Raw genomic sequence first — 576,716 nt, 5'->3', positions numbered from 1 at the left:
CACCTGCAGGGCTTGTTAAAGTACAGACCACTGGGTCCCACAACCAGAGGCCCAGTTTTTGATTGAGTAGGCCCGATGTGTGCCCTCCATCCTAAAGGAGACCAGTCCTGGGTGTTCATTGGAAAGACTGATGCTGAGGCTGAAACTCCAACACTTTGGCCACCTCATGCAAAGACCTGACTCATTGGAAAAGACCCTGATGCTGGGAAGGATTAGGGGCAGGAGGAGAAGGGGACGACAGAGGATGAGATGGCTGGATGGCATCACCGACTCGATGCACATGAGTTTGAGTGAACTCCGGGAGTTGGTGATGGACAGGGAGGCCTGGCGTGCTGAGATTCATGGGGTCGCAAAGAGTCGGACACGACTGAGCGACTGAACTGAACTGAACTGAACTGATGTGTGCCTGAGAATTTACATGTCTCACAAGTCCCAGGAGATCCCATTGCTGCTGGTCTGAGAGAACCTCTCCACTGGCCATCATAAAAGCCAGCCTCCAGTACACGTATTTTCAGAGGAAATGATTGACTCCTCTTTCGCCCTTCACCACTGACTGCCTGTCCATCTGTTGCCCACCTTACCTGCTGCTCTCTCCACCTCTTTCCCCAAAATACACAGAGTTTCAATCCATTCTTTGTTTTTGCCTGAGATGGTTGTGAATTCATGGATTTTTTCATACATATATATATATATGAATATATATGTATAAGGAATAGTATATGCATAAGGAATGAAATAGCATATGTATCAGTTCAGTTCAGTTGCTCAGGGGTGTCTGACTCTTTGTGACCCCATGAGTCGCAGCACGCCAGGCCTCCCTGTCCATCACCAACTCCTGGAGTTCACTCAGACTCACGTCCATTGAGTCAGTGATGCCATCCAGCCATCTCATCCTCTGTCGTCCCCTTCTCCTCCTGCCCCCAATCCCTCCCAGCATCAGAGTCTTTTCCAATGAGTCAACTCTTCGCATGAGGTGGCCAAAGTACTGGACTTTCAGCTTTAGCATCATTCATTCCAAAGAAATCCCAGGGCTGATTTCCTTCAGAATGGACTGGTTGGATCTCCTTGCAGGCCAAGGGACTCTCAAGAGTCTTCTCCAACACCACAGTTCAAAAGCATCAATTCTTTGGCGCTCAGCTTTCTTCACAGTCCAACTCTCACATCCATACGTGACCATTGGAAAAACCATAGCCTTGACTAGACGGACCTTTGTTGGCAAAGTAATGTCTCTGCTTTTCAATATGCTATCTAGGTTGGTCATAACTTTTTTTCAAAGGAGTAAGCATCTTTTAATTTCATGGCTGCAGTCACCATCTGCAGTGATTTTGGAGCCCCAAAAATAAAGTCTGACACTGTTTCCACTGTTTCCCCATCTATTTCCCATGAAGTGATGGGACCAGATGCCATGATCTTCATTTTCTGAATGTTGAGTTTTAAGCCAACTTTTTCACTCTCCTCTTTCACTTTCATCAAGAGGCTTTTTAGTTCCTCTTCACTTTCTGCCATAAGGGTGGTGTCATCTGCATATCTGAGGTTATTGATATTTTTCCCGGCAATCTTGATTCCAGCTTGTGCCTCTTCCAGTCCAGCATTTCTCATGATGTACTCTGCATATAAGTTAAATAAGCAGGGTGACAATATACAGCCCTGACATACTCCTTTTCCTATTTGGAACCAGTCTGTTGTGTCATGTCCAGTTCTAACTGTTGCTTCCTGACCTGCATACAAATTTCTCAAGAGGCGAGTCAGGTGGTCTGGTATTCCCATCTCTTTCAGGATTTTCCACAGTTTATTGTGATGCACACAGTCAAAGGCTTTGGCATAGTCAATAAAGCAGAAATAGATGTTTTTCTGGAACTCTCTTGCTTTTCGATGATCCAGCGGATGTTGGTAATTTGATCTATGGTTCCTCTGCCTTTCCTAAAACCAATTTGAACATCTGGAAGTTCACGGTTCATGTATTGCTGAAGCCTGGCTTGGAGAATTTTGAGCATTACTTTACTAGCGTGTGAAATGAGTACAATTGTGCGGTAGTTTGAGCATTCTTTGGCATTGCCTTTTTGTGGCTACTGCTCAGTTTTCCAAATTTGCTGGCATATTGAGTGCAGCACTTTCACAGCATCATCTTTCAGGATTTGAAACAGCTCAACTGGCATTCCATCATCTCCACTAGCTTTGTTCGTAGTGATGCTTTTTAAGGCCCACTTGACTTCACATTCCAGGATGTCTGGCTCTAGGTCAGTGATCACACCATCGTGATTATCTGGGTCGTGAAGATCTTTTTTGTACAGTTCTTCTGTGTATTCTTGCCACCTCTTCTTAATATCTTCTGCTTCTGTTACGTCCATACCATTTCTGTCCTTTATCGAGCCCATCTTTACATGAAATATTCCCTTGGTATAAGGAATAGCAAACTTCAGCTGTTTTTTTGGTCACTTACTATGTTGTGATGCTCTGGAATTTTTACCTCAAGACAATTTTGTCTTAAGGGTATTAACAGCTAAAAGATGGTTAGTAAGACTTCAAGAGGTAGAAAAAAAATATCTGGAGAGTGGGTAGTGGGCCAAGCCAGGCACTGTCTTGTGCCATGGTTTGAGAAGGAGTTGGGGTTTGCCAACTCAAGACACTGAGCTCTTGGCATCTTCATCTAGGCTGGCTCATTTCAGTAACAACCTGAAGGCTGCCTGCCAGGGAGTCAATCTCTCAATAACTCTGCATTGCACAATATATTTTCTTTAAATAGTCTCGTTAATGAGTTACACTCATTAGAGAATATGGCCAGTACAATTTACTGAATTTATAGAGATTTACTTTGTGACTAAAATGTTATCAACTTTAGAAACATTTTCTGGATGATAGAAAAGAACTAGCTTTCTTTTTGCAAGACAGAAAGTTCAATATGAATTCATGGCTTTAATGAACTCCCTGACTTTAATTCTTGCTTCCCCACTCTTTCTGGTCTAGCCACTGACCACTGACCAGCCTCTTGACCATTTCCCTTCCTTTGGACCATCACCCCTCTATACCATTTCTGGTTTAACACCTTCAAGGCTCTGCATCTGCTATTCTTTCATTTAATAACCCCTTGCTCCTGGTTCTCAGGTGGATTTCAGTTCCCAGACTTTCAGAACCCCATTCTTGCTCATTCCCTCCCACAGTGTCCATGCAGGGCACCTTTCCACCTCTGGGATGGGTAGTCGAGAACAACTGAACAGTTTGGACCCCAGCCAACAAATATGGTCACAAATCTAGTGCCCAGAAAGAGAAGATAAAAATGTAACATATGCTACAAATAGTACAGATTGAAAGGACTTTTTCCCCCCTCAGAAAAACATCTATTTCTGTTTTATTGACTATGCCAAAGCCTTCGACTGTGTGGATCACAATATACTATGGAAAATTCTAAAAGAGATGGGAATACCAGACCACCTGACCTGCCTCTTGAGAAACCTGTATGCAGGTCAGGAAGCAACAGTTAGAACTGGACATGGAACAACAGACTGGTTCCAAATTGGAAAAGGAGTACATCAAGGCTGTACATTGTCACCCTGCTTATTTAACTTATATGCAGAGTACATCATGAGAAACGTTGGGCTGGAAGAAACATGAGCTGGAATCAAGATCGCTGGGAGAAATATCAATAACCTCATATATGCAGATGACACCACCCTTATGGCAGAAAGTGAAGAGGAACTAAAGAGCCTCTTGATGAAAGTGGAAGAGGAGAATGAAAAAGTTTGCTTAAAGCTCAACATTCAGAAAACTAAGACCATGGCATCTGGTCACATCACTTCATGGCAAATAGATGGAGAAACAGTGGAAACAGTGGCTGACTTTATTTTTTGGTGCTCCAAAGTCACTGCAGATGGTGACTGCAGCCATGAAATTAAAAGATGCTTACTCCTTGGAAGGAAAGTTATGACCAACAGAGACAGCATATTAAAAAGTAGAGACATTATTTTGCCAACAAAGGTCCATCTAGTCAAGGCTATGGTTTTTCCAGTGGTCATGTATGGATGTGAGAGTTGGACTATAAAGAAAGCTGAGCGCCGAAGAATTGATGATTTGAACTGTGGTGTTGGAGAATAACTCTTGAGAGTTCCTTGGACAGCAAGGAGATCCAACCACTCCATCCTAAATGAGATCAGTCCTGAATATTCATTGGAAGGACTGATGCTGAAGCTGAAACTCCAATACTTTGGCCACCTGATGTGAAGAACTGAGTCATTGGAAAAGACCCTGATGCTGGGAAAGGTTGAAGGCAGGAGAAGGGGATGACAGAGGATGAGATGGTTGGATGACATCACCAGCTCGATGGACATGAGTTTGGGCAAGCTCTGGGAGTTGGTGATGGACAGGGAAGCCTGGCGTGTTGCAGTCCATGGGATCACAAAGAGTCAGACATGACTGAGCTACTGAACTGAACTGAAGCACCCTGGGTGCTTTACCCCGTAGGTAGTTTTTATTTGCTTGCTTGCAAACTCTTTTAGGTAGATTAAGCTGGCATCAGTATGCAGGATGGATGGGAAAAGTGAAGAGGCCAAAGGCTCATTAGAGTTTTAGAAAAAAGAAATATGTTCCTGCTCTTCATAGAACATTTCGTATACTACACTATTAGTTTGTGTGATGACATGCTTGTTGGAATTGAGGGAACACAGGGTGGGAAGGTCATTATTTCATGTCCTAAGAAGATTAAGTTTCCATTGCATAGAGTGTTTAGGCTACATATTTAGGCTACTTATCAATCTGGCGAATGGCTTGTGTCGGGGAGACGAAGGTCTCATAATGGTGAGCAGTTTTAAGGCATCTGTTCTGCTTTCCTTCTCATGGCTCTGCTCCCGTGTATACCCTTCCTCTTAATCTTACCCACACCAAGTTTGGCCATAGCTGTCCTGGACATGATGGCAAAACCCATTTATTTTCTTTTAATTTTCTGATGTACACCATTCTGCTTAAATCATGCTGTTAAGCTTGCATATTTCAAAGTAATGAAGGCATCGCTGGTGATGTGGAGATTAGTTCTGAAAATGGAGTGTGGAAGTCAGCATCTTTTCCTCATTGCCATAATTACAGCCTCCTGGGAAAGAAAACGTGCCCTGAAATTTTTGTTTCAGCTCATAGATATCTAACATAATAATTTCTGAAATTTTAACATATGGGGTTTCCCAAGTGACGCTTGTGGTAATCTGCCTGCAAATGCAGGAGATACAAGAGGTGTGGGTTCAATCCTTGGGTCATGAAGATTCCCTGGAGGAGGAGATGGAAACCCATTCCTGTATTCTTGCCTGAAAATTCCATGGGCAGGGGAGCCTGGTGGATTACAGTCCTGGGGCCATAAAGAGTCAACACGACTGAGCCCTGTGTGCCTGCATGCTCAGTTGGGTCTGACTCTTTGTGACACCCACAGACTAAAGCCTGCAAGGATCCTCTGTCCATGGAGTTATCCAGGCAAGAAACCTGGAGCGGGTTGCCATTTCCTCCTCCAGGAGATCTTCCCGACCCAGGGGTGAAACTTGCGTCTCCTGAATTGGCAGACAGATTCATTACCACTGTGCCACCTGGGAAGCCATATCTGACATGTTAATATATAATTATATATCATATAAGGCTTCCGAGATGGCTCAGTGGTAAAGAATCCACCTGTCTATGCAGGAGATACAGGTTCAATTCCTGGGTGGGGAAGATATCCTGGAGAAGGAAACAGCAACCATGCTAGTATTCTTACCTGGGAAATTCCATGGACAAAGGAGCCTAGCAGACTACAGTCCTTGCAGTCATGAGTTGGGCACGGCATAGTGACTAAACCACCACCACCATATATCATATACAATATATAGTCTTTGAATATATAAATATATATTTACATATGTAATACATTAAGTGTAAATACACAAACACCATATAGACAGGGCCATTCAAATCCCTATTAGATTGAAAGAGTGCCCAAGAGACTACACATGAACATCACCAGATGCTCAACACTGAAATCAGGTTGATTATTCTTTGCAGCCAAAGATGGAAAAGCTATATACAGTCAGCAAAAACAAGATGTGGAGCTGACTGTGGCTCAGATTATCAACTCCTTATTGCAAAATTCAGGCTCAAATTGAACAAAATAGGAAAACCCACTAGGTCATTCAGTTATGACTTGAACCCTTATGATTATACAGTGAAAGTGATGAACAGATTCAAGGGATTAGATCTGGTAGACAGAGTGTCTGAAGAACCATGGACAGAGGTTAGTAACATTGTACAGGAGGTGGTGACCAAGATCATTCCTGAGAAAAAGAAATGCAAGAAGGCAGAGTAGTTGTCTGAGGAGGCCTAACAAATAGCTGAGAAAAGAAGAGAAGTGAAAGGTAGAGGAGAAAGGGAAAGATATACCTATCTGAATGTAGAAGTTTCATAGAATAGCAAGGAAAGATAAAGACTTCTTGAGTGAACAGTGCAAAGAAACAGAGGAAAACAATAGGAGGGGAAAGACTAGAGATCTCTTCAAGAAAATTGGAGATATAAAGGGAACATTTCATGCAAAGATCGGCACAATAAAGAACAGAAATGGCAAGGACCTAACAGAAGCAGAAGAGATAAAGAAAAGGTGGCAAGAATACACAGAAGAACTGTACAAAAAGGTCTTAATGACCTGGATAACCACAGTGGTGTGATCACTCATTCAGAGCCAGATATCCTGGAGCATAAAGTCAAGAGGGCCTTCAAAAGCATTATTATGAATAAAGCTAGTGGAAGTGATGGAATTCTAGCTGAGCTATTTAAAGTCCTAAAGGATGATGCTGTTAAAGTGCTGCACTCAATATGCCAGCAAATTTGAAAAACTCAATAGTGGCTACAGGACTGGAAAAGGTCAGTTTTTACTCCCATCCCAAAGAAAGCCAATGTCAAAGAATGCTCAAACTGCCATACACTTGCACTCATTTTACATGATAGCAAGATTATGCTCAAAATCCTTTAAGCTATGCTTCAGCAATATGTGAACCAAGAACTTCCTGATGTTCAAGCTGGATTTAGAAAAGGCAGAGGAACAGGAGATCAAACTGCCAACATCTGCTGGATCATAGAAAAAGCAAGGAAATTCCCAAAAAAACCACATCTACTTCCACTTCATTGACTACTCTAAAGCCTTTGACTGTGTGGATCACAACAAACTGAAAAATTCTTTAAGAGATGAGAATACCAGACCACATTACCTGTCTCCTGATAAACCTGTATAGAGGACAAGAAACAACAGTTAGAACTAGACATGGAACAATGGACTGGTTCAAAATTGGGAAAGGAGTATGTCAAGGCTATATATTGTCACTCTGCTTGTTTAACTTATATGCAGAGTACATCATGGGAAGTGCTGGGCTTAATGAATCACAAGCTGGAATCAAGATTGCCAAGAAATATATCAACAACCTCAGATATGCAGATGATACCACTTCAGTGGCAGAAAGCAGAGAGGAATTCAAGAACTTCTTGATGAAGTTGAAAGAGGAGAGTGAAAAAGCTGGCTTAAAACTCAACATTCAAAAAACTAAGGTCATGGCATCCAGTCCCATCACTTCAGGACAAATAGATGGGGGAAAAGTGCAAATAGTGAGAGACTTATTTTTTGTGCTCCAAAATCACTATGGATGGGGGCTTTCATGGCTTTCTGCAGCCATGAAATTAAAAGGCACTTGCTCCTTGGAAGTAAAGCTATGATAAACCTATATAGCACATTAAAAAGCAAAGACATCAATTTGCCATCAAAGGCCCATATAGTCAAAGCTATGGCTTTTCCAGTAGTCACGTATGGATGTCAGAATTAGATCATAAAGAAGGCTGAATGCCAAAGAATTGACACTTTTGAACTGTGGTGCTGGAGAACATTCTCGAGAGTCCCTTGGACAGCAGTGAGATCAGAACAGTCAATCCTAAAGGAAACCCACTCTGAATATTCACTGGAAGGACTGAACCCAAGCTGAAGCTCCATCACTTTGGCCACCTGTTTCCAAGAGCTGACTCATTGGAAAAGACCCTGATGCTGGGAAAGATTGAGGGTAGGAGGAGAAATGGGTGACAGAGGATGAGATGGTTGGATGGCATCACCAATTCAAAGGACATGAGTTTGAGCAAACTCTGGGAGATAGTGATGGACAGAAAAGCCTGGTCTTCTGCAGTTCATGTGATTGCAAGAGTTGGACATGACTTAGAGACTGAACAGCCACAAAAACTTTAATTTGGTATCACTGTTGATTTTGCTTTTCTTTACCTTCCATATTCTTGGGCATAAGGCTTTCCTATTATTGAGAGAATTCCAACTAAGGGCTTCCAACAAGAATTGTGGAAAGGTGATGATGCCATTATACACTGCAGGATGGAAGTTGTTCTATCCCATGTCTTGTTTTGGTTTAGATATGGCAGACCACAGCATGCCTTAGTCTCTCAGCTGGAAGTGTCAGCTAGAGAATTCATGGAGGGTAGTGAAATTTCCTCACTCTTAATGAAAGTTAAAAACTCAGCAAAACCGGTATCAACCTTTATTTCATACAAGCCTCAAGAAAGGTTGTGCATTGTGTTCTTCCTGATATGCCTCTCCCACTGACACACTCGATCTCTTAGTAGTGCTTAATCTCAGACAATCAAATGTTTGGCCATACTGGAAAATTCACTATATTCAACTGATCTCTGGCTCATTACAAGTTCTTCTGCTTTTCTCCATTTCAATGAAATAGCAAAAGAATAAACTTCTTTTCAAACTTTTCTTTCAGGGTGTCATAAATCTTTTGATGTTATCTTCCCCAATGAGATGACATGGCTGTTTTGAGTAAAACTCATTTGAAACTAATTTGAAAAAGTTTCACAGTTGATTTAAGAAGATACAGTGTTTGGAGTAAACCTGCTTGTGAAGATAAATGTTAATTCTGAATAATAAGAGGAGAAACATATTACAGTTTTAAAAATGAGAGATGAGAGTAAGAAGAGAGAAGAGAGAGTGAAAAATGACAGGAATTATTAAGCACTAATAAAGTCATCTGGAAGTGCATAAAATATGGTTTTCTTCTTTCCCTGTAGAAAAGATTATAGATTATAGATTTCTTAAATAGTCAATCTTCTCTTAATGTTAACAGATCAAGATGTGATTAAAAGAAAGATTGCAGCATTTTTTAGATGTCTCTTTGTTCTCAGATCCATATTTGTCCTTCTCCTACTCCTTTGTTGTCTCAAATAACCACATTGCCCAGGCTCCCATGTCTTTCTGATTTCTAGTTAGTTAAGTCAATGAGAGGCACTAGCAAAAGACTACACAGTAGAAGAGATGAATCCAGAAAATGTCTCCTCCTTCTGTCACTGGTGGCATTTCCTGTACGATCTGCGTCACCTTCAGGGTTCCGGCTTTCCACCAGTTCGTCCCTTCCTTGGTAGCCCAGGTCCCTCCAGATTGCTCACTATCATTCTAGCTTCTTTGGGATGGCTACTCCTAAGCCTGCTAATGCCACCCCTTGATGCTCCAAACACTTGGAGTGGCAGCAGATTCTAGCTCTTTTTTGTTTGGTTTCTTAGCTTTTCCCATCACTTTTATAACCAATTCTTGATATTAAATTTTTCTACTTGAAATATCTCAAGAAATTTCAGTTATCTTGATTTCTATAGTGATTTCTCTCCACTGATTTTTAAAATATTTTTTTTTTCTTTTAGAACAGTTACAGAATTACAGAAAATTTGTGAAGCTAGTACAGAGAGATACCATATACTCTGTACCTAATTTCCCATGTTATTAGCATCTTACATTAGTATGGTACATTTGTGACCATTAATAAGCCAATAAACATATTATTATTGACAAAAGTCTACACTTCATCCAAATATCCTTAATTTTTACTAGATATCTTTTCCTGCTACAGGATTCCATCCAGGAAACATTCACTAGTCTTCTGAGACTCCTCTTGGCTATGACAGTTTCTTAAACTTTGCTTGTTTTGGATAATCTTGACAGTTTTGGAAAACACTGGGTATTTTGCAGAATTGTACTTCCATTGGGATTTAACTGTTTTTTTGTTTTTTTTTTTTTTGTTTTTTTCTTTTTTCTCATGATTAGATTGAGTTTGGGAGAGGAAGGCTGCAAAGGCAAAATGCCATTTTCATGATCTCATATCAAAGGACTATACTATCAACACTGATGATCTCTGTTGCTGTTGACCTTGGCCACCTGGCGGAGGTGTTCGTTAGATTTCTCCATTGTAAAGTTCTTCTCCCCAATTCTTTTTTTCACATTGTATTTTTTTGGAGGAATTTATTACTATGTGTAGCTCACACTGAAGGAGTGTGGGTGCTCTGTTGATTTTAAAGCTTATATCTTATAATTCTGCAGGTTAAAGGTTGTTGTTCAGCCATTAATTCATGTCTGGCTCTTTCTGACCCCATGGACTGCAGTACACCAAGCTTCCCTGTCCTTCACTATCTCCCAGGGTTTGCTCAAACTCAAGTCTATTGAGTCAGTGATGCCGTCCAACAGTCTCATTCTCTGCTGGCTCCTCCTCCTCCTGCCCTCAATCTTTCTCAGCATCAGGGTCTTTTCCAATAAAGATAGTGCTACTTCATTGTGCCACAAAATGGCTGTTCTCAGTCTACTCTAGAGAATTATTTTTCCCTATCTTGACAGGTAGTGATTTTTCTAATTTAATGTAAAAAAATTGTAGTCTGTCTATGGATTATACCACAATACCTTTGCACTAAAAGGTATTACTGCTTTCTCTAATTCAAATTTAAAAATCCTATATCAGTCAAAGCTCTCTTATCCTATTCCTGTAAATTAGAAATAGGCATCGTACTCCACAGTTTGAAATGAGATTTCAGAGCTCTGCAATTTTTAAAGCCTCAAAGATTTCCTTTCCCTGGAGGAACCTGGAAGAACAATTAGGTATTCATTTGGTAAAACTGTCTCATTATCTTCAGATATGTAGGTGATTAAAAAAAAAAAACACCTCAGCAGCATAAGAATAAGAGGCTCAGATGAAACCATTGTGTCAGATCCATTGATCACACAATTAGCAATAAGGGCTAAATTCTTAGCTGTTTTGCTGTTGGAAAAAAAAAAAGTGGAACTACAGCCTGATATTATGCAATTTAGTCTTCTATAATTAGGAGAAGTGGTGGCATGGTCTTTTTTAAACAAGACTGTCAGTTAAAGCAAGCATAGCATAGTTTTGTCACAGTGAGCATCCTCCTCTTTTATCCCTAACGAGTAGCAAAAATTTCACAGATTGGCACTTGTCCATCGACCACACAGACAGTGGTAGCACTGATTTAGGGGACAATACATAATGGTTTGGTAGTTGTCCACATTTTAGTGTTGTCCATGGAATGTTAGCTGAGACAGAGCTGTAAGACTTCAGTTATTCTAAAAATCTGCTAAAAACACTTCCTTGCTATTATTCTAGGCATTTTTTTTTTTTTTAATCTAAAATCAAGAAATGTAATCTCAGAGGAGAGAAAAGGACAGAACAATTCTGGAAGCATGCAAGGAATTAGATTCTGAAGTCAGGAAATCACACCTACCTAACCTTGGAAAGTTCAGAATGGAAAAAAGGATTTCATTGGGAATGTAAAACATTTTTATTTTTGCAAAACAAAAATAAATTATGCAAATTCCTCTCTTTTCCTCATCTCTGATAGGCATTATATTCAATCCCCTAAGTTGTTCTTTAAACTGTCTGGCTTCTCCATTCTCATTGCCTCTGATAAGTGCAAGACACTTGTTTCCCCTGTACAATCATTCATAACCTCTTATTTTTTTCCTGCTCATATTTTGGGTACAATTTATTTCCTGGAACACTTCTAAGACATATTTCATATCAAGTCTCCGATAATTCCAATATCAGATATGCTGGAGGATTGAATTATTTGAAAGTTGAATTTGTATGTATATGGATAGATTGATGGATATTGCTACAATAGTCTATTGAAATTCAGTATTGAGATGTAGATTATTGTCTGGTTTAGCATAATTTGCTGTCTCCAAAGAAAGTGATTTTTTTTTTTCATAAGAGACAGGCCCCATGACTGGATGACTGTGTCTTTGCTTTTGGTAATGATCATACTTTCATCCAATAGTATAAACATCCATCTGAAAAGTCTAGTACTTTGAGATGTGATCAGTGGATCTCTTTTTTTGACAGAAATATTTAAAATTTGTTTCTTCTCCAAATGGAGATTATTTACAAATATCTAACCCTTTAGAATTTTTGAGAACTTATTTGTTATTGAGCATAAAAGAGTATAAAGATTTACCAACTACTCTATTTTCCTGTTCTATGTAGTTGACACAGCCCAGTATGTTATTTCTCAATAATTTTAGTACTTATATTTCACAGAGAATGTCAAAATACTGAGTACATCCAATAGGTGATAAAACCTTCAAATTTAAGATACAGAGTACAATTTTTTTATTTAAAAGGCATTAATGGATAATTTGGAATGGGGCCAATATTTTAATAAAACATTTGATTTATTACCATATCAGACAGGATTTTACTAAATGAATTTATTGTCAGGAGGCGCCCTCTACAGACTCTATGGAAAAAAACTTCTCTAAAGAACACATTAAAATTAAAGTGTTTGATTAATCCTTTCAATTCAGTTCAGTCACTCAGTCGTGTCCGACTCTTTGTTAGCCCATGAACTGCAGCACACCAGGCCTCCCTATCCATGACAAATCCCAGAGTTTACCCAAACTCATGTCCATTGAGTCAGTGATGCCATCAAAAACATCTCTTCCTCTGTCGTCCCCTTGTCCTCCTGCCCTCAATCTTTCCCAGCATCAGGGTCTTTTCAAATGAGTCAGCTCTTCGCATCAGATGGCCAAAATATTGGAGTTTCAGCATCAGTCCTTCCATGAACACCCAGGACTGATCTCCTTTATGATGGACTGATTGGATCTCCTTGCAGGCCAAGGAACTCTCAAGAGTCTTCTCCAACACCACAGTTCAAAAGCACCAATTCTTCAGTGTTCAGCTTTCTTTATATTCTAACTCTCACATCCATACATGACTACTGGAAAAACCATAACCTTGACCAGATGGATCTTTGTTGACAAAGTAATGTCTCTGCTTTATAATATGCTATCTAGGTTGATCATAACTTTCCTTCCAAGAAGTAGGCGTCTTTTAATTTCATGGCTGCAATCATCATCTACAGTGATTTTGGAGCCTCAAAAAATAAAGTCAGCCACTGTTTCCACTGTTTCCCCATCTATTTGCCATGAAGTGATGGGGCTGGATGCCATGATCTTAGTTTTCTGACTGTTGAGCTTTAAGACAACTTTTTCACTCTCCTCTTTCACTTTCATCAAGAGACACTTTAAGTTCTTCTTCACTTTCTGCCATAAGGGTGGTGTCGTCTGCATATCTGAGGTGATTGATATTTCTCCCAGAAATCTTGATTCCAGCTTGTGCTTCTTCCAGCCCAGCCTTTCTCATGATGTACTCTGCATATAAGTTAAATAAGCAGGGTGACAATATATAGCCTTGACGTACTCCTTTTCTTATTTGGAACCGGTCTGTTGTTCCATGTCCAGTTCTAACTGTTGCTTCCTGACCTGCATATAGGTTTCTCAAGAGTCAGGTCACGTGGTCTGGTATTCCTATCACTTTCAGAATTTTCCACAGTTTATTGCGATCCACACAGTCAAAGGCTTTGGCATAGTCAATAAATCAAAAATAGATGTATTTCTGGAACTCTCTTGCTTTTACCATAATCCAGCAGACGTTGGCAATTTGATCTCTGGTTCCTCTGCCTTTTCTAAAACCAGCTTGACCATCTGGAAGTTCATGGTTCACGTATTGCTGAAGCCTGGCTTGGAGAAATTTGAGCATTACTTTACTAGCGTGTGAGATGAGTGCAATTGTGTGGTAGTTTGAGCATTCTTGGCATTGCCTTTCTTTGGGATTGGAATGAAAACTGACCTTTTCCAGTCCTGTGGCCACTGCTGAGTATTCCAAATTTGCTGACATATTGAGTGCAGCACTTTCACAGCATCATCTTTCAGGATTTCAAATAGCTCCACTGGAATTCCATCACCTCCACTAGCTTTGTTTGTAGTGATGCTTCCTAAGGCCCACTTGACTTCACATTCCAGGATGTCTGGCTCTAGGTGAGTGATCACACCATCGTGATAATCTGGGTAGTGAAGGTCTTTTTTGTACAGTTCTTCTGTGTATTCTTGCCACCTCTTCTTAATATCTTCTGCTTCTGTTAGGTCCATATCATTTCTGTCCTTCATTGAGGCCATCTTTGCATGAAATGCTCCCTTGGTATCTTTAATTTTCTTGACGAGATCTCTAGTCATTCCCATTCTATTGTTTTCTTCTATTTCTTTGCATTGATAGCTGAGGAAGGCTTTCTTATCTCTCTCTTTGCTATTCTTTGGAACTCTGCATTCAAATGGATATATCTTTCCTTTTCTCCTTTGCTTTTCACTTCTCTTCTTTTCACAGCTATTTGTAAGGCCTCCTCAGGCAGCCATTTTGCTTTTTTGCATTTCTTTTTCTTGCAGATGGTCTTGATTCCTATCTCCTGTACAATGTCATGAACCTCCATCCATAGTTCATCAGGCACTCTATCAGATCTAGTCCCTTAAATCTATTTCTCACTTCTACTGTATAATCATAAGGGATTTGATTTAGGTCATACCTGAATGGTCTAGTGGTTTCCCCTACTTTCTTTAATTTATGTCTGAATTTGGCAATAATGAGTCATGATCTGAGCCACAGTCAGCTCCTGGTCTTGTTTTTGCTGATTATATAGAGCTTCTCCATCTTAGGCTGCAAAGAATATATTCAATCTGATTTCGGTGTTGACCATCTGGTGATGTCCATGTGTTGAGTCTTCTCTTGTGTTGTTAGAAGAGGGTGTTTGCTATGACCAGTGCGTACTTTTGGCAAAACTCTATCAGCCTTTGCTCTGCTTCATTCTGTACTGCAAGGCCAAATTCGCCTGTTACTCCAGGTGTTTCTTGACTTCCTACTTTTGCATTCCAGTCCCCTATAATGAAAAGGACATCTTTTTTGGGTGTTAGTTCTAAAAGGTCTTGTAGATCTTCATAGACCCGTTCAACTTCAGCTTCTTCAGTATTACTGGTCGGGACATAGACTTGGATTACCATGATATTGAATGGTTTGCCTTGGAAACGAACAGAGATCATTCTGTTGTTTTTGAGATTGCATCCAAGTACTGCATTTCAGACTCTTTTGTTGACCATGATGGCTACTCCATTTCTTCTGAGGGATTCCTGTCCACAGTAGTAGTTCTTGTAGTTCACATCCATTGTTTAGAATCATGCAGAAAAAGAGAAATATTAATTAGTTGTTTTTTTGCATGCATGCTAAGCAGCTTCAGTTGTGTCCAACTCTGTGTGACCCTATGGACTGCAGCCCACCAGGCTCCTCTGTCCATAGGATTCTCCAGGCAAGAACACTGGAGTGGGTTGCCATGCCCTTCTCCCGGGGGATTTTCGGGACTCAATTGTTTTTTTATGTCTTTTTAAATGTTCAGTTTCTTCATTTGCATATTTTTAGGAACTCTTCACTGGTGTGACAAGTAACACTAAACATAAATTCCATCTTCTTTAATTATAAAAATATTATCATAGCACATATAATCAATGTCTTTTTAAATGATATAAACCTTAAGTCTGATGATGAATTTAATCTTTGGTGATTAGTAGGAAAATACTTTGAGAACGCAAAAGTTTAGAAGTAAAACTTACTTTGAAAGAAACCCAGATCTGTTAACTATCTTGTGTTTTTTTCTATTATGTAATTGACTCAAATATCTCTAGTTTCAATATACTTTAAAAGAGGAAAATAGGGATATATTTATCAGCCAGCTGTCTGGTAGACTACTATGAAGACAAAAGGAATGCTGTTTACACTGTAATGACAACCATTTCATCTAAATGAAAGTAGCCTAAATTCTACTTTTCTTAGAGCTGGGTAGTGAAGAGCATTAGTCACTGTTAAGTATAGAACTTTTTTCTCTTAGATCGTAAGAAAAGGGAGACTTACTTTTAGCAGGGAGAGAGAGAGAGAAAGTGAAACTTGTGGCTAATACCATATGATTAAAATCCATCATGATCAATCAGGAAATTAATAGCTAATGTTTGAATTCTCTAATGTATAAGACATTGCTACACTTTATATGTCCTAACTAATTTAATGGTCACAAGTATCTTAAGAAAGGGAAGAAAAACCAGAAGCAAAACAAAAAGAAAATCTACAGAATGGGGGGAAATATTCACAAATCATACAACCGACAAGGGATTAGTCTCCAAAAATTTATAAACAGCTCATGTTGCTCATGGAGAAGGCGATGGCACCCCACTTCAGTACTCTTGCCTGGAAAATCCCATGGACAGAGGAGCCCGGTAGGCTGCAGTCCATGGGGTTGCTCAGAGTTGGACAGGACTGAGCGACTTCACTTTCACTTTTCACCTTCATGCATTGGAGAAGGAAATGGCAACCCACTCCAGTATTCTTGCCTGGAGAATCCCAGGGATGGCGGAGCCTGGTGGGCTGCCGTCTATGGGGTCGCACAGAGTCGGACACAACTGAAGCGACTTAGCAGCAGCAGCAGCATGTTGCTCAATATCCAAAAAACAAACAACCCAATCCAAAAAGAGGCAGAAGACCTAAATAGACATTTCTCTCAAAGATGACATACAGGTGGCCAAGATGCATATAAAAAGATACTCTACTTCACTAATTATTAGAAAAATGCAAATCAAAAGTACAGTGAGATGTCACTTCACACCAGTCAGAGTGGACATCAAAAAGTCTAAAAACAACAAGCGCCTAGAGGATATAGAGAGAAGGGAACCCTCCTACACTGTTGGTGGGAATGTAAAATGGTACAGTCGTTATGGAGAAGAGAATGAAGTTTTCTTTAAAACCTGAAAGCAGAGATACCATATGATCCAGCAATTCCACTGCTGGGCACGTATCCAGAGAACAACATGGTTTGAAAGTATACATGCACTTCAGTGTTCATTGCAGCACTGTTTACAATAGCCAAGACACGAAAGCAACTTAAATGCTCATTGACAGATTAATAGGTAAAGAAGATATGATATACATATACAATGGCATATTACTCAACCACTAAACAGAATGAAATAATGACATTTACAGCAACATGGATGCAACTGGAGATGATCATATTAAGTGAAGTAAGTCAGACAGAAAAAGACAAGTATCATATGATATCATTTACATGAGGAATCTAAAAAATGATACAAACTTATTTATAAAACAGGAAGACTCACAGTCTTAGAGAATGAACTTATAGTTACCAGGGAGGAAGGGCAGTGGGAGAGGGATAAACTGGGAGTTTGGGATTGACATATATATACACACTGCTATATTTTAACTAACAAGGGTCTACTGTAAAAAATAAATTAGAAAATACTTTATGAGTAGATTGGAGAAGGAAATGGCAACCCACTCCAGTATTCTTGCCTGGAAAATCCCATGGTTGGCAGAGCCTGGCAGGCTGCAGTCTGTGGGGTTGCTAAGAGTCAGACATGACTGAGCAGCTTCACTTCACTACGAGTAGATAATACTATTATCCCTATTTTATAGGTAAGGAAACCAAATAGCAGAGAGAAGTAACATGTCCAATATTCACCAAGATGATAATTGTGGAACTAAGATTCCCTAAACTATAATGCTCTAATTGCTTTTATAACAAATATTACTTTTATCAAAGAAACAGCATGCTGAAGACTTTGCATCCATCTCTCTAGTCCTGGCTTACTAAAGTGTTAATTAGCTCAAACAACAGGCTCAGCACCTGCTACAGGACAATAAAAATTGTATTCAAAAGTAATTAAATTAAGACTCACTCAATTGGGGCTTTACGTTTAATGAAGGAAGCAGACATAATAAAAATGAGGTGTGATACATTTGAAGAGATGTATGTATGAAGTACTAAAAGCACACAGGAGAGGGGTATTCTTATTAAGGGGAAGTCCAAGAAAATAGAGCAGCCTCTGCAAATACTCAGCACTGAAAGAGCAAGGCTTGTTTAGAGAAGCACAAGTATGGAGCTCAAAATGGCTGGAGCATGAAGGTCAAAGGCAGACTAATGGGAAACGGAAATGGAACAGAGTTAGGGAGTAAATCAGAAAGCAGATTGTATCCAGCTGTCTATGTAATATTTTTCACTTTGTAAACAACATGTTTAAAACTCAGCTCATTTGATCAAACTAGTGGTTACCAGTGAGAAGACAGTTAGGAGGGGGGGAAAGACAGGGGTAGGGGATCAAGGGGTACAAACTACTATGGTGAAACAAATAATATATAAGGATACATTGTACAGCACAGAGAATACAGCCAATATTTTATAATAACTTTAAATGGAGTACAAAAATATTAAATCACTATGTTGTACACCTGAAAGCCATGTAACTCTGTAACTCACCTGTACTGTAATAATAATAATAACAGAGCTTATTTTCTTCTGGTGAAACATGGTCCTTTTGTGGAGTTTCTCATTTTGGTTAACAGTACCCCAGACCACACAATTAACCAAAGCAGAAACATCTGAGGCATCTTCAAAGCTTTTTATTTAGTCACGCTTTTCATCCAATGACTCAAGTTCTATTGATACTACATTCCAAATCTCCATATAGTCTTCCATTCATCTCTCAATCTAGGCCACTGCCTCTTTAGTGAAGTTCTTATTCATTGTCAGCATCTCTCAGGGTAATTCCTTACGCTTGCTCTCCCGCTACTGCACATTATGTTATGGGAAGCAATTGTTCTAAAATACCAATCCAATCCTGTCACTGCTGTACTTAAATCTTCAGGGACGCCCTATTACCGTCAGGAAAAAAAAATCCCTAAATCCTTAGCACACACAGCTCTCTACCATCTGCCCTAATCTATATTTCTGATATCTTCTTCTGTACTACCTAATATACACACACTGGATTTCAGCTCTGCTGAACTACTTCTGGTTATTCTGGTTCAGATGTTGGGTAGCTTAGTTAGGCACGTGGCCAACCTGCTTAACCTGACTTGATTTCAAACCCTGTCCATTCAGTAGTTAGCTGTGTGGTTTTAAGAAAGCAGTTTAATTTCCTTGGGACTGAATATTTTCAGCTACAAAAGAAGGAATACAGAAAATTATCAGTTATGAGAAGCAAATGAGATACTGCACTTTGCAAAATGCCTGGCCTTTATTTCCATTTAATAAATATTAACTTTGTGTCTTTTAAAAAAAATATTCTGCACTTGCAAATATGCGGTTCAGTGCTCTTGGAATAACCTATTTCTACATAAGTGTTTGCCTGACAATTTCTTACTCACACTTCAATATTATTTGACATGGTAAATATTCTAATAACAAATAGCCAAAAGGTCATCTCTCCTAGGTGGTCTTGCCTGGACTCCTGAAGAAAGATTTAGAAAATCTTGTTAAATCCTCCAACAGCACATCTACTATAGTAGCTATTACAAGAATGTAATTATTCATTTTTTTGTTTCTGAGCCCTGAAGGAAGGACACTGTTTGTGATTGAAATGTGCAATAAATACTTATTGAATGAATGACATTGGCCAGTTCAAGAAGATGGTTTGTTGGCTTGCCTGTTATTACCTTACTGATTTCTGTTATATTCTCAAGCAAATTTTAAGACTAGTAAAAATCAGCTATCTTTTAGAAAGCCCAGAGATAAACCCAGACACATATGGACATCTTATCTTTGACAAAGGAGGCAAGAATATACAATGGAGAGAAGACAGCCTCTTCAATAAGTGGTGCTGGGAAAACTGGACAGCTACATGTAAAAGAATGAAATTAGAACACTTCCCTAACACCATACACAAAAATAAACTCAAAATGGATTACAGACTTAAATGTAAGGCCAGGAACTCTAAATCTCTTAGAGGAAAACATAGGCAGAACACTCTTTGACATAAATCGATGCAATATTCTCTCTGACCCACCACCTTGAGTAAAGGAAATAACAAAAAGAAGAAAATGGGACCTAATTAAACTTAAAAGCTTTTGCACAACAAAGGAAACTATAGAAAAGATGAAAAGACAGCCCTCAGAAAGGGAGAAAATAATTCCAAATGAAGCAACTGACAAAGAATTAATCTTCAAAATGGATAAGCAGCTCATACAGTTCAATATCAGAAAAACAAACAACGCAACCAAAAAAAAAAAAAAAAATGGGCAGAAGACCTAAAGCGACATTTCTCCAAAGAAGATATATAGATGGCCAACAAACAAATGAAAAGATGCTCCAAATCACTCATTATTAGAGAAATGCATATCAAAATTAAAATGAAATATTACTTCACATTATTCAGAATGGCCATCATCAAAAAAATCTACAAACAGTGAATGTTGGAGAGGATGAGGATAAAAGGGAACCTCCTGCACTGTAGGTAGGAATGTATACTGTACAGCCTTTATGGAGAACAGTATGGAGATGCCTTAAAAAAACTAGCAATCAATCTACCAGCAAAGAGATTAAGAAGTGACCAGAATACACAGAAAGTAAAAGTCATTCAATTGATCTTTGCAACTGCATAGACTATACAGTTCATGGAATTCTCCAGGTCAGAATACTGGAGTAGGTAGCCATTCCCTTTTCCAGGACATCTTCCCAACACAGGGATCAAACCCAGGTCTCCCACATTGCAGGCGGATTTTATTTTATTTATTTATTTTATTTTTACCAGCTGAGCCACAGGGGAAGCCCAGAATACACAGAAGAACTATATAATAAAGGTCTCAACCATTCAGATAACCAAAATGGTGTGGTCATTCACCTAGAACCGGACATCCTGGAGTGTGAAGTCAGGTAGTTCTTAGGAAGCAATATTATGAATGAAGCTACTGGAGGTGATGGAATTCCAGCTGAGCTAATTCAAATCCTAAAAGATGATGCTGTGAAAGTGCTGCACTCTATATGTCAGCAAATTTGGAAAACTCACCAGTGGTCACAGGACTGGAAAAGATCAGTTTTCATTCCAATCCCAAAGAAGGGCACCAAAAATGTTCAAACTACCATACAATTGTGCTTATTTCACATGCTACCAAGGTTATGCTCAAAATCCTTCAAGCTAGACTTCAGCAGTTTGTGAACTGAGAACTTCCAGATGTACAAGCTGGGTTTAGAAAAGGCAGAGGAATCAAACTTCAAATTGCCAACATTCACTGGATCATGGAAAAAGCAAAGGAGTTCCAGAAGAGCATCTACTTCTGTTCATTGACTATACTAAAGCCCTTGACTGTGTGGATCACAACAAACTGTGGGAAGTTCTTAAAGAGTTGGGATTTCCAGACCACATTATCTGTCTCCTGAGAAACCTGAATGTGGGACAAGAAGCAACAATTGGAACCTGACATGGAACAATGGACTGGTTCAAAATTGGGAAAGGAGTATGACAAGGCTGTTTGTCACTCTGCTTATTTAACTTCTATGCAAAGTACATCATGCAAAATACTGAGCTGGATGAATCATAAGCTGGAATCAACTTTGCTGGGAGAAATATCAACCTCAGATATGCAGATGATATCACTCTAATGGCAGAAAGTGAAAAGGACCTAATGAGCTTCTTGATTAGGGTGAAAGAGGAAAGTGAAAAAGCTGGCTTGAAATTAAACATTCAAAAAACTAATATAACAGCACTCAGTCCCATCATTCAATGGCAAATAGATTGGGAAAAAGTAGCAGTGACGGATTTCATTTTCTTGGACTCCAAAATCACAGCAGACAGTGACTACAGCCGTGAAACTAAAAGATGTTTGCTCACTGGAAGGAAAGTGATGACAAAAGTAGATACAATATGAAAAGCAGAGATATCATTTTGCTGACAAAGGTCCATATGGTCAAAGCTACGGTTTTTCCAGTAGTCTTGTACGGATGTGAGAGTTGGATCATAAAGAAGGCTGAACATCGATCAATGGATTCTTTTGAATAGTGGTGCTAGAGAAGAGTCTTGAGAGTCCCTTGGACTGCAAGGAGATCAAACCAGTCAATCCTAAAGGAAATCAAGTCTGAATATTCTTTGGAGGGACAACTGCTGAAGCTCCAAAACTTTGGCCACCTGATGCAAAGAGCCAACTCATTGGAATAGACCCTGATGTTGGGAAATATTGAGGGCAGGAGGAGAAGGGGGTGACAGAGGATGAGATGGTTAGATAGCATAAATGACTCAATGGACATGAATTTGAGCAAACTGTGGGATATAGTAGAAGACAGAACAGCCAGGTGTGCTACAGTCCATGGGTTGCAAAGAGTGGACATGATTTAGCGATTGAACAACAAATGACAAAATAATCCCACTACTGTGCATATACCCTGAGCAAACCACAATTGTAAAAGACACATGTGCCCCAATGTTCACTGTGGCACTATTTACAATATCCAGGACATAGAAGCAACCTAGATGTCCATCAACAGATGAATGCATAAATAAGTGGTATATATATATATATATATATATATATATATATATATACACACACACACAATGGAATATAACTCAGCCATTAAAAGAATGAATTTGAGTCAGTTGTAGTGACATGGATGAACCTAGAACCTATTACACAAAGTGAAGTAAGCCAGAAACAGAAAAACAAATATTGTATATTAACTCAGAAATATGGAATATTAAAAAAAAATGGTAGTAATGAACCTATTTGCAGAGAAGGAATAGAGACTCAGATGTAGAAAACAGACTTGTGGACACAGCAGGGGAAGGAGACCATGGGATGAACTGAGAAAGTAACATTCACTTCAGTTCAGTTCAGTCAGTCATGTCCGACTCTTTGCGACCCCATGAATCGCAGCACACTAGGCCTCCCTGTCCATCACCATCTCCTGGAGTTCACCCAAACTCACATCCATCGAGTCAGTGATGCCATCCAGCCATCTCATCCTCTGTCGTCCCCTTCTCCTCCTGCCCCCAATCCCTCCCAGCATCAGAGTCTTTTCCAATGAGTCAACTCTTCGCATGAGGTGGCCAAAGTACTGGAGTTTCAGCTTTAGCATCATTCCTTCCAAAGAAATCCCAGGGCTGATCTCCTTCAGAATGGACTGGTTGGATCTCCTTGCAGTCCAAGGGACTCTCAAGAGTCTTCTCCAACACCACAGTTCAAAAGCATCAATTCTTTGGTGCTCAGTTTTCTTCACAGTCCAACTCTAACATCCATACATGAGTACTGGAAAAATCATAGCCTTGACTAGACGGACCTTTGTTGGCAAAGTAATGTCTCTGCTTTTCAATATGCTATCTAGGTTGGTCATAACTTTTCTTCCAAGGAGTAAGCGTCTTTTAATTTCATGGCTGCAGTCACCATCTGCAGTGATTTGTAACTATTACAAGTACACTATCTTGTGTAAAACAGATAGCTAGTGGGAAGTTGCTATATAACACAAGGAGCCTAGCCTGTCACTCTGCGATGACCTAGTGGGAGATGCGGGGAGGGGAAGGAGGCTCAAGTGGGAAGGAATATATATGTATAATTATGACTGATTTGTGTGGTTGAATGGCAGAAAGCAACATAACATTGTAAAGCAATTTTCCTCCAATTAAAAAACACATTTATAAAATCAGTTATCTTTGTAAGTTTACTTATTCCCTTGTTAAATGTTCATTGGGATTCTGTGCTATGGCATTTTGGTAGATTCAGGGATAAAAGCAACAAAATATCAAAACAAATGCTTAGTTCACACAATTGATGTTTAAAATCAAGATAGAATGTGCTCATAACCTCTTTTCTTCAAATAGTGCTAAAATCATCGGATAAAATAACAAGCCCACTGGTTAAGAACAAATTTATCAGTTTTTTAAAAATGTATTAATCTGCCAAGCCCTGCACAATCATTGGTCTTTTTTCCCATACACATGTGCTGGAAATACACATAGTATTACTGAAATAGAGACTGAGGTTCCTGAGATAACACAGTAGACATCTTTTGTGTGGGTTTATATATCAGATAGGCCCAGGCTTAGCAAATAATTTTGGAAACTTGAAATACTTGATAAGAATAAGTCTGCTTGCACATCCACAGGTTGAAGCGGGAACTTCCCAGGTATGGTTGTTGAGATGCACGCATATAGGTGAGAGTCTTAGCCCTACTGTAGCCTACCAGGCTCCTCTGTCCATGGGATTTTCCAGGCAAGAGTACTGGAGTGGGGTGCCATTGCCTTCTCCGAGTCTTAGCCCTAGGTCACAGGATATTGATAGTAAAACACAAAGTCTTTCTCTCTTACTCCTCTCACCTACAAGAATTTGATCACTTAAGTCTATGATCCTCACAACCTAGGTTTGCCTCATTTCATCCAGCTCTGACCCACAACTCCATCCCTCTACCCTTATCCCTTGTCACCTACATCCAATAGTGACTCTTGACTTCTCCAGGCACTGGTGCTTGTAGTACCTCCTTTTGGAAACCACTCCTTCTTTGATCGTCATGAAACACTTCACATTCTTTTCATACCTCCCTAATTTCTCCTCATTTATTTTTTAGGCCTCTCTTCCTTTCCCTACCTTTTAGGCATCTCTTAAAGATCTTTACACAAGTTTTTTCACTTTTCAGGTTTTTACTTACTGAGTCAACTCACACCTACAGTTCCAACTATCACTTCTATGTGGATGACTCTCCAAATCTAAATTGGAAATGTAATCTCTCTGGCACCCTCCAGTTCCATATTTCAGCTGCTTACTTGTTATCACCCTCTGGCTCTTCTGAAATCAAACGCGTCTAAAACTGAGTCAGTATTTTCTCCAGGGTGCATATCTGTCTTTAGACTTCGCTGTTTCACACTAATGGTGTTAGCCTCCTGTGTGTGAGTGTGTGTGTGTTAGTCACTCAGTTGTGTCCAACTCTTTGCGATCCCATAGACTGTAGCCTGCCAGGCTTCTCTGTCCATGGAATTCTCCAGGCAAGAATACTGGAGTGGGTTGCCATTCCCTTCTCCAGGGGATATTCCCAATCCAGGGATTGAACCCAGGTCTCCCTCATTAAAGGCAGATTCTTTACCATCTGAGCCACTGGGGAAGCCGATATTAGCAACCTCTAATCGTGGAAATTCTAAAACTAGTGCAGTCTCAGTTGCCACCTTGGCCTCAATGGCCAATTCCTGCAGCATGTACCTATGTCAAGTATTCTACCCCATCCCTTCTTTTCCAGTTTTTCTGCCTCTTCTTTAACACAGTTCTCTCACCAAGACTACAGAAAATTTCTTGCCCGCACTCTCTTCCCCATATAATTGGTCCCGCTTACTGCCTACTCTCAACTTGGCTCTCACTTTGTACACTAGTTTAAGCAAAGCTCCTTCTCCTCAGTTGGTTTAGACCATAGAGACCCATTAATCCCCAATTAGCCTATCCTCCACCCCAGGTACCCAGCCCTAGTCCTCAAACCATGGGAGGAAAGATGACACAGATCATCTCAAGTAATAGATAGCCCAATGCATACTACACATCATAGAGATGCCAGGAGTAATTAATAAGCTATTGAAGATATGATTCTTTTATAGAGGTTATTTTCATCCTACTCATTTTAGCGCTACAAGAAATTTATCTCAAGTCAACTGCAATCAAATACATACAAATAGCAACATATTGATAACTGATAGAACCATTAATTACATGATTTTTTCCACTTCCCCATTTATACAGGTTTCTACTTCAGGAAATTTGTCAAAGGAATTGCTTAGTTTGTTGTTGTGTAATTGCTAAGTTGTGTCCAACTGCAACCACATGGACTGTAGCCTGCCAGGCTCCTCTGTCCATGGGATTCTCTAGGCAAGAGTACTGGAGTGGGTTGCCATTTCCTTCTCCAAGGGATCTTCCCAACCCAGGGACTGAACCCTCATCTCTTCCATCTCCTGCACTGGTAGTCACATTCTTCACCACCGATCCACCTAGGAAGCCCTGTTTTGGCCATTACCCTAAAGAAAACCTTGCCTTCTTGCAGAAGGCTGATAAATAGATTAAGTCATTTTAGATGATTAGAGCATTTTTTATTCTAAATTGACAACATAAATCCACTCTTACATGCAAAGGATTAAGCTAAATTCTCAAATTTATGGGTACTTAAAAAACTCAGAGACACAAATCTTTTAAACATAACAATGTATTGAATGAAAAAATACTCACTCTAATCCTTTTTTGCAGTTCTGAAATATCGGCTTTCCGAGAACACTTACGGTTTTGACTTCCTAAGCATTCATCATAACATCGTGATATATTTTTCCAGAAGCAGTGGATTTAATCTTATCACATAACTGTTACTGGAGTTTGGGTAAACAATGATTATTTTAAGGCAGTAGCTTAAGTGTAAGAATGAGGGCCACTGAAATAGAAACCAAGCATGCAATTAGAAATTATTTTGTAATTCTCTTCTAAGATTCAGTCCAACACAAATGAGAGGTTAAGCAGGAAAGAAGTCTGATGAGATCATTCTTTGATTTATTATCATCCCATAGTATTCCACAAAGCATTCATCACACTGTTGTGACCCCTAAAAAAGGTCAAATGTTTCTTATTTAGAAATTGCCTTGACTGACTCTTCCTTTGTACAAGTAAAGGAATTAGAGAGTTTAAGTGCCAGTTCTCTCCAGGTGCTTAAACTCCACATTGTTTTGACAGGCTTCAGCTCAAAGCACAGCCAGTCATTCATGATCACTCTGTTCAAAGCCCCACTCCCACCTTCACGTTTTATCTATGTGAATAAATTTCAATTTTCCTTATGTAAGATTGCTGCTGCTGCTAAGTCGCTTCAGTCATGTCCAACTCTGTGCGACCCCATAGACGGCAGCCCACCAGGCTTCCCCGTCCCTGGGATTCTCCAGGCAAGAACACTGGAGTGGATCGCCATTTCCTTCTCCAATGCATGAAAGTGAAGAGTGAAAGTGAAGTCGCTCAGTCGTGTCCGACTCTTAGTGACCCCATGGACTGCAGCCCACTAGGCTCCTCCGTCCATGGGATTTTCCAGGCAAGAGTACTGGAGTGGGGTGCCATTGCCTTCTCCGTATGTAAGGTTAGCACAGAATAATGGATAATCACAACACCATGGAGCTTAGGTAGATTTGGTGTCTGACACTGTTTCTATCACATATTAAATATGTAACCTTGGCTAACTACTGATTTCGGTAAGACCTTGCCATTCAAAGTGTGGCCTGTGGACCAGCAGCATCTGCAACACCTGGGAACTTTTCAAAAATGCAAACTAGCAGCCCCATCTTGGAACTTTGGAGTCAGAATCTACACTTAAATTCTCCATTAAAATTGTCAATGGGGGAAGGTGAGGGGAGGAGGATAAGGACAGTAGTTCTCACAGGGTGCTGTTTTATGAGATACAGAAAATGAGTCATAATTTAATGATTATTAGATGGCAAGTTTTGTATGTCTTTTAATTTGTAATAGAATTCTTGTGAGCTAGACATTACCTCACTGTCTCATTAGAAGCTTTGCTATTATTCCTAATTCATTCTGGTGATCTATTTTTTCAAATGGTGGTAAGTAGAATGATACGGGGGTGTGTGTGCGCTCAGTTTCTTAGTCAGTGTCCAACTCTTTGCAACCCCATGAATGGTAGCCCACCAGGTTCTTCTGTCCATGGAATTTTCCAGGCAAGAAATACTGGAGTGGGTGGCCATTTCCTATTGTAGGGAATCTTCTGGACTCAGGGATCTAACCCACATCTACTGTGTCTCCTGCATTGGCAGGCAGATTCTTTACCACTGAGCCACCTGGGAAACCCTATGATATGGAGTGATGGGTCATAATTTTTTTTTTTTTTGCTTTGATTTGAGAATTTCTGATTAGATACAGAATGCCTTTCTCTTTTTAGCTTTATTTTGATGAACTTTTACTTATAAGTCCTGCCTCCTATTAGTATCTGTTTATCTGTTTAATGTCTTATCCTAAGACTTCCTATGCCTTTAAATGTGGTTGCTGCTGTTGTTGCTGTTGCTAAGTCGCTTCAGTCGTGTCCAACTCTGTGGGACCCCATAGACAGCAGCCCACCAGGTTCCGCTGTCCCTGGGATTCTCCAGGCAAGAACACTGAAGTGGGTTGCCATTTCCTTCTCCAATGCTTGAAAAGTGAAAGTGAAGTCGCTCAGTTGTGCCCGGCTCTTAGCGACCCCATGGATTGCAGCCTACCAGGCTCCTCTGTCCATGGGATTTTCCAGGCAAGAGTACTGGAGTGGCAAACTCACAAAGTAGAACTAGCATCTCTGCCCTGAACTATGTAAAGGTTTAGGAAAGATAGCCCTTTCAGGATCTGAACACAGGATCCAGGTTTAAACACACACATGTCTGAACCCACGACCTTAATCCAAGACCAAAGAATCCTATTTTAAAAGATTTCTCCAAGCAGCTTTTTCTTGTATCTCACAGTCTTCAGCAATTTAGGCAGAGATATGTAATAGAGAGCTGAATTTTCAGCTCCTGGAGCCTACTATGTCATTTAAAAACAACCTCTGTGATATTGGACAAGCCACTGAATTTTGTGCCTTGGTATGGACTGGAAATAATTATACACTATGACTTAGCAAGTCTGTTGTGGTTTCCCATAGCTGTCGTGCTGTGAAGGTCCAATCTGATAACACTTATGCAAACAAAGACCCTTCACAGACTTTCCCCACACCTGACCCTCATCTCTGTTACTCTCCTAAATCACCTTTATCCCTTTCTCATAATTGTACAAACCTATAAGTTAGTTACATATTAGGCACGATTTCTCTATTAGCGACTTCCAACAAAGCACACTCTTCTTGTTAGAATCACTGAGTTTTTCTTTCAGGTTCGTTCCTTTCTCCTTCTAATTACAGCATGAATTCACATTTCCACAATTCCAGAGAGGATTTCTTGTAAGCTAAAAGGTCTTTGCAAGAACTCACGGATCAGGGTCTACTTTGGAGAAGGGGAGGGTTTTCGCAGTCTGCATGTAGCCTGCAATGAACTCTTTATCCCTAAGAGAATGTTACAACGATAAGGTTTACCGAATGCTTACTATGTACCAATCACCACCCCAGGCATTTTGCACAGACACACTCATTCTCAGATTACCCGGTGACTATTATCAGCCTCATCTGTAGTTTACAATGAAATCCCAGACTCAGGGAAGCTCAATCATTTGCCCAAAGTATGGAGCAAGGCAATCAAAGACGCAGTATTAGTCATAGTGATGCTTTCCTTTGCTGCACACGGATTCTGAATTTCACAAGAAGGTATCCAGATGCCCCTTATCGGGATATGAATACTTGCTTTGGGCTCCCAGCAGCTGGCTGCTGCCCCCTGGAGAGTGACGTTACATCGGAGGGGGGCCAGGAGGCAGAGAGCGAGCCAGCGAGCGAGCACACAGCCCCAAGCGTGAAGCCTGCAGGCAGGCGCCGGCGGGGTCCGAGACGCCAGGCGGTGGCAGGTGGAACCGGGACAGGATCATCAGAACCTGTTGCTGAAACCCAGCCAGGACGCTTCGACGCCGCTGGGGCTCTGCCCTGGGCGTGGTCTGCAGGTAGGGGAGCGGGTCAGACTGGGCTGGGAACCCCAGTGCCCGCGGCTGGCTTGGATGATTCGAATTAGCGATTGGGGAGTGTTCTCTTGGATTTTGCGACTTTATTCTTTCCACTTTCCCCAAATCCCTTCCTAATCCCACGGGGCACTGTCTGTGGACTCCCTTTGGTCACCAGCGTGACTTTTTGGGGCTTCTGTGCCCAGGCTGTCCAGACCACTGATGCCTCTTCCCAGGCTCCTAGCGCTGGGATGGGGCTAGGAACCGGGAGGAGGGAGCCACTTTCATAACCTTAAAGTTCTCCAAAAACTCCTCCATAGCAACCCCCAGCCCCTTTAAAAAATAACTTTCCTGTTGAGTCTTCTTGAAGTCCATGCCTGATACTAGCGAGTTTCCTAAACTTCTGTCTACATTTGTGATGATTTAAGCAATGATCTTTGGGTATGCGAGTGAGGCTGCATCTTGTATGCTTTTATTTGCCAGAAAGGCTAAAACGTGGTTTTTTTTTATCTAGGTCCAGCACAGAGCCTTCAGTGAAGGCTCTTGGAGAGATTTTTTTAAAGCTCTTTCTAGGGTGTGAGAAAGGATTTCCAGACAATGCCAAGTTTAGCCTGTCTTTTACCAAAACTCCAGGCATTTGCCAGAAGTTCAGTCCTTGGTCAAAGATAGTGTCTGGTGTGGAAAAACAGGAGCATTCTCTGCTCTGCACTATGGTTTTTGTTTAAAGACAGAACTACAAACTAAGAAACAAAGATTCATTTGCTTATCCCTTCTTTTGCCCTCAGCTAGACTAGGTATTTCAAAAAACTATTTATTTTAAAGAGTCAAATCTAAAGATGGCATAAGTTATAAGAATATGATAGATTTCTTTTCTGATCAAAGTATTAAAAGTTATTTTAACCATGTGTCTAAATTTCTCTTTCCATTATACATCCAAATCATTTTCAACTGATAATGACCAAAGGGGGGAAGGATAGGCAAATTCTGGTTTGTAATGTATGAACACATTTCTGTTTCCAGCTTCAACTTTAATTATGTAAACCGAAGTAGCTTGTGTAAAATCATCTTAATATTTTAAGTTATAATTGAATTTGCAAAATTGCTGTGAAATGCTCAAGATAGAACCATTACCATGGACAGAGAGTTGAGTGGCAACTGTAAACAGAGTTTGGTTAGTGTCTTTCATCTGTTAAAAGCTGCTATCATTTAAGAGAACAGGTTTCCACTGTATACTGCATTATCATCATTAAAAAGTAGTTATTATAATAACCTAAAATGTAATTTCAATATTGCTTGATGATGCATTAATGTGTTATTCATATGTTATCTTCTGATTTTTTATTAGCATAAATATTTTTCTAAAATCCATATCATCCAAGATCTTCTTAATAGCCATTTTTCTTGATGTCCATAGGCATCTTCAGGAAAGTTTGAATATCAAACATTTTTTTCGTAGTCTATCATCTATCTGTCTATTTTATCTGACATTTTTATTCCTGAGCATTTTATGAATAAATTACGAAGTATTTAAAAGTCTGTATTAGAAATTTGTTGTCTTATTTTTATGATTCTTTAAGTCATAGCTCCTTTTAAGTACACCAGTATTCTTTTTTTAACAGATTCAAAGGCTGTAGAATGTATAGATATAAATTTACTATTAACCAGTGAATGATTTGCTCGTGCAAAAATTGTTTATTGTCCTTGTATTTATTATTATTTATCAGTGTGTGTGATTGTTGATAAAAAAAAATTCATGAAAATGACTCTCTGATAAATATTCATGAATGTTTTCACTGTAGTGCCCTAGAGTGGATCTCCAGCTGTAATACAGACATAAGAATAACTGTTCCTCAAAGCATCATATATTAAAAAATAATCATTTTGTAAAATATTACTTTCCTTATTCTGGAGAGGGTAAGTTGATTTTAAATGAAAACTTTAAAACTGTTTACATATTGAAAGAAAGATAAATATAACCTCATGTTCCTAAAATAGATCTATATAGTTTTATATTAATCTTACCAAGTAGTTCTCTTAAAGACATGAATTTTATGCCTGCAATTAGCCTGCTGTTGACAGCTGATTTTTCTTTCTTCCTAATTACCTTTAGTTTTAAGTTCTAGCTCTGGGGGATAAACTGGCTCTTAAATGAATTTTCCAGTTGCCTTGAAACTGAACATTCAGGGTCTAGAAGGTCCCTTATTCTATCAAACCAAAGGCAGATGGAAAGATACTGCTCCAGCAGTGAGTTACAGTGGTCACCATGACAGACAGCTGTTTTGAATGAGCCTCATGTCCTTTAAGCACCTTGTGGAATTCTGAGATACCAGAGTTACAAAAATGAAGAGATAAAGTTCTTTTCCCAGTCAGGCTTCTCATTGGCTCTGTGCCTAAGGCATATCATTTAACTTGAGTCTAAATTTCTCAAATATAAATGGATAAGTTAGAATATGCTTTCTAAAATCTTTTCACCCCTCTGGGTTTCCATTTTCCAGGCAAGAGTGCTGGAGTGGGGTGCCATTGCCTTCTCCGATGATAAGAGGGCAGACGATCCAGGGTGAGAAGGCACAGATATCCTTGTTTTGCTACTTGAAAGCAGCCACCCTTAGGCAAGGCCCTGAAAATTCTATAAAATCACTATCTTCTGTCTCAACTGGGCGATTAGAAGGAATGAATGGAGTGGTATAGGTGACTGTGCTGGATGCAGCCTCTGGCACAGCATTGTTCTTTAGGACACCCATCTCTGACAGATCTAAAGTCTTTCCTGTCTCCAGTGGGGAGGAGATGAGAGAAGTGCAGAGAAATTCCTTCTACATGTTCAAGTGGCTGTTACCAGTACATGCATGCGTGCTAAGTTGCTTCAGTCATGTCTGACTTCACAACCCTATGGGCTGTAGCCTGTCAGGCTCTTCTGTCCATGGGATTTTACAAGCAAGAATACTGGAGTGGGTTGCCATTTCCTTCTCCGGGGGAACTTCCTGACCCAGGGATCAAACCCGTATCTCTGTGTCTCCTGCATTGGCAGCAAGTTCTTTACCACTAGCACCCCCAGGGAAGCCCTACCACTGCAGCTTCTCCAGGATGTATCAGGGATCGGGACATAGGATGATCAGAGCCTCAAGCATGGAGTGAATGCCTCTGATATTTCACCAACTCTCCCCTCACACACAAAAAGTCAAAATGAGTCAGAACAGCACAAAAATCAATCTCCATGCCACACAGACTGAGAAGACAAGCCCTATTCCAGTTCCCTGCCAACCTGGGTGTAGTTCTGTTCCAGTTTAACACACCAGACACATTATATCAGGGGAATCATAACAGCTGCAGAACCCCAATCACACCACTGCAGTAATTTAAAGAAAGAAAGAAACTACAAACAAAATAACACCTGAAATGCCAAGAAATTGGTTCTCTCTTAACTTTGTTGCTACTGAAAATTTAACATGTCTAAATACTACCAATATTTCTTACTTCATTTTCTTTTTGGGCTGTTGAGAGGCTTCATTTAAGTGTCTGCATAAAATCCTTCCACTGAGGCACTTACGGACTAAGGCATCCTCTGCTGGAACTAATGCATCTTTGAATTGCAATTGACCTTCATTTTCAAAACTCTGAAGGTTCTACCAAGCATATGAGAATATTTTAGTTCTGCTTGTTTTGGAAAACAGTTTCTGAAAGCCAAATGAGATAGTGAGAGCTAATCTTCAGTGAGTTTTGTCAATAAGGAAACAGAGGCTTGGAAATGATTTTGTCCAAAGTAAACATATTTGCTAGACTGAGGAATTGGGATAACGAATTCATGTAGCCTTCAAGTCCATGAGCTTAAATTCAATCCTGCAGGGCCCCTGAGTATATAGTAATAGCAGCTTACAATCAAAGTACTTATTTCTGCATATGCCAAGCCTTTCTAAACAAACAAAGCTAAATTCTTAGGAAGAAATAAATATTACAGGCTTGGTGAAGTTTCTTATAAACCAAAATAGGAAACATTCATTACTTGTGAAACTTTTTCAAATGCCTGTACCTAAGTCCCACCACTGGACATAAATTGATTTGGAGTTGGCTCTGAGTATTTGTATTTTCTATTTCACTTAGAAATGAAAAGAATCTGCATGCTTACTCTTAAGTGAAAATAATGGGTCCCAACCCACATTGCTGTTTGCAGAAATAGATAGAAGAAACTCAAGTATTATCTGGAAAAAGGAATATTTAAAGAAAACAGGGCAAGGGGATAAACATTTTGTGAATCCATTCTCCCCAGAACTCCAGCCAAATCAAATAGTTCTCTATATTAGTTTATTTCCTGTGAACATAAAACTCAATAAGGGGAAATTTCAGATCAAGAAGTTGCTCATGACTTTAAAGATTCTCCTGTTTTTCGGGGTAGAAAACAGCAGGGATCTGTAAGTTTTGCGAACTACTTCTTCTTTCACAGAGTATCATCTCAAACATCCTGTCTCCTTGCAAAACTGAGACATTTAGAGAGGTGTCATCTGAACTCTCCTACTTTCCTTTAAAGTAGGGTATCTTATTTAATGGCTTTTCTTAAAGACTTGAATAAACTGAATTGAACTGAAAGAACCTAAAGTTGCTAACTTTTCCTTTTTCATTTCATCCCTGTCCCTGCAATCTTACACAATGGTACTAAAGTGAAAGTGGGCTCGCTAGGGACTCAGCTTCCAACCCTTATAAGCAGAGTGCATTGCATGATTAACAGGCACCCTCTAGTAGAGTTTGGCCTTCCCTGATAGCTCAGATGGTAAAGTGTCTGCCTACAATGTGGGAGACCCAGGTTCAATCCCTGGGTTGGGAAGATCCTCTGGAGAAGGAAATGGCAACCCACTCCAGTACTCTTGCCTGGAAAATCCCATGGACGGAGGAGCGTGGTAGGCTACAGTCCATGGGGTCACAAAGAGTCAGACATGATTCTCTAGTAGAGTTTATAGCCTCTTGCTTCCTTGGTCTTTTACTCATATCCCCTGGTCGCCTTTCTGGAATTCCCCATCCTCAACAGGTTTGCAAAGTCTTTTTGTCCTTGGATGGCTGCTGATGTCATTAACATCACAGTGCTCCTTCAGGCTTGAAAGTCTGGCTAGAATCCTGCTTCTTTGAGGAGATTTGTTCTCTTTGTCACCACTTCTTTCCCCTGGAAAAGCTACTTTGAGTGGTTTCTGACCCAGAGCACGGTTTACACTTCTCCCACAACTAGCAGCCCTGGGAGTTCACTGAAGACCGTGTGGAGCTTGCCCAAGTACCCCATCCTGAGCATACATTTCATGATATTTTGGTTATCCAGGTTTTAGGAACTTCTTCTAATTCAAGTTTTTCTGTAGAAGCGGACCCTTGAAATTTCTACAGTCTGCAAGCCTGATGAATTCTGAGTTCATGCTTAGTGCTCATTCCCCTTGACCTTATGTGGTGCCTCCAGCCTGGAACATTCCAAGCTCCGACCTCCTTACAGCTTTTGGACTTGCCTTCTCCCCACCTGAGAACCTCAAACGTCAGAGCTGCACAGGCAGGGATCAGGTCTAGTGTGCTCCTAAGGCTACTTGTCCTCACAAGTAGAAGTGTCCTCTGGTCTGTGCCTGAGCTACTGAGACCACCTCTGTGCTACTTGAGACCACCTCTGTGTCTGTGTTCTCTTGCTTCTGAGCTTCCTCTCCCTAAGGAGAATGTAAACTCCACAAGAGATCAACCTGATGCTTTTACATTAACTCCTGGCTTCGGTGTCTAGAACAATGTGGCGCACATTAGAGACTCAGCAAATATTTGCCTAGTGAAAATTTCATTTCCATTAACCCATCAGATTCTCCTGCATCCTTTTGCATGTCGAATCAAGATGCTAAAACTTCAGTCTTTAAATCCCATTCTTCCTTTATGCTTTTTTTTATCCTCCTTTCCACTCATCCTAGCTTAACTAAAAGGTCAATCTGTACATATTTTTTCATTTCATGTGGCAGAAAAAGTTTTGAAAAAGCCACTTAGTTACCACTGACTGCACTATTTTAATATATGTGGGTTCCATGGTATCTGTGTATGTGGATTTTTAAAAATAATCTGGGCCTAAGCACTAAGAAAGACTAAAATATGGTAAAAAATACTACAACATTTACTTTTAAGTAAAGTTAAATCCACCCATTCTATTATTGTAATCAGCATATTATAATTTCATCTTTAAAATATTTTATTTTTAAAATATATGCGTATGTAATTTTACATAAGTGCCCAAATTATATCATATTCTGTGGCTACTAAATTCTTAATTCTTCAGTTTACTTTTTTAATTGCCTCTGCCCACTCTTTTATCCTCTGTTACTGAATCATAAGTAACCCATGTTGGCAATTGAGTTCTATTATTCTAGGTTTTCCTATGCTTTTTATAACCATTCACATGTATACATATGAACACATGCTTGTGTTCATATGCACAATCTTTTTATTTCCAGTTTTCAAAATTGTATAATTTTTCTTATTCATTAATACTTCATGAAAAGCCCTTCATTGCAACTGTTCAGTTCAGTCACTCAGTCATGTTCGACTCTTTGCAACCCCATGGACTGCAGCATGCCAAACTTCCCTGTCCATCACCAACTCTGAGAGCTTGCTCAAACTCATGTCCATTGAGTCAGTGATGCTATCCAACCATCTCATCCTCTGTCATCCCCTTCTAGTCCTGCCTTCAATCTTTCCTAGCATCAGGGTTTTTTACGAGTCAGGTCTTTTCCAATGAGTCAGTTCTTTGCATCAGTTGGCTAAAGTATTGGAGCTTCAGTTTCAGCATCAGTCCTTCCAATGAATATTCAGGACTGATTTCCTTTAGGATTGACTGGATTGATCTCCTTGCAGTCCAAGGGACATTCAAGAGTCTTCTCCAAAACCACAGTTCAAAAGCAACAGTTCTTCAGCACTCAACCTTCTTTATGGTCCAACTCTCACATCCATACATGACTACTGGAAAAACTATAGCTTTGACTAGATGGACCTTTGTTGGCAAAGTCATGTCTCTGCTTTTTAATATGCTGTTTAGGTTGGTCATAGCTTTTCTTCCAAGGAGCAAGCATCTTTTAATTTCATGGCTGAAGTCACCATCTGAAGTGATTTGGGAGCCCAAAAACCTAAAGTCTCTCAATGTTTCCATTGTTTCCCCATCTATTTGCCATGAAGTAAGTGATGGACTAGATGCCATGATCTTGGGTTTTTTTGGTTTTTTTTTTTTTTTTTTTAGTTTATTGGTAAGTGGACTTTTATTTTTTTTTTTTAATTTTCTTTTATTTTTTTAACTTTACAATATTGTATTGGTTTTGCCATATATTGAAAAGAATCCACCACAGGTATACATGTGTTCCCCATCCTGAACCCTCCTCCTTCCTCCCTCCCCATACCATCCCTCTGAGTCGTCCCATTGCACCAGCCCCAAGCATCCAGTATCGTGCATCGAACCTAGACTGGTGACTCGTTTCATATATGATATTATACATGTTTCAATGCCATTCTCCCAAATCATCCCACCCTCTCCCTCTCACACAGAGTCAAAAGACTGTTCTATACATCAGTGTCTCTTTTGCTGTCTCGTATACAGGGTTATTGTTACCATCTTTCTAAATTCCATATATATGCATTAGTATACTGTATTGGTGTTTTTCTTTCTGGCTTATTTCACTCTGTATAATAGGCTCCAGTTTCATCCACCTCATTAGAACTGATTCAAATGTATTCTTTTTAATGGCTGAGTAATACTCCATTGCGTATATGTACCACAGCTTTCTTATCCATTCATCTGCTGAGGGACATCTAGGTTGCTTCCATGTCCTGGCTATTATAAACAGTGCTGCGATGAACATTGGGGTACACGTGTCTCTTTCAATCCTGGTTTCCTCAGTGTGTATGCCCAGCAGTGGGATTGCTGGATCATAAGGCAGTTCTATATCCAGTTTTTTAAGGAATCTCCACACTGTTCTCCATAGTGGCTGTGCTAGTTTGCATTCCCACCAACAGTGTAAGAGGGTTCCCTTTTCTCCACACCCTCTCCAGCATTTATTGCTTGTAGACTTTTGGATAGCAGCCATTCTGACTGGCGTGAAATGGTACCTCATAGTGGTTTTGATTTGCATTTCTCTGATAATGAGTGGTGTTGAGCATCTTTTCATGTGTTTGTTAGCCATCTGTATGTCTTCTTTGGAGAAAAGTCTATTTAGTTCTTTGGCCCATTTTTTGATTGGGTCATTTATTTTTCTGGAATTGAGCTGTAGGAGTTGCTTGTTTATTTTTGAGATTAGTTGTTTGTCAGTTGCTTCATTTGCTATTATTTTCTCCCATTCTGTAGGCTGTCTTTTCACCTTGCTTATAGTTTCCTTTGTTGTGCAGAAGCTTTTAAGTTTAATTAGGTCCCATTTGTTTATTTTTGCTTTTATTTCCAATATTCTGGGAGGTGGGTCATAGAGGATCCTGCTGTGATGTATGTTGGAGAGGGTTTTGCCTATGTTCTCCTCTAGGAGTTTTATAGTATCTGGTCTTACGTTTAAATCTTTAATCCATTTTGAGTTTATATTTGTGTATGGTGTTAGAAAGTGTTCTAGTTTCATTCTTTTACAAGTGGTTGACCATTTTTCCCATTTAACCACTTGTTAAAGAGATTGTCTTTAATCCATTGTATATTCTTGCCTCCTTTGTCAAAGATAAGGTGTCCATATGTGTGTGGATTTATCTCTGGGCTTTCTATTTTGTTCCATTGATCTATATTTCTGTCTTTGTGCCAGTACCATACTGTCTTGATGACTGTGGCTTTGTAGTAGAGCCTGAAGTCAGGTAGGTTGATTCCTCCAGTTCCATTCTTCTTTCTCAAGATAGCTTTGGCTATTTGAGGTTTTTTGTATTTCCATACAAATTGAGAAATTATTTGTTCTAGCTCTGTGAAGAATACCATTGGTAGCTTGATAGGGATTGCATTGAATCTATAAATTGCTTTAGGTAGTACACTCATCTTCACTATATTGATTCTACCAATCCATAAACATGGTATATTTCTCCATCTGTTAGTGTCCTCTTTGATTTCTTTCACCAGTGTTTTATAGTTTTCTATATATAGGTCTTTAGTTTCTTTAGGTAGATATATTCCTAAGTATTTTATTCTTTTCATTGCAATGGTGAATGGAATTGATTCCTTAATTTCTTTTTCTATTTTCTCATTATTAGTGTATAGGAATGCAAGGGATTTCTGGATGTTGATTTTATATCCTGCAACTTTACTATAATCATTGATTAATTCTCGAAAATGAAAACACAACAACCCAAAACCTGTGGGACACTGTAAAAGCAGTCCTAAGGGGAAAGTTCATAGCAATACAGGCATACCTCAAGAAACAAGAAAAAAGTCAAATAAATAAACTATCTCAACACCTAAAGCAACTAGAAAAAGAAGAAATGAAGAACCCCAGGGTTAGTAGAAGGTAAAAAATCTTAAAAATTAGGGCAGAAATAAATGCAAAAGAAACAAAAGAGACCATAGCAAAAATCAACAAAGCCAAAAGCTGGTTCTTCGAAAGGATAAATAAAATTGACAAACCATTAGCCAGACTCATCAAGAAACATAGGGAGAAAAATCAAATACATAAAATTAGAAATGAAAATGGAGAGATCACAACAGACAACACAGAAATACAAAGACTCATAAGAGACTACTATCAGCAATTATATGGCAATAAAATGGACAACGTGGAAGAAATGGGCAAATTCTTAGAAAAGTACAACTTTCCAAAACTCGACCAGGAAAAAATAGAAAATCTTAACAGGCCCATCACAAGCATGGAAATTGAAACTGTAATCAAAAATCTTCCAGCAAACAAAAGCCCAGGTCCAGACGGTTTCACAGCTGAATTCTACCAAAAATTTAGAGAAGAGCTAACACCTATCCTACTCAAACTCTTCCAGAAAATTGCAGAGGAAGGTAAACTTCCAAACTCATTCTATGAGGCCACCATCACCCTAATACCAAAACCTGACAAAGATCCCACAAAAAAAGAAAACTACAGGCCAATATCACTGATGAACATAGATGCAAAAATCCTTAACAAAATTCTAGCAATCAGAATCCAACAACACATTAAAAAGATCATACACCATGACCAAGTGGGCTTTATCCCAGGGATGCAAGGATTCTTCAATATCCGCAAATCAATCAATGTAATACCCCACATTAACAAATTGAAAAATAAAAACCATATGATTATCTCAATAGATGCAGAGAAAGCCTTTGACAAAATTCAACATCCATTTATGATCAAAACTCTCCAGAAAGCAGGAATATAAGGAACATACCTCAACATAATAAAAGCTATATATGACAAACCCACATCAAACATTATCCTCAATGGTGAAAAATTGAAAGCATTTCCTCTAAAGTCAGGAACAAGACAAGGGTGCCCACTTTCACCATTACTATTCAACATAGTTTTGGAAGTTTTGGCCACAGCAATCAGAGCAGAAAAAGAAATAAAAGGAATCCAAATGGGAAAAGAAGAAGTAAAGCTCTCACTGTTTGCAGATGACATGATCCTCTACATAGAAAACCCTAAAGACTCCACCAGAAAATTACTAGAATTGATTTTTGGTTTTTGAATGTTGAGTTTTAAGCCAGCTTCTTCACTCTCCTCTTTCACTTTCATCAAGAGACTCTTTAGTTCTTCTTCACTTTCTGCCATAAGGGTGGTATATCTGCATATCTGAGGTTATTGATATTTCTCCTGGCAATCTTGATTCCAGCTTGTGCTCATCCAGTCCAGCATTTCTCATGATGTACTCTGCATAGAAGTTAAATAAGCAAGGTGACAAATACAGCCTTGACGTACTCCTTTCACAATTTGGAAACAGTCTGTTGTTCCATGTCTGGTTCTAACTGTTGCTTCTTGACCTGCATACAGATTTCTCAGGAGGCAGGTAAGATGGTCTGGTATTTCCATCTCTTGAACAATTTAATAGTTTGCTGTGATCCACACAGTCAATGGCTTTGGTGTAGTTAATGAAGCAGAAATAGATGTTTTTCTGGAACTCTCTTGCTTTTCCAAAATTCAGTGGATGTTGGCAATTTGATCTCTGGTTCCTCTGCCTTTTCTAAAGCCAGCTTAAACATCTGGAAGTTCTCAGTATATGTACTATTCTTGTTTGGAGAATTTTGAGCATTACTTTACTAGTGTGTGAAATGAGTGCAATTGTGCGATAGATTGAACATTCTTTGGCATTGCCTTTCTTTGGGATTGGAATGAAAACTGACCTTTTCCAGTCCTGTGGCCACTGCTGAGTTTTCCAAATTTGCTGGCATATTGAGTGCAGTACTTTAACAGCATCTTCTTTTAGAATTTGAAATAGCTCAACTGCAATTCCATCACCTCCACTAACTATGGTCATAGTGATGCTTCCTAATACCCACTTGACTTAGCCTTCTAGGATGTCTGGCTCTAGGTGAGTAACCACACCATCATGGTTATCTGGGTCATGAAGGGTTTTTTTTTGTACAGTTTTTCTGTGTATTCTTGCCACCTCTTCTTACTATCTTCTACTTGTTAGGTCCATGCCTTTTCTGTCCTCTATAGTGCCCATCTTTGCATGAAATGTTCACTTGGTATTTCCAATTTTCTTAATGAGATCTCTAGTTTTTCCCATTCTATTGTTTTTCTCTATTTCATTGTATTATTCACTTAAACAGGCTTTCTTTTCTCTCCTTATCATTCTCTGGAACTGTATTCAGTTGGGTGTATCTTTCCCTTTCTCCTTTGCCTTTTGCTTCTTTTATTTTCTCAACTATTTGTAAGGCCTCCTCATAAAACCACTTTGCCTCATTGCATTTTTTCCTTGGGGATGGTTTTGGTCACTGCCTCCTATACAATGCTATGAACCTCCATCCATAATTCTTCAGGAACTGTGTATACCAGATCTAATCCCTTGAATCTATTCATCACCCCTACAGTATAATCATAAGGGATTTGATTTAGATCATACCTGAATGATCTAGTGGTTTTCCTTACTTTCTTCAATTTAAGCCTGAATTTTGCAATCAGGAACTGATGATCTGAGCCTCAGTCAGCTCCAGGTCTTGTTTATGATGAATGTATAGCTCCATGTATTTGCTCCATCTTTGGCTGCAAAAAATATAATCAATCTGATTTCGTTGTTGACCATCTGGTGATGTCCATGTGTAGAGTCATTGCTTGTGTTGTTGGAAAAGGGTGTTTGCTGTGACCATTGTGTTCTCTTTACAAAATTCTGTTAGCCTTTGCCCCACTACATTTTGTACTCCAAGGCCAACTTGCCTGTTACTCCAGGTATCTCTTGACTTCCTACTTTTGCATTCCAATCCCCTATGATGAAAGGACATCTTTTTTTGGTGTTAGATTTAGAAGGTCTGATAGGTCTTCACAGAACCATTCAACTTCATCTTCTTTAGCATTAGTATTTGGGACATAGACTTGGATTACTGTGATGTTGAATGGTTTGCCTTGGAAACAAACTGAGTTCATTTAGTCATTTTTTAGATTGTACCTAAGTACAACATTTAGGAATATTTTGTTGACTATGAGGGTTACTCAATTTCTTCTAAGGGATTCTTGCCCACAGTAGCAGATCTAATGGTCATGTGAATTAAATTTGCCCATTCCCACCCATTTTAGTTCATTGATTGCTAAAATTTTGATATTCGCTCTTACCATCTCCTGCTTGACCACTTCCAAGTTACCCTGATTCATGGACCTAACATTCCAGGTTCCTATGCAGTATTATTCTTTACAGCATCGGAGTTTACTTTCACCACCAGACAGATTCACAGCTGAGCATTGTTTCTGCCTTGGCCTAGCCTCTTCATTCTTTCTAGAGCTACTTCTCCTCTCTTTCCCAGTAGCATATTGGATACCTACTGACCTGGGGGGCTCATCTTACAGGGTCATATCATTTTTGCCTTTTCATTCTGTTCATGGGGTTTCAAGGCAAGAATACTGAAGTGGTTTGTCATTCTCTTCTCCAGTGGACCACTGGAGTTTTATCAGAACTCTCCACCATGACTATAGTTAACAATATTGTTTTATATACTTAAAAGTTTTAAGAGAATAAATCTTAGCTGTTCTCACCACCAAGAAAAATGGTAATTATGTGAGGTAACTAATCCTAATGTGGTAATCATTTTGCAATATATATGCACATTGAATTTTTAAGACTTACACAATGCTATATCTTATAAAGCCAGGAAAAATTTTTTTTAAAAAATTAGCATGGAGACATTTGAACTCAGGCTTAAAGAGAGATTGAACTTTATGGAATATTATACTGCTAATTTCCTTTTGAGTTCTTTGGTTTGTATTTCTTAAAAGCATCATTCTGAATTTTAGAGGAAAAATGTTTTCATTCTGGAGTATTGAGGGAGACCCAGTGCTATACTTACATGTAACCTGAACCAGTATTAAGTGGAGGCTAAATTGGGGTGATTAATAAAATTATAAAAATTTTAGATCAAACTAGAAAAAATGAATACAGGGTATCTTTTGCAATCATTAGATTGAAAAAAATTTAGGAAGGCTATCAGAGGCAAGCACTAGAGCAGTGGAAACTCTTATTTAGTTTGATCACTTTGGAAAGTGATGAAAGTGAAAGTGTTAGTCGCTCAGTCCTGTCTGACTCTTTGAGACCCCGTGGACTGTAGCCTGCCAGGCTCATCTGTCCATAGAATTCTCCAGGCAAGAATACTAGAGTGGGTTGCCATTTCCTTCTCCAGAGGATCTTCCCCAACCAGGGATCAAATCTGGGTCTCCCGCATTCCAGGCAGACCCTTTACCATATGAGCCACTAGGGAAACCATCATATTTGGTAAAATTAAAAATGGACATGCTTGATATATGTACATAAGGAGACGTGTATAATCTCATTGTCATAGACTGTTAATGAGAGCATTATCTGTAAATAAAAAATGGAAACAAGTTCCTAGAAAATGGATAAATGCTCATATGATGAATACTACCACTAAGGACAAAGAGAAGCTGTCATGCATTGGTTAAATGGAGAGACTTTGGAAAGATTTGAGCACTGCTCTGTTGTAACTTGGGACTTCCCTGTTGGCTCAAATGATGAAGAATCTGCCTGCAATATGGGAGACCTGGGTTTGATCCCCCAATCACCTGGAGAAGGGAATGGCAACTCACTCCAGTGTTCTTGCCTGGAGAATTCAAGGGACTGAGGAGCCTGGTGGGCTACATTCCTTGGGGTCACAAAGAGTCGGACAGACTGAGCAACTAACACTGTCATAACTTTAGACAGCTATTTATCTTGTAGCTCTGTAAAATATGGATAATACCTACCTCAAGAGTTAAGTATAGACAAATTAATCCATGTAATGTGTGTAGAACATTGGCTGTTACACAGAGAAAATTCATTAAATGTTTTATTATTATTCAGAGAGTCAAAAGAATGAACTAGATCTATCTATATGCACATGGAAGTATCCTGAAAAACACTATATTGAGTTAAAAAGAAAAAAGTTTCAGAACTAAATACTCACTATGATAACTAGAGATCCAGAGTAACCCAAATCCCCACAAATCAATACCTTTTACTACTTGCAAATATGTGTAGGGAGAATGTAAAATGATTGCCTGAAGCCAAAAAGACAAAGCATTGGGAAGCTTTACTTCATCACATTTTATTTCATTTATAAAATAACAGTCTTGCAACAAATAAGATAGATATTAATACTTATCAATATCTAAGTCTTGTCTATAATATTATGACCTTTATATTGATACTGATTCATTTTGATATTTGGCAAAACTAATACAATTATGTAAAGTTTAAAAATAAAATAAAATTAAAAAAAAACTCAAAAAAAAATAAAAAGATAGTAAAAATTTTAAGTTGAAAAGTCAGAAAAATGTGGGAAAGGTTTTCTAAAAATGTAAAAAAAAAGAATTAAAACATTATTTGATAAAAGTCTCATTTAAATCAATAAGAAAAACACTAAGATTGATTTCATATATTAATGAACAAGTTTCATGCCAAAGCAATTACCAAATAGAAAAAATATATAAATAGCTTAAATATTTATAAAGATTCTGTCATTTTAATAACAACTTTAAAATGTTGAAGCAAAAATAAAGTTTTGTTGATCTCTAACAACTAATGTCACTGATTCAATGGACATGAGTTTGAGCAAACTCCAGGAGATGGAAAAGGACAGGGAAGACTGGCATGCTGCAGTCCATGGGGTCACAGAGTTGGACATAACTGAGTGACTGAACAGCAATAGCTTATAACTATATTTTTTAAAAATTATATTAGTGAAACAAGCACCATGTATATGTTATGGTTGTAGCACTGTAAAGTTTTAGATAATCTCAAAATAATTTAGTATAGATATAAAATAATATTTAGTCATCAGAAACATTTTTGAAATGCAGCTTTAATATAAATTCATTTATTTCATTACTAGTAAATCAAAAATGCTGAATTAAAAATCCCATAAGCAATACTGTTTGGTTATGTTTAACATCCATTGCCCTTAGGATGCGTGTGTGCTAAGTTGCTCCAGTCATGTCCGACCCTTTGCGACCGCATGGACTATAGCCCACCAGGCTCCTCTGTCCACGGGGATTTTCCAGGCAAGAATAGTGGAGTGGGTTGCCGTGCACTCCTCCAGGGAATAGTCCCAACCCAGTGATCAAACCTGTGTCTCTTAGGTCTCCTGCATTGGCAGGCAGGTTCTTTACCACTAGTGACACCTGGAAAACCCCTGCCCTTAGGGTAACCACCTAAGTTTTTGTTACAGCCTAAAAGGTGCTTTTTGATTCGATCCATATGTGTTTATTATGTGGTGCTTCCCTTGCATGATGCTCTCTCTCCATCTCTAGGTTTTAGCCAAAGTGAACTTCTGCCAGGGTCTCTTCCTTCTCAGTTTTGGTGAATCTGAATTCTGTAATTCTCACTGACCTCCCCCAACCCAAGTGCCTATCCTCTGCCTCAATATGACTTATTCTTGACTTAATTTTTTCCCGCCCCCCACAGGAGGCCTGTCCAGTCCAGTTGGAGAGGTCTCTCTGATATGCTTGCCTTAGAGCTCAGGGTCCACACTTACATTAGTCATCATCCTTGTATTATAGTTAATTGACTACTGTTTGTCTTTTATGCAGGACTGGTAGCTTTTTGAAGGCTGGTAAGTCTGAGTATTGTGTTTAGTTAATAGCAGAATATACTTAATGAATGCATGAATTAATATATGAATGAATTAATAAAAATCATAGAAAAAATATGCTGACCTATTAATAGTTGGGGTTCTATAAGGTTTTACATTTTATAATAATTTCTTTTCTGCCCACTTGAGTTTGGAGCCTTTTAGATATAGATGCAGCAGTTTAAGTCATGGAGACTTAAAATAATAGCTTTCTTACCCCTCTTCACTGTTGGTGTGAGTGTAAATGGGTGAAGCCACGTGGAGAACAGTATGGAGGTTCCTTAAAAAGCTGAGAATAGAGCTACTACCATGTGACCTGGCAATCCCACTCTGGAGCACGTATCTGGAAAAGATGAAAGCTCTAATTTGAAAAGATTCATATACCTCAGTGTTCATGATGACACTATTTACAATAGCCAAGACACGGGAGCAACCTAAGCGTCTGCTAACAGACAACTGGTTTAAAAATATTTGGCGTGTGTATACAGTAGAATACTATGTAGACTTAACAAAGTGAAATATTGCCATCTGCAGGAAAGTGGATGGACCTAGAGAATATCATATTAAGGGAAGTAAGTAAGACAGAGGTAAATATTATATGATATCACTTATATATGGAAACTAAAAACTGATACCAATGAACTTATTTACAAAATAGAAACAGACCCACAGACAGTGAAAATAATATTATGGTTACCAAAGGGGAAAGGGTGAGGGGAGGGATAAATTATTAATAGATACATGCTACTATATATAAAATAGATAAATAAGAGCCTACTGTATAACACAGGGAACTATATTCAACATCTTGCAATGGACTATGATGAAGAAGAATCTGAAAAAAAATATTTATATCTATCTATCTGTGTGTGTGTGTATATATATATATTTTTTTTTTTTTTTTTAGCTGTGCCACATGGCTTGTGGGATCTTAGTTCCCTAAGCAGGATTGAAACCTGCACCCTCGGCAGTGAAAGCAAGGAGTCCTAACCACTGGACTGCCAGGAAATTCCCTCCATCTATCTATTTGAATCACTTTTCATGTATACCTGAAATGAACACAATATTGTAAGTCAGCTATATTTCAATTAAAAGAACAGCTTTATAACTGATAAAACTGCTGTTTCAAAACGTGATGAGACTGTGGGCAAGGGAATTTCCTCTAAAAGTTATTCCTAAATTGGACCATTTTCCACTTAATTCCTCAAATACAGGGAAACAACCCAGTTCACACAATTTATATGATTGTGAATACAGATCATATAATCCTTATAGGCAAAAAGTTCCAAAAGAGTAATAGAAAGGACAGATTCTTTAGTTTTTTTCTCCCAGATTCCTTAAGTCTTATCAGAGGAGTGAGTGACTTAAGCCTCAGAAGGCTCATCTGAGAAAATTTCTTTCAATATGGAAACATTTCAAGAGGAGGGGAGTCTACCTCTAGTGGTACTAATTTGGGTTTTCCATTTTTGTTTATATTTTCTGTATTTTCTAATTATCATGCACTCTTTTTAATTTGATATTTATTAATATCAAAAATATTAAGTTTTTGAAAAAAATAAGTTTTGAAACGTAAGTTGCAATAGTAGTTTTCCTTTGCTACTTATTATCTCACAAGTGTTAGTTGAGGCAATCTGCAATACATTTATATTCATGTGAAAGATCTCATGTGAGAGAATGAAAGAAGTACCTAATGGAAAAAATAAACAAATTTCTTGAGAATTAGCTAAAAGAAAAATATACATATTAATGATATACAACTGTACAAGGCCTCTTGTGTGAGAAAATTATGTTTTAAATGAAGTGATTGGTGGCAAGAGATATGAGTACTGAGGCTTTCTTTATAGTCCTTTGGTAATGTGACCAAAATTTTTTCCCTTATCTCCTTTTGCAATATGTTCACACTATTTTTCCACTTGTGATCGGTAATCTTGAGTTTCATTGAAGCTAATGTGAACTTTTAGAGCTAGAAAGAACATTAGACATAATTTTTCTTTTCTTCTTAATTTTTTAGATTATCAAACTATAATGTATAAATATCAAACTAAAATGTATAAATATCAAGCCACATAACTTAGGGACAGCCAAGATGAGGTGTCACATTTCCTATCCTCCTATTTGATGTCTTTTCTGCTAGAGCATACATCCATCCACCACAAGGTCACAACTTTTGAGGATCTTGTAAAGAAAAATAGCAATACACCTTCCAACAAAGAAAAGGAAAACACTCCCACTCCTCTGAACGCTTTGTGAGTAAAGCATTAAGGAGTACTACTAGGTCAACTAACGTGTTCTCTGTGGAACATGTTATTAAAATTGAAAGTACTTATCTCATATGCAAATACTTAAAAATCTAGCTTTTAGGTTTGTGTTTAATAGTTTTAGTGCTCTGTTACACAACATAATTGGGTGGTTTTCTATACAAGTGAATAACAAGGATAACAGTGCAAAAGCAAAACTGTTTGAGTTTAGAGCTTGTCTTCTTAAAATTACTGTTTGGAAACAAGAGCCAAGGTACATTTAATTATATGGAATTTGATAGTTTCAAGATTGAGTTGTTTCTTTGATTATCCTTTTGTTATACTTTGTGTCTTCATAAAGGATATGTGTATGTTCCAATGCATTCAGTATGGACAAATTTTAATATAGCTTGCTAGGATACTGTGCAATTAGACTTTTGAGAGTGGTTATTTTGGTTAATATGGGCAAAAAGACCTAAGAAGCTGTCTTTTAACTAAAGCTGTAGAACATAGACTACCATGGATCTACAGAACGTTATTTGCTGTTTATTTTAAAGAGATGGGAAATGTTTGATAGGGGAATTTTTAAAACTATAACAATTGTAGCCTTGAACATGATAGTATTTGATAACTAAGATATAACTTACAAAGTGTGATCCACGAGCTGTGTTCTCTTGGGTTCATAAGTTCATGTTTATATCAAGAATTCCAAATATCAGTTATTAGACCTTTCAGATTTTGTATTAGCTGAAGAGAATGCTAGCCTTTGAGGTGAGATAAATATAAGCTCAGTTTAGAATAAAGCTATAGTCACACATTATTTAATGGCCTTTATCTGAATACCAAAAAGTTGGGGGGAAGCCTTTCACATTTCTAGTTCATTTTTAAAAATTTATTTTTAATTAGAGGATAATTACCTTACAATATTGTGTTCATTTCTGTCATACATCAACTTGAATCAGCCACAGGTATACATATGTCCCCTCCTTCTTAAACCTTCCTCCCACCTTCCTGCCACCTCCCATCCCATCCCACACCTCTAGGTTGTCAGGGAGCATCAGATTTGAGCTCCCTGAGTCATACAGCAAATTCCCACTGGTTATCTACTTTACATATGGTAATGTATATGTTTTAATGCTACTCTCTCAGTTTCTCCCACCTTCTCTTTCACCCACTGTGTCCACAATTCTATTCTCAATAGGAGCAATTATTTTATAGACATCTAATTAAAACTGTTCTCACATTAGTATCTCCTTACCTGGAAAACCAGTACCATGGTGAATTTTCTTTGTCTATGCAAGACATTTATGTAGCCATAGAACAGAGAACTGTAATAGTAATATAAATAAAAGGAAAATCATATCAGTAAAGGTTGACCAAGTGTGGATACAGTAATTGCAGAAGAAGCAATTTGATATCATCAGTGATAAATCTAGTGCCCACAGGTCAAGTTATAAGAAAAGGGATTTAAATAGGGCACTATTTCCAATTGAAATGCATCATTCACTTGTACTAGAGTTATCTAAGATAAAATAACAAGTTTTTTTTCCTTCTTCTGACAACTTTCCCATGTAGTGTGTTATTTTTGCACATCAAATATGAAATTTAACCCTAGGTTGGTGGCGCAGTGGTAAAGAATCTGCCTGCCAATGCAAAAGATACAGGAGATACAAATTTGATCCCTGGGTTGGGAAGATCCCCTGGAGAAGGAAATGAAAGCCAATCCAGTATTCTTGCCTTGAAAATTCCATGGACATAGAAACCTGGTGGGCTACAGTCCATGGGGTCGCAAAGGGTCAGACACAACTGGGCATATATGCAACGCCAAACACATTCTTCCATTTAGGAAGACTGGTTAATTTTTTATTAGTTTTTATTGGAGTATAGTTACATTACAACGTTGGTTACTTTCTGCTGTACCACAAAGCAAATCAGACATGGATTCATATTTATCCCCTCTTTTTCATATTTCCTTCCCATTAAGGTCACCACAGAGCACTAAGTAGAGTTGCCTGTGCTATACAGTAGGTTCTCATTCAGTTTAGTTCATTTCAGTCACTCAGTCTTGTCTGATTCTCTGCCACCCCATGAATCGCAGCGCGCCAGGCCTCTCTGTCCATCACCAACTCCCGGAGTTCACTCAGACTCACGTCCATCGAGTCCGTGATGCCATCCAGCCATCTCATCCTCTGTCGTCCCCTTCTCCTCCTGCCCCCAATCCCTCCCAGCATCAGGGTCTTTTCAATGAGTCAACTCTTCGCATGAGGTGGCCAAAGTACTGGAGTTTCAGCTTTAGCATCATTCCTTCCAAAGAAATCCCAGGGCTGATCTCCTTCAGAATGGACTGGTTGGATCTCCTTGCAGTCCAAGGGACTCTCAAGAATCTTCTCCAACACCACAGTTCAAAAGCATCAATTCTTCGGTGCTCAGCCTTCTTCACAGTCCAACTCTCACATCCATACATGACCACAGGAAAAACCATAGCCTTGACTAGGCGGACCTTTGTTGGCAAAGTAATGTCTCTGCTTTTGAATATGCTATCTAGGTTGGTCATAACTTTTCTTCCAAGGAGTAAGCGTCTTTTAATTTCATGGCTGCAGTCACCATCTGCAGTGATTTTGGAGCCCCCAAAAATAAAGTCTGACATTGTTTCCACTGTTTCCCCATCTATTTGCTATGAAGTGATGGGACCAGATGCCATGATCTTTTTTTTCTGAATGTTGAGCTTTAAGTCAACTTTTTCACTCTCCACTTTCACTTTCATCAAGAGGCTTTTTAGTTCCTTTTCACTTTCTGCCATAAGGGTGGTGTCATCTGCATATCTGAGGTTATTGATATTTCTCCTGACAATCTTGATTCCAGCTTGTGCTTGTTCCAGCCCGGCGTTTCTCATGATGTACTCTGCATATAAGTTAAATAAGCAGGGTAACAATTTACAGCCTTGACGTACTCCTTTTCCTATTTAGAACCAGTCTTTTGTTCCATTAGCTATATATTTTATACATGATTGCAGCCATGAAATTAAAAGATGCTTGCATCTTAGAAGACAAGCTATGACAAACCTCAGTTCAGTTCAGTTCAGTCACTAAGTCGTGTCCGACTCTTTGCGACCCCATGAATTGCAGCACGCCAGGCCTCCCTGTCCATCACCAACTCCCAGAGTTCACCCAGACTCATGTGCATCGAGTTGGTGATGCCATCCAGCCATCTCATCCTCTGTTGTCCCCTTCTCCTCCTGCCCCAAATCTCTCCCAGCATCAGGGTCTTTTCCAATGAGTCAACTCTTCTCATGAGGTGGCCAAAGTATTGGAGTTTCAGATTTAGCATCAGTCCTTCCAATGAACACCCAGGACTGGACTCCTTTAGGATGGACTGGTTGGCTCTCCTTGCTATCCAAGGGACTCGCAAGAGTCTTCTCCAACACCACAGTTCAAAAGCATCAATTCTTCGGCACTCAGCTTTCTTCGTAGTCCAACTTTCACATCCATACATGACCACTGGAAAAACCATAGCCTTGACTAGATGGATCTTTGTTGGCAAAGTAATATCTCTGCTTTTCAATATGCTATCTAGGTTGGTCATCCAATCCCAAAGAAAGGAAATGCCAAAGAATGCCCAAACTACCGCACAGTTGCACTCATCTCACATGCTAGTAAAGTAATGCTCAAAATTCTCCAAGCCAGGCTTCAGCAATACATGAACCGTGAACTACCAGATGTTCAAGCTGGTTTTAGGAAAGGCAGAGGAACCAGAGATCAAATTGCCAACATCTGCTGGATCATCGAAAGAGCAAGAGAGTTCCAGAAAAACATCTATTTCTGCTTTATTGACTATGCCAAAGCCTTTGACTATGTGGATCACAATAAACTGTGGAAAATTCTGAAAAAGATGGGAATACCGGACCACCTGACCTGCCTCTTGAGAAACCTGTATGCAGGTCAGAAAGCAACAGTTAGAACTGGACATGGAACAACAGACTGGTTCCAAATAAGAAAAGGAGTATGTCAAGGCTGTACATTGTCCCCCTGCTTATTTAACTTATATGCAGAATACATCATGAGAAACGCTGGGCTGGAAGAAGCACAAGCCGGAATCAAGATTGCCAGGAGAAATATCAATAACCTCAGATATGCAGATGATACCACCCTTATGGCAGAAAGTGAAGAGGGACTAAAAAGCCTCTTGATGAAAGTGAAAGTGGAGAGTAAAAAAGTTGACTTAAAGCTCAACATTCAGAAAACTAAGATCATGGCATCTGGTCCCTTCACTTCATGGGAAATAGATGGGGAAACAGTGGGAACAGTATGACATTAAAGCAGTATAAATGCATAGTTGCCTATTCCTTATTGAGAGGTACAATTTTCAGTGATTTTCCAAAACTATGATAGCAAGTTTATGGTTTGCATAGATGTTTGTTATCATGTAGAGGTAATTCTCGTATATTCCTAGCTTTAAATATCATAAGTAGTGGTAAATACCATATTTATATGTTGAATCCACATTCATGGATTTGAAAACTCAATTTTGAGATTTTTAGCTCGCTTCAAATTGATTTGCAGATACAATATAATCGAAGCACATCTCAGCATATTTTTTTTAAGAAAATGGTAAGATGTTAATCTATAAGGAAAAGCAAAGAACCTAGAAGAGACAAACTCTTTTCAAGTGAACAAATTTGGAGGATTTAGACTACTAAATTTCAAGATTTATTGTAAAGCTACAGTAATTAAGATAGTGTTATTAGTTTAAGCATAGACATATAGATCAATAGAACAATAATAGAGAAATAGACCCACAGTTATTTGGTAAATTTATTTTAGAAAAATTATCCAATGTAAGTCAATCAGAAAAGGACAATGTGTTGAATAAATTACAATGAAACAACTGGATATCTCCATGAAAAAAAATTTTTTTTTCTAGACCCTTACCTCATATCACAAAAGGTGAACCAAAATTGAGCACAAGCATAATATGAGCTAAAACTATTTAATTCCTATTAAAAAATAGAAGAAAATCTTTTCAAATTCGTGTAGGTAAGGATTTCCTAAATATGGCAGAAGAACAACAAACCATTAAAAAAAGATATCATTAACTATCAAAATCAAAGGAAAAAACTTATACTCTTTAAGAGACAATCAGAAAAAAAATCCACAAACTAGGAGTAAATATTGTAACAGAACACATAACTTACAAAGGGCTTATATCCAGAATACATAAACAATTTTTATAACTCAAGAATACAAGGGGATTCTTTGGTGGTCCCGTGGGTTAAAAATCTGCCTGTCAATGCTGAGGATATGGTTTCGATCCCCGGTCCAGGAGGATTCTACATGCCTCGGGGCAACTAAGCCCATGCACCCCAACTACTGAGCCTGCGCTCTAGAGCCTGTGCTCCACAAGAGAATCTACAACAAGTGCACACACCGCAACTGGAGAGTAGCTCTTGCTCACCACAATTAGAGGAAGCGCAGGGATCGAACCCAGGTCTCCCACACTGCAGTTTTGGGGAAGCCACAATTCAACCCACGACACTGAGAAATGGGATATTTACATTATCTCAGAGTGTTTCCCACCATATACTTTTAAGTGGAAAGGGAAAAAGACTCCACATTGGAGAAACCTGGCAAATGAAGGTCAGCATCCTCTGTGACAGTACGCATCCTAGTGTGTGCTTTCTTATATGGTGCCCTCCACAAAATTGCTTCTGTGGTACTTCTGCCAAAAATGCAGAATGTGAATCTACTCCCGAGGAAACACTAGACAATGGGGTGACATCCTATAATACTTTCCAGGAAGTCAAGGTTATGAAAGATAGGAAGGGAGGATGGAAAGACGTCACCAGAGAAAGATTTCTTTGGTTCTAAAGGACAGTGTCGGGAGGTGGTAATATTTGAGTGAGACCTATGAGATAGTGCTTTTATCAGTGATTATTTCCTGATTTTGATCATTGTTTTGCAGCTGTGAAAGAGACCAAAGTTCTTAGGGGCTTAAGGGGACTTATATCAATATCTTACTGCCACAGAGTTCAGAAAATACTACACATACATAGAAAAATAATGATAGAATAAATATGGCAAAATGTCAGCAGCTGGGGAATCTGAGTGAAAACTATATGAAAGTTATTTATATTATTGTTGTAACTGTCCTGTAATTCTGGAATTGCTTACAAATAAAAAGCCTAAAATTTTAAAATTTTGAAAATGTAACTCTATACTTAAGAGGAGTCTGGTTCTAGAATGTCAGTCTGGCTGGAAAACCCGTGTTACATGTGCCCTGTCTTCTGTAACCTGGCTTTTGGCGACAGTCTAGCAACCTGACTGGTTTTCTAAAGTATCTATGGTTAGTTAGAGAATAATCTGTTCTAAGGACTTCCCTGGTGGTCCAGTGGTTAAGAATTCGCCTTCCAACGCAGGTGACATGGGTTCAATCCCTGGTCAGGGAACTAATGCCCACACGCCACTGGGAAGCCTGGGTGCCACAACTAAGACCCAATGCAGCAAAAAATAGACAAATAAACAACAACAAAAAAAAAGAATAGTCACCTCTTTGTCAACCTGTGAACAAGCTTAGGGAAAATAAAATTTCTGGACTGTTAATGATTTATTTTGAATTATTTGACTCAGTTTTTTTTAATTTAGAGTTTCATCTGTTTTTTTGGTAAAGATTAACTCTGCTCTGGAATTAAACCAATTGGAGTTCCAGGACCAGTTCATTAGAATCTGTAGTTGTTTTCCTGCAATGTGGGTCAGAGTGCTGCCATCATGTCCTGGTGTCCCAATAATAGATTGTATCTTTAGACATGTGGGTTTTCTTCTATCATCCTAATGGTTGTTAAAGCCAATTTGTGCTCTCTGTAGTGGCGCTCTGTGTACTTAATGATTAGAAGGAGAGATGATGGCTAGGTTGCTGACTGGTGAAAGAACTTTGTTACAACGGGGAATGTGTTTCTATGTTCCTTATCTTGTTTTATGGCAGTGAAGTGTCATAAACAGCTAGTATTCTAGTGTGATCTAAGGTTTTTCTTAAGTATGTTTGGTTAAAATGCAGTTGCCAGAATAATTTAGGGAAAATGTCAAGTGGAACTTCTGGGAAAGGAAAGCTTGACTTATATATGATTAAAACTAAGAGGATGAGGTCTTGGCAGCATGCAGTATTAATACTGGGTGTTGTACTACAAGGCATTAAGAGGTGCTCTGGGACAGAGACAGTTTCACTTTAGGGGTCCAACATCTGTTTTTCCTATTTGTTGCAGCCCTCTATACCTTTTAGGACAATAGGTTAAGTTTACAAATCAATTTTAAAATATGCCATCACAAAGCTAATCCTTTTGTTTACCTTTTAAAAATTCAATTTTTTCTTCCCACTGCTAGTGCCTTTTGCAAGTAGTAATAAAGTTAAATTGTTGCACAATAAAATTTCCCAGTTTATTTTCTTCTTAACCAGTGAAATACTTCTCTTTGTCACTGACAATGTAAAAAGATCAGGCTAATGTGGGAATGCAAGCTATCACTTTTTTTTAAACTGTAATTGAATCAAATCTGCAAAGACAGTCCTCCATCCTTTCACGTAATGAAGGTACAACTAGAAAACAGTAACTACCCACTTGCCTGGAAGTCAAATAAAATGCATTTTTACGCTTAAGGAAGGAACCAAGGAATTAGTCTCACTGTCACAATTGATGAAAAGATTTCCCTATGTTATAAGCTTGACATGATGTGAAGTGATAGCCCTAATATTTTTTGGTAAGATTATATTAAGGCAATATTTCTTAGCCTAAATTATCTTCCCTTCTTTGTTCATATTAGACATAAAATATAAAAGTAGGATAGGGAAGAATATTTAGAGTCTATCAGATCCACAGCTTATCAGCATATGAAAAAAAAAAAAAGCTTGTCTTTCTTCAGTTCTTTTTTCTGGGGTTGGATCTTGCAAAGTGGACATATTCCAAAAGATTTATTACTTTTTAAATTGAAAATGAATTCAGTTGAAGGGAAGAAACAAAAGCATGAAAGACTGCTACCTAAACTTCCAAGAAAAGTTAATCTTTCTTTCCACACCACATTAGTATTTTCATTTTTAGTCTTGATGTCTTGAATGAAGTATACTGCAAAGGGTCTGAATATCTGGAATTACATACACTGTACATGAGTCCCTCTCACTATAAGCAGACAATATCTTATTACAAAAGAGAAAAAAATGCTTAATTTTTCTCAAAAGAATGATAGTAAATAGCAAAGCATAGAAGACCTGTTAGATCAAATATAATCTTAAATGCAGGCTTCCCTCATAGCTCAGTCCATAAATAATCTGCCTGCAATGCTGGAGAGCCAGGTTCAATTTCTGTGTCAGGAAGATCCTCTGGAGAAGGAAATGGCAACCCACTCCAGTATTCTTGCCTGGAGAATCCCATGGACAGAGGAGCCAGGCGGGCTACAGTCCATGGGGTAGCAAGAATCAGACATGACTGAACAACTAAACCACTAGCACCATTATGTTAAATGAAATTTACATAAAAATAGACAATAGCAGCACAATTGAAGTGTTAGCCTCTAATTTGAGTCCAACTCTATGACTTCATAGATTGTAGCCTCCCAGGCTCCCCTGTCTATGGAAAGAAAACTGGAATGGGTGAGAAAACTGGAGTGGGTAGGCACTCCCTTCTTCAGGGGGAACTTCCCAACCCAGGGAGTGAAGCCATGTCTCCTGCACTTCAGGTGGATTCTTCACTGTCTGAGCCACCAGGGAAGCCAAGTAGTCTAGCAATGCAAAGACTAATACAGAACTCTGAATTGTCATTTTCATGGTCACTAGTGTCATAATAAATAGCTTTAGTTTTAGCTTAAAAAACATAGAAATATTGACCATTTTAAACATGATAATAATGTCTTTTTTTTTTTTTAATCCCTGATTACATTTCTTTATTCGCTGTGGTAGACTATAGCTCAGCTATCACAGGTAAGTTCAACTTTAAAATATCACCTAAAAATTTAAGATAAATAATTTTTGTAGGTCAACATTTTCAGGATTCCACAAGCACAAATTTTGACATATATTAGAACAGTTAAATTTTATCTATTTTGTTCTTATTGCAATTTTAAAATGTATTAAGATATCTACTAAAATATCTAAGGGTTTTTAAATGTTTGGTTTATCTCTAGAAATTTTATATTTTTATGCAAATATAATTTAGTTAAATTTGAATTGCATAACTTATCTCTCCAAGTATCCAAATTTTTCTTTGAATTAAAATATGCCATGCTCTACATTTATCTTTCTGTAGCAACTAAATGATCAACATGGAAGAGGAATATAACTGATTTTGAAGGAGATTGCTGGGCACAAAGGCTTATATTGAAGAAGCAATGTAGCCTAAGGATACTGTATCAGTAAGGTTCCAGTTAGAAAACCAGAGACCTATTCTATTTTAAGCAAGAAGAAATTTGATACAGGTTATTAGGTGTTGGCAAAATCGTTGGAAGAAATGGAACCATGAAAGTCAAGGAAAGCTACCGCTAGATCTCATATTCACTCCAAACTTTCAGAGAAGCAGGACACAAAAGAAACTGCCACCAGTGATCACAGCTCCCCATCACAGGGGTACATGACTGACAAGAATGCCCTAAGTCTGCCAAAGCCCTTGCTACTTCTTTTTTGCTGCCAGAGGAGTTGTAGTATCACTTCTACCTCTCTTCCACCTTCCAAACAACATTTGAGTAGCTTATATCAGTGTCTAACATGAAACTCTGCTGGTAAGGTAAGATACAAAGAAGTGCATTGAAGGATCTGGGAATGCTGCTGAGTTGGGAACAGCCATATGGGGAAGTCTATCCCTTTGGCTAGTCAGCATTTTTACACACCTTTCCATGCATATTGACCGTTCAAATTATAAGATTAACAATGTAAGTCTGCTAAATTTGTGACAGTCTCTCTCATGGAAATGAAAATGTGCTTAATCGCTTCCAAAATATAGGAAACCTCCTAATCACTATATCCATTACTGTGTGTTGCTCAATCCTCTTTGAACTGTCACAATTTCACTTTGATATCTAGTAATCTGAAAACTAATTCTAAATTTAAACACCACCACACTGTATATAATATACTGGTGGAAGAGGAGAAGGTAAAAATAAAATATTATATGTATATACACACACATACACAAATATATTACCTAAAAAAATTAAGAAGAAAGTATTCATAGTTAATATAGTCTTCATTTATGCACTTTGTCATTAGACCAAAATTGATGTTTATAACTTTGTTCAATACTTATTCATTGTTCATTTGATCTCAGTAGGGATGCTTACAGACTGTGTTCTTTACCAAGTTGACTGACCCAAACCTTCATTCTTGATGTCCTACCTGTGCTGGCTTGTATATATTCCATTCAGTTTTACTACTGAACATGGAAGTATTAAGAAAATCCTCTAGGATCTAGACATGCTTTCATTGTATATAACAACCTCCCTACTCCCTCTTGATAATCTGATAAGTTACTTCAACTGGTACAGTAATCTCCTTCTTTGCTTCTTGGTTCAATGACACTGTGATTCCAAAGTAGTTAAGTGGGATCTCAACCACCTGTTCATGGGAGCCATTTTTGTGTCCCCTAGCAGTAGTATTTCTCTTTAAGAACTAAAAATTTAAACCAAAAGAGCCTAAAGGTGGTGGGCTGGGATGGAAGAGTTTTGCAATTGGATTATTACTAATGCTAAAGAACATAGTTGCTGCTACTTTTAGCCCCTGATACAAGAATTTATGTATTCTGTTGTAGGGAAAAATAGCATCTTATTATGGTTCAGAGAAAATAAGAGTAGTTTGTAGAACTGGTGTCGTTCCAAAAGTTTTGTTTCTCAAGGAGACAAGTCTACTGTTTTATAAAACCCATTATTTCTGAATGATAGATTCCATGGAAAGATTGATGAATCCATTAGGTACCATATGATTGCATCCTTCTTTTCCTATAAAATATTTCTTGAGCAGAAGCATAATGGGTAACACACTATGGAAACGAACAATGTATTCAGTAAGAATTTAGATAGTAGTGCTGACAGAAGTGTTTTAAGGAGAAAAGGCACATTTATATCCATAGTAAGAGTCTTTTTTGCAAGAAAGAAACCTCACTGCAGTGGTGTTAGCTTAGTCATTTTCAAAGAAAGAAGACATGTTATTGAACCCAGATGCAATATCCATGGATACTTTGTTGATGAAACAGTTAACTAACCGCAGAGCAGCTTGGGAAAGAGGCTAAATAACTATCTGGAATAGGTCATATTATCTACCTGACTATTGAGAGCCTCTCTTTGGTGGGCATTTCCATGAGACACAAACTTACAATATGTGCTCATTTAAATTACTTGATCTGTATACTTCTTCCCCAGACCCTGTACAGTCCTCCAGTATTGATCCATTAGTCACTGACAATTAATCATTGTATATCAATATCTTTGGTAATCACTCAAGACAAACTATACAACCAGATGTGCTAATCAACTTGGGGTCTACCAAGATGGACCTGATGCCTCTCAGAGCCACTTCTGTTTCTTTTGGTTGGTTTCACCACATCTCATGGGACCATTTAGCTTTTCATCAGGAATTTTTCAAGAGGCCTTAGGTGTGGATGCAGGGAGAGGTGGAGACACAGCAAGAATAGATGTGATAGGAGATGAACTTATTTGCATAACTTACAGTTTCTGGACCTACTCAAGTCTGATCATATATCTTGTAGCCTGGTGTATCAGGTAATACCCAGAGTGCAACAGACAAATCAGGTCACATCATCTTTTATTTTTCTACCATCAGCAGTTCTCTCTCAATCTAAGCACAATAGCAAGCTAGAAACTTTTTGAAAAGGTAATTTGCCATTTTCAAGGAAGAATACAGATTTTCTGTGAAACCCTTAGGATTGGATGTGTTTTTATTAGTCTGGAGTTGAGAGGATTTCCATTTATTATCGCTGCCTGTCAAAATCTTTTAAGCACAACTGGATCTCTACAACCTTAAGAGCAAAGTGGCAGAGTAGCTGAGGACCCACAGCCCAAATCTCCTGCAAAACCTCTTGCTCTGGGCTTCTCTAAAATTTAGCAATATTAGGGGTTAGTTAGCAAATACATCAGTTATCTATGAGTAAATATTTTTTATAAAATCCAGATGAGCCCATCAAGTGCCGTTTTTCTTAGTTGCTTCATGCCTTGGACCATTATCTCCCTGGACACTTCATTAAGATGTCAGGTTCCTGAATTTTCATGGCTATTATCTTCTGCCTGCTGATATTCGTGTGTTTTATCAAGGCATCAACTGTATTAGCTAATGTCTGCTCAACAGGCCTGATTAATATGATTTCTCATTTTAGTAGACCAGTAACAGGAAGGTGAGAAAGTCCCCGTGAGATACATTATGAAACAGGGCTGAAGAATTGACATAGTTTGACAAGGCCCTGAGGTAAAGGAGTGAAGATATGCTGTTTTTACACAGTAAAAGTAAACGAGTTCTTGTAGTCTTTGAGAATTTCCATGGAGAAAGAGACTTTTTCAGACACAGAACTGCATCCCAGGTTTCAGGGGCTCTGCTGATTTATTCCTGTAAAGAAGTACTTCTGGAATAGCAGAGGCAAGAGAATCAATACCTGATTTAAATTTACAATAATATTTTGCCAGGTTCTGAAGCTTACTTTATTTCTCTTTAAAATTTTTCAAATTTATTTAATACTTTTATTGATTTATATGTATTTGATTTTCAAAGAACTGCTTATATTCAATGTGTACAATTTGATGAGTTTGCACACATGAAAACACCTGTGATACTATCACCACAAGCAAGTTCAGTTCAGTTGCTCAGTCGTGTCCGACTCTTTGCGACCCCATGAATTGCAGCACGCCAGGCCTCCCTGTCCATCACCAACCCCTGGAGTTCACTCAAACTCACGTCCATCGAGTCAGTGATGCCATCCTGCCATCTCATCCTCTGTCGTCCCCTTCTCCTCCTGCTCCCAATCCCTCCCAGCATCAGAGTCTTTTCCAATGAGTCAACTCTTCGCATGAGGTGGCCAAAGTACTGGGCTTTCAGTTTTAGCATCATTCCTTCCAAAGAACATCCAGGACTGATCTCCTTTAGGAATGGACTGATTGGATCTCCTTGCAGTCCAGGGGACTCTGAAGAGCCTTCTCCAACACCACAGTTCAAAAGCATCAATTCTTAAGTGCTCAGCTTTCTTCACAGTCCAACTCTCACATCCATACATGACCACTGGAAAAACCATAGACTTGATTAAATGGACCTTTGTTGGCAAAGTAATGTCTCTGCTTTTGAATATGCTATCTAGGTTGGTCATAACTTTCCTTCCAAGGAGTAAGCACCTTTTAATTTCATGGCTGCAATCACCATCTGCAGTGATTAATAGATAAATACAACACTTCCTAGAGTTTCCTTGGGTCCCTTTGTTTTTGGTTTGCTTTGTAGTAATAACACAATACGAGATCTACCCCCTTAACACAGTCTGAAGTGCATAATATCATAATGTTAACTGTAGGCACTCTGTTATTCAGCAGATCTCTAGACTTTATTCATCTAGCCTAACTGAAACTTTAGAACCATTAAATAACAACTCCCCATTTCCTCTACTCCCTAGTCCTGGACAACCAGTATTTCATTCTCTGCTTCTAAGAGTTACTGTTTTAGATACCTCATGTGAGTGGAATCATGCAGTATTTATCTTCCTATAACTGGCTTATTTCACTTAGCCTAATAGCCTCTTGGTTCATGCACGTTGCCACAAATGATAGGATTTCCTTCTTTTGTAAGGTTGAACAACAGTCCATTATGTGTGTATATGTATGTATACACATATAGGCTAGAGGTTAGTGAAAGACTTAATCTGCTGAAGCCTATATATCTGCCCACCATTGCTGGAGGAGCAGAGTATGTTTCCTTAGCTCTCTTCCACCTTCCAAATCTCATGTAACGGCCTTTCACCACTGGTCTAACCCAGGGCAAAATAAGACTTTTGGTTTTCAGCCCTTGTGACCTGGGAGCATACAGACAAGGCTGAGAATGGTTCTCAACTATAACCAGGCAATCTGACATGGTGTTATGGGTATGAGCCATCCTACTTGGGGTCAGATTCTGCTTCCACCACCCGCCAGTTGTGTGACCTTTGGTGAGCCACCTGACTTCTTTGTGACTTGGTTGTGCTAGCTATGAAATGTGGATAATTTCCCTAACTTGAAGAAATTTTGAGAGTTAATGCAGATATACTGTGTATAACAATGCTTGACATATAATAAACCTCAACGCAGTGAAAGTGAAAGAAAGTGAAGTCGTTCAGTCGTGTCCGACTCTTTGCGACCCCATGGCCTGTAGCCTACCAGGCTCCTCTGCCCATGGGATTTTCCAGGCAATAGTACTGGAGTGGATTGCCATTTCCTTCTCCAGGGGATCTTCCCGACCCAGGGATCAAACCCGAGTCTCCCGCATTGTAGACAGACGCTTTACCATCTGAGCCACCAGGGAAGTCAATGTAGTAAGGAATTATTATTAAAATCTAGAGTATGATTTTGCCAAAATCCAAATAAAAAGATTAGGCAAATAATCTATTTGTAACTTGTAATACATGAGTTTTTTAGGTATTTTTGCACATGAGTCATAATAATTTAACATCTCCAGGTGTACTTTATGTTTAAGGAAACATATTCTGATAGCTAGTTTAAAAAGGTCTAATTAGCATTGCTTTTAGGTAAGAGAGGCATCACTATCTGAAGACTCAGAGTAATACATTTTAATCACTATTTTTTTGAAGGCTAAGGAAGAATTTAAGTTTTTAGCACTTTTTTTCTGAGTAGGATTGCAGATGTGTATTTTGGTTTTTTCTAATGTTCATCTTGTTGTTCAGTCACTCAGTCATGTCCAACTCTTTGAGACCCGACGGACTGCAGCATGCCAGGATTTCCTGTCCTTCACTATCTCCCATCTTCTACCAATTCAGCATCACAGTAATCTAAGTCTATACCTCAACTACTAATGCCAAAGAAGATGAAGTTGAATGATTCTATGATGACCTACAAGACCTTCTATAACTAACACCAAAAAAAAAAAAAAGATGTCCTTTTCATCATAGGGGACTGGAATCCAAAAGTAGGAAGCCAAGAGATACCTAAAGTAACAGACAAGTTTGGCCTTGGGGTACAAAATGAAGCAGGGAAAAGGGTAACAGAGTTTGGCCAAGAGAAGACACAGGACATACAAACATCCTCTTCCAACAACACAAGAGATTATTCTACACATGGACATCACCAGATGGTCAAAATGTTCATCTTAGGAATCTTTAAAAAATTAAAATCCCTTGAAAGAATTGCTACCCATAAAATAATAAAATAAGAACTAATGATCTTATAACCTAAATTTCTATAGGATATTTTTCCAGAAGAACTGATTACAATGTAGTCAATTAGATATTTTTCAAGCTGAATTTATAGTTTATGTTTTAAATTTTCAAAAGTAAACATACTGTAATAGATTACAAAAAAATGGTTGCAGTTCTTCATCCTCCCCTGTATCTACACTCTTCTCTCCTAAAGAGATTAAGACTTTCTCTACCCCTTGAATCTAGGCTGTGCTTATGACATTTTGTCAACAAGAAGTGATGGTATTTCCAGGACCTGAGGCTCTGTGACTTTGACTTTTTTGCTCCTCTGTCTTTATCACAAGAGCCCGCCATGTCCCAGCTAGTGTACTAGAGGATGTGATTTGTAAAGACACCTGAACACAAAGCTGACTCAGCTCAGTGTCCCAATCAAAGCCTCAGACACACTGAGAAAACCCAGTCAAGAATAGCAAAGCCAACTTATAGCTGTTCAAAAACGTGTGGGTGAACCCCACCAATCCCAGTTCAGATTATCAGACTTCCCAATAACCTTAGAAGGAAAACAAAATTATTATAGGCCTCTAAGTTTGTATGGCTGTTTGTTACACAGCATTTTTGTAGCACTAGATAAGTGTGCATGACACCAAGATTAAAACAAACAAACAAAAAAACCCAAAAACCTAGCAGTGTGTATCAGTTCAGTTCAGTTCAGTCACTCAGTCATGTCTGACTCTTTGCGACCCCATGAATCACAGCATGCCAGGCCTCCCTGTCCATCACCAATTCCCGGAGTTCACCCAAACTCATGTCTATCAAGTCGGTGATGCTGCAGTGCGTATACTTAAATTCAAAAGTATTTTTGTTTAGGAAAGTCAGAAAAGCATCATTACCCTGTCTTTGATTCTTTTTCTAAATATGCAAAGATTTCAAAAACATTTCAGGGGAAACCTGGAATATTTGTTTTCATAACCAAAAGCAGGCTTGTATTTCTTATTCTCAAAGAATCTGTAGGCAACACAAACAAGTCAGAGGAACTTTTTCATTCTTAACATTTTACTTTCTACACACACTTGCTGCCTCTGTTGAAATAAACAGGATAATTTGAAGAAACGAATGGTCTCTCTTTAGTGTTGCTGTGCAGCAGGAAGTCAGACTCTAAAGGAAAAAAAAGTGTTGTTAAGTACTTTGGGGATGTGGAAATAATCTGAAGAAAAGTAAGAGAAAAATGTTATAGTGTTGAGCAACACAGTTTCAAGCACTCAGCACAAAAGTTTAAGGCAAAATATTAATTGACATAAATAAACAAAATCATCTACAGTATTGCTTGAGAAAGACAAGAGTAATTATTTCTCAGTAACTCCACTTTAACTCAGGACCAGGTGAAATTTTCCAGCTGGGGAAACAGGGCATGGAAAAAACTACCAGAGAGGGTTTAAGTTAGTGCAGGAAAAACCAGTCTTTCACCTATAATGTGCTAGTCACCCTACTAGGTGCTAAGGACACAGCCTTGGCCAAAAGAAATGACTGGTACTCTGTATGAAAAGCAGAATGAACGCATATATAAGATGGGAGTCATAAAATTTGCCTACATAATCAGAGAATGAGTCGCAGAGGAGAAAGTCGGTGACTGTGTCTCAATTTATGTTTATAGTTTACCAGATAGGGGGAAAAAAGTGGCGGAAATAAAAAGAAGTTGTGTATACAAAGGGATACAGATGTATACAAGTAACTCATAATGGGAAAACTCCAGCTAATAGGAGAATAGGTGGTCTGAGACAGAAAATGATAGAGATAAAATATGATTATTGATGGGATGTTAATTTGTCTGCAGCAATAGGTAACTGTCTCAAAACTCAGTTGCTTAAAGGGCTTCCCAGGTGGTGCTAGTGGCAAAGGACACAGCTCGATCCCTGGGTCAGGAAGATCCCCTGGAGGAGGAATTGGCAACCCACTCCAGTATTCTTGCCTAGAGAATCCCATGGACAGAGGAGCCTGGTGGGCTACAGTCCATAGGGTTGCACAGAGTTGGACACGACTGAAGCGACTTAGCACACACTCACACACAGTTGTTTAAAAGAACATTTATCTTATAGTTTCTGTGGCTCAGGAAGCAACGAGGTATGTTTTAGCTGTGTCTTCTGGCTCACAATCTCTCATGTGACTGCAATGAAGTTGAATACCAGAGTTGTGGATTCATCTGGTAACACGGAAGGGGAGGGGTGTGCTTCCAAGCTCACTTACATGGTCGTTAGGAAGATTCAGTTTCTTGTGCGCTGTGGGCCCTAGGTCCCCTTCAGTTCCTTGCTCCTCTCTCTAGGCAGCTTACAACTTGTCAGCTTGCTTCATCAAAATAAGCAAGCAAGAAGAGCCAGAGACAGAGGATGAACAAGATGGAAGTCACCGTCCTTTGTAACCTAACCTCAGTAGTGACTTCCATAAATTTCCAGCACCCATTCAAGGAAGAGGGAGGGCAGATGACACAAAGGCATAGATATAGATACCATAAGGCAGAGATCATCAGGACTATTTTAGAAATAGCCTCCAAAAGATGGCAAACTCAATTTCATCGATCAGGAGGAGTAGTACTCTGGAAGAGATGGATGATGAAGAAAAGTGAAACTGATGATGTATGCAAGAGGCAAATTGGGGAGGGCATTTAGCAGCCTGATGGAGTGACAGGAGAGTTTGCACAGGAGGGATATATTGATCCCTGAGCTTGAGACTAAGAAATACTAATGCTTATCACCAGAGATCTAGGAATAAAAGGGTTTCAAGTGCCTCAGCAAAGGTTTACAGCTTTCAGATGAGCACAGCATTAGCCCACAGTGGTGGGAACCCCTGTTCCCTACTCGTCCCTCAGAGGTGTGCCGCTGCTAGGGTGGTGCTTGCAGCATCACCTGCTTGTCAAACTTGAACCTGGACATGAATAGGCAAATGTCAATCCACCTGAGGAGCCCCAAGGTCAGAGAGAGGAATCTGAAAGCAACCAGCACAGGCAGCTCAGGAAGAAACTACTGAATATAACAAAGGTAATTTGCATAAAAATGGTATCAAGAACCTTTTAGAAATTTAACACAGAGCACTGAAAGACTGAGAATGAAAATCATTCCTTTGGAATCAAATCATTTTGTAGACAAGTGGAAGGAGATAATGTTAATAATTGAAGACTTAATTAGTGACCTGGAATATCAAGTTAAAGAAATGGCCCTTTGGAAAAAAAATTGAGATAAAATACAATGAGATGGAAATAATGGATACCTGAAATGCAAATAATATTAATTCTAGAAGAAGGAAAAGGAATGGAGAAATAATAAGCAATTGTTAAAGAAATGGGAGAAAAAGTTTGGTCTGAAGGAAGCTTTCTTTTTCAAGAAATTGAAAGAGAAAGAAAGATCCAATATTCATGTTTTTAAAGCAACTGCTAGTCATGTGTTAGCATAAATATTTAATTCTGATGAAAATGAATTTATTTTCCTTTTATAATAGAAAGTAATAAAAATTTACTTGTTTTCCTCTCATGCATGCTATTCCAGCCAAACAGTCCATTTGGTGGTCCATCCCACCACAATTCCCAGTCTCATTTCCTTCTGCTGGTGCATCCTTCCCCCAGTGACAGAGGGACTATTCACTTTTATTGGAAAACAAAAGGGAGTGCTTTAAAAGTTACATCAAGACAGCAGCCTATGAGATCTGCAGGTCTCACCACTGCACTGCTTCAGGAATCTTGTCTCAGCCTATCAGCTTCCCTGTTGACCCCATATGAAATAGCAATCACCACTACCCTTGCAATTCCTATCCCCCTTACCCTACTTAATATTCCACCTTGCATATTATGCATGTACTTGTTATTAGCTCTTCCCAACTCTGAGAATAGGACCTCCTTTGTCTTGTGTTTACTGCTGTATCTCCAGTCCCTAGAACAGATAGGGGCACGTGGTAGGCATTCAACAAATATGTGTTGAATGACTAAATTAACAAATGAGTAAATGAGCAAAGTAGAAAACTCAAATAGACCAATTTTTATAGAAAAAATTGGGAAGGGAGCAAGCAGATGGGTCTAGCTGACATAGCATAGAGGTGATCAAGTATAAGCTTCTGGAGTTTTCCTGAGGTTCATGTGTGTGACTTTTCCTTTATTAGCTGAATGTCTTTGGACACATTTCTTTATTTCCAAGTTTCCTCAGTTTTGAAATAGAGATGATAATTACAGCTTCTAACTAATAATTCAATCATGAGGATTGACTGTCTTAATAAGAGTAAAGCACATAGATCAGTGAGTGGCATAAAAGTACCCTATTTTTTTAAATCTTTTGGAGAAAAACACCCATGCTATTTAAGCAACTTTAATGAGGAAAGCAGAAAAATATAATGCTATGCCTTGTAAAGAGCATCTAAATCTCACCTTTGACTAATTTCATTTATGACTACAGATTGTTTTTCTAACAATCTGAAAATCAGCTGTGTCCAAAGAGCAATGGAGTATGACCTACAAAAGAGTATCCTATGAACACAAAGATAATTAATTGTAGATTGTCAAAATGAGTCATTAGATCAACACAATTTTTAAAACTAATTTTATCATTGCATCCTAGGAGGAATTTCATAAAATTTGACACTCTTTCCTAATTAATGCACTAAAATACAGAAAGAAATGAAAACTGTCTAAGTATGACAGAGTCTTCAAAGTCCAGCTGGAAAAATTCTAAGAAGTGGATTGCTTAAGCCGTTTTTATTAAAATAGAAATAAGATAAAGATGGCCCTGATCGCTGCAGGTGTTGTGTTTATTATTACTCAACATGAAAGTTCCAAAGCATCTGCGTTAAGACAAGAAAATAAACAATTCTGATGAAAGCTATAATACAGTCAAATAACCTTTCCACTGACTGAGAAAAAACCCCAACTTTCAGGGGGAAATATACAGAGAACTTCTACAAATTAGTAAAGAAATGACAACCAGCTCAATAGAGATGTTGCTTGAGATACACGGCAAGAATACTGGAATGGGTAGCCATTCCCTTCCAGGGGATCTTACTGACCCAGATATCAAACCCAGGTCTCCCACATTGCAGGCAGATTCCTTACCATCTGAGCCACCAGGGAAGCCCAAATATACAGAGAATTCTACAAATTAATAAAGAAATAACAGTCGACTCAATAGAGATGTTGCTTGCGATAGAGATAGGAAGTTCTCAGCAAAGTAAATCTAAATAGTAACCACATGGAAATATATTTAACCTAGTAATAATGAACTATACATTAAATTAAAAATTAGATCGTACTTTTCCCGTATGAAGTCAGAAGGGGTGATCATACCCAATTCCCTTATTAGTTGCTGACATTTATCAAGCATTGATGACGTGCTAAGCACTATTTTCATGCTCCATATATGTTAACTCACTTATTCTTAATAACAAATACATGAATTAGGTACTATTATAATTATTCCCATTAGTAATTTGTTCAAAGTCACAGAATTAAAAAGTTGCAAAGCTAGAATTTGAACCCAAGCAGACTGGCTGCAGACTGTGGCCTTAACCACTACTCCAGACTTCCTCATTGCTGTCCGCAGTATAGGAAAAGAGCCCTCCTCGTATGTTACTCACTGCAGTGAGAATTCTAGCCTCTTTAGAGAGTAACAGCACAATATCTATTGAGATTAAAATGTTGTGTATACTTTGGCCCCACATTTTACTCCAGAGAGTCCATTCCCTAGGGAAAAACAACTCAAGAATGTAAGGGTATGTGTATGAGACTATGGATTACATGGAGTACTCAGGAATAGAGGTTAAATGGATGCATAATTGTAGAATAACAATTAAAAGACTATTTCATTCTTGTAATGAAACTTGTAATTGCTTCCTTAATATTCATTTCCATATTCCTAGAAACTTTATTTTTATTTGGCAATTTTTTCTATATATACCCCCTTCAACCAATGCCAATAGTCTATGCTCTTTGAAAAATGGTGACAGCTAATTCTACCTTAGTTTTAAGCATGAGCTACATAACTGAGGTCATATTAGTGCTATAAAATAGAGCTTTCTGCAGTGATGGAAATGTGCATTATAGTAGCCAGCAATCAATAAGCTGAGTACTCAAAATGTGGTCCAGTGTAACTAAGAAAACAACTTAACTTTAGTCACATGTGGCTAGTATTTACTGTATTAGTGCAACCTCAACTAATCAGTGCAATATCATCACCTAAGCACAATAATTACTACAAGGATGTTACTGATTGAAATCATGGATAATAATCAAGCTTTCCCAGGGTCTTCTGGGAAAGAAGTTTTCTGCCTCTTTTTAAAACATGCTTCTGACAAACTCTCTTTTGACGTGGATAAGGCATTATGTAGTCTCATAAGTAATTGAGGGCCTTACTGGAAACATGAGAGAAAGCCATCTTCAGAATAAGTAGAAACAATGGAAAACAAGTGTAGACAAACACAAACCAGTTTCTTTTTGATGCTAAACTATTGAATAAAACTAACTCTGTAGTTGATCCTACTTCTCTTTATATATTTTCCAGTAACATATGCCACGAATCACTCTTATTATTAAACACATCTTTTGTGGGTCTCCTCTTGGATTGGAGTATGTAATAGATTGTATCAATCAAAATAAGATTTAAAACTTTCAGTTGAACTGAAATTAGTTCTAAGAAATATTTTAAAGGCAAAAAGCAAGATGCATAAAGATTATGATGTTACATTTAAATGAATGATTCAAAAATACTTAGAAGTGAGAGATTATAGACAAAGGGAGAAGGCTACAATGATGCATACGGTAAAGGATCAGAACTGGAAGTATCAGTATGAACTCACATTTAGGTTAATATAGAGAAACAGGGTGGCATATAAAATTAGGTGTGCATATATAGGTGCTGGTGTACGTATTTATATTTCCCTGCTCTGTCAGCTAAGAGGGCTTAGAAGCAACAATTCTGTTCTTTCCCTGCAACAAGCACACCTAGACCTAGATTTGGCTTTCTAAAACTATTCTCCAATAATCAAAGCTCCTTAGAGAAAAAGCTAATTATGGGATTGGGACAAGAAACTCACTAGGTGAACCTGAAGCATCTCATAGTGCCAAAAAGTAAGCAAGTGCCCCCCTCACCTCAAGAAAAAAAGATCAGGGGGTATGTTAAAGGAAACAAATGTGAGAGCTCCCAGTAACCAAAGCTGAAACAATCTGAACAACAAAACAAATGAACTAGTATTGAATGATAACCCAAAGTATAAGGTGTATCTCATGAGTCCATCTTGATATAAAAATGAATAAAGAAATGGGAAAAAGGAAACAATTCTCTCACAAAGAATTCCTAATAATTTATATAGCTGTATACTTCATCTTCAAGATGCTGGAGGAGACCACTCAACTCCTTTAAGCGTGGGCTATGCATAGTAACTTCCTTCCAAAGACGACAGTATGGAGGGTGGGGAGAAGAATGACTCTATGGAAGAAAAATCTGACAAATACACCTCAGTCAGGAAATTAAAGTCAATGTCAAAAGTGATAGTCATACTAATAATAGATACCCTTGATGTATAATGAGAATAACACTGTTTCTATGGTCTCTCTCCAAAATATACAACCTTCATGTAGTCATGGGAAAAACAGGAGATAAATGTCATTTTGAGGGACTATTTACAAAATACATGACCAACACTCTTTACAACTGTCAAGGTTATCAGAAACAATGAAAGTGTGAAAAGTTGTCACATCCAAGTGGAACTTAAGGAGATGTGACGGCTAAATGCATTGTGCTATTGTGAATGGGGTTCTGGAATGGGAAAGGACAGTAGGTAAAAACTAAGGAAATATGAATTAGTTAGCAATAATGCACTGGTATTGATTCAGTATTTAACAACTGTACCATACTAATATAAAATATCAATAATAGGGAAAACTGAATTTAGAATATATGGAAATTCTCTGTGCTATCCTCTAAGACTGTAGTCTAAGTATCATGTAATAATGATTGAGGGAGTGAGGAATTAGAAGGGAGAATCAGAGAGAAAAAGACTGTAGCAACATGGAAAATACCCAGAGCATAAATCAATCAGAGCACAGAATGTAAAATATATCAATCATATTGTAGACATATAATACTTAAATATGCTTGTGAACAATTCAAATATTCCATAAATAAATGAGAATGCTGATGAAATCTTAGGATCAAGCAGGGAGGTTTTTAGTCTCTTATTTACGTTATTTTTTATGCATTACCAATAGTAAAATATCAGGACCAAATAATGTCAACACTCAATGAGGGAAAAAACATAATTCTGGACATCATCCACAGAAATTATGATCAATTGATCTGGGGTTATTTAGCTTGAAGAATTTGCTTTTTTTTTAGCAACCCAATCCCTCAGTCCCCAGTATTTCTCATATCCTAACATGTTTAATAAACAAACTGAAATACAATGAACGTCAGTACTTTTGGGTAATCTCACCCAGCAGAGTCATGGATTCAGGGAGAAGAATATAATTAAATATAAAGATCAGAAGGACATGAAGGAACTGATATTATATTGAATTTTGACAAGTGAGTAGGATTCTGGGCTGTAAGAAAAAGAGTGTGGCCTAAAAACAAAATACAGATAGTACAGGCAAGGTAGGGAGGAATGAATGACATACTTTGTGTGTTTGGGAACAAGCAAAAGGGCCCCTCAGGCCACAGGGCATAAGGGATGGGCAATAAGTCTAGGAAGATACTGTGTTAGTCACTCAGTCGTGTCCAACTCTTTGTGATCCCACAGACTGTAGCCCGCCAGGCTTCTCTGTCCATGGAATTCTCCAGGCAAGAATACTGGAGTGGATTGCCATTCCCTTCTCCAGAGGAACTTCCCAACCCAGGGATTGAACCCTGGTCTCCTGCCTCGCAGGCAGATTCTTTACCATTTGAGCTACAGGGAAGGAAGATAGGTAAATGCCAAATGCAGCAAATCATCATGTGCTACTCTGTGAAACCTTTTTCTTATAGTTTATCACTAATCTATTTTTGTATTAAAGAATGAAATAATCTAATTTGGTCTATATCAGAGGAAAAATACTATGAAAGGATGATTGCAAGAAGAGAGTTGGGTGAGACATGTTTTGTATATTTGATATTTAGGGAAAACTCAATATTTTATCTTTCTTATAACTAAATAAAATTGATTTTACATATTTGTTTATATCTCACTTTTAGAAAACTGCATGCAAACGACTCCCCTAACAAGCATGTACCCCCAAAATGGATATGAAGCATCAAATGCATTAGAAGAGACAAGAGGTCAAGATTAGACTGAAAAGAAGTCATTGGCTTTGACCATTAGGAAGTAGCCTTAAGAACAGATTCACTGAAGACTGAAGGCAGGCACCACTATGGACTAAAGATAGAGAATATAATTTTTCTTCAGGAAAATGATGAGTGAGTGCTATACAGAGAGGCAAGTTTGAGAGTCATTTTAACACAAATACGACCTAATGTATCCAAACCATGAGATAGGGAGAGTCCGTGTGATAATCATCCCCAGAGAAGGATCACTCATCACTCATGTTGCACTCCTAGAATGGAGATCTGTGATGTAATCATAGAAGGGAGTTAAAGAAGCAGTGTACACCATCAGCAAAACATATTTTTAATTCTTATTCAATGATGCTGCCTATAGCAAATAGAATTTTTAATGAAGAGTAAAATATTTCCCTTTTAATTGCAAAGTAATAAATGATCTAAATGTAATCTTATATTTTCTTCAAAAAGAGAAAATATCCCCCCACCTCTGTGTATCTAGTAATGACTTTCCAAGGTACATAGAAAAATAAAATGTTTTAAAATAACATCTTTTGTACATGTGTTCAGCCAGTCAGTTCAGTCGCTCAGTCATGTCCGACTCTTTGCGACCCCATGGACTGCAGCACGCCAGGCCTCCCTGTCCATCACAACTCCCAGAGTTTACTCAGACTCATGTCCATCGAGTTGGTGATGCCATCCAGCCATCTCATCCTCTGTCGACCCCTTCTCCTCCTGCCTTCAGTCTTTCCCAGCATCAGGGTCTAGGGTCTAGATGCATGTGCTAGGTTTCCATTAGCTACCCCTACATTTATCCTAATGTTCAAGCTATTTATAAATTTGTCGTTGTTATTTAGTTGCTAAGTCATGTCCCACTCTTTTGTGAATCCATGGTCTGAGTCTGCCAGGCTCCTCTGCCCATGGGAATTTCCCAGGCAAGAATACTGGAGTGGGTTGCCATCTCTGCCTCTAGGGGATATTCCTGACCCAGGGATGGAACCTGGGTCTCTTGTGTTTCCTGCGTTGGCAGACAGGTTCTTTACCATTAGTGCCACCAGGAAAGCCACTACTTAAAAGTACTCCTTTCCTAAATCAACTATACTCCAATGAAAGTTTTTTTAAAGGTAAAGTAAAAATACTCTTTCCTGACTTTCTTTCATCCAGACTTTCACCAATGTAATCTGTGTATATGATATGATATATTTATTACATTTTTCTGTTTGCAGGCATAAACTACTATTAGAAAAACATTCTGTCCCTATAGAACATATTGTGGGACCACTTTAAGTACTCCTACTACCACTTCCAGGAGCTGGGGTGGGCTAGGCAAATGGAAAAGTAATGGCTAAATCTAATAAAAAGTAAAATTAAATATAAAGAGAAGGAACATTCAACCACTCTCCTATTCACCATCCTCTCACAACTGAAGTCCCTTGCTTCTCTTTCCAAATGACTTTCAGTGAAGAGAATACAAAATTTATTTGTACGAATTTAGTCCTGGGGTAAATGAGGTTGTTTTAAAAGGAGGTAGAATATTAATGTAGGGCTTTCCTGGTGGCTCATTGGTAAAGAATCTGCCTGCCAATGCAGGAGACATGGGTTCAATCTCTGGTCAGAAAGATCCCCTAGAGAAGGAAATGGCAACCCACTTCAGTAGTCTTATCTGGTGAACCCCATGGACAGAGGAGCCTGGTGTGCTACAGGCCACGGGGTCACAAAAAGTGAGACATAACTTAGTGACTGAACAACAACAACGAAGAATATTAATTAGCATCCCAAAATGTTGTTTCCTTTGCCAGTTTTAACACTAAAAATGAAAGTGCTGCAGGCTTTGCCAGGCAGCCATGTAAAACCCTCACCTGAAGGCGCTCACAGCTCAGATAAGAGCTTCATCTGGAACCATCTAATCTCTTAGTACAGATGTGTCTGATTTCTACAGCAAACCTTCTATGAGGTTCTAATTTTCACTTCATTCCATTTGCCTGTTTAGATATGACAGTTATTTTTAGACATTTGAGCTCTAAGGAAGCCAGTATTTACTGACATATTATTATAAAATTTTGATTTGCCTCAGAGGATATTTCACTCTAAAGTGAGTGTAAATTAGGTAGAGTTTTCCTCCTCCATAGATTTTAAAGGTCATTTATATTGTTCGTATGTGTATTGGGATGGAATGGTGGTGGCATTTCCTCCTTTCTTTGATAGAACTATTCTTATATTAAAAGTAAAAAGCACATATAAATTAGAAAAATAATGGTATCTGATCTCTAACAATGCATAGTTGATGTGTTATCTCAATGTTTGTTCAAAAAGGCATGTTATAGTTTATCAGGCAAACTTATCATGCTTTAGCATTTTGGAATTCCTCAGTAATAGACTGTCTTATCCATCACTAAAACACAATCTTAAAAAACCACATTTTTATTTCAATGTAGCAGCTAATTTGTAATAAAAGTTGATTATGTAGATTATTTGGCTATATGTTTTATTTTACAGTGAGGATTTGCATGCGTAATACCACTAAAATTTTTAAAAGACAGTACTATTTGAAAGCATACAATAATTTTTTAACTAGGAACTAAAGAAACAAAGACCAAATCATTTCTCTTCCATCTTTTTAAAAGGCATTTTAGTTTGAGATGACTGTCAATTCACATACAGTTGCAAAAATAAAACAGAGAGATTCTATGTCCATTGATCAAGCCTCCCAAAATGGTAATATCTTACATAACTATTGCATACTGCTACAACCAGGAATTTGATACAATTCATTGACCTTACTCAGATTTTTCCAGTTTTATATATTCTTCTTATATATATATATATTCTTTTCAGTTTTATATATTCTTATATATGTGTGTTTCTCTTTAGTTCTATGCAGTTTTATACCATGTGCAGATTTGTTGGACCACCACAATAGTCAAGATACAGAATAGCTGCATCTCAAGTGTCCCTCATGCTACCTATAGTAACAGCCACCTCCCATTCTCCAACCTCCTTAGGCCCTGGCAACCACTAGTCTGTTCTCTATCTCAGGAATTTTGTGATCTCTAGAATGTTGTATAAGTGAAATGATATTATATAAAAAAGTTTGAGACTGATCTTTTCCACTCAGCATAGTTCTTCTGAATTGCTTTTGCACATTAGTCAAAAAATAGTTGGGCATGTTTATGTAGATCTACTTCTGGGTTTTCTATTCTGTTCTGTTGATCAGTGTGTCTATCTATCCCAAGTTGATCTATACTTTTATTTCATTTCTATCAAAATCCACACAAGATTTTTTTTGTGGACATAAGCGAGCTCTTTCTGAACTTTATATGAAAAGGCACAGGGCCATGAAAAGCTTAAACAACTTTGGAAAGAAGAAAGTGAAAGGAAATCTCTCTACTTGATACTAAGGCTTTCTATATAGCTATTCATAAAGGAAATGTGGTAGCGGTACAAAAATTAACTCAAAATGGATCAGAGACCTAAATGTAAAACTTCAAGATAAAAAAAAGGAAATCTAGCGACTTTCCTAGACTCCAGGTTCCCAATGCAGGGGGCCTCAGTTTGATCCCTGATTGAGGAACTAAGATCCCACATTCCACAACTAAAGATCCTACATACCATGACTGAAAAACAAACATACAAACAAACTCAAAGTGCTGCAACGAAGACTGATGATCTCTCATGCTGCAACTAACACCCAACGCAGCCAGACAGCCAAATAAATAAATCAGTTCAGTTGCTTAGTCGTGTCGGACTCTTTGTGACCTCATGGACTGCTGCATGCCAGGCTTTCCTGTCCATCATAATAAATAAATAAATGTTATTTTAAAAACCTAGAAGAAAATAGAAAGAAACATTCTGTGATCTTGGTTAGGGAAAGATAAATTCCATAAATTAGACTTCGTAAAAATTATGAACTTCAACTCTTCAAAATTCTGATTGAATCTTTACCAATATACCACCTGACCAGGACATGTAAAGGAGAAAGCTAATAACTGATTTCATAAATTTTAGTTGACCTCCCAATATCCACTTCTGAAAAAATTTAGAGAGGCCGAGTGCAGTGAACACTTGAAAAGAGTATTTTGTTGAAGAAAACTGGTAAAGGATGATGAGGAGAAAATATTTGCAAACAAACACATCTGATAAATGACATATTCAAATACATAAAACTCTAAAAATTCAATATTAAGAGAATAAACAATCCAGTGAAAGCTTGGCAAAAAATTTAAGCAAACACATAAGATATATACATAACAAATAAACACATGGAAATGTGCTTCACCACCATTATCATTAGGGAAATGGAAATTAAAACCATACTGATTAGATAAGGCCAGAAGACAATGGAGTTGAAAACCTTCGGCTCACCTCCTCTCTAAGAGCACACCAAAGTCACAACTATCTGTAGAATAATCATCTATGAAAAAAGACCAAAACCTACTAGAAAACAGCTACAACTAAAAATAAGATGAAGGAACCACAAGCCAGGCAGACTCATAATACAATCAAGTCCCCTATCCCCAGGTGGCTAACCCAGAAACCGGAGAATTATATTACAGCAGTTCTCCTACAGGAGTAAGGATTCTGAGCCCCGCAGTGGACTCCCTAGTCCAGGGGTACTGCCCCACTCCCACCCCAAGCATTTGGCTTTGAAGACTACCAGGGTTTAATTTCAGGAGTCCCACAAGACTAACAGAATAGAGACTCTGCTCTTAAAGGACTCACAAATAACCTCACTTGCCCCAAGACACAGAGCGAAAGCAATAATTTGATAAGAGGCTGAACCAGTCTTACCTCTGGTCTTGCGTCTTCTGGGGAGGCTGGGGTCAGCAGTGGTTCACCCTTCAGACATAGTCAGTCTGTCGTGTCCAACTCTTTGAGACCTCATGGACTGTAGCCCACCAAATTTCTCTGTCCATGGGGTTTCTCTGGGCAAGAATACTGGAGTGGGTTGCCATGCCCTCCTCCAGGGGATCTTCCCAACCCAGGGATAGAATCCTGGTCTCTGGTATTGCAGGAAGATTCTTTACTGTCTGGGGCTTCCCTGGTGACTTAGATGGTAAAGCATCTGCCTGCAATGTGGGAGACCCGGGTTCCATCCCTGGGTCAGGAAGATCTTCTGGAGAAGGAAATGGTAAGCCACTGCAGTACTCTTGCCTGGAAAATCCCATGGACTGAGGAGCCTGGTAGGCTACAGTCCATGCAGTTGCAAAGAGTCAGATATGACTGAGCAACTTCACTCTGTTTACCATCTGAGTCACCAGGGGAGCCTAGCAATCAATCAGGCTGGGGGCCAACCAGGCCTACCAGACTATGGCACAGTCAGCCGACCATGACAGGGGGACCCAAGCAATTATCTTGGGGGAACCCTTAGAGCATATGTTGGGTTGACCAAAAAGTTTGTTAGGTTTTGGTGTAAGATGTTATGGGAAAACCTGAATGGACGTTTTGGCCAACATGATAGTTGGGGTGAGGAGCTGGGAGTGTACTGCTGGGATGCACAGAATATTTCCTACAGAAGGCCACCTCTCTAAGGTTGAGAAATCTAACTAACCCACCACAGACATAAAAATACCAATAGCAACCTTGACCAAATGAGGCAGCAGAGGAACAAGTGCCAGGTGAAACAACAAGATAAAACCCTCAAAGAAGAACTAAGTGAAGTGGATATAGGCAATCTACCTGAGAAAGACTTCAGAGTAATGATTGTAAGGATGATGAAAAACTCAGGAGACTGGATGCACAGTGCACAATGTTAGAAGTTTTTCTAAAAGAGTTGGAAATTATGAAGAACAACCAGAGATAAAGAATGCTGTTGTTGTTCAGTCCCTGAGTCCTGTCTGACTCATTGCAACCTCATGGACTGCAGCATGCCAGGCTTCCCTGTCCTTCAATTGTTCCCTGTCCCTCAGAGTTTGCTCAAACTCATGTCCATTGAGTCGGTGATGCCATCCAACCATCTCCTCCTCTGCCGCCCCCTGCTCCTCCTGCCCTCAATCTTTCCCAGCATCAGGGTCTTTTCCAATGAGTCAGCTCTTTACATCAGGCAGCCAGAGTATTGGAGCTTTAGCTTCAGCATCAGTTCTTCCAAATAATATTCAGGGTTGATTTCCTTTGGGATTGACTGGTTTGAGCTCCTTGCTGTCCAAGGACTCTCAAGAGTCTTCTCAAGGATCCCAATTCAAAAGCATCAATTCTTCAATGCTCAGCCTTTCTTTATGGTCCAACTTTCACATCCATACATGACTACTGGAAAAACCATAGCTTTGATATACAGACCTTTGTCAGCAAGGTGATGTCTCTACTTTTTGAAACACTATCTAGGTTTGTCAACGGAGAAGGCGATGGCACCCCACTCCAGTACTCTTGCCTGGAAAATCCCAAGGGCAGGGGAACCTGGTAGGCTGCAGTCCATGGGGTCACTAAGAGTCGGACATGACTGAGGGGCTTCACTTTCACTTTTCACTTTTCACTTTCATGCACTGGAGAAGGAAATGGCAACCCACTCCAGTGTTCCTGCCTGGAGAATCCCAGGTGCGGAGGAGCCTAGTAGGCTGCAGTCCATGGGGTTGCACAGAGTCGGACACGACTGCAGCGACTTAGCAGCAGCAGCAGCAGGTTTGTCAAGAATACAATCATTGATGTGAAAAATACACTAGAAGAAATCAACAGGAGATGGCAGAGAAGGGCAAACTAAATACAGCTCCACTGCCTGTGTGTGTTTTAATGAAGTTCTATTACAAAATAACTCTGCTTATTTGTTTAAAAATTGCCTACAGCTGTTTTGTACTGTACAACAGAGTTGAATAGTTTATTACAGAGAACTTTTGACCCACAAAGCCAAAAACACTTACAATCTGTTTTTTTTTTTTTTTTTTTTTTTTTACAGGAAACATTTGTTGACCTCTGTATATAGTTCCTATAAGAATTCCATGTCCCACATGGTTCTTCCTTCCTGGCTGAACCCTTACTGATACAGCACCTGTATCAGTGGACATAGAAAGAAGAAGGCTAATAATTGATTTAGTAATTCTTAGTTGGCTTCCCAGTAACCACCTCTGAAAAAATTTAGAGAAGCCAAGAGTACAGTGAACACTTGAAGAGGGTATTTTGTTGCAGAAAATTGAAGGACTATAGTATTTTCCCTTGTCTATGGTTTCCCCAGCCACCTACAACATTCACACACTTAATAAGAAGGAGACAGATATATTCCTACCATATCCAGCCTAGTCACAGAGTGGGATGGAAATAAGAGGGAGTTTAAGAAAACCACCATGAGTTGAGACTTAAGACTCATAACTGACTCAGAGGGCAACAGACTGTCTGGCACTACCTATGGCAGTAAACAGATAGTTGCTTTTGGAAAGGAACTGTACTCCCAGTCAACTTCTATAGCATGGCTCTCAGGTAAACACAGGATTATTACTGTTACTTACTCCCAGCTTTATATCTTTTGTCGTTGGTATCTCAAACTTCTTTGTTGTTGAGTCACTAAGTGATGTCTCACTCTTTTGCAACCCCATGGACTGTGGTCCACCAGGCTTCTCTGTACTGTCATCCCATCCCTCTGTATGGGATTTTCCAGGCAAGAATACTGGAATGAGTTGCCACTTCCTTCTCCAGGAGATCTTCCCCAACCAGGGACTGAACCCCCAACTTCTGTATTGGCAAGCAGATTTTTATGACTGAGCCCATCTGAAACTTCTAGAAAACCAAATAATCTTCAACTATGAAGGAGGAGGAAAGAGAGTCTATTGGGAGAAAGGATCAATAACTTGGATTTTTATATATATATATTTTGCATTTTAACATTTAGTTATGAAGTTGTTTGGTTTTTCATTCCCTGCATTTTTTTTCTTCCCTTTCCCATACATGTTCCATGTTTTTTTTTTTGTTGTTGTTCAACTAAATATACGTCATGCTGAGATTATCACAGAATAAAACATGTTTTAATTTTAGACTTGTTTCTGCCTAATTGCCCGGGCAAATGATGTTCTATTATATTTTTTCACTTTTTATTGACATAATTACTGATTAACAAGAGCAACTGAATTATGTCAGGTTCAATGAATTAGATCTGTGAGACAATTTAGATGTAAAGAGTTGTTAATTGCTATCTAATTAAAAACAAAAGCCTCTGAACCCTTCTACAATGATTATACTCCCACCCCTCTCAGTGGTATGCAATGCCTTAGTAGAGAAAACTAAAATTTTGAAATGAAGCAAATGTCAAGTGACATTTTTGTAATTCTTGGGACTACCAATTTAGACATGCATGCATATAGCCATAGCAAGCCAAAATCTAAGAAAGGAAAGAATGGGCTGAAAGTGTGGATTTCCTAATTTTATAAACTGAAAGAAGACAGGAGCTGTGTATGACTCGCATGATACACACTAACAAGAGGCTCAATAATGACTCCTGGTCAACAATGTGCCCCACAGGGTCCTTATGGACATTCTTTATGTGAAATAGTGCATCAGGAATTACTGAGTACCAAGTACACAGTAAGGGCTTCCCAGGTGGCTCAGTGGTAAAGAATCTGCCTGCCAATGTAGGGGCTGCAGGTTCAATCCTGGGTTAGGAATATCCCCTGGAGAAAGAAATGGCAACCCACTTCAGTATTCTTGCCTGGAAAATACCATGGACAGAGGAGTCTGGCAGGCGATGGTCCATGGGGTTGCAAAGAATCAGACCTGACTGAGCAACTGATGAGCACTGAGCACAAGTTCATAATAAGTACAAAATAAATGTCTTTTCCTTGGTATCGCCTATTATGTTCTTGGTGATAAAATGTCAACCATCGCTCTCTACTGAAGGCAGAAAGTATTTTAAAAAAATAGTCCATGAACTAGCTTAGACAAGATACAAATATTTAGACACTTTTTGTTTTGCAATGTGGAGAAGGTTTTAGCTCTTTAAAGCCCTCAAAGTCTTCTAATAGTTCTGATAGTCTGGTGCATGGATTTCATTAACAGCTCTATTTCTGTCAGTCTAACTGTAGGCAGGCTATATTACTTAAAGCTATTCTTGCTATCTGTAGTGTTCCACTGAGGCCTCTCAGCAAGTGAGTTGATAAACTGACCACTGAAAAATAGATCTTAATTAGGTAAAAGCATTCTAGAAATTCAGATATAGAAAAATAAGCTACATATATCTACATGTTTTTTTTTCTGATTTTTCCCTGATTATAAGAAAATAACCTCATGTCCATTTACTTGAACATTTTAAACTCTATAACAAATGTTTTGTTATAACCAAAGTTTAAATTGATGGTTGGATTAGTTCTGTTTAGTATTCAAAATACAATCACATACTTATATAGTATGTAATTCTTCAAAAATAGATCCTCTGAAAGATGTTTGACAGAAAACCACAAAATTCTGTAAAGCAATTATCCTTCAATTAAAAAAACAGAGTGGCAAAAACAACAAAATAAAGAAAGATTTTTTAGAAGAATATTAACAGCTTATTGATCATGCAGAATAAATAGCAAAATTATTGTTGGTAGAGACCAAGTTGAATATAAATAGTGTAAGATGACCCAGGGTTTAAAAAGTTATGTTTGTTATGAGAACACAAAAGTGTATATTTTAAATGGCTAAACTGTTGATGAGCTTTGAAATGCATATTTAATGATAAGAAAGTTAGTAAGTATTTTTACAAGTCTGTAATTTCCTTACAAATATTCTTAAAAATACTGGGAGAAAAAAGGAAACAAGTTTAAAACTATATAATGTTAATAGACTGTTAGACACCATCAGAAACACCTGTTGCAGTCGAGTGACTATTTCAGGCTAATATTTCAGTGGTGTCTATCAGTATTTTGATGTGTGGGTGTGCTCTGAAGGTACACGACAGCTTGTAGTTTAATTTTTAACACTAACCTCTGAGCTTTGAAAAATATGAGTTGTGATCCACACATCAGCTTGTTAGAAATATGTTTAAGACCCACTATAGAGTCTGTGAATTGCTTTGATAAATTCCTTGCTGTTTGCTGCTGTGGCTAATGCATTGAAAAGAAAAATTAAAATAATATTCAAAAATTTTCCATGGCCCTTTGTTTTTCTTCTGGAAAGATAGCTAATATGCTTTCTACTGCTTTCAACTTACAGAGATTGTTGCAAAAGTAGACAGACTTGGCTAAAAATATAATTGAGGAAAAGTTAAACCAAAACTTGAAATTTTGCTCTTTTTTTTTAATTGCTAGGATTTAAGCATTAGTAAATTCTCTTATTTAGGTAATTTTTATTCAGTTATGACAAGTGAAAAAGCCCTCTAAAGGATCTAGAAGAATCAGAAAAATACATCAAGTTTCTGAATAACAAATTAACAAGAGTTTGAGATTTTTCCCTAGGCTGAAGATAAAAGGGCATTTGTTTGCTTTCTGGAAGCAGGTGGCTAGGATTGGATGAGAGAAAATGAAGGGAATGAATGGGGAGGGTTAGAGCAGTTCCCATCAGTTGAGGTTAAAAGAAATTTCCCCCCAAAAAACTCTGATTATGGTAGGTATGGGTGGGGGGACTGTAAGAAAAATGCAACGTAGCATTCAGTTTAAGGTTGTTTTCATCTCTAGCTCTATTGCAATTCCCCAACATCATCCCAGATCAAATACTAACATAAGTGTACTTTGAAAACTTAGCGGGGAGAGGCCAAGAAGTCTAAAGGAACAGAGAATTTAGTGAGAGCCAGAATCAGAAACAAGAAGGAACCAGATGTCCCATTTCATCACTTTTCCCACATGCTTGCACACGTAAATGAATGTTAGTATTCTTAACACAGACCTAATGTCTGGATTTGTTCCTTCAGAAATACGAAAATATTTTGATTCCTAACAATAATTTTAGGCTGTTTGTGCTTAAATTCTAATTTCATATTTGATATTGTCAAACTTTATAATAAACAGGTATATGGTTTAGCCAGCAAAATCAAGTTTATTCAGGGATAGCAGAGGAATGGGCTTCCTAGGTGGTGATAGCAGTAAAGATCCTGCCTGCCAGTGCGGGAGACCCAGGAGACACGAGTTCCATACCTTGGTCAGGAAGTTCCCCTGGAAGAGGGCATGGCAACCTACTCCAGTATTCTTTCCTAGAGAATCCCATGGACAGAGCAGCCTGGCGGGCTACAGTCCATAGCGTTTCAAAGAGTCAGACACAACTGAAGGGACTTTACACACACACACACACACACACACATACACACACACACACACACACACACACACAGAGCAGAGGAATCACAATTTGAGACAAACTCTGGTTCACCATAAGGAAGTCTGGAACACAGAAAGGGAAAGCATTCTTTTGCAGAGGAAAGGAGGAAACTGGACTGTTTTGAATGAAAGTTTACAGGAGAAGAGCAAGCCTTTGTGGTGTGTGACAGCTTCTCATTGGCTGAGTTGCAGCAGTTTTTTCATAGGCTGGGTTGTTTACAAGGAGAAAATCTTGCTTCTTCCTGCTGGGATCTGTAAAATAAGATTCTTCCTGCTGGGGTATGTAAAATAAGCTTCCACAGGTGGTACAAGTGGTGTATATGTGGTACAAGTGGTGTATATGTGGTACGTGCTCCAGCGCTCTAGGAGGCTTTCTGACTCCATTTTGAATGGGGCTTTCCTTTATCCATTTCATATAAATTTGATATTTAACTTAATATTTGATAATTCTACTGCAGTTCAGATACTGTATCTTCAACATTCAATATTATGTGCTTCAAAAATTAATAGTTTTTCATTATCCATAAAATATCTATATTTTATTAATACAAATGGGGAAACTGCTTACTTCAGACTAAAATGAATCAATAAGTCAAGAACTGAATCCATAACTTAAGAACTGATAATAGACTGTATAGACTTTGCATTTAGACTTGAATTCAAATTTCACCTTTGTTGTTTAATTTCTGTACAATGATGAATAAGAATATTTTGAACTTTCATTCTTTTCGTTTATAAAATAGGGATAATCATACATGAATTTCAGAGTTGCTGGGATTATTAAGTGAAATAATAAATGTAAAGCAACTAACATGTGACTCAATAAATTTTTAACTGTTAGTAGAATATTCTGGTCTCTATAATAGGAATAATAATAACAATGATAATAATGTTATAATAACAATAATAATAGTATTATTATAATTTTTACCAATTTGTTTGAGTCATCTTTAAGCTCAGATAGGACAGGAAGTTTTGCTTGTTTTTTTCTTTGTGTATCATTAGCAGGAGATTGAATTTTGGGAAGGAGGTTTCCTGTTAATATAATTTCTTGAATTTGCATGCAGAGTGTAATAAAATGCCATCTGAACAAAAAGGTAGTTATTCTATAATTGAATACATAAGGAGCAGCGAATTGAAAGTGATGAAGATTTCAGAAATTTCTTAAGTGTTTGTTAGATAACTACTGCCAAGAAGATGGTTTACTTTCAGGCTGTTATCATTTTCAACCAGCTAGAGAGAACTCAGGGTCTTTTCATAGCTTCATATTGAGATAAATGATTCTATTTTCTTGTCAATGACAGTTTCCAGTTGCTAAAATATAATTACTTGAAAACAGTTTTCAAGAGCTAATTTTCTATAGAGGAAGAAGAAATATCTGTGCTATTTCCACTCATTTACACATTAAGTAATGAAGTTCCATTAAGAAAAATAAAACAAATGGTCATAAAAATCTGTCTTTGTCCTGTACATTACTTCATTTTAACAAATTTATTGGGATAATTCATATACCATTAAATTCACTGACTTCTGTACATTAATTCTTTTTTGAAGTCATTAATTTATTCATTCAATATTGTTTACCTACTAGTAATTCTTAATAAAGATATGCTTAGTCCCATGCAATCTAAGATTCCAAAACCAAGGTCAAAATAAGTATATTTATATTGAATACCAAATTTGTAAAAAGAACTAAAGGAAATAGAGTAGGTCCTCAAAAGAGACAGATATTTACAATATATTTTCTCCCTTGAGGCAATAACATTAAAATTAGAGGAACTGGACATAGGTACATAAGAAAGATTAAATTTAAACAGGTAATATATATATATATGGAATGCCCCTCTTGAGGAGAACTGCACATATATTATCCAACTGATATGCTCATGAGTAAGGTTGTTAGGAGTTTCACAAAGCCACAAGGTATGTACCATACTTTTCAGAAATATTATATTTTAAAAGGAGAAATTAATAAAACCAATATAATATTGTAAAGTTAAAAAATAAAATTTAAAAAAAGGAAAAAAAGAAAATATTTTTTATTCTGAAAAATTCAGATATATTATGAGGTGAAAATTTATAAGTCATTCTAAGTTCAGCTACTTCCCCAAATTTCATGGGTATAGGTCCATTCTCCTTAACCATGAGTCCCTTAGTGGAATAACCTGAGTACTGAGAATTGAAGATAAGGCTCATGAGATCCATTGGGTATAGTTTGTGAAAGAAATTAAATGACAGATTAGTGAGTTTGGAGTTCAACTGGTAGGAATGAGAAGCCTTTGAAGAATGCTAAAGAGTGGGAAACCCCAAAATACACTATTTTAGGAAATTACTACCTATACTGTGATAATTACAACTTAATATACAGGATGAGAAAGAATTTGCAGGATGGATGAATGAAGAGAAATTATAGGCTGAGACCAACTTAGAAAATGTAAATACAAAGGATTTGTTAAGAGAATTGCCTTGTTTTGAGAGTCAGTTCTATAATGTGATTCATAAGAACTGTCTAGGGTTCCTTCTTGATTATTCTTGAAGATTAAAAAGATTATTTCATTGGGTCCCTCAATTACTAATCTAAAATCTAAGAATAGTTTATAGTGAAAGAGAAAACCTATGAAGTTTTGACTTTAAGGGAATACAAAGAGACAGTAAGATATAGTGTCATGTCATTTCTAAACTGTACTAACGAAACAGAGCAGAACCCTACGTTCCTTCTCCACCATGTCCTCAGCCTGTCTTTAGTCTATAGAAAAACTTTAGCCAAAGAGTAAGTTTAATCAAAGAAGCGAGAAAATGTAGAAGCAAAGAATAATAGGACAAAACTATAATAACTGAGTCAGTAAGAAAAATGAAAGACCTTTAGTTCCTTTTCAAGGGCTATAGATACTATTCTGAGCCTTTATCTCTGAGCTGTCTTATAGATACTGAAACCCTCACTGGGTGGAAGAAGTTAATTCCAAGAATTGGCCCCAAGGAAATAGGAACAAACCAACTCTGGAAGTGAAGATTAACTTTGGCTCAAATGGTAAAGAATCTGCCTGCCATGCAGGAGACCAGAGTTCGATTCCTGGGTTGGGAAGTTCCTCTGGAGAAGGGAATGGCAATCCACTCCAGTATTCTTGCCTGGAGAATTCCATGGACAGAGAAGCCTGGTAGGCTACAGTCCGTGGGGTTGCAAAGAGTCAGACACGACTGAGCAACTAACACACACACACACAAAGGAATCAAGATGGTGCAGGTCAGACCACCCCATAACCAATTTCAAGATGACTGTCAGAACTCACTGTGCTCTTTCTCCATGTAGATCCCTCCCTCTGGCTATAAAAGCTCTTGACCTCTGATTGTCAGAGTTGTGGGGAATTGGCCTTTGGACAGGCATCTGCCCTCTCCCCCCACACCACCCTGGTTGTTGGCATCCAAAGCTCAGATGGTAAAGCGTCTGCCTGCAGTGCAGGAGACCCAGGTTTGATCTCTGGGTTGGGAATATCTCCTGGAGAAGGAAATGGCAACCCACTCCAGTATTCTTGCCTGGAGAATCCCACAGATGGAGGAGCCTGGTAGGCTACAGTCCATGGGGTCACAAAGAGTCGGACACGACTGAGCAACTTCACTTCCTTTCCACTAATCTTGTCTCTTTATTGGCTTTTGAGGAGTGAGCAGCCAGACCCCACTTTCAGTTACACTCTTAGAAAATAATTACAAATTAGTAATGTGTGTTGATTTGTCTTCATCATAAAGAAATACACTTTCCAAATAAATCTTATCAGAAGTTATTAAAAAATACATCTTATTTACCATAAGAAATTGAAATAGATACAATCACAAGCTACTCTAAATAGCAACCTTTCTTAGAAAAATAGCAGTGATATCAAAGGTTATAATGTTTTGGAGGACTGGCCTTGTTGGTAGAATATTTAATGATCAATTTAATTGTGGCTTCCTGGGGATAAAGAGGTCTTAGAATCGTAGAAACTATGACAGAGTAACTAGCCAAGTCTCATTTCTGCCCAGATGGATCTGTGCTTCAGCCACCTAAGCCTTCAGCTGTATTTAATTCTCTCCATTTCTGTAGATGGTAAAACATTCCTACACAGGAAGTAGAGAAGTGACCATAAGAGCAAAACTCTTGGTATTCCCCATCAGTCCTAGGCTCCTCTTGAAGATATGTCTGTTATTTTTGACCACAAAAGTAAGGGTCAGCTTCCAAGCTCTGTCAAATCCAAAGAACGCCCCAGTGGCAACCCTAGAAAGAAAATCGAGACTTTTCCTGGTCCTTTCCATCTCCCTAACCTCTCCACCTACAACTCTGGCAAGGATGGAAACAGATTGATGAGATGAAAGTGGAGATATGCTAGAGCAAGTCAGCAAAGAGAAAAGACAAGAGGCATCCTTAGTGGAGATTTAGTTCATTGTACTTGTATGGCTATGTTAATAACTATGCTGCTTTTTATCATCAGAAAATGATTAGAAAATATTAAGACTTCTTCCAAATTTTACCCAGGGACAATGGGGAAATTAGCCTTAAATAATAAAATTAAAGGGTCAGTAGTATACAGATATAACTGTTTTTACATTGCATCTCACAAATCATGCTTGTTCAGTGTAGCTGTTACATTCAAATAAAATTGTCTCTCTCCCATGTGCTTTGGAGAATCCAGTATCCACATGTCTTCCCTACCACAGTGTCTCCAGGAATTCTCTGGATAAATATGAAGAATTCTGTTCCAATCTTTTCCTTTACAGCTGCTCTTTTTTCTCTGCCCTACACTAGCCCAAATATTAGAACATTTCCCTTGATAATTGAAAAAATACCTCTCACAAAGGCAGTTATATCTAACAGATGTGCTGACAATTTGGGAATCTGGGCATGGAGTAGTATAAGAGTGAGTTTAAAATCAAATATTAGGCATGATAGATCTTATGACTTCCCTGGTGGCTCAGACGGTAAAGAATCTGCTTGCAAGGTGTGAGACCTGGGTTCCATCCCTGGGTTGGGAAGATCCTCTGGAGAAGGGAATGGCAACCCACTCCAGTATTCTTGCCTGGAGAATTCCACAGAGAAGCCTGGCAGGCTGCAATCCATGGGATAGCAAAGAGTTGGACATGACTGAGCAGCTAACACTTTCACTTTCATAATAGAGTCTAGAACTTTGTCAGCCATATCCATCTCATTGAACTTGATTCTGGCCAGTTTCCAACTTTCAAGTTGTCCACTTCCTCAGCTGTGTTGCTGACCCTCCACTCTTAGGATACCCTTTCTCTCTTTCCCAACTTTTCCAGTTATTAGCTGTGGAGCCTATGTCAGGTCATGTAACATTTTTCTCTCTTACTTTCTTTATATATTAAATTGAGATACAATTAGTATCTACTTCATACTGTGATTAAATGACATACATAAAGCAATTACCACAGTTTCCAGCACAGAGGTGATATTAAAATACTCAAAGGTAATAACATTCTTAAGGTAATTTAAAAATGTAAGTATAATAAAGTATTTAACTGTATCTTTGGTTATTCTACTCAAACTCATTATGCCCTAGAGGGTAAAGTTGTATGACGTTAGTCACTTTCTTATACGAAGAGAACCCTTCTAAGTATTTTTCTAAGTGAAACATTTCTCACTCCAGTAGAAGCCATAACCTCCTTCAAAATAATATTACAATTATTCACAGGACATTAATGGAAAATATAAAGTAAAAACACCAGTAGGAGATAGACCGAAATATTAGCCTGTGCATTTCTGGATATAAAGATAGGAAAAGTTATTCAGTTCTCTGTGCATATTGTATTTTATAGCTAAAACCTGAATCACTTTCTTTGAAATCTTATTCATTTTCATGACTTACTAATAATTTCAAGGAAATTAAGGGGCTTAATCGAAGAAGGTCTGGAATACTGAAGGTGACTCCTTAGGAACCCTCTTCTGGGATTAGATGCTCACTCTCTAGCCCAGAGTAATACGTGAGGTCTCTAAGTTAGGTTTTGTAGTATCACCTATCCAGCAGAGTGAGTGTTCAATCCATGATATATCTTCATTTTATATCTCAGCTTACATAATGTTTTCTAAGGAGTCATACCTCCTCAATTCATAGACTCTAGGTTTATTTATTCTAAGCAAGTCTTAGGAATATCCTATTAAAAACTTTAAATAAATAAGGCCATAATCTTAGATAATAACATTACTTTACCTGGAGATCTAATTATTATGTTCACATAACAGTCTGAATAGTCTGAATCATCAGCCTTCTTTTCTTCTCTGAAGGCTTTCTCATGATGTTTGGGGGAAAAGTGGGCTACCAACCAGCTGCTTCAACACCTCCAATCAGTTCACTCTCTAACCTCAGTTAAAATTTCTTTGCCGCAAGTTTCTGAAATTATTATTATATCACCACACCCTTTAATATTTTAAACAAAGAATAGTGTTTCTCATACCTTGATGATCACCAATATTTGAAATACCCGACGAAGAGTAGAAATAAGCCATGTTCACAGTGAACATAAGTCTTTCAAGATCTTTTGATATGCTTTTGCCATCTCAATTACTGATATCTTCAATTGTGCATGGCTATTTGAAACTTCTTCCCTGGTGGTTCAGCTGGTAAAGAGCATGCCTGCCAATGTAGGAGACATAAGAGGCACAGGTTCAATCCCTGGGTTTGGAAGATCCCCTGGAGGAGGAAATGGCAACCCAGTCCAGTATTCCTGGCTGGAGAATTCCATGGACAGAGGAGCCTGGCGGGTTATGGTCCATGGAGTCACAAAGAGTTGGACATGAGTGAAGCTACATAGCACACATGCAACCTTATTTATTCAGAGGAAAGAAGTCTAAGGGTTCTCTCCCAACACCAGCTATTAATCAGCACCAGATATGAGAATGGTGTTAGTAAAGTTCCTCTTACACTCTCTGAGGCTTCCGAACTTTTTTTTGATCTAAGGGAATGCTGGAATCTCTCTTCAACTGGAACTTCTACAGAGGCTCTCTCTTCTGTGGGTGTCTTCCCTTCTCAGCATCCTGCAGGTTTTCCCAGCTGTGGCAGAAGACAGCTGGAACCAGTTCATGAGCTCCTACTGATTCCAAAGCCCATATGAAGTTTGTCTGCCTATTAAGCAATGCCCAGGTGGGAGAGACTCCTCCTGAGTCCTTTGGCATTTGGCACTGGCCCCCACAACTCCCACAGTAGCACTTTTGTTCATGAATAAATACCAAATTTTAGTTGTTGAATGGGGGTGGAAAATGAACGACATTTTGTACTTACATGATACTGCTGTCCTCTGGTGATATATTTAAAATTGTTTTGAAAATTAAAATATTAGGCCATATTATTGTGTCTCTTGTAGTTTTTCACCCCCAGTTTAAGCATGTGTCTTTTCAGCACTTCTGTTATTGCTGTTTTCTCTGTTTCAATTAAATGATTTTAGCAATCTAAGTTGTCATAACTGCTTGCATTCAATTTAGTCAGTTCATAATTATTAAATTAGTTGATTAATAACTACAATACCTTTTAATAAAAATAATTAGACCTTCAGTTCAGTTCAGTTCAGTCACTCAATCGTTTGCGACTCTTTGTGACCACATGAATCGCAGCACACCAGGCCTCCCTGTCCATCACCAACTCCCGGAGTTCACTCAAACTCATGTCCATCGAGTCAGTGATGCCATCCAGCCATCTCATCCTCTGTCGTCCCCTTCTCCTCCCGCCCCCAATCCCTCCCAGCATCAGAGTCTTTTCCAGTGAGTCACCTCTTCACAAAAGGTGGCCAAAGTACTGGAGTTTCAGCTTTAGCATCATTCCTTCCAAAGAAATCCCAGGGATGATCTCCTTTAGAATGGACTGGTTGGATCTCCTTGCAGTCCAAGGGACTCTCAAGAGTCTTCTCCAACGCCACAGTTCAAAAGTATCAATTCTTCAGCGCTCAGCTTTCTTCACAGTCCAACTCTCATATCCATACATGACCACTGGAAAAACCATAGCCTTGACTAGATGGACCTTTGTTGGAAAAGTAATGTCTCTGCTTTTGAATGTGCTATCTAGGTTGGTCATAACTTTCCTTCCAAGGAGTAAGTGTCTTTTAATTTCATGGCTGCAGTCACCATCTGCAGTGACTTTGGAGCCCAGAAAAATAAAGTCTGACACTGTTTCCACTGTTTCCCCATCTATTTCCCATGAAGTGATGGGACCAGATGCCATGATCTTCGTTTTCTGAATGTTGAGCTTTAAGCCAACTTTTTCACTTTCCACTTTCACTTTCATCAAGAGGCTTTTTAGTTCCTCTTCAATTTCTGCCATAAGGGTGGTGTCATCTGCATATCTGAGGTTATTGATATTTCTCCCAGCAATCTTGATTCCAGCTTGTGTTTCTTCCAGCCCAGCGTTTCTCATGATGTATTCTGCATATAAGTTAAATAAGCAGGGTGACAAGATACAGCCTTGACATACTCCTTTTCCTATTTGGAACCAATCTGTTTTTCCATGTCCAGTTCTAATTGTTGCTTCCTGACCTGCATACAGATTTCTCAAGAGGCAGGTCAGGTGGTCTGGTATTCCCATCTCTTTCAGAATTTTCCACAGTTTATTGTGATCCACACAGTCAAAGGCTTTGGCATAGTCAATAAAGCAGAAATAGATGTTTTTCTGGAACTCTCTTGCTTTTTCCATGATCCAGCAGATGTTGGCAATTTGATCTCTGGTTCCTCGGCCTTTTCTAAAACCAGCTTGAACATCTGGAAGTTCACAGTTTACATATTGCTGAAGCCTGATTTGGAGAATTTTGAGCATTACTTTACTAGCGTGTGAGATGAGTGCAATTGTGCAGTAGTTTGAGCATTCTTTGGCATTGCCTTTCTTTGGGATTGGAATGAAAACTGATGTTTTCTAGTCCTGTGGCCACTGCTGAGTTTTCCAAATTTGCTGATATATTGAGTGCAGCACTTTCACAGCATCATCTTTCAGGATTTCAAATAGCTCCACTGGAATTCCATCACCTCCACTCGCTTTGTTCATAGTGATGCTTTCTACGGCCCACTTGACTTCACATTCCAGGATATCTGGCTCTAGGTGAGTGATCACACCATTGTGATTATCTGGGTCATGAAGATCTTTTTTGAACAGTTCTTCTGTGTATTCTTGTCACTTCTTCTTAATATCTTCTGCTTCTGTTAGGTCCATACCATTTCTGTCCTTTATGGAGCCCAGCTTTGCATGAAATGTTCCCTTGGTATCTCCAGTTTTCTTGAAGAGATCTCTAGTCTTTCCCATTCTGTTGTTTTCCTCAATTTCTTTGCATTGATCGCTGAGGAAGGCTTTCTTATCTCTTCTTGCTATTCTTTGGAACTCTGCATTCAGATGCTTATATCTTTCCTTTTCTCCTTTGCTTTTTGGTTCTCTTCTTTTCACAGCTATTTGTAAGGCCTCCCCAGACAGCCATTTTGCTTTTCTGCATTTCTTTTCCATGGGGATGGTCTTGATCCCTGTCTCCTCTACAGTGTCACAAACCTCAGTCCATAGTTCATCAAGCACTCTATCTATCAGATCTAGGCCCTTAAATCTATTTCTCACTTCCACTGTATAATCATAAGGGATTTGATTTAGGTCATACCTGAATGGTCTAGTGGTTTTCCCTACTTTCTTCAACTGAAGTCTGAATTTGGCAATAAGGAGTTCATGATTTGAGCCACAGTCAGCTCCCAGTCTTGTTTTTGTTGACTGTATGGAGCTTCTCCATCTTTGGCTACAAAGAATAAAATCAATCTGATTTCGATGTTGACCATCTGGTGATGTCCATGTGTAGAGTCTTCTCTTGTGTTGTTGGAAGAGGGTGTTTGCTATGACCAGTGCATTTTCATGGCAAAACTCTATTAGTCTTTGCCCTGCTTCATTCTGTATTCAAAGGCCAAATTTGCCTATTACTCCAGGTCTTTCTTGACTTCCTACTTTTGCATTCCAGTCCCCTATAATTAAAAGGACATCTTTTTGGGTGTTAGTTCTAAAAGGTCTTGTAGGTCTTCACAGAACCGTTAAACTTCAGCTTCTTCAGCATTACTGGTTGGGGCATAGACTTGGATTACTGTGATATTGAATGGTTTGCCTTGGAAACGAACAGAGATCATTCTGTCGTTTTTGTGATTGCATCCAAGTACTGCATTTTGAACTCTTTTGTTGACCATGATGGCTACTCCATTTCTTCTGAGGGACCTCATTAGATCTTAGATAGTCCAAAATAGATAGAAGTAAATACCACCACCTTCCTGTCCTTAAGTCCTTGTACAAATACACAGAAATAAAAAGGAAAGTTTGAAGAATACAGTAAAATTAATAATAACAAGCATAATAATAGAGGCAATAGGGCAAAGTCCAAAGAGAGAAGGATGACAAAAATGGAGAGGGCTGGCCATGGTCAGCTTTGGTGTGTCTCACAGTCTAAGTAAACAATGCTTGATGACAGTTGCCAACTTGGTGCATTTAATGAGTCTTTGATATAAGAATAAAGAATATGGAGTCTTCTTTCAGATGGATAATTCTTTCTATAGTATGTGTAAACACTGTATTATAGTATATTTAAACCTAATAAATTAGAGTCTCTATGGATTCTTTCCTAATTGAAATTTGGGGGATACAACTATTTTGGGTAAAGTAACACCATTTATAGCCAGAAATGCAGGAGACTTACAGGAGACGTGGATTTGATCCCTGTGTCAGGAAGATCCCCTGGCATAGGAAATGACAAACCATCCAAGTGTTCTTGCCTAGAGAGAACCCATGGACAGAGGAGCCTGGCATGCTACAATCCATGGGGCCACAAAAGAGTCAAACACGAGTGAGCAACTAAACAACAACATAAAACTTATTACTATTGTGAACTTATAAGAGGAACTTAAGCTATGTCAAGTGGTTTTATTCTATACAAATGAATTCAGATAATAATATGGAAGCATTTTTTCTGGACTATAAAAAAATCTGGAAATAAGAAAAAAGTTGAGAAATATAAATAAGCCAAAAAAAATGATATTATCCAACCATTCCATCTTCCAGAGTAGTCTATGTACTGGCAGTGTTTTGGCAAGTACAATTCCAAGAAGGAAAAAATTTTAAATCATTTCTTCTCCTGACTTCTCTTCCTGAAGACCTAGATACTCTTCCTATAGATGAATCTGAATAAATACAATTTTGTAAAATAATTAGCCTCCAATTAAAATAAATAAATTTATATTTAAAAAAATTGAGTAAATTGTCATAACAGGATTGTAAATGGAACTCATGAAGTTTATCCTATTATTCCTATTTTTTCTCTCCAGAATTGAAGATGAATGAATGAAAAAGAAAGCTCACCACCAAGTATTGTATTCATCAGGTATTTTCCCATGTAGAAATAGAGAATATAAGACTAATTTTTGGTAAAATGGCTTATGTTTACAATTTATCTACTTAACATGTATGTTCTAACTTGTAACATTTAGACTTTCTGTTATTAAAAAGACATTACACATTTTCAGTGAAGCATTTTGAAACTACTGAATCATCAGTATGTGTAAATTTGCCTTCCTCAAACTGATATACTCAAGTTTATTACTCCTTATATTATTTCATCTAGAAATGAATATGGTTCACAGAGTATACTTTAAATAATTTTAGTTTTAAAGGTGTTCAACCAGGGGTACCTTTTATTTAAAGCTTTTTAATCAACAGTATGGAACTTTTAAGTGCCCAGTAAAAAAGATGCCTGATACATGAATAGCAAAGAGCAGTTGTCCCTGATGTATTCCACTGAGATAAATCAGGATCTGACTTTTCTCCACTTCACTATAGTAATTCTATGAGTGATGATGTTGCTCCCAAAGTCACATTATTATAGGTTAATCTAATGGTCAAAGCTCTGACCTCATGTACAAAAATTTTATAATTGAATGTTAGGAGAAATAACACTTAAAATGACAGACTCTTTGTTTAATTCTCTGCATTGCATTTTGCATGCTATTTTGCAGTTAGCAAACCAATAATAGGATTAGTGAAATCCATGTTGGTTCCCAAAACAAAATATGATTTTAGTTTATCAAAAATCTACTGGGGGACTTTCCTGGTTGAGAATATGCCTTGCAATGCTGGGGATGTGGGTTTGATCCCTGGTTGGTCGGAAGCTAAGATCCCACAAGCCTTAGAACAACTAAATCCACACATCACAACTAGGGAGTCCATGAGCAGAAACTAAACATCCTTCATGCCACAACTAAGACCCGAGGTGTCCAAATTAAAAAAAAAAAAAAATCGATTGGAATAAGAGGAAAAGAGACTCTTCTGTCTTGAATGACTGACATGGAGTTTAATATAATACCCTGGAAGATTCCACATTAATCCTCCTAACCCTCTAATCTCAACAGATACATCATGGATGCATATCTGCTTTGAACACACGTGGTGGCTTTCAGCCTGGTTATAAGAAAAAAGAATGTGTAAATATAAAGCATTACATCTTATAATATATTCTACCCATATGTTTGCCAGCTCTAATTGAATCCACAGAAAAATGTTTTTTATTAGTAACTCTTACCTTCCTACATTTTTCTCATGTCTTTCTCATTTGTATTTAAAGTGCTTCCTTGCCTTAGGTACAAATATCTTTAAATATTTGTGTGAAAGCTTTTATTTTGGAAACCTTAAAATGATTTTTGTCAAGCTGGTAGGTTTTCTCAGTGCGTCTCTGGACCCCAAAGACGTTCTCAGCTTGAATTTGTATAACAGCCTACAGTTGGTTCTACTCAACTTTCTTTCTTTTTCTCTTCTTCAAGCCCTCACCCGATCCCATGCTCACTTTGCTTTTCACTTCTGGGTTTTATCTAACTTTAGGAATATGAAGTACAGAAAAGCAAAGATGAATTTTAAAAATTTGAGGAAAGGGAAGAAATTAAATGGCAAAATAATGGGAGCTGTTGGAGAAAAATGATCCTCTTTGAGTTATTTTTTATTAGTAAAAAACTTGTTTACCCTTCCCTGTACCTAAAATACAAAAACTATCCAAAGTCAAGTATCAGAAGTAAGTAACACATATATTAATCTTATGTAGCACTGACAAAAATAGACATGCTCCCCTAATATGATGTAAATGTGTACTTGGTAGAAGACTAAAAAATGCTAAGTAATAATGAGGTCATTAAATGGTTCAGTCTCTGCAAACTAGGGTCTGATTATCTACCTGTAAAGACATTTGGATTCATCCTCAACAATTCAACTACTCCTAAAAACATAAATATGGGAGCTCCATCCTACATGTCCACTGTCAAGTTGATTTTCATTTAAGGACACATATAACATTCTATCCAATTTACAAGGCATGCAGAAAAGAGTTAACAAGTAGGCCCGAGTGTGCTATCTTTAGAAGGGCCCAGTTTGCAAGCTGGATTAGAGTCTGGGAATTTAAATAAATTCTAAACAGCTCCCTATCTTGATACAAGGTTTCCTTAAATGGTAGAGTGGCTCACAGTGCCTGGTTTGTTTATACAATCACAAAGTTCATGCTGCACATTGAATTCCCATTTGGGAGCCTAGAATTTTGACACATACTAAAAAGAAGTTGCCCATATGATCTCTCTCTAAAAACCCTGGAATTGAGTAACAAGCCTTCCTCCTAGACAACATTTAACAATTGTTGTCAAACTTGTCACTGAAGGAATTAAGCATGTCCTGTGAGACTCCACTGGGCTAGGACTCTTGGAACCCTGTGCCTGGTTTCCTGCAGATTTTACTCCATGTGTAAAGCTGATTTTGCTTGGGATCACTTTGCTATACTAAAACTAGCTGTGAATACACTATATGCTGGTCTTCCCAGGTGGCTCAGTGGTAAAGAATCCACCTGCAATGCAGGAAATGCGGGTTTGATCCCTGGGTTTGGAAGATCCCCTGGTATAGGAAATGGCAGCCTCACTCCAGTATTCTTGCCTGGAAAATCCCATGGACAGAGGAAGCCTGGCAAGCTACAGTCCATAGAGTTGCAAAAAGTCAGACCACTGAGTGACTTAGCACACACACACAATATGCTGAGTCCTGTGAGTCTTTCTAATAAACCACCAAACTTGGGAGTGTTACCAGGGACCTCTGACACCCAATGATTTTTGTCTTTCTTAAGATATATAGATTTTAAATAAATATTTATTGCATAAATACTATGTGAATTGAATTATGCTATGTGAAACCAAGATAAGTAACCCAAGCCTATTTTAAGAAATTCAGTTTTGTGGCTATGTCTACATACAGAACTATATAAAAAGAATATCCAATTAACTGAGTCAAAGCAGAATAAGGAAAATACAGTAAGCTCTTTTCAATGCAACTTTTGAAGATGTATACATTTCATCTCATTCAAATATCAGGAAAGCTCAAGGCATGTTAGTTAGAACAAGTAGATTTTGACAGGTTATGATATTTGAAGGCAAGAGAAAGAGGAGTTTTGCAGGATTTCCCTTGAAATTTTGCAAGTGGATAGAAAGTATGGTAAATAAATGAATAATATAGAATATATCAAGGAAAATGACATAATAATAATTTTTACTTGTAGCACAAAGTGGAATTTTCAAATGCTCTTGATTAGAATCCTAATAATTTGAATGTCTGATTTATAACTCATTTATATTACTGGAGTGTGTAACCATTCCCTTTCTGCAGGGGATCTTCCTGACCCAGAGATCAAACCTGGGTTTCTGGCATTGCAGGCAGATTCTTTACCATCTGAGCCACCAGGGAAGCCCTTTTAAGCAAAACTTATAGGTCACTGTGTGTGTGTGTGTGTGTGTGTGTGTGTGTGTGTGTGTGTGTATTTGCTCAGTTGTGTCTGATTCCTTGCAACCCCATGGACTGCCACCCACCAGTCTAGAATACTAGAGTGGGTTGCCATTTCCTTCTCCAGAAGATCTTCTTGACCCAAGAATCAAACCCACATCTCCTGCATTTTCTGTATTGGTAGGTGGATTCTTTACCACTGAGCCATCAGAGAAGCCCAGGGGTCCTTAGAGAAATTCCATCAAAATTCCATGGAATTTTAAAAGCATCTCTCTAAAGCTCTCTTAAGCTTATATTCTCTTGATTTTTAATCATGTTTTTCTTTTCTGCCTCTTTGTTCAGGTCCATCATGAGTGAGGAATGGGATTCAAACTCTACAGAAAACTGGCGTTACATTTGGAGTAATGCCACAACACATGATCTGTACTCAGATATCAATATCACCTATGTGAACTACTATCTCCACCAGCCTCAAGTGGCAGCGATCTTCATTATTTTCTACTTTTTGATCTTCTTCCTATGCATGGTGGGAAATACAGTGGTTTGCTTCATTGTAATGAGGAACAAACATATGCACACAGTCACTAATCTCTTCATCTTGAACCTGGCCATAAGTGATCTACTAGTCGGTATATTCTGTATGCCTATCACACTGCTGGACAATATTATAGCAGGTATGTTGATCCACTCCAGTATTCTTGCCTGGAAAATCCCATGGATGGAGGAGCCTGGCGGGCTACAGTCTATGGGGTCACAAACAGCTGGAAACGACTGAGTGACTTCACTTATGTTGATTTGTGTACAGCTCAAAGATAATATGAAAAAATATTTGTCCCATATCCCTGCAGCCATGGTACGGTCATCCATTCATTTCAAATATTTACAGAGTTCCAAGAACTTCTCCAAGTAGCTGTCCTCATGAGGCCTACATTATAAAGGAGGATAAAAAACCAACAAACAAAAAGCTATATAAACAGTCAGAGAATAAAAAGAATTATGGGGAAAAGTAAAGCAAGTGACAGAGATCAGGTGGAGGCTGATTTTTATAGAGTTCACTGACGGTCATCCGTGAATGATGACACTTCTTACTGAAGACTTTGAATTTCCTTGGCAGTTCTGAGCACATATAGTATGGGAGGAATGTTATTGAGACTATTATGGATCATAAAGCTCAAAGAACTGCTAAGTGTGGTTTCCATTAATACGATGTCTTTGATATAACGCAAATAGATATTTAAACCCTCTTGTGGTTAGCTGGGCTTCCTTGGTGGTTGGGAGATTTCCAACAGTTTTTGATGGAAGGCAAGCAGCAGAACCAATGATATGTAACAAAGTGGTAGTTTCATTCATGGAGTAGTAATTTACATGTGCAACATAAACAATGGTTCGGGTGCTACCCTAGAGGACTTCTGGGTCCATATTACCACTTCCTAACACAACTTTATGTCCCTCCCTTGTGGCTCAGCTGGAAAAGAATCCACCTGTAATCAATCCCTGGGTTGGGAAGATTCCCCTGGAGGAGAACATGGCAACCCACTCTAGTTTTCTTGTCAGGAAAATCCCCATGGACAGAAGAGCCTGGCAGGCTGCAGTCCATGGGGTCGCAAACAGTTGGACACAACTGAGCGACCAAGCACAAAACATCACATTATACACCCCAGAAGTATAGGAATGGTGTATCTACGACTTCTGGTAGAGTTTTGGTACATAGTACCTGATTAATAAATATTTGTTGTATTAACTAATGAATAGCACTCAAGATACTCATATTCCAAATCTATATAAGAAAATATAAAAAGTATTTAGATCAAACAAGCCATATCATGGGGCTACTGTGGTAGCTCAGGAGTAAAGAATTTGCCTGCGATGCAGGAGATGCAGAGATGTGGGTTCAGTCCCTGGGTCGGAAAGATTCCCTGAAGGAGAAAATGGCAACCCACTCCAGTAATCTTGCCCAGAAAGTAAACTGATGTTGAATGCCATAAAAGGGAAAGAACTGTGGTGTGGTTTGTTGTTACTGCTGTTTAGTCAGACACAACTGAGTGACTAAACAACAATAACAAAAGTCATATCACAGTTCTTTTCCATTATGGCATTCAACATAGGTTTACTGAAAAATGGGAGATTTCTCTTAAGAATTTATTTCTGTTTCTTTCCTTTCTCTGAAGTGGGAGTCAGGGAATGTTTGAGTGGCTATTCTATCATAATATACTACATAAATTCTGTGTTTCCATGACGCTTGTCATTTAAAAGCAATATTTATTAATGATGTACATTTTTAAGATGTGCTAGACAAAGAGTTGATAAAAATTGTTGTCTCAATAAACTTAAGAAATGATCTCAATATGTCTCCCATAAATATCTATAATTAAATTACTAGTTAAGTTTTTTTCATATACAGTATCCTTCCCTACCCCTGATTCCTATTCCCAGGAGGCAGCCACATTCAGCATTTTTGCATTTATTTTTGGTAATTACTATAATATTTCTGAATAACATGTTTTTTATTCTAATATATTATCCAACTGCAGAAGATGCAGTTTAGTTCTCATTATCCTCTTCTACCCCAAGAGACAGTTTCCCCCACCAAACTCCACTGAACAGCACTAGGCCTAAAGAATGTAAACCCATAGAAAGTGTCTGGATGTGAAACTGGAGAAACAACATGACTGGTGGAAATTGGGTATAAATGCCAACAGACACATTTATACAGAGCCACAGATATACATTCATTTTTTACCTCCCTCATTCTCTCAATATGAGCACATCATTGTGTTTTGTTAAATCAATATTTAGGGTATGCATTACTGTTATTATATGTACCTTACCCCTGCTGAACCATGTAGAGTACTATGATAGCAACCTTTTCTCTTATAAAATGTTTTTTGTTTTCCTGGATTTAATAAGGGCATAATATTTTGATTTGTTTAATGTTTTGAGTATAGCTATCAATAATGTTTTCTCAGATTTTCTTCCAGGAGAGTTAAGTTTCTTGCCAATACCTTCAAACATATAAAACACGTATATGTGTTTTTAACACATCAAAAAGATGTAAATGAGGTGAATAATAAAGCTTCCAAGCTTGTTGTGGGGATTAGATATGTTAATAGATGCAAAATATTTATTAGAGCATATAGAATGTTTAAACTACCATATAAGCTTTAACATTATTAATATACTGAAAAACAAAGCTCTGAATATATTAATGAAAATAATGGGAAACGTTGATTGTTCCCTGGATCTTTTAGGAAACAGTTACATGCATCTAATTTCATGTCTTTCTCTTCGAAATTTCAGTGAAATTAAAATATACATGTATGATCTCTCCGAAGACTAACTGTTCCATTTCCCTTTCAGGATGGCCTTTTGGAAGTACAATGTGCAAGATCAGTGGCTTGGTTCAGGGAATATCCGTTGCGGCTTCTGTCTTTACTTTAGTTGCAATAGCAGTGGATAGGTAGGTCAACCCCAAACTCTGAATCCAGAAAATTGAGCATGTCTGCAACTATTCTACCTAATAAGTGAAAAATGTGTAATCTACTACACTTGAGTATATCTGTTTAAAACTGTATTCATAATATATCCCTTTAGAGATATATATATAGTATATAATACATATACATATGCATAGCATATATATGTGTGTATATATATTTGTGTATTATATATACCTAAATTGTATCCACAATATGTATCCCTTTATATATATATATATAGACACAGAGAGAGAGAGAGAGAGTATATGCATGCGCATGCTCAGTCACTCAGTCATTTCTGATTCTTTGTGACCACATGGACTGTGGCCTGCCAGTTTCCTCTGTCCATGGAATTTTCCAGGCAAGAATACTGGAGTGTGTTGCCATTTCCTACTCCAGGGGATCTTCCTGAGCCAGGGATAAAACCTATGCCTCCTGCATTTGCAGGAGCATTCTTTACCACTGCACCACCTGAGAAACCATACACACACACACACACACACACACACACACACACACACACTAAGAGTTCAGTAATAAAATAAAACTAGTAAAATTTTCATATTTTAAAATTAAATAATTAGAGATGATTCATGTCCTAGTTTGGCCTGCTATAACAAGGTACAATATGTTATTTGATGAACGAATAAATAAAAAAATAATAATTGAAGTTTCCATAATTGATTTACAAAAGGAGCAAAAATACCTAGAACAGCACCTATGAAGTTATCTGTAATTTAAGGGTGAGTAAATGGGAGAATTCACTGATTAGAAGACTAGATGAAAACTTGGAGGTTAAGACAGAAGACCTATCACTTCATGGAAAATAGATCGGGACAAAGTGGAAACAGTGGCAGATTTTATTTTCTTGGATTCCAAAATCACTGTGGCTGGTGACCACAGCCACGGAATGAAGATACTTGCTTCTTGGAAGTTATGAGGGAAGCCTCATGACAAACTTATACAGTGTATTAAAAAGCAGAGACATCACTTTGTGGACAAAACTCATGTAGTCCAAGCTATGGTTTTTCCAGTAGTCCTCTAGGGATGTGAGAGTTGGACCATGAAGAAGGCTGAGAGCCAAAGAATTGATGCTTTCGAACTGTGCTGCTGGAGAAGACTCTTGAGAGTTCCTTGGACTGCAAAGAGATCAAACCAGTCAATCCTAAAGGAAATCAACCATGAATATTCATTGGAAGGACTGATGCTAAAGCTTAAACTTCAATACTTTGGCCAACTAATGTGAAGAACCGACTCATTGGAAAACATTCTGATGCTGGGAAAGATTGAGGGCAGGAGGAGAAGGGGGAGACAGAGGATTAGATAGTTGGAGAGCTTCACCGACTCAATGAAGATGAATTTGAGGAAACTCTGGGAGATAGTGGAGGACAGAGGAGCCTGGTGTGGTGCAGTCCATGGGGTCACAAAGAGCTGGACACAACTTAGTGACTGAGCAACAACAAAAACAAGACCTTACATATGCTTTGAAGAAGTTGTAAAGACAACAGAGCAGTCAAAGCTCAAGCTAACTAGTCATTATATAAAGATATTAGATAAATTAGTTTGAGTTGCTTCTAAGCCATTTAAAAACTGTTTTCTTACCTGCAGATCTGGAAAACAGTAAGTTTCATAACATTTTAGTTTTATAGAGTCATCACAAAAATCCAAGAAAAATTAATGGATGATAATACTTTGAAAAATATGTTATGCAGTTGCATAATTGTATGGTTATCTTATACTGGAGAAGGAAATGGCAACCCACTCCAATATTCTTGCCTGGAAAATTCCATGGAAAGAGGAGCCTGGCAGGCTACAGTTCATGGAGTCACAAAGAGTCAGACATGACTGAATGACTGAGCACATGGTTATCTTATAATGAACATAATGAATATCAATAATAACATTAAGAATCACAATGACAAAAATTAACAGCAGTAAAATGAACCAGTGTTACTCTTCATATTGAGGCTGAATTTTCATGCTCCTTAGAAGATATGGAACACCAGGAAGGTGTATAAACGGAACTCATAATTGGCAACTCTCAGAGTCTTACAGCTCTGGAAAAAACCACCAAGACACTTGGTGGCTCAAAACAGCAGTGTTCAGTACTTCCCACACCTCTGTAGATGGGCTGGATGTGGTTCTCCTGCTCTATGTCTTATAGCTGAAATCACTCATGCTCCACTTATACCATGCTTGCTAATGTTCAACTAACTGGCCAAAGCAAATTGCATGTCCAAGCACACAGATCATATGTGAGGGGACCACAGAAGGGCATGAAGGAGAGTATAAGAATATGGGCTCTGGAGCCAAGCCACATGTGCAACAATCATGTGTGATTATGGGCAAGAATGTTTACCTTTTCTAAGACTTTTCCCCATAAAAGGCTTAAAGATACAATCCATGCAAACCAATGGAAAGGACCCTAGAACAGAGTATTAAATGTTCAATATGGGTTGCTTAACACTAACATTTTTATTATATCTTTTAAAATTTTTATTGGAGTAGAGTTGATTTACAATGTCATGTTAATTTCTGCTATACAGAAGAGTGAATCCGTTGTAAATACATATACATACATCCGTGCCTTTTTTCTAAAGCTTTATTGTATTTATTCATTTAATTTACTTTTTGGCTGTGCTGGGTCTTTGTTGCTGTGCATAGGCTTTTCTCTAACTGCAGCAAGTGGGGCTACTCTCCGTTGTGATGCACAGGCTTCTTGTTGCCTCAGCTTCTCTTGTTATGGAGCCCAGGATTTAGGTGCGCAGGTTTCAGTAGCTGCAGCACATGGGCTCTGTAATTGTGGTTCACAGGCTCTAGACGCTGGCTCAGTAGTTGTGATGCATCAACTCAGCCACTCTGTGGCATGTGAGATCCTCCCGGACCAGGGATCAAACCAGCATCCCTTGCACTGCAAGATGGATTCCTAATCACTGGACCACCAGGGAAGCCTGAGTACTTTTACTATTAATAGTGTCTGATATACTCCATGTATTCATATTTTGATTCAAATTAATCTCATATAATAATTACAGAAAATGCCTCGCTCCTAATTCTAACTTTCTACGTTCTAGGGAGAACGTGGATGGAAGACTGAAATTACTGAAATTTAATTAATGACTCAGCCAGAAGTTATGAGGCAGTCCTTCACTGATATTTGCCTTTCATTACAGGTTCCGGTGTGTCATCTACCCTTTTAAACCAAAGCTCACTATCAAGACGGCGTTTGTCATCATTATGATTATCTGGGTCCTGGCCATTGCCATCATGTCCCCATCTGCAATAATGTTACATGTACAGGAAGAAAAAAATTACCGAGTGAGATTCAACTCCCAGGATAAAACCAGCCCAGTCTACTGGTGCCGGGAAGACTGGCCAAGTCAGGAAATGAGGAGGATTTATACCACAGTGCTGTTTGCCAATATCTACCTGGCTCCCCTGTCCCTCATTGTCATCATGTATGGAAGGATTGGAATTTCACTGTTCAAGAGGAAAGTGCCCCACACAGGCAAACAGAACCAGGAGCAGTGGCACGTGGTATCCAAGAAGAAGCAGAAGATCATTAAGATGCTCCTGACCGTGGCCCTGCTTTTCATTCTCTCCTGGTTGCCCCTGTGGACCCTGATGATGCTCTCAGATTATGTTGATCTGTCTCCAAATGAACTGCAGGTCATCAATATCTACATCTACCCTTTTGCACACTGGCTGGCCTTCTGCAACAGCAGCGTCAACCCCATCATTTATGGTTTCTTCAATGAAAATTTTCGTCGTGGTTTCCAAGATGCTTTTCACCTCCAGCTCTGCCAAAAAAGAGCAAAGTCCAAGGAAGCCTACACTCTGAGAGCTAAAAACACTATGGTCATCAACACATCTCATCTGTCAGCACAGGAATCGACAGTTAAAAACCCACACGAGGAAACTGTGCTTTGTAGGATAAGTGCTGAAAAGCCCTTACAGGAATTAATGATGGAAGAATTAGGAGAAATTACCAGTAGCAATGAGATGTAAAAAGAGCTGGTGTGATGATTTTAACTCTGCTGTGTGATATATATTGAAGTATTGTTGATTTCTATGGCTTCATTCTTTTTTTTTTTTTTAAGGTTTTCAAATTTTATTTTATTTTTAAACTTTACAAAATTGTATTAGTTTTGCCAAATATCAAAATGAATCCGCCACAGGTATACATGTGTTCCCCATCCTGAACCCTCCTCCCTCCTCCCACCCCATACCATCCCTCTGGGTCGTCCCAGTGCACTAGCCCCAAGCATCCAGTATCGTGCATCGAACTGGACTGGCAACTAGTTTCATACATGATATTATACATGTTTCAATGCCATTCTCCCAAATCTTCCCACCCTCACCCTCTCCAGTTCTTTCTATGAATGTTAGAAACCCTCTCTGGAAAAAAGTAAACAAAATGAACCTTCTGTTCATAATCAACCTTATTGTATTTAAAATATATACAGAAACATACACAAATTGGCATGGATAAATCTATTTTCTAGGACTAGTTTTCAAAGCCTGATCTTTTCCAACTTTGCTGTGTATATATATGCAACACACATACACACACATTTTCATCAGATGGTGATAAATAGACAGTTCTTTGCATGAGAGCATGTTTTGCAAATTCTCCTTTTGCTTTTGAATTGGAAATTTTAGACTCCAGAACTATCTATCTGTGTGTGCTTTTAAAATGTACTCAGCTTTCTTAGAATAAGAACTGCAATAGCAAAAAGGGACACTGTATTTCTTTGTATTTAAAGGCTGACTTTTTTCCTTTTAAAAAGTACAAAGTTGGTAACTATTGCTCCAAATGAGTTATTATTGAGTTTTAATACTTCCATAAACGAATTTAAGCCCTAGCTGAACCCACGTTTCTTGTAGAGATGATTCAGGATCCCAACTTGACCTCCTTTCTAATAGAATCCCTGACATAAAAAAGTCAATCTTGTAATAAAGCAGCAGTTGTCAGAGGAAAGCAGCTCTCTTTTGAAGGGCTTGATCAGAGATGTTCAACAGTCATCATAAGACTCCCAGAAAATTTGAACTGATTATTCCAGATTTCCTACTGGGCAGGACATTTAAATCTGGAAGTCCTACTGGATTAGCAAATTAATACTGCTACTAAGAGAATGGTGAACCCTTGGATTCTGCCTGGTTAGGATTATGTAGTGACAATAGTCATAAATGCTGGCTTTTATTCTGGGGTGGGATAGACCCTAGAAAATTGGGAATTATAAAATAACAAACAGTTTTGCAAATAAAAATAAATCTCTGGGCTTGGACCTATCATGTTTTCTCGGGCTGTAATGTGGTTCAAGGTAAAAGCTTTCCAACACTATAGGCCTTTGAGAAAATAATTGTTTCAGTTGGGTTTATGCTATATAATATTTAAATCTGTATGTGTTACATATTTCCAAAACCTTTTTTGAATTTCATTATTTCTTCTATATCATGTCATCTATGTGTTATGAAGAACTTATTTGGGACTTCCTCAATAACCACTTTTGTGATTATAAAATAATAAAAATTACATTATGAAATATCAAAACAGATATTATCAAAACAACACCTGTTACTAGTAGAATTTTCATGAAAAACAGAATAGTGCAAAAATTGCATGTAATTCCTCTTCAAAGGAAAAATAAAACAGTGAAAACACTATGTAGATCAGCATCCTGTATGTACATCTTTGCCAAGAGTGATTATTCAGGAATGATTATTTTGCCATTGTCTACCTTACAATATCGTTAATACATATTAAATTTCTACAATTGTGCTACTTTAATGGTGAAAAATCATTTAAACTTGTGGTTTTGATTACTAGTGTGGCTGAATATTACTTCATGTTTCTTATTGATCTGTATTTATTCCTCTTCCCATTCATTGGCCATTTTCCCATTGTAGTTTTGTTGTTGTCTTTTATCTATTACTATGTACTTTGGGGGGCTTCCCTTGTAGCTCAGTTTGTAAAGAATCTGCCACCTGCATTTGATCCCTGGGTCGGGAAGATCCCCTGGAGAAGGAAATGGCAACCCACTCCAGTATTGGCTGGAGAATCCATGAACAGAGTAGCCTGGTGGGCTACAGTCCATGGGGTTGCAAGAGTTGGACATAACTTAGCGACTAAACCACCACTGTGCACTTTTTGTATCAACCATCAATAACAGGCAGAATTGGTCTTTAAAAAACAAAAACATAAAAATGGTGTCTTTTCTCTGCTTAAAAGCCATTAATCATTTCTTTTCAAATTAGGGGAAAAACAACAACAACAACAAACTCCTTATCAGGACTTACACACCTTTAGTTTTTCTGTCCACCCCTTAATCTTGTCTCATATCCTACATGCATCATTCACACTACCAGGGCTTGTGTTGAGGCATTAGTCACTCAGTTGTGTCCAACTCTTTGTGACCTCATGCACTGTAGCCCACCAGGCGACTCTGTCCATGGAATTCTCCAGGCAAGAATACTGGAGTGGGTAGCCATTCCCTTCTCCAGAAGATCTTCCCAACCCAGGGATCAAACCCAGTTCTCCTGACTTGCAGGCAGATTCTTCACTGACTAAGCCACCAGGGCAGTTCCCTGCCTGCCTGTATGTTCCTCTGTCTTTACCAAGTTCTTTAATGCTTCTAGATTGCACCTGTTTCCTTCCTGCCAGAAACATTCTTCTCATTGGCTTCCATTGGTTCTCTCATCCTTTAGGACTCAAACTAAACCTCACCTGAGCCCTGTTTATTCCTTCAGAGTAATTCCCATTATCTGTAATTATCTTCAGAATTCTTTTATTTACTTGTTTATTATCCATATTCTCTACCAGAAGGTACACTCTATAAGGGCAAGAATTCTGTCTTGTGTATCACTGTGTTTCCATTGCCTGGGCGAGTGTTTGGCACATAATGGATGAATAATGAATATTTATTGAACAAATTAATTAAGTAATTGCAAATATTTTCCAGTTATAATTTGCATTCTAATTTACTTATGATTATTATATTTTATTTTTAGATAACGAGAAAAATTCAGAATATAATGGAAACATTGCATAAAGTAGAAAAACGTGAAGTAAAATGATTTCTTATCTAGTTACCTAGTTGTAACCATTCTTACTGTCATTTGGGGACATATTTACGTGCTTTCTTTAATAAAATTATGATTCTGGGACATGTACTTTATAACTTCTTATTCATTTAGCAAGAACACATGTCCATGTTGTTTAATATTCTTCAAATATCCCTTCCTTAATTTACTAAATTTCCTTTCTGAGGCTGAAAATATAAGCTATTTCCTAAATCTATAAAATGATGCAGTTATGTGTACCCTGTATAATTCTGGCATATTTATAATTATCTTAGAATAGACATATAAAAACACAACTGCATGGCCAAATGCAGGTACATTTGATAATGTTTTAATACACATGGTCAAATATTTTTTAAACAGGTTTTAATATTTCATACTTCCCTTAGTGGTGTAACTGAGCTATCCAGAAAGCCTACCCCACTCCAGTATTCTTGGGCTTCCCTGTGGCTCAGCTGGTAAAGAATCTGCCTGCAATTATTTTGCAGACCTGGGTTTGATCTCTGGGTTGGGAAGATCCCCTGGAGAGGGGAAAGGCTGCCCACTCCAGTATTATGGCCTGGAAAATTCCATGGACTGTACAGTTTATGGGGTCACAGAGTCGGACATGACTGACTTTCACTTTCACTTTAGTGGTGTAACAGGGTTTGCTCACTCACACACTTATAATATGGCATATTCCATAGAACAAAATTGTCTTGTCAGTTTGGTAAGAGAGAGTTTGTATACCTATGTTTGTTTCATTTCATTGTTATGTAGCTGGACATTAAAATAATCTTCATTTAATTTGATTCATTTGTATTCACTTATCTTCACTTGTATTTGTAGCAAAAGAAAACATTTCCCTTTTCTTTTTAGTTTGTTGGCTGATCTATAATTAAATTGACATAAGACGGTACAGAAGGGAAACAAATTTAATTACATACGTATGGGAGCCCCATGAAGACATGAGAGGCTCCCAGAGAGTCAGGCAACTGAGGCTTTTATGCCATCCTGGACTAAGGAGAAGAAGGGCAGGGGTGGAATGTCAAAGGGGAGGAAGATAATTCACAGGACAATGGAAAGAGAAAATTTTTTTTTTAATATTTGTTAAAGAAATATTTGTCACACCACGCAAAGTCTTTTTTATGTTAAAAAAAAATATATATATATGTATATAGATATCAGTTCAGTTCAGTTCAGTTGCTCAGCCGTGTCTGACTCTTTGCGACCCCATGGACTGCAGCACACCAGGTCTTCCTGTCCATCACCAACTCCCAGAGTTTACTCAAACTCATGTCCATTGACTCAGCAATGCCATCCAACCAGCTCATCCTCTGTTGTTCCCTTATATATTTATATGTTTACAATAGCTCTCTTCTTGGTAGGCTTCCATCTAAATTATTTTAGGCAGGTAAGGGAGAGATAAAAAGTTCTTGAGTCTGTTGAGGCTTATCATGTTCAGCTTGAAATAACCCACCGGCCACAATGGCATATTCTGGGGTGGCCTCCTCTGAAGCCCATCATATTCACTTGTATCTCTTTCTTAGTTAATTCCCTCTTCCTGTTCTTTACTTCCTTTTTGGTTAGATTATTTGATTTTTTCCTCAACAGTCTATAAAAGTGCTCCCTAAGTCAGGATATTAATCTTTGACTATCAGACATGTTTCAAACATTTTTTCTATTTGATGTGTGACTATGTATGTGTATATGCATAGATATGAGGACAAAGTTTCAGCCACTATGACAGAATCCTGAAATACACTGGATTCTTAAAGGATATAGATGTTAATTTTGTGCTTGATGTTAGCAGTCCAGCTCAGTTGGGGACCTTATTACCACATAGTAGCAATTTTACAGATGAGGAACTGACTTCACAGAGGTAAAGGAAGTTGTTCAGGATTGCATAACCAGTGACTCATGGAGCCAAATTCTAACCCATTTCAGCATTTAATGAATATTTATTATGTGGCAGGCACTACATTAAGCTCTTTACAGGAATCATCTCATTGAATCCTTATATACTAGGAAGTAAGTTTTAATATTCACCTTTTCAAACAGACACAAAGGCTGAAGCTTTCAAATATTAACATAGGGAAGTATTTAAGAATATTTATTCAGGAGTCATATTGTCTAGGGCTGCATCTTGGCTCTGCCATCTAGATATCAGTTCCTAAAATTCTCAATAACTCAGTTTCCTCAACTGTAAAATGGACACAATAATAGAATCATTTGGAAATTTAATGCAATACCATTTGTAAATAGATTAGAACTATACCTAGTATTCTTCCACTTATTAAGAGGAAACACAGTTTGTATCAGCCTAATGTCTGTAATCAATTTTTAAGAGGCTTAGTCCTACTTAGGTAAAACTCAGAGGTTAAAGATAACTGTTCTAAACTGGCTGCTTGGATAATAACCATAAAAAACAAACAATATAAAACTCAATATTTTATTGCACTTTATGTACTAGAAAATAAATATAATATGCATCATGATTTTCTGCTTTGTTGCTTTCTTATATATTTCTAGCTAGCTTTCTTTTTCAAGCAGTATTTTTTTCAAAAAGATATTTACCTCATTACAAAATGAATTATCCTATACATATGTCTTCCAAAGATGTTTCCATGTAAACAGACAGTTCTCAAGTATACATTTTCCCAGACAGTGGGAAAACAATGGAATGGTACTGCAGAATAACAAAACGGTGAATGAACACAGCGATGTAAAAGTAAAAGCCCAGTGGGCCACAGTCCATGGAGTTGAAAAGAGTCGGATACAACTTAGCGGCTAAACAACAATAACAACAGTATTTTCTATTCAAGTTCCATTTATAAGATTATAACCCAGATATAACTAGGACCTTATAGTTATATATTGATTACAACTTTGTATTGTTCTTGTTTTATTTCAACCTTGGGTCAGGATTCAACACTTTTCTTCACTTCCTAAAATAAATCCTTACAATAACTGCAAAATATATACCAGCCACATTTCACATCAGAAAAATAAAGCCCAGAGAGGCCAAATAAGGTTACTCAACAAAGAAATTTGAAAGCGGTATTTAAATTCAGGAGTGCTGAATGCCAAAACCCATAAAATAATTGGTTAAAAGAAAAGTATTTTATGAATTCTTGTTTGCAAACAAATCTTAAGTAAAAATGGCATTTGCTTCTTTCAAGGCAGTTTGATGTAGATAAAGAGCACAGACTGGAATCTGAGGCATTAAAATTTTAATTCTGCAACTTGCTAGCTGCATAACTATAGGAAATTTACTAAGATATTCTAAGGACTCACTTTCCTTATGAATGAAAAAGAACATATTTATCACATTATTTATAGAAAGTAGTACAGTGTTTGATACATATGGGAAGTTGTGGCCTTTATCAGTTTAAGTGGCAAATAATTTCAAGATATTTGATTTTGTATGTGTGTAAGGCTGTAACAACTTTAGCCCAGAGACCTGAGACGACAGCGTAAAGATAATTCATTAAGTTTATCAATACTGAAAAGCCTTAAATAGACTTACTCAAAATAAGTAAATGCTTTTCCATCTTAAGTACTTAAAATCAGCCACATTCATCATCTGGTAACTTTCAAAGAAATGTTACATTTTTCTATTTATGAAATATCAGTTCTTTAAAGAAAATGATGCATTGTAGGTTCAGATGAGTTGGACTGAGTGTATTGCATCCATTGTCAAGGTGCAGTTCATGAGCTTTAGGGGGTAAATAGAATATGTGTTGTTGTTTTTTAGCTGCTGAGTCTAGTCTGCCAGGCTCCTCTGTCCGTGGGGTTTTCCAAGCAAGAATTTTGCAGTGAGTTGCCATTTCTCCAGGGGGATATGGGCTTCCCTGGTGGCTCAGAGTTAAAGACTCTGCCTGCAATATGGGAGACCTGGGTTTGATCCCTGGGTCAGAAAGATCTCCTGGAGAAGGAAATGCAAGTCACTCCAGTATTCTTGCCCAGAAAATCCCATGGACAGAGGAGCCTGGCAGGCTATAGTTCATGGGGTCCCAAAAAGTCAGACACAACTAAGTGATGAACACTGTACTTTTTCTCCAGGGGATCTTCCCTAGCCAGGGATCAAATCCGTGTCTCCTGCATTGGCAGGCAGATTCTTTAGCCCTGAGCCATCAGGGAAGCCCTTATGCCAGATAAATCCTGCCCCAAAGACTGTAAACTTTTCTCTGAACAATCTCGAACCCTTTCACGCACCTGTATTTTTGCTCATGATGTGGTCACTTTAACAAACAAACGAAAAATGTGTAAGGAAAATGATAGTGTTTTTTTTTTTTTTAAATGCAAAGACTAGTCTAGTTTTTCATTATACAGGCAAAATTGAATGGGTCAGAAAATACATTCCATCTGCAATAACCACATAATTTACCCATTTTACTGCTGTTTACCGCTCCCCTATCTAACGGCAAACTTTCTACTGGTGCATCCTTCTCACTTATCCAAAAGTTTTCCTCCTGTGATTATGCATCATAAATTCCCTGTCTCATTCTTTACTGAATCATGTCTTGAGAATCAAAAATACTGTAGTGGGCTTCCCTGGAAGCTCAGTGGTAAGGAATCTGCCTGGCAATGCAGGAGACACCAGTTTGATCCCTGATTCAGGAAGATTTCACATGTAGCAGAGCAACTGAGCCCATGCACCCCAACTACTGACCCTGTGCTCTAAAGCCTGGGAGCTGCAACTATTAAGCCCATGTGTCTTGACTACTGAAGCCTATGCAGCCTGGAGTCTGTGCTCTGCCACAAGAGAAGCCGCTGCAATGAGAAGCCGGAGCACCACAACTAGAGAATAGCCTTCTCTCTCTGCAACTAGAGTAAAAGCTTGGGCAGCAATGAAGACCTAGTACAGCCAAAAATAAAAAAAAAAAATAAATAAAATTTAATTCAGAAAATACTATAGTATCTGCAATTGTAAAATCAAACACAAGAATTTTCTCCTGAGTGCTCATCTTTTTCCTAGTCCTTCTGCTTCACTTTGCAGAAAAATTCACAAGAGGTATTTTTAAAGTCAGTGTTTATTTTCTTTGCCTTTTCATACTGTTTGTGGGGTTCTCACACCAAGAATACTGGAATGGTTTGCCATTCCTTTCTCCAGTGGACCACATTTTGTCAGAACTCTCCACCATGACCCATCTGTCTTGGGTGCTCCTGCACAGCATGGCTCATGGCTTTATCAAGTTATGCAAGCCCCTTCACCACCACAAGGCTGTGATCCATGAAGTTGTCAACTGTAATACTTTGGCCACCTGATGTGGAAAACTGACTCATTGGAAAAGACCCTGATGCTGGCAAAGAGTGAAGGCAAAAGGAGAAGTGGGCAACAGAGAATGAGATAGTTAGATAGTATGACCAACTCAATGGACATGAGTTTGAGCAAACTCCAGGAGATCGTGACAGACAGGGAAGCCTGGTGGGCTGCAGTCCATGGGGTCGCAAAGACTCAGACATGACTTAGCGACTGATCAACAACAAAGTACTATTTTTAGTTATTCTCCATGGAGACCACTTCAATCAATCTCTTATCTCTTCCACTCCACCGAAAATGCTCTGGTCAAAGTAACATTGACTGCCATGGTGCTATCCAGTGGTTATGATAAGGCTATGATCAGGTCTTATTATACCAGACCACTTGTCAGCATTTTTGCCAACTGATCATTCCTTCCTTCCTTCTGAAAACACTTTCTTCAATTAGCTTTTGAATCATTACTACCAAGGAATTTATCCTCTACCTTACTTACAACATATTCCCATTGTCCTTTCTGAGACCTTTCTCCTGTTGGTGATCAGGAACTAAAATATTTCTGCTGAGATTTAAATTTCATGTGCCAAATGAAAGGAAATGTATTTGGTAGTTAACAGAGTGATATGATGAATGCTGTGGATGATGTGATTAGAAGATGATTTTTTTCAGCTTAGTGAAAATAACAGTAAAGGACAAAGGCTCAAATCAGGAAAAAGCCTTTCTAAATTGTTTTAGTAGGGGGCTGTTATTAAAATGGGGAGAAATAGTTGAAGGCTGACAGAAAAATCAATAATATTTGGAAACTGATAGGCAGTGGGAGGAAAAAAAATAAAATATTTAAACTGTTATTTTGATAACCTAATCTGAGTATCTTCTCGACATGGTTTAGAATATTTTTAGAAAATGCTTTATTATTTTAAATACATAAAAGAGTAATCAGGGCAAATAATTTGTAAGAGAAATCCCTTGGTCAATGAGGATTAAAGTAACGAATGTGTTTTGGCATATTGTGGTTTGTGGAAGAAATGAATTGAATTCATTTTTGTGGAAGACACTATATGCTATGCTTAGTCGCTCAGTCATGTCCGACTCTTTGCAACCCCAGGGACTGTAGCCTGCCAGGCTCCTCTGTCCATGAAATTCTCCAGGCAAGAATACTGAAGTGGGTAGCCTTTCCCTTCTCCAAGGGATCTTCCCAACCCAGGGATGGAACTCAGGTCTTCTGAATTACAGGTGGATTCTTTACCATCTGAGCCCCCAGGGAAGTTCAAGAATTCTGGAGTGGGTAGCCTATCCCTTCTCCAGGAGATCTTCCCAACCCAGGAATCGAAACAGGATCTCCTACATCGAAGGCAGATTCTTTACCAGTTGAGCTACCAGGGAAGCCCGGAAGACATTATATGTTGGATTAAAAAGGAAAGAGATACACTTTCATAGAACCCCATGTGGCCTTGTTAAGAAAGCAGGGACATTTGATATTGTTATTTGTTGTTGTTTAGTTGCTAATTCTGTTCAACTCTTTTGTAATCCCTAGGACTGTAGCCCACTAGGCTCCTCTTTCTATGGGATTTCCCAGGCAAGAATACTGGTGTGGGTTGCCATTTCCTCCTCCAGGGGATATTCCCAACCCAGGAATTGAACCCATGTCTCCTGCATTGGCAGGTGGATTCTTTACCACTGAGCCACCAGGCTCCTGCTGTCATTATGTAAACAGGTTTTGCAGAAAAGAGCTCTCTGCAGGAGGCACTTTTCTGCCTTGTCACTAACCTTAAACACTCGCCCCCCGCCCCCCTCCCCGTGCTGTACTCATCTAGCTCTAGCGCACGTTTCAGATCTTTTGATCACCCAATATCTTGCCTAACCTGTTGCTTCTTCTGATCAAAGAAACAGAAATGATGAATAAGTAATTAACAGATGACTAGATCTCTTCCCTGGCCTGCCTTTCAGTAATATCTAGAACAATCTGTGTGAATGAGATTGCAGCTAAAGAAAAATGACAAGACATCGACAAGCCTGCCCACAAGCCTGCATGCAGTAGGGGAGGTTACTACTCTGACCTTGTCTCAATGATTAACTGAGATTACTTACTTGTGTCTCTTTAAAAGGCTTCATGGCCAAGCAGAATCTTCATAGATCTTTTTTTTTTTTTTTCATTTCCCCAGACTGCCAGCATTCTGATTAAAAGCAACTGGTCTTTCTAGCAACATTGACTTCCCTGGTAGTTCAGTGGTAAAGAAAAACCCACCTGCCATGTGGGTTTGATCCTTGATCCAGCAAGATCCCCTGGAGAAGAAAATGGCAACCTACTCCAGTATTCTTGCCTGGAGAATCCCATTGACAGAGAAGTCTACAGTCCATGAGGTCACAAAGAGTTGGACACGACTTAGTGACTAAGCAGCAATCCTTTCTACCAACACACCTCTCTCTCTCACATACACACCTCTCATACTGAATTAAATTATGCCTAACAGCTAATTTCAGAACAGAATCTGATAAAATCAGAGAAATGCAAACTTCTCTGCACCTGTCCTCTCTGGGATGTTTTTTTCAGTGTCCTAATATTCATTGCTGTGAAAGATGGAGAATGAGAATTAAATTTCCTATAGATTTAAATTTTTAATTTTTCTAAGGTTAAGCTAAATAAATGTCATAGAATCACAGGTGGTTATAAGCACTCTGATTTCACATAAGAAAAACAACTGATGGATATGAAAAAAATGAAAAATGTGAAAGTGTTAGTCACTCTGTCATGTCCAACTCTTTGGGTCCCCATGGACTTTAGCCCACCAGGCTCTTCTGTCCATGCGATTTCCCAGGCAAGAATACTGGAATAATGCAGGTGGACTCTTTCCTGTCTGAGCCACCAGGGAAACCCAATGGATGTGAAGAAACTTGAAATCATGTGTTCAAGGCGATCAAGTCAAAGTTGCTTGGCTGGTCATTGCTGGCTGTCAGTGAAACTCATTGTGAGGCATATACAAGAAAAACAGGGCAACAAAGGAGGGTGTTTTGCTGGGAGCTTTCTGATGAAGGTGAGCACTTTGCAAACTACATACCAAGAAAGATTATAGAAAAAGAGAAGAGTGAAATAATCAGGCTGCCTCTTCATCAGATCTACCCCAACATTTAAAATGAAGAGTGACATATGTCAACTTATACTTGCTGGACTTCTATTCAAGCCCCGAATTTTAACTTTTATCCTTGAGACTCTAACAAACCACATGAATACTAATGTCTTACAGCCTTATGTCTGTAAGACATAAGTATTATGTCTTCGTATAGACATAATTATTAAACATTAGTATTCCCCCATCCACTTCAGTGGAGTAAAACCTGGATTATTTAACCACTAAATAATTTTGCAATTAGTTTTCTATTGTTTAACACTCATGCTTGAGAAGCCAAAGTAACATATGACATGAAACAAGGATGTATAATACATTTTTAAAAATTGAAAATATGTTGGGTTTAAAGTATTTGAAGGAATAAATCTGATGATCTTCCTTGTATCTCATAATAACATTGAAATTTTAATCCAAAACATATTTTGCAAAAAGAAATAAATGTACAACATTACTGAGGACAGGAAGTGGTAGTTAGCATATAAAGTATTTTTTGTAAATATATAGAAGATGGTAAACAGAATCACATTGATGGATGAACCACAAAAGAATATAGAACATACAGAGAGGAAGACTGCAGAGAAGTGACAAATATTTTTCCTGAAAAAGAAAGGTTTATAGGTCCTGACAACCCACCCATCATACTTCATATCCTTCCCTACCTCCAAATACAGAAGCATTTGCCTGCAAGCTAAATGACAGTTGCATTATGTATACACTGCTGAAACAGAAATATAGACTAAAATATTTAAATTTAAATTTTAGTTTTAAATGTGTTGAAATAAGATACTTTAACACCTTACAAATTCAAACATAAAATCAGATTTTTTAAAATTTTCTATTTTATATTGGAGTAAAGCAGATTGACAATGTTGTGATAATTTCAGGTGGGCAGCAGAGGGACTCAGCCATACATATACATGTATCTTTCCCCCCGGAAACTCCCCTCCTATCCAGGCTGCCACATAACATTAAGCAGAGTTCCATGTGCTATACAGTAGGTACTTGTTGGTCATCCATTTTAAATATAGCAGTGTGTACATGTCCATCCCAAATTCTCTACTATTTATGGTAACCATACATTCATTCTTTAGGCTTGTGAATCTGTTTCTGTTTCATAAAGTTTTGCAGATTGTTGAAAGAAACATAAAATTGATGGAATTCCATAGGATGTAATACATCATGGACTATAGAAGATGGATAACGCCAGTTCTCACTCTGCCCTAGATTCACTACCGTCTAGAAAGTTTCCTACAGAAGCTCTTATCACCTCACACCCCCTGCCCTACTCCCCCGTCCTATCCCAAGACAGAGGGCTTTTCCCTAGTCCCTAGATGGCCTTCCTAGTCTTTGTTTTGTTTTGTTTCACTATATTTATCCCTGGTTGCTCAGATGGTAAAGAATCTGCCGGCAATACAGGAGACCCAGCTTTGATCCCTGGGTTGGAAAGATCCCCTGGAGAAAGAAATGGCAACTCACTTCAGTATTCTTGCCTGGAGAATTCCATGAACAGAGGAGTCTGGCAGGCCCCAGTCCATGGGCTCACAAAGAGTCCGATGCAACTGAAGCAATTTAACACACAAACAGTCCTCTTAAAGATTAAAAACAATGTCTAACTGATTATCTCTATAATCTGACCAGCTGAGTAATTCCTCCCTGGAGCCACTGGAAAAGGCAGCCACAGGTCTTGAGTCCTGTGCACCCCTACTCTGGTGGCTGAGTTGCCCACATTGATACCAGTAAAGTTTGGCACTTGGTCTGAAGGGCAGGGGCTTCCCTGGTAGCTCAGATGGTAAAGAATCTGTTTGCAGTGAAGGAGACCTGGGTTCGATCCCTGGGTGGGGAAGATCCTCTGGAGACGGCATGACAACCCATTCCAGTATTCTTGCCTGGAGAATCCCATGGACAGAAGAGTCTGGCAAGCTACAGACCACCGGGTCGCAAGGAGTCAGACATGACTGGGTAACTAATAGACAAGGCCAGGGCCTGCTGACATTCTCAAAGTGACCGGCAGGTGGCAGTGTTTCCCTCACCGGTAGAGCCTAGCACGGTCTACACTGAGGGCTCTGGAAGAGACCTGAAGATAAAGTCACCTGCCCAGATATTGTTTGTTTGTTTTGCCTTTTTCTACATTTAATTTTTGAAACATTTTAGTAAAAATAAGCAAGGTAGGCTTTTGTGAAGATGGTAGAGATAAGCAGGTGCCTCCCTTCCCATGTCACTGGATGTGCTTGACCTCCTGAGCACCTCTCTGTGATGTCCCCAGGGGAGCTGTCCTAGACTCACCCAGGAAGATGATTTCCAATCCTTAACGTCCTCCACCTGTCCTGCCACCCCAGCCAATTTGCTGCCCCACTTCCTTCAAAGCTGGCTCCCACCATTGGTCACTCTCCTCAGCTGCAATTCTCCTGGGAGACCCAAGCACACTTCCTGGAGGAGGCTGTGAGGGAGACCGAGTCCTCTGAGAAAAGGTGTAACTAATGGCCACAGCTACTGGCTGCAAGGAAAACCTGTCAGGACTGATGGAGACTTTGCCAGGTCTGTGCCTGCATGGCCCATGGACAACTACTTCTAGTTCAACTACAAGCGACAGTCCAGACGTGTCTCATTTTCTACCCGTAGCCTCCATATAAATATGTCTTTCTACAATCAGTCACACAGCCTATTAAGTCTCAGTACTGGAGATATAGTTTTGATTTTGACAATGGTCAGGTTTTCAAGAACTTGCTGTTAAAAATTTAAATGCAGCATGTGTGCTAAGTCGCTTCAGTCGTGTCCAACTCTTTGTGACCGCATGGACTATAGCCTTCCAGGTTCCTTTTTCCATGGGATTCTTCTGGCAAGAATACTAAAGTGGGTTGCCATGCCCTCTTCCAGGGGATATTCCCAACCCAGGGATTGAACCCACATCTCTTATGTCTCCTGCACTGACAGGTAGGTTCTTTACCATTAGCAGCATATGATGCACAGATATATCAACCTATGATGACCTATGACATCTGACTGTTGTTCTGTGACTCTTGACGTATGACCCCAAATTTTTGATCTATGACTTCTGACCTTCGATCCTTGACATTTGATCCTGGACCCTTGACCCAGCACATTTTATCACTGGCCTTTTGACCTCTGATTTTTGACCCCCAGTGAAGCAAACTATTTTGGTTAGTAAACAGAAGTTCATGTGCCCAATGCACAGTGAGACTAAATAAACCCCAAACATTGGAATTCGGAGCAGAAAAAGGTTTACTGCAAGGAGATACTAAACTCTGAACTCCACAAAGTGTTTCAGCAAAGCATTTTAAAAGTCCAGGAGTGGGACAGGTATCCTCGAGTCTGAAAGGGCAACAACTAGAGGCCCTTGATCTATGAGTTCTGACCCTTGAACTGTGACCCTTGAAAGTGAAAGTGAAGTCGCTCAATCGTGTCCAGCTCTTTGCGACCCCTTAGACTTGTAGCCCACCAGGCTCCTCCGTCCATGGGATTTTCCAGGCAAGAATACTGGAGTGGGTTGCCATTTCCTTCTCCAAGAGATCTTCCTGACCCAGGGGTTGAACCTGGGTCTCCTGCATTGTAGGCAGACGCTTTACCGTCTGAGCCACCAGGGAAGTGACCCTTGACCACCATACAAAAAGTGAAATGGTGCAGCCACCACTGTGGAAGACATTATAGCAGCAGCTCAAAAAATTTGCATAAAATTAACATGCTATGTCGATTTCTGACATGTCTTTTGAAACCATGGTTTCAAATGAATTATACTAGGTGTCAGAAGATAGCCCTTACTTCCCCTTTTCTCTAAACATGAATATGAGCAAAGACTGTCACTGGCATCAAGGAGGAGCATATACCAAATCTTCCTCTGTTAATACTGTGGTAAGTTTCCATTGTTTATACTTAAGTATGGCTTTTCTGGGTGATGCTCAATGGCCATGCTGCATGATGTTCTCCACCACTAGAGGGGCAAATACAGAAAAATGACAAGGCCATCTCTTTGCCCCTATTGTGCAGGTCTATGCCTTATTTTTTCCTCCTCTCCAAAAAGAAGAGAATCAAGATCAACAAAAAATTTAAGAAAAATACTATATGCAGTAACATCTAATTACTATACAAGTCTATAAGTACTTAGAGCAGCTGGGAGAAATAAAAGGGAGGAACGACAATATGTGCTCTGTTTTGTGTTCATTAGCTGAGCTGTTGGGTATTTGTATATGATTTAGTCTTTTTAATCCCTGACTTAATTGCATTATCTGTTTTGTGCTTGGAGCCACACAGGTTTTATTGTGACTTTCTTCCATTGTATATTTGATGACTCATCTCTGCATAAATACCATTGTGCCATGCAATATTAATAGACATTAACAGCAAAATTACCATGAGACAGTTTTATTCCATTTCACACTGTAAAGCTAACAGGTGGTTTAACTTAGTGTTGCAAGTGACTTTTTTTCATTCTCAGAAACTTCATGAATTTGTTATTGAATATTTAATGAACTTAAGTACATAGCTTCCCATCTGTGCCTCAGGTTTTTCATCTTTCAAAGGACAAAATGAGTGGCTTTCGTTCTATTTTTTCAACTGAAAAAACACACTGAAGGATAAAGCAAACCAAAAATGTGAAATTTCCTCATTGGAATGGATACAAGGCTTTCAGCCTCCTCTGCACCCACCCTCTCTTCCTCCACACTTCCTAAGTGTTCCTCTCAGAACTCCCAGCTCTGGAAACACTTCTGAAACTACCAAGCTAGATCTTCTCTAAGGTTCTTTTTGGCTCTAACGTTCAGATGATACAAAAACAGGAAGCCTAAAGCTGCAGCACATGAGGGACCATTGCCATTTAACAGAAGAGAAAAAAATGTGTCCATATACTTGCACTTGATGAATACTGATTAATAAAAGTGACAAATTAGAAAACAGTTTGAACCTCACTGTTTCAATGTGAGATTCAAACCATTAAGAGGGAACCAAGAACTTTACCTTGCTGCTCAAAGTGTGATACTATTTTATCTCAGTGTGAGAGCAGCACTCTGCTGCTGCTGCTAAGTCACTTCAGTTGTGTCCGACTCTTCACGACCCCGTGGACTGCAGCCTTCCAGGCTCCTCCGTCCATGGGATTTTCCAGGCAAGAGTATGGAGCACTCTGCAATAACTCTCAACTGTGGCCACCCAGTAGAATTCACCTGAAAAGTTTTAAAGAAACACTGATCACCAACCTCAGACATTCTCTTTTAATTGGTCTATAATGGGACATTGTTAGTTTTATAGTTCTCAGATGATTTAAATATGCAGCTAGGGGTAAAAAACATCATTCTAAGTAAATAATAGAGCCCTACTCAAGAAACTAGATAAATCTCTCAGGCATAACCAAACAGAAGACATGTTTCAATCCAGACCCCAGAGGAAGAGCCACACGTCGTGATAAGTGACTGAGGCACTCTGCTGAAAAGGGTACATGTCACTTGTTAGTGATCTGACAACCCTCAGAGGGGTAGGTGCTGGCATTCCAAATCAAGTAACTGAAGACAACAAACCTCACCTGACAAATGGATGGTTGAGTCTTGTAGAGACAGATATAAAAATATTAACTATGAAAAATGAAGATCTAGATGGCTTAGTAAGACACTTTCAAACGATTTTACTTTTCAGATCATAGATTATGAAAACAAATACACTCACTGTTAGCCATGGGTAAGTGCATCTCAGAAAAGATGAAAACAATTTTTAAGTTAGATAAGGGTTAAGTTATCCATGTTTTCTACTCAGAGATGGTGGCTTCCAACAGAGGTCCATGGAAGCCAATTATAGCCAAATCCTTTAGGCAATTAATTCAAGAATATTGAGGTGGCATGTCAGGCCACTGGTTCACCATGCCATATAGCTTAGAATGCAAGCCTTAAATCCTGGACTTCTCATCACACCAGAAGAGGGGTTGATGACCTCTCAGCCAATGAATGTGAAGTTGTATAGTTGGACTGGATCTTAACCCATAGCTACAACAGGGCAGGGACTCTTGCTTCTCTAATCTTGTAGTTAAAGTTCTAAGTCATGGAAGATAGCATGCCTCTCCTCGAGTCCTTGAATCTGATGTCAGGTGTGACTGGATCCCTGTGCACTATTTCGGAATTCTCTGAGCAACAGTATACCCACACACATCTGATACTGCTACTCTCTGCGCATTCCTCCCTGAAGGTACTATTCCGTAAGACTGGATATGTGTGATCTCCAGTATTTGCTTAACAAATACATTTGTTTGGAGGATTATCAAATGATCAGTAAAGGTACAAAATGAAATCTGTAAAAAAAAAAAAAGAGAGAGAGAAAAAATATCCAAACAAGACAATAAGATGGGCATTTTGGAGAATGTGATAGCTAATATTATGTGTCAATTTGTCAGAGCCACAGTGACTGGATACATGGTAAGATATTATGGTGTGTGCTTCTGTGAGAGTATTTTTTTGGATAAGATTATCGTTTAAATTTGTGGACTTTGAGTAAAGCATTGCCCTGCATATTGTTGGGCCTTATCCAATTAGTTGAAGGCATAAATAGAACAAAAGACTCACCTCCCCTGAAACAGCAAATTCTTGCCAGCCGATGGTTTTCCAACTTAGACTGTAATATCAGCTCTTCTCTGGGTCTTCAGTCTGCCAGCCCACCCTGAAGATTTTGGACTCGCTAGCCTCCATTAAAAAAAGTAGAGACAGTACTTTGCTGACAAAGATCCATTTAGTCAAAGCTATGGTTTTTCCAGTAGTCATGTATGGATGTGAGAGTTGGACCATAAAGAAAGCTGAGTGCCGAAGAATTGATGCTTTTGAACTGTGGTGTTGGAGAAGACTCTTGAGAGTCCCTTGGACTGCAAGGAGATCCAACCAATCCATCCTAAAGGAAATCAGTCCTGCATGTTCACTGGCCACCTGATGTGAAGAGCTGACTCATTGGAAAAGACCCTGATGCTGGGAAAGATTGAGGGCAAGAGGAGAAGGGAACGACAGAGGATGAGATGGTTGGTTAGCATCACCAACTCAATGGACATGAGTTTGGGTGGACTGCGGGAATTGATGATGGACAGGGAGGACTGCCGTGCTGCAGTACATGGGGTCACAAAGAGTTGGACATGACTGAGCGACTGAACTAAACTGATTCCCTGTGGGCAAAGCAAGGAGATATTTTGCAAGATAAATGGCATTTTTACTTTACTTCCTTACTGCCTCTCCCTCTCTGATTCTATAAAAGAAGCTGGCATCCAGACCCTGATAACGGTCTGCGGCTTTCCAAATAAAGTCATATTTCTTGCCTCAGCCCCTCATCTCCTGATTTATTGGCCTGTCATGCAGCAAGCAGAGCGAGCTTGGACTTGGTAACAATTTCTTCTATTTGGTGGTGGGTTTTATCATCTAGAAAACTCTGGAAATATGCATGAGATACTATTACCTGGGTACTTCAGAGAGGAACTACCACAGAGGATATGGAGGAGGGGTCTGTCCCAGGAAGACTCTATAGGGTCCTGCTAGCTTTTTGGTAGACACCTTCCTCCTAACTACCCATTCCCCACTGTGCTGCTGATTATTTCATTTCTGTTGAATGAATTTTGCTATGTTTTTCTACCAATATTCAAATGTGTTTTTGATATCACCCAAGATCAGTTTCTCTGGCCTCAGACTCTCTGATAATCTTCCACAGTGGGGAATGTTTCCACAAATATTCACTAATCAAGCTAGCAATTGTCTTTCAAAGTGGCTATTAGGAGCGGATGTCTCAGGCAGCCTTTCAGTGTGAACTCAGTGGTCTCCATGCACAGTCATTTGATTTCTACCTGTTAATAAATAATATTTAGCTGAACTCTAATACTGGGGTTACAAAGTAGGGCTTGAAGCCTACAGTGACATACTTTCCTCTCTTCCCCCACACACCCATGACATGCTCCCTTCTACAGTCTTTACTATATCAGATATTGCTGAAGCAATAGGATGAGTCATCTCATATATTCCATTGTTAATCAGGAGATAGCTATCTGAGGGAATGACCAGTCAGACTATTTTAAGAGGAACTAGTGGGAAACAAAGGTCAAGTCTCACTCACTTCCTTAATCAGATCAGTGATTTTAAGGCTTTGACCAAAGCATCTGCCTCATCTCTCCAATCTCCCTCTAAGCTGCATCTACTTGATGCTTTTAATTCTTTCCCTAAATCTCTATGTTACTTGCTCTTTTGGTATTCTTAATGTTTACTGCAAAGAAGACTCAAAGACAACTCCAAGGTTACCATTTAGCATGGCTCATTAAAACTGTGCATGTTCTCAGAACTATAAATGTCCCAAAAAGGTAAGGGAGTAGATAGGATATAAACATTTTGCTGAAAAATAAAACAGACAGACTAAGAAATGGAGTATTTTCTGCCACATCAGTAAACACGGATGTCACAGTCATCAGGGATTCTGACCTCCCAAATGTGAATTCCTGAGCCCTAAGGGCACTCAGGAAAGAAAAGAATATCTGTGATCCAGCAGTTATTAGGCTGTGGCCAACTCCCTACAGTGAGCACTGAGGGACTCAGAATGTGAAAAAAAGGCGAAGAAACTGACTCCAGATAGCTCAGATGCCTATGAACAGTGACAGGACCTACATGGGGCCTCATTGTTAAAATGGCTCATTATGTTGACCTCACAAACAAATAATAAAATCACAGTGATCCTTGAGACTGACCAAACTGCCCAAAGGACATTCTGTTTTCCAACTGGCGCCTGCCTTCTCAAGGCTACAAGACCACCGGATTCCAGACCTCCAGCTATGTGACCACAGGACTCAGCTACAGGCTAAACATTAACCATCCCTTCAGATAATTTTTCATTGGTGGGGTATAAAGAAGACCCTGTCAGAAAGGGAGGATGCTGGTTCTCCTTAGGGGCCAGTCATCCTCTCGTTTCCCTCTAATACATTTCCCTTTTCTTTGCCTGACTGCCTGGCTCCCTCTATTTTTCTCCACATTCACCTTACAAAAGGAATGACTTCAGGGAGCCCAGATTCTTGTATCTTTAGAAAAACCATTAACTTCCTTAACTTGGGATATCTGGTTTTCTCTAATTCACAAAAATACTCTTTATGTTCAGACTACCTGCTCTTTGTTGAAAACTTCTATATAATATGACTCTTCTCCCCATCTCCTTAGAACAGTTGTCTCAGGGCTTCTTGAGATGCTGTCTCCTGGGCTTGAAGTCCTAAAAATTCCCACAGAATAAAATATAATTCTCAAGATTTAGGTTGTGACTATATTAAGTCTACAAGACAAAATTAAAAAAAAAAAAAACCATGCGGTTTTAACATAGAAAGATAATTGCTAATCACACACACACACACACACACACACACACACACACACACACACACACACACACAAAACCCAGACATCTCAAGTTAATGATTTTAGTAATATTCTATGTATGGAAAGATGCAAAGTCTAGGCTTACTGAAATTATGCCTTTGCTTCATATTTTAACTCTCAAATGCCAGTATCCTATTTTTTTCCATCCTGAATTCCACTCAGGGCACACCATTAGGAACAGCTGCAGTGACTGATGGCAGGCAACATTCGCTGTTTACCAGAATGGCAGACACGTTTTTGAGTTCATGTGAGCCAGCAGGTCAGTGATTGCCTCCTGCATATTATTTTAGCTTCACAAGAACAAGCTTCTCTCTTCTAGGTTTTCTTGTAGGTGGAAGAGCAAATACAAATTAAAAACAAGAGGCTTAATTTTCCTTGAGAAAGATAAGGGAAGAGACTTCTCACTCTCCTTTCTTAGAGCACTTTTTTTTATAAATTTCAAATAACTTTAATTAACACTTAGGAGACATACAGGTATAGGAAGTTAAACAAATTTAAAAATGCTTATTCTGAAGGCTGAATTGGAGAAAATAATAGCAAATCAAGCAACTGACAAAAAATTAATCTCAAAAATATACAAGCAACTCCTGCAGCTCAATTCCAAAAAATGGGCCAAAGAACTAAACAGACATTTCTCCAAAGAAGACATACAGATGGCTAACAAACACATGAAAAGATGCTCAACATCATTCATTATCAGAGAAATGCAAATCAAAACCACTATGAGGTATCATCTCACGCCAGTCAGAAAGGCTGCTATCCAAAAGTCTACAAGAAATAAATGCTGGAGAGGGTGTGGAGAAAAGGGAACCTTCTTACACTGTTGGTGGGAATGCAAACTAGTACAGCCACTATGGAGAACAGTGTGGAGATTCTTTAAAAAACTGGAAATAGAACTGCCTTATGACCCATCAATCCCACTGCTGGGCGTATACACCAAGGAAACCAGAATTGAAAGAGAAAACGTGTACTCCAATGTTCATCGCAGCACTGTTTATAATAGCCAGGACATGGAAGCAACCTAGATGTCCATCAGCAGGCGAATGGATAAGAAAGCTGTGGTATGTATACCCAATGGAATATTCAGTTCAGTTCAGTTCAGTTCAGTTGCTCAGTCCAGTTCAGTTCAGTCGCTCAGTCGTGTCCGACTCTTTGTGACCCCATGAATCGCAACATGCCAGGCCTCCCTGTCCATCACCAACTCCCAGAGTTCACTCAGACTCACATCCATCGAGTCGGTGATGCCATCCAGCCATCTCATCCTCTGTCGTCCCCTTCTCCTCCTGCCCCCAATCCCTCCCAGCATCAGAGTCTTTTCCAATGAGTCAACTCTTCGCATGAGGTGGCCAAAGTACTGGAGTTTTCCTTTTAGCATCATTCCTTCCAAAGAAATCCCAGGGCTGATCTCCTTCAGAATGGACTGGTTGGATCTCCTTGCAGGCCAAGGGACTCTCAAGAGTCTTCTCCAACACCACAGTTCAAAAGCACCAATTCTTTGGCGCTCAGCCTTCTTCACAGTCCAACTCTCACATCCATACATGACCACTGGAAAAACCATAGCCTTGACTAGACGGACCTTTGTTGGCAAAGTGATGTCTCTGCTTTTGAATATGCTATCTAGGTTGGTCATAACTTTCCTTCCAAGGAGTAAGCATCTTTTAATTTCATGGCTGCAGTCACCATCTGCAGTGATTTTGGAGCTCCAAAAAATAAAGTCTGACACTGTTTCCACTGTTTCTGCATCTATTTCCCATGAAGTGATGGGACCGGATGCCATGATCTTCATTTTCTGAATGTTGAGCTTTAAGCCAACTTTTTCACTCTCCACTTTCACTTTCATCAAGAGGCTTTTGAGTTCCTCTTCACTTTCTGCCATAAGGGTGGTGTCATCTGCTTTTTAAAAAGAATACATTTGAATCAGTTCTAATGAGGTGGATGAAACTGGAGCCTATTATACAGAGTGAAGTAAGCCAGAAAGAAAAACACCAATACAGTATACTAACGCATATATATGGAATTTAGAAAGATGGTAACAGTAACCCTATATGCGAGACAGCAGAAGAGACACAGATGTATAGAACAGTCTTTTGGACTCTGTGGGAGAAGGCAAGGGTGAGATGATTTGAGAGAATAGCATTGAAACATATATATTATCATATGTGAAACAGACCGCCAGTCCAGGTTTGTTACATGACACAGGGTGCTCAGGGCTGGTGCACTGGGATGACCCTGAGGGATGGGATGGGGAGGGAGGTGGGAGGGGGACTCAGGATTGGGAACACATGTACACCCGTGGCAGATTCATTTCAATGTATGGCAAAACTACTACAATATTGTAAAGTAAGTAGCCTCCAATTAAAATAAATAAATTTTTAAAAAGTTTATTGAGGTATAATTGATATATAACATTATTATTAGTTTTAGGTGTACAACATAATGATTTGATATCTATATGTTATAAAACGATCACCACATAAGTCTGATTAACATATGTGATTCTTATTACAGAGTAATATGACTCTGGGTAATCAATAAAATTTTTTTAAAGTAATGATGTTACATTAAGATAAAATTATATGGAAGATATGGAAAGGAAATATAAGTGGAAGGGACATTGTATAGGAGACAGGGATCAAGAGTATCCCCATGGAAAAGAAATGGAAAAAAGCAAAATAACTGTCTGGGGAGGCCTTACAAATAGCTGTGAAAAGAAGAGAAGCAAAAGGCAAAGGAGAAAAGGAAAGATATAAGCATCTGAATGCAGAGTTCCAAAGAATAGCAAGGAGAGGTAAGAAAGCCTTCCTCAGCGACCAAGGCAAAGAAATAGAGGAAAACAACAGAATGGGAAAGACTAGAGATCTCGTCAAGAAAATTAGAGAACCCAAGGGAACATTTCATGCAAAGCTGGGCTCCATAAAGGACAGAAATGGTATGGACCTAACAGAAGCAGAAGATATTAAGAAGAGGTGGCACAGAAGAATTAAGAAGAATATTATTCTGTATTCTTCTGTATTAAGAAAAATACACAGAAGAACTGTACAAAAAAGATCTTCATAACCAAGATAATCACAATGGTGTGATCACTCACCTAGAGTCAGACATCCTGGAATGTGAAGTCACGTGGGCCTTAGAAAGCATCACTAACAAAGCTAGTGGAGGTGATGGAATTCCAGTTGAGCTCTTTCAAATCCTAAAAGATGATGCTGTGAAAGTGCTGCACTCAATATGCCAGAAAATTTGGAAAACTCAGCAGTGGCCACAGGACTGGAAAAAGTCAGTTTTCATTCCAATCCCAAAGAAAGGCAATGCCAAAGAATGCACAAAAAGTGAAGTGAAAGTCACTCAGTCGTGTTCGACTCTTTGTGACCCCATGAACTATAACATCCATGGAATTCTCTAGGTCAGAATACTGGAGTGGGTAGCCTTTCCCTTCTCCAGGGGATCTTCCCAACCCAAGGATAGAACCCAGGTCTCCCACAAGGCGGCTTCTTTATCTGCTGAGCCACAAGGGAAGCCCAAACTAGTAGTTAGAAGTTAGAATGCTCAAACTACCGCACAATTGCACTCATCTCACACGCTAGTAAAGTAATGCTGAAAATCCTCCAAGCCAGGCTTCAGCAATATGTGAATCCTGAACTTCAGGATGTTCAAGCTGGCTTTAGAAAAGGCAGAGGAACCAGAGATCAAATTGCCAACATCCGCTGGATCATGGAAAAAGCAAGAGAGTTCCAGAAAAACATCTATTTCTGCTTTATTGACTATGCCAAAGCATTTGACTGTGTGGATCACAATAAACGGTGGAAAATTTTTAAGAGATTGGAATACCAGACCACCTGACCTGCCTCTTGAGAAACCTATATGCAGGTCAGGAAGCAACAGGTAGAACAGGACATGGAACAACAGACTGGTTCCAAATAGGAAAAGGAGTACGTCAAGGCTGTATATTGTCACCCTGGTTATTTAACTTATATGCAGAGTACATCATGAGAAACGCCGGGCTGGAAGAAGCACAAGCTGGAATCAAGATTACCGGGAGAAATATCAGTAACCTCAGAAATGCAGATGACACCACCCTTATGGCAGAAAGTGAAGAGGGACTAAAAAGCCTCTTGATGAAAGTGAAAGAGGAGAGTGGAAAAGTTGGCTTAAAGCTCAACATTCAGAAAATGAAGATCATGGCATCTGGTCCCATCACTTCATGGGAAATAGATGGGGAAACAGTGGAAAACAGTGGCCTACTGTATTTTGGGGGGGGCTCCAAAATCACTGCATATGGTGATTGCAGCCATGAAATTGAAAGACGCTTACTCCTTGGAAGGAAAGTTATGGCCAACCTAGATAGCATATTCAAAAGCAGAGACATTACTTTGTCAACAAAATCCTTCTAGTCAAGGCTATGGTTTTTCCAGTGGTCATGTATGGATGTGAGAGCTGGACTGTGAAGAAAGCTGAGTGCTGAAGAATTGGTGCTTTTGAACTGTGGTGTTGGAGAAGACTCTTGAGAGTCCCTTGGACTGCAAGGAGATCCAACCAGTCCATTCTGAAGGAAATCAGCCCTGGGATTTCTTTGGAAGGAATGATGCTAATGCTGAAACTCCGGTACTTTGGCCACCTCATGCGAAGAGTTGGCTCATTGGAAAAGACTCTGATGCTGGGAGGGATTGGGGGCAGGAGGAGAAGGGGACAAGAGAGGATGAGATGGCTGGATGGCATCACCAACTCAATGGATGTGAGTATGAGTGAACTCCAGGAGTTGGTGAAGGACAGGGAGACCTGGCTTGCTGCGATTCATGGGGTCGCAAAGAGTCGGACATGACTAAGCGACTGAACTGAACTGAACTGAACTGAAGAAGGAATTTTCTTTAGAAAACTTAGATTGTAAATTCTTCCTCTGTGTCTTTGAAATTTATGCAAATCATTTTAAGAGCTAAAGAAAGCTCTTGCCTGTTTTACAACTCAGGAATGTCTTTTTCAAGGACCTGGGAATCATTTCCTTGAAATGTAACCATCAAAGAAAAAAGTGCCCCGCCTCCCAGTTTCTGTGAGAGGGCAGAGGCTAAACTCAGGCGGGCACCTCACTCAACACTACCTCCTATTAAGACAGGCTGGGGCCTGGGACCCTTTGCTGCAGTGCTGCAATGGGTGCATCTGGCCACACCTTGAGCAACAAGATACAAAGAAACTGTATGGAACTAAAATAACAGCAAGCATGCACAGTTAGGGCAAATTCTGGCCAAAAGATACAAAGAGACCAAACACCCAATTTTGAAGAGCTTCTGAAGAGCCACTTCTGAAGAGTCCAGAGCTAAGGTAGGTTAGCAAGCCTATGGAGAAGGCAATGGCACCCCACTCCAGTACGCTTGCCTGGAAAATCCCATGGATGGAGGGCCTGGTGGGCTGTAGTCCATGGGGTCGCTAAGAGTCGGACACGACTGAGCGACTTCACTTTCACTTTACACTTTCATGCATTGGAGAAGGAAATGGCAACCCACTCCAGTGTTCTTGCCTGGAGAATCCCAGGGACGGTGGAGCCTTGTGGGCTGCCATCTATGGGATTGCACAGAGTCAGACATGACTGAAGCGACTTAGCAGCAGCAAGCCTACGGTTTGCACACAACACCACCTAAGGAATGGCATGGCAAACCACTAAATGCTGGCTAGACCCCTCGATACAACCCTACATAAGAAAAAAAATCTCGCCACCCTCCCCCACCCCAGCAACCCAGCAAAGGGAACAAGAAACAAAGGAATCTGTATTTTTCTTCTCTCCCCTCCCCTGATGAAACAGAGGCCCCCAATAAACTGAATTTCTATCTGAATTTCTTGTGTGGCCTCTGATCAATTTCTATTGATTAAGGAATCTTCACGACCCAGATAATCAGGCTGGTGTGATCACTCACCCTGAACCTGACATCCTGGAATGTGAAGTCAAATGGGCCTTAGGAAGCATCACTACGAACAAAGCTAGTGGAGGTGATGGAATTCCAGTTGAGCTATTTAAGATCTAAAAGATGATTCTGTGAAAATGCTGCACTCAATATGTCAGCAAATTTAGAAAACTCAGAGGTGGCCACAGGACTGGAAAAGTTCAGTATTCATTCCAATCCCAAAGACAGGCAATGCCAAAGAATGTTCAAATTACTGCACAATTGCACTCATCTCACACGCTAGTAAAGTAATGCTCAAAATTTTCCAAGCCAGACTTCAGCAATACATGAACCGTTAAATTCCAGATGTTCAAGCTGGTTTTAGAAAAGGCAGAGGAACCAGAGATCAAATTGCCAACATCCACTGGATCTTTGAAAGAACAAGAGAGTTTCAGAAAAACATCTATTTCTGCTTTATTGACTATGCCAAAGCCTTTGACTGTGTTCAGTTCAGTTCAGTCGTTCAGAAGTATCTGACTCTTTGCGAACCCATGAATTGCAGCATGCCAGGCCTCCCTGTCCATCACCAACTCCCGGAGTTCACCCAAACTCATGTCCATCAAGTCGGTGATGCCATCCAGCCATCTCATCCTATGTTGTACCCTTCTCCTCCTGCCCCCAATCCCTCCCAGCATCAGAGTCTTTTCCAACGAGTCAACTCTTCACATGAGGTGGCCAAAGTATTGGACTTTCAGCTTTAGCATCAGTCCTTCCAAGAACACCAGGACTGATCTCTTTAGAATGGACTGGTTGGATCTTTTTGCAGTCCAAGGGACTCTCAAGAGTCTTCTCCAACACCACAGTTGAAAAACATCAATTCTTCAGCACTCAGCTTTCTTCACAGTCCAACTCTCACATCCATATGACCACTGGAAAAACCATAGCCTTGACTAGTCAGACCTTTGTTGACAAAGTGGCTCACAATAAACTGTGGAAAATTCTGAAAGAGATGGGAATAACAGACCACCTGATCTGCTTCTTGAGAAATCTGTATGCAGGTCAGGAAGCAACAGCTAGAACTGGACATGGAACAACAGACTGGTTCCAAATAGGAAAAGGAGTACATCAAGGCTGTATATTGTCACCCTGCTTATTTAACTTACATGCAGAGTACATCATGAGAATCTTTAGGCTGGAGGAAACGCAAGCTGGAATCAAGATTTCCGGGAGAAATATCAATAACCTCAGACATGCAGATGACACCACCCTTCTGGCAGAAAGTGAAGAAGAACTAAAGAGCCTCTTGATGACAGTGAAAGAGGAGAGTGAAAAAGTTGGCTTAAAAGTCAACACTCAGAAAACTAAAATCATGGAATCTGGTCCCATCACTTCATGGCAAATAGATGGGGAAACAGTGGAAACAGTAGCCTACTGTATTTTGGGGGGGCTCAAAAATCACTGCAGATGGTGATTGCAGCCATGATATTAAAAGACACTTGCTCCTTGGTAGGAAAGTTATGTCCAACCTAGACAGCATATTAAAAAGTAGAGACATTACTTTGTCAACAAAGGTCCATCTAGTCAAGGCTATCGTTTTACAAGTAGTCATGTATGGATATGAGAGTTGGACTATAAAGAAAGCTGAGCAGCAAAGAATTGATGATTTTTGAACTGTGGTATTGGAGAAGACTCTTGAGAGTCCCTTAGATGGCAAGGAGGTCCAATCAGTCCATTCGAAAGGAGATCAGTCCTGCGTGTTCATTGGAAGGACTGATGTTGAAGCTGAAGCTCCAATATTTTGGCCACCTGATGGGAAGAGCTGACTCATTGGAAAAGACCGTGATGCTAGGAAAGATTGAGGGCAGGAGGAGAAGGGGATGACAGAGGATGAGCTAGTTGGATGGCATCACTGAGTCAATGGACATGAGTTTGAGTAAACTCCGGGAGTTGGTGATGGACAGGGAGGCCTTCCGTGCTGTGGTTCATGGGATTGCAAAGAGTCGGACATGACTGAGCAACTCAACTTAACTGAACTGAAGGAGACTAAGAACACTGGTCTGTAGCACTATCATGAAGGTGTGAAAAGCAGCTGCTTCCACTGGATAAAACTATTGATAATTAGTTAACCCAGTTGGCCACCCCAATTACTGAGAGAGTATAGGAAACTGTGTGAAAAGAGGTGTTAAGTCCTCCTACCTGAGGATTAGACATTGTTCATTTTGAGAACATCTGTGTCATGGATCCTATCTACTCGGCTACATAAATTCTGGTAAGGAAAATCGGATGAGTTCCACAGGTCTTGAATTGAATAGGTGACCTGAACAACCTAGGGACACACAAAAATTGGGTCAGAGACCCTGAATAATTAAGCTTCCCTTCTAGTTCTCTGCTCTTTTAATTTTTAAAATATTTATTTATTTGGCTGTGTCAGGTCTTAGTTGCAGCACATGGGACGTTCCTTGCATCATGCGAGGTCTTTCATTGCCACACACTGGCTTCTTATTTGTGACGTATGGGCTTAGTAGTTACTGTACGTGAGCTTAGTTGGCATGTGGGACCTTAGTTCCTGTTGTTGTTGTTCAGTTGTCAAGTTGTGTCTGACTCTTTGTGGCCCCATGAACTGCAGCATGCCAGATTGCCCTGTCCCTCACCATCTCCTGGAGTTTGCCCAAGTTTATGTCCATTGAATTGGTGATGCCATCCAAACATCTCATCCTCTGTTGGCCTCTTCTCTTGCCTTCAATCTTTCCCAATATCAGGGTCTTTTCCAATGAGCCAGCTATTCACATCAGGTGGTCAAAATAATGGAGCTTCAGCTTCAGTGTCAGTCCTTTAACCATAATAACTCCCTGCCTGGTTGGAGGACTAGGTCTCGTGATCCAGCTCTATGTCTCCTTCGTGTATCAGCCCAGGAGTATTCCACCTCCAGGAGTTTCTTCTCATCACACAATCACATTTCCTATAGCTAGAAAAGCAGACATGACAAAGTGACTTGATCAGGAAATAATTAAGAACTTTGATAAAAGATCATTCCCCATATGAAAGACAACAGGATAAGTAGCAGCTGCAGTCATTACTTGGAAAAAGACAAACAAATGAAACATTAAGTTGATGAACGACAACACTGGAGAGAAACCAATTTATATATATAGATGTAGAGACAGATTATACAGTGGATGTGACAAATAGATTCAAGGGATTAGATCTGATAGAGTGCCTGAAGAACTATGGACAGAGGTTCGTGACATTGTACAGGAGCAGTGATTAAGAACATCCCCCAAAAAAAGAAATGCAAAAAGGCAAAATGGTTTTTCTGATGAGGCCTTACAAACAGCTATGAAAAGAAGAGAAGAGAAAGGCAAGGAGAAAAGGAAAGATATACCCATTTGAATGCAGAGTTCCAAGGATAGCAGGAGGGATAAGAAAGCCTTCATCAGTGATCAATGCAAAGAAATAGAGGAAAACAATAGAATGGGAAAGACTAGAGATCTCTTAAAGAAAATTAGAGATACCAAGAGAACATTTCATGCAAAGATGGGCACAATAAAGGACAGAAATGGTATGGACCTAACAGAAGCAGAAGATATTAAGAAGAAGTGGCAAGAATACACAGAAGAACTATACAAAAAGATCTTCATGACCCAGATAACCACGATAGTGTGATCACTCATCTAGAGCCAGACATCCTGGAATGTGAAGTCAAGTGGGCCTTAGGAAGCATCACTATGAACAAAGCTAGTAGAGGTGATGGAATCCCAGTTGAGCTATTTCAAATCCTAAAAGATGAAGCTGTGAAAGTGCTGCACTCAATATGAGAGCAAATCTGGAAAACTCAGAGGTGGCCACAGGACTGGAAAAGGTCAGTTTTTATTCCAATCCCAAAGAAAGGCAATGCCAAGGAATGTTCAAACTACCAAACAATTGCATTCCTCTCACCCACTAGCAAATAATGCTCAAAATTCTCCAAGCTGGGCTTCAACAATACATGAACCATGAACTTCCAGATGTTTAAGCTGGATTTAGAAAAGGCAGAGGAACCAGAGATCAAATTACCAACATCCGCTGGATCATTGAAAGAGCAAGAGAATTTCAGAAAAACATCTACTTCTGCTTTATGGACTACACCAAAGCCTTTGACTATGTGGATCACAACAAACTGCGAAAATTCTTTAAGAAATGGGAATACCAGACCACCTGACCTGCCTCCTGAGAAATCTGTATGCAGGTCAAGAAGCAACAGTTAGAACTGGATGTGAAACAACAGATTGGTTCCAAATCAGGAAAGGAGTACATCAAGGCTGTATATTATCACCCTTGCTTATTTAACTTATATGCAGAGTACATCATGTGAAATGCTGGGTTGGATGAAGCACAAGCTGTAATCAGGATTGCTGGGAAAAATATCAATAACTTCAGATATGCAGATGACACCACCCTTATGGCAGAGAGCTAAGAGGAACTAAAGAGCCTCTTGATGAAAGTGAAAGAGGAGAGTGAAAAAGTTGGCTTAAAGTAATATTCAGAAAACTAAGATCATAGCATCTGGTCCCATCCCTTCATGGCAAATAGATAGGGAAACAGTGGAAACAGTGGCTGACTTTATTTTTGGAGGCTCCAAAATCACTGCAGATGGTGACTGCAGCCATGAAATTAAAAGGCGTTTGTCCTGGGAAGAAAAACTGTGACCAACCTAGATAGCATATTAAAAAGCAGAGACATTACCAAGAAAGGTCCGTCTAGTCAAAGGTATGGTTTTTCCAGTAGTCAGGTATGTATGTGAGAGCTGGACTATAAAGAAAGCTGAGCTCTCAAGAATTGATACTTTTGAACTGTGGTGTTGGAGAAGACTTGAGAGTCCCTTGGACTGCAAGGAGATCCAACCAGTCTATCATAAAGGAAATCAATCCTGAATATTCGTTGGGAGGACTGATGCTGAAGCTGAAACTCCAATACTTTGGCCACCTGCTGCGGAGAACTGAGTCATTTGAAAAGACCCTGATGCTTGGAAAGATTGAAGGTGAGAGGAGAAAGGGACAACAGAGGATGAGATGGTTGGATGGCATCACCGATACGATGCACATGAGTTTCAGCAGGCTGATGGATAGGGAAGCCTGGAGTGCTGCAGTCAATGGGGTTGCAAAGATTTGGACATGACTGAGCTACTGAACTGAACTGACTATAGAGACAGAGATAGAGCTAGAGATTTCTTTCTGTCCCAAAGGGAGAAAAACCAGCTCTTTATTCCTTTTTTGGACCACCAGAAAAGTTGATGCCACTGATAATCTACCCAGGGCTACCAGATAGTCATATGCTTTTCTTGCTAATAGATATTTTTCACGTAAAGACTTCTTTCCCCGTGTGCCCCAGATGTTTGAAGAAGCACTCTGCAGCAAGTTTTCAGCTTACTGCCCCCCATGTGGGTGTATGCACTGTCTTCAGGGTGGAATTATGCAACAACAGCTACACAGAATTATACAACCAGCAGACTCTTCTCCTTTCATGGAGCAAGCTTGTCTGGGGTCAGAAGGAAGATCACACGACAAGGGATAAAGTAGCCAAATGAAGCTGACTATTCACTCCCCTCCCACAATTATGAATAATCTAAGGACATTAGAGACCTGAAAGAGGGTTGCTGACGTCTATACCTGAAGACTTTTTGCTAAAGGTGAACTGAAGAAGGAGCAGCATTGTGCTCAGAAGACAGTTGAATACCCCATTGATTTTCCAGAAGTGTTTCACTAAGGATTTCTTGAAATGTATTGACATGGACCCAAGGGCAGATCAAAATGCCCTGTGATCCTAAACACCTTTGTCTCAGCTCTCTTGCTGACTATCCAAACTCAAATTAGGGGAAAGACCACAGATGGCAAGACCAGAATATTACTCAAATTTTAATAGTAGCTTCTTAGTTTTGGGAACAATCTAGAGAAACATAAAGAAGAAAATAATATATTTAAAACTGCGCTGTTAGGGGCTCAGTTAGAACTGTTTACTGAAAGGAAACAACCCCTACCCTGGACAGTCCATAAAGGGAAGAAAGGTAAAAAGGAGGTGATGTTCTTATTGTGAGACGCCAGGATGGCAGAGAGAGGCTGTGAGACAAGACCTGGGGGAAGCAGGAATTGCAGGGACAGGAGACTCAGATGAGTCTCAGAGGGCAAAACTCTGTGAAAATACTTGGCAAAAGAGCTCAGTTGAGGGGAATCTTGGTGGAAATCAGTGAACCATGTGTCAATAACTTTTCCTCAGTAATTGATCTCACCATTTCGGATAGATATTGTTTCTACTTGTTCTGCCATTTCCTTGGGAACTTTACCCTTTCTGTTTGATGACAGATCAATACAGGTTTTTGGTATTTAGGATCAGCTCTCTACTTGTTTGTTTCCCTCCATCATTCAGGTAGAGCCTCTTATTAGGAACTTGTGCTCTCACTTTCTCCTGATTCTCTTGTTGAGGAGAGACATGCTATACAACTAAAGGCTGCCATATTCTGCATGGGCTTCCCAAGTGGCACTAGTGGTAAAGAACCTGCCTGCCAATGCAGATGTAAGAGACATGGGTTCAATCCCTGGGTCAGGAAGATCCCCTGTAGGAGAGCATGGCAACCCACTCCATTATTCTTGCCTGGAGAATCCCATGGACAGAGAAGCCTGGTACAGTCCATGGTGTCACAAAGAGTCGGACACAACTGAAGTGACTTAGCACGCACACATGCATATTCTATACTCTGGATGAAACATCTGTGGAGCCTGTGGAACGCCTTGGAAAAGACTCCCTGAGCTAGTTACTCGACTTTATGAAAAAAAAAAAAAATGGAGTGTAGGAGACAATGGCAGTCTTATATTAGAAAGATAATCTGAGCTGAAACAAACTGATACACTTTGAGCCCTAGGAAATAATGTTCCCTGGTGACTCAGATGTTAAAAGCATCTGCCTACAATGAGGGGAGACCCAGGTTCGATCCCTGGGTTGGGAAGATCCCCTGGAGAAGGAAATGGCAACCCACTCCAGTATTCTTGCCTGGTAAATCCCATGGATGGAGGAGTGTGGCAGGCTACAGCCCATAGGGTTGCAAAGAGTCGGGCACAACTGAGCAACTTCACTTTGCGTCTGACTCTGTTCCAGGCCCCTCTGTCCATGGAATTTCCCAGACAAGAATACTGGAGTAGGTTGCCTTTTCCTTCTCCAGGGGATCTTCCCAACCCAGGGATCAATATGGTGTCTCCTACTTGGCAAGCAGATTCTTTGCCACTGAGCCACCTGTGAAGCCATGATGCTAGTTTAACTCAAGATAATAGAATCAATGGCTTCCCAGGTGGCTCAGTGGTAAAGAATCTGTCTACTAATGTAGGGGCCTCAGGAGATTCAAGTGGGATCCCTGGGCTGGGAAAATCTCCTGGAGAAGCAAATGGCTACCCACTCCAATATTCTTGCCTAGAGAATCCCATGAGTGGAGGAGCCTGATGGTCTACAGTCTATAGGGTCGCAAAGAGTTGGACACAACTGAGCACAACAGAATCAGTGATAAATTTACCAGAGAGGTAATCCATGGCCCTGTGTAAAATAATATCTTTTGTCAAGCACTGTTAAAAGGGATAAAATCAGTTATAAAATAATTAGAAAAATAAAGAATCATTTTTAAAAGGATGTTTTAGCCCATTCAGGGTGCTATAGCAGATTATCATAGACTAGGTATCTTATAAATAATAGAAACTTATTCCTCACAGTTCTGGAGGCTGGGACGTCCAAGCTCAAGGGGGCTCCAGCAGATTAGGTGTCTGGTAAGAACCCACTTCCTGGATCGCAGACAGTGGTCTTTTTGCTGTCACTTCACAAAGCAATAGGAATAAGGGCTAGTTGAGCATCTCTTATAAGAGTCCTAATCCTACTCTTGGGGACTCCACTCTCATGACCTAAACCCCTCCCAAAGGGCCCCACCTCCAAATATCATCATATGAGGGTTAGATTTTAACCCTCATGAATTTGGGGGGACTCAGCCAGTTTATGGCAAGGGAGTAATCCCCCTTAACACTCCCATAGTGCCAGTAATGAAAGAGGTAAATGTGATAAACATGGTCAATCATTTTATAGATTTGTCAAGAATTTAGCCATTAATCCCTGTAGTTCCTAACCCTGCAACTGTTCTGATTTCTAACTTTAGTACATTTATCTGAAAAGTTATTTCTCCGTGATTGACCTGTGTTCTGCATTTTCTTTCTCTCTTTTCTCTCTGTCTATTTTTCTTTGTCTTCCTCTAGCAGATGAGTCTAAATTCTTGTTTGCTTTTACTTACGGTGTCTGATACTTACATCAAAGGATTCCTCAAGGGTTTCACAATTCTTCTAGTATGCTTTTCTCATTATTAAAGAAAAAAAGAACAGTAGAGGAATTTGTCTCACCCAAGAGATGTATAATTAATAAAAATGCAGATGATTTGCCAGTAGCGGCAGAAACTAGAGAACAAAAATGGATATTTTGCCTCTGATACAACACTTTGCTTTGCAGGAGCCTAAGATCTCACTAGAAAATGATAATAGTGCCACTAGGTAAAATATTTAGGGCATCTGCTGTCAGCTCGGAGAAGGCAATGGCACCCCACTCCAGTACTCTTGCCTGGAAACTCCCATGGACAGAGGAGCCTGGTGGGCTGCAGTCCATGGGGTCGCTAAGAGTTGGGCACGACTGAGTGACTTCACTTTCACTTTTCACTTTTCATGCATTGGAGAAGGAAATGACAACCCACTCCAGTGTTCTTGCCTGGAGAATCCCAGGGACGGGGGAGCCTGGTGGGCTGCCGTCTCTGGGGTCGCACAGAGTCGGACACGACTGAAGCGACTTAGCAGCAGCAGCAGCTGTCAGCTGGGCTCCACCAAGTGTGATAATCTTAGAGTCAGCCCATTTTGTAGATAAAATGGCCAGCTATCAAAACAAAAACAAACAAACAACTAAGACAATATTTGGAATTGGTACAGAATAGTGAACACTGCAAAAGAGCACACCTTTTGCAGAGTGAACAAAACCTCTGATAACAATTAATTATACAATTCTCCAGAAACTCCAATTTGTCTCTACACTCTCAAGAGGTTTTTGAGCAACTAAAATTGACTACATGCTCTCCCCCAGCTTTGACATATCCTAATTAAAAAAAAAAAAAACAACTGATTGATTTTTCTGTGGAAGGGTAAGAATCCAAATCTGAAAGTTTGTCATAAAAATATAAAAATTATACTTATTTATTTTAGGGCTTCCCTGGTGGTTCAGCTGGTAAAGAATCTGCCTGCAATGCAGGAGACCCTGGTTTGATTCCTGGGTCGGGAAGATACCCTGGAGAAGGGAACAGCTTTCCACTCCAGTAGAACTGCCTAGAGAATTCCATGGACAGAAAAGCCTGGCAGGCTACAGTGCATGGGGTCTCAAAGAGTTGGACATGACTGAACAACTTTCACTTTCATTTATTTATTTTGGATAAAGTCAATTAACAAACCCAACCCCAGATGGCCACCCTAATTACCAAGTGATATACGATGAACTATGTGTGACAAATGGTGTTGTCAAGTCCTCTTACTTGAGGACTAGGTATCGTTCATCTTGTGAATATGTCTAAAATAAGTTGTATATATGAGAGAGTGAGATTTACCTCTGTCTTTGAAATCTCTGTAGTGAATTGCTTGCAACACATGTCATGTTCTGGTTTAATGCTTATTTAATAATAAAATAGTTTACTTTCTCTTCTACCACTGGAGAGATTTTTTGGTTTACAGGAGATTTTATTTTTAATTACATTTTCCCAATATACACAGGCCGTGCCTATCACTTCAGAAAGAGTATTTAATTCATGGGTTGAAAAGGACATGTATCAGTTACCTTTTTCAGAGTAAATTGGTCAATCTCTTACCTTCATCAAATGTAGGAGATCAACCATCATACCATCTGGAGATATCTGCTCACAAAAGTTCTTAGCCATTTGGAGATCAGTCATCAAACACACTTTTTTTTTTTTTTTTCTATTCTGCAGTATCCATCATTACGTTGTACCAGTTATGATTTGCCAGCCTTCTGCTGGCAGAAGGTAATCTCTCAGAAGTGGCCTCATCTTTAAAGAATACACTTGGGATTCTACAACCATCTAGTCTTGGCCTCCTACTACCTGTTTAGAATTTGATCAATCAGTTGACTTCACATGGTAAGTGAGTAAGTGAATATAACATCTTTCCAGGTTGCCCCCAAATTACTAGGCTTCTCAATAACAAGGGGAAAGTGATATTACTGCCTTTTTTTTTTCCTAATCGCCACATATCTCAATAACCCTGTGTACAAGACAGTAAAAGAGACATTGATGTATTAAAAAAAAAAAGGAAAAGGAAAGCAATGTGAAGTCACTCAGTAGTGTCCAGCTCTTTGTGACCTCATGGACTGTAGCCTACCAGACTCCTCTGCCCATGGAATTTTCCAGGTAAGATACTGGAGTGGGTTGCCATTTCCTTCTCCAGGAGATCTGCCCGACCCGGAGATTGAACCCGGGTCTCCAGCATTGTAGGCAGACGCTTTACCATCTGAACCACCAGGGAAGTCCTTTAAAGGGGGCTATGAATAAAATTTTCATCAATTTGCTTTCTGTCTGCCACTCTCTATTTTCCCCAAATCTTATCAGAAAGATTGTTCTCCTGTAGTCTGCCCCAAGGTGTTTCCTACTTCAATCCAGGGATGGGTAGACAGCCATTCTGACAGCTAGTCATCACCATGTTTTGACATCCTGTCCCAGTCCACTTGGGCTTTGTAACAAAATAGCCAGCCTGAGAGGCTTAAACAATAGACATTTATCTTTCACTGTACTGCTTAGTCACTTCAGTCATGTCTGACTCTGTGCAACCCTATGGACTGTAGCCTGCCAGGCTCATCTGTCCATGGAATTCTTCAGGCAAGAGTACTAGAGTAGATTTCCATGCCCTCCTCCAGAGGATCTTCCCAACCCAGGGATTGAACCCTGGTCTCCTGCATTGCAGGCAGATTCTTAACCACTGAGCCACCATGTAGAGGTTGGAAAATCCAAGATTAAGGGGCTAGAAGATTTGATTCTTGGCAAGGGCCCTCTTCCTGGCTAATACTTTTTTTTTCTGTGTCCTCATATGATGGAGAAAGCTCTAGTCTCTTCTTATAAGGTCACTAACCCCATTATGGGAGCTTCTCCCTCACAACCTCATCTTAATTTATTTCCAGATGCCCCATATCCTAATACTACTACATTAACCCAGATAATCACGACGGTGTGATCACTGACCTAGAGCCAGACATCCTGGAATGTGAAGTCAAGTGGGCCTTAGAAAGCATCACTACAAACAAAGCTAGTGGAGGTGATGGAATCCCAGTGGAGCTATTTCAAATCCTGAAAGATGATGCTGTCAAAGTGCTGCACTCAATATGCCAGCAAATTTGGAAAACTCAGCAGTGACCACAGGACTGGAAAAGGTCAGTTTTCATTCCAATCCCAAAGAAAGGCAATGCCAAAGAATGCTCAAACTACGGCACAATTGCACTTATCTCACACACTAGTAAAGTAATGCTCAAAATTCTCCAAACCAGGCTTCAGCAATATGTGAACCGTGAACTTCCTGATGTTCAAGCTGGTTTTAGAAAAGGCAGAGGAACCAGAGAACAAATTGCCAACATCCGCTGGATCATGGAAAAAGCAAGAGAGTTCCAGAAAAACATCTATTTCTGCTTTATTGACTATGTCAAAGCCTTTGACTGTGTGGATCACAATAAACTGTGGAAAATTCTGAAAGAGATGGGAATACCAGACCACCTGACCTGCCTCTTGAGAAATCTGTATGCAGGTCAGGAAGCAACAGTTAGAACTGGACATGGAACAACAGACTGGTTCCAAATAGGAAAAGGAGTTCGTCAAGGCTGTATATTGTCACCTTGGTTATTTAACTTATAGGCAGAGTACATCATGAGAAACGCTGGACTGGAAGAAACACAAGCTGGAATCAAGATTGCCGGGAGAAATATCAATAACCTCAGATATGCAGATGACACCACCCTTATGGCAGAAAGTGAAGAGGAACTCAAAAGCCTCTTGATGAAAGTGAAAGTGGAGAGTGAAAAAGTTGGCTTAAAGCTCAACGTTCAGAAAACGAAGATCATGGCATGTGGTCCCATCACTTCATGGGAAATAGATGCAGAAACAGTGGAAACAGTGTCAGACTTTATTTTTCTGGGCTGCAAAATCACTGCAGATGGTGACTGCAGCCATGAAATTAAAAGATGCTTACTCCTTGGAAGGAAAGTTATGACCAACCTAGATAGCATATTCAAAAGCAGAGACATCACTTTGCCAACAAAGGTCCGTCTAGTCAAGGCTATGGTTTTTCCAGTGGTCATGTATGGATGTGAGAGTTGGACTGTGAAGAAGGCTGAGTGCCAAAGAATTGATGTTTTTGAACTGTGGTGTTGGAGAAGACCCTTGAGAGTCCCTTGGCCTGCAAGGAGATCCAACCAGTCCATTCTGAAGGAGATCAGCCCTGGGATTTCTTTGGAAGGAATGATGCTCAAGCTGAAGCTCCAGTACTTTGGCCACCTCATGCGAAGAGTTGACTCATTGGAAAAGACTCTGATGCTGGGAGGGATTGGAGGCAGGAGGAGAAGGGGACGACAGAGGATGAGATGGCTGGATGGCATCACTTACTCGATGGACTTGAGTCTCAGTGAACTCCAGGAGTTGGTGTTGGACAGGGAGGCCTATCGTGCTGCGATTCATGGGGTCACAAAGAGTCGGACACGACTGAGCGACTGATCTGATATGCTTTTTTTTTGAGGGGGAGAGGAGACACAAACATTGAGTCCATAACACATCTCATCATTTTTTCTTACCAAAATTGTCTTAGTCATTTTGATTGATGGGTCCAAAAGACAACTCTGCCACAGTGCCAATCTGATCTAACTGAAAGGATTGGACAGTGCATTCAGATATCCACTAGTTAGAAACCCTGCCGAGAATCAAGAATTACTAATTTTTTCCAGGGCATAATCATTAAGGAGCACAGGTAGATCAGGGAGAAATCTAGGTCTCTATTGCAGCTCCGGGGTCCTTTCTTGCTTCTCGACTTGAAGATACGCATAAACCTCTCTAAGCAAAATTTGTTGTCCTATCACTTACACAGAGAAGCCATTTAAAAGGTCATACAATGTCTCCATTTATCTATTTTTTTTAAGTTATTTATTTATTATTTTGGCTGTGTCAGGTCTTCTTTGCATCATGCGGGATCTTTCATTGATGTGGGATCTTTCATTGTGGTGCACAGACTCTCTAGTTGTGGCCCGTTGTCCCAGTAGTTGCAGCCCACAGTCTTAATTGCTCCATGGCATGGAGGATCTTAGTTCCTGGACCAGGGCTGGAACCTGCATCCCCTACTTTGCAAGGCGGATTCTTAATCCTTTCCCAGGGAAGTCCCACTGTCTCCATTTATACTCAGACATTTACATAGCTTAGGTGACATTTTCCAGGGAGCCATCCTCTATAAATTGAAAAGTCATAGCTCTGTTTGCGGTTTGTGCTCAGTTGCTCAGTGACCCAATGGACTGTAGCCCACCAGGCTTTTCTGTCCATGGAATTCTGCAGGCAAGTATATTGGAGTGCAATGCCAGTTCCTCCTCCAGGGGATCTTTCTGACCCAGGGATCGAATCCACATCTCATGCATCTCCTGTGTTGGCAGGTGGATTCTTCACCACTGGGCCACAGCAGCAATCCCAAATAGCCATGGCCATATCGCTAGAAGAATTCCATAAAATGATTCTCTTGCTGGCAAAAACTTCAGAATGTGCTGACAATAACATGTTTACAGGAAAATTTGATCAGTCCCCTTTTTCTTTCCTTGAATGTTTCCATGATGAACTATAATTCATTTGGTGTTTTCTGATTACCACTGTTACATGTCTCTGATGACCAAACAGTTTCTAAATCAAGGAACCATTGGACATTGAGTTAGAAGCAATGCCTAGATTTCTGAGTTTGGGTTTGAGCCAAGACAAATGTGATATAACTGAAAATTAAACCAATCTTCTATAGCCTCATCAAGCATATGAACATGTATGCTTTCCATCTCTCCCTGACTATTAGGTGAGAGTAAGGAATCACTGGGAGAAGGCAATGACACCCCACTCCAGTACTCTTGCCTGGAAAATCCCATGGACGGAGGAGCCTGGTGGGCTGTAGTCCACGGGGTCTCGAAGAGTTGGACACTTACTGGGCGACTTCACTTTCACTTTTCACTTTCATGCATTGGAGAAGGAAATGGCAACACACTCCAGTGTTCTTGCCTGGAGAATCCCAGGGACGGGGGAGCCTGGTGGGTGGCTGTCTATGGGGTCACAGAGTCGGACACGACTGAAGCGACTTAGCAGCAGCAGCAGCAGCAGCAAGTAATCACTACTCCATTTGTCTGTAATAATTCAATGTCACTCTCCCTAAGCAGAAAGTCCTTTGAATGAAACTGTTTAAAAATGGAAAGCACCCAAATAGAATGACACACTTCTTATGAAATAAGGCAAGTTGCTTTACATTGAAAGTATTTTCTAAGAGATTAATGCATTTATGACGTGTCTATTTAATTTTTTTATTTGCTCAAATTAACATCTCCATATTCAAGCAGGGGTGATAATTGTGGCAGTATGAAACTCATCTCCTTTAATAGAGAATTATAAATAATTCAGACCAAAGGACATAAGGAGAGCAGGCAGAATCCCTTTCTAGTGTTTTTCTCCCACCAAAGGATCCATTTGCTTTATTTTTTCACACTAGTAAAAATATGGTAAATTTGCTCCTGTTTTGTCTCATTTGTATTTGGGTTGGGTTGTAGGTGAAGAAAATTACTTCCTTTATGGGTGTAACCACAGAGAGAGAGTAATTTGATTTACGATCACATGGCATAAAGTTTTACTTTTACCTTTGCTCTTTTTGGTTTCCCTGTAATATGTAGTTTAAACTCTGCATTTCAAAGGTGTGTTTGTGCTAAGTTACTTCAGTCATGTCTAACTCCCACCAGGCTCTTCTGTCCATGGGATTCTCCAGGCAAGAATACTGGAGTGAATTGCTGTGCCCTCCTCCATGGGATCTTCCCAACCCAGGAAATGTAAATTCTTGGCCCCACTCCAGATCACAAAATCAGAATCTCAGGATGATTACCCAGGATTCTGTGTTTTATCAGCTCTCTGGGTGATTGTTATGAATTCTTATGAATGCTCATGGCTGAGAAGTATTTATTTAAACTGGCCTTGTGTAAATGTTTGCTGGTATTGAAAAAGTATAGCTCATATCTGCAAGTTTCTCAGGTGCAGACCTAGAATATGGCAATGTTCTTGGGTGAATATGTCTTTAACCTCCAGACCTCTGAATGGTATTGTCACAGTTCGAGGAATCACCCACTCCTCTGCCTGCATAAATGATACTTAACCTCTCTGGGATCTTATTTCTTCACCTATAACCTGGTTTGCTCTGGTCTGGAGAGATAAGCTTAACAGGGCAAAGAATACTCAGAGAGAACTCCAGGTGTCTTCTCTATGCTTGGTCAGCCTGGGTCAAGAGTGCAAGCTCATCCCCCAAATTCCTCAAATTTTATTCAACATAGAGGACTTAGTGATGATGTACCTGGTAATTCATAGATGTCTAGTTTGTCAAGATGTCAACTAAGACTTTGCTAAGTGATGTCATGCTCAGAACTATGTAGCTAGAAAGTGTTGGGGCCAGTCATGGACCCCTGACTCCTGGTCCATTTCCTCTTCACTATTTGGCACTCCATCTCTACAATCAGACACGTTTAGTTGGTGGTATGGAAATGAAGTAAAGTGAACTGACAAATTGTGTTCTATGGAGAATGAACAAACTAGAGATATAAAGTCAGTTTCTGTTAAACCTTGAAAGTAAATGGGATGTGATCATGGGCAGCAAATGATTTTTATTAATTTTATCTTCATTAAGTTTGAATTTTTCAATGGCATGGATTTCTCCCTATCAAGTTATAAATATACAGTATCTATATAATTATATGTAACTATCTATAGAGATATATGTAAAGCAAAATTAGGAAAATTACATAATTTCAAATGAAATCTTTAGGTGAATTGAAGGCTGTAGAAAAAAGATGTGAATAGCTGGAATCCAGAAGAAACTCTGAAATCAGCTGCAAAGTCTCCACCTTTCTGCCAGCAAGTTCTTTCTTCTTCAGAAACAGAATGAACCAAACACAGTGAAATAAAGGCCACAGATGGACTGCATTCACCTTCTACTGAACTCATCAATTAAAGGAAAATTATATTCTAACATTAAAATCACATTTGTCACAGTGCCTTTATTTTTAACTCATCTCTTTTTAGCTCTAAATAAAGAAGATGGGATAATTGATTATTACTGAAAAACTTTTAAAACAATTATGGCTAGATTTTTAGAGAAATAATGAATCAAAATTAGCCCTCATTTTACAGATGAAGAATTTCTCAAGGTCACACAGATAGTAAATAATCAAGTCAGGTCTAGAAATCAGATTCCTGATATTAAAGTTTAATGCTATTTCTGCCTGTCTTTGCTGAACTGAGGTCAAAACAAAGAGGAATAAAAATATATAAAATGATAACCCCCCAAAACACATAGTTTGGGTGAAGCAGCCTTTAAATTCAATTGTTTCCCCAATGACATTCTTTAGTTTCTCTTTTGATAGCTTGTATGACAGAGACTTTTCTAACTGTTTTATATTAATTAACTCATACAATAATTTTTTCATACACAAGATAAACAAAATCAAGAAGCTAAAGGAGAAAATTAACATATCTATGTGATAGACACTACAATCACCCCTATTTTACACATAAGGAAACAGAGGTCCAACTTTTAGGTTGTTTATGGTTAAACAGACAGTAAGTGATGGTTCTGCGATATGAACTCAGAACCTCCAAATAGCCACTACATTATACAGACTCCCCACTGATTCTATAAATCATTCAATGTCTCCAGCTTGAAACGTCTCAATTTTAAAAAGGCATCGCAGGTTCATTATCTAATAATCATACTTTCCTTTAAGTTTTAAAGCTATTTTAAAATGTAAAGAAGCACAAATTAAAGACACCAATAATTCTACCTACAACCCCAAAGTTACCATTATTAATATCACATTTTGTATTATTTTTCAGTCTTTCCTCATACTTTTTTTATTTTTTTGTAAATATGAACGACTTTTTCCTCAAGCTTCATTATCTTTGAGTAGAGATAAAATTCTGACTTCACAATATCCCAGTTCCTAGTACTTACAGACTATCTGGTGATGCCCACATGTAGAGTCATCTCTTGTGTTGTTGGAAGAGGGTGTTTGCTACGACTGAAGTACTCATAGAAGTCCCTCGGATGTCCAGCAAATGCTACCATAAAGAAAGCTAAGCACCAAAAAACTGATGCTTTTGAACTGTGGTGTTGGAGAAGACTCTTGAGAGTCCCTTGGCCTGCAAAGAGATCCACCCAGTCCATCCTAAAGGAAATCAGTCCTGAATATTCTTTGGAAGGACTGATGGTGAAGCTGAAGCTCCAATACTTTGGCTACCTGATGCAAAAAACTGACTTACTGGAAAAGACCCTGATGCTGGGAAAGATTGAAGCCTGGAGGAGAAAGGGATGACAGAGGATGAGATGGTTGGAGGCATCACCCACTCGATGGACATGAGTTTGAGTGGGCTCCAGGGGGTTGGTGATGGACAAGAAAGCCCAGCATACTGCAGTCCATGGGGTTGCAAAGAGAGGGACATGACTGAACAACTGAACTGAACTGAAGTACTTAACGAATGTCCCTCAGATGTTTAGCAAATGCTACCAAGTAAACTAAATGCCTGGGCTTCCCAGGTGGCTCACTGGTAAAGAATCTGCCTGTCAATACCGGAGATGTAGGGGACACAGGTTTGATCCCTGGGTTGGGAAAATCCCCTGGAGGAGGAAATGGCAACCCACTCCAGTATTCTCACCTGGAAAATTCCATGGACAGAGGAGCCTGGCGGGATACAGTCCATGGAGTCACAAAGTGGTTGAGTGTTCAGGCAAACTAAAATGCCCAGCGCTACGTTGGACAACATGGTTCCGGGTTGGGTGCTGCTGTCCTACAGGCACCATGACTCCAAATGGAAGTCACTTCTTTCCTCTGGCCACTGCGGTCTCCACTAGCTACCACTGCCACCCTCCTAGTGTCCCCACTAGTATATCAGATCCTTCAAGTTGTCAAAGATGCACAGTAGATAAAGGAAAGCGGACTGTGCTTACTTGGTTGAATGAATGGGTAAAAGAGGGGTCTCCTGAGGCTTGCTTAATCCTTAGTGGTTTGAAAAGTTTTCCATCTATCAGTTTCTCCTCCAGCCTTGTCTGAGAGCACGGATCTGTGGTGCTAGCGGCCACCTTATCACAGGTTCTGACTCAACTCGCTGAGTTTTTTTCACTCACAGAAGGGTCCTAGTACCCTGTACATAAATTTCTCCTTGACTTTTCTGGTCCGTGTGTCAGACAGAGCAAACAAGCTTGAATTACCTCCCAAGAGGCCCCTTATTCACCAGCAAGTAAATTTTTGTGAATTTTTTGGGTTGCTGGGTGATATGTCCATCTGCACTATATCTGTAACAATTCCCCTTCTTGGCAGCAAGTATTCTTATTTTTTTAATATTTTCTATGTCACTAGATAAAAAAATGACTCAATAGGCTTTTTAAATTGAAGTTTTTATTAGTAATGAGATAATATTTACTATGTTTTAGTATTATTCTATTAAATCAATTCATAAGAAAATTTTTCACTTTTCAAGAATATGATTTATTGCTTTACTGGTTTCATTTATTTCCTAATTTTTTGTATAAATAATTTCCCACTCTTATGTCTTTTTAAGATATTGCTACTTTACTAAATCAATTCACAAGCAAATTCTTCATTTATCAACAATATGATTTATTACTTTGCTGGTTTCATTTATTCCCTAATTTTTTGTATAAATAATTTCCCACTGTTATGTCTTTTTAAGATATTACTGCTCTGCTAAATCAATTCTTAAGCAAATTCTTCATTTATCAAGAATATGATTTATTACTTTGCTGGTATCATTTATTCCCTAATTTTTTATATAAATAATGTCCCACTTTTATGTCTTTTTAAGGTATAACTACTCTACTAAATCAATTCGTAAGAAAATTCTTTACTTATCAAGAACATGATTTATTGCTTTACTGGTTTCATTTACCCACTAATTTTTATATAAATTATTTCCCACTCTTTTTTATTATAAGATGACTTAACTCTTAGCTGAATGATAGCTTGTGCTCTTTTAATAGAAGTTTACATAAATGGCATAAAGCATTAAAAATTTCAATTTGCAAGCTGAGGGGGCCTCTGGGCATTTACATGGTACTCTTGTTCCTTCTCCTGAGAAGACATGGAATTGATAAACTCTCCCTCTTAACACTGCATGACTCTAGAGCAAAGATATTACAAAGCCCTGAGGAAGCCCTCCAAAAAGCAAATGTATGCTTCTTGCTATTTTGTGATATATCTATTCAGTAATAGAGGGGACCTGGCTTTGTGCCCTACTGAAAATGTATCTATGAGTTCAGAAATAATCAGAGTCAGCCATTTGGATTATAAATGGGTGGTTGGGACAACCTCCCCATTGGATGCAGTTGATAGGCACTGTCCACAGAATATTGTTTGTGAACAACAGTGCCTTTCTGTTTCTAAGGAGAGAGCCAACTGCATGAGAATTTAATCTAAAGCAGAGGACTGGGCAACTAGTCCTCCCAAGACCTGCTAGTCACCTGCTAGTCACCTAGTATTATTTATATGATCTTGCATGGAAATCTTTATTTGGTAATCTCTCTCTTTTGATACTCTGGATACACTTTTAATCACTTTAAAAAGAATCAAATAACTAAGGAGGACATGAGGAATAAAGGAGTTACTCTGGAAGAAAGCAAGATTTTGAAAACAGCTGTATTTTGCAAATCTCAGACTCTTCGCATATGATTGAAAGCTTGACTGAATATAAAATTATGATCTCATAAATTTCCTCTTAGCATGGCATTTTCTGATAGCACCAAATGTGAAAATTTAGTCAAACTAACTTCTGCCACATTGCTGCTCATTTTAATCTTAATATTTTTGTGGTTTACTGTGTTAAACTGAATCCCAGGTGAGTTTTTCTTTGCATTTAAATTTCAAGGGTGATGTTTTCATCACTTTAATGTGAATATGCAGAATTCTTGTAGCTCAGGTTCAAGGTTGTGTTTATATGTTTATTTTAATCACAAAATTTTCCCTGTGTTATAGATCTCATGACTCTTTTTGCTTCATTTTTTTTCTCAGATCTTCTTGGGATTATCTGCTTTCTAAGATTTGATCTTCATTTTATGTCATAAATTTTTTCTATCACTCCTGTAATTTTCTTCTTTTATGTAGTCACTATTGCTGCTAGGGCTATTTTCACATGAGACAAATTAAGTGCTAAGTCATAAATAGCACTACTAGCAATAAAATCAGTAACTACATATTGAGAAAAAGTGTATTTCATAAAACAAGTAAAAGAATTCTGAACTTACATGCAAGTATACACAGATAAGAGTATGTTCAGTTCAGTTCAGTCACTCAGTTGTGTCCAACTCTTTGTGACCCCATGAACAGCAGCATACCAGGCCTCCCTGTCCATCACCAACTCCTGGAGTTCACCCAAAGCCATGTCCATTGAGTCGGTGATGCCATCCAACCGTCTCAACCTCTGTTGTCCCCTTCTCCTCATGCCCTCAATCTTTCCCAGCATCAGGGTCTTTTCAAATGCATCAGCTCTTCGCATCAGGTGGCCAAAGTATTGGAGTTTCCACTTCAACATCAGTCCTTCCAGTGAACACCCGGGACTGATTTCCTTCAGGATGGACTGATTGGATCTCCTTGAAGTCCAGGGGACTCTTAACAATCTTCTCCAACACCACAGTTCAAAAGCATCATTTGTTCGGCTTTCAGGATTCTTTACAGTCCAACTCTCACATCCATACATGACCACTGGGAAAACCAAAGCCTTGACTAGAAGGACCTTTGTTGAAAAAGTAATGTCTCTGCTTTTCAATATGCTGTCTAGATTGGTCATAACTTTCATTCCAAGGAGCAAACGTCTTTTCATTTCATGGCTGCAATCACCATCTGCAGTGATTTTGGAACCCAGAAAAATAAAGTCAGCCACTGTTTCCACTGTTTCTCCATCTATTTGCCACGAAGTGGTGGGACTGGATGCCATGATCCTAGTTTTCTGAATGTTGAGCTTTAAGCCAACTTTTTCACTCTCCTCTTTCACTTTCATCAAGAGGCTCTTTAGTTCTTCTTCACTTTCTGCCATAAAGGTGGTGTCATCTGCATATCTGAGGTTATTGATATTTCTCCTGGCAATCTTGATTCCAGCTTGTGCTTCCTCCAGCCCAGTGTTTCCCATGATGTACTCTGCATATAAGTTAAATAAGCAGGCTGACAATATACAGCCTTAATGTACTCCTTTTCCTGTCTGGAACCAGTCTGTTGTTCCATGTCCAGTTCTAACTGTTGCTTCCTGACCTGTATAAGAGTATAGCACCCAAATATATTAAGGATATACTGACATGTGCAAATCTATATACAATATTTCTCAGAACTGCTGAATATATTATCTGATAAGTCTGAAGGGCCAGAATAGTGAGGAGATTATCCTGGATAAATACAAGTGGGCCCAATATAATCACATGAGTCCTCAAAAGCAGAGGAGATTTGCCTGCTGTTGTCAAAGAAAGATGGTAGCACGAGAAAAGATTGAATGCTGCTTTGTTGCTGGTTCTGAAATGTAGCGGACTAGGTGCAAGACCCAGAGAGAGCCATTGAAGAGCTGGACAGGCGAGGAAATGGCTTATTCCCTTGAGCCTCTAGAAAGGAATATCTGCTAACACCTTGATTTTAGTCCAGTGTTACCAGTATCAGTGCTCAAGCCTGCAGAACAGTAAGGTAATATACTTGGATTATTTTAAGTCGTGTGTGTGTGTGTGTGTGTGTGTGTATGTTTGTGTGTATACACCATGCTCATTATATATATTATAAATAATATATATATATGCATACACAGACACACATTAAAATTCCAATCAAAGAGGCCATTACATTAATAAACCAAAACTTAAGCCAGAGTCAATACATTCAAATCTGAGAAAATTAAGCTTAAAAACAACCAATCACAAGTGGCCACCTAAGATCTGAAAAAGGATATGTGTGTGTATATATATATATATATATATGGATTGCTTTGCAGTATACCTGAAACTAACACAACATTGCAAATCAACTATATTTCAATCAAAAAAGAAAAGAAAAAAGAACGGTGAGCTAGGCTTTCCCAAATAAGACACCACTGAGGATGAGATGGTTGGATGACATCACTGACTCAATGCACAGGAGCTTGAGCAAACTCGGGGAGATAGTGAAGGCCAGGGAAGCCTGGCATGCTGCAGTTCATGGGGTTGCAGAGTCAGATGTGACTTAGTGACTGAACAACATCAACAAAGCTTTAGCCAGTCAAATAATTTTCCTTGCTGTTCTTCCAAGGCTGCACTGCTCTATAAAAATCTGTCTCCCGCTCCTGTTGATGTAATGCTCTTAGCCACATTCAGTTTGGCACTGCCCAATTCAAATTGATGTTTGCTCAAATAGTCTTGAAAACTTAATATGCCTCAGTTTATCAAACCTGGGTCTTCTACATTGCAGGCAGATTCTTTACTGTCTGCATCACCAGGGAAGCCCTATCCTTTGTCAATAAATAGATATCTATATCTGTTCATACTCATTCCAATCCAAAACCAGAGTGTTCATTTCAGCATTTTCACTTTCACTCCTCTCTCATTTCTAATTTCTTTCTCTGACAGTGGGAAACCTGGCTCTCCTTACTACAATGTAGAGTGTATAGTATATAATTATTATTCAGCAATACTACATATAGAAAATAGTTTCAAAAGTGCTAGCCCATACATTTGTGAGAAAAAATGTTTATCAACTGTATACAGTTCTTTCTGGATTCACCTTTACAATATCTACTAAAAACATCGTTTTACCAGATTTCTTGCCAGCTCCTTTCTTTCCCACCATGAGGCACATTCTCCACCTCTAAGCAGCTGCTTCCTGCATTTCTGCCTTGTGGCTCCAACCAGTTAGCAATCAATCAACAAACTAAGGGAGGAGAAAAGTTGTTGTTATTGCTTAGTCACTAAGTCATGCCTGACTCTTCTGTGACCCCATAGACTGTAGCCCACCAGGTTCTCCTGTCCATGTGATTTCCCAGGAAAGAATACTGGAATGGGTTGCCATTTCCTTCTTCAGGGAATCTTCCTGACCCAGGAATCAAACCCGAGTCCCCTGTATTGCAGGCAGATTCTTTACCACTGAGTCACCAGGAGCCCCAAGGAGAAAAGTAGCTCAGGCAATTGGGCTCCCTCTTCTGCCTTTCTTTCTTGGGTACCTACACTTTATTTTTTGTTGTTATTGTTGTTGCCTTGTCCAGTTGGAACTTATTTTTGTTCAAAGGCTCACAAGATTGTTCAATACTCTCTTCAGTTTCCTCACCTCTTAACAGCCATTTTCTGCTTGACTTCTAAGTATCTCTAAAGAATACTAAACTAATCTCAGTGTTTCATTTTTTCACTAAAACCTTGGCTCCTTAGTTCTTGGCTGCCTGAGGTGCAATCCAAAGCTTTACAACAGATGGGATGTTTGATTGTTTTTTTTTTTCTTCCTTAAGCTTCTCAGTTACTCTTGGGAGCTCTGATCACCAACAAGCTAGTCCTTTACAGCTAGAAGGAGAAATCCCCAAAACCTGTAACTATTTCCCTGGATGATATTTTTAGTGTTTAGTTTTAGTTTGTTTCTCAGTTAATCCAAAATTAGCAGCCTGCAACTGTTATTTCTCCTGTTCCAATATTTTTCTTAATAGTGAATTATCTTTGGCCTTAAATTGTATTGCCCTTCTTCACCATTTTTAGAATTTCTAATCGGAATTTTGAAGAGAACATGAGTCTTTGTGTGCAGGTTATCATTTGGTCTGGACATATTTTAGGTTTGGAATCAATTTGTTTTTTCTCTTACTCAAAGAATAGAACACTTCTTAAGTCAAAAAACTTTCATTATCATTGTGGGTAATTCCAGAATATTTTTATGAAGTCATTTTCCCTGGAGAGTGTCTTCAACTATCGATATATTAGCAAAAAGCATTTTAGGCTTTAGAAAAGAGAGAGTGAATTAATATGTAAAAAGTGTTCACAAACCAAAAAATAGCTTTCATCTTTTCAAATCCACCATTAAATAAAGGAATTCTTTACTTATTATCAATTTCATATTTCAAAAAGTGCAGTTGCAATTATTTTCTATATAGATACACATAATGAATATTCCAAAAGTGATACTGTGTAACTGACACAGACACATCCTCCATAGAACCTCCTGTTTCCCACTGAGATATCAAGTGGGCTAGCTGAGACCCAGGAAGGCAGCAGAGAGAGCTCAATATATGGAGTTTATGTGCAAGTATCACAAGTCAATGGCTAAATCTTATACAGATATATTATATCCAGCAGAAAACAATTTTCCTGTCACAAGAAAGGCTCATTCTATTGTATGTCAAGAAAAATTTCTTATCTTATACTTTAATGAAATGTCCCTCAAGATGATCCCACTCTTTCAGCTCTAAATCAAGGTACCCCCAGAAACTTTTTAATTATCAGTTTTGTTGTGCTGATTAAATATTTACCACCCAAATCATGTAACTGCATTGTGTGGTTATATCAGCAATGTTAGGGTTTGCTTGAAATTGCAATAGTATCCCATTATCCACAGTTTACTTTTCATGGTTTCATTTACCAGTGGTCATCAGCACTGGTCCAAAAATGTTAAAAGGCAAATTCCAGAAATAAACAATTCATGAATTTTAAGCTGCACACAGTTCTGAAGGATGTAATGAACTCTCTCTCTTTCTGCCTAGGACATGGTGGTGGTGGTGGTGGTTTAGTTTGCTAGGTCATGTCCGGCTACTGCGACTCCATGGACTATAACCCTTCAGGCTCCTCTGTCCACAGGATTTCCCAGGCAAGGATACTGGAGTAGGTTGCCATTTCCTACTCCAGGGGATCTTCAAAACCCAGGGATCGAATCTGTGTCTCCTGCATCGCAGACAGTCTAGACTGCCCAGGATATGATCCTCCCTTTGATCAGTGTATCCCACCTCTTAGTCACTTCATAGCCATCTCAGTTAACTGATCAGCTTCACAGTATTGCAAAGCTTGGGCTCAAGTCACCCTTATTTTGCTTAATAATGGCCCCAAACAGCAAGAGTAGTGATGCTGTCAATCCAAATATGAAAAGGACAAGCAATAAAGTGCTTCCTTTAAGTTAAAAGGTGAAGGTTTTCAGTTTAATAAGGAAAGAAAAAATATTGCCTTCCCAGATTACTAAAATCTATGGTAAGAGCAAATGCATCTGAGAATTTATGAAAAATAAAAGGAAATTTGTGTTAGTTTTGTTATTGCACCACAAAGTACACAAATTATGGCCTCAGTGTATGATAAGTACTTAGTTAATGTGGAAAAGGCATAAAGTTTAAATAATAATAGAGAATGAGAGAAACCATATTTACATAACTTATTAGAATTTGTTATAATTGTTCTATTTTATCATTAATTATTATTGTTCAAATCTTACTGTGCCTAAAATTTATAAATTAAACTTTATAATAGATATGTGTGTATAGGAAAAATCATACTAATAGTGTTTGATACTACCCATGGTTTAGGGCATCCACTGGAGGTCTTAGAATGTATCCTCCATGGTGAGGGGGACAGTTGTATTTCTATAGCATGGTCTAATGACCATGAACAAATCTCATAACCTTAAATGTAAAACACTGGGAGCCATGTAAAGAGGAATAAGTCTATTTGTTTTTATTTCTAACAAGCAATTGATCCTGTGTGCTTTAGGAGAACCTCCATTCTCCAGTGGTCATGTACGGATGTGAGAGTTGGACTATAAAGAAAGCTGAGCACAGAAGAATTGATGCTTTTGAACCATGGTGTTGGAGAAGACTCTTGAGAGTCCCTTGGACTACAAGGAGATCCAACCAGTCCATCCTAAAGGAGATCAGTCCTGGGTGTTCATTGGAAGGACTGATGTTGAAGCTGAAACTCCAATACTTTGGCCACCTGATGCGAAGAGCTGACTCATTTGAAAAGACTCTGATGCTGGGAAAGATTGAGGGCAGGAGGAGAAGGGGATAACAGAGGATGAGATGGTTGGATAGCATTACCGACTCAATGGATATGAGTTTGGGTGGACTCCGGCAGTTGGTGATGGACAGGGAGGCCTGGCATGCTGCGGTTCATGGGGTTGCAAAGAGTCAGACACAACTGAGCGACTGGAGTGAACTAAACTGAAAGGAGAAGGGGACAGTAGTGGATGAGATGGTTAGATAGCATCACTGACTCAATGGACATGAATTTGAACAAACTCTGGGAGATAGTGAAGGACAGAGAAGCCTAGCATACCACAATCCATGAAGTCACAAAGAGTTGGACATGAGTGAGTCACTGAACAACAAAGAACAACAGGCCACCTGTTATACTGTAAGTATGAATTAGTGATACTAGTTCATGTTGCTTGTATCACAGAATTAGGTATTTCCATAACTGCCAAACTGACTGTTCTCCATTGGTAAGTGTAACGATGACTTTCTGCAATCACTGAAATCACACACTTGAATTAGAATTTCGATACAGAGTAAGTAAAATCTATCCATATCTCCTCGGCCTTACTCATGCTGATGTGCTATATTAGGATTTCAGTTAGATTAGGGTTCTGTGCCTATAGAATTAGGGCTTCCCTTGTGGCTCAGCTGGTAAAGAATCCACCTGCAATGCAGGAGATCTGGTTTCGATTCCTAGGTTGGGAAGATCCCTGGAGAAGAAGAAGGCTACCCACTCCAGTATTCTGGCCTGGAGAACTCCGTGGACCGTATAGTCCACGGGGTGGCAAGGAGTTGGACACGACTGAGCAACTTGCACTTTCATTTTCACTTTTCACCTGTAGAACTGAGGCATTAACTGAGGCAGTGACATCTCCAGATACTGCCATCATCCTTAGGAATCAGCTTAAAGCCAATTTACCTTTCTATTTATCTTTCCAACTATAATACTTTTACATACTAATTGAATATTTCCTGGGAAAGAGCAAAATATTGTTTTTTTGTGGTTTTGTTGTTTAAAAACCAACATACAAGGGAGCAATTTACATTCACAGGTTGATAAAGGCACAAACTTGGCTGTTTTGCTCATCACTATGTTTTGCAGAGCCTAGCACAGCTCTTGTACAAGTATTCGATAAATACCAGATGAATTAAACAACCAATTAATTACACAGAGTATTATACTAGCTCTTGCAACTGAAAATAGGTGTAGACATAAAGATACTGTTTGCTGCTGCTGCTGCTGCTAAGTCGCTTTAGTTGTGTCCGACTCTGTGTGACCCCATGGACGGCAGCCCACCAGGCTCCCCCGTCCCTGGGATTCTCCAGGCAAGAACACTGGAGTGGGTTGCCATTTCCTTCTCCAATGCATGAAAGTGAAAAGTGAAAGTGAAGTCGCTCAGTCATATCCGACTCTTAGTGACTCCATGGATTGCAGCCTACCAGGCTCCTCCGTCCATGGGATTTTCCAGGCAAGAATACTGGAGTGGGGTGCCATTGCCTTCTCCAGGGGATCTTCCCGACCCAGGGATTGAACACGGGTATCCCACATTGGAGGCAGATGCTTTACCCTCCGAGCCACATGTGGGCTCGGTAAAACAGTAAGGTAGTTGCAGCTCCTGGGCTCTGGAGTCACAGGCTCAATAGTTGTGACACACAGGTTCAGTTGCTCCTCTACCTGTGAGATCTTCCTAGATCAGGGATTGAACCTGTGTACCCTGTATTGGCAGGTGAATTCTTTACCACTGAGCCACCTGGGAAGCTCCAGTAATACTTTTTAAAATTGAAACTATGAAGATATGAATTCACTTCCTTATAATAATGTAATTAAAATTATGAAAAGTTTAACTTCATCTAAGCCTTCACCTTTTACATGTTCTCTACACTTTCGTTCTCCATGAACCTCACTCCTGCATACCATTAGTCGACATTCTAGGAATCAGCAAACTAAAATAGACTGGAATGAGTGAATTTAACTCAGATGACCATTATATCTACTACTGTGGGCAGGAATCCCTCAGAAGAAATGGAGTAGCCATCATGGTCAACAAAAGAGTCCGAAATGCAGTACTTAGATGTAATCTCAAAAACGACAGAATGATCTCTGTTCGTTTCCAAGGCAAACCTTTCAATATCACAGTAATCCAAGTCCATGCCCCAACCAGTAATGCTGAAAAAGCTGAAGTTGAATGGTTCTATGAAGACCTACAAGACCTTTTAGAACTAACACCCAAAAAGATGTCCTTTTCATTATAGGGGACTGGAATGCAAAAGTAGGAAGTCAAGAAACACCTGGAGTAACAGGCAAATTTGGCCTTGGAATACGGAATGAAGCAGGGCAAAGACTAATAGAGTTTTGCCAAGAAAATGCACTGGTCATAGTGAACACCTTCTTTCAACAACAGAAGAGAAGACTCTACACATGGACATCATCAGATGGTCAACACCGAAATCAGATTGATTATGTTCTTTGCAGCCAAAAATGGAGAAGCTCTATACAGCCAACAAAAACAAGACCCGGAGATGACTGTGGCTCAGATCATGAACTCCTTATTACCAAATTCAGACTTCAATTGAAGAAAGTAGGGAACATTACTAGACCATTCAGGTATGACCTAAATCAAATCCCTTATGATTATACAGTGGAAGTGAGAAATAGATTTAAGGGCCTAGATCTGATCGATAGAGTGCCTGAGGAACTATGGAATGAGGTTCGTGACATTGTACAGGAGATAGGGATCAAGACCATCCCCATGGAAAAGAAATGCAGAAAAGCAAAATGGCTGTCTGGGGAGGCCTTACAAATAGCTGTGGAAAGAAGAGAAGCAAAAAGCAAAGGAGAAAAGGAAAGATATAAGCATCTGAATGCAGAGTTCCAAAAAATGGCAAGAAGATAAAGGAACGCAGTGATCAATGCAAAGAAATAGAAGAATACAACAGAATGGGAAAGACTAGAGATCTCGTCAAGAAAATTAGAGATACCAAGGGAACATTTCATGCAAAGATGGGCTCGATAAAGGACAGAAATGGTATGGACCTAACAGAAGCAGAAGATATTAAGAAGAGGAGGCAGGAATATACAGAGGAACGGTACAAAAAAGATCTTCATGACCAAGATAATCATGATGGTGTGCTCACTCACCTAGAGCCAGACATCCTGGAATGTGAAGTCAAGTGGGCCTTAGAAAGCATCACTATGAACAAAGCTAGTGGAGGTGATGGAATTCCAGGTGAGCTATTTCAAATCCTGAAAGATGATGCTGTGAAAGTGGTGCACTCAATATGCCAGCAAATTTGGAAAACTCAGCAGTGGCCACAGGACTGGAAAAGGTCAGTTTTCATGCCAATCCCAAAGAAAGGCAATGCCAAAGAATGCTCAAACTACCACAGAATTGCACTCATCTCACATGCTAGTAAAGTAATGCTCAAAATTCTCCAAGCCAGGCTTCAGCAATACGTGAACCATGAACTTCCTGATGTTCAAGATAGTTTTAGAAAAGGCAGAGGAACCAGAGATCAAATTGCCAACATCTGCTGGATCATGGAAAAAGCAAGAGAGTTCCAGAAAAACATCTATTTCTGCTTTATTGACTATGCCAAAGCCTTTGACTGTGTGGATAACAATAAACTGTGGGAAATTCTGAAAGAGATGGGAATACCAGACCACCTGACCTGCCTCTTGAGAAATTTCTATGCAGGTCAGGAAGCAACAGGTAGAACTGGACATGGAACAACAGACTGGTTCCAAATAGGAAAAGGAGTATGTCAAGGCTGTATATTGTCACCCTGTTTATTTAACTTATATGCAGAGTACATCATGAGAAACGCTGGACTGGAAGAAACACAAGCTGGAATCAAGATTGCAGGGAGAAATATCAATAACCTCAGATATGCAGATGACACCACCCTTATGGCAGAAAGTGAAGAGGAACTAAAAAGCCTCTTGATGAAAGTGAAAGAGGAAAGTGAAATGTTGGCTTAAAGCTCAACATTCAGAAAACTAAGATCATGGCATCTGGTCCCACCACTTCATGGCAAATAGATGGGGAAACAGTGGAAACAGTGTCAGACTTTATTTTTCTGGGCTCCAAAATCACTGCAGATGGTGACTGCAGCCATGAAATTAAAAGACACTTACTCCTTGAAAGGCAAGTTATGACCAACCTAGATGGCATATTCAAAAGCAGAGACATTACTTTGCCAACAAAAGTTCGTCTAGTCAAGGCTATGGTTTTTCCTGTGGTCATGTGTGGCTGTGCGAGTTGGACTGTGAAGAAGGCTGAGCGCTGAAGAATTGATGCTTTTGAACTGTGGTGTTGGAGAAGACCCTTGAGAGTCCCTTGGCCTGCAAGGAGATCCAACCAGTCCATTCTGAAGGAGATCAGCCCTGGGATTTCTTTGGAGGGAATGATGCTGAAGCAGAAACTCCAGTACTTTGTCCACCTCATGCGAAGAGTTGACTCATTGGAAAAGACTCTGATGCTGGGAGGGATTGGGGGCAGGAGGAGAAGGGAACACCAGAGGATGAGATGGCTGGATGGCATCACTGACTCGATGGACTTGAGTCTGAGTGAACTCTGGGAGTTGGTGATGGACAGGGAGGCCTGGCCTGCTGCGATTCATGGGGTGGCAAAAGTCGGACAGGACTGAGCAACTGAACTGAACTGAAGTACAGATTCTACTGAATGTGTATCACTTTCATACCACTGTAAAGTAAAAACATTTGAGGTTGAGCTGACACTATCCAGCTTTCTTGGGCTTCTCCAATCAATAGAAATTGATAAGGCCAGTCAAAAAATTCAAGCAAGGCTTTATTGGGGTCCCTGCTGCATCAAGAGGAGCAAGAACAAGAACCATTTCCCTTGCTTTCTCACTGAGGAAGACATGCTCCCTAACCTTTTTGCTCCTGACACCCTGTTTTTGCTCCCAGATCTTGAGAAGTTCAGTTCAGTTCAGTCAGTCACTCAGTCGTGTCTGACTCTTGGGGACCCCATGAACCACAGCACGCCAGGCCTCCCTGTCCATCATCAACTCCCGAAGTCCACTCAAAGCCATGTCCATTGAGTCGGTGATGCCATCCAACCATCTCATCTTCTGTCATCCCCTTCTCCTCCTGCCCCCAATCTCTCCCAGCATCAGAGTCTTTTCAAATGAGTCAGCTCTTCGCATCAGGTGGTCAAAGTATTGGAGTTTCAGCTTCAGCATCAGTCCCTCCAACGAACATCTAGGACTGATCTCCTTTAGGATGGACTGGTTGGATCTCCTTGCAGTCCAAGGGACTCTCAAGAGCCTTCTCCCACACCACAGTTCAAAAGCATCAATTCTTTGGTGCTCAGCTTTCTTTATACCCCAACTCTCACATCCATACATGACTACTGGAAAAACCATAGCCTTGACTAGACGGACTTTGTTGGCAAAGTAATGTCTCTGCCTTTGAATATGCTATCTAGGTTGGTCATAACTTGCCTTCCAAGGAGTAAGTGTCTTTTAATTTCATGGCTGCAGTCACCATCTGCAGTGATTTTGGAGCCCAGAAAAATAAAGTCAGCCACTGTTTCCAATGTTTCTCCATTTATTTGCCACAAAGTGATGGGACCAGATGCCATGATCTTAGTTTTCTGAATGTTGAGCTTTAAGCCAACATTTCACTTTCCTCTTTCACTTTCATCAAGAGGCTCTTTAATTCTTCTTCACCTTCTGCCATAAGGGTGGTGTCATCTGCATATCTGAGGTTATTGCTATTTCTCCCGGCAATCTTGATTCCAGCTTGTGCTTCATCCAGCTCAGCATTTCTCATGATGTACTCTGCATATAATTTAAATAGGCAGGGTGACAATATACAGCCTTGATGTATTCCTTTTCCTATTTGGAACCAGTCTGTTGTTCCATGTCCAGCTGTAACTGTTGCTTCCTGACCTACATACAGGTTTCTCAAGAGACAGGTCAGGTGGTCTGGTATGCCCATCTCTTTCAGGATTTCCCACAATTTATTGTGATCCACACAGTTAAAGGCGTTGGCATAGTCAATAAAGCAGAAGTAGATGTTTCTCTGGAACTGTCTTGCTTTTTCCATGATCCAGCAGATGTTGGCAATTTGATCTCTGGTTCCTCTGCCTTTTCTAAAACTGGCTTGAACATCTGGAAGTTCATGATTCACGTATTGCTGAACCCTGGCTTGGAGAATTTTAAGCATTACTTTACTAGCGTGTGAGATGAGTGCAATTGTGCGGTAGTTTGAACATTCTTTGGCATATTACATATCATGATTCTTGAGATGTAGTGGTTGGCTTTTTTAGTCTTTTTGTATCTTTTTGTCCATAATTTGCCACAACTGCACATGCATGCACTTATTTTTATTCCCTTACAGTTTCCCTGTATTTTGTTGCCCAAGGAGACATTTAACCAGGTGCACCCTTTGACGCACACAAGCAAAGGGTGCCAGGTCCCAATCTATCTTCAAACATTCATAAGTTTGGGATCACCTGTGATTCAATTATATTTTTGTTCAAATAACTTCATCAGAGGGTTTTTTTGTTTTGTTTTGTTTTTTTACTATTCTAGGTCAAGAAGTGCATCCCTTTATCATTTCCTAGGTTCATTACCTACTTTATTATTTTATACTCAAGAGTACCAATTAATAGTTTATTGATTGTCTCTCCTCACTAGAATGTCAGGTTTTGAAAGTTGGGATTTATCTGCACTATGCTTAGTAGTAGGTATTCAATACACTTGTGTTCAATGAATTAACTGCACATCTTGAAACTTTTGGGGGAAAGTAATTTTCTAAATAGAATGTTTATCTTCCCCCTTAATTTATATTTTGAAAGAAAGATGAGAAGGAAGTTTTCAAGTTTTTTTAGTTAGTTACAATAAAGGGAACAAACCATTTTTGAAGAGTAAAAGAATCCTTAAGACTACATGATATATTTTGTCTTATTTTTTCTTTGATGTTAAAAAGAATCATAGAGGAAGAAAAGATTTTTTAAAATTCTGAAGCTGTTTTATGTATTACATATTATGATTAAAAAAGGCCAGTCATATGCGTAACGCAAGGCAGGTAAAAGACTCAAAGATTTACAGGGGGTTTTCAAACTCAAATGTCTACATGGACAAGGAAGATAACATAGAAGAGTATAATAGGCCAATTAAAAAACCAGAATAAAGTGGAAATATGTTAAACCAGAGGCTTTACGCTCAGTCTAAAGGTATTAATACTTATTTTTAAAACATAACTAAGTGAAAACAAGTGTCTGCTTATAGACATGTCCCATTTGTGATCTCTTCTATAGAAAGAAAAATATCAAAAGGAATAACATCTGTAGTATCATAGTGCTACAAGATTTTATTACCCATATAAATAATCACTCCTCCTTTGGATATCAGGTGTGAATCTTTGAAAAGACTGAATGTAGAATGGTAGCTCCAGAGTCCAAATGTAGATGAGAAAAGAATACCGCTCAGTGGTTAAATGGAAAGAATAGCTTAGAGGAATATCTACATATATCATTTAGGAAAATATGATTATGATTATTTTCACAATAGTTATTTAAATGTCATTACAACCAATTACTAGTCATGGTGCAGAGGTAAGAATTCACAGAGCTTCTACTCGCACTCACTTTGAGCTTCAAAAATCAGTTGATATACAGAGAACTCTGATCATAAGTGCATCCATTTATGAAGTGAATTTTTCAGTGTCACTCCTATTACCCAATAAACCCATATTTTATGCTCAATTTCACTTTAATATGCCAACAAAGCATATTCAGGCGCCATAAACAAGTAGAAGTCCTTAGACCTGATTTGTGAAATGAAGCTGAGCTTTAAATGAAAGTGATGTCTCATAAACCTCAATATCCCCATGAGAAATGAGATAGAAATGGAAAACTACTGTAATTCAAAATTCATTTCAGTGTTATTGCTGAGGACTTTTTGTTTTCTTTCAAAAACTCAGGGCAATGAATCCATCTTAAATTGCAGTCTCTTGTGTTGTAGTTACACACAAAATAAGTGTTCTTGTACCAGGTAATACTGTGGCCGAAAGGGATTGAATAACTTTATGGAGAGTTTGCCATAACTTATTATTTTTCAGAAGCTTTCACATGTATTTTCTCTGTAATCCATATCAGAGGTTTCCTATTTCATTTGTAAAACTTAGATATTAAAGATACTCATTTTTCTAGTGTGCTGTGGGGACTGCATGAAATAATACAGAGCAGTATTGACCAGGAGCAGTATTTGAAACATATTAGATGCCAGAAGAGAGAAATCAAAGAGAAATGGAAATCAATGGAATCTACTTTACACTTTACAAAATTTTAACCATGCTTTAAACAGTCTTGCCTGTTGTGAATGCTTGACAAATAAGGTTTGTTTTAATTGTAAGAAGATGGTGTTGGTTGGAATTCAGATCACAGATGAGTGAGCATAGGCACAGATGTGAACTGGAAGCAGGCCTATTTTTCTTACATAACACTCAAGTTCTATTCATGTTTTTATCCAAAAAATATTTATTGAACTATGGATCAGCTCAAGAGATACTCCAGTGGAAATTTAAGACAAACCCTATTCTAATGTAACATATTTTCTAGTTAAGGATGCTATTATTGTATTATATGGTATGTTGGAAAGTTATACACACACACACACACACACACACACACACACACACAAAGGCCCAAACACATCTTCTTGAGTCAGTCACAAGAGCCTGAATTATGGAAAGGACAAATAGAATGAGAAAGGAATAGAAATAGTATTGATATAATTGAGATGATATGCCTCTAGTTTCTCCCACCTTTTCCTGTTAATGATCTGGTTATTTCAGTTCACATGTGTGTGCGTGCTGAGTCACTTTAGTTGTGTTCAACTCTTCGCGACACTATGGACTGTAGCCTGCCAGGCTCCTCTGTCCATGGGATTCTCCAGGCAAGAATAGTGGAGTAGGTTGCTATGTCCCCCTCCAAAGGATCTTCCCAAATCAGGGATCGAACCTGTGGTTCCTAAGTCTCCTGCATTGACAAGCATGTTCTTTACTACTAGCACCACCTGGGAAGCCGATTTCAGCCCACACAATTTCTCTCAAAGAGCTCCATTGCCTCTTGCTCCTAAGTTCTTCAACTAAGGACATAAAATCAAGACATTATTTTGTATTCCATTTAATTTCTGAAATCACTTAGCCGTCAATTGAATGCCTTATAAATCAACAATGCTGGATACAGAGTGCTAGGCTGTCTGGTGACATGGTGTCTCCTCTCGAGGTTACTTTCTCTTTTCTGCAGAGCTTTTTAATATATAGCTCTGAGACATATTCATAACTTTGCTGCTAAAGTATTATTCTTATAGAATGCAATATTTATGATACTTGCCAGGAAGATTTAATTCTACAGAAAAAGTTGCTTGCCTAGCCTAAAGATGTTTGGGTTATGTTTGCCTATAAACAGCAAACAGCACACAACAGTACCTTTAGGTAAAATTCTCATTCTTCATCCATTCACCGTCCATTTCCACTATCTCTCAATACTTACTTAAAATCTCCATCTTCCATTCAACCTTCTTTGACCAATCCAGCCTAAGCTGTCCAGCTTTTGGAATCCTATGGACTGTTTCTGTGAGCATACAATGATCATCTCTTGATGTGCTGCTTTAAAAAGAATTCTGTTTATATGACATGCCTTAACAAGAGGATTGTAATGTCTTTTAAGTCAGTGTTTTTTTTTCCCCCCTTTTAAGGTATTTCAGAATGCAACATAAATATTTATCGAATGCCTGTGTGAATTTGACTAAAACCAGTGTACCAAAAAAGAGTTCACTGAAGACGCATCAGAATATAATGAAGTGGTATTCTTAATAAGCATACAGAATAGTTAGAGGAGTAAAATATGTACCTGAATAGTGATGCTGTGCTCAGTCACTTAGTCTTGGCTGACTCTTTCAACCCCATGCACTGTAGCCCACTAGGCTCCTCTGTCCACGGAATTTTCTAGGCAAGAATACTGGAGTTGGTGTCATTTCCTGCTCCAGAATAGTAGTAATACTGCACAATATATACTCAAGTGCCGTAGGATATACAAGATGATCCCAGTATAAACATTTGTACAATTTCCTCAGTACAATTTATCTACACCTCAGAGAAGTACTGTTGATCTTAGTAACAGATAATGTTACTTTCAGATTGGTCAGAGGCATGGGGTGGGTGACAGGGTGAGATTTTCAAATAGAAACACTTTGTTGTTGATCAGTTGCTGTCATGTGGGACTCTATGTAACCCCAGAGATTGCAGCATGCCAGGCTTCCCGGGCCACCACCACCACCACAGAGTAAAGCAGGCCTTTGGCCATTTGTCTTGGCTACAAGTTACATGCCCTTCTTTTTTCCCTCCTTTATCCTGATTACCTCCCTTCCTGTCTTCATATCCAAGACTTGGAACTTGCTTTCTGCTTATTTAACTTCAGAGTTCCACAAATGTTAATAAAGAAGCATTTTTTGGTTGACATTTTGCCTCTGTCATGTTTCTCCCCTTAACAGTCTCCCCAAAATATACAAGAAAATTTCTGAGATGAAAAATTAGAGAACCATTTTTCACAATACTATTTACGTAAACTAAGACACACATCTACTTTGAGACAAATGTTGTGTACATTTTTTTTGATATATTATAAAAATGTACTGACCAGAATTTTCTACTGGAACATGGCATATGAAATTTATAACAAAATTTAAGGACTTTCCTGGTGGTCCAGTGGTTAAGAATCCACCTGCCAATGCAGGGCACATGAATTTGATCTCTGATCCAGGAGATCCCACATGCCTCAGAGCAACTAAATCCATGAGCCTTAACTACAGAGCTTGCTTTACTTTATCAAAATATTTGATTTATTTATCAAATATCTGGACACCTTCTATCTGCTAAACATTGTGCTCCTTGCTAAGAATACAGATTGAATGGAAAGACAGAGTTCTTGCCCACACAGAAATCACAGACTAGAGGAAGACACCATTTCATTGACTATTTCTGCCATGATGAATGTTATTTTCTAAATCCTATCTTCATTCATTTTATAGATGACCATTTCCAATATTTAAGTTTTGAGAATATTATCAGACTTTGACACGACCTCAACATCTGGCACAATCAAAATGTTGGTGTTCAGTTTCTAGACTCCCTGGCATCTGGAGGTGGGAGGAAGACATGAGATGGTTGACAGAGTCAACCTGGGCTCCAGCACAGCCTGCTGAACTTAAATCACCATTAATTATCTGGCTCCTCCGATAGGCTGGAAGGTTCTGAGAAAGCATGAATGCAAGGGGAATGATTTATTCATTGTGTGATTTGCTCTTCTTCCTTATGTCAGCTCATCACCTGAGAGATTCTCCCAAGCCAAGGGGGTCATTCAGCTCTTCCTTGTATGCCCACCCCCAGCCACCCAACACATTGAGGTAAACACACAAAGGTGTGTCCTTGGATGGTATTCAGCCGTTTTTTAGCAACAAAAGCCATGTTATTATTGTGATTCTTCTCTCGCCTGCTGTGAAGGTATTGTGTAATATATTTGATGCCATTCATAGCACTGTACCAGCCCGTGTGATGTACTTTCTCTTTCCTTTTGTTGAGTTTTATTTTCTATTTTTGTGGCTGTTTTGATATCTTTATTGTATATGTCCGTTTATTTAAAACACTTCAACATGTTTCCGTTAATAATAGGTTCACAAAAATGGCATTGCTTCCAAGACAGAACTGAAGTAAAAGAGTTGAGACTAAAATTATTGCTTCATATAAACTGCAAGGAATAAATAAGAAAGCATCTTGGTAAGTTAATAACAAAGTTTGCTTTCATTCATTTTTCTTGTATGTTGAAGCATCATGATGTGTGGCATTGTGTGGTTTAGTTTTGCCAACTTAAAAAAGACATGGAAAATACTTATTTCTGCTGCTTGCTGAATCCTGCAAAAATTATCCTTCCTTTTCCTTTTCTAACTTCAGTGATGTCATTTTAGACGGATTTTGGAGCAGCTTAAGAATTTAAAATTTGTTGTAACTAAATTCTGCCTTGACTATTTATATAATCCAAACAAATGCTGCAATTTTTACATCAGATGCTCAGAGGAGGAAACTATGCTTGTGTTTATTGGGTGTTTCAGAACAAATAATGGAAAGATCCAAGTTGTACCTATGACTCATACTTCGATTCTCCTGCTCTAACCAGGTCACTCTGTGACCTAGGTGTTTTCATCAAGATGGATGTGGCTGATAATGTACATGCTGCTAGTGACCCCTTTTGAACAATGATACAACTGTGTGTGCACACGTGCTTCATTGCTCAGTAGTGTCTGACTCTCTGTGATCCCATGAACTATAGACCCCTAGGTGCCTCTGTCCTTGGAATTTTCCAGGCAAGAACCTGAAGTGGGGTCGCCTGTATCTCCTCCCTAACCCCTCTCTACTCTACCCAACTCTGTGAATCTCTGTGTGTTCCAGACGGTGGAGAACACTTAGGGAACTGATTACTGGCTGGATCTGTCTCCCTCCTTTTCATTTCCCCCTTTTATCCTTCTGGCCACCTCTGTGTCCTGCCTCCTTCTTCTCTTCTCTGTATAACTCCGTGAACATCTCTGAGCGGTCCAGTTGTGGAGTGTACATAAGGAAGTGACTACTGGCTAGCCCACTTTCTCCACTATTGATTCCACCTCATCTCATTTGGGTCACCTCTAACTCCCTCCTCCCACTTCTCTTCTCCATGTAACGCTGTGAACCTCTCTGAGTGACCCTCACAGTAGAGAAACTTTTCATCTTTAACGTAGATGTTTTATCAATGGTGCTGTATAGAAGGAGAAGTTTTGAAACTACTGTAAAAATAAGACCATTAACTGGAAGTAGGAGGCTTAAGTCCAAACCCTGACTCCAGGGAACTCCTGACTCCAAGGAACATTAATTGACAGGAGCTCATCAAACGCCTCCATACCGACACTGAAACCAAGCACCACACAAGGGCCAACAAGTTCCAGGGCAAGACATACCAAGCAAATTCTCCAGCAACAAAGGAACACAGCCCTGAGCTTCAAGATACAGGCTGCCCAAAGTCACCCCAAAACCATAGACATCTCATAACTCATTACTGGACATTTCATTACACTCCAGAGAGAAGAAATACAGCTCCATCCACCAGAACATCGACACAAGCTTCCCTAACCAGGAAACTGTGACAAGCCACCTGTACAAACCCACACACAGCGAGGAAATGCCACAATAAAGAGAACTCCACAAACTGCCAGAATACAGAAAGGACACCCCAAACTCAGAAATTTAAACAAGATGAAGAGACAGAGGAATACCCAGCAGATAAAGGAACAGGATAAATGCCCACCAAACCAAACCAAAGAGGAAGAGATAGGGAATCTACCTGATAAAGAATTCCGAATAATGATAGTGAAATTGATCCAAAATCTTGAAATTAAAATGGAATCACAGATAAATAGCCTGGAGGCAAGGATTGAGAAGATGCAAGAAAGGTTTAACAAGGACTTAGAAGAAATAAAAAAGAGTCAATATATAATGAATAATGCAATAAGTGAAATTAAAAACACTCTGGAGGCAACAAATAGTAGAATAACAGAGGCAGAAGATAGGATTAGTGAATTAGAAGATAGAATGGTAGAAATAAATGAATCAGAGAGGATAAAAGAAAAAAAAATTAAAAGAAATGAGGACAATCTCAGAGACCTCCAGGACAATATTAAATGCTACAACATTCGAATCATAGGGGTCCCAGAAGAAGAAGACAAAAAGAAAGACCATGAGAAAATACTTGAGGAGATAATAGTTGAAAACTTCCCTAAAATGGGGAAGGAAATAATCACCCAAGTCCAAGAAACCCAGAGAGTCCCAAACAGGATAAACCCAAGGCGAAACACCCCAAGACACATATTAATCAAATTAACAAAGATCAAACACAAAGAACAAATATTAAAAGCAGCAAGGGAAAAACAACAAATAACACACAAGGGAATACCCATAAGGATAACAGCTGATCTTTCGATAGAAACTCTTCAAGCCAGGAGGGAATGGCAAGACAAAATGATGAAAGAAAATAACCTACAGCCCAGATTATTGTACCCAGCAAGGATCTCATTCAAGTATGAAGGAGAAATCAAAAGCTTTTCAGACAAGCAAAAGCTGAGAGAATTCTGCACCACCAAACCAGCTCTCCAACAAATACTAAAGGATATTCTCTAGACAGGAAACACAAAAACGGTGTATAAATTCGAACCCAAAACAATAAAGTAAATGGCAACGGGATCATACTTATCAGTAATTACCTAAAACGTAAATGGGTTGAATGCCCCAACCAAAAGACAAAGACTGGCTGAATGGATACAAAAACCAGACCCCTACATATGTTGTCTACAAGAGACCCACCTCAAAACAGGGGACACATACAGACTGAAAGTGAAGGGCTGGAAAAAGATTTTCCATGCGAATAGGGACCAAAAGAAAGCAGGAGTAGCAATACTCATATCAGATAAAATAGACTTTAAAACAAAGACTGTGAAAAGAGACAAAGATGGTCACTACATAATGATCAAAGGATCAATCCAAGAAGAAGATATAACAATTATAAATATATATGCACCCAACACGGGAGCACCGCAGTATGTAAGACAAATGCTAACAAGTATGAAAGGAGAAATTAACAATAACACAATAATAGTGGGAGACTTTAATACCCCACTCACACCTATGGATAGATCAACTAAACAGAAAATTAACAAGGAAACACAAACTTTAAACGATACAATAGACCAGTTAGACCTAATTGATATCTATAGGACATTTCATCCCAAAACAATGAATTTCACCTTTTTTCTCAAGCGCACATGGAACCTTCTCCAGGATAGATCACATCCTGGGCCATAAAGCTAGCCTTGGTAAATTCAAAAAAATAGAAATCATTCCAAACATCTTTTCTGACCACAATGCAGTAAGATTAGATCGCAATTACAAGAGAAAAACTATTAAAAATTCCAACATATGGAGGCTGAACAACACGCTGCTGAATAACCAACAAATCACAGAAGAAATCAAAAAAGAAATCAAAATTTGCATAGAAACGAATGAAAATGAAAACACAACAACCCAAAACCTGTGGGACACGGTAAAAGCAGTCCTAAGGGGAAAGTTCATAGCAATACAGGCACACCTCAAGAAACAAGAAAAAAGTCAAATAAATAACCTAACTCTACACCTAAAGCAACTAGAAAAGGAAGAAATGAAGAACCCCAGGGTTAGTAGAAGGAAAGAAATCTTAAAACTTAGAGCAGAAATAAATGCAAAAGAAACAAAAGAGATCATAGCAAAAATCAACAAAACCAAAAGCTGATTCTTTGAAAGGATAAATAAAATTGACAAACCATTAGCCAGACTCATCAAGAAACAAAGGGAGAAAAATCAAATCAATAAAATGAGAAATGAAAATGGAGAGATCACAACAGACAACACAGAAATACAAAGGATCATAAGAGAGTACTATCAACAATTATATGCCAATAAAATGGACAACATGGAAGAAATGGACAAATTCTTAGAAAAGTACAACTTTCCAAAACTTGACCAGGAAGAAATAGAAAATCTTAACAGACCCATCACAAGCACGAAAATTGAAACTGTAATCAAAAATCTTCCAGCAAACAAAAGCCCAGGTCCAGATGGTTTCACAGCTGAATTCTACCAAAAATTTAGAGAAGAGCTAACACCTATCCTGCTCAAGCTCTTCCAGAAAATTGCAGAGGATGGTAAACTTCCAAACTCATTCTATGAGGCCACCATCACCCTAATACGAAAACCTGACAAAGTTCCCACAAAAAAAGAAAACTACAGGCCAATATCACTGATGAACATAGATGCAAAAATCCTTAACAAAATTCTAGCAATCAGAATCCAACAGCACATTAAAAAGATCATACACCATGACCAAGTGGGCTTTATCCCAGGGATGGAAGGATTCTTCAATATCCGCAAATCAATCAATGTAATACCCCACATTAACAAATTGAAAAATAAAAACCATATGATTATCTCAATAGATGCAGAGAAAGCCTGTGACAGAATTCAACATCCATTTATGATCAAAACTCTCCAGAAAGCAGGAATAGAAGGAACATATCTCAACATAATAAAAGCTATATATGACAAACCCACAGCAAACATTATCCTCAATGGTGAAAAATTGAAAGCATTTCCTCTAAAGTCAGGAACAAGACAAGGGTGCCCACTTTCACCATTACTATTCAACATAGTTTTGGAAGTTTTGGCCACAGCAATCAGAGCAGAAAAAGAAATAAAAGGAATCCAAATTGGAAAAGAAGAAGTAAAGCTCTCACTGTTTGCAGATGACATGATCCTCTACATAGAAAACCCTAAAGACTCCACCAGAAAATTACTAGAACTAATCAATGACTATAGTAAAGTTGCAGGATATAAAATCAACACACAGAAATCCCTTGCATTCCTATACACTAGTAATGAGAAAACAGAAAGAGAAATTAAGGAAACAATTCCATTCACCATTGCAACGGAAAGAATACAATACTTAGGAATATATCTACCTAAAGAAACTAAAGAGCTATATATAGAAAACTATAAAACACTGGTGAAAGAAATCAAAGAGGACACTAACAGATGGAGAAATATACCATGTTCATGGATTGGAAGAATCAATATAGTGAAAATGAGTATACCACCCAAAGCAATCTATAGATTCAAGGCAATCCCTATCAAGCTACCAACAGCATTCTTCACAGAGCTAGAACAAATAATTTCACAATTTGTATGGAAAAACAAAAAACCTCGAATAGCCAAAGCGATCTTGAGAAAGAAGAATGGAACTGGAGGAATCAACCTACCTGACTTCAGGCTCTACTACAAAGCCACAGTTATCAAGACAGTATGGTACTGGCACAAAGACAGGAATATAGATCAATGGAACAAAATAGAAAGCCCAGAGATAAATCCACGCACATATGGACACCTTATCTTTGACGAAGGAGGCAAGAATATACAATGGATTAAAGACAATCTCTTTAACAAGTGGTGCTGGGAAATCTGGTCAACCACTTGTAAAAGAATGAAACTAGAACACTTTCTAACACCACACACAAAAATAAACTCAAAATGGATTAAAGATCTAAATGTAAGACCAGAAACTATAAAATTCCTAGGGGAGAACATAGGCAAAACACTCTCTGACATACATCACAGCAGGATCTTCTATGGCCCACCTCCCAGAATATTGGAAATAAAAGCAAAAATAAACAAATGGGACCTAATTAACCTTAAAAGCTTCTGCACATCAAAGGAAACTATAAGCAAGGTGAAAAGACAGCCTTCAGAATGGGAGAAGATAATAGCAAATGAAGCAACTGACAAGCAACTAATCTCGAGAATATACAAGCAACTCCTACAGCTCAACTCCAGAAAAATAAATGACCCTATCAAAAAATGGGCCAAAGAACTAAATAGACATTTCTCCAAAGAAGACATCCAGATGGCTAACAAACACATGAAAAGATGCTCAACATCACTCATTATCAGAGAAATGCAAATCAAAACCACTATGAGGTACCATTTCACACCAGTCAGAATGGCTGCGATCCAAAAGTCTACAAGTAATAAATGCTGGAGAGGGTGTGGAGAAAAGGGAACCCTCTTACACTGTTGGTGGGAATGCAAACTAGTACAGCCATTATGGAGAACAGTGTGGAGATTCCTTAAAAAACTGGAAATAGAACTGCCTTATGATCCAGCAATCCCACTGCTGGGCATACACACTGAGGAAACCAGAAGGGAAAGAGACACGTGTACCCCAATGTTCATCGCAGCATTGTTTATAATAGCCAGGACATGGAAGCAACCTAGATGTCCATCAGCAGATGAATGGATAAGAAAGCAGTGGTACATATACACAATGGAGTATTACTCAGCCATTAAAAAGAATACATTTGAATCAGTTCTAATGAGGTGGATGAAACTGGAGCCTATTATACAGAGTGAAGTAAGCCAGAAAGAAAAACACCAATACAGTATACTAACGCATATATATGGAATTTAGAAAGATGGTAACAATAACCCTGTGTACGAGACAGCAAAAGAGACAGTGATGTATAGAACAGTCTTATGGACTCTGTGAGAGAGGGAGAGAGTGGGAAGATTTGGGAGAATGGCATTGAAACATGTAAAATATCATGTATGAAACGAGTTGCCAGTCCAGGTTCGATGCACGATACTGGATGCTTGGGGCTGGTGCACTGGGACGACCGGGAGGGATGGAGTGGGGAGTGAGGAGGGAGGAGGGTTCAGGATGGGGAGCACATGTGTACCTGTGGCGGATTCATTTTGATATTTGGCAAAACTAATACAATTATGTAAAGTTTAAAAATAAAATAAAATTTAAAACAAACAAACAAAAAAAGAATTTGAAGTGGGTTGCCATTTCCTCCTCCAGGAGATCTTCCCAACCCAGGGATCAAACCTAGGTCTCCTGTCATTGCAAACAGATTCTTTACTAAGTTATCAGGGAAGCCACTTTACTCTCTAATCTTACTTAAATTAGTTCATATATTTCCAAAAGAAAGTGAAAGTGTTAATCTCTCAGTTGTGTTCAATTCTTTGTGACCCCATGGACTGTAGCCTGCCAGGCTCCTCTGTCCATGGAATTCTCCAGGCAAGAATACTGGAGTAGGTAACAATTCCCTTCTCCTGGGGATCTCCCCGACCCAGGGATCGAATTCAGGTCTCCTATGTTGCAGGCAGATTCTTCACCATCTGAGAGACCAGGGAAGCCCAAAGTGTTCTGTTATCCTGAGAATAATAACAGGCAACCATTTGTAACAGTGATTCTGGGTCAGACATTGCCTACATTATTTTATTTAGCCCTCTCAATAATCCCATAAAGCACATATTTTTTTTTTCCTATTCCCTACTTGATAGATGAAACACTGAGGCACTGGCTATTAAATACCAATAAGTGATGATCCACAATTTGAGCCAAAATCTGCGTGACCAACAAAGCCGATATTAAACTTTCCTAAACAGCTTCTCAAGAAAAAAGAGAACGGAAAATGAGAGGAGAGTATCCTTTCATGGTCACCCTAGGCGGCTGAGATGCTGGCTCTTAAAGTGGTACTGCTCCATTCATAAAAGCACATCTCAACAACCTCATAATGCTGCTATTTTAAAACAAATTGTAGGAAATATATCTCACAGCAAGGGAGATATAGGCTTCCCTGGTGGCTCAGATAGTAAAGAATCTGCCTGCAATGCGGGAGCCCTGGGTTTGATCCCTGCTTTGGGAAGATCCCCTGCAGAAGGAAATAGCAACCCACTCCAGTATTGTTGATTAGAGAATACCATGGACAGAGAAACCTGGTGGGCTACAGTCTATGGGGTTGCAAAGCATTGGACACAACTGAACAATTAACACTTCCACTTTCAAGCGAGATAAAAGACTGGTAAAAAGAGAAGAAAATTGGTGACCCACATAATGCTGTTTTTCACCCCAGTGTGGACAATTTCTTCTAGTAATTATGTCAATTTAAAGAAAGAAACTTGCTAATAAAAATATCCCTGTAGCAAAAGACCTTCCAGATCTATACAAAGCCCCGAGGCTTGAAATGAACCTACAATTTGAGACATTAATTTTAATTAATTGAACAAATATTTTAATAGCATATGGGCATTGGAATTCAACCAGCACTATTTCCTACTAGGCTAGAAACTGTAATTATTTAATATCTGTTACCATTAGATAATAACATCTGTTTTTGTTCATTGTAATATATCAAGCTGAATGGAGAACTTATTAGTTATGCTTGCAAAAGCTGTGAATTTATAGGCAGACTGTTCTTTGTCCTTAGAAATGGTTTCCCCTAATATTTGCTTATCTGTATTATCCATGAAGAAAGAAATAACCGTAAAAGGGTTGCTTATGTGGAAGTACTATCCTAATTTGACCCAATTTCTTTGTTCTTATAACACCCAGTATGTATACCTCCACTGAACATCAGTTACTATACTCTGTGTCACCCATGACAGATAATTTGACAATTCAGTGTTTGAACACAAAGGTAAGACAGATGTATTTCCTGCCCTCCTGTAGAATATATTCTAGTGAGTGATGCATGTAAATAGCAAAAATAAACAGAACAGGATGAGAAACAAAATGATATGAGTGTGCTGTGTAGAATAATATATCAAGGAAGACAAAAGGAGATCTCTTTTAGGTATGGTGATAAGGGAAGATGTTTCAGTGGAACTAACATTTTTTCATGCTGAGAATGAAAGGCTGAGAAAAAAAGAATTGCATAAAAAGTGGGAGAAAGAGCATTTCAGGCTGAGGAAGTAGCAGGTGCTGTAACCCTGTAGTATGGGAGGTTTCAGTGTGCTGAAGGAACTTAAAAGCATATTTCTGGGTAAGAAATAGTGATGGTTGGGAGGAAGGGTCGAAATAAGCTTACACAGATGGATAGGATCAGATCATGGAGGATCAAAGGCCATATTTGGAAATACCATTCCAAACTCAACCAGAAGTCTCTGACTTGGTTTAAATAGGAGGGAAATATGATTCTGATTGGGTTTCCCTCATAGCTCAGTTGATAAAGAATCTTCCTGCAATGTAGGAGACCTGGGATTGACCCCTGGGTGGGAAGATCCCCTGGAGAAGGAAATGGCAACCCACTCCAGTATTCTTGCCTGGAGAATCCCATGGACAGAGGAGCCTGGCATGGGGTCACAAGAGTCTGATACAACTTTGTAACTAAACCACCACATGATTCTGATTGGAAGCTTAAGACAAATCACACCAACTGAGCTGTTGAAAGCGGATTGTAAAGAAAACACTTAAGAGGTATTTTTTACCATCCAGGTGAGTGATGATAGTAGCCAAGACTTGGGTGGCTTCTACAATTACGAATTATGTCAATGATGGTAAGAGAGATGAATGAACTGCAGTTCTATCTAATAAAAAACCTAACAATCAAGTTGTCAGGACCAGGTCCTTTGGAAGATGTACTGCAACAGTAGGAAGGGGATATTGAGATTAATTGCTTCACTGGTTTAGTGGAAGCCCAAATATTCCAGAGAATAATATAAGATCCAAAAGAGTGGAGAATTCTCAATAATGAATAATGATTTTATCAATTCAGTTCAGTTGCTCAGTCATGTCCAACTCTTTGTGACCCCATGGACTGCAGCACACCAGGCTTCCCTGTCCATTAACAACTCCAGGAGCCAATTCAAACTCATGTCCATCACATCTGTGATGCCATCCAACCATCTCATCCTCTGTCATCCCCTTCTCCTCCAGCCTTCAATCTTTCCCAGCATCAGGGTCTTTTCCAATGAGTCAGTTCATCGCAACAGGTGGCCAAAGTATTGGAGTTTCAGCTTCAGCATCAGTCCTCCCAATGTATATTCAGGACTGATTTCCTTCAGGATTGACTGGTTGGATCTCCTTGCAGTCCAAGAGAATCTCCAGAGTCTTCTCCAACACCACAGTTCAAAAACATCAGTTCTTCGGCACTCAGCTTTCTTTATAGTCCAACTCTCACATCCATACATGACTACTGGAAAAACCATAGCTTTGACTAGATGAACCTTTGTTGGCCAAGTAATATCTCTGCTTTTGAATATGCTATCTAGGTTGGTCATGACTTTCCTTCCAAGGAGTAAGCGTCTTTTAATTTCATGGCTGCAGTCACCATCTGCAGTGATTTTGGAGCCCAGAAAAATAAAGTCTGACACTGTTTCCACTGTTTCCCCATCTATTTCCCATGAAGTGATGGGACCAGATGCCATGATCTTAGTTTTCTGAATGTGGAGTTTTAAGCCAACTTTTTCACTCTCCTCTTTCACTGTCATCAAGAGGCTCTTTAGTTCTTCTTCACTTTCTGCCATAAGGGTGGTGTCATCTGCATGTCTCAGGTTATTGATATTTCTCCTGGAAGTCTTGATTTCAGCTTGTGTTTCATCCAGCCTGGCATTTCTCATGATGTACTCTGCATATAAGTTAAATAAGCAGGGTGACAATATACAGCCTTGATGCACTCCTTTCCTGATTTGAACCAGTCTGTTGTTTCATGTCCAGTTCTAACTGTTGCTTCTTGACCTGCATACAGATTTCTCAGGAGACAGGTCAGGTGGTCTGGTATTCCCATCTCTTGAAGAATTTTCACAGTTTGTTGTGATCCACACAGTCAAAGGCTTTGGCATAGTCAATAAAGCAGAAATAGATGTTTTTCTGGAACTCTCTTGCTTTTTTGATGATTCAGCAGATGTTGGTAATTTGATCTCTGGTTCCTCTGCCTTTTCTAAATCCAGCTTGAACATCTGGAAGTTCACTATTCATATACTGTTGAAGCCTTGCTTGGAGAATTTTGAGCATTACTTTGCTAGCATGTGAGATGAGTGCAATTGTGCAGTAGTTTGAGCATTCTTTGGCATTACCTTTCTTTGGGTTTGGAATGCAAATTGACCTTTTCCAGTCCTGTGGCTTCTACTGAGTTTTCCAGATTTGTGGCATATTGAGCGCAGCACTTTCACAGCATCATCTCTTAGGATTTTAAATAGCTCAAATGGAATTCCATCACCTCCACTAGCTTTGTTCATACTGATGCTTCCTAAGGCCACTTAACTTTGCATTCCAGGATGTCTGCCTCAAGATAAGTGATCACACCATCATGGTTATATGGCTCATGAAGACCTTTTTTATATAGTTCTTCTGTGTATTCTTGCCACCTCTTCTTAATATCTGCAACTTCTGTTAGGTCCATACCATTTCTGTCCTTTATTGTGCCCATCTTTGCATGAAATGTTCCCTTGCTATCTCCAATTTTGTTGAAGATATCTCTAGTCTTTCACATTCTATTGTTTTCCTCTATTTCTTTGCATTGATTACTGAGGAAGGCTTTCTTATCTCTCCTTGCTATTCTTTGGAACTCTGCATTGAGATGCTCGTATCTTTCCTTTTCTCCTTTGCATTTCGCTTCTCTTCTTTTCTCAGCTATTTGTAAGGCCTCCTCAGACAACCACTTTGCCTTTTTTACATTTCTTTTTCTTGGGGAAAATGTTTTTATATGTATAAATAATGACTTCATTTTACTGTGAACTCCTTCATGTCACAATAATTATTACTTGCTATTTACAGTGAACACCTCATTTGTGTAATATTTGAAGTGCAATTATAGAGATTATTGCTATGTCTGAAACTGTTCTGACTTCTCAGGACCAAAGGTCGCATTGAGTGAGCACTTACTTGGTGGTTCAGATGATAAATAATCTGCCTGTAATGCAGGAGACCCGAGTTAGATCCTTTGGTCAGGAAGATCCCTTGGAGAAGGGAATGATAACCCACTCAAATATTCTTGCTTGGAGAATTCCAGGGACAGAGGAGCCAGGTGGGCTACAGTCCATGGGGTTGCAAAGAGTCAGAAATGACGGAGAAACTAACATTTTCACTAAGAGAAACCAGACATGCCCTTTTCCCTTCATTATCTCATTTAACTGTCAACAGAGTCCCATGAAGTAGATCTAATCATCCTCAATTTAAAGACATGGAAATGGATATTTAAAACTCTTAAGTATATCTCTTATAAATGAAATGAATGAATTCTATTCTAAGTTTTCCTGACAAGAAAGACTCCAGTATTTTCATCACACACTGATTTAATTGCAATTTGTTACAAATTGAGAGGCATGTCTGAGGGCAAATTAAGTTCCTCAATTTGAATAGATTAGGTTAACTTGAATCTATGCATAATTTGCCAATTTATATAAAGGAGTCTATTAAATTCCAAATCTTCATTACCTCCAATCTAATTTAGTCAGCTTTATCTTTATTTATCTACAGTTGGGAAATGATGACAAGTCAGTACCAGCCACAAAGTTCACTAATTCAGAGCCAGTGAATTGTTTAGCACTTCTTAAACCTAGCAAAGCAGTATATTAAAACACCCAAACAAGCTTTATGAGCATAAAATTCACCTTAACTTCTTGAAATTTTAAGTAAAATTCTTGCTTAATACCAGGACAAAGGAAAGAAAATCATTTGATTCATCTCTATCTTTTCTTGACACTCATGATCTTTTTTTATCTTTTCTACATTATGGGAAGATCCCCTAGTGGCCCAAACAGTAAAGGATATGCCTACAATGCAGGAGACTCAGTTTCAATCGCTGGATTGGGAAGATCTACTAGAGAAGGAAATTGCAATTCACTCCAGTATTCTTGCCCAGAGAATCCCATGGACAGGGTCACAAAGAGTTGGACATGATTGAAGTGACTTAGCACTCACCTTTCAACCATACCTGAGTTTATGTTAATGAGGTGACTTGTGGGAAACACCTAAAGATGAGGAGCATTGACAAAGGAAACAACTATGTGATTGGAGGCTTATAATTATCATTCCTACCCCCAACCTCCTCCAAGGAAGGAACAGGGGCTGGAGATTGAGTTCAATTACCAATAATCAATAATTTTATCAGTCCTGCCTATATAATGGAATTTCCCAGAAGTACAGGGGTCAGAGAGCTTCTGTGTTGGTGAACACACTGAGATGTGGGGAGGTTGGTCCATGGAATTCTCCAGGCCAGGATACTGAAGTGGGTAGCCTTTCCCTTCTCCAGGGGATCTTCTCAACCCAGGGATCAAACCCAGGTTTCCTGCATCGCAGGCTGATTCTTTATGAACTGAGCTATCAGGGAAGCCCTGATACGTCTAGAAGGCAATGAATGTCTAGAAGGCAATGGGTAAGAGAAAAATCTAAAGAAAAATACATTGTCCATTATTTCCTGAGTTCTTGGTGACATTGTCCTGCAGATCCAATGGTGAACTCCATAGCTGGCAGTGAGGCAAACGTAGGGCAAGTCTCTAGATTTATAGGATGAATCATGCGCTTTTAATTTTTCCTCAATAACTTCCTAATGGAATTATAGGAAGAAGGTGGTAATTGGGAAAATATCAATAAGAAATGAAATTGTGTATTTGATAAAACCGAATATGAACTCTCTAAGCATATACATTCAGCTAATAAACCCTGTCTATGAAACTAATGGAGATATGTACTTTTACTTTGCTTTTTCATTAGCCTCTTGTTTTTGACCATTTTAATATTTATTAGTATTTTAATGAAGCAACAGCTATTCAAAGGAAATATTTGAGAAAAAAAATCAAATTGTTATTTGTTAGTATAGTAACTCCAGGGATTAGCTCAGAGGGCAGGAAGGAGAAAGATATTGACTTCAAAATGAAGTCAACATTTTGATTATGAATTCAGCCCAATAATTAACCATATTACTATGTACCATCACATGTATATAATTAGATATTGTTATTGACTTGGATGTACTTATTTTTATTGCTCTAAAGAAAGCATACCAGGAATATTTATACCCCGTTTCTGAAAGGCAAGCTCTCTCTTTGGAAAAACAGAGTAAACCCTCAGAATAAATGTGTGCCCATGATACATTTGATGAATCACCAACGGAATTACATTTATAAAAATAAATATCTCAGAATTTGTGTCAGAAAAAGAAAAAACTAGAGAGGTTGCCATCATATAAATATTTGTATTAAAGCATTCCACCTACATACTAAGGGATTCACGATGCAACAATAGTGTTTCCCCAAAGGGCATTTTAAAGAGCATGAACCCATTTTAAGTTTCACAAATATGAAACTCCATAAGTTTCAAAGTCAAGAATATGTTTGAAGAACATATTCTTCAAAACAGGGGAAGGAAGATTTTTTATAGTCAAATGAATTTTGGGTAAAATATGTATTTTTGGAGGCAATTGCAGTATCTAGAAGAAGCGTGATGGAACACTATTCTTGAACCATCATTTTGATTCATTAAATGGAGCTTGGGTTCAGTTCAGTTCAGTTCAGTTGCTCAGTCATGTACGACTCTTTGCAACCCCATGAATTGCAGCATGCCAGGCCTCCCTGTCCAACACCAACTCCCGGAGTTCACTCAGACTCACGTCCATCGAGTCAGTGATGCCATCCAGTCATCTCATCCTCTGTCGTCCCCTTCTCCTCCTGCCCCCAATCCCTCCCAGCATCAGAGTCTTTCCCAGTGAGTCAACTCTTCACATGAGGTGGCCAAAGTACTGGAGTTTCAGCTTCAGCATCATTCCTTCCAAAGAAATCCCAGGGCTGATCTCCTTCAGAATGGACTGGTTGGATCTCCTTGCAGTCCAAGGGACTCTTAACAGTCTTCTCCAACATCATAGTTCAAAAGCATCAATTCTTTGGTGCTCAGCTTTCTTCACAGTCCAACTCTCACATCCATACGTGACTACTGGAAAAATCATAGCCTTGACTAGACGGACCTTTGTTGGCAAAATAATGTCTCTGCTTTTGAATATGCTATCTAGGTTGGTCATAACTTGCCTTCCAAGGAGTAAGCGTCTTTTAATTTCATGGCTTCAATCACCATCTGCAGTGATTCTGGAGCCCAGAAAAATAAAGTCTGACACTGGTTTCATTGTTTGCCCATCTATTTCCCATGAAGTGATGGGACCAGATGCCATGATCTTAGTTTTCTGAATATTGAGCTTTAAGCCAACGTTTTCACTCTCCTCTTTCACTTTCATCAAGAGGTTTTTTAATTCCTCTTCACTTTCTGCCATAAGGGTGGTGTCATCTGCATATCTGAGGTTATTGATATTTCTCCCAGCAATCTTGATTCCAGCTTGTGCTTCTTCCAGTCCAGTGTTTCTCATGATGTACTCTGCATATAAGTTAAATAGGCAGGTTGACAATATACAGCCTTGATGTACTCCTTTTCCTATGTGGAACCAGTCTGTTGTTCCATGTCCAGTTCTAACTGTTGCTTCCTTACCTGCATATAGGTTTCTCAAGAGGCAGGTCAGGTGGTCTGGTATTCCCATCTCTTTCAGAATTTTCCACAGTTTATTGTGATCCACACAGTCAAAGACTTTGGCATAGTCAATAAAGCAGAAATAGATGTTTTTCTGGAACTCTCTTGCTTTTTCCATGATCCAGCAGATGTTGGCAATTTGATCTCTGGTTCCTCTGCCTTTTCTAAAACTAGCTTGAACATCAGGAAGTTCACAGTTCACGTATTGCTGAAGCCTGGTTTGGAGAATTTTGAGCATTACTTTACTAGCATGTGAGATGAGTGCAATTATGCAGTAGTTTGAGCATTTTTTGACATTGCCTTTCTTTGGGATTGGAATGAAAACTGACCTTTTCCAGTCCTGTGGCCACTGCTGAGTTTTCCAAATTTGCTGGCATATTGAGTGCAGCACTTTCACAGCATCATCTTTCAGGATTTGAAATAGCTCACCTGGAATTCCATCACCTCCACTAGCTTTGTTCATAGTGATGCTTTCTAAGGCCCACTTGACTTCACATTCCAGGATGTCTGGCTCTAGGTGAGTGAGCACACCATCGTGATTATCTGGGTCGTGAAGATCTTTTTTGTACAGTTCTTCTGTATATTCCTGCTTCCTTTCTTAATATCTTCTGCTTCTATTAGGTCCATACCATTTCTGTCCTTTATCGAGCCCATCTTTGCATGAAATGTTCCCTTGGTATCTCTAATTTTCTTGACGAGATCTCTAGTCTTTCCCATTCTGTTGTTTTCCTCTATTTCTTTGCATTGATTGCTGAGGAAGGCTTTCTTATCTCTTCTTGCTATTCTTTGGAACTCTGCATTCAGATGCTTATATCTTTCCTTTTCTCCTTTGCTTTTCGCTTCTCTTCTTTTCACAGCTATTTGTAAGGCCTCCCCAGACAGGAGCTTGGGTGGTATTAGTATTAATACGCATCATCTACTAATTTTCTATGTTAAAAATTGTTCTTGTTAGATGGGTAGTAAATTCTAAAAAGTATTACTAGCATTTTAAAATTTGCAGCTTCTGAACTCTGGAGTCTAGAGGCAAGGATTTCAATTGTTATGCCATAAAGTGGATTCTGACTTATTCTACTTTTAAAGATTCATTCACTTAAACATAGAAAAGGCTATGTCAAGTTCTGCAGCTAAGAAATCTGTTTAACTTTGTTTTATCGGACTTTTAATATTTGGTTTGGTTTTTACTCTTTTTTTTTTTTGAAGAAGTATTTTTTAGCCATTTCAACAAGCATTATTTTAAGCTTAATACCATGGACACTGTAGGCTAATGAAGATGCAGAAGGCAGGCAGAAATAATAAAAAATTGCAATGTTCATTCTGGATCAAACAGTCATTTTAGCTTATCTCTTTTCTTACAACTTTCTTAGAGTTTATTGTCTTTTGAGCCTATTTTAATTTCTAATCTGTGCCTGTGGCCATAGTCATTTTTATATCTGGTCTAGAATTAATGTGTTTGGAGGAAAATTAATATCAAGAAAATCAAAGAGTTATACTCTGATCTTCAAGTATTTGGTGGTAAACATTTCATAAGTCTGTCATCACGAATATCTACTAAGCTTTCCCCCTGTATATCGTAATAGTGCTCATGTGTGAAACGGTACAATAAGGGTAGAGAAATGTTATCACAGATCACAAGGAATTTTCTATCTAATAATGAATACCAGCTATTCAGGGGAACTTTTAGCAAAGTTGGAGCAGGCACTGTTCTCAGTCTTGAGATTACAGCATAAAAGATTGAGGTCCTGGAAGTCTAGAGGTCATTGTCCAACAGAAAGATAATGGAGTTCAAAACCCAGTAGAAGGATGCCTATATACATATAGCATTTAGATCCTCTGGATTATATTGTTCCTACTTAATCTGTCAGACTAAGAGAGGACATTTAAGTTGACCCACTTCTATTATACTCCATCAATTTATATTACGTTCCTCTTGATCATAGTACACGTCTGTGTGCGTGCATGCTCAGCCTTGTCTGACTCTTTGTGACCCCATGGACTGTAGCCATCCAGGCTCCTCTGTCCATGGGATTTTCCAGGCAAGAATACTGGAGTGGGTTGCCATTTCCTCCTCTAGGGGATCTTCCTCACTCAGAGACTGAACCCACATCTCCTGTATCTCCTGCACTGCAGGCAGATTCTTTACTGCTGAGCATCAGGAAAGCCCCAATAACATGTCTAAATTAGAGAAATTAGAAAATACTGTGGAATGGAATAATATCTTGTCACAATTTCTCTTAATTTAAAGTAGCTCTTTTCTCTCTGATAATAAACAGGAGGGTGTTAATAAGAAAATCTCAATTTTCTATATATGATTATAGCAACTCCTTTAATTTGCTTTCACTCAAAATATTTATAATAGTTTATTCATCTTTCTAGATTATGTAAAGTATTGCAGATCACATGTCTTGCGGTAAGTATATCAACAATGTCAACTTGGATTTCATCTCATTTTGAATGTTACGTAAATAATTTAATAAATACAATTAGAAATATCTCCATCACCTGATTCAAAGGAAGATGCAATGAAGCTCCCTTGAGAAAGGGTTTTACAAACTCCCCCAGGGCAATTCAAATACATGCTATAAAATTAATATTATCATGTTACATCTACTTGTTGCCAGGACAATGAGTGCGTGTATGCATATGTGTGTGTTTGTGTGTCCATGAGTACAAGTTTTCTCCTTTTTATTTGTTCTCCCTCATGTACATGATGACTCATCAGAAATTGTAAGGATATCCAGAGCTCACATTCCAAAAACTGCTGAGAGCTCTGTGCTCCACCTTCAAATTTAAAGCAATCTAACATTTGACCAGATGAGTTGTACTATCGTATATTACTCATCCGTGGCCTTTCAGAAGGCAACTTCTTAACAGAGGACAGTTACAGCTTAAGATGAAGCAGTGCATGTGTGCTAAGTCACTTCAGTCATGTCCAACTCTTTGCGACCCTGTGGACTGTTGTTCTCCAGGTTCTCTGTCCATGGGATTCTCCAGGCAAGAATACTGGAGTGGGTTGCCATGCGCTCCTCTGGGGATCTTCATGACCCAGATCAAACCTGTCTCTTGTGTCTCTCAAATGGGCAGGCAGGTTCTTTACCATTAGCGCCACCTGGGGAGCCCAAGGTGAAGTAGATATGAATTTAAATGAAAGCCTGACTTCAGAGGCATTAGGGATAGAGAACACCGGCCACAAGTACTTAGAGCATTTTATCCAAGGAGAATAAACTGCTCTATTTTAATTCTTATTTAAAAATAGCGAACACTGATTTAATGATATTCTAGAAGATTACGTTTTTTTGTTTTTGTTTGTTTGTTTGTTTTACAAAATATCTAAAATGAGAGTGAACTTTTCAGGGTGCTAACACAGCCCCCTAACCAACTTGGCAAGGCTTTCAATGAGTTTTCTAGACATAAGTGAAAGTGAACATCACTCAGTCATGTCCGACTCTTTGCAACCCCATGTACTATAAAGTCTATGGAATTCTCCAGGCTGGGATACTGGAGTGGGTGGCCATTCCCTTCTCCAGGGGATCTTCCCAACCCAGGGATCAAACCCAGGTCTCCTGCATTGCAGTCAGATTCTTTACCAGTTGAGCCACCAGGGAAGCCCAAGAATACTGGAGTGGGTAGCCTGTCCCCTCTCCCCTCCTCCAGAGGACCTTCCTGACCCAGGAATTGAACCGGGGTCTCCTTCATTGAAGGTGGATTCTTTACCAGCTGATCTACCATAAATACAGGGAAATTCATTAAATGAACAACTCCTGAGGGTTCACAGGGCTCTGTGGGTGACCCCAGATCCTTAGTGTTAGCCAAGTTTTCTGTGTGTTTTTTCAGTCACTCAGTCCTGTCCAACTCTTGTGATCCCATGAACTGTAGCCCACTAGGCTCTTCTGCCCAAAGGGTTCCCCAGGCAGGAACACTGTCGTGGGTTGCCATTTCTTCATCCAGGTAATCTTCCCAACCCAGGGATTGAACCTGCGTCTCCTGTTTGGCAAGCAGATTCTTTACCGCTGAGTTTTATTTGCTAAATTTGAGTCTGTTTTATTCTTTAGACACTATAAGCACAGTGCCCAGGGATGCTATGCTTCTCAGGAGCCTATCACATTTTTGAAGCCAGGAAAAATATTATTCACTTAGCAAGAGAAAAATAAGAATACAAATGAGAAATTAAAGATTTACCAGTAAACAAACATAATTTAATGCTAGCTGCATTATGGTTAAATTTAGTATTCATAATATTTCTATTGCACTTTGGAACTAGCTGTAAATTAGATTCTCTTCACTTTGCAAGAATTTTCATATATCCATGGTGACTTGAGAGAAATCAGAGTCAATTATAAGCTATTTGCATTGCTTATGGCTAAATAAAATTCAAAATGATATTATAAATACCCTTTTAATTTTTTATGTCAATTTTTATGTATAATGTATGAGGGAAAATGTTGTAATGTATTTAATACAATGTGGCATGAGGCCAGAAATCTGCTGAGCAATTTCATCTCCATTCTTTTTCTTCATATCTTATTGATTCCTGAAGAATTAAAATCCATCTCTGAATATAGTTCATGCTAAGTCTCTTCAGTCATGTCCAGTTCTTTGCAATTCTGTGGACTGTAGCCCATCAGGCTCCTTTGTACGTGGGATTCTTCAGGCAAGAATACTGGAGTGGATTGCTGTGCCCTCCTCCAGGGGATCTTCCTAACCCAGGGATCTGAACTACGGTTCTTACTTCTCCTGCATTGACAGGTGGATTCTTTACCACTAGCACCATCTGAGATAAAGCTCAAGGAACTCTATTCAGTGCTGTGTGATGATCTATAAAATAACAAGTATTTTGCTTGTAAATATTTCCTAAAGTTACAAATAGTTCCACACAAAGAATAATTCTCACAATTACTAGGACACAACTTGGCAACTAAACAACAAGGAAAGCCAAACTGCCCGTCTAAATGCTGGTTCTACCAGCCAGCTAATTGTGACCTGAATGAAGGATTCCATGTGCTTCAGCCTCAGTCTACTCATCTGTAAAATGAGAGTGATAATGATTCTTGGGGCTGTTTGAGCATACAATAAGATAATCCAAGAAAAGTCATGAACACAGAGCCTGAGAGACATAAAATGTTCAATAAAGGTTTACAATTATTATTTCCTTTAGATAATCTTTCTTTTAAAAGGTATATATTTTTATGGGGTCACAAAGAGTCCGACACAACTGAGCACATGGCACATATCTTTATATGGATGACAAACAAACCTCAAAAGACACAGTTTGATTTTATTCAAATCAGGATCACAATTTTCACAAAGTCCCATCTGCCTGAAAGTGTCTGATATGGCCTAAAAACTGTGGAGACAAGTAGAGAGTTGTAGGAACTATGCATGTAATGTGATAGCGATGCATTCGTAATTGACCCAACCTGTGAACCACTGCAAAGACCAAGGGAACTATCTTCTCATAGAGGTAACATGCACTGCAACATACTTGCTGCCTCCAGATGCTCTTCAGAGGGTGACATCCCTTCTTTGGACCCAGGAAAGGGCCTCTGGCTATTACGTGCTAAGGGAAGAAGGACTCACATATGACCTTTGATTATAAATTGACATACCAAACTTTCTATTTCTTTTGCTTTCTTTCTTAGTACCTCAAGTTCTGCTTTGGCCACTGTAAAAATGTTTGACCTTCCTACTCCAGACGGTAAGGCTCTGCTGTGGAGCCCAGATCTCATAGTTATGAGTGTGGTGGTCCTTCTGTTCTCAGCCTTTTCCCTTCTCTGTTATTATATTTGTCAGTATTGGGAACTAGCTATTTTTGATCCAGAAAGGACCTGGATCTACTACTGGATTTAGTCCAGTGTTCTTCATTCTTCAGGAATAACGTTAAGGATCAAACGTGAATTTTGAGCATAAAATTAGATGAGCTCATCTCACTTCTAAGCTTGACTAGAACTGGGCTTAGAATTGGAATTAGTATTGCAAATGTATTCCTCCATGGCCAGTCTCCTTCTATTCTGTAGAAATAAGGGGCTCCAGTGTAAAAGATAGGAGAAGGCAATGGCAACCCACTCCAGAACTCTTGCTTGGAAAATCCCATGGACGGAGGAGCCTGGAAGGCTGCAGTCCGTGGGGGTCGCTGAGGGTCGGACACGACTGAGCGACTTCATTTTCACTTTTCACTTTCATGCACTGGAGAATGAAATGGCAACCCACTCCAGTGTTCTTGCCTGGAGAATCCCAGGGTCAGGGGAGCCCTGTGGGCTGCCGTCTATGGGGTCTCACAGAGTTGGACACGACTGAAGTGACTTAGCGTAGCATAGCAATGTAAAAGAAGGCCATTAACTCTGGATAAGCAAGAGTCTATGTTGTTGTTGTTCAGTTGCTAAGTTGTGTCCGACTCTGTGACCCCATGGACTGCAGCACTATTTCCCAGAGTTTGCTTACACTCATGTCCATTGAGTTGGTAATGCCATCCAATCATCTTGTCCTCTGTCATTCCCTCCTCCTCCTGCCCTCAATCTTTCCCAGCATCAGGGTCTTTTCCAATGAGTTAGCTCTTCGCATCAGGTGCCCAAAGTACTGAAGCTTCAGCTTCTTCATCAATCCTTCCAATGAATATTCAGGACTGATTTGCTTTAAGATTGACTGGCTTGATTTTTTTTGAAGTCCAAAGGGATTCTCAAGAGTTCTCCAGCACTGCAATTCAAAAGCATCAATTCATTGGCACTCAGCCTTCTTTATGGTCCAACTCTCACATGTATTCATGATTGCTGGAAAAACCATAGCTTTGACTGTAAGAGCTTTTGTTGGCAAAGTGATGTCTCTGCTTTGTGATCCACCTAAACAAGTGAGCAGAAATGTGCATTTTGAGAGAGAAATTCTGAAGGCTTTTTAGTATATTACGCTTATTAGTATATTTCGCTTTCAAATAAGCCCATTGCAAACCTCCAGACTGCACAAGTATATATCCAGCTATATGCATGGGACATCTTCATTTGCATATATGGCTACTGAGATGAGTTACGTTTTTCTAGCCTGATTTCCAGTAGAGCTATCTAACGACACACACAATGAGATGTACTCTGTTGGATTTCTTAATTTTTATCTTCGCATCTCAGATGTTGCCTGGTGCTTGGAGACAGCAACACAGCCTCTGGCTGAATGCTTTATTATTTACGATGTTCTCAACATGCAACTTAAGTTGTCAGACGAAATAGCCAATCTTATTCACTTTACCTTTGCTTTGAATGTTCATGGTTGTTAGAAATGCTTTTGAATAATGTGGGTGGTCTGGATAAATAGTTTCTTTAACTACCTAGCTAGTTTTCTTCCCTCTGTATTCACCCTTCTGACTTGGAATCTTATCGTATTCTCCTCCACAGATTCCTTAAGCTTACATGTATGCTCATGTCCTCCCCATCACTCAGGGTAGAACCAGATTTCTGCTTGAGTCTGCTTCTGCCTTGTTAGCCACTATCTGTTTTGTTTACCACCAGACTACTCAAGAGCTTGGCCTCACTTCACTGCCTCTTCTGTCCCATCCCTCACCAACCTTCACTGTGGCATCCCCTACAGCCTGTCTTCTCCCCTAAGCATGTGACAGAAAGTGCTTTCTGGAAGGTTACACAAATTTCTGTTGAGCTCTGATCGTGTGGCAGACATTGTTCTAGGTGCTTAGAATACAGTCATGTGCAAACTGGAAAAAATACCTGCCCTCTAAGTGGAGTGTCCTTTGTAGCAGAGGAAGCAAAAAAACAAACATCATAATACATTGGTTTGCTATATAATATATTAAAAGGTGATTTAAAAAAGAGCATATTGTGATATGAAATAGGATGTTGGTGTTAGAACTCATTAGAAGATGACAGTAAAGATTTTTTAATATAAATTTATTTATTTTAATTGGAGGCTAATTACTTTACAATATTGTATTGGTTTTGCCATTTGAAGGAGGTAAGAGAATTCTGGGAAAGAACATTCCAGCAGGAAGGAATGACAAACTCAAAGTAACTCAAATACTCTTTTATTTTTGAGTCCTGCCTCATCTTTTTATACTCCTAACCCACAAAATCCCATCCTAGACATTTCTTTTATTACATCTTTATTGTTACCATAAAACTGCCTCTAGCTTTTTTAGCCCCCATAAAATATGCTTCTTGGTCTTCTACTATACTTGCAAATTTGATTTTAGTGAAGGAAAGGACCATGACCTTTGATTTACTCAAAATCTATAACTGAAATAACTCTGATCATAGCTGTAAAGATTGATAATGTCTGAAAAATATCTTAAACTTCTGAGGCTGCAATTTTATTATTTTTTGTCTTCAATTTTAGAATGTCTCCAATGCGTTGTTTTTTCACTCTGGATTCTCTGTGCTAGTCATGCACTTACTGTTATGCTGGTTAAAATTTAAAATATTATTTCCTAAAGTGACATTTGAAGTGTCCATGATTCAGAAGATGGGAAAGGTGAGTCATGGCTATAGGAAGTCAGCAATTTCCTCAGTGAGCCCTGCTCCATTTCTACACACTTTAAGGCTAAATATCTACTTGCTACACCAAGTTTAAAGAGCTGGGATTCTGCCCAGTTCAGGAGTATGTGCTTGATTTTCATGTAAATCATCATTGTCCAAAGCATATTTTATGGAACACCTAGTTAATTTCATGTGTCAGCTCGAATGAGTTTAAGGATAATAACTGATAAAAAAGACACTGATGTATAGAACAGTCTTTTGGACTCTGTGGGAGAGGGAGAAGGTGGGATGATTTGGGAGAATGGCATTGAAACATGTATAATATCATATATGAAATGAGTTGCCAGTCCAGGTTCGATGCACGATACTGGATGCTTGGGGCTGGTGCACTGGGACGACCCAGAGGGATGGTATGGGGAGGGAGGAGGGAGGAGGGTTCAGGATGGGGAACACGTGTATGCCTGTGGCGGATTCATGTTGATATATGGCAAAACCAATACAATATTGTAAAGTTAAAAAAAAAGGCATAAAAGAAGTTAAAAAAAAATAGTATTTCTGCGTGTGTCTTTGAGCTTGTCTCTAACCTTTGGTTCAGTAGACCGAGTGAAAAAAGATCTCTCTACTCAAAGTCACTGGATAACATCCAATCTGTCTAGGGTTTGAATAGAACAAAGAAGCAGAGAAAGGGTGAATGCCCTCTGCCTGAGTTTGAGATGTCCATCTTCTTGGGCCCTCAAACACTGGCTCTCCTGTTCTCAGGCTTTCAGACTCAGACCAGAATTTATACCATTGGCCACCTTTGCTTAAGCCTTTGAATTCAGATTGAATGTTACCACCAGCTTTCCTGAATCTCCAGCTTGCAGATGGCAAATTGTGGTACTTCTTGGCCTCTGTAATCACTTGGCCATTTCCTTTAATAAATCTCCCTTTACCTATATGTGTATCTGTTTTATTGGTGTTCATGTTTCAAATTTCTGTTTTCCTGTTCAATGTTCAGGCTGATGCTATATAACCTCTTCCTATTTTGTTGCTTCCACTGTTGCACAAACTGCTTTCCTCAATTTTGATTCACTGTCTCTGCTTTGATTCTGAATGACAAGGGAGAAGACACCGATAGCTTTGTTGTTGTTCATTTGCTGAGTCATGTCTGACTGTTCACCAGGCCCCTTTGTCCATGCAATTTCCCAGGCAAGAATACTGGAGTGGGTTGCCATTTCTTTCTCCAGAGGATAAGACTCTTTGCCACTGAATCACCTGGGAAGCCCACACTGATAGTTTATCAAAGTCTAAAAAAGAGAGAAAAGTACAATACAATGAATTACATTGCACTTGGAAACTATCTGCTCTATTTATGATATGTAGTGATTAACAAATAAGCTCCTGAATCAAACTACTTGAATTCAGACTCAGACTCTAGATCTCAATTTTTTCTTCTACAAAGTGAGGAATATAAGTGTGCCTACTTTATAAGGTTGTGTAAGGATAAATTGGACTTTCCTGGTGGCTCCATGGTAAAGAATCTGCCTGCCAAAGCAAGACACATGGGTTTGATCCCTGGGCCAGAAAGATCCTCTGGAGGAGGAAATGACAACCCACTCCAGTACTCTTGCCTGGGAAATCCCACAGACAGAGGAGACTGGTGGGCTTCAGTCCATGGGGTCACAAAGAGTCAAATACGACTTAGCAACTAAACAACAACAAGAAGAAGGATACATCAGATAATATATTTTTTAAATGCTGGTGTTTAACTGGTGGTAGGGGAAACAATGCACTAAGACATTTCATTTATTACTTAATTTGTGATTAGTCCTTGGTTAATCTTTCTTTCCTTGTGCCTTTATTCCAAATCTATTTTACATTTACTTTATTTATTCCAAATATGAAAGCGTAAAGAACAGAGAGATATGTTATTATGGACCAGAGTAGGCCTAATGCATTCTTAACTGATATAAATTGGAAAAAGTAGAGAAAATGCCTCTTTTAAAAGAACAGTAAAATATAGAAGATGCATTCCATCATGCTATGTAGTAAGTCTGCTCATTAATAGATGTGAGAATTGGCATCTAACTTCTTCCCCCTCATTTTAACAAAAATAATGAGTAAAGATGTTTCTAACGGCTATAAGACTTGTAGCAGACTTTGCTACATTGGTTTCACAGGAATTGGGGCCCCTGGACAATTACAGGTTCCTAGTAATTTTAACCCAAAGCATGAGGGCTAGTGCAGTGGTCATGGCAACAAGATGGTCATGCTGAGGAGAGGGCTTTGCAGTCTTCTCAATGTGCAAACACACTTCCATGTTAAACAACACAATTCTGATGCCCTGGAGCTGGAAATTCTTTTGATGAAGAGTGTAGAATTCAAAATTACTCATTAAGAACAATTTCATTTATAAGTCCATATAATCAGTGGAGAATCATATTTTGGAGCTGTTAAATTAGGAGAGCCTAGCCACTCATGTTCCTATTGTATTAACTGCCCTTAGTCAACTTCTGCCTTCCTTTTATCTTTGTTTCTAATTCACATTCAATTGGCATAGCTCAGAGATTCATAAAAGCATCCCCTACTTAATTTGCCATGAAAAATTGATAACACGAAGAGAACCCTATCTTTCAGGTTCTAAATCTGAGAACATATACGGTGTTTAATTTGGGAAATAAAATAGCTATGGGGCTTGTTATCTAACATCCGATGCCAGACAAATTGTAGAAGTTAAATGTGGCAACATAGACAAATGCATGGGACAGAGAATTCAGGATTTTAGAATATTAATCCAGCTGGAATAGTTATAAAAACAGAAAGAAAGAGATTGGTTATTTTTCTGTTTTCAAAATAAACAAGCTAAACAGCAAAGATTATTGTCAAAGTGACAGCCCTATAAGGGTGCTAGGATGCAGCATCATAAATGGTGCTCAGAAGGTCACAAAGGATTAAGGCAAATGTGTTTCTTGGCTTAGAATTTCAAAGCCTTTAAAAAAGATTCAAACGTTTCCTCATCAGAAGATAAATATCCAAAGGATACATGTATATGCATGACTGAGTCCCTTTGCTGTCCACCTGAAACCATCATGACATTGTTAATTGACTATACTCTAATACAAAATAAGAAAGTTTAATGAAAAAATAAAAAAGATGACTATCAATCTCTACTCCAAATCTACTTAATAATATGTCAGATTTCTAGCTTAAGGAAATACTTGTTTTCTTCCACATTAATCAGTTGGCAATCTAACTAAACTGTATTTCATTTTTCTCTTGCTGTTTTCTGAAAAAATTCCTTTTGGCTCTCTGCTCATTTTTTCCAAATATGTTTTGTTGTCATCATCAGTTAATCTGAAAAATTACTGAGCTCACACTTTATTGTGAATTTTCTACCAGAAGAGAAAGAGGTGACAGAGACCTTCTTTGTTTTGAGGAAGTCTGGTTGTGGTTACACACATATACAAAACATTTTCTTTGCTTGTTGGAGAATTGAAAATAGCCAGACTTCCTCATCAATGGTAATTATTCCATTTTATTTTATCATCGCTAGTGAGGAAATGTCACTTTCAGGATTATATTTATTAATAAACTTGTATGTCCATATAATTGAACCTATGGTTTTTCTAGTAGTAGTACGGATGTGAGAGCTGGATGCTTTTGAATTATGGTGCTGGAGAAGTCTCTGGAGAGTCCCTTGGACAGGGAGATCAAACCAGTCAATCCTAAAGGAAATCAACCCTGAATATTCATTGGAAGGACTGATATTGAGGCTGTAATACTTTGGCCACCTGATGTGAAGAGCCGACTCAGGAAAAGACCCTGATGCTGGAAAAGATTGAAGGCAAAAGGAGAAGGGATCAGCAGAGGATGAGCTGGTTAGACAGCATCACCAATTCAATGGACATGACTGTGCAAACTCCAGAAGATAGTGGAGTACTATAGTCCATGAGGTCTCAAAGAGTCAGACACGACTTAGTGACTGAACAATAACAAAATACAACCTGCATACAAGGTCAGTTGCTAAGTTGTGCCTGACTCTTTGCAACCCCATGAACTGCCGCTCACCAGGCTCCTCTGCCCATGAGACTTTCCCAGCAAAAATACCAGATTAGGTTGCTACTTCTTCCTCCAGGGGATCTTCCCAATCCAGGGATCGAACTCATGTTTCCTGCATTTCCTACATTGGCAGGCAGATTCTTTACCATAGAGTCACCCGGGAAGACCCATGCATAACAAATAAATGTGTGTATAATTATATATAATTTTGAGAATATAATGCTGAGTTTAATCTACAAATATAACTATTATCCTTAAGTAATAGTTAGTAAATATTTAGTAAATTAGTAAATTTACATTAGGAAATATTTACAATGTGACAATAGATTGCCTTGACTTTTGACTTAAGCATATTACTTCATAAACCTTTAACTCCCAGAATATTGAGTAGAAAAAATGAATTATAAAGTCCTTGCATGACAAGTGTTATTAGCCTCATCTGTTTGTTTGTGTGTTTTAAATTTGGCTGTGCTGAATCTTTGTTGTAACGTGGAATCTTCTTGAGCCATGCAGGATCTGGTTACCTGACCAGGGATTGAACCAGGGCCCCATATATTGGAAGTATAAAGTCTTAACCACTGGATCACCAAGGAAGTCCCAAGCTTCATTTATCAAGTCTTATTTTTTAGTTTTTAAATACTTATTCATATGACCACCAAGTACAGCATATTGGAAATTCAAAACCAGAAAAGATTAAGAGCAATGCCAGAGTTATTTCTCTAAAGATAGGAGCTGGATCACATCAACACATCATCTTCCTCCTTTAGTTTATTTGGTTTCTCATAACTCTGGGCCTTTGCACATGCTGCCTCTTACACCAAGTCTATTCCTTCCTCAAGCTCCATACCCCTTTCCCCTTCTTCTAACTGCTATTCATAATGTAAAATTATCTCACACTTTTTCTGACTCCCCCATACTGACCTCTTCTGTATTTCCATTGTGCCATGTACAGACTTTTAACTACCTTTCTAATAATAAAATATTATTTTTATTACTTGTCTTCTCCTACATTGCACTGTAAAGTTTTTGGAGCCTAAAGTTTTTGGAGCCCAAAGTTTTACTGCAGTACACTGCTAGATGCTAGGGATGTTGAATAATAAATGAGAAAATGAATGGACATAGGAATGATTGAAGTAACACAATAACAGAAATCATCACTGCTTAAATCATCACAGCTTAAAATGAACAAAAAGGATAAAGATTAAAAGTCCATTGCTATTGATAAAAGTCATGATTTAAATAATGTTTCATTTTTTTTCTATGTAAAGAGTGGAAGAAGAACATACATTATTAAAGAAAATTTTCCAAAAATTGATTATAAGTTATTTCATTGGTAAGGAACTAATTTCACCTAGCTGCAAAACTTATCTTGTTGCCTGACAATATCAGGTAAATATGTATAGAATATATATCCACACAAAAACTTTCACCGATTCCTATTCTTTTGACATTTGGTAGTTGTTAAATATTGCTGGTACAATTGTTATGGAAAAAAAGGCTTTGAGTGGTGAGTGAACTCAAAGTTAAATGATATAATGACCAGAGAAAAATATTATCAAGAGCTCTTTTAGCAAAAAGACAGTTTATTTTTCTTTCTTTGGTATTGACATTTGGCATTTCTTATGTGACAAGTGAACATACTCAGAATATGTATATATATGCACTGCCTTGTGTTAAAAAAGTATTATTCACCCTGCACTTATGTTTTAAGTTAATAGTTGTCAAAATATATACCACTCCTGGTACTCTCTACAAATTATTTGTTGCAATTTTAAAGGAGGATATTCTAAGACACAAACCAAATGAATGCAGATTGTAAAATGCCCTTTAAATGCCCCTAGACCTCTAATTCTAGTTTAGAAAACATAGGGCTTCTAAGGATAAAAAGATGAATTATGTTTTTGAAGAAGTTTAGGGTCCCACTTTAAGTGTTTTTTAAAACAGAATGCAACATATAAAGACAATTTTAATAAAAATAAAACATATATATAATTAGCAATGCTGTCCTAATTCTAAGTTTTGCTTACAAAAGCTCACTAAGTATAAATTTCCTTCAATATGAGAAATTGCAATTATATTAAAATTTTGCAGTGAATCTTTGAGAAAAGTAAAAACAACAGGCATAGAGATCCAGTTCTTAAAGTACCTGCCAACCATGTGTGATGAGAAAAAGAGATTGACATAATCTCTGAGATTGACGTAATGAGACAGACAAAACCAGGGCTCAGAATGGCAGGAAATGGCAACATTTGAAATTAACAAACAACAATAAACAAGACAAACATTTAGATCAGGGAGCAAGCATGTTTTGGGAAAAAATGTAAGTCTTTTGGTATGTACATTTTCTGCAAAAAAAAAAAAAAGAAAGAAAATCACGTGTAAGAGAAGTATATAACTGAAAATATCTATCAAACAAGTGATGGACAGTGTAAATTTAGTGGACAGTATTTGTCTTTACTAACAATGAGATAGCAGAGAGCTAGAGCGAGGGGTTTGGAGCCACAACACCTGGTCCTGGAATTTGCTGTCCAGCTTACTAGCTTTGTACAATCTCTGTACTAGTTCTGGCAGTCTACATGATCAGTCTTGCAATGGTCTCTTCGTTTGTAAAATAGAGATTCTACTGATACCTAGGGCACAACTACTAATGTGCTAATAGGTTACTTATGAATAAAACATGTTGAGCATAACACTTTATAAAGCACTGAGTACCTGTTTCCGTTCTTAATTTAAGGAGTGGAAAATTTTATTGATACTTCCCTTTCAGTTCAGTTCAGTTCAGTTCAGTCACTCAGTCATGTCCAACTCTTTGCGACCCCATGAATTGCAGCATGCCAGGCCTCCCTGTCCATCACCAACTCCCGGAGTTCACCGAAACTCATGTCCATCAAGTCGGTGATGCCATCCAGCCATCTCATCCTCTGTCATCCCCTGCTCCTCCTGCCCCCAGTCCCTCCCAGCATCAGAGTCTTTTCCAATGAGTCAGCTCTTCACATCAGGTGGCCAAAGTACTGGAGTGTCAGCTTCAGCATCATTCCTTCCGATGAACACCCAGGACTGATCTCCTTTAGGATGGACTTGTTGGATCTCCTTGCAGTCCAAGAGACTCTCAAGAGTGTTCTCCAACACCCCAGTTCAAAAGCATCAATTCTTCGGCGCTCAGCTTTCTTCATAGTCCAACTCTCACATCCATACATGAGCACACTATATTTATTGTTTGATTTATATTATTTTATATGTTCTTTAAAGTAACTGGCAATTTGTACCATATATAGGTGGTCATATTTTTCTGACACAGCACCCCTAGAAGCATCTATATAGAGATTTCTCTAGCCTCCTGCAATACTGAAGCATGCCAATTTTATCTTAGAGGGAGTGTTTAATTATTAGACATTAAATTTAAAGATAGGAGAACTGTTGTATCTTAATTCACCAGGTCACAAGTATGTGGTTGACAGCATGAAGTAAAAAGTAGAGTAGAAACCAGCCAGCACAACAAAACAGTCTAGTAATTTATGTGGACAGTCTCATCCATGGTTATGATATTAACTTACCATTTATTACATGCCAATCTCATGCGTGCTCTCTTTATCTGTCTCTCTCTCATTGTCTCTCTCTTTCTGTCTCTATATCTCTGTCTCTTTCTCTCTCTCACACACACACACACTCACCTACCTTCCCTTCTTGTTTCTGCTCAGTGTAGCATTCAAAAGACTCCAAAAGCAGTTTTACTAACGTCTTGTGGAATGTCTCTGTGAGTGGGGAGGAGAGTGGGAGTACATACAACAAAAACAAGTATTTTTAAAAACTCTTTATAAAAGAATCCTCACTTTCACACACCTGCTTCTTGAAGTCCTCTATGTTGCCCCCCCCAAACTCCACGTTCCTCTCTCCAGGGTTCTAATGCTTTCCTCCACTAGGAGGCACTTTTCTGTGGACCTGTCTATCTTATCTAATGTCTTCAATTCTGCCACCAGGAGGCTCTTTCACTATATCCTGGAAAGAGATGATGGCAAGTGATAGATAAGTGTTTTCTTTTTTTTTAATTTTATTGGAGTACAGTTGCTTTACAATGTTGTGTTAGTTTCTGTTCTGTAGCAAAGTGAATCAACCATACACACATATATCTCCTCTTTTTTGGATATCCTTCCCACTTTGTTATTTTATGTGTTTATTCAGCAGAGGATTGTAGAAGAGCTTTGTTTGCCTTTTTTTGTTTGTTTGTTTAAGCTTTGGGAATTATACTATATAGTAGGATATTAACACTTGTGATCTGAGTGTGAATAACACTTGGGTGTGAATAATTATTTTCTTCCTTGACATCAAAATATTTTTGGGGGGAGGTGATAGTTTAAAAAGACAGGTAACACTACTCAGCCCCAGGGAAATTGCTAACAATCAAGTGATTAAAAGCTAATTGGTCAAATCAACAATTTAACTAAAACTGTGAGTTGACTGGAAAAGAGCAGCCTTTCTGACCAACCATATTAAGGAGGTAAGACTAGTGTCACCAGGGAAGTAGCTGAGTAGCCTTTTTACACCCGTGCCATAAGTCAGGATGGGGGAAATTTAGGGGTCATTCCAAATCTTCCGTAAACTCTACAATGAGTTTGCAGAATTTATAACACCTTGTTTTGGTTTAGAATTTGTGCTTTTGTTGACAAATTTATTTCAGTACATTATGTTTTTCTTGATAGGAATATTTTAAATAAATTTAAAATTTTATCACTAGCTCACTAGCTCAAAGTGTATTATTCAAAAGTGTCTGGGCTCAGAATGTTTTCTAATGTATTAATTGATGTGTTAATAAAGCCTGTTTGTTATATTTCACCTATGCATCTGATATTTTACCTTATTTTATGCAGTTTTGAAGTGAAGTGAAAGTTTCTCAGTCGTGTTGCACTCTTTGGGACCCCATGGATGGTCCATGGAATTCTCCAGGCCAGAATACTGGAGTGGGTAGCCGTTCCCTTCTCCAGGGGATCTTCCCAATGCAGGGATTGAGCCCAGGTCTTCCACATTGCAGGCAGATTCTTTATCAACTGAGCCACAGGGGCAAAATCTCATTTAGAATAAAACCCCAAGCCCCATACGCACCAGAGATGCTCAGAGGATTCAAACAAAACCTCACGAGCACCAGGAGATCCCACAGAGACTGAGCAAGACCTGCCTTTGAATGTCTTAGTGTCTCCTATGGAGGTACGGGTGAGCAGTGGCCCGTCGCAGAGACAGGGGCTCTGGGTACAGTAGACCTGACATTAAGCCCTCTTGGAGGAGGTCACCATTAATCCCACCATAGTGCCACCAGAACTTACACAGGACTTGGGAAACAAACTCTTGGAGGGCACAAACAAAACCTTGTGTGCACCAGGACCCAGGAGAAAGGAGCAGTGACCCCACAAGAGACTGACCCAGACTTGCCAGTGAGTGTCCAGGAGTCTCTGGCGGAGGTGTGGGTCAGCGGTGGCCTGCTGCAGGATCGGGGGCACTGAGTGCAGCAGTGTGTGCATGGGACCTTTTGAAGGAGGTCACCATTACCTTCATTACCTCTACCATAGTTTGGTCTCAGGTCAACAACAGGGAGGGAACACAGCCCCACCCATCAACAGAAAATTGGATTCAAGATTTAATGAACATGGCCCTGCCCATCAGAACAAGTTTCCCCCACAGTCAGTCTCTCCAACCAGGAAGCTTCCATAAGCCTCTAATCCTTATCCCTCAGAGGGCAGACAGAATGAAAACTATAATCACAGAAAACTAATCAAAGTGATCACATGGACCACAGTCTTGTCTAACTCAATGAAACTATGAGCCATGCCATGTAGGGCCACCCAAGACAGATGGATCACGGTGGAGAGTTCTGACAAAATGTGGCCCACCGGAGAAGGGAATGGCAAACCATTTCAGTATTCTTGAGAACCCCATGAAAAGGCAAAAAGATATGACACTGAAGGATGAACTCCCCAGGTCGGTAGGTGCCCAATATGCTACTAGAGATCAGTGGAGAAATAACTCCAGAAAGAATGAAGAGATGGAGCCAAAGCAAAAACAACATCCAGTTGTGGATATGACTGGTGATGGAATTAAAATCCAATGCTGTAAAGAACAATATTGCATAGGAACCTCGAATGTTTGGTCCATGAATCGAGGCAATTTGGAAGTGGTCAAACAGGAGATGGCAAGAGTGAAAATCGACATTTTAGGAATCAGTGAACTAAAATGGACTGGAATCAGGGAATTTAACTCAGACGACTATATCTACTACTGCGGGTAAGAATACCTTAGAAGAAATGGAGTAACCATCATAGTCAACAAAAGAGTCTAAAATGCAGTAATTGGGTGCAACCTCAAAAATGACAAAATGATCTCTGTTCATTTCCAAAGCAAAGCATTCAATATCACAGTAATCCAAGTCTATGCCCCAACTAATAATGCTGAAGAAGCTGAAATTGAATGGTTCTATGAAGACCTACAAGATCTTCTAGAACTAACACCCAAAATAGATGTCCTTTTCATCATAGGGGACTGGAATGCAAAAGTAGGAATTCAAGACATACCTAGAGTAACAGGCAAATTTGGCCTTGGAGTAAAAAATTAAGCAGGGCAAAGACTGACAGAATTTTCAGAGTTTTGTCAAGAGAACACATTGGTCAGAGCAAACACCCTCTTCCAGCAACACAAGAAAAGACTCTATACCTGGACATCACCAGATGGTCAATACCGAAATCAGATTGATTATATTCTTTGCAGCCAAAGATGGAGAAGCTCTATACAGTCAGCAAAAATAAGACCGGGAGCTGACTATGGCTCAGATTGTGAAGGCTTTATTGCCAAATTCAGACTTAAATTAAAGAAAGTAGGGAAATCATTAGACTTTAGACTCTAGGAATTCAGGTATGACTTAAATCAAATCCCTTACAATTTTACAGTGGAAGTGACAAATAGATTCAAGTGATTAGATCTGATAGACAGAATGCCTGAAGAACTATGGATGGAGGTTCATGACATTGTACAGAAGGCAGAGATCAAGACCATCCCCAAGAAAAAGAAATGCAAAAGAGGCCAAAATGTTTGTCTGAGGAGGCCTTACAAATAGCTGAGAAAAGAAGAGAAGCTAAGGGCAAAGGAGAAAAGGAAAGATATAAACATCTGAATGTAGAGTTCCAAAGAATAGCAAGGAGAGATAAGAAAGCCTTCCTCAGTAATGAATGAAACGAAAGAGAGGAAAACAATAGAATGGGAAAGACTAGAGAGCTCTTCAAGAAAATTAGAGATACCAAGGGAACTTTTCATGCAAAGATGGGCGCAATAAAGGACAGAAATGGTATGGACCTAACAGAAGCAGCAGATATCAAGAAGAGGGGGCAAGAATACACAGAAGAGATTTTCCTGACCCAGACAATCACGATGCTGTGATCACTCACCTAGAGCCAGACATCCTGGAATGTGAAGTCAAGTGGGCCTCAGGAAGCATCACTACAAACAAAGCTAGTGGAGGTGATGGAATTCCAGTTGAAGTATTTCAAATCCTAAAAGATGATGCTGTGAAAGTGTTGCACTCAATGTGCCAGCAAATTTGGAAAACTGAGCAGTGGCCACAGGACTGGAAAAGGCCAGTTTTCATTCCAATTCCAAAGAAAGGCAATGCTAAAGAATGCTCAAACTACCTCACAATTGCACTCACCTCACAGGCTAGCAAAGTAATGTTCAAAATTCTCCAAGCTGGGTTTCAACAGTATGTAAACTGTGAACTTCCAGATGTTCAAACTGGATTTAAAAAGGCAGAGGAACCAGAGATCAGATTGCCAACATCTGTTGGATCCTAGAACTGCTTCTGCTTTATTGACTATGCCAAAGCCTTTGTGTGGATCACAACAAACAGTGGAAAATCCTTAAAGAGATGGGAATACCAGACCACCTTACCTGCCTCCTGAGAAATATATATGCTGGTTAAGAAGCAACAGTTAGAACTGGACACGGAACAACAGACTAGTTCCAAATTGGGAAAGGAGTACGCCAAAGCTGTATACTGTCACCCTGCTTCATGCCGGGCTGGATGAAGCAAAAGCTAGAATCAAGATAGCCAGGAGAAATATCAATAACCTCAGATACGCAGATGGCACCACTCTTATGGCAGAAAGTGAAGAAGAACTAAAGAGCCTCTTGATGAAAGTGAAAGAAGAGAGTGAAAAAGTTGGCTTAAAACTCAACACTCAAAAAATGAAGATCATAGCATCTGGTCCCATCTTCATGGCAAAGATAATGGGGACACGTCTTTTACTTCATGGCAAACAGATGGGGAAACAATGCAAACAGTGAAAGACTTTATTTTAGGGAGGCTCCAAAATCACTACAGAGGGTGACTGCAGCCATGAAATTAAAAGACGCTTGCTCCTTGGAAGAAGAGCTATGACCAGCCTAGATAGCATATTCAAAAGCAGAGACATTACTTTGCCAACAAAGGTCCATATAATCAAAGCCATGGTTTTTCCAGTAGTCATGTGAGAGTTGAACTGTAAAGAAAGCTGAGCAACGAAGAATTAATGCTTTTGAACTGTGACGTTGGAGAAGACTATTGAGAGTCCTTTGGACTGCAAGGAGATCCAACCAGTCCATCCTAAAGGAAATCAGTCCTGAATATTCATGGGAAGGACTGATGTTGAAGCTGAAACTCCAATACTCTGACCATCTAATGTAAAGAACTGACTCATTGGAAAAGACCCTGATGCAGGGAAATACTAAAGGCTGGAGGAGAAGCAGACGACAGAGGATGAGATGTTTGGATGGCATCACTGACTTGATGGACATGAATTTGAGCAAGCTCTGGCAGTTGATGGACAGGGAGGCCTGGCGTGATGCAGTCCATGGGTTCCCAAGGAGTTGGACACGACTGAGCGACTGAACTGAATTGACTGAATGCAGTTTTACTTTAGCATTTTACTTTTTAACTCTTTAGTATTTTAAAAAACAAGTATTATCCTTTTCTATGTTTTCATCATTTCAATTAATTTTTTTCTCATATCTTACATTTCAGTGTCTTCATAATATGTAGAAAGGAATGACTTGACATTTTTACAAAGTGTATTAATTAATGTCAATACATGAGAAACATTTTATTTGCTAATAATTTGGGGCATTATTGTACCACTTACCATCTTTGCAGAGATACATAATTATTCCTTACTTTCACTATTTATTGTTCATAAATGGAGAGTGGGTATATTCTGCTAAAATTCTTTCAAATCAATGATCGGAGATTATTTGCAAATAGTTTGTCCTTCCTATCAATTTTTAAAGCTAAATTGTTTGTCTTTTGGTCCTGAAACGTTGTTCTCTACAACCATTAATGAGGCATGGCGACCATAAGCCAAGCAAGTTGCAGAGTCTAAAAAAATGTTGTGATTTTGCTACATAGTGAAGATGATGGACGATAAAGAAAGCTGAGTGCTGAAGAATTGATGCTTTTGAACAGTGGTGTTGGAAAAGATTCTTGAGAGTCCCTTGGACTGCAAGGAGATCCAACCAGTCCATCTTTAAGGAGATCAGTCCTGGGTGTTCATTGGAAGGACTGATGTTGAAGCTGAAACTCCAATACTTTGGCCACCTGATGCGAAGAGTTGACTCACTGGAAAAGACCCTGATGCTGGAAAAGATTGAGGGCAGGAGGAGAAGGGGATGACAGAGGATGAGATGGTTGGATGGCATCACTGACTCGATGGACATGAGTTTGGGTAAACTCTGGGAGCTGGTGACGAACAGGGAGGCCTGGCGTGCTGCAGTTCATGGGGTTGCAAAAAGTCAGATGCAACTGAGCAACTGAATTGAACTGAACTGAAGATGATGAGGAGATTGGAGAAACCACAATGACGAAGTTGATATTTATTTTGAATTACTATATGTTAGAGCTTGGCTAACAGTTTTACTTAAGCTCATTTTTAACAGCAGTTCCACAGTGAAATTTGATAATTCTGCCTCCTATTTGGCAGATGAGGAAACTGAAATCTAGTTAGATCACCCAAGATAAATTCAGGCGTGAAGTGTAGGTGGGGTGCAAACCTGAGTCTCTGCCTTTGCAGCTTAGACTAGAAACTATGGCAACACTGTATCTCCTTGTTACATGATGAAGTCCCCTGCTCTGGATGGTCCTCCTGAGTCCTGGGTCATGTATTTCCATCAGTCCTCAGGGTTCAGAGCTGATGGCAGCTTTTCTAAAAACTATCCTGAGATGACACATTTTAAAACTAGAAGGACCCCCTTTTCCTTCTTATCCCATTAGCATTATTGCCACTTTCTCTCTCTTCAAGTTCTGTGGAATGGACTTAGACAAAAACAGTCACCTCATAACCTCTTATTTTCTTTTGTAAAAAATTGTATGATACACCCACCCTGATATGAACAGAAGAGCCCCTGTCACTTTCTTTGAGCCCCTTTGGAGAAAAGTATAAGTAGCAATTGAACTTGATACTATTTCACTTTGTGGGAGGAAAGAACTTGGTTACCATTACTCAGTGATGAATCTAATGATAAAAATGTCAATTGAGCCAGGTCTATACTTTGTTAACATTTTTATTGCTACGTGCTCCCGATACAACAATCAGCATCAGTAGTGTACACTTTGATAAAAAGGAATTTTTAGCTTAGTAGAAAAGGAAGCTCAAAGATCAGAAGTATAATGAATATATACATCTTTATGAGAGGTGTATGTGTGTGACCAGCTTTCTTTGTAATCCCCTGTGGACTAGATGCATGCACACGCAAGCGAACTAGAGAGAATTTCATTCTGAAATTTTAGGGAAAAAAAAAAAAAGATTTCTGCTTGAGGCTCAGAGATTTCCAATCTGGAATTCACCTAATTCATTTGACCTTCAAAAGTCTTGCACCAAGTAGCAGCGATTCTTTAGAGGTATAGAGTCAATAGGTGAAGCTGTTTTTTTTACCATGGTTAAAATGCAAAAAGTTTTTGCACATTTTCTGTGTTGACAGGTTAACATATTTACATTTTAGATGGTTCAGAAACTGACTTCAAAATCATTATGCTGACAACATTTATCTTTCTTTTTCCTTTTAAGTGTAATTCGTGAAATACTCATTTCTTTCACATACTTCTTTTCTGGTATTTCTAATTTACTATTTCATTAAACAGCTAGCTGTCTGAGCCCATACAATTTTATGTTTCATTGAAGGGGAACAAGTTATCAACTTTGCATCAACTCCTCTAAAATTGCAAAAGGTTTGCATAACATCAGTTTTGTTCAAATTTAGTTCTTTGATTTGGCTGCTTTATTTTGCTTAAATTTCTCCTCTATGTACAGAACAAAGCATGCAGCTCTAATTATGTCTCTCTAGTTTACCAAAATATGTCATTGGTATTAGAGAAAATATTTACTACATAAAAATACTATGAAGAAAAAAAAAATCAAATTTTAATAAATATCTTCAGTTCTGAATTCTATATACAGATACTTTACATCTACTCCCTGGAATTTCTGGCTTCACTGTAAGTAAACTGATCACTGACATAAATTACTAGCACATTATTGCAGTCAGATGCATTGTGGTTGTGAGCATGTGAATATGAACCATGCGGAAAATAAATATCGCAACCATTGACAAATACTTTCTTGAACCTGCTTCTAGAGCCCTACAGCCCTGCTCTATTGAGTGTTAATCTAGTTTCATGATGCTTTTCTCAGCTACCAACATACAAATGATCTCAGAACATTTTTCATTATTATTACAGTACATTGAGTATACACATTTGTATATGTCAACAATGGGACGATTAAAAACAACACAAGAACAGAGGACAATCAATGGTGTCTATTGAAGCCCTGCTAAAAAGGTTTCTGTTTTGTCTTGCATGGGCTCATTTACTGGTCTCTGTTCCCTGTGACTACAAGTATGCTAAGACACTAATCTTATTCTTCTTTATTTAAAGGATGTAAGGTAATATCTGCAGCTTATCTATGCTTTTTCTCTAATTTAAGTGTCACATTGTTGATCAAACAGAACCACATAACACAACCCTTTGTATTGTCAGTAGCTGCAATTCTAACTTCTTTGTAATATTCTCCTTTGAAAATCAACTCATACAAGGTCAAATAAGGCAATACTCAATGACAGGCACCTAGAACATCCAGAAATGTAATACAGTAAACAATCATTTGAGAACACATCTCTTAAAATAATACTGATTTCTGCAATATACAGTATTTACACAAACAGCTGCAAATTTGCTCATACAATATTTCTAATATAGATAAATAGGAATACAAGTCTAAGAATTCTTTGCTCCAAAACTTTTTGTTAAAGTGTAAACCATTGGCATCTCTTTCTTCTTTTTACTGTAATTTTTTAAAATTAAAAAAGAAATCAGCTGATATGCACAATTGGTTCCAGTCCCTTTCCTGCTTTAGAAAATGACCCACACACCTAGCAACTTACTTTCCTCCCGTCAATAATCTTTGGTGCTTTCTTCCAATGAATTCTGGTAAATGAGTCGAGGCAGAACAAAAGGAGGACGAAAGCAACTAGAAAGTGAACCAGCACTTTTTTTTCTTCCACTCACAGAGAAAATGAGCTGATGATTTATGGAGAGTTCCACTTTAAACAAGCTGTATGCACCATGGAGAGAGGCAGGTCCTCCAGATTTTTCACCGACGTCGAGCCTTATGGCTTCACTTGCTCATCTTTCCGACGTGGATGATCTTAGCGGACGTCTCTTGTCAATAAGCTTTTCATCTTTCTTTGAGGTTCTTGCTTGAGAAGAAGCACCTATGGAACCACTGGCTGCAGGGAAGCGGGCAGCAGCCAGTTGTGGAGATGAGCTGAGGTGGCCACTCTTGGTGGGTGGGGAGGCCGGTCCCAGAGTTGCATTTTCTGCTGGCTGCGCTTGCCTCTGGGATAAGTTAGCACCATTGGATTTACTGTTTGGCCTGAAAGCAGCATGCTCATTTGGACCTGCTATGGAAGAGATTCTGCTCAAAGATTTCTTCTTTTCAGCAGGAGTCTCTGAATAGTACGGAACCAAAGATGTAGGCATCACGACAGATCCGGGGAGGTCACTTGGGTTAAAGATAGCATCATCATGAGTTTCAGCAGCTTCTGAAAGGTACGGCGGTGGCAAGGTGCTACTGCGCTTGCTGCAGGACTCACAACATAACTTGTTATAACCTGGTATGGAGCAGTATCGTGCCAGCACCTCCATTTGACAGAATATGGACTTATCTCCCAAACATGGCTCATCTACAGAGATTCAAAGAAAAACAAAATAAGACATATGTCCAAACATAAACGGTGGACAATATGCATGGAGCTAGAGGGCATTATGCTAAGTGAAATAAGACAGACGGAAAAGGATATATATTGTATGAACTCACTTATATGTGGAATAAAAAAAAAAAAACAGAATCATAGATTCAGAGAACAAAGGAGTGGTTGCTAAGGGAGGGGCAAAATAGGTGAAGGAGATTAAGAGGTATAAACCTCCAATTACAAAATAAATAAGCCATAGCGATGTCCTACAGAGCATAAGGAATATGGCCAGTCATATGGTGATAACTTTGTATGGGGACAGACTTATTGTGGTCCTCATTACATAATGAAATAATACTGTATGCCAACTATGTTTCATTTTAAATATAAAATAAATATAGCTAAAAATAAATAAAAGGAGGAAAAGCATGAAAATCATTTATGAATATAAAAAGATTTAACTAAGATCTAACATTGATGGGTGTTTTCCATATGAGCCTTTGAGTTAAAATATGAATATTAGAATAAATTTGCTTAAAAAAGTTGTTCTCTCTGTGCAAAGCACTTGAATTGACCAGCACTTTCACATTCCCATCAAGAGTCTTCAGATCGAGGGTATTTTTTTCTTCTTAGGAATGTATTTCTGATTTTAGAAAATAGAATATTGGATTTATCATACTTTTAAGATACAGAGAGGCATCTGTTTTTTTAAATTTTATGATACTTCTGTCTTTATGATAGAGTACTCTTGCCTGGAAAATCCCATGGACAGAGGAGCCTGGTAGGCTGCAGTTCATGGGGTCGCTACGAGTCAGACACGACTGAGCGACTTCACTTTGACTTTTCACTTTCATGCATTGGAGAAGGAAATGGCAACCCACTCCAGTGTTCTTGCCTGGAGAATCCCAGGGACGGAGGAGCCTAATGGGCTGCTGTCTATGGGGTCGCACAGAGTCGGACACGACTGAAGCGACTTAGCAGCAGTAGCAGCAGCAGTCTCTATATTAAGCTTAAATTTAAAATAAAAAATACTAAAGATCTGTTGGAACATATTAAATCTTAAAACTATATTACTAAAAGAAAAATCAAGATACAGTTTTGATTCAGAGGATATTCTCCAGAGTGAAGCAATGGTTTCATGTTTACCATTGAATGTTCTCAGGTTATTTGTTATTTGAAAGCACAAATCTGGGTAACATGTGCCAACTTTCTTATGAATAATACACGGTTAATTTTATCAAACTGACAGTACTTTAAAGAATATTAAGTACCACTTATAAAACACTTGGTAGGTGTGTTTCTACATACTATTTCCATTATTTTAAAATTTTATTAATCATAAGTTGTAAGAATTAGATTTCAAAAAATCCAAACGTTGAGTTCATAAAAAGTCTGTACTTCTTTTTAGCCATTCCAGGGCATATTCTATGCAGAGGCCATGTGCATAATCCAACACAGAATACTGATCTCATATCCAAATAATAAATGCAAAGAATTATAAATTGTGGCATTTATGTAATACAATCACAATGACAATGTAATGTTGGGTAATTCTACATTGCTAGGTAAGGAACTTGCTATATAACTTGCCAAAGAAATTGAATCCCTTTTCTAAAGTTTGAGGGGGGGATTAAAAAAGGAGGGTCAGTTGGCAAGACCAGTAAAGATGAAACCTTATCACCTTTGTTAGAGTTAGAATGTCATGTCCACTTCCTAAACTCTAAGATGACTTGTCTTTGCCTGACATTTACACGCCTATGATACAGTATGATGCATTTGAATATCTCGTGCTAGAAAAGAATTAGGTTGTAATCCTAATTAGGTTGCAAATCCCTGCAAATTAATAGGTTTTATGTCAAGTATCAATCCTTTATTGTATCCAAATTATTTTTTCTATGCTTATGTTTTTCTATGCCTATAATATTTTCTTTTGGATTAAGGAAGAGAATCAAGCACATATCTGCTGACAATTGGGCATATTTGCAGAAATATACAGCTCTACCAGTTATTAAGGTCAATAAAGCTTACTCACAAAGTGTTTAGCCTTCTGACAGTAACAGTTATATAAGAGTAAAATACTACAGTGACAGTAAATTTTACAGCTTCTGAGTAGGTAAATTTGTTATTTTGGCTTTGACTTGTGCTTTGAACTTTCAAATGTACTTTCCAGAGAAAAATGATTAAGTATGTAAGTCCTTTGTCTCCCCCTCATGGTCATACTTGTTCATGCCACCCTACATTAGCAAAGGGAAATATGCAGAGAAATAATTCATAAGGTTACTTTGGAAGATTAGACAGGCAATGGGAGAATAGGAAGGGAGAGAGAGACAGCCATAGAGAGTCAGAAGGGAAGGGACACCGGGAGTTGGGAAAGAAAGAAGGCGGGGAAGACAAGAGATAGGGAAGAGATGGGAAGATGGAGAGACAGACAAGTAGTGGCAGAGACAGGGAGAGGGGAGGAAAGGACAGATAAAAGTGGAGGAGAAAGAAAGACACTTTTAGACACATGTGCCAGAAAGGGAAGGATGAGGGGTATCAGGGAGAAAAAGAAGGAAATGAAGAAAAAGAAGAGTCAGGAAGACACTGGGAGAGAGAGAAGAGGAAAGGGAAAGAAAGAGATGAGGAGCAGAGAGGGAGACTAGGAGAGGAAGAGAGTGAGTGAGAGAGGGACAGAAGAAAAAGTGAGTGGAAAAAAACCTGTGTGGTGCACACAGAATGTGTGACCCACAAACAGCAGGTGACGGCAAATCAGAAATGGGGAGTGAGACCCACAGAGGAAATGAGAGGAGAGTGAAGTGGAGACACAAAATGAGACAGACAGCACACAGGCAGATGTAGAGAGAGTGACAGAAAAGGAAGAAGAGGGAGACAGAGTTATAGAAGCTGAAACCATCCAATATATGCTATTTATTACAACAGCAAATTGAATTATACAGACATCCCGGACTCATGACAGTTCTACTTTTGATTTATGGATTTCACAATGGCATGAAAGCCATATACATTCAGTAGAAACTGTACTTCAAATTTTGAATTTGGATCTTTTCTGGGTTCGTGATAAGTGGAATGATCCTCTCGTGATGCAGGGCAGCAGCCGCAGCTCCCAGTCAGTCAGGTGATCACCAGGGCAAACAACTTTTAATCACACGGTACCCAGACAACTGTTCATAGGTTTTGGGTTAGATGATTTTGCCCAAGTGTAGGCTAACATAAGTGTTAAGAGCATGTTTAAGGCTAGGGTATGGTGTTCAGTAAGTTGTGCACATGTGATGACATATGCATGCATGCTCAGTCATGTCTGACTCTTTGAGACCCTAGCCCACCAGGCTCCTCTGTCTATGGAATTCTCCAGGCAAGAAAACTGGAGTGGGTTGCCATTTCCTCCTTTAGTGAATCTTCCCCACCTAGGGATGGAATCTACATCTCTTGCATTGGCAGGCAGGTTCTTTATCACTGAGCCACTTAGGAAGCCCTGTTCTGTAAGTTAGTTGTATTAAATGCATTTTTGACTGAATGCATTTTCAACTCAGAAAAAGTTTATCAGGATATAACTCTCTTGTAAATTGAGGAAGATCTGCACTTTAAAATAAAGAAAAGAGACTCTGTTTTTGCAATACTGAAGGAATAGGTCAAGTAAATTTTAGCCTAGGTACAAGGTGCCTATTTTGCAAGCACATTTGTTGAATATTTGGGCTTTCCTCATAGATCAATTGGTAAAGAATCACCTGCAATGCAGGAGACCTGGGTTCAATTCCTGGGTTGGGAAGACCCACTGGAGAAGGGATAGGTTACCCACTCCAGTATTCCTGAGCTTCCCTTGTGGCTCAGTTGGTAAAGCATACACCTGCAATGCGGGAGACCTGGGTTCAATCCCTGGGTTGGGAAGATCCCCTGGAGAAGGGAAAGGCTACTCATTCCAGTATTCTGGCCTGGAAAATTCCATGGACTGTATAGTCCAAGGGGTCGCAAAGAGACATGACTGAGTGACTTTCACTTTCATGGATATGGATGCATTTGGAAACGGCTTTGTGAATGACATTTATCATCTGCATGTCTCAACTGAATAATTTTAGTAAAACATTGCATAACATTCTGCATTATTATGCCTTTAACAATAATGTGAAGTTATAAAGAAAATCAGAGAGAAAATAAGCAGCTTCTTCTAGAAACACAGATTGACAGAAACTTCATGTGGGATGATAAGGCCCTCACCCCAGCATTACCGTCGACTGGGACCATGGAGGCTGCAGTGGTGATGGTAACTAAATGGAGGGGATACTGCCTCAGACACCCATCTTAAAGAACTGTATTAGGCTAATATTTCAAATATGTTTTCCTAAAGTTATTTTTCAATAAGTAAATGAAAATTCCAGAGCTTGTCCCCAGAGGAAATTCTCCTTTTTTGAGGCTCAAAAACATGGTCATAGTGCGAGTTTGATGCATGAAGCAGGGTACTCAAAGCCGATGCTCTGGGACAACCTAGAGCAATAGGGGAGGGGAGGGAGGTGGGGAGGGGTTTCAGCATGGGGGGACACATGTATACCTATGGCCGATTCTTGTTCGTGTATGGCAAAAGCCATCACAGTAAAGTAATTGTCCTCCAATTAAAATAAATGAATTAATTAAAAAATCAAAATAAAGAAAAAAGTTAACCATGGTCAGAGCAGTGAAATCAATCAGTGTCACACCTACCATTACAGGGCGGCAGCTGACAAGCTCGGACAGACTCAGGCTTCTCCCCATCGCAGTGGTCACCGGCCCTGCAGAGGACCTGCCTCACCTCTGTTCCCTCACCGCAGGTCACTGAACACTACAGAAACAAAGGCTATGATTGTAGACGTTTTACTCCACCAAGACTGCCTTTCTTCCTTTCCCCATGTACACACTCAGGCACACATATGCACACACAAGCACACATGCATACACAGCTCTGGGGTTCTTTCTCTGCTGCGCAGTGTTACAGTGACTTTGGAGACAGAGAATCCTGTTTATAACCTGGCTCCATCCTTCACCAGCCTGGGAACATTGTTCTTTCTCTGAAAGCCTCACAGAATTGCTGGAGTAAATGAAGCAAAGGAAACAATGTATGTACAGCAGGTAAGTCTGGCACTTGGGAAGCATTTGATGCTGAAGAAGTCATTGTTACAGTGTTAACACTTTCTGCAGGTTCCTAAAACCGGTGGTGGAGTCCATTTTCAGGGAGTGGATCTCAGATTGAGCTTCCCCCTCTCTCACCTTCCTTACAGATGGCAAACTGACTCATGTGCTATGCTGGAACTATTACTACTCTATTCCCACCTATTCATTTATTTAAGGAAGGGGCTAACTGCTCTAAAACTAAGCCCAGAAACAGCCGTGCTATTGATCTAGGTAGGATCTGTAGAGGAAGAAGGCTTCTTCTCGGGCTCTGAAGAGAGTGAAAGGTGAGTTCTTCTAGTCCTGTGCAGATAACTTTCATTGGCTTGTTCCTTCCATCCTGGGTCTGTTCTCCACTTCCTCTTTCATTCTCTATCTGCTTTTTTGAGTCCCTGTCCTCCTAGCCACTCTTCTATGGCCCCATAATTCCTTATTTGGAATCTTTAGAAACATCAAAGATTTGTGGTTAATACACGGACCGAGACACTGATTCAGCCAATCACCAAACAGACGTTATTCAGACAGGCAGCAATTGGGCACTGGGGAAGCGAAGTACTTTTTTTTTTTTTTGAGAAATGGTTGGACTAGTGCTGAGCACAAGCTCAAAGACAGGAGTTATGATACACTGCCGTGATCAGCAAGCCATTGGTAGGCTTCTGCTTTTGGAATGAAGAAGAAGGACTGCAGAAAAGGCACCCCATGGTATTTTGGACGATGAAGCTGAGCCTTGATGGATGATGGGCAGATAGTCAGATAGACAGAAAGAGAAGGGCAAGCCAGCCAGAAGGCAGGAGGCTCCAACCAGCTGGTCTTTGGAACAGTGAATAGTTTCCTCAGACTGGGACAAAGAGGTGGAATAAAGGAAGACAGATTAAGAAGAGTTATCATGGGATTTATTTATTTATTGTTGGTGATCATTTTGCAATGTATACAAATACCAAATCATTAAGTTGTACACCTGAATCTAAGGTAGTGTTGTATCAATTATACCTCAATTATAACACACACACACACACACACACACACACACACAAAGCAATGCGGTGTCAAACAGGGCAGGACCCTGCATTCAAGGTTAGGGATTTGAAACACATCTAGGAGGGACAGTACGGTCAACACTATTAGAAAATCAGTCACCTTTTAGACAACTTTGTATTCCAAAGCATCCAAATGTGGTTTGCCCCCATCAATGAATCTTATATGCAAACACTGTTTTAAAATATCATTTTTTTCTTAATATGCCCAGGTGCTTAGTGATTCCAAACAATGTGACAGTTTCTCCATTCACACAAAGCCCACCTGATACAGAAGTGAAATTAAAATACGTTTCACATGCTTGCACACACATACTCCCCCCCCACCCCCCGGCCCCTCAGAGTTCACACACCTCGTTCCAAGGCCCCGTTTTCCACTGGGCCGGGCAGGGCACTCTGTTGCAGGGCCGGCGGCTCTCAGGCCGGTCGCCCGCGCAGTACTTGCTGTGCACTGAGCGGTTGGTGCCGTCGTGGAGCGGCTGGAGGCAGCGCACCGTGCGCAGCTGGTAGCCGGAAGTGCCGCAGGTTTTGGTGCAGTGCTCCCACTCTTCAGCCGCCCAGCTGCAGGGGTGGGGGTGAGGGGTTAACATTGTCCATGGTAACCCCGGTGCACCGTGCGTCCCTTCTGGCACCGGCACCGGAAGCCTAGGTTTTTCTGCTCTCTGGGTGAGGTACCACCCAGGAGGCAACTTCAGAAATATGGATGCATCAGTCTCAGAACTTTCTAACAAAAATAGATCTGACACTTCTGTTTGTTAGGCCTTGGTATTCTGTCTCCACGGTGACTTTGAAACAACCTTCTCTCTTTCAAAAGGATCATCTACAGAGGGCTTTGGAAACTCATCTTAAGGTTTTCCCCTCAGATTCAGGCATGTTTCAAAACTAGCCCCCACTGGTAAACAGGATGTGGTATACTGATTGCTATTACTCATCAAAAAAAGAAGGAAATAATACCATATACACTATCATGGATGGACCTGGAGATTATCATAGGAAGTGAAGTAAGTCAGAAAAAGACAAATATCATGTGATATCACTTATATGTGGAATCTAAAAATATGATACCAATGAACTTATTTTGCCTCAGGGTGTTAAATATCTCATAGGAAATATAAAAGGATCCATCTGGTCCCTGCCATGACAAACTGATTTGACTGCTGCTGCTTTTTCATTACTTCATGACTTTACTCATGTTTTAATATTCTGAGATTACTGTTCCATCTCTATGGTTGTTGCTGTGAAGGCTACCTGACATACCCATAATGTTTGAAAAATTTTGTTCTTCATATAGGCCCTTTTTGACCTGATAAAAGTTGTGTGCCTGAGCAGAAACCGCTTCCATGAATATACCTGATAGAAACATTTCCAAGCAGATATTTTTAAAAAGATTTCCTCGGGGACATTCCCAAATTACACATCCAAATTCAATGTCAGTGTCCCAGCACTCTCCAAATTAGCTGTGGATACACTATTACAGACAGTTCTTCATTACATATATCCCAAACGGTTGTCACCATTGATTACCTCCAGTTAATCAATCTGTCAGAATGTAATGGAAGCATACTATTTGTCCTTTCCAAAGTTACTTTCTCTCTGCATTTTTTAAAATTTCTGTATATATGGAGCTTGTTGTTGTTGCTGTTTAGTCACTAAGTCAGGTCTGACTCTTTCATCACCTCATGGACTGTAGTCCACCAGGTTCCTTTGCCCATGAGATTTCCCAAGCAGGAATACTGGAGTGGGTTGCCAGTTTTTTCTCCAACCTAGGTATTGTGGCTCCTGCATTGGCAGGCAGATTCTTTACCACTGAGCCACCTGGGAAGCCCATATATGCAGCACCAAAATATAAGCAAGTTAAAACCTTGGCCGTTTTTGCTCTTCAGAGTTTAAAATTGCCCTAGTTTGTCAGCTGACAGTAAAAATGAATGGTGGCAACTGAGAAAGTTTACTCAGTTTTGAAGACTTCAATAGTGATTCTCATTTGAAGATAGGTATTACATGAGAGGTATATACTTCATACTTACAGGTACTTTTGGCCACCAGGGAAACCTGGACATATGGTAATTAACTCAGCAGACCCAAGAAGGATAAAGTCAAGTTCCTGGTGGCTCAGATGGTAAAGAATCCACCCGCAATTCGGGAAACCTGGGTTTGATCCCTGGGTTGGGAAAATCCCCTGGAGGAGGGCATGGCAACCCACTCCAGTATTCTTGCCTGGAGAATCCTCATGGACAGAGGAGCCTGGCAGGCTACAGTCCATCGGGTCACAAAGAATCAGACATGACTGAGTGACTAAGCACAGCACACACATACAAACAAATCTATATACAAAACAGAAACAGGTTCACAGACATAGAAAACAAACTTATGGTTACCAAAGGGGAAAGGGAGGTGAGGAGGAATAAACTAAGAGTACGGGATTAAGAGATACAAATTACTATACCTAAAATAGAGAAGCAAAAGGGATTTACTGTGTAGAACAGGGAACTGCAAGGACATCCAACCAGTCTATTCTGAAGGAGATCAGCCCTGGGATTCCTTTGGAAGGAATGATGCTAAAGCTGAAACTCCAGTACTTTGGCCACCTCATGCGAAGAGTTGACTCATTGGAAAAGACTCTGATGCTGGGAGGGATTGGGGGCAGGAGGAGAAGGGGACGACAGAGGATGAGATGGCTGGATGGCATCACTGACTCAATGGACGTGAGTCTGAGTGAACTCTGGGAGTTGGTGATGGACAGGGAGGCCTGGCGTGCTGTGATTCATGGGGTCGTAAAGAGTCGGACACGACTGAGAGACTGAACTGACTGAACTGACTGACAGGGAACTATATTCAATATCTTGTAATAGCCTATAAAGTCAGGTAATCTGAAAAAAAAGGAATCATTTTCTTGCACACCTGAAATTAACACAATATTGTAAATCAACTATACTTCAATAAAGAAGAGAAGCAGAAGTAAAAGCGAGAAGCAGAAATATGGTTAAAAAACACGGGACTAAAGGTTTGTATAGTTCCTATGAAATGATCTGATCACTGTAAGCAGGTACACGTATTAGCTTTGACTAAAAATTAAAACTAAAAAGAGCTAATGACATTTAAATCCCTTTCATTTTTTTCCTTGATATATAAGGATAGGTCAAATAAATGCTTACAGTGGATGTGTGCACTCCTGAATATTGCACATTCTTCTAATAGGTTTTGGCTTTTTGTTGACCTCACAGAAGCTGCGATGAACCATTTTGTTATCACTTTTCCTACGGCATCCGTATTTAGTGTACTGGAAACCTGAGAAGGCAAATATATGTTTGATTTAATCATTTATTCATTCTGTCACCTGTTTGACCATTTATTCATTCATTTCATTCATCAAGTATTTATTGAGCCAGGCACTGTTCTAGGTGGTCTAGTTCCAGAAGCAAATTAAATAATGAAATAAAAATCAACAAAAATCCTTTAATAAGTATTAAATAGCAACTGCATGCTTGTTAATGAACTAGATCCTGAAATACAGTCTAGTAAGATAGTCAGATAGGAAAACTATGTCATACCTAGTGACATAGACTTCTACAAAGCTATGTCAATAATTGACTGTAGAGGGCGGCAAAGGAACACAGAGGGGACGTTCTCTACCTTAGTTGGAGGAGAGACAGAGAATGTTTACAAGATCAGCACTTCCCTGGGCAGAATCCTCAAGTTCAGACAGCACCAGTAAAGGGCATGGACTTCACTGGTGGCTCAGTGGTAAAGAACCTGCTTGCCCCTGTAGAAGACATGAGTTCGATCCCTGGGTAAGGAAGATCGCCTGGAGTAGGAAATGGCAACCCACTCCAGTATCTGTGTCTGGGTCCCAAAAGAGTTGGACATGACTTAGAGACTGAACAACAACAAAGAGAATGAAGCAGAATAATATTCCAAGCAAATGAAATGACATAGAAAACTGCAGGGCTCTTTGAATGGCTGAAGTATGGGATCCGATCTTAAAAGACCTGTGGGCCAGACAAATGTTTAGACTTTATCCAGGGAGTTATTGAGGGTCTCCCCAGGCACCAACTTGGACGTTGGAAAAACATATATATATATATAATTTTTTAATTTTGGAAAGTTTCAAATCTAAAAAAGTATAAGGAAAGCACAATGAATATGCCTTACACCTAGATTAACCTTTTGTTACCATGTCAGCATATTTGATATACATATTTTTACATCATATATATTAATTATAACATATAATAAACAAATTATATCAGTAAAGAATCTGCTTGCAATGCAGGAGACCTGGATTTGATTCCTGAGTTGGGAAGATCCTCTGGAGAAAGAAATGGCAGCCCACTTCAATATTCTTGCCTGGAGAATCCCATGGACAGAGGAGCCTGGCAGGCTATAGTCCATGGGATCCCAAGAGTTGGACACGACTTAGCAACTAAACCAGTACCACATATACGTTTACATATAAAATGTTGCTGAACCTTTTGAGAGTAAGTTGCTAACATTCTGATTCTTCACTTCCAAATACCTCATCATATAGCTCATAACAAGCACATTTCCCCACACAACCACAACATACTCTTAAAATCAGAATATTTAACCCAAATATAATACTATTATATAAAGATGATATTCAAAATTTATCAATTGCCCTATAATGTACTCTATAAAAATGTTTCTCCAATCAAAGATCATGCACTGCATTTAGTAGTCATGGAATTAATCAGGAATAGTTTTAATCTCTTTCTGTCTTTTAATATTTTTGAGATGATAAGCCAGTTGTTTTGTAAAATGTCCCACAGTCTGGGTTTATCTGTCTCGTAATGGTTCGATTCAGGTTTTCACTTTGGTCAAGAATATTACATAAATTATGTTTTGTCTTCAGGGTAACAAATTGAGAGAATGAAGGATCTGAATCAGGGAATATAGTTCTACTCATTCATTCATTCATTTATTCATCCATTCAAGAAATTACCTAGAAATGAAGAGAAGAAAATCAAATTTAGTTGGCTAGTTAGGAAACTTCTGCAATAATCTTCCCTTTCAAAGTCGAGAAGGAAGCCTGATGAGGGAGGAATAGATCTAGTAGATATTAAAAAGGTGTATCTGAAAGTCTTGTGACCAAGTAGATGTTGACGATGCAGTGATGGTTTAGTCACTAAGTCATATCCAACTCTTGTGACTCCAAGGACTATAACCCGCCAGGCTCCTTTTTCCATAGGACTTTCCAGTCAAGAATACTGGAGTAGATTGCCATTTCCTTTTCCAGGGGATCTTCCTGACCCAGGGATCAAACCTGGATCTCCTGTACTGCAGGCAGATGCAGTAGATCCAAATTAAATAATCATTTTTGTGGTAGATAGAGTATCATTTTTATTTTATTTAGTTTTTGGTCACACCTGTGGCACACAGTATCTTAGTTCCTTGACCAGGGACTGAACCTGTGCCCTCTGCAGTAGAAGTGCAGTCTTAGCCACTGAACCACTAAGAAAGTACATAAAGTGACATTTTAAATAATTATCTAAAAACATTTTATGTCCTTTCTAGAGAAAAACCTTTAAAAATACACCTTTGAATTTAAAAGTATAAATATTTACCAAGGCAGTCCTTACTATGAATAATTTCTTGTTTTCAACTATTAAGTGTTACTATGATGAGAGAATTCTGTGTAGGCTAGCTCCATTGTGGAGCACTTGTTCCAAACTAGAGGAACGGATAATGGGAGAGACTGAGAAACTTTGAGATGAGCTTAATGGACCTACTCCAGAGAGAGAGCAGACAGGTAGCAGAATGCAGTACAAACAGGCACGAAGAAGCCAGGCTACCTACGGGTTTGTATCTTACAGTGCTGATCTTCCCTGTGTGTCGGTTTCCCCATCAGTATGACAGAGGTTAAAATAGTACCAACCTCTTAGAGCCATTCATCATTAAAGTATAAAACACTTAAAGTAGTATCTGGTACACAGCGCAACTAAGAGCTCTTTCATTATTAATGCTGAAAAGAAATGCATAGGTATGGAAAGTAAGAGTGGAGGAGAAGGAAGGTAAGAACCAAAAGACACTGAGGTTTGGGAGAGTTAGGAAAGAATAAAGTGACTAAGGGTACCACTGCATGGATATAAGACAAGGGGAAAGGGCCAAGGAATTTTAAGGTCTACTATTGATATGAATGGATTCCTATCATTTGTAGATCCTGAGATTTCAGTCAAAATGCTTTAAGTTCTGGTTATGTCTGGTGTTTCTCAGGTTGTATCCTCAGTTAGACACAATCCTTAAGGCAGAAGGAAGAAGATTGGCTTTTATATGAATTACATTTTAGTATAATAAATGTGTTCAATTTGTTACCTCCACCACAGGGTTTGGAACACTGAGACCAGCTCTTCAATGCCCACTCAAAAGTATCTAATTCTTCCTGGATGACATTGTTGCTGTTGATTGTAGGTGCAGAGTCCTCATGGATGATGTACTTATATGTCAGGCTAGAGCGGGTATCGTTCTCCTGAGGTATAATCTAATGTATACATGAAATAGATATGTAAATCGCCTGAGTTTTAATTTGAATGAAAAATTACAAATATTTCAGAATACGTATCTTATTAAAACCGGAAGACTTTCAAGTAGTTTCTAAAAATAGAGTGTTTTTTTCTTTCTATCACTAAAGTACAGGTATGTCTTGATTAAGAAAAAAATGCAAATATATAAAGTATCTTGACATTAAAAAGTTTAAAAAAATACAATAAAATTCAATTTTATTTTAAAATTTAAAATTCAATTCCTCAAGTTACATAACTCCTGAGTGCACTTAATTGTTACTCTTTACAGTAGACTTTTGTTATGGTGATAAAGATAATAATGTTCCATCCAGAAAATATAGACATCATGAAAAAATATAAAGAAAATAAAAATCATCCATAATGCCACTAAACCAGAGAAAACTAAAGTCACTTTTATTATTTTGGGATAGAACCTCAAGATATTTGCATACGTGTGTGTGTGTGAGTGTGTGTGTATATGTATACATACATACTTTTCTGGTCTTGCTTATTTCACTTGACATGTCACACATTTCCCAAGACAGTAAATATTCTTTGAAAATATAAATATTTTCAAATATATATATATTCATATAAATATAAAATATTTTTTAAATGCCAGCATAGTGTTTACTCGTAGTGCACGTGTGCATGTTCGGTCACTCAGTCGTGTCCAACTCTTTGCAGCCCATGGACTACAAAAGCTCCTCTGTAGAGCCTTTTTGTAGACTGCCAGGCTCCTCTGTCCACGGGATTCTCCAGCAAGAATACTGGAGTGGGTAATCATTTCCTATTCCAGGGGATCTTCCTGACTCACGGGTCTAACCCAGGTCTCCAGCATCCCCCACATTGGCAGGTGGATCCTTAACCACTGTTCCACCTGGGCAGCCCATTTAATCCTAGTGTACCTTATTTAATCAGAAAAATTAATATCTATATTTTGATTAAAATTTATCCCCACTTTTGTGATAATTTCTGATTTTCCTTAATGTGGTAAAGGGTACAAACACATTTTTATAGTTCTCAGACCAGTGAATGGCCCTTCAGAATAGTTAAAACAATTATTATTTTCATAATGAGATTATATGAAGGTGCTCCCATTCAGCACAGCATATTAAATCATTTTCCTCTTTGTTAACTGAATGGGCAAAATAGTGTTGTTTAAATTGCAATTTATTTGATAAATAGTAAAGACTAATTTTCCTAAGTTTATTAGTCACTTGTATTTTGTCCACCATGCACTGCGTATTCATGTCAGATCCTCTTTATTTTATTGTTATACATATTCTTTGTTTCATGTAATCCAAGCAATAGAAATATTAATCCTTTTATAATAAACTTTGCAAGTATATTCTCAGCTTTTTATGTTATCTTTTCTAGCAAAGCACTCTTTTTTATAAATAGTTTTTTATTGACGTTCATGTAGTTCTTACAGGATTGTATCAATTATACATGGCTCCCTGGGGTCACTCTAATATTATTGGCGAAGCCCTGCAAGAAGGCTCCGAGGCCAGACACCTGTGCTGCTAGAGAAGAATGCAATGTAATTACATATGAGTAAAATAGAGCTTCTGATCACCAACTAATTAAACTTAAAATAATCTAAATAAAATTTGACTGATATGTATTTTCCTATAAAATTATTTAACCTATGGAACAGAATGAGAGTCCAGAAATAAGCCCACATAAATTTGGGTAATTAACTTTTGACATAGATGAAAAGGGAACTTAATGGAGACTGGACATTGCTTTCAACAAATGTTGCTGGACACTGCAGTGGCTTAAAAAATGTGTGTGCAGGTCCTTTGACACTTTCTCTCTCTCAAGAAGTGGAGCTTAATTGCTTAATTCTTCTCTCCTTTAGTGGATCCTGGACCAGTGGTTTGCTTCTAGCAAATAGCAGCAGATGTGAAAGGATGCCATTTCTAAGGTTAGGTTAAAAAGATTGACTTCTGTCTTGGTTGCATTCTCACTTTCTGGATCATTTGAATCACTCACTTCTGGAAGACAACTGTCATGTGATAAGGACACTTTAGCATCCTATTTAAGCATCCACGTGAAGAAGCCTGGGAGCAGTCTTCCAAGGGCTTTCAACTCTCATGTGACTGAACCAGGAACTGAGAAGATTCTCTCCAGTGGAGCCCTGAGGTGACTGTAGCCTCAGCTGAGAGCATCCTCATGAGATACCCTGAGCCAGAACTAGTCATGGAAGCTATTCCCAGATTCCTGACCCAGAGAAACTATGAGATAATAATGTTGCTTGTGTTCAGCTACCAAGTTTGGGGTGATCTGTTATGTAAGAATAGATAATGTATGGACATCCATGTACAAAACTAAGACCCTAACATAGACAAAGTGTGTATAAAATTAGCTTAAATGGTTAATAAAATTAAAATGGTTAAATGTAAAACTATAAAAGTTACAATAAAAAGAAGAAAAAGAATTTTGATCCTGGATCAGGAAAAGAAAAAAAAAAAACAACCTTATATAATAAGAAAGTCTTGATCCATAAAAGGAAAAATTGATAAACTGGACTTCAATAAAGTTAAAATATTTTTCTTTATGAAAAACACTACTAAGGAAAAGAAACTACATATTAGAAGAGAATATCTAAAAAATCACATTTCATAGAGGATTTATATATTGAGTATATATAAAAACTCTGAAAAGTTAAAAAGAAAAAAGCAACCTACTTTAACAATGGACAAAAGATCTGAATAGACACTTTTTCAAAGAGAAATAATTTTCAAATGAAAAAAGATTTGAAATTTAGTGAGATGATTTATTTTAGATTGGTATAATATTTTTATAGGGAATTCAATAAATATTGGTTTGGTATACAGAATCTAACAATATTTTTCAAGTCAAAATGATCGTTTCTGCTTTCATTCATGAGGAAGTAATACAGTTGCCTTCCTGATATTAAAAATAATAAAACTGGATACAATATTTGAGGGAATTTTTTTTCTTGCAATGAATAACATGGCAAAGGATAATGATCTCCATGAGGAGAGTAACATGTTAAGTACTGGCTTCTGGACAGGGCCAGGTCTGGACCCTGGTATGGAGAGCAGGAACCCTAGCCAAGTTAGTGTCTCACTGAGTTGAGGAGGAGGGGGGAGTTTGGGACTTTCAGAGACACGGCACCAAAGAAAGGAGGGCTTCAGAGAGGGTGGTCCAGAAAGCTGCATGGGTTTTCTACACAGAGGACTGGTCTGTGCATGCCCAGGCCAAGAAACCATGCTATCTACCAATGAGTGGCTGCCATGGGGCTGGAAGCAGGACAGAGGTACCTCAGCACAGGCAGGGATGAGGGCCCTAGGTGCTCTCATGGCCTCCCTAACACTTCAGGTATGCAGTTAAGGCACCAGAAAGCCAAGACATAAGAATAAGAACAAAATTGAAATAGATCAACCCTCAGAAAGGAAAACCAAACCTCCAAGGATCAGTGGAAACTGACAATAAATTAACTGCCAGACAGAATAAAACCCGATGCTTTTAAGGAAGGCAAGGTAAACTAAATGCTTGGCAACTTAACATCTCTAATGCTCAGTGTACAAAAAGTATGCTGCTGCTGCTAAGTCGCTTCAGTCGTGTCTGACTCTGTGCGACCCCATAGACGGCGGCCCACTAGGCTCCCCCGTCCCTGGGATTCTCCAGGCAAGAACACTGGAGTGGGTTGCCATTTTCTTCTCCAATGCATGAAAGGGAAAAGTGAAAGTGAAGTCGCTCAGTCGTGTCCGACTCTTTGTGACCCCATGGTCTGCAGCCTACCAGGCTCCTCCATCCATGGGATTTCCCAGGCAAGAGTACTGGAGTGGGGTGCCATTGCCTTCTCCAACAAAAAGTATAAGAAGTATGAAAATGTGAACTATAATCAAGAAAAAAAAAGAGCCCACAAAATCAGGCAATATGAAGTCTCAGGACTTAGAGGAAAAGTTGGACATAATGAGTGAAAATATATGGAAATTATAAGAAAAGAAAAAAAAAAGGAAATTCTAGAAAACAAAGTACACTATCTGACATGAAAACTTTACTGTATGGGCTCAGTGGCAGACTGGAGACCACATAAGACAGTCAATGAATTGGAACACAGTTCAATAGAAATTATCGAATCTGAAGAACAGAGAAAAGACAGCAATTACAAAAGGATGAACAAAGTTCACAAGTCTTGTGAACCAACTTCAACTGGTTTAACATACATGTAAATGAGTCCCAGGAATAGAAAGAGATGGGGAAAAATAAACTGGAAGACATACGGAAAATTTACCTTAATTTAGTGAAAAACATCAATCTATAGAGCCAAGATACTTGGTGACCCCCAAGCAGGATACATACAAAGAACATCACATACTAAGCATGCCACAGTCAAACTACAATCCATCCAAGACAAAAAGATAAGGAGAAAATTGTAAAATGCAGCCAGAGAATATTGGCACACTAAACGCACAGCAGCAACCTAAATGAAGCTTACTTCTCATCATAAACAATGGATTCGAGAAGACAAATGTTATATAAATGAGTCAATGATGGCTCCTGTATATTGGCCCCTAGGTCATTTATTTATACACAGCAAATTCAGACCGATTAGCTCAAAAGTCCACTGGCACCAAACTGGGATTTTCACATAGACAATTGTTCAAATATAGCCCAAACAAGTAGATTTCTAACCATCTAGAAGAGAAGGGGGAGACAGAGGATGAGATGGTTGGATGGCTTCATTGACGCAATGGACATGAGTTTGAGCGAACTCCAGGAAATAGTGAAGGACAGGGAAACCTGGTGTTCTGCAGTCCATGCGGTCACAAAGAGTCAGACACGACTGAGCAACTGAAGAACAGAGCCTGTTTACTTTGCATACCCTTATGAAACTGGACCCCAAATCCACTAATTATAAATAAGACTTTGTGGTTATCAGGATCCCAAGATGCTGCTGCTGCCTGTTGAAGCTCTCTAACCCAGAGTCTCCCCACTGTGCTGCTGGGCAATGTCACCTGGACACATAATCCCCTCTCGAGTTTCCCTTCCCCCAAAAGTTCCTTTGCCCTTGTCTTCTTCCTGAAGGTGGCCTCACATGTAAACCTGCTAAGGCATCACCTGAACAATATGTTTGGGTGCCACCTCATGGTCATATCTATTTCCTAGATGAGACCCCAAATGCTTGGACCTCTCTACAATGATAGAAAAATATCTTTAAAGTGCTGAGGAAAAAAACAAACAAGCTAGCCACTTCCAATTTTATATCTAGTGAAGATATCCTTTAAGAATGAGAGTGAAATAAAGATGCTTTCAGAGAATTGAAAGCAGAGAGAGTAACTTGCTAGCATGCATACCCATAGCACAAGAAATGTTAAAGGAAATTCATTATATCAAAGGTAAAGGGTACTAAATGGAAAATCAAATTTACCAGGAAAAATGAAGAGCATCAACAATGTTAAATATGTGAGTAAATATAAAAATCTATTTTTTCTTTTCTTGTCTTTAAAAGATAACTGATTACTAAAATCAAAGATAATAATACTGTATTTAGTTTATAATGTATATATAATAAAATATATGACAAAGTTCCCCAAAGAATAAAGAGGAAGGATAAATGGAATTATTAAAAACAAGCAAGTAAATAAAATTAATTATATTAAATATTTAATTATAAAATTAATTATAATTGAGATAGATTAATTATAAAAATATAAAGTAAACCAACTACACAGTGAGCCTGTAATGCCACATACCAAAACAATAACAGGATCATGTAAAGGTCCATCGGTGTGAAGAGTTTCAATGTCATCTTCAATGTTATAATCCCATTCCACACCAAGATCTATGAAGGTCTTTGACTTGGCTTCCTCCCCTTTGCCATTTAAAATATAGTGGCCTGTAGCCTGATTCTTAATTGCTAAGGAAAGAAAAATGAGTAACCGGCATACATTTTATCTTTTTACAGTTTGAAGATTCACAGTTAAGTCTCTCCTTCTATAAATGAAAGACCATATTTATGAATATCAAAGCAACTAAAATGAGTGTTACTTCTGATAGGACTCATACTTCATTCAGGAGGCATTCAAAATTCTCAAGAAGCCTTCCTAACCAGTTAAAAATAGTGGCAAGATGGTGAGATAGAAAATCAAAATTAGCAAATATTCCCATTCAAAAACACTGGCAAAGCAGTTAACACTTTCTAACTCATTCATCCCATACATTTCCTCAGGAAGCTGGAAATATTTTTAAAACAATGGCTTCTTCTACAACAAGTAATACAAATGACTTATACTAGGACAGCATATAACATAATGCCTTTTTTTAAACTGTGTAGCTCTTTCAAGTTAAGTCAAAATATTAGAGGTACTCAAAATAGTTGAACTAATTTTTAGGCCAACAAGCAATTAGTCCTGACAACTGTAAAATTCTAAGTCACATTACCTATTTAAATGTCAGGAAAAGCTCTTTACTGGTGACAGAAATTGTAATATATTACAGATTTACTATATATTATTAAATAAAATGCTTTCTCTAATGAATAAAAATAACAAATGGGATTTTAAAGTTTGGAGGTACATTGGCATTTAATGATATTAGAAAATAAAATTTCAAAAGTTATTACTATTGCTAAAAATGTGTAGAAAACATGAGTAATTTTAGTTAAATACATTTATTCCTCTTGAGATTTTAAACTAATTTTTCCAAAGATAATAATCTGAATTCCAGAATAAAATATAGGGAATTTCAATTATGGGATAAAGGACTGCAGCTAGACAGTAGAGACTGTTTTGGAATCTAGTAGTAAATATATTTTAAATACTAAGAAAAAATTCCATGAAACACCAAAAAACAATACATTTTGAAGTTACATGTATTTAGAAAAGCAATTTACTACACATTTTCATAGGTTTGACAGACGTGTCAGTTTTAGAAATCTTCTTAGTGATTTAATGGCTCAAGGAATATGTGAAAGCTATGTTTACATTTGTGCATTTACTTTAAATATAAACCCCTCTAGAATGACATTTCTACATGATCCTCTAATGTAGAAAGGAGGAAAAAAATCTTTTGGAAATTATAAATAGGATAATTTGCAGATAATAAACAGAAAGCATGCAGAAAACGAATCTGCATGTGCCAGTCAAACTGGACACATAACAGATATCAGGAAATTTTTACTGGACTAGCACAACCTGGATGTGGTTGCTCTTCAGTCAAAGAACTTAAAATGCACTAAAAGAAGAGGCATACAGGATGGCATCAACCAAAATATCAGAATTAATTTGTCAACAAATATGGCAAATGTTTCTGATATTATTCCTTAATTTAGTGCATTTTATTAATATTTTATTTTTTCTCATCTCCCAATAACAGAATAAAAATGTATAACAAATTCACACTTACCGAATTATTTTTTCCTTCATGTCCTAATGAACCAACCCAGATTTCACCAGAAATTAAAACTCTAGTTGTGAATATTTCTTATGATAAAGAATGAATAGTTGGGAGAAATGACCAACGAAAACCAGGTAATGATGAATTTATACATAATTTTGAACCTTGCAGACCTATGTGTATACATAGATATAGATACCTATGCGTATACATGGACACAGATACACACATACACATGTATCTCTATCTATGTCTCATTTCTTTGACATTACTACATTTCAGTGCATGTTAAAGCACAGCCAGCAGACAGAAACACTTACCAAGAACATGAGGAGAAGCCTCGTCTTCTTGGATTAACACATGTCTAGCACCAGGGGGTATATCAAACATCTTAAGGTACCCTTTGCATGTGTGGTAAATATTGGAGGAAGCAAAGAAGAAAACAAAAGCAACAACCATGGTTAGTCAGGCATTACGTTCCTACGGCTCCTACGTGCAGAAGAAGGCATCCATAAACCGAAAAAAGCAGTTTCAGAAATTAACTTCAAAGCATTGGCAGATTTTGTGACATCTGGAACAGGATCAGAGGCATATTTTTCTTTATAATTATTAAGTTGACAAAAAATTAATCTTGTTTCTAACCCACTAGTCACTTATTTTGTATTGACCTACAAATTGTGGCAACAATAATTCAGGCAAATTTACTACTATACTCTCCTGTGTCCCTCCATGCAACCTTAGTTTTTTAAATCATCCTTTTGAATAGGGGCTCATTTATAGTGTGATTAGTTGGTGAATTTCTTGAGATATTTTACTGGTCTATATATTATTTTAAAAGTCTAAGTGGCAAGTATAGACAGCTAAACTTCTAATTAATGAAATAGCTTCAGATTTAAAAGCCTGCTCTATCCTAAAGAAATTATAAAAGAAAAACCTGTGAGTAGTTTTCATTTATATTGTGATTAGAAACTACTTTTAAGGCTTTACACAGTTATAAATGGCAATATTGTAAAATATATTTTGTAGATTGGCTGGAAAACATCTGCAAGTTATGTCATGCAGTGCCTTTACATTGCAGAGAAGGGAATGGCACCCCACTCCAGTACTCTTGCCTGGAAAATCCCATGGATGGAGGAGCCTGGTGGGCTGCAGTCCATGGGGTCGCTAGAGTCGGACAGGACTGAGCGACTTCACTTTCACTTTTCACTTTCATGCATTGGAGAAGGAAATGGCAACCCACTCCAGTGTTCTTGCCTGGAGAATCCCAGGGACGGGAAGCCTGGTGGGCTGCCATCTACGGGGTCGCACAGAGTCTGACACGACTGAAGAGACTTAGCAGTAGCAGCAGCAGCCTTTATACTGACCCTAAGTTCAATTTTCTAATTGAGAAACTGCAAACCAAAATGCTTAATAGGTTGTCTTAGGTTTTAAGGTCCTATTGTCCTGTATCACATGTCCTAAAAATTATCTTAACTGAATTGAAAAATTATCTTAAGGTCATTTAGAATTAAGGTCCTAACTATAAATTAACAACAGTCAGGGGAAATAGAGAAATCAAAATACCTGTGGCGGATTCATTTTGATATTTGGCAAAACTAATACAGTTATGTAAAGTTTAAAAATAAAATAAAATTAAAAAAAATGTTTCTTCTCGTTTCCATCAAAAATGAATATAGGAAGATTATGCAACTTATACCTTCATTACATTATGAAACCTATGACTCATACATTATAAGTATTGACAGAAATCCAGTTATAAATACAAAATTGCTGGTGGAGTCAGAAAGAAATCTGTTTTTTGGTCATTTCTATATGGACGATGATTACCTATAGGTAGATTTACCTGACTTTTTAAATAATATTTATTAGTATCTTAACTAAGTGGAGTGGTCCTTTTGGGGTCAGGGTTTTCAGCACCTGAGCCTGGGTGATAATCAGTACATGAAACGTACCATGTTTGCCTGAGTAGCAGCAGCTGGAAGTAATGTGGTTAAGATACCAGGTAGCAAAACAGCTTGATGCCATTTATGGATGCCCATCTTTCTGCAGTTTGCTACAACTTACCCAATACATTTTTAGCTTCCCTTGTTTCAGCAAGAGAAACACTACGAGCTCCTTTGGGTAAAGTGAAGGCTCCTCTTGTCTTCCCTTAAATAGAATGTCTTTAATTAGTAGAGAGTTCGTTTATCCAAGTCTTGCTGTTTCATTGACTATACTATAAGCTTTGTATAATTTTATTAGGTAACATATAAAATATGTTTCATAATCATATATATTGAAGTCAAAATGCATTTATAATAGTTAGCTAATGCCAATAAACTGTTAATAGCCAATGAAAGTAAGACTAAGCATGAACGAGAAATGATATAGGTGATTTGAAGTCGAATACTTGCAGATTTCATTTTCCAGCAACTTGAGTTCTTTATGGCATCTCTTGCTTAAATTTTTCCCTGTTGGAAAAGGTTAATTAGTCTATTGAATAACTATGATGATAATATTAGTGCAAAAAAATGGATGTTAGATTATCTTGGAACAGTCTGAAAGCTTTCCTCTGTTCTTCTGAACTTAATTTGGAGGTTTAGCATAATTTTTGAGGTATCTGAAAAAAAAAGTATTACTACCTTTTATTACAAATAATATAGAGTGGATAGCAATGGTAAAAAACATTTTGTTTACATTTATTCACTCTGGAAATAAGAAAAATTAATTATTTAACACCTAAATGAACAATTCATAATTGCAATAAAGCATAGTAAATTATTTCACATTAAGATGGAGAAAATCATGTTACTCTACTAAATGCATATAATTTATGTACATAATTCTAATTTTGTTTGCTTTATTAAAATAATGCCATCAGCCAGAAATGGCAATATTTGCTTTACAATTTTCAAAGTACAAACTATAGTAAATTATCACAGAGGAATAGCAAAGATATCAGTAACTAGAGTAGGGAATACCTAAGGAAAACACATTAGAATATAGTCACCTACTTCTGCCTAAATACATCATCTACTTCTGTTTTAAATATATCAAAGAGCAAAGCTGATATGTGTGGAAATGGCTTGAGGTGGGTGACTGGGGGATAATGGGAACAAAAAGAACTAAGAGAATTATTCCATTTGGATAAAGACTAGTTTGTTTTTTTTTTTAATATATATAGTTTCTTATTTTTCTAAAAGGAAAAATTACCACAATGACAATGTGCTCAATGTGAACCAAATCTTTGTCTTTGTTTTATCTTGTTTTTTATTATTCTGTAAGAGACTATATCTTGGATGTAAGAGAAGCTTTTAAGGGAAGCCTCACATTAAATTAATCTTTAAATGTTGAATTCTTACAAACTTTTGTTCAATAAATGTTTGTTGAATAACTGAATAATAATTGTTCCAAACTTAAATCATTCAGTAATCCATGTTTGTATCTAAATCTTTTGTGAAAATTCCAATGTATAATTATGAAAATACTAATAATGTTGCATATTATTTGTTGCTTTGGTTCCATCTAATGAACCTTCACCATATACCTAAGTCCAGGCCATTGACTGTGTAACAAGCACAGAAATTCACACCGTAAGCAATTATACCTCAGGTTATTTTTTGTTGTATGTACCTTCAAACTTGTTTAATATAAAATTATAAATATTAACTGAAATATGAACCCAAGATTTATAGTTTTATAAATAGGATAAACTTGTTCACTTTTAAAAGAAGCAAAGTGACTGTAATACACTAAAAGTTGTATTTAAAGTTTCTGAATATTGTTAACTTCTGATCAGTAATTTATGTCAAACAGAAAATTCAAAATAAGCATTAATTCTAATAATTAGGTTTAATACATTTTATTAAAAACACAAAATTAAACAGAACACATATTTTAATGAACTACTATAATTGATATTGGCTTCTTTTGTTCCTTATCTAAATTTAGTAGATAGGTTTTCATCATGGATGCTATAGAGTATGGATTCTCAAAGTTATTTCAATAATTTCTTAAAAGGTAATCTGGATGAAAATAAATTAGCAGCTAATTTTTTGTGTGTGTGTTTATAGAGAAAATGGTGCATTCCTAAAAGAAGTCTCAAAAAAGGCAAATCACGGATACTGAATTCATGAGAACCTCATCTTACCAAGCTTCCTGGGTGTCCTGGTAAATGTCCCCTTTACAGTTCGACAATGGGAATTATCTCCTCCACAGACACCACACTTATCCTCAACCTTGTTAGAACCGATTTCTTTATCACAGCCCACTTTCTGGGGAGAGAAGATATTAGATGTAGCTCATTTTAACGTGCCAAGCAAGTAAAGGTCAACATACTGGAGCATGATACACCATTTGTTCCATCATGAACCCACAGCCAGGCACCAAACTCCCTCTCTAACTCTAATTTTTAATATCTTGGTCTTTTAAAGAACTATTATGAAATCAAATGACTTGCACCCTGGGTAATTATAAAGGATAAATTTCCCTCAGTCTAATGAAGTGTTTATCCTATCATATGTAGTCAATCATCAAACATTTATTGAACACAGATATTGTAGCTGATGCTGAGGAGACAAAAATTAAGATGTGGATGTGTTTTTCCCCAGTTGCCTTCATATTTATAAAGAAGAAAATCAAAATAGAGAATTGTCCATTAGTACAAACTTTACAAGTTGGTAAGGGATGTGAGACAAAACATCACCAATGATGAGATTTTCAAAGTAACTTGAAGGAACAGAGGGTGCAGAAGGCAATTCAAGAATGCAAATGGATTCAAATGAAGCCAAGGAAGTCATCCATTTGTGGAAAGTGGGTTCAGAAAACAATTGTTTTCTTTGTTTGTTTTAGTGGTTAAGTCATGTCCAACTCTTTTGCTACCCCATGAACTGAAGTCTGCCAGGCCCCTCTGTTCATGGGATTTCCCAGGCAAGAATACTAGAATGGGTTGCCATTTTCTTCTCCAGGGGATCTTCCCAACCCAGGGATTGAACCTGTGTCTCCTGCATTGGCAGGCAGATTCTGTACCATTGAGTCACCACGGAAGTCCAACGGGGGTGGATTTTTAATGTGAATTGCTGTTGGGTAATGATGATTCTGCACTTGTAAGTTTGAGATGAGAGTGAGCAGAGAAAATGATGACACATATATACTTAACGCACTCCCAGATACTGTGGGAAGTGAAAGATGAACAAAACACAGATTCTGCTTTCAGGGAAATTTTTGTTCAACTATGAGGCATCGCATATTTGAGATTCTTTTATATTAACACCTTAGTTGTACCTAGGTCAAAAGGAATCAAGCAGCAGCAACATGTTCAGTTAATGAAATAATTCCTTATCATTTAAACGTGTGAACATGGACAAGAAATAAACGACATAAAAAAAGACTAAATGGACAAAAAGCTTTTCATCTTCACTAGCACTTTTGTTCTGATGTGGAATTTAGTGTTTAAAGTTAGAAATAATTGGAAGGTGAGACAGGGAGAAAAATAAGATTTTTAAGATGATAAAGCACATCTTGCATTGAATTAAAAAAAAAAAAAGACTTGGTATTGTACTAGTGGATGGCTAGGATAAAATACTCAAAGCAAAGGCATGGTTCCAGTTGTATTCCCAGCCCTGAGGCCTCAGGAACCCCCTGAAATGCATTTGACTGGAAATGAGAAAAACAAATTAAATATTGAAAAATTTTCTCTGGTAACCAAAGTTTGATTTTATTAAGTGCAATTTCTTCCAAATTTAGTTGAGCTACAGAACTATTCATAGACTCTCATTATAATGTGATCTCACATAAGAAAGAGTTAAAAAAATTCTGAAAATATGTCGATGAATGAGAAGAAAAGGAGAATGACACAATACTGTAGGAAGCTTTGGTGGAAGCAACCTGAACTCACCACACACTCTCCGCGCACACATATGCTGTACGGGTCTTTGTAGGAACAGCGCGTTCCGTCGTGCACCAGCTGTTTCATATAAGCAACATCTCCAGTCTCTTTGGATTGACAGTAAAGGTGGCATCTTTTCTTGGCTGTATAAGATGGAGGATTAAGTCAACTATTTATGCAAAATGGTATATTTGAATAGTATAGTTTGTTTTTAAAATATACAGTTTCAACATGGCTTCCTGGAAACAAATTGTATAAATAAATAAAGAGTTGGGGGGGGAGTACACATACTTGGCATACTTATTTTAGCCAGGGTGACCCTATATTTTGTCATCTAAACTGGGATAATTCAGATAGTGAAAAGGAGCTGTATTGATATAGAAAGGGATGAAAGTGAAAGTGTTAGTTGCTCAGTCATGTCTGATTCTTTGTGACCCTATGGACTGTAGCCCTCCAGGCTTCTCTGTCCATGGAATTCTCCAGGCAAGAACACTGGTATGGGTTGTCATTCTCTTCTCCATGGATCTTCCCGACCCAAAGGTAAAACCCGGGTTTTCTGCAGAGCAGGCAGATTCTTTACCATCTGAGCCACTAGCAAAGCCCCTAACAATATAAATTGGTATGACCGGTCCCATACAACCCAGGCTCTCTGGCTACCCTAGATTTAACCAGGGTTATTCAATAAATTTCATTCAAAATCAATTTAGTTTTAGTGACACTTAGAGCACTGAAAAGGTTTTTCTTTTGTTTGACCCAGTGGCCTAGTACAATTTTTGCTTCTTGTAGGATCTCATTAATTAAATCTAATTTATGTGACTCATTTTCCTCAAATTAATCAAAATAATGCATTGCAATTCTGAATTCTTCCACATGTGCATCTTTCCTTTAAAACAGGTTTAAACTGAACTCCGCAGTGTATTCACACAAATAAGACATATGTCAGGAAGTTCCCATCCGAACAGATTTAACTGAAAATTCAGGGCTAAGGAGTGAAACATGATAGGGGAATTTCCCAGTGTATTTCTTCATAACTAATGTACGGTACAAAAGTAAAAGCTTATGAAGTGCCTTTTGTTATTCAATAATGCTCTTTGTCTTGTTCCTGACTTGATTGTAAAATAACTGTATTTTCTCTAGTCGTTCAGAAAAGAAAGATCGCAATATTGCAGAAGCATTTCCCGGCAGAGCGATTTCAGTTGCACGAGGAAACTCAGCATCTCTCCCAGGCGTTGCTTTCCACTCGTCTTTTCAGTAGTGATGGTGGTTGTGCTGCCTGCCAGGAACTATTCCATAATTCTCGCCTCTCTAGAGAAAGGAGTGTATTAGCCTTATTCTTGGAAACCCAGGAGGACTCACCCCTATAAGCATCAAGTTTCCTAAATTGCCAAGTGAGGATCGAAAGTCCAAGGGATTGTGTGTTGGCAAAGCTTAAGCTCTAAGTAACTGTCCACACAGCAGGAGAAGCGTGGGTGTCTACTCACAGTCGGGATGTTCATACGGCAACCAGTGGTGTTTGGTATTCTGGTATTCAAAGTGGGAGTTACGCTGCTGGCACTGCTGGGCTCTGAAGTCCTCAAAGTGTTTTTGGCATTCTTCTGTATTACAAAGCTGGTACTCAAAATTAACGCCAGGACAATCCTGACCACCATTGATGGGCCTAAAGAAAAGACAACGTTGAGAAAGGCCTTTTGGCTCTGGTCCAGTGGCTGTAGCTTGCAGGCACAGTGCTGGAGGGCAGAAAGCCAGAGCTTCTGAGCTGCCAGCCGCGTGAATGGACTCATACTTCCTAATTTCAATCCCTTTTCCAAAGCACTGTCCTCTCCCTGCTAGGGTTTGCTGGAGGGAAGCCCCAAACTCAAATCAGTATATTTTAAAACAGTGTATTCCTTCAAATGATATGTTTTAAAGGCACAACAAAGTATATAAAGAATCAACAAACAGGCATATGGTCTCAGGAAAATTATATATTTTTATCATGCATAAAACATGTATTTGCAACCCAAAGAAACATTAATCATGGCTCTATGCCTGTTTCTCAATACATCCAATGCAAACAATAATCCTATCTTCCTTAGAGAAAAATTGCGAGGATTAAACGAGTTACTGTGTTTAAAACACTTAAAAAAGAGTGTGGCAGGTGGTGAGCCCTTGCCGTTCTTACTACTATAATTTTTATTGTTTTTGTTGCTTCTGTGAATACTGCCATCATCTCTTCCTGTGAAACAGATAGTGTATCCCTCAGTCTTTGTACAAAGATGTGCTCAGAGCCATCCTGCTGCCAGACAAAGAAAACGGGTCCCAAATGTTAAACCCTTCCCAAGGAAGACTGTCCTAATAAGCCTGATAGTTCAGTTTTTTTTTTTCCCTGCAGAAAATAAGATTTGCTAAGCACACAACAGGGATTCCAAAAATGTTCTCTGGGAGGACAAATGGATAACTTTTCCCCCAACAGTTCCTTGGTCTTTCTTTTACCATCTTTGTGGCTCGGCTCTGAAGCACTCCTCTCCTGGCTCTGAAGTGAGGGAGCCTCTGTGGTTACTGCTGCTTCAGCCAATAGGCCTGTGCTTCCTAGAGCAGGTCTCACAGCCTCGGTGCCCAGTCCTAAGGACACAGTGATCTGCTTTCCCTGCTCAGTTCCAGAGCCTCCTAAACAGAAATTTCTTTAACAATCTCTAATCTTAATCATGGACTACTCTTCACTAGATGGATTAGTGGGGATTTATCCAAAATAGACACTTAAACGCTTAGTTTTCACGGTCTGTGTTTTACATGTACTTTGTGAAACTGAACATTAATGGCATAATATTGAGGCATTTTCTGGTTTGTCCCCAAGTGATGTGCATGATAGGAGTTACACTCACGTTGGATTATTGCACTGGCGTGTTCTGAACCGCACACCAGTTCCACATGTCCGGGAACAGGAGCCAAATTTGGTCCAGGATCCCCAGTTGCCATCTTGTTTTTGCTGATTAGCATTCTTCCACATGCAATGGCCTTTATAGCACCACTTAGGAAAATGACAAAAACAATTATGAAATTTTGTGCACATGCTCAAATTGAAGTTGTTATACAAGGACCACCAAGCGAAAGACTTCCTTTCTCTTTTACTTCTTTTTCTGGTGAAAAAACACTTAAATCATCCCAAAGTAATTACAACAATATGGGGACCTATACATACTGGGTAATTTAGACTTGCATTTTGAAGTATAAAATTAAAATTAAAAATAACATTAATTTAGACAAGTTTTTAAATGACCCATTTATCAGTATCAAACATCATAATCAATAAGGAGATCTGAGCACTTAATTTGCCCAGTCGGTGCTAGTCTACCCTTCATCCCTTGTTATCCATATTATTGGAATTTTTTAAGGGCAATATCCTCCCCTTTAAATAATGACAGGAAATTATATGCCTTAACTTCAAAAACAATTAATATAATATATCTAAAACATATATAGCTTTCATAATGATTCTAAGAAATAGATAGGTCAGATATATTATCTTTACCTTTCAGATGAGGAAATTGGGGCCCGGAAAGGACCATGGATAGTGCAAGACCCTCTGACCAGAAGAACTAAGTGGGGAATACTAAAACATAGATACTGTAGAGACATAGAGCTTATAGTACCCAACAAACAGCAGATGCTCAAAAAGCATTAGTTCTTTTCCTTTCTAACATTTTGATTCATGTTTTTATTCTACACACAATAAAAGTGCTTCTTAAAACTCAACTTTGGGAAATTTAAACATAACACAAATATATTTAGGGAAATTGGATGTCCAGATTTGGTTTAGAGGATATCTTTTGCATAAAGCAAAAACGAATCAACTTATTGTTACTTTTGTTTTTTCAGTCATTAAGCTATAATACCAAATTTTCCAAAAGCAACATGCTGTATGTTATGAGTTTAACATAATTCCTAACAGTTTAAACATGAATAATGACAGATTTTATTATTACTATTATGTATGTAATTCTGATAGCAAGTACAGTTTATACACATTTGAAATGGTGCTTTAAAGGGCTTTAAAAGAACTAAAAACTATATAAATCTTCTTTGCCAGGTTTTGGTCCTATCTACAATATCTTATTTCCAAACTAGTCAAAGCTCTTCAATGTGAGTTCTCAACATGTCTTTGTCTGGGGTTTCGTGATCTTTCCCCTCATGAGTAGTGAAGCTTGGCACTGGGCCAGTTTCTGAGCATTGAATCCTTACTACACAACTTGAGATTGAAAACTTCTGGGCATCTTTCCCCAAGGAGCAAGGCCAAATCTTCTAAGTTCACATGACTTTATTTCTGGACAACTTTCACAAGAAGTGTGATGCCAGCAAGTAAATCAAATCCCATTAGAGCCCAGACACTCCGCTGAGCAGCCGCTTCCTATTCTATCAGTCGGAGGCTGAACAGTGGTCCCAAAGATGCCAAGTCCTAATCCTGAAAATATGTAAATGCTACCTTATTTGGAAGACAGCCTTTGCTCATGTAATTACATAAGAATTTTTAGATGGAGAGATTACCCTGGATTATTCAGGTGAACCCTAAATGCCATCACATGTATCCTTATAAGAAAGGGGCAGAGGGAAAAAGACACGCAGAGGAGAAGGGGGCAGCGTGGGCACAAAGGCAGAGATGAGACTGGCACAGCCACAAGTCAAGGAACCCAGCCAGCCAGAAGCTGGAAGAGCCAAGAACAGGTTGTCCACGAAAGCCTCTGCGGGGAGGGCCATTCTGCCCACACACTGATTTCAGCTCAGTGAAACCAATTTCGTTCTTCTGGCCTCCAGAACTGAGAGAATAATTGTTGTTTTAAACCACTCTCTGGTAATTTGTTAGTAATTGCTAGAGCACCTCTAGGAAACTAATACATTATGTTCGTGCATTATCACAGTGAAACTTCACATCCTATAGTTTTCTTAAAGATGACAATACATGCCATTTTAAAGATGATTCTTATGCAACATATCTTTATTGTATAAACAGATTATACTCACTTTCCCAGCAGCACATTCGGTTCCATCAAGTGGGGGCCCTTTTTTAGTCTTACAAAAGTAGGGATTATCAGGATGGCTACACCAAAGCTGTTTACATGGGTCAAACGTTCGGAACTGGAAGAGAGAAAAACCAAACTCTCAGTGATGTAGAGATGGAATGACTTGTACCAATAATACTGGCTATACAGTTTCTTCATGTCATGTTTGGCATGACATTCTTCATGTCATTCTTGGATATTTTAATTTCAAGTTAATGGTCAAAGTTGTAGCGTGTTAAGAAAACAAACACGCCTAAGAATTCCAAGTAAAGAATACTTTCATTCTGCTCTTCTAAAAGAACACTGATGAACAATGATTTGTCTGGTTCTCTAGTTGACTTTTACTATTCTGCATGCCATTTCTATCTTATGGTTTTCAGATTTTTAAAGAGTGAGTAATTATTACAAACATTGTAAATATGAAAATGTCATAGCAGTTTTGCAGCAATCAAGCCATCAAAATGGCTTCTCTTTATCCCTGTATGTATGAACCAGTTAGATATAAAAAATAAAAGTGCTCATCATGAGCTCACTAAATGCAGAAAATATGTCAAACTTTCCATGTAAGATACTGTATTCCAGGTGTAACAAAATGTCACAATACATTCATGTAGTTTATAATGTACTTGTATATATTTGATCTTTATACCATGGCTGAGAAATATGGGTTATAAGGTAGGAGTATAGTTATGGATACAAACCAAACAGTAATAGAGCCAGATCAGAATCATAGTTTTCTCATCTTAAGAATGTTTTTTTATTTTCCTAAATCACTATATTATAATATCCAAGTGTATATTTAAGCACACATATTTGTATGTACTGTTTCCTCATCTACTCTCTTTATAACAGTAAATTTCTTATCATTTTTAGATATAAAAAATAAACCTGTATATCAAATGCCAGTTTATCCATATATTCATTCCCTATGCCATTAATTAGGCTTCCCAGGTGGCACAGTGGTAAAGAATCCACCCGCAATGCAGGAGACGGCAAGAGATGCGGGTTTGATCCCTGGGTAGGGAAGATCCCCTGGAGTAGGAAGCAGCAACTCACTTTAGTACTCCGGGCTGGAAAATTCCACAGACAGAGGAGCTTGGCAGGTTACAGTCCATGAAGTCTCAAAGCAAAGACATGACTGAGCAGACACACACATACCATTAATTATCCACATACAGTCTTATCGTCATAGCTTTCTTTCTTTTCTTTAGTGTTATTTATTTACGGCTGTACTGGGTCTTCACTGCTGCACTGGCTTTTCTCTAGCTGTGAGCACAGACTTCTATTCACAGTGGCTTCTCTTGCTGTAGGGCGAGGGGTCTAGGGTACACAGGCTTCAGTAGTTGCGGCTCCCTGGCTCTAGAGCAGAGGCTTAATAGATGTGGCGCATGGGCTTAGTTGCTTCAAGGCATGTGGGGTTTTCCGGGACCAGGGATGGAATGCATGTCTCTTGGCATTGGCAGACAGATTCTTTAGCACTGAGCCACCAGGGAAACTCCGTCATAGCTTTCTTTTAAAATTAGTGCTCATTTTCAATCTGGGTTTTTTGTTCTAATTCCTATTACTTAAAGCAGAAATTGTAATTTTTTACAATACGGAGCCAGAACTCTCGAATTCTCAGGTTAAAACGTTAACACAGGAAAACAGGAACTGACTGTATATCTTACAGGCAAACCAAATAGCATCCGCAAAGGCAGAATTTCAATAGCTGATCAACTTCTTTCAATGAAATACATTTTTTTCTTGCTCTAACACATAAAGCTTCCTCTAACATATAAAAAGCCCCATTTACCAGATGTGTGACTTAAGCAAGTTGCATAACCTCTGTAAGTCTTCGCTTTTTCATCTGTAAAATAAAAGTGTACCAACTTCCTTCTAGCCTGTCACAAGGATTAAATAAGATAGTATATTTAAAGCACTTAGCTATAGCATGTAGAGACTTAGTAAACACAAATCATTGGTTCATATTCTTACACCAGTGAATCTGTAAAGGTCACCAAACAGGAGCTACACAAACAGATTTTAAGATGCAAAAATCTAAATTGACTGTAACGTACCGCAGTGCACATTTTATAACCAACTCCAAAGTCAAAACGACACTGCTCATCCATAGAATAATTGATTCCAGGAAGTTCTGGGAGTTTGGGCCAGTCATGTTCAAACGGGTCATCAAGGAGACAGTCATAGGAACTGGAGGAAGGAAAATGGTGCATACAGCTAAATGTTCATTTTTTTTTTATCATGTCTCAGTGAGAAAGTATTCTTAGGTTACATACTCTGGAATTTCATCAGATCATAAAGCAAGTTCATGAAAGCATATCTTTTAAGGATTTTGGTTTCAGCTCCATTTAGAAAAAGACCATTCATCTTTATTCTTCCCAGGAAAATAAGCCAAGCATACTCAAAAACACAGTAGAACTGTAACAACCTTGTTCATGTCCCTAGCTGAACCCCCACGGTGTGGCAAGGCAGATCCTGACATCCACCCTATGGGGCACAGGTGGTATACCCTATGCAGGCATTGTGTGACCACCCTCTCTTCATTCTCAAATCAACTTTTACCATTAGTCAAAGATCCCACAGAGAATTTACTGAAAGGAAATCACAGTTAAAAATTCACTTCAAGGCTAGGCTTACGGCTTCAAATATTATAATCACATTATGGAATTACTGTGCCAAAAGCTAAGTCACAAGAAAATGTTTATCATGAACAAGAGTTTTCATTCACTGGGAGTTCAGTTATGATCAATGTCCTAAGAGACAGTTTCACGTCTGTATTTCTACTGTAACGTTCTCACGACACAAAGAAGGAGACATACTGTATGTATCTTTTCAGTTCTTGGCCGCTACACCGGGACCAGTGGTAACGATGAAACGCGGCTTGCACCAAGGGAGCCATAACACTTCCCATAGCCGTCTCATCACCGCACCTGTTGCCCTGTCCATCGTGTTCCATCCCCAACCTAGAACACAGAGTGAGACCTCACTGGTAAGAATCAACATAGGGACCACGGCTTTGGCATAATTTCTGTTTTGAAATGTACAGGGAAATAGGTATTTTTTTTAAACTAACAAGGCTTTTGTGGAGGAGTCACAGACACTGTGAAACTGGGAGCAATCTGGCAGAAATGCCTTTCTTGTTCTATAGCTACAAAAAGCCCACGAGTGTCTCTGCAAGCCAGTCACTCATTTGGTTTCAGTGCATGACCTCTTCACTCTTTTCAGCTCCTCAAACTTGGCAAGAGGGTGAGAGTTGCACACTGGCATGTGCTCTGCCCAAAGTATGAACAATACTGAGAGAGGCAGAAAGAAAAGACCTTGTTTTTTCCCCCACTCTATAGCTGTCAACAGTGACTTACACATGGCCAGTTTCATGTGCTACTACAAAGGCAGATGAAAAACCATCCTCGTGATTCAGGGTACAGCTTCTCACTGGGTGACACATGCCTGTGACTGGAGCATATCCTGTAGAGAATAACAATTACTTTTATTTTCATTTTATGAGAAAACCCATTAAGAATTACTACTGGACCTTTGCCGAGGGAAAAAGAAAAAAGCTTTTCAGGAAACAGAGGCGGTATTATTTTGCTGCTAGCATCATGCCACATTCTCTTGGGAAAGCCACAGGTAACGGGCTCTGAAAGGATTCACTGGGTCTGCAATTTTCTCCTCTCCTAAGGGAAGGAACTGCCTGGGGTTACCATTCTGCTCTGCCCACCAACTAAGCCCTACCTTTCTGCTGTGGTGAATGTTTCTTCAAATCATGGTACTGATGAAGGGAGCCAGAGATTCCATCAACATTGAAAACAAAGTGGTCAGTCTAATTTTTTTTTTTTTTGAAGTCTACATCAGAGTTTATTAGATAGATAGATGTAAGCTGACTTTGGAAGAAAGTTCTTTGGCAACAGACGTTTCCCATAGCACCTCCTTTCCCCTTTCAAACACTCAGTGGAAATCGCACTGCATTTTATAGCAGCCCCTCTGTACCCCAAATGTACACCTATTATTGTAAAGGAGAGCATAATATGTCATGGCATTTAGGTGGCATTTAACATTGTGAATTCCACAGAAGTCACTGGAAGCAACAGAAAGCAAATGTATGCGTGGCTGAGGCAAAGATGAAAGTGATGGTGGAGATGTGACCATGTGAACAGACTCCCTGATTCAGGAGTGCTCTTTTTTTTTTAAGATTTAAAAAACTTTTATTTTATGTTGTAGAATAGTTGATTTATACTGTTGTGTTAGTTTCAAGTGTACAGCAAAGTGATTCAGTTATACTTTTGAAAAGTCATGCCCTTAAGTTTTTCTGCTACATAGTAATGGAAATACCTTGCATTCCAGCAGGTCCAAAGTCTTGCCTGGTTAAGAAAATTGCATGATCATGGTGTTCAGAGTGATTGGGATCAGATTTTTGTTGTTGGCAAGCCCAGCGACACACATTCTCCAGGCTCCTGGATGGATTTCCCCTTTCTATAAGGCTGATGGACTAGGAGAAAACAATATGTTAAAGACATACATAATATTAATATTTTCCCAAAGGCTTCATTGAATAACTTTCTCTGAAATTAACATTTGAGATTACAGTAATTAAATAATGTACAATAATATTATTGGGGGCTTGTTTAGATAACTAATCTCATCTGGAAATTCTAAATGCACCTAAGGGATACCTTTATGATGATCAACATTATCTGTGTGAAAGGTGGCTGACACCTTTAACTGAAATACGTGATGATGAATTTTTTTGCTACTGCGAAGCAACTCAGTATTAATCAACTGTGTAAAAAATCTCAATAAATATTAAGAACAATAGCAGAAGATAGTTGGAAATATTTGGGACTTTTTCTCCAGAAATGTTAAAGCCAAAGATCTTCAGTTTCTTTTTTTTTTTTTTTTTGGCTTCAAAATTAATCAAAGCTGGTTTATATAATTTGCGGAGCAAATTATATAAACCTCACACTGAAAAAAAATAACTACCCTTTATTTTAACCTCACAGCAATGAAGAGAGGGGACACTCATATCCTGCTGTTCCAAGAAATGGAGTGACATTCCTGGGAACCCTGCTGTGTGTATGTGCATGTGTGCTCAGCCATGTCCAACTTTTTGCAATCCTATAGACTGTAGCCCAGCAGGCTCCTCTGTCCATGGGATTCTCCAGACAAGAATACTGGAGTGGATTGCCATTTCCTTCTCTAGGGCATCTTCCCGACCTAGGGTTAAACCCATGTCTCCTGCATCTCCTGCATTGCAGGTGGATTCTTTACCACTTGAGCCATTGGGGAATGCAGTTACTATCACATTATCGTCAGGAGATAAAAGTTCAGAGCAAAAGGCCCCATCCTTGAAGAACTTAGGAGCCACACTTCCCTGAGTAGTTCTGATGGAACGAGAAACTGAATTTGGAACCTCAAATTAGTTCTTACTTGGCTGACTGGCTGAGAGTTTCATTACATTTCAGCAGATGGTTTTATCAGTGTTTACATTCTTAATAAAAAAGTTTGGTTTGTTATATGTTGATCACATACTTCTCCAAAGAAATGATTTGACAACCAACTGAAGGCTTTTGACATCTCCAGCTGGAGTTGACCTGCCTTGAGTGCTAGAGACACTCTTCATTAGGTCAGGTTTGGGGGGGAAACTAAAGATCAGTGACGCCCTTTCACCAGAAATGGTAAGTTTTCATATATAAAAAATGCAAACACATGGACTTTTCCCTCTGTTCTTGCTAAATGCATATTTCATTATATTCCATAATCAGGAGGATTAACTGTGGGAGAGGGACATTTAATTTTAAACATCAAGAAAGCTGCAAAGTTAGTCACTTCCCCTATGTTTTCTCCTCAAAGGGAGAGACTATTTCGTCCACTCCATTATTTCCAAGGACAGGGAGCCAACTAGTGCCATTTTAAAGCCAGCTAAAGTTACACTACATAAAAATGCCTATTGTATGTACTGACCCAACACTTTGTTTTCAAGATTATAAGATTAATGCCCTTTAAAAAAAATTCACTGTATGCTTCGCTTTATTAATTGGAAAGATACGAAACATTCCTTTTAAGAAATTATGAGAGAGTAAGGATCTCTGTTATTTTGTTAATCCGCCTGTAATGTAGGACACCTGGGTTCGATACTTGGCTTGGGAAAATCCCCTGGAGAAGGGAACGGCTACCCACTCCACTTTTCTGGCCTGGAGAATTCCATGGACTGTATAGTCCATGGGGTCACAAAGAGTTGAACACGACTGAGTGACTTTCACAGCCTGACACACACACAGATATATTTGAAGCACCTAGAAAGCATCTGACACAGAACAGGCACTCAACATACATGTGTTGGATTAAAAAATCAATTATAAATTTAACACTGGTGGTGGTTGTTCAGTTGAAAAGTTGTGTCTGACTCTTTGTGACCCCAACGAACTGTAGCACGCCAGACTTCCCTGTCCTTCACTATTAAGGAAATCCTCTTTTTTCATTATATTGTCATACCTAAAATCAGGATAATTATCTCCAACTCCATTAGACAGAGATAAACACATCAAATGACATCAGCACAAAAAATCATTCATTATCTAAGTTAGAGATCTCCATTCACTGGGGCAGTTTTCTCTTCTCAATTCAGAGCAACTGGGGTCTACGTGAGACATATCTACTATAGCTTCAGTAGACTAATCTGTTTGCTAACCCACTCTTTGATGTTCACAGTTCACATATAGTAAGATATTTTACCTTTGCATAACCCAGCATTATCATGCGCACCAGGACTACATTTATATGCACTCCCAGGGACTCATCATGGTAAATTTCATTCACCTAGAAACAAAGGAGATAATTACTACAAGAAAGGCCACACAAAGAACTTTAGGAGATGGACACTTAAGGAAATGAGGAAATGGCCGTGTAATCCCAAATACAGGAGTCAAGTCACTTTTTTTTTTTTTTTAGTTTAGTTTAAACTGATATCTGAAATGAAATCATTTACTTCTAACTTTGGAATGATTCCTGGCTATGTGAATTACTGATATTGTAAACCCTGTAGTATCATGAATATAGAAAATAGGCTATAAAAGGGCTTCATTAAACTACTGTAGTGTTAAGAATCCATGTGTACTACGATCCACAGATAAAATTCATCAAAAGCAATCACATTTAAGAATCTTCCTTCCAATGCAGTAGACACGGGTTTGATCCCTGGTCAGGAAGATCTGCTAGAGGAGGGATAGGCTACCCACTCCAGTATTCTTGGGCTTTCTTTGTGGTTCAGTTGGTAAAGAATCCACCTGCAGTGTGGGAGACCTGGGTTTGATCTCTGGGTTGGGAATATCCACTGGAGAAGGGAAAGGCTACCCACTCCAGTATATTGGCCTGGAGAAATCCACAGACTGTATAGTCCTTGGGGTCGCAGAGTTGGATGCGACTGAGTGACTTTCACTTCACTTCGGGAAGATCCCACATGCCGTGGGACAACTAAGCCCGTGAGCCTTGACTACTGAAACCCAAGTGCTCTAGGACCCATGCTTCAAAACAAGAGAAGCCACTGCAATGAGAAGCCTGTGCAGCACAACTAGAGAATAGCCTCTGCTCGCCACAACTAAAGGAAGCCCGCCTGTGGCAATGAAAACCCAGGACAGCCAAAAGATAAACAAACAAAAGCTATAGCAAGACCACGATTCAGGTGAAGCATCTGCCAGCATGAGGGATGGCAACCATATGAAGAAAAAGAGCAAGCATGTCCTTCAGGGCGCCTCTGTCACCACCAGGGACACCACCTCTTGTTAGGGCAGCTGGTGTGCAGGAGCTGTGGTGGTACCTGTGGGCCAGTAACTGGGTGGTCCTCCCAATGCCTCCTCCACCCCAAGAATGGGGCATCTGAGGCAATGATTATTTAGATGTCCTCCAGTAAAGAAATCCTTCCATATTTGGATTACTAAGATGACTGTTCAAGTACATATAATATCAGTCCTGGGTAAACCTCAGAGGGGCAAAGTTGAGTCATTGCTCTTGATTTAATTTTAAATGTTAAATTAAAATTTCTACAGGTAATCTGGTATACTTTAAAACCATAGATATTAGAACTTACAGAACCTCAGAGGTCATAGTCCAACAGATTTTTATAGATGAGGAAGATGAAGACCATAGAGATTAATTAACATGCAGAAACAGTCAATTATTGACAGTCTAAAGAGACTTCTGGGTTCCCTGAAGGCTCAGCAGTAAAGAATCTGCCTGCAACATGAGAGACACAGGAGATGCAGGTTTGACCCCTGGGTCTGGAAGACCCCCTGGAGGAGGAAATGCCAACCCACTCCAGTATTCCTGCCTGAAAAATCCCATTGGCAGAGGAGCCTGGCAGGCTGTATTCCAAAGGGTCGAAAAGAGTCAGACACAACTGAACGTGTATGACCATGAAGAAGAGCAAAGTGACTTCTATTTTCTGGTTCAGTTCAGTTCAGTCGCTCAGTCGTGTCCGACTCTTTGCGACCCCATGAATCGCAGCACGCCAGGCCTCCCTGTCCCTCACCAACTCCCAGAGTTCACTCAGACTCACGTCCATCGAGTCAGTGATGCCATCCAGCCATCTCATCCTCTGTCGTCCCCTTCTCCTCCTGCCCCCAATCCCTCCCAGCATCAGAGTCTTTTCCAATGAGTCTACTCTTCGTATGAGGTGGCCAAAGTACTGGAGTTTCAGCTTTAGCATCATTCCTTCCAAAGAACACCCAGGACTGATTTCCTTTATAATGGACTGGGTGGATGTCCTTGCAGTCCAAGGAACTCTGAAGAGTCTTCTCCAACACCACAGTTCAAAAGCATCAATTCTTCGGCGCTCAGCTTTCTTCACAGTCCAACTCTCACATCCATACATGACCCCTGGAAAAACCATAGCCTTGACTAGACGGACCTTTGTTGGCAAAGTAATGTCTCTGCTTTTGAATATTATGCTAGTACAAAATTGGTGTGAATAAAAATTGCTAGTAAGTTGGAAATGCTAGCAGAAATGGGAAAGGTGGCTTTATCTGGCTATACTTCAAAGTTCTTAGCTGTTCTCAGGAACAGGGACCCAACATTTGTCATAATAACTGAAAGAGGGATGGCAAATGAACCTCAATTCAACTCAAGACCCAGGAGGTTTGGACAGAAGGCACAGAGGGAAGATAGGCAAAATCTCATAGCGAGAACCCTTAAAAAGAAATGTAACTCAAGGATAATAGAATGCTCTAAAAAAAGAAATTCATGGATTTCTTATCATACTGACCAAGAAACAGACCAAGAAATTTCAAATGAAAAGTTTCAGGAATATAATCAGACTACACTGCTGCTGCTGCTAAGTCGCTTCAGTCGTGTCTGACTCTGTGCGACCCCATAGACGGCAGCCCACCAGGCTCCCCCGTCCCTGGGATTCTCCAGGTAAGAACACTGGAGTGAGTTGCCATTTCCTTCTCCAACGCATGACAGTGAAAAGTGAAAGGGAAGTCGCTGAGTCGTGTCCGACTCTAGCGACCCCATGGACTGCAGCCTACCAGGCTCCTCTGTCCATGGGATTTTCCAGGCAAGAGTACTGGAGTGGGTTGCCATTGCCTTCTCCACACAGAACACCATAAATATCAAAGTGTTAAATTTAGGCTAAAGATAAGTAAGTAAAGACGCTCAGTCATGTCTGATTCTTTGTGACCCCATGGACTGTAGCCTACCAGGCTCCTCTGTCCATGGGATTTTCCAGGCAAGAGTACTGGAGTGGGTTGCCATTTCCTTCTCCAGGGGATCTTCCCAACCCAGGGATCGAACCCAGGTCTCCTGCACTGCAGCCAGACGCTTTACCGACTGAGCCGCCAGGGAAATCCTCTGGTAAAAGTACACTTACTGAATTTTGAGATGGAACAAAGAAGAGAAGAACAACTAAGATGGAGGATAAGAGTTAGGGAAGCTAATATATACTGAAGAAGATAAAGTGTAGTTTACCAAGTAAAGATTCAGGGTTCCTTTTAAGTGGAAAAATGCAGTATATATGAACATGTTAGTTGCTCAGTTGTGTCCAACTTTTTGTGACCACATGGAGACTGCCAGGCTCCTTGTCCATGGGATTCTCCAGGCAACAATACTGGAGTGGGTTGCCATTCCCTTCTCCAGGGGAACTTTCTGACCCAGGGATCAAACCTGGGTCTTCTGCATTACAGGCAGATTCTCTACCATCTGAACCACCAGGGAAACCCATGTATATATAGATCTATACATTTACAAACTCACACACACACACACACACACACACACAATGGTAAGACCCAATTTAACTACTATTCAAGACAAGCCAAGGAGTGAAAACAATCTGTAATTCACTCTTGCATTGGACAAGTATGCAGGCTGGTTGCACATGCCCAAGCCATTCAGCTAGAGGCCACTGTACATCTGTAACATTGAGTTCATTTTGTCTGTTCTGTCTGATGAAAGAGATGTATACAACAGGAGGGCTCAGTGGTAAAGAATTTGTCCGCCAATGCTGGAGATGCAGATTTGATCCCTGGATTGGGAAGATCCCCTAGAGAAGGAAATGGCAACCCACTCCAGTGTTCTTGCCTAGAGAATCCCAAGGACAGGGGAACCTGGTGGGCTGCCGTCTACGGGGTCGCACAGAGTCAGACACGACTGAAGCGACTTAGCAGCAGCAGCAGCAGCTGGAGATACAGATTTGATCCCTGGATTGGGAAGATCCCCCAGAGAAGGAAATAGCAACCCACTCCAGTATTCTTGCCTGGGAAATCCCATGGGCAGAGGAGCCTTGCCAGCTTCAGTCCAGGCAGTAACAAAGAGTAGACACGACTTAGTGACTAAACAACAACAGCAACAATACAAACAGGAATGTAACCAGAGTCCTCTAAGCAAGGAGCCTAGAAAATGGGCTGCATAAAACGTGGTGGGAGAGGTGTCGTGGCTAAGAGCCTGACATGAGCCACTAATAGTCTCAGTTGACATCTTTCTTGACATCTCAGAAAGCTTCATCTTTCTGAGTCTCAGTCCAATGGACAGAATAAGAATACTATCTCATATGATTGGGGTAAGAATTGAAAGATTTAATTTATGCACACAACAGCTCAAAAATTTTAAGAGTGAGAAGGAGAAAAGTACATTAAAGCACATAAGAGTATAGGAAGTAGAAAAGAAAACCTGGAAGGAAAATAGGCACCACATGGAAAAAGGGTTCAATTTGCTCTGAATGTCTACGGCAAATAAAACTAAAACCAAGGGTTCACTGTTAAAGGAGAAGATTTCAGGTCAATATAAGGAGAATTGAATGCTGGCCCAAAAGCTATAATTTCTTATGACCCTTTTGGCCATGGGCAGATTCTGTTATCTTACTCCATATCTCATAATACCTAATTGAGGACTGAATTCTTCTTTTCTTCAGGATTATTTGATAAGAAATTTCTAGCATAATCTTTCCAATACAAGTAAATGTCTGAAGCCAGGCCTGTCATCTACAGAAACTCATGGACATTCCAAGAGACTTCTCATAATTCGGTTGTTCTGAATTAGCATAAAGGTTTCACACACAAAGTTTTAACATGTATTTAGTGTGTGCTTAGTCATTCAGTCGTGTCCAACTCTTTGTGACTCCCCACACTCGAGTGGGTTGCCATTTCCTTCTCCAGGGGATCTTCCCAACAGAGGGATTGAACCCACATCTTCCATGTCTCCTGCATTTCAGGTGAATTCTTTACCCACTGAACCATTAGGGGTGTCCTAACATGTACTTAATATATCAATAATTGAAATGTAAATGCATTTAATGTAAAAGATGCTTAAATCAATGTTAGTGAGTTCACAAAATCAGGGAACAATAGAATTTTAAACTAAAGAAAAACAGATTAAAAGAACTAAATTAATTTCTGGAGGAGAAGTGATGCAGGGAAGGGAGGGCCTTACAGCCATGGCTGAATAGCAGTGACAATGATACTTTTAAATGCTTTGGGAGACTTTTATGTCAGAAAACTATTAGAGTCATAAAATAAATAAAAGATGGCAATTATAACAAATAGCTTGTGATACCTGAGTTAGTATAATGTACATATGAAAATGAAAGTGAAAGTCACTCAGTCGTGTCCAACTCGATGTGACCCCATGGACTATAGGCCATTAGGCTTCTCGGCCCATGGAATTCTCCAGGCAAGCATACTGGAGTGGGTTGCTGTGCCCTCCTCCGGGGGATCTTCCCGACCCAGGAATCGAACTCAGGTCTGGTCATTTCAGGAGGACTCTTTACCATCTGAAACACCAGGGAAACCCATAGCATACAGATAATCACCCTAAATTAGTAAATTCATTTTTGTTTGGTAAATTTAAAAATCAGCACAGTGCCAAGAAAATATAAAGGACACAATTCATGTTCTCAATAGCAATATTATATTATAAAATAATGAAATAAAAAGGCACTTTTTAAAAGGTTAAATTTACCATTCACCAAAAGAAAAGTATTATTTAACAATAGTCACTATTATGCCAGACTAGTAAGTTAACCGGAGTACCCCAGTAGAAATCAAGATCAGTTATGGAATGTTCCAAGTTGGCACAAATTTGTGAAACTGTCTCAGAGTATAACACGGATAGAAATAACCAAATATAAGGCAATAGTATTTATACATAGGAGAAAATATTCTTTCAGTGTGGCAAATCAACAAATATTAGGTGTCTCTATTGTGCAAAGCACTGGATATCATTTATTATTTTGCTTCTCAAGGTTTAAAAAGTTGCTTCCTTTACATTATTCACTTTTAAAATGTACCTAATAAATTGACTGCTTGCCATCTTGTCAATAACAGGATGTAAAGTTTTTTCGGCTCTGAGACACACAGGATATGATAAGAGTTACAGAAATAATCAGCATCACAGAATTAAATATATTCTAAGACTTGAATTCTAGTCCCAAATCTGCCACCGATAAACTGAGTGACTTTGGGTTGGTCACTTAACCTCTCTGAGCCTCTGTTTTCTCACTGGCAAATTATAATCATACTTGCTATTTTTGCTTCACACAGCTGCTGTTCAAATCAAACAAAATGCCACAAACTGCCCTCAGCAAAATAAAACGCACATGAGAACACTTCTACCTATCCATACCAAAAGTCTTAAAGGTTTATGAACATATTTTCCAATCTATCAGAAAAGAGCAAAGAAAAACAAACAAACAAAAAACATAACTCGACCCAGAGGGATGGAATGGGGAGGGAGGAGGGAGGAGGGTTCAGGATGGGGAACACATGTATACCTGTGGTGGATTCATTTTGATGTTTGGCAAATCTAATACAGTTATGTAAAGTTTAAAAATAAAATAAAATTAAAAAAAAAAAAAAAAAAAAAAAAAAAAAAAACATAACTCTCCCCATCTTAGTTTTCACTGAAAAGGATTTGAAAAATCTTGTACTGTAAATTTATTTACTCTCAACAGAATAATAATAGAATCAAAGATACAGTTTAAATTATAAAAAAAAAAAAGGGGGAAAAATTTAACAATTTTATTTTTCAAAAATAACTTTTTCCAGCAGAGGGCAGTACGCACATGTTAGAGGAGGGCGAAGGAGAGGCTGTGTTACACACCTGAATGTATTTACACACCACTGGGTATGTCTGCCTTTTGTATATTTACACGTAAATAAAATAAGCTCCTTAAAATGAAATAGGAATTTTAAAATATTCTAACCTGAGGAAAACATTGAGTGACTGGACTCTTAAATATTGAAGACATCTTTATGTAGATTGTTTTTCAGTGTCATCTGATTAACACATTATATGAGAGGCACGAAGAAACTTAGGATTTGGGTATAAATTAACCCTGAGTCTTAACAACCAATAAATGATATACAGAAAGAAATAAACAGATCATACTGAATTAAAATTTTGGATATGTTAAGATGAATGAAAATAATATTTTTTAAGAAAGCATTTTTATAATACTTAGTGACAAGGAAAGCTACTTTCTCCTAATTTAAAGCAGAATCAAGAACACAAAAACCCAGCATTAACACAGAGCTTTCCAAGTTCCAGACACGGTTTTAAATACCTTACCTATGTTAATCAAGTAATGCATAATCTTTGCAACAACTTTAAGGATATCAGTATCTCCATTTTACATCAAACAAAATTGAGGCCCAGAGAGGTTAAGTACTTTGCCCAAGGTCACACAGCTAGTACACAGAGTAAAGGATGTACACCTAAGCAGTCTGGCTCCAGAGTCAGCAGTTTTTACCAACTCGCTACACTTCTACACACTGCAGACCACTGCACTGTCGCAATGCAAAACAAATCTAATTTTAGAATAATCATTACCCCTGAGTTTAAGAAACTGATGTGTAAGCATACTGATAAAGATAACTCGAAAAAACTTTACTTCTTTTTCATAATTTTCCTTTGTGTAAATTTTAAGGAAATGAATTAATTGGACATGGGTTTGGGTGGACTCTGGAAGTTGGTGATGGACAGGGAGGCCTGGCGTGCTGCGGTTCATGGGGTCACAAAGAGTTGGACACAACTGAGCAACTGAACTGAAGAATTAATTAGATTTGAAATTGACTCCAAATAAGGATTTCTTGATGGTCAATATAATCTAAAAATATATTGGGAAAAAATGAAAAGGAGCTGGAGCAAATCACTGGAAAAAACTGAATAGGAAAAGAAAAGATAGGGCTGAAATTTATAACCAGTGTTTTGGGTTGTAAGCAAAGCATTAAGCATAAACGTTCTAAGAAGTCATATATCAGATATTACATAAGGCAAATCAAAGTTTATCGATGCAAAACTGAATATCCTGTCACCATGTCAGGCAACCTAAGGAGCACAGGTGGATTTTCTACAAGGTGATCAGGGTTGAGCCCAGAACATTTATTAAATTACCTGAAAAATGGGGTAAATAGGATTTTAATTTTTAAGTAACCTTAAATTGGAAGGGATTGCCAATGTGAAGGCAGGGAAAGGTAATGATTTTAGGAATACTTGATTTACTTGATTAATTAAATCAAGTATTCCTTTCCTTAAGAGGAAAATTCCTTCCAGGTTTGTTCCCTGACAGGACCATTTCTCCCAGGACATTTCCCTGGCAGGACACTGTGACCTGCTTTGTCTGACTAGCTGATGAACAGCTTTGTCTGCCTTTGACAAAAAAAAAAAAAAAAAGAAAAGAAAAGAAAACACTCATATTTCTTTAAGATGGAGGGATGAGGTCTTGAAAGGCCATATTGCTCAGTGCTTAAGGGTATGGGCGCCACAGTCAAACTGCCTGGGTTTGCTCTTAGCTATGTGACCTTGGGCATCTTATTTGTCTCTGTGCCTCAGTCTTCTCATCTGTAAAATGGGATAATTACACTACTGTCCTTATAGGATTGCTAAGAGGAATAGAGGTCATATATGTACAGTGCTTAAAGGTGCCTGGGCCTTGCAGATATAAAAACAAAAATTGTTAGCCATCATTAGCAACATTATATAGAAACAAATAAATGGTATACATGTATAATTTTTTTTAAAGAGACTTTTTGTTAACTAAAGGCAAAGAGGTAATGACAAGACAGCCTCAGTGACTTTGGCTGGACATAAACGAATCCTATAGTAGACTGGGAAAATATATTACTCTATCCATAACCATACCTTGTTGAGCAAAATGTTCCAAACACATATCTGCTTAGATTTGCAGTCCTGTCCTCTATATTTTTACTCAGGGTGTAGCTGTCTCCTAACCTGTCAACTCCTTTCCCCTCACTTCCAATTTCAGAATAATAATGACTACTTTTTAAAAAAATTGAAGTATAGTAATTTAAAATGTTCTATTAGTTTCAGGTGTATAGCAAGGTGATTCAGTTATACTCTGTATTTCATATTCTTTTCCATTATGGGTTATTACAAGATATTGAATATAGTTCCCTGCACTGGACGGTAGGTCCTTGTTGACTATTTTATATACAGTAGCACTAGAGGTAAAGAACTCGCTTGCCAATGCAGGAGATGTAAGAGATGCAGGTTCGATTCCTGGGTCAGGAAGATGCCCTGGAGAAGGAAATGGCAACCCACTTTAGTATTCTTGTCTGGAGAATCCCATGGACAGAGGAGCCTGGTGGGTTACGGTCCATAGGGTTGCAAGGAGTTGCACACAACTGAGGCAAATTAGCATGATGAACATGTGTATCTCTTAATCTCAAACCACTAATTTCTCCCTCCCCTAATAACTGCCTTTTATGAATAGTCTCATCTAATATTTAGTGAACTGAATTGTGCCTAAGGGTCCTAGGGGTCGGGAACTGATTGACACATGAGTTTAAGTCCCTGCTCTTACTATTGTCATTTGGGTGCTAAGTCGTGTCCAATTCTTTTGCAACCCTATAGACTGTAGCCCACCAGGCTCCTCTGTCCATGGGATTTCCCAGGCAAGAATACTGGAGTGAGTTGCCATTTCCTTCTCCAGGGAATCTTTCTGGCCCAGGGATCAAACCTGAGTCTCCTGCATTGGCAGGCAGGTTCTTTACTGCTGAGTCTCCAGGGAACCCTGTTCTTACCATGAATATATTCTAATAGGTAAAACAGGCACTAAGTATGGAAAATATAAATCATCACAAAAAGACATGCAGACGGGTCATTTCAGATGGGAAAGGGTGCTATGAAGAAAATCTGAGTGATGAGCTAGAGGACAAGAGAGAGAGGAAGAAGCTACCTGAAGCTGGGCGATTCAGAGCCTGAAGACCCATTTGGACAAGAAGAAAATAGGCAGTTGCCTCTCTGGGGAACAAGTGATCCATGAAAAAGGGAGGAGCTTGTACAAAAGCTCAACCTCTGTTATCAAGAACCTCAAACACTACGAAGGAGACATCCTGATTATGTAAAAAAGAGACTGAGACCCAGAGAAGTTATGCAATTTGTTCCCCAAATGATTAGCACAGCTACAAATCCAATAAGTCTATACGACATCAATGTCTGTTCTCTGTTATAACCATCTTGCCTGTCTCTTTCTTCCTGTCACAGTGGAAGTGCTAAGTCTCCTTCTTTAGGCTCTTTCACACTTCCTTAAAGATATTTATTTGCTCCAAAAAACCAATGCCATTTTTCATATTCAATCGCTCCCCTTCTTGGGGTTCTTTTCCCTCTTTTACTAATATTCCCAATTTTCCTTCATCATGAAAAAATAAAGCCACCTATATTTTGTAGCATTTAGTACTGTTTATCACTACGTTCATCAATGATATTATTCAAATTCATCAATGATATTCAAGTTATTTAGCTATATTTTAATAATTGCTCCTTTTCCACTGGCTCACCCATACATGTCAGTGTGTCTCGGTATTTTGTTTTTGATCCTCTTTTCACATACTTTCTCTGCAATATTTCATCCACTGCTGTTTCTTCAACCAATTTCTATAGACTGATGAATCTCAAATATCTCACACTGAGTCACCTCTCTCAGGCTTCACAGTCATCTGTTCAGCTTTAGTAAGAGATCTATCTATTTGGAAATACATCAATATATCTCAAAGTATACTCACCCTCTCCTGTTCTTCTCTCTGAGTATTCTATCACAATTAAAGATGAAACCATCTTTTAAAAAAAATTATTTATATTTGGCCATACTGGCATGTGGGATCTTAGTTCCCCAAACCAGAGATCAAATCCACACCCCCTGCATTAGAAGTGTGGATTCTTCAGCACTGGACCACCAGGGAAGTCCCAAAGATGAAACCATCTTGATTCTTTCTTCTTCTTCAAGCATTATAGTCAGTATATTACCAAGTCCTGCAGGACCTCTCACATCTGTCTCTCCTGTCCACCTTCACTTCCAGCACCTCAGTATGTGTCCTACTCAGTTGAACTGCTGCAACCACCTCTTAAAACTTTTGCAAATATTTTCATTTGGGTAATTTGGGCTCATTTCAGTAGTTCTCCAGAAGGACAGGTTATCGGGTTCACATAGCTGTTCTCCATAAGCATGAGGCTCTCATTTTATGGTTAATTATGTCTTGACTGGGTGTTCTTTGGAAGGAATGATGCTAAAGCTGAAATTCCAGTACTTTGGCCACCTCGTGTGAAGAGTTGACTCATTGGAAAAGACTCTGATGCTGGGAGGGATTGGGGGCAGGAGGAGAAGGGGAGGACAGAGGATGAGATGGCTGGATGGCATCACTGACTCGATGGACATGAGTTTGAGTGAACTCTGGGAGTTGGTGATGGACAGGAAGGCCTGGTGTGCTGCGATTCATGGGGTCGCAAAGAGTCGGACACGACTGAGTGACTGAACTGAACTGAACTGATGCTTTGACCTCCCTAGGCATCAGAGCTTTGGGTGGACCAAGAATAGGCAATTCAGCTATAAGGCCTCATGAAGTCTTCCAGCCTTTGGAATACTGGAAACATACCAAAAGCTCTGGCAGAACTGATTTCTTTCTTCAAGAATGAGAAAGGCAATTTGCTTAGCAAACTAAAAAGTTTTTCTGCTGTAGGACCCTTGAAAAAATAAAGGCTGAAACAAACCAGGGAAACAAGTATTTATTGCTTGTTCAGTTAAAATTAAAGGACCTATGAAACAGCAGCACTGTTTGCATATCATGTTATGTTAATTTCACCTGTGATGAAGGGAGTTTCATCCAGAATGATGGGTCCAGGATGTTCCAGGGAAGGTGTACATATTTATACAAGGGGTGGCTGAAATGATGTGTGCTTACTCCAGTATGTCTCTGTGACCTTGTGTGTTCAATCCACATTGGGGACAGTAAGTTTTTTGAGGTAGGGAGGGATGGTATAAATCACAAGGAATTTGAAGCCAGATGGACTAAAGTTTGTCCCCTAATTTGGGCACTTATATATTAATACTATGTGTCTATGTTCATAGCACAATGTCTAACAGAGTCTCTTCCTCCAAATCATTCAATTTTATCCTGAATTCTCTTTTTAAAACACAGACTAATCTTTAAAATCCTTTTCATAAACCTGCTTCATTAGCACCATGAATTTCAAACTCCTCAGCATAGTACATATATTTTTCTACAGGCAGCCTCAGATTCTTTACCCAGCCTCACCTTCTGCCATCTCCACCTCCAGTAGCTCTAAAGACATCATGAGCTACCACTTTTAAAATCTTTAGAAAATCTTTTCCCCATCTTCCAAAACCCATCTTCTCTTTTTCTAGCAGAGAAATGCTAATTCATTCTCTAAGTTTCAAGTCAAATGACACATCCTCTATGAAGATTTCATTTGCCAGTAATGTTACTTGCCAAACCACATCCCCTCCTTCTCAGGTAATGTTTACACAGTATTTTGTGGCTGAATCTCTTCAAGAAACTATCACATTTTATTATTATTACTTCTTGATTTGTTTATTTCACTGCTAGAGTTAGCTTCTTGTGAAAAAGGAGCTAAATTGTATTCATTTTTGCCTCCCTAGAATCTAACAAGACTCGGGTATGTCTGCTAGGTGAATAAATGTCTGGAGTGCTAATGTGAATTCAAATATAAAGAATGGATTAAAGATAATTAAAGACAATAACCCAAATCACAGAACTGCTACATGATTTGCTCAAGTTGTCTGAACATGTATACTCCCCAGATAAATTTGCCTCGAACTCACATTCAGCATTTTCAGAAACACTAGCTAAGAAATTAAAAGCAGTGAAGGGATTGAATCATCATTAAGCAACCAATAACCACATTAGTTTGCTAATCCTTGAATAAGTCCATTAATGCTCTGTTAGGACTAGCATACTTCCGGGAGCATACATTTTCCTGTAAAAGTATTAGGTAGGGAAGCTTGCCATATCCAGCAAAACACATTTATGAATTCCCAGTTCATTGTCCATCATAGGTGGCCAATTTTAGTACATGAGAAAACTGAATGCTCTTAATTATTAATGATTACTTGGAAGTACAAGATTTTTTTCCCCACACATTTAAAAAAAGGAGTTACCCTTTTTAAAATGAATTGTTTTTTCTTGGTAAATCCTGAGATTAAGGGATTGACTCAATTCTCTGCAGGGCACTGAACATTTTAATAGGCACATCAGACCCAGATCACCTCACAGATCTTAGCAAATGATAGAGATACCTGCCACCACAAAGTGTTGGTAACGAGAAACTTCGGGCACACGGAAGGAAAATACCTCCCTTCCCCCTCCTCCAACTGCAGAATCTGCTTTATCATCCTGTTAGGGAGAATCTTCAACTAGATTGCTAGCTGATTTGATTCAATCACACAAGTAATTGAATTCTCAATTTTAGTGACTTGAATGGTATTCTAACAAGATAAAGGAACAAGTAAAGACATCAGAATTTTATTTGGCAACGGGGACACGACTGAGAGACTTCACTTTTTTTTTTTTTTACAAAAATGCATCAACTTTGTAACAAGAGGCAGTAAAGCCTGGGGAGGAAGAGCAATGGTTTCTGAAGGCAGAAGGATCTATCCAGGCTCAAGTCTTGACTATGCCACACTTTAGCTGTGTGACTCTGGAAAGATCATCTAAGTTCTTTACATTTCAATCTCTTAATTTACAAACTAGGACCGAAAATGAACCTATAGTTGAAGAATTTTCTATAATTCTTGTGAAGCATTTAACATCACTACCAGGCACACAGCAAAGGCTAAATGTTGTGCTAGTTGATGAGTTGTGTCCAACTCTTGGTGACGCCATTGGCTGCAGACCACCAGTCTCCTCCGTCCATGGGATTTTCCAGGCAAGAATACTGGAGTGGGTTGCTATTTCCTTCTCCAGTAGTATAAACCCCCATTCTTAATGACATTAAATCATTCTTCTGAATCTAGATCTGAAACTAGATTATGTCTAATATCTTCAAAGATTGCATTGAAGCCTTGATTCTACACAATCTTTTGTTTTTTTAAATAGGCCACCCCATCTATGTGAATGGCAACATTATCCAGTAGTATTCAAACCAGAAAAGTGTAAATCAGGATGGATTCCTCCCTTCCCTTGAGCTCCCTATTTGATCCACTGACAAATTCTATTGATTATACTATGAATGTTGCTGTTGCTGCTGTTTAGTCACTAAGTTTTGTCCTGCTCTTTGTGACCCCATGGACTACAAACCACCATGTTCCTTTGACCATGGGATATCCCAGGCAAGAATACTGGAGTGGGTTGCCATTTCCTTCTCCAGGGAAACTTCCTGACCCAGGGAATGAACCCAAGTCTCCTGCCACCTGGGAAGCCACTCTACTATGAATACTCCCTTATTGTTGCAATCCTCATTGTCCAGTAAACTATCATCTGCCTAGACATCTACAATTGATTTCTAATTGATCTGTCTTCATTGTCCCTAGATCACTGGCATCTATTCTTTACAACACAGAAAGAGGCTTTCAATGACTTTCCACTAATTCTCTTAAAATTGAATTCAGTCTCCTCCCATGACCTGAAAGATGCCTGCCCTCTTCTTCAAGCTCCACCTGACTCCTTGAATGATAGACTCAAGCCACAGTGGCTTTCTATCATAACTAAAACACTTGGTCTTGTTCAGTGGCTCTTTCTTCTATTTTCAATCTCAACTTAACCATCATTTCTTGGGAGAAGACTGTCCCTACCACCCGTTAGCCCTGTTATTCCCTTTCTAAGCAAACTGTTGGTTCCCTGTAGAGCTCTTATCTTATCCTTTGATATGCTTGCTTGATTTCCCCACCAATCTCTAATCTGAATATGAACAGGAAATGTCTTTTGTGTTCCCAACTAAATACTTGGTACACAGCATTAAAATATTTGCTAAAATACTGAATCAGTTACACTTTTATTGTATGTATACTATGTGGCTGACATTGTTTTGTATGTGTGTGTGCTAAGTCACTCAGTCATGTCCAACCCTTTGCAACTCTGTGGACTGTAGCCTGCTAGGCTCCTCTGTCCATAAGATCCTTCAGGCAAGAATACTGGAGTGGGTTCCCATGTCCTCCTCCAGGGGATCTTCCTGACCTAAGGATTAAACCTGGAACTCTTAAGTCTCCTGCACTGGCAGGCAGATTCTTTACCACTAGCGCCAGGGAAGCACTGACACTACTTTAGATGTAAATATGAAGCTTAAAAGGAGAAGGCAATGGCACCCCACTCCAGTACTCTTGCCTGGAAAATCCCATGGATGGAGGAGCCTGGTAGGCTGCAGTCCATGGGGTCACTAAGAGTCGGACACGACTGAGCAACTTCACTTTCACTTTTTACTTTCATGCATTGGAGAAGGAAATGGCAACCCACTCCAGTGTTCTTGCCTGGAGAATCCCAGGGACGGGGGAGCCTGGTGGGCTGCCATCTATGGGGTCGCACAGAGTCGGACACAACTGAAGTGACTTAGCAGCAGCAGCAGCATGAAGCTTAAAAATGCATAGTAACTGTACTCAAGGAGCAAACAACCTATCAGAGAGCTACTGCCAGGAATGCACACATTTTATAATAAGAAGGGGATGATTTGTGAAAGGTTCACAGGAGCTGACAGTTGACCCTGATCTTGATAAATGAAATATTACCATGAAAGAAAAATGGAGATGAAGGGGGAGGAAGGAACAAGGGGATTTAAGTTTGGAGACAACAAAGAACAAAGGCACCAGAGATGGATTTTAATTGCCGTGATATCTTCCACCCAAAGCCTTGGTTCTGAACACAATGGAAATTGTGGAAAGATGAGGTTTTCTGAAGCCAATACATTTAATTTCATCTGACCAACAATAACTGCTGTAAGCAAAATAGTACAGAATATATGTGCTGTTATTTCCTCATCTATAAAATGAAGGGATAATAATAATATGCTTCTTATGGTACTTCCAAATGGGAAATTCCATGATTCTTGAGTTTCTTTTTCATAAGATTCTTAAGGGCAGGAATCATGGACTGATAGTTGAATAAATGTTTAATGAATAGATTCACTTTTACACAATTTATACTCATGTGCTATTTTTGTTTACTAGTCCCAATATATGTGGACTTCAAATTCTGATACCAATTTCATATGATTGTGAAAACCAACACAGGATCTACTTTCTGGTTTGCTTTTTGAAACAAATTAGGTAGATTAATTTTAGTCAACATTAGAATATTAATATTTCTTTAAATTTTCTTTATTCTGTCACAAATAGATATATTAACACATAATTAAAAGGAAAGCTTTGCATGAGACAAAGAAAGGACAACAATAAGATAGTAATGCCATCACCCTTTATCACCAAAATGTGTAAAAGTGAATATGCAAAGAAAGAAAATGATTCCCAGAGTCAAAACAAATGGTAAGTACTAGTTAGGTGTTGCAGTGGCTGAGAGAAATTCTAGCTTCTAAAAGGATTAGAGTAGAAGGAACATATGGCTTTTATGTCCTTTTGACTTTCACTTAATAATTTGGTAAAAGTTAACCAGTTCCAGAACAACAACAGCAAAAAATGGCATGATCCTATAGCATCAGCTTCTACTTCTTTCAAATCAAACTAACATTTAGAAGAGTGGTCTTCATTTCATCATCTTTACCAAAATCTGTGCTTCCTGGTCTTAATCTGCAAAGAATTTCTTTATATTCTCCCAATGTATTAAACATAGTAAATACCCATCTATTATTGGCTAAGAAACTATAAACAGAAGTAAACAAAGAGGAGCAACCTCTCTGAAAAGTTCTATAATTCCTATCTAACTTCATTTTCTTATTTTACATTAATCTCCTTCATGTAACCTGTATGTAGTCAAATTCAAATATATGCTGTGCATCTATTTGGAACTTTGAATATTCAAGTGTCTTCTCTGACTGGAAGTCCCTGTTGTTCATCTTCAAAGATCTAACTTCTAACATTCAAGCATACTTCTTCTTCATACCTCTAGTTCAAAGACAACCCTAGTATTCTTCCCCCATAGCGCAGAATCAATACTTGCTTTCAGTCAATTAGCACTTTCTAGATGATTTTATACATAATAATTTACAAATCTAATTTCCCCTAGTAAAGTATATCCACAAGTGAGGAAACACCTCTATTATACTAGAAGGTTTCTGGTTTGAATAAGTGGCTGCATAAAAGAGTCAATTACTGAGAAAAGGAAGGATAGGCAAGCTTCAATTTATTTGCTCTAAACTCTGAAAGTATCTGCAAGAACACTATGCTGAAACAAAAAAATAATAATTTTTAATAAAATGTTATTAAACTTTACACTTAAAATGCATATTTTATTATATGTCAGCTATGCTTTAATGAAAGTTTATGTTTAATAGTAAAGTGTTTTTAATATTTTAATATTGACTTTATTTACTATTGTATCACATATTCATTACATATTTTTTTCCTGCTGTGTTTAAACAAAAACACATAAATCACTTTCTCTGACAACCCATCTCTACCCATATTTGAAGTCTCTTAAAAAATAGCATTTTATATTATATCTTTTAAAAGTTAAAAACACAATAAATGAAACAGGAGAAAACATCAGATCAGGCGTTCTTTTAATGCATTGACTTTTTTCATTAACTTCATTCTGAAGTAATTTCAGACTTACATAAAAGATTGGAAATACAGAAAAAAGAATTTCCATACACCCCTGACCCAAGTTCTTCAAATGTTAACATTCATCATAACTACAGTACACAGTACAAATTTAGAAAATTAATTTTAATGTGATACAATCAACTGACCTAAAGAGTCACTTAAATTTTTATCAACTGTTCCACAAATACCTTTTTACTGCTCTATGATCCAATCTATGACATTTGGTTGCCATATCTTCTTAGTGTTCCTAAATCTGGGACAGTTCCTCAGTTTTTCTTTCAAGATTCTGATAGTTTTGAAGAGTATTGGTCAGTTATTGTGTAGAATGCCCCTCAATTTAAATTATTCTGATGGCTTCTCATGTTGTTTTAAAATACAGTCATATCTGTTTATTTTTTTCTTTATAGATGAGTCTGGGAGAAATTTCGAGTTCTATGAAAGAGGATGAGTTAAAAATAAACTAGATGGAAGGCAATGGAGATTCTCACTTTCATTGATTCATTTGCAAAGAAGCTGGGGATTCAGTGTAGGGCATGTTTCCTCTTAAGGAATCTTATTAAAATCACCTGGCGCCTGTTCACTTGCGACCCCAGAGGAGAGTGTTAACTCAGTGAGCTGTCTTTCCAGTGTCCAAATCCCAAGATTTCCATGACAAATCACGTAAAGAACTTTAGCATACTCATTTACACAGTCATCACTACCATTGGACTTCCCTGGTAGCCCAGCTGGTAAAGGATCTGCCTGCAATGCAGGAGACCCTGGTTCGATTCCTGGGTTGGGAAGATCCCCTGGAGAATGGATAGGCTACAGACCCAGTATTCTTGGACTTCTGTGGTGGCTCCGACAGTAAAGAATCTGCCTGCAATGCAGGAGACATGGTTTGGGATCCCTTGTTTGGGAAGATCCCCTGGAGGAGGGCATGGCAACCCATTCCAGTATTCTCGCCTGGAGAATCCCCATGGACAGAAGAACCTAGGGGGCTGCAGTTCATGGGGTCACAAAGAGTCGGACACGACTAAGCACACACACGCTATCATTAGGCAATAAGGGCCTAAAACAAAGGAAATACATTTGTGTCAAAAAGGTGGCAACTATCTAATTTAAAATAGCAGATAAACCAAAGCTATTTAACATTACTCTTGACTTATGTTTCAAATGTTTTTCTTGGTTATACTTAAACTATGATTAACTGGAGTTAAAATTAAATAGAACTTGAAGTTTCACCTTCCTACCTCCCAATAACCTATCTTCTTCTCTTCCTTCTTCTACTTTGTTAAAGCAGAAACAATCGTTTATTCTCTCTCAGTTTCCATGAGTCAGAAATTTGGGAACAACTTGGCTGGGTGGTCCCAACTTGGTTTTACTCATGAAGTCAAAGTCAGATGTAAGCTGGGTCTATACACCTGAAGTCTTAATTAGGGTCTAGAGCATGCATGCTCAGTCATGTCCGACTCTTTGGGACCCCATAGACTGTAGCCTACCAGGCTCCTCTGTCCATGGGATTTTCCAGAAAGAATACTAGAATGGATTGCCATTTCCTCCTCCAGGGGATCGTCCCCACCCAGGGATTGAACACGCATCTCTTGCACCTCCTGCATTGGCAGGCTTGTTCTTTACCACTAGCGCCACCTGCTATAAGGATGCCACTTGGAAGGCAGATTTCCTGTATGTATGGCAGTGATGCTGGCTTCTGGCCAGAAGTATCTGATTTTCATCACATGAGCCACACCACAGAGATGCTTGAGTATTCTCACAGCATGAAAGTTGCTTTCCCCCAAGGTTTTCTTCTGCCCTAAATACTGGGGTAGACTTTTTCTCTTTAAGATGTCACTGGTCTTTGTCTGTTCCCTGAACACAATAGGCTTTGTTGCACCTCCCCCAATAAAATGCAAGACTCTTAATTTCTGGAGAAAATGGTCCCAGGAAGGGTTTTTTGCCTGTCTGTCCCCCCAACTCCAGGTTAATATTGACAAAGAAATCAGCTCAGTGAGGTCTGCATCCCTTTCTCTCCAGATTCTGGTCCTAGCTCATAGGTGGCAAAAGGCTCATGAGATTGGGTGCCGAGATGGGCTCCATCCTAGGCTCCAGACATCACCCTGAGCAAATCCTTTGATGTTTTCTGCTCTGAGATTCTGGGAAAACTGGGGCATCAAGTGGGGGTGGGGGCTGTGCCGCCCTTGTTTAAATCCCTCACAAAATTGCTGTTTTGTTTTGGGGCAAGCCCTGTGCCTGTCAATGATTCATGGCAGATACTTGCAAACATGTCATCTTTCTTCACATCACATGATGAGCCTTCTGCTTCCCTTTGTTGAACTTAGGGGGAAAAGCAAATTGTGGGAAGAGCTTTGAGTTCTTTACAGCCAGTGTCAACTGGCCGTCTGCTAAGCTCCTTCTCAGTTCTAGACGTTCTATGTTCACACTCTCCTTTCTTCTTTAGAATTTTCCTGTGAGCACAGCGCTGCTATTCACATTTCCTAGTGAGGAAACTGAGAAGTTAGTTCTTGTACAAGGTCTCCTACCATATAGTGCTAGGGGCAGGCTAGACTCAAGACTATCTTGCCTTGCCATTATTGTCTTGCACCTCCTACATATTTATTTTTAAATGATTGATACAACTTAAGAACAGATAAATGTAAGAGATGCAGAAGGCAAGGTTTGCGGGGAGAGGTACAGAGCTTCCATGCTCTTTCCAGGCTCTCACCCTCCCAGCACTGTGATGTGTTCACCAACACAAAAGCTAGTCACTGTCTTTTGTTTTTTGGCCATGCAGCATGTGGGATCCTAGTTCCCCAACCAGGGATAGAACCTGCTTCCTCTACATTGGAAATGCAGAATCTCCACCACTGGGCTGCCAAGGAAGCCCCTTCCTTGTCTTCTTTTAATGATTACCATCATTGTATTATCATTATCTCAGATTGTTTTACTAACTTCAAATAACTGTAAAAATTTACCTCAATTTTATTGACATTTTAAGCCTCTGTCTCCCCTAGGGAAAAAAAAGTCACAATAATTTTCCATTTTGCAATATACTTGAAAAAATATTGACATGACCAAATGCTAAATTCCTTTCTAAACACTTCTTTTATTATATTGTTAAACTGATTAAAGCCTTCATGTCATTTATATCCTCTTATTTCAAATACAAAGTTCCTGTCTGTTCACAATCTACCTCTGTTATTTACACTCATTTGTTCACTTATCCATTCTTTCATTACACAGATGTTTAACATTTAATAATTTAAGAACTCTTTTCAAGACAATAAAGTATGAGATAAACATGAGCATTCCTTTGAAAAGGCGTTCAGTTTAAATTAAAGAGACAACCATTAAGCAAATCACTGGGACCTAACAGTACTCTCCTGGTTCAGGAATGGCATGCTAAATATCACCTGGTTTTGGATACGGAAACTATATTTGACTATCAGGTAAACTAAAAGAAGATTGCATCTGCTGACTAGTTAACTAAGTTAAAGGTGCCAAACCAGACTAAAGGAAACTGTGATCTTTTCCCTATCACAGGGACACATGCATGCATGCTAAATCGCTTCAGTCATGTTTGACTCTTTGCGACCCAATAGACTGTAGCCCAACAGGCTCCTTTGTCCATGGGATTCTCCAGGCAAGAAAACTAAAGCAAGTTGTTGTGCCCTTCTCCAAGGGATCTTCCCCGCCCAGGTATTGAACCCACATCTCTTGCCTCTCCTGCATTGGCAGGCATGTTCTTTACCATTAGCGCCACCTGGTAAAACCCCTCATTTCTCCCCAAATCAATGCAAGGAAATAGACTTTTTGCTGTCAGTTTTCTTCTATAGTTTCTGCCTGAACCTCTGTGACATGTAAAGTGAAAGTGAAAGTGAAGTCGCTCAGTCGTGTCTGACTCTTTGTGACCCCGTGGACTGTAGCCTATCAGGTTCCTCTGTCCATGGGATTTTCCAGGCAAGAGTGCTGGAGTGGGGTGCCATTGCCTTCTCCAGGGGATATTCCCGACCCAGGAATCGAACCCGGGTCTCCCGCATTGCAGAAAGACGCTTTACCGTCTGAGCCACCAGGGAAGCCCCCTGTGACATGTAAAGAAAGCCTCTATGTTTGGGTAGGGCTCAAGTTTGGAGAGCCATGATTTTAGATAACCATGGGAAGCCATAAAACAAGGCTAGCATAGGAGTTACTAATTATTCCAAACTTGTCATGGAAAACAACAACAACGAAAAACCCAACTTATTTCTTTGCTTCAAATTTCCAAGAGATAGTTTCATTAGAGTATCATTATTGGTTTTGTTTCATTTCTCCCACTCTTATTTAATTGATCAATTTGAGACAGGGCATTCTCATTTCAATATTACAGATATAACAGTCTGCAACAGAGCAATGGGAGCATAGGGAGGCAAGGAAGAGACTCAATCTTCAGTCTCTCATGCTTACAGCTCTCTACCAGTCCTACAAAGGAAATCTGAAATTACTGAGTTTCAACTTTAATTGAAAACCTGAAATTAAGGGTTTTCTATTAAACCTTTGATTTAATTGGGGGTTGGGGATAGAGGGTTGTGAGCAAGATTGTCTAATTTTTAACAAGGTTTCTAAACCTTGGCACTGTTGACATTTTAGACCAGATAATTCATATTTCTCTACTGTGTAGAGCTGCCCTTTATGTTGTAGTTGTTTAGCAGCATCCCTGGCATCTCTCAGTAGTGGCAGAGCTTCCTTTCCCAGTTATGATAACCAAAAATGCCTCGGTGCATGCTAAATCATTTCAGTTGTCTCCAACTCTTTGTGATCCCTATGGACTGTAGCCTGCCAGGCTCCTCTGTCCATGGGATTCTCCAGGCAAGAATTCTCCATGCCCACCTCCAGGGGATCTTCCCGACCAAACACTGCCAAATGTTCCTGGGTGGCAGGGGCTGGGACAAAGTGCTCTCAGCTAATTGAGAATAAGAAAAATATTTGTGGCTATACATTTAAATGATGTGCAATTCAGCTCTTATCAATAATAAAACTATTTATTCTTCATCTGCCTTTTCACTATGCCTATCATTCAGTCGATTCTGAACTTGGGAAGGGAGGGGGGACTGTTATTATTACCTCCTAAAAACATCTACATATACTAATTACTTCAGATGCAATGAACTTCAGTTTTAAAAATTATATTCCCTCTTCCAGTTCCATTCTCTGATGCTTGATTAGCTTTAGAATAATTTCTAGTATTGGAGATAGAGACTCAGCCTATTACCTAACTTTTTTAATGGTCTTAAAAACAAAATATCTTTTGCAATGGTTATAAAACCCAAAATGCAGCACTCTTGTGTATTCCTTGACACCTCAGCTTACTGTGTGGTGAATATACTATAGCCATTTCTACTTTCCTGTCAACAGAGTCTGTCTAGAAAACCTTGACAATCCCATGTGCCCTTTGAAAAACAAAGCAAATTTTTTAAAAATCCAGGAAACAAATCCCTACAGACCTACTTTAACCTGAAGCTTCCTGATGGATTAGAGGATTATTGAACATCTTGTGCCATCTTTTAATTTTATAAATACAGAAACTAAATCCCAGGAAGGGACATGATTACCTAGGGTCACAAAATCAACCAGGAACATAGCTAGAACTAAAGCCTCTGCCTCCTAAGTCCCAATTTGATAATCTCAACACTTCACAGCTGCTCCCTCTAAAGTCTTAAAGAACTTACGATACAGTGCCTACTGATATGTCTTAATAATAGAATGCCTTTTATTGCTCGACCTTTGCATTTTTTTGCATCACTTTTATCTTTGACTAAATTATAAGTACTGTGAGGACAAAGACTGTTCCAAATCTCTGCTGAATTACTCCAAGAGCCTTACTAACAAGTCTATCCTGACTGACTGCCTCCCTAGCGTAGAAGAAAGTGGTCCAGGGGCACAATGAATGATGCAAGTATTAATAAAAGTAGCATCTCCAGGGGAATTTGTTTTCTGTGTGCTAAGCAGTCTTCATAACTGGAATCTGTGCCAATGAACAAATAAACATGTATCTGAGTTTCTACACTATTTTGCATTTCACAGACATAATATATGTAGAATTTTATACATTGGCATCTAATGAACAGAATATATGTTTAACATATTGGCTTAAATATTAGAATAAATAAAATCATGATTAATAAAAATAAGAATTGTTGGAAATTTAATCTTAAGCATGGAAAAAAGGCAAGGTACCCAAAGAAATCACACTAAAAGTTAAAAGCTGAAAGAGAGAATAGGCTTAGGCAATACATTTGCCAGAGTAATATGGTATTTTATCATTCTAGGAGATAAAACATATAAAACAGAGCATACTACTATCTTAGTTATCTTTTAGAAGTAGGTAACTTATGTATTATTTCTCCTCAACTGCTCTGCGCCAGTTCACCTGGGAAAAAAGGACATCAGTTTGATGGCTAAATTTCTTCTGGATAAGATTAAGGCTGATAAGGAAGACATAGAGAACAAATTTAGAGTCCTTTATAATTGCAGGGCAGCACTGTGCCTGTGCCAAGAGTTGACTGTGCGTTGTATGTATATTACATTCAACTGCATCATGGTGAAAAATATTACTCTATCCAAAAGCTCTAAAAGCAAGCATGCACACAGAGTTATTAGGCCTAAATAATTCCTCATCATCCTGGGATGCAAAATGATGTTGGAAAGATCCATCTCATTCTTCGTGGTCCACATCAAGTCAGGAGGACAGTCCTGAGAGTTTTGATTATCCCCAGAACCAAATGAAAACCATAACTGATATTATAATTCCAGCCCATTATAATTTTTTAAATTTAAGATTTCTCTTTGATGACAAAGGATCAATAGTTAATCACACAAAAGAAAATTTCACTTCATGTTTCCTTTAGTTTTGCATCTTGTATGTTAAATCTGTAGATCAATATTTGAATTGAATGCAGTTACGTACACATTTTGAATGTGGGGTGTAGTCATGGAAGACCTCATAGAGGTTTCCAAAAGAACAGAGCAAAACAGGAGAAGTGAATTAAAAGATCAAAAAGCCTCAGAAAGGGAGTCACTACTCACAATGTTCATCAGGGTGAGGAGGTAGTTTTGGACATGTTCTTTGCCATGGAAACGGACCACAGAGTCATCCACTCCCAGCAGTACCTCGATGTTGTAATCATTTTCTCCTGCGTGTCTGCGGCGCCTCATGGTTTCATTCAGCTGCTGGTCAATGCTGCTGTAAACAGTACCTAGATCATCAAGGCCTTCCAGATCCGACTCTATTAAGAAACAAAAGGAATCCAGGCATTTCAGTTTTCCCAATGGGCCTTCTAAGGACTTCTTACAAAAAAAAAGGATGTTCTTGGGGGGGCTTATCATTATCATCCACAGTCACCAAGATGCTGCTGGTCAGTTTATGCCTTCAATAATGTGCACATACATGTGATCAGACAGATGTCCTGTAAACTCAACAATGAACAACACAGGGCAAAATAGTATTTCTGCACAGAAAGCAGTGCCACTAGCCAGACAGATGGTTGCAGGAGGAACAGAGGACTTCCTCCAGCTGTACCCTTGGTGCAGAGCACAGGAAGGTGGGGTACAGAACATGTGCGGGCTAAGCAATTATTAAATAAATGGAGGCTATTAATTTCAATGTCACAGATTGATAAGTTTACAGTGGTTAGCTTAAGTTACTTTCATCATGGACTATGGGATTTGTATCACATAAGTCCAAATCACTTCTTTTTCCAGTAGCCTCAGCTTAAAAATAAAATTGTAGCACGGCAACACAAGAGCATTTAGTGGTATGATGATCAGTCACCATATATTACTTTATTTTTTTATAAGTATGGTTTTCTAATGAATGCTGCTAGGCGGACACTACAGGTCTTCCACATTTTACTGGCCTTCATCTGGATAGCAGCCTGCTCTGATAGATATATATCTGAATCTGTGAGATACTTAAGTTAAAAAATCAGTCACCAAATTAACTATAAGAAAAGTAGAACTATAAAAATTTTATTTTATGCTGTGGAAGGAATTTAAGTTTTTTACTTTCCAAATAGATATACATATACATAGACACAGACAGAGTGATATACAGATAGCCATACACATACATATCTCTAGAATATCTTTCTATCTACTTACCTACCTACCTGGAGAGAAAGAGAGTAAGAGAGGCATTTTTAGGTTCTAATTGTCTCAGATTTCGATTATCATAGTTTTGGTGAAGAAAATGCTTTGGTGCATTAAAAAAATAAAATATATTCTTGAAATACTAAAAAAGATATTAATGAAAACTGCTAATATAGAACTGAAAGAATCCTCATTCCCATTTCAAATATATAAAACCTGGAAAGGATTTTATTTTACATACTGCCTTGATGACTAAAACAGTCACATATCTAAAAACAAGTTTGACAGAACCAATTCTGACCTATGTTTTATACGAAGGCTTATTTAATATTGTACTGAGGCCTATAAGCCATTTGAATTGGTGTCTGACATTAATGAACAGACATTTTCCTCTCCACCTCTGTGGTTTTAGTAAAGTTGAGGGGGAAAATGTGGTGTCTCTTGGTCAAGAAGATTGATGACCAAGGCTTAGCCACATGGGAATTGAATTGCAGAAGTACAGGTCTCACTCACACTCTTTTCACTTTTAAAAAATATAGAGAAGCAGCAGCATCCTCCCCTATAAGTATGAGTAGAGGCTCTGAATATGACTACTCAGGTTAGAAAACTAGACTGTAACTCACTTTGACCCAAGCTCAAATGCTAGATCATTAGCTGGGAATTTTCTCCTCATAAGGGAATCACATTGGCTCCACGGTATGTACATAACTCTCGCCACCATCCACATCAAACAGAAAGCTTTTCCTCAAAAGTTGTTTTTAAGAGCTGTAAACCCACACTGAGAGCAGAAGACTACACCTGCAAACAACTTTCCTATTCAACCTCAGTCTCTTCAGACACTTGAGAATGTGAAAGATTGTGATAGCCCCTGTACAAATAGGAAATTCATACACAAACTCCCAGTTCTAAAAATGGCTCTCTGGCAGAACTGTCAGTGACAGTCTCCAATGGAAATATCCCAGTAAACTCATCATGTCATTAAGTCTGATGCATGAATGAAGAAGGCTGAATACCTATTTCAGAAGGACAGTTCATCCTGCTCTAAGTAAGGCATCTTTGGTTTGGCCTTTGCATCCCTCCTCAAATTGGTGGTTTTCTGGTAAGAGAAGAGAATCTATTTTTTCATTGCATGAGGAACTCAAGAAGGAAGTCTTTTTCTTTCAACCATTGCTTTTATTCAATCAAGAACACTTCTGCCCCTATTTCCTCCTGTGCTATACAATGTTCTTTTCTGGGATTCCTAAGTGGGCAAATGTCAAACATTTAAAAAAAAAAAAAGAACAGAGTAGTGGAATAACTTCTGGTGATTTTATTTATACACCTCCACATTAATTACAAATTGTTCTGAGGCTGTGACATATCTTCATTCATAATGAATTTTTCCTAGTATGTCTACATTACAATATAATGATCTGATATACCTGGCTTCAAATCCTGGCAGTGCCACATCCTAGCAGTATGATTTTACTTAAAACTAACCTCTCTGAGCCTCAGTTTTCTCATCTGTAAAATGGGATAATGATACCTACTTTGCAGAGCTGCTGTGATTCTGATTAATGTTAGTAAAAATAGTGTCTACAGTACTTAGTCATAAGTGCTCAACAAATAGTTCTGCTACTACTACTATGATGATGGTTATGGTGGTGATGATTTCCTGTTAAGAAAAGATTTGTACACTTTTTAAAGCTTCCTACATTTTATTTTATATATCAAAAATGAAATGGTTATATTTATTTTGAAATAAAGGTGAGAAAAAAATCTGGAATTAGTAAAGGAAAATATGAAACGCTGATAACTTTAGAATGAATTAGGGTAACAGTATCTCTTGTGGAGCACAAAGTAGATAAACCAGAGGAGACTCTAGAATGCTTACTTCCAGTTAAAATTAGGATTAAATTCAATCTTGCCTGCAAAATCCCATGGACAGAAGAGCCTGGCAGGTTATGGTCCACAGGGTTGCAAGAGTCGGACACGACTTAGTGACTAAACCACCACCAATGAGATAAACTTGTTTAGTAGATTAAAAGCCTAATACCAAGTTGGAAAGAGTTAGTTTAGAAATAGCACTGATCTTCACTCAATGCGTACTTATTGAGTACTCATGTCTGGCAGACCCTGAGAAAGTTAAAAATTCTTTACATGTTAATTCTGGGAATTACACAGTTGTACCAGATTCATATTCAGAATGAAGCTGAATTTGTGTCCTGTAGTCATAAACAATTACGTAAGCTTAAACTTGTGGAAGTGTCCACGGGTTACACACTAAGTAGACCTAATCAGGGTATTGAGTGCATGTGTGTCTACTAAGGCATTTCAATCGTGTCTAACTCTTTGCAACTCAATTGATTGTAGCCCACCAGGCTCCTCTGTCCATGGTATCTTCCTGGCAAGAACTGCAATGGGTTGCCATTTCCTTCTCCAGGGGATCTTCCCAACTCAGGGATTGAACCTGCATCTCCTGTGTCTCTTGCATTGGCAGGTGGGTTCTTTACCACTGGTATCACCTGGGAATCCCAGTGAGGGTATTAGAACATACCTATTGTTAATAATTCATGCTTTTATAAAGCTTCAGAGTTTAAAAGTGGACACACAGACTTCCCTGGTGGTCCAGTGGTTAAGAATTCACTTGCCAATGCAGGGGAGATGGATTTGGCTCCTGGTCTGGGAAGACCCACATGCCATGGGGCAACTAAGCCTGTGCGCCGTAACTACTGAACCTGCACTCGAGGGTGTGAGCTCCACAACAAGAGACGCCACTGCAATTAGAAGCTTGTACACCACAACCAAGAGTAACTAACCACTCTCACTGCGACTAGAGAAAGCCTGCGTGCAACAAAGACCCAGCTAGCCAAAAATAAATACACAGTGTTTAAAAATATATAAAAAAAGCAGACACACACCTTGACAAAATTTTAGATACCTCTGTTTCTAATTCTGACATTCTCTTTGTGCCCCCATAAATATAGGAATAAGAACAATTAAAGGTGAATATGATGCTAATCAGGCTTCCCTGGTAGCTCAGATAGTAAAGAATCTGCCTGCAAAGTGGAAGACCTGGGTTCAGTCACTGGGTTGGGAAGATCCCTTGGAGAAGGGAAAGGCAACCCACTCCAGTATTCTTGCCTGGAGAATTCCACGGACAGAGGAGCCTGGCGGGCTACAGTTCACACCATGGCAAAGAGTCAGACACGACTAAAAACACATATACATATGATGCTAATCATGTCCAAACACTCCCTATCAGATCTGTTTTCTGCTTTAGGGACTGAAGAATCACAGAGATGTCAATAGGCAAGTTTAAGAAGTGAAACTATAGTGACATTCTGTCGTGGGTCTTGCAAACTCTGGATCTCTCATGATACCCTGCTGGCATCCTGCTTAAGGAAGTAAATTTAAGGTGATTTGAAGGGCTATGGCTGAGCTGGATAGCAAAAGTGACGGATGTGATAACAGAACTAGCAGAAAAACAGAGACTCTTAAGGTACCAGTTCAGTTCAGTCGCTCAGTCATGTCTGACTATTTGGGACCCCATGGACTGCAGCACGCCAGGCCTCTCTGGCCATTGTCAACTCCAGGAGTTTACTCAAACTCATGTCGATATAGCCATCAATAATTAAGGCCCTGCAATAGCTATACTGTGCTACTACTATTTCCCACACTTCATTACAAAAATTAATCCTTAGAGTACCTTTTCAAGCTTCACAGAATTATCAAAGGCAACCCCCTTAGCACTTAAGAGTGAGTTTTCTGTTTTTCAAACTTTTGGGAAAATGTAAGTTTTGAAACTTAGCTTGAAAGCTCTGATAAGAATTTAATATTTTTTAAACATTTTGATTATATCCTTTTTTGTACCCCTGCAGCTTCTGACTTGCTGTAAACTAACTTTCATGAAAAAAAAAATGATTTTATTATAAAAGCCTATTTTTATGGAAAATATGAAGTGTTTGGGGGCAAACATATAACCAATCAAGTCATAACAAATACAGTTATCTTTAGTGTTAAATCAGAATTTTGAATTCACCAAATAGGTAAAATAGAATAAAATCTGCTTTGTGGATTATAACATTTGGGCTTAAGACATTTTCAGGATGGAATATGGCATGTTTACATGCTTACTTATATTTACAGGAAATCTAAGTGTAGATTGGTGAAATCACTTCCCATTCTGGAAAAAAATCTTGTGATGTGAAAAATGACAGGGGGAAAAGTTAAAACTTGAAAGATGATAACAGTAACCCTGTGTACGAGACAGCAAAAGAGACACTGATGTATAGATCAGTCTTATGGACTCTGTGGGAGAGGGAGAGGGTGGGGAGATTTGGGAGAATGACATTGAAACATGTATCATATCATGTATGAAACGAGTCGCCAGTCCAGGTTCGATGCACGATACTGGATGCTTGGGGCTGGTGCACTGGGATGACCCAGAGGGAGGGTATGGGGAGGGAAGAGGGAGGAGGATTCAGGATGGGGAACACAGGTATACCTGTGGCGGATTCATTTCGATATTTGGCAAAACTAATACAATATTCTAAAGTTTAAAAATAAAATAAAATTTTAAAAAATAAATAAATAAAATTAAAAAAATAATAAAAAAAAAGAAAAGTACAAGTTCTGATCAAATTCTGAATCTTTGGGGTTGGAATACAATCTTAATCATACTATGACAGAGCATATGATAGAATCATCTACCCAACAGCTATTCCTTATGCCTAAGGAAGAATGGCGGAGAAGGCAATGGCACCCCACTCCAGTATTCTTGCCTGGAAAATCCCATGGACAGAGGAGCCTGGTAGGCTGCAGTCCATGGGGTCGCTAAGAGTCGGACACGACTGAGCGACTTCACTTTCACTTTTCACTTTCATGCACTGGAGGAGGAAATGGCAACCCACTCCAGTGTTCTTGCCTGGAGAATCCCAGGGACGGCGGGGCCTGGTGGGCTGTCGTCTATGGGGTCGCACAGAGTCGGACACAACTGAAGCAACTTAGCAGCAGCAAGGAAGAATGGCAATTCTAAGTGAGGTAGCAATAAAGCCAGCTAAAAGTCACTTGCAGACTTCCTTGTGACTAAGGACCACACTGGATTTAGGATGAGTCAATGAGATATAAACCAAAGTACTGCTTACACCTCAATGGCTTGACATGGTTCTTATGAGAGGCTTCTATGCAAGCTCCTCAAAGGAATGTGATTCATCTTAGTAGGTGAGCACCTTTGGTCCTTTACTTAGTAATCCTTTCAGCTGCCTGGCCCATGAACATGATACAGGAGTTCTTTGAGATAACCTTGGATTCAAGGCATGTACTTGGTTTGGTAGAGTAGCTATAAAGAAGGAATCGGATACCCCAAGGTTTTTAGGGGTAGGAGCTGGCAGCCTAGCCCTGGGCTGCCTGGCATCAGACTTTGTTATACAAAGTGTAAGGGGGATAGCACTTCCATTGTGCATAGGCCATATGTGGGTTTTCTTTTATATGTCACTAAATCAAGTCTTAATAGGTATGACATTGACACTGTTTAATTTTATTCTGTATATTCCCCCACCCCGTGCTCTCCTACTCCTTTTGGGAAAGCAAGTTAATGTCATGTTAATAAATGAGTGATAAAGTAAGATTCACTTTACCAAAATGTCTCACAGCAGATTTCTCTGTAGTGCCTCCACTTCAGAAAATGAGGAAGAAAATGTTTGGCAGTAACAATAAACACAGAATGGATCTATAAGGAGAAATTTGGCATTCTTCATGAACAGACTCCTGCTGTGAAAATGAAGTGACTGGAATGTCACAGCTAGATTTTCCAACTATAGGTGGAGAACCTAAGATGAGAACTAAAAATAGGCGTAAAATCCAACACATGTCATCTGTTAAGGTCAGAAGCAGAGAGAGTTAAGTTATTGTGTTGACCTGTTTGTATCATCCAATAGTGATTTTCCCACTGATATAATTTAAATAAATGTATGCTGTTATTGGGCTTCCCTGGTAGCTCAGAGGTAAAGAATCTGCCTGCAGTGCAGGAGACTGAGGTTCTATCTCTGGGTCCAGCAGATCCCCTGAATGAGGGCATGACAACCCATTCCAGTATTCTTGCCTGGGAAATCCCACGGACAGACGAGTCTGGCAGGCTACAGTCCTTAGGGTCGCAAAGAGTTGGACATGACTGAGTGACCAAGCACCTATTGTTATGATTCTAAAAAGATAGAGTAACAGCATCTCCACATATATGGGGACACCATTCTACCAAGATATAAAAGGATTCTGTGAAAAGCAGCTGAACCCTTCACCAACTGGGAAATTCCATAATGATAGTTCAAAGTAGTATATTCAGGCCAAATTATGATGTCAATTCTGAAGTTTCATTAAGTAACTGCTGCTTTTTTTAAAAAAGAGACATTACCATTGAATGAATATTAGTTTCCATGATTTCTTTTCCCTAAAGTTCTAATTCTAAAATACATGTTTGCTTTTGTTTTCACTGACTACTTTAAACGATAGCATATGGTATTTTTTAAATAGAAAACTTACCTTTTAAGTAGGAAAAAAAATGTTTTCATGATTTGAGTTTGTAATCATTGGCAAACAAACAAAATAGAAAAGTTATCTCAATGTCCAATATACAGAAAATCCTGTGTATGTGTATATGTCAGTTAGAATGTTTTTAGCTGCAGATAAAGACAACTTTAAAGCATCCCAAGTAATCAGGAAATATATTAATTTGCATTACAAGAGGTCCAGAGGTAGGGTGATTCCTGGACTACTCAGTTCATCAGTATATCAAGTACATAGCTCTTAACATCTTTTCATATCTTGCCATTCTTTATATACAGGCCTTGTCTTCAGATTAGCTTTCAGAATGGCTGCACCAATTCCCCATCACAACCAGGTATCACCAATCCTATCTTTTTGCATGTCTTTCGTAAAAGTAGGCAAAAATCTTTCCTAGAGGCCCTCTAGTACATTTAACGACATGTTTCAGTGGTTGGCATTGAATCACAGGGCCATGTAAAAATTATTCAAAGATAAGAACAAACCCACACATGTCTTATTCCAATAAGAAATCAACTTTTGCAACTGAAGCTGACCTCCTCTGAAGTACATGTTTAGGAAAAGTATGGGTTCATGAATAGTACTGAGATTCTATTTTTAAAAGATGAAAGTGGAAGGCCTTAAAATAAAAGAAGAGGGGGAAATGGAAGTTGCATAGGCAGCTCACATCGCTGAATCCTCCTTTTCAAGTCCTCCTCTTCCCAGTGAGTTAGGAGAGAAGGGGTCAGGGTACAACCTTTAAAAAAAAGGACATAGCTGCAGGATATGGCAGAAACTGATTAGAACCAATTAGATCCAAGATGGCAGATTACTGATTTCCAGTAGACCTTGAGCCTCATTATGCATTCATTGAAATACATGAGTATGCCAAATGACACACCCACCAGTGCCATGACAGTTCTGAAGCTAACAATCAGTTAAGTTCAGTTCAGTCACTCAGTCGTGTCTGACTCTTTGTGACCAAATGGACGGCAGCATGCCAGGCCTCCCTGTCCATCACCAAACTCCTAGAGCTTACTCAAACTCATGTCCATCGAGTTGGTGATGCCATCCAAACATCTCATCCTCTGTCATCATCCCCTTCTCCTCCTGCCTTCAATCTTTCCCATCATCAGGGTCTTTTCCTATGAGTCAGTTCTTCATATCAGGTGGCCAAAGTATTGGAGTTTCAGCTTCACATTCAGTTCTTCCAACGAACATTCAGGACTGATTTCCTTTAGGATGGACTGGTTGGATCTCCTTGCAGTCCAAGGGACTCTCGAGAGTCTTCAACACCACAGCTCAAAAGCATCAATTCTTCAGCATTCAGCTTTCTTTATAGTCCAGCTCTCACATCCATATCTGATTACTGGAAAAACCAAAGCTTTGACTAGATGGACATTTGTCGGCAAAGTAATGTCTCTGCTTTTGAATAATGCTATCCAGGTTGGTCATAGCTTTTCTTCCAAGGAGCAAGCGTCTTGACGCTTCATGACTACAGTCACCATCTGCAGTGATTTTGGAGCCCCCAAAAATAAAGTCTGTCACTATTTCCATTGTTTCCCCATCTATTTGCCATGAAGTGATGGGACCAGATGCCATGATTGTAGTTTTCTGAATGTTGAGTTTTAAGCCCACTTTTTCCCTCTCCTCTTTCACTTTCATCAAGAAGCTAACCATAAAAGGCTAAAAAGCGGGCAGTTGCCCAATTCTTGGAAATCCCTGCTTCTTCCCCCAAATAACTGGAATAATCCTTTCACTCATTAGTCTATAAAATTACCCAACCCATAAAAACTAACCATGTCATATTTTTGGGATTTTTCTCTCACCTTCTGAGATGGTCTACACTCAGCCTGAAAGTGAAAGTTGCTCAGTCATGTCCAACTTTTTGCAGTCCCATAGACTATACAGTCCATGTAATTCTCAAGGCCAGAATACTGGAGTGGGTAGCCTTTCCCTTCTCCAGGGGATCTTCCCAACCCAGGAATTGAACCCAGGTCTCCTGCATTGCAGGCAGATTCTTTACCAGCTAAGTTACAAGGGAAGCCCTGTTCTCTCTAGGTAAATCCACTTCTTACTTACCACTCTGTCTCTGAATTCTTTCACTATGAAACAAGAACCTCAAAAAAGATGTACAAATTGAGAGCTGTGTGTTAAGTTTCATTTGGGGTAAAATGAGGACTGCAGCCTGGGAGGCAGCATATCAGATAGCTCTGAGAGACTGCTTCTCAAGGAGCAGTGGGGGAAAGTCAATAATACAAGGTTTTGGTGAAGGGGGAGTACCATGAAGCATTTATTTTACATAAGGTTTTTTGTTAGTCATGAGGATCTGATGTCACCATGAAGGGATTTAGTGCTTCTTTGGAAGGACTGATGCTGAAACTCCAATACTTTGGCCACCTGATACAAACAACTGACTCATTGGAAAAGACCTTAATGCTAGGAAAGATTAAAGGCGGGAGGAGAAGGGGATGACAGAGGATGAGATGGTTGGATGGCATCACCAACTCTATGGAAGTGAGTTTGAGCAAGCTCTGGGAGTTAGTGATGGACAGGGAAGCCTGGCGTGCTACAGTCCATGGGGTTGCAAAGAGTCGGACATGACTGTGTGACTGAACTGAACTAGATATGAAGAGATGCAAGGATTGAGATCATAAAATCTGTTCCTAAAAACATCCAACTATCTAAAGACCTGTCCCACCAGATTCCCTGGAGCAGAAAGTGCCTCATTCCATCCTGAATTCCCTCAGGGGTTGGTGAAGGTCAACAGCTATAGCAGCATGGGGTTCCGTCTCCATAGATACAGATGGCAAATGTCTTTCTTTGTTGCTCAGTTGCTGGCAATGCTCTGGGTAAATGCCAATTTGTGGTTGACACTGGGAACACCACATTCCCTAGTAACGTCTTCCATTGGTCTCTTTTATTTTCCGTTTGCATTCACGCATTTTATGTTTCACTTCTCTTATTGTAATCTGCTTGCCTACAGAACACTTCTACACTCTTTTGGCCTAGTAATGTCTGCTGACATTCAGTTCTTCATTACTATAGGAGTGGACTCATCACTTTTGCTTGCTCAGCCCTATTTCAACCATTTCTTGAAAAAATCACTGAAATGTCTGGGTGTGGGCAGGGTTGTCAGACAAAATACTATATTCTCTGTTTAATTCAAATGTCAGATAGACAACAATTTGTTTTGTATAAGTATGTCCCAAATATTATCATGGGACCTACCTGATTCTAAGAATTTCTTCCATGTTTATCTAATATTCCATTTTAAATGGGAATTCTATATTTTCATTTTCTATATATGGCAACTCTAGGTGTGAGGTATCTGTCTTTCTCCAGGAATTCAGGTAGCTACATTAATCTACACCCTCCTGGCTTCATTTCCCCACTCCACCCCTGAACACTCAGGTCTAGCAGTGGAAATCGATCCAGGCATGCCCAAATACTATATTCCATATCCCTGACTCTAGTAATTGGATGGGCAGATGGCCTAGATCATGGCACTGAAACTATGATGTACAACTGTTTTATTTGCAACTCTTAGGAAAGAGAAGTTCTCTCTTCTGGGCTTATAAACTGCAGAATGTAGCCGTGAAGGTGCTTGGGGTGGGCATGGGAGAGTTGTTGGTTTAAATTTAGCGCAAGAAGAAGAAAGTGAAGATTATTAGCAGAGACAATAGTTATATTCCAATGATGTCATTGAGATTCTGGATTCAACCATTCTTTAAGACTTGGTTTTTCAGTTTTGTGAGTCATTAAACAATATTACCACCTAATATTCTTCTCTTACTACCTTGGAAAACAATTCTTGTCAAAGACAGTTCAATGTTAGTTCCTATAACTGAAAATAAAAGAACCCTGAGAGATAAAGCCATCTATACCCTTCTTGCTATAGTCACTAATTTTCCTTCCTTCTTCTTTAATAAACTATTCTTAGGCTGTACAGTTCTCTGAAAAGGATCAGTTCAGTTCGGTAACAATTAAATGTATATTTAATATAAATATTGTTTATAATAAAAATATCCCAAGTTATTTATGCTGTTTATATCATTTTAAACATAACAAATTCTCTATTAGTAATCTGTTTCCTAGTTTGTTTCTTCTGTTGCTCTTATTCAGCTAAAATCATAGTTTAACTTTGGAAGATACTGCATCCTACTGATCTGATACTGCTAGAAGTTATAGTTTTCTAAGTAAAATTTCCATATACATTTAGTTGGACTTATGGAAGTTAGGTAGTAGTAACATGTTCAGTGTAACCCTGACAATACTCTTTTAATACAAAAATCTTGCTTTTATGGGATAGTATTCTGGACTATGTCCTTTCACATACAGTGTCATACAAAGGGAGAGAAATTGAAGACTGAGCAGTATTCAGTAAATCTCAAAAAAAAAAAAAATGTCTATTCATCTTTCTCATAAAACAATGTGAATTTCTTTGTTCATTACAAGCTGGCTAAGCCAAAGGCCTACGCTGTAAACAAGAGAGAAACTGTCTTCCAAGAGTAGCACCTTCCCTTGCAAATCTGCTTATTACTTAACACAAACATGGAGCAAGTTCAGAAATTAAAACCTTAGCAAACATAGGTATCGCTTTACAGTCCAAAGAATACAATGTTTGAAACAGCCACTGAAAATATTTTGCACTGAATTTTCCAGAAACTTAAGAGCTAGACTTTAAAAACAAAAAAAATCACATTTAGCTGATAGAAAATTGGGAGTGAACTTCAGGAAGTCATGTTACAGAAGTAAAGGCAAGAAATAAATTCTATAAATCAGGTTCATTGTGGGCCATTCCTTAAAATCAACAAAAGGGCCACAACAAGCAAGATGAAACTACTCACTCAAGAAAGAAATCATCTTCAGATAACTGAAAAAAAAAAAAATGAGAGTGAGAGAGACAAGAAAGATTCATTGATGTACAAACTAGTATTGACTGCATCTAAAATTGTCTTTTTAGATTTTAAAGGTCTTTTTGCAGTTTGAGTGCAAGAAATCTAAACATTTATATGTTCAACTAAAACTGAGGAATAACATACTGGATAGATTAACATAGATGGGATGAAATCACTGATCAATGAATTGTCATCAAAGTCAATAAAAGCTGATAATTTCTTTAAATATCAGATGGGAAATCCAGACCACTGGCAGCAAGTCTATTTCTAAGTGAGTGCGAACAGATTTCATCTCAATTCATTCATTAATTTGAAAGACCCTTCCCTGGTGGCTCAGAGGGTAAAGCGTCTGCATGCAATGCTGGAGACCCAGGTTCAATACCTGGGTTGGGAAGATCCCCTGGAGAAGGCAATGGCAACCTACTCCAGTACTCTTGCCTGGAAAATCCCATGGACAGAGAAGCCTGGTAGTCTACAGGGGTCACAAAGAGTCAGACACAACTGAACGACTTCACTTTCACCTTTTCACCTTTCACAGATTGGTAATATGAGGATAATCCTCACAAATGAAAAGTGTTAGAATCACTAGAAAAGGTTCATTACCTCCTTTCCTCCTGCTCTCGTTTTCCCTCCCTCCATATCCTTTCTTTCAGTTCCTTGTTTGCTTCGTTCCCTATTTCTTTCCTCTCTACCTTGATTCCATCCATCCATCTATTTACAAACACTTCTTGAGCACGTTTTCCACATAGAATCGGATCTGGTGTCTAGGAATAAAGAATGAATAAACCCAGTTTCTGTCACTGAAGTGGTTACAGCTTAATGGGAAAGAAATACAGATACTTTCATACAACGTAAAGCATGTAACCTAGAAGAATCTGAGGACTTATCAACAGAGGAGTGACGGCAGCGCTGGATTTTGAAAGATGCGCAGAAATAAGATGTGTGGAGATACACGGAGGGCCATTCCAGGCAAAGACAGAGTGTGTGCAGAAGACCTGAACAGTACTGATACCCTTGGGGAACAGAACTTTAAAGAGGATGGAGCAAAAAGTAAAGTGAAGATTTGTGTTGACAGATGTGGTCACTGATGGAGGTTGAAGTAAGATCATCAAGAAGCTTATGTATTTTGTAGATAGGGTTGGAGTTTGTTTTCTTGGGAACAGTTCTGTATCATGCCTGTTGCATGCATGAGTCCTAAGTCACTTCAGTGGTGTCTGACTCTTTGCAACCCTATGGACTGTAGTCTGCCAGGCTCCTGTGTCCATGGGATTCTCCAGGCAAGAATATTGGAGTAAGTTGCCATGCCCTGCTCCATCGTGCTAATTATCCTGGCATAAATACGAGTTTTTTCTCTCCATTTCCAAATGTGGCCCAGTTTAAACAAATTAAGTGGCTGCCCTACTTTGAGATCTCTCAACATCAGAAGGTGATTTCTAGAAGGAGAACTGAATCTACATAATTCTCTTGTGTGCACATAGATTCGATGGTAACAATGGGACTGCAAGACAAGCCTCCCATGTTCTCGCTACGGTGATTACTTTCCGAGTTGAAGACATAGGGGTGTAAATCTGATGATGTGACAGTGGACATCCATTCCAGCATCCTTGTGTTGTATACTCCTGCAGGAGCTGTGAGTCCCAGTGTGCTTGCCTCTAGGCTCCCAGGTGACCCTTTGGTTAAGCCAATTAGATGTACTCAGGTAAGATTTGAACTCAGAAGTGGCAAGTGTGGTTTGGGAGACACTGTGGGGACTGGGGTTTTCTATAGTAACATCCGAGGTCTGGTTGCCAGCTGTGTAGATGCTGGGCCAAGTACGGTTGCAGTACTGCCAGTCTGTTATCCTCAGAGAGCACCTTTAGTAGCAACTTCTTGGAGTCAACAGGTCCAGGGATAGCTCGCTCCTTCTCCCTGCTCCCTGACTGGAGCAGCAATAGCAGCTGCCCAGGTGGACCAATAAGCTACATCGTTCTGAGAACTAGTCCTGGAGCCCAAGCCTAAAAGGTCACTCTTCCAGTCCTTCCAAGAATCTAAATGTGCACTTAATTCTTTATATTAAATCCTTTCATGCTTAAAATAGCTGATGTGGTTTCAATTTCCTGGAACGGAACCTTGACACATAGATGGTAAGTTATTTAACAAAACTGGGCCTCACATCCAAAGCTGTGTAATCAGAGGGTGGGGCTATTCAGTGACCTGCAAGATCCCTTCTGCCTCTAGAAATTTTCCTTCTGTGATCCTGTACTTTGGGGGAGTTTGCCTAATACCTCTATTTTTGTCTCTCATATCCCTTAGGAACTGCTTACAATATGGCCCCTGGCTTACATTTCCATATAACTGTTTCACTAGGGTCCCCTGTTAGTACATGACAGAAAATGCACCAAAAGCTACAGGATGTGTACAAGACAGGGATGAGACAGGACCCATTCATTTAACAAACTTCTACTGGGCACCTATTACATGACGTGCCGGCATGCTAAGTTGCTTCAGTTGTGTCCGACTCTGCAGCCCTATGGACTGTAACCTGCCAGGCTCCTTTGTCCTTGGGAATCTCCAGGCAAGAATGCTGGAGTGGGTTTTCATGCCCTCCTCCAGGGGATCTTCCTGACCCACGAATCGAACCTGCGTCTCTATGCCTTCTGCATTGAACAAATGAGATTTTTACCATTAGCGCCACCTGGGGAGCACATCTGTTATGTGATAGGTGTTCTTAAGCAATATTTTATAAACCTTTTGACCTAGTCCAGACATTTGTTTACACAAAACATTCCTGGAAGTACATTTTACCTTTGTATAGTTTTCAGTGTAATAACGTTCACTCCCCAGCCTGTAGCTACCCATCCTTATCCTCTTCCACGCCAGGGTACAGTCACTATAGCTGCTTCTTTACAGAAGCTGACCTGAGTCAAATTAGGATTTATTTCCCTTTGTCTCTAATCGTCTTCCTTTCTAACCAATTTCACTTTCTTTAATCGAGTGCATCAGCCCATATTCTCTTCACTGATGCAGTCTTCCAACTAAACATTTCATTCCTCTCTACTTTTACTTTTCCATATATCTCTTTAGGAGGTCCTTTGCTGGATGCTATGCTTGTCTCCAATTGGCTGAGAATCACCCAAGCAAGGCCCTTTGTTTTTTTATACACATTCCCTTGGACAAATTATTCAGTCATTGAGTTTTAACACGTTTTTAATCCTTGAGCTACATTTACTGAGTTACAAGACATTTCTACATTCTGTTCCCATGCCCTCTATTTATTATTCTCAAATCGTCAACTTATCCTAACATAATGCATTCTTCAGTAATCTTCCTGTATTCAATACTTCCTATTCAGGCAGTCAAAACCCTGAGGTCATTTTTAATTTGCTTGCCTCATCAAGTCATTGCCAAATTCTGATAATTCTTGCTACACAATATTCTTAGAGTTGCCATTCTGTCGGCACTTCAGACTCCAATGTCACATTCCATGTTCTATGTATACTGGACTGTGTCTTCTCCTTCACTGTTTTGAGTCCATACTCATCCTACGTTCAGCCACTTAAATTGTCTTCCTTAAGTGTTACTCCAAGAGTACTTAGTGCAAATTTCCTTTCTTCATTAAATCTAAACTTTTTGTCACTGGCCAAATAGATGAAGGAGACGCAGATTTGATCCCTGGGTTGGGAAGATCAACTGGAGAAGGAAATGGCAACCCACTCCAGTATCCTTGCCTGGGAAATCCCATGGACAGAGGAGCCTGATGGGTTAGCTCTGTGACCTACGGGGTCACAAATAGTCAGCTATGACCGAGGGACTGAGCATGCACATGCGTGCAAATATTTCACTACCTAAACTACACACCTCTTTTTGTAGCCTACTTTTAATTCTTCTCCAGAAGGGTTAACATAATTATTAGTCATCACGCAGTCTACTCATTTTTGCCATTTTTCTTATTTCATCAGCCTAGAATGCTGTTCACCCGAATAAAAGAATATCTTAAAAAATCCTTAAAGGAATTGATCAAAGCCTGCCCTGTTCAAGGATCTGCTCATCTGACTTTAATCAACATATTTAGCAGTCCCAGATGACTTTCTACTAACATCCTTAAAGCCAAAAGTTCAAAAAAGAAAAAATAATGTTCAAGGGTAACTTCATGTGCTATATTTTTCCTCTTGTTTGATGAAAGTCCGAATAAGTCTTTGGTAAAGCAAAGAATGGCCACAGATAATATAACTCACCAGAGCACGTAACTTTAACAACAAGGCTGAAAACTGGGCATATACTACATAGTATTTGTTAATAACAGTTGTATTCACATAAGAAGCATATAATATATTAGAGTTAGTGCATCTTTAATCTATTTGTTTTGGAACACTTCATTATATCGATTCCATGGTAATGTAGACGGAGTGCCATAAATAAATGCTTTTGAATGATATTTTTGTGAGTAAAAGTGACGCCTGATAATTAATGATTGTATCCACGTTTTTAAATGGGGAAATGTGCTAAAAAGTAGTCCAATGAACCTGAAACAATAAATGTCTGTTAAACAAATAAGTGAGTAAACAAATTAGTGGGTAAGTAATTTGAGTTTAGAGAAAATGAGGACTTAGATTGATCATAATGCATCAATGCACAAAAAGTAGACTAATGGAAAAGAAAAACATAACTAATTGTTACTGAAGTTTCTAATGGTACTAGAAGTGGTATCATCAAACAAAAACTAGGGTTTTCCTGGTGGTTCAATGGTTAAGAATCTGATTTGCAATGCAGAGGACACTGGTTCGATCCCTGGTCTGGGAAAATTCCACATGTTATGGAGCAACTAAGCCCATGCACCACAACTATGGAGCCCATGCTCTAGAGCCTGAGAATCACAACTACTGAACCCACAACTACAACTACTAAATCCCGAGTACCAACAGTGTTTGCTTGGCAACAAGAGAAGCTACCACAATGAGAAACCTGAGCACAGCACCTAGAGTGTAGTCCCTGCTTGCCAAAACTAGAGAAAGCCTGTGCAAAGCAACAACGACCTAGAACAGCCAATAAATAAATAACAAATGAAATCTATGTTTAAAAAGATGATCTTCCATGTCAAATATATTTTTACACAAAGAGGAAAAAAAAAAAAACTGGAGAGAAGTCCTACATGTGAGAGTAGGTATATAATTAAATGGGGCTTCCCTGATGGCTCAGTTGTAAAGAATCCACCTGCCAATGCAGGAGATGTGGGTTCAATCACTGGGCAGGGAAGATCCCCTGGAGAAGGAAATGGCAACCCATAATATAATACATATACTTGAATTTTATATATTAACAACCAACAAAAACAAATGAAATTTATCAATGAAAAATTAGAAAAAAATCTTATTTAAAAGAGTATAAAGACTCAAATTCTTAGGAAAAAAAATATAATAAAGATGTGCCAGCTCTCTACATTGAAACATTAATACTTAAAAGACATTGAACCACAGAGTTGGAGAAAATATTTGCAAAACATATCCAACAAAGTATTCATATCCAGAGTATATAAGCACACCTACAAAACATTAAGAACAAGACAAATGTCCAGTTTTTAAACGTGTTCTTAAATGTGCACTTCACAAAAATAAGTCTAATAGCCTACAGATATATGTAAATGTTCTCAATCTTGTTAAAACATCAGAAAAAACAAATTAAAGTCAAGTAAAACATACCTACCACAACCACTAAAACTAGAAAATAAAACTTGACAAAATCAAGCATCGAGTGGGATTTGGATCAACTGGAACTCTCATCTACTGCAAGTTGGAAGGTACATTGGTACACTATTTTGCAAACCGTTGGCATTATCTACTAAAGTTGAACATATGCATACCCCAAGACATGGTAATTCTACTATGTAAACACCAAGCAGAAACAAGTGCAAGTAAACACCCACCATAATACACAAACAATATTCATAGCTATTTATAATAGTTAAAACTGAAAAACACACATGATGAATGTGTGTATGTGTTAGTTGATCAGTTGTGTCCAACTCTTTGTGATCCCACAGACTATAATCCACCAGGCTCCTCTGTCCATAGGATTCTCCAGGTAAGTGGAGAATGGAGTGTAGTAGCTGGAGTGCATTGCTATGTCCGTCTCCAGGGGATCCTCCCCATCCAGGAATCGAACCTGGGTCTCCTGCATTGCAGGTGGCTTCTTTACCATCTAAGTCACCAGGGAAGCCCAGCTAGGATAATTACATCATGCTAAATTGTACAAGGGAATGGTATAAAGCAATTAAAAAGAACAAACTGAAAAGTGAACCTTCCTACACTTCCTGCGGGAATGTAAATTGGTATAGCCACTATGGAAAACAGTATGAAGTTTCCTTAAAAAACAAGAGTTGTCATATGATCCAGCAATCTGACTCCTGGGCATATAGCCAGAGAAACCTATAATTTGAAAAGATACATGCACCCCAATGTTCACTGCAGGACTACTTAGAATAGCCAAGACATGGAAGCAACCTAAATGTCTATCAACAGATGAACAGATAAAGATGTGGTATAGTCAGACAATGTGATACTATTCAACCATAAAAAAAGAACGAAATAATGCCATATACATTAACATAGAAGGACCTAGAGATTATTATACTAAGTGAAATATATCAGAGAAGGACAAACATCATATGATATCACTTACATGTGGAATCTAAAATATGATACAAATGAACTTATTTACCAAACAGAAATAGACTCACAGACAATAGAAAACAAATTTATGGCTACCAAAAGGGAAAGAGGAGGTGAGGTAAAAATTAGAAGTTTGGGATTAATAGATACAAACTACTATATATGAAACAGATAAACAATAAGGTCCTGTATAGCACAAGGAACTATATTCAATACCTTATAATATCAATATTCAATATCTTATAAGAAACTAATGGAAAAGAATGCATATATCACTGAGTTATCTTGCTGTATACCAGAAACTAACACAACATTGTACATCAACTAGATTTCAAAACAAACAAATTGGTAAGAATGAATTTTTGCAGGTGATGGATATGTTCATTATCTTGATTGTAGTAGTGGTTTCATGAGTATATTAAATTTATATAGAAATTTAATACATCTAAATTTATAAAATTGAACATTTAAATGTAAATATGTTCAGCATCTTAATTGCATCTCAATAAAACTGTTTTATAAATGTAAAAAAAAAGAACAAATTGCTACTGCACACAGTAACATGAACTAACCACATAGACACAATTTTAAGTTAAAGAAATCAGACAAAAAAGAATAAATAGCGTTATGATTCAATTTATATTATATATACATATTAATTTCACAAAAGGTCAAAATTATACTGTGTTGATAGAATTCAGAACGGTGATTGACTTTGGTGGGTTACTGACTAGGACATGGTACAAGGTAAGCTTTGGTGATGCTGGAGTCATTCAATAACTCGAATTTCATGATTACATTTGTAAAAATTCATTTAAGTTGAAAACTTAGGCTTGAAATCTTTACTGCACATATACTATAGTCCAAGAAAAAAAAATCACAAAAAAAGAAAAAACAAAAAGATTTAAATATAAATTAAATCTTTCATATGCCAATACCTATTTGATACGAGTTTGGAAATAAAAAACTTTGGAAAACATCACGAAGGAAATAAGGTAGAAATCTACATCAAAGCAAAAGAATTTATGCAACAGTGGCAAAAGGCCACCCACAAAGACTGCTTTCCCTCCTCCCCAAAAAGTGACTTGATAAAAAAAAACAAAACAAAAAAACACACTTTAAATCAAGCCACAAAATTTACTTCCCGGGGGGGGAGAATGTCAGGTTAATGTAAGCCCTGCTAGAGCACTAGAGGACATTTGCAAGATTTTTGCCAAAGATTGCCTATGAGATCATTCTTCAAAAGGCTTCCCCTCTATGTTCCTGACATGATATAAACTACTTTGGTATTTATGTATGATGGGTACTACTTTAGTATACTTCATAGGTCTTTAAATTAAACCATCTGTCATTCAAGCTAACCTTAAGAGAAAAAAAAAGAAACACAATTGCTCTATAGCATGCTGTGTGCATAAGAATCACCTAATTCTTAGGGTCTCTACCCAGATATTTAACTGCACACTAAGTCTACAATGGGCCCTCGAATCTGCATTTTAAGAAGCACTCCAGTAGATCCTGAATCAGGAGGCTTGGGCACATGTTTATGTTTGTTGCTGTTGTTCAGTCGCCTAGTTGTGTCTGACTCTTTGTGACCCCATGGACTGCAGCATGCCGGGCCTCCCTGTCCCTCACCATCTCCCAGTTTGTCCAAGTTCATGTTCATTGCATCAGTGATGCCATCCAGCCATCTTATCCTCTGACACTCACTTTTCCTTCTGCCCTCCATCTTTCCCAGCATCAGGGACTTTTCCAATGAGTCATCTCTTCGCATCAGAGGACCAAAATACTGAAGCTTCAGCTTCAGCATCAGTCCTTCCAGTGAATAATCAAGGTTGATCTCCCTTAAGATTGACTGGTTTGATCTCCTTGCTGTCCAAGGGACTCTTGGGAGTCTTCTCCAGCACCACAGTTCGAAGGCATCAATTCTTTGGCATTCTGCCTTCTTTACAGTCCAGCTCTCACCACTGTATGTGACCACTGGGAAGACCACAGCCTTGACTGTATAGACCTTTGTTAGGAGAGTTATGTCTCTGCTTTTCAACACACTGTTTAGGTTTGTCATTGCTTTCTTGCCAAGAAGCAATAGTCTTCTGATTTCATGGCTGCAGTCACCATCTGCAGTGATTTTGGAGCCCAAGAAGAGGGAATCTGTCACTACTTCTACCTTTTTCCCTTCTATCTGCCATGCAGTAATAGGACTGGATGCCATGATTTTAGCTTTTTTAATATTTAGTCTTAATCCAGCTCTTTCACTCTCATCTTTCACCCTCATCAAGAGGTTCATTAGTTCCTCTTAGCTTTCTGCCATTAGAGTGGTATCATCTGCATATCTGAGGTTGTTGATGTTTCTCCCGCCTATTTTGATTCCAGCTTATAACTCATGTTTATGGTACATTGCTCTATATACTATGTTATAAACTAATAACTTTCTGTTTGATCTTCTTATATTAAAAATGTGATGACTTTTGTTTCTGTGACCATAACTAGTTTGGATGATAGATAAAATAATCAATTTACCAACTGAACTATTCTTTCAAAATATACTTTAATTATAAATACTAATAAGTATCTCTATTATCCCTCTATGGTATAAAACAACATATACTATATTTACTGCAATAAAAGAGAACCTCTCTTATGGTTTCTTATTTATACACATCTTATTAACAACAAAATTAATACTTACTCTACTCTAGGCACCATTGTAAGAACTTTATTAACTTAATTAATACTCACAGTAACCCTGTGGAATAGATATTATTATCTCCATTTTACAGATGAGTAAGATATTAATATCAATAACCTCAGATATGCAGATGACACCACCCTTATGGCAGAAAGCAAAGAACTAAAGAGCCTCTTCATGAAAGTGAAAGAGGAGAGTGAAAAAGTTAGCTTAAAATTCAACATTCAGGGAACTAAGATCATGGCATCTGGTCCCATCACTTTATGGCACATAGATGGGGAAACAATGGAAACAGTGAGAGACTATTTTTGGATTGTGACTGCAGCCTTGCAATTAAAAGACTCTCGCTCCATGGAAGAAAAGCTATGACCAATGTAGACAGCATATTTAAAAGCAGAGACATTACTTTGCTGACAAAGGTCCATCTAGTCAAAGCTATGGTTTTTCCAGTAGTCATGTATGGATGTGAGAGCTGGACTATAAAGAAAGCTGAGCACCGAAGAACTGATGCTTTTGAATGTGGTGTTGGAGAAGACTCTCGAGAGTCCCTTGGACTGCAAGGAGATCCAACCTAAAGGATTTCCTAAAGGAGATCAGTCCTGAGTGTTCATTGGAAGAACTGATGCTGAAGCTGAAACTCCAATACTTCTCTGGCCACCTGAAGTGAAGAACTGACTCATTGGAAAAGACCCCAATGCTGGGAGAGATTGAAGGCACGATAAGGAGATGACAGAGGATGAGATGTTTGGATGGCATCACTGACTCAATGCACATGAGTCTGAGCAAGCTCCAGCAGTTGGTGACAGACAGGGAAGCCTGGTGTGCTGTAGTCCATGGGGTTGCAAAGAGTTGGATACGACAGAGTGACTGAACTGAACTGAAGATGAGGCACTGATGCACTTGCCTAGAGTCATGTAATTAAGCAGAAGAGCTAGTGTTTGAACTCAGGAAGTCTAGCTCCAGAGTCAGTCCTCTTAATCATTGCTCTAGCCTACTTTTCTGAGGGCTATCCAATTTTGAACTTCTGTAGGTTAAAGGTAAAAAAAAAAACAATTTAAGGGTATAAAACAGACTTCTTAAAAAATCTGCAACACAGTAAATTAAGAAAATAGCTATGCTTTTAACACTTAAAAAATATTATTTTACATAAGAAGAGTTTGACCAACACCATGAAATTTGGGCAAGGACATTAAAAGTCAAGAAATCTAGCGGTCATTAAGTCCACTGTGAGGCACCAGTGACTACAGGGCACCAAAAAGCATGAAAAATTCCAAATTCAAAACACAGACCATACTGCATGTGCACATAAATAGAAAAAGACATTGAAAGAATACATACTAAAAAGGATTTCCTTTTTTGTTTTATTTTTCCTCTCATTATACTATCATAAATAGAATAAATCAATAAATTCTACTCAAAAGAAAACAAATGGACAGAAAATCAGACTTCAGTGCAACAGAATCTTAAGAATATGAATGCTTATTTAAATATAAACCACTAAATCATCTCTTCGAAGATTCCTTTTATACAATAGTACTTTATAGGTACACATATCTTATACTTCCTCTACAGTATCTTAGGTCTCTGGTCTGTTTTGGCTCTCCTACTAGTTCTGTAAAGTTGTTGGGGAATTGACCATGGATTTACTACTGTTTGCATCTCCAGGATTGAGACAACACAAAGCCTGGCACCTAAGGAGATAAAGTATGTGCCTGCTCAGTCTCGTCCTATTCATTGTGACTCCATGGAGGCTCCTCTGTCCATGGGATTTTCCTGGCAGGAATACTGGAGTAGGTTGGGATTTCCTCCTCCAGGGGATCTTCCTGACCCAGGGATCGAGGTTTAGGGATTTCATACTTGTGGGAGCAAAAATGCTCAGGGCAACATTGTCTTCTACCATATACAAACAAGACTGTTTCAGAAGCTAATATCTACCAGATATGACCTCATAATTGCCTAAAGGTACACAGAGCTGTGTTGTCATGAGGAGAACAGGTTATTAGCTGGAGAAATGAGAGACATTTCCAGCACAGCTGGAAAATTACTCTATTGAATTCCCCTTCCTTAATTTCTAGTGAATACTTTACTCATACTTGACAACCTCTCCTTGGAAATATTTCCCACACCTCCACATTACAATGTCACTTATGTTGCCCACACTCTGTATGCATATCTTTATTCTATGCATAATACAGCTGCATTATAGTTTCACATGTGACTATTCTTTGGCTGCATTGGGAGCTCTCTGAAGCCAAGGAGTGTGCATTATATGCCAGGACCACTGTACACAATCTTGCAGGCTGTGCACCGCACAAGAGCACCATTTCTAAAGTGATGTTTCTATCATCATGGGTTACCAGTGCTTGGTATATTTATGACATCAATATTTTGGTATATGACAGTAAAGTATCTTAAAGAGAGATTATTTTATCTTCTAATATTCAAAGCTCCTGAAATGTGGAAGGTACTCAAATTTTATATAAATGAACACACCAAGAATTGAACCAATAACTAGTGTACAAAAATTAATGTACTGAATACTGGTTTTATCTTACAAATGACATGCGGGGAAAGACAAATTCAATATGACAAATAATATACACAAAGTGTGATAAAATTAGTGATCCTTTGCTAATACATATTCATGAATTTTATGGTCTGAGGACATGTAAAGCAAATTCCCTCTAAAGTGAATATCATAAGTTCTATCATTACACTCCCAAAGCCAAAGCTACCACTATGGGAACCTGCATTCCAGAATTATCTTCCTCTCATAGTACTTAAAAGTGTTGATGGCACAAAGCATGATAAACACACCTATTTAAACATATGATGTTTTCACTTTGGGGCCTTGAAGAGTACTGTATCCAAAAGACCTATAAATATGAAAGTGAAGTGAAGTTGCTCAGTCCTGTTCAACTCTTTGAGACCCTATGGTAGGCTGGAGCCTGGTAGGCTCCTCTGTCCATGGGATTTTCCAGGCAATAGTCCTGAAGTGGATTGCCATTTCCTTCTCCAGGGGATCTTCCCAACCCAGGGATCGAACCTGGGTCTCCCACATTATAGACAGATGCTTTACTGTCTGAGCCACCAGGAAGTCATAAATAAGAAAAGTGAAGTGAAATGTTAGTCGCTCAGTTGTGTTCAACTCTTTGAGACCCCATGGAATATAGCCTGTCAGGCTCCTCTGTCCATGGAATTCTCCAGGCAAGAATACTGAAGTGGATAGCCATTCCCTTCTTCAGGGTATATTCCTGACTCGGAGATCAAACCTGGGTCTCCTGCATTGCACGCAGATTTGTTACTGTTTGAGCCACTAGGGAAACCCTTATTAAAATAAAGAGAGTATTTACAAGATTTTTAAAACTCAATCCACTAAGAAGATAAAGAAATTTTAAATTAACATGCAATATATTATATATTAATAGCTTTACGTTATATAAAGCAAAAACTGACTGAATTAAAATGAGAAAAAAATATCTTAAATCATGGTGGGTAGTTTTAAACAACCAACACAAACTAAAGAGCAAACAGATTTAGAAAAACAGTACATTTCTAGATGATATGAAAACAACCAACAAATGTGACTTGGTAACAAACAGCACTGTATCCAACAATGACAGAATTCACGTTCTTTTCAAGTGATCGTGGAACATTTGTCTATTGTTGGACCATACCGTTTTATGCTGGGCCATAAAACAAGTCTAAACAAATTTCAGAAAACAAATCATTCAATGTTCTTCCACTATAATGGAATTAAACAAGAAATCAAAAGCAAAAAGGCAATTAGAAAATCTTCATACATAGGCATAAAGCAATACACTCACAAAACATGTACTTAAAAAGACATCATAGTGGAAACCAGAAAATATTTTAAACTGAACGATAGCATAGTAGAACTTGTGGGATGCATATAAGGCTGTGCTTAAAGGGAAAATTTATAGCCTTGCATGCCTAGATTAGGAAAAGAAGAAAGAGTGAATATCAACTTCCTAATATTCATCTCAGAAAGTTAGAAAAGGAAAAAAAAATTAAGTTACTTAACTAGATAAAATTATTAAAAGTGGAAATAAAATAATAACAAATATAAATTTTAAAAATCAACACAGCCAAAAATTAAATCTGTGGGAAGATAATATTAGAGGACTTTCATATAGATCAGAGAGAGGCAAGTACAAATATAAGAAATGAAAAGGGGAATACCATTAAAGATCCTTAAAAACTTTAAACATAAGAAGACAACATGAACAACTTTATGCCAATAAATTTTAAAATTTATAAGATATAAACAAATTCCTTGAAAAACACAACTTTAAAAATGATACAAGAAGAAAGAGAAAGTACAAATTGTATTACACCTGTTAAGGAAATTAAATTTAATTAAAAACCTATCCAGAAACTTAAAGGAATCTATGGACAAAGTATAATAATTAATAGCTGAATTTAGGAAGGAAGATGGATATATTCATTATAAAAATTATGTTTCAGTATTTCAGAAACACACAAAATTGTTTTAAAGACAGAAATCATAATAGCATCAAAAAACATCAACTAACTATGACTATATCTTACAAAAGATATGCAATATTTACAAAATAAAAAGGATAAAATATTGAAAGAAAATAAGAAAACCTAATTAAGTAAATTAATCTTTTAAAAGTATAAACCATTCATAGTTTAGAAGACTCATTGTTATAAAGATGTCAATTCCCTGCAAACTGATTTATAGATTTAGCACAACGTCAACTGAAATTTCAGTATTTTTTGTGGAAGCTAGAAGGGTAATTTTTAAAAAAAACATTTCATGGAAATTCAAAGGGCAGAAAAGAGCCACAGCAATCTTTAAAAGTGGCACAGATCTGAACAACTTATACCCCCATTTATCAAAATCTAGTAGAAACCTAAACTGTTGAAAACAGTGCGATATTGATGCCAAGGCTGACAAAGAGGCCAATGGGAGAGAACGGAAAGTCTAGAACAGCCTCATATCATATGGTCACCTAAAATATTAGTCAATATGGGAAAGAATGGCCTTTACCTTAATGGATGGAAGGTCACCTGGATATCCACATGGGGAAAAAAATGAATCCTGAGCCATACCACATATCAAACACAAAAATTAAAAGTAGATGGTTTGTAGATCCAAATACAAAAGAAAAAAATGAGAAAGTATTTAAATGAAAACATCAACTATCCTTATAACTTTGGAACAGGCAAAGTTCAAGAGGTCATGAAAGGGCTTCCCTGGTAGCTCTGTGATGAGTCCACCTGCCAATGCAAGGGACTCGGGTTCAATTCCTAATCCAGGAGGTTCCCATATGCCATGGAGCAGCTAGACCTGTGCGCCACAACCATGGAGCCTGCGCTCTAGAGCCCAGGGACCGCAGCTAGAGTCTGCATGGCCTAGAACTCATGCTTCGCAGTAAGAGAAGCCACCGCAATGAAGCTTGTGCACCTCAACTAGAGAGTAGCCCCTGCTTGCCTCAACTAGCAAAAGCCCGTGCACAGCAACAAAGACCCAGAACCACCAATAAATAAATTAAAAAAAAGAGGTCATGAAAAGTGTTAACTATAGGAAACGTTTGCTGAATTCAATCTTAACATCTGTTCACCAAAAGATCCTTGCTGCTGCTGCTGCTGCTAAGTCACTTCAGTTGTGTCTGACTCTGTGCGACCCCATAGACAGCAGCCCACCAGGCACCGCTGTCCCTGGGATTCTTCAGGCAAGAACACTGGAGTGGGTTGCCATTTCGTGAAAAATAAGCCACAGTGCAAGAAAAGATATATAGAGAGATACATACATACATACACATATATACATGAAAAAGTACTCAGATATGCATAAAGAATTCCTTTGCTACAAATCAATAACAAAAGCAGGCATTCCAATGCAAAAAAGGATAGAGACTTAAATAGGCAATTAAGTAAAGTGGATATCCAAAAATTCAATAAGCTTAGGATAAGATGCTCAATCCTACTAGTTATCAAGGAATAGTTAACAAAAACAAGAATGAGATATCACTACACACGTCCAGAATGGCTAAAATTATAACAACAACAACAATACAAAGTGTTGATGAGGCTGTGGAACAATTAGACATTTCATACACTTTCTGGTAGTAACACATATTTATATAGCTACTCTGAAAACTGGAAATATCTACTAAATCTGAAGAGACGACACAGAAATTTCACTTCTAAGTATAAACCCACCAGAAATATATATGTATGTGCGCCAAATAATATGTATAAGAATGTTCATAGTAGTCTTGCTTCAGTTCAGTTCAGTTCAGTCGCTCAGTTGTGTCTGACTCTTTGCAACCCCATGAACCGCAGCACACCAGGCCTCCCTGTCCATCACCGACTCCCAGAGTTCACTCAAACTCTTGTCTATGGGGTCGGTGATGCCATCCAGCCATCTCATCCTCTGTCGTCCCCTTCTCCTCCTGCCACCAATCCCTCCCAGCATCAGAGTCTTTTCCAATGAGTCTTGCTTAGGATAGCCCCAAAATGGAAACAACTCAGTCCATTAACAATAAAATGCATAAAGAAATTGTGGTATCGTCATGCAGTGGAAAACTATACAACAATAAGGATGAATGAAACACAGCCAGACACAAAAACTACCTATTGTATGATCTTGTTCATTTAAAGTTCAAAATCAGGCAAAAATAATTTATAGTACTTTTAAGTTAAAATAGTGAAGGAAAGTGTCTGGATGCTGATAATGTTCTAGGTCTTGGTCTGGAAGCAGGTATTCTAGAAAAATAAAAAGTGCCGTGGGAAATTCATGCAGACACTAATTATTTTCTCCACAGCTTAGTGAGAAATATACTAGAATAAGCACATTTCCCATTTCTTCACTTCCCAACACAGAACGTCTTATAATGAATCTAGAAAACAAATCTAAAAGTCAAAGCTATGACTACTTTAGCAATATGAAGAAAAAGTGCAACCTTCGTAATTAAGTCATTCTCTAGCTTCTTCATGTGACAACATTTAAAACATATTTATTTAATTGAAAAACTGTGTGGCAGCCTATTTGTTCTACTGCATGTTTGGGAAAAGTTCCTTTTCTCTGGTGTAGAATTTTTTATTATTATTTTCTTGCTATGCTTTGAGTCATTCAAGCTGAGTTGTTTTTAGCATTAAGCAGCTAACCCAGAAGCAAAGAAAACCACTCACAAAGGATTATCTCCTTCAGGACTGTACTAGAATTATTATACACATGAAATTATGTAAAATTGGATAATTTTATGTGGCAGGAGGAAGAAGGAAGTTATAAATAGAGGAACGTAAAAGATGTCACTAATTATTAACCAGGCAATATGAAAATAAACGTTTCTATAAATAGATTTTTTTTATATTTTTTCCTTACACTAAATTTTCTTCCACTTCTGTTTCTTCCATCCCGTCCACATTGGTGGATTATTTATTGCTCTTTCAGCTATATATTTCAAGAGAATGAGGTGACTGATTATATTTTTGCATAGTTGCTTGGTTTAAAATGCTGTGAAAGGAATTTATTTTTAAATTTGGAACCTGTTACTATGACATCAAAAAAATGACAACAGAAAAAGCTAGCAAAGAAATACTCTCAACAGCACCCTTAATTCTAGTTATAATCATTTAAACCTCTTGCCCTTGATAAAGCAGTTAATACCTCTAAATGAACATAGGCATTTCTAAGAAATCCCAAAAGTCATTTCTTAAGCTTTATCTTCTGATTCTTCACTATTATCTTAAGAAACTCTTCCCAGATCCCACAGGTTACTGCATGAAAGGAGACTGTTTTTATAGTCATAATTCTGAGCTGCTAGCCCTGAAATGTTTCCTCATATATTTCTTGTTGATCTAAACCTTCCTGGCTATCCATTTTACTACCAATGCTTACCTTTCTTCTATTTATAGCACTATATCACCCTTCAGACTTTGTGCTAGGCACTCGTTCTGTCCCACAACGGTGACTCAGTAACTGGCCTCTGGTGACCCTGAGTAAATACTCTATTTCATCCCTGTGTGTTAGCAAATTGTTCCTCAAACTTGACTTTAGTATAAGGAATTGCTCCTGAGCAGCCAGTGTATTTCTGGGAGTTCAGTCCATTCAATACCACAAATATTTCTTGAGTACCTACTACATGCTCAGCACTCTGCCAGGTGCTAAAAAGAAAACGATGAGTAAAACAGAGAGATTCCTGGCCCTTCAAAAGTTTTGATGGAAAAGACAGAGCTCAAGCAAGTGAGTGCATAGATATATGACTATAAGGAGAGCTGGGAACAGGAAGTACTCCAGAAACATGTGATGGTTGACCTGACCCAGTCTTCAGGGTCAGGAAAGGCTTCCAAAAAAAGTAACATACAACCAAGATCTAAAGAATGATAATTAGGCAATGATTCACAGCAGGCAGGAACTTGCATGGCAGGATAAGGATTTGTGTCTGTGAAAAAACATACTTTCTATTGGGAAATTATCAAATAATTAACCAAAGATAGAGGATGGGGAAAAACTGAAAATTTGACAGGGACAACTAAATTTAAAAATATATTTCAGTGAAAGGGCTGTTTCATTCCAAAGAAGAAAAATAACCATTCATCATGAATTTTGTCAAAAGTCTCTCTATGCCTCCAAAAAATAAACTTAAAATGAGTCCAGAGCTTTGATAAAGACATTACGTGACATAAAATTCTATAAGGGAAAAAATATAGGTGAAAAGGGGGAAAGTTGCAAAACTAGATATCAATTTCCATGATGAAGAAGAAAAGATGTAAAATGTCATACATCAGAGATAGGGAAGCAATATAAATGCAGAAGAGATGAGTTTAAGATAAACATTAAAAGAGGACCATTAGAGTCCTGTTTTTAAAAAATTCATTAGAATTTGAAAATTTTAAATGTGCATACTCAAATACATTTAACACGTTACATGTAAGTGCTATACCTGTCAATATAGGTAAAACACCAAAGGGTAAACATTTGAAGTTAGATAAATTTCATTTACAATGTCACATATCAGAAAAAAAAGAGATCTTTACACACATGTAAGTAGAAGAATATAGTTCTTTTTTTCACTCTTCTGCTTTATATTTAAACTGGCCAGTTTCCGTAATTTACAGATACAATGCTAGACAGTATCTAGCATAATCCCAACACTGACTACACACAGTTATTTCAAATTAGCTTGGACACTAGATAAATGCCTCTTATCATGGAGGCAGAAGGGTAAAGTGAAGAGGTCCCCGACCTGAGCCCTGACTGAACCTCACTGAAGGCCTGAGTCACTGGATCTCTAAGACAGTGCATGCCAAGCATGAGAGCCTATTAGAATCACCTACAGGCCTGTTAGACCACTTGGTCCTATCTTCAGAGTTTCTGACCCAGTAGATCTCAGGCAGGGCCTGAAAAGTGCACTTCTAACTAGTTTAGATCTAGGTAAGGCTCATGTTGCTAATATTGAACAACTCTGCTCTAACAGTATGCTTTATTATTTGCAAAACAAAGATAGAATTGCCTTCAAGGCCCACTTATCAAAATTGTTGAATAAAGCCAGCATGCCCTTTGAGGATATAAATTGTTTCATGTTTTCTTATACTGAATTGCCAAGGATGGTATATTTGAATGACTGAATGTCTACATCTTATTAATAAAAAGACACTATGTGAGTGTGGGAATAGTGGTGGTTTAGTTGCTAAATCATGTCTGATTCTTTGCGACCCCATGGACTGTAGCCTGCCAGGGTCCTGTCCACTGGCAAGCAAGAATACTGGAGTGGGTTGCCATTTCCATCTCTGGTGGATCTTCCTGACCCAGGGATCAAACCCATGCCTCCTGCATTGCAGGCAGACATTACTGACTGAACCATCGGTGAAGTTCATGAGTGTGGGAGAATAATGGTCAAATAGTAAGAATTCTTCCTAAGTGGCATTCACCCAAGTGGCATGGATAAACAGGAAATTCAGATATTGAAAAAGCTAGAGAAAGACTATGTAATTATGTTGCCAGAACTGTTAGCAGCAACTTAGAGACACTGGCAAATAACTGCTGTCCCAGCCACCTCTTGAGTATTGCAGACCCACAAAGGCAATGAAAAGGGAAATGCCCAGTACAGCAAGGGACTGTCACCACGCTGCCTCAGCACCTGTGCAGTGTGTGTTCTGACTGCTGTGTCCCATGCCACATTAGTAGTGAAAGGCTTTAAGTATCACCCTTAGAAAGGCGAGGGGATGAAATGATTACTATCTCTTTGCAGACATCTTTTCAAATAATCAGTGGAAATCCTGTATTTCACCCTTAGAAAGGTGAGGGGATGAAATGATTACTATCTCTTTGCAGACATCTTTTCAAATAATCAGTGGAAATCCTGTATTTCACCCTTAGAAAGGCGAGGGGATAAAATGATTACTATCTCTTTGCAGACATCTTTTCAAATAATCAGTGGAAATTCTGTATTTACAACCATAGTTGGTTCTTCCTCTGCATCTTTACTCCATGTGAATTCACATAAGAAGTCCCATGAGAATAGAAAATGGAAAATATCAAAAGGATTAAAGGATTTAGGATTATATATGATTGCAGAATAATTCCACAAAGGTACTATTAAAACCTGCTCAGAAACATCAATTTAGAAAGGCCTACCTAGATTGCTAAAGAGAAAAGACACAGCAGTCGCCAAGCATGACTGGTCTAGCTCTGCCTCTCTGTTCCAGAACTTTCCAAAGCTATGTAAACCTTTCTTCCCCAGGTGCTCGAAGTATCCCATGTTGCCATTTGATGTGACTAGTTCCATTGCCAGCAGCTCTGCCACCTTGAGCCACTTAGGTCCACAGTGTCTATATTCTGAGTGGCTTTTGACATTGCCAAATACTGGACAGAACTAAAGAATTCCTACTTAGAGGTCAGTCTTTTCTCTCTGTGTGTGTGTGTGTGTGTGTGTGTGTGTGTGTGTGTTAGTGACTCAGTCATGTCCAACTCTTTGAGACCCCATGGACTGTAGCCTGCCAGGCTCCTCTGACCATGGGATTTCCCAGGCAAGTATAACAGAGTGGGTTGCCATTCCCTTCTCCAGGGATCTTCCTGACTCAGGGATCGAATCCAGGGCTTCTGCATTGCAGGCAGATTCTTTACCATCTGAGTCACCAGGAAAACCCCAGTCTTCTCTCTACTTATGTTAAAAAAAAGGGGGCATTTTTTCCCATTATTTGTGCTGCCATTTCTTACACAAATACTGGGATTCACAAACCAACAATGCAAAACCTAGGAAAATCTGGAAAAAACAGTGAAGGAGCACTTTGAATTTCTTCAAGTATTTACCCCTGAGTAAACTACATGGGACCTTTAAACAATATGAGTTTGAACTGCACAGGCCTGCTTATATGTGGATGTTTGTCAACAGTAGATACTACAGTGCTACACAAAGGCAAGGTTGGAAGGTCCCCAGATGCAGAACTGCAGATACAAAAGAACCACGCACAGGAAGGGCCAACTATAAGTTATATGTGGATTTTTGACTGCTGCGAGGGTGGCACCCCTAACCCCTACATTGTTCAAGGGTCAACTGTACTTCAACTCTTTCTGCATATTATGAGTAATGATCAGGTAAAGAAAGCAGGCTTAGAGTAACATTATAAGGAAATATCCTTCCAGGAAATGTTTTCTGGAAAAATTCTCTTCCATATATGGAATTGCAATGGATAATGTATACATGATCTAATCTCAATTTATAAAAATCTCACCCATATTAAAAGACTGATGTTTTTTACTAAAGTTCCTTTACTGGTTTCCATATAAAATGGTGGCATTCCTTGCATCTAACTTAGCACAAGTATAAAACGTGCCTTACAATGCAGGTGCCTTTGATCCCCAGTTGGGGGGTTAAGATCCCACATGCCTTGCAGCCAAAAAACCAAAGCATAGAAGCAGTCTTGTAACAAATTCAATAAATATTTTAAAAATTGCCCATATCAAAAACTATATATATATATATATATATATATATATATACTATATATAAACTATATAATACTATATATATATATATATGGAAACTGAAAAAAACACACTTAAAAATATATTTGAGGAAAGCCATAAAGCACAGTAACAGGCTGTATATAGTGAAAGTTACAGAATAAAGAAACACTTTCCCAGTCAACACTGGGCAAAAGTGTTGATCACAATTTAGCTGTGCTCTTGGAGGCACTGCTTGAAATTCACAGTATCATTTGACTGAGATAATCTTATTTTCATCTTTTAAAACCTTCAGAAGATTTCAAAGGTAATGGAAAAGCAAAAAAGTACACTGCAAAGATAGTAAACATGCATAAATATTAAGAGAGTAAAATAATAAGATGCTGAATGTGGCATTTCAGGAATATGGCATATCTAGTAGAAGAGATGTTTACAAATAAATACACACACTGAAAATCTGTATAAGTATACTTTTCATCAGTGTTTGTTGAACATCATTTGCTTTTAAACTGACACTTTTCAGGATCTTCAGAGAAGAGTGAGAGAGAAAGAACAGTCATGTTTTGAGAACAAGGAAGGTTCTCAGTATGACTTAAAAAGCTTTTCAACCTAATCAAACAAAGGAAGCCCTTTTTGAAACAAGAGGCAATTCAAGAATGGTGGTTAATAAAAGGTAGGGTGAAGTCACAGGGGTGAATATACGGCTGTTCTTTTACTGTTATCTGGAAAGAAGTTTTAGATTTCCATAAAACACATAAAGTAGAATTGAGCCTTGAATGAACTATAATTACTGGAATCACAAATATTTCTATTTATAAATAAAGTTCCAAGCATTTTTAAATTGATTGATTATAATGAAGTATGTCAGTTCTTTTGAAAGCCATATACTTGTAGTTATGGCTTTTTATGATCAGTATTTCTTATTGAAAGCTCTCTAGTTGAAAAATGGCATCCAAAATAATCTCATTTAAATGGGAGGCAGTGTGTAGTACAGAACAAGTGTAATATATTAAGAAGTGGACAAATGGGTTATTATTGCTGGCTTTCTCATGTTCCGAGTCAATAATTTATTTAATCTCACTGAACCTGAGATATCTCAGTAAAATGAGGATAAAAATAGGATCTATGTCATACATAATATTCTTTCATTTATTAATTCACTGGACTGTAAGATCTATATGGGCAGAAATCAAGACTGTTCTATCATTATAAACTTAGTTCTTAGTATATAACAGATAAAGCATCCTACATGTCAGGCACTATGCTGAGTGCTTGGAATTTACAGAAAATAAGACAAAAATGAAACTTACCTCAGGAAAATCAAATAAAGCACTTTACCTGCATAAAGTAAAATGTAAGTATTTCTCCTAGTGTGCTGTACATAGTAAACTTAAAATATGTTGCCCTTTGGTCTCAGGGCTATGTGATGTTATGGTTACATCTGAGTTGCAAGAACTTAGTCGGCCTGGTGGCCCGTGGAGCCATGCCCTGTAATCATCAAACAGAATGGATAGTTGAGAGAGGGTTCTTCCCACCTCGGGTCTGGGATTCCCAGGTGGCTCAGTGGTAGAGGGGTTTGCCAGCCAATGCAGGAGGCACAGGGAACACAGGTTTGATCCCTGGGTTGGGAAGATCCCCTGAAGGAGGCAATGCCAACCCACTCCAGTATTCTTGCCTGGAGAAACCCTTGGACAGAGGAGCCTGGCGAGCTATAATCCCTGGGGCTGCAAAGTCGGACATGACTGAGTGATTGAACACAAATGTCAATTGAGTCCTGCTTCCTCATATCTTAGAGACTTGTGGGAGTTCAAAGCTTCTCCATGATTTCAGCAGATTCCCCAAAGCTGACTACTTTATGGTTCCCTCATTCCCTGCATTTGTAGAATGCTTCCTTTACATATAATGATATACATAACTATAACACCAAGTTCACTCCTTTCTCTGATTCCAAAGAAAGACCCTCTTTCAACACATATTTGCTGAGTTTACTTACTTGAGGTTTTTCTGGGAAGGGTGACCTAAGCCACAATCTCTTACCATTTCAGTGTAACCAAATCCCTTACTGTCCCTCCCTCTCTTTGTTTTCTGGTACTCCAAGAAAATCCACCCTCTTTCCTCAAATTGGAAGGTTCTGCTCCTACTCAAATCTATTATGATCTTATTTTTTTGCTAACAGAGGTTGGTTCCTTCTTAAGAAGAATTCTCAAACTATATAATAAATATATCAAAAAAATAACCTTTTTTCTGCCTATTATACCTACTACTGTCATAACTATATTATTATTGTTGTTGTCTTTGTTAGCAGAATCGATTTGTAATTCTGTATAGGACCACACGAACTCATCTTGTGTGTGTTAGTTGTTCAGCCATGTCCGACTCTGCGACTCCATGGACTGTAGCTCACCAGGCTCCTCTATCCATGAAATTCCCCAGGCAAGAATACTGGAGTGGATTGCCATTCCATTCTCCAGGGGGTCTTCCCAACCCAAGGACTGAAACTGGGTCCCTTGCATTACAGGCAGATTCTTTACAGTCTGAGCCACCAGGAAAGCCGAACCCATCTTAGGTGGGCCATTAATAGTAAGTGTTAGAGCCTATGCAAGAGTAAGCTTTCATTATACACTGCTGAAATAGAATTGCTTCCTTTTATGTAACTCCATATGCTGTCTCCAAACCACTATCAACATGACTTACAATTTTTATCTGTAGTCACATAACTTATAATGGCTAACATTATGCCAACTCTATTAGTTTTTTCTATTTGCTGTGTAAAAAATAGCCACAAACTTAGCTGCTTAAATCAACACTCGCTTGTTAATTCAGTCTCACGGGTCACAGTCTGGGCAGGGTATAACTGGTCCTGCAGGTCAGAGTTTGAACAGAACTCAACTTTTTTTTTTTTTTTTCTTCAGATCTGCACAAACCTGAAATCAAGATGTCAGCCATGCTGAGGTACTCATCTCAGTTTTGGTATCCTCTTCTGAAGTCTGGGCTGTTGGTATACTTCACTTCCTTGGGGCTGTCAGACTGAGGTCCAAGGTTTCTCTCCAACTGTAAGGCAAGGCTTTAGTTCCTTTAGGCTTCCTTTTGTTTCTTGGCACAATGTCCCAAAGGCCGTTCACAACACGACTTCCTGTTTTCTCCAAGGTCAGCAAGAGCATTTGATTTTTAATAAAAAAAAATATGGGATTCAGGTTCTGTAAGAAACTCCAGTACTTTGGCCACCTCATGCAAAGAGTTGACTCATTGGAAAAGACTCTGATGCTGGGAGGGATTGGGGGCAGGAGGAGAAGGGGCCGACAGAGGATGAGATGGCTGGATGGCATCACCAACTCGATGGACATGAGTTTGAGTGAACTCCGGGAGTTGGTGATGGACAGGGAGGCCTGGCGTGCTGCTGTTCATGGGGTCACAAAGAGTCGGACATGACTGAGTGACTGAAATCAACTCAACTCAACTCAAGAATCAATTATTCATTCTGAAATTCTGGAAATCCATATTACTCTTATTCACTTCAATTTCACAATAAAAATTGTGATAATCATTGTGATAATAATAAAATCTTCAAAAGACTATTGCAAAAATCAAATGAGATCATGTGTATTACAAATATAGTATAAAGTGGTATAGCTTCCCAGGTGGGTCAGTGGTACAGAATCCACTTGCCAATGCAGGAGACACAACAGATTCGGGTTCAAACTCTGCATTGGGAAGATCCCCTAGATGAGGAAATGGCAACCTGCTCCAGTATTCTTGCCTGGAAAATTCCATGGCAGAAGAGCCTACTGGGCTACAGTCCATGGAGTTGCAAAGAGTAAGAAACGACTGACCCACTGAACCCATTAAGTGGTATACACATGTAATTATTATTTGTATTATTGGCATTATTATTAGTCTGCTCCTAACACATTTCTGCTCCTTCCCTGATTCATACCTATATGCTCCTGGAAGTTCCTCTTTACTAATTAACTAAAGATGAAAAACCTCTAGTATGCCTTATTGATACTTTTATAGGACATACAGAGATTATGCTGAAGTGGACTGTGAAAATGTTACAGGTCCATTTAAAGGTGAAGCTAAAAAATGATGAAAAGTGACAGTTCACAGTTGACTAAATTTAAGCACTATGCATCATTTGCTACCTTGTGTGGGAGGAGAAGCAGCCCAAGGTTAGGATCTACATGTCAGCTTCTAGGTTGTCTGGTTAGGTAATCATTAAAAAAAAAAATTGGAATTTTGATAACCAAGAAGTTCAAAGGAAAAGTTGGGATAGAATTTTTGGAATGTAATCATGATTGGAGGATACCTGTATCCCATATGAATCATCACCAGTAATTTCCTACAGAATAATTTCTTATTCAGATGGACAGGATAACTCCTTCTGCTGTTGTGGTTTAGTCACTAAGTCATGTCCAACTCTTTGCAACTCCATGGATTATAACCTGCTGGGGTCCTCTGTCCATGGGACTTTCCAGGGAAGAATACTGCAGTAGGTTGCCATTTCCTTCTCCAGGGGATCTTCCCAATCCAAGGATCCAATCTGCATCTCCTGCATTGCAGGTGGATTCTTTACTGCTGAGCCACTAGGAAAGGCCAACTCCTTTGGTACATGTCAGTTAGTCTGCTTGCTCAACCAGCTCAGCAGTGAATAAGGCTGTGCATGGGATCAACAACATGAACGTAAGGTCTTCGTCTAGTCTGGATATCTCCGCTGCTGGTGGTTCAATTTGCCAAGTACAGGATCCGTCCCCAGTATGATGCCATACTATGAAGGAAGATATCTGTATAACCTATTTCACATCATGGTACACGTGATGTGAAATCATCTGAGTCATCCAACAACAGCACTCAGAACTCTTCCATGACTCTGCAAATGAAGAGCTCAAAGTGGCCTTATTCTTTTAAGTCTGCACTTGTTTATTTGCTCAGTTCTTTGATTCTTTGACCTACGCAGGATTTTTTCAATTAATTCCTTGTTATCTTTGCTTAAGTTAGTATAGCCATATTCTGCTGTTTGCAGGCAAACAACCCTAAGATTTTTTTGGCTTCCCATGTAGCTCAGGGGTAAAGAATCCACCTGCCAATGCAGGAGCCGCAGGAGACGCAGGTTTGAGGTAAAGAAAATCCCCTAAAGGAGGAAATGGCAACCCACTCCAGTGTTCTTGCTGGGGTAATCCCATGAGGAAAGGAGACTGGCAGGCTATAGTTCATGAAGTCACAAGGAGATGGACACGACGGAGCACAGCACTAAGAATAAATGCCTTGGGAGTCACGGACCTAACCTGTAAAACCACTGAGAAATTTCCTTCCTCCTTAAATTCTCATTCACAATTATCCTGGGAAGCCCTAAACCTGAGTTGGGGTTAAATGATGTACCAGTTTTTCTTGAATCCAGCAGTGGAACAAGAATTACAATGTTTTAACAATACATATGCTTAGGCAACACCCCAAGCTTATCAAATCAGAATATCTAGGGATGGAAACCAGGAATTTGTATTTTGTACAAATGCTGTGGTCTAATACGCTGCACATTAAGGATTGAAAGATACTTGATTAGACTCACAAATTGAAATCTGGAAGCCATTGGACAATTCAGTTGATATGATATTAAAATATATTCAATAACATATTCAAATATATTTCTGTATCTTCAGCCACCAATGTATAAACTTTTCAACTTTTAAATTTCAGGAGAGACAGTAAACAATATCTGCCTCTTAAAAGTTTAATTTTAGCTGTTAAAAAAAATTTAAAGCATGATATTCTTTAAAAGATTATTTCCACAGAATAATCAAGTTCATCCCAAATAATTTGATAACAACCTGGCAAAAGTAAAAATAAGGATTAAAAAGATTACTCTGATACAACTAGAATGATCTTCTTAAAGAAAGCAAAGTAATATGAAATATAAATTAATATTATACTAATGTAGCATGATGTAGCATGATTCATCTAATTGTATTTGCTTACCTCTTACACACATGTTCACACATTGTCTCGACTGTTTGCTCTCTTGTTCTCATTGTCTCTGGCTCTCTCTCCTGTTGCCACCTGTGCGAGTGTACACATGCACACACACACATATGATACACCTCCCAACCAGGCAGAGACTCCATTAATGAGCCCATCTTGCAGGAGCCTTATATAACTCTGTAATGTGTATAAAGCACGGTAGCTCACAGAAGAGATTTTGCCCTCTGCCTCAACCCTGCTCCTTAGCCTTTCACACAAAACAGTGTGCTCTCTACAGTTCAGTCTTGTACCTTTCCTGATTTCTCTTTTTTAAGCTTCTTTCAGATATCACTCAAATGTGAAGAACACTTTAAGATTTCTTATTTTCATAAGTGGTACCCATTTTTGTATATTCCTACTCTCCCCTCCCAACTCCATGAACCCAAATTCCAAATAGGTAAGGATTAAAAGAAGTATAACACTTAGTTTGGCAAATGCCAAAAATGCTGTGTAATTTAAAAGTTTGAATATAAAGATATGTCCAAAGAAGATCTATCATCAAGTAACATGTTTCTTTTTAAACAGTTATTTTAAAATACCTCTGGGGTCTGCAGTAGAATTTAATATGGTTTAACTTTTATTTAAATTATTGTCTGCTGGACAAATAGTTGTCTCCCTGAAGCAAAGTTTATTGCTTTTAGGATATGAATAGAAAGATTCTTGTTTCAAGAAGAAATGTTTTTCCCACTATTTTTTATTTATAGTTGATGAAACTTCCATGTAAGTGTTTCCAAATAAATGACAGTAATTCACTTCTGGTATGACTGAGTAGAATCTACTCAACTAACTCTCTTACAATAAACTGTAAACACTAAGGAAAAGTAGGAAATAAAACTTCCTGAAGTCACTGGACTTCCTGAAGTGTGTATATATATATATATATATGTAGATACATATATACACATATAGGTAACCATTAAAAAATAAAATGATACATTAAAGGGGTAAATTAAAATGAAATTACATAAAATATTCAATTAACCCAAGAAAAGACAAGAAAGAGGACACAGAGAGAAAGAACAGGTAAGACAAATAGAAACAAATAGTAAAACATTAATAATAAGACATATCTCCAACCTATCAATAATTAAGTAAAATAACTAAATGAAATATTCCAAACCAAAGGAAGAGATTATAAAAATGGATAAAGGATAATGTAATGAAAAGCTAGACCAAACTATATGCTAAGACTGTTTGAAAATAAAAATATAAAAAATAAACAGCATATATAAAGTGGGTATAAGTTAGCTGACTGCTATATTACTATCAGATAAAGTAATATCAGAAAAAATAGTTAAATTTATAAATTTCATAATTATAAAAATTTAATTTTAAATATTTTTTTTAAGTTGGACTTCCCTGATTTGTCAGAAAGACATAAAAATCAATTGCTTTTAAGTATATTCAAACCTTATTCAGTTAAGTGATCATATGTACCATTTCTGGTTTTCAGTCATTACACCTGCTATGAAGTTTTGTCAAAAAGCCAATTAATTTCTATGTTGGTATTCCTTTGAAGAGTCTCCAAGCTCACTCAAGGGGTACCATTCTTAGTAACCTCCCTAAAATACATCATCTGCCAACCAAACTACTTCCTATAATCAGTAACCAAATAGAATTTCTTTTTACTTTCACATCTTTATTTTCATTCAAATTGTTTGTGTACATAGATGCATATATATGGACATATGTTTACATGTATACATACATTCTTATTTTTAAATGCACATTTCATCCATATGGGTCCCCCTAACCATATTGAAGTTAAAATTCCTACTCAAAAATATTGACAAAGAACATTTTGCAAAGAAAGTAAGCAACAAAAAGCAAGAATCCTGTGCTCTTTTAGTTCTCTAATTTTAAAAAATTAACCGTATGATTAGTGCAATAAAAGAGATGTATAATCTGAATTATTTTTCAAATGTGTTTTCAAATGTTAAAGTAAGTAGAAGAGAAGAAAGGGGAGTAGAAGGGCAGGGGAGAGAGGAGGGACAACTGGATAAATACCCAGGGAGTACACTGGATAAATACCCAGACACTACAACTTTTCCATAAGCTGGCGACAAATCACAGGGTAACCAGCTTTTCCAACACTTTACATCTAGTAAGTGTGAACCTGGGGTTCAAATGCAGGCAGACTGACTTGAGAGCCCTTCCGTTAAACCCACTGTACCATGTCATGAAAAATAACTAGGGTATAAAAACGCTGTGATGTTTTTAAGGGTTCACAATGAGATAGATCTTCAGTACAATGAACTAGTCTTTTTGAAAATCTGATCCACAAGCACATCTATTAAAAAACAAGGCGAATGATAGAAATATAGTATGTAGTTGACACGTAAGAGTTCATTTAGAAATAAAAACTCTTATTAATATAAGACTACATTCTGAGCACATTCCCTGGAAAGGACTAAATCTGATAGCTGATATAAAGTATCAGAGAACTAAAATTCATAAGAAATTTTCAGGTTAAAAGATGCTTTTCATATGAGCATTTCATTTAATCCTCATTACAAGTATGTGAGGTAAGCATCCCATGTAATTAGACCCATGAACCAGAGATTCCACAGAAAGGTAACCATGCTCCCAAGCTGAAATGGCAACCCACTCCAGTACTCTTGCCTGAGAAACTCCATGGACTGTCGCCTATATGGATTGTCACCTGAGGAGCCTGGTAGGTGACAGTCCATGGAGTCGCAGAGTCGGACACGACTAAGCAACTTCACGACTTCACGAAGCTTGTGATGTGAATCCCACGCTCAGTCGACTATTCTTGCTATTTCTTCAATTTATCATAAATCATTATAGAAATAAAAACTATCTTCCAAAAATAATGGTATCATAAGACAGGCACTATTCCGCAGTCACCTTTTGTGTTTGAATCTCCTAAGTAAAACTAGGATGCGAAGTCGCCTGGAGGTTAACACTTGAACAGAGAGAGTCAGGCTTGGAGGTGTTTGTTGAGGTTGTCATGGGTGAATCTTATCTCACTTGAGCTATAGTGCATAAGGGTAACTAGCAAGAAAAGGCATCTACAATTTGGGGGTGAACTTGTTACAGTGAATACAGTACTATCAAAATTTCCCAGGGGCATTCACTTGAATTTGGTACCTAGGGCCACTTAAATGGTATTGGTCAAAACACAAAGATGTTAGTCTCCTTCTAGCTAGTTGATCAAAAAGCTCAGACTCAAAAATGCTACTTATTGATGTTCCACAACACATAATTAACAAAAGAGGGGAAAAAAACAGCTTTTTTTGTAAGTGCCTAAAGAATGTTATTTAGCAACATCAGACACAACAGAGGTAATTTTCTAATATCAAAGTATAAAAGCATAAATCCAGGTAATTAGCAAATAACTACTAGCAGCCAATCTCTGTCTCATTTGTTAGTGAGATAGAAAATAACTGAAAACATATTATTCATTATTGAAGAAACAAGCCATTAATCACATATAAAGAAAATATTAATATCCACCTTTGAACAGTTAATGTACTCATTCTGAGGTATATTTTTCATGTTGCAGTAGGAATGATAGCTTTACTCTGTCTAAACCATATTGCCCTGTTCCTCTTTCTCTGCAACAAATGAAAATAATGTATAAGGTATCAAGCCAAGGCCAGGAGTACAAGCACTGTTCATAGAAGAGATACTGAGTAATTCATCCAACAGAGTACATGGTCTTATTTGCAGGTAGCATTAAGCAACTCCAAATTTTATTTTAAATGAAAGGAGTAAAGGAGAGAAGGAAGGGGCAGAGGGACTAAGAGGCTCGGGGTACAAAGGAGAGAAAAAAGGAAGAGAGACAGGTCATTCTTAAATAAAAGCAACTGGGGTGTTTTGTTTAATCATAAATTTATACTCAGCAATACAGACACAATTCTGAAAGCATCTTCTCTCCTGGAGAATAACAACATTTTCCTTAGTGGCCTTCTTCCATGTTGAATTTATAACTGTTTCCAGAAGTATATCAAAGAGAAAGACTTACAGTGTGTATATCTGGATAAATTGTAAAAATAGCTTCTCATAAACTTATTTATGGTCCATTGGTGACCAACTCATTCTCAACTCTTTGGAACACAAAGCCAAAAACAGAATTCTAGGGCTGGTCAACATGATATCACTTATATGGGGAATTTAAAAAATACAAATGAATGTTATGGTTACCAAACAAACTTACAGCTACCAAAGGGGAAAGGGAGAGTGGAGGGATAAATTAGGAATATAGGATTAAGGATTAACAGATACAAACTACTATACACAAAATAGATAAACAACAATATATTAACAGTTCCCTGTGTTACAGCATAGGGAACTATATTTAGTAGTTTTGTAATAACCTATGATGAAAAAGAATATATATATCCAGATTCTTTTGGACCATAGGTTATTATATATATGTCTGAATCACTTTGTTGTACATCTGAAACTAACACAATATTGTAAATCAACTACAAAGCTAAGAGAGAAAGCATGGTGTGCTTTGTCGCTCAGTCATGTCTAACTCTTTGCGACCCTGTGGACTGGCACCTCTGTCCATGGGGATTCTCCAGGCAAGAATACTGGAGTGGGTTGCCTTGCCCTTCTCCAGGGAATCTTCTCAACCCAGAGATCGAACTCAGGTCTCCCACACTGCAGGTGAATTCTTCACCATCTGAGCAACCAAGGAAGCCCGAGAATTCATATATGAAAGAAAAAATATATATATTTATACAAATAGGAAGTGCTGGATGATTTTATATAGTTATCATAGCCCTGAAGTATTTTTTTGAAAAATTCTACATAAGAATCACAACATTAAATATTAACCAACTCATTAAAGCCCTGAGGATTCTGCATGACTGTTACCAGAAGTGGAGTCCGGTTGCTTGCCACTCAAAAGCCAATAAAGTGGCCAGATTGGTGGAAAAGGGAAATTTGCTTTATTTTGTATGCTGGCAAATGTGGGGAGGCGGTGAGGGCAGACACCTATCCTCCTCACCCTCACGATCAGGATCTGTTTCATTTCCTTGAGGCCAATTCTCGGAACCATGGCAGCTTATGATTCTTGGCTATAATCTGGTCATCATGTAGTTAACTTCTTCTTCTTGAGGTTTCAGTATCTATAAGACAGCCTACAGGCATGGATTAGAATACTACCTATAGCCCTTGACAAGGAACTAAAAATCCTTGACTATGCTAAATGACTATATTATTTGGTCTTCTTAGACTATTTTCCTTTGTTTCTGCACTTTCCTATTTCTCTAATTAAACTTCTTTGGCTAAAGTTTTTCCTCAGACAAAAGGCAGACAGAGGACATGGGGAATGAGGACCATAGCATAGGGTCCTGCTCCATTTCATGACCACTTATATTTAAAATAATATTAAGTACCCCTAGAGAAGGGCATGGCAACCCATGCCAGTATTCTTGCCTGGAGAATTCCAAGGACAGAGGAGCCTGGCGGGATACAGTCCATGGGATCACAAAGAGTCAGACATGACTGATTGACTAACACTTCCGCTTTTTTTTCCATATTTATTTTATGATAATGTTGATGATGTGCCAGCTGCTACTGTTAAGCACTTTATCTCATTTAATTCTTGAAAGAATCCAATGAGGAAAACATGGTTTTTCCCCATTTCGTGTGCTGAAACTGAGGCACAGAGCTAAGGAAACTGTCTAAAGTGGAGCCTGTATTCACACAGGTAGCCTAGATCCAAAGCCTGTATTTTTTTTTAACATATTTTCCCCACTTCATTTCCTATTATCTCATACTTTATGAAAACATAATATTCAACCGAAAATAACTACATTTCCTATACTGATTACTCATAATTTTGGCAAAGTTAATGTTATTATACAGGAAGGAGCAAAAGGGTATGTTTCTCCTGTGAATTAAAAGAAGGCTTCAGTAGCATTTCTCCCTGAGCAGTATCCAAAGCATAGCAAAAACACCTGTCTAGGAAAGCACTTCATTTCCTAGGCTGTACTATAAATACTTGAAAGCCATTTAATAAAATAAAATAAACTGTTCCTCAAAATTGTCCTGACTTCTTAACTTCCCAGTGATGACCTCTTTTTCCTGGGCTCCTAGAAGAAAGAAATTCTGGCCAAACTTTTTTTTTAAGTTCCTTTTATGTTCAAGATGATGGAAAATCACTATGAGCTCACAGGGATAACCGATCGCCTTAGAAAATCTTACTGACAGAATTATAGGGCCCCAACAAGGGCACGCATCTTTGTCCTGCTGTAATCTCTGCTCATTGGACCACATCTGTGGTACCGTGTTCGGTTTTGGTGCTGCCATTTAAATGGGACATTAGAAATGTAGGGTCGGGGTAATTAACAGGGAAGAAAATGCTTCTCTCAACAGCACTTTTCACTTCTAAAATATGAAATAGTCCATGGTTATTTATTATGTGCATACTATCCTTCTCAGTTGATGAAATGGGTGTTGGTCAAGCTAGGCTCCAGGTTGGAGGGGTGGAGAAGAAGGGAAGGAAAAGGAGGGTATTTCCAGCAGAAGACATGACATTTTCAAAGGCCCACACTGAAGAGCAAGCTTGGCAGTCTGGGAACTGAAAGTTCTGTGCAGCTGGAGTGGAGACAGTGAAAGAGACTGGTAATAGAATAAACCAGCTGGGAAAGAGAGGGTCAGATCTCCAAGCCCTTGTGAGTCAGGACAAGAAGAGGCTGAGCAGGGATCATTGGGAGTGGGTGGAGAGGTGGAGGAGTAATGAGAAGCCACTGAAATGTTTAAAGAAGGGGCCAAGTGTCTGTGCCTACAGTTTGGATAGAGAACTATAGTTGTACCAACTGAAATTGTCAATATTCCACTATCCTGGACCCATATAGATGGCAATTCCCTCTGGTTCAATCTCATCGAAATCTTCCTAAGAGGAAGCAGGACTAGAGACCAGGAAACAGTTAAACACTGCAGGTAAAAAAGATGAGGAAAAACCACACAGTGACTGACAGTCTATGGTTACTGAAGCTGAGAAGCCGGGATGACATGTCAAGGTTATTATGGATGGGATCATTGTGCAGGAATAAGAATTAACTAGATGACCTAGTTAATTTGCATAGGAACCTGGAATGTTAAGTACATGAACCAAGGCAAATTGGAAGTAGTCAAACAGGAGATGGCAAGAGTGAACGTCAACATTCTAGGAATCAGTGAACTAAAATGGACTGGAATGGGTGAATTTAACTCAGATGACCATTATATCTACTACTGTGGGCAGGAATCTCTTAGAAGAACTGGAGTAGCCACCATGGTCAACAAAAGAGTCCGAAATGCAGTACTTGGATGCAATCTCAAAAACGACAGAATGATCTCTGTTCGTTTCCAAGGCAACCCATTCACTATCACAGTAATCCAAGTCTATGCCCCAACCAGTAATGCTGAAGAAGCTGAAGTTGAATGCTTCTATGAAGATCTACAAGACCTTTTAGAACTAACACCCAAAAAATATGTCCTCTTCATTATAGGGGACTGGAATGCAAAAGTAGGAAGTTAAGAAACACCTGGGATAACAGGCAAATTTGTCCTTGGAATACGGAATGAAGCAGGGCAAAGGCTAATAGAGTTTTGCCAAGAGAATGCACTGGTCATAGCAAACACCCTCTTCCAACAACACAAGAGCAGACTCTACACATGGACATCCCAGATGGTCAACACCGAAATCAGACTGATTATATTCTTTGCAGCCAAAGATGGAGAAGCTCTATACAGTCAGCAAAAATAAGACCGGGAGCTGACTGTGGCTTAGATCATGAACCCCTTATTGCCAAATTCAGACTTAAATTGAAGAAAGTAAGGAAAACCACTAGACCAGTCAGGTATGATCTAAATCAAATCCCTTATGATTATACAGTAGAAATGAGAAATAGATTTAAGGAACTAGATCTTATAGATAGAGTGCCTGATGAACTATGAACAGAGGTTCGTGACACTGTACAGGAGACAGGGATCAACACCATCCCCATGGAAAAGAAATGCAAAAAAGCAAAATGGCTGTCTGGGGAGGCCTTACAAATAGCTGTGAAAACAAGAGAAGCAAAAAGCAAAGGAGAAAAGGAAAGATATAAGCATCTGAATGCAGAGTTCCAAAGAATAGTAAGGAGAGATAAGAAAGCCTTACTCAGTGATCAATGCAAAGAAATAGAGGAAAACAGCAAAATGGGAAAGACTAGAGATCTCTTCAAGAAAATTAGAGATACCAAGGGAACATTTCACGCAAAGTTGGGCTCGATAAAGGACAGAAATGGTATGGACCTAACAGAAGCAGAAGATATTAAGAAGAGGTGGCAAGAATACACAGAAGACCTGTACAAAAAAGATCTTCAAGACCAAGATAATCATGATGGTGTGATCACTGACCTAGAACCAGACATCCTGGTATATGAAGTCAAGTGGGACTTAGAAACCATCATTATGAACAAGGCTAGTGGAGGTGATGGAATTCCAGTTGAGCTATTTCAAATCCTAAAAGATGATGCTGTGAAAGTGCTGCACTCAATATGCCAGCAAATTTGGAAAACTCAGCAGTGGCCACAGGACTGGAAAAGGTCAGTTTGCATTCCAATCCCAAAGAAAGGCAATGCTAAAGAACGCTCAAAGTACCACACAATTGCACTCATCTCACACGCTAGTAAAGTAATGCTCAAAATTCTCCAAGCCAGGTTTCAGTGATATGTGAACCGTGAACTTCCAGATGTTCAAGCTGGTTTTAGAAAAGGCAGAGGAACCAGAGATCAAATTGCCAACATCCGCTGGATCATAGAAAAAGCAAGAGAGTTCCAGAAAAACATCTATTTCTGCTTTATTGACTATGCCAAAGCCTTTGACTGTGTGGATCACAATAAACTGTGGAAAATTCTGAAACAGATGGGAATACCAGACCACCTGACCTGCCTCTTGAGAAACCTATATGCAGGTCAGGAAGCAACAGTTAGAACTGGACATGGAACAACAGACTGGTTCCAAATAGGAAAAGGAATACGTCAAGGCTGTATATTGTCACCCTATATGCAGAGTACATCATGAGAAATGCTGGGCTGGAAGAAGCACAAGCTGGAATCAAGATTGCCAGGAGAAATATCAATAACCTCAGATACGTAGATGACGCCACCCTTATGGCAGAAAGTGAAGAGGAACTAAAAAGCATCTTGATGAAAGTGAAAGAGGAGAGTGAAAATGTTGGCTTAAAGCTCAACATGCAGAAAACTAAGATCATGGCATCTGGTCCCACCACTTCATGGGAAATAGATGGGGGAACAGTGGAAACCGTATCAGACTTTATTTTTTGGGGCTCCAAAATCACTGCAGATGGTGACTGCAGCCATGAAATTAAAAGACACTTACTCCTTGGAAGGAAAGTTATGACCAACCTAGACAGCATATTCAAAAGCAGAGACGTTACTTTGCCAACAAAGGTCTGTCTAGTCAAGGCTACGGTTTTTCCAGTAGTCATGTATGGATGTGAGAGTTGGACTGTGAAGAAAGCTAAGCACTGAAGAATTGATGCTTTTAACTGTGGTGTTGGAGAAGACTCTTGAGAGTCCCTTGGACTGCAAGGAGATCCAACCAGTCCATCATAAAGGAGATCAGTCCTGGGTGTTCTTTGGAAGGAACGATGCTAAAGCTGAAACTCAAACACTTTGGCCACCTCATGAGAAGAGTTGACTCACTGGAAAAGACTCTGATGCTGGGAGGGATTGGGGGCAGGAGGAGAAGGGAACGACAGAGGATGAGATGGCTGGATGGCATCACCGACTTGATGGACATGAGTCTGAGTGAACTCCGGGAGTTGGTGATGGACAGGGAGGCCTGGCGTGCTGCGATTCATGGGGTTGCAAAGAGTCGGACATGACTGAGCGACTGAACTGAACTGAGATTACCTCAAATCTCAGTTTAAGAGTTTGAAGGGATCTTAGGAAACATGACAACCAACTCTAAACATCCAACCCCACCCTATTTTTGCAATTAGAAAAATGATGTATTTTCACTCAAAAAATTGATTATGAGTATATCCCAGGTGTCAATACCTATGCTGACCACAGTGAGTATAAAGATGCTTCAAGGAGCTTAAGACCTAGTATGTCCATCTGGAGGGTGGTTACAAGCAGAACAGAAAAGCAAGCTCCTTAAATCTCACTGCCAGAGGCAAATGAGGACCAGAACTCATATTTTCCCTGACTCCTAGAGACAAAAACACTTTGCACCATACTCGATTGTTCAGGACTCCTAGGCTTCACCTGATATGGGCAGCTAGAGGCAGGTCTCAGCCTCACCATGCTATCTAGGAGCCGGAGAGGCAGCACGAATAGGACAGAGTTAAATGGCAAGCAGTTCTAACTGAACCCAGTCCTGTTCCCTCCCTTAACTCTCCTTACTATGGTGGATTCTGTGCTCCATGAGTTCAGGGCTTTTATGTCATTAAATCTGTTTACCCAAGTATTGCTTGATCTATCCCTACCCTACTCCACCAATTTCTTCTTGGCCTCATGCACGTCAAAAAAAATTCCACTTCCGTAATCCAAAGTAGTGGGAAAATTGTATGCTTATACCATAACTTTGTAACTGAAAATTCACTGTATCTGAATATCCAAATTACCCTTATATTTTTGTCTCTGCATGCTCTGAAATCAAACACTGGGATAAGGTGATAGCTAAGTTTAATTTTCTAATTAAAAATTACTAATTTTTAAGTCACTAATTTTCTCTAAGAATAGCTCTAGAGTGGGGAAAGTGAGAAAGAGGGGTCAAAGAATTTAAATTCTTCCATTGACTTACTTGCCTAAACACTATTTATTTTTTCACTTTATTTAACTCTACAATATTTAAAAGATAAATGGAAGCAGCTAGCTTTATGTCTAACAGAAACTAGAAAGGAAATTTCAAAGCATTCTGTCTTCAAGAAAATTATGCCTAAAACATTCTACTTCTATCCTACATATATTTTGCAATAGAAGTATTAGTTCTAATCTCCTATCCTTCTTCCTGAGCTTCCCCAGTGGCTCAGATGGTAAAGAATTTGCCTACAATGCAAGAGACCTGGGTTTGATCCCTGGGTTGGCAAGATATGCTGGAGGAGGGCATGGTTACCCACTCCAGTATTCTTGCCTGTTGAATCCCATGGACAGAGGAGCCTGGGGGGCTACAGTGCATGGGGTCCAAAAGAGTCAGACAACTAACATTTAGTCTTTTTCCTAATGATTCGGAGTTTTTAGATTAATTTTTAGATAGGAATTGGAGCCTTTTATAAGATACAATCTTTTTTTTTATTTTATTTTTAAACTTTACATAACTGTATCTCTATAAGATACAATCTTTATAAGTCGAGCAGCAGAATAAACAGGTGAACATGAAATAAAATGATCACCACTTCTCTCAGGTGAATAAATTTTCCTCTTTGTTATTTCAATTTTCTTCAAATATACAAGCAATACATGAATGCATGATTCCATTTTTTAAAAATTGAACAGTTTTGCTGCTGTATCTATGGGTCTGTTTCATCCCCAGGAACTGTACCTGCTCAGATATCCGGGGCTCAGCGTCAACCGATTCTTAATTTGAAGAGAATTCTGTTCTTCCACAACATGAGGAATTATCAGGGACTGAACTGTCCCCCTCAAATTCTTGTGTTGAAGTCCTAACCCCTACGTCTTCAGAATGTGACTAGAGAATCCTTAAGGAGATAATTAAGTAAAAGTGAGATCACTAGCATGAGACCTAATCCAGTATGATCAGCATCCTTGTAAGACAAGTAGATGTGGACAGAGACACACAGGCAAAGAAGACCGTGTGAAGACGGCCATCCGCAAGCCAAGGAGGGCCATCTCAGAAGAAACCAGCCCTACTGATGCCTTGACCTCAGACTCTAGGCTCTGGATCTATGAGAAGATAAACTTCTGCTGTTTAAGCCTCCTCATCCGGGGTGCTTAGTTGTGGCAGCCCAAGCAAATTAACAGAGGAGCAAACCAGAATCTACAGGAGGACATGTCTCATTTGAAAATGTCTACTTCATATTATGTTACAGTGGTTAACACTGGAAAACAATGGCAGAAAAACCTCTAAAGCCTGGCCAAATCCAGGCGGCAGGTAGCACTGTGTTAGTGAATGCTGAAGGACAGATGGTCCACTACTTACACTGACTTAAGATTTTTCAGGTTTATGATGGGTAAAAGCAGTTCTGATTCAGCAGAAACCATACTTTGAATTTTGAATTTCGCTCTTTCTCTAGGCTAGCAGTAGACAGTACAGTCCTCTCCAGTGATGCTGGCTTCCAATCAGCCATGTGATCACAAGAGCAAACAACTGATACACTTACAACTACTCTGTGCCAGATAACGATCCTGTTTTTCACTTTCAGTACAGTCTTCAGTACATTATAGGAGATATTCAGCACTTTATGATAAAAGAGGCTTTGTGTTGGATGATTCAACTGTAGACTACTCTAAGTGTTCTGAGCACATTTAAGGTGGGCTATGCTAAGCAGTGGTGTTCCATAGGTTAGGTGTATTAAATGCATTTTTATTTGTGAGATTTTCAATTTACAGTGGATTTATTGGGATGTGAGCCCATCATAGGATAGGGAAAATCTGTGCTAATGTGTAATATTTATTGAGCATTCACAGTTGGCTGGACCCAAGGAGAAGGGTCTTGTCTACATGACCTCTTTGAGTCTTTACCACATTCCTGTGAGGTGGGGGCTATTATTATCTCCATCTTATAAGTGAGGAAACCGAGACAAAGAGGTTAAGCGACATCTGTGTGATTCAGAGCCAGTCTTCCTCCAGGTTTGTCCATGTTTTTGCTTCGCCAGCCCTGGGAGATCAAGGTTGGGGAAGGGGTGGTTATCTGATCTATGATGGCTATTGGTTAAAAGACATTGGAACTTGCTATCTTACATCATGTTTTTGGTTCCACCTCCAGAGTGAAGCTATCAAATGTGTTGAGTGTGGTGAAGATGTTGCTAGTCAATAATAATAATCGCTCGTATTACAGAGCACTTAGTGTGAGCTCTGATCTGAGCTTTGAAGCTGTCTATGTGACTCTCACAGCATCCTAAGAGGTTTTGCCAGCGTCTCCCCACAGCCCACCTCCAAGTGATGGGCTCTGGCACTTGCACCCTTCACCACCAGCTGCCTGCCTCCCCCATAAGCCCAGTACTTGCCCAGGATCTGCATCTGTCATGGGGAAAGGAAAAAGGGTGGCTGATGTTCAAATTTTAAAATAGAAGAAATTTTGTTCTTTTTCCCCTTATTACAAAAACATTTTATGATAATTGTAAAAAAAAATTGTTGAAACCAGAGCAAAAAGAAATAAATCATCCACAGTTCCACCCCCTAAAACAAATTTAACAGTAAAAAAGCATGCAAAAGTCTTCGCTCATCATCCCATCTTCCAATTACTGTCCCATCCCCAAAAGAAATACTGTTTGTGTTATCGCTGTCACCAGCTTTGTCATGAAAAGTCAAGAGCTAAATCTTGCTACCCTCAAACATAGCATTTTGACATATCATGACAAGATACACAATCAATGATTTCCATATACATAATATATAAATAAACTCAGAACCAGGGAAATGTAACAAAGATGTAAAGATCATTTATCTCTCAAAACAATAAAATAGCACATACTTATTTTAAGAAATATGTAATAGCGGCTGGATTAATGAAATAGTAATTCAGGGTAAGAAACAGAGTTAAAAATTAAGAAGATCAACTCATCAGCTTTGACACATGACGAGTTAAAAGTATCAAGGACAGCATGTGAAAGTGAAAGTGAAAGTGAAGTCAGTAATCCATGACTTAATTTTTGGAATTTTTTTTCTTTATTAAAGAACTGCAGTTGAAATCAAGCTATTTTCATGCAAAGAACAGTACTAAATTAAAAGCAAACAGTCTAAACAGTCCATATCTGGATGTAAATACTAGCTTGCCCTCTTTTTTTTTAACACTGATTTTCCCACAGGAAGGAACAGATTAGAGGGTGGATTACTTCAAGCACTATAAAGGTCTCTAGACTGACCCCACTCTTCGAGGGAACTCTTTCAGAGGAATAATGCTAAAAAGAACAGTGAAAGCCCAAGAAAACCCACAACTGAGCCCTTCAGAAGGCCCTCATTCACCAGTCCCCATTGACTGCTCTGGCCTCTCTGAGGGAATTCAAAATAATTCACTGCCCACCATAATACTGAATTCACAACAGAGAGGAAAAAAGGTGATCGAGCTACTTTGCATCTGTTTAATTTTTTTACAGAAATGTTAAGGGGGTTAATCTTCTACAAGCCCAGTCATGTGCTTTCACAAAGAGCCAAGAAAGGAGTCGCAAAGCCTGCCATGATTCAAAGGGAGGCTCTTTGTGTCTTCTTTTCTGCACCACGTCTGACAAAGAGGCTGCCTGAGTTCTTCGGCTTCGGGCTCTTTCCTGAATTCTGAAGTCAGTGAAGCAACAATGATGTCATTGCTTCTGAAGACCACTGTTGGTTGAGATAATGAAGATCTTTTCATCCAAGCATTATCATTTTCATGGCACACATTTCCTGTATTTCTTCAAATACAAATGTATCCTATGTGTTGGAAGGGGTGCCATGTCTTTCTTTATCTTCTGCATTATTGAAAAGGAAGCATACAGCAATACGTTTCCCTCCCACTGAAACATATCATTTTTATCTTTAGCCAGAAGGCACTACTGGACTAGAGTACATTTAAAAGGGCAAAAAAGATTACATTTTTTACTGAGGGATAGGTATATTATTCAATTAATATTCTCATACTAAAAGTGCAAAGTGTTAGGCAACATAGTCATTTTATAAGGAAGATCCACTTCTCACCCTGTTAGCTCTCAATATATGTATAAAAATAGCTTGGAAGAGCATATCGAGTTACTCAAAGAGAATTAAAACAGTTTGAGAACAGTTTCCACACCACCAATTTTAAAATAATGGACCCTAACGAAAATCCTTTGCAAGGTATGAAACCTCTCTGGGAGAGAAGGGACCACACAAATATGAATACAGAAATATATATTATGAATATAGAAAATAAATTCAAGAAGCTGTTAGACCTATTGATGTCCTTGCAGATTAAGAATGTCTTCTTTATCAGAGTACAATTTCTTTAGAAAAAAATTCTGTTCAGATATTTCTTGGAAGTATCTGGAGAACAATGACTTTTTTAAGAGACTGAACATTTTCTCAAAGTATATTCTACTTTCCCCCTCTGATATGTGTTAATGGTAGGCCCTATCTCAATCACATACAATGCCAGTTAAGAAAAAACTGACCTCCCTTAAATTATTATACATAAGAAACTTGAAGCTTTTAATCTTTAAAATTCAAATAAAATTTTAATCTTTCTTCTCAAGAGTTTGTTGGATGAGATTAGATGAAAATAAGAGGTAATATATGAATTAAAACAGTCAAACCATGTGTGCTAGAAGCTGAAGTTAATTATCTCATTTCATTGAGTCTCATATATGAGATAAAAATTATCTACCTTTCAGATTCTACAAAACTGAAGGCAGACATTTATTCTCTTCTCAAAAAGATGGTCTAGTGGTTAAACCTGATATAAAGACACATTCCAACATCTTAAAAGAAAGAGATATGTGGTCTATCATATCTAAGGACAAACAAGAAAGTAGAGTGGGGGAAAATGTATGTTTATGGAATTCAGAGTTCAGTAAAGTTCAAAGTAAACAGTGTACAGGAGGAAATGGGTGTCACTAATGAACAGTAAAAGAGAAAAAATAGGTAAATAGATTCCAGGTGCTGCCTGAGGACAATGCTAAAATGGTTATATTCTATCCAATAAGGAATGGGGAAAGAAAATTACCTAAAAATTAAAAGGTTTAGACTACATAGTGATATTATAAGTATTTCAGTTCAGAAAGGTTACTAAATTTTCCATCAAAAGCAGCTATCTCCAAAGCAGGATACCAGTGTACTTACATTACAGAGATATATAAAAATATGTACTGGAATATGGAGAAAAAATAGAACTTCTATCAAAGTTATCTCTGTTATATTCTTTTTAATTTCTACCTCTGAGAACGTCATATATGTTACACATATTCTGTAATATATAAACTATAATAATACATTTGTGTCTATGCAAATACACACACTAACATGGCGTAGGTACATGATCCACAACATTTGGTAACATCTCAAAATGGACTAGAGTGACCTGGGTTTAGAATTGGAGAACAGTCAAGGGACTGCTGCAGTCCTCAAAACAGAAAACTATTAGGTTCTGAACAGAAGTAGAAAACTGGAGACTGAAGGGGCTATCTTGAGAGCTTTCTGGGTAGATAACTTGCCGGTCTTGCTGCCAACTAGATAAAGGATATGGAAATCAGAAGGATTAACTGGGTGGATACCAGTACCATTCACTAAGACTAAAATCTAATATGAGAATCAAGGAGCAGTTTAGGAACTGGTTGATGGTTAAAGACAAGTTCAATGTTGGCCATATTGAGTTAAAGGTCTTTGTGGGAAATCTAAGTGCAGGTGACTAAAAAGTTGTCGAATATACAGTCTTGGAGTTCAAGAGGATTGTAGATGATATACACGACCATGCAATTCTCCCAAAGATCACTAATGGTATAAGACATGAGAAAGAAGAAGGAGACTTGTGTGAAAAGGATGGGAAGAGGAAAGATTATAAAGGAAGGAGGCTTAAGAAAGAAATCCAAGTAAGACACTAGTCATGAAACCCAAAGGGGGAGTCTAAGGCCACAGAGAGGTAAAGAGGAGTAAAAATCAAAATGGAGCAGCATAGTTTATCAATAAAAAGTTGTATTATTTATTTTGAAAATAAATGAAATACCAGGAGCTGAAAAACAGATCTCAATAAATTAAGGAAAAAATTCATATTATAAGATGGTATATGGCAAAGGGTACAAATGAATTTTTAAGAACTATGAAATTTCAGGGGAAAAAAATAACACTTTCATTAAAAAATGACCTTCAAGCTGGATAATAAACACTAAATAGAGGTGACAAGAATATATTCCAAAAAAGAGTAATAACAAACAAGTGACACAATAAGGAAGCTTATTTAACTACATTAGATATTTCTTCCAAAGTTACATCTAGCTAGGCACAAAAATGTCTTTTTACTTCTAATAAAGATGAACATGTAACATTACTTTTGAAGCACACTGAGTTTGGGTGTGTTGTTGTTGTTCAGTCACTAAGTCACGTCCAACTATTTGTGACCCCATGGATTGCAGCAGGCCAGGTCTCCCTGTCTTTCATGGTCTCCCAGAGTTTGCTCAGATTCATGTCCGTTGAGTCAGTAATGCCATCTAACTATCTCATCCTCTGCTATCCCCTTCCCCTTTTGTGTTCAATCTTTTCCAGCATCAGGGTCTGTTTATAGTTATTCCACAATTAAAATTTTAAAATTATTTTTCTGTATAATAATTTTAAAACTAAGCAATGCATGTAACAGAGAACTCTTATCTCTGCCCCATCCCTGAACACTCTGCTCAGAGACTGAGTAGGGGTCAGGGATAATATAAGACATTCTGTTGGGCCTGTTACTTAAAAATTTTTAATGTTAACACAAAGCCAATTACTGGGAAGCCTTTGGGCTAAAACTGTACTAAAGAAAAAATATGTTTGCCAATCAATAGCAGCTAGGACACTGAATCAATCTGGTTGAATTAGTTATTACATAAAAAACCAACCAACCAAAAAAAAAATCCTTGAGGTAACATGATTCATATATGTGTGTTTTCTACTTTTAGTTATTAATAATAATGTCAACATCACATCATCACCATCATGTCTTTACCTAAACCTTTGTCTTGGTTCCTTAGGATTGTCTTCCTTTTTTCCCAGTCATCACTTCCAGGCATCCTTCACTATCAGCCTGAAGTCCCTCAAGCACTTCAGCCTTCACTGGTATCTCTAAAGTCACTGAACATGCTTCCTAGATCAGTTATTAAAAAGCTAATTTTGTAACTGATTAGTTTAATTGCATTTTTTAAAATCAATCTTGATATGTATCTTTATCAGTCTTGGAAGTATGGGTTTCCCTGGTGGCTTGGATGGTAAATAATCTGCCTGCAATGCAGGAGATCCAGGTTCCATCCCTGGGTCTAGAAGATCCCCTGGAGAAAGGAATGGCCACCCATTCCAGTATTCTTGCCTGGAGAATTCCATGGACAAAGGAGCCTGGCAGGGGGTCATGGGGTCCCAAAGAATTGGACAGGATTGAGCAACTAACATTTACTTACTTATAGAAGTATATTATACTCTATGGGAAAGCATATGTTAAGTACCTATAATAAATACATGTTAGCCTAAAACTCACCATTAACAATTATACATTGTGTCTGTATACTCTGTGAAGGCATAAGCTGTAGACACGTATTCTATCTCTGATAAATACTTTAGTTTTCTAATGAACTAGCTGAAAAAATGTGAGCTTTCCCCCCTTTCTCTGTGAGATAGGAAATAGTAAAGATTGTTTAAAAGATACATGTTAGTACTCTTGTATCAAAAAAAGTCACTGCTTAGATTTTCAGATTTCTTTAGTGTTCTAAAGACCCAGTGTGAAGATCTAATTTTAAAACTGGCTCACGAGATCATATTCAAATGCTTGAGTCTGTTTTTACAGGATATCCTTGGCTAACTTTACTCTAAGAAATTTAACACAGTTGGACTGTATTCCTTTGGCTATGAAATACCTTTCACAGGAATGGCCATTAAGGTGGGGTTAAAGTATGTGTGCAAAGGGGTGGAACAGAGAATGTGTGTGATCCCATCTTAATGCAACATGTTCTTATATCAAAATATGTTTTCTAAAATAACCACTTATATTTTGTCTTTATTCGTGAAAATATAAGGGGTATTCTCAATGGATTAAATACTGAGCACTTACAGTCCCCCCCCCCATTAGTTTTTCTGCTGTCTATCACATTTAAGTTGTTCTTTTTAAGCTATAGTTACTGGAACTGGGGACCGAAGGTAAGGGACTGCCTTCACGACTGTTCTTATTAATTTTTCCTTTGTTATTGCCAAGAACTGAAGAAGACTAAAACAGATGACCTCCCTATTTGTACTGAAGGATGGTTGGACATGGTACCTCTGTCACTTTCAACACCATTATTCTATCTCTGGACCAAAAGTTAGAAAAATCTGCAAAAGTAAGTAACTGGGCTTCTGAGGACTATATTTATGCTACTGTTCTCTAATATGCATAAAAGTCACTTCTTGTTTTAATCATATCAGAAAGAAAACATCAGGACTCTATATTCATAAGGAGAATAAATTTGATATCTTCTTCTGATCACAAGTATTATAGAATTTGAGATAAAATTCCATATTTTCAGATATTAGTTAGAAAAAGAAAACAACTATCAAGCAAGAGTTAAGATTCCAAATTTATATATATAGACACTGGAAAACTGAAAATTCCAAGGTTCTCCTGGTGACTCAGGATGTCCAAACTGTATCTGTGATTCATTTTAGATTACAAGTCATGAGGTAAGGTATGCTTGGGTTATAAAGATAATATTTATTTTTTCTGACATCAATTCCACTTTAATCCTGGGTTTTTTGTTTTTGTTTTTTTTTTTTTTTGCTATTTTGTACTTGACATCTTATTATTCTTCATCCCAAATTACATGTATATAGTCAGAGGAGACAGGATTCTAACAAAAGCCCTTTCAACAACCCTTTGATATATATGGTTTTTGCAACTACAACAATGTGAACCCCAGAAGTAGAGTAATCTGTGACATGGCAATGATATTTTAAAAATATATTATTCTTCTCTGCCTTCATGCATAGATAACTTGCTAATGACCCCCAAACTCTAGCTGGAAGACTGGGAAGGGAAAGGAAAGTGGCTGTTAGACACTAGGATTGTTTCACCAAGAATATAAAGAGACTTGATATTCAACTTCTGCAGTTCAAATAAGGTTTTTCAAAATAAAGAGATCTGTAGGTTAAAAAAGAATTAATTTTCTAATTCTTCATAGCTCTCATGTAACATATCAATGCTAGGCCTGGAGACCACAATACAGAGGGTTCTTTTGTTTTGTTTTTATGTTTTCCTCCTATGAGAGAAAGTCCTGGTCATCATTAGTCTTAATCATGAGGCCACAGTAGTGAGGAAAAAATATTTAATTAGAGGAATAAAAAGGCAAGCTTGGCCCTTCTGATTCTGGACTGCTTATGGAGAGGATACAGTGATTCTGATTTCTTCCCAGTTCCCTTCAAGGCAAAATCTCAAAAGAAGGGGCACAGCGCTAAAACACACAGATCACTGAGGACTTCCAAGGGCCAAAGCCTGTTTTCCCGCTCTACTCTAGGGACACCGGAAGAAGAACACTTAACTTCCTAGCACATAGATCCAGTTGTAGCCAAGGAAGCCATGACACCCCTTGGTTCCTATGCTGTAAGAATGCCATCACCAACTCGATGGACATGAGTTTGAGCAAGCCCTGGGAGTTGGTGACGGACAGGGAAGCTTGGCATGCCATAGTCTGTGGGTTGCAAAAAGTCAGACACAACTGAGCAACTGAACTGAACTGAAAAATAGCACAATCTGAGTTTCCTGTCATAAAGGACTGCTGAACCACCATGATGTGCTCCCATACAGAAGCTGTGGGCAGATCACATGGGCTGGGGAAACATTAGTCCTAGTCAGAGCTGAGGGTGGGTGGTCTGCTGCATCCCTGAGAGCAGATGGAGTCCGATTGAGAAAGCCCAACATTGAATGCCAGTAGGTCTCACAGTGGCCAGGCAGACCAGGAATATCAGTCCAGTGAGGCCCACTCAGCCAGCCAAAGCAGACCACATACCAGTTAACATCTAAAACTTCTGTACAAAATCAAAACGTGATGCATTCTGCATTTGGAATATCTCTGCTTTCCTTTTTCTTCTTTTCCCTCCAATATGTGCTACAAAGTCACCATTCTATTAATAAAAGGAAGGTCCAATTTCATAATTCCTACTACTTAAACTCTTGGCTTCCCAGTTCCTTAATTTCTATTCAGAATACAAAGCTTGAATTTAATTCAGATTATTTGAGTTACTTTATCAAAGTTGTCATAAGGTCACAAGAGGAGAAATAGAGTGGAGTGAGGTGCTACTGGATGCTATGAGTTGACCTCTGAGTCTTATTATAACTGGGCCTTATAACTAGGAAAAATCCAAAAAAGTTGGGACTTTACTTAAGAATAAAAATCTGGGTGGTTAATATAATAATGATTTTGTCCAACATCAAAGCTTATAGATCTCAAGTCTACAAAAATAATTCCTATGTATATCTTGAAAGATCATTAATAATTTGTAGAAGTCTGAAATAACAGGATGTTAGAATATGTCTTCCATAAATTTAAGTGGAAGAGAACTAGGGAGTGACAGTGTTTTTAAAATGCCTAGAGGAACTCAAATGATAGCAACCCCTATAACAACTACAAATACTTCCTCTGACTTTTCAAATGTTGGATCATCACAGATAAGAGAAAGGTGTTGAAGAGATAAAATCAATGTATCTAACTTGATTAAATTAATTGTACCCCCTTTAAACATAAATTGGAAGATGCGTCTACTACACCTCGCGCTGATTTCCTCTGGACTTCCTACTGGATTCAAAAGCCAACCCCAGCATCACAGAATGAGAAGGGGCAATGTTTATTTGCATAAAATTCCTATATTGCCTTTATCTGCATACATCATCCAAAACGGGGAATGGAGATATTTAAAAGCTGTCCTAATATCTTAATTTCTTGCTACCTAAAGGCTGTTTAATGACATTTTACCAGTACAGAGCACAGGACATAAAAAGAGTCTGCTTTTATCACTCATTTGTCTCACCAAAAAGGGTTTAAACATTGCTTTTCTCCTCTGAGTATGCAAGGTAAGACCTGATAAAACTAAAAATGTGAAAACAAAACCTGCCATGCTGAAGCAGATGATTGAATTTAGAATGTAAAAAGGTTTAGTCCCACACAGACTTTATTCTTAACATTCAAAAACCACACATAAATCTATAAATCACACAAGAGATATAAGCCTTGAGTATTGGCTTATACTCAGGTAGCATCTAAAAAACACTTAAAGACTATCCTTTGGACAAGAATATACACAAAATCTTAGGATGCTTGGTATTATTAATCAGAGTCCTGAAATAATGAACAAATAGCACAAAACCAAAAGAACAAGTTAATGTGGAACAGCAGATAAGTGGTTATAACAGTTGTGAAAGATGAGAAGAAAACCAAACAAATAGACAAAAAAAAATTTTTGAATCAATGTCTCTTATCAAAAATTTTGATAGTAATCCAGCAACTTTGAATTCTCAACACAAGTTGTGCATTTCCATATTCAATACCTTATTAGAAAAAATACAGACTTATATTTTGTGCACTTTAAGCCTGGTCTATATAAACACTCCTTTCATTGTACCTATTCATGAAGAGATAGAATAGGCCCAGTAAGACATGTTAATAAGGGAAATAAAGTATTATCTTTCATGTTTCACATCTGAAAGCTCCTTTAATCTTCACTCTGCTTCCTGATTACTTTATATAATAATTCAATCTTAAATTGCCTCCTTTTGTCAATAATTATTATAAATACCTAGATTATGAAATATAAAAAAAAAAAACAACCTGAAAAGGAATCCCAAAAACGTCATTAGTATTTCTATGTGAAGCCAATGGGAGTAGCTTTGACAGATAGCTGACCCTTAAATTATATTATAGACTAAACTATGCAGCTGTGAAAATTTTATCATTTAACATCTACCTAAAAGAATATTTGCTATTGACAGAACTTAATGATTTAGTAATATTATCTTCTTGCTTCATTCATAAGAAAACATCTGTGAAAATTAAATTCTCGTTTGATTTTTTTTTTTTTTTTTGGTGGGTTACAATGCCCACCAAAGTTTCTCCTTGATTAGGGCATAGGTCATGAGAACTTCCAAATACAAAGGATTACAGCACCTACTGATGTGTCTACAGATCAAGGAAGGACTCTGTGCCTAGGAAGTTCCTAGTGTCACTAAAATAAGGAATAGTCTTCCCATTATTCTAGTCCTTGTTTCATAGTTCCATTCCCTGGCAACCAGGAGCAACTCCCAAATCATTTCTGACTTGTACATGTTTCCCACCTGGGACAAAGACACTCCTTCACAGCACCATGACAACCACACCAGCAACACAAGCACTTGGGTTCATGCAGGAAAATGAAAATCCTGAAAGGAAGCTAGGAGATAAAGGCTTACTATTCCTTGTTTCCCACTGGTAGGAAGTAATTACAAAAATTACTTTAACACAAAGCTTCTGGTGAATGAATAGTTTGTAATTTGAGGGGAGAAGCCTAAGAGCCTAGAGATTAAGAAAAAAATTATGAGAAGCTGAATGATGTCATACAAGTACAGTCTACCCCACCCCCAGAAAAATAGACTACCTAAAACAAACTACTTATTGATGACAATGTAGACATTCTTAAGAGATGATCAGACATGTATTTTCCTTTTTATCTGGGTTTAGACTGATGACTAATTTAAACAGTGGTGGTGAATTTTATGACCCTTTAAGAGTTAGTTAGCCATGTTTTTACCAAGTAAAATTCAAATCAGTAATATATAAAACAATTTTGTCCAAACTAAAGATGCCAAAAATGGATGTAATTCCCATACTCCCAAAACAGAAATCAGAAAAAGAAGTAACTTCAACTCTCCCCCATGATGAAGTAGACAAGTTTCTTTATCGTAAGCATGCCAAGTTTATATTTGTCCTTTAATGAAAAGGATGGTATTCTTTGCCAGAACCTGGGTGTGGTATGTGTTGTGAATACCTGCCAGTTCTGTACTGGAAAATATTATTTATATTGCCAAATATAAAACTGTTTTAGGTCTTATTCTCGAAAGAATAATTCTAGAACAGAGCACTGTATTTGTGACTTTATAAATTCAAGTTCAATATATTTTTAAACAGATATTTATATTTTTCCACATTTCAAAAACAATATAACCTCTTTAAGGGTCAAGGAAAGAAAATCTGTGCAATATATGAGAATGATGGAGGATTTGCTGATGTTGTTGAATTGTACTATATAATCTATCATCTCAACAGGTTCAAAGCTGTGACTTTTAACGGAAACCTAGGTAAATATTTTTAAAGATAAGGAATCAAAATAGATGTTTGCTTTCAGTCAATTGGAATACCTTAGGGCTCTTGAGTATGGTAGAACCAAACTTTTTTTTTTTTCTTTTTTTGTTTGTTTTTAAGGACATAATCTTCTTTCCTATAGTGATAGGTAGCAAAGATCTTTCATGGGTTCCCAAAGTTGTGCGATGTTCAATTTCTGATTCTCACTGATATGGAGTTAGGAATGAAAGAGTAAAAGGCAAGCAAAGCCATTCTAAGCAACCGTGAGCCAATATCTGCTACCTGACTCCCAAGATCACTTCTACCCATCCCCACTGCAACAGGTATATAACAGTCATGCACTGATGTTGGGACATGATTTTGAAAATATACTATGAATTTTTTAGAGCACTTACTGTCCCAATGGATCTTCAAAGTTAATGTATCCAAAATTATTCTCACTTTTCATTCTTCATCAAGTCTATTCCAACTTCTCATTTGAAATACCTGAATTCTGGAAACAGAATTCTCTATAGTCTTCCAGATTAGGATTCTGAGTCATCCATGATCACTCTTCCTCTCTCTCTACCCCAACAACTACTCTATCAAATAACCCCATCTATTTTACTTCAATCTCAACCCAGTTTGGCTCCTTCTTTCCAAGTCACTACTCCTCACCTAGTTCATGTCATAATTGGTTTTAACTTAGAACACTTGCCTGGAAAATCCCATGGACAGAGGAGCCTGGTAGGCTGCAGTCCATGGGGTCGCTGAGGGTCGGACACGACTGAGCGACTTCACTTTCACTTTTCACTTTCATGCATTGGAGAAGGAAATGGCAACCCACTCCAGTGTTCTTGCCTGGAGAATCCCAGGGACGGCGGTGCCTGGTGGACTGCCGTCTATGGGGTCGTACAGAGTCAGACACGACTGAAGCGACTTAGCAGCAGCAGCAGCAGAACACTTGCAACAAACTACAGACCTCAAATGAATGGCATTTCTGAACTGCTAAACTGACAAAGCAAGAAATGTGGCCAGGCAATGTGTGAGGACTAGCAAAATAACAGCAGAGCATTTATTTACAAGGGCCCCACTGATGAAGCTGTAAAGGGATAGAAGTGCCTTGCTTATGATCCAAACCCCTCCTGATGAGTGTTTATATTAACCTATTAGAGAAATTTATGAAGACTGTGGCCCTCAAATACATTTCTTTCTGAGGAAGGCTTATCTTATATATTTTATTCCTCTTCCTATAACTCATTGAAGAGAGACCTTATATCTCCTAAAACAACATCCTATATTGACCCCCCAAATTACTATTTTATATCATACTATAGTTTTCATTTATAAACCAATATATCTTTATAATTCTGGAACCTGTTTAATTTTAAATTTCAGAATGATGGAATGAATTATAAAAATATATTCTTAATTTTCACTTGGAAAGTATTTAGTCCATGAAAAATCTTGGCTTTCAGTCCTGAAACCAAGAAATTAAAAGAATAATTTAAATATTATAGTCGGTATTTCAGGTTCTAAATTTGAATCTCTATTTACCCTAGGAAGATATTTACATTTTTAAAATATATCATTACAATTTAAGACTCTCCAAAGGAGGTAAATTGATAGCACCAGCAACTCAGTTCAATCGGAACTACATAAATAAGAAAATAAAAATTGTGAAGTTCATACTAAGGTTTATCATGGAATGTTCTAAGAGAACTGAATGGCTCTATTTTGGTTCCAGTTTTAAGGTAACTGAGAGTTAACAAAGGAACCCCTTTTGTTTTGACCCATTGACTGTTGAAAACCTTTCCAAAATATATTACCCTAGGTTGTGGCTTACTTTTTACTATAAAGTAATCCTCTATTCGAAGAGTTGACTCATTGGAAAAGACCCTGATGCTGGGAGGGATTGGGGGCAGGAGGAGAAGGGGACAACAGAGGATGAGATGGCTGGATGGCATCACTGACTCAATAGACATGAGTTTGAGTGAACTCTGGGAGTTGGAGAAGGACAGGGAGGCCTGGCGTGCTGTGTGATTCATGGGGTCACAAGGAGTCGGACATGACTGACCAACTGAACTGAACTGAATCCTCTATTCGCAATTGGAAAACTGTTTTCAGAGTCTGTCTTCTTAAAAATTCTTCACATAATCTGAGTATACTGATACTGATGCTACTGGAATTTATATTTTTAATGGTCTCCTAAAATAATGTCCCAAATTAATTATATCCAATTCTTTTAAATGTATATACCTTGACTCCTGAATTATTTTGTCTAATTTAATATCTAAAAGTACAATAGGTATTAAATGTAATATTTCTTACAATTTTATTATTTCAAGAAAAAAATAATCTCTCTTCCCCTATAGATATCAGACTATTGGAAAGCACCAAAGGGTGCTATTTATAGAAATCGATATCTTCAGAGACTGCAGTGGAGGAACAGGGTACAGTTTGGTGAAACTATAGTATGATAGATGGAGCAGAGGACAGTCAGAAGCTAATCTGGTTTCCAGTCCTCCAAGACCATTCTATAGTCTGTGGGGCTATGCTTTTCTAACAGTGTTTCAGGTTTAAAAATAAAATTAAATTTAAAAAAAAAATTAAAAAAAAAAATAAAAGATGCTTGTTGCTTCAAAAAAGATATTACTTTTAACATACAACAATCAGGATTATAGAAAAAGCACTGTATCCTACTATCTATCCTTTCTTATCACCATCTTTTGATTTAGATTAACATTTCTAAAGCATGAAGATATTTATAAATGAGAATTAATGGTAATGCATTCACAACACGTAAGAAAGCAATGTCTCACTATTCAACTTTAATAAAACTCTTATTATGTAAATTTTTGCACAAAATAATTCATATCAACAATTAATAACAATAACCACAGCTAACATTGATTCAGGACCTATTATTGCTGAGGGTTACACTCAGCAATCTGTGTATATTATTTCTAATACTTATTACAACTGTGTGATATATATTTCGGATCTCTATTCACAGATAAAGAAACTGAGGCTCCAAAATGTTAACTACTAATCTAACAACTTATGTTGTAGAGCTGTTACTCCTATTATTATTATTACTTATTATCATTATTATATCTCTCTAACTGCAGAGTGTATTTCCTTCCTATTATACTACAGTGACCCCCTGGGATATATACACATTTCATAGGACTGCATCTGTTAATACAGACCTATTGTTTCAAATCAGAAACTTCTCAAAAAATTTTCAGGCAATGTTAATTTTAAATGCATTTTAAACAGTACTATTTCAATTAATACCACATATAAAAGGAAGATGGTGGCATCTGAACCTCAGACTAATAACTAGGCAACAACTCTCAGAAGACATCATTAATCTAGAAGACAGATGGCTGCTAAATTAAGAAGATTATCTGTATCCCTGACATTTCCCTAGGGGAAATTTCCATTGCCTTTAATTTAGAAAGTTGGCCTTACAAAAGAAAATACAGTTGACCCTTGAACTACCTGGGTCGACTTCTAAGTGGATTTTTTTCCTACAGTAAATACTACCATATTGCATGATCCACTGATTCCTAGATGGTTGAATCCAGAGTTGGTTGAATCTGAGGATAGGGAACCTCACATACAGAGGAACCACATGTAAGGGATGAGGCTATAAATCATATGTGGATTTTCAAGGGCAAGGAGGATTGACACTCCAACCTCAGTGCTGTTCAAGGGTCAGTTGTATAGGCTTTTTGAAATTTGGTTAAAAAAACAGATTCCTATTATTCTTTTATTTTCCATAAAGGGAATTTCAATACTAAACTTATAAAAACATCTCTTTAATACCAAGTTACTTTCCAATCCCATTAAAAAAAAATAAAAAGAAAACCTTGACAGGCAATAATTCACTTGACTTTAGTGGCCTAGCCTACCTTAAAATAAAATTTAACAGAATCACTCAACTAATTGTCACTTTTACATTGTAAAAAGTTTTGCAAAATAGGCAAAATCAAATAGCATTCTTATTTTCAAATGTTATCTATCACAGTGGACTTCAAACAAAATACAATTATTTGCTGTGTCAATATATCTCATTTTAAAAGTTTTAAAATAATATTAATAATGCATAATTTAGATTATCCTGAAATACACACTTTGAAATTTTAACCCAGCTAGAGAAAAGTTCATTTTAATGTGAAAATTTAAAAGAAATAAAAAATAACAAATTGGGAGGATGATGCCTTGAAATAAAATAATACCTGTAATATGTATTTCTCTTATGCATTTAAATTGGCAAGCCATATGTTATAATTTATAAATATAAGCTTCTTTTGCTTCTTCCATATTATATAAAGGCACATGACTATCACATTCTCTTAACTGATGGGAGAGTTGTTTTCATCATGTCTTAGAACCACAGTTAACTATTGAGGCTTGTCAAAGATGCCTACCTCCATAGTGGAAGTCTTGGGACATGTCTATGGGAGCCCGTTCTACTGCTGATCTCTTGTAGACAACATGAATCCTTCCTTTTTCTTCCTCCATCTGCTTACCTCTTTCCAAGGGTTCAATGAAATACTCATCATTATCACTTTTTATCATTCCAGCCTAGAGAAAACATAAAATGTGTTACGTTAAAAGAAATATCTATCATCTCTAGCTTACAATTAGTGTTTTAAATGGTAAGAATACAATTTTTGAAAACTGATGAACTTTCTTTCCACTTTTGGTTATAAATTCAAACTGGTTAGTTACTGTTAGTTGTTCAGTTGCGTCCAGCTCTTTGCAACTCCAAGGACTGTAGCCCACCAGGCTCCTCTGTCCAGGGGATTCTCCAGACAAGAGTACTGGAGTGGGTTGCCATTCCCTTCTCCAGGGGGTCTTCCCAACTCAGGGATCGAACCCACGTCTCCTGCATTGCAAGCCGACTCTTTACCGTCTGAGCCACCAGATTTAAATGGTTAAGCTACTATAAATATCAGTTATTCAAAGGTAGAAATTCATATATGGTAGGAATAAAATATTCCTAGGTGTTGCTGATCCTATTTGTGACACCAATTGTCTTGCTGTTCACACTGTTTTCTGAACCCAGGGTAGGCAATGCAGGAAATCAGAGGCTGGATGAAGACTCAAGAACAGTAGGAACTGCAGACACATTTATTTTCTCCTGGCTGGCACGGCAGCCATAACACAGCCTCTCTCCTGGTTGATGAAGCAGGCAGGAGAGAAGCAGCCATAGCAGCAGCCATAACATAACCATAATGTAGCCATAACATAACCCCATATAACATAACCATGGGTCACTCCAATGTAGCCCTGATGCAGCAGCAGCCAGGGCTTTCGTGGTGAAGTTCATAACAGGCATACTACACAAAGTAGCCCATGGCCAAGTGAGTACCTCGTGAGGTGCATGTGTAGTGTTATGTGATCTCAGCCGTTACAGAACCCTGCAAAGTCACTGTTCATAGAACATGGGGCTAGATGGCGTGAGAGTGTGGGGCGAGAGAGCCTGACTGGCAGCATCTTGTTAATTTGTTCTTTCCCTACATAAGGTAAAATGGACTTCCCAGGTGGCACTACTGGTAAAGAACCCACCTGCCAAGGCAGGAGACAGAAGAGATGTGGTCTGAACCGTGGGTAGGGAAGATCTCTGAAGGAGTGCATGGCAACCTACTCCAGTATTCTTGCCTGGAAAATCCCATGGGCACAGGAGCCTGTTGGGCTATAGTCCATAGGGTCACAAAGAGTCTGACACGACTGAAGCAACTTAGCACACACGCACATAAGGCAAAATAAGAGCTTTACATAGGGTAAGAATAATAAAATCATACAATCTATATAATTTCATCGGTCTATAGACGAAGCACATTTATGTATTCTACTTAGCATTTTATCTCTAAAAAACTTACAGGGACATAAATTCAAGAAAAATCTCTGATTTCCCATAGTAACCCATTGTGGGGCTGTCGTCCACTGCTGCTAAGTATTTTTGTAACCCATTTATATCTTCCCATCATATCACCATGGTATGAGAAGAATGAGTTCCATGGAGCACTCCATACATAAAGTTACTTCTGTCCTTAATTCACCTCAGTTTCATTGGAAACTCTATATTTCTAACATTTATTAATTTGAAGAACTAGCTCAAATTTTGCCCATATTAATCTAATTTCATGATTTTACATATTTCATTCCTTATCCAGCTTCATCCTTTTGAATGAAAAGGTTATCTGATATTCAGTTCCTTCCTTTTACCTCACTGGTGTTTTTATGACTCTGTTTCATCTTTGATTTTCTTAGAAAACACCAGGACTACACTATTCACTACTATAGTTGAAGAGAAATGATAGTTTGTCTGAAATTTATTCTTCATTGAGTCCACATTACATTCAAATAGCTACAGCTCATATTCCTATTGTAAAGGTCATACACTAATTGTTATTTTGTTGTTTTAGTCTCTAAGTCATGCCTGACTTTTTTGTCACCCATGGATTGTAGACTGCCAGGCTCCTCTGTCCATAGGATTTCCCAGGCAAGAATACTGGAGTGGGTTACCATTTCCCTCTCCAGGGGATCTTCCCAACCCAGGGATCAAACCCACAGCTCCTGCATTGGCAGGCGGATTCTTTATGGCTCAGCCACGAGGCAAGTCCCACATACACTAATGTTGTTCGGTCACTCATTCGCTTCCCACCCTTGGCAATCCCATGGACTGCAGAATGCCAGGCTTTCCTGTCCTTCACCATCTCCCAGAGCATGCTCAAACTCATGTCCATTAAGTCAGTAATGCCTTCCAACAATCTCATCCTGTCATCCCCTTCTCCTCCTGCCTTCAGTCTTTCCCAGCATCAGGGTCTTTTCTAATGAGTCCGCTCTTTGCATCAGGTGGCCAAAGCACTGGAGCTTCAGCTTCAGCCTCAGTCCTTTAAATGAATACTCAGGATTGAATTCTTTCAGGACTGATTGGTTTGATCTCTTTGCAGTCCAAGGGACTCTCCAGAGTCTTCAACATCACAGTTCAAAAGCGTCAATTAATACTTCAGTGCTCAGCCTTCTATATGGTCCAACTCTCACATCCATACATGACTACTGGAAAAACCACAGCTTTGACTAAATGGACCTTTGTTGGAAAAATGATGTTTCTGCTTTCTAATATGCTGTCTATGGTTGCCATAGCTTTTCTTCCAAGGAGCAAATATCTTTTAATTTCATGGCAGCAGTCATGATCTGCAGTGATTTTGGAGCCCAAGAAAATAAAGTCTGTCACTCTTTTCATTGTTTCCCCATCTATTTGCCATGAAGTGAAGGGACCGGATTCCATTATCTTAGTTTTTTGAATGTTGAATTTTAAGCCAGCTTTTACACTCTCCCCTTACACTTTAACCAATAGGCTCTTTAGTTCCTCTTCACTTTCTGCCATAAGGATGGTGTCATCTCCATACCTAAGGTTATTGATAGTTCTCCTGGCAAACCTGATTCCAGCTTGTGCTTCACCCAGCTGGGCATTTTGCATGATAAACTCTGCATATAAGTTAAATAAGCAGGGTGACAATATACAGCCTTGATGTACTCCTTTCCCAATTTCGAACCAGTCCATTGATCCTTATATGGTTCTAACTGTTGCTTCTTGACCTGCATACAAGTTTCTCAGGAGGCGGGTAAGGTGCTCTGGCATTCCCATCTCTTTAAGAATCTTCTAGTTTATTGTGATTCACAGAGTCAAAGGCTTTAGTGTCATCAGTGAAGCTGAAGTAGATGTTTGTCTGGAATTCCCTTGCTTTTTCTATGATCCAACAGATGTTGGCAATTTGATCTCTGGTTCCTCTGCCTTTTCTAAATCCAGCTTGAACATCTGGAATTCTTCATTCATGTACTGTTGAAACCTAGCTTGGACAATTTTAAGCATTACTTCCCTAGCATGTGAGATGAGTGTGATCGTATGGTAGTTTGAATATCCCTTGGCATTGCCTTTGTTTGGGATTGGAATGAAAATTGACCTTTTCCAGTCCTGTGGCCACTGCTGAGTTTTCCAATTTGCTGCCATATTGAGTGCAGCACTTTCACAGCATCATCTTTTAGGATTTGAAACAGATCAGCTGGAATTCCATCACCTCCACTAGCTTTGTTCGTAGTGATTCTTCCTAAGGCCCACTTGACTTCACATTCCAGGATGTCTGGCTCTAGGTGAGTGATCACACCATCATGGTTATCTGGGTCATTAAGATCTCTTTTGTATAGTTCTTCTGTGTATTCTTGTCACCTCTTCTTAACATCTTCTGCTTCTGTTAGGTCCACATCATTTTTGCTCTTTATTGTGTCCATCTTTGCACAAAATGTCCCTTGTTATCTCTAATTTTCTTGAAGAGATCTCTGCTGCTGCTGCTGCTGCTGCTAAGTCGCTTCAGTCGTGTCCAACTCTGTGCCACCCCATAGACGGCAGCCCACCAGGCTTCCCTGTCCCTGGGATTCTCCAGGCAAGAACACTGGAGCGGGCTGCCATTTCGTTCTCCAATGCATGAAAGTGAAAACTGAAAGTGAAGTCACTCAGTCATGTCCGACTCTAGCGACCCCATGGACTGCAGCCCACCAGGCTCCTCCGTCCAGTCTTTCCCATTCTGTTGTTTTCCTCTATTTCTTTGCACTGATGACTGAGGAAAGCTTTCTTATCTCTCCTTGCTATTCTTTGGGACTCTGCATTCAGATGGGTATATCTTCCCTTTTCTCCTTTGCCTTTCCCTTCTCTTTTTTCCTCAGCTATTTGTAAGGCCCACTAACACAACCATTTCACCTTTTTTTCATTTTTTTTTTCTTGGGGATGGTTTTGATCACCACCTCCTATACAATGTTGTGAACCTCTGTCCATAGTTCTTCAGGCACTCTATCAGATCTAATCCCTTGTATCTATTTGTCACTTTCATTGTATAATCATAAGGGATTTAATTTAGATCATACCTGAATGGCCTAGTGGTTTTCCCTACTTTTTTTCAATTTAAGTCTAAATTTTGCAATAAGGAGTTCATGATCTGAGCCACGTCAACTTTTGGTCTTGATTTGGTGACTGTATAGAGCTTCTCCATCTTTGGCTACAAAGAATATAATCAGTCTAATAAAATCTAACATTTCATAGACTAATATAATTAATATTAAATTAATATTATATGCACTAATATGGAGTATTAATTTAAATAGCAGTACATTTGAAAACAAAGTTGAAAAAATAATGTATTAGTGTGGAATTGTAATTATTTGAAAATATTTATCAGATCTAAGTCATCATCTTCTTCTGAGGCTCTTATTCTTTATTTTCAACTGTGAGGTCACTCACTCTCATGGAATATAGGCAAGGGGAAGGGGGGATGATTCCAGCCACATCTAACTGCTGGTCTAATGGCTCTACTGCTCCGTGTCAAGCAGCACAGACATGAAATGTAGGTAAACCTTGCCTCATAGCATCTGTTTTCAGCAAATATGCCTATTACTATTGCTTTTCTGTTGCATCCACATCTGTCCCCATTTTCTGTTCTGTCTTCTCCTCCTAGATATGGTCTCAACCCCGCTCCCTCTGTGTAAGCCTCAGAGGGCATTCTCAGAAGCTCTGGTGTCTCCATGTGCCATCTCTACATCCCCCAAACATTCAAACAGCCTTTGACTTTATGTCACCTTGTCTTACAAGGAAATATCACTACAGCTTTCCCACAGTGGTTAGTTTTACCCTCTTGAAAAAACTTCTACCCCTTCACTACAAAGAACATTGAGCTAGTGGGCATTCAGTAGTAATGTTGATCTTCCAGACACAACTCCAATATCTGGGGTTGTTTCCTCATCTGGTCAATTACTTTTCCCCTAGTGCTGTACTGAAAAAATGCTTTTTTTCACAAGCAGCCTGATTAGATCTTGACCTTTCCGAGTTGTTCCTCTTGTTAATGGATTCATCTCCTTTACAAACACAATTTCCAACATCTTTCTCATGCTTTTCAATTTTTGTTTTAATCTCTTTAGCATTAATGTCATATTCTTAAATCTCTTTTTCTCAGTAATTTTGAAATCACTTTTTTGATGGGTTAATAGTATTCATAGATAGTGAAAGTGAAGTCACTCAGTTGTGTCTGACTCTTTGTCACCCTATGGAGTATAGTCTGCCAGGCTCCTCTGTCCATGGGATTTTCCAGGCAAGAATACTGGAGTGGGTTGCCATTTCCTTCTCCAGGGGATCTTTCCAACCCGGGGATGGAACTCAGGTCTCCTACATTGTGGGCAGACTCTTTCCCATCTGAGCCACCACGGATAATGTTCATAAAACACATGCAAACTAAGCATAAACATAGTAAACACATAAAAAATTAACTAACAGGACTACATCCAAGGCTGAAATGTTCAGCCTCATTCCTAATGCTACCTGTTGATGGGAGGCAGTGTTAACTGGCTTTATTATGGAAACACAGGTCTGTTATATACCGAAGTTTACAGATTGAAGTTTGTCAGTATTCATCTTCATTCAAGTCCTTTTTTTTTGGGGGGGGGCCCTAAATCCATTCAGTCACATTGTTCTGTAAAGTCTCTTCCATTCTTTTCCCATCTATTTACACTGCCACTTCCTTAGTTACAGACCTCATCATTGCTCATTTGGATTACAGAAATTGCCTCCTATTGTGCCTAAACCTGAGTGCAAACAGTGGTCACTGAAGCAGCCAGCAGCCTCTTAGCAATGGGCAATGACTACTGGGGACACTTGAAAGCCATGGGGAAAGCAGGTAGGATTAGCCCACATACCATTAAAAATCATTTCTACATACCTTCTACTGGAAATGTTCCAATCTCAGGCCCCATGATGTTACTTTCTCCACTAGGTCACAGGTAAAATTTAAAACATCTAATCCTCCCCCTTAGAAGACAATGAAAATTTAAATGAGGTTGAGGCAGAATCATTGGCAAGGCAAAAGCTGGATCACATAACCTCTGACAACTCCAAGAACAGGAAATCTGAGAGCCTGCCTTCTTTAAAAAATTTTTTTCATTAGAATATAGTTGCTTTATAATGTTGTGTTAGTTTCTGCTCTATAGCAAAGTGAATCAGCTATGCAAATACATACATCCCCTCTTTTTGGATTTCCTTCCTATTTAGTGAGAGCCTACCCTTTTATTCATCATGTAAGCAGAGTTAAATGAAAAAAAAAAAAAAAAAAAAGTCTTATCTAAAGCACTGTACCGGATACCTTAGTAAAATAAAAATTCTCAAAGACATGGTTCACCTACCCTCCAGTTGAGGGCAATCTAGCCAAATAAATGAAATATATGCCTAAAGGTATTCAGTGATGTATATTATGAAAAGTCCAGACAGTAAATGATAACGACAGTTGAAAGTCAAATTAGGGAGATTCTTTGCCCACAAGCCTACTGCACAAGCCAACTGTCAAAGGAGCTCTTGATTCTCCACCCAAAATCTATTTCAGCTGAAATCTCACTAATGCCTATGGGAATTTCACTTTGGCCATTGTTACTGTTCACACTGTCTCACTTTTCCACATAACACAGCAGCCAAAAATTACTATTTCAAATTATGGTATTATTTTAGACAAGCTAGAATGTGATAACAAATAGACAGACTATGTAAGGGCTCAAAACATCAGGTGCTGCTTTCCTGCTCAGATAGAAGCTCAGAATATTTCTAGGTCAGCCAGGTGGGGGTTCCGCTCCATGAGCCATGTGGGTGTCCAGACTGACGGTGGTTCTGCCATTTCAATACGGGCTGCCATGTTTGCCCAGTCAGAAGGGGGAACAGCAGGAGGAAGCCCACATGGAAGATTTTTCTGAGTTAGCCCTGGTCATGTCACCGGTACCACTTACTTCCACGGGCAGGATATAGTAGCATGGCTGGCTCACAGCCAATTGCAAAGAAAGTCAGGAAACAGAATCTGGCTGTGTGCTCAGGGAGGAAAGACAATGGATTTTGATGAACAAGTGGCCATCTCAAACTCAGATAAGATCATGTCACTCCTTCACTTGAAACACTTCAGTTGCTTCCCATTGCATTTAAAACCACACTCCTTCAAGGCCTGTATCACCCCAGCCCTGCCTATCGACCCCCAAGAACTGCCCCTTCCCCGTACTTCCAGTGCCCCAGCCTGAGGGGCCTGTGTTCAGTGTCGCTTTTCTTTTGATATTCCCACCTTCTTTATGGCCTCAGACCTTTGAAACGTTGTTGGTTCTCTTTAGAAGGTTCCTCTCCCGCCATGCCACACTTCCCTTAGCTGGCTGTGTTTTATTCTCCAGGTCTCAGTTTAAAGGCAGGTGATGCAAGAGACATGAGTTTGATCCCTGGGTGGGGAAGATCCTTTGGAATCAAAAATGGCAACCCACTCCAGTATTTTTGCCTGAAAAATTTCATGGACAGAGGAGCCTGGCAGGCTACAGTCCATGGGGTCACAAAGAGTTGGACACAACTGAGTATGAACGCACTAAGATCACAATTTATTTATTTATTTTTTTTTTTTTTAGGTAAATAATTTTTAATTGAAGTATAATCGACTTAATGTTACTTCCTTCGAAATTATTTTCTGACTCCCTCACCCACAATAGACTAGGTATCCCCATGTAAATTAGGGCCTATCTTTTAGCCAATTAGTCTGACAGAGCAATATATTTTCTCTCACAGCTCTTAACACAAATCCCAGGTGGACTCACCTAAGTGTTACCTTTATTACTTTTGTCTCCCTCATGGCACTGTTGGGATTCCCTGCTGGCTCAGATGATAAAGAATCCGCCTGCAACGTGGGAGACCTGGATTCGATCTCTAGGTTCGGAAGATCCCCTGGAGGAGGGCATGGAAAATCCCCATGGACAGAGGTGCCTGGTGAGCTACAGTCCATGGGGTTGCAAAGAGTCGGACGTGACTGAGCGACTAAGCCCAGAGCACACATGGCACTGCCAGCTCCTGAAGCGAACTTGTGTCTCTTAAGTCACCTTTGTCTCGTGAAGTACCAGCACAACGACCACACAAAATATGCTTTCAATACATTTCTGATGAAAAATGACATGAACGCAAGGTAAAGGGAGGGGACGGAGAATTTTTAGAGGTTCAAAAGGTGGGAGGATCACTGTGCTGGCGGTGTGAGAGAAGGCATTAGAAGTGAGACAGTTCAGGCTTGAACAAAGGTTGTGAAGCACAAAACCCCAACACATGCTTGAGGGCAGTGGATACCCCGCTCATTCAGAGCAGAGTCTGTGCAGGGCAGCTCTGGGAAACAGCTTACGGAAGATTTGTGTCACCTTGTATCTGAATTTTTAACTTGTAGCATGGAGAACAACTAAGGTTGATCAGATGGGCTAAAAGAAAGTGGGATTTTAAAAGTAATTTTTATTTATTTATTATTTTTGTCTGTGCTGGGTCTTTGTTGTTGTGCATGTGTTTTTCGTAGTTGTGGAGAGTGGGGGCTACTCTTTGATTGCCGTGTGAGGGCTTCTCACTGCGCTGGCTTCTCTTGCTGTGGATCTCGGCCTTCAGGGCACAAGGGCTTCAGTACTGGCTGCACGTGGGCTCAGTAGTTGTGGCTTGCAGGCTCTCAAGCACAAGCTCAATAGCTGTGGCACACAGGCTTAGTAGCTTCACCACATGAGGGATCTTCCCAGATCAGGGACTGATCTTGTGTCTCCTGCACCGGTACGCAGACTCCTTAACACTGCGCCACCATGAAGCCCCATGAAGTGATGTTTTAAGACTTATCTGAGGATTAAGTTCCAGATGGAAGAAAGACTAGGAAACAAGCAAGCATGAGGCTAAAAGTTCAGGTGGCAGAAGTGGCAATGGAAAAAGAAAAGGGGAAAGAGAAAGAAAAAAGGAATAAAGTCAAGAGTGATTACAGGAAAAAATAAATACTTGGTCACCTGTTAACATGGAAGCTCCTCTGCTTAAAACCTTCCAAGGAGGACTTCCCTGGTAGTCTAGTGGCTAAGACTCCATGCTCTCAGTGCAGGGGACCCAGGTTCCCACATGTCACAACTAACAGTTTGGAGTTCACAGGCTGCAACTGAGACCCGGTACAGTCAAATAAATAAATAATTAAAAAAAAAAAAAAAAAGGCAAAACCTTCTAAGGATACCCATGCCATGTATATTAATAACCAAAGTTTTCAAGATGCCCATTCTTGGCACCACCATCTCCTGGGCCTCATCTCTTTACTCTTGCCCTTGCTGGTTCCACTTTAGCCACAACGGGCTCCCTGCTGATCCCTGATATCCCAGGTAGGTGCCTTTGTTAAGGCCTTTACACTGGAAAGGCACTTCCACTTGTATTTTCCCTTCCTGAAATCTTTCTCCCCCTGGAATTCCACATGTCTAACTTCTCACCTCCTTCACCTAAGTAAAGCACACCCTGACTATCTACCTGCTTCCCCCACCCAGCACCCCAAACTCTCTTACCCTGCCCATCTTTTCCACTGCACTCACTGCTTTCTGATGCACTAGCTAACCTAACCATTTATCATGTTCCTTGTTTACAGTCAATGTTCCAGAAATATCCTGCTTGTCAGGAATTTACTTTCAGTCTGTTCTGTTCATTCTGTATCTCAAGTGCCTAAAACAGCACCTGGCACAAACTAGATGCTCAATAAATATTTACTAGATGACAAAATTAGAAGCAAAGATAAAGGAAAGGAAGAAGGTGCAATCTCCAAAATTTTGAAGTTGGGTGACTAGGAAATTAATGCTTTTGCTCACAGAAATAGAAAAGCTAAAAGAGAAAGCTGATTAGAAAGGCAGGAAGATGATCAGTTCATTAAGCATGTTCACTTGTGGTAAGGGTGAAAATACCCAACATGCAAAGGAGAGATGTAGGATTTTTATTCAGAAAAATTGCCATGGCCACAAATATATTGGAAATGGGATACTTCTCAAAGGCAATAGCTAAAACTGTTGGGGAAAAAATGAACAGGAAAAGTTCATAAAGAGATCTGAGGGAGAGCCAACAGCAAATCTTGGGGAAAGCCCAGAGAACCTCAGAATATTACTATACAGGAAATTCCTAAGATCTGAACTCAGGATCATGGTCTACAAGGTCCTATATAGCCTGAAATTCTCTATTTGTCTCGCTTCTCCTAATACTTCACATCTTGCTCTTTTGGCTCTAGCCATATGGCCCCTAGCCCTCCTGCCCCCACCCCTACAAGCACTTTCCCCACCTACATAAATTAGCTTCCCCTTCTCTCTCTATCCTAGCCTTTTTCCTTTTGAGGCATTACCTCAATTAGCTACATGAGTGTCTGTCATCCTTTTGGGACACAAACTTAATTAAGCATAGACTGTATCAAATTCACTGCTGTATCTCAAGGCCTAGAACAGAGCTTGGCTTGAAGCAGGTGCCTAGTATTTGACGGACACTGGGAGAGGAAATTAATGTAAGAAGTGGACAAGTGAAAATAAAACCTCGTAGAAGGAAAATTTAAAACATGGCAAGAGTGGTGGGAGGAAAACTAAGTAGCGTGTCATGGGCATCAAAATAGAAATTTCCTCAACGTTAACGCAACGGCAGTGAAGAGGACACAAAAGATGAAGGCTGTGGAGAGAAACAAAAGTGATGGAGTGGTGGGGGCTGAAGAGATACTACAATGAGTTATGAAAGGACCAGGGGGTAAAGCCACATATATTTCAGATCCTAGACTGTTCAGAGCCATTATAGGTTGATTCTCAGCCTGCTCTTCCTACCACATCACAGGGATTTCCTTCCTCAGCAGTTACCAAAAATGGAGTGACTAAAAGATGGCATATATATGTGTGTTTATGTGCATGCAATGGAATATTACTTTGCCATAAAAAAGAATGAAATACTGACATATGCTGACATTGGTAGCATGGATAGACTTAGAGAATATTATGCTCAGTGAAATAAGTCTGACAGAGAACAACAAATGCTATATGATTTCACTTATATGTGGAATATAAAAAATGAGACAACTGAATCTGTATACAAAAAAGAAACAGACTCACAGACATAGAGAAAAACTTACACTTACCAAAGGGAAGGAGAGGAGGAGGGTCAAGTTAGAAGTAAGGATACAAACACACAAACTACTATATGCAAAATAGATAAGCAATGAGGATATACTGTATAGCAGAGGAAATTACAGTCAATATCTTATAATAACCTAGAATATAACCTACACAGTATTGTAAATGAACTGCACTTCAATTAAAGGGGAAAATAATCTCAAGTTCTTAGACAAGACTGACCCATGCAAAAAATCATCAGTACTCATAGTTAAGTAGTAAAGACTCTTTTATCTATAAGATATTCATTTAGGTAGTCAGGCATTCAACAAATATATTTGGAAGCTCAAAGACCATGAATCATTGACCCTAATATTAAATAACTCACACTCCTGCTCTCAGTCCTCACAATTTTATTTCACAGGATACAGTGGAGTGATTTAAAGGAATAAAATTCAATATGTATAAAATTAGGCAGTTTCAAACTATGACATTCTAAGTATTGGTATTGCTTTCAATGCTGCCAGAAATTTACAACTTTTAATTATAACTCAGAAATGTCACACATAAGATTACATATGGCCCTAAAAGACTCTGCTTAAACAGATGCAATAATTTCTTATGTATCTTAAATGTTATTTAATTTATATATGGTGTGTGCTCAGTTGCTCAGTCATGTCTATTTGCGGCCCCATGAACTATAGCCTGCAGTTCCTTTGCCCATGGAATTTTCCAGGCAAGAATACTAGAATGGGGTGCCATTTCTTACTCCACAGGATCTATTCGACCCAGCGATTGAACCCATGTCTTTTGTGTCTCCTGACCTGGCAGGCAGATTCTTTAACACTAGAGCCATCTGGGAAGTATGGTATCAAGGCAATATTTCATAAATTTCCCTTTATGACACAAAACCTCCACATTTACCCTTCTGTGATCTTACATAGCAATACAGGAAATATTTATGGTATTTCTCAAACTGTTTTCCAAATTTTAACACAGATAAATTTTTAAAATATCTACTATATTTAGTACAGCATGAAATTAAACATATTTTATTAAATTTTAATTAAATCTTCACACAATTCCTTTGACATCGATGTAGAGAGGATATTTATACAACAATGATCCATGCTAAAAAGCCAGCTGCATAATTACTCTCTCATCTGGTCAACTCTTCCAGCTACATCACTCAGCTCAAACACTGCCAAGAATACAGAATTAAGCCAATAGCTTAATAATAGCTTCTGAGCATGGAAACAGCCATCATAAAGGCCACCCTCCTCATTCACTAGATGAGGTCCTTGCAGTCATATCTGACACCCAATTCTACTAAACCAAGTTAGATGGTTTCCTAATCCTCATCAAAATGCAAATGGCAAACAAAAGTAAGGGGTGTGGGGTCCAAGGAGTTTCAGCTGAGATAATGTCCATGAATTCCCTTTGTAAAACATAAAGACTTACCACAAATGTGAACTTCTAGTCCTTATATATAGACAATAATAAACAGCAGTCACTAAGAAAAGACTAAATTGTGTTCAACTTGGTTTAAAATGAAAATCAATATAAAAGGCCTTTAAACAAGATTTACTAAAGTTTTTTGAAAATTCTGTGCCAGATATTCTAAAAATCTTCTGCTATGGAAACCTTCTATTTTCAGCTGTGACACCTAAATGCTGCTTTAATGCAAAAATTCTCAACTCTATGAAGGAAGGAGAGGAGAGCTAGGCAGCTTTTTTAGAATTCCAGGAAATATGTACCAAATAAAGTGATACATAATTGAAGCTGAAGCTAACTAAATATCCATTATTTTGTGGTAAACTGGTTACAATCTTAAACTAGGTCATAAATAGGAAAGTAGTGATGTTTTAAATGTTTGGTTTGCTTTAATTAAACTACTTTAATTAAATTTAGTTTAGTTTTAAACGTCTAGAAGAACATTGAGAAAAATTTAATGTTGTGTATGTATGCAAGAGAGAATAAATGCAGATGTATATTTAATAAAGACTATATTATACCTAGTGGTACAACAAGTCCATCTTAGCTCACTAAGGTTCATAAAAACACATTTTGAGATTCACCATTTGACTATGTTGCTTCCTCCAATATCTATTCTATCCCTATGTCAAGAAAGCACGTTGCCTAATTCCATGTTATCATTAGAATGGACAGATGTTATTATATGAACATGATTTCAACACTTTTCCTGAATTTCAGGAAGTATTTCAATGTCATCCTCCAAATTCCTACAGAGAAGGCAAAATATCTGAGAAAGGATGGAAAAGAGAATAAGGAGAAATAACACAGCTGTATTTGTTAAAAGCACAATTTATTTACATAAAGAAGCTTATTATTTGGGATGCACTTGGATAGAGTTTATGAAGATTAAGAAATAGCTAATATATGCCCCAAACCATGCCATTGGTTACTACAAAGCCTTCCCTTATTCTAAAGTCAAAAGTAATCTTTATTAAGTTTGGATTCCCAGCATTGTATCTGTATTTCTATGGTACTTATCACTGTCATTCTTTTATTATAATTATGTTAACTGTGCTGCTGCTGCTAAGTCGCTTCAGTCGTGTCCGACTCTGTGCGACCCCATAGACGGCAGCCCACCAGGCTCCCCCGTCCCTGGGATTCTCCAGGCAAGAACACTGGAGTGGCTTGCCATTTCCTTCTCCAATGCAGGAAAGTGAAACGTGAAAGTGAAGTTGCTCAGTTGTGTTCCACTCTTAGCGACCCCATGGACTGCAGCCTATCAGGCTCCTCCATCCATGGGATTTTCCAGGCAAGAGTACTGGAGTGGGGTGCCATTGCCTTCTCTGAACTGTGCTAGTATGGGGGAAGTAAGAGATGTTGAGGAGATCCAACCAGTCTAATTCTAAAGGAGATCAGCCCTGGGTGTTCTTTGGAAGGAATGATGCTAAAGCTGAAACTCCAGTACTTTGGCCACCTCATGCGACGAGTTGACTCATTGGAAAAGACTCTGATGCTGGGAGGGATTGGGGGCAGGAGGAGAAGGGGACGACAGAGGATGAGATGGCTGGATGGCATCACCAACTCGATGGACATGAGTTTCAGTGAACTCCAGGAGTTGGTGATGGACAGGGAGGCCTAGCATGCTGCAATTCATGGGGTCACAAAGAGTCGGACACGACTGAGAGACTGAACTGAACTGAACTGAACTGAAGAGATGTTGAATAAGATGTCAGCTGAACTAAAATATAAATGTAGTCAAATTCAACATTCATTTTTGGGTTTGGCTGGCATTTCATTTAACAATAATCCTTCTGGATGCAACACCATCTAACATAATCCTCTGCAAACTGATATGACACTAAATGAATGTTTGCAGAATCTTTTCCATGAAGAGAGTGGATACTCCAGTCAAACAGGTGTTATAATTGGAGTCCTTGAAAAAAAAAAAAATCCTATTTGACTCAATAATCTGTACTCAATTAATTCATCTTGATTCAGTTAATTGCTAAAGCAAATGGGTCTAACTTTAACCAGTGACATTAGACACTGACATCACCATGTCAGTTCCTTAGTTAGACAGCATAACCTCCAACCCTCTACTGTCTGATTTTTATCAAAATCGAGGCTGCAAGAAATACAATTCTAGGAAGATTTCCTGAAGGTGAAAGGATTTTCTATACATCTAATCAAATTGCTTTATTTTTTATCATTTCCATCACCAGTCCTTTCCTCCATTAAGCCAGACCACCATTATTTGGGCCCCTTAATAAGACTGTTTTTAATCAGCTATGTGAAACGCTAAAACATCACCCTATGAAGAAGGAGATTATACAAAAGGGTCCCAGGAAGCTCACTGTCTAATAACAGTATGTTTGTTTGAAGACCTCTCTCAATATCCTATACTCTGTTTGCTATGTGAAAATCCAGGGGAACAAAAAAATCTCAGATTTTAGTAATAGATACAGATTTGGTTCATTTTTATTTGATCAGCACTTCATATTATGTAATTAACCAATATCTGTGAGAAAACTCAAATTTGTATTCTCTTTTTAAGACAATCTTGTGTCATGAAACCATGGATACTGAACTTTTTTGGACATTAGTTTTCCTGTTCTTGTTTTTCCTTCTGTTTTCAATATTGTACTGTGTGAATGCATATAAATGCATATGTTTATCATATTGAAGGAGGTAAGTACTTATTAAGTACAAGACTATATACTGCAAGCTAAAACTAAGACGTGATGGTTTAATTTGAAACAAGAACACATTTTTCTGAAAATGTGTAAATTATAGGATTAAATGCATTAACAATGTTTATTTAGCATCATTCAATGTTTCACAAACATCTTAGCATTCTTGAAAAGTTAAGGATAAATTATTTTTATTATTTTCCACAAAATGTGACAGTTTATAACTCTAAATCTTACTTTCCTCTAATTTCCTAATGATTTGTGGTGTACAATATAAAATATAAACATTAAATGTTTTTATATTTAATTTGGATTTTGTATAGTGAGGTATCCCATCTATATTAATAAATACACACATCCAAGCTATAACCTCAATAATATTGGCAGAGGACTTATGTGAACCAAAACAGCATATTTTCTGTTATTTCCTCTCATTGCTTTTTGTAAAACATAAAGCTAATCAAATAGCATTGAAACATGTATATTATCATATGTGAAATAGATCGCCAGCCCAGGTTTGATGCATGAGACAGGGTACTCAGGGCTGGTGCACTGGGATGACCCTGAGGGATGGGATGGGGAGGGAGGTGGGAGGGGGGTTCAGGATGGGGAACACATGTACACCCATGGCTGATTCATGTCAATGTATGGCAAAAACCACTATAATATTGTAAAGTAATTAGCCTCCAATTAAAATAAATTAATTAATTTTAAATTAAAAAATAGTATCAACAGCAACAAAACTGAATCAAAGCAGCCAATAAGAGCAAAAAAATAATTTAATGAAAAAAAAAAAAGAAGAGACATTAGTTCAATCAAGCTTTCGACTCCAAATTCAGCAAAATGAGACAATGTACACGAGCAAGAGGCAGAGAAACAGCAGGAACTTCCGAGGAGTCCTTGTACCATTCACTATACAGGAAAAATCCATGCCAGGCCCTTCTCCATCTCCAGTATATGTGCCTGATACATATAGGACTCAACAGTCATGATAAATGATAACTTTGTTGCTAAATATGTATAAAGGTAAAATATCCCCAAATGTTAAGGCACAGAAAATACAGTTGATATTACCTTTAGCGGAGGGAAGCATAAAATGGAAAAACTGAAATTGTGCAATGCTCTTAAGTACGTTTTGCAGTTTAAAAGTCATTTTAATGACTGAGCATCCTAAAAAGAGATCATTTGTACTATGGCTTACCCATAGCTACTGTGCTTGTACAATCCTAGAGAGAAAGATGGGACACAAAAGTGAAGAAGAGGAAGAGGGAGTGAAGGAGACTGAATCTGGAGATGGATGCAGGGAGGGAGTCCCCTTACTACAAATTTCAGAAAGTCTTAAAAATATCTAGTAAAATGATTTTCAGAAGTATCTAACATTTGTCGAGTTTATGGCATATAAATAGTTTATTCATTTAAAGAAAACTTTTGTTCTTTTCCATAAAGAGAATTCATCCCTGCTCTATCTGAATTGGTTTTTCATGTTGCGTTTTTCATGTAAATGCATTTTATCTAGTTATTTCCCCAAGTCATGATGAGATTTATAAGTACATACAAAAAAACCACTTGGAAAAAACTTAAATTAGATGACTAAAAGAGTCAAAGACAGCAAACCAATTCAGAAAACAAGTGGATCCCTCCTGATTAAATGTTCAAGACTTTATGATCTTTTAACATACCTAACTATACAAAAATGATTTTCACAACCCAGATAATTACAATGGTATGATCACTCACCTAGAGCCAGACATCCTGGAATGTGAAGTCAAGTGGGCCTCAGGAAGCATTACTACGAACAAAGCTAGTAGAGGTGATGGAATTCCAGTTGAGCTATTTCAAATCCTAAAAGATGATGCTGTGAAAGTGTTTCACTCAATATGCCAGCAAATTTGGAAAGCTCAGTAGTGGCCACAGGACTGGAAAAGGTCAGTTTTCATTCCAATCCCTAATAAAGGCAATGCCAGAGAGTGCTCAAACTACCACGCAACTGTACTTGTCTCACATGCTAGCAAAGTAATGTTCAAAATTCTCCAAGCCAGGCTTCAACAGTACGTGAACCATGAACTTCCAGATGTTCAAACTGGATTTAAAAAAGCCTGAGGAACCAGAGATCAAATTGCCAACATCCGTTGGATCATTGAAAAAGCAAGAGAGTTCCAGAAAAACATTTACCTCTGCACTATTGACAATGCCAAAGCCTTAGTGTGGATCACAACAAACTGTGGTAAATTCTTAAAGAGATGGGAATACCAGACCACTTGACCTGCCTCCTGAGAAATCTGTATGCAGGTCAGGAAGCAACAGTTACAACTAGAAATGGAACAACAGACTGGTTCCAAATTGGGAAAGGAGTACATCAAGGCTATATATTGCCACCCTGCTTATTTAATTTATATGCAGAGTACATCATGAGACATGCTGGGCTGGATGAAGCACAAACTGGAATCAAGAGTTCCGGGACAAATATCAATAACCTCAGATATGCAGATGACACAATCCTTAAGGCAGAAATCAAAGAAGAACTAAAGAGCCTCTTGATGAAGGTGAAAGAGGAGAGTGAAAAAGTTGGCTTAAAACTCAACATTCATAAAACTAAGATCATGGCATCTGGTCCCATCACTTCATGGGAAATAGATGGTGAAACAGTGGAAACAGTGACAGACTTTATTTTGGGGGTGCTCCAAAATCACTGCAGATGGTGATTGCAGCCATGAAATTAAAAGATGCTTGCTCCTTGGAAGAAAAGTTATGACCAACCTAGACAGCATATTAAAAGCAGAGACATTACTTTGCCAACAAAGGTCTGTCTAGTCAAGGCTATGGTTTTACCTGTAGTCATGTATGGATATAAGAGTTGGACTATCAAGAAAGCTAAGCACCAAATAATTTATGTTTTTGAACTGTGGTGTTGGAGAAGACTCTTGACAGTCTCTTGGACTGCAAGGAGATACAACCAGTCCATCCTAAAGGAAACCAGTTCTGAATATTCACTGGAAGGACTGATGCTGAAGCAGAAACTCCAATACTTTGGCCACCTGATGCAAAGTACTGACTCACTGGAAAAGACCCTGATGCTGGGAAAGATTGAAGGCGGGAGGAGAAGGGGACAACCAAGGATGAGATGGTTTGATGGCATCACTGACTCGATGGACATGAGTTTGAGTAAACTCCGGGAGTTGGTGATGGACAGAGAGGCCTGGCGTGCTGCATTCCATGGGGTCACAAAGAGTCGGACATGACTGAGCAACTGAACTGAACTGAACATACCTAAGTCAGGCTTGAAGATTAAGCAATCCTAGTTTAGAGAGCATAAAGGAGGAATCTCACTTGGTTCACACAAGATGTGGGTTCTGATCAGAGGTTTGCTGCTCACTAGTATGACTTTTGAAAAATCATTTAAGTTCTTCAGTGCTCAGTTTCATTATTTGAAAAATACAAGAGTTTTACAGATTAATCACAAAATTGACTTCCAATTAAATTATCTTCCAAGGGTAGAGCTCCCAGGAAAGATATGTATTTGAAAAGCTGTTCTCTGCCAATATCCCAAGACCCGTTTATTCCCATGATAAATAACTTGAAATTATGATTAGATTAATGTAAAGTAGGTCACAAACTTTAGTGTGCCAAAGAAATTAGGTCCCAACCTCAGAGATTTTTCCATGTTTCAACTCCAGAGAGTCTGATTCAAAAGGACTGGGATGCAGATCAGAAATCTGCAATTTTAACAAGCACTTTTTAAAAAATCCTGCAAATAGTGTTAGTATGGAAATTATAGTTTGAGAAAAACTGCTTAATAAATAATGTGCCAACCAAAGTTAATTTGGGGATGTTTACTCCCTTATGCTAAAACAAATTTTAAGAAGACTATTTAAAGAAAACATGACTAAATGGAATCTAGGAATTGAACTCTACATAACAGTCATCTACTGTAGATATTAATAAAATATCTATACATATCCCCAGTTTTTAACAGTTTGAAGAATGAGTTAGACTATCTTAATATTTAAAAGAAAAATTAAAAATCACAGTCATTCATTTAGCAGAAAATATATATATATACTAACAACTGTCACAAGAAAGAAAAAGCTTTATAAATTCCAACAACTAAAACTAGTTTAAGGGGAATGTTAAATCCAAAAGAACCTAAGTTTTGATCCTGGAAATTATTCAAAATAGCATTATAACATTATAGCTTCCTGGTGACTCAGATGGTAAAGAATCTGCCTGCAATACAGGAGACCTGGGTTTGATTCCTGGGTCAGGAAGATCCCTTGGGGGAGGAAATGCCAACCCACCCCAGTATTCTTGCCTGGAGAATTCCATGGACAGAGAAGCCTGGAGGGCTACAGTCCATGAGGTCTCAAAGGGTCGGACATGACTGAGCGACTAACACACACACACTTAACATAATAAGAAATACCAAACTACATAGCCATTCCAAATCCTCTTGAGTCAAGGAGATTAATGATTAATATTTATTTTAGCTAGGTTTGTGCATTATACTAAATTTTGAGGACATATACTGAAGATATATTTACTGTTCCTAAAAAGGTAAGCTGCTGCTGCTAAGTCACTTCAGTCGTGTCCGACTCTGTGCGACCCCATAGACGGCAGCCCACCAGGATACCCTGTTCCTGGGATTCTCCAGGCAAGAACACTGGAGTGGGTTGCCATTTCCTTCTCCAATGCATGAAAGTGAAAAGTGAAAGTGAAGTCGCTCAGTCATGTCCGACTCTCAGCGACCCCATGGACTGCAGCCCACCGGGCTCCTCCATCCATGGGATTTTCCAGGCAAGAGTGCTAGAGTGGGGTGCCATCGCCTTCTCCAAAAAGGTAAGCTAGCTCACAATTAACAGCAATGAAATCAATATTCGTAATGACAAGTATAATCTAAAGTACTGAAATGCTGCCTGCAAATAGGAATTCAATCTGGACCACTTCAAGTATTCTTTCAGCACTTGATATTTTTCTGCCATTAGGGGATATTGGCAAGTTGGCATCATGGTCAGTGCCTCACACAGCAGTATTTCTCAAACTTTAAAGTATAAATGAATCAGTTGGGGATCTTGTCAATGTAAATGCTGACTGAGTGGTCTGAGATTCTGTATTTTGAAAAAACTCCCAGGGGATGTGGATGCTTCTGGTCCTTGGATGACACTTTGTGTAACAAGGCTGCAGGGCATTTCAACTGCATTGAGTTAAACAGAGGAAATCCTATGAATTAGATATAGGTCAATACAGTAGATTTAATTTCCAAAGATGGTCCACAAGAGTCTCTCATTCCACAATGCTTTCCTCGGTGTGACTTCACCACTTCCCCATCTACAGAAAAATTTTAATTACCCTCCCTGAAACCCAAGCCAGCTTTCATGATTCACTTGTAATGAAGACAGTGTGGTGGAGTATCACTGAATGATTTCTGAGCCTAGCATGGAAGATACCTTGAAGCTTCTGCCTCATTCTCATAGAGCACTCTCTTTCCAGATGCTTCCTCTCAGATCCAGCTGCCATACTGAGAGAGACCCGAGCCACAGGAAGGGGCCATGCGTAGGCACCCAAGTAACAGTCCAAGTCTTTGAATCACTCATTCTAGTCACCAGACGTGTGGATGAAGAAACCACCATATAATCCCAACACTCAGCAATTCGAATCACCTCCCATTCTTTTGAACCTTCTCAGATGAGGACCCAGACATTCTGGAGCAAAGACAAATAATCCACACTTGCCCTCTCTGAATTCTTGCCACACAAAAATCCAAGAACAGAATAAAACAGCTATTGTTTTATACCCAAGTTTGTGTGGTTTGTTACATAACAATGAAAAAAAAAGAATGAAATTAGAGTTAAGATGAAAAAGCATGTAGTGAATGAAAGCAAATATTTAATCCCTATACATTATATTTGTTTAGACTAAGCTTTATAGCTAAGAGAGGGAAAAAGTGAATATGTTAGTCACTCAGTCGAGTCCAATTCTTTGCAAACCCATGGACTGTAGCCCTCCAGGCTCCTCTGTCCGTAGAATTCTCCAGCCAGGAATACTGGAATGTGCTGCCATTCCCTTCTCCAGGGGATCTTCCTAACCCAGGGATGGAACCCAGGTCTGCTGCACTGCAGGCAGATTCTTTACCATCTGAGCCACCAGGGAAGCCCTAGAGAGGCAAAGTCTGCTGATAGAGATAAAGCTTCCAACACTGTTATAAGAACTTGAGGGAAAGTATGGCCAGAATAGAAGGTGAGTCCTCAGATCATGCAAGAGATTATAACAGAAGTTGAATAGGGACAACAGCAAAGAAACTTAGAAGGCATCAGAAATAAATTAAGTGCAAACCTGAGAACATATAAAGGAATTAAAAATTGGATCATGAACTCTTAAGGCTGTACGATGGCTTCTGGTTTCATCAATGAAGCCTCTTTCACTACACTAATGAGAATAACCATAAAGCAAATCATAAATCAAACTAGAGAGAACAAAGGAAACGTTTTCAAGAGAGAAATGAAATTGACACAAATAGAACACGCAGCGGGCATAAATAATAATGTGAAGAGCGGATTATGGCACAGTGCTAAAATGGCTCACTCAGTGCTCCAGGAATTGGGACATAAGGAGGAATATGACAAAGTCCTACACAAAAAAGTTTAATTAAAAGACTAGTGAAGACAATAAACAAAGTAAGTAAATAATGTACTTTCATACAGTGATAAATAGTATAAAGAAAATAAAGCAGGGTAAAGGACAGAGATACTTGGGGGAGGAGATAGGAAAGATATGTAAGATCTCTATATACTGACTATAACCAAGAAAAAGTCAACAAAGAGCAAGTAGTAATGAGGCAAAAAGGTGGGCCTTACTATGGATAAATTATCAGCAAATGAGAAGAAAGCCCAAGACAGCTTCCTAACCACAATCTGACAGGTGTTCCGCTCAGAAAGTTGGAAGGCATTCTTGACCTTACTGAGACACAGAAGAACTTCATTTCCCAGTGTTCTCTTCAACGAAGTGTGTTCAGATGCTAGCCAATGGAATGTGGGTGGGAGTGATATATGCCACTTCTTAGATTGACCCATAAAGTCCTCCATGTCAGTAAGTGAAAGAAGAGAAAGTCAGGTGTTTGTCTCTATCTCTCCTCAATACCACAGCATATATCTGAGAGTGGTGGTGTCTAGTCCCCTTGGTTACCCTCTTCCATGGTCCCAGCTTTAATACCACTTACCTGCCTGGCCGTTGTTGCTTGATGAGCTCTGAGTGCCTCCCCATCCCAGGTCAGTTCCCTTAACCTTGCCCACATCCTGTTAAACAGTCCCTTTATGAAACCTATGTAGTTTAAACCTTTTAAAGTTTAAACATTTTAAACTTTTAAACAGTTTAAACTTTTTAAAGTTTCAGTCAGTTCAGTTCAGTTCAGTTCAGTCGCTCAGTTGTGTCCGACTCTTCGCGACCGCATGAATCGCAGCACGCCAGGCCTCCCTGACCATCACCAACTCCCGGAGTCCACCCAGACTCATGTCCATCGAGTCAGTGATGCCATCCAGCCATCTCATCTTCTGTCGTCCCCTTCTCCTCCTGCCCCTAATCCCTCCCAGCATCAGAGTCTTTTCCAATGAGTCAACTCTTAGCATGAGGTGGCCAAAATACTGGAGTTTCAGCTTTAGCATCATTCCTTCCAAAGACATGCCAGGGCTGATCTCCTTCAGAATGGACTGGTTGGATCGCCTTGCAGTCCAAGGGACTCTCAAGAGTCTTCTCCAACACCACAGTTCAAAAGCATCAATTCTTCAGCGCTCAGCCTTCTTCACAGTCCAACTCTCACATCCATACATGACCACAGGAAAAACCAAAGCCTTGACTAGACGGACCTTTGTTACCAAAGTAATGTCTCTGCTTTTGAATATGCTATCCAGTTTGGTCATAGCTTTTCTTCCAAGGAGTAAGTGTCTTTTAATTTCATGGCTGCAGTCACCATCTGCAGTGACATTCTTTAAACATTTTAAAGAATGTCACTGCTCCTTACCAGGACCTTGATGGATATACTATTTTACATCATTCAACATTTGAATGAAAAGCATAATACCTAGGTCATTAAAATAATCAGTAAAACTGACAGAGCTTTAGAACTGAAAGTGATCTTGGAAATCACCTTGAGTCCATTAACCTTATTTTTCACTGATGGGACCAAGCACCAAGGATGCATTTCCCTTTTATATTTTCTATATAATCATTATATTTAGTTCACACCAGAAGAAAGTATATGCTAAGCTTTTTGTATATTTCAGAATATTTATTTATATTTACACTATATTCAGGGGAAAAGTAACAAAATGTTATTCTTAAAATGAACAGTCAGAAATACTAGTTCTGCATTGGAACAGCAGTCATCTCAGCTGGAAAGCAGAGAACATGCACTGCTCAGTTCTCATTCTTTCAGTGAAACCCTACTCCGTTTATAGAGCTGCCAAATGGCGGAAACAGCCCAAAAGAGTTTACAGTACTGAAATATACTGACTTTTTTCCTTGATGCTCTTCTTATGATGGAAAAAACAAGCTTTAACCACAGCTGACCCTGATCATTAATGTCAGCTCCTGATCAAAAGCCACACCCTGCCTGCAAGTCACATCAAAATGCCAAAGCGTCTCTCCAGCTAGAAGTTCAGCAGCAGCAAATGACCATTATCAAGCTCTGTGGATGAAGACTTTTTCTAGCTCCCTCCATTTCCCTCTAAGTTTACTCTTGCTCTGCAGCACTCATCTCATATCTTGAGTATTTTTTAATGTTCTTGTTCTGAGGAACTAAATTAACTAATGCTATACTCATTGGAAAAGACTCTGATGCTGGGAGGGATTGGGGGCAAGAGGAGAAGGGGACGACAGAGGATGAGATGGCTGGATGGCATCACTGACTCAATGGACGTGAGTCTGGGTGAACTCCGGGAGTTGGTGATGGACAGGGAGGCCTGGCGTGCTGTGATTCATGGGGTCACAAAGAGTCGGACACGACTGAGCGACTGATCTGATCTGATCTGATCCCAAGAAAACAAGATGGCATCTGTTGAAAAAAGCTATGCCATATTGCAAAGCCTCAACCTCTAGGTATCAAATATGAGGCTAAAGCATTTGTTATCTTGAATAACATTTGTTGGATCCTCCTGAATCTGTCCTCCCACACCTTTGGTCTGTGAAACAGTGTCACACAAACACGATCTTATCCTATAACAAAATTTACTAAAGTTATGGGCTGTCAGTAAAATATGTCTCAATACTGTAAACTTGATTAAGTAATATACATATATATAAAACCACTGGTTAATGCTTTTGTTATCTTTAGTCATATGTGTATATCAAAGGGATGTGATAGAGATTAAAAAAAATTTTGTTTCTTTCAACAACAAAGCCATAATTTGTATGGAATGGATGGTCCTCCTTAAGTGAGCGAAGTTTCATCTGTATTTTCAGCCACTCTCCATCACTTGCATTACTGCCTGAGCTCTGCTTCCTGTTAGATCAGCAGTGGCATTAGATTCTTGCAGGAGAGTGAGCCCTACTATGTAAACTGCACATGCGCGGGATCAAGGTGGTATGTTCCTTATGAGAATCTAATGCCTGATGATTTGAATAATAAATCAAAATTGCTTACAGACTCATATTCAAAATTCTATAAGTGAGTGGCAAGTGACAATTGTATAATTGTTTCATTACATATTACAAGAATAATAGAAGTACACAATAAATGTAATACACTTAAATCATCTCAAAACCATCATCCTCACCTCATTGTGTGGAAAAATTGTCTTCCACGAAGCTGATCCTTGGGGACTGCTGGATTAGACTAATAAGGTAGGTAAAATCCCAGTGAAAGAGTAACTAGCCAGTATCCGTTCATACATACTATCAAATGCAAATGGCAAACCTCTGCCTTCAAATCCATGCCCATCTTGATCTTCAAATGGCCCTTAAGGACTCAGTAAAGAGACTGAAGTTGGCCTGTTTCCTGAGATTTATATGTTGCAAATAAAATGGAGCCTCAGTTCCCCATGAGAATTTAGTTATGCAACTAAGTTTTTGACATCTAACTAAATGAAACCATAAAAGATAACAGTGTCAGTATACACTTAATATAGCCCATTCCACATTCATTTGGTCATTCAGTCTTTCAGACAACCTTATGCTATTTAAAAACTGAAACTCAGGGAAGTTAAAATGATCCATCTGAAGTTACACAGTGAGTGGCAAAACAAGAACTTGAACCCAAATCTTTCAACCCCTAACCTGATACTCTTTCTACTGATCTTGGACCTGCAAGAAATGCAAATTCTGGAGCTCTACTGTAGGCTGACTAAATCAAATACTCTGAGATTGGGTCCTATGGGAACCAGAATTACAAGGTAGCCCCCGTTAATCTTATGATTGACAAAGATTTGAAAGAAAGATAATCCCCAGGTCTTCAGAGTTATGGAGAAACAAACACTGTTTAAAATTTCTAAGAATTATGAATTATTACAACCTTTCTGGGGATAAATTAACAATGTAAATCAAAATTCTCAAAAAGGCATATATCTGTTGACTCAGCAGTTCCACTTCTAGGAATTTAAATTTATACATCCCAAGTGGATACAATAAATAGAATTAAGTAAATCAATTATGGCACAGCCACATTAAAATTAGGTTCTTGATGCATCTTCACTGCCATGGAAAGATGCTGAGCTCTAGTGTTTAGGAAATAACACAATGCTGTGGATAGTCTGCAACACTAGAACCATCTAATATCAAAGATGTATCAACTAACTTCATCTAACATCAAAGATTTATCAATTAACTTCCTAAAATAGTCTCAAAGTAACTAAATGTTTGTAAAAGAAAGCTCTGCATAAATTCATTGTAACACAAAGTTTATCAGATCTATAATTTTTGAGCCATGGATCTGTATCTCCCTTAGTTGATATTGGGATTTTATAGCAATGATCATAATCCAAATTCTATCACAGTGCATTACTTTCAAGATGCATTATTTTGCTGACAAAGGTCTATCTAGTCAAAGCTATGGTTTTTCCAGTAGTCATGTATGGAGGTGAGAGCTGGACCATAAAAAAAGCGGAGTGCCAAAGAACTGTTGCTTTTGAATTGTGGTGCTGGAGAAGACTCTTGAGAATCCCTTGCACTGCAAGGAGATCCAACCAGTCAATCCTAAAGGAAATCAGGCCTGAATATTCATTGGAAGGACTGATGCTGAAGCTGAAACTCCAATACTTTGGCCACCTGATGCAAAGAACTGACTCATTGGAAAAGACCCTGATGCTGGGAAAGATTGAAGGCAGGAGGAGAAGAGGACAATAGAGGATGAGATGGTTGGATGGCATCACCGACAATGGACATGAGTTTGAGCAGGCTCCGGGAGTCAGTGATGGACAGGGAAGCCTGGCGTGCTGAAGTCCATGGGATCGCAGAGTCGGGACACGAATGAGCGAATGAACTGAACTGAAGTATTTAGGTTGAACAGTTGTTAGTTTAACATAGGATATATTCTGCTGCAGTTATGTGGTCAATAATTCACCAGTTCCAAAGTTCACAGCCAGGTCTCCACACTGGTCCACTATGAGTCTGTCCTCATGACAATAGAAGGCAATACTAGGATAAGCTCTCCTAGAGTCACATGACTCTGATTATTTCAGTATTAACAATAACTCAGACTCATAAAGTGAAGAAAACGAGAATCCTTTCTGACCTACAATTGCTAGGTGGAGTCATGTGGCATATATCTATATTCATAAAGATCAGTAATAGGTAATATGCTCATAGGAGTAATGCCAAGACATAGGCAGCTTTGGAGAAACAATAGTACCCCTATTACTTATAAGATTCTTTGTGCTTAAAAGAATGGATTAGTCTGATGGAACTGTTTCACACCTTTGTGTTCCCATAAGTGTTGCTGCTCATTCTCTTTCCTGTTGAGCTTTAGCTATCATGATTGAAAGTGAAAGTAAGCCAGAGTAAATTGACAACATGCTCCTTTATAGAAATTAGGGCACAGGGAAGAAGCATGACACACGGAGAGATAAGAAGAGTAAGACAAGAATCCATGGTCCCATAAACAAAGTCTGTTGAAAGGTTCAATGTATGATATTGTTCAGAAATAAAAGTCCCTTCTTTAACGTATAAAAATTCTAAATCAGTATTTTTCAAACTCTTTTGTATCAAGACTCCTTTATACACCTTAAAATTATTGAGGATCCTTAAAGAGCCTTTATGTATGCAGGTTTTGTTTCTCAGTACTTATTACAATACATTAGAAACTAAGACAAAATTTTATAAATATTTATTAATCCATTTAAAAATTAATTCGTTACATGGTAATATATATAAAACATTTAATGAAAGATAATGAAGATTTTCAAAACAAGGAAAATTTAATGAGAAGACATACATTTTTACAAATCTCTTCATATCTGACTTAGTTCATTCTCTGATCTGCTTCTAATTTAATCTGTTGTAAATATCTCTTGCAGTCTCTGGAAAGCTCCACTGTACATATGAGTGAGAATGAAAGTCAAAGAAGTGAATAATATCTTAGTATAATTATAAAAATAATTTTGGACTCACAAAATCCCTAAAGATGTCCTGAGGACACACAGAGAGCAGCGTTTCTGGTTTACCTGGAACTATCCTAGTTTTGAGAGACTGAACTGAATAGAACTGACTCTAGTTTGGGGCTTCCCAGGTGGCGCTAGTGGTAAAGAACACACCTGTCAATGCAGGAGGCTTAAAGAGACATGAGTTCAATCTCTGGGTTGGGAAGATCCCCTGGAGGAGGGCATGGCAACCCACTCCAGTATTCTTGCCTGGAGAATCCCATGAACAGAGGAGCCTGGTGGGTTACAGTCCGTAGGGTCACAAAGAGTTGGACACAACCGAAGCGACTTAGCATGCACGCATCTTAGTTTTAGCACCAAAAGTCCCAAGTCCTGGGGAAAGTCATTAGTCCAGGCAAACAAGGAGGAGTCACCCTCTCTATAACATACCCTAAGATTAACAGTGCTAAAACAAAAAGAAAAAGATCAACTTGCTTAAGATCATAACATCAACTAACTGCTGCTATACGTTCAAAATCACAAGTCTACCTAATTCGTGGCTACACCTATTTCTTGTTAGTTTTATACTAATTTGAAATCAGCAAAATCTGCCAAGTAGCACACACTTAAACATATGCAAAGCAAAAAGATTTGGTATGTTATATTAGGAAAAGTCAAAATTAAGCTCTATTTAATTTTTTGTGGTTTGGGATCCTGGGTCTGAACCAGTATAACTTAATAAATGTCTATTAAAATATATTATTTTTGAAAGAAAAATACTACATGCCATTGCACTAAATATTTATTCACAAAATGCAAAGAGAATGCTTAGTATTATAGTAACTAATTACCTTTTGCAATAAAGTATTTAGCTTCCTGAGAATTATTTCATTTTTCAAAAAGCTTTACTGAATAAAGTATATTAAAGTTGCTTTATGACATTCAAGTGCCAAACCACATGTTTTCCCTCCATCACCTTTAGCTCCTTTTAAGTGAAATTGTGTATGAGTAAGTCTTTAGTCAAATAATGTAGTCATCTGGTTCCCTCATTTTTTCCCTTTTTTAGATGAAGTATTTCTAAAATGTTATGTATATAACAACTAACAGCGATCAGTATAATCTTTTAACAGCTCCTAAGGTTCTTTTTTGTATAAAACATGAATGACAAAATCATATTATTTACATTAAAATGTTATAAGAAATCACCATCATAATCAGGTTTGTCTCCATATGAGATACTTTACATTATTGAATTGGCAATAGGCATTCATTTCAAGCTCAAGACATTTTTCTTGCCATCTTTCTCACAAAATTAAATGTGTACCTACAGTTGCTATGTTACTGGTATAAGCCTTACCTTGGCATAGTTATCTTGTTTAAATAAATCATTTTCTAAAAAGGTGTTTGCTGAAACTTTAAAATGTATTTCCAAAAGCAATAATCCCCTAAAGAAAAAATGTGACTTCCTTCTCCAATTTTTTTTTTTTTTTAGTTTTTCTCACTCTTAAATTGTCTACAGACAGGTTCACTAAGACTAGGATATTTATGCTTTTTTAAGGAGGAATTAATTCCTATAATGTCAATGAAAAATTGTGGAAGATATAAAAGCACATTAATTAACAACTTTTCTATTTCAGACACATAAAAAAGTAAAATATTTTACAGTGAAATACCACTAGCACTTCAAATTTCACAAAAAGTCACTTGCAATTGTCCCAAAGAATAATAATTATATAATACCAACAATGTAAAAATGCACCAAATAAGGCAAGAGAAAGATGAGTTTCACCATATTTTTAAAACATATTTCAAAAGAGACAAATGTCCAAATTCCATTTTATGATTAATCATTAAACTCTGGTAAAATAGAATTTAGCAGACATTTTTATTGTACATCAACTGCTCTACAGTAGACACATCACACACACTAAGATCCCTGACATCAGTTTCCCCAAATTTTAGCTTAATTCTCCACAAGGCCAGTCAACTCCTTGGGGGTGTGGAGGTGGGAATCACTTGCCTGCTTAAAAACTGCCATGAATATCAGTTTCCTGGAAAAGAAAGTTTGAACCTCTTTTCTTGGCATAGTATATGATGTTCACTCAATACCCCAAGCACCATATCTTTTGCCAATTCATTTCTCCAGCAAGTAGACCTTGAGTGCCTTGCAGCACCTGGTCCACAGCGATGCTCAGTTATACTTTGTGCATCAGTAATAGCAACATCCTTACAAACTTATGCCCATGTACCTTGGACACATGTACCTCATGCCCATGTACCTTGGACACACTCTTCCTTCTTCCTGTTAAGACACAGCATAGTGCAGGTGAGAACTTTACACAAGAGGAAAAATTCAGGAAAATTAAGAATGTTCACTTGGTCAATTTTGCTCACCCATAAATAAAATAATTTTATTAAGTTCCACAGGAGAAAAGTTTATCCATTTCATTTGGATTTCTACTCTTGCTAGAAAGATGCCGATGAGAAACTTACTACTTGTGTGTGTGTGTCATTTTTTATTGAAGTGAAACTGACATACAATAAAAATATAGACCTTAGGTGTTCAGTACAATGAGTCTTCACACTGCAAATACCTATGTAACAAACATTAAAAACAAAATATAGGACACAACTGTCAGAATCAAAAGGTTCTTTTATGTCCCTTTCCAGACAATTTCTCTCTCCCATCCCCACTCTTTCTATCAATATAGATTTTTAAAAATCTATTCTCAGACTTCCTATAAATAGAACATACATAGTCAATGGAGATATTGTGAATCTGGTTTCTCTCACTCAGTATAAAACTTTTAACATTCATCCATGTTGTTCCATGAATCACTAGCTTCTTACTATTATCACTGAGTAGTATTCTACCTAGATGAATATACCTTGTATTTTTCATGTATTTATTAATATTTTGTGTATCTTTTTTATGAGATATCTGCTCAGTTCCTTTGTCCAATCTGACTTTTAAAATTAGATTGTTCATCTTTTCATTAGTAATTTGTAAGATTCCTTTAAATATGTAATATATTCAGATACCATTTTCAGACATGTATGTTGTGATAATTTTCCCTATCTGTGGTTTGTCCATTATTTTAATGGAATCTTACAATAAGGAGACTTTTAATTTTGATGAAGTCTAATTTGTCAAAAGTTTTTATGGTTACTGACTTTTGTGTCCTATTTAAGAAATCACTGTCTACCCCAGAACTTTCTATTTGAGGCTTTGTGTTCTAGGTACACATATAGGTCTGTGATCCATCTCAAATTAATTTGGTAAATGGAGTAAAATAGAGACTGAGGGTTCATGAATGATTATTTGAACTGTGTCAGTGCTTGGGAGGGACAGGCATTCAGTCCTGTGCAGACAAAGGTGCCAAGGTAAGGGGGGCATAAAGCACTCCATTTCTCTCCTCTGAAAAGAGGCTGAGTGACCTCCTCCATCAGATTCAGACCTCAGGATTAGGGCAGAGGAGTAGGTAACACCCTGGTCTCTATGCCTTCCAAAGGAGTTGATTTAGAAATTGCATGGTTTCCAACTCTTGCATATGCCCACAGATTACACAAATGATTTCAAGTATTCTCTGGAATTTTTGTTATCAAAAACTGAAACATCTGATTCTTGGTATAATGGTTCTCTCATCAGAGATTCTATTTGCTTCACGAGAAAAACAAAACAAAACAAAACACAGAGCTGGTCTTGATTTAGTCATCAGTCAACTTAATATGATAGCTATCAATCTAAATAGCCCTAGCCTTCTTCTATACAGAACCATTTTCTAGTGTACCCCAAAGCACATTAAAATGAAACGGAAGCCTTAATAAGAAGTCCTCAGTAAGTGACTACATTTACTGATCCTGAAACTTACTGATGCTGAGGTCAACATCTGAGAAATTCTTACGGCCTTTTCCTCATGGTCACCTGAGGACAAGTGCAGCTCCAGCCATCATGTTTTCTTTGGGTCTGTGAGTCAGGATTTCAGAGAGGGGACAATAAGGATGGCTGGGATTTGTTCCACAATGTCTGCCGATTGACTGGGAAGACTTAAAGGACTGAAAGGGACTCACATGGCTGAGGTCTATTATCTGAAGATTTATACTTCTGGTACCCTGACTGACATACCTCAAAGACTTGCCTCCCTATATAACTAAGGCTTCTCACAATGTGGCGTCTGGATTCTGAGAGAGACACCAGAGGGGGGGACCCAAGAGGAATCACCTAGATGGACAGCACTGGAGAGCAACTGCTCTGAGAGTTAGGACAGGCGGCATTACATGAAAAAAACATACTAGTGCATTTTAAAATTAGACCAAGAAAGAGAAAGTTTTCTGATTTTTTTTTTAAATTTTGAAATAGATCTTTGGCTACTACTTGGGAAGTTACTTGCCACTCATGTAGAAAGAGCTAACAGATATCTCTGAGTTCAAAAACTAGACCTGCCACTGGAATTCTCTGACCTTGGGGTAGTCACCTAATATCTCTAAATGTTTGTTTTTCCCTTTGTATAACTGTAATACTACACTAATAAGAAAATTATTGTTTATACTAATATAATTGTTGTTGTTTAGTCGCTAAGTCATGCCCAACTCTTTGCAACCCCATGGACTCTAGCCCACCAGGCTCCTCTGTCCTAAGGATTTCCCAGGCAAGGATACTGGAGTGGGTTGCATTTACTTTTCCAGGGGATCTTCCTGACCCAAAGATTGAGCCTGCATCTCCTGCATTGCAGGTGGATTCTTGACCAGCTGATTCACAAGGGAAGCCCAACAATTCTGAAGTGGGTAGCCTATCCCTTTTTCAGTGGATCCTCACAGCCCAGGAGTCAAACTGGGGTCTCCTGTATTGCAGGCAGATTCTTTACCAACTGAGCTATCAGGGAACTCCCCCCATCCCGCCCCCCGGTTAGAAGACATGCATACCTAAAATTCCCTCTCTCACCAGGGCAAAGTCAATTCCTTCCACTTTTTTCACACTTCCATTATAGCCCCTTAATACAATGTTACAATTCTGCATTCATTCATTCAACAAGTATTTGTTGAGTGCCTACTTCATGTCAGGGCTTCCCAGGTAGCACCAGTGGTTAAGAATCTGCCTGCCAATGCAGGAGGTGCAAGAGATGTAGGTTCAATCCCTGGGTGGGGAAAAATCCCCTGGAGGAGGAAATGACAACCCACTCTGGTATTCTTGCCTAGAAAATTCCATGGACAGAGGAGGCCGGTGTGCTATAGTTCATGGGGGCACAAGCAGTTGGACACGACTGAGCATGCACACCATCCATCCAGCCATACCACACGTCAAGGACTATGTTTGAGAACATATGTACCTTGTCTGAGGCACTACCATTACAGAGCTTACCCTCTACTATTAAAATGTCTTTATCCGCAGCTGGTTGGGGGTCACCACTGCATTGTATTTGGCACATTCCCTGGCCATTGATAGAGTCTCACAAATGTTTGTTGAATTAAGTTTTTCACAAAAGATAAAGTAGATTAAGCCTTGTTCACAGCTAGCTCATTGTTAGGCAATCCAGCACAATCCATGTCTAAATAAATTAATGCAATTTTAACAGGTAATATTTCCATTTAGAGGAATCTGTGATCTGAGAGATACTAGAATGGGAAGATAAATAAATAGAGAAAAAAAAATGTAGGTCCAGGAAATCTCATTCATATTCCCAGTTCAAAAAATTTGTTCCCTGGTGGCTCAGGGGTGAAGACCCTGTCTTCTAATGCAGGAGACACAGGTTCGATCCCTGATCTGGAAAGATCCCACATGCCAAGGAGCAGCGAAATCCATGTGCCACAACTACTGAGCCAGTGTTCTAGAGTCCAGGAGCTGCAATTACCGAGCTTATGTGCCCTAGAGCCCGTGTTCCACAACAAGAGAGACCACCACAATGAGAAGCCTGCACGCCACAATGAGAGAGTGGCCCTGCTTATCGCAACTAGGGAAAGGCTGGCCCTGCAGCAGCAAAGACCCAGCACAACCATCAATAAATAAATAAAATTAGCTTTAAAACATCTTGTTCCATGTTTTTACTATTATTAGGTCAACTGTTCCTCAAAATCCTGACAATATAAAAAAAAATGATAACTGGGCATTCAGTGATCCTCTGTGGTCAATCAAGTGTGATGCCTAGGTTACCAGTCCCAACCAACATAAGCCTAATGGGCTACAGAACAGTTATGCAAGGGACAGAGAGCCACATATTTATGGAATTGAAACACTCTGGTAAGTAATCACCCTAATGAGTGAATAGTCGTTGTGTGTATCACCACATCCTGCAGGAAGCCTAAAAAGCAGGCCCCTTACTGCCTAAGCGTCAGCAGGCAAGAAGACACCCATTGGAGGCTACTGCTGTGGGCGTCTGAGTGAAAATGGGCCAGTGCTGACTTCCTTTCTGAAGAGAAATACAAACACTTAAGTGCACAGACAGTTCCTTCTCCTATTCCTAGAAAAGCAAATAAGGGAAGAATTCCCTGCTACTCTCACCAAATTCTAAATCAGGAGGTAAAAGAGGTACGCAAATCTCAGGGTATGACGCATGATAAAAATGTATTCCTCTCATGTGTTTCCAAGATCATAAAAAATAAGTCGGTAGCTGTCATCATGGTCTTATCCTGGACATTTAAAGATAAACATTAAACACCTTGGGGTATTTTTTTCCAATTTAAATATAAATCCAGGTTTACAATTTCTGTCTGTGTTAAAAGAAATGTGTTCACATATGAATTTCTCTAACTTTTTAAATCCAAGGATTTAAGTATGTGAGTATTTGTGTTTGTATGTGTGTTTTCTTTCTTTTCTTCTTCTGTTGTATGAAGCTATAAACATGCTTTAAGAATTAAGCGATCAGTTAGCCTCACACATAGACATGTCATTTTAAGGCTGGATATTACGGAGGAAAATAAGATGATCAACTTTTAAATTTATCTATTTGGCTCTGCAAATTGGAACACAAATTGGAGGAAATAAAGGATAAATTCAGATTATAATAGTAGGTAACTCATAATAGCCAAGAATTCAGATCATAATAATAGCTGAGATGTGGAAATGAGCCAAATGCCCCTCAACTGAAGAATGGATAAATAAAATATGATTATAGCCATACAATGGAATACTGCTGCTGCTGCTGCTGCTAAGTCGCTTCAGTCGTGTCCGACTCTGTGCGGCCCCATAGATGGAAGCCCACCAGGCTCCCCCGTCCCTGGGATTCTCCAGGCAAGAACACTGGAGTGGGTTGCCATTTCCTTCTCCAATGCATGAAAGTGAAAAGTGAAAGGGAAGTCGCTCAGTCATGTCCGACTATTCTGCAATAAAAAGTAATGAAGAACTGATGTGTGTACAACATGAAGGAACATGCTAAATGCTAAATGAAAAAAGTCAATTATAAAAGTACACATACCATATGATTCAACTTGTGCAAAATGCACAGACTAGGCAAATCCACTGAGACAAAACACATAAGCTGTTGCCTAGAACTAAGGAGGGAGGGAAAGGAATGGGAGGAAGTGGAGAGTGGCTGCTAACAGTACAAGGTTTCCTCTAGCGGTGATGAAAATGCTCTAAAATTAATTGTGGTGATGGTTGCCCAATTCTGTAAATATACTAGAAACCACTCAATTTTTAAACAGGTCAATTGTATGGTATGTGAATGATATCTCAATAAAGCCAGTATAAAGTAGATAATACTTTGTAGCAGTAAATGACACAGGCATCCACTTTGTGTAGAAAAAAAGAGCAAGAAATAAATTCTTATCCAGGTTTATAAGCATGAATCTGGGAGGATGGAGAGGGAGGAAAAGCTAGGAAAAGACTTCTTTTCAGTCTAATGCCACAGTGAATGTGTGCAATGAAAACATTTCAATTCATTCAGTTAGTGCAGCTAGCAATATTCTAATAATCTGTGGCAAAATTTCCCAATCTGCTTCAAAGCCTCGGTTACATATACAGTCCTTAATAATGTGAGTAAGAGGGGGAAAGCAGTTCTATAAAAGAGAAGGATCGTTAAAATACATTGGAAAGGTTGAATAGGAAAAGAGAGTCAACAAAAACAAAATATCACCTTTAACAGGAAGACCTAGTTAGAAATAGCAGACCAGCTAACCAAAGGTAATATACATCGGATAGAGGATCTTCCTTAAAGAAATCATAGGCCTAAAACATCCAGGGTTAAACTAGTGATTAACTAGTGTCCACCAGTGTTAAACCCACTGCAGAAAAACACAGTTGAGTGCTTCCACCTTAACTACAGGATAAAACTTTAGAAGACAATTTGATTTCCATACCAACCATGTCACATGCCTTTGCCTATGTTTATGAATCATTAAAGAAAGGTTTTGGTTAAATATAAAAATTCCATGGAGGTGATATTACAAACAATGCTAAAGGGATCACTGATGGGTGTAAGTTGCAGATAAATTAATACAAGGATGCTTAGAGCCGTAAGTAACAGAAAAAAAACACTATATGAAACATGCTGTTTCATCTCATGTACAGGAAGCTGTATGAAAGGAATGCTTTGCTGCTCAACTGACCTCAACAGAAAATCCCGCTATGTTGTATCTATTCTCTAGCGATGTCTCTCCTGATGTTTCCAAGGTAAGTGAAGCAGACCTAGGTGTCAACTACTGGCAATCCCACATCCATAGGAAAGAAAGAAGGAAGGAAGTGGGTAGGAAGGGTGAGAGGAAGGAAAAGAGGGAGGGAGGAAGTAAAGAAAGAAAGTATTGACTTGATGTACCCTTCACTTGGAAAAGCATCTTTTCAGAGGTCCCTGGTTGACTTTCCCTCAGGTCCCAGAGCCAGGATCAGGTCACATGACTATGCTTAAACCAACCCTTAGCAAAGAGAATGAAACCACAGTGACTGGCTCACTCTAACCATGATTTGCTCCTGGAGCTGCAGAGAGCAGTCACCCCCTAAAATCCACTGGGAGAGTAGAACAATGAACAAAGGCAGGCTTGTTCCAGGAAGTACAAAACAAAAGTGATAGGAGTGATACGTGATCCAAACACCATCTCACACACAGGACAAATAAATAGGCTGTAACCTCCAGAGTCGGGAAGGCAAGGATGAAGTCTTCAAATATGTGAAGGACCATGAGAGAGAGAAGATCTCTGATCAATTTAATTTGAGGCCCTACAAACTATTAGCTCTCCATCAATATGTGCAGGGCAGATTCCTAAGAGGGCAGTAATTAGACCATTCACGTAAATATTGATTCACCATCAACAGAGAATACAGTTTTGGATTAAAGGTTGAACTAGCTAATCTAAGATTTCTTGTACTCCCTTCTCTAGTTTGGCTGAATCAAGCTTGTAGGAAATTTGCCCACAATTTCCTCCCTCATCTTCCTTTATAAATCTGCAAATCAAATTAAAACCCTAAAACTGATATTTTCAAGTGGCAAGAAAAGAAACAACAAGATGATTTTTCATAGGCCAAGCAGCCTTTTCTTGTATCAGACAATAATAAAATGAAGAAAATTCAGAGGGGTCTAAAAGACGCTTACTCCTTGGAAGAAAAGTTATGACCAACCTGGATAGCATATTCAAAAGCAGAGACATTACTTTGCCAACAAAGGTCCATCTAGTCAAGGCTATGGTTTTTCCAGTGGTCATGTATGGATGTGAGAGTTGGACTGTGAAGAAAGCTGAGCACTGAAGAATTTATGCTTTTGAACTGTGGTGTTGGAGAAGACTCTTGAGAGTCCCTTGGACTGCAAGGAGATCCAACCAGTCCATTCTGAAGGAGATCAGCCCTGGGATTTCTTTGGAAAGAATGATGCTAAAGCTGAAACTCCGGTACTTTGGCCACCTCATGCGAAGAGTTGACTAATTGGAAAAGACTCTGATGCTGGGAGGGATTGGGGGCAGGAGGAGAAGGGGACGACAGAGGATGAGATGGCTGGATGGCATCACTGACTCAATGGACGTGAGTTTGAGTGAACTCCGGGAGTTGGTAATGGACAGGGAGGCCTGGCGTGCTGCGATTCATGGGGTCGCAAAGAGTCGGACATGACTGAGCGACTGAACTGAACTGAAAGCAATTCTAAGCATCAGTACCATGTGCCATTTCTTTCATTGTCTTCAATCATAATTCCATTCCTGTCACAGGCAACTCTTCTTACGGTTGGTCTAAGTAGAAAAGATTGCTGATCACACAAGGGCTCTGGCTTTAGTCAGAACTGACTAAATAAATACCAATGTCTGAGAATTTCTTATGCCTTTCTTTGTTGTTACTCTAACTGCCAACATGAACAAGCAAACGGAGCAATGGAACAATGTGCCATTGAGATGCATGGGGGGAGCCCGTTACTTCCAATTACACCCCTCGTCTCTGCCAAGTCCTACCTTCCACTTTCCATTCTGACCTATTTTCATGCAGTTAATGTTGACAATTATTTAGACAAATAATATGATCTCAACCCAAATTTCTTTGACCTTAAGAACAGACCTTCAGTCAGTTGCAAGCAGTTACTGAGTTCATGCTCAATGACTGCAAACTTTGAGTCAGGACACTCTCCCTGACACCACATCTGAAAATAAATTTAATAAAATATAGATGTAAAATCTACTTAGGTTTTGCTTGTGTTCAAAAACCACTCAGATTTTGACATGTGAAGCGAAAAGCTTCTAAATTTAATTGAGAAAGGCTTTGCATTAGACTCCCCCTATCACCTCAATCACTTATATTTGTATTTACACATTAGATAGCAGATATTAAATATAAAGAGCACAAGTGACTCTAAAAAGCAAGACTCCTAATGCAGCAAGTGTCAGACAACTCTTTCCCTCTGTTTTGGTGAGGAAAATACGGAGCCACTCCATGTAGTTCATATCTAAAAATGTAACAACTTCTCTCTGCTGCCCTGTAGATTTCACCAGTGTGCTATTTGTCAGGCACATCATATTGCTACTCACACAAAAATTTCACCAAGACCTAGACCTATTTTTTCAATCCAAAATCTTAATTTTCTGAGTATAAATTCAATGAGGACATCTTTGTTTTCATCTCACCTGTTCTTTTGCCTGTCCTGTATGCACTTCACCTTATTACTCTCTCCTCCCAGAGGAAACTAAAGAAGTTTAAGGTTCAGACACCTATTTGCACAGACTACTTCTAAGGCCCAGGGAAGGGCCCTAACAATGATCCCATGATACATTTCCATGATTCCCTGCGAAAATAAGACATTTTAGTCTCAACTTGTTAGGCCATGGTCCTTCTCACTTTGCCTTCCCCTCTATCACACTTGTCTTTATGTTGGGAGGCACTGGCAAGCATTTGGGGATCTGTATAGACAGAAATAGAGTTGTGAGTATATTTAGTTTGGGTTCAGTGGGATATATTTCTATGGTTCACAGTAACTTTCTTGTAGAGCTCAGTTATTGTGAGTTGTCTCCAAGATAGAAATGCCTTACTGAATTATAAAAACATCCGTAATTTTTTATGAGTATTGTCAACTCAAAGATTTTTATGATAAGTCACTGTATGTGCAAACTTGAAATGCCCTCAAATATTAAAGCTCATATATGAAAGAAATTTGATAAACATTTCCTACATTTTAAAAATAATCTTAAAAATTTACATGATATTATTGGTAATTGGCTGAGATACTCAAAAGAATTTTTCGAAATTTATCAATAATAAAAATATAATTTCAAACAGCCATGATACTGAGTTACTTTTCTACTCTCTTGGTAGAATATATTACAAAATTGTCTTAACATGAAGAAGCAATTCAGAGTAAGCTCACTTCCCAAAACAAAGGAGAAGCAAAAATGTGTAAGTGAAACAGCTGTTTCAATTAATAAAATTGTTTTCACTGAATTTTGTGATATTTGTGGCATTTTTAAGTTCTTTATAATTTTCCATGGTTTCTTTCTCATTCTAAATAATCACATTAGTACCTAACTTGTATTAATAATTTTGTATTATTTATCTTTAAAAGAACCCCTACATTGATTAAGCTTCAGATTGTTGAAAATGCCATCTTTCCTTGGCCTCTGGGAAATTGCACTCTTCTCATTTTCCTCCCACTGTACTGACTACTTCTCTGTGTCATTTACTACACCCTCTTCTAGCCATAAAAAACACACACTTCATGCAGGGAGGCATGAAGAGTCTGTTCTGGACCTCCTTCTCTTTTCTGACAGTTTACTTTCCTTAGCTGATCCCATTTAATCCCGCGGCTCTAAAGAGCATTTTCCAACTGCTGATGTCACCTCCATCTCCAGCCTTAACTGCATATGAGACTCCAGTCTTGGTTACACAACCATCTACTCAACATTTTCCACAGGAACATCTCAATCTCCACAACCAAAACAGAACTCTTGAATTTGCTGTCTAAACCCACTGCCTCGCTAATGGTCCTCATTTTAGGAAATGGCCCATCAGTGTTTTTCCTCACATCTAACTTCTGAGCATTACCACTCTTTCCTCTCTTTCTCTCACTCCACAGGTCACATTAAGTCTTGTCAAACTATCCTTAAAATATATCCCAAATCCATTACTCCTTTCCATCTCCCTTTCTGCTGCTATTATAGTCCAAGCCACCACCACGTCTCATCTCAAAAACAAGGCTCTGCCTTAGACAGCAAGGTGCCTATTCCATTCTCGACACAGCAAGGTGATCTTTTTTTAAAAAAGTAAATCGTACCACATCATCCTTCTGTTTAAAATCCTCTGTGGTACCTCAAACTAAACATTTCATGCTAGCTTACAAAGGCATACAAGGGTTGCCTTCTTCCCATCTCATTGACTTTGTCTTCTAACCCAAAGTTCACCTTCTTAGCAGTTCATCTCTGTCTGATATGTTTTACTATCCAATCCTGATTTTCCTCAAATCCCACACTCTTTTCAGCTGTTGACCTAAATATCATCTCTTTGTAACCACTTAAAATGCCATTCGATCCCTGGGTTGGGAAGATCCCCTGGAGAAGGGAAAGGCTACCCACTCCAGTATTCTAGCCTGGAGAATTCCATGGACTGTATAGTTCATGGGGTCGCAAAGAGTCGGACAAGACTGAGCAACTTTCACTTTCACTTTCAAATGCCTCGGTCAATTCTTGTCACATTACTCCATTTTATTTCTCTGCATCATACTTAGACCATTGAGTGACTGAATTGAACTGAATCTTATTGTTTTCTTGTATGTTTATTGCTTTGCTATACAACAGTTAGAACTGGACATGAAACAACAGACTGGTTCCAAATAGGCAAAGGAGTACGTCAAGGCTGTATATTGTCACCCTGCTTATTTAACTTATATGCAGAGTACATCAAGAGAAACTCTGGGCTGGAAGAAGCACAAGCTGGAATCAAGATTGCCGGGAGAAATATCAATAACCTCAGATATGCAGATGACACCACCCTTATGGCAGAAAGTGAAGAGGAACTCAAAAGCCTCTTGATGAAAGTGAAAGTGGAGAGTGAAAAAGTTGACTTAAAGCTCAACATGCAGAAAACTAAGATCATGGCATCTGGTCCCATCACTTCATGGGAAATAGATGGGGAAACAGTGGAAACAGTGACAGGCTTTATTTTCGGGGGCTCCAAAATCACTGCAGATGGTGACTGCAGCCATGAAATTAAAAGACACTTACTCCTTGGAAGGAAAGTTATGACCAACCTAGATAGCGTACTCAAAAGCAGAGACATTACTTTGCCAACAAAGGTCCATCTAGTCAAGGCTATGGTTTTTCCAGTGGTCATGTATGGATGTGAGAGTTGGACTGTGAAGAAAGCTGAGCACCAAAGAATTGATGCTTTTGAACTGTGGTGTTGGAGAAGACTCTTGAGAGTCCCTTGAACTGCAAGGAGATCCAACCAGTCCATCATAAAGGAGTTCAGTCCTGGGTGTTCTTTGGAAGGACTAATGCTAAAGCTGGAAACTCCAATACTTTGGCCACTTCATACGAAGTGTTGAGTCATTGGAAAAGACCCTGATGCTGGGAGGGATTGGGGGCAGGAGGAGTAGGGGACGACAGAGGATGAGATGGCTGGATGGTATCACCTACTTGATGGACATGAGTTTGGGTGAACTCTGGGAGTTGGTGATGGACAGGGAGGCCTGGCATGCTGCAATTCATGGGGTCGCAAAGAGTCAGACACGACTGAGCGACTGATCTGAATTGAACTGATACATCTCTTTCTAGAAATTTTGCCTGTTATTTTCATCCTGGTGTTACCACCAGCTAGAAGAGTGCTTCACATGCCCTCTTAAGCCCTCAATATGCTATTCTGAAAAATGGCATGATAATCTTGATGTCAATGATTCCAAGTTTGCCTCAAAGATTATATTACACTCTGCAAGTGTAATATAATGTGGTAACAAGGTAATATAATGTGGTAACAAGCCTGTGGTAACAAGGCTGTTACCACATCTTTCTTCACATGACCACTGCTTGGAACGGTTTTTTTTTTTTTTTTTACTTCACAGAAGCACTGAACAACATAATCAGTTTTGTGGTCATAGATATGTTACAAGAGTCACGTGACCAGGCGTTGCCACTATAGAAAAGAGGGTAAGGTGCTCCTACACTAGAAAAAACAAATCCCACTTTGTTTTTCAGTGAGATTTATTGCATCTGTGGAAGAGGCATCAAAGATACAAAGACCAACATTTAATCTATTATATGACTATTCCCAAACTGCTGTTCTTAGCAGAATTCTTTCATGGCATGGAGTTTTACCATGCCTGTGGAGAGGGAGCACTGATTTGTCTTAGAGAATGTATTCCTAGATTTTCAATGATGGCAATGTCACAAATACATATAAGGCCTGCCATGATTACACCATCTAAGAATGTCTATGGCGAACTGTGAAAGTGTTAGTCATCCACTCAGGTCCAATTCTTTGCAACTCTTTGTAGCCTGCCATGCTCCTCTGTTCATGGGATTTCCCAGGCAAAAATACTGGAGTGAGTAGTCATTCCCTTCTCCAGGGGATCTCCCCAACCCAGGGATCTAACCTCAGTCTCCTGCATTGCAGGTAGATTTTTTACCACTGAGTCACCAGGGAAGTCCTATGAAAGTGAAAGCTGCTCAGTTGTATCCGACTCTGCGACCTCATGGACTATCCAGTCTATGGAATTCTCCAGTCCAGAATACTGGAGTGGGTAGCCTTTCCCTTCTCCAGCAGATCTTCCCAACCCAGGGATTGAACCCAGGTCTCCCTCACTGCAGGCGGATTCTTTACCCGCTGAGCCACAAGGGAAGCCCAAGAATACTGGAGTGGGTAACCTATCCCTTCTGCAGCAGATCTTCCTGACCCAGGAACTGGACTGGGGTCTCCTGCATTGCAGGCAGATTCTATACCAACTGAGCTATTAGGGAAGCCGGGGAAGTCCTATATAGTAAACTATAATTGATGGCAAATGTTCTACTACTGCAAAAGTGTAGACTCCATGAAGCTTCTGTCAATCAGCATTACTGGTCCAATCCAGCTGGTGGCTGGTGCCATCGCCACCACCTCTCTTACCTGCCTTGCTACAGAGACCTTCATAAGGGTGCCAGCAAGAGGGACCAGATAGACAAAAACAGCAAGTGAATGTTTCTATCCACCACCACCCTCAGAAAAAGAAGAACTAGGAGAAATAGGAGGAGTGTGTTGGTCAGGGGAGAGAGATAAAAAGAGGAAGGAAGGGAAAGGGAAAGGAGAGAGGTGGTGAACAGTGAGAAAGAATGGAACAAAAGAAAGAAAGAGAAGAAGGAAAGAAGGCAGGGAGGGAGAGAAGGAGGATGGGAAGGAGGGAGGAAAGGACAGAGAAAGACAGTCAGAAAGAAAGAAACTGCCTTCAGATAAGGTGTTCCAAAAGAAAACAGCACTAACACACAATTTCCATTATTTTCACTGAAGAGACAGACTGCAGACAAATGAAAGCACGACACAGTTTTTCATGAAAGCATCCGCAGACCTTTAGGACAGTCAGAGCCTAATTCTGGCTAGAGGAGTTGGCCAGATATCTAAAACTGGAGAGGATCAAGTCTGACCCAATCCTGGCTCCATCTGTAGATTCTTGAAGGTCAAGTAGCATTTAGCACGAAGTGACTGCCTGGCTAGAGTGACTCTGAGCTACTCAGAACAGATGTCAGAAAAAAAAAAAAAGAAGAAAGCAAAACAAAAAACAGAACGATTGATAGTGGGAAAAGAATGGCACAGATTTCTCAACAACGTCTGAAGTTGTTTCTTACAGGTAGATTCCAAAATGGTAGCAAACCATGAGTATACTAGATGGCCATCAAAAGAAAATATATGAAACCACATATTTAAAAGATAGGTGTGGACACACTAGTGGAAAAGGCAGCCCTATCATAATGCCAGTATACTTAGAAGTAAGGCCAATGCTATTTTATGACGTAAATTGAATATTTTTCAGACACAGAAATTTGTAGTTACAGATACAGAAATAGACTGATACTGAGGGGAACGGAGTTTGTTACACTAACTGGCTTCAAATATTTTTCAAAATTTAAAAGTAATGAAACCAAAACCCAAACCTAAAATATTTCTGAAAGGACTTTTTCATAAATAAATTACACATGGTGAAGGAAATATAATCCACTCATTATGTTCATATGTAAATTGGACATTATTGAAGGTTTTAAACAATAAGCAATATTTTTGAAGTTTAAACGTTTTTTCTTTTATTCAGGAATCACATTTATAAAAACAGAAACTGATTACAAAATTAAAAGTTTGAGCTTTAAAATCTTAAAACATATTGGACAGCTATAAACTTTATCATCTGTAAAGTATCATCTATAGCAATAGTCATTTAAAAATATATTTTCTGTATTAATATAATTAATAGAATATAATGTAATGCAACATAACTAAGTGAATTTAGTCATAGTATGTATACCAGTCAATGAACATACTTGGGGTATTACTACTGCCATAAAACAGATCTTTCTTTTTCCTTCTCATAAACAAATATTGTCCCAATTACTTTGAGGAAGTATAAGCTAGAACTCAGGTATTTTACATTTCAAATTGCTTCCAAATGAAACAATGTGCTGGAGCTGCCATACCTGGCCAGCAATCAGCACATTAGCACACGAGTCTACCTGCCAGAAAGACTCTCCTTTTCAAACTGCCTCAGCAACCAGCCTCCATCTTTCAACTAAATTTCTTAATAAATCAAAGTCAGTACTGGTCTGGGGCCCTACAGTTCTCATAATACATATGTAGACTTGAGCCAATTTTATGCATCAGAGCTAATGGGGTCCCTGCAGCACAGTCGGTCTTAGTCACATACTCCTTCCAAATGAGACAGTTTCCCTTGCCTCCCACTGCCATCTCCTTCAAAGTGTCTCCCACAACCTGAATCCACTATTTTGGCTGCAACTGACTCTTAGTCCTTGGACAGCAAAGAGATCAAAGTAGTCAATCCTAAAGGAAATCAACCCTGAATATTCATTGGAAGGACTGATGCTGAAGCTCCAATACTTTGGCCACCTGATGCGAAGCATGACTCACTGGAAAAGACCCTAATTCTGGGAAAGACTTAAAGCAAAAGGAGAAGATGATGGCAGATGATAAGATGGTTAGATAGCATCACTGATTCAATGGACATGAATTTGAGCAAACTCTGGGAGATAGTGAAGGAAAGAGGAGCCTGGTGTGCTGCAGTCCATGGGGTTGCAAAGAGCTGGACACCACTTAGCAACTGAAAAACAATGACAACTTGCCCATGTCAAATTGTCAAATACTGTTCTATCAGGTTTCAACCTGATGATATCCTAAGGAGTGTAACAGATTTTATCTCAAAGAACACCAAACAGGAAGAATGGTCTTTAAAGATGTCAGGGAGGGGCCAGGGGAGTGGGAAATGCCCCTGATTCCATTGCTGTCTACTTTGACTCTACTTAGAAATTTGCTATGACATTTACACAACAAAAGATCTGAAGAGTCCCTCTGTGAAAGAAACCCGGGTGCTTAACCAAATGCTCCCTAAACATATCTGACTACAAACCTTTGCTTTACATTTCATCATTTCATTTTTCTTACTAACTATTCACATTCAAAAGAAAACAGGCAGACAATGTCCGATACCACTGTAGAAACTTACTTATATATGGAATCTTTAAAAAAAGGAGGGAGGGGCTCCTAAAGAATAGAACAGTTTGGTTGTTGTCAGAGGCAGGAAGTGGGAGGTAGACAAACTGGTGAAAGGGCTCAAATGATACAAACTTCCAGCTATAAGGTAAATAAGTCATGGAGATGTGATGTACAGCATGGGGGCTATAGATAATAACACTATACTGAGTATTTGAAAGCTGCTAAGAGAGTAGATCTTAAAAGTTCTCATTATAAGAAAAAAAGTCTATGTATAGTAACAGACTGTTTTGCAAGATACACAAATATGGAACCATGTTGTACACCTGAAACTAATATATGTTAATTATACCTCCAAGATTCAGAAATAATGACATCATCCCTCTGAGGATAATTTGCATTTATTAAGAGGTTCCTGTTGAATCTTTGATAACATCATTTCAGATTCCATGGCTATTGGTAATAGAAATAGTTGTAGTCAGAGAATCATTCCTAACACATTTTGAATTACTCCACCTAGGAGAAGGCAATGGCACCCCACTCCAGTACTCTTGCCTGGAAAATCCCATGGATGGAGGAGCCTGGTAGGCTGCAATCCATGGGGTTGCTGAGGGTCGGACACAACTGAGCGACTTCACTTTCACTTTTTACTTTCATGCATTGGAGAAGGAAAATGGCAACCCACTCCATTGTTCTTGCCTGGAGAATACCAGGGACGGGGGAGCCTGGTGGGCTGCCGTCTATGGGGTCACACAGAGTCGGACATGACTGAAGTGACTTAGCAGCAGCAGCAGTAGTTATAGAGTCTGCCTGCTATTAAAAACAACAGCTAAGATTTACTGAGAGCTTGGTGCATAGTGTTCAGGGTTCCAAGTACTTACATATATTTACCAATTCAAGTCATCTAGCAATCCAATATTTGCTATCCATATCAGACAGATAAGGAAACTGAGGCATGAAAATGTTAAATCACTTAAAGGTAAGTGAAAAGTGTTAGTTGCTCAGTCGGTCTGACTCTTGGTGACCCCATAGACTGTAGCCTGCCAAGCGCTTTTTTCCATGAAATTCTCTAGGCAAAAATACTGGAGTGGGTGGCTGTCCTCTTCTCCAGGGCATCTTCCTGACCCAGGGAAAGAACTGGGGTCTGCTGCATTGTACGCAGATTCTTTACCAATTGAGCCACCAGGGAAGCCCTAGTATGGAGTGACAGTGGGATTCAAATCCAAGCACCTGGCTCCAGAATCCATGCATATCAATATCTTTAATAAACATATAAAATGAGATAAATCTGTTTGGTTAGACAACTACCTTTTGGAGAACAACCAAGGAACACAATACAAATATTGTATGGTCCCAGTAAACACAGGTTGTCTTTGAAACTGGCACTTGTGGATTTGCTCTCCCTTTGCCTGTGAAAAAAAAGTGTGTTAAAACAAGGACTAGAAGGAAAACTCATTAGGGATGATTATCATGATATTTAAGTACCACAACTGAGCTTTGGGAGTTAAAAAAAGAGACCCCCTTCCTTCAAAAATAGCAAACCTCTTTCAACAGTGAGAAAAGGAAGAATTGGATAGATTTTGACTCTAAAAGTTGTATTAACTTTATCTATTTGCTTGGCAAAGGCAGGAATATGTGTAGACACATACACATGCTTCTGAACCTTTATAACAAAGATAAGGAAAACTAATATTTTACATTTATTCACAAAGACTGAAAGCATTTTGAATTAAAAAGTTGGTGAAATAAGTAAATTCTATATTTCAACTAATAAGGACTGGCCTTTTCATTTTGTGGCACTAATTTTTTGAATTAAGTATTGAATCTTGTCTTACTATAAACAAGTACATTTATTGTGTAAAATTCTGAAATATTAAATTTTATCCTAATAATTCCCCCTGACCAGAACATTTTTGGTTTTACAAATAATTCACTCTAAAATGATTTGCTGCTAAAAGGGTTAGAACTATACATTCAGAAAACCCAAGTTTAGAAAATATAGAGTAAGACTGACTGTCATTTTTTATTAATATTTTATTAATATACTCATATTAATATAAATGTAGGGTCATATTTGAATTCAAACCATCCCATCACAAGTTTACATTGCTGAAGAGGTTTGTAATGGTTTGGAACATGAGCTTTGGAGTCTGACACACCTGAGCAGAAATTTCAACAAGTTCAATGTTCTCATCAATAAAACTGAGATCAGTACAGAAATCACCCCAGAGAGTCACTTCAAGGATTGTGGGCTCAACAACTCAGCACAAGGTTGACATAGAGCACTTGACACTTGAGGGCTGTTATTACTGCTATTCTTATTAGTCAGTAGGCCTTGTCCTAGGTAATATCACTTAAGTTTAAAAATGACCTCAATAAAATATAGTACTGATAGATTGAGGAAGACCAGAAGAGGCATCTTCATAGCATTAAGAGGATGAAAGAAATATAGAAACAAAAGCAAAGGAGAAAAGGAAAGATATTCCCATTTGAATGCAGAGTTCCAAAAAATAGCAAGGAGAGATAAGAAAGCCTTCCTCAGTGATCAATGCAAAGAAATAGAGGAAAAGAACAGAATGGGAAAGACTAGAGATCTCTTCAAGAAAATCAGAGCTACCAAAGGAACATTTCATGCAAAGGTGGGCTCGATAAAGGACAGAAATGGTATGGACCTAACAGAAGCAGAAGATATTAAGAAGAGGTGGCAAGAATACACAGAAGACCTGTACAAAAAAGAGCTTCAGGACCAGATAATCATGATGGTGTGATCACTCACCTAGAGCCAGACATCCTGGAATGTGAAGTCAAGTGGGCCTTAGAAAGCATCACTATGAACAAAGCTAGTGGAGGTGATGGAATTCCAGTTGAGCTATTTCAAATCATGAAAGATGATGCTGTGAAAGTGCTGCACTCAATATGCCAGCTGCTACTGTTTTCATGCCAATCCCAAAGAAAAAAGCAGAGACATTACTTTGCCAACAAAGGTCCGTCTAGTCTAGGCTATGGTTTTTCCAGGGGTCATGTATGGATGTGAGAGTCGGACTGTGAAGAAAGCTGAGCACCGAAGAATTGATGCTTTTGAATTGTGATGTTGGAGAAGATTCTTGAGAGTTCCCTGGACTGCAAGGAGATCCAACCAGTCCATTCTAATGGAGATCAGTCCTGGGTGTTCATTGGAAAGACTGATGCTGAAGCTGAAACTCTAATACTTTGGCCACCTCATGTGAAGAGTTGACTCATTGGAAAAGACCCTGATGCTGGGAGGGACTGGAGATAGGAGGAGAAGTGGACGACAGAGGATGAGATGGCTGGATGGTATCACCGACTCAATGGACGTGAGTTTGGGTAAACTCTGGGAGTTGGTGATTGATAGGGAGGCCTGGCGTGCTGCGATTCGTGGGGTCGTAAAGAGTTGGACACAACTGAGCCACTGAACTGATCTGAACTGAACTGAACTGAACCAGGGCTTGATCTGGATGTGTATGAGTAGCAGAGAAGAAACAGGGTTTGAAATACATGAAGATAGAATCTGGACTGTGGAAAATTTTCCCATCCCTCAGATGTGTAAAATTTTAAGTGAAGGAACTGATATTCATCAGTGGCTGCTCAAAATGGAAATTCACCCCGTTGTAAAGATACTTGATAATTCAACGTATATGATTACAAAACTGTGTACTGATTTTTTTCTTTTACGATGAGAAATGTATGAGATTGAATTTATCAGAATCGTTTTGTTTGTAAGGCACAATCCAATGGAAGTACTACAAATAATAAAGATGACTGCATGCACATTTTGTATGCATCTCAATTTTCATTAATAAAATACTAATTCTGATCACGCTAATAGAAAAACTGACAACTTTCCAGATTCTCTGCAAAAATGATTTTGCAAAACCATTGATAAATAAAGAGGCAGTATGGGAGCCAAAAATTGGAGGAAAAAAAACACAGAAACATGTCAAGCAGCCACTTAATAAGAACATTATGTGTCTTCTGGATTTTGAGATCTTAATAATATTTGTCAGCTTTATCAGTTTGTCATTTTTATGATTCTTTTTCCCGTGCCAAATAAATAGTCAATATCATACCTAATTTTACACAAGTTTCACACCCCACAAAACCTGAATCCACCAAACTTTAATATACCCTCTACCAGAAATGTCCATAGACATTTCTATGGAGTTGCTTAAAGGTCCATTATATCCTATAGCTAAAGGGAAATACATTTTAAATCATTTCTAAATTATTTTTATAAGTAGCAAGATCTGCTGAAAATGCTGTTAATTCACTTATAAAAGCACTCACTTAGCCCTACCAGTATTCATGTACTCATGAGCTCTATCTTTCCTGCTAAGCCACCACTGGAGATGCACTAGGGAGAAAATGTGCGTTTTCTACATACATGCTGCTAAGAATGGTAGGCTCCTCTTGCATGGCTTGTTCATTATTTATACTTGTATATTTGCTTCTTCCCTTGTTCTGCAACTTAGCGCTCAGTCATGTCCAACTCTGCAACACCATGAACTGTAGCTCAGCAGTTCTTGGGAATTTTCCAGGCAAGAAAACTGGAGCGGGTTGACATTTCCTCCTCCAGGGAATCTTCCCAACCCAGGGATCAAACCCGCATCTCTTCCAGCTTCTGCATTGGCAGGATGATTCTTTACCACTGAGCCACCTAGGAAGCCCAATGATCATGTACACATGTGAGAGTTGGACCATAAAGAAGTCTGAGTGCCAAAGAATTGATGCTTTTGAATTGTGTAGCTGGAGAAGATTCTTGAGAGTCCCTTGGACTGCAAGGAAACCAAACCAGTCAATCCTAAAGGAAATCAGTGCTGAATCTTCATTGGAAGGACTGATGCTAAAGCTCCAATACTTTGGTCACCTGACGGGAAGAGCCGATTCACTGGGAAAGACTGATGTTGGGAAAGACCAAGGGCAAAAGAAGAAGAGAGCAGCAGAGGACGAGATGGTTGGACAGCATCACCAACTCAATGGACATGAATTTGAGCAAACTCCGGCAGATAGTGAAGGACAGTAGAAACCGGTGTGCTGCAGTCCATGGAGTTGCAAAGAGTTGGATACGACTTAGTGACTGAACAACAGCATCAACACTTGTTCTCTTTTAAACAGACTGCTTCCTGTGCAGTGCTCCAAGACAACACAGGGAGGAACTACAAAGGATCAAAAGACAGAAGAAAGTTCTTGAGAAACTTACTCAAGTGAATATATTCAAAGTGACATGTATTGGAAGATAACCATCTTCAATTGGTAGAAAAAATCATGGGAGGAAATTACCCAAGATGTAAATAATAGAGATCTTTGAGTTGTAGGGTTGTGAGCATTTTTTCTCCTTTTATGTCTCAAGTTCTTTTGGCACGTCTAAATGCAAAATGAAATCAAGATGTGCTATATTTATAATGAACAATAAAAATCAATAAATGACAAGTGCTTTTTCTAATAATCCAAATGTCCTACATGAGAGAGTACATTTTATTTGCTCACTGTCGATTGGCGTTACTAGAAACTGGCAGAACATAGTATAGATTAGAGGCAGATCATTTACTTTTACAGGCTGAAAATCCTTAAACACGTATACAACAGTAGTAACACTCAATTCATTTGCAACATAAAGGAATAAAATCAATTTTAATTTTAATAAATTTGGAATGTTCAGTAATCTGGTATCTAGGCAGGTAGAGAGGAATGAGAGTTGCTCCAAATTAGATATTACATGCTTCTGGAATTAGTTAATACAGGTTGTTGGATGTTTTACTTTTAAATAGAAGTGGTTGTTTTACTTTAAACAGAATATAGCCGTTCCTAGATAAGTCACTAAAAGTGGGAGACATCAAAAGATGTCTCCATGTCAATGATAAATAAACAAATATTTATTGAACTTACTATGTGCTACCCACATGCCTGTTCTATACCCAGCCTGGAGCCACACTACTATTCCATTTTACCGAGTTGTAAACACGACACAGCTAAGGAATGGCAGGACTAAGATAAACAGATCCCACAGTTAATTACTATACAGTAATTAAGTCTTCTCTAAGAATCAGGAAAACCTGATCTAAAACCAACATTTATCCTTAAAATGTATAGCACATTTCATATTCTTCTTTCATAATCTCTCTGCTTTTTCATTCAGGAAACAAACTCATTATCTCTGTTAGACAATTATAGTAAAGACAGTAATTCATCTTTGGGAGACAGAATACAAAGTGAAGAGTGAGGAATCACAAATGACAGGGAGTCCTTGGCACTGACTGACTGTCTTTAGTCATTCAGTGACTGAAGTCTGTCCCAGATTGACAAGAGAGCAGAGCTTAATCAAGTGAGTTCAACACTGGTAATACTCAGAGGTGGAGGTAGTGGTCTTCCACTACTTCCATGGTGATGAGAAAAAAAAAAAACTGATAAATTAATTTTCTTACTGAAGAGGGAATCATAGGACTGTGTTTAAGATTATTAGAATGAACATCACTGAAATAACAGGTTTTGAATATCCTGTTCAAATATCAGCCAATCATCCAGAATCCTACATTCTCCAAATTACAGTCAATTAGTCTCTCTTTCTTGCTGCTCTCATCCCACAGCTCACTCTCTCCCTCTCTCTTCTCTCTGTCTCTGTCTATCTGAAATATAGCCACTTATGCAACTAGAGTTCCAAACAGGAAAAGGAGTGCGCCAAGGCTGTATATTGTCACCCTGCTTATTTAACTTATATGCAGAGTACATCATGAGAAACACTGGGTTGGAGGAAGCACAAGCTGGAATCAAGATTGCCAGGAGAAACAGCAATAACCTCAGACATTCAGATGACACCACCCTTATGACAGAAAGTGAAGAGGAACTCAAAAGCCTCTTGATGAAAGTGAAAGTGGAGAGTGAAAAGGAGGCTTAAAGCTCAACATTCAGAAAACTAAGATCATGGCATCTGGTCCCATCACTTCATGGGAAATAGATGGGGAAACAGTGGAAACAGTGGCAGACTTTATTTTTGGGGGCTCCAAAATCACTGCAGATGGTGACGGCAGCCATGAAATTAAAAGACGCATACTTCTTGGAAGGAAAGTTATGACCAACCTAGATGGCATATTCAAAAGCAGAGACATTATTTTGCCAACAAAGGTCCGTCTAGTCAAGGCTATGGTTTTTCCAGTGGTCATGTATGGATGTGAGTTGGACTGTGAAGAAAGCTGAGCGCCAAAGAATTGATGCTTTTGAACTGTGGTGTTGGAGAAGACTCTTGAGAGTCCCTTGGATTGCAAGGAGATCCAACCAGTCCATTCTGAAGGAGATCAGCCCTGGCATTTCTTTGGAAGGAATGACGCTAAAGCTGAAACTCCAGGACTTTGGCCACCTCATGTGAAGAGTTGACTCATTGGAAAAGACTCTGATGCTGGGAGGGATTGGGGGCAGGAGGAGAAGGGGACGACAGAGGATGAGATGGCTGGATGGCATCCCTGACTCGATGGACGTGAGTCTGAGTGAACTCCAGGAGTTGGTGATGGACAGGAAGGCCTGACGTGCTGCGATTCATGGGGTCGCAAAGAGTCGGACTCGACTGAGAGACTGAACTGAACTGAACTGATGCAACTAGAGACAAACTGAATCATGCTGTTAATTAAAAACAAACATAGACCAAATTTCCATGCCCTCCTTGCCTTAAAAACAAAATCAGCAGCAGTCAAAAAATGCTAAAAGTTAAACAAAGGAAATTAACAAAAGAATAGGAACAGAACATATGGTCAAAACGTTGTATCTTAAAAGGTCTGACCTTGAGGTGTGGTTAAATAAATGCAGAAGGGGTTTTGAGAATATGAATGTTTTATAACTTTCTTTGGATCTAGTTTTCTTTTGTGGAATTTGAGTGGATGATAATTCAATGAATAACTGAATGAATGATGAAAACTATGAACTGTTTTTAAAATGGTCCTATGACACTTTTTTTCTTTCCACACTCTAGGCTTTTCTAAGATACACCGAAACCCTCTCCATGGTCCCCAGCTTAAGAACTTCTAAAGTAAATAATTACTGTGATTATAAATGGGTATGTAATGGCTAACTCTAGATACCAGAAAGGGCTTCTGCTTATATGTGCCACCTCTTTTTCAGTAACAGTAGGGCTAAATGTAACAAGGACTTTGAAAAAACACTTAAATATTCTATTGGAAACTGGTGACCACAAATGACGCAATGTAATCAAGCTCGGTTTGTTTACTGCCCATAGGGCATCAGTTGCCGAATACTGGCAGAACATACGAAATATTAATGAAAAAATGTTAATGAAATACAGCTTTGTATACAAAAAGACCTTTTAACTTTTCAGAGGTGTTTTACACACTGTAAAATATTAAATATGAAAACTACTATTAGAGAATGAATGTATTACAAATGCTTAGGACCAAGATCAATTCTAATTTGATTAAGTCTGGAGTTGGATGAAGGATGAGGACTCTGTTTAAGGAAGAAGTCTAGGACTAGAGAACAGATTGAAACCAGAGGATAAAGCTTAAAGAGAACCAGTAACTTTATAGCTACTGGATAAAAATTTTTAATCTCCAATACTTTGGCCACCTGATGCAAAGAGCTGACTCATTAGAAAAGACCTTGATGCTGGGAAAGATTGAGGGCAGGAGGAGAAGGGGATGACAGAGGATGAGATGGTTGGATGGCATCACCGACTCAATGGACATGAGCTTGGGTAAACTCTGGGAGTTGGTGATGGACAGGGAGGTCAGGCATGCTGCGGTTCAAGGGGTCGCAAAGAGTCGGACACGACTGAGCGACTGAACTGAACTGATCTACATAATATGTCAACTCTGAGAAGGTCATACAAATCCATATAATCGGAAATACTTTTGAAAATAAATACTTAGGGACAAACGCAAATTATCAAAACTAATATATATAGCACAGCATCATGATAAGACATGGAATTTGAAAGCTGGACAGACCCAAGTCTGAGCACTGAGTCCACCTCTAAGAAACAGTTAACTTCCCAAAGTCTCAGTTTCATCATATGTGAAAAGGGGATAATTATAGGACCAAATGAGAAAATGAACAAGAAATCCAGTGACTTACACATATAAAAATCTCAAATTATACTTATCATCCTAACATCAATAACAAAACTATTATCATAAAGCTATATTAAAAGGGGAAGATTTTAGTGTTCCAATAACTTAGATTAAATTTTTAAACAGAGCCAAAAAAAGTTAAGTATCAAGTGTATCTCCTTTTTTATTTCTTTTTTACTTCCATTAGCTAATTTTTAATCGAGATGTGGTCATCTTACATAGTCAGAGATTTCTTTTCTTGTTTACTAGAGCTGCTCAAGATGGATTTTCTAGTTTATCCTGCTCCTTTATAAAGTAACCAAGCTGTGGAAGGAATGGTAATTATGTACCACATATCATATGAATGTGTGTGTATGTGTTAACAATTTGAAATAACTTCAAAAGCCACCAGAATTTCAAAAAACTGACTGAGAGAAGAAAAAAGAGTTTTAGAATACCAAAGTTGTAGAGACCTCACATGAAGAAAGATTTTTAAGATACTAAGATAGCAACAATAATAGTAAGTGGTCCAAGCTCAAAGATCTCTAAATTCCTTGAAAAATTAATGGGATGCATAATTTATAACAAAATCATATATTAATAAAAGCCATAAACATGCTATTACTCTTCAAAAAACAGACTCAGAATTAAAAAAAAAAAGATTAAAATAAGTTGTTACCTGTATCTAAATCTGAAGAATACCTTTAGTCAAAATGTGTTAGAAAGAAGAAACTGCCACTACTAATGCCAGATAAGGTTTAAAAAATACCCTTGTTTATTTTATAAAATCAAAGGAATATTCAAACTTGGAAAGTATCATAACATTCATAATCAAGAGATATGAAAATGTTTGACTGAGAAATTTCCCTTGGGAATTATTTATAAGACTGTGAGTCAAAAGTATCATTAAACCAACCATATGCACTCAGACAGTCACTGAATCATTACCTACGAAATCAATAACCAGAAAGTAGCTAAATGTCCTGTCATAAAGCAAAGGCTAAATATATTTGGAATATTCAATGAAAATCAACAGTCACAGATTATGTTCTACATGCCAGGCAAACAGCTAACATAGAAGAGCCTTGCTCTCAATACAGTCTCACTCTAACCTATCAATTTGATGAACTACAATATAATTTTTGGAGCCTTGTTCTCAATACAGTCTCACTCTAACATATCAATTTGATGAAATACAATACAATCTTTAGGAAGACAGCAAAACAAAACAGATAAATCTTTATGGCAAAAGTTAATACATAAAGATATGAAAAGAAAATACAAAATGCAATGATCTGAATCATACAAAAAGTGGGGTGCTGCGATTCATGGGGTCGCAAAGAGTCGGACACGACTGAGCCACTGATCTGATCTGAAAGTGGAAGTTAATTATAGGATGCTCATTAATTCATTATCACCAGTCTTAATTTGACAGGCTACTTCTCATGCCATCTGTTATTCATCAAATGTCCCCTTTAAACATTTTTTTCTTTAGTGGACAGGAGAAATTTTCTTCTGTCAATTCCATCTGTTTGTGGCAACATGTGCTACAACAGCACCATAAACGCCACTAGACTCAGAGAACAGGTATAAGCAACATACAGAGACTCTCAAACTGACAAACTTACCCCCTTTAAAAAGAGAGGGTCTTGTAGGCAAGTGAATTTTAAATGTATTCTTATGACCAATGGTATAAAAGTTCCGAACTCATGCTCTTTTAACATCTTGATTCCAACAAATCTAACTTCTCTGCTCAACCCTTCAGTTCAACCCTGCCACAAAATGTTTTCATAATCCCTGATCTTTGGCTGACTAATTCCATTTACTTGGACTGTTACGTTTGCTACATGCAATTCAGCTTTTACTCCAAGTTTTATTAAATGTACTATTAATAAATACTTCTCATGTGCAAGGTTGATAGACTGTCCTATCCTGGCTGAACTAGTGACATATCAAATGATATTATCTGCGAAATAGTCCTTATTTTCTTTCTCTGCATCATCCTTTATTGTTTCTTTCCATTTCTTACTTATACAGTCATTCAACACATATTTATCATGTACTTACTGTATCCTGTATTCTCTTTTGAGCGCTGAGGGTTAAGAAATGAATAAAAAAAATAATGTATGTCCTCACAGAACCTGCACTGCAGCTGAGGAGATACAAATATATATATATATATATATATATATATATATTTATATATAATTCCATATCATGATAACAGCTATTAAAAAAATAAAGCAAGGAAGTCATTAAAGAGTGACTTAAAGTGGGTGGCTGCTGTTTTGACTCTCCTGAGAGGTGGAAAGTTTGAGCAAAATCCTGAGTAGAGGGAGGGACCGATAAGGTCACCAGCCTCAGAGGACTATCAACACCTGTAACAACTTAAGCAATATTAAAAACCCCTCTTGAGAAACATAAACCAGAGAAATGATTTATTTTTGCTTCCTTTCTGTGTTGTTGGCTCTAAAAAGTCTAGTTATGGCCCATGGCTTTTGGAACAATGAATAGTCACAAAGACTGAGGGCAGTCAAATCCCAAGCACAGCAAACAAACAACAGGGCATTTTACACAAGTACAGTCGGTCTGCGGCTCTGAAGTGCCCAAATTGTCAAAAAGCCAAACCCTTTCAGGTTTTTGTCAGGTTATCTATGCTCGAATATTTACACCAAGTAGCATCATATATTGCGATCATTTGAACAAAAGCATCCTATCGAGACCAAAGAAAGAGTAAGACAAAAGCCATCACAAAGAGCAGAGTTAATTATTCTAACAAAGTCTCTTGTCACAGGTTCTCAAATCTTTAACTACAAGAACATCCATTCTCCATAGCCTCTGTCCAAAAATAGTGATGGGATTTGGGTGATTTTTTTTTCTTACTTTCTTTTGCAGTGTTTTAAAATCTATTTTGGATAGTAAAACAAACAAACAACAACAACAAAAATGAAGTGTTTGGTATTTTTTTTGTTGTTGTTTTTTAAGAAAAATTTCCTCTTCCACATCTCTGAATCTATTTTTTTTTCCAACTTGGCCTGTTACAGGTGGCTAGCAGCAAAGAACTCTACCCTGCCATTAACCAAATAGAAGCCTCACTGAAAAGGATCAAGAGCTCTGTGTTTCATCAATTTAACATCCCAGCATTAGCACCAGCCAAGCAGACACAGCCAGGCTGCCAAGACAAACAAATGGGGCTTGGCAGAAGGGGGGCAAGTTTCTGGAGACAACCCTCCAGTCTAAACTTCTTAAGGAGTCGGTATAAACGTGCTTTTATTGAAAAGGTACTGCTTCATCGAAAAAGCACAGATTCAGTTCAAACACTGCTACCTTTCACTGGTTATGTTGGCTTAAGGTGTGTGCAGCCCAGTGACTCTGCAAAACCTGCGTCACAGCTACCTGCTGCTCGCTTTTTTAATCCCCTAACCAAAACTTTTGGAGCCACATGGAACACTGGCCGTTTTATCAGAAAGAAAATAAGAGTAAAGAGGGATGCTGGGCCACAGAGCCTCCACCCCGACCTCATCCAAACAGGGAGTTAACAGTCGGTGAATAAATGATTACAGGTCCCCTCTGTTTCTCCAGCCCGGTGGACAGAATTTAAATTTAGTATAGGACAGCACTCCTTCATTCCTCTTCTGCAGTTGGTCAGTAACCAAATATTACTTAAAACTTAAGCTTCCTAGAGATGGTGAGGGTGGGGTCAAGGGGTAGGTTCAGTTCTAAAACCTAAAAACACTGGAAATACTTTACAGGAAATTCTAAATTTTTTAATGTAAATTTAAAAAAAATTACCATTGATCAACATTTATTGAACCTCTTCATCTGCTCTGGATAAGGTATAGGGGTTACAATAGGGAGTACAGTACTCAGTCTGCTTGAGGAAGTAGCAATCTAATCCAGTCAAATACTTTGGGCAACAACTGAAAATAAAGTTACAACATTCTGACAGTCTGAGAGACTTGGGTTCCTAAGAATTTGCAAACAGAATCTCTATAAAGTAATGTACTGGAATTTCATGAGCCAGTTTGAAAGGTAGTCTCATTAGTGAATGTTCCAACTGCATAACCTTCATCCTTCTTAGAAGTTTTAGCATTTATTTAAACTGCTGCTACTGCTGCTGCTGCAAAGTCACTTCAGTCGTGCCCGACTCTGTGCGACCCCATGGACGGCAGCCCATCAGGCTCTTCCGTCCCTGGGATTCTCCAGGCAAGAACACTGGAGTGGGTTGCCATTTCCTTCTCCATATTTAAACTGTATTGTCACTAAAAGACAATACAGTTTATCTGTACTGTCTGAAGGCCTTGGAGAGCATGGGAAAGAGTCTGGATTTTATTCTGACAGTAATGGGAGACTACTAAAGTGGGAGGGTTAAATGGGGTCTGGGGAGCGGGGAGATGATATGATTTACTTGTTTTTAAAAGTCAATCTGGCTGCATTCACTCATCCACAATCTAGTACTCCCAGTAGCAGTGAGCCACCTCGCAGGAGGGGCAGAAGTATTTCATTCATTTATCCTGTAAGTATTGGGCTTTTAAGAGAATCAAAGCCCTCCATTTCATATGCTGGGATTATGACAGCAAATAAAACAGAAAAAGCCTCCACCCTAATGAAATTTATATCCCAGCTTGAGAGAGAGAATAATAATAAGTAGATAAATGAGCATTATCGCTTAGTCAGTGATAATCACAATGATCACAGTTAGCAGAGTCATGGGAAGAGCTGGGTGGAGGGACTAACTAGCATTGGGAGGGCTGTTTCTAGAGAGTCTATTTTGCAGAAGCAATACTTGAGCAAAGATCTGAAAGGTCAAAAGGAGCCAGCCAGGTAGAAGGAGCGGCTGGCGGAGTGAGCAGCGAGAGAAAGAAATGAGCTTAGCAAGTTCCAGGAAGAACAAGAAGGCCAGAGTGGCTGGAATGTCATCAACCAGGGAGGAAGGCAAGACTAGGGGTTGGTTTCAGCCAAGGTCCAGACCACTGAAGGCCTTGGAGAGCATGGGAAAGAGTCTGGATTTTATTCTGACAGTAATGGGAGACTACTAAAGTGGGAGGGTTAAATGGGGTCTGGGGAGCGGGGAGATGATCTGATTTACTTGTTTTTAAAAGTCAATCTGGCTGCATTCACTCATCCAAATATTTGTTGGGCATTTACTATATTCTAGATCTTAGGGATACAGGAGTGAACCAAAAAAAACAACAACTCTCTACCTTCATGAAGTTTGGGCATTAGCAGAGATTTGAGGGGCAATTAACATGAAGCAAATAAACAAGATTAATACATCCAGTGATGAAACCTTTGATGCAGAAAAAGTGAAGAAGCAGAATATGATAATGGAAGGTGCTATTTCAGACAGATTGGCTGGGGAAAGTCTCTCTGATAGAGTAACAGAGATCAGCTGGTGAAGTGTTTCAAGCAGGCAGTCAATGGAATGGTCCAGAAAGACAGCATACTTGGCTTTGGCTGGCAGTGTGGCCTGGGGGAGGTGATAAAAGAAAAAATCAGAGAGGAAGCTGAAAAATCAGAGCCATGGCTGCCCTGTGAACTGCAGTAGTTTGGATTATATTTTGATTGACAAGGAAGATGGTTCTGAGCAGAGGATTCACAACCTGATCTACATTTTGAAATGCCCGGTCTTGCTGCTGGGTGGACAAAAGATGGTAAAAGAACAAGGATAGGTGCAGGAAATTCTGTTCAAGCATAGGAAACCACCTTGCCATCGCTCCTTCTCTGTCTATACATTCTTCCCGTATACCCATTTTTCCTGTGTACCCAAACGGAACATTTTCCTGTATACCCATCACTTCAGTTATAGTTGTCTGTGATGATTCCCAAAGTAACCGAGTGGGAAAAGGTTGAGCTTTAGGGTCAGATAGACCTAGACTCAATTCCAAATTCCAGCACTTCCAGTTTTGTGATCTGAGGTCAACTATGTGACCTCCCTGAAACAGCTTCATCATCCATCAATTACAGATAGTAATACCTCCAGGGGATATGGAGAGAATTAAATATATTACAAATAGTACTGTATCTCCATACATTAAAAGTATTCAAAGATAATGTCAGAGCTGTGTTTTCTTTTCTTTCCATCTTTATTCCCAGCTCAAGGTCCCTCACAAAAGCTTGCTCCTCTCCTCTCTTTTCCACAGTCAGCCTCCTTCAGCCTTTACAGGGCCAACTTCCAATTGCTGTTTGAGCAGATTCAAACTCCTACAAACCTCTCCATGTCACTCCCTCCTGTTAATCCTATGCCTACTTACCCCTGGATTCTGCTGACCATCATCTCAAGTGTTACTATGGCAGCCTTGTCTCAGACCAATTCTCACTGAATCTACCTCTGCCTTCTCCCAAAGACTGTGCTAGTGATTCTCCTAAAACTCATATCATTCCTTACAAAAAAGCAATGAATGGTTTCCTATTATTGAAGTAAGTTCCAAACTTACTCAGGATACACTACTGTCAGACCCACTGCAGATCCAACTTACTTTCCTGTGTTATCCTATCTTTATATTCTTACAGTTGAAAAGAGTCATACTATCCTCTGGTGGCTCACATGGTAAAGAATCTGCCTGCAATGCAGAAGACCTGTGTTTGATCCCTGGGTCGGGAAGAGCCCCTGGACAAGGAAATGACTACCCACACCAGTATTCTCGCCTGGAGAATTCCATGGCAGAGGAGTCTGACGGGCTACAATCCATGGGGTTGCAAAGAATTGGACACGATTAGGTGACGAACATTAACGTCCTCTTACATTAGATTTGTTCCATGTTATTTGCTCTGCTCAAAATTTTCCCTTCCTTCCAGCTCTCTGCAGCATCTTTATGGCATGTGTCCCAGATGAATTTGGTATCTCTTTTGGTGATACCATAGTAGCAATCTTGCATCATGTTTTTACTACCCTCACCACATCTCATTATAATTGTTTGCTTACTATTAGAGTGCTTACTGGACTGTCATCTTTGAAAAAATAACTAGTGATTAATCTTTCTATCCTCAGAAGCTACCACCCCACAGCAATTTTACAGTCCAATTACATCCCAACATTAAAGAATTTGTAGCTATTCCAACATTCCACATGTCTTAAATTACCAAAACAAATAAGATTATGGTCCCTGGCCCATTTTGCTCCAACAGCCATATTTCAAAGTCAGAATCATGTAAAGATACATTATTTCAGTAATCCTTCAGAGATTTTCAGAGTTTAGAAAAAATCTCCATATGTAGAGCTCAAGAAAAGTCTTCATTGTAGCTAAAAATAGTTGAATGATAAACTATTTTAGATCATCTAATTTACAACTTTAACTAACAGCAGGAAGCAAAGAGGAATTAATAGCCTCTTGAAGAGGGTGAAAGAGGAGAGTGAAAAATCTGGCTTAAAAATCAATATCCAAAAAACTAAGATCATGGCATCCAGTCCCATCACTTCATGCCAAATAGATAAGGAAAAAGTGGGAACAGTGGCATATTTTATTTTCTTGGGCTCCAAAATTACTGCAGATGGTAACTGCAGCATGAAATTAAAAGACGCTTGCTCCTTCAGAGAAAAGCTATGACCAACCTAGAAAGCATATTAAAAAGCAGACACATCACTGTGCTAACAAATGTCTGTATAGTCGAAGCTATGGTTTTTCCAATAGTCATGTATGGATGTGAGAGCTGGACCATAAAGAAGGCTGAGCATTGAAGAACTGATGCTTTCAAATTGTGATGCCAGAGAAGACTCTTGAGAATCCCTTGGACTAGGAGATCAAACCAATCAATCCTAAAGGAAATCAACCTTGAATATTCATTGGAAGGACTGATGTTGAAGCTAAAACTTCAATACCTTGGCCACCTGATGCAAAGAGTCAACTCATTGGGGAAAAAAACCCTGAAGCTGGGAAAGATTGAGGACTGGAGAAGGGAGGAACAGAGGATGGGATAGCTGGATGGCATCACCGACTCAGTGGACATGAGTTTGAGCAAGCTCCTGGAAATAATGAAGGACAAGAAAGCCTGGCGTGCTGTAGTTCATGGGGTTGCAAAGAGTCGGACATGACATAGCTACTGAACAACAAAAACAACTCAATGAAAACATACAAACAGTACACAGATAAGAATCTGGTTGGCAAAGTTTCACAATTAAAATGGTTATGATGCTCATGAAAATTCTAATTTTTCTCACAGTAATCATCATCCAAAGCTTATAGGAGTCTTCAGTTCGTTTAGTCTCTCAGTCGTGTCTGACTCTTTGAGACCCCATGAATCACAGCACGCCAGGCCTCCCTATCCATCACCAACTCCCAGAGTTCACTCAAACTCATGTCCATCGAGTTCGTGATGCCATCCAGCTATCTCATCCTCTGTCGTCCCCTTCTCCTCCTGCCCCCAATCCCTCCCAGCATCAGAGTCTTTTCCAATGAGTCAACTCTTCACATGTGGTGGCCAAAGTATTGGAGTTTCTGCTTTAGCATCAGTCCTTCCAATGAACACCTAGGACTGATCTCCTTTAGGCTGGATCTCCTTGCAGTCCAAGGGACTCTCAAGAGTCTTCTCCAACACCATGGTTCAAAAGCATCAATTCTTAGGAAGCAACAGTTGGAACTGGACATGGAACAACAGACTGGTTCCAAATAGGAAAAGGAGTACATCAAGGCTGTATATTGTCACCCTGCTTATTTAACTTATATGCAGAGGACACCATGAGAAATGCTGGGCTGGAAGAAGCACAAGCTGGAATCAAGATTGCCAGGAGAAATATCAATAACCTCAGATATGCAGATGACACCACCCTTATGGCAGAAAGTGAAGAGGAACTAAAAAGCCTCTTGATGGAAGTGAAAGAGGAGAGTGAAAAGTTTGCTTAAAGCTCAACATTCAGAAAACTAAGATCATGGCATCTGGCCCCATCACTTCATGAGAAATAGATGGGGAAACAGTGGAAACAGTGTCAGACTTTATTTTCGGGGGCTCCAAAATCACTGCAGATGGAGACTGCAGCCATGAAATTAAAAGACGCTTACTCCTTGGAAGGAGAAGTTATAGGAATCTTAACAAACAATAAATCAGAACAATAGTCAAAATTCATTTTCAAAGATGAATATTTAATAGAAAATATTACATAATTATTTCACAGTTCAGTTTTCCTTTTTTTTAAAAAAAAAGCACTTCATAATTTTACTATAAATTACCCACATGGCAATTATATAAGTGAGGAGCTAGATATACCACATATTTTAAGGAACTCTGTGTATCTGTGCTATGCTTAGTCACTCAGTCATGTCCAGCTCTTTGCAACGCCATGGACTATAGTCCGCCAGGCTCCTCTGTCCATGGGATTCTCTAGGCAAGACTACTGGAATGGGTTGCCATGCCCTCCTCCAGAGGATCTTCCCAACTCAGGTATTGAACCCAGATCTTCTGCATTGCAGGCGGATTCTCAATGCTTAATAAAAGCATTATCCAAATGCAAAAAGGCACCTAATACTATCCTTTAAGGCTTAAATAATGACTTAGGAAAGTCATATCACTTCTTTAAGATACCACTGCATTAAACAGATCATAAGAAAATTAAACTAATATCGTTAAAATTTTCAGGTATTCAAACAAACAAATTTGAGACCAGAATTTAAATCTTCCTGACTTGGATTACTGCTAATTTTGCCAATCTACATCACTTGATCCCTCCTTTCAACTGCCAATCACACTTGTAAGTTAATTATACCTCATTTATTTTCCCTCTTGGGGGGCAAAGGAGGCATGTAGTCTCCTAGGTTTCAATAAGAAAATAGCACAGCATCTTTTTTAGACTTCCCTGGTGGCTCATAGGATAAAGAATTCGCCTACAATGGAAGGAGATGATCCCCTAGAGAAGGAAATGTTAACCTACTCCACTATTTTTGCCTGGAAAATCCCATGGACAGAGGAGCCTGGCAAGCTACATACCATGGGGGTGCAAAGAGTCAGACACAACTGAACAATTAAGCACACACACAGAATGTTTCTTACCAGGAACAATAATCAGATAATTGTTCAGACTTTTCCATATACAATATCCTACAGTACATACATATAATTATAAATCATTCTATAATCACTTAATTTAAACCCTGCTGCTGCTGCTGCTGCTAAGTCACTTCAGTCATGTCCGACTCTGTGTGACCCCATAGACGGCAGCCGTCCCTGGGATTCTCCAGGCAAGAACACTGGAGTGGGTTGCCATTTCCTTCTCCAATTCAGGAAAGTGAAAAGTGAAAGTGAAGTCGCTCAGTCGTGTCTGACTCTTAGCGACCCCATAGAGTGCAGCCCACCAGGCTCCTCCGCCCATGGGATTTTCCAGGCAAGAGTACTGGAGTGGGGTGCCATTGCCTTCTCCAATTTAAACCCTACTCATCAGTTATTTGGAGAAGGCACTGGCGACCCACTCCAGTACTCTTGCCTGGAAAATCCCATGGACAGAGGAGCCTGGTAGGCTGCAGTCCATGGGGTCGCTAAGAGTTGGACATGCCTGAGCGACTTCACTTTCACTTTTTACTTTCATGCATTGGAGAAGGAAATGGCAACCCACTCCAGTGTTCTTGCCTGGAGAATCCCAGGGACGGGGGAGCCTAGTGGGCTGCCGTCTATGGGGTCACACAGAGTCAGGGACGACTGATGTGACTTAGCAGCATCAGTAATTACCTACAGAACAAGTTAGCACTCTTGCCCCCCCTAGTGGATGAATGAATACAAAATTGTGTTAGTTTTTCCCACATTAAGCCTGAAGCTCATGCATGTACAGTCATTCATTGGTATCTGAGGGGGATTGATTGCAGGTCCCCTGCATGGATATCAAAATCTGTGGATGCTTAAGTCCCTTATATAAAATGCAGTCTGCATATAACCCACAAACATCCTCCCATACAGAGATGAATAGTTATCTCTAGACTACTTACAATACCCTGCTGAGCCACATGGGGTAGCTCAATGGTAAAAGAATCCACCTGCCAATGCAGGAGACAAGAGATGCAAGTTTGATCCCTTGGTCAGGAAGATCCCCTGGAGGAGGCAATGGAAACCCATTCCAGTATTCCTGTCTTGGAAATCCCATGGACAGAGGAGCCCAGCAGATTACAGTTCATGGTGTCAGAGTCGGACACAACTGAATATGCATGCATTTATAATACCTTTGTTGTTCAGCTGTTCAGTCGTGTCCAACTCTTTGCTACCCCATGGACAACAGCACCCCAGGCTTCCCTGTCCTTCACTATCTCCAGGAGTTTTCTCAAACTCATGTCTATTGGGTCAATGATGCAATCCAACCGTCTCATTCTCTGTTGTCCCCTTCTCCTCTGGCTCTCAATCTTTCCCAGCATGCAATTTTTTCCAATGAGTTGGCTCTTTGAATCAGGTGGCCAAAGTATTGGAGCTTCAAATTCAGCATCAGTCCTTCCAATGAATATTCAGGGTTCGTTTCCTTTAGGATTGACTGGTTTCATTTCCTTGAAGTCCAAAGGTCTCTCGAGGTCTTCTTCAGCACTGCAGTTCGAAAGCATCAATTCTTCAGCATATAACACCTACTACAGTGTAAATGCTACGTGCCTGCCTGCATGCATGGGAGTTAAGTCTCTTCAGTTGTGCCGTACTCTTTGCAGCCCATGGACTATAGCCCTCCCAGCTCCTCTGTCCTTGAGATTCTCCAGGCAAGAATACTGGAGTGGTTTACCAGGCCCTCCTCCAGGGGATCTTCCCAACCCAGGGATCCAACCCACTTCTCTTACATCTCCTGCATTGGCAGGTGTGTTCTTTACTCCTGGCACCAAATAGGAATTCCCGTAAATGCTATGTAAATGGTTGTAAATACAATATAAATGCTATATCAATAATTGTCAGCACATGGCAAATTCAAATTTTGCCTTTGGGAAGTTTCCAGAAATATTTTTTAGAATATTTTCTATCCATAGTTGGTTGTACCTGCAGGTGCAGAACATGTGGATATAGAGGGCTCACTATATATTCAAAAACATGCTTAGAAGACAGATAAAAGTAACTGTTAACCAGTTAACAGTGTAGTCCAAGAGACTCACGCAGACGGATGGGAAAGAACCATATGATTGTGAAGAGAGATGGTTCAAACTCCAACTCCAACTCATAGGAGCAATGTCATCTCAGGCTAGCTGTTTAACACCTGAAGCTCCATGTCATCAATTCTAAAATGAGTCTGATAATAGTGACTTCACAGGTTTGTTGTGAGGTAACATAAAGTACCTTGCACAGTACATGGCACACATAAGGACACTAATAAAATCAGCTTTGCTTCCTCCTCACTGCTTTCTCACTCCTTACATCTCAATGGTTGGCATACACAAGTTTCTCAGGCCTGCTCCTTCTGATATTCTGAATGGGCTGTATTTTTTGAGATAGTTTTTCTTGTTGTTGTTTAGTTGGTAAGTCAGGTCTGAGTCTTTTGTGACCTCATAGACTGTAGCCCACCAGGCTCCTTTGTCCATGGGATTCTCCAGACAAGAATACTGGAGTGGGTTGCCATTTCCTCTCCAGGGGATCTTCCCGATCCAGGGATTGAGCCTGTGTCTCCTGTGTCTCCTACATGGCAGGCGAATTCTTTACCACTGAGCCCCTAGGAAATACTTAAAATCTGTGCACAAGATGAGAAGAGTGGATTGGTTTCCACTTACACTCAGTTATCACTTTAGTCCAGGCAGACATCGGCTCTCCTGTTGGTTTCATTCTGACTCAGGATCCCACCCCTTTCAGGATATCATCTGGACACAGACACAGGCTTAGCTATACTGACTGAACTTCTCCACCTCTCAGGCCGATACTCTGACTGCCACCTACTTCTCAAGGCTACATGCTGCTGCTGCTACTGCTAAGTCGCTTCAGTCGTGTCCGACTCTGTGCGACCCCATAGACAGCAGCCCACCAGGCTCCCCCGTCCCTGGGATTCTCCAGGCAAGAACACTGGAGTGGGTTGCCATTTCCTTCTTCAATGCATGAAAGTGAAAAGTGAAAGTGAAGTCACTCAGTAATGTCCGACTCTTAGCGACCCCATGGACTGCAGCCCACCAGGCTCCTCCGTCCATGGGATTTTCCAGGCAAGAGAACTGGAGTGGGTGCCATTGCCTTCTCCCCAAGGCTACATGAGTACTACCAATGCTATTTTTTATAAGTTCCTTCCAATTTCAAAGCAACAAATGAAAAAAATATATGCATCAGTAAGCATTTTTTAAACAACATATGTTTTATCCTATACATTGACTTAGAGCAGTGGTTCTCAAAGTTTGTTCTGTGCATCCCTGGGGGTCCTGAGACCCAGGCTCTTAAAGGAGTTTTGCCAGGTCAAAACTATTTTCATCTTAATATGCGGTTGTTCTTGCCTTTTCATGGTGTTGATCTTTGCATTGATGGCACAAAAGCACTTGTGAGTGAAGCTTCTGATCCCTTAGTGTAACTCTAGGCACTGGGACCAAGGTGTCTTAACAGTCATGATATTCTTTACTGCAGTATACTTACAATAAAATAATAATAATAATTTTAAAAAGCCAGCTGAACTTAACAATGTCCTGTAAAGCCATAACATTTTTATTAAATCTTTAGTCTTAAGTACAAAATTTTAAATATTCTGTGACATAGTGGAAGTACACAACCATAATCACACTTCTACTGCATACCAAAATATAATGGCAATCTCAAGGAAGATCACTTATGCAATTGTTTAAGGTATGTGACTTGAACTAGCCACTTTTTTTTCATGGTACATCATTTTGTGAAGTAACAGCCTACATAAATTATGGTTATTCAGACTTGGGTATTTGGCAAACATGTTGAAAATGAATAAAGTGAGCCATTCAAGGAAAACAACTGACAGGCTTTGTTGCCAATGATAAAATTCAGGCTTTTAAGTGAAAATTAGAATTTTGGAGTACTTGTATCTTCCACTGTAAGCCTGACAGCTCCCAACACTAAAATTACTTCTGATTCTGTGAATATATTAACAAAGGTTGATACAGCAATATTTCATAACTCAGTGAACCAATATTTTCCAAATGACCAATGCATGCAATTACAAAATCATACATGGCTAAATGATCCACCGAAAGTACAACATGGATTTTGGTGTAACAGATTACAAAAATATTTGATATGATTTCAGATTCCACATTGCAGCTAACCTTTACAATGTTACCATTTGTTAAGTTTTAGGATAGGATAAAAGAATAGCCTCAATTATCTGAAAAGGCTATTAAAATACTTTCCTTTCTAACTGCATATGTTCATAAAACCAAGTTTTCTTCATACACTTCAACCAAAATCAACACACTAAAATACAAAAGCAGATACAAAAACCCAGCAATCTTCTATTAAGTCAGATATTAAAGAGGTCTGTGAAGATTAAAAATCAATGCCATCCTCCTAATATTTTTTGATGGCTATTTTTTTGTAAAGAGTTTTTCATGTTAACAATATATAATGAGCTTTTTGTTGTTATTTTAAATAAACTGATAAATCAACATTTTAACACTGTTTCAGCTTTAATTTGATGTGGTAAACGTAGACAGAAATAATCTGTATTAACAAAATCTCATTGAGGTTGTCAATAATTTTTCAGTGTATAAAAGTTCCAAGGTCAAAAAGTTTGGGAACTGCTGTCTTAGAGAAATCAACATCCCCCACTGAAGAAGGCTATCAGTAGAGCTCACCTCTCCCTCCGTTTGAAGCTGGAATGTCAAAAATTATGCAACATAAAGCAGATACTTTAAATTCCTAAGATAAACACAAAGAAGAACTAGAAATGAGAACTGAGTTTCTGAAAGTGATATTATTTCACATCTGGAAATCCTGGTCCAGGAAAAAATGAGATAGGACTTGACAATATAAATGACAAATAGAAAAAGTAATAATGTTTTTATACATATTCAGATATTCATACATTCTCAATTCCACTGCATCTCTTGTTTTTGCCAAGGCCAAAATCATGCCCCATAGGAGAAGAGAAGCCTATAAAATACAAACTACATACTGATCATTTTTCTCCTGAAAATAAAATGCTATCCTCTGTTATGGCAGAATACATGCCAAATAAAGAAAGATCCCCGGTGAAATATCTTTTTAACAGCATGCAAAGCAATTCACTGTAGGTTTATACAATATAGTAAGGACACAAAAATGGTGCTTTTGAACATAAAAGTTACTCACAAGCTTTTGCTTTCATGAAGAATCTAACAATGCCATCTTGTCCATTCCCCAACATTTATTTGAAAAGAAGGCATAAAAATGGGATTCCACTCAAAGGAAGCATTGATTCTTTCATTTTGCAGTTCTAGTGAATCCCCAATATATATAAGAGAAAAATCGGAGGTGTGTATCAAGTGTTCTCATGGTGCTATTACGGAATATGCCACATAAAAGACAGTCAACATGAGGGGTAAAAGTGATTCTTTTTTTTTATAAATAGCTCATGTTGACAGCTGTAGAATAACTTAAGTGTCCCAGGAAACTTTGGCTAATGATTTGTTTAATGTTGAGACACTTGTTAATCTGAGTTGCCTCAAACTTAATTGTAATATTTTATGATCATAAATACGAGTGAGGGAGAAATTCATCTCAAAATTAGCATAAAGCATAGCAAACAAAATCGGAAACCTGCAACAAAGAAATGTGCAATAAAACTGACAAGCCTCTAGCAAGACTGACAACAAATAAAAGAGAAGACAACTTGCTGAGATCAGGAAAAAAACAGGAGATTTGTTCAAGACCCTACAGACATCAAAAGGAGAGCAAGGGAATACGATGAACTCCACAAAAATGAATTTGACAATGTACACAAAATAAACTACATTTTTTTAAAGATGTGGTACCTTATTTCTGAACTTCAAAAAAGAATAAAATGTCAGTATTAATAAAAACAATGGTAACTAAAGTATGAAGAACCTTGCTTATCTGCATGCTTATCCTAAACTACAGCTCCGAGATCTTGTTTAAATCACAGGTGGTAGACTCCCACATCCAGGAAAATAGGATAGACCTACTCCTACTCCATTGAGGATTTCTTTCCAGTAGGTGCAGCTGAATATGCTGGACATTATATATACACACACACACACACACACACAGACATACACACATATATACACACAAGGACATATGGCTCTAAAGATGCAGAGAAGAGAGAGTAGTTAGAGACCCCAGGATCTGCTGTGAGATACTGGCTTTTCTTCTTGCCTTGTGTTCTCCAGACTTAGAGAGGAAAAAGCTGGGAAGTCAGAAATAACAACAGGCTCAGACAAAAAACAAAAGCTCCAACAAAAGACTGCTCTCTTTAGCCAAAGGACCAGGAAGGGGCCAGCCTCTGAAGATAGAAAATCTTAGACAATAACAGCTCTACTCCAGCCAAACACCACAGAAAAAAAAACTACGGTTCTATCCACACCCACATCAGCATCAGCCAAGGGAAGAGACTAGACTTCCACTCTCTCAATGCTGTAATGAGTCACCCCAACACTCTGGCTGACGGGTGAGGGAAAGCCAAGTGCGAAGCTGGAAATTCTATTCCCACCAGTCGGTAACCAGCCTTTCCACAGTCTCCTGTATTACCAGTGAAGATTTCCATGGGAAGCCAACAGTCCCACCACCGCCCAGGAATAAAGAAGCATCCATCCCTCTGCACATGATCAGAATAGGTGCTGATTACAAGAAATCTACAACCTCACTTCAAATATAACATTACAAACAAGATGAAAATAAAACAATGAAAAGATATGCCCTCTAAACATCAATCAGAGGAAATCACAAGTGGCCACATTAATATCGGATAAAATAGACTTCAGAGCAAATAAAAGTACCCAACATCATCAATCTACCAAGAAGATACAGCAGTCTTAGGTGTACAGACCAAATAACAGAGCTAAAAAATACGTTACACAAAAACACTGATGGAATTGAAAGGAGAAATAGACAAATCGACATTATACTTGGTGTCTTCCGCATGCCTCACGCAAGAATTGATAGAATCACTAGACAGAAATTAGCAAAGATATGGAAGACCTCAACAACACCATCAACCAACAAGATCTAATCAGTATTTATACAACATTCCACCCAAGAACAGCAAAATACACATATTTTCAAAAGCCCACAAAAAACAGACCATATTGTTGGCCATAAAAAATCTCCCCAAACTTAATATAACTGAAATCAGACAGAATGTGTTCTCCCACTACAGGGGAATCAAACTAAAAATAATAGGAATATCCTCCAAACACTGAGAAATTAAACAACTACTTTAAGTAATGAGTCAAAAGGAATTTTCAAGGAAAAAACTTTTTTTTAATTTAATGAATATACAACACATCAATATTTGGCGGACTCACCAAAAGCAGCATAGAGTGGGAAATTGATGATATGAAATGAATACATTAGAAAAAAGAAAAGTCTCAAATCAATAATTTAAGTTCCCAACTGAAGAAACTGAGAGAAGGAATAGCAAAATAAAGGCAAAACACGTAGAAAGAAAAAAAAAATAATAAGGAGTATAAATGAATGAATAGAAAAGAGAAAAATAACAGAGAAAATCAATGAAACAAAGAGCTGGCCATTTGAAAACTTTAATAAAATTGACAAGTCTCTAGAAAAAACTGACAACAAATAAAAGAGAGACAACTTACTGATATCAAAATGAAACAGGAGATTTGTTCAAGATCCCACAGACATCAAAAGGCAAATAAGGGAATACAATGAATTAAAAAACAACACCATGTACAGTCTTTCAGGGGGAAGAAGATGAAGTCATAGGTGTAAATCTAAGAAAACAAGTGCCGGACTTACATGCTGAGGACTATACAATGCTGATGAAAGAATCAATGCAGATCTAATATGTGATCACGGATTGATCATGGCAAAGACATCAATCCTCCCAAATTTTTATATAAGTTTAATATGATCCCTATCAAAATTCAAGAAAGATTTTTATAGATGCAGAAAGGATAACTCATAAATGTATACAGAAAGGAAAAGGAACTAGGATAGCTGAAACAATTTCAAAAAGAACAATGTGGAAGTAATCTGTCTAAAAGACAATTATAATAGAAAGGGAAAGACTAGAGACCTCTTCAAGTAAATTAGAGATACCAAGGGAATATTTCATGCAAAGATGGGCACAATAAAGGACAGAAATGGTATGGACCTAAAGAAGCAGAAGATATTAACAAGAGGTGGCAAGAATACACAGGAGAACTGTACAAAAAAGATCTTCACGACCCAGATAATCACGATGGTGTGATCACTGACCTAGAGCCAGACATCCTGGAATGTGATGTCAAGTGGGCCTTAGGAAGCATCACTACGAACAAAGCTAGTAAAAGTGATGGAATTCCAGTTGAGCTATTTCAAGTCCTAAAAGGTGATGCTATAAAAGTGCTGCACTCAATATGCCAGCAAATTTGGAAAACCCAGCACTGGACACAGGACTGAGAAAAGGTCAGTTTTTATGCCAATCCCAAAGACAGGCAATGCCAAAGAATGTTTAAACTACCTCACAATTGCACTCATTTCACATGCTAGAAAAGCAATGCACAAAATTCTCCAAGTTAGGCTTCAACAGTATATGAACCAAGAACTTCCAGATGTACAAGCTAGATTTAGAAAAGAGAGAGGAACCAGAGATCCAATTGCCAACATCCACAGGATCATAGAGAAAGCAAGAGAATTCCATTCTACTTTATTGACTATGCTAAAGCCTTTGACTGTGTGGATCAAAACAAACTGTGGAAAACTATTAAAGAGATGGGAAAACTAGACAACCTTACCTGCCTCCTGAGAAACCTGTATGCAGGTCAAGAAGCAACAGGTAGAACTGGACGTGGAACAACAAATTGGTTCCAAATTGGGAAAGGAGTATGCCAAGGCTGTATATTGTCACCCTGCTTATTTAACTTATATGCAGAGAACTTCATGTGAAATGCCGGGCTCGATGAAGCACAAGCTGGAATCAAGATTGCAGGGAGAAATATCAATAACCTTAGATGTGCAGATAACACCACCCTTATGGCAGAAAGTGAAAAGGGAGTAAAGAGCCTCTTGATTAAAGTGAAAGAGAAGACTGAAAAAGCTGGCTTAAAACTCAACATTCAAAAAAATGATCATGGCATCCAGTCCAATCACTTCATGAAAAAGAGATGGGGGAATAATGGAAACAGTGACAGGCTTTATTTTCTTCGGCTCCAAAATCACTGCAGATGGTGACTGTAGCCCTGAAATTAAAAGACACCTGCTCCTTGGAAGAAAAGCTATGACAAACCTAGATAGCATATTAAAAAGCAGAGATGTTTCCCCATCTCTTTCCCATGAAGTGATGGGACCAGATGCCATGATCTTCGTTTTCTGAATGTTGAGCTTTCAGCCAACTTTTTTTTTTTTTAATTTTATTTTATTTTTAAACTTTACATAACTGTATTAGATTTGCCAAATATCAAAATGAATCCGCCACAGGTTTACATGTGTTCCCCATCCTGAACCCTCCTCCCTCCTCCCTCCCCATTCCATCCCTCTGGGTCGCCCCTCATTTGAAGAGTTGACTCATTGGAAAAGACTCTGATGCTGGGAGGGATTGGGGGCAGGAGGAGAAGGGGACAACAGAGGATGAGATTGCTGGATGGCATCACGGACTTGATGGACATGAGTCTGAGTGAACTCCGGGAGTTGGTGATGGACAGGGAGGCCTGGCGTGCTGCAATTCATGGGGTCGCAAAGAGTTGGACACGACTGAATGACTGAACTGAACTGAACTGAACGATGTGTGACAACATATACAAAATGTTGCCAATCAAGGAAGCTCATCTGAGCCTAGGATTCCAGGATTTTCATTGGGGGTCAGTCAGGTATACAGTGCACATCCAGAGAGAAGATGTTCACCAGAGAATGCATTCTTGTTAGTATAAACCAGACAAACTGGTACAATGTGGCTCAAAAAAAAAAATAAATAAAAAGCAGAGATGTTACTTTGCAGACAAAGGTCCATATAGTTAAAGCTATGGTTTTTTCCAGTAGTCATGTATGGAGGTGAGAGTTGAACCATAAAGAAAGCTGAGTGCTGAAGAATTAATGCTTTTGTACTGTGGTATTGGAGAAGACTCTTGAGAGTCCCTCAGACTGCAAGGAGATCAAACCAGTCAATCCTAAAGGAAACCAGTCCTGAATATTCATTGGAAGGACTGATGCTGAAGCTGAAGGACCAATACTTTGGCCACCTGATGTGAGGAACTGATTCATTGGAAAAGACCCTGATGCTGGGAAAGACTGAGGGCAGGAGGAGAATGGGACAACAGAGGATGAGATGATTGGATAGCATCACCAACTCGATGGACATGAGCCTGTGCAAGCTTCGGGAGTGAGTGATGGACAGGGAAGCCTGGCATACTGCAGTCCACAGGGTCACAAATAGTCGTACACCACTGAGCAACTGCACTTAACTGAATCTGTCTAAATTCATGCATGGGTGCATACTCAGTCGTGTCTGATTCTTGGTGACCCTGTGTCAAGCTACTCTCCACAGTATTTTCCCTTGAGTGGGTTGCTATTTCCTCCTCCAGGGGATCTTATCTAACCAGGGATAAAACTCGCATCTCCTGCATCTCTTGCATTGGCGGCGGATTCTTTACCGGTGACACACCTGAGAAGCCCAATCTGTTCCAACAGATTAGATTAAATATACAGACTAAAGCTACAAAATTTCTTGGAATTAAGCATTTTGAGTTTGTCAAAGATTTCTTAAAATAGGACACAAAGATCATGAACATGTTTCAATGCCATTCTCCCAAATCATCCCACCCTCTCCCTCTCCCACAGAGTCCAAAAGACTGTTCTATACATCAGTGTCTCTTGGTACACTGGGACAACCCAGAGGGATGGTATGGGGAGGGAGGAGGGAGGAGGGTTCAGGATGGGGAGCACGTGTATACCTGTGGCGGATTCATGTTGATATATGGCAAAACCAATACAATATTGTAAAGTTAAAAGATAAAATAAAACAAATTTTAAAAAAAGATCATGAACATAAAAGAAAACATCAAAAAATCAGACTACAATGTTTTTTTAAACTGTACTCTTAAAAAAAAAAAGCTATGGAAATGAAAAGGCTAGCCACAGACAGAAGAAAATACAATATTATTGTCCAGAACAGTAAAAGAATTCCTAGACTCTAGAACACAATTTATTTTTTTAAATCAGCAAAAAAAAAAAAAAATTGCATATCTCAAAGGGAAGATATATGAATGACAAATACACACACAGGAAAAATACTCAACACCACCAATAAGTACAGCAATTAAAATAATCAAAATCTTTATGAGATATCCTTACACACATTAGAACAACTAAAATTAAAAAGACTGACATTACCTAATGTTGGCAAGGATTCAGAGGAACTGGAACTCTCTTACTTTGCTATGAGCAATGAAAAGTGGTGAGGCCCAGTTCATAAAATAGTCTGGCAGTTTGTTATAAAGTTAAAAATATACTTATTATATGATCTGACAAATCTACTCCTAAATATTTACTTGAATGAATTGAACATTTATCCATGCAAAGACTTCTACTCTAATGCTCACATCAGCTTTATTTGGAATAACCAAAAAAACTAGAAAAATCCAAAGGTCTTTTTTGACTGGTGAATGGATAAACAAATTCTGATGTATCCATACAGTGGAATAGTAAGTATTCTGCAATAAAATTACACAAATTATAGATTCAGTAATAATACGGCTGAATCTTAAAAGCATTATAATTGAAAGAACCCAAATACACACACACATATACAGACACACACATAATACCCACTATATGATTTCAGTTGTATAAAATTCTAGAAGAGGTAAAATTATAGTGAAAGGAAGCAGATCAGCAGTTGCTAGAACTGTAGGAAGGGAACTGACTGCAAAGGCACACGAGGGAACTATTTAAAATCATGGTGTGGTGCTGGTTCTATGCCTGTATACAATTGTCAGAATTTATCATGTATTTTGCCTCAAATTGGTGGATTTCATTTATCTATGTTATGCCTCAACAAATCTGAGTCTTTAAATTCTATAGCTAAACTAAATCTTCAGCTAAACTAAATCTTCTAGTCTTGGTTAGGCAGTATCAGTGATTAATCTTATAATAAATGTTTTGTTTTTGTTTCTGTTTCTGGTAAACCCCTCCCTCATTTATTTCTCCTCTTCCCAAAATAATAAGCCCAACCCCGCAACAATGAATTCCAAGAAACACCTCTTCATTTGTCTCCAAGGTAGACATATAAATATACCTGGTCTATCCTGGTGTCGGATAGAGAATAAATGTTGTTAACAGTGGCCCTCAGAAAAGTTTACACTGCCCCTACTGTGCATTCTCCATGCAAAATAATATACTGATTAGCATAAAGGGGAGAGGGGCAGGCAAGGAGCGTCCAAATTTCATTAGGATAGCATTACCTATGCTATATTACTATTTTAAAATAACCTTTGCTCCTTCTCCCTTCCCCACATAATTTACCCCAATTCCATTCTCCCTTAAACACATCAGAATTACTATAACATGTAAAAAAGGAAAGCAAAAGAATAACGAATCCTTAAAAACCTGACAATAAATTATACAACATGTTACACATAAGGGAACCATCCTTGTTTCTCTCACATGTGAAATTTTTCAAGGGATGTCCTGAAAGCTATCGGCCTTCTTTTTTCTTTTAAAGTATTTTTCATTATTATTCATTAAACAAACATCTACCTTTAGCTTTTCAAATCTCAGAAACCTGACCCCCCATGTCTTAATAGAATATTCCTGAGTGAAGCAGGCTTAAAGCAGAAGAACAAAAGACCAAGAGACAGATGAGTGTGTCTGAATCTCATCTAGGCACAGATGGAGTTACATCTGAATCACTGCATCTGCTCTACATTTCTACAAGAGATCAGAGATGCAGTTGGGAAAATTCAATTCTCATGACTTCTATACTCACCTTAGGGCAAATGGGATGGAGCTCCCAAGCTACTCACAGCAAACTGGCTGTGCCCACAAGTTTCCTATAGGGAAAATCAGCAATTTCCCCAGATGATAAAGATAGGCATCCTGGCAGGAAGTGCACGAAGAGTGATGTAACTATTATTGCTGTTGTTATGATTATATCCTAGATTTAACGTGGACACCTGAAAGATACTCAAGTAACAAGGCTGTCAAACAGCTACTTAGTTAGTTAGTTCAGTCGCTCAGTCATGTCCAACTCTTTGTAACCCATGGACTGCAAAGAAATAGATGAAAACAAGAGAATGGGAAAGACTAGAGATCTCTTCAAGAAAATTAGAGATATCAAGGGAACATTTCATGCAAAGATGGGTTTGATAAAGGACAGAAATGGTATGGACCTAACAGGAGTAGAAGATATTAAAAAGAGGTGGCAAGAATACACAGAAGAACTATACAAAAAAGATCTTCATGACCCAGATAATCATGATGGTGAGATCACTCACACTCAACCAGACATTCTAGAATGTGAAGTCAAGTGGGCCTTAGGAACCATCACTATGAACATAGCTAGTGGAGGTGATGGAATTCCAGTTGAGCTTTTTCAAATCCTAAAAGATGATACTGTAAAAGTGCTGCACTCAATACGTCAGCAAATTTGGAAAACTCAGCAGTGGCCACAGGACTGGAAAAGGTCAGTTTTCATTCCAATCTCTAAGAAAGGCAATGCCAAAGAATTCTCAAACTACCGCACAATTGCACTCAACTCACACGCTAGTAAAGTAACGCTCAAAATTCTCCAAGCCAGGCTTCAGCAATACGTGAACCATGAACTTCCAGGTGTTCAAGCTGATTTTAGAAAAGACAGAGGAACCAGAGATCAAATTGCCAATATCTGCTGGATCATCAGAAAAACAAGAGAGTTCCAGAAAAACATCTATTTCTGCTTTATTGACTATGCCAAAGCCTTTGACTGTGTGGATCACAATAAACTGTAAAAACTCTGAAAGAGATGGGAATACCAGACCACCTGACCTACCTCTTGAGAAACCTGTATGCAGGTCAGGAAGCAACAGTTAGAATTGGACATGGAACAAAAGACTGGTTCCAAATAGGAAAAGGAGTGCATCGAGGCTGTATATTGTCACCCTGCTTATTTAACTTACATGCAGAGTACATCATGAGAAATGATGGGCTGGAAGAAGCACAAGCTGGAATCAAGATTGCTGGGAGAAATATTAATAACCTCAGATATGCAGATGACACCACCCTTATGGCAGAAAGTGAAGAAGAACTAAAGAGCCTTTTGATGAAACTGAAAGAGGAGAGTGAAAAAGTTGGCTTAAAGCTCAACATTCAGAAAACTAAGATCATGGCATCCAGTCACATCACTTCATGGCAAATAGTGGGGAAACAGTGGCTGACTTTATTTTTTTTTGGGGGGGGAGGCTCCAATCACTGCAGATTGTGATTGCAGCTATGAAATTAAAAGACACTTACTCATTGGAAGGAAATGTACGACCAACCTAGATAACATATTAAAAAGCAGAGACATTACTTTGTCCTCAAAGGTCCGTCTAGTCAAGGCTTTGGTTTTTCCTGTGGTCATGTATGGATGTGAAAGTTGGACTATAAAGAAGGCTGAGCACCGAAGAATTGATGCTTTTGAACTGTGATGTTGGAGAAGACTCTTGAGAGTCCCTTGGACTGCAAGGAGATCCAATCAGTCCATTGTAAAGCAGATCAGTCCTGGGTGTTCATTGGAAGACTGATGTTGAAGCTGAAACTCCAATACTTTGGCCACCTGATGCAAAGAGCTGACTCATTTGAAAAGACCCTGATGCTGGAAAAGATTGAGGGCAGGAGAAGAAGGGGACGACAGAGGATGAGATGGTTGGATGGCATCACCAACTCAATGGACATGGGTTTGGGTAGACTCCAGCAGTTGGTGATGGACAGGGAGGCCTGGCATGCTGCAGTTCATGGAGTCGCAAAGAGTTGGACATGACTGAGCAACTGAACTGAACTGAACTGGACTGCAATATGGCAGTCTTCCCTGTCCATCACCAACTCCCAGAGCTTGCTCAAACTCATGTCCATAGAGTTGGTGATTCAACCATCTCATCTTCTGTCTTCCCTTTCTTCTGCCTTCAATCTTTCCTAGCATCAGGGTTATTTCCAATGAGTCAGTTCTTTGCATCAGGTGGCCAAAGTACTGGAGCTTCAGCTTCAGTATCAGTTCTTCTAATGAATATTGAGGACTGGTTTCCTTGAGGATTGACTGGCTTGATCTCTTTGCAGTACAAGCGATTCTCAAGAGTCTTCTCCAACACCATGGCTCAAAAACATCAATATTTCAGGACTCAGCATTTTTTATGGTCCATCTCTCACATTGATACATGACTACTGGAAAAACCATAGCTTTGACTAGATGGACTTTTGTAAGTAATGTCTCTTTTTTAATATGCAGTCTAGGTTTGTCATAGCTTTTCTTCCGAGGAGCAAGTATTTTTTAATTTCATGGCTTCAGTCACCATCTGCAGTGATTTTGAAGCCCAAGGAAATAAAGTCTGTCACTGTTTCCATTGCTTCCCTATCTACTTGCCATGAAGTAAGTGGTGGGACTGGATGCATGATCTTTGTTTTTTGAATGTTGAGTTTTAAGCTGGCTTTTTCACTCTCCTCTTTCACCTTCATCAAGAGGCTCTTTAGTTCTTCATTTTCTGCCATAAGGGTGGTGTCATCTGCATATCTAAGGTTATTGATATTTCTCCCTGCAATCTTGATTCCAGCTTGTGCTTCATCCAGTCCAGTTTTTCGCATGATGTACTTTGCATATATTCTCTGTCAAACAGTAGCTACAGACAACTCTTGGGAATACATTTCTAAAAGGACAAGCCCCAACAGTTCTGTTCAACTTGAAAAATGCTGGATTCTTCCTCCTTCTTTCATTTAGTAACAGGCAACTTTGGCCTTGGAGTACAAAATGAAGCAGGGCAAAGGCTAACAGAGTTTTGCCAAGAGAACACACCAGTCATAGCAAACACCCTCTTCCAACAACACAAGAGATGACTCTACACATGGACATTACCAGATGGTCAATACAGATTGATTATATTCTTTACAGTCAAAGATAGATAAGCTCTATAGAGTCAGCAAAAACAAGACCAGGAGCTGACTGTGGCTCAGATCATGAACTCCTTATTGAAAAATTTAGACTTAAATTGAAGAAAGTAGGGAAAACCACTAGGCCATTACACACGACCTAAATCAAATCCCTTACAATTTTACAGTGGAAGTGACAATAGATTCAAGGGATAGATAACAGATTCAAGGGATTAGACAGATAGACTCTGACAGACAGAGTGCCTGAAGAACTATGGACAGAGGTTCACAACATTGTACAGGAGGTGGTGATCAAAACCATCCCCAAGAAAAAGAAATGCAAAAAGGCAAATGGTTGTCTGAGGAGGTCTTACAAATAGCTGAGAAAAGAAGAGAAGCTAAAGGTAAAGGAGAAAAAGAAAGATATATCCATTTGAGTGCAGAGGTCCAAAGAATAGCAAAGATAAATAAGAAAGCTTTCCTAAGTGAACATTGCAAAGAAATAGAGGAAAACAATAGAATGGGAAAGACTAGAGATCTCTACAAGAACATTAGAGATATCAAGGTTACATTTCATGCAAAGATGGGCTCAATAAAGGACAGAAATGGTATGGACCTAACAAAAGCAGAAAATATTAAGAAGAGGTGGCAAGAATACACAGAAGAACTATACAAAAAAGATCTTCATGACCCAGATAACCACAAAGGTGTGATCACTCACCTAGAGCCAGACATCCTGGAGTGCAAAGTGAAGTGGGCCTTGGAAGCATCATTACAAACAAAACTAGTGGATGTGACTGAATTCCAGCTGAGCTATTTCAAATCCTAAAAAGATGACCCTGTAAAAGTGCTGCACTCAATAAACCAGCAAACCTGGAAAACTCAGTAGTGGCCATAGGACTGGAAAAAGTCAGGTTTCATTCCAATCCCAAAGAAAGGCAATGCCAAAGAATGTTCAAATTACTGCATAATTGTAGTCATCTCACATGCTAGCAAAGCAACGCTCAAAATTCTCCAAGTGAAAAGAAATTTGTTTTCTTCAATAGTATATGAACCAAGAACTTCCAAATGTTCAAAGACTGATTTAGAAAAGGCAGGGGAACCAGGTATCAAATTGCCAACATCCACTGGATCACAGAAAGAGCAAGATAATTCCAGAAAAACATCTACTTATCTTCAATGACTATGCTAAAGCCTTTAACTGTGCGGATCACAATAAACTGTGGAAAATTCTTAAAGAGATAGGATTACCAGACCACCTTACCTACCTCCTGAGAAATCTGTATGTAGGTCAAGAAGCAACAGTTAGAACCAGAAGGAACAATGGACTGGTTCTCAATTGATAAAGGAGTACATCAAAGCTGTATATTGTCACTGTGCTTATACAACTTATTTGCAGTGTACATCATGCGAAATGCCAGGCTGGATGAAGCACAAGCTGGAATCAAGATTGCAGGGAGAAATATCAATAACCTTAGATATGCAAATGACACCACCCTTATGGCAGAAAGCAAAGAACTAAAGAGCCTCTTGATGAAGGTGAAAAAGGAGAGTGAAAAAGCTGGCTTAAAACTCAACATTCAAAAAACAATGATCATGGCATCTGGCCTGATAACTCCATGGCTAATAGATAGGGAAACAATGAAAACAGTAACAGACTTTATTTCCTTGGGCTTCAAAATCACTGCAGATGGACATCTAGTGGCGGATTCATTTCGATATATGGCAGAACCAATACAATATTGTAAAGTTTAAAAATAAAATAAAATTAAAAAAAAAATCACTGCAGACAGTGACTGAAGCCATGAAATTAAAAGACATTTGCTCCTTGGAAGAAAAGCTATGACAAAAAGCATATTAAAAAGCAGACACATTACTTTGTCAACAAAGGTCCATCTAGTCAAAGCTATGGTTTTTCCAGTAGTCATGTATGGATGTGAGAGTTGGACCATAAAGAAAGCTGAGTGCTGAAGAATTGATGTTTCAGAACTGTGGTGTTGGAGAAGACTCTTGAGAATCCCTTGGACTGCAAGAAGATCGAACTAGTCAGTCCTAAAGGAAACATTCATTGGAAGGCCTGGATATTCATTAGAAGGCCTTGACACTGAAGCTGAAGCTCCAGTACTTTGGCCACTTTATGCAAAGAACTGACTCACTGGAAAAGACCCAGATGCTGGGAAAGATTGAAGGCAAGAGGAGAAGGGAACAACAGAGGACGAGATGGTTGGATGGCATCACTGACTCCATGGACATGAGTCAGGAGATGGTGAAGAACAGGGAAGCCTGATGTGCTGCAGTCCATGGGGTCGCAAAGAGTCGGATATGACTGAGCAGCTGAATATCAACATTACAATTAAAAAAAAAAATGTGTCTGCATGGGACTGCATGGGATCTCAATAATTCTTGAATATAGTGTGTGAAATGTTAAAGTGAAAAGTGAAAGTGAAGTTGCTCAGTCATGTCCAACTCTTTGCAACCCCATGGACTGTAGCCCACCAGGCTCTTCCGTCCATGGGATTCTCCAGGCAAGAATACTGGAGTGGGTTGCCATTTTCTTCTCCAGGGGATCTTCCTGAACCAGGGATCAAACCCAGGTCTCCTGCATTGCAGGCAGATGCTTTAACCTCTGTTAAGTTGGATGAAATAGGTGAAAAAGAGAAATACAGCCTGTTAAACTGATTATCTCTGTAGTCACCAGGTTTTCATTAAGGCTTGGGCATAGTATTAAGATCTATTGTTTAAAGAAATGCAATCTTTCAAAATTTCTCCACATAGTCCAATACATTTCTCTTGCATATTTTGTTTTCAACTCTATTACTCCATTTCTTTTATTTTAATTTATTTATTTTAATTAGAGGCTAATTACTTTACAATATTGTACTGGTTTTGCCATACATCATCAACATGAATCTGCCACGGGTGTACACGTGTTCCCAATGCTTTTCTTGAACCTCTACAGACATGCTAATCACAGCCATTCATTCACAAAGGGCTTAAGCTAAATTGTTTTATAGTCTGGGCTAAAGTTCAGTTATCAAGTAGTGATTTCAGATCTGGTATAATATTTTTTTTTTAATTTAAACAGATCTTGAAAAAAAGACAATAAATCAAACTTACATTCTAACACAAAACATTAGTAAGTTTGCCTGGATCATCTTCTAATCTTAATTATTTGCATTCAGGTTATTGATTTTTTAAAAGATCATTGAGCAAACATGTTCACAATAAAATCATTCAAAGACTATCTTTCTACAAGTTTTCTTCCCAATTTTCCATTTTTTGTTCCTTTAATTTCTAACCCCTAACCCAATGGCAACCCACTCCAGTACTCTTGCCTGGAAAATCCCATGGATGGAGGGGCCTGGTAGGCTGCAGTCCATGGGGTCGCACAGAGTCAGACACGACTGAGCGACTTCACTTTCACTTTTCACTTTCCTGCATTGGAGAAGGAAATGGCAACCTACTCCAGTGTCCTTGCCTGGAGAATCCCAGGGATGGCAGAGCCTGGTGGGCTGCCATCTATGGGGTCGCACAGAGTCGGACACGACTGAAGTGACTTAGCAGCAGCAGCAGCAGCAACCACCTTTCCTTTTCTCCTTAGAGATATATTTGCTGATCCTAACCATGTTTACACTTTTAATATCTTCTATATTTCTAACAAAATTAGCAACTATGTATCTAACTTCATGAAAGCACTTTGTGCAGTAGGGTTTATACATTATCTTAGTTTAAGCCAGGCCAAAAAACCTCTACAGTAAATATTATTCCTACTTCCTAAATGAGGAAACTATGACCTACAGAAATCAATTAAACTTGCTCAATGTAACAAGGTTTCTAGATGGGAGTTTCAGGTTTTATCCAGTTCTAATTTACTTCAAAATCTGGTACTTAACTTCATCATCATGGTCAATATAGACCAACCCATTTAAACTACCACATTTTGATATTCATATACTTTGTCTATATCCCAGGATGCTTAGTCAAATACAGAAAAGCTATCTGGTTCCCGTTTGCAAATACGAGTTTTTGAATCAGAGGTTCTATGTCTATTTCAAAAAGACAACTGACAATCTAGCTCTCCATTGCGTCTCTGAATCAGTAGCCCTCCAATGTTAATAAATTCATGGCTTTGGACACATATTTTTTAGACTGCATCAAGAGGACAAAAAGCTAGTAAATTAAATTTTAAAATAGGCAGATTTCTGACACCAAAAACATCTCCTCAAAAGCTGGAGAAAAAAAATGTGTATCTCCAAAACAGACTGAATTACCAGATGGAAGAAAGGGTTTAAGAAAAGATTGTCAAGTTCATAATTTGAGGCAAGAATCTAGGCTTTTGACGGTCAATGCACTCATTAGAACAGCTGGTATGACAGCTTGAATAGGAAACTTCAGCCCTACTCTGACGCTTTTCACTTCTCATCTGCTGTTACTTCTCAATTCCCCTCTCAGTGCTGTTAGTTTAAAAATATGGTAGGACAAAATAGTCTTGCAATTAATAAGTGTTCAATAAGCTATCATTGTCTGTTGACTAGATTTCGTGAAAAATGTGTTCATTCACCACTTTTATAGATAAATTTTTTTTTAAAGATATTGAGAAGTTGAAATTTTCACAAAGTCACAAGAGGAGAAGCAGAGTGCCTCCTCTGTCAGATATTGGTCTAGAGGTTTCACATTCTTTATAAAAGTATCTTGACTCAGATCATTGTCTTTTTCACAGAAAACATGACTCAGTATATATATGTACACTAGTAAGTTCTATTGACTCAATGTTCAGAAAAATAAACAGAAGACAATAAAGGAAAAAAAGGCTAACAGATTTTATTCTCTCTGGAGAAGGAAAAAATGATGCCTGTGCTTAAAATAGGTCCTTAAAATTTTGCGGTAAGTAATTTGACTCATCACAAGAATCAATGACCTTCTTAAAAGGTGGCTTCTTAAAAGGAGCCAAAACAACTCACTAGATGAGAGTAAAGGAAAGTGTCACAGAGCTATCCAGCAAATCAAAATTTTAATAGGTACTCAGACAGAAGCCCAGGCAACATACACACATAATCAGTTACATCCTTCTGTAAGTATCACGTTTGATTTCAGATCTACTCTGAGTGTGCAGTCTTATACAGGACAGTGACTCACTAACAATACCTTTCCCTCCATATTCAGTGTTTTATTTTCTCCCTTTACATACAATCCAAAGAATATCATTGTAAAGTCAGGTTTTATATGCTGACAAGCACAGAACCAAACAAACCCGATATACATCAGTAAAGAGTTCTATTCTGCTAAAAAGAGTTTAATGATCCAAATAAGCACTACCATCAATAAGAACTTCAATGAGGTCATCGAGTTTGATTTGTAAAAACTTTGGCCCTTTCTTTATCTATTTTCTTGGCCATATTCAAAGTAGAGAAAAAAATATAAAGAACTGTCCAAACTTCATGCACTTTGTGTTTGAGTCCAAAAATTTTATTCAGATTACTAGAGTCAGAAAAATTACACAATTCAGTTTGTTATTACTCAAATTGAAAAGGCTATGTTTATACTGTTCAGACACTTACACTTTATACATTATTACCTATATATTTAGAAAGAATGCAGGTGACATTCACTACCTTTTGTTACAAAAGGGAAGGAAAAAAAAAAAAAACGAGAAAGGGAATTTTGTCAAACTGCTTCAAAACTTTGTTTTGTAGAAATACCCCAGTTGCGGTTACAATGCATGTAATAACAATTCAAAAGTAAACACCTAGAAAATAATCTAGTCACACCTACCCATTTTAGTTCAATTATTTAATTACCTTCAGCAAATTAAAAAAAAAGAAAAACAACCCACAGCTTTCCCACAATAACCCTCATCTATCAGGTGTGCTGCCAACCCAGATCTTGAGAACATTACAATTTAGTGAAAAGACTTTTCCTTGGAATATATATGTCAGCATGGTAAAAAAAAAAAAAAAAAAGGAAAAGAAGCACAAACCAGACCTACTAAATAGCAGGGATTTTGTATGGAGACAAATTAACACATTATTTCCTTGTTCAATTCAGCACTGTGTCTGTCCTACCTCTTCCCACAGAAGTAATCTTGTTCACCACAAACACATCATGAGCCCACCACGTTCTCATCGTTATGCTGACGACTAGGGATAGATGATGACTATGATGGGAAAGCTTTAATTCTCATTTCTTCCATTTAATCTTTTGACATGAGTTATAATTTCGTAAAAAGAAATTCATTAGACTCTTACCAAGATCAAGTTGTATTTCCTATAAACATGGCATAAGAAAAGAGCATATTTAACCCAACATAGGAAATTTTCAACCTATAGGTTTGGCAAAATGAGTTGATAAACTCTGGAATGATTAAGGGGTCATCAAAGCAGTAGTTTTCAGGTGGCTTTCTAGCCACATCTTTGAATGTAATAAACCAAGTGTTCTTATTTTGTGCTTTAACTTGCTGAAAGCAGCATTGTTCATGCAAGAGTTCATGTTGGAAATGCTTTACCAGTGTAAAATAACTCCATCTTGTGGATTGTCATAACCGTGGCATTCAGATCTCACCTTTCAAGAGTGTAGTGATAGAGTTTGCACCACCTTGATCCCTTACAAACATCACAATCGGTAGAACACTCGTTCCCTTCTGGGTTTTAATCATCACAAGCACCCCTCTGTACTGCAAAGGTGTGTAAAGTTCCTGCCACACCTGCCATCGCCGCTACTACCACCACAGCTGAGCTTGGCTGTTCCAGCCCACCAAGACCAGCATTGCTTAGTGTTGGAGGTTGCACACCAGCCCTATTGATTTTTAAATGACTGAAATTCCTAAGAGGGCAGATATTAAACAGAGTGAGGAAGGTTCTTTAAAGCTGAGATATGGGAGAGGCGGCCCAGTGGCTTCCCCACTCTGGGGAAGTCCTTTTGCAATTCTTCTTTCATTCAGTTCCTGAAGATGATAATCATGATTCTATATACTTCAACTCAAATACACCTAGGGAATAACACACTTACTGTGACAATACTCAGCCACACATCATCTTCCATTTTGTTCCCATATTTTTGAGAGCTCAAAACCTAAAGAGACCTGTCTCTTCCCATTCCCCTGCCCCTCACTTTGCCCAGCAGTAGTTTCTAATATCCAGTATTTCTTCCTGGCATCATTCCAGTTCCCACCTTGGGTGGTTGTCACGGCCCTGACACTTTGCTTGTCTAAAGGGAACTTATTAGATATTAAATGCATAAACTAAACAATAAAAGGTTTCTTTCTTATATAATCCACAAATTAAAAAAAAATGAAATTGAAGCAAAGCTTTAGGAAATGTTTTATCATAAAGACAAATATAACAGAGGGTGAAGAGAGAAAAAAACAAATCTAGCAATATTAACACATATATATATAAATCTAGAAAAATGATATTGATGACTCTATTTGCAGGGAAGGAATAGAGACACAGATATAAAGAAAGGACTTGGAAGTGAGGCAAGGAAAGAGTGGGATGAATGGAAAAAGTAGTATCAATGTATATACACTACCATGGGGCTTCCCAGGTGGCACTAGTGGTAAAGAACCTGCCAGCCAATGCAGGAGACATGGAAGAGATGCAGGTTTGATCCCTGGGTCAGGAAGATCCCCTGGAGAAAGGCAACCCACTCAGTATTCATGCCTGGAGAATCCCATGGACAAAGGAGCCTGGGAGGGGCTACAGCCCATAGGGTCTTAAACAGTCTGACGTGACTGAAGTAAATCAGCACAAGTGTGTAAAACAGATAGCTGGTGCAAAGTTGCTATATAACACAGGGAGCCTAGCTGATGCTCTGTGATGACCTACAGGGGTGGGATGGGTGGAGGGGAGGGAGGCTCAAGAGGGAGGTGATACATGTCTAATTATGGCTGCTTTGCATTGTATGCCAGAAACCAACACACATTGTAAAGCAGTTTTCCTCCAATTGAAAAAGTAAAACAAAAGAAAAAAAAAGTCATGTGAAGAAAGAAGAAAGAGGGAAAGAGGTCTGTTTTACATTAAAAGAGACTTGAAATCCAAAAAAAAAAAAAAAGACAAATGTAAATATATTTTTTCCTATCACTTAAAGGTATACAAACTTATACTCTGCAAATAAGTATATAGATACCAACACAAAATCCAGAATACGTTGTGTACCATAATGAAAAGAGTAGAAATAGTAAGACCTTGGCATGAAGTAGAATTAGCACCTCTTTTCCAGGTTTTTTTCTAGTTTAACAAGTTATTCCCTCTCTTCTAGAGGGACTTCCCTGGTCGCTCAGAGTATAAAGAGTCTGCCTGCAATGCAGGAGACCCGTGTTCTATCCCTGAGTCCGGAAGATCCCCTAGGGAAGGGAATGGCAAGGATACTTGGCTGGAGTATCCTATGGACACAGGAACCTGGCGGGCTACAGTCTATGGGGTCACAAATATGTTCTACAGAATGTAACTATAGGCACACTCTTCTGGAGAACTTGGCAAAACACCTTCCTGTCTCTCTCTTACATTATGGAATACTGTTACTGAAAACACAGCACACCATGCTGCTGTTGTTTCAGTCGCTAAGTCATGTTCAACTCTTTTGTGATCCCACTGACTGTAGCCTGCCAGGCTCCTCTGCCCATGGGATTTCCCAGGCAAGAATATTGGAGTGGGTTGCCATTTCCTTCTCCAGGAGATCTTCCTTAACCAGGGATGAAACCCGAGCCTCCTGCATTGGCAGGTGAATTCTTTACCACTGAACTACCAGGGAAGCCTTTTACTTACTATATATCATTTAATATTACATTAAACAATAAAATACTTTATCAGAATATAGCTCAGGACTTCCCTGATGGTCCAGTGGTTGAGAATCCACCTGCCAATGCAGGAGACATGGATTCAATCCACATGCTGTGGGGCAACTAAGCCCATGCATCACAACTACTGAAGCCCACGTACCCTAGAGCCTGGGCTCTGCAAAAGGAGAAGCCACTGCGATGAGAAGCCCACACACATTAACTATAGAGCAGTCCCTGCTCACCGCAACCAGAGAAAACTTGTGCACAGTAATGAAGACCCAGCACAGCTAAAAATACATAAATTGGTTAAATTAAAAAAAAAAACAACTAAAAAAAAGAATATAGCTCAAAAAATAGTTAACCCCAAAGAATATCATAAAATATCAGCTGAGTTTTTAAAGAAATGTATTTCCACACTCTTAAATATAAATCATAGGATTTACAAATATTCAAGTGTTCTACAGTCACAGCACGAATACTGAAAACATGACAGTCTCCTCCAACAAAATCTCAACTTTTCTTGTTATAGGTTAACAATCATCACCAGGAAAACAATGTCTATTTACATCAAAATTGACCAGCTAGATTCACTACCCAGAAGTCTGTCTAAATAATTTGAGCAAAAAGATTTTAACACATTACTGAATTCACATAATTAAAGATAAGCCTTTATTTGTGCTTTGAGAATCTTTCAGCTCAATTAAAAGATAAAAAATCTACTAGATTCACATTTCCAATTGAGACCTATGGTTATTTAAGAATTGAGGTCTCATTTGTGCCGCCCTTAGCTGTCTAGCCTCTGTTGTTTATACACAGTGATGCTTCTGCAGATGATTACAATATGTACGTCCATGCCTGCTCAGTTGCTCAGTCATGTCTGACTCTCAGAGGCCCTATGGACTATAGCCCGCCAGGCTCCTCTGTCCATGGGATTATCCTGGCAAGAATACTGGAGTGGGTTGCCATTTTCTCCTCTAGGGGAACTTCCTGACGCAGGGGTCGAACCCGCATCTCTGGTGTCTCTTGCATTGGCAGGCAGATTATCACTGAGTCACCTGGGAAGCCCTGAGCCACGAGGGAAGCCCAGCGCAAAGTTCAGACATAACTAAAAGGACCAGTATACAACCCAATTTTTCCACATTACATGCAGTAAAATATGTCTTTTGTTTTATGGAGTTAATCAGTATATGCTGAGGCTGGCAATATTTATAATTTTGTTCAAAATTGAAGACTCTGTTCCTGATTGCTGGGCTCTATCCTGGTCTAACTGTTCCCTATAATTTTTTTTTTATATGATCCACAGTGCCTTTGGCAATTGCAGTCTGACTTCCTGGCATCCTTGCATTGGATCACTGACAGTGTCAGGTCCACTCATGGTTAATTAAAAAAAAAAAAATGACATCACAATTCAAACCATCTTATGTTGAGAGAAACATGTGTGATATAAAGGTTTTTTGCTAGAAAAGCCTGACAAAAACTACTTTGTTTTCAGAAAAAAAAGTACATGCATGAGAATACAACTTTCAAAGGAATACAGGATGAAACTACAGTCTTGGTACACCTGCTATGCTATATTTATCAGAGAATTCTGGCTTGTCACAAAACCAGGGAGAAGGGAGGGTTCCAATGCACCTTGGAAAATTCTCATAAACAAAAAAAAAATGTTATTAATATACACAAGATGCATTCAGAATTAAAATGTTACTCAAAGATATAGAATTTACTCACAGACTTGCCTTTCTCATTAACTTCCATATAAAGACACCTAATATTTTCAGTAAGAATAGAATTCTTAGCCACTTATATAGAATGTGCTTCAAAAAGCAAATGATATGAATGATCAATGTTACAATAATTCAACCCCAAACCTCTACTAATTAGACATAATTCTTACTACTTTGACAATATTCACAAGCTAATACAAAAGCATTTAAAGCAGGGTTTTCAAAAGTGTGGTCCACAGACATCATGATCATCTGGAATATCTGATAAAATGGGAATCTTGAGCCCCCACAAGACCTATCAAATCCAAATTCAAACATCCCCTCTGAAAGGTGACCCAGACATCTATACTTTCAGCAATCAACCTAGGGGAGACTCATGCCAAATGACATTTGAGAATCACTGATCCAGAACCTGGAACGTCTGTAAATGGCTTCAGAGATATTTTTTATTCTTTTGTCTACAGTGTGTGAACTACAATGAGAAATGTCTTCCCATGCTTAAAGTATAATGAGACTATCAAAAATGATCAATTCATAATGTAAGTGGCAAGTTTTAGATTTTTGTTGCCAGCACCGTACATGTTTTTAATTACAGTAAAGCAGGTTCTGGATTAGAAGCCAAGAGTATACCAGAAGAAAAAGCTTATTTTAGGAGGAGAATCTATGCCTACTGATATATAGGAATACTCATAAAAGTCAGTATAAATTGTACTCAGACAAAATGATGTGAGAACATACTTCTTTGCCTAAAAATATAAACTGCCTTTATTAACAAACCCAAAAATGACTTTCCATATTAAGCTGACCTCAGAACTTGTCATATGTTACACTCTATAATAATGTATCTTTGGGGAACTCTTGTAATTCTTTAAATGTTCTCTTTGAGGGAAGAAAAGCAGCCTGTAGTATGTTACTCAATATGTCAACCACAAGAGTAGTGAATAAAGGAAAAAAGCAACAAACATTATCCAAAAGCAGTGTATAAAATACACGTGTGGGTGTGTATATCTGCATATGTAAGTGTGTATAAATCTAGATTTAGTTTCAGAGAGCTCTCAAGGAGTCCATTTTTTCACTATTTTTTCAGAACTACAAAGCACCTTCACTGTCCATGGCAGGCTTCTTGTGTGTGCCTGTCGAGCATCTCTTTTCCCTTGTGAGAGAAGTGAATCTCTCGGTAACCATGCCTCCAGCCTCTTTTGGAGAACAACCCCTCTGTGGTCCATCTGGCTCCAGTAGACCATCAAATTATCACGCCATATTTCAAAGACTGACCCAATCCAAGATGACCTAACTGGAATCTCACTTCTGGAAATCTGAATCTAGAGAAAAGCCATGCATAATGATGATGGCCAAAACCCAATCATTCCAACCTCCCCCAGAATAGATTTTGACTGAGTTCTTGAGCTGTCCCGGGTCCTGCCTTCCTGAAATTTGGCTCTTTGGCTTTTCCTTCCATTTTTGTGAGTTACCTAATATGATTCCAGTATTTTCCATTATTCCATATTAATCAATATTATTTCTCTTGCCAACAACAACAAAAACCCACTGATAAGGATGGAATATGCTGAGCACACACCTCTCCACTTGGTCCACTATTTGGAGGGCACTGTTTCTCAATGAACATTTAAACCACTACAAAATACACACTCAGTGGTAAAGAATGTGCCTGCCAATGCAGAAGATGCATGAGACTCAGGTTCAGCCCCTGGGTTGGTACGATCCCCTGGAGGAGAAAATGGCAACCCACTCCAGTATTTTTGCTTGAAAAATTCCATGGACAGAGGAGCCTAGCAGGCTACAGTCCATGGGGTCACAAAGAGTTGGACACTACTGAGCAAATGAATGCTCACACGCGCACACGCATACACACACACACACAATCCCAACACTTCTTCCATGAAATCCTTTCAGAATGAAATCCTTTCAGAAAATCAAAAGTCACTCTTGCATTTACTATACTAGCCCAACATTACCAACATTATACTGTCCATAAGCACTTTATTTTCTGCCTGAGGACTTGAGTTCTCTTCCTATTAATGTCAAATACAGAGTTAAATGCCATTATCTCTTTTATTTTGCATCTTAAATACTTTATTGCCCATCCACAAGGGTAATATAAATAAATTACCATGTATATACGCTTATCTTTTAAAGTTATATATGCCCCTATTCACATCAGGCACATAATTTGTAGCTTAGAGAACACACAATGTAGTAACATGGAAATGCACACACCATGCAAGATAATATGCATAGTTATATGCCCAATTCAAAAGCCATATCAACTAACTGCAATAAACAAACACATGCACATTATAAAATACACATAAGCCTTTAAAGTACAATATGGAAGTCCCCTTATGCAGACACACTTCTCTCATCCTCCAAATCTCCTCTCTGCTACTACTATTAGGGTGTTAGCTTCCATTCTGCACCTCAGCAATGACTCATCCATAGTAATGCTTCTGAAGAAGTCAAGAGGCAGATTGACAATGAAGATTAAAAGAGTACTTGTCAAAATCTTCCACCAGTAACTCTTGGACTGAAAAACTGAATCATTTAAAATTTTACTTTTATAGTATATTTTTCAAGGCAACTGTAGAAAATGGGTATGGTCCTATTTAACATGGGGAATATTGGTCACAAAAGATTTAACTGATTTTCCAATATCTGAGAAAAACAACCATTGGGAAAACATTTTACGTTTTAAATATAGAAACTTGGAAATAGTGGGTGGATCCAACCATGAACAAACATATTTCATGAGACTTTTAATACATAAATCCAATCACTTGTAGCTATTTATCAGTAGAATCTATAAGAATTTCTTCTCAGGAATGCTATTTTGGCATTATTTGAGTGAATAATAGCAATTTTTTTTTTACCAGTTTAAACTTGACCCTAAATTAAATCGCTTGGTTTCTATAAGTCGCTCAGTTGTGTCCAACTCTTTGCAACCCCATGGACTGTAGCCTGCCAGGCTCCTCTGTCCATGGGAATTCTCCAGATAAGAATACTGGAGTGGGTTGCCATGCCCTCCTCCAGGGGGATCTTCCCAACACAGGGATAGAACTCAGGTCTCCTGCATTGCATTACCGTCTGAGCCACCAGGGAAGCCCAAGAATACTGGAGTGGGTAGCCTATTCCTTCTCCAGGGGATCTTCCCAACTCAGGAATCGAATCAGGGTCCCCTGCATTACAGGCAGATTCTTTACCAGCCAAGCTACCAGGGAAGCCCTATAAACATTCTACCCTTGGAGTTTGTTTCCTTTTCTCCAACATTTCTGTCTCTTCCTCTGGCCCCTACTCTTCTTGCTCTGGAAACACATTATTCTCTGCATTTTCAGAGTGAGGGGGTACTTGGGGAATTCTGTACATTCTGCTCAATTTCACTATAAACTTAAAATTGCTTAAAAAAATTTATTTAAAAGATAGGCATCCTTGAAACTTCCCTGGTGGTCCAGTGGCTAAGACTCCATGCTCCTAATGCAGGGGGCCTGGGTTCAATCCCTGGTCAGGGAACTGGATCCCACATGCCACAACTAAGAGTCTTCATGCTGCAATTAAGACCTGTTATAGCCAAATAAATAAATATATTAAAAAATAAAAATTAAAGATAGGAATTCTCCAAAGCTGTATACTTTAGCTCTCCTATCTATACATCCTCAACTCTATCTACTGTCTAAGTTTCAGTTACCTCATTTCTGTCCTTGTCTTCCAAATTCCTCTCTGGCTATGGCACTGCCTCCAGAATTCCCACAACTCCCAGCTATCAGCTAAACATCACATCTGCACATCCTACTGGCAGTTCACATTCAATGTGTATTAGGGAGAATTTATCAAACGTTTTCTCCTATTCTTCTGTTTTCCAGATTTCCTGATCATGCCTGCTCAAAAGTTTCAGCTCATCTTTGATCCCCCTAGACACACTCTCTTTTTCCTTCCCATCTATATTGGTTGCCAAATTGTAAAAATTCCACTCATTAATGTTAGGCAAACTTTCCCTTTTTATCTGTTCACAGCTACTTCTCTAGTTTCTAATTATACTATCTATTATTGTACTGTATTGTGTTATTGTATTTTAGTTCCTGCACTAGCCTTCCAAACAACTGCTCTCCACCATTTTCCCTTTACTTCCATTTCACGCCACACCATGTAACCTAGGTAATTAATGAACCTTCATGAATGCAATTCTTTATTTTCTGAATGCAGTTCTGATCAGGACACTTGTTTACTGCCACTTCAAAGCTCTTTACAATGTTCTATGATGAAGGCAGCTAAAGTTTTCATTATCCTCCTTCCTTCCCCATACGTGTCATGTCCATGTCTTTATTTCTATAATTCCTCCCTATGGACTGGCATTCTCTCTCTTTCTGTTTCTCTATGCTTCAATATTAAATATTTTATAAGACTCAGCCCCCTGAAGTCTTCCTTGACAGAATGAGAAATGGGAATAATTGTTATCATTCTGTCTTCTGACTGTCCATTTGTCCATCTCTCCATATGCGATAGATAGATAGATATCCATTTCATTTTCATTCATATGACAGTTATTTCTATAACTCCTATATTATCAGGCCTTGCCCATGCTTCCCAGGTGGCACTAGTGGTAAAGAACCCATCTGCCAATGCAGGAGATGTAAGAGACCCAGGTTTGATATCTGGGTTGGGAAGTTCCCTGGAGGAGGGCACAGCAATCCACTCCAGTATTATTCCCTGGAGAATTCCATGGACAGAGGAGCCTGGTGGGCTATAGTCCATAGTGTCACAAAGAGTCTGAAGCAACTTAGCACATATGCATGCCCAGCTATGGGCACAGACACATGAGTTTTAACAGTAATAACTTAAATGTCACCAACTTGTGTACCTATTAATATGGAATTCCTAGGTCCATAGAAGTCACAAATATTTCTGGAAGACTCCAAGAAATATTTCCTATATACCTGTGAACAAGGCTTCTCTCACTGAAGTTTTTATTTAAATGTCCTCCTACATTTCCATGGAACTCAGACATAAATCTATCAAGAGTTATAGTAGTAAAAAAAAAAAGAAGAACAAACATTTTCTATGCTCAAAATTGTTCCGTCCCTCAACGCCCAAGACCAAGCCAAGCTCAGAACAGCTGGATTCTTCTTCCCTGAGGTAAGCTCACTCTCAGGAGACTCATCAGATTTTCATGCACCAGGTTGTTCCTGACTCACCTAACCAATCCACCAGCTGCGCTCCACACCTGTCTGTATTTCTGCCCAGACTCAAACTATCGTCACTGTTCCTTCCTGTACTGTAAACTCTCACAGACCATGTTTTAATAATCTATATTCATCCTCACCAAAACATTTCACAGTTTCATATACACAATCAGTCCTTAATTACAAAATAAATTAGAAGAGAAAAAACAAAAATTTTAAGTTAATGATAATTTAGCAATGTGGGAAGATTTGGGAGAATGGCATTGAAACGTGTAAAATATCATGTATGAAATGAGTTGCCAGTCCAGGTTCGATGCACGATACTGGATGCTTGGGGCTGGTGCACTGGGACGACCCAGAGGGATGGAATGGGGAGGGAGGAGGGAGGAGGGTTCAGGATGGGGAACACATGTGTACCTGTGGCGGATTCATTTTGATATTTGGCAAAACTAATACAGTTATGTAAAGTTTAAAAATAAAATAAAATTAATAAATAAATAAATAAATAAAAGTCAAATGAAGAAAAAAAAATTTCATCAGTTCTGGAACAGCATATAAATGGAATTATATAATAAATACTTTTCATATTTTTGTCTGATAAAAAAAATAAAAAAAAATAAAAATAAATCCAAATATTTATAACCTTTATGTCAGATAAACCAAAGTCTTAAGTATGTGAGCCTAATTCTATACAGTGAACAACCTCTCTTACCTATCTTTCCAATGCTTAGACTCCCTTAAAAGAACAAAGGTCTTTTGAAATCAGTTTCAAAAGGGTAAGATTGAGAACATGGTACACAGTTTACAGGATTGTTATTAAGCATAATATATATAAAGTATTTAGTGGAGTGTCTGGCATGTAATCAGTACTCAAAAAAAATCTTTGTTTATATCATTTTCATTGTAAAAGCTAGATTGACTTATAATTGTTCCTAAACCAAATTCTACAGAGAAATACTCTCAAAATTGACTATTTCTTAAACTGCACATACTGTACATTGCCTACAGTTTATGTTAAACTGTAAGTCTGTCAAGAGTCCCCTCTATTTAAATTGAAGTTATTTATAGCTTTTATTATCTACTTCTATTACTATAATAAATGGGCTTCCCTGGTGGCTTAGAGGTAAAGAATCTGCCTGCCAATACAGGAGACACAGGTTCGACCCCTGAGTCACAAAGAGCCCCTGGAGGAGGAAATGGCAATTTGAAGTTATATATAGCATTTATTATCTACCTCCATTGCTGTAACAAAGAGCAGTTCCCAGAAAAATCAAACCATAGTAACATATACAAATGAATGCTTTCAAGCAAACAAATGATTTTGATGTTTCCAGGCTGTTTAACTATAGCCCTGGTCTACCTTGATCTCTGAAATAATGTCAGAATATCTTGATTTTTATTTGAGGTGGCCCCAAAACTTGCCATTAAAATCAGAGCTTTAAATGTCCTCTGAACCAAACTGGGAAGATGAACTCAACAATTTCAAGTAAAAACATAAAAACATGGAGACTTCTACAGAAACAAAGCTTAAGTGAGATGGCAGGTTAAATTGCTGGAACCAATACAATAAAAGAAGACCTCAAAGGAGGAACATTTCACAATAAACTAGGAAATGGAACATCATTTCTCCTACACAGAAATCCATGATTGGAAAAAAACGACTGGAAACCTTTCCTCCCACAACTGACCTTCTGAGTAGGTGTGGTGGGCTGAACTTCACCCTCAACATTTCCCAGGGATTCTGATCTGTTTAACACCTGGTCCAGTCTGCAGGGTCACTAAGTCACAATTTATTCCAGTTAGCTTCTCTCCATTCAGCTTACATTTCACTTCCACGAAATTCCCTCTCTCTCTGAACAAACAAAGCTGCACCTCCTACATGCCCTGGTTCTCATCCTCTAAAGATGATAGAACACTTCACTCTGAGGACACTTAACAGAACACTTAGGTTCGTTGAGACTCAGATGCCAGAAACAGAAAGGGAAATGAAGCTACCTACAAAGTTGGTGATTCCTATCATGTACTACAGTGAGAAAAACAGCAATCCTCATGAGAAAACAGACTGTTCTCGTTGTTGTTCAGTCGCTAGGCTGTGTCTGACTCTTTGCGACCCCACAGACGTAGCACACCAGACTTCCCTGTCCTTCACTATCTCCTGGAGGTTGCTCAAACTCATGTCCATTGAGTCAGTGATGCCATCCAACCATCTCATTCTCTGTCACCCTCTCCTCCTCCTGCCCTCAATCTTTCCCAGCATCAGGGTCTTTTCCAATGAGTCAGCTCTTTACATCAGGCAGCCAAAGTATTGGAGCTTCAGCTTCAGTCCTTCCAATGAATATTCAAGGTTGATTTCCTTTAGGATTGACTTGCTTGATCTTGCTGTCCAAGGAACTCTTAAGAGTCCCACAGTTTGAAAGCATCAGTTCTTTTGGTACTTAGTCTTCTTTATGGTCCAACTCAAACATTTATACATGACAATAACTTTAGAATAAATATAGGATGATTCTACTTATTAAATTGAACCTTTAAGTCTCCCCCACACAGGCTCTATTCTATATCACTACACCTTGTCTAACAGCTTTTTTTTGGAAACTGGTATAGAAATGAATCATAACCAAAAAAAAAAAAAAAGAGAGAGAGAACAGTCTTCATTTCTGACAATGTTAACATGTTAAGACATTTTTTAAAGGTTAAAACCATTACAAAAGTTAAAACGTTAATGTCAGATGAAGTTAATAAAAGGAATAAAGACACATCTAAGGCTAAGCAAATATCAAAGTAAGATAATTTCCTAACACTAGCAACTGTTTAATAGAACTGTTTTAAGTTTTAAAATATAAAATTCCAACCATAACCCCACCAGATTGAAAATAATATTTTCTCACTTTATTTTCAGACAGGGCTCTTTTCATCAAAATGAATGGGGGTAGGATAATGATGCCTGAATTTAATAATCTAATTTTTAATTTTAGAGGAGTTTGGGGCATTACCCAATAATCTCTCATATAGCAAAGAGTAAAGGCTTGACTATTCTAAAAGTTGAGTATGAGAAGAAAAAAATGTATGCACAGAGTGTTTATTCAATCCATATTTGACACATGCACTGAAAGAAAAAAAGAAACTTTCTAATAAATTTTGAGGAAATTTCTTTACAATTTCAGAAAGATAACACAGGCCCAGAGTAATAAGTCCTTTTTATCCTGTAAAGCACAGTTTCTAGCATTCTTACCTGTTTAAATTAACAGGTAAGAATGTTAACAATGACATTAAGTATTAATGTAATGTTAATTAACATTAATGTTAACAATTGACATTAAAAAAACCTGAGGACAATGTTGTCCCATATATTTTACAAGCATTTTGTTTTTCAGTTTGTGGAAACAAATTAAACTAAATAGTAAAATTTTATGCAAATATCACTCTCAGATTAAAATGAGAAATACACAAGAAAACTTGAGGTAATATGTGAAGCAAGTCTACACATTACACTAAATTTTCATTAAAATTAAATATGGAGAATCTGTACTGAAAACTTTTAAACCATTTTTGAAATAATTACCTGACTCATCCCTATTACCTTTGCTAATTTAAAAAATTTAGAATCAAAATGCAACCCACTCAAAAGTGATTCATTTGACACTGAATTACTTCCATGCCTAATCTGAACAATACCTTTAACATATAACCTGATTATAATTGTTACACAATTGTCTACAATTGTTATAACTTGAGTTTAGCCCTGCGGGGGAGAAATCATTTGCCTCTGAAGGTTTAATATATCTCTTTTTCTACTGTCAAGAAATAAGAACTGTGCGAACTAATATATCTCCTTTTAACTGTCAAAAACTTTAGAGCAACCTTTATTTCCCAAGTGTTTAATCTTGTTCAGATACTTGAAAAGAGTCCTTTTAGCTTCCTTCCCATAGTCTTTGTTTTGATCTTTCCTTAAATGCTTAGCTGGCATTGTCCTAATACATGATCTCCTCGAGTCCTTTCAAAACCAAGTAAAAACAGAGATTTCAACAAAAGGAGAAAGGGCAGTGGGGTAGGGAGGCAGGAGGAGGACAGCCAGGAGAGAGGCGGGACGGTTCCAGGCTCCTACACACACCTGATCCTCAGAACTGTCACAGATCTGCTGCTCTGTCTGTGAAAATAACACTAGACTCTTCCTGGGCAAGTAAATGTTGACAGTGTTCTATGGTTTTTAAAGCTGAGGTGATGACGACCTATAGGAGTAATAAACAACAAAAACCAAACACATTTAAAAGAACAATAATAGTTAACTTGATTGAATATTTGTGTCCCAGGCACAGAATTAAGTGCTTACATGGAAATTTTATTGCGCACAATAACCCATGAAACAGTCTTTATTATTATTAATTCATTATTTATTATCTCATTTACTAATGAGAAAATGAGACTTAGAATGGTTTTATGCCTGGTATGTGCTGAAGCCAGGACTCACACTGCTAATTCCAGAGTCTGCACCCTTAGCCAGTATGCTCTCTTCATGGTTATTAAATAAAATGCCTGTTGCTCGTCTGGTATATATTTTCAGAAGTACAGAACTGGCATGATGGTTTAAAAGAAGTAAGTATGGGGCAGCCAACTCAAATAAATATTGGAATGGATAATAATTTTATTATTATCAAACCAAATATTCACGTAAGCTGAGAAGGAAAAGTTAGAACTGGATAAAATAGGAAGCTACCCTAAAAACTCTCATAAGCATTCTGGATTTGTAACCAAATGCTAGACAGGGAAAATGGTGGTGAGACTGGGAACCAGTTTTCCCCTCTGCTAATTAGAAATGTGGGCACTGATATCACCACTCCACTCGCCTGGGCTTTAGTTTCATCTCTAACACAAGGGAAATGGCTCCGTAACTGTCGGAACAGCGCAGCCCGCTGACAGAATCCTGCGAGGATATGCAGGCCTTTATTGCATTCCCCTTAGGGTTAAGTGTGCTCACAGCTCCAGGGCAATTCACCCTGAGAAATGCATTTGCTCTGCATCATAGCTCAGTTGGTAAAGAATCCGCCTGCAATGCAGGAGACCCCGGTCTGATTCCCAGGTCAGGAAGATCTACTGGAGAAGGAAAAGGCTACCCACTCCAATATTCTGACCTAGAGAATTCCATGGACTGTATAGTCCATGGGGTTGCAAAGAGTCAGAAACGACTGAGCGACTTTCACTGAGTGTCAGAACAGACAGTCTCAGAACAGGCCCCCTCTGCTATTTAGTCAGCATCAATGCCTCTCCTTTGAGAGGTAGCCCTTCACTGAGGCAGAATATTCTATACTGGATAAGCCCTGGATAAAGGACAAGAAGCAAGCCATGACCAGATGCCCCTCCCACTAAGAAGTGCTCCATCACCCCTAATATAACTTAGGAAAAAGAACTGTCAAATTTCTGCCTGAAACCTATATTATTAGAGGGCTACTTGAGGTTAAAAAATAAAATAAAATCAAAAGAAAATTAAACCATCACTAAGGCCATTGGGATAACTCAGAAAACAAGCCAGTTATCAGCCATATTCAATGTGGAAGTGTTCATCACCTTGATAGAAGCGATGCTGAAAAGAACTTACAGGAATACATCTGCTGATATCATTTTGGCTGCAAGTTCCAAAGAAAGAGAAATGGGCAGTCAAGACCAGACTTAAGTAAAAGAGTCAAGAAGGGGAAAACGTGTGGTCTTTTTCTTTTGTTCATCTTACCCTGAGGGTCTATTTTCTCAGGCATTGCCCAGTTCTTCCCACCTTCCCTGACCGAAGCTTCGTGTTCAGTCTCCTTCACCTGTCATTACTGCCAACCCTTCTGTGTCGCTTTGCTCAACTGCTAATGCAATTTAAGTTAGAACCTCCTAACTAGAGAATATGACATTTGTATTTTCTAGTAGTGAAAATTCCAAGCAAAATGACTATACGGAGGGGCTGGGGTAATGATCCCCTTAAATCATCCCCCATGTACTTGTGAACAGCACAAATCCAATTCCCCCCAGAGAAACACAGGGGTGTGGAAAGGAGGACAGTGAGGTATCACAAAAGAATTTCAGAGTCTGGGATTAGCCAGGACCAGCCTTCGAGGGCTTCACCACAAGCAGGAAATTGCTGCACTGTTCCACGGCTTCCCTGCACCGGTGCCCAGGCAGCTGGCCAATTCGCTATCCCCTTCCCTGGCCTCATACAGACAGCATCATCCATGCAACACTGGCCCCACCGTAACCCTGGCTGGCTTGACAAAAGTTGGCAGAGAGAGTACGGGCTGTGCTATTTAAAGCTATAAGCAGCTACTGTGGAAGGGGATGAGCTGCTTTAGTGGCAGAGGATAAGGCCAGACACAGAAGATTTTCACTGGCCCTAATGAAATTCACACACCTGCTGGGGGAAGGCACCCAAATCTGATAGAAAACAGCTCAGCTGCATTTATTAATTACTGTTACTCATCTATCTCTCTCAACTGGCATCTGTTTTCAGGGTTAAACTGCTTGATTTCAAATCCTTAGATTCAGTTGTCAGCTTCAAAACATACTGATGAAACATATATACATTTTTGCTATATATATGCTGCCCAGAAACCCGCAAGGTTATATCTTACATAAGATACATATATACACCATTGCATACATAGGTGTATAGGAAATACATACATAAAGAGATATCCATACATGTGTCTATGTTGGAATTCAAGCTGCCCAAGTTTTCTGAAATATTAGGAATATCCTCTGAGAACCAGAATAATGTAACAGACTAAAGTACAGGATATGAATGCAGGTATCTGGGTCTTCTGTGAGACACGGGACAAGATGGTCACTTCCCTGGGCTCTTAATCCATAAATGGGAACTGTCATCAGGATTAAGATAATTCCTGTAAAGGACAGATCTCTGTCTGGCACATAATAATTGGTGCTCATAAAATTTTCATTAGTATGAGTATTAAGATAAAACACCTAGGGTAGCTCAGGAGAACCATGACAGATTAGTTTTCTTCTGAAAGTCAAATTTTATCTCAGTCAACCCGGTTACTCTGACCTTGTGGTCTCTCTGCCCTCCTACTTCCAAAAATCTGTTCAACAAGCACGTTATCTAGGGAACTCCTATTCATCCTTAAAGTGACTGGAGAAGGAAATGGCAACCCACTCCAGTACTCTTGCCCAGAAAATCCCATGGATGGAGTAGCCTGGTGCAGGCTACTCCGTCCATGGGGTCACAAAGAGTCGGACACGACTGAGCGACTTCACTTAAAAACTCAGCTTAAATACCATTTCCTCAGGGAAACTTTCCCTAGTTTAGGTCAGATGATGGTTACTTATTTCATGAAACAATGTCCCTTTTCTCAATAGTACTTATGCCAGTTTATCTTCACTCAGTTGGATAACTTTACAAAAAGTAAAGTCTGTGTTTTCCACTTTACCAAAAACTCCATGGGAGTAAATAAGATGACTGTTAGTGTTTGCTGTTGCATTCCTAGCACTGAAAGTACATAGTACCCACTGAATGAATGAATGATTCAGCCAAGTTCTAGCCAGATATTAATCTATTTATATCCTCCTAAGAAGCAGAAGAACTGTACAAAAAAGATCTTCATGACCAAGATAATCACGATGGTGTGATCACTTACCTAGAGCCAGACATCCTGGAATGTGAAGTCAAGTGGGCCTTAGGAAGCATCACTATGAACAAAGCTAGTGAAGCTGATGGAATTCCAGGTGAGCTGTTCCAAATCCTGAAAGATGATGCTGTGAAAGTGCAGCACTCAATATGCCAGCAAATTTAGAAAACTCAGCAGTGGCCACAGGACTGAGAAAAGGTCAGTTTTCATTCCAATCCCAAAGAAAGGCAATGCCAAAGAATGCTCAAACTACCACACAATTGCACTCATCTCACACGCTAGTAGTGTAATACTCAAAATTCTCTAAGCCAGGTTTCAGCAATACGTGAACTGTGAACTTCCAGATGTCCAAGCTGGTTTTAGAAAAGGCAGAGGAACCAGAGATCAAATTGCCAATATCCCCTGGATCATCAAAAAAGCAAGAGAGTTCCAGAAAAGCATCTATTTCTGCTTTATTGATTATGCCAAATCCTTTGATTGTGTGGATCACAATAAACTGGAAAATTCTGAAAGAGATGGGAATACCAGACCACCTGACCTGCCTCTTGAGAAACCTATATGCAGGTCAGGAAGCAACAGTTAGAACTGGACATGAAACAACAGACTGGTTCCAAATAGGAAAAAGAGTACGTCAAGGCTGTATATTGTCACCCTGCTTATTTAACTTATATGCAGAGTACATCATGAGAAACGCTGGGCTGGAAGAAGCACAAGCTGGAATCAAGACTGCCGGGAGAAATATCAATAACCTCAGATATGCAGATGACACCCTTATGGCAGAAAGTGAAGAGGAACTAAAAAGCCTCATAATGAAAGTGAAAAAGGAGAGTGAAAAAGTTGGCTTAAAGCTCAACATTCAGAAAACTAAGATCATGGCATCTGTTCCCATCACTTCATGGGAAATAGATGGGGAAACAGTGGAAACAGTGTCAGACTTTATTTTTTGGGGCTCCAAAATCACTGCAGATGGTGACTGCAGCCATGAAAGTAAAAGACACTTACTCCTTGGAAGAAAAGTTATGACCAACCTAGAAAGCATATTGAAAAGCAGAGACATTACTTTGCCAACAAAGGTCCGTCTAGTCAAGGCTATGGTTTTTCCAGTGGTCATGTACGGATGTGAGAGTTGAACTGTGAAGAAAGCTGAGCACCAAAGAATTGATGCTTTTGAACTGTGGTGTTGGAGAAGACTCTTGAGAGTCCCTTGGACTGCAAGGAGATCCAACCAGTCCATTCTGAAGGAGATTAGTCCTGGGTGTTTATTGGAAGGACTGATGCTGAGGCTGAAACTCCAATACTTTGGCCACCTCATGCAAAGAGTTGACTCATTGGAAAAGACTCTGATGCTGGGAGGGATTGGCGCCAGGAGGAGAAGGGGACGACAGAGGATCAGATGGCTGGATGGCATCACCGACTTGATGGACATGAGTCTGGGTGAACTCTGGGAGTTGGTGATGGACAGGGAGGCCTGGCGTGCTGCAATTCATGGGGTTGCAAAGAATCGGACATGACTGAGGACTGAACCGAACTGAAAAAACAGAAAGGGGCTTCCTGGGTGGCACTAGTGGTTAAAAAAACAAAAAAACAAAAAACCTGCCTGCCAATGCAGGAGACATAAGAGACACAGGTTTGATTCCTGGGTTGGGAAGATCCCCTGGAGGAGGACATGGCAACCCACTCCAGTATTCTTGCCTGGGAAATACCATGGACAGAGGAGCCTGGCAGGCTACAGTCCATAGGGTTGCAAAGAGTCAGACATGACTGAAGCAACTTAGGGGCTCAGATGGTAAAGAATCTGCCTGTAATGTGGGAGACCTGGGTCCGATCCCTGGGTTTGGAAGATCCCCTGGAGGAGGACATGGCAATCCACTCCAGTATTCTTGCCTGGAGAATCTCCATGGACAAAGGAGCCTGGCAGACTACATTTCAAGGGGTCACACAGAGTCTAACACAACTGAGCAACTAAACACATATAGCAGCAGCAAGAAGCAAGAAGGGACTTCCCAGGTGGTACTAGTGGTAAAAAAAAAAAAAAAAAAAAAAGAAAAAAAACCCTGCCTGGCAATGCAGGAGACATGAGACACAGGTGCCCTGGGTCCAGAAGTTCCCTTGGAGGAGGGCATGTCAACCCACTCCAGTATTCTTGCCTGAGCAATCCGAAGGACAGAGGAACCTTTCGGGATCCAGTCCATGGTGTCACAAAGAGGTGATGCAATTGAATCAACTTAGAATGCATACATCCAAGACGCACAAAGAGAGAAAACTCACCCACAGGGATATAAAGACTGAGAGTTACCAAGAGACATAAAAGTCGGAAAAACCCATTTCTTGTCTAAAAGAAGTCAAACAAGAGGAATGGTTTTCTGTAATTTTTACCTTCCATCAAGGAGAAACCATGGAAAAAAATGAAAGGTTACCAGGTAGAGTTCTGGGTACCAAAGAGGAAGGTGAAGGGAGACTCTGTACAAAAGCATTTATTCAATTAAAGTTCATAAAACCTAGAAGATGACAGTGAACAGATTATAGCATGTGACACAGAGCTAGTGTCCTGTGTCTTCATTCATTGTGTGTCTCATCAGATGTTTACTGTTCCTACTATTGTAAGGGATGGTGCCTGGTTTTGAAGACATAGGAGTAAGCACTACAGATACAATTCCAACTCTCATGGAGTTTCCAGTTTAGCAGGGTGGGAAAGCATTAAATAATTTATGTGTGATCCGTGCTCAGAAAGAAGACCCATAGGTTGCTGCAGTAGCAACCTTGACAAGAAAGTCAATATGCTTATTTTCTTCCAAGAAATTAGTCCAAAGTATAACATTTATATAATGTCTTTTATTTTAATTCTATATTTTGTTGGCAACATGATGACATGCTGATTTGTATCTGTTAACTTTGTTTAATGGGAGTAAATCAATTTTAGAGACATACTATACTTCTACTATGCTATTGAACAAAAATATGGGCTTGGATAACTACACCCCAATATTTGTTTCAGCACTGTTTATGATAGCCAAAACATGGAAGCAACCTAAATGTCCATCCACAGATGAATGGATAAAGAAGATGTGGTGTATGTGTGCGTGCTGAGTCACTTCAGTTGTGTCCAACTTTGTGTGACCCTATGGACTGTAGCCTGCCAGGTTCCTCTGTCTATTAGATTCCCCAGGCAAGAATACTGGAGTGGGTTGTCATGCCCTCCTCCAAGGGATCTTCCTGACCCAGGGATTGAACCCACATCTCTCACGTCTTCTGCATTGGCAGGCAGGGTGGTGCATATACATGCAATAGAATATTAGCCATTAAAAAGAGTGAAATAGTGTCATTTGCAGCAGCATGGATGGACCTAGAGATTGTTGAACTGAATGAAGTGGGTCAGACAGAGAGGGAGGTCAGATAGAGAAGCGATACAATATCTCTTATATGCAGAATCTTAAAAAAAAAAAAGATACAAATGAACTTGTTTGCAAAGCAGAAATAAACTCACTGACCTAGTCATGCTAAAGTTACACACTGGAAAATTTGAAGACACCAATGAAAGGTCTCTAATTCACGTTGCAAGCAGCAATCAATCTCCTCTTCTAATATTCACGCCGTTCAATCTGTCAACATTGGTTTGTTGAGCACACAGTGTGCCGAACATTGCTAAAGATCCAGGGAAAACAGTCCTCATCCTCAGTAGAGAGAGTGCCCCAACAATAAATGTAAAAAATAAATTCAAGATAAATTTGAGATGCCAATAATGGCTACAAATAGATTAAAAACACTACTATACTGTAGATTGACTGAAGTTTCTGTTCTGCCTAGAATCACCAAAAAATATTTTATGAGGAAATGGAATTTAACACCCAAAGGATGAGAAGGAACCTCTATTTGAAGATCTAGAAAAGAATGTTCTGAGCTAAAGAGACATTTCCAAAAGGTTAGAGACAGAAAAATAATTGGATTTGAAAAACAAAAGGAAGACCAGAGAGACTGAATATAATAAACAAGGGAATGGCATCAGAGAAGTGTGCTGAGACTAGATCCTGTAATACAGTGGTTTCCAAAGGTAGTGTTTGGAACTTGTTAGGAATGCAAATTTTCAGGCTCCTCTTCAGAAACCCCAAAGTGGCACCTAGAAATCTATGTTGCAACAATCCCTTCATGGGATTCTCATCCACACTAAGGTTAGAGGCCTTTTGGAGAGAACAATGACTCTAAAGTCTAGTTACATGCCCAGGTGGCTCAGTGGTAAAGAATCCACCTGCCTAGCTTGGGAGATGTCAGTTCAATCCCTGGGTAGGGAAGATTCCCTGGAGAAGGAAATGGCAACCCACTCCAGTATTCTTGCCTGAAAAATCCCATGGACAGAGGAGCCTGGTGGGCTACAGTACATGGGGTTGCAAAGAGTCAGACACAACTTAGTGGCTAAATCTCCACCAATACCACCCCAGACAAATGAATTTGTATTTTGGAGTTGCTATTTAGGGCTCTTTATCTTTAAAATAGCTCTTTAGGTGATTATGAGACATAATGATTATTAGAACAACTGACATAGGGTCTTAAAAGTCATAGTAATAATTCTGAGTTTTAATGAGAAGTGACTAAAGGGTTTTAAATAGAGAAAAATTCATCAAATTTAGAAAGGTCACCTCAATTTCTATGTGAAGGGTGAAGAGGGGCAAAAATAGACCAAAAATAAAAAATAGGAGGTCACTGTAGTATCCAGGGAAGAGATGACAGGGGTTTATATCAAAGTTGTAGCACTGGAGATTTTGTAAGTAGATTCAGAACAGTTTTATAAAACAAATTTCAGATCATGTTTTATAAAACAACTTCAAGACTTACATTATGGATTTTATGAAAGAAATGAGGAATCTGGCATAAGCCTAGGTTTCTGGCTAGAGAATTAGGGTCCAAACTTTCCTTTGTGGGCAAAATCACACAGGGGTAGCTGTCAAGTGACCATCTTCAGTCGTGTTAAATTTGAGATGGTTATCTGACATCCATGTGGAGAAGCTGAATGGAAAGCAGGACACATATCCAAGTCCAGAGGTCAGAGCAGAGGTCAGGGCCAGACACAGAGGGTCATTACTGCTTTATGGTACTTGAAGCCATGAAATCACAAGAGATCATCTAGGCTGAGCATGTAGATACAGCTCAGTGTAGTACTGAGACGGTGTATGGATGGACAGAGTATGGGACTGACTCATAAGAGCTCAAAAACTGTGATGGTCCCAGACTGCTAAAGCTCAGGACAACTGGAAAACTCAAGGTCTCCATGTTGCCCCACAGCACAATCCCACCACCAAAGGGAAAAGTGAAAGTCACTCAGTCGTATACAACTCTTTGAGACCTCATGGACTATACAGTCCATGGAATTCTCTAGGCCAGAGTACTAGAGTGGGTAGCCTTTCCCTTCTCCAGGGGATCTTCCCAACCCAGGGATCGAACCCAGGTCTCCCACGTTGCAGGTGGAATCTTTACTAGCTGAGCCACAGGAAAGCCGAAGAATACTGGAGTGGGAAGCCTATCCCTTCTCCAGTGGATCTTTCCAACCCAGGAACCGAACAGGGTCTCCTGTACTGCAAGCGGATTCTCTACCAACTGGGCTATCAGGCAAGCCCAACCAGTTCTCCAAAGCAAAGTGATGTTAGAAAACTGCAAGCACTTGGTAGTGAATATTGGTTACTGAAGAAATTAAAACGAGGATACACTTCAAAGCTCCCCCAACCATCAGGAAATCTTTGCATGAATCAAAAAGAAATATAAGGATCAGACACATTAAGGTATGTGTCCAAGTTCACAGTTTCTTTAAGTTTCTGTATTCTGCCAGAACTTGGCCTGGGAAGATGGTGTTCCAAGGTTTCCAACGTATAAGTTGCCTCTGGGCAAGGAGACCAAGAGACGAAGTTGCAGTTGTGCATAGTTAATTCAATCTGGGACTGATGGATGCTGAGTCAAACTGGCTGGGATGGTAACTGGGCAGTGGACAAGGGCCAAGACAGTATTACAGACCAAAAAAAAAAAAAGTTCCAATTCCTTACTTGAGAAAGCAAGTCAGCTGGGAAAAGCCAGTATCCAGAGTCATTGCACACAAACAAGAAACAGACAGTTGAGTTATGGTGTCTGGCACTAACTGGGAACGTATTAGAAATGCAAACTGTCAGGTCCATCTACAGACCTACTAAATCAAAAACTCTGAGGTGGCTATAAGCAAGCTGTGTTTTAACAACCCCTCAGGAGATCCTGATACACACTAAGATTAGAGGTCCCTTGGGGAAAACAATGACTCTCAACTTTGATTTCATATACGTCAAATGTAACCTATGAGGAACTGTTCCAGGGAAATGACTGCATCAACAGAGCCGTCACACATTCCTATCCTGGAGTAATTCAGTACTCCTCCTACAACACAGCCAAGGTAGTCTCTTCTGCTCTTAATATTTTATAAAAATATAAATGTTTCTCTCTCTACATATACATACACATACATATGTAGATCAAGAGATAGGTAGGTAGGTAGATAGATTTCTCTCTACACTGATTATTTCCATTTCATTAGGAGTTAAGCTATTAATCTCCCAAAATGGTAGTAGAAGCCGGGTCCTTTGGAGCCTTCTAGAATACAGGATTTGTTCATAGTTCGTGGATTTAAAATAAATTAAGCATATTAGAGAGTAACCATTTCTCAAAAGTGGCACTCATACATGCAATTTCTAGCCCCAACCATGATAAATGAAAAATGATGAGTAGGAAGCAATGATTTCTTCCTTGGCCAGGAATGCACTCTCCACAAGGATAAAGAGACCACAAACTTAGTTACAGAGTTACAAAACATTAGTTCTAGAAGGAATCTCTGGAAACTTCGAGTCAACAGTTTCCTAATTTTAGATCTCTGGGCTTCTAGGAACCAGTGGAGGCAACAATTCAGATCTGGCAATGACTGTCACTGTGTTATAAGGTTGAACAAAACAGTACAGGTTTATGAATAATCAAACCTTTTACCTGGAAAAGATCATCAGTCAGTATAAAGAGACTATAATTCATACTAATTGGAAACTTTGACCAGCAATTTTGTTTATTTTTGATAGTTAACATGTAAAATTGTTAATTACTTAATAAATAGTTTATCTGGTTTACAAAGTATTTCAAAACATTAGACTGAACAGGCAGAACAAAAACAATCACTGATGTCATTCAAACCCCTAATTTTTAAGTATGGGGAAGATTAAGAAGGTAGTTTCATGGGTACAGTTCAAATTTCAAAACATCCTCATAGGTTAACATGTTTCTAAAACTTTTCCAAGCATAGCATATAAAAATGGGCCTATCCTTGAAATTTTTAGATTAATGGTTAGGATCTAGGACCAATATAAAAGGTTCAGGGACTTCCTACAGCATTATGCTAAGTCTGGGTGTGGTATCATAGATTAAGCCAAAGGTGACCATGACATGCAGCTGACCAAACAGAAACAGAGATCTTACAGTGACTTAACTTTATCTGGATACACATCACTATGATTGGTCTGCTTTTTTCTCTGGGCAGCCAGTTAATATTATCCTCAAAGCTAGGAATGAAAAATAAAGGACTATATGAAGCCAAGCAGGAAAGCATGATATAGTGGCACCCTATAAGCAAGATCAAATATCCTGCAAGCCCAAAGGAAGTATTACTCCAAGATTTTAATCACTATGTTAAATGCATATTGTTTTACACATAATGCTAAATAAAACATTTCCCACTGTGTTTGGGTTGCTAACATTTACAGAATCTCTTACTAAGTGCTGTTCTGCATTTTCTCTTAGGCTTACATGCTCAGACTGGGTCCTGCTATGTTCTTATGACACCCAAGCATCCACTCTTAGAGACATCACCAGACAGAAGTAGGCCTTTCAGAACTGTTTTATATTGGAGTTGGAAAGTCCTATCAGCTAATCAAAAAACTCAATGAAGACCCCAAAAGTCTACTCTGATAATGCCATTTAAGTTTAAAAATGCATTTTCTAGCAATTGGAGCTAGGGACCCACCATGCCACCTTTATCTCCACCTCTACCCCTCGCAATTGCCTCCATAGACTTGTAGAAAATGGTGTATGCTTTTTTTTTTTTTTTTCCCAAGTAAAACTTTAGACTGGAAACAAAAACAGATATAAGACAGCACATTAACTACCATCAACAAATAAAAGAGATATGAGATAAGATATGAAAACTAGACTCTGAACAACAGCAGTATATACCATCTAATGCCATGGACTCTTTATTGCTATTCCCATAATGTCTCACTCTGAGATTCATAATTTAAAATACTGACCAAAATGAAAAGCCTGAGAGGTATGTTAAAATTATGACCTATGCCTCATTAACTCCATTCCAGCCAGGGTATAGGTTCTATCACACCACTAAAGGGAACTATTCCTAAAGCAGAAGGAGTGTACTGTGTGATGCACTGAATGACTGAGTGTTCAAGTGCAAGAAACTGAAGTTTTATAATAATAGCAAGAAGTCCATCACACTTAGTATGCCTGTGTCAACTGCAAAGAATCTAATACATGGAATAAGATATTTTCACTTTATATTTCTAAGTAGAATCTAAGGAAGAACTTTCTAGATGGCTGCTGCTGCTGCTGCTAAGTCGCTTCCGTCGTGTCCGACTCTGTGTGACCCCATAAATGGCAGCCCACCAGGCTCCACCGTCCCTGGGATTCTCCAGGCAAGAACACTGGAGTGGGTTGCCATTTCCTTCTCCCATGCATGAAAGTGAAAAGTGAAAGTGAAGTCGCTTAGTCGTGTCCGACTCTTAGCAACTTCATGGACTGCAGCCTACCAGGCTCCTCCATCAATGGGATTTTTCTATATGGCAGAGCTACATATTAATACGATGGAAAGTAGAGAGCTTCTCATCATTAGAAGTCTTCAAGAAAGCACAGATTAGAGTACCCCTCAGAGAAGATGATGCTAAAGGAGCCCTGCATCAGTTGGAGAAGGTCATCTAAAAGTTACAGGATTTTTACTAGAGTATTCACTTCATAGAAGACTATCTTCCACGTTAGGTCACAGGCTGAGTTGAGTAACTGCAGCACTTTTTTTAACTTTGCAAACTTAATCATAATACAAAAAGCATAGTTGAGCTTTTTATTCTAAACAGTTTTTTCAAGTTCACTGTTGTAGACTGACAATAATAAAATTGCCCTTTTAAGTTGTATTTCTGATTAATCTCTCTATGTTTCTAACAGTATTAAAAATCTACAAGCTAATTCATGTCATGATCTCTGTTAACCACCCACACTGTGAGGAGCATATTTAAGTAACTTCAGGTGATAAAACTGTTATGTTTTGTTGTCAACAGACCTGAGTGCCATTCCAGCTCTGCACCAACTCTAAACACCTAACAACAAATTTTGCCACTGGTCTTTGAATCAAAATATTTAATTAAACATTGATTTTTCTCGATTTTTTCTATGGTTTTTCATATATATGGGTGCATATATGTATGTTTGTATGTATATAAACATATATGCATGCATATATATGTTTATACACACACATATACATTTGGTAGATATGATAAATGACATAAAATGAGATTTAACACTGAAATCAATTCATTCATTGACAGGGTTATCTTGGTGTGTCTTGTTTTTTTCAAAGTTCGGTAAACTTGATCAAATTACTCTTTAGGCTGGAAGCAAAAATCACTAAAACAACATTAGAAATACTCCTTTGAGAATAAAAAAGAAGTAAGGGATAGGAACATACAGTCAACACAGTAAGAAAGTGAGAAGAACACTTCAGATGGAAGAAATTATAGCCAAGCTGCTGCTATAATTGTGTCCAACTCTGTGCGACTCTATGGAGGCTCCTCTGTCCACAGGATTCTCTAGGCAGGAATACTGGAGTGGCTTTCCATTTCCTTCTCCAATACAAAGAGGTTAAATGAGGCACTTAATTCACCAAACTTGAAAGACTGAAGGACCCAGATGATGGGAGAAGTCAGATTTTTAAAAATCAACTTTCTTAACCCTCTTAGAAAAAATTTGGGGAATAAATTCTAGAAAAAAAAAAAAAAAAAAAGCTACTGAGAAAAATCTCTCTAAACTCCAGAGAAAAAGCTCCATGACTTCAGCAAAGACTTTCTACAAAGAAAAGCAACATAATTAAGGAATATGAATCTTGCCCTCCTCTCATCCTGAATATCCATGCAAGCATGTCATTATCAAGTACAGTTACTGAATTTGGTCTTAATATATACATCTCTAGGATCTACCCTCTTTTGTCTCTCTCTCCCTCTTGCATTAAACTTGCTCCTGTACGTGCATGCACACTCAGTCACTTTGGTCGTGTCTGACTCTTTGCAGCCCCGAGGAGTGTAGGCTTCCAAGCTCCTATGTCCGTGGGATTCTCCAGGCAAGAATACTGGAGTGGGTTGCCATGCTCACCTTCAGGGGTTTTTCCTGACCCAGGGATTGAACCCACATCCTCTGTGTCTCCTGCACTGCAGGTGGATTCTTTACCACTGAGCCACAGGGGAAGCCTCACTTGCTCCTTCATTCAGCTAAATACTGACCAAGACTACTTTGGCTCACCCATGTATTCATTACATATATTACAAAGTTCATGAAATCTTCTTACCCCATCCTGTCTTCATGTTTATGGCCATCACAAATCCTACTTTCCTCAGAGGCTCTTCCTCTTACCCATCCCAACCTCTGCCATCATCAGTGGTCCCTTTAACATACATGGTTATCTTTCCAATTGTCTGGGATCACAAATACTGCTTTCTCCAGGAAGCCTTCTATCATCCTTCCAGGTATAAATAATCTTTCCACCACCTGGATTCTCACATTTCATCTACTCTAGTCTTAGAGCATATAAAACATTCCTGCCTTGTACTTTAGTTCTATTTTTGCATATCTTATATCTAGTATTCCTGGAGGAAGACAAAGGTTTATGCCCAGCTTACCTCAGTATTGCTCACAGCAATCAGTCTAGCCCTTTACATATCCTAACTCTTCCAAAAGCTTTATTAACTTGATCAGTATTCCTAGAAGCAAAGATGCAGCCACACGATTAACAGTTTTTGCAGTCGAGGACCTTGAGGCTGGGTTTAGTTTGCAAGAACTCTGGGACTTCAAAGCCTGATTATGCACAAAGGTGTCATATCAATATCTTGCTGTGCTTTTGTTCTTGTTTTAGTGATAATTTACCGAGAAGAAGAAGAAACTAAAGATGTGGTCAGCACTATTTTCACAGTTCCTAAAGTGTCTTGAGTATCTTTAAAAACCTGTATTAAAGTTATAATGAAGTCCTAGTTGCCATGGCACTGAGAAGAACAGGAAGCATTACTTCTCAGGTCAACTTTCCCTCCCCTTTTATTTATTTTGTTTCCCATTCCTATACAAAGAAAGATGTGAAATACCACATTTATTTTTTTCCCCAATTTTTAGCTCACCCTTAAACTTAATTTAAAAATGTACTATATCAAAGTTAGAGACAGTAATGGGAAATAAATCATAATCAAATTGATGTAAATAAAATCATAACCTGAAGGGGCTTCCCTGGTGGTTCAGTGGTTAAGAATCTGCCTGCCAATGCAGGGGACACGGGTTCGATCCCTGGTCTGAGAAGATCCCACATGTCACGAGGCAACTAAAGCCATGCACCACAGCTACTGAAGCCCGAGCACTCTGTAACCTGTGAGCTGCAACAAGAGAGGCCACTGCAGTGGGAAGCCTGAGCATCTCAACTAGAGAGTAGCCCGTGCTTGCGGGAAGGAAGACCCAGTGCGGTCGAAAATATAAATAAATAAACATAAGTTGAACAAGTGGTACCCACAAACATGAATGGTTTATATCAGCTACAAAATAACTATTAAAAAGAAGTATTTTCAAAATCACACAAGACTGGCAACTCGTGCCAGTCCAGGTTCAACGCACGATACTGGATGCTTGGGGCTGGTGCACTGGGACTACCCAGAGGGATGGTATGGGGAGGGAGGAGGGAGGAGGGTTCAGGATGGGGAACACATGTATACCTGTGGCGGATTCATTTTGATATTTGGCAAAACTAATACAATTATGTAAAGTTTAAAAATAAAATAAAATTTAAAAAAAATCACACAAGAGAAATATAGCCAAAAATTTTGCAAAAGGCTTGACATGTGTATAATTCTGGATTTATACAAATTAAGTGCAAAATGTGAAAATGATCAAAGACTTTGCTAAATCTTTCCGCTTCACCACAGATAAGCATAACCAGGCTGCCTATCTGAGAGGAAGGCAGGGTAGGAAATGTAACCAACAGCCCAGATCCAGCACAGGCAGGATTAATACTGTCAGCTCCTATGGGGCCAAATCTCAGGTAAGAAGCAATGAGGCTTATCACGGTACTGGTTCTCCCTAACTAGTTAAACTAGAGGACTTATAACTAGTTTTTCCTTTCTACTTATGGAAATAAAAGGGTATAGGTGCTTTGAGCATCTTCTAACTCTGTATTGCTAAAAACAGCCTGGTGTAAGTGGCTGGAAGTGAAACAAGGCTTCAGTCCTTTGTTCCCCAGACCTACTGAAGTGTCTTAAATCAGCATGTACTTGGTTAAGACACAAAACTCCCTCTGTCCCATCAGGAAAATACACATCTTCCACAGACAAGTTCCTTGGGGGAAAAAAGGTGGGAGGCAACTGGCTTTTAGAGATCAGGTTCTCCTCATAAAAGCAGACGTTCAAATGTCAACATCTAAAGATCAGTCCTTGAAAACTCTAAACCCACTATAAATAGCTATGGATTTGTATCTATTTTTAGTATCAAACATTTCATTTACCAGATTGAGCTGTATTTATAATCACTAGTCAAATATTCTTAATCCCAGGCACACTGGCTCATAATACTTTTTAAAATAGACTTTTTAAAAAGTGCCTCTGCAGTTAGACTTAGTGAAATAGGCATACAGAGGACATGTTTCTGAAGGGACCAAATCCCAAAGCAGAAGTCTTAAGACAGGGAAGTCTGAAGGCTGTTTTCTTTATAAGTTTGTGGTTGTCCACAAAGACTTCATTTGGCCATGCCCCAAATCTAAAAAGGGTAAATTACCTCCAATACTAATCAGATGTGACTATCACATATTTTAGAAAAGAGGTTTTGCCTATGGCTCCCAAATTTTAAGCTTCCAAGACTCCCTAACCTAATAGTGGAGATGTCCTATTAGAAGCCTCAGGATGGCTAAGAGTGGTCTCAAGAACAAGGCAGGATAAACAGGAGTTAGGAGGGAAAAAAAAAAAAAAAAAAACCCTATGTTTTTACTGGCCTTTCCTGAATTTATCCATTTTACATGTTATTTTATTAGATAACCCCTAGTGACTTCATTTGAGAAGGGCCTGGCAACCCGCTCCAGTATTCTTGCCTGGAGAATCCCGTGGACAGAGGAGCCTGGCAGGATATAGTCCACAGCATTGTGAAGAGTCAGACACAACTGAAACAATTTAGCACGCACGCACACACAGTGATTTCATTTGGAGGAAGGATTTCAAATGTTGCAAAACATTGAAAATTTCTGTCCTCGATAAGCTGCCTTGATCATAAAGTCAGCCCACAAGGAAATCATTGAGTTGGATAATCCAAAATAGCCATCACCAGTCAGTTCTTCCAGTCTCAACCAGTTTCCTTTGATGACAATCCAGAGCAATTAACAAAGGGATATTGTTCTCATAAGTCTAGAAAAATCCAGTTGCCTTATGTTATGAACACATGACATAAAGACTACTAACCAAATAACCCTTTATTTTGGCAAATTTGAAGACCACAAAATATGACTGTGAGCCGCCACTACTCACAGGGGAGATTTAATAGTGTTACAGGGCAAATGCCAGGGCTCTGTGGAATAAAGAAATCTATTTTTAGCTGGAATTCTCAGCCAGAAGCATCTTCCCACTTAGAAGTGTGTGAAATGCCTGCCATCACCATGACTCCTGACCACTGGACTCTCACTGCAGAGATGCAGAAGCAGAAAGGTAACACACGTCAATGGCCTCCAGCCAAAGACCACTAGGAACTCATCTGCAGTTGACAAGCTGGGTTTATTATGTTGCCGGGAGCCAGAACACACACCAGAGGGAAACATAAGCATCTCAGTAAGAGAGCTTTAGAAAGAACCTATTAACAGGATTTAGGCTTTGGCAGGATAATTTGGAGGAGGATCTAGAGAATTGGGCTTTTTAAAAATTGGATGCTGTCAGAAAACAAGGACAACTCCATGATTGAATATCATAACAATTCTCACTTACAGTAAGAGAAGACATAAAGCTGTAATCAGTAAAGAATTAGCTATCACTCATAAAAGATTATCTTGACAAAGATTCAAAAAAGGTCATCCTAGACAGAACAGATATGGTTCTTGGCCACAGTGGGTGAAAATCACTGTCAATTCCTTCATGCAGAACACTTTGATGTTGATTTCAGAAACGCACAGAATAATATTTTAGATATCATGTACAACTATGTCCGGGCTTCCCTGGTGGTTCAGGCGGTAAAGAATCTGCCTGCAATGCAGGAGACGTAGATTTGATCCCTGGGTTGGGAAGATCCCCTGGAGAAAGGAATGGCTACTCACTCCAGCATTCCTGCCTGGAGAACCGCATGGACAGAAAAGCCTGGTGGGCTACAGTCCATGGGGTCGTAGAGTCAGACACGAGTCAGACATCTTTTTCATACCACATTCTAGACCTTGGCTCTGCATATGTCACTTAGGGCAATTTTCTGTCTTCCTCCATTATGTCCAAGTTAAGGGAGCTTTCCTGTGCTCACTTCATGCTGCTGCTGCTAAGTTGCTTCAGTTGTGTCCGACTTTGTGCGACCCCATAGATGGCAGCCCACCAGGCTCCCCCATCCCTCGGATTCTCCAGGCAAAAACACTGGAGTGGTTTGCCATTTCCTTCTCCAATGCCTTCTCTGGATCATTTCATAGTTACCTGGAATAAGTAGTATTCAGTCAAGTTTCTGATGTTCAGAGGAATAGGAACAGCTAAGTATTACTACTTGCTTTTCAAACTATCTGGGGTAAATAAACTGTTTCTTTTCTCCCCAGTTGGTCTTGGGCTGATAATTTTGTAAAATACAAGAAAAACTAATTACTAGGAAAAAACCAAAAAAGACACAAAATAGCAGCCTCAGCTTTTTATTTATTTATTTTTTACTGTTAGGTCGGAGCCTGGTGGGCTGCTGTCTATGGGGTCACACAGAGTCGGACACAACTGAAGTGACTTAGCAGCAGCAGCAGCAGCAGCCAACACAAATATAATAACTATGTCAAAGTGTCATAAAATTTCTTTATGTAGTCTCACCTTCAGTATTTATCTTGACCTGGGTGTATGGACACTCTTTGAGCAGTACTGTTATTTTTTTTTTTTTTTTCACAAATCACAGCCTTCTGTTTAATATAAATTAATTCTGTCTCAGACCACTATCTATTTCAAATATACATAGCTTGCTGCAAGGTAGCATTAGAGAAAAAGAGGTAAGGGGTTTCACTCAGGGAAAAGGCCATGGTAAGAGCTTCCCAATCTCAGTGAAAAATAAATACCTGTGGCTGCTCCCTATGACTAAGAGTTTCAAAAGACCCACGTAGATAATCAGATCAAATAATCTACATTAGACCCATCCAGGTAGGGCTTCACTGGCTTTCTCTTCCATAGCAGGAGACTTCACTTCATCTTGCTGAGCAGAGATGGTCCCATTGGCATTTTTAGGCCAGGAGGGGCTCTGCTTTCTGCTAAGACAACTTAGATGTGGTTATAATCCCAGAGTTTCCCAGGGAAATGGCTTTCTACCCCATCAGCTTAATCCTCAGGCATCTATGTGATCTCAGTATCCCTGTTTCTCTTCCTAAGATCAAGAAGGTCAAACTTAAATCCCCTAACACAGCAAGTTAAAGGAACAAAAAAGGGTTTAACAATCTGCCAATTAGCCAAGTTTATTTACATTCACATCAGTTTTACTTCCTACTTCGTTTCAGCTAAGATGCTTATTCTATCCAATGCAATTTTAAGAATTTGTCCCCAGCTTAATGAAGTAGTAGTCATCACTCTATTGATCTGCTCTCTATTACTGAGCTTCTAGTCCTGCCGTCATCTTATTCTTCCTCCATAGCTGCTATGAGCTGGAAACTCTAAAAAGCCTTCTGTTTAGGTACACCCGCATAGTCAGCACTGCCTGCTATAGGCTGGACTCCTCTCTTTTCCAAGATCAAGCTCAAGGCCTGAGCCATGTATGCCTGGTTAGAAACTCTGTCCCCATTCATAAAATCTCTCCAGAAGATACTTCCCTTTATCACAACTTTTTTAAGTTGAACATAATTTTAGTATGCATGCGTGTGTGTGTATATATACATATACATGTATACCAGATATTTTGACACTTAAAATCTATGGCAAATTTAACCTCTTTGAGCTCCATGAGAATGGTAATCATGACCATTCATCATTTCACAATGCCTGGAACAGCGCTTGCCCAGAATTGACTTCTCAGAAATATGTTTTAATTAATTAAAGGATCAAAGAATGGAACAAATAAATACACTGGTTGAGTTGTGCACACGCACACAAATAGACACACCATGTCAATGTACACACGTCAACAGTTAACACCATACCTTAAAAATGAGAAATCAATCCTAATAATTAATGTATATTTATACTTTATACCTATTTTCCTCTTCCTTACAACTATTGCCCTATATTTCTGTATCTATGATTAGATCATTTGACATGTACAGTAAGAAAAACACTGATTGCTAAGTCAGGTTTAAAAACTCACTATTAAAATAATTTTCTTGCCTTTTGCCTTCCTTAAACTGATTTTCAAGTTTCAAATCTCCTAGCCCAAGCTTCAGTCTTAACCAGGGAGATAAAAAGTACGTAATCTTCTTATGCAATAAAACTTAAAAATAACATTGAATTAAGTTTTATACCCAATATACTTAGAAGTATTATAAAATAGTACCTTTTATGGAATTTATTTCCTTTTATACTCTAGTAGTGTTGAATCAAGCTCTTGGTGAATATTTTAAACTTTGTCTTCTAGAAGATGTTTTCTTTCTATTGTTTTAGTCAGTAATTTAGTTAAGTCAGATCTATTAAACATTTGTGTGGAATGAGAAGAATCTCTGAGATTCCTTGTGTCTTCAAGCCCCATAGCATGGTCTAGCACCAAATGAGATGCTGTGAATCTTAAACTGAAAGGGTCCAACTAGGAGACCTGCCACACACGCTCTCTTCAGTTTTCTGTTCAGGCTTCTAAAGCCCTATAGAATATCTAGAGGCAGTACAAGACCTCCAGATAAAGCCTGCAACCATGAACCCAACAGGCCTTGAGTAAAAAATATGGCATCATAACTCCTTTGGGTTGTGCTTATGCATTAAGAGGACAGTAGCAGAAGATTCCAGAGAAGGCACTGGCGACCCACTCCAGTACTCTTGCCTGGAAAATCCCTCGGCGGAGGAGCCTGGTAGGCTGCAGTCCATGGGGTTGCTAAGAGTCAGACACGACTGAGCGACTTCACTTTCACTTTTCATTTTCCTGCATTGGAGAAGGAAATGGCAACCCACTCCAGTGTTCTTGCCTGGAGAATCCCAGGGACAGAGGAGCCTGGTGGGCTGCCGTCTATGGGGTCGCACAGAGTCAGACACGACTAACGTGACTTAGCAGCAGCAGCCGCAGCAGCAGCAGATTCAAGGTACTGTTTGGGACGAGCCAAGGTAGAAGGAATGCGAGGATTGTTTTGAGAACTCCCAGAAGAGAGACAAAACAAAAAGAATAGCTGTGAACTCCCAAGAAACAGCAGCCTGGCAACCACAGAAAGAAAAATGGTTGCTCTTTTTGAACAAAGGCTTGGAGTCAATTATGAATGGAAGAGGCATAAACATTGACACACTTCTCAAATAACATCTGGAGATACAAGACAAAAATATTTCACATCCTCAGAGTGTGTGAAGAAGGGTCAGTTACTATTAGCCTCAACCACAAAAGTGAAGAACAATATATAGGTATTTCATTCAAAAGCAAGAGAAAATGAAGCAAAGCCACCACAGAGAGAGAACTACACCTCAGGTTCATACACTAATGCAATTTGAACAAATTCTGACAGAGAAGCACCCTGTTTCCCATTTCAGCATTCTGAGGGGTGTGCAAAAGAATGCTTTCTAAATATTTTCTTCAATAAAATACCTAATGTTTCCTCATAAGAATGGAAATACTATCATTTTGAAGGAATCTATGCTTCTTTAAAAAGTTGTCAGGATGATTTTAAAGAAATAAGGAAATAAAATTCCAATGTGACGCAAGTGGACATATAAGCAAACAACGCTAAAGTAGTTGTCTTTGGTTTCTTAGACTAATGTCTTCATGTCAAAATGAAGCCAAAGCACACATCTTTGACAGTGAAATGCTTTCTAATGCCTGTTCCTGAACTTGAAATATAATAATGAGGCTTTCTTTCCACCTCTACCTTCCAAACCATGCTGAAGCCACGCTGCACTCCCAAACACCTGCAAACACACAGACACAAAAGGCAAGTAGTCTTACCAGACCATCACAGTTGCTAATGGCAACAGAGGTTCCCGGAATGTCCATGATGTCACCAACATAGGCACAGTTGGTCTGCAAAGGCTCGGTTTTCCAGATTCTCTCCGAAGTACTTCCTGGCTGATGATCATTAATGGGGTCTGTTATATTCCCAGGCACCAGAGATGCCTCATGCCATTCCACAACAGCACCAGGAGCTACCAGCTGAGTGTTGGGCTTTAGTCTCAGATGAAAATCTCTTCCAAATGCCGTGATGTTAAAGAACAATTGTTCAGAGTTGGAAGACACGTCCCTCGTTGACCTCTTTTTGTGATTTGCAGAAAGAATATGGGAGAGATAGTGTCCTTCAAAATTCGTGCTGACAGGAGTCACCAGCTCATACTCTCTCTGTCTCTTTATTGGTAAATCTGTGGGGTGAAAAAACAGAACTGTAGAATCCTGTATAACAAGAGAACACAGGAGGATGTAATACAGGCATCAAGGGCCCACCTCACAAGACCACACGTCAACTTGCATAATAAATATATTCTTGAATCGTCTCATAAGCAGTAAGTTTTGAGAACTCAAATCATTTCTCAAACACATTTAGGTAACTGTGTTAAATTAATCATTTTTTTTAATTTTTAAAAAATTTCACTACATGTGAATACTCATCTCATTTATGTGTTTGAGAATATGAATAAAATAACTTTCCATAAATTGTATCAAGCTTGCTTATAATCAAGACATACACTCAATTAATGTATCATTGATATAATTAATAACTGCTACAGACTTTTAACGAAGTTGCTACTATGTAGAAGATATTTTTCCTAATTGCTTTAATTTTTTCCTTATAAGAATCCTAGAATTTATACTTATCACAATAGTTTTGTGTATTAAATACAATGTACTTTGTACTATATCTACCACTGGCCTGTAATTTATACACTGTAGTTTATGGGGCTGCAGTCGATACATATTTTTCCACCATACCAACCCTAATAAGCATACTTCACAGGTGAGGAAACTGAGATTCAGGAGGTGTGTGTCCAAGGTCACATAACTGTGAAGCTCAGCTGTATCTTCACATCACACTCCAAAGCCCATACACTTCCTTTGCTTTATCATGTTTGTGTCACAGAAATAAATCACAGAACATTTTCAGCAAATGAGGAGAATGGACTAAAAAGAACCATCTATAAGTTGAATACACAAGTACTGGTTGCTGCCGCTGCTGAGTCGCTTCAGTCGTGTCCGACTCTGTGCGACCCCATAGACGGCAGCCCACCAGGCTCCCCCATCCCTGGGACTCTCCAGGCAAGAACACTGGAGTGGGTTGCCATTTCCTTCTCCAATGCATGAAAGTGAAAAGTGAAATTGAAGTCGCTCAGCCGTGTCCGACTCTTAGCGACCCCATGGACTGCTGCCTACCAGGGTCCTCCGTCCATGGGATTTTCCAGGCAAGAGTACTGGAGTGGGGTGCCATTGCCTTCCAAGAGCAAACAGCACTGTTATTCTGCACTATACTCCTTACATGGGAAAGACCCTCACTTGAATACAAATTCAATATTAAGGGTCCACTTTATAGCATTGTGTCTGCTGTATTGTATCCAGAGTATTGTGTCTGCTGAAATGCAAACATCTTTGGGAAAGACAACACATTAAATGAACCATTTTTTCCTTAACAGAAACAATTTTGAAGGCAGAAGGAAACAAGCAGGGCAACAAGGATGAAGAAAGAACACATGGAAAGGAAACACTAAGAGCATGAATTTAAAAGTTCTCCACCTTCATAATTCTAGCCTCAGACTAACCCTATAGGTATGACAAAGTAGGTATGAAAAAAATTATACGATTCACAAAGATTCCTCACCTATGGAAGCTTCATGATTTTATGTAATACATTAGCATATCGGACACATAAATGAATCTACAACCTATGTTCTTAAAGTGTTTTATAAAATCACTGTGAAAGGTGAAGTCACTCAGTCGTGTCCAACTCTTTGAGACCCCATGGACTGTAGCCCATCAAGCTCCTCCATCCATGTGATTTTCCACACTGGACTGGGTTGCCATTTCCTTCTCCAGGGTATCTTCCTGACCCAGGGATCAAACTAGGGTCTTCCACATTGCAGGCAGACTCTACCATCTGAGCCACCAGGGAATCCCCATAAAGTGAAAGTCACTCAGTCATGTCCAACTCTTTGTGATCCCACAAACTATACAGTCCTTGGAATTCTCCAGGCCAGAATACTGGAGTGGGTAGCTCTTCCCTTCTCCAGGGGATCTTCCCAACCCAGGGATCGAACCCAGATCTCCTGCATTGCAGGTGGATTCTTTACCAGCTGAGCTACCAGAGAAGCCCCAACAATCACTGTTTTCATTATTTTCCTACTTTTTTTTTCTTTTTTTTTTTAAATTTTATTTTATTTTTAAACTTTACATAATTGTATTAGTTTTGCCAAACATCAAAATGAATCCGCCACAGGTATACATGTATTTTCCTACTTTTTAAATAACTCAAACAACGTGTAAAGCACCGGAAGACAAATGAAGGTATTTTGCAACCTGGAAATTCCTAGAGGGCATGTTTGTTACCATTACACCACTTATAATGACCAGTGCATTCAAACATAATACCCGTTTTTATCAAGTGTATACAGCAAGTGACACAGCTGTACATATTCACTAGGCAGAGAAGGAGTGAGGAAGGTCATATCACAGAGTAAAGTGAAGCCTGCTTCCAGGGAGCAGAAGCAACCCAATTCCTGCCTCTCTACAGTCTCTCTACATCATAAAGACCTGCATAGGTGTTGGTGTATGCACAGACACACAGATTTGGTCTCCCTTACAACCAAATCCATGAGAAGACTTTCATAAATTCTGGCTGAGAGAAAGAACTTGAAATTTGAGAGAATGCACTCAAGTGTCACAGAAGCAGGGTGATGGAGGGGGAAGTTTCCACAGGAAGGGATGAACTGGGCTCTTGGAGGTGGACTGACACAGCCAACCCCAAACTAATTCCTGGAGGATAAGTAATTCCCCATTTATTTCAGTATTCCCAGTATCATCTCATATAAGACTTTGTCCTCTTTGTCCAGGGACTCTTATCAGTAGGATGTGTTTACTATGTATGAGTTAGTAATGCAGGTAACTGGAGAACATTTGCTTCGTCTCTGCTGATCCACACCACTGACTTAACTATCCACAGCCCAGGAGCATCTCATCGCACCAATGATTCCAGTTGTAACTCTTTCTTTAACCATCGGTTTACTGTTTCAGGGAAAGAAAGAACAACATTTCATTTTAATGCATGGATTTCTCATCTCCATTGAAGGAAATTCACACAACCAAAATCTAGACAATATACTGATGCCTGTATTAAGCACTGAACAACTAGAAAATTTAGGAAAAATGCAAGGTGCCTCCTCCACACCCAAGAGGATACCCAGAGTTTCATGCTGACAGTAAGCCATACATCCTAGATTTTCTGGGGTGAATCCATTTTTCCACTGTGAGACAATATGTTCTGAACTTTTATTCAAAATAAAGATGATATGTTTGTATAGAGCTTTGTCTTCTCCAACTTTAAATAATAAGCCATTCCTAAAATGTACACATAAGAAACAATTTTGAAATTAAACTCTGAATGAGTCATTTTCCAGGTGGGAATTAAAGAAAAAGATGCATTTAATATTCCCTCAAGCTACCACCCCGTAGGACAGTAGTTAATGAAACTGACAACGGAGCTACTCAGTCACCTGCCATGTATTACAGAATAAATATCAAGCACTGTGCTTTGTCCTGGGGAATACACCTTCTCTAATTCTTACAACAATCACAGTTGGTAAGTATTATTACCCTTAGTTTATAAATGAGAAAGCAGACCTAGAAAGCCTGACACATAGCAAACAAGGAGCCAAAGAAAATTTTCAATTCTGATCACCTTGACACTGAAGATCACACTCATTCAGAATAGAGGGAACATCTTGCTGGCAATTTCTAATTGAAGACCTGAGTTATAAAGGAAAACAAGAATGATGATGGCCTATCTGCAGCCAACCAACCCATTTTTCCTCTACTGCAACTTCAAAAACTTTGTAAAAGGCTCTTAAATTCTAGGTCTTGGGGAGAAAAATAAAGGGATGGGTGGGTAAAGCTCAAAGTTATCAATGGTAATCTCATGCTACAATCACATATGCAAACCAATGTTAATTTACTGCATTCAGAAATGATACATTTCACAGCACCAAATACTTCCACAAAGCAATACAGAGTATGGTCAAGGAACAGATTATAGTGTCAAAAAGCAGCAAGTCGACACGTGAACTCGAGCAAGTTCTTTTTTCTAAAGGGTCAGCTTCCTCAATTGTTAACTGAGGCTGCTGCGGCGGTGGCGGCGGCTGCGGCATCGCTTCAGTCGTGTCCGATTCTGTGCGACCCCATAGACAGCAGCCCACCCAGCTCTCCCATCCCTGGGATTCTCCGGGCAAGAACTGGAGTGGGTTGCCATTTCCTTCTCCCATGCATGAAAGTGAAAGTGAAAGTGAAGTCGCTCGGTCCTGTCTGACTCCTGGCGACCCTGTGGACTGCAGCCTACCAGGCTCCTCCGTCCATGGGATTTTCCAAGCAAGAGTACTGGAGTGGGTTGCCATTGCCCTCTCCACAATTGTTAACTAGAGGTTAGTAATAGTTCTAAAGTCATAGGAGAGGTTTAAATGAGATTAAAATTTAAATCCAAAGGATTCTGTAAGTTTTAACTATTTTAACTTAAATGTAAATTAGCTACTTATTAAAATATTACCCCCGTGCAATTTTAAAATGCAAAACTAGGGACTTCCTGGTGGTCCAGTGGTTAAGAGTCTGAGCTTCCAATGCAAGGGGCATGAGTTTGATCCCTGGTCTGAGAACTAAGATCCCACATCCCTGTGATGTAGCCAAAAAAGTATAAATAAAATAAAGTGCAAAACTCTACAACTGTCATCCCGCATGGCCGAAGGGCCACAGTTATAGGCGTGTAAAGGTTGGTGTGAGCCATAAGTTCCATAAGCACAGAGAGCCAGGGCCACACTAAAGCCACATTGCGGTCACTAATTACCCAAGCATGACTCAGAAGCAGTGAATTTTGATACAACCCACTGGCATCTCTGCATGCCTGGTCCATCCCACTCTCCTATCCCCAGTATGGATGAACTGTCTGTGATCTTACTTAGGAGCAAAGCCTTCACTCGTGTACACAACCTAGCCCCTCTTGCCTTTGCCAGACAGCTTCAGCAACTGTCCTCTTTTTCTTTCCTCATCAATTTCCCCCATCATTAGACTATCCCCACCAGCAAATAAATAAGCTGCCATATTTCCCATCTTTAACAAACACACAAAAACCTTCTTGATGCCACATCCATCTCTAGCTAATTTCTTATTACTTCATAGCAAAACATTTCCGAAAAATTGACCGTATTAGATTTCTTGAAATCTTCTCTTCCCAATCTTGTTCTTTCTTGAACCCAGTCCAATCATGCTCTTGCCAAAGTCACTAGTAACTCCACAGTGCTAAAACCAATGGTCCAGACTCCATCTTCTTACTTGCTGTTTCTCTTTCCTAAGAAACACCCCCTTTCCTTAGCTTCCAAAACACCATTCTCTACTGGTTCTCATCTTTTCCTCGGTGGTCTCCTCTTCTCATTCTCCCTTCTCACATCCCTCTATTTTAATGACAGATACACACTGGAGTGCTGCACAACCTGGTCACAGACTTCTCTTCTCCATGTACCCTCCCTAACGTGGTGTACTCATTCTGTCTCATGAATTCCAATGCATTCACCATTGTATATCTCCAGCCCAGGATTCCTACATAAGTTCTTCTCTCATCAATTCAATTGCCCCTGGATCCTCTCCCTGTGCATAGTCACTAGGCACATCAACACATCCAAAAGTAAACTTCCAACCTTCCTACTCCCAAACTTGCACCTCTTCACCATGTCAGTAGATGGTAACTCCATCCTCCCAGTTACTCTAAAGACCAAAAACTCAACTAAATCATCCTTAATTCTTCTCACACCACACACAAAATCTTTTAACAAATTTTATTGACTCTACCTTCAAAATACATCCAGACTCTTATGACTGCTCATCACCTCCCCTACTGCTACCCTAGTCCAAACCACCATGCTCTCCTTCACAAGTCGTCCTCAAACCAGAGCCAGAGGGATACAAATGGAAGATCACGCCACCCTTCTCCTCAAAACTCATTTCGCTCAGAGTAAAATGGCTTGAAAGGTCCAGCACTGGGAATTCTCACATCTCAAGGTCACTGTGCTCACCATTTCCTCCACCGAAATATCTTCCCCTGACAACTGCATGGCTCAGCCCTCCATGCCTTCAGGTCTTCACTTAAACTTGGCCCTCCCATTGTCTTTCCTGACCCCAGGAACTGTCTTATTACTATCTTGCTTCTGCATGTTACTTTTCTCCATAAAAGTTGTCACCACCTCACATACTATATATTTTATATATGTCTGTTTGATCACTTCTTAATGTGCATACTTAGTCGCTCAGTCATGTCCGACTCTTTGCAACCTCATGGACTATAGCCCACCAGGATTCTCTGTCTGTGGAATTCTCCAGGCAAGAATACTGGAGTGGGCTGCCATTCCCTTCTCAAGGGATCTTCCCAACCCAGGGACTCCTGCATTGCAGGCGGATTCTTTACCATCTGAGCCACCATGAAAACCCTTGTTTCTTTATACTTGCTAGCATCCAAGCTTCAGGGGGTAGGAATTTGTATCTGCTCTCCTTACTACAGGTCTCCAGTGCCTAAAACTGACTCTAAAGTCACCCAATAAATATCTGTGAATGAATAAATGAGAGCAACTTGAGCCTAAAGAAGCACCAAAAATTAGAATGTGTCTTTTCCCCAAACAGTAATTATCATCAAGTGATCGATGACAGCAAACCACAGAAGTTGTCATAAACCTCTATAGCCTGAATCTGCTCGAAAATGTGGGGGATATTTCTCACAGTGTCTGCTGGCCTATAAATTCAAACATTTCACAATATCCTGAACTTACATTTTAAGCCACTAAGAACAACAACAAAAGTGTATCTAATCATTAAAACAGATCTCCTGGAATGCAAACACAGAGCCCCCTCATACTGAGGAACCAGAGGCAGGAAATTAGCCCCTCCTCTGCAATCCCTTTGGATATTCATAGAATTATAACCACACAGTCAAAAATAAACAAGACCTTGAAAAACCATCTCATCCTTGCCTCTTTCTTACAACTAAGGTATCTCAAGTAGAAAACATCATGTTTTCTTAAGGTAGGGGTGCAGTGCCTTTCACCTGCTCCCATTCTCTGTAAGGGAGGATTTTTCTCTGAATATCCTGGCCTCTCTGCCCTCCTTAACTCACTCCTCCCCAGTGAAGAGGCATGATGGATGTGAATAGCCAGTCTGGGAAAAATAAGCAGTCTGTGATGCTTAGCATGCCCTCACCGTCATTCTTCCCGGGAAGGAAGGACCCTGTCCTTTCTGATCAGGACCCTGTTCTCTTTCACTTCACGCCGCCCTACCCCGGTTCAGGCCCTGTCTCAGCCCAGCAGTCCTGACACACTCACATGGAGTGAGGTGTCCTATCAGCTCACCCACTGCCTGCCCATGCAGAGCCTTGTGCTCCACCCTGGCCTCTTTTGTAAGAGATCTTTTAACCATGTTTTCAGATTTGCTATTTCTCAACATGTTCAGACCAGGCAGGACAGAGGAATATGTTTAATTGTGACTCTGGACACTAAGACTTTTTATGTCATCACTCACCTGAAAAAATTAGAGCAAGACTTTAATTCATAGACTTGCTGTAAGAATTGAATGACCTAATCCAAAGTGATTAGGATCCAGCACTTAGTAAGTGCTCAATAAAAGTTAGGTATTAATATTACCCTGTTATTTTTTCCTGAATAGTTTCGACTAACTGATCATTATTTCAGGATAAGATTAATTAGAAAACTGATATCTTTATTTCTAAGTCAGATCTGAAAATTGCTTAAGATACTATCTACTAATCAAATCCCCTCACTTCACACATAAGAAACGGAAACTCAAAGTTAGGTAATTTAGCCTGAATCAAAAAGTTAAGTCGTCATTTAAGGCTCTCTGCATTCTGCCCCCAACTTCTTTTTGATATCATCTCCCATATTACCTAAAGCAACATGCTAATGTGCTCACTACACCTTAATACACCACTGATTAATCACTCTTGCCTTTAGAGACTCCTGCACTCTTGCCTTTAGAGACCTTTCAGGATTGAAAGGTCTGTTGCTTTCCATCCATCTATTCAAATCTAACCCAAGCCTCACGGCCTTTCTCAAACCCCAGCTTTTCCAAGAAAACTTGCCTGCTTACTTGCCTTAAAGTACAGACTTTATGGTCTAAGCTTCCTAGCTCTGTCATACATTGTCTGCACAACAGTTATAAAATAAATCCCTATGGGTGAGAAGTTACATGCCGATGTCATGTCCTTTCTGAGATTTTAAGCACTTTGGGGGCAGAAGTGTGATGTTAAATGTATTTAAATATCCCCAGTGTACACCAGTTTTGGGGGAAAAGAGAAATTAACATCTATTTTTGGAAATGGGGATTCCTAGGGGGAGGGCTCTCACAGCAGGACCCTATGACCCAGGCTTTGGGATCATCTTAACGCCTTCACACATTTGGCCACATGCGCTCACAACTGAGGACAGGCAGCTTGGTATCCTTCTAAATATGTTGTAGGATGCTACATAAATGTCTCCCAGAGGAGACTAGATGTCCCCAGCACATTACGAAGACCACAACCTAGAAGAGCAAGAGAAAAGAAGCCTACAATCAACAGTGCTAGGACCAAGAATGGCTGCAGAATAAGGTTCTCATGTATCACAGCAATTTTTAGCTGATCTAATTAAAACCAAAGCTACCCCAGGCACACAGAATATTGGAATACTTATGATTGATACAATGTGGCTTTGCGTGCTAAGTTGTTTCAGTCATGTCTGACTCTTTGCAACCCTATGATCTGCAACCTCCTAGGCTCCTCCATCCATGGGATTCTCAAGGCAAGAATACTTGAGTGGACTGCCATGTCCTTCTCCTGGGGATCTTCCCAACTCAGGGATCGAATCTGTGTTTCTTATGTTTCCTGCATTCAGGTGGGTTCTTTACCACTAGTGCCACTGGGAAGCCCAACGTGGCTTTAGTTCCCAAGTAAAGAAGGAAGTGGGATATGACGGTTCTATATGAAAAGTCTGGAGTCAAAAAGCACTTCATTTGAATGCTGGTTTCAAGCTGATGTGCTCTTTGGCATCCTGCGAATAAATTATGAAAATACAAGGCTCAGACAGGTTACCTGTAAAATAGGAAGAAGAGATAAAACCACATAAAGGGCTTGGTCCATCTAAGAACATCCCAGTAAATGTAAAGTTAGCTGCTGGTACTATCCCTATCCAGCTAGAGCTGTTCAAGAAGGAAGTCACTTGTGTCCCAGCTGCCCTCGGGCCTCTCCCCTCTCCATTCCCAACCCAAGCTATTGTTTCTGGTGGTTAGGAGGGATCTTGAAAGCCATGACACCAAATGGCCTGAAGTCCAGACTGGCTCTACAAACCCATGCTCCATTACCCAAGTCAGAGACTGGGATTCTCTCCCACGAATTGGCTGATTGCCCTACTATAGAGGTAGTCACACAGGCAATTTCCTTTATCAGGTATAAATTCTCAGTATGCAACAATCTGGCCACAAGAATGAAATCAAATAAGTATTTTCAAGATTTGCTCAAGAAGCCGCTCCAACAACAACATTTCCAAATCCTGAGCCAAGGGTAAGAGAATGAATTTCATCAGAAATGACAGGGGCCAGCTGTTCCAAGACAGATGTGAGTGGGGTGAAGAGTGGACATTAAGAGGACATCACATGCCAGAGGCCTCACCCAGGCTGTAAACACCAACAGAGATGGGGACACATCTTCTCTCAAAGGCAATTAAAAAGTAATCATGATAACAGGCTGAACTTCTGAATGCAGCCAAATTCCTTTTTCCTCACTTCATCTCCTCTAAGCTGTGATTGCCACAAGGCAGAGAAACACTTTGATGTCTTTTAGTGTAGTTGCAAACCTCTTTTCACAACTCTTGGGGGGGGGTTGCTTTTTTTAATACTCATTATTAAGAAAGAACAAATACTTGTGAACTTCAAAATTCTTCTCATTTTTTAAAAAATCTGGCTTTTTCATAAATATTTGTTGCAATTGCACAATGTTTATGTTCAAGAGAGTCATTTAGGAAAGAACAGCACATTCTTTCACGTTCCAGAACATGAAATCAGGTAAGAGGAGATCTTTTAAGAAAAGAACAACTATTTTACAGAAATACATCCAAGTATTTTCTTTGTTTGCTACATCTTAAAATAATCAAATAATCAATAACAGGCTAACAAGTAGAGTTTGTTTTTTCTTTTGGTGCTGTGCTGTGCATGTGCTCAGTCACTCAGTCATGGCCAACTCTTTGAGATTCCAAGGACTATAGGCTCCTCTGTCCATGGGATTCTTCAGGCAAGAATACTGGGGCGGGTTGCCATGTCCTCCTCCAAGAGATCTTCCCAACCAGGGATCAAACCCCCGTCTCCTGTGTCTCCTGCATTGCAGGTGGATTCTTTACCACTGCGTCACCTGGGATGCTCCTTTACTTTATTAAGTGAGGCCCAAATGCCAAAATCTTAACATTTCAAACTCAGTTTTTAAGAAGCACTTTTACTGGTTACGTTTATCATCATTGGAAACTTTACAGACACAAGAGAACTATCAGACATTCTAAAAATTAACATTTCTCATACGTCTTACAATTTTTTGATGGATAATACTTTTAGAGACTAATATTGAGTCTAGAATTTAAAGCCAGGAAAAGTAGCATTTATCCCCAGGGCCAAAGGCTGAGGAAAATATGACAGATAAGAAATGTGGATAGCAGCTTTAAAGGTTTTCACTGAAATGTTACTTGTGGTAATTATTTTTTCCAAATCTAAAATAGTCTGGTTCATGGTTTGACAAAAAGTACGAAAAACCATCTGATATGAAATAACCAACCTTAACTCCATCTGAAGACTTAATCCCTCTTTGCCATGTGATGTATTTACATCTTCCAGGAATTCAGACACAGACATCTTGGGGGTCCATTCCTCTGCTGGCCACGGCCACCAGTTCCCATCAAGGTGCTGGAAGTCCTCACAGCTGTGGTGTTATTGGACATTTGTGACTCCCAGCATCCATCCCCTTTTGATCTTTAATTGAACCTCAGTTTTCCCTCAGGTTAACTGTCTCACACTCCACTCTCAGTCCCTGTACATCAAGAATGAAACAGCTCAATCCAGGCTAACCTGAGCACTGCCTCACTGAGAGTCAGGCATGGCTTGAAAATAAGGTGTTGTGTTTTTTTTTTTTTTTTTTTTGCAAGAGCCTGGCACATGCACATCTAATTAATACTGGTAAAGACAACAAAAAAGGAACTTTTCCATGTCTTAGCAGCAACCCAATTCCTTCCATCCCAAGATATAACATTTTAGACTCTTTTTGACTGTTCCATTTCTTTTCTCTGGGATGTTAGAGCCAATGCCCAAGGAGGAGGACTGTCAATAGGTAATACTGTGGTCAAGGATCTGCAAGCATGGGGTTCAGGAGAGGGTTCCAGGCTTAGGTAGCTACGATGTAAATCAGGAAACTGAGTGGACTGTCGTGACAGGGGCAGCTCTGGTGGACACACATTCACTGAACGGTTTTCCACACCTAATGATAAAAAAACGACACATGACTCAAGCTGAGTAGCCAATAAAAGCTCTACCAGGAACTACTACTGGAGCTGCCAGGACAGAAGTGTCTTGTCTAGTGGGGTGAAAGGTAGGATGATAGCCCAGAGTTGCTGGTGATGGTCTTTGCCACAACTTGGATCTTGGATGGTCACAATCTTATGCTATTAGAGAAATAAAGCCAACGCAAAGGAAAAATGAGAGAGAAAGAAAGAGAGAAGGAAGAGAGGAAGGGAGAAAAGGGACAGGGGAGAAGGACAGAAGGAGAGGCAAAGGAGGAATGGGGTGAGAGAGAGATTGATTTTTGACATTATTTGAGACCTAAATCCAGCTATAGCTGACTTTGAATATATCTGATCAATTTTGTCTTCCTTAACCACTATCAACTGGATTCCTGCTTTTTGCATCCCAAGGAGTTATAACTAATATAGAAACTTTTGCTCAGTGAAATGGAAAAAAGGGATTTCAATAAATAAAGTGAAACGAAGAAAGAATTATGTCCAGTATATACAAAATATACTTGGTGTGGAATCCACATGGAATAACTGTTTCTGCACTATTCCTTATCCAACTCCTCCCTCTACTACTATATTCCAATGAGTTAAGCAACACTATGTTGAAATGCCAACATGAAGCTAATACATGAAAATAGAACTCTTAAAGAGCTGTCACATGGTAAGTTGAGTGGCTGGATAGCATACAAGTCCATGACACACTAAATTAAGATACCTGGAAAGCCATGGTGGTGGGCAGACCTATCAGAAATGTAGGGACTAGTGTGAGGCAGCTCTCCTTGAGTAAAAGTGTTTTTTAAAAAGCACAAGACTAAGACATACCCACAGGTAATAGGTAATAATAATATGTATTATTCTAGCTGGCTCACCATGTGGCAGCATTATATGAATCCTTAAAAACTCTATGAAATAGAATACTTCTGTCACATACAAGACAAAGACACTTTTTCAGGTTAAGGTCATCAGCTAGAAAGTGGTACAGTCAGGATTTTAAACCACAAAGTGAAAAGCATCTGTGCCGCTGACCATTTGACAGAGAAAAGGAAATGAATATTAGTTGGTCCTCTAAGAGAAGACTCTCGAGAATCCCTTGGACTGCAAAGAGATCAAACCAGTCAATCCTAAAGGAAATCAATCCTAAATATTCATCGGAAGGACTGATGCTAAAGCTGAAGCTGCAATACTTTGGCCACCTGATACAAAAAGCCCACTCATTAGAAAAGACCCTGATACTGGGAAAGATTGAAGGCAGGAAGAGAAGGGGACGGCAGAGAATGAGATGGTTGGATCATCTCTGAGAATCACTGAATCAATGGAAATGAGTTTGAACAAGTTCTGGGAGATGGTGAAGGACAGGGAAGCCTTGTTGCATGTTGCAGTCGATGGGGTCACAAAAAGTTGGACACGACTGAGCGACTGACCAACAAATCCATACACTAGTTAGATTTTAGATTAAGGAATGGACTCTACTTGTAAAAAAGAAAGGATTTTACATGTAAAATAAAGAGAATGCAAATTCACATGAATAATCATTTCAATCATTCTTTTATCTTTATTTGTATGCATTAGTACATACAAAAATATATGTATTAAGTATTAAAAAAAATGTAGGCAATATGATTTATCATCCAACTATTTGAAGATCTATATGTTTAATCCTCCTTTACTCTCTAGAAGTTTCCTAAATACTCTTTTTATCAGTCACTTTGAGAACAAGACTGACTATTTCATGCTTCTCACAGTTTGTTCTAAATTCCAAAAAGATTCATCATGCTGAATTTGTGGCACTCATTTTTATACACAAGTTACTGACATTTTACCACAAATCTCTCCTAGGGCTTTACAGTGAGTCAGCAAAATGTGTAAACATATTCAGAAAATTAGGATGGATCAATTACATGTGGGAACAGAGATTCCTAAGCTAGGAAACTTCCCGCTCTTTACTAGGCATTCTAAAGAATATACATCTCTCAAATTCTGTTCTAGGAGTTGGACAAGTCGTCCTCCAGAACTGATAAAATTACAAAACCTTTTTATAATATGAAAGTGAAAGTGAAAATCGCTGAGTCATGTCTAACTCTTTGCAACCCCATGGACTATACTGTTCATGGAATCCTCCAGGCCAGAATACTGGAGTGGGTAGCCTTTCCCTTCTCCATAATGGTTCACATTTGGATGTACTTGATAACTAAAAAAATGATTAATTCATTGCATCTTTCAGAGACTAATAACCAAATACTTAAAAATTATGTTCAAACATCAAGAAGAGCAGAACCAAATCTAAAATTAAAATATTTTAAATCAACACTTTCCTATATATTGCTAGTCAGAATTCAGGTCTTAGAAACTTCTTCAAAAGTCACTTGTCAAAATGCACCCTGTTAATTTGGTTTTACTCAGGAATCAACTTCTAGGACTCTCTCCAGAAGTAGTCATTGGAAACGTGAACAGTAATCTACATGTAACACTGCGCAGCAACATTCATTATCATAAGAAGGTGGAGATCATTAGGGAAACGATCACATAAATTAAGGTTAATAGATGGGGAAACAGTGGAAACAGTGGCAGACTTTATTTTTTGGGGCTCCAAAATCACTGCAGATGGAGACTGCAGCCATGAAATTAAAAGACACTTACTCCTTGGAAGGAAAGTTATGACCGACCTAGATAGCATATTCAAAAGCAGAGACATTACTTTGCCAACAAAGGTCCATTTAGTCAAGGCTATGGTTTTTCCAGTGGTCATGTATGAATATGAAAATTGGACTGTGAAGAAAGCTGAGGGCTGAAGACTTGATGCTTTTGAACTGTGGTGTTGGAGAAGACTCTTGAGAGTCCCTTGGACTGCAAGGAGATCCAACCAGTCCATCCTAAAGGAGATCAGTCCTGGGTGTTCATTGGAAGGATTGATGCTGAGGCTGAAACTCCAGTACTTTGGCCACCTCATGCGAAGAGTTGACTCATTGGAAAAGACCCTGATGCTGGGAGGGATTGGGGGCAGGAGGAGAAGGGGACGACAGAGGATGAGATGGCTGGATGGTACCACCGTCTCGACGGACATGAGTTTGCATGAACTCTGGGAGCTGGTGATGGACAGGGAGGCCTGGCGTGCTGTGATTCATAGAGTCGCAAAGAGTCAGACACGACTGAGTGACTGAACTGAACTGAACTGAACTGAATGATGCTTATGAGGGGTTTGTAATGATATGGAAAATCATACTAAAACATTAAAGAAAACAAAAACAGGTATACAAAAAAATCCCACAATCTGTGTATTAAAAGACGACTGAACAAGAGTATTCTAAGTTATAGTAAGAGCTTGATATCTGGAATGATTGTCTAAAACCTGGGGAATACAGAAAAAGAAGATAACCACAAGGGGCACATGTAAAGCATTTATAATCAGAACCATAACTGATTAATTAAAAAGCACAATTCAACAACTTAGAATAGAATAGAAGTAGTACAGCTTAAAAGTAAAAGCTGATCTCTTATTAGAGGAAGTGTAAGATGAGAGTTCCCCAAATTCTGATAATAGCAATCCTTTTTGAGGAAGCACTGGGATTCCATTCAAGTCCTCACTGTCAATAGATCCAGTCCAAGCAGTCAATAGATGCAGTCCAAGCATGAGTCCAATAGATCCAGTCAATAGATCCTGACTGTCAATAGATCCTGACTGTCAATAGATCCAGCCCAAGCATGAGTCCAACTACTCCTGATTTCAGCAGGCAATTTGGAACTGTCCCTGATGGATTTCCAAGGTATTCTTGGTTGGCTACCCATAAGCAAAGAGTGCTTAAAGATAATCATCCTGGAAACAGAGGTGACCCTGGAGATTTCATAACATTTCTGAGCAATATCATGATTATATGGTACAATGACAAAAGAAAACAGTGACGTATGGGGAAGAAACAGTTCAGCTAAAGAGCAGTAAGTTGCCAGTGATAGGTAGCATACTGCATCTAATAACATCTTTACATAAGACACTTAAAGCACTTAACTTAGATCATTATGGTGCTCAATGGTGGGATAGGAGCTAAATCAGTAAGGTCAAGTGTATGATCTTTAGTTACAGAGAAGAACAATGGCTTAGGTGGCTGAAGTTCTAAATTTTACAAGGGATCCCTTTAAACTTCCTTTAGACCACATTTTTAGTGTTGCTGCTGGCAAACTAGATTGACAGATTTCAATCATTGTTTATCTTATTTCCACTGATGCCAGAAACATGGCAAGTTATCTCAAATAGACTTCAGGGCAAAATCAGCAGACATTTCAAACTTGCACATAATTTGATTCAATTTGACAAATCTTGTGGAACACAAACACAAAAACATAAAAAACCAGTAAGCCTAAGTCCTTGGCTTTGTGGAATGAAAAAGGAAGTCACAAGGAGCCTTGATAACACTGAATGATTAATTGTACATCCATTGTCTCTATCCTCATTTTCCTAGGGATCAATTAAACCTAGAGAGGGGCACAGAACAAGAATATTTTAATAAAACCAGAACACAGGCAAATCCTAATGTGCTAATAACCTGGTTACTAGATCTATGCACTGGACAACAGATATTTGAGAGTCACAAGGTACCAAGCCCTGTTTACGGGCAGGAGATAGACACAGCAGTCGTCAAGACAGTCTTTGCTCTCTCAAGGTCTACATTAGTGGAAACACTTATTCTATACTTCACCTTGAAATGAGTACCTGTAAATAATGAAAAATTATTTCTCAGGAAACCAGATATCTGAGAGTATAAGATTAGCAACTTCATTTGGTTAAGAATGAAATGCAATGGAATTTGAAACTGGAAACAGTAATAGGGCAGAAAAAGATTGACATGTCTCAATTCCAAGAGCAGGGGAGGGGGTGGGATGGGATGGGGGGAGAGGGAAGGTGGCTGAACACCAAAGCCTCACAGTGGTTTTTCCTCTGATGATACTCAAGTGATCTCAAAGCTGTGGTTTATGAAACAAAAGGACTCAGAGAATTCTTTTTCAGATTCTCCAATTTATAAAGAACTATGATTATTTCCTCAGAGAAGGCAATGGCACCCCACTCTAGTACTTTTGTCTGGAAAATCCCATGGACGGAGGAGCCTGGTAGGCTGCAGTCCATGGGGTCGCTACAGTTGGGACATGACTGAACAACTTCACTTTCACTTTTCACTTTTCATTGGAGTAGGAAATAGCAACCCACTCCAGTGTTCTTGCCTGGAGAATTTCAGGGACGGGGAAGCCTGGTGGGCTGCCGTCTATGGGGTCGCAGAGTCGGACGCGACTGAAGCGACTTAGTAGCAGCAGCAGCATGATTATTTCCTAAGCCACATGTGTCACAGAGCAAACCTCCTTATCCCATCAGGCCAGCCAGCGAGCTACTCACAATTACCCTAGGCAACCTACCAAGGTCATAGTCTGAGTCAGAAATGAGAGTTCCCTGGTATGTCACAGAAGCATGCTACCTATCTCATGAAACACATTTACACATGTATACACAGTGCACACACATTTACATATGCACCTATATGTATGTGTGTGCACAAATGTATGTGTGTGTGTATATACGTGGATGTATGTATGGGTATATATGGATGTATGTATATACTGTGTATGGGCTTCCCTGATGGCTCAGTGGTAAAGAATCTGCCTGCAATGCAAGAGGACACGGGTTCGATCCCTGTGTCGGGAAGATCCTCTGGAAGACAAAATGGCAATACACTCCAGTATTCTTGCCTGAAAAATTCCACGGGCAGAAGAGCCTGGTGGGCTACAGTCCAAAGGGTCACAAAAAGTCAGACATGACTGAGCGACTGAGCACACATATACTGTGTATGCATGTATGCATGGGTGTAGACAGATAGAGGAGGCTTCCCTGGTGGCTCAGCAGTAAAGAATGCAGGAGATGAAGCCTCTATTCCTAGGTCAGGAAGATTCTCTGAAGAAAGACACAGCAACCCACTCTAGTATTCTTGCCTGGAAAATCCCATGGACAGAGCAGCCTGGTGGGCTATAGTCCTTGAGGTCGCAAAGAGTCGGACATGACTTAGTGACTATACCACCAAGTAGACAGCTCCTCTCTGGTGAACAAAAGAGAAGAGAACTAGATCACAGATCAAAACTCATTTGCCTATTTTCCTGAGAGCCAAACATACTTTCCCTCATACCAAACGGGCATTCTTCCATTGGGTGGGAAAAAAAGTAAAGAAGCCATATCTCCTACTGCACACTTAATGGATGACATCTGTATACACTCCAACCTGCCCCCATCAAAGACTGCCCTCTCCACATTTCATGGGTGACATCTGTATACACTCAATTTGCCCCCATCACAGACTGCCCTTCTCCACACTTCATGGGTGACATCTGTATACACTCCAACCTGCCCCCATCAAAGACTGCCCTCTCCACATTTCATGGGTGACATCTGTATACACTCCAACGTGCCCCCATCACAGACTGCCCTCTCCCCAACTAAGTAAAAGCCTTCCTAGTATAAGGGATTGAAGCACATCAGATATATATTATATATATTTTTTAAATTGGTTTCCTAAGGCAAATATTAAAAAGTATACATTATTTTTGTTTATAAAAAGCATTTTAAAACTGGCTAAATTAATCTATCCTATTAGAAGTCACCTTTCATATGGGGATCCTGCTAGGAAAGTGACACAAATCACTAGTAATGATCTTATTGATCCAGGTGCTGGTCACCTAGAAGTGTTCCCTTCATGAAGAATCAGCAAAGTGTACGCTTATATTCACCACCTGCGTGTGTGTGTGTATATATACATAGTAAGTGTTTTTTTTAATTTAGCTTCCTAACAATTTGTGGTCTGTTATTAATTTATATTTACTCTTCCTGAGACATTCACAAATTATTCTGAAACATGGAATTTTACCTAACCAATTTGTAGATCAATAAATATAAATTCATTAATTTTTCTAACCTTATTAGTCTTTCCTAATAAGTTGTTCAAAACTACTTTTCAATCAATTATTGGAAAAAAATTACTTAATTATATGTAGAAAAGTATGCTTTACCAAACCTCCAGGTTAGCAATCCCTTGATGCACAGGGATAGGAGAATGAAATCTCATTACTGCACATCACATTTTTTAAATATATTTTACAAATAAAATTTTAAATCCCTCTTAAGAAAACACAAATGATTATAACCCAAAGCCAAATTATACACTTTTGCTAGCACAGGATTCATGAGTCAAGTCTACTTTCATCTATATGTCTTCCCTTCAACTCAATTTGAAAATGATAAGTAAAACTGATAATAATCAAAGAGAGAAATCTCATAAAGCAGAGGCACTTGCTGAGAGCAAATAAACTTGCAGAGGAGAAAATAAATCTCCAGCAACACAACCTAAGAGTGCCCTGACCTCTTCTCTTCTGTGCTGTTACTCATCTCCCTCTTATCAAAATAAAGCAGACCTGTACTCCTTTCTTCCCTGAGGACAAGAGCTACCAAAGTAGTTTGTTAGCTAAAGGATTGGACCACTGTCTCAACCAGGCCCTCTTACATATGAACATGCTGAGTCTATCTGAAAATTTAATCAAAGCAATATATTTTATTCCTTATAGAATGAGTAATCTTAAAATAGTTTTTTAATTTACATATTGAAATGTTAGGACATTTAAGTAATCAAATGCTTAAGACATAAAAAGTAAGACAGTTTTCTTTTCCCTATTTGCTTGAAGACTGGTTAGAAAGGAAAAAATCCTTCTTTAAAAAGATAACTTGTTGATGGCTGAATGCTATCAACTACAAACGACAAACGTCTCTTCATAGACATCGTATTTTCAATGCAGTTCTCAGTCCGTCTCCTCCCGTCTGTTCTCCTCTTCCTGCGGAGGTCTAAGCTTGGGGAGGAGTTCCAACAATGCCAGGCACTGAGTAGGAAGAGAGCACTGTGACACAGGATGACAGGCGGCTACATACAGATGCCTCTGGGCCTGGATCTTGGGGACCCTCCATTTAGTTTACACCTCTGGAGTCCCCCCATCTCTCTACTATGCACTATAGCAGGTTGCTGTATAACCTCTCAAGCTTTATTTCCTTCAAATCTAAAGTAGGCACAAATGTGTCCCTATCTCCTAGCGCAGTTGTGACAAATAGATGACATAAGGCACAGAAAGCAATTAGCACTGTGCCTGGCACACAGCACGTAAGCAACAATTTGTAACTAAGTCTGCAGTAATAAAAACTTTTCATCTAAAAGATGACTTTACAGTATCACTTGACAAACACAGAATACACAGACTACTGTGCCAAAAGGAAAATTATCTTTTAAAGTAACTCAAGTTAAATATGTATGAAAAGACTGAAGTCCAGCTTCTTGACAGATGACTTTCAGTCTCTGAATTCAGAACAAATATATTATTATAAACAGCTTCAAAAAAAGACCATGTACTTTGAAGGGACATTTTACAACACACTCTGTGAGCCTCAGTCTCCTCACCCATAAAATGGGAGTAAGTCCTTTATCATCAGGCAATACTGAGGTTTTAGATGTTATCTGCAAAAGGCCTAACATATCTTACACAATAGCAGAATGATTTTAAAGCAGATGGTATAAGAAAAGTCATCAGAGGGATTATTCAAAGCTGGAAAAAAATTTAAGAGAAAACTTTCCATCATCTGTACTTTATTTTTCTCTTCTTTGTAGCATTCTTACACTTGATTTCTCTTCTAATCAAATGTGTTCCACCTAACCTTACAGAAGTTGATTTCATTTGATTTATCTCTGTATCTTCTTCCAGCCCCTCCATCACCTTTCAAGTACCTACCAGTGGCTTGTCCAAAGACAGCTAATAAATTGACACCTGAAAAGCCCAACTGCAGGACAATTTTTACATCACTACAATTCAGCCTGAGGAAAGTGACTCCCTCCTCTGTAAAGAGGAAGAGAAGAATAGAAATGTTCCTGGACCACCAATTACTTCTTTAACCATCAATGGGAGAAATTTCAGAAACAATATTTTGCTTAACTTACTTCATTCCCTACCAAGATAAGAGTGACATCTGAGAAGAAGGCTTACCTATTTGCACCATTTCTTCATTACCAGCCTGGAAAGGAGGGGGGAAAGTAAGAAAAAGAAACAGTTACTGGGTTTCATCTTATCACCTCATGCGTTTTATTTCTACCATTAATGCTTTTCAGGAGCTGACTAATCAGGCGACGCCGGAGACTGGGATTGGTGCCTAACCGCTGCACCCCGGTTTGTAGAAGGTTCCTGTGACGGGGAGCACGAGCCAAAGCAACAGCAATTTGGGACAGGGTATCGTTTGCTCGTTTTAACTTTTAACATTTACGAAGCCAGCAAAAATAAATCCTGACACCCAATATTCTCTTTGGAAAACTCCATATATTGGGTCAGGAGTAGAAAAGAAAGTCTCCGAATTTATACGTGCAAAACAGAAGTCTAAATCCTGATTGATCAGATTTGAGGTCAGGCAGCAACTACAACGAGTCTCTTACTTTTTCACCCTATGGTCAGACCAAGCAGACCAAGAGACGCTACAAAAACTCACGGAGAAATTCTGTACCCAGAGCCCCAGCGGCTCTGCGCTGCTGTGACTGACTACACGGCTCGGCTCGTCCCGCCAAGCCTTCTCAAGGACTCTTCTGAGAGCATCGGGCTTCACCTTGAGGCTCCAAGGGGTGGGGGCTGGGCCGAAAAGAAACAGAGCAGCACTCAACTTCGCTTTAAAAAGAGGAGGAGTTGTGCAGAGGGGGAGGGGAGAAGAGCGGCCGGCGCCTCCAGCCTCTCTGCCCAGGAAAACGCAGGGCAGGAAACTTCCCCGGGGGCCCCCCTCCCCAACTGTCAAACCCCAGCCCGGCCGCGGTACTCCCAGGACACGTGTCTACTGGATCGCTCTCTGTCCGGCCCAAGGATTTCCTGAAACCCCCGCCTCCGGCTGCCCGAAAAAAGCTGTGAGTCAGTGAGCAGGAGAGAAAGCCCCGCGAACTCGACTCCGGCTACTGAAGTCTGAGCCCTGGGATCCTGGACCCAGCGTCCAGAACTTCATTCAAGCGCCCACACTGCCCTCCGGAAAAGGGAAACCCAGATGGCCCGGCGAGGATGCGAATTGGCTGCAGTCGGGTCACCGGGAATTGTTCCGAATGCGGCAAAGTGAAGCCCGAGGGGTGACAAGCCTGGGCTCCCATGCAATGTAACCCCCTGCACCCCCAAAAGCCCCGCACGCTGCGCCCAGCCCTCGAAAAACACCGACCGTGAAGGCACCAGATAACAGAGACAGGGTGGGAGGGGGGAGGAGGAGAGAGAGGAGGGGAAAGAGGGGGAGGAACTGTTTCGGGGAAAAGGTTGGGTTTGAGTTTTTTATTGTTATTATTTTCCACTTACTTGTCCATCAGCTGAAGTCTTAACCTCTACCAGAGCGGCTGCTATCAACCAAAGTGACAGGAGAACCATCACGAGTCGAGTTCACTTTTCAACTGCTGGGCAAAGCAAATGCCCAGAGCAAAACCTTCCCCCCCAAAGTAAGTTTCTTGGAAAAAAGGAAAAAAAAAAAAAAAAAAAGGCAGAATTAAAAAAAAAAAAACTGATCTTCCGTGCTTGGCTTCAATGAAAATGAAATCTGAGCTCTGAGCCTGGCCCCCTCTGCTCTGCAGTTCTTTCCACTTCACCTTCTCACCCCGTCCTCCCAAACAGAGTGTTCAGGAGAGAAGGTGCTGCGAGCCGGGCACGGGCTGCGCCGGCAGAGGCGGGGGGGAGGGACGAGGGGCTTCCAACTATCTCTGTCCGCAGCGGCTTTTTTCTAGGCTTTTCGCGCACCGTGGGTCCCTAAGGTTAGCGCTGAGAATGCTTGGGTCCCCGGGAGCACGGCAGGGGGAAGTATTAGCGAGAGAGACGGACGAGCGAGCGGGAGCGGGAGAAAGAGGCAGGGAGAGGGCGCCTCCGCGGCTCGCTCCGAGGTGGGGGCGGGAGGAGCCGGAGGGGAGGAGGCAGGCCGAGGAGTGGGAGGAGTGGGCCGCTCGCCGGCTCCCGTGGCTCGCTGAGCGGTTGTCTGCTCGCTGCCGGCGACCCGCGGGGCGCTAATAAGTCGGCCGGAGCCCCCCCTCGACCCGCGCCCGGGCGGCCCCTCCCGCCGCGGCGCCCACGTCACGCGGGGCCCGGGCCCGCGCCCCCCGCGCGCCCGCCGGGACGGCCCGGGGCGGGCGCTGCAGGCGCGGGGAGGCGTGGGGAGGACGGTCGGTGCCCGCGGCCGGCCCCAGCCAGGGTCGGGCTTTGAAGCCGCACGGGGGCCGGGCGGGGAGGCAGGGCGAGGGGGAGGGGGGCGCTTGAGTGGCCGGGGTTTACCGCCCGCACCCTTCCCCATCCCGGGATCTTCTCCTTCCCAGCGACGGGGCGGAGGAGAGGTGGCGATCCCAGGGGAGCCGCTGTCCCCGCCTAGAGGGACCGGCTTTGAGTTCATTCTAGGAATCGGGAGGGTCCCAGGCTCGGTCCTGGGCTTTAGGAAATTCACCTCCTGCTACCCTGCCTGCTCTCCCAGCCCGGCCTCCCGGGGAGAACGCCCCCCATCCCCCGCCCCCCGCCCCGTAACCTCCAGGTTGTCACAACTCAGACATCTCCCCTCCGCACACCAGCTCCCTACCACGTTTGGTGGGGATGGTTCCTACCCCCGTTCAGTTCTTGTTTACGCCTTATTAGTTTGTATTAGTTTTAAACGTTGCCATGTCTCTTCCTTGAGTCACCCGGGTGCTTCCGTTTATCACTGAGTACACAGGCCTAGGCGTCTCTTCCTCTCACCAAGATTAAGTTATCAAATGATTTCTGCCCTTTGTGGCCCGGACCTTTCTGGGAGGAGATATCGCCAACCTGAGCTTCAGAGAGTTGAGAAGGGTTTGCTGGAATCCAGGGACAGGCCCTAGGAATCCTAGGGCAGACTCTCATGGGCGCTTTCCAGGGAGCAAGAGAGGTGGAAAAGGAAATATTTCCAACTTATACTGACCGATTTCTGACACTCCCTCCCCAGCTCAGACCATGAGAGAAGAATGAACAGGCACAAATTTAGGTATAATTTTCAAGACTTCCACTGGAAGGAGTCTCACAGAGACCTGTCTAAAATAACGTGTAGAAGTTACTGGGTGTTTTGCTAAGGAATGCTTCGATAAGTCATAGTTCCTTTTCCTTTCAGAAAACATGGTGTGCGTTTAGAGGGAATACTTCAAATTCATTATTTAAAGCTTGCATCTTTAGCTTACACATGGAGGGGTTTGTGTTTACTGCTGTGTTATCTAAGTCTTCTCAGAATCATAGATACAGAACACTCACACGTTCAAGTGAGAAACCAAACAACTGAATGGCCCCACCAGTAATGGGTTAATTAGTTAGTGATTAGCTTTGAATTATAATTAGACTGCAGTACTGAAGTATCTCTAAATTACATTTTTCCTTCAATTAAAGCCTTAAGCATTTTTGTAACCTATCATTAACTTACTGTCTGGGAATGATTTGCTGAATTCTGTGCCTATTTTTCTTATTAAAAAGAAATAATCTCATGGTCTATAAATAAAAATTATGTCAATTTATGCTGACAATTGGGGCTTCCCTAGTAGCTTAGCAGTAAAGAATCCACCTGCAATGCCAGAGACCCAGGAGACATGGGTTCGATCCCTGGGTTGGGAACATCCCCTGAAGGAGGAAATGGCAACCCACTCCAGTATTCTTGCCAGGAAAATCCCGTGGACAGAGGAGCCTGGTTGACTACAGTCCATGGGGTTGCAAAGAACCAGACATGAATGAGCACATGGGCATACACACACACACACACACAAACACACACACACACACACACACACACACACATCCTGACAAGTAAAGAATATTAGTGTACAAATCAGAAACTCTGTGTTCTAGGCCCAGCTAACAGCTGTCTGACCTTGACAAATCACTAAAACTCTATTTTGGTTTTCCCTCTAGGAGATAATTCAGCTCTAAAATTATCTAATTTTAAGTAATAGCTAGTTTTTTTAGTTACCCATGGGATTACAGTTAATTTCATACAGTTCAAGCATTTGTTATCATCATAATTCCTGCATAATAAGCAATTCATGCGACTTTCATAAAAGGAGTGGCTTTAGATGTTCTTGGCCATGATCATGGAAAGAAATGTATTCTACACTGTGCCCCAGTAAAATTTTTCATGATTCAGTGCTTACTGCATGCAACCCTGATATTTTCTATCCTATTTGTTTTACTTTGTTTCCCACATACTGCTTAGGATCCACTTCACTGATTTCACAACCCAGTGAGTTCATGACCCTCATTCTGACAAACATTAATTTGAGAGTATATAATAAGGTTTATATTTCTTGGATTCTAAATAAGTTGAGTTCTTATTAATAAGTTTCTTCCAATATACAAAGTTTCCCAAAGTATGTCCTGGAATGTTAAATGTTTTAACAAAAAAAAAAAAAAGAATTCTCTGACAGTTTGTAAAATGCTCAAATGAAGAAAATGAAATGGGTTTCTTTGTTTCAGAAATACATAGGGACTTTAATATCCTAAGCTCATGGAGAGTCTTCAAGAGGGAGTGTGCTCCATGGTCCTCTTACTGACATAATCACAGAATGCTTTTTCATCATGCTTTATCCTCCGAGGAACTTACTTGCAGAAATACCATCACAAAGATCAATTACTAAAGTGAACTTTGAGATAGGTAGGATTCACATACAGATTCCATTTTAGTGTTCTCAACTCTAAAACCAATTTACTAATACTGCTTTTGCAAAATGCATGAAAATTAGCATAATTTTGCATGTAAGCTATCAAGCACATGGTCTAGAACATTAGTAAGGACTTAAATGAAGAATTGTTTAGGTGAATCTGTATGGCCTACATATAGAAAGCTCAATACAATATTGTAAAGTAAAAAAAATAATAATAATTAAAAAATTTTTTAAAAAAAAGCTCACTGATAATGAAATATGGCAACTTCTAAGAAAAGTAGAAAAATATAAACCGCTAAAATATTATGAACTTTTAAGTTTACCAGAGATATCGTTAGGAATAAAAGGCAAAGAAGTTATTGAGTTCCTGTTACAAACTGACCCCTGCCCGCTGGCCTCACATCAAATCTCTGCCCTTCCTTGCATGTTTCTTTGCCCTCAGCAGCAGTGCTTTTTCCCCATGTGCTACATCGCACGTCCACACACTTGCTTATATTGATTTTTCAGTTTTAAGACCCTTCCTCTTCCTGTCCACAAGTCAAAGAAAGGCACGTGAGGCAGGAGATGCTAATATGTGCTCCATATAATATTAAAGCAATACTTGTGAGTACGTTTTCTTCCAAAATATGTTTTTTTTAATCACTTCATTTATTTAATTTTGGCTGTGCTGGATCTTCATTGCTGCACAGGAAACTTTTCTCTTGTAGAGGCTTCTCTTGTTGCAGAGGACAGACTCTAGGGAGCATGGGCTTCAGTAACTGCAGCATGTGGGCTCAGTAGTTGTGGCTTTTAAGTTCTAGAGAGCAGGCTCAATAGCTGTGGTGAATGAATGGGCTTAGTTGCTTCTTAGTATGTGACATCTTCCTGGCTCAGGGATCAAACCCATGTCTCCTGCATCAGCATGTGGATGCTTTACCACTCAGCCAACGGGGAAACCCTCAAAATATGTTTTAAGTAAAGAAATAATTTAAAAAGTAATCGTGTGTATGTAGTCTCCTTAATTGTGAAGTCATCTTTTTTAGGACTTAAGTTTCATGAAATCAGTTGATGTATGGATATTTTAACCTGTTCATTCTTATATCGGCAACAGATAACTAAGCAGAGAGTTGTGTGTGTATGTGTGTATTTTCTGTTTGATACTGACAAGTCAATGTTGTCTATCTTTTCATAACTTAACATTTTAATACTTAATGTTTATTGTATATTAAACATAAAATTTAAAATTTTGTTATTTCTTACAATGAATAATTCTTTTATATGTTTGTTGTTTCTGCTGTTTATCTTTCCCACACTTTTTTGTTTCTGAGAGTTTTTTTAGAGCAGTTTAAAGTTCACAGTAGAATTGAGGAGGAAATACAAAGAATTCCCATACTCTCCCTGCCTCTGAACATGCATAGCTTACCATGTTATCAACATCCCCAAAAATGTAACAAAAGAGTAGTACATTTGTTAATACTGATGAACCTGCATTGACACATCATAATCACCCAAAGCCTACAGTATACATTAAGTATACATTACAGTATACATACATACTTGTATGTATCTGGACAAATATATATAATGACACATATCTATCATTATAATATTATACAGAGTATTTTCACTGCCCTAAAAATCTTGTATCCTCCACCTATTCGTCCCTCTTACCCCTGGCAACTACTGATCTCTTTTACAGTCTCCATAGTTTTGCCTTTTCCAGAATGTCATATAGTTGAGATCAAACAGTGCGGAGCTTTTTCAGATTGGTTTCTTCCACTTAGCAATATATATTTAATTTTCCTCCATGTATTTTCATGACTTGATAGCTCATTTCTTTTTAGCACTGAATAATATTCCGTTGTCTGAAGGTACTGCCATAATTTATCTATTCAACTACTGAAGGACATCTTGATTGCTTCTAAGTCTTGTCAGTTATTAATAAAACTGCTAAAAACATCCATGTACTGGTTTTCATGTGGACGTAAGTTTTCTACTCCTTTGGATCTATACCAAGGAGCATGATCACAGCATGTTATTATGTGAATATGCTGAGTATTTTTATTAGTTTTGTAAGGTACTGCCCAACTGTCTTCCAGAGTGGCAATGCCATTTTGCACTCTCACCAGCAATAAATGAGAGTCCCTATCCGTACTGCATCTCACCAGCATTTGGTGCTTCTCTGTTCCATATTTTGGCCATTGTAATTGGTGTGTAGTGGTATCTCGTTGTGTTAATGTGTATTTCCCTGATGACATATGAAAAAGAGCATCTTTTCACATGCTTATTTGCCATCTGTATATCTTCTTTGGTGAGATGTCTGTTAAAAGATTTTGGGCCATTTTTACATAGAGTTTTTTTTTTTTCTTGTTGCATTTTTTTAAAGTTCTTTGTATATTTTAGATAGCAGTCCTTTATCTTTATTTTTGCACAAAAAAAGACTTTTGTAAATATTTCCTCTAAGTCTGTGGCTTGTCTTGTCATCCTTTTGACCTTGACTTTCACAGAGCAGAAGTTTTTAATTTTAATGAAGTACTTTCCCACACTTTTAATATATTTAATAACCTTCTGGCTATATTGATTAAATAGATTATATATTTTTAAAAATTTTTTCATATAGTCAAATAAATATGAGAAACTCACTACTTAACTTTGTTCCAAATGTAAGTACATAACTTTACTACATCATAATTGACTAGATTTATATCCACCTCCCTCTCTAAACTGCAAGATCCTTGAGGGCATTGACCTCTGCTTTATTCACTCTCAATTATAAGTTTCTGGCAGATTTCCATCCCACAGAATTTGCAGAGTGCTTTAACTACTATATCCCAAGCAAGTCTGGGGAAAATCATGCCTTTTTTCCCAATCTAGTGTTAAGTTGGAGAAAACTCTTGAGAGTCCCTTGGACGGCAAGGAGATCCAACCAGTCCATCCTAAAAGAAATCAGTCCTGAATATTCACTGGAAGAACTGATGCTGAAGCTGAAACTCCAATACTTTGGCTACCTGATGCGAAGAACCAACTCATTTGAAAAGACCCTGATGCTGGGAAAGATTGAAGACAGGAGGAAAAGGGAACAACAGAGGATGAGATGGTTGGATGGCATCACCAACTCAATGGACATGCATTTGAGTAAACTCCAGGAGTTGGTGATGGACAGGGAGGCCTGACGTGCTGCAGTCCCTGGGGTTGCAAAGAGTTGGACAGGACTGAGCAACTGAACTGAGTGTTAAGTTGTATCCCAGGTCCTAGGGATCGTGTTACCTAGAACTAACACAGGGAAATATTAAAGCAGATACAGGGGACTGATCATGAAAACTAGACCATCTTCTCCAACACTCCACCCTCTATAGCCTCAAAGAGCACAGCTACAAGACTTGCAAAATGAGGAAATGGGATGGATAGCAGCACATATAGAATGACTTTTTTGATAATTGAGGATAAGAATATTTTTCTTATATAGACTCCTTTCTGGTTTTATGTAATTAATATGGACTTTTCATTTGTGAAGCACACTATGTATCAGTTCAGTTCAGTTCAGTCACTCAGTCATGTCTGACTCTTTGAGACCCCATGAATTGCAGCACGCCAGGCCTCTCTGTCCATCACCAACTTCTGGAGTTCACCCAAACTCCTGTCCATCCAGTCGGTGATGCCATCCAGCCATCTCATCCTCTGTTGTCCCCTTCTCCTCCTGCCCCCAATCCCTCCCAGCATCATAGTCTTTTCCAATGAGTCAACTCTTCGCATGAGGTGGCCAAAGTATTGGAGTTTCAGCTTGAGCATCAGTCCTTCCAAAGAACACCCAGGACTGATCTTTAGGATGGACTGGTTGGATCTCCTTGCAGTCCAAGGGACTCTCAAGAGTCTTCTCCAACACCACAGTTCAAAAGCATCAAGTCTTCGGCCCTCAGCTTTCTTCACAGTCCAACTTTCACATCCATACACGACCACTGGAAAAACCATAGCCTTGACTAGACAGACCTTTGTGGGCAAAGTAATGTCTCTGCTTTTGAATATGCTATCTAGGCTGGTCATAACTTTCCTTCCAAGGAGTAAGCGTCTTTTCATTTCATGGCTGCAGTCACCATCTGCAGTGATTTTGGAGCTCCCCAAAATAAAGTCTGACACTGTTTCCACTGTTTCCCCATCTATTTCCCATGACGTGATGAGACCAGATGCCATGATCTTAGTTTTCTGAATGTTGAGCTTTAGACATTATTCTTAATATTATTATTTCTTTAATCATGGCATTAGATTGATTAGGAATTAAGATGCTAACATTTCATACATATAAAATAGAGCCTGGCACACACCAGACACTCAAAGAATATTTGTTGTATGAATGAGGGAGTGAATATTTACTGTATCTACTTAACAGGAGTTTCTCTGGTGGCTCAGATGGTAAAGAATCTGCCTACAATGCAGAAAACTTGAGTTTGATCCCTGCCTGGGAAAGATCCCCTGAAGAAGGGAAATGGCAACCCACTCCAGTATTCTTGCCTAGAGAATCCCATGGTCAGAGGAGCCTCGTGAGCTACAGTCCAGGGGGTTGCAAAGAGTCAGGCATGACTGAGTGACAAACAATAACTAACTTAACAGAGTGAAATGAATAGGTTTTCTTTTCCCCTTACTATCAGAGAATAAGCAGTTTTCATCTTGGACTTTTTTTTTCACCAGAGTTTTGGGACTCCCATTGAGAGCACAAAAATTAAACAGGAAAATTTATGAATATAAGGGTCTAGAAATTAGAAATGGAAAAGCCCTACTAGGTAATCTAGTTCGTGCTTTGGCTAGCAGTTGAGACAATGTTGTTCCCACAGCCTTTTCCTACAGAGGAAAATCAGTATCTTACAAGGGTAAATTGGGACTTTGGGATTTTTATTCAATCATTTGCTTTTAGAAAAATAATTTCACTATGGGACAAAATGTAAAGAAAAAATATTTATCATTTATCTTGGTTTTCCTTTTTTTTCTTGATTTAAAAATATTCATTTCATCCTTATCTTTGTCACCATAATTAGCCTCTTTCCTTGTTAAAGTTTGGCTTATCAATTAACATGTTTAACTGTTTATACTCAACTAATATAAACAGATAACTTTGTCTACCCTCCATTGTTTTTATAATTTTCCTCTTTTTCCTCAAGTCTGTGGAATATTTGTGCTTGGAAATTCTGAATGATAATATAAAATGGGGTTTAAACAGAAGTGAGGGAGAAATTAAAATTTAAAATTCTTCCAAATGTTCCTTGATATGATTCCAAAAGGGTTCCTGGACCCAATTCCAACTTGCGTGTGTTTGGAGGCCTCCCCACATCAACAAGCAATTCCAGGGCACCAGCAGGCTGTCCAAGAATTCAGTTCGATTCTGACGCTATACATCTCAAGGTTGCATCAGATTCCTCAGGTAAAGAGCTCAGTCTTACTGTACTCTTCTCCACTTCAGACACCAAAGGGAAGCCCAGATTGTTACCTGTGCTTCTAACTGATGGGCTAAAACTGGAGGTAACTATGCTGCTGCTAAGTCGTTTCAGTCATGTCCAACTCTGTGCGACCCTATAGACGGCAGCCCACCAGGCTCCCCCGTCTCTGGGATTCTCCAGGAAAGAACACTGGAGTGGGTTGCCATTTCCTTCTCCAATGCATGAAAGTGAAAAGTGAAAGTGAAGTCGCTCAGTAGTGTCTGACTCTTAGCGACCTCATGGACTGCAGCCCACCAGGCTCCTCCATCCATGGGATTTTCCAGGCAAGAGTACCGGAGTGGGTGCCATCTCCTTCTCCTGGAGGTAACTATGACCCCCTCCAACTCAGTATGCCAGTCCCAAATGCGGGTTATTTATTATATGTACCTCTGACTGACTTGCTATAAATCAAGAGGTTCCCACCACGTCTCAGGCTTGAATAATTTGCTAGAATGGCTCAGAGAATTCAGAAAAACCTGTTGACTCACTAGATTACCAATTTTTTATAAAAAGGATACTAAAATACAGGAATCAATAGCCAGATGAAGAGATCCTAGGAGAAACCACAGAAAAAGGGCAGAGCCTCCAAGCCCTCCTCAGACCCACCACTTTCCCCATTCTCCACATGTTTACCAACTCATAAGCTCTCCAAACCCTAGAAACTTCATTACATGGGCATGGTTGATCATTGGCCATTGGTGATAGATTCAACCTCCAGGCCTTCTCCCCCACTCCCACAGGTGGAGCAAGCTAGACTGAAAATTCCTCTCTAATAACCCCACCTTTGGACGGGATCAAAAAGTCACCTTTCCAGAAGTGTTCTGAGGAACTAAGTACAAGAGACTAAATATTATTTCATTGCTCCTTTTGCTCAGAAAATCCCAAGGGTTTTGAAAGCTATAAGCCAGGAACTATGGATGAGAACCAAATATATGTGAGAGGACCAAATATACATTTCCCCTATAAATTACAGTTTGGCAATGACATGGCCTAGTAGTTATAGCTATTCTTATTAGAGAAGCCTTCAGAATTATCAGATTACTTTGCACTGATTCCATGGTCTTCCTCTTGGTAGCTCAAGGAATTCTAAAATAGTAGAATTCGAGATAAAACAGATGAGTATGTAAAATTATTGAATAGAGTTGATGTATTCTCATGGAGAGACAGACATTCAAAATCAGAGATGTGGCATAGTGCTTTTCACATAGCAGACCATTCCATAAATGTACAATAAACTTAGTTAACTGACTCCTACTAATTATACCAACACTTGTATTTTGAAGTGCCATCAAATTTGTTGACTTCAGAATTGTGCTTTTTTTTTTAATAACTGTCAATTCAGTGCTACAAAACATTTGGGAGGTACCTCATAATACCCTTTGTACTGTAAATTAATTACCATTTTAAAATATTAGAATAGGATTCACCATTTTCAATGAGGCTCAATAGGATTTACTGAGGGAGAGACTCAGCAAATTAGCAGTTACTGCTCATAAATTGGGTTCTCTTATAAGCGGAGAATGTAGATTATCTTCCAGTCAGAAATTTACTTAAGTGTTCTACATTTACACTAGAATCAAAGCAAGATGAAAAGGGTTTCTATGGGGGCAAAACTATATTAAAATTACATTTGAGAGAACCCTCCTACTTAAGACTTATTACCGTTAGTTAACAAAGCAATTTCTGTAGTAAAATTGATTAGATTTTTGAGATTAGGATACTCCACTTTTTCCATGCTGTCTGAAAGCAGAGAGTTAGAAGTCTGCTGGGTATTTAATCCAATGACTACACAGAAAACTACAATTCTGCTACATTGTGAGGCACAATATATTTTGCACATCTTTACAGTTTAAACTAACAGGGAGAGTTTATATTTTATTACCAATTTTCTGAAACCTCATATTATTTATCCATTGACTGGAAGTCTTCACAAAATGTTTATGAGGGGTTTGCCTCTTTTTTTTTGAAGAGAAAGAACAAACAAATTTTGTATTCCACTGAGTCTCCAAAAATCATCCCCAATTTTACCTCGTAAAACTTTTCAATAAAATCAATTCTTTAGTTTTCAGGGTATCATGTGTATTCATCAAAGTATCAATTAATGTTCCAGAATAAATTAGAAATAATTTGCACAGAGAAAAGGGGCAAAATAAACAATACACCAAAGCAAATAAAAAATGATTATCAACAATCCTAAACTGTCTCTCCTTAAAAAAACACAACACACAATCTTAGAATTTAGCTTTTTATGAATCAAAACAAAACTGAACCTGAACTTTGGTCTGAAATTTTTGCGTTTTTATTCAAATAGATTTTAGCCAGATGAAAAACCCGAGTAATCAAGCTAGAAATTGTTACTGCTCTTATTTGGCTGCTATTATTACAAAAGCTCACTTTTTTAAGACAGAAAAAAAAATTCACTAAAATTTATATCTAGGGTCCTTATTCTGTTATTTTCACACTAAACAAAGCAAGAACCCAGAAGTTACCACTATTCTGGAAAATTCCAATAATAAATTCTTACTATCTATGATGTTATGCTAACTCGCATCAGTCATGTCTGACTCTTTGTGACCCCATGGACTAAGCCTGCAGGCTCTTCTGTCTGTGGGATTTCTCAAGCAAGTTGGCCATTTCCTTCTCCAGAGTATTTTCCTGACCCAGGGATCTAAATTACATCTCCTGCATTGCAAGTGGATTCCTTACCTCTGAGCCCCAGTGTTAGTCCCTTAGTTGTATACCCATGGACTGGAGCCCACAAGGCTCCTCTGTACATGGAATTCTCCAGGCAAGAATACTAGAGTGGGTTGCCATTTCCTTCTCCAGGGGATCTTCCTGACCCAGGGATGGTATCCCCATCTCTTATGTCTCCTGCATTGCCAGATAGGTTCTTTACCACTAGTGCCACCTGGGAAGCCCATAAATGCTTACTAGAGACAGTTCAAATGTGAAATTACATGATAATTTTAGCAGTCATATACCATCCCAGAAAAAACTTTTGCCATAAATGTAACAACACAGAATCAAATATTCTAATGATATTTTAATGCTTTGTACACATTGGGAAAAAAGTATAAAAAATATTTATTCCCCAATTTATTTTCCAATTATTCAAATTGTTAATTCATAAAAAATAACATGAATATAATATATTCATGAGTTTATATGAATATAAACTCTAGCTAATCCTCAAATCTGTTGCCTTAGTTAAAAAAAATTTGCACCACTTGAACTGAATACCTGTTGATGACAATTCATGCTGAAAGCATGTTTCCATTTACTATTGTAGTTTTCTTCCCACTATTACAAGAAATGTTAGAAGTACTAACAAATTTGACCTGTGAGGTTTTTTTAAAAAATGTATGTTGCATGCAACTCCGGTTATTTTAATTCAGTAGATCTACTATGGAAATTTGGCATCCATAGTTTTCCAAAGTTTCACAAATAATTCAGTCTAAACTGTGTCCAAAGACATGCTGTTTAAACTTTTATGTACCTAATAAATGAAGATTCTGATTCAGTAAGTTTGGGCTGGGTCAGTTTTAACAAGTTCCCCAGTGATGGTTACATGCCTGTTCTTCAGAAAACACTGAATTGACAGACCCTAGGACTTACTATTCATAGATAATTACAGAAAATAGAAGCCATTTGACATTAAAACCAGGCAGGAGCTATTTAGAATAGCATCTAATTTTGTCCCCTATTCCTTACTAAACATCCATTACACACAATCAACATATAATTCAGAACTGGGTAGAAATAAATGCAAGAAAGCATCTCTGTGGCATTGATTAGAAAATTAAATGTCCTTTTACTCAAGAATCATGTGCTTTCTTACACAGCAAGTACATTAAATAAAACCAGTTTAAGGAAGGTTAATTATTAATTAAAAAAAGAATCACAGTCCACAGTCTATGATGCTGCTCAGAAATGTTTGGCGCCCATGGGAACTCGGGACCAACATTTCCTTTTGCAGTGCTACACATCTGAACTGCCTACGACCAAGCATGGGGAAATGCTCACGAGGAGCTCTCCATTAGCACTTTACCCAAAATGAGCATCAGAATTCAGGGAACTGTCTGAGATGATTCATCTTTAGGAAAATGAAGATGAAAGACTTAGTTGATGCTGATATTGAAAGACTAACTGCAAGGCACTCTTTAGGACTGTAGTTGTTTTTGTTCAGTCGCTCAGTTGTGTCCAACTCTCTGCGACCCCATGGACTGCAGCACACCAGGCTTCCCTGTCCTTCACGATCCCCCAGAGCTTGCTCAAACTCATGTCCATTGACTCAGTGATGTCATCCAATCATCTCTTCCTCTGTTGTCCCCTTCTCGTGCCTTCAATTTTTCCGGCATCAGGGTCTTTTCCAATGAATCGACTTTTCACATTAGGTGGCCAAAATATTGAGCTTCAGCTTTAGCATCAGTCCTTCCAATGAATATTCAGGACTGATCTCCTTTAGGACGGACTGGTTGGATCTCCTTGCAGTCCATGGGACTCTCAAGAGTCTTCTCCAACACCACAGCTCAAAAGCATCGATTCTTTGGCATTCAGCCTTCTTTATGGTCCTACTGTCACATCCATACATGACCACTGGAAAAACCATAGCTTTGATTAGACAGACCTTTGTCGGCAAAGTAATGTCTCTGCTTTTTAATATGCTGTCTAGGTTGGTCACAGCTTTTCTTCCAAGGAACAAGCATCTTTTAATTTTGTGGTTGCAGTTACCATCTGCAGTGATTTGAGGGACTTCAATTACTCTTACTCTTAGATTAATTACTTATAAGAGTAAGTCTTAAGTACTTTTGGGCTTCTCTGATAGCTCAGTTGGTAAAGAATCTATCTGCAATGCAGGAGACCCTGGTTCGGTTCCTGGGTCCAAAAGATCCCCTGGAGAAGGGATAGGCTACCCACTCCAGTATTCTGGCCTAGAGAATTACATGGACTGTATAGTCCACAGGGTCCCAAAGAGTTGGACACAATTGAACGACTTTCAAACTCTCACTTTTAAGTAATTCTAATATTCTAGCGTATACTTGAAGCCATGGAATTTCTTAGATTCCTGATACCTGCGAATCTCTTATATCCATAGAATGAAAGCGAAAGTGAAGTTGCTCAGTCGTGTCTGACTCTTTGCGACCCCGTGGACTGTAGCCCACCAGGCTCCTCCATCCATGGGATTCTCCAGGCAAGAATATGAATAGGGCCTCATTAAACCTATTTCTGGGTATATAAATGTCCCATTAATCCCTTTGATCACTCTAGAAAATGCTGTTTTTTTCATCTTCTATGAGAATAGATGAAGTGTTCTCATTATTAACATGCGGATACAGGTAAGTCCTGTTAAGAGCATGTTCTGTTAAAGATGTTACCTACCTGTGAAGCAGCACATACTGTTTTATTTTGTTCTATCACTATTCTTTTTACTATATCCTCTCCACCCCCAATCCTGCCACACACACCAAGTTCTGTGTTTCTTTGCTTTGAGGAAAGACCAAAAAGAAAAAGAAATGTCCCACATACAGCTTTTCTTTTGTGTTTTTGTTTCCCCAGCTTAAAGGGACAGAAGTGGGTGACTTCTCATAATTGGTGAAAAAGACAGAATCAGAGATATGGAGCTATCTTATTTCCATAAGGCCTGGGGGAGTTACAGCCCACAGAGTTAGCGAGGCTCTAACTGGGCCTGGAGAAGCTAAAACCCAGCACGTGTGGGTGGCTTACCATACCACAGAGCCTGGTCACAGGGCATCACAAAGGTAACCTGTGCTGCCCAAACCAAGAGGGACCACCTTCTGTATTTTGGTGACTTTGAAATTCCAGGAAGTGAGGGACCAAGTAACTGAGATTGAATTTCCTGCCAGCCTTGATATCTGGAGATTTAAAAATATTTTTGTGTGTTAGGCACTCAGTAGTGTCTGATTCTTCGCAACCCCATGGATGGTAGCCTGCCAGGCTCCTCTCTCTATGAAATTCTCCAGGCAAGAATACTGGAGTGGGTTGCCATTTCCTTCTCCAGGGTATCTTCCCAACCCAGGGATTGAACCTGGGTCTCCTGCATTGCAGGCAGATGCTTTACCGTCTGAGCTAGTAGGGAAGCCCTAAATATGTTTTAGCTAAATTTAAATCAAAGTAACATTTCTTGAACACCCCAATTGCTGCAAAATTATACCTGGTGAACTTACATTTGTCCATTGCAGGCATGAGATTATAATAAGGAGATGGTATCCACCTATAGTTATAACAATATTTAGGAAAGTTTCTAAGTTGAGACTTTGCAAAATTTAGAGAAAAAAAATTATTGAGAGAAATCATACCCCTACAATGGACAGAAAGGGAAAGTTCAAATGTATTTTACCTCGTGGTTATGTAAAAACAAACAACTATAGAATAAACTGCTCTTGCCTTGAACTAGGGAATTGGTGAGACTCTCTGGAGTGGCTAAGCGGCTGTTACCTTAACATTAAATTGGGTCTGGATTTACTTCCTCGAATTTTCCAAGCTTGGCTGATTATTTGTGTGAATCAAGCTGATTTTGTTCCTTGTTCAAAGTGACCAGTCATTTCCTCTATCAAGAGCCTCTTTGCTGAAAGATGTTCTGCTTTGCAACTGCAAATGTTCACGGCCACCTTTAAAATCATTACCAACTAATTTCTCTTGAGTTCCAGTGGTTTCCTCCTTCTTATCAACTTAAAAAATGCCAGCAGTCTATTGTTTTCCTTCTGGGAGAGATGTCTAGGAACTTAGCCCTGGTCATTCTAGCCTGGGGCCCCTTCATCCTGTTGTGGCGGAGGGAGGGACACTTTAAATTCCAGTTGGTAGAAAGAATCAGTTCCAGCTCAGAATCCCAGGTACAAAACAATTCTTTTCCAGGAAGAACTGAACTTCCATAACAGGGTCTTTTCACAAGTGAAAGTTTTCACTTGGAGCTATTATCACATGGAATACCAAGGTGCTCTTCACTTTTCCACTCTGTGTTTTTCTTTACACTTTGTATTGTGATGTGTACATGAAGCTAAACAAATACGTAAACAAACTTCCATTTCCTATAAGCAAAGATAAGCTGAAAACATCACTGGCAGATAATCAACATTTAACCATGAAAAATCTACTTATCACTTCATAAAAATGCTTTTCATAGAATACCCCATCTAGGCCCAATTCAATAACATATTCTAAACTCCTCTTCTTCAAGTATTATAGATTGTCCTTTAAAAACAGTATATATTTAATTTATTAAATTAAATATGTGTCTATTGCTAAATACTTTCCCATACGTGTCAGAGACTTGAAAAGTGAAATCTTATTTTAATCAGAGAAAACCCACTATTACAACAGCCCACTATTCAAAGCCATGCATGAATAATGAACCATCTTAGGAAGTTTTCTGAAAAGCTATTTATTACATTAATATAAGTAAAACTTTCTATACTGATATTCTAACAAATGCCCTGAGAATATAACTCCTTTAGACTCAGTAACCCTGGGGAAAACAAAATAAAACAAAATTCTTGCAACTATGCAAACCAGAGGCTGCTTAATTTGGTAAACAACAAAGGTACCTGAGTATGCAGCACCGATTTACTTTAGAAATTAAAGCTCTCAGGAAGGGACTTCCCTGGTGTCCAGTGATTAAGAATCCATCTTGCAATGAAGTGGATGGGGGTTGATCCCTGGTCAGGGAACTAAGATCCCACATGCTGCAGAACAACCGAGTCAGTGCACCGTAATAGAGAGCTGCATGCCTCAACTAAGATCCTGCATGCTGCCACTAAGACAACGCAACTGAACAAATAATTATTTAAAGAAAACTGTTAAGATTTTATCTGAATCAAACTGACTTTCTCCGTCTTTTTAGGTCTGGATGGTACTCTATGCTGTTCCCTCTCAGTCATGGAACTGTTTCCATTCTAGCTCTAACCTTCCAGTGAGGCAGAATCTTGAAAGGAAGCTGACTTGACTTGAAAGTCAATTCTTTTATCTATTTTACTGTGTAATATTTGTGTTATACTGTTACTTTTACATACTTATATCTGTAACATCATGTGGGTTCCCTGGAGGCTCAACGGTAGGGAATCCGTCTGCCAATGCAGAAGACGCGGGTTTGATCCCTGGGTCAGAAATGGCAACCCACGCCAGTACTCTTGCCTAGAAAATCTCATGGGCAGAGGAACCTGGCAAGCTACAGTCCATGGGGTCACAAAGAGTTGGACATGACTTAGTAACTGAACAATAAAATTATAATGCTACCATAGTTAAACATCCAGATTATATATTATCTGCAATATTATGATTTATAAGAAATATGTATATTTGGTCACTCAGATGATCAAAATATTTCTCATATATATCTGGTCTTCAGCCACAGTTCCAGGCTCACAGCTCTCGAATCCCAAATTTCCTGAGCAATGGGTGCATCTTTTATTATTGTATTTGGTCTCTTGTCCTCAGTTCTTGAAAATGATTCAGAGCCACAAAGGTGAAATGAGTGTTGTGTTATGCAGAAGTCCCTTTCCACATAACTGATTTATTTTAATTAAGGTAGCTTTTGAAAACACCTCAGAAAGTGAGCTGGTGGCAAGGAAGACCAATCTTGAAGAGAAGGTTGATTTACAGAGAGGAAAGAAGGGCTAGATTGCTTGGCCAATCAATCATCATTGACTGATGATTAATCAATCATGCTTAAGTAATGAGGACTCCAAAAAAACCCAAAGGAGAAGGTTCAGAGAGTTTCCAAGCTGGGGAATTAGAATATTTCCATATGCTACAGTGCTGAACAATAAGCTCCTTGAGGACAGAAGTTCTTCTGTTTGGGATCTCACCCTATGAAACCCTTCATCTGGCTGTGGATCTGTATATCCTTTAATAGCCTTTGTTGTTGTTGTTCAGTCACTAAGTTGTATCCAACTCTTTGCTACCCCATGGTCTGCAGCAGGTCAGGCTTCCCTGTCCTTCACTATCTCCGAGTTTGCTCAGATTCATGTACATAGAGTCAGTGATGCTATCCAACCATCTTATCCTCTGTCATCCCCTTTTCTTCCCCTCAGTCTTTCCCAGCATCAGGGCTTTTCCAATGAGTAGGCTCTTGACATCAGCTGGCCAAAGTACTGGAGCTTCAGCTTTAGCATCAGTCCTTCCAATGAATATTCAGGGTTTATTTCCTTTAGGATTGACTAGTTTGATCTCCTTGCAGTCCAAGGGACTCTCAAGAGTCTTCTCTAGCACCAAAGTTCGAAAGCATCAATTCCTCAGTGCTCAGCCTTCTTTATGGTCCAACTTTCACATCCATACATGGCTACTAGAAAAAACACAGATTTGACTATACAGACCTTTGTCTGCAAAGTGATATCTCTGCTTTTTTAATACACTGTCTAGGTTTGTCATAGCTTTCCTTCAAGAAGCAAGCATCTTTTTAATTTTTTTTATTATTTTTTTTAGCATCTTTTAATTTAGTGGCTGCGGTCACAGTTCATTGTCATTTTGGAGCCCAAGAAAATAAAATCTGTCACTATTTCCACTTTTTACCCATCCATTTGCCATGAAGTGATGAGATTAGATGTCATGATCTTTGTTTTTTGAATGCTGTATTTTAAGCCAGTTTTTTCACTCTTGTCTTTCACCTTCATCAAGATGCTCTTTAATTCCTCTTTACTTTCTTCCATTAGAGTGGTATCACCTGCATATCTGAGATTGCTGACATTTCTCCAGGCAATCTTCATTCTAGCTTGTGCTTCATCCAGGTGGGCATTTCGTGTGATGTGCTCTGCATATAAATGAAAGAAGCAGGATGAAAAAATACAGCCATGATGTACTCCTCTCCAATTTGGAAGCGGTCAGTTGTTCCATATCCTGTTCTAACTATTGCTTCTTGTCCTGCATACAGGTTTCTCAGCAGACAGGTAAGGTGGTCTGGCATTCCCATCTGTTTATGAATTTTCCACAGTTTGTTGTGATCCACACAGTCCACAGTCAAAGGCTATAACATGGTTAATGAAGCAGAAGTAGATGTTTTTCTGGAATTCCCTTTCTTTTTCTATGATCCAGTAGATTGTGGCAATTTGATCTCTGCTTCCTCTGCTTTTTCTAAATGCAGCTTGTATATCTGGAAGTTCTCAGAGCAAGTACTATTGAAGTCTAGCTTGAAGGATTTTGAGCATTATCTTGCTAGCATGTGAAATGAGTGCAATTATATGGTAGTTTGAAGATTCTTTGGCATTGCCATTCTTTGGGATTGAAATGAAAACTGACCTTTACCAGTCCTGTAGCCATTGCTGGTTTTCCAAATTTGCTGGCATATTGACTGCAGCACTTTAACAGCATCATTTTTTAGGATTTGAAATAACTTAGCTAGAATTCCATCACCTCCACTAGATTTATTCATGTAATACTTCCTAAGGACCACTTTACTTCACACTCCAGGATGTCTGGCTTTAGGTGACCACATCATCATGGTTATTCTGGTCATTAAGATCTTTTTTTGTATAATTCCTCTGTGTATTCTTGCCACCTCTTCTTAATCTCTTATAAATTGGTAATCTAGCAAGTAAACATGTTTCCACAGTTCTGTGAAACAGTCTAGCAAATTATTCAAAATGATAAGGGGGTCATGGGAATGTCTGATCTATAACAAGTTGCTCAGAAGTATAGGTAACAACCTGGACCTGTGGTTGGCATCTTGAATTGGAGGGGTTGTTAGAACCTCAAATCTGAAGCTGGTTGGTCAGGAGCACTTACAACCCAGGTTTGCATTTGGTGCCTGAAGTGGAGGCAGTCCTAGCCTTTACTTGTAGAATCTATGCTGTCTCTGGATAGAATTGAGTTGATTTCTCATCTGAGAATTGCTTGTTGACACACACATATTGGAATTGGGTCCAGGATCCAAAATGTTATTTACATAACATTCACATTGTATTAGGTATTATAAGTAATGTAGAGATGACTTAGAGTTTAGGAGAGAATGTGTGTAGGTTAAGCAAATACAGGACATTTATAAAAGGGACTTGAGCGTCAGTAGATTTTGGTATCCATGGGTGGGAGATGGGGAGAGGCCCTGGTGGATATGAAGTGATGACTGTATTTTAATCTCCATTTGTTTGAGTCCTTTGCCTACATCTCAGTTGATTCATAGGAGGAGTAGCAAGTAAGATAATAAAAGTCATTTGTTGCCCTCTCCCCACCACCCCACATCAAAGACCAATAAATATTTATGTAGCCTTTCTTCCTTGGCCAATGGTTGCTATGCACTGCTTTATTAATTTCTTGACTTTAAGCCATTCTTATTTTCTAGTATAGTTCGTACTCGATCATAATATGTTATTATATTAAAATCATGTTGTATTACATTTGCTGTATATTTAGAATATTTACATTGTCTTAACTGAGAAACAGCTGCAGATTTCTATACTTTGTAAGATTTTGCTAGTAGGTTTATATTAGCTGAGTTAGAAAATTTTCTTCTTTTCCTAGGCTCTTTATATTTTCTTTTTTTTGAATGTTTAGAAGAATTCACCTGTAAAACTATCAAGATGGAAACCTTAAAAAAATAACACAATTTTTAATTATTTCTCAGCTTGGAGGTTTTTTGAGGTTTTCTAATTTTTTTTTAGAATCTATCTTATCAATTTATATTTTCTGTAAAATATATATCATTAAGTTTTTTAACATTGCAGGAGACACAACAGACATGGGTTTGATCCCTGGGTCAGGAAGATCCCTTGGAGTAGGAAATGGCAACCTACTTCAGTATTCTTGCCTGGAAAGCTCCATGGACAAAGGAACCTGACTGACTATAGTCCATGAGTCACAAAGAGTCAGACACAGCTGAGGGCACACACACACACACACACACACACACACACAATATAGTTATATAATAGCTAATTAAAATTTTTTATAGATATCTCATTTTAACATGCTAATTCTTTTTGTTGTTATTTAGATTTACCAGCATGTTTTATATATTTGATGTATTTAAAAGGTCCAGGTCCTAGCTTTTAACACTGTCTATAGATCTTTAATTTGCAATTACTTTTTTATGTATTGTATTAGTTTCTTTCTCCTGCTTTCCTTAAATTTTACAACTCATTTTCAAATGTTTTGAGGTTTGAAATCATTTCTTTTCATTCATTTGTATTTAATAATAGAAACAACATGTAGGCTAGTGTTTTGTAGATTGGCTTTGATCCTTTACTGTAAGTTTTAACACACTAAATTTCATTGTTCTTATTTTCTGTGTAGTCTCTCAACTATCTTTACTATCTGTAAACTTTCTCTTTTGTTCATGAGTTGCTTAGAAATAATTGAACTTATTTTCTTTAAACCTACACTATTACTCTCTTTTCATTTATTTTTCCCTGTGTTCAGGGAACCATTTTAGTTTCAGACTCAGACTTTCTTCATCCAATTAAAACTTCTTTTATATTTATGTTAGTACTTCTTTGGCTTTTTTTTCTCTTTTTTAGTAATATAGGCATATTGAATTCCTTCCTTCTGTCAACCCAAATGAAGAGATAAACTGAGACAAGCTCAAATTACAAGGCACTGAGTTTATTCGAGAATAGAAAAGGAATAGCAATTTGGGAAATACATGCTGTGGCAAGCTACAGACCAGTCTGTTGAGGGTTTGGGATGGGTTGTTGTTATGGGCAAGGAGTGCAAAAAGAGAAGTCCAGCCAGAGACCAAGTAAGTTCACTGGCTTGAGAATGGCCAGGGATTTTTAGCAGATGTTCATTGGTCAGGAGATAATCCTTAGTCATTTGTAAATGAGGCATTTATGGGAAGGCAGTCTCTCAGTTCTTAAGTACCATTCTTTGGAGGGTGCACGTGTGAGATTCTCCATTTCAGAGTCTCCCGTTCCATTTTAGATGGAAATTCTTTCATGTGTCTGTACTTCATCTTTTCTTTCATCATTTTAATCTGTTTTTCTTTATTTGGGCTCTTGGACAACTTATTGAACGTGTCAAACTCTCAAAATTTACTTTGCTAAAATATGCAAACTTTTCTTCAAGAGGTCTTGCACTGTTTCTTATTTGGTAGCCATCTTTTTTTTTTTTTTTTTTTTTTTCAATCTCCTTTAAATGATAGTTGAGTTGGGCTTTTTCATTACTGACCATATTGGTTACATAATGTGGTACATTCTAGAATCTGAGTAAACAAAGTTTGAAAATTTACTTCTTAGAGTAAGTTCTAATGTTTCAGAGCAGTCCCCTTCCTTTGTCCTAAAAATAACTGATGTGTCTAATGATTTTTCTGTCTCCTCAGACACACCTGAGACAAAGAAAATTCTCTCATTACCCACAAATAGAAGCTGATAGGGAACTATCAAGGCCTATGTGGGTTTCTCTGTTCAAAATCTTTCTAGCATAAAAACACACAAATAGGAAGAGTTAAGATTTACTGTAATCATACTTGCTAGTTCAGAGGTACAGTGGCCTGGGGAGAAATAGGAAGTATCTGAAGCCAAAGACAGCAAGTAGTGGCCAGGAATTAGCTGGCAGAGGACCACCATTCTTTGCCTGGCACAGTTGCATCTGTTAGAAGTTAGCCAATGAAGAGCCCCATTCCTTACCTAGTGGGCCAAATAGGCAGGGAGTAAATGCCACTTCGGGCGCCTCTGCTTGCCATGACCTCCTGGAACCAATTGTGTTTCCCAGAAGCAGTAATAGGATCCACATTGTTCCACTGACTTGGATGCTGGAAAAGGGAAAGGGCTGGTGGCTCACATGGATTTTGCCAGGTCTTCTGCATTTGCTCTCAGTACTTCACCTGTGGAGGATCATGTGTTCCATCCACCATTTCTTTATTTCAATCCTGTTTATTCAAGCAACTCAAAATTCCTCAAAGTTTCTCTGAGAGGAAAAAAATCACTGCTTCCTGGGTTATCAGATTTAATGAAGTTACTCCTTACTTTTATATTTCATTGGTAATTTTATTTCAAATAGTATGATCATTAGTCTTATATAATTAGCTAATACTCTTTGTTAATGTAGAACTTTTCTGTCAGTTTTTGACATTAAAATGCCTTCTGTTGACATTCCACAATATGGTTCTATACTTTCTGTTTTATCTCTTCCTCTGATTATGAAGTCTCTGAAAACAGTGCTTAGCAACTGAGTCAGTTTGTCCTTTGACATCTGGGAAAATACTAGACTTACTTTTGTCCATGAGTGGAAGAAAAGTCTATGCTGCTCTCTTCACATTTTCCCCAGCTTCCAGCATATTCTAAAACAGCTGCAAAGAGAGTTTTGTTCCAGGACTTCAGAGATTCCTTTAGCCATTTTGTTCAGAGAGAATATATTTCCTCCATGGATTAACAATAATCCATTTCATTTTGTGTAACAAATTTCTTTCACTTTAAATCTAAAGAGTAGGCTATGTTGGAGGTTCACTTTTTTTGCCCCAGTTTTATTGAAGTACAGCACTGTATAAATTTAAGATACACAACATAATGATTTGACTTACATACATCATGAAAGGATTATAACAATAGGTTTAGTGACCATCCATCATTTCATATAAACATTAAAGAAACAGAAAAAAATATTTGTCTTTTTAATGGGAACTTGCAGGATTTATTCTCTTAAGAACTTTCATTTATAAAGTAGAGCAGGGTTAATTATCTTATCATGTTGGACATTACATCATTAATACTTATAACTGGAAATGTTATACCTTTTGACTACCTTCATCTAACTCCCCCTCCCTGTCCCCTCACCGTCTGCATGCCTGCCCTGTTTCTCAGTTGTGTCTGACTCTTTGTGACTTCAATGACGGTAACTCATCAGGCTCCTTTTGTCTGTGGGATTATCCTGGCAAGAATACTGGAGTGGGTTGCTATTTCCTTCTCCAGGGGATCTTCCTCACCCAGGAATCAAAACTTCATCTTCTGTGGCTCCTGCATTGGCAGGAGGATTCAAAACCCATCCCCTCACCTCTGGTAGCCACAAATTATGATCTCTTTTCCTATGAGATTTTTTGCTCATTTGTTATTGAAGTATAATTGACCTACGACACTATATTATTTCCTGGTGCATACAATAGTGATTCAATATTTCCAAACATTTCAAAATGATCACCATAATAATTCTAGTTGCCATCTGCCACTATACAAAGATATTGCATAATTATTGACTATATTCTCCATGCTTCCCATTTCATACTGTGACATTTATTTTGTACCTCTTAATTTCTCTCACTTACTTTTCTCCTCCCTCGCCCATCTCCCCTCTACCAACTACTTTTTGTTCTCTATATCCATGACTCTATTTTTATTTGATTATATTTGTTCATTTGTTTTGTTTTTAGATTCCACATATAAGTGAAATCATACAGTATTATTTCCTTGTCTGACTTGTTTTACTTAGCATAGTACCTTCTAGGTCCATCTATGCTGTCCCAAATGGCAAGATTTCATTCTTTTTTATGGCTGAGTAATACTGCACTGTGTATCTGGGTGTGTATCTCACGTTTTTATCCATTCATCTATCCATAGTCACTTAATTGCTTTAATATCTTAGCTATTGTAAATAGTGCTGCAATAAACACAGGCGTACATTAATCATTTCTAATCAGAATTTTCCTTTTCTATAGACTAAATACCTAGGAGTAGAAATGCTGGATCATATGGTAGCTTATTTTTAATTTTTTTTTTTTTAGAAATCTCCAAGACCCTGATGCTGGGAGGGATTGGGGGCAGGAGGAAAAGGGGATGACAGAGGATGAGATGGCTGGATAGCATCACCGACTCAACGGACATGAGTTTTGGGTAAACTCTGGGAGTTGGTGATGGACAGGGAGGCCTGGCATGCTGTGATTCACAGGGTCGCAAAGAGTTGGACGCAACTGAATGACTGAAATGAACTGAACTGAATACCGTTTTCCACAGTGGCTGCATCTATTTACATTCTCACCAATGGTGCACAGGGGTTTCCTTTTCTCCACGTCTGGCCAATGCTTAATATTTGTGGTCTTTTTTATAGTAGCAATCCTGACAGGTATGAAAGGATATCTCATTGTGGTTTTGGTTTGCATTTCCTTGATGATTAGCAATGTTGAACATCTTTTCATGCGTCTGTTAGCCATCTGTTGTCTTCTTTGGAAAAAAATATTTATTCAGGTCTTCTGCTATTTTTTAATCAGCCTTTTTGTTTTATTTTATTTTGAGTTGTATGAGTTCTTTGTATATTTTAGATATTAACCCCTGTTGGATATGCCATTTGCAAATATCTTTGGTCATTCAGCAGGCAGAGTTTTTATTTTGTTGATAGTTTCCTTTGCTGTGTAAAACCTTTTCGGTTTGATGTATTCATTTATTTTTGCTTTCTTCCCTCTTGCCTAAGGAGACATATACAGTAAATATTCCTAAGATTCATGTCACAGAGTGTATTGCCTCTGTTTTCTTCCAGAAGTTTTATGGTTTCAGGTCTTATTAATACATTTAAGCCTTTAATCTATTTTGAGTTTGTGTATATGTTGTGAAAAAGTAATCCAGTTTGATTTTTTTACATGTAGTTGTCCACTTTTCCCAACACCATTTAGTGAAGAGTCTGTCTCTACCCCCTTGCTGCCCACTTTTTTGCAGGTTAATTGAGCTTATAAATATGGGTTTATTTCTGGGCTCTCTGTTTGATTCCATTCATCTATGTGTTTGCTTTTGTGCAAGTACCATACTGTTTTGATTACTGTATCTTTGTAGCATAGTTTGACATCGGGGGCATGGTATATCCTCTTTTGTTCTTTTTTCTTAAGATTGTCTTGGCTATAGAGGATCTTTTGTTTCCATACAAATTTTAGAATTATTAGTTCTAGTTTTGTGAAAAATGCCATTGGTATTTTGATAGGGATTGCCCTGAATCGGTAAATTGCCTCAGATAGAATAGTCATCTTAACAATATTAATTCTTCTAGTCTATGAGTGTGATGTATCTTTTTATCTGTTTGTGTTTATCTTTTTATCTGTTTGTGTTTATCTTCAATGTATTTCACCAGTGTCTCCTACTTTTCCAAGTACAAGTCTTTTACCTCCTTCATTAGATTTATTCTCAAATATCTTATTCTTTTTGATGCAATTGATATTTCTCCATTAGCCATCCCATTGATTGATTAAGAGCTAAATCAATATTCCCTTTCTCTTTCACTCTTTAAGTAACAGGATCAGTTCAGGGAGCTGTATCAGTAAGGATCGCTTTTGACTTCATAGAGTACTAAGTGAAGCTATTTTCCTCAGATAACTAGAAGTCTGGTAGTAATATGCCCAGGCTAGCATAGTCACTCAAAAATATTTTGATGATCTGGCTGTCCATCTCTTTATCCTACTCTCCTTAGTGTGTGAGCTGCAGCCTTACAATTATGCCCTCATAGTCACAGAATTATTCCTGCACTCTGGGTTTAGAATTGGTGTTACAGAAAGGGAGGAAAAATGAGAAACAATGAAGATAATATTTTTCACTTTCTCTGTAAGAGACTTGGGTTTGATCCCTGGGTTGGGAAGATCCCTGTAGAAGGGAAAGGCTACCCACTCCAGTATTCTGGCCTGGAGAATTTCATAGACTGTATAGTCCATGGGGTCACAAAGAGTCAGACAGGACTGAGCAACTCTCACTATAATCCTCATTGGCCACAATTGTATTCCATAGACAGCTCTAGTTTCAAGGATGTTGGCATATTGAATTATTTTAGGTGGTTCATTGCCTCTCTTAACAAAATTGAGGACCTTTCAATAACAGAAACAAGCCACAGACATTGAATAGACAAAGAACATTATCTGCTGAACAGCTTTCTCTGACAGAAGCATCTTCTTTGGTCTAAATAGTGTATATCTAGAGACTGGTTCTATAACAGCTGATTCCTACTATTTACATGAGTTGTATGTAATGGCTCTATAAATATCTGAACAACATGAATATTATGCTTATTTTAGATTATCACAGAAATAAATTTTGTTCCATGAACAATTTAAATACATTCTTCTTCACATAAACAATTTAAAAAATTTACACAATGTACTTACTGATATTTACCCTAATTGAATTTACTACTTCAAATCTTTCATATCATTTTCAAGAACACAGTTTCCTCCAAACTGTCATATTTCAGAATATCCCACTTGATGTCTACTTTATTGAGAATACTCAAGCCATTTCTTCTCCTGTAAGTTCAGCTCTTCTCCTCAAAAACTGAACAGACCTAGCCTTTTGTCCACAAGAAGGGAAAAAAAGATAAGATCTCTATTTTAAGAGTAATTTTTAAAAATTGCTGTTTTTTTTTTAAATGAGCATCTTATTTTACAGTAGTTTATGATTTACAGAAAATTTGCAAAGATAGTACAGAGAATTCCCATAAACCCCATTCAGTTTCTCTTGCAATTAACGTCTTGCACGTAGGCATGCTGAGTCACTCAGTCATGTCCAACTCTTTGCAACCCCACAGACTGTAGCCTGCCAGGCTCCTCTATCTGTGGGATTCTCCAGGCAAGAATACTGGAGTGGGTGCCATTTCCTCCTCCGGGGGATCTTCCTGACCCAGGGATTAAACCCATATCTCCTGCACTGCAGGCAGATTCTTTGTCACTGAGTCACCAGAGAAGCCCATAGTATAATACATTTGTCACAATTGATGAGCCAATATTGACACTTTATTAACTTATTCCTTTTTTTGTCCATGCCATACAACTTGAAGGATTTAGTTCCCCAACCAGCAATCAAACCTGGGCTCTGGCAGTAACCACTGGATCACTAGGGAATTTCCAATACTTTATTTACTAAGGTCTATACTTTATTCATATGTTTGTTTTTACCTGATGCCCCTTTTCTATTCTAGAATCACATTCAGAATACCACATTACAATTAGTTGTCATATCTGCTTAGATTCCTCTTGTAATTTTGTAAAATATCTCTAAGATGGATAATGATCACACTGGGATTATGAATTTTGGGGAGGAAGACCACAGAGGTAAAGTACTTTTCATCACATTATATCAAGGGTACATGCTGTCACTATGACTTTATTGTTGATATTAGCCTTGATCCTTTACTGAGGTAGTGTCTTCAAGTTTCTCTCCTGTAAAGTTATTTTTTTCTAGGTTGTTCTCTTTGGACTCAGGTCATTAGACATATCCCATGCTTAAGAAGTAGGGAGTTCGTCTCCTGCTTCTTGAGCGGGAGAGTAGTTACATGAATCATTTGGAATTCTTCTGCTTGGAAGACTTGTCTATTCTCCCCAAATTATTCCTTTATAATCATTTATTTATATCATCATGGACTCACAGGTATTTATTTTATCCTCTGGATTATAATCCAGTACTATATTATGTCATTGTTCAAACTGTACCAATTCTGGCCATCAGGAGCTCTTCAGTTGAATCTGGTGCCCTTTGACATACTCCCATCACTGGTATCTGTGTTTTTGTTTGTTTGGTTAGTTTTTTCAGCATTTCCATACTTTTTTGGCACTATATGTTATTCCAAGATCATCTCCTACCCGAGCCCTGGAACCAGCTATTTCTCCAAAAAACTTTGGTTCCTGTTACTAGAAAATAGTATTAGAAACTACAACCTGATTTAATATCATTTCACAATGTGTATAAATCAAAATCAAACCATCATACTGTACCTTGAATTTATATATTGATGCACACCAATTATTTCCCAATAAACTTGGAAAAAATACACAATGTACCCTCTTCCCTAAAAGAGAGAAAGGAATCGAGACCTGGATGATAGGTACAAATTAACTTTTAGGTGCCAATTGTGATATAGTGTGGGAAGTGCACTTGAATTGGATTCAAACTTGGGAAAAACAGATTCAAACTTGGTTCTATCATTTTTTAACTGTGTAATTTTTACTATGTTACTTAAATTCTAGGATGCTTCATTTCCTTCTATGTAAGTAGTAGTAATAATAGCTAATACCTGTAAAACAGGGTTTCTCAGCCTTGGCACTACTGACATATGTGTCAGATGATTCTTTGTTGCGAGGCACCGTCCTGTGCCTTGTAGCATATTTAACAGCATCTCTGGTCTCCACCCACTAGATGCCGGTAGCATGCACCTGTCAAAAATGATTCCAGACATTGCTAAATATCCACTTGGGAACAAAACTACCCCACTTGAAAACTGCTGCAGCAGAATATTCTCAGGAATTACAGATTTCAGATACATTATTTCTTTAGTGCTTACAAAACCCCCATGAGATTGAAATTATTTTACAGATAAGGAAAGTGAAAGAAAAAGTAAAAAACTTTCTCAGGTGTTCCTAGCTAATTAGATATGCTGAGGTTTGAGCCTTAGAAAGTCTAACTACAAAACTCATGGTCTTAACAGCAATACCACAACGGCCTTTATAAAAGATATAAATAGTAATTCTGCCCTTACAGAGCTGTAATGAGAATTAAATGGAATATCATCTGTAAGAACATCTCATATGGTACTTAGGGTACATTCAGTAGGAGGCATTCAGTAAATGTTGGGGAAATCTGTGTATCTGAATCACCTCTTTCCTCCACAGCAAGCTTTCTCTACTTATTATACTTCTTCTGGTATTTACCATTTTTTGTTCTTACTTCTACAAGTTTCTTACCTTCTGCCTACAAATGTACTTAGATCTTTTCCTAAGGAAAAAGAATTTTCCCTTCATTTGTTTTCTCTTTCAAGGTATTATATTTTAACATAATATTCATATCTATTTCCCCTTCATAATCATTTACTCATTTCATAATGCTTTAAAGTCTGACTCCCTTGCTGCCTGTGAATTCCTGCTGACCTAATCAGGGTGATAGCACCAAAGGGAGTTTGACAGACATACTCATTTACCCTCTCTTTATACAGATGAGAAGGTTGGAGCAATGCTTCATGATATGCCAAGGACACATAACCGGTTATTTTTATAAAAGCCCTTCGTGTTTTCATCCCTATGGGTCTCTGCTTCATATGCAGTTGCTAAACATTCCTTTTTAAAACTTCCTTTTTTTATTTTTGTGAAATCTGTTTTATATTATGTTTTCTGTGTGTGTTAGTGGCTCAGTCATGTCCAACTCTTTGCAAGCCCATGGGCTGTAGCCCGCCAGGCTCCTCTGTCCATGGAATTCTCCAGGCAAGAATACTGGAGTGGGTTGCCATTTCCTATTCCAGGGGAACTTCCTGACCCAGGGATCAAACCCAGATCTCCTGCTTTGCAAGCAGACTCATTATAGTCTGAACCACCAGGAAAGAATTATGTTTTCTACTATGTATCCAACCTTAACCTTGTCCACATTCTTAACTAGTTTATTTTCTTCTCTTACATATAAACATTCAGCAAGGTGATTCCCTTAACTATGCTTAATCTCTTTTCATTAACTGTTCTGTCTCCCATGACCCCAGCAGTCATATATTTCTCTCAGATCTGTATGTTTTACCTACTCCATATTCTGAGCCACAGGCTCACAGCTTCAATTACCTAATGAGAATTCTTACTTAGATGTCCTACAACTACCTTGAACAGCGTCTATAAATTGGAAGCCATCATTTTTACCACTAAAGTATTCCTTTTAACATTCTCAGTTTTCTGGCTAGGAAACAAATCATTGTTACCTATCTTAATCTTCTTTTAAATCTCTATCACCCTTATATCAACTATTAGTCAGATTCTATATATTTTTACCTCTGAGGTCTTTAGTATTTCTTTGTTTTGCTCCAATTTCTATTACTCTAGTTTAAGCTTTTTAAAATTATGCCTGGAATATTTACATAATACAATAAACAGCCTTCTACTTCAGTTTTTTTCTTCCCCAAATAACCTTGAAAACCATAACACATTAAGCTGTTGAAAAGCAACACAGTATGTGAGCACTGTGATAGGTGGCTCAAAAACTATCAGTGGCCCCATTACCGAAACACCTGCAGTTCAATACAAGACCTGTGCAGTTCAACACACTAGCCACTAACCACCTGTGGCTATTGAGCCCAAAGCGTGGTTATTAAAAAGTGAGATGATGCAACTAGAGATTATCATACTAAGTGAAGTCAGAAAGAGAATGACAAATACCATATAATATCACTTATATGTGAAATCTAAAATATGACACAAATTAATCTATGAAACATAAACAGAGGTATGGACATAACAGAATAGAGTGGTGGTGGAAGAGGGATAGACTGGGAGTTTGGGATTAACAGATGCAAACTGGTATATATAGAATGGATAAGCAACATGGTCCTACTGTACAGCACAGGGAGCTATATTCAATATCCTGTGACAGAGCATAATGGAAAAGAACATGAAAAGGAATCCATGCGTAACTGAGTTACTTTGCTGTACAGCAGTAATTAACACAACACTGTGAATCAATTATACTTCAATAAAAAACACGAGCTGAGCTGGAAGTGTAAATACATACTGAGTTTTGAGGCTAGACCCAGCCATTATAAAATATCTTCACGATTTTATATATATATATATAATATTTATTGACTATGCAAAAAGCTATGGTTTTTCCAATGGTCATGTATAGATGTGAGAGTTGGACTATAAAGAAAGCTGAGCACAGAAGAATTGATGCTTTTGAACTGTGGTGTTGGAGAAGACTCTTGAGAGTCCCTTGGACAGCAAGGAGATCCAACCAGTCCATCCTAAAGGGAATCATTCCTGGGTGTTCATTGGAAGGACTGATGTTGAAGCTGAAACTCCAATACTTTGACCACCTGATGCGAAGAACTGACTCATTTGAAAAGACCCTGATGCAGGGAAAGATTGAGGGCAGGAGGAGAAAGGGACGACAGAGGATGAGATGGTTGGATGGCATCACCAACTCAATGGACATGGGTTTGGGTGGACTCCAGGAGCTGGTGATGGACAGGGAGGCCTGGCGTGCTGTGGTTCATGGGGTCGCAAAGACTCAGACACGACTGAGCGACTGAACTGGATATATTATATGCTTACATGGTAATACTATGGATGGGTTGTGTTAGAGCACATTGTTAAAATTAATTTTGCCTTTATTAAGTGAGTAATGGGAGAAGGCAATGGCACCCCACTCCAGTACTCTTGTTTGGAAAATCCCATGGACGGAGGAACCTGGTAGGCTGCAGTCCATGGGGTCCCTAAGAGTTGGACACGACTGAGCGACTTCACTTTCACTTTTCACTTTCATGCATTGGAGAAGGAAATGGCAACCCACTCCAGTGTTCTTGCCTGGAGAATCCCAGAGACGGGGGAGCCTGGTGGGCTGCCGTCTATGGGGTAGCACAGAGTCGGACACGACTGAAGTGACTTAGCATAGCATAGCAAGTGAGTAATAGAAATTAAAAATTGCATATGTGGTTCAAATTATGTTTCTATTAGACAGTGATGGCTCAGACAGTCACACACTGTTCAGATTTTCATGCTAAATCCACTGTAATTTCCCAACAGTAGATGATTGCTATTCCCTAACCATGCCCTCATTTTTTAAAAATTTGTTTCTTTTAATTGAAGGAGATTTGTGTTGGTTTCTGCCATACATCAACATGAATCAGCCATAGGTATATGTATGTCCCCTCCTTCTTGAACCTCCCTCCCAACTCCCAGCCCATCCCACACCTCTAGGTTATCACAGAGCACTGGTTAGAGCTCTGTGAATCATACAGCAAGTTCCCACTGGCTATCTATACATCAGTTCAGTCGCTCAGTCATGTGTGACTCTTTGGCGACCCCGTGAATCACAGCACACCAGGCCTCCCTGTCCATCACTAACTCCTGGAGTTCACCCAGACTCACGTCCATCAAGTCAGTGATGCCATCCAGCCATCTCATCCTCTGTCGTTCCCTTCTCCTCCTGCCTCCAATCCCTCCCAGCATCAGAGTCTTTTCCAATGAGTCAACTCTTCGCATGAGGTGGCCAAAGTACTGGAGTTTCAGCCTTAGAATCATTCCTTCCAAAGAAATCCCAGGGCTGATCTCCTTCAGAATGGACTGGTTGTATCTCCTTGCAGTCCAAGGGACTCTCAAGAGTCTTCTCCAACACCACAGTTCAAAAGCATCAATTCTTTGGCGCTCAGCTTTCTTCACAGTCTAACTCTCACATCCATACATGACCACTGGAAAAACCATAGCCTTGACTAGATGGACCTTTGTTGGCAAAGTAATGTCTCTGCTTTTCAATATGCTATCTAGGTTGGTCATAACTTTTCTTCCAAGGAGTAAGCGTCTTTTAATTTCATGGCTGCAGCCACCATCTGCAGTGATTTTGGAGCCCCCCAAAATAAAGTCTGACACTGTTTCCACTGTTTCTGCATCTATTTCCCATGAAGTGATGGGACCAGATGCCATGATCTTCGTTTTCTGAATGTTGAGCTTTAAGCCAACTTTTTCACTCTCCACTTTCATTTTCATCAAGAGGCTTTTTAGTTCCTCTTCACTTTCTGCCATAAGGATGGTGTCATCTGCATATCTGAGGTTATTGCTGTTTCTCCTGGCAATCTTGATTCCAGCTTGTGCTTCTTCCAGCCCAGCGTATCTCATGATATACTCTGCATATATGTTAAATATGGTAGTGTATATATTTCCATGCTACTCTCTCCCTTCATCCCACCTTCTCCTTCCTCCTCTGTATCCATAAGCCTGTTCTCTATCATGCCCCCACTTGTTACCACGTTCATGCCTCTGCTCATTCTGTTTGCTTCTAATATAGCTTCCTGTCCCCTATTCCTGCCCATTAGGACTCTTTTATTAATGAATAACTAAAACCTAATTCAAGAAACTATAAGCAAAAACACATTTTACTGGCTGTGTAGCTGAAAAGTCTAGATAATAATATGAGAAACAGTTGCACACGGAGGCTTGGATAATATTATCAAGATGTGAAGTTCATTCTCATCCTTCCTACCTTTTTCTTTTTTCTCTCTCTGCCCCTGTTCATTTCTTTCTCTTCATCCCTCACCTCTTCTTTTCTTTGTGTTGGTTTCAATTTACTTTCAAAATCTCTCTATGTAGTAACTTGGAGCAACATGGTCCTACCATACAGCACAGGGAACTATATTCAATATTCTGTGATAAAGCATAACAGAACTAAAAAAAAAAAAAAGCATAACAGAAAAGAACATGAAAAAATGTATGTATAACTGAGTTACTTTGCTATACAGCAGTAATTAACAAAACATTGTGAATCAATTATACTTCAACAAAAAACATGAGATGAGCTGGAAGTGTAAAATACATACCGAGTTTTGAGGAGAGTAGTAACTTGGAGGGGAGAAGGCAATGGCAACCCGCTCTAGTACTCTTGCCTGGAAAATCCCATGGATGGAGGAGCCTGGTAGGCTGCAGTCCATGGGTCGCTAAGAGTCTGAGACGACTGAGCGACTTCACTTTCACTTTTCCCTTTCATGCATTGGAGAAGGAAATGGCAACCCACTTCAGTATTCTTGCCTGGAGAATCCCAGGGACAGAGGAGCCTAGTGGGCTGCCGTCTATGGGGTCACACAGAGTCGGACACGACTGAAGCGGCTTAGCAGCAGCAGCAGCAGTAACTTGGAGAGTAGTAACTTAACTTCTGTAACTCCAAGTTCAGCAACCCCCAAATTAAAAACCGCCTTTCCACTGTATCAGATCACATACCTTCAAGGTATTAATCGCTGCCTGATTGGTCAAGTTTGGCCCACATGGAAATCGTGAAACAAGGATGGGGTCAACCTCACCCAACCACATAGCCTGAAAACATGGAGGATAGCTTATCTCTGGATGAAAATCAAGGTGAAAATATCAGAAGACAAGAAAACGCTTTTTGAGCTGATGAAATTAACAGATATAATTGACATCTTTTTCAAAGTATATCTCAAGTAGATTTCATAATCAAAACCTTTGACATCCCAAATTGATTGTGACTTCTCCCTTCTCTAAATTCCCAGTCCATACCTTTTGTATCTCTTCTGTGCCAACTGCCATATTCTATATTGTATTGTATTTATTTCTGTGATCATGTTAGACTCCTTTCCTCCAACTCTCATTTTTTATTACAGTATTCTAATGAAGTCCTCATGGGTCACTGAATGCATAATAGAAATTATGTATTTATTGAATTGAATTGTTCTTTAGCCCTGAATGTTTTTCAAGTAGGAGATTTATGCATCTAAATAATTAATGTAGAGCCATTAGTAATTAAAAGTAATTTAATATAGTGTTAAAAAGTAATGGTTAATTGTCATATTCATAAAGTATGAACAGAAAATCCAAATTTGTAATTGTATATTAAAATATTTTATAATAACCTCCATTTAACCTCCAGGTTCTTTAGATTTTCATATAAATGTTCAAATCAGTCTGTCAATTTGTGCAAAAACTCCTGGTAGTATTTTGATTGGTATTACAATGAATGTGTAAATCAGTTTAGGGAGAGTAGACCTCTTAATAATGTTGAATCTTTCCATCTATGAACATAGAATTGGTATCTATTAAATTGCCTTTAATTTCTTACAGTAATGTTTTGTGTTTTTTAGGTCTTAGTCATCTTTTGTTAAATGCATTCCTATTAAGTGTCATGTTTTATGATAATATTTTAGTGTCATTTAAATTTTTTTAATTGCTTTCTATAAATAAATGCAATAAATTATTTTTTTGACTTAAAAAAAAAACTCCATTTTTTATATATGACTATACTTTGCCAACAAAGTCTGTCTAGTCAAGGCTATGGTTTTTCCAGTGGTCATGTATGGATGTGAGAGTTAGACCGTGAAGAAAGCTGAGCGCCGAAGAATTGATGCTTTTGAACTGTGGTGTTGGAGAAGACTCTTGAGAGTCCCTTGGACTGCAAGGAGATCCAACCAGTCCATTCTGAAGGAGATCAGCCCTGGGATTTCTTCGGAAGGAATGATGCTAAAGCTGAAACTCCAGTACTTTGGCCACCTCATGTGAAGAGTTGACTCATTGGCAAAGACTCTGATGCTGGGAGGGATTGGGGGCAGGAGGAGAAGGGGATGGCAGAGGATGAGATGGCTGGATGGCATCACTGACTTGATGGACGTGAGTCTGAGTGAACTCTGGGAGTTGGTGATGGACAGGGAGGCCTGGCGTGCTGCGATATATGGGGTCGCAAAGAGTCAGACACGACTGAGCAACTGAACTGAACTGAACTGAACTGATACTTAGAGTCATATATAAATAGGGAGGGGTTTCCCAAGTGGTGCAGTGGTAAAGAATCCACCTGCCAGTGTAGGAAACTCAAGAGACGTGGGTTTGATCCAAGGGTCAGGAAGATTCCCTGGAGAAGGAAATGGCAACCTAATCCAGTATTCTTGCCTGGAAAATCCCATGGACAGGACACAGGAGCCTGGAGGGATACAGTCCATGGGGTCACAAAGAGTCAGACACAACTGAGCACCTGAGCACACGCTTTGCCTCTGTAATTAGGTGTGCTGTCATCCATGGGGTCACGAAGAGTCAGACACAACTTGGCGACTGAAAAACAACAACAATATTTAGAGTTACAGGAGAAAAAGGTATTAGAAAGTGAGAAAATCAGAAAGGGTAAGAAAACAGGCATAAGGAAGGGAGAACCAGGCAAAGCAGGAGGAAGAAAGGCTGAATGTCACAGACAGAAGAACTGCAAAATCAGCAGTGAAACAGCAAGATCGGAAATCTGATTCCTAAGCATTAAAGACAAGGGGAAAGAAAAACAGGGAAGCAAAAATTTGATCATATGTGGTAAAAATAATCTCAGACTAAAATTAAAAGGCAAACAGAACTTTGCAGAAAAAAATGTTAACAAGGATTACAGATTAAGAACAGTGCCTGACACATAAATTTGCTGAATAAATGAATAAAGCCTTGGATGTCTAATATATAATGTAAGGAGCTCTTACAAATAAATAAAGATATGGTAGAAAAATTGTCAAAGGATATGATCAAAAGGAGAAATATAAATGATTAAAAAGCTGTGAAATTAAAAGTGAAATTTTAATGAATGCAAAATCAAGCCATGAGCTACTTTTACCTCATATAATGCTATGGGAATGTGAATTTATACTTTTCCCATGGAAAAAATTGATATTGTATTGCTTGACTATCACTGCATATCAAACACCTTTGAGATTGCAGTGGCTTTCAAAAATAAGCATTTATTTCTCACTTACATGTTTCTGGGGCAGCAAGGATGGCTCTGCTCCATATTGAAATTCCTGTTGGTGTGGCCTCTTCTAACATACATCTCATTCTTCTCCTAAAATGTGCTGGCCAGAGCAAGATTTTCTCATAATAAAGGGAGAGGTACAGAAGGGCAGCCTCAGGACTCAGGCTCAGCACAGAGCATGGAGCAAAGCGAATCACAAGACCTACTGTGAGCCAAAGAGCAAAGACATATGCTCCATCTAAATGAAACCACCACAGGGTCGTGGATTTAGTGAAGGAGGAAGAATGGAGCCAAGCATTCAATCTCCTGCAGGTATTTTACTTTTCTGGAAAATGTTAATAAATGTCCAGAAGTAGTCAAACTAGCAACAATGTCCAATTCTTCTTCTGTCTATTGCTGTTGCTGCTTTGGTGGTTGTGGTTTGAATACACTTCCACAGGGCATGCATTCTCCAGTATCTACCACAGACCTCATGACTCCATATTGTCCCAGGCTTAACGCTTTTGTAGAGACTTGACCTGGTCCTGCAGGCATCTGAGCTTGACTTTCCTGGTTTAGAGTGACACCACTTCACCACTACAGTTACTTGTGAACAAATTTCCTCAAAGGTCCAAATATAAGAAAATAGATACAATAAGGTTCAGATATAATATGCAACATTATATAGATAAATATTATTTTTGTAAATTATATTTAATAATATATGGAAATCCTTCCAATGTGATAACGGAAAAGGTATCACTGTATGTGTGCATGCTCAGTCACTCAGTCATATTGGACTCTTTGTGACACCATGGACTGTAGCCCGCCAGGCTCCATTGTCCATGGAATTTTCCAGGCAAAAATACTGGAGCAGGTTGCCATTTTCTGCTCCAGGGTATCTTCCTGACCCAGGGATCGAACCCATGTCTCCTGTGTCTCTTGCATTAGTAGGTGGATTCTTTACCCCTGAGCCACCTGGGGCCATTACTCTATAGCTATATATAATTATGTTTTAAGTTTTATAAGTGAAATAACATATACATACATTAAATACACTTATTTAAAGAGGACTGGTAGAAAATATGTCCAATATATATGACCATCTCCTAAAGTTAAATTTACCACTAATTGTTGTTTTCTTCTTTGTATTGTTCTATATCATTGTAATTCTGTACAATGAATATTATTACTTTTTAAATCCAGAAATAAATAAATATAAAAAACAAACTGCTCTCTTGCCCACAAATCTAGATAGTACATTTAAACATTAATCATACTGCAAGGACTTAAAAGTAATTTCACACAGTACCATCCCTTTCAGTTTGCAACTTGGAAGCTGAATAGAGTGGTTCCATTCTTGGCTGACACAGGGCATGCCTTGTGGATATTGTGGCTTTAGTTCTAGACCACCACAATGAAGCAAGCATTGCAATAAAGCAGAACATATGAATTTTTTTTATCTCCTAGTGCATGCAAATTATATTTATATTTAGTGTGCTCTAGTAAATGTGCAATAGCATTATGTCTTTAAAAAGTCCCCCAAAATGTACGTACCTTAATTTAAAAAATACTTTATTGTTAAAAAATACTTTATTGTTAAACAATTCTGATCATCATCTGACCATGTAGGGTTGCCACAATACTTCAATTTGCAAAAACTACAATGTCTGTGAAACACAATAAAACACAGTGCAACTGTGTGCAGCATTCACTCCCTCTCTGTATGGTACATTCCCTCATATTATTTAGCAATGTATTTTCTTCTTCAAGTAGATTACACATGACTTTGGGGATGGTGATGGCTTTGTTAACATTTCTCATGTCACCTAGTACAATGTCTTATACAGTAATAATGATAATAATAACATGCTAAATACATTATTTCATCTTTAACACAGCCTTACAACATATATAATGGCATTCCTACATGGTCCTTATTTTATAGATGGGGAAGATGAGACTTAGATTAAATAATTTACCCAAGATTACACACAGAATTAGTAGTAAAGCCAGGATTTGAGTCCAAGCAATTTGGTTCCAGAGCCTTCTCTGAACAAAGAAGTCATGAAAGGTGCCGGTCTTGGGTCAGTATCCATCAGACTCATTTCTTCTCTTTGCCTGCTCTCCTTACGCCTGTTTTTTTCACATTCCCTTGTTAACTCATTTGCTTGAGTTTGACCAGTGAAAGGCACTAGTGGAATCACGGAAGATGGGAAGAAGGGAGAAAGAGAAGATCCTTCGCTCCTCTTGCTGTCGGCAGCCTCTTGACTCGGGTATCCAGCTCCTGCTAGGCTGAGCCAGCCTGGTTCTATCTTCTGCTATGTGGCCCTGGCTCCCTTGGACCTTCTGTTTTTCCCTTTCAGCCAGGGCTTCCACAACTTCTTGTTGCTAATCTCTGCCTCAGTGACCTCTGTTTGGCTTCTCGGCTCCTTCCTGATCTGTTTAACCAATTCCAGGGATTAAATTCCCTGTTTCAAATATGTACATTTTCCAAAAAACATCTTCTTAGTTACAATTTTCCCAGAAGACTGCCTACTGGTCTTTACATCCAAACTTCATAGATTATATGAATTTCTCAAAACAATGTTTTTTAATTGACATTCATAAAATAAATGTTTATATTTATATCCCCAAACTCTGCATACCATTTTAAATAAAATAAAGTCCTAGTATGAGGGGAAAGCCTTGCATCACACTCCAAGTACAAATGGTAACACACCAGAATCACCTTTGTTGTTGGTGTTGTTTAGTTGGTAAGTTGTGTCTGACTCTTTTGCGACCCCATATGACTGTGGCCCACCAGGCTCCTCTGTCCATGGAGTTTCCCAGGCAAGAATCCTGGAGTGGGTTGCCATTTCCTTCTCCAATCAGAATCACCTACAGACATTTTAAAAAGTATGCCAACACCATCCAAGGACTATTACTGTGTCACTCTTGGAGCCCTGACCTCACATGTTTGTTTGAAATCGACCTATGAGGGCAGGTGATTTCTTTGCTTACTGCTAGATTTTCATCTTTTAGAATGATGTTTTACATACATTAGATGCTCATCAGCTATCTTGTTAAATTAAGCACCTAGTGGGTGCTTTAGTTATTTCATCTATACATTTCAGAGGATTTCTACCACAATATCTTTCATAGAGTTGAAAATGAATCAATTTACCACTTTTTGATTAAAACTCTACAGAATATTCACTGACTGAAGACAGAAAACCACAGAATTGAAGAATTTATCCTTGGCCAGCAGTGACCATATCTTGTGTTACTTTAGAGTTGTCCTGAAAACCAAAGAACTTCAGAGATCCAGAGAAGGAGAGAAGGAACTTTTCTACAACCACTACAAAAATGAAAATTAAAAAGCAGAGACTGGAATGGAGTCTCTGAGAGTCAGAATTTCCCCCTTTACCGGCTCTAGTACAAGAATTAGGAGACTTTTGAGAAACAATATAGTTTTGGCAAAGAAAGATATGATTTTGGATAGTGACTTAAGCTCCATTTTATCGCACGTAATATGTAGATAATAATATTTACCCTAAGCTACATCATAGGAATTGGAGAAGATAAAATCATATAAAATTTCTCTGTGTAAAAGGTAGCATTTTATGATCTGTCAAATTTCATATACCATCAAAATACTTTGAAAAGAAGAAAACTCAATATATTGTGCACATTTAATTTATAAACACTCAAATGACTTTGGATGACAGCATGGGCTACTGTAGTGAAATAGATTGAAGTATTTCAAACCAAAAACCCTATCTAAAAAAACTATGAAAGTGTTAGTCACTCAGTCGTGTCTGACTTTTTGTGAACTGTGTAGCCTGCCACACTCCTCTGTCCACGGAATTCTCCAGGCAAGAATACTGGAGTGGGTTATCATGCCCTCCTCCATGGGATCTTCCCCACCCAGGGATCAAACCCAGGATTCCTGCATCACTGGCAGATTCTTTACCCTCTGAGCCACTAGGATAAAAACCTATATGGTGATGAAAAACTAAAAATTTCTACCAGTCCATAATGCTTTCAAATATTGATTTACAAAGGCATATGTCAAGAACAACAGAAATTTTACAAATATCCATTTTCATTTATACCTGTATTTCATACTAGAAATTAATACAAAGACTAAATGATTACTGTTCACCAATGGGAAGCAGGAACTGAGGAGCCCCTGAGTTGTAAGCTTTGTGATATTTAAACAGCCAGTAGGAAAAGAAAAAGATTATGTAAAAAAAAAAACCTGAAAGCCAAAATCTGAGGTAGGGAAGTCTCCTACAATCCAGACACTGACTGCAAGCCATCTACCCTGAAACATGTAAGCAAATCAGCTGCAAAACCTTTGCTGCCTTTCTCAACCAGGCGTTATCTTTCCCCGTGCCAGAGGGCTGCATAGAAAAAATACTCCTTAATTGCTTTCATCTGTGCTTATAATGAGTGATATTTTTGAAACGAATCTCTAAATGACCTCTTCTTTTCCTCACTACCGATTTGATATGGGTTGTTTTTCAATCCTCGCTGTGAGCTTAGTCAGGCAACGCCATGCGGTCCTAACCGTCTGGGGCTCAGGTAGGGACACTGTGGAGTTCTAGCTGTGAGGTCTATGGGAGGTACTTTTGTACTAAAAAGTATGGACCCTGGATACTCCAAGAAAAGGTCGGCATTGTCACTTTGGACTTCTCTTTTCTCACGGTAGCCTGGCAACCAGACTGCGTCTCTTTGATGGAGGGCGTTCTGACTAGAAAACAGCTTTATGAAAAGTGTCAGGGTCATCTTTAGAAACCCGAAGAAAACAAAACAAAACCCCCCAAAAAAGCCTACCACCAAGAAGGCAAAGGAAAAAAAAAAACCTCCACACAACTCAATTATTCAGCTCCACACAACCGCGCCTGTCAGGTCTTTGCAACAGCACTCACTTGAATTTAATTAAGTTTGTCCGTGTCGCCTGTGAACTGCTCTGCCGGACCTGCCTGAACGGGATGAAAAGCCTGAAGGCAGACCCCGTGAGGCCATTGTTGATAAGGAGGGGCTCTGCATTCTGAAATTAGGTAAATTCCCATCCCCTCGCACAGAAATTGCCCCGGGGGAGAACATTTTGTAGAGAGCATTGGAAGTTGGGTGGCCCAAGAGACAAGACAGATGAGAGCTTTTCCCACTAGGGACGTGTCTGCCTCTTTTGGGTGCCTGGTGCTGAGGATAAAATGCTGGCTTTTGGAACTTTGAAGTCAAACAATTAGATTCAAACGCCAGCTCTGCCACTTACCAGCTCTGTTATTTTGGGGAAGTTAACTACCCTCTCTGAGTGTCAGTTCCTTCATTTTGTGAGCCAAGAGAGGTCATGATTAAGGGAAGGAAAATTGGTAAAATGCCGGACACTATTGGCTCTCATGGACTCTATTCCTTATTTTTCGATTTAAATCCTCTAAAATGTATTATACTTTATTACAAAATAATTTCCAAACTTGATAACATGATAGAGGACCTTCAAAATCCAATGCTAGCAGCACATACCTGTTGCTTCCAGATGCCTCACAGAATGCACTGCCTTCTGCACTCACCTTTCTCCCTCCTGCACCCGGGCATAAGTGTGTCCTCTGGATAGAAATAGAAATACAGATTCCTAGTGATTCTTCAAGATCCCATCCTAATGTCTCCAAACCCGCCTGTCTTACTTCTCCCAGGAAGCCAGTCCTTACAGCCCTTGGGTTCTCAGAGCACTTTGTACTTTCTTCAGTCTTCACTGGTGGCTCAGTGGTAAAGAATCTGCCTGCCAAGCAGGAGACACGGGTTAGATCCCTGGCTCGGGAGGATTTCCTGGAGAAGGAAATGGCAACTCACCCCAGTATTCTTGCCCAGAAAATCCCATGGACAGAGGAGCCTGGCAGGCTACAGTCCATGGAGTTGCAAAACAACTGGACACAACTGAGCAACCAAACACGACAACCCATTGAATTTCTCCCCAAATGAATCATAATCTTTTCATGGACATGGTTGGGTACCATTTGTTTTTATATTATTCTGATATTTAATAAAGTGTTCAATAAACATTTAATTGATGAAGGGATAGCTTCCAGAACAGCTTTATTTATCACTTCTAAATTTACATTTAAAATATTCTAGGAGTGATTTATTATTTTTGATACCTCTCTACAGGGAGGGATTGGGGGCAGGAGGAAAAGGGGACGACAGAGGATGAGATGGCTGGATGGCATCACGGACTCGATGGACATGAGTTTGAGTGAACTCCGGGAGATGGTGATGGACAGGGAGGCCTGGCGTGCTATAGTTCATGGGGTCGCAAAGAGTCGGACACGACTGAGCGACTGAACTGAACTAACTGACGGTACCACAGAGTTTATAGAAATGAATAAACCTAAAGTTTGAATCATGGTGAAGAGTACCATGGCGTAAGAATAAAAAAGCTACAAAGTGAACGAATACTAACTTCTCAACCTATAGACAGCCTGACCAGCGTATGCTGGAGACTTTTCCAAATAAGATAACAAATCGAGTTCAGAAACAAAATATGGTAAATATTAGAAATTTTAGCTATTCAGATATTTTTTAGTAGTTTCATCTCACTAAAATAAAATTATTGTTTTGATTCTAGCTTTGATTAATTTGATTTAAATCATTTTGTTTCAATTAAAAATAGTCAAAATTATTTTTATTAATCTGATTTTAATTTAGCAAGTTCTTTTCATTCTGAAAAGTTTATTCTGTTGAGAAAAGACTCAACTGGAATCAGAGATTTATAAAATTTTCAAATTTAGAAGTACCAGAGATATTAGCTAGTCCTGTTTTTTACAAATGAGAAAACTAGGACCTGGAAATATTAAGAAACTTTGATCAAGCCTCCTATTAGTTAGACTAAAATTGACTTATCTGGTCTCCCCATTTAGATCCAGCATGCCACTGAAGGGAGGCACCACCCGATGCTATGGAAATGGTAGGAACCTCGGAAGAATGTGGACATTTTGCCAATGTGGACATTTTTTATAATGAACTCACCCTGCTCAGATCTAAGCTTCTGGGAAGTTTAGGATAAAGAGGGTCCCATTTTCTTCACAGCTGACTGTGAAAACCAAATCTTCGTTATGAGCACTCTCTGTCTGGCTAACACTTAAATCGTGGCTTCTTATCACAGTCATTTTGACCTCTGCCTTTCCGCCTTTCTCGTGAAGAACAGTTCACCACTTACGCAAAGTGTGGTGCCTGCACCAAAGCCCACCTACAAGAGTGAGGCTAAGAAACTTACACAGCATTTGATTCCACATTCACATGTATGCTTGGTGGGCAAAGCTAAATGATCAGTATGTATTAATTGCCTAGGTGCACACTGTCAGTGAATGTGTAACCATTTTAAAATTTCTTAGTGTTATCCTTGTTCTCATATCACTTAATGAAATATGCTCTTATGCTTCTGAATCTAGTTAAGAAATATGAGCTTGTATTTTGTACGTGGCCTTCTTCATTTCATTTTCATGATAATTTTTATTGTATTTTATAAAAGTAGGGCAAAATATTTAAAAACTGCCCTTCACCACAGATAATTTGAGAAACACTGTTCTAGAAACCTGCTTCTTGTTCATGTTTTAGCCCTGCTCTTTGTTTCTTACTCCCACCCCTGTGCTCCCCTAACTTTCCTAGCAAGACATGATCTCTCTGCCTTTTCTCTCAGAATTCCTCCTGCCTCTAATGCCCTGCCCACAGGTCTCTGCGCGGCCTGCTCCTTCTTTCTCTTAGTCTCAGTGTTACCACCTCAGGGCAGCCCTGGCAACGCTCCCTCAACCTCCACTCTAAGCTGTGTACCTCCATCTAATGGCTTCAAGGTCACCCAGTCAGTGCTTTGCCTAGCTCTCACCATTAATGGCACCCCACTCCAGTACTCTTGCCTGGAAAGTCCCATGGGCGGAGGAGTCTGGTGGGCTGCAGTCCATGGGGTCGCTAAGAGTCAGACACAACTGAGCGACTTCACTTTCACTTTTCACTTTCATGCATTGGAGAAGGAAATGGCAACCCACTCCAGTGTCCTTGCCTGGAGAATCCCAGGAACGGCGGAGCCTGGTGGGCTGCCGTCTATGGGGTCGCACAGAGTCTGACACGACTGAAGCAACTTAGCAGCACCTTTATTTAAACTCCTATTGTTTCATTGTTTCTTGGCTTCTTTATTACCTGACAGGGATCTTGTCTAGCTCACTGTCATCCCCTGGTGCCTAGGACTACACCTACCACATCTTGTCAGGGCACCAATACTTGTGGGATGTTGCAGAAGGAAGCCCCCTGTGTTGTTTCAGGCCTATTACACAAATTACATTACTGTCCTCTTTGCCACAGGTCTATAAGGTAGTTATTATCATCCCCATTAACGGTTGAGGAATCTGACATTCAGAGCCATTAAGGAACTTGTCTAAGATTACGCGGTCATGGCTGAGTTTATGACTCCTAAGCTTTCCACTGTGGTAGGTAAGAAACTCTTTCAAACACTGACATCAGTTGTCAATTATCAACATTAGTGCCAACAAGAGGTATTATTCAAGAATTCTGGAATGTTTTCTGCTTCCGACATAGGCAGAAAAGAGGTGTGCTACATTTTAAAGTGAAAACACACTTTTCACGTGTGCTTTTCAAAGTATTTCATTAGGGTTGCCAGATACTGCAAACAAAAATACAGGATTACTAGTCAAATCTGAATTTTGGATAAGCACTAAGTAATTTTTTAATATATGAGACATACTATACTATTCATTATTTGTCTGATATTCAGATTTAAATGAGCATTTGTATTTTGTCTGGCAATCCTAACTCAGGAGTAAGAACAATAATGTTAGTCACAGAAATTTGTGGCCATTTCACAAATGGACTGAAGTTTAAGTACAGCTAAGGAAGTGTTTCCGGAATATGCAAATTTCTTCCAAAAAGTTTTATAGAAAATTTCTGAACAGTGACATTCCTTACAGGGTTTTACCACCAAGAGAACATAGGTTAGTTTATTTGCCAGAAATGAAACAAATGTTTGTTTCAAGGTGACAGATTTAAAAGGAACTAGGATAATTCATCATTCTGAAGGAAACAGCTAAGGAATGATCTGCTAACAGTAAATAAATATATGAGAATGATTATATAATAGTTATCAGCTGCTTTGAATTTCCACTGAGGTTAGAACCAGAAATACATGACTGAAGCTAGAGCATGAGGCATTTAATTTGTTTTGGATGTAGTATTTAAGGACTTCCTGAGAGTCAAGTTTCTAAAAGCTTGTGTGTGGCATCCTTTGATTAAAAAAACACTCAATCTGGCTTCAGTCAGTTCCTTTGACAAGCCAGGACTGGTTTCAGCTCTAGGCCAAAGGCACTGTGTCAGGGTGTAAAATGAGGAAAGACTGATTTGGATCTCAGAGATGTCAAGGAATAAAAATGTCACCATAATCAAGATCAGGCTGCTCTGGTTTATTGTAGACTTTCCTAAACCAGGCATGAACACTGGTGTATCAGGCTGTTACGAGGGCTTATAATGAACTACCCTGGAAAAGTGTCCCATGCCATCACCCACTCCAGAGTCACAGCTCACATAAACATACTGTGCAAAAATCCTGATTGTTTTTATCCTGGGTTTCCCTATTTGACAAAAACAAGAAAAAGCCTCTCCTCACCTGATCTTTTTTTTTTTCCTAAGGAATACCTATTAGCATGGCTCAGGCAGGGGTATTTTGCAGTGAGAACTTTCTGCAGCTTCTGGGCATCATCTGAATTCTGTCTGAAAGCTTAGATGAGGCCCCTGCTTCACCTTCTGAAGAAGAATCTGACAGCTGCTGCTGCTGCTGCTGCTAAGTCACTTCAGTCGTGTCCGACTCTGTGCGACCCCACAGACAGCAGCTCACCAGGCTCCCCAGTCCCTGGGATTCTCCAGGCAAGAACACTGGAGTGGGTTGCCATTTCCTTCTCCAATGCAGGAAAGTGAAAAGTAAAAGTGAAGTCGCTCAGTCGTGTCCGACTCCTAGCGACCCCATGGACTGCAGCCTACCAGGCTTCTCCGTCCATGGGATTTTCCAGGCAAGAGTACTGGAGTGGGTGCCATTGCCTTCTCCGAATCTGACAGCAACACCTGCCAAAAGTCAATGCTAATGAAGGCTTTTGTGACACCGAGTCTCTGCCCTGCCAGCATGCTCTGGCCCATGGCTGCTCCAGACCCTAAATGTTAACATTGGGATAGGCAGCCACTGATCTGCCTTAACCATCAAAGTCAACATGGCTGTCCTCTCAGACAGTGGTCCCCAACCCTTTTGGCACTGGGATCAGTTTGGTAGATGACAATTTTTCCACTGACCTGGAGAAAGGAAAGGTGGAAGATGGTTTCAGAACAAATCAAGTGCATTACATTTATTGTGCATTTTGTTTCTATTATTATGACATCAGTTTCACCTCAGATCAATAGGCATTAGATCCTGGAAGTTGGGGACCCCTGCTCTTGGAGTTTAACCTAGTAACACAGATGAGCTGTGGTGTACCTCAAATGATGGCTGAGCCCAGTTTAGATCATTATAGTTCAGTCACTCAGTCCTGTCTGACTCTTTGCAACCTCATGGACTGCAGCATGCCAGGCTTCCATGTCTATCACCAATTCCCAAAGCCTGCTCAAACTCATGTCCGTTGAGTCGCTGTTGCTATCAAACCCTCTCATCCTCTGTTGTCCCCTTCTCCTTCTTCTTCAATCTTTCCCAGCATCAGGGTCTTTTCCAATGAGTTAGTTCTTCACATCAGGTAGCCAAATTATTGTGTTTCAGCTTCAGCATTAGTCCTTCCAATGAATATTCAGGGTTGATTTCCTTTAGGATTGACTGGTTGAATCGCCTTGCAGTCCAAGGGACTCTCAAGAGTCTTTTCCAACACCACAGTCCAAAAGCATCAATTCTTCGGCACTCAGCTTTCTTTGTGATTCAACATGACTACTGAAAAAACCATAGCTTTGACTAGACAGACCTTTGTTAGCAAAGTAATGTCTCTTTGCTGTCTAGGTTGGTCAAAGCTTTTCTTCCAAGGAGCAAGCGTCTTTTAATTTCAGGCTCCAGTCATCATCTGAACTGATTTTGGAGCCCCCCAAAATAAAGTCTCTCACTGTTTCCATTGTTTCCCTATCTATTTGTCATGAAGTGATGGGACCAGATGCCATGATCTTAGTTTACTGAATGTTGAGCTTTAAGCCAACTTTTTCACTCTCATCTTTCACTTTCATCAAGAGGCTCTTTAGTTCCTCTTTGCTTTCTGCCATAAGGGTGGTATCATCTGCCTATCTGAGGTTATTGATATTTCTCCCAGCAATCTTGATTCCAACTTGTGCTTCATCCAGCCCAGAATTTTGCATGATTTACTCTGCATATAAGTTATATAATCACAGTGATAATATACAGCCTTGATGTACTTCTTTACCAATTTGGAACCAGTCCATTGTTCCTTGTCCGGTTATAACTGTTGCTTCTTGACCTGTATACAGATTTCTCAGGCGGCAGATAAGGTAGTCTGGTATTCCCATCTCTTAAAGAATTTTCCAGTTTGTTGTGATCCACATAGTCAAAGGCTTTGGCATAGTCAATAAAACAGAAGTAGATGATTTATGGAATTCTCTTGCTTTTTCTATGATCCAACGTATGCTGGCAATTTAATCTCTGGTTCCTCTGCCTTTTCTAAAACCAGCCTGAACATCTGGAAGTTCTTGGTGCATGCATTGTTGAAGCCTTGCTTGGATAATTTTGTACATTACTTTGCTAGCATGTGAGATAAGTGCAATTGTTCGGTAGTTTGAACATTCTTTGGCATTACCCTTTTTTGGGATTGGAATGAAAACTGACCTTTTCCAGTCCTGTGGCCACTGCTGAGTTTTCCAAATTTCCTGGCATATTGAGTGCAGCACTTTCACAGCATCATCTTTTATGATTTGAAAAAGCTTAGCTGGAATTCAGTCGCCTCCACTAGCTTTGTTTGTAGTGATGCTTCCTAAGGCCCACTTGACTTCGCATTCCAGGATGTCTGACTCTACGTTAGTGATCACATAGTCATGGTTATCTGGGTCATGAAGATATTTTTTGTATAGTTCTTCAGTGTATTCTTGCCACCTCTTCTTAATATTTTTTCTTTCTGTTAGGTCCATACCATTTCTGTCCTTTATTGAGCCCATCTTTGCATGAAATGTTCCCTTGGTATCTCTAATTGTCTTGAAGACATCTCTAATCTTTCCCATTCTATTGTTTTCCTCTATTTCTTTGCATTGATTACTGAGGAAGGCTTTCTTACCGTGCTTTGCTATTCTTTCGAACTCTGCACTCAGATGGCTATCTCTTTCCTTTTCTCCTTTGCCTTTAGCTTCTCTTCTTTTCTCAGTTATTGTAAGGCCTCTTCAGACAACCATTTTGCCTTTTTGCATTTCTTTTTCTTGGGGGTGGTCTTGTTCACTGCTTCCTGTACAATGTCACTAACCTCCATCCATAGTTCTCAGGCACTCTGTCTATCAGATCTAATCCCTTGAATATCTGAAATAAAAGGGAATTCCATCTCATTACTAATGACTTTCTCTAATGTGTTTACCTTAGTTCTCAACAACTCCTTAAGAGCTCTTTGGCTTTCTTGACAAGTTTGCCTCTTCTCAAAAGCACTTAACAGATAGTAAGTAAGACACAAAGGAACTTGTATGAATAAAGACCCACTATCCCTCTAAGTGCCTAACTTGCCATAAGAGAGTGAGGAGACAATGGAAAGATGTGTTTAACTTTTGTGTAACTCCATTAAGAAAAGGTGTTGGTCCTTCCCTCCTTTGTGAATTTTCACTTATTCTCTAGACCAGGTTATAGCATTCTAGACATGTCCTCTCAAAACTCCTTGCATTCTTTTTTTTTAAAAATCAACATCTGGTTTTTCTGTTAGACTGTAAACTGTGTGGATACAGACATTCTCTGTATCTCATTCACTGCTGTCTCATCAGCACTTCACCCAGAGTGTGATACGTAGTAGGCACTCAAATAAGTATTTTGACCTTAATTCAGTTTCTTCCTAGTATCACCAGCTTGGTGCCTATTGAGGCAGAATGCATAAATATACTTTACCTTTAATAGAAACAAAATCAATGCTAATCAAATACATTAAAAGTTGAGAAAATACACAAATAAGTGGGGAAAATGGCCCAGTATTCACACTCACAAACTGGGGATATGTGGCCAATCAACATTGGTAACTGAAATTGTTGAGAACCTTCATGCCAAACCCGTGGTGAAGCATTGCTCTTTGGGCTTGGAGTTCAGGAATGTGTAATCCTGCCTCAGTAAAGCAGAGACATTACTTTACCAACAAAGGTCAGTCTAGTCAAAGCTATGGTTTTTCCAGTAGTCATGTATGGATGTGAGAGTTGGACTATTTTAAGAAAGCTGAGCACTGAAGAACTGATGCTTTTGAACTGTGGTGTTGGAAAAAACTCTTGAGAGTCCCTTGGGCTGCAAGGAGATCCAACCTGTCCATCCTAAAGGGAATCAGTCCTGAATATTCATTGGAAGGACTGATGCTGAAGCTGAAACTTCAATACTTTGGCCACTTGATGCGAAGAACTGACTCATTGGAAAAGATCCTGATGCTGGGAAAGATTGAAGGCAGGAAGAGAAGGGGACAACAGAGGATGAGATGGTTGGATGGCATCACCAATGTGATGGACATGAGTTTAAGTAGTCTCCGGGAGTTGGTGATGGACAGGGAAGCATGCTGCAGTCAACAGGGTCGCAAAGAGTCAGATACGACTGAGCAACTGAACTGAAATGAACTGAAAACCCATCCAACTTTATTTCTTGCTGATGACAAGTATGAAGTTTGTAATCCAGACAGCTTGATAGCTCCAGCCCACACAGATTCATGCCATGCACGCGCGCGCACACACACACACACACAAACACACACACACACATATACACACAATTACTCCTATTTTTATACCTTAATTCAAGTGTTTCCTTGTCTAGAATTCCCTCCTTCTCTTGCCCATTTGTTCATAGGACAGCTATCCTTCCAGGGCCTACTCAAAACTTTCTCTAAAAGCCTCAGGCCTCTGTGGTCTTTATTCCCTTAAGTTTCTTTTTAATCCCTGCAGAACAACTAGCACTTTTACACTATCTTGCTCTCCTCTTGGCCACATATAATTTAGCACCTCGCTATGTCAATATAACTTTATATAATGTCATCTCACTGCCAAGTTGTTTATATATGTATCACATTTTAAAGTATTGGAATATTATTTAACATCTCATAGTTCTTTCATGACCTACAGTATATATTCTTAAATTACTTTGGTTTCCTGATAATGAGTATATTATACAAAAATTGCCATTTGAGGCCCACTTGACATTTTTTAAAGATTAACATTCATAAAGTGTGGGATTTCTAAATATCAACACTTTATCATGAGGAGATTGAGTGGAGGAAATGGAAAATAATGCATTATGTAAGAGGCAATCTGAGTAATACTTTACTTGTATCATCAAATTAAATTCCTAAAACACACTAGGAGGTATATTATCATACTTGCTTTTATAGATGTGAAAATTGAGGCTTAGACACATGAAGTAATGTATTCAGGGACATTGAGACAGGAGAGAGACAGATTGATAGAAAGAGAGAGACAGAGATGCAGAGAGAGACAAAGAACAGAGGGAGACAGAGCAAGAGAGAAAGAATTTGAACTAACATGTTTTTGCTGTTTGAAATCTATGACAAATACGAAGTTACTTCTAAGTCTATTGTGACTTAAACCTATTTTTTGCAGACTTTGTCTGAGAATGAAGATATTAAAAAGACATTCAGTTCAGTTCAGTTCAGTTCAGTCGCTCAGTCGTGTGCGACTCTCTGCGACCCCATGAACTGCAGCATGCCAGGCCTCCCTGGCCATCGCCAACTTTAGATTTCTATTTTTCAGTAGAATCCTAAATATTATTTAGTCTGCTTATACTTTTATACTTGGAATAACTACTCAAACACTGGAACACCATTAAAATTTTTAGTGGTTAATAAACAAGTTTTTTTTGTTCTTGTTGTTCTTTTATTATGTGTTCCCCATCCTGAACCATAAACAAGTTTTATAGTAAAAGATAAATTTTATAGTTAAACCTTCCTTGTTGTTGCTGTTGTTCAGTTGCTCAGTCACGTCTGACTCTTTGCGACCCCACGGATGACAGCAGGCCAGGCTTCCCTGTCCTTCACCATCTCCCTGAGTTTGCTCAAACTCATGTCCATTGAGTTGGTGATGCCATCCAACCGTCTCATCCTCTGTCACCCCCTTCTCCTTCCTTCAATCTTTCCCAGCATCAGGGTCTTTTCCAGTGAGTCGGAAAAGATTCAAACTTTTGCATCAGGTGGCCAAAGTACTGGAATTTCAGCTTCAGCATCAGTCTTTCCAATAAATATTCAGGATTGATTTCCTTTAGGATTGACTGGTATGATCTCCTTGTTGTCCAAGGGACTCTCAAGAGTCTTCTCCAGCACCACAGTTAAATATGGATAATTATAATGTTTATAAAGTTATCTTATTGGAGGATTTCCCTGGTGACTCAGTGAAAGAATCTGCCTGCCAATGCAGAAGACTTGCGTTTGATCCCCAAACCAGGAAGATCCCACATGCTGCAGAGCAGCTAACCCTGTTTGCCATAATCATTGAGCCTGTGCTCTAGAGCAGAGGAGCCGCAACTATTAAGTCCATGTGCCACAACTACTGAAGCCCACATGCTCTAGAACCTGTACTCCATAAAATAAGAAACCACCACAATGAGAAGTCTAAGCACTCAAAAAAGAGTAGCCCCTGATTGCTACAACTAGGAACCTGGTAGGCTGCAGTCCATGGGGTCGCTAAGAGTCAGACACGACTGAGCGACTTCACTTTGACTTTTCACTTTCCTGCATTGGAGAAGGAAATGGCAACCCACTCCAGTGTTCTTGCCTGGAGAATCCCAGGGATGGAGGAGCCTGGTGGGCTGCTGTCTATGGGGTCGCACAGAGTCGGACACGACTGAAGTGACTTAGCAGCAGCAGCAGCAGCAGAGAGCCTGGGCAGCAACAAACACCCAGTGAAACCCCCAACATTAATGAATTAATAAAATTTAAAAAATTTATATCTTATTGGGTTACTGTGGGAATGGATAAGCTAATAAATGTAAACTACATAGCATACCATAGGCAGCATTAAACAAATACCAACTTTCTTACTATTATTACCTTGTTGTTATTACTGTCAATCCGGTACCAACAAAACTGATACTTTATTCCATAATCATGTTGATTCTCCATATATACACCATTCTGGATCAGAATCTGAGATATCAGAAGCTCTTCTTTTTTGCAGCTTGATTGATTTTTTTAATGAATTTGATGACATGTAGCTTGGTACTTGAGGAAAAAAGTACAATACTTGGAAGGCAAACTCTACATTGTGACCCATTTTCCTCACCAATGCTCTGCCCAGGAAAGTTCTCAGTAGGACAAGCAGAGAGCACCTCAGACTCTAAAACATTAGGCAGAGTTGATGGGGCATGGCATGGAGCAAAACCAAGGTTCCACCCATCTCCTTTCTAGTATTTTATTTCATTTAAAAGCTTTATATTTTGAGGATAATAATAATGCTCAGATACTCAGTCATCTTTGACTGTTTGCAACCCTGTGGACTGTAGCCCTCCAGGCTCCTCTGTCATGGGATTTTTCAGGCAAGAATACTGGAATGGGTAGCCCCTTCCTTCTCCAGGGGATCTTCTCCATCCAGGGATCAAACCTGGGTCCCCTCATTGCAGGTGGATTCTTTACATTTTTGGGAAACAAACCTAAATTTTATTCTTCGTTCTCTGCTATTACTAATGATGCAGGCCCTTACTTTCTATGATGTCTTGTTTTCTAAGAAGGAAATATATAGTTTGAAAAAGCACATCATCATTAAAATATATAGTGGTTAAGACTCCAGCTTCCAATGAAGGGGGTGTGGTTTCCCTGGTCAGGGAACTAAGATCCCTCATGCCTTAGGGTGTGACCAAAAATTAAATAAATAAATAAACTTGTTAAAGAAATACTTTCTGAATTTCAACATAGGCATTGAGATATAAATAAGCAAGTATTATACCTTAGCACATAAAAAGTATAAAATGAACAAACTATTCAACTTAAAGATTTAATATTCAAATTTGAGCTCCCATTCATAGTAATACATCTAAAGAGCATATACGTTTTTTCTCTCTTGAAAAACATAGTTTTTCAGTCACAGTAAATTGGTCTCAACATATCCACAGATACTCTGGCAAATGTTTTCCAGTGAGAGATTCAGGAAACAGGATCAATGAGTTTCATTGAACACATCCAAAACAGAACTGTAGAGAAATCCTGAAGACTTGAGATATTAAGAGAATCTCCTCCACAAAAGGATTCCATAATACATTTGCTACTGTTATACTGAATCATGACTTTCATGATCCCTGGTGGAGAGCAGCACAGCAAATATATGACAGCTGAAGACTGAAGAGATCTAATTGTCCAAAATTTTTCTAATACTAAACATTTTAAGGTGATCAGAAAGGCAGAGAAAAAAAAAAAAAACCATGTAGCAGTGGTTTGGAATTTGTCATGCTTGGATTAGGTATGTATTTATGTATGTATTTTAAATGATTCTTATAACTGACATGCTATATTTAATTTCCTTGATCCAAGTGAATAAATATTATATCATTTTATGAAAAACCCACACAAGCTTTGAGAATGATCAGTTCTGGTACAAAAGCCAATTGAATTGTAGGTTGATTAAATATGATGAAATGAAATTTTGAATAAAGAAAAAAAGTAAGGCTTAAAGTCTACTAGATCATATATACATATATATATATGAATATATATATATATATATATTTTTTTCCTCCTTTCCAATTAAAGTCTATGGTTGCAGCTGTGTCAAGGCTACTCTGAGGCTATTGTCCTCTAATCTCTCCTGGTTCCCAGCACATATTACCACATTTCTCAGAGGGTGAGCTCTGGCCCTAAATGCCTAAGCAGTGTAGCGAAATCTCCAAGATACCTGATTGTGGCCACTGGAGAGCAGAAGACAGGCTCAAGAAAGCCCCTGGGTAGCTGTATTTCTTCTTTTCACTATGAGGTAAATTTGCTAGAAAACTTTAACAAAGAAAATAGTTCTTGGTTCATCTTGTTCATGTTTAGTTTTTTTGTGTGGGCTTAACCCCTTCTACAGTAGGATGACATCTTAAGCCACTAGATCTAATATCTCCAGCCACTCTGATTTTCTCATTGTCTGCTGAGCTTTCCTAGCAAATCATCACCGTGGGCTTAATTTTGAACAATAAAGGCCTGAGATACGAATGACTCCATGTGCTCTTAATCTATTCCCTTTTAGAGAACAAACTCCTTCTTAAGTGTGTAAGATATTTTGCTATTGTCCTGACAGTGGCCAGATATAACTTACTTTGAGATATTATTCAATGTATACTTTATACCACCCTTACAGTAAATTACTCACTTTATATAAAAAGGTCAATTTTTTTCTGAGAATAACATTGTAATCCTTTTAGTTTAACACTAGATAAATGATGGATATGAATTCAAGAAAATATAACAGTATGTTATTAAAGTGATAAATTGTATTAAACAAAAAGTAGATAAATCTGATTACAAAATAAGTCTATAAATTTTATAAATTATCCCCATCAGTTGCAGTTTATGTAAAATTTGAACACAACACATAATGTTATTATAAGTGAGATATTACTGGAATAAATGGATAAAGAAAATAATTGTGTAATTAAAGGAAATCACAGTAAAAAATCTAATTAGCATGACTATAAGGAAACTCAGTGGGAAATGCTGATGCCTGTAGTCTCAACAGTATGAGTGCAAAAAGAGAAAAGAAAAAGGAAAATAAGTTCTGATAGTGAATTAAAAAAAAAATGTAGAGTTGACAGCCAAAGGAGATACTTAAATATCTCCAAGAAGGTTATCAAATGTCAAAACTATCATCTATACTAAGAACATAATAAAATGAAAACGTTCAAGTCAGAAAAGACCCAGAACATGAAACAAATTCATCTAGGTCTGGAACTGATCACCATGTAGGTAAATTATTATTTTAAATCCAGTTAAATTCAGTATTTTGCTGGTCTTATGATACCTCCTAAAGTTGAAAGCACTGTGACAGATACACATAAAAGAGAAGAAAGTGATTTTAGAATGATTTGTTGAATCAATACACTACAGGGTTGCTTAGATTATGATCCTTAGTCCTTGTGTATTAGATTTACCAAGGGTTCTTGTTTAAAATGCAAAAAATATAGTCTTATTCACCTTATACAAGCAAAACAGATATGTGGGTAGAGAATAAACAATTTCATCAAGCACACCAATTTTATGTACACTAAAGTTTGGATATCTTCTAAGATTTTAATTGTGAAGGTAGAAGCAGCTCTGTAGCATAGAAGATGGGAAAAGATCAAAAATAAAAAGTTCTTTACAGACCAATTCCCATCATAATTCAAGATACAGCAAAGTTTTCTTGTCAGTTGGTAAAAATAGTTATTCTGATTTTCAGATTTATAAGGCAAAGATTGGATGTTATAAACATAGAATAAATTTAAATCTTTGTTAAACGTTATAAGAAAACATTTTAGATTGTTTCTAATAAAACATTTTAACAGCTGACTGTGGCAAACCAATTTTCAATCCATTCCTACCTTTATACTAAAGGATTCATCATGAAAATTATTGCTAAAAGATGTTCACCCTCTTTGAAGAAATGAACAAATGAAAGGTCTTTCTCATGTGCTTGAATTCCTGGAACATGAAAGAGATAGGCCAGCTGAGAGAACAGCTTAGAAACCCATGTGGATAGAGAGAAGTGTTTTACGTAATTCTCAGAGGAAAACCAAGTCTAGATGAACAGTGATGATTAAAGAGAGTTTAAAAATGTTTACTGCCACATCAGCAATGTGGCTATGCCCTAAAATATCACCTCCACATAAACATGAAGATACTAGGTAAATAATGACAAAAATGGCATTAAATAAATTTCTCAATCACCATAAAATAAAAGAATAACAAAATCACCAAAGGTCAAACAAAACTAAACCAAGTGAACAACCAAAAGAACAAACAAATGAATCATAAGCTGAAACCGAGATAGTAAGAAAAAACTGAAAACAAGGCTAACCTGGGTTAAATGACAACATCAGCATCATGTATCATCGGGACCCAGTGGCTGTATGTGGAGGGACAGTAAACAGAACCTAGGATCTAAGCAAAATAGGGTGACTGAACTGAAACCCCCACAAAAAGCTAGTACAACCAAACCAACTATTCATTCTGTGAAAATGTTGACTGAGAAAAATTGGCATAACAGGTCAAGGAACTAAGAGGAAGTTTATTTGTCTCTGGAACTCTGCGTGCAAAAAATAAAAATAATATATTCTCCTCTGAGATTTAAAAATTTCAAAACTTCTCCCTCACATGCATAGCTAGGATTCAAATTTACATTATTCCATATGTTCACAGAAAATCCAAACTGAGGAATTAAATTTATCTTGTCTCAGATCGATAGAAATCCCCTGGCAACGTTTGAAAAATAAATGCCTGGGAATTTTCAGAATTATCGAAAGATATAAATACATTTATAAGAAGCATAATGATAAGCTGCATACAAAAAATTAAACCAGATCCATACCTCAGTAATTATAGTGAAACTGAAGAACACCAAAGACAAATAAAGACTCTTAAGATCAGCTAGAGAGAAAAGTCATATAAGGATATGATTGACACATCCTGAAATGTGACCCCTTAATGTGTTACATCTTTAAGTATAATTTCCTCCCCTTGTGTTCAGGCTGAATCTGTGACTTGCTTCTAGCCAACAGAATATGACAAAGGTTATGGGGTGTTTATTCTCTTGATTAAATTTCATTACATAAGATTGGCTCCAGAAAGGAATGCAGCCCAGTTGACACCTTGATAACAGGCTTGCTGCTGCTAAGTCGCTTCAGTCGTGTCCGACTCTGTGCGACTCCATAGACGGAAGCCCACCAGGCTTCCCCATCCCTGGGATTCTCCAGGCAAGAACACTGGAGTGGGTTGCCATTACCTTCTCCAATGCAGGAAAGTGAAAAGTGAAAGGGAAGTCGCTCAGTCGTGTCCGACTCTTAGTGATCCCGTGGACTGCAGCCTACCAGGCTCCTCTGTCCGTGGGATTTTGCAGGCAAGAGTACTGGAGTGGGGGATAACAGGCTTAAGAGACCCTAAACAGAGGAACCAGCTTAGCCATGCCTGAACTTCTGACCCACAGAAACCGTTGAAATAACCAATATATGTTATTCTAAGCTGCTAGTTGGGGCTAACTCGTTAGGTAGTTTTGTGCGTGTGTGATCAGTTACTAAATGGTGTCTGTCTGTGACAACACTGAATGTAGCCAGCTCAGCTCGTCCGTCCATGGGATTTTCCAGATGAGAATGCTGGAATAGGTTGCCATTTCCTCCTCCAGGGGATCTTTCTAATTCCAGGGACAGAACCTGCATCTCTTGTGTCTTCTGCATTGGCAGGCAGATTCTTTACCACTGAGCTGCCTGGAAAACCTCCATGTTAGGTAGTGTTAGGGAAACTAAAATGGAGGAAGTTTTGTTCAGCCTTCAGAAGCAGGAGCACAGGCCTCTGACCTTACTTCTGACCTGCCTAGACACTTCCCGGATTCCATGCCTGCCTGCAACCACAGTTAGTCAGGCAGCAGTTTAGATAAGGAAAGGATTTGCTCTTGGAATTCTTGAGCTCCTGGAGGCCTGGCCAACTGCACCCAGGGTTTAAGGAAATCCTATGACTCATAAGATAAACAGCATTGTAAAAATGTTAGAGTAAAACAAGAGCTGCATCTTTGCATATAAACTGATGATGATATCAGTTTGTGGCCTGGGATTATAAGTGGGAGACCCCAAAACTACAATTTAAAATCTCACCTGTGGAGTGGACACATTTCCTAGGACATTTTCCCAGATGGGATACAAGACTGCTGTTAATAAGGGACTTCCCAGCAAGCTGTTTAAGACTGGATGTTGGTTGGCCTACTTTGGTGATGTCTGTGCTGTTACTCTATTGTTTCTGTTTCTCTTTTTGTTAGGGGGAAAACAGTGACTGAAACTGCCCACCCGGGCCAGGCATCATAGTAACCATTTGTATGAGTTGTTTTATAACAGGGAATCCCGGTAAGGAACACAGAACTAAAAAATCACCAAAAGAATTCAGGAGGGTCAAGAGGAGATGCCATGTGTTCTATTATCTCCCAGAATCCTCACTGGCATCCATTTTGGCTGAGCAATGTGTGCGCCACCAGGAAGGACCCCGAGTCAGAGTGATTAACCAGAGACAACCCAGAAATTAACCCCATTAACAAAAAACCCAAGACTGTGAGCCATGTGATGGGACAGTTCTCCTGGGCTCCCTAACCCGAATATTCTCCACCTGGGTATCCCTTCCCAATAAAGTTTCTTGCTTTGTCAGCACATGTGTCTCCTTGGACAATTCATTTCTGTTAGACAAGAACCCACTTTCAGGCCTTGAAAGGGGCCTTTCCTGCAACATTTTCTTTTAATGATTGTATATTGAAATTAAATTAAATAGATCTCTGTTAAATGTTGAAATTGTTTGTGTGCAAAGGGTGGTACCTTTGGATAATGAAGCCTTCAAAACTGAAACAGAAGTAAAATTTTCAGGAAAACATAAATTTGTGCTGTGAGCAGCTTTCGTGAAACAAAATGCCACTCCAAGAAGAAAGAGGTTAAGATTAATGAAGCTTCCTGTTCCTCAGATGGGAAGATTGGCCTTATTGCTTGTTGTTGCTGTTGTTCAGTCACTCGGTCATGTAAGACCCTTTGAGATCCCATGGACTGCAGCATGCCAGGCTTCCCTGTCCTTCACCATCTCCTGGAGCTTGCTCAAACTCATGTCCATTGAGTCAGAGATGCCATCCAACCATTACATCCTCTGTCATCCCCTTCTCTTCCTGCCTTCAATCTTTCCAAGCATCAGGGTCTTTTCTAAAGAGTCAGCTCTTCACATCAGGTGGCCAAAGTATTGGAGTTTCAGCTTCAGCGTCAGTCCATCCAATGAATATTCATGGTTGATTTCCTTTAGGATTGACTGGTTTGATTTCCTTGCAGTCCAAAGGACTCTCAAGGTTCTTCTCCAGCACCGCAGTTCAAAAGCATTAATTATTTGGCACTCAGCCTTCTTTATGATCCACCTCTTACATCCATACATGACTACTGGAAAAACCATAGATTTGACTATCTGGACCTTTGTTAGCAAAGTATTATCTCTGCTATTAATATACTGTCTAGGTATGTCATAGCTTTTCTTCTTTACTGCTTGTTAGTTCCTGAATGGGGCGTATACACTGCACTGCATGAGAAATGGGACCCTAAATTAAAGTGGACCAAACTTTTTGAATGCCTATGGCTGGTGCCAATTGAGAAAGGACAAGAATGTACCACTCTGGGTTGAAGAGGCTGGATCCTCTTCTCTGCATACAATGAAACCAAATTAAAATTGATTGAAGAGAAGTCACAATTGGAGATATAATTATGTGATATGCAAGGACATTGTCCAGGTTACAATGTCAAAATTACACTTTAGCTGACCAAGTCTCTGCTTTCCAGTTGGTAGCTGAAAGAACTGCTATAAAGTTTACACAGGTTAAATACTGAAAGTGGTGAGGCAAGGTTAACAAAAAGAAAGTTCATCTGGTAATAGTTAAAGCAAGGATAGATTGGGATAGGAGATTAATTCCTCCAAAATTTAGGGACCCACCTGGACTGTAAAGTTTGGGACTTATATCTCTACTACATAGAGAGATGTTACCAAAGACACCAGTGGCACAATGGTAAAGAAACCATCTGCCAGTGGAAGAGATGCAAGAGACACAAGTACAGCCCCTGGATTGGGAAGATCCCCTGGAGGCGGAAATGGCAACCAGCTCCAGTATTCTTGCCTAGAAAATTCCATGGGCAGAGGCACCTGGTAGACTACAGTCCGTGGCGCTGCAAAGAGTTGGACACAACTGAGCATCTAAGCACACACACACACACACACACACTCACACACACAAAGATAATGGAATTTAAAAATCCCAGAACAAAAGGGAGGCTCAAAACTTTATAGGGCGTACACATGTTCCCCATCCTGAACCCCCTCCCATATTTGGCTTCTGGTGACAGCATATTTCACATTTGGGCCAGACTTTGAGTCTGCTTTACAAAGTAACTTGATGGGAAGAAATTTTTAAGGAAAGAAAAAGTAAATGAGATAAGAGCTTTTAGATAAAGTTTATCAAGAATAATTATGCTTTAGGAATGTCTACCTAAAATAGTTTCCCTAGGTTTTGCTAAACTGAATTTATAGGGTTGTGCTAAATTAAGTTAAATAATGGAATTTTAAATAATTAGGTCATTTCCAAATAAAACAAGATGCTAAAACAGTAATTACTAAACACTGACTTTTTTAATACAGAGAAGCAAAAATATTTAAAATTATTCATCTTAAGATGGTACCAAAGAAACTAAAATTTTTTAGAAATTATCAATGATGTTTACGCTCACAGAATGCTAGTATAAAGGAGAGTTCATGGCTGCTTAAGGAAAGTAGGATGTATGTTTTTAGTAAAGAAGCTATGAGGAATGGAATTGCATGTTGTTAAGGGAAAAGGAAGTACAATAGGCCTGACTTACAGGTGTCTACTAGGTTATAAAGCACTGGTAAAGATATAACTCAATACTTGAACACAAGTATTATGTGCCAATTTAATGTGTTACTTTAACAGTTATATCCACTTACTGATAGACTATGACAAGGCTACTGAGGGATTGCTATATGGACCAACTTTTCGCATTTGGGGAACCCTGCTTATTGGAGAACTCTACCAACTATTGTGAATGGACTATCTTCCCCAAATCCTGTTTTTTGAAATAGCCTCTCAATTTGTACATATTGTAACCAATGATGTAGGAACTACTACATATCAGTTAGGAACCCCTTTTTCTGGAAGCCTAACAACATATTGATCATTTATATTGAAAGTGGAAGTGTTAAGGGACCACCTATTATTTTTCCCCCATAAAAACTCAGGTGTTATCCACTCAAATGCTATTTACTACTTTGTTCCTAATATTAGCTTTTTCTTAGAACCCCTATGTAAAATTTTGCAAGAAACCAAAGTATTACAAAATTTCATAGAAAAATGTAATCATACCTTGATAGAACATTTTGTTGTTCCTGCTATTGCAGCTGATAAGTTCATAGGTATAGGAGTTAGTGTACAAAAACATACTTCTCATTCATGGTGGGACTTTTTCTTTACTACATCCCTTACTGCTCAGAAATTGTTTTCTGCATTGTTTAACCTCTTGGTTATTTCTTTGATTATCTTGCTTCTTACCTTTTGAAATTGTTATTTGACCTATAGAATTAACAAGACTACTCACGTTATTTTGCCTTATTCCTCTGACCTTCAGCCTAAACAATCCTGAAGTTGACTGCTAGAGAAATTAAAATGGAGCAAGTGTTATTCAGGCTTTAGAAGCAGGAGAGCAGAGCTCTGACCTTGCTTCTGACCTTCTTGGACACTGCCCTGATTCCATGCCTGCCCACAAGCACAGTTAGTCAAGCAGCACTTTAGAAAGGAGGTGGGTCTTGGAATTCTTGAGCCCCTGGAGGCCTGGCCAACTGTGCCCAGGGTTTAAGGAAATCCTATGATTAACAAGATAAAACAAACAACATTGTAAAAATGTTAAAGTAAAATCAGAGCTGTATTTTTGCACACAAATTGATGATGATGATGTCAGTTTGTGGCCTGGGATTGTAAGTGGGAGGCCCTAAAACTGCAATTTAAAGTCTCACCCGTGGAGGGTATGCACTGCCCAGGACCCTTTCTGAATTGGGACTCCAGATTGCTGTTAATCAGGACTTCACAGTGCTGTTCAAGTCGGATGTTGGTCAGCACAATTGTGATGTATGTGCTGTTACTCTTCTCTATTATTTCAATTTCTCTTTTCTTTTAATAATTGTATATTGAAATTAAACTAATTAGTCCTCTACTAAACATTGAAATTGTTTATTTGTGTGTAATGAGTGATTTGTTAACGAATCCTTTGACTCTGAAATGAAAGTAAAACTTTGGCAAAATAGGTAGCAATAGAAATCTGTTACATATTTTGGTACCAGGAATGGAGTTCAAATCCGCACATAGATTCAGAGTAATGGGGCATAGCTAAAGCAGCCATCTGAAGAAATTCACAGCATTTAATACATGTAGAAATAAAATGAAAACAATAAAACATGTAATTCAAAAATAATAGAAAAAGACCAACAAAGTAAAGCAGAATAATATAAATGGAAGAAATTACTAAAGGTAAATATTGAGTTAGAAAACAGAACAAAAAGTTGATTTTCGAAAAATATAAGATAGACAGATTTACTAGCTGAGAAAGGGAGACATCTCAGAGGGAATGGCAAATGTGCAAAATAAGAAATGAAAAGGGGGTAATATCTAAAACACAAATATTAAAAAAAAATTAAGATTATATTGCATAACTATATACACATGAATTTTTAAAAACTAGATAAATATACAGCTTGTTAGGAAGATATAATTTATAAAAACAAGCTTCAATAGATGTAGATGTTTTAAACTGTCCAATTTTCATAGATGAAATAAAATAAGTTGTCAAAGAGCCTCTCCATCCTGTTGTTGCTATTGTTCAGTTGGTAAGTCAAGTCTGAGTCTTTTGCAACCTCATGGACTGTCGCCCACCAGGCTCCTTTCTACATGGGGTTTTCCAGGCAAGAATACTGGATTGGGTTGCCATTTCCTTCTCCAGGGGATCTTCCCAGACCAGGGATCAAACCCACATCTCCTGCATTGGCAGGCAAGTTTTTTATCACTGAGCCACAGAAGTCATCAAAACAAATGGTATGAAAGGGGAATTCTACAAAACTGTGAAGACCAAATAACCTTAATGATTTAAACTATACTGGAGCATTGATAAAGAAGTGAGTGTGTGCATGCTCAGTCACTTAAGTTGTGTCTGACTCTCTGTAACCCTATCAACTGTAGCCAACCAGGCTCCTCTGTCCATGGGATTCTCCAGGCAAGAATACTAGAGTGGGTTGCCATACCCTCCTTCAGGGGGATCTTCCTGACCCAGGGATCGAAACTGCACCTCTTGTTTCCTTCATTGTCAGGCAGGTTCTTTACCACTAGTGCCACCTGGGAAGTCCCTGATAAAGAAGTTCTCAATTCTTTTCATTACGTGAGTTTACATTGTTATAAAACACACACTCAAAACTAAAGGTCTATCTCATTTCTAAATGTAAACATGAAAGCTTAAATATAATATTAGTAAACAGAATCCAGCAGTACTTCAAGATCAAGTGGATATTTCAACATTAGGAGATCTATCAATAAAAATTAATCCTACTAATAGATGGAAGAGAAATTTATATGATCATATCCATATCCATATATGTCAGAGAAGGCACTGGCACCCCACTCCAGTACTCTTGCCTGGAGAATCCCATGGATGGAGGAGCCTGGTGGGCTGCAGTCCATGGGGGTCGCGAAGAGTCGGACACGACTGAGGGACTTCACTTTCACTTTCCTGCATTGGAGAAGGAAATGGCAACCCACTCCAGTGTTCTTGCCTGGAGAATCCCAGGGACGGGGGAGCCTGGTGGGCTGCCGTCTATGGGGTCACACAGAGTCGGACACGACTGAGGTGACTTAGCAGCAGCAGCATCCATATATGTCAGGGAGGCATTTCACATAAGTAAACCTCAATTTCAATTTTTTTTAAAAAATTGATAAAATAGAAACTGATGGGTCATTTCTTACTGCTCTTGTTGTTGTTCAGTCACTAAGTCATGTCTGACTCTTTGTGACCCCATGGACTGTGGCACACCAGGCTTCCCTGTCCTTCACCACCTCCCAGAGTTTGGTCAAACTCATGTTCATGAGTTGGTGATGCATTCCAACCATCTCATCATCTATTGTCCCTTTCTTCTCCTGCATTCAATCTTTCCCAGCATTAGGGTCTTCTCCAGTGAGTCTCCAGTGAGTCAATTCTTCATATCAGGTTGCAAAAATATTGGAGCTTCAGTTTCAGCATCAGTCCTCCCAATAAATATTCAGGGTTAATTTCCTTTAGGATTGACTGGTTTGATCTCCTTGCAGTCCAAGGGACTCTCAAGAGTCTTCTCCAGCACCATAATTCAAAACATCAGTTCTTTGGTGCTCAACCTTCTTTATGGTCCAACTCTCAAATCCATACATGACAACTGGAAAAACCATAGCTTTGACTATATGGACCTTTGTTGGCTAAGCAATGTCTCTGCTTTTTAATATGCTGTCCAGTTTTGTCATAGCTTTCCTTTCATGGCTACAGTCACAATCTGCAGTGATTTTGGATCCCAAGAAAATAAAATCTGAACTCCTACAGGTTCTGTTTCTTAAACTGCATGCTGGTCTCTTGGGAGTTTGCTTTATTATTATTTGGGGTGGGTGATATGTGTGAATATTTTCATACTTCACAAACAGAGGTAAAAAGCATAGATAGAAATTATCCTCCAAAGCTAATATTTCTTTTAATTTTATTATATCATCTTCACAAGTAAATATAATTATTAATACTGTACAAGCAATGGCACTTAGGTTTCAGTTTTCACTATGAAAAAAGGAGGGCTTCCCAGGTGGCTCAGTGGTAAAAAATCTGCCTTCCAATGTAACAGATGTAAGAGATGCAGGTTCAATCCCTGGGTCAGGAAGATCCCCTGGAGGAGGGCATGGCAATGCACTCCAGTATTCTTGCCTAGAGAATCACATGGACAGAGGAACCTGTTAGGCTACAGTCTATAGGGTTCTAAAGAGTTGGACACGACTGAAGTGACTTAGCATGCATGCATGCACCCAGGTTATGACCAAGGTATCATTGCTGCTAAGTCGCTTCAGTCATGTCTGACTCTGTGCGACCCCAGAGACGACAGCCCACCAGGCTCCCCTGTCCCTGGGATTCTCCAGGCAAGAACACTGGAGTGGGTTGCCATTTCCTTCTCCAATGCATGAAAGTGAAAAGTGAAAGTGAAGTCACTCAGTTGTGTCCGACTCCTAGCGACCCCATGGACTGCAGCCTACCAGGCTCCTCTGTCCATGGGATTTTCTAGGCAAAAGTACAGGAGTGGGGTGCCATTGCCTTCTCCAGGTATCATTACCTACCTGCTAAAATCTAGAATAAAATAGCTTCATGAGGATTGTTGCAAATTTAACCTTATTAAAGAAAAGAAAGAATTTCAGAACACCTAAAATGTTTATTTTGGGAAAGGGAAATTTGGTTGTTTCCTGAGAAATGTCCAAAGTAAGGTAACTCATTCTTTGTTCCTACACAAACAGCACATTCTAGAATTCTGTGATTGGAGAGAAAAATTCACTTTTCCAATGTTTCATTGTTTCTCAGGATTAAAAATGTCAATGGTCCATGTTTTATATGTGACTGATGACAAACAAAATGCAAACAAATTCAAATATTTGTATTATTTAGATTTAATTATATTTTGATCCATTCACTGAATCAGATATTGGCATGTGTCTGTTTTGTTACAATCATACTGATCAGACGACATCTGATATTTTAATAATTCATCAAATTGCCTTAGCAACTGCTTACTATATCCCTATCTTTTGTGACTTTGGCTGCTGTCTTTCAGTGAGTCTCACTCAAACAAGCTCTAATGTGTCCCATTCTCTAATAATATCTCCATGTGACTCCCAGGACCTTGACCTTGACAGACAGCATGATGCATTGCTCAGATCACAGATTGAACCATATATTCACCTTTGCTTCTGAACAACGGACCAAGCTGGCCATTGGTTTTAACACCACCTGGGTTCCCATGTGGGGCTTCTCCAGTGGCTCAGAGGTGAAGAATCTACCTACAGTGCAGGAGCCACCAGGAGATGTGGGTTTGATCCCTGGGTCAGGAAGATCCCTTGAAGGAGGGCATGGAAACCCACTCCAGTATTCTTGCCTGGAGAAGCCCATGGACAGAGGAGCCTAGAGGGCTACAGTCTGTGAGGTTGTAAAGAGGTAGACATGACTGAGGAACTGAGCACATATGCATGTCCTGTGCTATACATTATGTCCCTGTAACTTATTTTATAACTGGTAGTTTGTACCTTTTAATTCCTCTCACCTATTTCATCCCTCCTCCTACCTTATTCTCTTTGGTAACTACTAGTTTGTTCTCTTTTCTCTGTTTTGTTAAGCAAAATAATTTAGACAAAAAAGACAACTGCAGTATACTTTCACGTGTAAGTGGAAGCTAAAAAACAATATAAATGAACAAATATGGCAAAACAGAAACGGACTCTAGGAAATTGTTTTGATGGGCTTTACTGCTGACCAGGGCCATGGCACCATCCTTTGCATTGTAGATGTGCTCACATACGCAAAAAGGAATGATCTTTTCTCTGCATAAAATTGCCCCCTGCCCTTTACCATGTTCAACATGGCTACCCTTTTAAGGAGAAATATCTAGAGTTCTGCAATCCAAGGTCAGGTAATCCTGAACTGTGAGCCTCTGCTCATTTGCCCCTTTGAGAAGGATCAGTGTCTGTATTAGTTTTCTCTTGTTGCATAACAAATCTCCACAAATTTAGACACTTAAGTCAATATTCATTTATAAGCACACTGCTTCTGTGGGTTGAAAGTCTGGCCATACCTTAAGCTGGGTCCTCTGCTTAGGGCTTCATAAGGCTGAAATAGAGGTGCTAGACAGACTGCATTCTCATGTGCAGGCTCTACCAGGAATGGAGCAGCATCTAAGCTCTGGCAGGTTGTTGAAAGGATTTATATCCTTGATGGAGAAGGCAGTGGCATCCCAATCCTGTACTCTTGCCTGGAAAATCCCATGGATGGAGGAGCCTGGTAGGCTGCAGTCCACGGGGTTGCTAGGAGTCGGACGCGACTGAGCAACTTCACTTTCACTTTTCACTTTCATGCATTGGAGAAGGATATGGCATCCCACTCCAGTATTCTGCATCTCTGTTTGCTTCCTGAAGACCTGAAAGAACGTGAAAGTGAAAGTCATTCAGTCGAGTCTGACTCTTTACGAGGACCTGAAACAGGGAGAAAAAGAGAACAACTGCTGCTTGTAGTTTTTGCCTTCAGCGAAGCCTAGGCTCTGGTGTTTTAAGGCTCACCTGATTAGTTCAGGCCAATCTAGGATTCTCACTCTTTTGATTAACTTACTATCTACTGATTAAGGATCTATACATGAAAAATCCCTTTATCTCTGCCATATTCCATGGGTTAGAAGGGGACCACTGTGTCCACTCATACTCAAGGAAGGGGACCACAGTGTCCACTCACGCTCAAGGAAAGGGTGTGACTCAGTGGGCACACCTAGGCTGTTATCTGCTGCAGTACCCTCAAATGAAGGTGCACTTGTCTTCTGCTATTATCCATAGTCCAAAGAAGAGGACAAATAGGAAATGTACATGCTGGATCAGCACTGACAGGGCTGCATGAATCAACTTTATCCCTGTCATCCTTCTTCCTCCCTGTGGAGTTATAGCATAGTGTTGAAAATTGTACCTACACCAAGAACACCTAGGCTACGGTCGCTGGGCATTTTCATTTTGGACCATATCACCCAGATTTATTGGCACAACATGTGCCATAAATAACTGAGAAGCAGAACTGTGAGCAGGCCAGTTGCTATAGTGAAAAATTTTCTTGATGAACACCATGCAATGCAGTTGACTCTTTCCTTCCAACAGGTTCAAATTATATAAAAATTTAAATTCAAACATTCTTTCTGTATAGAATGATTGAACTCACCTTGTCCTTGCCTCTCTTTTGTTTTATTTTGCTTCTTATTTTCTATTAAATTATCTTCTTTTCTTGCAAGTATTTTTTTTTAAGTTTCTTTTGAGCATGCATTCTTCACTTTAACAAAGTTTTAAGGACTAAAATTGTAGGAAGAATGATTTAAGACCCCCATTGCTTATTTGGCTGGTGTTGTAGAAGATTTTAAGAAAGCAAGTTCAAAACAATAGCATGCCTTCACAGCAACCTGAGAAATATAATACAGCAAAAAGTTCAGCAAAAGTCTGATAAACCCATGCTTCTCTGGCAGAGGTATGTCTTTTGATTTCTTCCAGTTTCCTCCACAACCCCTATGCCTAGTCACTGGTCTGAAGAAGACAAGTGGTTCAGACATGCCCCCCACCACATTCTCAGAGTATTACATTATTTCTGCTATTCCTATTGCTTTGCCTTCCACTCTTTCCCTTCTTTCTGGGGTTTAGTCTGTTTTTTGGCAAAAGTAAATAAAGACTGAAGGTTTATTTGCCTAAAATATTGATTGTGAGAATTGTTATCCTGAGCATCATCCATTTTAGAGTCAAATAAAATAGCTCTGGGGACTTCCCCAACAGTTCAGAGGTAAAGAATCTGCCTACCAATGCAGGGGACACAGATTTAATCCCTGGGTCAGGAAGATTCCTGGAGTAGGAAATCCCAAGGTCAGAGGAGCCTGGTGGGCTATAGTCCATGGTGTTGCAGAGAGCCAGACATGACTTAGTGACTAAACAACCACCACAGAATAGCTCTGAGTCAAAGAAAAAGGAGAAGGCACTGCTCACAAATTTTCAAACCACAAGTTCAGGACCACACACTTCTCACTGCAAGGATGATATTCATAGATATTAGGACACCACAGGATCCCTCAGAGTAGTGAACCATATCTAGTAATCCTGCTGACCAATCCCTTTACTTGGCTATTTAAAATCTACGTTAATCTCCACAACCCTCCCTGAGTTTCAAGATTTTAATACCAAGGATTCCTCTCCATGACTTTCTCTGGGCTTGAGGCAAACACATTGTCCCTCAGGTTCTTTATCTCCACCCTCCATCTGCAACCTCACTTCTCTTACTTCCAAAACAATAGACTGGAAATGTGAATATATCTTCCAGACTCTGTCAGGCACTATTCAGTGCCAAGGTGGTGGCTGGAGGACATGGATGATCACAGGTCCAAGAAATTGACCAGAAAGACTGCTGCACACCTTAATGGCAACCCAGATAAATTTGGACACTCATGTTTCTTGGTTTCCACACAAAAATCCTGTATTATAAGAGGTAGAAGATTAGATTGGAGTTGTGTGGTATCAGGTGTAGAAAATTACCTTGAAGACACTATGCAGTGAGCTCGTGCCTGGAGCATGAAGTGAGGCATTATCTTGCTAACGAGACACTGTCCAGAAGCGAAGGAGATAGCCCTAAGACTCACTTCCTGTGTTCTCATCTCCTGTTACTTCTGCTGCTTTCTCTACCAACTAATCCTTGGCTTGTTCTCTTGGCTACTCCTCCAGCACCCACCCTGTTCAGTCTCTGGCAGGGTTCCAGTGCCCAGCTTTGACTGCCTATTTGCTGGTGGATTGAATCTGATGCCTGCTCTAGTTTTCCTGGACTGATGGGCAAGTCCTACAATTTTGACCCAGTGTAGCCCCATGTCGCCATCTTGTTTGAACTACCTTTTCAACAGCAGCTTTTATAAACAATGATAGAACTCTTCAATGCTTCTTCAGAATCTCCAGTCACCTTTTTTTTTTTTTTTTTTTAAGGAGTGTATCTTCTTCCTCCTTGCCAGATTTTGGAAGATATATCCTAATTTTAAATTTAGTAAATTTCTCTTTAAATAAAGATGGGGGAAGCATCTTTTTAATGAATAAAATTCAACACATTTTAATGAATAAATTCAATTTTAAATTTTAATAAGTCAATTATAGGAAGGTATGAAATTTATTCTATCTGGCATATAAAAAATGAGAAATTTATTAATTCATACATCATATAATTTTTTTTAAAGACAAGGGCATCAAAATCTGTATAGGAAATACCTTAAATGAGGGGCAGCTGTATTGTGGTAGAATAAACATTGAAAATACATCAGAGCACTTGGATTTATGTCCCAATTCTGCCTTTTATAAGGGAAAGTCACTTTTCTAAGAGTCAGTTTTTATTAACTATAAAAGAGGTATGGCAACCCACTCCAGTATTCTTGCCTGGGAAATCCCACGGACAGAGGAGCCTGGTGGACTGCAGTCCATAGGATTGCAGAGTCAGACACGACTAAAGTGACTTAGTATAAGGATACAAATATGGTGGCTTAGACAGTAAAGAATCCACCTGCAATGCGGGACACCTGGGCTGGATCCCTGGGTTGGGAAGATCCCCTGGAGGAGGGCATGGCAACCCACTCCAGTATTCTTGCCTGGAGAATCCCCATGGACAGAGGAGCCTGGCAGGCTGAAGTCCATAGGGTCACAAAGAGTCGGATACAACTGAGTGACTAAGCACATGATATTTTATTTATAATGAATGCTTTGTATATTATGAGAATTAAATATAATTCTATTTCTCTGGCTTTCTCTTTGGAAAGATTCCTTTCCTTTATTCTGAGACTCATCAGGGGACGTCTCAAATGCGCTCCCCAAGTATGCAGTCACCTGTATCATTATGCACTCAGAACACACTTTTGCCTCTGCTGGTACTGCTGGTAATGTCAACATTTCTGGGTACCATAACCCCTTACACTAGGTACTGCCAAGATCTACTTGATGCCAGATCAACTAAATATTAATTCTCATAAAGAAAACATGAGCCAGACAAGTCAAAGCAGTGAAAGCAGCTCTCACTCTGGAAGGAACTATTGCAATGAGTAAAAGGAGATCTTGGTATATAGAACTGGGCTCAATTTCGAATACAACATGGACAAATGAGGCATAGCCAAGGGGCAGAATGGAGGTCAGTGGATGTAAAATTACAAAGAGGAAACATCAAGGGTAAGCAAGGAGGAATTCTTTGGTTAAACCAATTTGACAAGAGTATTGATGAAGGTAGGCCCGAGTGATCAGATGCCAAAGATGGGAGATGAAGAATTTGATCATACAGATTTTGATGGTGGAAATTCTTATAAAACTGACAGCAAGATTGTTTCTACAACTGGGTGTTTCAGGCCCTATAAGGACAGATGCCAGAGTTCAGGCCTAGAGGGTATAGAGGAGGCTGGCTGAAGTTTAATACAGAAGAGAGTCCTGCCACTTCTCACACAGAGAATTGCTCCACTTACCTGTTGGTTCCTCTGTGTGTTTCTGGGCCTGCCAGGCACTCCTCCTGCTGCTTTGCACAGCTATTTCTCCTTCACCCATTAGTTTCTGTCACCAGACTCCAAAGCCATCTTCCACAAAGCACCAAAGTCTCCTAGTTGATGCTATGGTGAATGCTCAGAAGGGCCAAGGTAAGGGGGTCTAACTTTTTTTTTTTTTAAGAAGAACTAAAGCAATATTGCTTCTGACTGTGCACAAGTTTCAATAAAATAACTTTTTCCTCTAGTTTACTTCCACTTCCTCCCAGACAACATAGACATACATCCATGGAGGCAGAGACAATGACTAACACAAGTGAAAAAATGATTATGCAGAGTCACCTCTCCCCTCCAACTCTGTGGGTCTATTTTGGGGCCAGGCTTGTGAGTGACTCTATCTTCCTCAGCAGTCTTCCTAGTCACTTATCTGACCAGACTCCTGGCAGGCTGCCTTCCGGTTCACTGCACATGCCTCGGCGGATCTAAATCCCAGCTTGTGCTCAAGTCAGATCCCCTTAGTAAACACACAATACGTTGCTATAATAATAAAGATTAAAAGAAAGGTCACAAATCATTTAAGAGGAGAGAAGGTGTTGTAGTTGGATTTCCCTTCCTGGTAACTTTTAATGATTTTAGGAATTCCGGGTGAGATTATTATTATAATTAAGCCATACTTTCCACTCTAAGCTTTCTGGCTGCCAAGATGAACACAATGCAGTCAGTGTGTTCCCCACACCTCACCTACTTGTAATGCAAAATAAAACTACAGGTCTTGTAATATCCAAATCAATTTCAGGAAGTCCATTTTTGTGCTGTGTTCCTCTTCCCAAGTGATTTCTGGGAATCGGGAATTGCTGAGGAATTCTTACATGTTCTATGAATCCATCCTGGTGGTCTCTTTTCAGCTCAGCCAGACATTTGGACTCACAACCTTTGTTCCAGAGGCCTTGCGGGTCACATCACATCATCTCATAATCGGATTCTGTGAGCTCACTCCTTAGCCCAACCTTCTCCAAGCAGGGACACAAAGCCCTTGATTAATTTTCCAAACATGTCTACAGCCTTCCTGCGGTGTTCTGAAAAATTTCATTGAATATTAAAGGAATGATAAAAGTATAAGTTTCAGTGTCTCACATGGCTATTCCTGACTTTTATAGGAATAATTGTTGTTATTCAGTCATTTCTGACTCTTGGTGACTCCATGGATTGCAGCATGTCAGCCTTCCCTGTCCTTCACCATCTCCCAGAGTTTGCTCAAACTCCTGTCCATTGAGTTGGTGATGCTATAACACCAACTCATCCTGTTTCCGCCTTTTATTTCTGCCCTCAATCTTTCCCAGGTCTTTTCCAATAAGTCAACTCTTAACATCAGTGGCCAAAGTATTGACGCTTCAACTTCAAAATCATGTGTGAAAAGTCGCTTCAGTCAAGGCCAATTCTTTTTGAGCGTATGGACCACACTGTAGCCCACCAGGCTTCTCTGTCCATGGGATTCTCCAGGCAAGAATACTGGAGTAGGTTGCCATGCCCTCTTCCAGGGGATCTTCTCCACCCAGGGAGGGACTGAACTCATGTTTCTTATATCTCTGGGATTGGCAGGCAGGTTCTTTACCACTATCGCCTGGGAAGCCTTAGCTTCAGCATCAGTCTTTCCAATGAATATTCAGGGTTGATTTCCTTTAGGATTGACTGGTTTGTTCTCCTTGCAGTCCAAGGGACTCTCAAGCATCTTTTCCAGCACCACAGTTCTGGTGGGCATTTATCCTGTTCCTTTACCTGCTGGGTATTCCTCTGTATCTTCATCTTGTTTATATTGCTGTGTTTGGGGTGGCCTTTCTGTATTCTGGCAGTTTGTGGAGTTCTCTTTATTGTGGAGTTTCCTCGCTGTGGGTGGGGTTGTATCGGTGGCTTGTCAAGGTTTCTTGATTAGGGAAGCTTGTGTCGGTGTTCTGGTGGGTGGAGCTGGAGTTCTTCTCTCTGGAGTGCAATGAAGTGTCCAGTAATGAGTTATGAGATGTCAGTGGGTTCGGAGTGACTGGGCAGCCTGTATATTGAAGCTCAGGACTGTGTTCCTGTGTTGCTGGAGAATTTGCATGGTATGTCTTGCTCTGGAACTTGTTGGCCCTTGGGTGATGCTTGGTTTCAGTGTAGGTATGGAGGCATTTGATGAGCTCCTGTCGATTAATGTTCCCTGGAGTCAGGAGTTCTCTGGTGTTCTCAGGATTTGGACTTAAGCCTCCTGCTTCTGGTTTTCAGTCTTATTTTTACAGCAGCCTCAAGACCTTTATCTATACAGCATCGTTGATAAAACATCTCCTTCTGAAGACAATGGGCTGCTTTTCTGGTTGACTAATGTCCTCTGCCGGCATTCAGAAGTTGTTTTGTGGAATTTACTCAGCGTTCAAATGTTCTTTTGATGAATTTGTGGGGGAGAAAGTGGTCTCGCCATCCTATTCCTCCACCATCTTCTCCAGCACTACAGTTCTAAACCATCGATTCTTTGGCACCTGACTTTCTTTATGATCCAACTCACATCTGTACATGACTACTGATAAAACCATAGCTTTGAGCATATGGACCTTTGTTAGCAAAGTGACATCTCTGCTTTTTAATACTCTGTCTAGGTTTGTCATACCTTTCCTTCTGAGGAGCAAATATCTTTTAATTTTATGGCTGGATGAAATTATAGGAATTAAACATACCTTAAGATCCCAACCAGTTTTTCCACAGCAGTTACCAGATTAACCTCCACCAGCTTTATCCTTCGTGGTGCTTGTGTTTGGGATATTTCCATGTCTCCAAGTCTGATCTTGAAACTCTTACTCTTACAGAATGGAAGGTCATCTTCCCATGTGAAAAATTCCTCATCCACCACCCAGGCAAGATCATAGGTTGGAATATCTTTTTCTTCAAAAAAAGTCTTCTCTACAACCCTTCTCTACTCATGGAATGTGACCTAGAGTCTATCTAGGACAATAATAATAGTAAATAGAATATTTCCTGAATGTTGCTTTAATCTTAAACAGCACCATATGAGGCATGTCTACAATTCAATCAAAATCTATGCTTTATATAATGACTACTCTGATTTTTCAAAGGAATAAAACAGAAAAACTACAACTTTTGCTAGTGAACAAACAGAAAACAACACAATTTGCAGCATCGATATTCAAATATAAGATGACCTCATATTACCACCCCTTGGATTGGTACTTAGTGGGGTAACTCAAGAGTCTTACTGGTGATTTTATTAAAATGTATCTGTTTTAAAAATTTGCTTCCACACTGCCCCAAACACAAAGCTTTCAGAAACTCACAAATACCAATTGTTTCTTTTAAAATATTAAAGTTCTGGCTTTATCAGGTACTCTAGGACTACCTCTATTACTACAGTTATTTATAGAAGTATGATTTCATAAAATATGTGAGTTCCCATTATGTCCTAAGCAATGCACTTGGTGCTGATGCTATATAAAGAACAAGACAGAGAAACTCCTGGCATCCAGGGAATTGATGGCTTAACCATTAATAAGTGTCAGTCACTGTTTTAATTGCATGGTCTCATTGAATAGTTTGTAATCTCAACAGCTTATTGAGAGTTAGTATTTTTCTTTCATTCTATAAATAAAATTTTTTTAAAAACTGAGGTTTAGAGAGCTAATCCAATTAATGCAACAAACAAATCGCAGAACTAGTATTCGAAGCAAAATCCTAAATTGACCACAAAAATACATTTATCAAGAACCCATAGAAATAAAATGTTACTCTGGAACCTACACATCATCTGAGAACAACTGTTTAGTTGCAGATAGAGAATAATGCTGCTTTGGTCAAATTTAGATTGACTAAATTGATGGCATCAAAGGTAAATTAAATATCCAATTCTATCAGATAATCTCTGGACAGGTGGCTGCCCATGACCCAAAACGTCACAATTATAAAGCATCAAGAGGGTTAACCTGTGTGTGAGATGGGTTAAGTATGTCTCAGGTTTACAAAAACTCCACAACCTTTTTTATATTATTATTCATTAACTATCTTTACACTGTGCCTGCTAGTACTGGCATTCAATTTCTTACATTTGATATACCTGCATAGTTTAAAATTATATATATAAGTATATATTTATCCAACTGTTTAGTGTTTAATAACAGGAATTCTAAAATTAAAGTTTGAAATTCTTAATAGGTGGGGTTGCCAGCCTTAGCAAATACAAAATAAAAATAGAGAATACCTCATTATGTTTGAATTTCATATACATAATAAATGCTTTTTTAGTATAAGTATGTCCTATATAATGTTTGGGACATATTTATACTAAAAGAAATCTATCTATTGCTTCTCTGAAATTCAAATGTAAACTGGGTGCCCTGTATTTTATCTGGCACCCTTATTCCACACACACAGGCTTAAATGTATAAGATGCTACCATAACTTTGTCTATTGGTTATTTCAGGGTACTCCATGAGAAATGAACACTTGTTCAATCTGTTTGGACATTCTGGTGTGGACCACTTAAATTGCTAAATGGCTCAGTAGATAGGTCCCTGATAGTTACTTGCCATTACAAAGATTTATAGCATATGTGGGCCTTGATCTGAACTATAGTCAACTCAAAAAACTGTCTATGAAACTCTGTTATTTTCTGCTGTGCAGAAGCCAAGGTAATTATGGATTTCTCTGGAGAAAAACACATCCATTGATTTTAAGTTGTTTGGGGGAATGTTAATTTAATGTAAGTTTCCTTTTGCCATGACTGAGACTTTCATATATTGTACACAACAGTTGGGTAGAACACAAAATGCCTTTTGTTGAGAAGTCTGGAGTTTTGCCGTTTTTGTTTGTTTAGCTTTAGGGAGGCAATTTGGAGAGAGGGGTTGGTGAAGGGCAGAGGAAGTTAGTGGAGACGAAGCAAAGTTCTTTCACCTTAGGTCACTGAACTTCTGAGATGAAGGTTACATTTTGGTTTGGAGAGTTTTATTTGCCTCAAGTAGCCATCTCAGCAGTACACCACAGACTAGACAGAAACATGAACGCCCATCTGTCACTCCGCTAATGTTGGCTCTCAAGACCTCATGAAACAAGCTCCACAGGAAAGCCTAATATTTGAACTTTTCACTCTGTGTTCATTTTATTAGACAGCAGTGGAAGTCAGCTTCATACTAAATGCTAAAGAGAAAGTGTAAGACACCCTTATCAATTAGTCTTTGCATTTCTCCTTTCTTTAGATAGATTTTAAAAGAAGTTCTTTCCTTTTAATTCACTTGTCTGATACTGAAACATGTTTGAAAATATAGGTGATAAGAAGAAGAATAAAAAAAAGATGAGTTACAGGGAGACCACCCAAGAAAAATGTTTTTATATTCTATTAAAGACTTTCCAGTCTTTCAAATTCACTTTTACTTCTGACCTGAACAGACTAGAACTTCTAAAACATTTTTCAAAAAGAGGAAAATAACATAGTCTGTGTCCAAATTCTTCACAGAACTTGTGGAAAAATCTATACTGTGTTATAACATTTTGTATATATCCTAAGACTTCCTGCATAAATAAATATTTTTTAAAAAATAAGAATTGATTTTAAGATGGAACAAATGAACCAGTGAAGTTGTTCAGTCGTGCCCGACTCCTAGTGATCCCATGGACTATAGCCTACCAGACTCATCCATCTATGGAATTTTTCAGGCAAGAGTACTGGAGTGGGTTGCCATTTTCTTCTCCAAGGGATCTTCCCAACCCAGGGATAGAACCCATGTCTCCTGCATTGCAGGAAGATGCTTTACCGTCTGAGCCACCAAGGAAGCCCAACTATAACTGAATCATTGAATCCTCATTTTTTTTTTTTTCTTTCTTTCTTGATGCTATATAGTCAAAGTGTTATCTATGCCAGAGAACCTCAACACAGAGCTGGGGACCTTTTCAGCCAAAAATCAAAAGAGAGAAATTGTACTGGAATAAAAAAGAGTCAGAAATAACTCTATCCAAACATTGTATTTAATTTTTATATCTTATCTAGTATTATAGAATTATATGTGCAAAACGAAAAGTGAAAGTATTAGTTGCTTAGTCATGTCCAACTTTTTGTGACCCTATGGACTGTAACCCACCAGGCTTCTCTGCCTATTGGATTCTCTAGGCAAGAATACTGGAGTGGTATCCATTCTCTTCTCCAAGGGATCTTCCCAACCCAGGGATCAAACCTGGGTCTCCCACATTGCAGGCAGATTTCTTTACTGTCTGGGAAACCCTGAACATTAAAAAAGAAAAAGACTGTCTCTCTTATAGGTTGTTAAATGTGATGCATAGTCACTGAAGTGGATGAGTTTTCGGAGGTCCTGGGCTCTGTGTCCCCACACACCTGGACAGGTTACAAAGCTGTGAAGCACCCCCACCAGGCGTGTCCCAGAAGAAATGCACCTGAGCCCTCAAAAAGAGCCCTCAGCTTTACTTTTCTCTACCCACTTCACATTTTTTGATCACCTACATGGGCATGATGTTGTTTGCTCTATGCCAGGATTACAGCACCATTGATATTCTGGGCTGGATAATTTTGTTGTTGTTGTTCTGGGGATTGCCCTGTGTATGGGCAACATCCCTGGCTTCTACCCTCTAGACACCAGCAGCATCCACTTACTCTGTGTCCTCTTAGGGGCAAAATCACTTCCAGTTAAGAACTACTGCTCTATGCTAAGATAGAGATTCTCAAACTTTACTGAACCCAAGACTCAATTAAGATGCTGATTTAAAAGTAAGGTGGATGAAACTGGAGCCTATTATACAGAGTGAAGTAAGCCAGAAAGAAAAACACCAATACAGTATACTAACGCATATATATGGAATTTAGAAAGATGGTAACAATAACCCTGTGTATGAGACAGCAAAAGAGACACTGATGTATAGAACAGTCTTATGGACTCTGTGAGAGAGGGAGAGGGTGGGAAGATTTGGGAGAATGGCATTGAAACATGTAAAATGTCATGTGTGAAACAAGTTGCCAGTCCAGGTTCGATGCACGATGCTGGATGCTTGGGGCTGGTGCACTGGGACGACCCAGAGGGATGGAATGGGGAGGGAGGAGGGTTCAGGATGGGGAACACATGTATACCTGTGGCGGATTCATTTTGATATTTGGCAAAACTAATATAATTATGTAAAGTTTAAAAATAAAATAAAATTAAAAAAATAAAAAATAAATAAAATAAAAGTAAGGTCCTTTGTAAGGTAATGGTCCAGATGAGATATACTGTAGATTTTATCCCCAGCCCCAATTCTGTTTTTCCAGGATTAGAATACACTGCAAGATCTCTGAAGAGCCTCAGGTCTAAAGCTGAGCTTGGCTCAGGTCAAAGCTCTCTGGGCCGATTGGGACAAAATGACTCCCGTCTCTACTGAACTAAGTGAATAAGCACTTTTGCTTTCCCTTTGAAATACCTAGAGTGAGTCTGGGGAGATGAAGAAAAAAATTTTCAAGCAACTTTGCAGCATCTATTTCAGTCCCCGGCCACCATGATACCTCCAGGGCCCTAAATGACAGCCATAGCCTACTTCTGTTTTACAGATTATTGGTTCAAACCCATGCTGACCTCCTTGAAGACATATAAACTCTGTGCTTAGTAGAGTGCTTATTGTATAAAGGTGTTGGATAAAAGCTATTTTTTGAGTGATTTATTCAATAAATTGATTATTCAGTACTCTTTATCACTATTGGTTCCAGAGTGTTTGACTTCTACATTGTTCTAAACTAAGGTATTTAGATGGCCTTGCTGTTAGAGGTAATCTAACCGAAACTACTGAGAATTACATAAAGTCTTTTAGCCAAAGTAGAACAATCTTTCCTTTTTCCAAGCTCCTGCTCACCTTTTGGACATCCACAATGCCCTGCTTCCTGTCTGAGATTCTTCAGCCCTAAGTTAATTCGTGGAGATAACTGATGTCATGAGAAACTTCTGGTCACCATTTGTAACCAGTTTTTGAATGTCTCTGCTATTGAAGACATGTGTAGACATTTCCAAGGGCAAGGTGGAGCTCCCACTACTTTAATAGCATTCACATAAAACATTATATATTAAACACGGATGTTATGCAATAGGTTGTTTTTCCCAAACTCATAATATTTACTTCTGCTAGAAGAATACTGATTTTCCATTTATGTATTTTCATTGAAAATTTATATCAGCTGGAATGGCTTGCTTACTATAAAATTCTACAATATGTCCTTAGAGAAATAATCCTAAATTTAGAAGTATTTTCCTAACTTTATTATCTTTACAACTAATTTCAGCCATCAAACTCCAAACTAAACAAAAAATTCCAATGAAAGACAAATTATGGCTAAAGTCAGCAGAATAATAGTCAATTCTTATTGAAAATAATGGTTATTGATTATAAATAACAGTGCAATATATATTCAGACTACAAAATACAAATCATAATGCATAAGTTATATGCTTGTATTAATACTTCTTACCTTATTCTATGATTTTTACCATCTCAATCAGAATGTATTTGTTTTTCATATAGTCATTTCCACTTTTTCTTTATATGAGTAATGCATGTGCGTGTTCAGTCATTTCAGTTGTTTGCTCTTTGCGACCCCATGGATTGTAGCCCGCCAGGCACCTCTGTGCATAGGATTCTCCTGGCAAGAATACTGGAGTGGATTGCCACACCCTCCGCCAGGAGATCTTTCTGACCCAGGGTTTGAACCTGCATCTCCTTTGTCTCCTGCATTTCTGAAGGATTCTTTACCCACTAAGCCACCTGAGAAGCCCTTATATGAGTAGAGTTGTTTTTCATTCTAGTACCAGTAGTCTTACATGTTAGATGGGTAACATGTTTTATCATAAAAATATAATTGTATTAATAAACAACACATGGTGAGTTAATGCTCCTCTAAGAAATCTAGGCTATAGGAGTGTCTTAGTCTGTTTGGGCTGCTATAACAATATCCCACAGGCGGGTAGCTTATAAATGACAGAAATTTATTTCCTACAGTTCGAGGCCTTATCACTTCCCAAAGTTCCCACCTCCTATTACCATCACCTTAGAGGATTTCAACCTGTGACTTTTGAGGGGACACAAATATTAAGCCCCTAGTGGCTCAAACAGTAAAGAGTCTGCCTGAAATGCAGAAGACCCAGGTTAGATCCCTGGGTCAGGAAGATCCCCTGGAGAAGGAAATAGCAACCCACTCCAGTATTCTTGCCTGGGTAATCCCATGGACAGAGGAGCCTGGCAGGGTACACCCTCTAGGGTTGCAAAGAATCTGACACAACTGAGCAACTAACACACACACAAATATTCAGACCATAGCAAGGAGTAATTAATAATATGCTTTCTAAAGTGAACAGCATATGCTTAAACATCATTTACCATCTGTGTGACCTTGGACAAGTGTCTTAGTCCCAATAAGTTTTAGTTTCCTTCACTATACAATGAGAATAATGTTAGTATCTACTTCACAAGGTTGGTGAAGAAATTAAATAAAATCAGGCATCAAATGTTCATAAAAGTGTATGTGGAACAAAATAAACTAACTTAATTGTCAGTTATTGCTTTTTATCTTATTTTTTAAATTATTTCTCTGATTTAGGGATAAAATAAGTTAGTTAAACTTTTTGCCATTTATTTATTTTGTTTGTGAGAAAATAATTCGGTTCTATTCTATCAAACTCATTTTTAAAGCAGTTTTTTTGAAGTCAGTCTACAAAGGTGCTGAACACTGGAGGTTACAAAAGTGAAAATACAAATGATCCTCACCTTCTTGGCACATAAAAATCACTTTGGGGGACAAGACTCAGATGAAAAGTGGGTAAATAACCAAAGAAGGCAGTCTATAATTTAGTGCTAGAGTTGGGAGTTGAAACATAAATTTGGAAATATGATCTAAAAACTTAGAAACCAATGAGAAAAGTTGTAGCCATGGAAAAGTTGAGATTTAGGTTGATAAAGAGGAAGATCAGAGGAAAGAGTATATTAATCAAAAGATGAGGTGGGATCCCACCTCCCAGAATACTGGAAATAAAAGCAAAAATAAGCAAATGGGATCTAATTTAAATTAAAAGCTTCTGCACAACAAAGGAAACTATAAGCAAGGTGAAAAGACAGCCTTCGGAATGGGAGAAAATAATAGCAAATGAAGCAACCGACAAACAACTAATCTCAAAAATATACAAGCAACTCCTGCAGCTCAATTCCACAAAAATAAGTGACCCAATCAGAAAATGGGCCAAAGAACTAAATAGACATTTCTCCAAAGAAGACATACAGATGGCTAACAAACACATGAAAAGATGCTCAACATCACTCATTATCAGAGAAATGCAAATCAAAACCACCATGAGATACCATTTCACGCCAGTCAGAATGGCTGCGATCCAAAAGTCTACAAGTAATAAATGCTGGAGAGGGTGTGGAGAAAAGGGAACCCTCTTACACTGTTGGTGGGAATGCAAACTAGTACAGCCACTATGGAGAACAGTGTGGAGATTCCTTAAAAAACTGGAAATAGAACTGCCATATGACCCAGCAATCCTACTGCTGGGCATACACACCGAGGAAACCAGAATTGAAAGAGACACGTGTACCCCCAGTGTTCATCACAGCACTGTTTATAATAGCCAGGACATGGAAGCAACCTAGATGCCCATCAGCAGACGAATGGATAAGAAAGCTGTGGTACATATACACAATGGAGTATTACTCAGCCATTAAAAAGAATACATTTGAATCAGTTCTAATGAGGTGGATGAAACTGGAGCCTATTATACAGAGTGAAGTAAGCCACAAAGAAAAACACCAATACAGTATACTAACACATATGTACGGAATTTAGAAAGATGGTAACGATAACCCTGTATGCGAGACAGCAAAAGAGACACAGATGTACAGAACAGTCTTTTGGACTCTGTGGGAGAGGGAGAGGGTGGGATGATTTGGGAGAATGGCATTGAAACATGTATAATATCATATAAGAAACGAATTGCCAGTCCAGGTTCGATGCATGATACAGGATGCTCGGGGCTGGTGCACTGGGATGACCCAGAGGGATGGGATGGAGAGGGAGGTGGGAGGGGGGTTCAGGATGGGGAACATGTGTATACCAGTGGCAAATTCATGTTGATGTATGGCAAATCCAATACAATATTGTAAAGTAATTAGCCTCCAATTAAAAAAAAAGATGAGGGTGGGAGGAAATCTCAGAAAAACATGAAATTGAAAAATGCCAACAGTGTAGCATAGTGAAGGGTGTGTGTGAATGGACACTGGAATCAAGGAGTATCCGTTGTAGGCAGTGGGGAACCATAAGGTGGTATGAACAGATGAGTAAGAGAACAACAGCAGTATTTTAAGAATGCTAGTTTGGAATGACTGCAGGTTGGAAAGAGGGAAAAGGGATGTAGTTCACAGATTGGATAGGAGAAAGAAGAGGCTGGAGGCAGGGAAAGCAGTTAAGAAACCATTACACTCATCCAGGAAGAAGGCGATGAGGTCCTGGAGTCAGCTCCTGATATAAAAGGGGCAAATGATGTATTTTTGTCAAAGATGAATTGATAGGACTGGGTAAATTCATTGGATGTATGGGGTGAAGTAAAGGGATGAGAAATTGACTCCAATTCTAATCATAAAAATCCAAGGACAGATGTGTCCTCCTGTAGTCATCTAAATCCTTTCCATTGACCTTGTCCTCACAAAACTCACACAACCACATTTGAGAATCCGTGTTGTTTTTTTAGATTCCCAGGGATGCAGTACCTAAAACCTAAATTCAACAACACTGGCAGTACAAATTTTGAAAAGCAAAGTTTAAATTCTGCATACTCAGAATATTTTACAGATAATGGTCTATCTACTTACTATTTCAACCACACACCTCTGTTTATTCAAAGTGCCATTAAAAATGTTCAATGTTCATTCCTGAAACCAACCCTAGACTTCTGGATCCAACAGTAGAGTCAATTAAATGATTGCTTAAACATCAAAGCTTTTCTTCACTAATGTCCTTACCAGGGGACATAAATAGGCAGGTCTTTTCTCTTGGTTGGGGCAAATGCCTATGTAGTTCAGACCAGCATACTGTACATTCCTGTGTGATTTTATGTGTTTGATTGTTGGCAGATGGAATATCTGCTTTTCCCATTGCTATCAACTGAATGTGTGCAGTGCACACCCTGCTCAAAGCAGGCCTGTTTTGCCAGGCAGAAGTCAGGGCTCACTGCCCTGGGACAGCCTATTTCTTGGAAATGCTCATAGGATCTTCAGTTTCCCTTTTTGAGGTATACAAGGAAAATATCACCCTGGGGAAATAGCAAAGGATTTCCTGACATCAGCCAAAGAAACAGGTGCACATATATTAGATTTGATTAAAAAAAAAAAAATGAGGGATACGAGTACAGTGGCCAGAGCCCAAGCATAACACTCCCCCATTAACAATTTCAATGGTCCACTCAGAAAACCTGCATCCTCAGTGATCACTGTCTCAATAATAATTTGAATGCCTTAGTCTGGAATTCAGGTTCCTCACAATCTGGCCCTGGCTGACCTTTCCTACCATATTATGCTCTACACCCACTCAAGATCCTGCCAAACCAAGCCACTTGCTGTTCCTTGATCTTCAACCCAAGTTCTGTGCTTGCTTATGCAATTTCTCCAACTTAAAATTATCTTTCCCTACAATCCTAATTCTTGGCATCCTAAAAGTCCCATTCATCCACCAGTCAGGGAAGACTTTTCCCTTCCCCCAGAGGGAAATCAGCTTTCACTCTTTTATCCTCCCATTGCAAGTAACTTGGTTTCTCTGATGGTACTTCCAATTTCTACTTGAATAATGGTCAATTGTGTGGACCCTATACTTGGACAGTTTATGACTGATTCAGCTGTGAGTTCTCCACCAGAAGGTTGTGCGTCTATGACATGATGGAAAGAACACCTGGAGTCAGAAGATTTAGATTCAATTTACCTCTTTATGCTGTGTCACTGTGGTCAAGACCTATCAGTTCCTAAATTTCAATATGTTTTTTAGAGATTAGATGTGATAATGGCATGAAAGCCATTACTTAAACTACAAAAGTTAAGATAATTTAATATGTTTTATGTTGTATAAAATATAATACAGTTTATTTAATTTACTAAATTAATAATATATCATGAATGAAATTATTGATGGTGAAAAAGTAAATACATTTCTTGACATTGCTGGAAGGATTATTCTTCTGTGTGACCTCACATACCTGACCAGCTTGTTTCACAGTTGGGACACCCCCAAATTGGACTTGCTCATGAAAAGAGGACAAATTAAAATATGATTCTGTCATTAAAATTGCCAAGCCCTCCTTCCTTATTACCTAATCATTGGTCTAGCATTTTGATGTTTCTATACTGTAGCCAGGCTATGTTACAGTGATTCACAGACGTTGTTAATCAGGTGAAACTGAGGTAGTTCAATCCCTGAGACCAAAACTACTCATTTATTCCATAAGTATTTACTGAGTGATTGCAAAAGGAAATGGCAACCCACTCCAGTGTTCCTGGGGAATCCCAGGAACGGGGGAGCCTGGTGGGCTGCCATCTCAGGTTGCACAGAGTCGGACACAACTAAAGAGATTTAGCAGCAGCAGCATTTACTGAGTGTTCTTAATGGTAAAGAATCTGCCTGCAATGTACAAGACCCAGGTTCGATCCCTGAGTCAGGAAGATCCTCTGGAGAAGGGAATGGCAACCTACACCCCCCATTCTTGCCTGGAGAATCCCACGGACAGAGGAGCCTGGTGAGCTACAGTCTGGGGAGTTGCAAAGAGTCAGACAGGACTGAGCGACTAACACTACTACTACTTCTAAGACTTCCCTGATGGAGCAGATGCTAAAGACTCTGCCTGTGAGGCAGGAGACCTGGTTCAATCCCTGGGTCAGAAAGATCCCCTGGAGAAGGGAATGGAAACCCATTCCAGAATTCTTGCCTGGAGAATTCCATGGACAGAAGAGCCTGGTAGGCTACAGTCCATGGGGTCACAAAGAATCAGACATGACTGAGCAACTAACACTTCACTTTCTTTTCACTTTCATGGGTCAGGCACACTTCTAGTTGAGTTAGAGAGGTGAGTAAGAAAAAATTCATCTTCCTCTTGAGATGTTTACAAACTGCTGTTGTGTTGCTAAGTCGGTTCAGTCATGTTGGACTCTGTGTGACCCCGTACACTGAAGTCAACCAGGCTTCCCCATTCCTGTGATTCTCCAGGCAAGAACACTGGAGTGGGTTGCCATTTTCTTCTCCAATGCATGAAAGTGAAAAATTGAAAGTGAAGTCACTCAGCCGTGTCCAACTCTTAGTGACCCCATGGACTGCAGCCTACCAGGCTCCGCCATCCATGGGATTTACCAGGCAAGAGTACTGGAGTGGGGTGCCATTGCCTTCTCTGGTTTATAAACTAGCAGAGGAGAAATTTGGCTTCTCATACAAATTTCATTGCAATACAACATAGTATTTAGGTTTTAGAGTGAGGTAGGGAGTGGTCAATCAATAACTTACCTGATTAAACTTATTCTATGGTTTACCATATCCATTCATCGTCAAGCAAAATGTATCTCCCACTTCGATGTGCCTTCAAACTACATTTCAGTCCATCATGAAAAATGTGGATGGAGAGTATATAATTTACGTCTGTTCCCCACATGCTATGGTGGACTTGAATCTTAAAATTTCCTAGAAAAAGGTATGCTTGAAATGGAAGAAATATGCTGTTTGCCTTTCATTATCACTAACAAAAGGCCAAGGCAGGGAAGTACTTAGAAGGAGAGAGAACTTTCTTGGGATTCTATTACCTAAGGGGGAAAGAGAAAACTGAAACAGAGTAAGAGTTGGTTAGTGTTTCCAAGGAAAACCGTTCAATACCACAGTAATCCAAGTCTATGCCCCGACCAGTAATGCTGAAAAGCTGAAGTTGAATGGTTCTATGAAGACCTACAAGACCTTTTAGAACTAACACCCAAAAAAGATATCCTTTTCATTACTGGGGACTGGAATGCAAAAGTAGGAAGTCAAGAAACACCTGGAGTAACAGGCAAATTTGGCCTTGGAGTACAGAATGAAACAGGGCAAAGGCTAATAGAGTTTTACCAAGAGAACACACTGGTCATAGCAAACACCCTCTTCCAACAACATAAGAGAAGAAACTACACATGGACATCACTAGACGGTCAACACCGAAATCAAACTGATTATATTCTTTGCAGCCAAAGATGGAGAAGCTGTATACAGTCAGCAAAAACAAGACTGGGAGCTGACTGTGGCTCATATCGTGAATACTTTCTTGCCAAATTCAGACTGAAATTGAAGAAAGTAGGGAAAACCACTAGACCATTCAGGTATGACTGAAATGAAATCCCTTACGATTATACAGTGGAAGTGAGAAATAGATTTAAGGGACTAGATCTGTTAGACAGAGTACCTGATGAACTATGAATAGAGGTCATGACATTGTACAGGAGGCAGGGATCAAGAACATCCCCAAGAAAAAGAAATGAAAAAGAGCAGAACAGCTGTCTGAGAAGGCCTTACAAATAGCTGTGAAAAGAAGAGAAGCAAAAAGCAAAGGAGAAAAGGAAAGATATACCCATTTGAATGCAGAGTTCCAAAGAATAGCAAGGAGAAATTTAAAAAGGCTTCCTCAGTGATCAATGCAAAGAAATAGAGAAAAACAATAGAATGGGAAAGACTAGAGATCTCTTCAAGAAAATTAGAGATACCAAGGGAATATTTCATGCAAAGATTGGTTCAATAAAGAACAGAAATGGTATGGACTTAACAGAAGCAGAAGATATTAAGTAGAGGTGGCAAGAATACACAGAATAACTGTACAAAAAAGATTTTCATGACCCAGATAATCACAATGGTGTGATCACTCACCTAGAGCCAGACATCCTGGAATGCAAAGTCAAGTGGGCCTTTAGGAAGCATCACTATAAACAAAGCTAATGGAAGTGATGGAATTCCAGTTGAGCTATTTCAAATCCTAAAAGATGATGCTGTGAAAGTGCTGCACTCAATATGCCAGCAAATTTGGAAAACTCAGTGGTCACAAGACTGGAAAAAGTCAGTTTTCATTCCAATCCCAAAGAAAGGCAATGCCAAAGAATGCTCAAACTACTACACAATTGTACTCATCTCATACAATAGTAAAGTAATGCTCAAAATTCTCCAAACCAGGCTCCAACAATAGTGAACCATGAACTTCCAGATGTTCAAGCTGGTTTTAGAAAAGGCAGGAGAACCAGAGATCAAATTGTGAACATCTGCTGGATCATGGAAAAAGCAAGAGAGTTCAAGAAAAACATCTACTTCTGCTTTATTGACTATGCCAAAGCCTTTGACTGTGTGGATCACAATCAACTGTGGAGAATTCTGAAAGAGATGGGAATTACCAGACCACCTGACCTGCCTCTTGAGAAACCTGTTTTCAGGTCAGGAAGCAACAGTTAGAACTGGACATGGAACAACAGACTGGTTCCAAATAGGAAAAGGAGTACGCCAAGGCTGTATATTGTCACCCTGCTTATTTAACATATATGCATAGTACATCCTGAGAAATGCTGGGCTAGATGAAGCACAGGCTGGAATCAAGATTGCCGGGAGAAATATCAATAACTTCAGATATG

The 576,716-nt window shown here is 38.9% G+C and overlaps 2 protein-coding genes and 1 non-coding gene across 4 annotated transcripts; 1 reads left to right on the top strand and 2 right to left on the bottom strand.

Annotated features, from left to right (window-relative positions):
- The first annotated feature begins 98,918 nt into the window (after nucleotides 1-98,918).
- NPFFR2 (neuropeptide FF receptor 2) lies at nucleotides 98,919-106,138 on the top strand. Its single transcript, XM_025289928.3, has 3 exons — nucleotides 98,919-99,245; nucleotides 101,929-102,028; nucleotides 105,221-106,138. The coding sequence occupies exons 1-3, from the start codon at nucleotides 98,921-98,923 to the stop codon at nucleotides 106,053-106,055; spliced, it is 1,260 nt and encodes a 419-aa protein (XP_025145713.3). The 5' UTR covers nucleotides 98,919-98,920; the 3' UTR covers nucleotides 106,056-106,138.
- Nucleotides 106,139-209,006: 102,868 nt separating this feature from the next.
- Nucleotides 209,007-488,717, bottom strand: ADAMTS3 (ADAM metallopeptidase with thrombospondin type 1 motif 3). Of its 2 annotated transcripts, none has more exons than XM_006045907.4 (22): nucleotides 488,008-488,717; nucleotides 486,682-486,709; nucleotides 465,824-466,230; nucleotides 342,515-342,671; nucleotides 274,178-274,377; nucleotides 249,403-249,486; nucleotides 247,003-247,159; nucleotides 246,033-246,138; nucleotides 245,493-245,636; nucleotides 244,731-244,863; nucleotides 242,636-242,749; nucleotides 240,502-240,647; nucleotides 239,122-239,297; nucleotides 237,650-237,783; nucleotides 235,904-236,027; nucleotides 232,095-232,175; nucleotides 230,133-230,296; nucleotides 224,213-224,378; nucleotides 221,035-221,167; nucleotides 218,236-218,443; nucleotides 216,405-216,522; nucleotides 209,007-211,703 (listed from the first exon to the last, which is right to left on the bottom strand). In XM_006045907.4, the coding sequence occupies exons 1-22, from the start codon at nucleotides 488,074-488,076 to the stop codon at nucleotides 211,144-211,146; spliced, it is 3,609 nt and encodes a 1,202-aa protein (XP_006045969.3). In that variant the 5' UTR covers nucleotides 488,077-488,717; the 3' UTR covers nucleotides 209,007-211,143. The 2 variants fall into 2 exon arrangements, with proteins under 2 accessions (XP_006045969.3, XP_025145712.3); XM_025289927.3 differs by lacking the exon at nucleotides 488,008-488,717 and adding an exon at nucleotides 487,175-487,607.
- Nucleotides 488,718-502,805: 14,088 nt separating this feature from the next.
- Nucleotides 502,806-502,877, bottom strand: TRNAC-GCA. Its single transcript has one exon. It is a non-coding gene; the product is annotated as a tRNA-Cys (tRNA).
- Between the last annotated feature and the right edge of the window lie 73,839 nt (nucleotides 502,878-576,716).

The sequence above is a fragment of the Bubalus bubalis genome, chromosome 7, assembly GCF_019923935.1.
Source record: "Bubalus bubalis isolate 160015118507 breed Murrah chromosome 7, NDDB_SH_1, whole genome shotgun sequence".
NCBI lineage: Eukaryota > Metazoa > Chordata > Mammalia > Artiodactyla > Bovidae > Bubalus > Bubalus bubalis.
The sequence above is the reverse complement of the archived record's forward strand: the minus strand, read 5'-3'. Positions and strand labels throughout refer to the sequence as shown.

What these genes read in the sequence shown, in the direction of transcription:
- ADAMTS3 (XM_006045907.4), bottom strand. Translation starts at nt 488,076, where the DNA reads ATGGTTCTCCTGTCACTTTGGTTGATAGCAGCCGCTCTGGTAGAGGTT. An exon ending in GCACATGAAACTGGCCATGT is followed by an intron (nt 245,637 to 246,032) that starts GTAAGTCACTGT and finishes TCTGTGTTCTAG; the next exon opens with GTTGGGGATGGAACACGATG. An exon ending in CGCCAGTGCAATAATCCAAC is followed by an intron (nt 239,298 to 240,501) that starts GTGAGTGTAACT and finishes TCTTTTCTTTAG; the next exon opens with GCCCATCAATGGTGGTCAGG.
- NPFFR2 (XM_025289928.3), top strand. Translation starts at nt 98,921, where the DNA reads ATGAGTGAGGAATGGGATTCAAACTCTACAGAAAACTGGCGTTACATT. An exon ending in GCTGGACAATATTATAGCAG is followed by an intron (nt 99,246 to 101,928) that starts GTATGTTGATCC and finishes TTTCCCTTTCAG; the next exon opens with GATGGCCTTTTGGAAGTACA. An exon ending in GTTGCAATAGCAGTGGATAG is followed by an intron (nt 102,029 to 105,220) that starts GTAGGTCAACCC and finishes CTTTCATTACAG; the next exon opens with GTTCCGGTGTGTCATCTACC.